General features: G+C 43.2%; 4 protein-coding genes and 2 long non-coding RNA genes across 11 annotated transcripts; 1 reads left to right on the top strand and 5 right to left on the bottom strand.

Annotated features, from left to right (window-relative positions):
* Positions 1-71389: 71389 nt before the first annotated feature.
* Positions 71390-73079, bottom strand: LOC128832168 (uncharacterized). Its single transcript, XR_008443923.1, has 2 exons — positions 72834-73079; positions 71390-72647 (listed from the first exon to the last, which is right to left on the bottom strand). It is a non-coding gene; the product is annotated as an uncharacterized LOC128832168 (long non-coding RNA).
* A 34403-nt stretch (positions 73080-107482) lies between these two features.
* Positions 107483-119254, bottom strand: LOC128832278 (uncharacterized). The gene is made up of 2 exons (XM_054019526.1): positions 119224-119254; positions 107483-108864 (listed from the first exon to the last, which is right to left on the bottom strand). The coding sequence occupies exon 2, from the start codon at positions 108514-108516 to the stop codon at positions 107710-107712; it is 807 nt and encodes a 268-aa protein (XP_053875501.1). The 5' UTR covers positions 108517-108864; positions 119224-119254; the 3' UTR covers positions 107483-107709.
* Positions 119255-120339: 1085 nt separating this feature from the next.
* On the bottom strand, positions 120340-122639 carry LOC128832005 (general transcription factor II-I repeat domain-containing protein 2A-like). Its single transcript, XM_054018998.1, has one exon. It carries the CDS (start codon positions 122409-122411, stop codon positions 120603-120605), a length of 1809 nt encoding a protein of 602 aa, XP_053874973.1. The 5' UTR covers positions 122412-122639; the 3' UTR covers positions 120340-120602.
* A 1253-nt stretch (positions 122640-123892) lies between these two features.
* AQP4 (aquaporin 4) lies at positions 123893-143831 on the bottom strand. The gene is made up of 5 exons (XM_054017235.1): positions 143719-143831; positions 132991-133405; positions 131982-132146; positions 130858-130938; positions 123893-128949 (listed from the first exon to the last, which is right to left on the bottom strand). The coding sequence occupies exons 1-5, from the start codon at positions 143748-143750 to the stop codon at positions 128674-128676; spliced, it is 969 nt and encodes a 322-aa protein (XP_053873210.1). The 5' UTR covers positions 143751-143831; the 3' UTR covers positions 123893-128673.
* LOC128831110 (uncharacterized) lies at positions 141706-162557 on the top strand. Its single transcript, XR_008443757.1, has 3 exons — positions 141706-143314; positions 144282-144482; positions 159538-162557. It is a non-coding gene; the product is annotated as an uncharacterized LOC128831110 (long non-coding RNA).
* A 10504-nt stretch (positions 162558-173061) lies between these two features.
* CHST9 (carbohydrate sulfotransferase 9) lies at positions 173062-436743 on the bottom strand. 6 transcript variants are annotated; one of them, XM_054017231.1, is made up of 6 exons: positions 293842-294020; positions 291018-291073; positions 290174-290343; positions 283398-283612; positions 194689-194726; positions 173062-174576 (listed from the first exon to the last, which is right to left on the bottom strand). In XM_054017231.1, exons 4-6 carry the CDS (start codon positions 283516-283518, stop codon positions 173485-173487), a joined length of 1251 nt encoding a protein of 416 aa, XP_053873206.1. In that variant the 5' UTR covers positions 283519-283612; positions 290174-290343; positions 291018-291073; positions 293842-294020; the 3' UTR covers positions 173062-173484. The 6 variants fall into 6 exon arrangements, with proteins under 6 accessions (XP_053873206.1, XP_053873207.1, XP_053873205.1 ...); XM_054017232.1 differs by lacking the exons at positions 290174-290343; positions 293842-294020 and adding an exon at positions 294131-294216; XM_054017230.1 differs by lacking the exon at positions 290174-290343.
* Positions 436744-576716: the final 139973 nt, after the last annotated feature.

The raw sequence follows: 576716 nt of genomic DNA, 5'->3' as shown, positions 1-576716 counted from the left end.
AAAAAAAATGAATAAATATTAATTGGGCCAGAGCCCATTGGTTAGGGAACCCACCTAAGAGGTGGGTAGTCCCTCTTCACATCCCTTCTCCTCAGGCAGAGATGGGACTTGCGCAGGGGGTCTCTCACATCCCAGATGAGCACCCTACCCTCTGAGCTTTAAAGTTTAAGAGAGGACGTCCTCCCCGCAGCTGCTTTATGTGAAACTATGCAGCTTGTGGGCACATCTACCAGATCAGGCACTGTTACCCACACAAAATTATCTGTTACCCACACTCTAGGGCACCCATCTTTACCCTTTCGTGGGCTCAAGGCGTAACCCTGTTAACTTAGGCACCCCCGCCCTTGCCAAGTTCCTAAGGCTCCGGGTATAAGGCACCCAACTTTATTCTAAATTTGTTGCCTGAACACTCTAGGACATCCCACTTCTACCTAATTCCTGGGGCTCAAGGTGTAACTTGGTTGATTTAGGCACCCCCACCCTTTCCCAGTCCTAGGGCTCTGGTGGAAAGGCACCTACCCGTACCCAGTTCCTAGGGCTCAGGGCGTAATCTTCTGTGGGTTTATGGGGTCCTTTACCAGTGAAGGAGCCTTACAAAGTAATATCCTTAACCTCTATTTATTAACAATCACCAAAACAAAATGCAAACGCTAAGCATACAATGCTCACCAGTCCCAGTAAGGCAGATGAACTTTTCTTGATGGCCAGTCAGGATCAGGTCATCTGGGGACTTCAGCTTCTGCATGGTGTGATTGGCAGGGTGTGAGGTCTAGCAGGTCTGATCTTGGGGCTGTCTCCTGGAGTTGGTTCCAAAGAACTTCCTTTTGGACCCCCATTTATACAGTGAGTCTTGCTTAGCTGAACCTTAACCAATTATTTTACTAAAATATTACTAAACAAATTTCTAATCAATCCTAACATATTGTAAAACAATTCTTTAACCAATCACACCCCACCACCATAGTTGATTTACACCTAGCAAAATTAGTTATGCAACAGACAGAAACAATTAAAGAACTGGACCGAGATCATACAGATAAACAATAGGGAAGTGGGGACAATAAAGACAAAACAATAAAGAAGTAGAGATTTCGCAATCACAACTGTTGATAAGTGATTTCTTGCCAGACAGAATGTTATCAAACAAAGTTTTCTTTAACCATTTTAAGATCTGTTTCTTTATCTGGTGATGGTGGCTACTATTAGGACAGGATCGCCTTCTTAACAGCCTGGTGTTACATTGTTTTAATGGAATTTAGGTGGAATTTAAGGATGTGACTTTTTGATTCTTGGCTCATGGCTGCGGCTCTCCTAATATGGCTGCAGAAAAAGGCCTCAGACCCTACAGCGCTACACATGACTTAGGTGAAAGAGCATCTATTTTACCCCGATTCATGGATTGCTAGCAGAGCGAGGTGCCTCCCTGCTGTCGGGACTTACATGCCTATCTTCGTGAGAGGGGCAGGGTGCATCATATACTCGTCTTGTCAGCATCTCCTTCTGGCTAGTTTAGGCAGCTCTCCACCTAGCATGCTGGTTTAGTGGATTGCATTCTAAGGCCTGGTCTACACTACAGGGTTAGGTCGAATTTAGCTGTGTTAGGTCGATTTAAAAATGAATGTGACCACACAACCAACCCCGTTCTGTCGACCTAAAGGGCTCTTAAAATCAACTTCTGTACTCCTCCCCGGTGAGGGGAGTAGCGCTAAAATTGACTTTACTGGGTTGAATTTGGGGTAGTGCGGACGCAAATCGATGGTATTGGCCTCCAGGAACTATCCCAGAGTGCTCCATTGTGACCGCTCTGGACAGCACTTTGAACTCCGATGCACTAGCCAGGTACACAGGAAAAGCCCCGGCAACTTTTGAATTTCATTTCCTGTTTGGTCAGCGTGGCGAACTCAGCAGCACTCAGCAGCACAGGTGACCATGCAGTCCCCCACAGAATAGTAAAGCGTAGAATGTTTCTACGCTCCCCCTATCATCCCCATCCCTGAAGTTATTGCAGATTAGAAGGTAAAAAAAACTGCACTTGCGATGACATGTTTTCTGAGCTCATGCAGTCCTCCCGCACTGATAGGGCACACTTAATGCATGGAGGCATTCAGTGGCAAAGGCCAGGAAAGAATTAAGTAAGCGCAAAGAGCGGAGGCAGGACGCGATGCTGAGGCTAATGGGGGAGCAAATGGACATGATGAAGTGTCTGTTGGGAGAGCAAACGGACACGATGAAGCATCTGTAGAAGCTGCAGGAAAGCCAACAAGAGCACCCCCCTCCCACTGCATCCACTGTATAACCGCCTCCCCTCCTCCCCATGTTCCATAGCCTCCTCACCCTGACGTCCAAGAACACGGTGGGGAGGAAGGGGAGAGAGGCTCCGGGCACCCAGCCACTCCACTCCAGAGGATGGCTCAAGCAACAGAAGGCTGTCATTCAAACAGTTTGATTTTTACTCTACAATGAGTAATGTGGCCTTGTCCTTCCCTCCTCCTCCACCCCACTCAGGCTACCTTATCTCATTTTTTTTTAAATTAATAAAGAAAGAATGCATGGTTTCAAAACAATATTTACTTTATTTCAAAGGGCTGAGGGTGGTTGGCTTACAGGGAATTAAAATCAACAAAGGGGGCAGGTTTGCATCAAGGAGAAACACACACAACTGTCACACCAAAGCCTGGCCAGTCATGAAATTGGTTTTCAAAGACTCTCTGATGTGCAGTGCGCCTTGCTGTGCTCTTCTAATCGCCCTGGTGTCTGGCTGTTCAAAATCGGATGCCAGACGATTTGCCTCACCCTTCCACCCCACCATAAACGTCTCCCCGTACTCTCATAAATATTATGGAGCACACAGCAAGCAGCAATAACAATGGGAATGTTGGTTGCGCTGAGGTCTGACCAACAGCACCAGTGAGCTTTTAAACACCCAAAGGCACATTCTACCACCATTCTGCACTTGCTCACCCTATAGTTGAACTGCTCCTTACTACTGTCCAGGCTTCATGAACGGATCCCCCGAGCTCGTTTCTGGAAAGCAGGAGAGCAGAGTTGCAGGGGAAGTGATGGAGCCATACACCATGCCCTGGAGGTTGCTAGGAGTTGGGCAGGGAAGACGTTCCCAGAACCCCTGGCCAACCTATATGTCCGCCAGCAGCACTCAGGAGGATCAGAACCGATCCCCCGAGCTCATCGCTGGGGAGCAGGACAGCAGAGTTGCAGCGGAAGCAGTGGATGACGACAGTTAGCAGTCCTACTGCACCGTCTGCTGCAAAGGCAAGGAGCTGCTGCTGTGTAGCAATGCCAGCTGCTTCAGGTGCTTCTGTGTCGAGTGCTTGGAGGTCCAGGTAGGGCAAGGTACCTTGGCCAAGGCAAAAGAGCAAGAGCCCTGGAGCTGTTACATGTGTCAACCACAGAAGTGCTATGGAGTGTTACAGTGCCGACTGGACTGGAATGTACAGCTGCAAAACTTCTTTACCAGCGACAAAGGACAGGAATATGATGCGCCTAAAATCTAAAAAGGCCCGCAGAGTCACTACCCTTGATAACAGAACGTGAATGATTGCACTGGCTACTTGGATCACAGCAGCCCCCACAGTAGACTTGCCCACAACAGCAGCGGTGACGGTGAGCTGAGTGGGCTCCATGCTTGCCGTGATATGGCATCTGCACGCAGGGCCGGCTCCAGGCACCAGCGAAGGAAGCAGGTGCTTGGGGCGGCCAATGGAAAGGGGTGGCACGTCCGGGTCTTCGGCGGCAATTCGGCAGCGGGTCCCTCAGTCCCTCTCAGAGCGAAGGACCCGCCGCCAAATTGCCACCAAAGAATTAAGCAGTGCGGCTGAGCTACTACCAGAGTGCCACCAATCAGGGCTTTATCTTTTTTTTTTTTTCCCCCCTGCTGCTTGGGGCGGCAAAAAAGCTGGAGCCGGCCCTGTCTGCACGGGTAACCCAGGAAAAAAGGCGTGAAACGATTGTCTGCTATTGCTTTCACGGAGGGAGGGGCAACTGACGACATGTACCCAAAACTACCCGCAACAATGTTTTTGCCCCATCAGGCATTGGGAGCTTAACCCAGAATTCCAATGGGCAGCGGAGACTGCAGGAACTGTGGGATAGCTACCCACTGTGCACTGCTCTATAAGTCGATGCTAGCCACGGTAGTGAGGATGCACTCCGACGACTTAATGCGCTTAGTGTGGACATACGCAATCGACCGTATAAAATCGATTTCTAAAAATCGACTTCTATAAAATCGACCTAATTTCGTAGTGTAGACATACCCTGAGATGCCTGACTCAGGCTTCATGGATCACAGGGCTACTCCTGTGATTTTCTAGGTGCTTAAAAGTCAAGCATCGCAATGCTCCACATCCCATTGCCTAAGTCCCATTGTGGAGCTGGGCCTATAAGCCTATTAGGGCCTGATCCTGTGAAATACTCAAAGGATTGGGCATTTAAGAATGGTCAGTCAATCAGATTAACGGCCAGATCCAAAGCACATTGAAATCAGTGCATGTATTATAGTGAATCTCATGCTTTAAGAACTGATCTTAGATTGTTCCAGTTTATCTGCTTGGCTGTTCTAATTAGAGGCTACATGGAGGCACAGAGGTGTGTGAGTGAGATATGTTTGGGGAGAGCAAACTAAAAGTCATTGTTAGTTTTTGATATTTCATATTAGTGCTTTCTAACAAACTACACAGTATCTGAAGATAGAACTATTTGCAGCACAATGTGCCTCATTTGCAGTTCATCTAGTTATAGAATACTCAGCTTTGCTTCTCTGTCCTATTGCCTGAACCAAAACTGTTCATGAGAATCCCTATAATACAATAGAGTACCTTCAGGGCACCATATAAATTTATGTAAGTGTATCTCTTTGTGCCTCCTTTGGGTGTCAGAACCTCTCGGCTTTGCTAACCATAAAAAGTACTCCCTTAGCACGCCTCTATACATACAGAGTATGACTACAGATTTATTTGTTTTTAAAAGAAAAAGAACCTACATAAAAAAAAGATTTAAAACCACCTGTTCTCCAAAATTTAGCACATCTGTATCATGAGTCATCAAAAATAAAATACATATTGAGACTATACGTATATTATAAAACTTTTCCAGCAAGCAATGAACATTGAAGGCTGGGATTTGAAGTATGAACCCCAGCCAAACGTCTTTTGATTCAATTGAGAAAACAGTAGAGTACAAAAGAGAATAGAGTAAGAAAGCTGTGGAATTTCAATCCAGATTTGGATTTAGAATGTTCCAAAATAGGGGTGGGAAGGGGCACAGAGCTCTGTGATTTTGGGGGGTGGGGGTGAAGTGGGAGGTCCTTCACCTGTTATAAAAATAGGGACAATTTGCAAAATTTGGATCTGGAGTTGGATTTTGAGTATCTGCAAAGTTCAGAGATGTTCAGCTTCAGGGTTCTAGTTTTACAAATAACTATAGTGTACTTTTATTGAGGGAAGACCCATGAGTTTTGGAATATCACATGTATAATTCCAGACTCAATTTTCCCAGCTAAGATTGATTTTTGTAGATAATGTGTATCTTTAAAGAGATCTTGTAAGGGATACCCATTGCACAGAACCATCTGCTGAAGGAGGAAAGGCTGTCTAATATTTACTATCCACAAGGCTGACTTTTGTACTGTAGTTATATTTGGACAAGGGAAACCTAGGAGGCTGTTAGCATTACCTTCTTCATTAAAGTTGAGTATGAGAACGGGAAAGCTATCACTAAGAACCTTTCTCCCTCTTTGAATGAAGAGGGATCCAGGGAACATGGTTATATCTTTCTGTATGGAAATGTCTGAAGAACTCCCTGTTTTAGCTGACTAAATTTCTATCCCGGACATCCTACAAAAAACAGACTTTGGGCTGGACTCTGGTCTCACAGCAGTTTGACCCCACAATAACTTCAATAGACTTATGCCAACATAACTAGGAGCAGAATGAGGCCATTCATGTTTATACAAAATGTTTAACCACAGTGGGCTGGATTCTGGGTGACACATGTAAAGCAAGCACTGCAGCTTCAGTTCTATGGGTAATTGTGTAATTGTGGCACCTTAGAGACAAACAAATTTATTTGGGCATAAGCTTTCGTGGGCTAGAGCCCACTGCATCAGCTTATGCCCAAATAAATTTGTTAGTCTCTAAGGTGCCACACAAGGACTCCTCATTGTTTTTGCTGATACAAACTGACACGGCTACCACTCTGAAATCTCTCATGCAATTAAGTATCAGGGGGTAGCCATGTTCGTCTGTATCCACAAAAACAACAAGGAGTCCGGTGGCACCTTAAAGACTAACAGGTTTATTTGGGCATAAGCTTTCGTGGGTAAAAAGCCCCCACTTCTTCAGATGCAATTGACACTCAGATACACCTTCCTAATGCTTCATGAGTTGGTTTTTACACCAGAAATGCACAAGTGCTGACAGATAATGGTAAGAAAGAGCCAAAGGTGTGGGCCTTACAGCCATGGCCCTTTTTTCACTTATTCACCCCCGTAGCAACAGCAGCAGCTCTCCAAAGGTATTTTAATCTGCTGCTCCTGTCATGACTGCTAGGGGAACATGAAGAGCATCACAAAGGTAAGAAGGATTTCATGGGCTCAATGTGAAAATAGTTGCTGTCATTTCCTAAGGCAAAGGTTGAATAAATTTGGAGATGAAAAAATGCCAATCTGGAAAGCTCTTCCTTCCATGCCCCAGGCACAGGCTGCACTGGTGCAATACTCCTATGTTAGCCTGCAAAGCGACCCTTCCCACTCCCGACAAGCACTGGCCCTACTCAGCTGCTTTGTTTTTTAATCTCTCCACTCTCCTGGGTGAACAAATCCTGAGTGACCTCTCCAAGCAAATGCGTGGGGTGTGGGTGATCATCCATAGAGGAAAAGACAGACAGATTGCCATTTCCACGCTCTGTATGCTAGCCATACAGTTGAATAAAAAAGGCAATACAGGAACAGCAGCATGAATGGGACATCTCACCAAGGGTCAGCAGCAAAAGAGCATTGTTTCATGCTTCTACTGAGTGTTGTCAGTAAACACCGGTTTTACACTTGTGATTACAGCAGACTTCTGGCTCCTCTGGTTTTCCAGCAGCCGCTTACACCACCTCTACTCAGATATCTACCTAGAGAACAAGAGCATTGTGAAATTCTGCTAGTGTTGTCCCCTTCTGGCTCAGCTACACCCATTCTTGGAGTTGACAGCACACAGCTCCTCTTCAGCCCACCTTCTGTGCTCCCGAGTCACCACCTTGGGACAGAGCCCTCACTCCCAGCCTACTTCCCTAGAATCCTTACAGGCTCCACTTCAGTTCAGAGCCTTCCCCAGGAGCCGAGCTTGCTCCCTGTGCTTCCTCAGAACACATCCCCTGCAGCACAGTTACTGCTCTCCTGCAGCTTTTTCCCTCAGGCAAGTTTCCACTGTGCCTTTTGTCTCTCCTCTGTTTTCAGATAGCTCCCACCTGCCCCTTCATGACTTGCTCAGGCTCTGCCCCTCCAGGCCTTTGAGTCACCTGATTGCCTTTCCTCTAGAGCTCAGGTGCTCTCTTTCAAGCCCAACTAGGAGTCAGCTGATGAGTCACAAGGGCATGGGCCTCTTCTCACTTAGAGGGCTAGTGCCACCCTGTGACAGGGAGGATCAGGTCAGCAGTCTTCCAAGCACTGTATACACATTAACCAATTGAGTCACAAAAACTCCTCTACACAGATGGGACACAGAGTCAGATAAATTACACAACTTGGCCAAAGACACAGGCTCTTTGTGGAACGAGTCTATAGACCAGAAAAAATAAAATTAAAACTCAAGAGTTCCTGGCTCCCAGGCCAATTTTTACAACATAAGATCATGCCTTTCTTTAATCATCTTTTGTTAGGGACCTCATCAAGAGCTTTAAAAAAAAATCCACAAAAGTTATCTTAACTAGGCTATACGCCTGGAGCTGACTTAACTTTGTGAAAAGCGCTTGTATATTTGCCAACTTTCAGTTAGAAACAACCTATGTTTCATACAGACTTTATATGATCACACAGGCGTGGAGCCACAAAAGTATCAACTCCTGTTTTTAGACACTACTGGATCCACAAACCCCCCTCTCAGCTGCTGCCAAACTCTGTGGATGTCTAAACTCACTCGACATCCAAGTTTTTGCAATAAAAGTTCCCGAGGCACCTATGTTTTTGCCTTTGCTGCCTCCTTGTAAGTTTGGGGATGCCTATCTCCTGCTTAAGCCCCAGAGCAATTCATGAATTGGGGGAAAATAGGCAGTTCTCGGCCTAACTTGCACATGGGGCCCTATCTGGTAGGCAAGATCAGAGGCTGCATAACTCCATGCAAAAAAGGGCAAGGGGAATGAGAAGAAGAGTTCCTTTAGTCCAGTGGTTTGGGCACCTACTTGCGATATGGGATACAAATCCACCCTCTGCCTACTCAGGAGAAGGGATTTAAACAGGAATCTGCCATGTTACAAGTGAGGGTCCAAACCACTGGCCTATAGAGTGAATCTCATTTTTTCTGGCCCAATTCATATTTTATTATTCAATTATTGAATTAAAGTGTAACAACTTCAATAAGAGAGACTTAGGGAGCCCCACAGGAGAATATTCCACAGATCAGTGGCTAGAGCATTCACCTAAAAGATGGGAGATCGCTGTTTAAATCCTTTTCCTCATCAGACAGAGAGGAAAACTTAAACTTGGTGTTTCCTGCATCCCAGGTGAATACCCTAACCACTGGCCTAAAGATTATAAGGGAGGGCCTTCTTCCTCCTCCCCTATTTTGTGTAGTGTTAGGTGGTTTCTGAGCACATCTATTAGCATGGATTGCTAGTAGAGATAGGCATCTTCCTGAAGCCCAGATTTAGGTGCCTAGCTCTGTGAGAAGGGCGGGGCTTATGACACATCCTTGTAGTTGGCATCCCCCATCAGTAGGCTTGGAAGGATTAGGTTTTTGTTGGTGAATGTCGATTTCACTGTACACACAAGATAAGGAAAAAATATTTCCATCGATATAATCGACATTTACAGAAAAGCAAAGTAAGAAAAATGCTTCTATTCTATTAGAGTTGGATTTAAGGAAATTTACTTTTCATATTTTGACGTGATGTTGGCAATTTGTGTTTTAAGGTTATAAATCTTTTAACATTTTGAATCTTAATGTCTGTCATTAAATAATTACTGTCTGACCTCCTCGATTATGTGCTATTATAATGTGTTACTTGCAGAATAGTGTGCAATCATGTAATTAAAGACTTCTGTTCTATTTTGTTTAGGTTCTTATACTATGCCCTGCATCATGGTATCTAAGCACCGTTGTATCTTAATGCAAAGGGGCAGAGTTAAGGTTATGCACGCAGCTTTAACTTTAGGCATTCCTGACTTTTAAGTGATTAAATGTGCAATTTGAATATTCTATTAATAGAGGATTTTTCCTATTGAATCGCCTAGGCTTTTTTAAAAGACGGAAATGGGGAAAAAAAGAAAACATTAAAAAACAGCACTTTCCAGGACTTCAAAGCTCTGTGGGTTACTAAAGAATTTCAATAAGATATGTAAATTCCATCATCTGGAACTACTATATATGGCTAGATACAATCAGTATGCCTTAGTACGTCTGCAAGAGAGAGCTCCTCTCCCACACACCATAGGAGCTCCACAGATGGCATTTGATGTATTAGCTGGATATCTTTTGACCAGGGTTTCAACTTTTTAAAGAATATTTCCTTAGCCCTGATTAACTTGCAGACTTTTTGCTTTTTATTTTTCATGCGTAAGTACACCAATCATCTGCTCCTCCGAGATGGTGCTCTGAAATAGCTGGAAGCCGATTCCACGGAATTTACGTTCTGTATTTAGCCCTTCAGACTGCTAATTCCCTCAGAGTTTTAAAGTTTGCACTTTAAAAGTTTTTCTTCATCTATTCGCATACCAAACCTACTTACACTGTGAGCATTCTTCCCCAGTGGAGCATCCGTACTCAACTTCTGTACTTAGGCACTGATTCAGTAAAGCACTTAAGCATACTCTTAAATCTCATTGTCTTCAATGGGATTTAAGCATGTGCCTTAATCCTGAAGACTAAATTCTGTGTATTATTATTACATCAGATTAAGTCAAGGGTCACCTCCTCTCCTCTAGGAGTTAAAACTTGCCAGTTGAAAAATGAGTCATTTATTGCATTATTATTATAACAAGTATTTTCTTGGGCACACTTTACATGGTATAAATTGAGACCAATTAACATTACTTAGGTATAACCAGCAAACACAGTCCATCCCCCCAGCAGCACAATGACTTAAAGGACAGAGATAGGGAAAAACCTAGCCTGTAGGCTAAATGCCAGGGATTCCAGAGCTCACAGCTAGTGGAAAGTCTGGACAAAGATGTATCGATTAACTGGTTCTCTAAACTATACCAGGACATATTAGCCAACAAGCTAAAATGGGGTAGCTAAAATCATGTTAGTAGTTGTTAGTATTGTCACATTAGATTTTGAAGATTCTATAGTTTCTTAACCTACTACCTGTCTTACTGTTATTTGATACTGGGGTTTGCAGTATACTCCTATACTTAGATCTGCAAATCTGGCACAGGGATTCCTAGGTAAATAAATTCCATCACCTTGGTCTTTTGATAGTTTCTGTGTTCTTAATGTTTGATTTAATTCCTCCATTTCTGTGACCTAACTAAAATGATGCCAAACCCATTGGTTTTGGTTTGCATAGCTTTGAGTTTGCTGAGCTGTGTTTTGAGGGAATCTAAAAACTCAGGTTAAACTGTGCAAACCCTTAACAAGTTTTGCTGAAATTGACACAACTTGCTGTGACACTCAAGCCCACAAATCAGTCATGGGCCTAGCCAGGCCTGCTACCCTCTTCCGACTTCATTGGGGTGGGAATTGCCAGCTGGCTCACAGATACTTCCTAATAATAATGATAATTCTTGGCACTTCTACTGGTGAGGCCTGAGATGGAGTACTGTGTCCAGCTCTGGGTGCTACGCTTTAGGAAAGATATGGCGAAATAGGAGAGAGCAGAGACGTGCTGGGGCTCAAGCAATTTTTTTACTATCATAACTGACATGGCAAGCCCAGAGGTGCCAGGATTATGAACTGACAAGCCTAGGGGTGCCACTGGGACTCAGCCCTGGCACAAATCGAGTCCTGGGAGAGAGTCCAGAGGAGAGCAATATAAATAACACAAAGTTTAAAAAAACCTGACCTAGGAGGAAAGGTTAAAAAAAATTAAGGCATGTTTAGACTTGAAAAAAGAAGACTGAGTGGAGGACCTGATAACAATCTTCAAATGTGTTAAGGGCTGTTATAAAAAGGATGGTGATCAGTTGTTCTCCATGTCCATTGAAGGTAGGACAAGAAGTAATGCACTTAATCTGCAGCTAGGGAGATTTAGGTTAGATATTAGAAAAATCTTTCTAACTATAAGGGCAGATAGGCTCTGGAATTGCCTTCTAAGGGAGGTTCTGGAATCTCCATCATTGAAAGTTTTTAGGAACATGTTAGACAAACTTGTCAGGGATGGTCTAGGTTTACTTTGTCTCGTCTCAGAACAGGAAGCTGGACTAGATGACCTCTTGTGGTCCCTCCCACCTCTACACTTCTATTAGTCCATGGCACCTTCTATCCAAAGAGCTCAAAATGCTCTGCCAGCATTGATGAATTAAGCATCACACTATCTCCGAGAGACAGATATTACCTGCTATTGGCATTATCCCTATTTTACAGGTGACATGAGTCAGAACTAACTAAAAGTTGAGTAAAGACATCAGGGGTAGCCCTAAGGATTTACCATGTGATATAAGAAAGGCAGTACACCTAGTTTATTTTTGATTACTTTATTCAACATCACTTGGTATCCTCTGCTATTCTCTACTTTGGGGTCTTAGGATCATGACAATTAAAACCAAATAAGGCCTGTTAGATAGTGAAGCGCATCCCCTCACAAGAGAGTCTGCAATGGGGATGGATCTGTTACTAAGCTGACATTGCACTTCGTTATGGATAGGTCTCGCTTGTGGAGTTAAAAATGCAGCATGTAGCTGCAGAAGTGTTACTTCTATCCCAGTTCCTTCAGTATTATGATTTCACCAACTGTGACATCTCCTAGGCGTAAAGGAAAGTTTGTGAAAGCATTGTGAGGACTCATGCAGCAAAAGGCTTAATAAGGTATCAAGGCAACAGCATTAGAAGCCTTGGGGTCAACTGTCCTTTCACTGATGCTTTACTTTCATGAGAGACTATAGATAGCTGTACACTGATGTTTTTGGCATCCTTTTCAATAAAAAGATGAAAGCAAAAGGCAGGTGCTTTGAAAATATTTCAAATGACTGATGCATGATTACTGTCGCTTTAAGGGCTTGATCCTCCAAAGTGCTAAATGCCCTCACCTCCCACTGATATCAGTGAGAATGAAAGACTCTCAACATCTCCAGTCAGCAGCTTGCAGGATCAAGCCAAAAATGAGAGACTCTTCCATATTGTGAGATGACATTCCAGTAGGCCAGATTTGATCATTCATCTATTTACCTTTCTGATTCCTTGCATTGTTTTCATTGCCCTTTTCCCTAGTGCTCACAGACACTTGTGTTTAAATAGGCACTCTCTCTCACCTAGCTTTGCCTTCTGCTTGACCATATGAAGTGACAATGCTCAGTTGTTTCCTTGGCTATATAGGTGTCACATGCACAGGGTTACAAAAGTCACTCTAGGATGGAGCAGAAGGAGAAGCTGGCCTGGGAGTGAAAATCTTGCAAGCCTGTTATCTGCAATAATAGCAAGGGAAATATCAAGGGTGCAAGCAACAGTTCTTGTATCAATTAGAGATTAGTCAGAATCAGAACCTCTGATCCTAACCCCTTCAATTTTTAGGAGGTGAGATGTTCATATTTGAACCCACAGATCTGAACCTTCTCTTCTGAGTTGGATGCAGAATCTCACAAGAAAAGCTAATGGTGGAAGATGTCATAAAATGGTGGAAACCACACAATATCTGTTGACTTTGCACAATTTTTGCCTTTTGGGGCCAAAATTTCATGAAGATTAGGCACCATCAAATCCAAAGTCCTGATTTGGCCTCAGACTGGAACCCCAGCCCTAGCCTTACTCTGAATAACACTCTCTCCATCCATCCCTAGCATTAATTTTTTAAGGTGGGCCATTTTAGCCCTCAGCTGGTGTAAATGAATCACACTGTTCTGAATTATGCCATGTGATGATCTGGCTCATTGTTGTTTGGCTCTCTTAGAAAGTTCCACTTGGACAGAATTCTTATTTTTTGAAAGAGGAAATAGAATGACTATGTCACAAATCGTTTACAATAGGTGTTTCAATTGTCCACATTGTGAGGAATGGCTGGAGAGTCTGTCAACTGGTTCCTTTGTATTTTAGTCCTCTCTCTTTCTCCCTAGCATGTTTAGCATTGCTGCTTAACGAAACAGAATAAAAATCGACTATAATCTTCCAGTGGAATCTACTGTACTGCTACTGTACAGCTTTATAATGGAATCTACAATATGATCATAATTCAGTCTTCTTGTGTCCTAAATTTTACGGCACAAAGATTGCTTGGAGGAATAACCCCTTTTGTTTGGCACATTGAAGCCCAGATTGCTATGACTGCAGCTCATGTTTTGTTCATGTATATACATATGTATATATTTTCACTCTCCGCTGTTTTCATTTCTCTTTGAGCAGTGAGGCTTGTGTGTTTGCTTGTTTTAAATTTCTGCAGCAAGGGACTGTAGGAGTCTCTTTTTCTGTTTGTTCCCCCAACTCTTCTTGCAGTTTAACAAGTCAAATACAAAACACGGGGGGAATAAACATCCACACGATGGTACTGTGCCTGATATCGCATCATTGATTGGATATACTGCATTGGAACATCACATAAAAGAGCCTGTAACCAAAAAAAAAAAAAAAAAAACCCAACCCTCAGTTGCCTGAAGCTTTGAGCTTTCAAATTAGGCTAAGAGGTTCCCTTGATAACCAGCAGTGTTGAAGCTTTCAGTATTATTTAGCTGCCCAGATATCAGTAACGCTTTTCACTTAGAAAGGCCTGGAGAGCTCTAACACCAATAAGGTAACCCACCTCAACACTTTATGATCAAACAGTATATCTAAAAATCTTCAGTTTACCAAACGTAAGTGGGAGCAAATGCTGCTCTCCATACCTCAACACTATCTCAGTCTGTGCAGCCTATTTTGCATCAAAAGATCCATTTGAAAGTAGAGATCCCTTAGAGCTAAATATTCTAAACTGACAGAAGAATTTCTAGTGGCACACCAGCCTTGAGCCATATTTTTATGAGGACATCACTTTCTATTTCTAAGCTTCAGCATGCACTCACGCTTTCTCATTGCTAGGAGCCATGCCACATCAAGTTGCCTCCTTCCCAGCTTTTATGTTTTTTTTTTTTAATGGCGTCCAGTTTTCTGCCTAAGTTATGGCTATCTTTTTGCTAAATCGCTAGACACCTAAGTAACCACAATGGAGGTGTCACAAGCAACAAACAACAACAACAAAAGGATTGTGGGACTCAGATTACCATTAAAATATAACTCAAGACAAATCTGATTACTTTTGGAAACAGAGATTTAGGAAATATTAAAAAATTAACAGACAATATATAGTTCTAAACTGTAGGCTATAAGGTAAAGGTAGTCAAGGCACAACTTTTTCTCCGCAGAATTTACAATTCATAGGCCTGATCCTGCAACACTCCCCTACTCGTATGAGTAATCTTTACTCGGTCTCTCTGACTTCAATGGGACTACAGGCATGAGCAAAGGTTTGCAGGATTGACCCTTACATTATAAACTCCTTGGGGCAGGGACCAGGACTCCTTGTGCATCGTGCGCACCACTGAGCACACTACCGGTGCTTACCTAAACAATAATTGTTTTGGTATATGGCTAGAATATGATATGCTGTACTGTCACATTCAACAGAATTCCTTGATTTCATTACAAGAGGAAATATTGCTTTTACAGTAATGAAGCTAGTTTTTCTAATGAAAAGGAACAAGGGTTTTAGCAGGTCCCAAGCATTGCAAGAGCGTTAAATTTCTCTAAACAAATGGCATACTAGTTTCAGTCCTAAAAATTCCAAATCCATCAAAGAAAGTAGGAATTTTTTAAGGTTAAAAGAAGAAAGATGTGCTGTTATAAATCAGCATCTTAAATGCCTTTATCTATACAGCCTGCAAGACATCTGCAGAACATTCAGCAATTAAATATGCCTCCAGCTGAACAATAATTTTACTGCTTGGTCTGCATATAAATGAGAGTGAGTTAAAGGTGGGTGTTCAAGCTAGTCTCGCTTGCTGTCAATATCCTGTGCCCGAAACTGCTCATAGAATCACCCTGAAGCCTGACAAGGCCACTTATAAGTTTTTTTTTTTTTTTTTTTTAACTTATAGCAGGGAGAAGTGCTAATTGTTCATCATCTTGGATAGCTAATCGCTATCGCTGAGGCTAAATACCCACATAGAGTCTGCTAAAGAGCTGTTGTTTGGGAGGACTGGATGGCTCACAGGACAGGAAATGGGCGAGGGTGCAGTCCACCTTCAGGTTCCTAGCTCAGATCATGCCAGGTCAATCTTCTTTTTTGCCACTTTCCTACTTTTATAGCCTTCTTCCAAAACTCATGATTGTAGACCTGGTTGTTGTGCAAATTAGTTTCTCTATAGTCCACTTATATCCGGTCCATGTACCGAGTCTTTGGCCTCCCCCTTAGCTGTCTTCCATTCATGATCATTGCAAGGGCTACCCTCCCAATATAACTCGTGGATCTCCACTAGACATGTCCATACCAACGTAGCCTAGCCTCCCTCAACTTGTCTTCAATTGGAGCAACCCGCATTAGGTCCCTGACAACCTCATTTCATTTCCTATCATGGAATGTCCAGCCCTTTGATCATCTCAACATCTTAGTGTAAAACAAGCAAGGTCAGCAAATTGGTGCCATCTGATGGCTGCACACATGATGGCTTTTATGAAATGAAATTGTGATTGCACTCCAGTTTTCAGTGTACTGATGTCCACCCAACTGACGGAACCCTGGTTGACAACTTCAGTAGAAAACCAAAGAACTATGTTTGCACCCCTAAATAAGCTCTTCAGATCAGGCATGGAGCACATTAGTGGGGGAAAAGATGCACTGCTTTGGCCCCTTCTATTTCATTTCTGAGGACAGAGGACCTTAGTCTCTAGCGGGCCAATGGAATGCTGGTTATAAATAATACTTTGAATTTCTAGGGTGCGTTCTGTGAGAGCATCCCAAAGCATTTTACAAACGTTAAATTATTTAATGAAGCCTTACCGCAGTCCTGAAGTGGATAAGTCTTTTTACCCCCATCTCACACATGGAGAAAACTGATGCACAAAGGACTTGCTTCTTGCACCTGAATACAGCATCTTCCACCTACACTAAAGTTACTTAAAATAAAAAGAACAAGTGTTTATCTTTGACTAAAGTTTACACTGTAGGGTCCTATCCTTCCACAGAGCAACAAAAGCCAAAATCTGCCCAGAACATGAGCACCATTGACCTCACTCCATACTTCCAGAGGAGCCCCTCCGTGTATCCTGTGCATAGAATGTAGTCCTTAATGTTAGAAGGCCAATTCTGCTTAGTGCTGAACACCCTTAACTTCTACTGAATTCAACACCATGCAGGATAGCTGGGTTCAGGAAAGTGTAGGTTTACAGCATGCTTCTAAAGAACCAGTAGGAGCCAAATTTTTTAGCCAATGCCACACAAGTCTATCTCACCCATGAAAGGACTATTTACCCTGAGACTGGAATCCAGTGTTAATGGCATGATTTTTTGTTGTTTTTTTAAGCACACATCTGTCTTCTTTCAGAAATGTTGTGACAACAAGCAACCTCCCTTTCACTCTCATTGTTGGTTTTTCTTTTGACTGTTTAGACAGAAGTTGTGAACCTAGCTCAGTGGGTAGGACACCAAACATATGAACATTCTCCTTCATTTGAAACTGGCTCTGTGTTAGATGCTAAGGGAAGAAGGGATTAGCAGTTGCCTTATAGAACCCAGCCTAGCAGACTTGCTTATTTTGTTAACCATGTAAACTTATGGGAAGAAGATACAGGATTAACTGGATGTGGTAAATACAGTAAGATAGGCACAGTGCTACCAAAGACAATCAGCTAGGGCTCATTTATAGAAGTGTTGTCATATTTAAAGGCTTTTCTGTTTTATAGTTTTTATGACAAGTCTGTAACTACTGTACTTTGGCACTGCTGAGTTTCCTTTTTATCTCTTGGACTATTCCAATAGCATGTAATATATGGAGGAGAGCAATAATTGCATAGTAAACTACACATAAAAAAGTCATATAATCAATTGCGCTGATGTCATAAAAGTCACAGTCCACTGATCTGATGTCAGAGTGATGGATTGTGATTTTTAATGCCAAATACATGTCATTCTTAATCTGAGTCTAGCAAGGGAGATGGGATGCGGGGAAAAGGAAGATGGTTATTTTATTTATTTATTTTACTGGAGAAAGGCTGATGATCACATTCTTATCAAGGTAATTGCTTTTAAAACACTTTAAAAAAATGCATTGGATAAGTTTACAACAAAAGTCCCAAACCGGCATATTGAAACAATACCCAAGAATGATTTTAACGGTGTAAATCTAGCTACTTCTGTATGCGTTTGTAAAACATTGGGCCAGATCCAGCAGCTATGCAAATTTACACCCACTGAGGATCTTGTCCAATGTTTCAATTAATAAGATAATTAAAGGCTCAATCATGGTTTTTGCCCCAGGGTAGGGGCAGCACACTGTTGTGCTGCCCAAGGAGCAGACTGGAAGGCAGATTGTCACTTTAATAGTCACAATCTGTCTCCTGGTTTCCACATGCTCTGTAAGGGAAATACCCAGCCTATTCCTGGTGAAGTATTCTTGCCCTTGTGTGAGCACACTGGGGAGAAGTGTGGGGGTCGGAGCAGAGCGAAGGTTCCCATCCATCTTTGTGGGGAAGAAGGGAAGGGACTTACCACCCCACAGAGGCTGGTCTCATCTCTGCACTGCTATGCACAATCTAGGTGGCTGGCAGCAGAGAGGAAGTTATGTCCTTTTACTCCCATGTGTGGTAGCATGAGCTGGGTTATAATCTGGCCCTCAACGCCAGGAATATTTATACAGTTGTTTGTGTTTGTCCACATTTGAATCCTGATCATACCACAGTGGGTTTGGATTTCTACAGGTCTCATAGCAGTAAAACTAGAATTGGCCAGGAACTATGATTCCTGTCCTGTGGGAAATTCTGAAATGAAAAAGCAAGAACAAACAAACAAACAAACAAACTTCAGAAACAGAACAAAAACTTTACATTTAGAAATTCCCCCAGAATAGGAATTCAGATATTTATTTCAGAAAAAGTCCCTTTCGACTTTGTGAAAACATTTCCAAGGCTCCCTGAGCTGCCTGTAGCCCCAGCAGCCCACCAGGCAGGGAGCCAGGTGGTCCTGTGGGCTCTGACTCCGAAGTAGTCCACTGGAACCGGGGAGCCTGGAAGCCTGGCTGCTGAGGAATGGGGGAGCTGTGAAGCAGGGAATGATTTTCTAATGGAAAAATCAACATTTCCTGTGAAATTTTCCTGCAGAAATTGGATTTTGTGGCAAATGAATTTTCCATTGGAAAATCCTTTCCCGTGGAGAATTCCTGATCAGCTCTAACGACAACAGAATTGGATGACTAACTTAAAAACAATGCAATTGCCGCTACGGAGTTTCTCTTGTAAGATAGTATCTTTACCTGGCAGTCCAGCTTGGTTTTGTTTTGTTGGCACTTGTGAGGCAACTGAGGCATTTGGCAGTGGGGTGGAGATGCAGCTCTTCTTTCAGTCCCACTTTTTGGCATGATCAGAGATTACTTTAAAAGTTTAACAGGGGGACTTGAACTTTTCATTTCCCATCCTTGCAGACAGCTGCCTTTCTGTATCATATACCTGCTGATAGTCAACAATGATGGACAAGTATGTTAGCTGGAGTTTCTGCCAAAACAATCAGCAGTGAAATAGTTAACAGTGTTGGCATTTGAAATGCCATTTTTAGGTTTCAGAGTGAACATGCAACTGGCATGAATGGGGAGAGTTCGCAGCTCCTAGAGCTCAGGTCTACAGAAGGGGTTAGGTCAACATAAGTTGCCAGAGGCGAAGCAGGTGCAGGGGCATGCTGGGTCACGTTCCCCTCCCCACACAGTTTTGCTGCTTGGCTTCTACTGAGCATGCTCACCGGGACTGAGCATGCTCAGTAACACTGCTGAAGCTGGCTGCTCTCACTCTGCTCCCCCACTATCGGCAGGCACGGGTTGTCTCTGTAAGCTGCCTTGTTTTGACCGAGCTGTGGAAGTGTCTTCATTTAAATTTGGCTCCTGCCATCGTAAATGCCGCTCTATGTCGATTTAGCAACACCACCTCCCCGAGTGGCATAGGGTTACGGTCGATGTAATTAGGTTGATGCAATGTCTTTGCTTACCTTGACTGATACTGGCTTTCAGGAGCCATCCCACCACAATACAATTGATACAAGAGCTCCTGGTGAGGATGTGCAGTGCCGACACGAGGAGCCCGGTGTGCACACACATACGTGATTTAATAACTATGTCGGCATACAGCCACCATAAGTTAGGTTGACATAATTTTGTAGTGTAGACATGGCCTCAGACTTTCAGCCTGTCTGTTTTGCAGACAGGACTACACTGGTTTATTTTTGGTTCGTGTTTGGAAGATTTTCTTTACAACCAAGAGGGGTACAAATATTAAGTTATTCTTCAGCAAGTACCACAGCCATAAAATCACTGACTACAGGGCGTTTTGAGTATGAAGGCTCCTACCACTACATCAGCAACTGTTTGTGAGAGTTTTGCACCTGGCCAGGCTTAAGTCTGGAAAAAAACAACTCGAGTCCCTCTTATTATTCACATTCTGGATAGTCCTGGCTGAGCTTAAAATATGATCCTTGTCACAGATAGAGATATTATCAGTTTTCTGCCAGTAGCCTCTCCCTGCCCCCACTCTCTAGCCTGAGTTTTGTTTTTGCTCCTCAGGCCAGAAAGGCTGCACATCATAATGATCATCCCTTTGGCTGAGGAAAACTAAACACAATGCCCTCCAGAGCGTATCAGGCCAGTTCTCAAGAGGGCCAGAGGGGTCACTGCAGAATAATACAAGGGCTGCTACTCCGCAAAAGGGATTGAGCACAACAATCCCTTTGCATTCCTAGCTCCTGCCAGCCTGGAAACAAAGGACTGAGTCTGAGACTCTAACGTGGATCCTCCAATTGGTAGCCCATCGTGCCCCCCCTTGGACAAAGGAAAACACTTTATTCACATCTGGTGATGTGAATCATTTGAGCTTTGAAACTGTGGCTTAGGTTGTCACCAGAAACCACTGATGGAATTACTGCCTTGTACTTCTCTGCAACCCATCCATTATTCAGTGTATTTTCTCCTCCTAGAAGGGGAAGTTGAAGGAGAAATCAAATCAAGGGATCCATTCCAGGTATTTGTACTAGTGCTTATTTTTCACCATCATTTTTTAATCTCAACAGTCCTTTCTTTCAGTGTTGAAAGCAGAGTAAGAGAACTCACATTTCATGCCCTCAGGCCTGAATAAAAGAATAAAAACAACACAACATTTGCATCTGTTTAACAGTCTCTGTTCTAAGAGTCCCCACACAGAAAAATTGGGGGAAAACAAAATCCCTATATCTCCAGGTTAAATGGAGCTGTTCAGAGATATTTGCAAAGAGCAAAATACAGGGGGGAAAATCATTGTCATAAATGACCTAGGAATTCACAGCCTTATGATTGGAAACACAAAGTCTAAAAAAGGTTGCTTCTCTGCCTATCCCTGATATCAATGAACATCAGCTAAAGGTGGCTGAAGAACCAATTTCATGCATCTACTGTAGAAGGAAATGAACTGAGCCAAGGGCAAAAATAAAATTATACAAATGTTATTATAGACTAGCCTGCTTCTGTCCTAGTTTAATTCAAATTTCAGTGCTGCAGGCTTTGCTGCGGGCAGTAGCCTTCCTGAATAAATCAACATTTGCTTACATCTAAATTATTAGAGAAACATGTGACTTTGTTTATTGTATAAATTATACGCAAGGTTAAAGCATTAACTGTTCAACTGGCTTTTATGCAGCCACACAATCAACCCCCTGCACCCAAAAGAAAAGAAAATCCAGCCAAATATTATTTTCATGGCAAGGCATATAGGAAAATATCTATAAACAGCACCTGGCTGCAGCATATTCAACAGGAGCACTGCTAAAGGGAGAATTCTAGGACCTTGTTCTCCAGTGCACTGTCCTTTGGAAAGTCATGACCCTTGTGCAAAGCACTGTCATTCTGACTTGGTAGCATTCCACACCTACTATGCATGGGTGTATAAATGACTGCACCAGGGACAAAACAGTGGGGCATGAGGCTTTTAGAGTTTACAGGAGAAGACACAAAATAAAACAGTCCTAACCACACTGTTTGAGTTAAGTTATGACAGGCTATCTTCATCAGCTAACAGGCCAATGTAACAAGACTAAGGTCCAATCCTATAGACACTTACTAGTGGGGATGGTGCTTACTACCAGCAGTAGCTCTCTTGTTCAGTGAGTCCAGTCTACTCATAGTAATAAGCTCTACAACTGGTAGTGGGTGCAAGACTGGGTCCCAAGAATATATCCAATAGTTGCCTGGGTAGTTTGTGCCCTAAACATTCATAGTAGATAGAGCTGAACCCCAGCTGTGATATTCACTATGAAATGGAGGTAACCCTCTCAACTCTTTGGTTGCATTTCCCAGCCCGTAAATCCAGAGTTAAAGAACAAGAGAGGCAACAGGGGAAGAATATATGTGGTACCTAGCCAGGACTCCATCCATCCCCAGTTCTGAAACAGCAGGTGAACTGTCCTCATCTTTGACATACCCATGGCTCCATGGCAACCATTGATATAGCCAGAGTCATTGTCCCAATCTCTTTAGTGGTCACTCTAAACCTTTTTGTGGTTCATTTTCTATGGCTTCATCCCTCCCTCCTTCCCAGTCTACATAGAGCACTTTGCTTCCTGCTAGAAAAACAGGCCTAGTGAAAAAATATCATTGAACTCTGCAGTAACCATCCAAAACACTGCGGTAATTTTATTGTAAATTGGGGGGTGGGGGATCATTGCTGCAAAATACTGTAGTACGCTGTTTTAAATAAGGAATGTAAGCAGCTCCCTTCCAAAAATCAGTGCCATCTCATAGACTACATCTTATAGGTACCATGCTTTTGGTTAGAAGTACATGCCACGTAGCAACTGACCAAATCATCACCACAAAGCTATCAGATGCCACTAGCTAATGGTCTAGGATACGGAATTTAAACGTATGTCTAAACTCCTGGGTTTCTACGTTGATGTGGATGTGTCTGCAGCCAGACTGTACTGAATATTTTATTTACATTGCATTTCCACTTATAAACTAATATATACGTTCAGTGCTGTTAAAGGGCCATTGAACAGAGATGTTGAATTTTATATTCAGTAACAGGATGTAATTTCTCTATCAATAACATTGTTGTTTGTTTTTCTCTGCTCTAGATTATTATGGAAATTTCACAGTTCCTTGGCTACAGTGAAGTCTAGTGAAATGAGCAGGCTACTTATGTGGGATATTTTTTTTTAAACGGCCTGATTCTTTTCTATTTATGTTAATGCTATTTCATGGTAATAGCCAACTATATTTTCTTTGATACTAGCAAAACCTGCCTGGCTTGAGTAAAGGGAACGTTTTTATAATGCTTTTGCAGGGAAGCTGCAACTTATTGAATATATCCCTGTGAAGAGCATACCCTCACTCCAATAGAGAGGAGACTAAGGAGCTCACTGGGCTCATTCAGCACTAACCGGGCATAACTTTCTCTTCCTGGAGGGTAAGAGCTTAAAAGAGGGAAAACTGCCACAGGCCAGGGTGGCAAACAGGAAGAAGACTGCTGTACCTCAGAGACTACTAACCACAGAGACAGATCAGTCAACAGGGAGACAGTTGTAGGCCTCACTGCCCCTGAAACTGCATGGACCAGCTGTAAAGCAGGGTGCCGTGAGAGGAGGGGTTGGAAGTAGACCCCAATTAAAGACACTAGACTAGCTGATAATTGAAGCCCCAAAGAGGTGACCCCAAAAGACTCTGTAAGAGACAGAGCATCATTGCCTTTTTTTATTCTTATCCTGATTCCCCTCTCTCAAGGGAGAGAGCGAGAAAAGGACCTTTCTTTTGTTTGTGTGTTTTATATGGAGAACTCCTTGTGTGCTACGAACTGGGAAAGGACATTATGGGACTGGGGCTCCCATGATTCCCCCCCAAGACAACATTTTTGGAGAAGACCCCGTTTCCACATGGAAGAGACTGCCCTTCAGTCCAAAACCTGAGAAAGCCTTTTGGATGCAAGTTAATTTTGCTAACTTCTTTGTTATTTCTATTCTTGGTAAATGATAACTTGCTGTGTAATTGAGCTGTGCTGCAAGGAGCTCTTCTAGGGGGCATTCAAGAAGCACATATTGTTTATAGAGCAACGTGTGATTACAAGGTCCTATTAACAAATAATGGGATTGGAATTTCTACTTCACATCCCTTTGAAAAATGTGTCAGACCCATTGACTATCGGAGATCTTCTTTCTTCTAGACTGGGCTCTGCTTTGTAATGACTGGTCTACATTTCCTTGCCAGTGTGCCAGAGTTCTCAGTGGCCACTGAGCAAGAGCACAATCTTAAATGAAATACTAAAAATGAATTCACCTCCAGCCTGAAATGGAAACTCAGATGAACTCCATCTCCATTGCCTGAAATATATTTCAAATCCATGAAAGGGAACTAGATGATTGAAAAGGCTCAATGCAGAAAATATAATTAATATTTAGGCATTCCTAACTACAGAGAGTAAGGCTATATTCGATAGTCATTCAGCTTCATGCCTGCCTTCTGATCATATAGCCCAGACAGGGAAAAAATAAAATCAAGGAAGCCTGCTTCAATTTCCCTGATTGGACATAACCGAGGGGAGTGGGAAGTTTATCCACACATACTCTGAGAAATGGGTTCCTGCTGTAGAATCACAGAATCATAGAATCATAAAAGATTAGGGCTGGAAGAGACCTCAGTAGGTCATATAGTCCAACCCCCTCCTCAAAGCAGGACCAACACCAACCAAATCATCCCAGCCAGGGCTTTGTCAAGCCGGGCCTTAAAAACCTCTAAGGAAGGAGATTCCACCACCTCCCTAGGTAACCCATTCCAGTGCTTCACCACCCTCCTAGTGAAAGGATTTTTCCTAATATCCAACCTAGACCTCCCCCAACTGAAACCATTGGTTCTTGTTCTGTCTTCTGCCACCATTGAGAACAGCCGAGCTCCATCCTCTTTGGAACCCCCCTTCAGGTAGTTGAAGGCTGCTATAAAATCCCCCCTTGCATAGGCACCAATTCCGTGGGTGCTCCGGAGCTGGAGCACCCACGGGGAAAAATTAGTGGGTGCTCTGCATCCACCGGCAGCCAAGCTCCCCCGCCTCACCTCACCTCCTCACCCCCCTGAGTCCCCACTCCTCCAACTATCTCCCAGTGCTTCATGCTTAGGACTTTCCAGGAGGGAGCGGGGAGGAGGGGGGCCGTGGCACGCTCAGAGGAGGAGGTGGGGGAGGGGCGGGGACTTTGGGGAAGGGGTGGAATGGGGGCGGGGCGAGGGCGATGCAGGAGCGGGGCCAGGGGCAGGGCTGGGGTCAAGCACCCACCGGGAACCGTGGAAGTCGGCGCCTATGCTCCCTTGGCCTCCTCTTCTGCAGACTAAATAAGCCCAGTTCCCTCAGCCTCTCCTCATAAATCATGTGTTCCAGCCCCCTAATCATTTTCGTTGCCCTCCGCTGGACTCTCTCTAATTTGTCCACATCCTTTCTGTAGTGAGGACCCAAAAACTGGATACAATACTCCAGGTGTGGCCTCACCGGTGCCAAATAGAGGGGAATAATCATTTCCGTCGATGTGCTGGCAATGCTTCTATTAATACAGCCCAATATGCCATTAGCCTTCTTGGCAACAAGGGCACATTGTTGACGCATATCCAGCTTCTCCTCCACTGTAATCCCCAGGTCCTTTTCTGCAGAACTGTCTCCAACCTGTAGCACTGCATGGGATTCTTCCATCCTAAGTGCAGGACTCTGCACTTGTCCTTGTTGAACCTCATAAGATTTCTTTTGGCCCAATCCTCCAATTTGTCTATGTCACTCTGGACTCTATCCCCACCCTCCAGTGTATCTACCTCTCCCCCCAGCTTAGTGTCAGCCACAAACTTGCTGCAATCCCTCCCATCATCCAGATCATTAATGAAGATGTTGAACAAAACCGGCCTCTGGGGCACTCCGCTTGATACTGGCTGCCAACTAGACATCGAGCCGTTGATCACTACCAGTTGAGCCCGACAGTCTAGCCAGCTTTCTATCCACCTTATAGTCCATTCATCCAATCCATACTTTTTTAACTTGCTGGCAAGAATACTGTGGAGGACCGTATCAAAAGCTTTGCTAAAGTCAAGATATAGCATGTCCGCTACTTTCCCCATATCCACAGAGCCAGTTATCTCATCAAAGAAGGCAATCAGGTGGGTCAGGCATGACTTACCCTGTTGAATCCATGTTGATTGTTCCTGATCACCTTTCTCTCCTCCAAGTGCTTCAAAATGGATTTCCTGAGGATCTGCTCCATGATTTTTCCAAGGACTAAGGTGAAACTGTAGATATGGATGGCAGGAGAATTCCATGGCAATTGTGTAAGAAATGGCCCATGCTGGACCAAATTAATCTCTGCTGTAATTCCACTGTATCAGTGGCATTACATCTGGGATAAATTTGGCCAGCCGATGTCTTTCTTTACCTGGAAAATTTTCCTCATCTGCCTGGCAAGACTAGCAATGGAGATCAGCTGGAAAGCCTGGCTTAACTGTAAGCAAAGACATTTTCTCTCTCCTGGCTGACCTCCTCCAGTAGATAGTTTTAAATAGCTTCCCCCCAGCTGACAAAGTAAAATATGGGCAAAGATCAAAGGCCTACTCCATCTATCCATGTAGTTATTTATAAGGTCACCCATAACTGTGTTGTCTGAGCACCTACATCTCCCCAACAAATAGGGACAAGTTCTCTAGTGGCAGGAGACTACGGTGTTACCTCACATGCCATCAAAATAGGGTTCCAATTTTTTTACTATTTGGAATTTTCCACCATTACTGTGGATCATTGTGGAGGTTAAAGGGAGGAAGAAGTTAGCTGAGCAAAAGGTTTTGACTGAATTTGCTTCAACTTTTGGCCTGCTCCTGTGCTCCAGCTTATGATCAAAGGCTGAAACACTTATTTTGGAATAAGGAAGTGGTTTGACCCAGTACTTAAGTCTTTAAGCACCAGGCTCATGCATAAGGGTCCTGAGAGTTGACAGAGACAAAACCACTATTTCAGGACCCAGATTAGACATGTTTTACATTTACCAAAAAATAATGCATGAAATGCAAAATTTTCACATAAAACACAGCATTTCATGGTTTGCCTTTTGCTTCCTTGTGATTTGTACAGGGCTTTAATTATCATGCATATGAAAACAATAACTCAGTGCCACCAGCATTAAGAAAACAACGCACAACATTGTACATTAAGTGAGTAGTTCACTAAACAACTTTCGCCAGACAGATTCTAGTGGCTATGGGCCCAGATTCTCAAAAGTACTTAGGTGCCTAACTCCCATTGAAATCAACAGGAGTTAGGAGCCTAAATATTTTTGTGGATCTGAGTCTAAGGTCTATATCTAGACAATTGGATATAGATCTAAATATTTTGCTCCCTGAAAAGGAGTATCAACCAGAGTGTGAGTCTGCTCACACTCTAGTTTGTACTACCCTGTTTTGCAGATTTTCAGCTCAACAAAATAATTCAGGCCAAATGCTGGCTGTGTATTTTGCTCCTGTTCAGGAGACAGCACTGGCAAATGCAGACAATACTATATCAGCAGTTCAACTTTCACCAAAGTCCACTGTCTTGCCAATGCAAGACACAACCACGCTGATAATACATCTTCCAAACCCAGCCTGCAACCTTTGGCTTGACTCCAAAGCAGCTGGCTCAACAAGCCTTGGATTTCTGCCCAAACTGCTCATATTCACCAGAGATGAGCTGTACCTGCCAGTAGTGTGTGTGTGTGTGTGTGTGGGGGGGGGGGGGGCGCGACAGAGTGAGGGCAGTGACTTCAGCAGATGTTACTGAGCGTGCTCAGTTCATAGGAGCATGCTCAGTAGAAGCCAAGCAGCAAATCGGGGGGGGAGGGAGGCGTGACCCCACATGCCTCACCCCACACATCACCTCTGATGTTCATCCTCCACTGTCTAATTCCAGTAATTTAAAGGTTTATGTTTTATAAACTCTGTGGATGACAAAAGCTATTGAAGAAATGCAGTGCCAACGTGTGCAATTTTATCGCAAATCTTGCAATATTTGGTGTTTTTCTTAAACCCTCAGCTCTTGGACTCAAGTGAATATGTGAGATTCTTGGCTTTCATGTTAAAAAAAAAAGTTTCTAGCTCTTATGGTTGCAGAAAAAAAGCTTGAAAATATAAACTATGTACCTTAAAGGCTCAGAAACCAGAAGGCAAATAAAAGTAATCCCTTAAAAAAAAAAATGAGTTTTAAGCCAATCTAATGATTTTGGGGGCCTGAATCATGACTTTTGAACACTTGGACTTGACAGTACCATAAATAACAATGTATAGATATCAACAACCATAGAGTATTCAGTGGTAGGCTTGAACCCAAAGCTCAGATCTTATCACCACCAAGCTCTAAGAAAGTTCAGTTGGGATTTGAATTTTGCAGCTGGTCGCTACTTCTAAAATGGGCTGACCCCCCAAAAATACACCCAAACCTGAATTTGGGGCATTTTGGCTCCTGAGCCGAGTTTTTAAGATTCTGGGTCCATCTCTAGTATTAATGTGAAACCAGGTAAAACTTGGCCGTTTCAGCTGAGTTTTGTTTTGATGTTTGGATTCATTTGAACCTGAAACTCCAAGTGAAACTGGAGAGGGATCCCTGTAAATCCTTATTGGCATTAAGGGTTTTAGTGCTTTTGCTTTGGTTTTAACCCTAAAATGCACTAAAGCCCTTTGTGCCAATAAGGATTTACAGGGATCCCCTAGGTCTGATGTCTTCATAATAGTGCACATGTGAGGTCTCTATCAACAGCCAGTAATGCACTTGTTGTCCTAATCATTGCGAGATGTATGTATAGATGATATTTAAGGAGTTATGTACCTATACTGAAAACTATGTTCTTATGAAATGGGAGTTCAGACAGATCATCATTAGGTGGCAAACGGGTTCTGTTCAGGCAGGGGGTAGTAGATGCTTAACTCTGGCTGTGTATTGTGTGGCTTACAATGTAAGTCTATTTGCATTACTGAGCCTGTTGCTAATGAAGAGATTGTGAATTCACATGAGATAAGATCTGAAAGAAAAAACAAGAACAAAAGGGGGGCAAGGAAGTGTCCTGTTTACCAGTAAAGACAATAGATTTTTGGGGTATTTTTTACTGGGCATACCGAGTGACACCTGAAAGGCTCCTTGAGGATACCAACTCTCAGCATGTGCTGTTTTATGAAAAGAGGGTCAGCACCAACCTGGCTGGAAAATTCTGCGTAGACTTTGGGTGAGATGAACTGCATTAAACAAGAAGGTATCTTGTTAATTAAGTCTAGGCCAGTGATATTCAGGAGCCAAATTAGCAATCGACATTACCCAAAAGAACCACAGTGGTGTGAATTCATTGTTTCATTTACTATATATTCATATTTAAACACTATGACAGGGTAAATATTTAGCTATATAAATATTTCCAGTCTCACAGCAAAATGACTGACCAAGTGTTAATATTTTATCAACTACAATTGTAGTGACAGAAATCAATGTTATTTAAGCCATGCTTATTCAGAATGATGTGTTATCCAAACTTCAAATGATGATCCTTACCTGTGCGGCTGTCAGCTAGATACAGAGCACTCCTTCTCTGAAACAAGCGCTGTGAAGTTGGGCTCTAGGCTGGAGACAGCAGTTCAAAGGCACTCTTGTGTGTGTTGTGGTTAACTGGTTAATAACATAGTAAACATCTGGATTTGTTAATAACTTAGATTGGTTAATAATGAAATCACACAGTGTTTTAATATCATGAGCTACGAAGAGCCGTAGGAGACACATTAATAGCCACTTGGGGCTCCTGGGCCTTGGTCTGAGTATCACTGGTCTAGGCTTTAAAAGGCACATTATGATTTTCTTTTACATGCAACCATTTGTTTCTAATACTTGGACTTGCTACTTCTCTAATCCCTATACTTTATTAGCCCCCTAACTCACACAATCCCGTTATGTAAACATTTACTTGTTTTCACTAATACCATCTCTAAGTGATGTGTGCTAAATGAAGTGGTGATCTGAAGGAAAACGGTAAGCTGGGATGCACTGCTTCTTTGGGAGCAGCTAATCTGTGAATTCTGTGAGTGTCCAGCGGACCAGAGGCCGGACACTCCAGAGAGGTCAGAGGGCTCGGAGGGGAGTGCTTGTGTTGTCTCGGCCTATTGGAGTTGGGGAGCGGAGCCCTGGCAGGCACAGACAAGGGTTCCTCACCCTAAGGGCAAGTGGTAGCGAGGTACCTGGGTACCCCTGTGACACCGAACTACTGACTGTTCGCTTAGTAAAAAACCTGACAGCTTCCTAAACGTTACTGCAACATAAAGCTTGCAATAGCTTATTGTTATCTGGTTATTTCATTGTAATTGCAAATGTAATTTAAAATATAGGTGAGACTAACACTTCTCTGCTTCCACTTACTTTCAAACGTCACCTGCAACTTGTTTTACGTGGTCAATAACAGAACCAAAAGCCACATACCTCTAACAAGACACCTAGGCCTAGCTCCTCAAAGATCTAGGAGCATTGATTTCAATGGGAGGTAGGCACCTACATATGTTTGAGGATTTGCAGAGATCATTTCTAAGGCCTGAGTGCTCATTTCTACTCAGGTTCTTGTACACAGCTCTGATGGCACGACAGGGACTTAAAGTGGAATTTATACCAGTATAACTGAAAAGCAGACCCAAGATCTCTTGAGGTGGGTAGTACAAGCTTACGTTGTGATCCCAGGCAAGTATTTTAAATCTCTCTGTGCCTCAATTCCCCATTTGTAAAAGAGGGTAATAATAATTTCTTATCTCACCAGGGTGTTGTGGGGCTAAATTCATTATCGGAGGTGCTCAGATACAAAAGTGATGAACACCTTAGAAAAGTCTGTACGTAAATATTCAAGTTAATTCTAGGTATGCCAACTTTTGCTTCTCCTAATTTATACAAACAGTCACTCATTTATTAGTAACATGGCAAAACTTATGTTTAAAAAACACACATTGCAAGAGAGGATAGAACCTCTGCTTGATAATCTTGTTGAAAACTCAATGAGGCTCAGAAAACAAGCTAAAAATAAAACTATTATCTGCTTGCAAGACCCCTGGCACTTTCAGGTAGATAATGTATTCTTCAATTTGTCTCCTGCAGTCTTGTGCAGTATTTCTGTGTGATAATACTAGAAAATGCCTTCCATCCTAGAGGCACATGCACTTCAGTGGTGAAGTTTTGATTTGGAATGGGCCCACAACCTAACTTCCCTTATTGTGCCCACAAGTTCGTAGGTCACTTACGTGTATACGTGGTGGCTGGCATTGAGGTATCCAGATCGTGCCCAGACACCAGGCAGTTAAACGTATGAATGGCATCAGTCTGTACCCAAACACAATTGCAGGTGTGAAATTGAAGCGGTCGTTAATGTGGCCACAATTTGCAGGTGCAGAAAGGGAGCTTGGATTTCAAAATCTAGCCCCTAACTCACACAATCAACTGGAGGGATCTCCTTACTTCTCAGTATAGATTGAATAGCAGAGTGCTGTACTGGAGGTCTCTTCTGTTGCACTGGGTGCACTAATTGCATTTCCTTGGGGACTTCCAACCAATTAATGATCAGGCCTGACTTTTCCTAGTTGTGAGATCTGATAGGACAATGTCTTAAAGGGATAGGATTGAAGGGAAAAATTATTGTTTGGGTTCCATAATGATCCACTCTTCATGTTTGACCTCCCTTTTCCCCTGAACTAAAACTATGCACATTTACAATTGAATTAACGTTGCTGTATTCTAGGTCCTTTTCACCACTATTGAAACTAGAGATGGGCCTGAATCAGAACTACAGAGGCAAAGAATCTTGAATTTAGGAACATCATCTACCTGATGCATTGGAAACACAGCTGGTAGATTAGGGAAAGTTTGAATCCAGATCCAGGTTCGAACCTCCAACCTCTGGACATAATCAATGCTGAAAAGTGCAAATCTGAACTTTGCTGTTGAGGCCCATCTCTAGCTGTAAGAACTGTGGGAGAGGGAAGATACTGTACCCTTTGGTGGCATGAGAAGGCCAAAAATTGGGGACTTGGCCTAACTTCCATTCTTGTGTCCTTCCACTGCTCTGTGAACTAACATAATAATAATAATTTTGGCCTTTATAACCTACAGTACCATGACTAATGCATGAATCCAGAGCTCCTGCTTCCCATGTCCCTACTCTAATCAGGGCATCATTCTGCCTTCTAACCTTCCCCAAAGGCTGCACGTTGGGATGCTACTGCTCCTGAGAGAGCAGGAAGGGGTTACGTGAGAGAGCCTTAAGGTGCTCCCACCCCACACGGGGTGTGAACGTGCTATATCTGGTAGCAGAACTGAATATTTTCAGAATCAAAGAACAACACAGAGCCTGCACTTTTGGCTGTCTGTAAAAGAAAGTGCTGGCCCCAAGCCCTGGCAGCTGGAATGCAGAAATGCAAACTGAAAGGAACAAAAGCTTGCCTCCTTTCTCTTCCCTTTATCTGTTTATTCAGTTAGTTAATCTGGTCTGTGGGCGGTGTCTATTCTGAGTCAACCCCAAGCTACTGTAACCTTTAATAAGACAGGAGCAATAGCTATGCACTATGGACGCTTATTACACAGCCAACACCAGACTACTAGTATGCTTTTTAAAAAGATGGATGCAGACTAACAATTTACAGGGTACACAAGGATATAGCTCAAATCACAACAGGGTTGACTCAGTCATCCATCCTTTCAGGGTAGATGCATTGAGTGACATGTAGTTTACTGTGTGTGGGTCGTGCAGATCAGACCTTAAAAAGAGAGGTCACGGCCCTTTTCCAGAAGTGCAGGGTTGCCTGAACATCTTAGGCTAACACTTCTTTTTCTTTTGCTGTTGTACAGTGTGCTGCCCTCCATGCCAAAGGTTACTACCAACTAGTGGTACAAAGAGTTTTGTTGGCATAAATATAGCTGTGAAAAAGAGAGTGCTTATTGTTTATTATGGCCATGATTCATACACAGCCAGGGCAGTGCTGATGAAGCAGTCACACTTGGGGTAGAGGTGTGTGTGTGTGCGTGTGTGTGTGGGGGTATTATTCAATAGGAAAATTATAACGCTATATCATAAGTCTTCAAAAACTCACCATCATTCAAAAGACTGCATCAAGTTATCAATTAACAGGAGGAACGTTATTGTGCAACAGTATTTAGGAATACAATAGGGATTCAGTCCAGGCCACCTTCACCTTCTGGCGTTTCTGCAATCAAAACAAAAAACAAACCAGGTTGCTAACTCTATTCTTTATAAGTATAAATATATGCTGGAATTTGGCTGAGGTAAGGTAAATGTCATCCAAATATTAACACTTTTTTTCTTTTCAGTTTGAGAAAAAAAAAAAGGCATGCAGAATTGCTTAGCCAACCAACTGGCTGCTGCTCAAAATTATAGGGACAGATATATAAAAGAGCTCAGCACCTCCCATTATTCTTAGTGTTCTCAATGGGAAGTGCTGGATGCTGAGTTCTGGCCACTTCATATAGATGCCTACGTTGGAATGGAGCTCTTTTGAAAATCTAGCCTATGGTGTCTTGCCTGCTAAGGATGTTCATTCAGAAGAAGTACAAATAGGGGCTTGCTCTCACTTTCCACAGAGCTCAAATTTCTTGTCTCCCACTTGTAACCTCACCTACATCTCTGCTTTAATTCCTTCCTGAACTCTTCCCAAGTTTAGCCTCCTTATTCCTTTCTCCTTTGTATACATTTCTAGTCCCAGTTTCTTCACCCTGTTTGGTCATCCCTTCCACTTGAAACTACCTTCTTTCCCTTGTGCATCAAAAAAAACCTCCTGCTCATCACTTAGGTCTCTACCTTAGAACATATTTCTCCCAGGAAGCCTGGCAGTGATGATCCCTCAGAGATATCTGCCTTGTTTCCAGCCTGGATCTCCCACCTGTGCATTTATTGTCTGTTTTTGATTTAGACTGCCAGGCCTTTGGGGCATGGCCTTAAAGGGACTATGCTCAGTAAGTAATTACAAACAGCAGGTCAGTTTTCATATTACTTTAGATTAGATCAAGAGGCCAGCACCTGGGGGCATAGTTCTGCTTGGTTTGCCTTTCCATTCTAGTTTTTCCACCAAACAAGATGGACATTTTATAAATGTGAACTTTGAATACAATGCTGAATAGGCATCTCCAGAAGCAGCAGTAGCACTTCCTGCCATTCACTGCTCGGTGTTGCCGTCACTAACCCAGTGTTACCAGTCTCCGTAACAGACACACACACACACTCATACACCCTGTGATTTGGAGGAGATTTACTTGCCTCCTCCACAAGAAGCTCCTCCTGATGGCTCAGAATTTCAGGCTGAGCTGTCACTGATGCTGCAGTACTTCTTTCTGCCACTAGATGCCACTGGTCACCTGAGCTCCTGAAGTGCAGGCGGCCACCATCAGAGGATGCTGTAGAGCTAGTGGGTTTCCCTGCTGCAGGGCTAGTAAGCAGCAGAGCTTGGGACAGCAGTTAGCCACTCATTCAATCGCCATAGAGTGCTACACTGGGGAGGAGCAAAGGTGCACAAGGGGGTGGGGCAGAAAGGAGGGACCATGTGCATCCTCCCTCCAGCTCAACTGCACCTTCCCTGGCCTCCACTGCTTCTGGGATCCTACATGGAGGCAGGAGAAGAGGCAGGGACAGTATAGGGGAAGGGACCGAGGACAGTATCCTGAACGGAGAAGCAGCAGACAGAAGGTCAAGGACAGTGTCTGGGGTGTTGAGTAGGGAGCTGCAGCCAGTCACTGGGGGGCAGGATGGAAAGAACTGCTGGGCACAGGAAGGTGCTGGGAATGCTCTTCCCAGCTGCCAAAAATAAAAGAGGAGCCAACCCTCCAATGCACATGCATGTTTTTGGTACAGATCTGGTTGAGTTTCCTGAACTGCTTGCACACAAAAAGGGCAATACCCATGAGAGCTCAACATCCAGAAAGCTGATCAAAAGGAAATGGGATTTTAAGAGATCTCAGGATTGGTAAGCCACGCTCATAATTTGTGGTCCATCTTCTGATAATTGTTTTTGAACTTGCAATGTTGGTAAGACTGTTAACCTTCTGTCCCTCTGGTAATATACATGAGGATATGTGACTCAGCTGCTGCCCAGCTTACCTCTTTTGCACCGGCTGACTGTATGGTGGCTTGCCCCCCATGCTGCCTGGCTGTCTGATTCATTGTTCTTTTTCTGCTGCTTAATTTAACAGTTCAGAATCTAGCTGTAAACATGTACTTTTGCACCCAATCAAATTTCCAATTTTTTATTGGGGAATGTTCACTCTCCAACCCTACCTCTTTTTTTTTTTTTTTTTATTAAAGATGCACCACATATCTGGGAGACTCAGCTTGTGTCAGTCATCAGAACAACAGCCTTTCATCTATGGCTAGCAGCGAAGAGATTGATGCAGCAGCCATATCTGACAGGAAGGGGAACAATCTACACCTCTGTAATATCTCAACTGGACTAGTATAACAGGTTCCGTGTGATTGCAACTTGCCCACCTTCTGGGATGAGCCGACAAGAGAGAATACCAGTTTTGCTCCACTCCTGGCATTGGCTGCATGTCGGCTCTTGGGAGAAATTGAGGATAGTGGTTACTATATATGAAGCCCTAAATTGTACTGTCTCCAGGGTACTTTAAGGCTGCATCACTATTTCTTAACTCCATTTCTCTGGAATGCAGGCAATCACTGCACCAAGGGCGAAGCTTGCGGAAGCTGGAAACCGCGCTCCTGGTAACAGCCCCAACCCTCTTCACTCCCTACAGAAGTATGCTTAAATATGAACATGGTTACAGTTAAGGAGAAGCTGCGAGACACTCCTTTTTGCTCAGGTTTTCCCATCAACTTCAACTGTGAAATTTTGGATTGCTAGCTGACGAGTCACATTACAAGCTGTGAGCAACGGTGGTGCATGATTTTCCCACCTTTGGAATTAAACTGCTTCTTTTTATGCCTGCTTGTCTTGTTCTGTGGCTGCGTGGATATACGTATAGGTACATGCATCTATATTTTGGCATGGGAAAGAGAGGCAGAGTTAAATAATATTGGTTTCAGGGGTAAAAGAAGAGCAGGCCCTGAATACACAAGAAAGGTCCTGAGGTTCTTTTACCTATGCAGATCTATGTGTTCTACCACATCTGTTGCAGCCTCATAATAAAGACAATGCTGCTAAACCTTCAAGTGTGTGCTGATTTCTCCTCAGTTCTGCTAGAAACGTTGGAAAGGATCCCACTTAGGAAAAACTGTAAACTTTCACTGCTTCACCGCTTTCCCAAAATGCTTTTTTGCTGCCAAAGTTTCAAGCACAAGATTCTTGTGCAAACAAGGTTTGCTTGAGTCTGTTCTGACTTTGGTGCTTTTGGTGCTTGCATTGCAGATGATCTTGAAGGTCAAATGAAGGTAGAGGAACTGCAAAACAGCATGATTCTGCACCCAACTGCAAACTATTTGGGAAGGAAATAGTTTCAAACTGACAGAGGGTGGCCTGATACCCTAAACTTCACAAGGACAAAAGCTTCTAATCATGTAAAGAGCTTGCATTGCTTATTGAGTAGAGGAAAAAAAAGAAATGAACCACCCTCCTGGGATGTGGTGTTCTATTAGCAGATATTACCATCCTTGTTTTTATCCACTCCTATGCCACAAACCATGAACCTGTGCTCTATGTCCTCAGGCACTCATTGGTTAATTTACTTGTGCAGCATAAAACAACAAAAAACAATACATTACACAACAGTACAACCAGAATAAAGAGCTGCACTATTTCTTGGTGGTTTTTTAAATTTTTATTTCTTCTTAGCCATGTATAACATGAAACAACAGGTGAAGTTCTGTCCAATACATTAATAAATCTTATGAGGAAAACTAAATTAATTAAAATAAATTAACAAGTACAATAAAATATTAATACCTCTGTGTCTCCACAGCTTATTTAAAATGAATCAATGCACAGTTAATGGGAAGCCGAGCTCCTGTTTCTTTATGAGGCGTATGTAACTATCATCCAATTCTCAAACTGTTAAATCTCTTTCACACTTTTTAGATGGAACTATATGTGTACTGGACTTCAGGCTTCTCAGCTTATTTCTGCTCAGATACTGTGGTGATGGGCACTCTAGAAATAAGGGAAAGATCTGCACTGTAACTAGAACCAGTTGGAAAATTGTAAGTATATTCTGGAAAAAAAAATCAGAAAAACAATTTTACTTTTTTTCCCTTGGACATTTTTCATTTTCAAAAGCTAATTTTTTTTTGGGGGGGGGGAAGGTTGGGGGGTTGGTTGGTAAAAAAATGGAACGCTTAAAGAAGTAATTTTTTACTTCAAAAGGTCTCTTTCATCAAAGAATTTTGACTAAAAATGTTAACCAACTCTAAATGCAACACTGTTTCATGCAGCTTTTGGTTAATAAGATGCAAAGAATTTAAACTGAGTTTAGACTCATAGAATATCAGGGTTGGAAGGGACCTCAGGAGGTCATCTAGTCCAACCCCCTGCTCAAAGCAGGACCAATCCCCAACTAAATCATCCCAGCCAGGGCTTTGTCAAGCCTGACCTTAAAAACCTCTAAGGAAGGAGATTCCACCACCTCCCTAGGTAACACATTCCAATGCTTCACCACCCTCCTAGTAAAATAGTGTTTCCTAATATCCAACCTAAACCTCCCCACTGCAACTTGAGACCATTATTCCTTGTTCTGCCATCTGGTACCACTGAGAACAGTTTAGATCCATCCTGTTTGGAACCCCCTTTCAGGTAGTTGAAAGCAGCTATCAAATCCCCCCTCATTCTTCTCTTCTGCAGACAAAATAATCCCAGTTCCCTCAGCCTCTCCTCATAAATCATGTGCTCCAGCCCCCTAATCATTTTTGTTGCCTTCTGCCGGACTCTTTCCAACTTTTCCACATCCTTCTTGTAGTGTGGGACCCAAAACTGGACACAGTACTCCAGATGAGGCCTCACCAATGCCGAATAGAGGGGAATGATCACATCCCTCGATCTGCTGGCAATGCTCCTACTTATACAGTCCAAAATGCCATTAGCCTTCTTGGCAACAAGGGCACACTGTTGGCTCATATCCAGCTTCTTGTCCATTGTAACCGCTAGGTCCTTTTCTGCAGAACTGCTGCCTAGCCACTCGGTCCCTAGTCTGTAGCAGTGCATGGGATTCTTCCGTCCTAAGTGCAGGACTCTGCACTTGTCCTTGTTGAACCTCATCAGATTTCTTTTGGCCCAATCCTCTAATTTGTCTAGGCCCCTCTGTATCGTATCCCTACCCTCCAGCATATATACCACTCCTCCCAGTTTACTGTCAGCTGCAAACTTGCTGAGGGTGCAATCCACGCCATCCTCCAGATCATTACCGAAGATATTGAACAAAACTGGCCCCAGTACCGACCCTTGGGATACTCCGCTTGATACCGGCTGCCAACTAGACATGGAGCCATTGATCACTACCCGTTGGGCCCGATGATCTAGCCAGCTTTCTCTCCACCTTATAGTCCATTCATCCAGCCCATACTTCTTTAACTTGCTGGCAAGAATACTGTGGGAGACCGTATCAAAAGCTTTGCTAAAGTCAAAGAATAACAAATCCACTGCTTTCCCCTCATCCACAGACCCAGTTATCTCCTCATAGAAGGCAATTAGGTTAGTCAGGCATGACTTGCCCTTGGTGAATCCATGCTGACTGTTCCTGATCACTTTCCTCTCCTCCAAGTGCTTCAGAATTGATTCCTTGAGGACCTGCTCCATGATTTTTCCAGGGACTGAGGTGAGGCTGACTGGCCTGTAGTTCCCTGGATCCTCCTCCTTCCCTTTTTTAAAGATGGGCACTACATTAGCCTTTTTCCAGTCATCCGGGACCTCCCCCAATCACCATGAGTTTTCAAAGATAATGGCCGGTGGCTCTGCAATCACATCAGCCAACTCCTTTAGCACCCTCAGATGCAGCGCATCCAGCCCCATGGACTTGTGCTCGTCCAGCTTTTCTAATTAGTCCTGAACCACTTCTTTCTTCACAGAGGGCTGGTCATCTCCTCCCCATACTGTGCTGCCGCCCAGTGCAGTAGTCTGGGAGCTGACCTTGTTCGTGAAGACAGAGGCAAAAAAAGAGCATTGAGTACATTAGCGTTTTCCACATCCTCTGTCACTAGGTTGCCTCCCTCATTCAGTAAGGGGCCCACACTTTCCTTGACCTTCTTGTTGCTAACATACCTGTAGAAACCCTTTTTGTTACTCTTAACATCCCTTGCTAGCTGCAACTCCATGTGTGATTTGGCCTTCCAGATTTTGCTCCTGCATGCCTGAGCAATATTTTTATACTGCTCCCTGGTCATTTGTCCAATCTTCCACTTCTTGTAAGCTTCTTTTTTGTGTTTAAGATCAGCAAGGATTTCACTGTTAAGCCAAGCTGGTCGCCTGCCATATTTACTATTCTTTCTACACAATGGGATGGTTTGTTCCTGCAGCCTCAATAAGGATTCTTTAAAATACAGCCCGCTCTCCTGGGCTTCTTTCCCCTTCATGTTATTCTCCCAGGGGATCATGCCCATCAGTTCCCTGAGGGAGTCAAAGTCTGCTTTTCTGAAGTCCAGGGTCCGTATTCTGCTGCTCTCCTTTCTTCCTTGTGTCAGGATCCTGAACTCGACCATCTCATGGTCACTGCCTCCCAGGTTCCCATCCACTTTTGCTTCCCCTACTAATTCTTCCCTGTTTGTGAGCAGCAGGTCAAGAAGAGCTCTGCCCCTAGTTGGTTTCTCCAGCACTTGCACCAGGAAATTGTCCCCTACACTTTCCAAAAACTTCCTGGATTGTCTGAGCACTGCTGTATTGCTCTGCCATCAGATATCGGGGTGAACAGGAGTGATTGCAAGGAGAGAAACTCAAGGCATATTTTGGACAGAGATAAAGTCAATCACTGTGTCAAGGCTCCTTCCCCACTCTGAACTTTAAGGTACAGATGTGGGGGCCTGCATGAAAACTTCTAAGCTTAACTATCAGCTTAGAACTGGTCCGCTGCCACCACTCCCAATGTGCTAATTCCCTTCCCTGGGTAGCCTTGAGAGACTCTTCACCAATTCCCTGGTGAATACAGATCCAAATCCCTTGGATCTTAAAACAAGGAGAAATTAACCACCCCCACTCCTCTCTCCACCAACTCCTGGTGGATCAAGATCCAATCCCCTTGGATCTAAAAACAAGGAAAAATCAATCAGGTTCTTAAAAAGAAGGCTTTTAATTAAAGAAAAAGGTAAAAATCATCTCTGTAAAATCAGGATGGAAAATAACTTTACAGGGTAATCAAACTTAAAGAGCCCAGAGGAATCCCCCTCTAGCCTTAGGTTCAAAGTTACAGCAAACAGAGGTAAACACCCTAGTAAAAGGTACATTTACAAGTTGAGAAAACAAAGATAAAACTAACACGCCTTGCCTGGCTGTACTTACAAGTTTGAAATATGAGAGACTTGTTCAGAAAGATTTGGAGAGCATGGATTGATGTCTAGTCCCTCTTAGTCCCAAGAGCAAACGCTCCCCAAAAACAAAGAGCACAAACAAAAGCCTTCCCCCCACCAAGATTTGAAAGTATCTTGTCCCCTTATTGGTCCTTTGGGTCAGGTGTCAGCCAGGTTACCTGAGCTTCTTAACCCTTTACAGGTAAAAGGATTTTGGAGTCTCTGGCCAGGAGGGATTTTATACTATTGTACACAGGAGAGCTGTTATCCTTCCCTTTATAGTTATGACACACTGCTAAACCTTTTCTTGAGATTTTAGAGTATGTACAGGGTCTCATTGTCCACTTGATCAGTCCAATTTTACATTGGTGGGTTTCCACTGGTTTCAGTGGAATTACCCTGGCATAAAACAAGATAAACAGTGAAGAATCAGGCCCTATAGTCTTTAAACAGCTTGAACTGAAGTAGGCATTGTGTCTTTTCTGTCATTTAGAATACTCCCACCTGTTCTGTTCTTATCTGGGTTTATAAAGCACTCAAGAAACTACTGAGCTTGAGAATTTCCCTGTTCAAAAGGGCACCAATTTCTCTGCTTGTGCTGGTGTTTTGTCTGAGTAAGAACTGCAAGACTTGGCTGTGAGTTGGCTCATGATACAAGTTTGAACTTTTAAGATATAAGTTGGTAAAAAGAAAAAAAAAACATCTTGGATTTTCTTCCCTGAAGAAAGTATTTTCTTTATGTTGAGATTGCTGAAGTATTGATACAGAAGGAGCATTCTGATAGTAGGTGGCAGCCTTCTCTTTTAATGTGAAAATTATTTAACACACATTGGGTGAGATCCTCGCCCCCATTCCAGGCCCTGTATGCCAGGTAAAAAAGGCTGGAGTGGCGTAACTGGGCTATAAAAATCATGGATCAGGGCAGAGGAGGATTCTCCCAGAGCAGGAACTAGTCTATAAGGCTGTTTATTGAGGACAATTTCACCAACTGTGGTGTAGGTTGGGGTGGGGAAGGATGGTAGGAGGAATATGTCAGGGGAGGAGACACTGGCCATCTCTAGATGGCTGCCATAACTTAGACAGGTCCCCAAGTCTCTCTAACTTATGCTGGGGGCCTCTCCAACCTCTGGAGTAGCCTATGACCAGGAGGGCACAAAGGTGGCTTAAAGCCACTGTGACAGAGTGCTGGGAATCAGCAACTGAACCAGCACTCTGGTCACTTTTTAACCAATTAGGGCCCTGGGGAGGGTCTAATGAAGGAGAGGTATTCCTGATTACCAGCTCAGATTGGGTTTGGGTAGCTAATTAGTCCATTAACAAAGAGACAGGATAAAAGATCACAGGAAGGAAGTGCACAGAGGGAGAAGTAGAAGAGAAGGGCAGGCTATTAGGGCCTGATAAAAGGGAGTTCTCTGGGAGGAGACATCTTTTCTCTCTCTGCCTCTGGAGAAGGGGTAGTAAAACAGGAGAACATTGTAAATACTGTGACTGCACTAGTATGTAGAAGGTGGTGGACTGAAACACCATAAATAAATTGCCCAGTAGTATCTCCAGAAGACAAGGTCCCCCAGTGGTCTGTGAAAAGCAAAGAGGATTGGAAGAGTGGGTTCCCTCTCATGGCTATCTTAGCCCCTTCCTCACCTGGCTGTGAGTTCTGTGCTGCCCCTCTTAGAAATGCAGCACAGAAGGGGCACTCTTCTGGGGACTTTAATGGGGCATTTTACTAGAACACTTTTTACTGAAGGGGCTGACAGACAGACAGCTCACGATAAGAAAGAAAATAAGAAGAGTTACCTACCTGTTCTGTAACGCTTGTTCTTCAAGATGTGGGTGCAGACATGTATTCCACTCAGGTGTGTTCACGCCAAATGCGCCAGCATGGGAGATTTTTCCTTAGCAGTACCCCACAGAGTGGTGCCTGTGTCCGATGCCTCCTTGTGGCCCCTCCCAAGGCTATGCAAGGGCAGTGCCTCCCCACCTCCCCTTAGTTCCTTCACACCAGAGAAGCTCGCTGAAGACTCTGATGGAGAGGGGATGGAAGGTGGGTTGCAGAATACACGTCTGCACCGTCATCTTGAAGAACAACGGTTACAAAACAAATAAGTACCCGTTTTTTCTTCCAATGGTTGCAGATGTGTATTCCACTCAGGTGACTCCCAAGCAGTGCAGTTCAAAGGTGCGAGCGGAGTCTGCTTGAACAACAATTGCAGAGGACCAAGTAGCAACCTTACAAGTGTCTAGTTTGGAAACATCCTGAGGAACATCAGTGACCTGGCTTGAGCCCTCAAATAAGCTGAGAGCATCTGTGGAGAAAGCAGACCAATACTGTCTCATTGTTTCCTTGTACTCCCGCCTGTATTCAAGCATCGTCTCTCGTCTTTTACTTAGACTGTAAACTCCTTGGGGCAGAGAGTTGTTCTGTGTTTGTACAGCATCTAGCACAATGGTGGCCTGGTCCATGACTAGGGCTCCTTGGTGCTACAGTAATACTACTACTATTAATAATATGACGTCTATTTTTGCCTGGTCATTTTTTTGGGTTTGTTCTATTGCCTGCCTCGAATGGTTTAATCTTGCACAAGGAGTGTGCATGTGTTGTGTGGAGCAGAGGCTATTCCTTTCACACTCCCATTGAAAATGTTATGGCAGAGAGACACAACCCTAAACCATACCAGCACTTGTAGATGCTTGAAAAACAAGCCATTTCTTTGACTTTTCTCTTCTAATCTAACCTCTCTATCTAGGAGTGTATATGATCCTTGGTACACTAGTATTTTACTTTCTTGCAAGTATTTCAAAATTATGGGACAAATCCTGGGGCCCACTTTGGTCACTGTAACACCAACAGAGCACAAAGTGACCTGAAATCTGCCTTAAAGGGACATTCTGGGATTCCTCCCTGCTAGAGAGATCCTGCACTGACGTAAAGATGAGAGAACTGGCTTTATGCCAGCCCCTCCAGCCCCACGCCCTGTAGAAGGTGCATTATGTCCATTTGAGGGCAGAGAGGAGCATTGCTGCGGCTGGAATTTCTGCAATTCCTGGCCAGTAAGGGCAGTTCTAGCTTGTGTAAATTAAAGCAGCCCAATGGTAGCTTTAACTTGTGCCAGCCCTGGATCAGGAGAGGCAGAAAGGTGGCATAGGGTTCACATTTCCCTCTCCTTTCTAGGTGTAAGTCTAAAGGTTTTCATGGATTATGGAAGATTTTGTTTAAGATAAAAGCTTGTGCTGCAAACGCTCAGCAGGCACCGTGCTTTTGAAAATAATGGCTCCATTCCAGGGTGGTTGATTGTTCCTATTTAAAAGGAATAATCCCGATTATTTTTAATCCAAAAGGGGGAAAAAAAGTATTTTCTTACTCAGTCATCTCTTCAAATGCATTTCATTGGGGGTTAAAACTGTATCTCTATTTCCTCCCCAGATGTCTTTATTAATAGCCTTCAAGTATTGGCATCCCTAGGCGATGTACAGATGCAGCTCTGGACATGCTAGGGGCTTCATGGCACTCAAGGAGATAAGACAGTTTAGTTTAACACAACAAGAATGATTCCAGCCTCAAGTCCCAATCAAAGAGATTTACAGCTGTTTTAAAAAGACAGTAATGTTGACTTGACTGGTGAAAGAATGCATGAAACTGCACTCAATAAAAGATTTGGTATTAACAAGTAAATAAAATTTTGGAAACACAATATATAGATAAACTGTTCTTTCTTTTTTTTTTTAATTAATGTAGTATCCCAATTCTAAGGCATTAAACGTTTGTGCTTTTCAGATTAATAGTCAGTTCCCCACAAGAAAGACATATCCTCTAGTTAAAACAATTAGCAAAACAGACAGTGAAAAAGATAATCTTTGTCACCATTTAGGCCCAATTGAATAGATTTTGGCCCTAATATTTGACAATGCACAAACCCTATTCTCTACTTTTCCTTACAGGGCTTCTTTTCTGTGCTGACTTTGTTGTCCTTTATTTATTTTAAGGCACAGCCTTGTAAGATCCTTCCTGCTCAGGACATTACTGAATCAGGCCCTACATAGGGCATTAAATAAATGCAGGAAGAGCTGTTCTGCTTTTAAAATGGATGAAAGGAAATTAAAAAGGCAATTCCACCCCTTGTAACTGGTGGATCTACATATATGCTACTGAAGCGATCATCTGCAATCTGCATCAAGTAATTACGGGTTGCCTCACCTGACTGAACTCCATGTGTTGACACAGACTGGTGGGAGGCACACCTTTCCTTATGTGCTGCTGGTGCTGCTGCCTAGGGAGAGCAGGGGGAGGGGGAACCGATCATGTTTATTCCTTCACTACGAGGCGCACAACCTGCTGAACAGACAGGTGCTGGCTGTGCTGATGTCCATGGGCAATGAAGCCTGGTGGTCCTAGTAGCTGACATCTATATCTCGAGCTATCTGGATTTTTAAACTGATACAACATGAAGAATGTCACTCTCTGTTACTGTATAGCTGTATCTGGTGGATATCCTTTAAGCACAATGCCTTGACCACGTCTGCCCTCCTTTCCTCAGCTGATGTATTGTGCCATTATGGGGAGGGTAGTGTTGTGAAATCTTTTGGTCCTTTTATTTAGCCTCTAATTCAAATGCTCCCAGTCATAGTTCTTATTAGAAACTTTCCCAAATACTAGAACTAGTCTAGCTGCTGTTCATACGCCAGCTTTAAAATGCTGCTAATGTTCTCCTCTTTCTTAGGGCCCAATCCTACCCCCATTATAAGCAATGGGTGGGTGTGTTTGCCATTCATTTTAGTGGAAACAGGACTAGAAATGTATTATTCTATAAAGGCTTTATCCTGTGATGGGCTGTGTGCTCAATTCCCACTGCAGTCAGCAGGAATGGAAGGTACTATGCAGCCCAAGGGATCAGACCCTACCTCTGTATTTCATTTTTGTTCCCTTCAAAATGCCTCTGAGCAGATACTAAAGGCATATCAGCAATCTGTTTGGTCCGAATTTTAAATGATGTATAAGCAAGGTGGTTTTTTTTTAAATCTAACACCAATAGAAATGTTCCTGCACTATTCTTCAAATTCCAGTGAAAAAAGGTGCCTTTACATCAATATACATCCTTCTGCAGTGTTTGAACCCCAAATATTGGAGCAGTAAGAACAAGACCATGACTATAAACAGAAGTGAAGCCAATCTGATTGATTTTCATTGCCCAAGCTCTATTGAGGAAGCAATTAAACTGACTATACACCAAAAGAGTTGTACAAAGCAAATTATCTTTTTCACATATGGTTATTTTAGGTAGCAACTGAAACAACATTAGGCAAAACATTTTCAATCTGGTGCAGGTATCAGAGTCCATTTCAGACAGACAACTCTTTCTATTTTGGGGTTTCCATCTGTCAAGTCAGTCATTACCACCTGAAGTCAACATTGGTATATGACAATGTCTTTGTGTGTGTACTGAGAGGTGTGACATTTCTAGGATAATCCCAGACTTTTATATTTCTGTCCACACAGAGACTGTTGAGTGTTAATTGGAAGTTAAAATCCTGAGGAAAAGCTGAATCAATTGCATGACAATTCATAAATGCTATTCCAGCTCGCAAACTGTTTTCTAACAATGTTGTCGTCAGTGCTCTAGAAACAGCCTGCAAAGTCCTGGCATAATTCTAAGTACACTGAGGTACCTTTAAGAAGTATGTGTCTATACCCAAAATGTGGATTCTGGTAATGTACAGGAATTCATAGACTAGTAAGTATCCTAATAATAGATAGAAATAGTAGGTAATCCAATATCTGTTAGGTTTAGAGAAACACTATCATGTTACTTAAAAAATAGAATTTAATTCTTTTTTAAACTTTGTTGTTTGCTAGATCCTTTTAGACACTTGGAGACATACAATATTGATAGAGAGAGGCATTCCCCCCCACCCCTTCATTAAATATTAATGTTTTCTCTCTCACTGAATTTCTTTTGGAAGTTAGTTACAGTGAAATTCACTCCAGTATGGAGAACCCATACATGGTCTTGTACACCATATAAACCCTGTGGTCAGGGCTTATGTGGTCCATAAGGTCTTGAGCTGCTTGTCTACACAGGGGCAAATTTCACCCTTAAAGAAACATGGCAGTGTTACATTACTTTCTTGCCTGTGAAGAATATGGCTAGACACACTAAGAACCAAAATTTTCAAAATTGGATGCCTAAAGTTAGGCACCTAGGCCCAGATCCTCAAAGGGCGTTAGGCACCACCTTTGAGAATCTGGCCCTGGTTTCATATTTAGGCAAATAAGTGGCAAATAAGTTCAGAGGAATTCAGTAGTTGTAACTCCTACTGGTTCCCCTGGGAGTTGCAGATGATCAGCATCTTTGAAACATCAGATTCATACTTAAATATGTTAGATGCCTCATTTTCAGTTCCCAAGTTTGAAAACATGGGTCTGATTGAGTATTGGCCTGCTAAACCCAGGGTTGTGAATTCAATCCTTGAGGGGGCCACTTAGTGATCTGGGGCAAAAAAATCAGTACTTGGTCCTGCTAGTGAAGGCAGGGGGCTGGACTCCATGACCTTTGGGGAGGGATAGCTCAGTGGTTTGAGCATTGGCCTGCTAACCCCAGGGTTGTGAGTTCAATCCTTAAAGGGGCCATTTAGGGATCTGTGGGAAAAATCCATCTTGGGATTGGTCCTGCTTTGAGCAGGGAGCTGGACTAAATGACCTTCTGAGGTATCTTCCAACCCTGATATTCTATGATGAGATTGTTTTGGCCTTTTTGATAAAACACCAACTCCCAATGATGCATAAGTGGGATCTCAATATGGAAAAACAACAAAAATGAACCCCCCTACATCAATTATGTTTAATAGCTGAGGGGGGAGGGGGAGTTGAGGAGAAAAGTAAAAAGATCAGCTATCCTTCAATAATGCTTTTAAATGAAAGTGCAGGTTTGGGATGACAAGGGAGACAAAGCCTGCAAGCGCCTTCTTATCCTATCCTGTCCAGCTGTCTCTTACCACTGCTGGCATGAAAGACATGGAGAAAGATGGGATGTTGTGAGGCAAAGAGGCAGCTGCAGGGGTGGGAGTTCAGTGGTAAGTAGGGCAGAAGGAAAGGCTGGGGTGTGGGAAAGCAGCAAGTTTTAATTGCACCTTGTAGAGAAATGCAACGGTGTTTTAGGCATTCTGGCCAATTTTAATATAAAACGAATGGCTACCTTGTGCTGCCCTTACTCATGCTGGGTAGTACCTTACTCCTCAAGGAGTCCCAGTGAAGTCAATGGAACTAATCCTGTACTAAGGCAGTATTCAGCGTAAGACATCAAAAGAATCTTGCTCTAAATTTGGGACTTATTTAATGTTCCCCATTTCAGGTGAGATTCAGATGCCCGCACTTCCACTGAGTAGTACCTTATTGTGGGAGAAGTGATTCCAATGGGACATCTTGAAGAGCACGGAATTACTCTTTCTGGGCTTGTCTCCAGTTACCGGTGGATTGATTTAGCGGGTCTAGTGAAGACCCGCTAAATCGACCGCCGATTGCTCTCCTGTCGACTCCGGTACTCCACCGGAACGAGAAGCATAAGGTAAGTTGACAGGAGAGTTTCTCCTGTCGACCCAGCGCAGCGTAGATGCCACAATAAGTCGACCTAAGGTACGCAACCCCCTAGTGTAGCATGGGCTGAATCTGGCAGTAGATTTTTATGACAGGAATGAGTCAAAAATGGCATTTTGGCCACAGACTGCAACTGAAAGGGCACCAGGACTCATGAGAAATTAGAGGAGGAAGGAGGACAAAATAATTCGGAAAACCTCAGAAAAAAAATGTAGAAAAACTAAATTAATGACAAACTCCAAACCCAAAAGAGAAAAAACATTTATAACCTTATCCCTACTACTACTTCTTATTTTTATACATACTATTCACAGTGGGAACTTATATTGTATAAATCATACAAAACCTGGGACTTAAAAAAAAAACATTTTGAAGTCTTTTTTAAGACATTTCAAAAGAAGCAGCCATACTTCGAGTGACTACAGGGTGTGGATTGGTATTACCAGGGCCAAAATACAACCCAGTGATGTTAGTGAGGAGTCTCCATTGACTTCAATAGGGCTATGAATTAGGCTCCTGGGCACTTCTTGGCTGGCTGAAGACACTCATCCCTTGGCCTCATATCCAACCGTATATTAATAAATAATAATATCTAGCTCTTATAGATAGTGCTTCACATCAGCAGATCTCAAAGTGCTTCACAAAGGAGGTTAGTATCATTATTCCCATTTTACAGATGCGGATACTGTGACAAGAAGATTAAATGACTTGCCCAATGTCATCCAGCAGGCCAATGGCCAAACCAGAAATAGAACCCAGGTCTCCGGAGTTCCCATCTAATGCTCTATCCAGTAATTCTCACTGCCATTCTGCCTCCCTGTAGTGGACTATTGCTATATTGGATGCTGTGTGTATCCAGGATCATTACTTTCAGCAAAATGCAGCTTCTGTGCTCAGGTAGACCTGTGCTGAGAACCCCATAAGAATGGCCATACTTGCTCAGACCAAAGGTCCATCAAGCCCAGTATACTGTCCTCTGACAGTGGCCAATGCCAGGTTCCCCAAAGGGAATGAACAGACAGGTTATCATTAAGTGATCCATGCCCTGTCACCCAATCCCAGCTTCTGGCAAACAGAGGTTAGGGACACCATTCCTGCCCATCCTGGCTAATAGCCATTGATGGACCTATCTTCCATGAATCGATCTAGCTCCCTTTTGAACCCCGTTATAGTATTGGCCTTCACAACATCCTCTGGCAAAAAGTTCCAGAGGTTGACAGTGTGTTGCATGAAAAATACTTCCTTGTGTTTGTTTTAAACCTGTTACCTATTAATTTCATTTGGTGTCCCCTTGTTCTTGTATTATGAGAAGAAGTAAATAACACTTCCTTATTTACTTTCTCTATACCACTCATGATTTTATAGACCTCTAGCATATCCCCCCTTAGTAGCCTCTTTTCCAAGCTGAAATGTCCCCGTCTTATTAATCTCTCCTCATACGGAAGCCGTTCTATACCCCTAATCATTTTTGTTGCCCTTTTCTGAACAAATGGTCCACACTGGTGGACCATTTGAAATCAATGGGGTTCCACACACATACAGAGCTCTTGGCAGAATTGGGCCTTATATATCAATATCTAGAATGTATTGGCAATATTTGCACTTCACTGTAGAGTTGCCACTTGTGTTAGACAGCTCTTAGCACCTGCAATGTCAAAAGAATACTGTTACTGACAGAAAATGTACGTTCTGCAGTGAAAGAGCTCAAGGGGTTCATACTGTATTTAAAAATAACTTTTTATTTTGGGCATTTAAAGATCAAACAAACCCATAGCTAAAGCATTCATTCCCAAAACAGTCAGAGCTGGTATGGTTTGTACAGTGACTGTAAATTATAAAGAGAAATATAATATGAGCTTAGCAAAGACAAAAATGTTTGGTGGATTGGCAAACATGTGTCTTCTCCCCCCACCCCCCAGCAGCAGTCAGAAACATGAAGCCAGAGTTGCAGACAAGTGTTCAGAATAAAAAAAAATTCTGGATTCCTCATATCACTAATCTTTTCCACATTAGTACATCCCTTAGCCGGTTGTACCAATTAGTCAAGGTGAGCGACTCAGATTTCTTCCACGGAGCTGCAATATAACATCTGGCATCTACTAACAAATAGAAAATTGGGTTTCTGACTTTTAGATGACATTTTTCCATGAATAGCAAACTCAATAACAAGACCTTGGGGTCCAATTGCAAATCCAAGCCTGCGATAGTCTCCCTTTTGTTAAATTGCATGTAATGTTTATGAACCGCTAGAGAGTGACAGTGCAAGAAGGTGAGGGCATTTATCCACACAGCAAGCACAGTATATGCAACTGCACAAGTTTGCTGTTGCTGGTTGGCCAATATGTGGCCTTTTCAGCAGCTGGAGGCCATCTCTAATGGTCAGTCTATCTCCATACTTGTTCAATTTCTTATTGTCAGCCTCACCAGAGCAATCAAGGTGTCTGTAATGGTGTTTTTGTGATGCAAACATCTGTCTGCTAAGAACTGGAATGAGGCCACCAGTTCAATTCACAACTGCAGATGAACCATCTTCAGGTGATAACAACATTCAGCCAAATTCCATTAGAATCAGTGAGCTAGAGAGGAAAGTTTTACCCTTGTTCATTTGCAAAACCCTTTGATTCCGCCAAACATGGATAAAGCAGCCAAGTGATACCACTTGAAACATCTTCCATCACCTGAATTATATACATATGCTCTTTTGGGAAATACCAGTCATAACAGTTTGCAGCTGTATTCCCTGATTTTAATGTAGCTTCAAGAGCTGGCAACTTGTCTCCAGATGTCCATCCCACTGTTTGGTACGGATTGATCTGTCTTACCACAGTTATATACACATCCATGTCTCAGGCCTTGGCTACACTCACCAGCTAGTTCGACGGCTGGAAATCGAAGTTCTGGGTTCGACTTATCGCGTCTAGTCTGGACGCGATAAGTCGAACCCGGAAGTGCTCGCCGTCGACTGCGGTACTCCAGCTCGGCGAGAGGAGTACCGCGGAGTCGACGGGGGAGCCTGCCTGCCGCGTGTGGACCAAGGTAAGTTCGAACTAAGGTACTTCGACTTCAGCTACGTTATTCACGTAGCTGAAGTTGCGTACCTTAGTTCAAATTGGGGGGGGTAGTGTAGACCAAGCCTCAGTCACCCTTCCTGCTATTAAAATGTTATACAAATTAGGAAGACACCCTTAGTATTTTGTGAGCTGTACTCACTACATATACTGCTCAGAAGTTTGTTATCCAGTTCTAAGATGTTAGATCAATCCAGAGGATGCCTGCATTGTATACACTGGAGCATTACCAACCAGGGTAATTGAAAATCAGATTTATGTTTTTCCATTCTTAATATGCATTTCCTAAACATTTGTGCTATCACGTATAACTCAGCTTCTTTCCATTCTTGGAACTTAATACATTTTTTTGCAGATGCGAAAAAACCCTTAATTTCTTCATCATATTCAATTTTGCATGATAGTGTAATTGAACAATCGCGTGTCTGCCGTACCACATTATGACCTGGTATTCTGTATATAAAAAAATTAGCAGAAAAAAGTCTGAGTGTGGCTTTACACATCATAAAGGAGCAGCGGAGAATAAAAACAATATTGTTGTTGGTTTGTCATTATTTATATGTATTACCATACCACCTAGAAGGCCTAGTCACGGAGCAGGATCTCATTGTGCCAGGCGCTGTAGAAACACTGAAGACAGTCCCTCATCTAAAGAGATTACAATCTAAGCAGTTTTGCTTCCCAGTTAACCTTAATCCATGTTTGAGCTTTTTACTAAGCAGGTAATCAGTGGCTGGAATTTTCTGCCTTTGCAGGTTCTGGTAGAAACTGCTTTACTGTGATTCAAGAAAACAATTGTTAGTTGCTTTGGAATTCAACTGTATTTTGGAGTAAAACTGAGATTAGAGACTGATGATCTTCCATGATGATTCTTGCTTATGTGGACAAGGTTAATTCTGATCATCAAATTTGTGGTCAGGAAGATATTACCCCAGGAACATTCAAATTTTTTTGCTTTCCTCTGGGGCATTAAGCAGGGAATCCTTATTAGGACCAGATAGGCCTATCTCAAAAGATCAGCTTCGTATGATTGCAGAGAAGAGGTATGGTGGTCCTCAGGCTTTCAGATAGTTTTCTTCTATGTTTCTCTGTAATACTCAAGATCAAACAATTGGGAAACTGGCCAAGAATAAAAAAACGGAACTCCTAATGACAGCAGTGAAAGGAACAAGAGATTAATGAAAAGGGCTTATGCCTTTACAGTTCCCTTTAATGAGGTACAATGTTGGGTAACTGGTGTCATGTGTCATGTCATAATGCATCATATTCATGTTGGGTTCTGTCATGTCACAGAGTATAACAGGAGATGACAGATACAATGAGACTGTCAGATGAGGAATTTTCTTTTTTACTTGTTATTTATAAGGTTTAAAATTTACTAAACATGTTTCAGAGCTGAACAAGAAGGGAAAAAGAGTCGCCACAAGACAAAGCAAGAGAGGGCAAAAGGCCAAATCCTGCAAGTCTTACTCAAATCTCAAGCAGGCTAAATTCCCATTGGCTGCATAAAAACATCAGGATTTAAGCCAATAACACCACTAGAGATGGGACCAAGCTGCAGAGTCTGGATTTTGATCCCACAGCATTTGGGGTTGTTTAGATCGTGTTTTGTTTCAGCCTATTTTAGAGACGGCCATAGGAATTTGGATTCCGATGTACATTTGGATTCCAAACTCCCTGAAAGTTCAAGTGTTTTGATTCAGGCCTATCTCTAATTAATGCATACAAAAAGCTAAATCCTCACCTTTGTCAGGCCAGAGCTTTGTGGAGCAGAGTGGTGGTGGAGTCCCAGGCCTGGGGCTGGCTGGGAGTTTTGAACCAGTGCACCTTAGATCAGCCGAGGAGTGCCCCACCCCCGTCACGTTGTTTGTCAAGGGCCCCAGGATACTCTGGAGGAATCCGCTGCTGCCCATTTAGGGCAACTTTAAGGTCCCTTTGCAGTGCTTCAGTGATGGACCAAGATCTGGACCAAGACTCCATTTCTTAGAACACACAGTCGCATAGAAATAGTCACAGCTTCAACAAGCCCAGCCAACACAAAGTGTTCAGCCTCAGCAAAGTCAGAAATACAGATCAGTGTTTGACACCCAGCAGCATTACTCATGCTTTAGCTGGGTTAAGGATCACATACTCAGATAGAAATATTCTCCCTTCAGAATGAGAAATCTCTGGTGCCTCTGTGGCAAAGCCCAAGCTAAATCTGGAATCCTGTATTTTCCATACTAGGAAAAAACCCAGCATTTTTCCCCTTCTTAGTCAAGCAGATAGCAGAATTCTATTGTTATTATAAACAGAAGAGAAGGTAGTGACTAAGGGCTTTGTCTACTTGGTGTGGCAAAGCGCATTAGAGGGGCGTGATTTATAGAGGACTCTAACATGTGCTCCAACTGCTCCCTGTAGACCCTGTTGGCAGGCTCTAAAAGGTACCAAGAGCACCAGCAGAGTCTACACAGGACAGTTAGAGTGCAACATGTTAGAGTGCTCTTCAGCTTATACCCCTCTAATGTGCTTTGCTGCGCCATGTAGACTAGCCCAAAGAGCTCGATAGTGACTTTAGGCACAGCCCTGAGCAGAGGGTGGCATGTCAGTTGCATCACCACATGAATAGCCTCAGCAAACAACCCGATTCACAATTCAGTGCCTACTACTCTGTCTTTGCTCACAGGTGTTCAGGGTGTATTTATTGCTAGTGTAGATATATGGAGGGTGACCTATACCAGGAGTAATTTGTTAGCTCCTACTCTTCTGAAAATTCTCTGTTACTTCCACAGAAGTTGTAAGAGTTAAGGGGATCCACTGCAGGCTTCAGCATACAGCACTTGCCTCCAAACTTAAGGTACCCCAACCATACCACCAGATTTTTAGACAGGAATGATGCATCATAGTGACAACGTACAATGAGGTAAACTACAGTACCAAGAATCATGTCAACCAAACAAAGCTTCTACTATTGAATCAGCTTTCACTGTTCCTTCTTTCTGGCCAGATGCAATCGGACCAACCAATTCAGAACAAAAGCCATTTACTTCTATGAGTAATCTAGTTCATATTCTCTCTCTCGCCCCCTCTCTCTTTCCTCAGACACAATATTGGTGCAAGGTTTTGTACACAGTCACATTAAAATTTTTGTTAATCATCTAATTTAAATGCATCAAAAACAATGAAATCCTGATCTATGTATTTATCTGTCCAGAGCTTACTCCTGGATTGTGCCTAGGGAGAACTATTCCATTTTCCTATATGCTTTAAAAAAGCCAGAGACAATATCTTTCACCTCATTGTTTATAACTGATGTGCACATTTAATCAAGCAACCTTTGGACCAGATCTTTGTCTGCGGTAAATCAGAATAGTTACAAAGGATTCAATGGGGCTATGGTGATTTATACCAAGGCATCCAGTCCTTTGTCCTGTTCCTCTAACACAAACATTAACATTATAAAATTTTGAAATACCTAAAGACATTAAAAAGAATTGCATTGTAACAATTAATCAGATGTGTTGGAATATGTTACAGGGGATCCCCCGGTATATGTCTCCCCCTTAGCCATCGTTTTGTGTATCCATTGCTTATCAATAGGGGAACGTATTCCAATTCACATCAGTCCCAATCCACATATTCCTCATTTGCAACTTACTTGCTTCACCTTTTGTGTCTTAGCAACCATTGGCAGTGCCACCCCTCCCCCCCAGCACCTCCCGTCTGCCAGCAGCCACATGGGTCGCCGATCAACTGCTTCCCTTCCCTCCCAGCACCTCCTGCATGCCACTGAACAGCTGGGATGGGGCATGCTCAGAGGAAGGGGCGGAACTGGGCGGGAAGAGGTGGGGAGGGCCATTATTTCTTATGGGGAAAAATTCCCCAGTATCGGTATCCATTGCCCTTTTCAAAAACGCAACCCCGATGTATACCGGGGACCCCCTGTACACATCTTGTTATAGCCAGGGTTGTTGCAGCCATGTTGGTCCCAGGATATTAGAGAGACAAGGTGGGTAAGGTAATATCTTTTATTGGGCCGTCTTCTGTTGGTAGAGAGACAAGCTATTGAGTTTACACAGAGCTCTTCTTCAGGTCTGGCTGAATACAGGATTATCAGACCTGACAGGCAATGCAATTGTGGTTTTGTTGAAAGAAGGTTTTACTATAGCATTGTGTATCTCCACATTAGTGAACACAATAGAATTCATTTTAATCATTCATATTTTCATAGCTTGTATTATGCCAGGTGCGAATCTGACCCTTGGTGGCAAATATTTTGTCTAGACAAAAAAAAAAAAAAAAAACCCCAACACACCTGATTTGACATTAGCACCAGGTTTTCCTCCTGGTACCTAGCAAAGGGCAATCAAAGCAGCTTTCCACTCCTCTGTTCATTTGCTGATGTTCATCCTAGAACTATACTGAAGCTGCCCCTTTCTTCACTTGTGTCATGTTTTGAGTAATACAGCCTATCAGCAAGTCCTCCTCCTCAGTTATTGGCAGCTCACTTTCCTGGAATATTGCTGTAATATATCTTCAGAGCAGAACTTCACTCTAAGGCTGTTTTAGTGTAATACACTCTTCCTGCTTTCTAAGATGTTATTATAAGAGGGAAAAAAGGAAAGGCATAGTATGACTGAAGCAAATTCTTCCCCAGAAATAACAGTTAAACTAAATTGGTTAGTATATTTATCATATGAAAATGATGTTGGCATCAGGAGAATACATCTTGACATTAAATATACATTCTCTCTCTCTCTACGATACTATAAAATCTTAAATGTCCACCTTTAAGAATGCAGTTTCGGTGTGGAGAAAGAGAAGTAGTACAGTAGCTATGTTGCAAAAATAAATCAAGCTTGTCTCCTCTGGAAAAACACACCACCAAAATGTACTAATACCACATGATCCTGCCAGGAGATTTCCCTCTTAAATAAACTCATATTGCAGAGTCTAGCAAGAAAGTCTCCCTCCTGTCTGGATAGGCTAACTGAGAGTCACAAGAATGATTTGAGCTGGTAGGAAAAGAGTGCTGTCATGTCATTATTATCTGCACAGAAGCAAACTTGCTGGAGAGTCCGTATTGCCCTAATACAACAGTGTGGTTTTGCCCAGGCTAAATCCTCTTAAGAAAATTTACAAAAATCTTTTTATAAGTTCCTCATGTGTTACGTTTTTCTTAAGACAATAGGTATTTCAGTTTGGATGACTTATTTTAGATTAAAGGAAACAACAAAAAACAAAAATAAAGTCTTCAAGACACAGAGCACAGTGTGTTGAGGGCAGGTCTTCTCTACCCACCGAATCGGCGGGTAGGGATCGATCTATCGGGGATCTAGATGTGGATAAATTGATCCCCGAAGGCGCTCCCCATTGACTCTGGAACTCCAGCTCGCAAGAGGTGGAAGTGGAGTCTACTGGGGAGCAGCAGTGTTCGCTGCCATCCTCACAGCAAAGTAAGTCAACCTAAGATATGCCGACTTCAGCTACGCTATTCACGTAGCTGAAGTCGGTGTATCTTAGGTCGACCCCCCCCAACCCCCAGTGTAGACCAGGGCTCAGTCTGGGTTTGTTTATGCAGCGAAGTTGCACCAGTTTATCATTCAGTCATTCAACTGATACAACTGTGTGTGTAGCCAGGCCGTTGTAAGAGCAGGCATCTTGAATTAGATCACAGGGCGTGCCCAGTTTACCTTTTAGGGTGCTTTACAGTACAAAGAAAACAGATGCACCTTTACACACCTACATACACCATACCATCTATAGAGAAATATAAGGGGGGGAAGGATAGCTCAGTGGTTTGTGCATTGACCTGCTAAACCAAGGGTTGTGAGTTCAATCCTCAAGGGGGCCACTTAGGGATCTGGGATAAAATCAGTACTTGGTCCTGCTAGTAAAGGCAGGGGACTTGACTTGACTTGACTTGATTTGATGACCTTTCAAGATCCCTTCCAGTTCTATGAGCTAGGTATATCTCCATATATTATTATATATAGCAGTACTGTAAAATGCAGCATGTGCTCACATTTTTGTTGAAGAAACAATAAAAACAAGAAATTAAGTTTGATTTTCTCTAACTATTTGGATATTTGGCAAGGAACTAGACACCACACTGTCCAAACTTCATAGCCCTTTTCATGAAATTTTTAACGTAAACTTCCCCCCGAATTCAAATATTTTAATGGAAATATAGGGGAGTTGTTAAGGTATGTCTAAACTGCAGAATTCTTTCAGCAGCGTGTCATGTACATAAATGCATAGCTCCCCTAGCATGGGTATAAATAGCAGTGGAGACAGTGAGGCCTGGCTCAAGCCGTAAAGACATGCCTGAAGGGTCTGGGTACATACCCAGAGTGCATACCCCACACATTCTCTACTGGCCCAAGCTGGGTAGCGGCCCGCTACCTCCACAGGAAAAGACTCCGGTAATGGGGAATGGCTGCAGAAGCTCTCTGCTGCTGGAGCCCTTCTCCTCCACAGGGAAAGGCTTGGGCAGAGGGGCAGCAGGGAAAGGCTGTCAACTCCCTGCATCTTCTCCGCTGACTGGAAAGACGCTGGCAGCAGGAAGCAGTGGGAAAAAGGCTCACTGGTTCCCCCTGTTCCCACCAGAGCTCTTCCTCCCCACAGTGAAAGGCTCTGGAAGTGGGGAACAGCTGAAGTCATGGCCCCTGCCTTCCCACCCCTGGCCAGAGCCTTTCAATGACACGTGTACTAACACACTGCAGTGGGGACCCAGTACACTAAAGGCCGCCAAAAGTGGTGGGTAGTGTAGACGTGGCCTTAGTAACCAAAAAATAGCTCCACATTCCCCATGAAGTCTAATCATGGTCCCAATTGACTTCATGGGAGTTTTGCCTGTGACTTCTATCAAACCATGATTAGGTTCTAAGTAAAGATGGTCTATCCTGGCATCTTAGAGTCTGGTGCTGCCGCCATTGAAGTCAGTATTAAAACAATCACTGACTCAGAGGTCCTGTCTAAGTGAGTAACCTTTCTGCTAAACAGGCTTTCTTAGCTTTATTTAGACTCCTTTATGCTCAGTCTGACTCCCGTAGAGCTTCTTAGACCCCTCCCCCCCAATATCTAAGGAAATTCACATTGGAGAAATTTGCACTTCAGGAAGATGGAAGGTGGGGCAGGAAGGCTAAGTTAAAGTAGCATGGGGGCTTCTGGAACATACACCTTCTTCCCATTCCTTGGTGTGTAAATTACATCAACTTACACTTAGGCCACGTCTATACATACAGTGCTGCACCTATACCGATACAGCTGCACCACTGTAGTGCATCTGGTGAAGATGCTCTATGCTGACAGGAGAGAGCCCTCACATCGACATTAAAAGAACACCTCCGTGAGCAGCAGAAGCTATGTTGGCAGGAGAAGTCCTCCCGCTGACATAGTGCTGTGCACACAAGCGCTTATGTCGGTGTAACTTATGGCACTCAGAGGGGTGGTTTATTCACACACCCCGAGCAACATAAGTTATGCCGACATAGGCTGTAGTGTAGACATAGTCTTAGACTTCGTTAGAGTGGGTGTAAATAGCTGTAATGGGGACTAAGTCAGTATAAGGGGATCTAAGTTACTCAGCATCTGCGAGGCTAATGGAGTCTAGTGAGCGTCTAAATTGACATAACACACTGGGGTGTCTGGAAGTACAAGTTACACCATCTGAGACTCTTTCTAAAGTTTCTTAAACTCACCTCTGAATTTGAGCTTCTCTGTGTAAGTCTGCTTCACATTTCAAAAGGTAGCAAGTTCAAATCCTGCTAGGATTATACTTTTACTTACATGCTTACTAACATTTCTCCGATCAAAGTAACTATATAGATTAATTATTTCCCTTTTTCTAAAGCAAAGTTTCAGATCCAAAATATTTCACATTAAAAACCCCTACAAAATTAAAAAAACCCAAACCCTTCATCCATGTAAAGATGTATAAAAATAGCTATGTTCAAATTTAAGAAGACACAATTTGGGATAACTTGTCCTTTCTTCTCAGGCACACAAACCCAAACACGGAGCTCTGACTTGAGAAGCACTGGTTGTATTTTGTTTAACTTGACCTTTTAAACTGCCAACTCTTTTTATAGCTAAAACATCTTTATATGGTTGAACTATTCTAACATGAAATATTTTGGATCAGGTCCTACACAGAAGGCTAGAGAAAGTAAACACCTAAAACATACTCCCATTTAAATGCAAGGAAATGCCCAATAATTATCTTAGAATGGGATGGTCTCCCCACTCGTTTCAATTAACTATAATTTCCCATATAACCTAGCAAGGAAATCTGTCTTCTAGATACAATGAAACTGCTTATTCCATCACACTAAACTTTCCCCCAGTTGCACTGGTACAGCAAAGAAACATCCTTTCCTCCCCATGGCATTATTTTCCATAGTTTTCTTCCCTCTGGGATCAGAGGGGTCAAAAGTGGCTGGAAATGTACCGAAAACTCTATTAGTTTATTTTTTTAAGGTGGAAAGCAGTCAGTTATGCCAGGAAATGAGCCCATTAGTGATTTTTCCCATATTCCTCTAGAGAGATATGCCTAAATTATATTATACATACCAATTGCTGAGTTTTCTTGTAAAAACGATACAAACTGTAGAGTATAAACAATATACTGAGTAACTAAAAATGTGCAGTGGTTATTTATTCAGGGGTCCTGATCCAGCACCCACTAAAAATCAATGGGAACCTCTCTGTTGACTTCAATGGACCATGGATCAGGTCTTTGACTAGGTCCTGACATTGGAGGGGAATAAAATATTAATCATTATTAGTAATAAAGAAATATTTGCCTTTGGGGGTCATATCCTGAACGCTTCGATCAAACTTCATAATCTCACTACCCACAAGCACCTGATCTTGGAAGGGGATTCACACTGAGTCCCTCTTTCTCTCTCTCTGCATAGGCACCTTCAAGGGCTACTGCTTCTTGAGAGAGACTGGTTGAGTTCAAATTTCCATCCGAGGAGGAAAGTAACTAGTTTTCTTGAGCTCCACAGCCACTTCTGGTCTACTGTAGAACTTCAGTCCTCTTGGTGCGTCTCTGGGCAGAAGTATCTAACTAGTTAGAGAGGTACTAATATGGCCATCATCAACACAGTATCCAAGCACCACAAATATTAATGCATTCATCCTCACAACCTCTCAGTGTTATCTTCATTTCATGGGAAGTGTTATCTTCATTTTAGACATGGGGAACTGAGGCACTTGTCCACAGGAAGTCTGTGGCTAAGATGGTAATTAAAACCAGGTTTCTTGAGCCAGCCCTGTCCACTAGACCATCCTTCATTATTTTAGCAAGCACTCCCTATGCCCCTTCAGATCTGGCCTCAACTTACTATTTTGTTCCATATAGCTTTCTAGTTTTGAAGTGTGTGGTTGATGAAATGGGTAAGATGTTTCTACAGGTTGTGTATTCGAGCCGTATTGCTATGTATAATACTTTTATTACCAGAGGCTGTGGAGTTACTAACCTACAAACATCTGCAATTATACTGCACTCCATTGGTGAAAACAATATGATCACACAGAAGAGAGGTCATGGGCCTAATTCTCCTCTGTCCTGCACCATGTGTAGTCAATTACACAAAGGCAAAGTGGCAGTAGAATGCTACCACTCTGATTTGGTTGCGTTTTACACCCACTTTGCACTGAAGTAAATGAGGTGATTGGCAATGGAGAATCAGACCCCCAGTATGTGAACCAACCACTACAGATTTCCTTTTCAGCAGCTATTCTTTTCATTAGTGGTTGTTGTTGGCAGCTGTAGTGGGGATTGTTGTTTGGTTTAGGTTAGTATTTTTAATTGGAAAACAAAATAGAGTTTGGTTAAGAATTTGTTTAGAACTAGGAATCAGAAAATAATCTATTTAAAATATATTCCAACTACTAAACAGCTGGAGAAATAAAAGCTGGCCTTGAGCCACAACCTATTCTTTTTAGTCACCCAAGTAGTGTCACTGACTGCACTGGAACTATTTGCATGACTGAGGATGTGTCTTAAATAATTTAAAGGAGGATGTGTCTTAAGCAATTTTCTAACATGTTTTACTAATGGATTTTTTTTTAAAGTGTGTGTGTTTTGTGAGTTGCAACTCTTGTTACAAACTGGCCACCCCGATGCAAGAATCTTCTTCTCTTCAGCCCCTTAGAATAGCCTTTGCTGTAGCTCTCTGCCTCACTGACTCTCCACTTCTTTTCACATCTCATCAGAAAATATATTTCTCTCTCTCTTTGCTGTTATTTAATGGTATAACTGTTGCATTTTGTTGTACGTTGCAAATCATATAGTATAAAGTCTTCTCTAAGTTACTGTCATCCTGAGGGATGTCTGTATTTTTCCATGAATAAATGTGAATATTTTTGTTCTTTTCATCTAAAAAGTCAGCATGGTCCAGTGGGTAAGATCTAGGAGAGGAAAGACATCTGAATTTCATCAGGAGTTCTGCCACTGACTCACTGAGACACCTTGGGCAAGTCAGTTAAACATTCTGAACCTCCATTTTCACCATGAGTAACATGGGGATAATAAAACTTATCCACCTTTATCAAGGGCTATAAGGTGTATAGATATAAAATGTTATATAAGAGCTTTCAAATTCCAACTCATTAATTTTTTTAAATAAAATCTGATTTCTGGAATAAGCAACTTGGTTTAGGATGGTTTTAAAAGTAAATTAAAAAAAAAAAAACTTTGGAGTATATCCTAAATCCATTGAAGTCAAGCAAAAGATTCCTATTGACTTCAGTGGGCTTTGAATCAGGCCCTCAGTGCTGACAACACTAGCCAGATCTATCTTTAGTCAGGTACGCCCTATGCAAACTTACCTCATGCACATAGTTTCAGCCACACCACCTCAGGACTGCTGATATTCTAATCTGTTGCCTTCCGCCTGCAAGTGACTCCATGAGAACAGACCCTTGCACCTGCACTGAGCCCCGCTGACTTCATGGATGGACGGATCCACTTATGAGCATCTCTCTGCAGCATTAGGGTGCTAGTTTTCTTCTGAGTCACAAGCTGAAGAAAAAGCAACTCTCACAAGAATCTGGGTGCTTACATAGTCTAACATGGTGAAATACTGTAATTAAATGCCTTTCCCCCCTTTTTAAACTAGCAGAATGCAGTCTGATCTCTAGCCTTCCTTATGCCTCTCTCTCTCTGGTAGTTCACCACTGTGGATGTTCCGCCAATGAGCGTAAGTATTTGTGTCCCTTTCCCTTGCTTTAAAAACTTGTTTGTGTTTTGTCCAGTTTGGCCAACGTACATTCTTGACGTCTGATTTGTGTCCATTTATTCTTTTACGTAGAGACTGTCCGGTTTGGCCAATGTACAGCCAAACCAGACAGTCTCTATGCAAGAGAATAAATGGACACAAATCAGACGTCAAGAATTATAACATTCAAAAACCAGTTGGAGAACACTTCAATCTCCCTGGTCACTCGATTACAGACCTAAAAGTCGCAATATTTACAACAAAAAAACTTCAAAAACAGACTCCAACGAGAGACTGCTAAATTGGAATTAATTTGGACGCCATTAAATTAGGCATGAATAAAGACTGGGAGTGGATGGGTCCTTACACGAAGTAAAACTATTTCCCCATGTTTATTTCCCCCCCACCCCTACAGTTCCTCACACCTTCTTGTCAACTGCTGGAAATGGGCCATTTTGATTACCACTACAAAAAGTTTTTTTCTCTCCTGCTGGTAATAGCTCACCTTAACTGATCACTCTGATTATAGTGTGTATGGTAACACCCATTGTTTCATGTCCTCTGTGTGTGTGTATCTATCTATCTATCTATCTTCCTACTGTATTTTCCACTGCATACATCCGATGAAGTGGGTTTTAGCCCACAAAAGCTTATGCTCAAATAAATTTGAACATCTTTAGTTATTTATCCAAAAGGCATATACTGAGATAGTAGCAAGGCATCACCCTCACAGGGATTGCTCCAGCTCAAATGTGCAAAATATATTCCCCCTGCCCAGAATTTCCCAAAGAACCATATGTAAATTACTTCCTGATGTTTAACACTCACAAAAAAGCACATTTTCTGTTCAATAAAAATAGGCGTTTAGTTAGTTTGAAGCAAAGGGATGTGTCAATAATCTGCCCACTGTCTGAAGAATGGAGAATATTAAAAATGTAGCTCATAGGAGGGTGTGAGTGTTTATGTGCATAGTTTAAAATTAGAAAACAACAGAGGAGACTGGTTATGGGATAAAGAGCTTTTCATGTTGGAAGCCACCAGCATTCAGAGAGACAACTGAGACCACCCTGACTACAAGTTACACAAAAGCATTTGTTTCTACTGTTACCTTGTCCTTCACCTCCATTCAGATGGGGCCTGGTCCAAAGGCCACTGAAGTCAGTGGAAAGACTGCCATTGACTTCAGTCAGTTTTGGATCAGGCTGCTGTTACGCATTGCCTAAATGCTTGATTGTAAGCACTCTGGGGGCAGAGACCATGTTTGTGTTATTTGTTTGCCCAATACGGCCATAATCCCTGATTGGGGTCCTTCGACACTTCCCCAATAAAATAATAACTTCTAGGACACTAGCCCAGGATATTTCCACTCCTAAAAGGTAGAATTCCAAGTCTTCCCTTTCCTATCCGGTCTCTCATCTGTAGCACACGCTCAATTATGTTTCTCCCTGTGTTGGGTTCTTCCTCCCAGGTCTCCCTGGCTATGTCTAATATGTCACAGGGGTGGCGCCCGTATAAGAGCTCGAAGAGGGAAAACCTGGTGGAAGCCTGAGGACCGTCCCTGATGGTGAACATGAGGTAAGGCAGTTGTGTGTCCCAGGCTTTCCCGTCCCAACTTACCACTTTCCTTAGCGTGGCCTTGAGGGTCCTGTTGAACCTTTCCACAAGACCATTGGTCTGCGGATGGTAGACAGAAGTCTTCAGGGCCTGTACATGGAGTAGAGTACATAGGTTCTCCATCAGTTTTGACATGACAGGGGTCCCTTGGTCGGTCAGTATTTCCTTCGGTAACCCTACATGGGCAAAGATCTCCACTAGCTCCTTGGCTATGAACGTGGAGGCCGTGTTCTGCAGGGGAACGGGTATCGGGTGGCATAGTCCAGGACAACAAGCACATGCTGGTGGCCTTGGGTCGTCTTCTCCACGGAACCCAGCAGGTCCATGGCTATCCGCTCAAACGGGATCTCTATGATTGGCAGAGGCACTAAAAGTACCCTCAAGTGGGAAGAGGGACTGTGTAGCTGACACTCAGGGCAGGAGGCACAATACTGCTGGACTTAGTGTATTCCTGGCCAGAAGAACCTTTGTAGGATTCATACCAGGGTCTTCTCTGCCCCTAGGTGCCCTCCAAAAAGGTGGCTGTGGGCGAGATGTAACACCACCCTCTGATTCTTTTGTGGCATCAGGAGCTGTTGTACCTCCTGTCCCTGCATCTCTATGACCTGGTACAAGAGATCCTTCTTGATCATGAAGTAGGGTCCTGGTCCCTGGGCCTTTCAGTCTATGGATACCCCATCTATTTCAGCCACCTCCTTCCTGGTGTTATCATATCTCAGGTCTTCCGCTTGGTCCCGCCTGAAATTCTCTCTCCTGGGACTAACTTGCCTGAGCTCTGGGAACCTGGCTCTGCCCCCTCTGCCGGTTCGGTGGCATCGTCCAAACCAACAGAGGGGGTTGGGTCCCTCTCCTGCTGGAGCGGCCTCCCTATCTGCTGCCCATGTCTGCATGCCTACGAGGGCGGCCCTCTGGCCCTGAGTCAGGATCTGGGTTCCCAAGGCCTTAGCTGCCTTTCTTTCCCGCTTGGTCTTCCTGACCCTCCCAGGAATGGGGAACAGATCTTGAGACATCTCATTCTGCTGTGGACAATTCATTAACTTTGGGATCCTTTTCTTCCTCCAAATCATCTGGTGGGAGCAAGCTTCCAAATCTGGGAAATCTTTCCCTAGGAGAACGAGGTCTGGGAGTTTAGGGACCACCCCCGCTGTTACCCCGGTAATGTTCCCCTGGATCTCAATCTTTACCGGGATGGTGGGGTAATAACTAACCGCCCCATGGATGAATGTTACCCCTGTACGTTTGGCCTGCATCAGCTGGCTGCATTTCACTAGCTTCCCCGAGATGAGGGTGTGACGGGTTGGATCACAGAAACCCCCTTGGGGCTGCTAACTGATGTGCCAAGACTACTTCTGGCCCTGCTTTCCTGCCCTGGCAGCTTAGGACTTCAGGGGCCTGCCTGGTTTGATCCAGACCCACTAGCCTGCTCCAAACCCAGACCGAGGGTCTGAACCACGTCCCCTAACAGCTGTAGGCTTAGCTGAGAGCAACCTACAGAAGTGTTCTGTCTTTAACGCTCAGATGTCCAATTCCCAATGGGGTCCAAACCCCAAATAAATCCATTTTACCCTGTATAAAGCTTACACAGGGTAAGCTCACAAATTGTTCGCCCTCTAGAACACAGAGAGAGATATGCACAGCTGTTACTCCCACCAATGCCATGAGGCGGTGTGCCTCAGTTTCCCCTTCTACACAGCAGCATGGGCCTGTTATGCGTTTGCTGCTGTGCCAAGCTTCCAGTCCCTTTACAGGTAAAGACTGAAAAGTAACATGCTCGTGGGGCTGTCTTGGCACCAACCCTAGCATGTACAACAGTTTCTTCCACCGATCAGGTATGTCCCACATCTTTAAAGCATTTACCACTAGTATTAACTCCTTTGATTTAACCCATAGATTAATTAGCAACAGACAAGATTCACTGTAAATTTACAGTGGACAGGCTTTGTTCACACGATTTAGCTTGTTTAGTGTCTGCTGCATTTTCCCATTTCTTTGTGCACCCTGGTAGGCCCTCTGATGCAGATTCTTCTGCCTCTTTGGGGAAGGCTTCTAATTCAGGCATGTGTTTGAGGCTTTAGCAAGGAAATGGTGTACTGCAACCATGCCTGCTCTCGGACCCTCCCTCTGGAATTTCTCTGGGCTGGACCCCACCCCCTGGTGAAGTTTCACCCATGCAGAGATTTTTTCCCTCCTGCCTTGAAGAGGCAGTTTTATCTCTTACAAGCGTAGCAGGAACATCTTTCAATGGAGTGCCTTGGATTGGTAAAACCCCTTTGGACACCCCATTTTCTGTTCCCAACAGGTCAGTCAGGAGGGTCCTCCCCTCCAGCTGATCTGACCCCCAGTTTTCCCTCAAAACCTGATCCACAGGAGAGGGGTCGGCATTTTAAATGCAGACTTTTCACCCTCCTCCTGGGAAAGATCCTCCCTACAAAAGGTGGGCGGACTCTCCGGTCCCCTGTCACCTTTCGTCTGGGTTTCCCTCTGGGGCAGACACTCCTGTGTCCCCCAAAAGGGAAGGTGACCCTGGTCCAGCTGTGGGCTCGCAGCTACCAGCTTTGACAGACACTTCACTGGCCAGCAAAATTCCCCCCTTTTCACTCTGGTTGGGCTTGCTTCCAGCTACAGTGTCCTTGGGGTCTGTTCCCACCGCAGCGGTCATAAGGACCCTAACTTCCACCTTTGGGACACACATCTCTGTGCACCTCAGAGCAGGCCCTGCCCCCTGCTGACCTGCAACTTCCTGGCAGCAGCAAGGGTGGCCCTCTTGCTACAAGGTGATAGATTCCCCTCCCCCGGGGAGATGATCATGGGACAGGAGCTGGCTTCATCCAGCCCCTCCCTCTGGGACTTGTCTTGAGCCCCAGAGCTACAGGAACTGGCTACAACCATCTCTGCCCCCAAAGCTGCATCCTTTACTGCTACAGAGGAATCTAAGAGACACTCTCCTATTCCCCCAGCAGTCCATGTGACTTCACCTCCCCCTAGGGTGACCAGATGTCCCGATTTTATAGGGACAGTCCCGATTTTTGGAGCTTTTTCCTACATAGGCACCTATTACCCCCCATCCTCTGTCCCGATTTTTCACACTTGCTGTCTGGTCACCCTACCCCTCCCCCCCCCAGGGCTTTTAGCACAAGATTCCTTCTCACTGTTAACCAACCCTGGGACAGATTCTGCCACATTAAAGAAATCATTCCCCAGTAGAAACGGTGCAAAATTGTGTGCCACTGTAACAACAGTCAGCTCAGCCTGCAAATGATTAGTTTGCATGTGTACTTGAGCTAAAGGTGCAAGGACTTTGTAACCTCCCACCAGTTCTAATTCTGCCATTTTACCTGGCAACAAATCCTTCTCCTGGATTAGGTCCCTCCTGACCACAGAAATTTCAGCCCCCCTATCGATTAGTCCAAGCAGCACTTTCCCATTCAATTTAACAGCATGCATATGCTCACTGCTTGGTTGTGTGGAAGCAAGCTTTACAAATCCTGTGTGGAAAGAGGCAGCAGCCGGGCTCTGAGAAGCAGCAGCTTCCTGTGTTACTTGCTGCTTCCACTCAGCAAGGGACACTTATTCTTCAGGTGCTCGGTGGACATACAGTGATAGCACCTCTTGGGCTCAGGGCTGGTTCCAGGCACCAGCTGAGCAAGCTGGTGCTTGGGGCGGCAGATCGTTGGAGGCGGCATTCTGCCCAATCCTAGGGCGGCACGGCTGCCTTTTTTTTGTTTTTTGTTTTTTTTGTTTGTTCTTGTTCCGCTCCGGCCGCCCTGTAGGGGGGGCGGTGGCGCGGAGAACCAGAGCGCCCTGCAGGGCAGTCCTCTTCCTTCCCTCCCCGCCGACCGGAGTGGAGCCCTCGCGGCAGGCGGTGGCGCAGCGGGAGGGGCCGCGTGGCAGCGCCCCTGCTGTAGCCCTGGCCGCCCCCCCTTCTCTCTCTCTCTCTCTCTCTCCCGTCCGCTCCCTCCCCCAGCCAGTCCCCCTGCACCCGCGCTCCGGCCGTGCTGCAGGTTTTTTTTTTTGCTTTGCCGTTCTGGCCGCCCCGTTTTTTTGCTTGGGGCAGCCAAAAAGCCAGAGCCGGCCCTGCTTGGGCTCCTCTGCCTGTACAGGAAATTTGGGACGAGTAACAGGGGAATGGGGAGGTGAACGCCCAGCCTCCTTTTCCCCAGGGGCAAAAACGTGGATTCTGCTTTCCCCCAATCCTGTACCCCTCTGCCAAAAGTTGGGGGAGGGTCCTTTAGCAGTGGGACTTCCCGGAACCCAACATGAGCACTCTCCTGTAGCCATCTGGCCTGACCTTGTCACAGTTGTTACTTTTTGTGCTACTATTTTATTTCTATGTAGGCTGTAGAACAAAATGGTGACTAAAAGGAAACTGATTATCTTATAGCATGCAAACATCTCTTGTTCCCAGTTAAGGATGGTCCTGGTGCTAGCCTGGGACTTTGGAGAACTGGTACTGACACAAATTTCCTCAATGAGCTTCAGCAAGTCATTTAGTTTCTCTGTGTCCCAGTCTGCCATCTAAATTAGGAACACCACTACCACTTCCCTACCTCAGAGGGGTTTTGTGAGGACACATGCATTAAAAGATTGTCAGGCACTGAGATACTATGGTAATGGGGGGCCACATAAGTACCTCAGAATAGCATTCAAACAAACCTTTAGAAGTTTCCTTTTGAGGCTGAAGTTTGAAGATTTTTCAGTCCAAACTGTGCCTTTTAAATAATGTTTTAAGTGGCTAGAAGAAGATGAGCCTTGTATGGCCATTTCATTCTAAGGGCTTGTCTACACTGTGGAGTAACCTGCACTAAGGGGAAAAAAGGTTGATTTCTAAAGCACACTAACATATTGCACATTAATTGGTCCTCTGAGACCCTGCTGGTGTGCACTAAAGCTTCCCTAAGGAGCTTTAATGTAGTGATGTTTCCAAGAGCTTTTCAAAATGCACTAAAGTGTTGTACATTAAACGGTCCATGTAGACTCTGCTGGTGTGCACTAAAGATTCCCTAGTGCCAGCAGGGCCTACATGGACCATTTAACGTGCTTTAGAAAGTGCATTCCCCCTAGTGCACATTGCCGCACAGTGTAGACAAGCCCTAAGCCTTGTTACAGCATCCCAACTATAGCAGTGTAAGTGCTTGATCCAATGTGCACTGAAGCTGATACCCATTAATTTCAGTTGGTTTTGGATTAGGCCCTAAAATAACAATAAACAAACTTCAATAAATGGTACTTGCAGCCCTGCTATTGCTACAGATGCGATGGATAAAGAAGCTGTTGGGTTCAAATGTTCCAGGGCAAATTGCAGAGGCTGTACCAACAGCTGAGAGCAGAGCCCCGAGTCCCCAATCTGATACTCAAAATTCTAATAGTTTATATTTGTTAATCCAGCCTCTACAACTCTTCTGCACTTAATGGAAGGAAAGTCCTCCGTAAAATCTTGCCTTGCATGCTCTAGCAATAACCTTGGTTTCCTCTTTATACTGCTACTAGCAAAATTTGCAAAGGCTATAGGCTATTCCCTGCACATGTAGTCAATTTCCTGTGACCAGTTCAAACTCCAACTTTCATGTGACCATGTCTAAGCTGCAGAATCTGTCTAAATTGGTCTAACCTTCCATGTACATCATTTCTAGTAGTTTCAAGCCACCCCATTTGGGGAAGTGCTTGAAAGAAGCTCCACTTTTTAGAAACTAGCAGACAGTATGGGTGGCCTGGAATCCTCAAAGCTGGGGGAGGGGGGGAGGAGGAGGAGGAGGAGGGAAAGAGAGAGAAAAAAAGAGCAGATCAACATCAGAGAAGCTGCACCACTGCTCATTAGGGAAAAGCCTGGAAATGCAGCCACCATTATGCTAGTGGCAATGTCTGCTTTAACATCTTAACTGAGGTAGTACAAAATTTAACTACCATTCACAAGGGAATCCCCCACTTTGTATTCATGACTCAGACTGTGCACAGGGAAAAACAGTGCATTTAAAAAAGAATACTAAATCTCTTTACACTGTTTCTGACACCGGATTTCTTTAATTAAATCACTAGTAGCTGAGGATGACCAGGGACTCAAAAAAGGTATTCAACTTTCTGCTGAGAGGTGCTGCAAAAACACTCCATTAAATGAGCTCTCTCTCCTCCTGCTGGTCAGAGCAGAGAACTGTTGTTTACCATTACAAAAAGAATCCCTTTCTTGCTTGCTTTTCTGTAATTTATAATATCCTGAACCACTTAGATTCAGTAGCTCAGAGTATTTTTGGCATGGTGAATATTTGGAACAAACAAAAAGGCAGGAGGCTTTCATGACCGGGAGAAAAGCACAAGCTAACCTGCTTTAAGAAAGCCGCTTTTAAAATGAACTCCCCTATCTTCTTGTGTCTGTATGTGGAACCCATCACAATAGTATCTGAGTGCCAGGTGATGAATACAATGTAAAATCCTTACAGTCTAAAACACATGTTTGTGTAAGTCAACAAAGCAATAGCTATACCTAATAGCTAAAATAGTAGCATTTCTCCAGATAGTTTATTTGGGGAAAAAAGTAGAGAAAACAAGCAAGCCAGCTGTTCGCATGGAAAAATGGCATCAGCTGTGCAAAGCCTTTAAACTGTAAAGATGTGTGGGGTTAATAGGGTAGGACTGGAAATGAGATGGCTAGAGAGGGATTTGCTGTTTGCAACAGCTCCCTGAAAAAGAATCTTCATTACAAAACTAACACTGCATTTCATCAGACTGTACACTGTTTGCCTGCTAAGAAAAGAACTTGCAAGACTATGTGTAACAGTGCCATCTGGTGACTTGCATCATAACAAGGGGATGTCCTCATAAGTTTAAAATATTTAGGGTCAAATTTTCTGTGAGCCTCTTACACTTGCAAATTTTGAAGATTTATTTAATCAGCTTTGCAAGTGCAAACCTCTATTTGCACAAACATAGGTAATTGTATGTGCAAATCAGCATGTGTGTGTAATTTATTCTTCAAAGGCAAATATCTAATTTGTATACACAACTGCCAGGTTTGCACACTGAATACGTTTTTTGGGTCCAAGGAAGGGGGAATGTTTTCTAATGTGGGTACAACAGATGCACTGAAGACAATGCAGATGCATGCAGTGCACTTGCAAAAAAGACTGTGGATAAACATGGTTGTGCAAGCACAACTAATACATGCACATTTTTGCAGTTGTTCCCATTTTACCTTCCTGGCTCATGATTTTGGAGAAATGTTACTTGCTTATTACAATCTGCAAGAAATTCCTGGTGGCTGGGATTTCAGGCTGAAATCCATTAGACATCACTTCAGCCTCTAGAGGCCACTGTTGGTAACCTGGGCTGACTATAGGCACTGGGTTGCAGTTCATGCTGGAGACAGCTGCAGCTCTTGATGCCTACCAGTTTAGTTGGCTTCCCTACTGCTTGTTTGCTGTGCAGAATAGGGGGTTAGCAATAGTACCGCCTACCCATCTTCCTTCAATGCCCATATGATGCTATGGTGGTGAGAAGCAAAGGTGAGCATGGGGGTAAGGAAGGAAGAAGGGACCATGTATCCAACCCTCTGCTGCTGCCCACACCTTCGTGCCCAAATTTACTCTTTCCCCCTCCTCCACTACTGGTGTCAAGATGGTGGAGTGGGAGAGGGAGTTGGGCAAGGGCAGCGTTCAGGAGAGGTTGCTGGGGCACAGCAAGAGGTGATGGGAAAGCAACCTTCTCATCAGTCATAAAGAAAAGGGAGGTGCAACCTGTATGCATATTTTTGTATGTTTCTGGTTGAATTTCCTGAAAAAGCTTACACACACACAAAAAGTTTTGACAGGGTCCAACTCATGATTTTGGAATACTGATAGAATATTCATGGTTTGGAATACTGATAGTCCAGTTCCAGCATGGTCAGCCTGCTATTCCACATCCAAATTCTCGGGAGTATCTCAAAGGTCACACTTTTTTTTATTGACATTAGGATCTTTAGCCCAGTCTTGTTTCAGCAACATGTAGGGTGGGAACGGGAAAAGTTTTGTACAGATGTTTGGAAGCAAACAGATGACATGAAAAATGGAAATATTAGAAATTAGATGTTTTGCTATGTGCTTAATTGCTCATGGCAAAAAAAAAAATCAAATCTATAGTGTGTGTAATCCCTGGATGTTGCTGTGTCTCTCTTCACAGAATAAAACTAGTCAAGGCATTAAGATTATCTGTGGGTACTGCTTCACAATTAACTAATGCCACCAGATAGTAATAATACCACACCTCAGAGCCCCTCAGTAGTGACTGAAGCAAAGCAAACTTGAGAAGTCATATTATGGTGGCTGCTGGTAATTTCAGGTTGCAGACAAATCTTTCTCTCTTCACTGCTTAGATGACATTTTACATAAGTACAGCAGCAAAGTCCCAGAGAGAAGACAATATTAAAGAATCACATAAAGAGTTGCTTTCTTCTAACACTGATCAAAGAACACTGTCAGAATAAGGAAAACAGCATTACCCCTAAAGCTACTGTTTCATTTTAGAGCTTCTGCCTAGACCTATACCCAGCCCTCTTCCTCTCTGGCTTCCTGCTCCAGTTTTCAGGAAACAGAAGTCATATATATCCCATGTGGAGTTCAGGTACCTAACCAAGTCCCATGTTTCTGTAACCCTGCTTTATACTTCAGTATTTGACTTATTTTTTTAGTCCAAAGGAAGGAGAGAGCGCTTTTAGTTTGAATACTTGGGGCTTATCTCCATTTACCGAGGGATTGATGTGCGGTGAGCAATCCACCAGGGGTCGATTTAGTGGGTCTTAAATCGACCGCCGCTCACTCTCCCGTCGACTCCGGTACTCCACTGGAATGAGAAGCATGAGGTAAGTTGACAGGAGAGATTCTGCTGTCGACCCAGCGTAGTGTAGACAACGCAAAAGGTCGATCTAAGGAACGTCGACTCCAGCTACGTTATTCACATAGCTGGAGTTGTGTAACTTCGGTCGATTGATCCCCGTAGTGTAGACCTTCCCCTTGGTTTCTCTGCAGACGTGCAGAGGGCAGGACAGTGGTCTAGAAACATCCAGAATTAGGGTGACTGTTAATATACAGTTTCAGAAAAGCCTACTAAAAATGTCTATGAAGGTTTCATTGTGAAGTCTTGCAGGCCCCATACATATTCACTGTTTGATATGAAGCCAGTTAGCAGTTGGGGGGTGAAAATCTGTATAAGAAACATCAGTAGATTTACTTCTTGAAAGTTTTTGTCAAAAAAAGTTATTCATAGTATTTCAAATACTATTTACAATATATTATACTATTTACAATGTTTTTTGTGTGCATTAAATGTTTACTAAGAAACAATATGGTACCTTCTGTCTGAAGTTCATTGAGAACTATGACTACCTACCTGCATACAATAGCCCCGAGGTTTAACTCTGTGTAATGCTTTCTGAGAAGTCCTGGAAAAAAAGACAGAACTCTGGAGTATGATTCAGCAGATTTAAGATGAGGTGGAGGTGCAGGAAGAAGGGGATTATAATAGAGTTATGCACCCTCCTACCCCAATTACATTTCCACCTTTTAACCCAGTGGCCCCAAACTGTGGTGCATGTCCCCCAGGAGGGTGAGGAGGAAGGGGTGATGCAGTGGGGCTCGTGCCAGCCCCCACGGATGGGTGGTAGGGAGGGAGCACCACCCAGCCCTTCTCCAGCCCCAGCTGCAGCTCCCCTCCAGCCCAGCTCCGCCCTCATTCATTCTCTGCCCCCAGGCCAGCTCTGCCCTGATTTCCTCTCCACCCCCAGGCCAGCTCTGCCTCTAGCCCCAGCTCCTCTGCTGAGCCAACTGTGCTGTAATGGAGGGGGCGGGGCAGACAGATTCCATTACTGGCAAGGTAAAGTTTGGGCACCACTGTTTTAACTACCATTCTAAATGCTTCATTAACTAAAGGTGAAAACAGTATACTTTCCTCCAAGATTTTACTTCCATTATAACCCCTCTCAGTCATCTGCTAAATTTATCTAAATATTGCCCCCCATATTAAATTATTTTGTGTGCGCACATCAACAGGAGATTATCCCACTTAAATGATCTTCTAATTCTATCTCAATATTATCTGGAAAGTGGCCGTGGACTAGGGTGACCAGATATCCTGATTTTATAGGGACAGTCTTGATTTTTGAGTCTCTTTTATATAGGCTCCTATTACCCCTCCCCCCCCCACTCCCTATCCCGATTTTTCACATTTGCTGTCTGGTCACCCTACCATGGACAGGCAAGAGCCCAACCAGAAAATGAAAGGCAATCACTTATTTAGATCCACCAGGGAGAAAAAGAGGCAAGAGATCTTGCATTTTGATTTAGCTAGTGGCCAGCCAGAACAGAATGGTTTGCATTACCCTAGATGCTGCAAGTATAAGAGAAGTAATAAGAAAGGATTTCACTGTTTGATAGCGAAGCATCATTTGATGGGGAGGGACAACCACAAAACCACTATAGGTTGATTCATAGAGTCTAAGACTGGAAGGGACCACTTTGATCATCTAGTCCAGGGGTGGGCAAACTTTTTGGCCCGAGGGCCACATCAGGGTTGTGAAACTGTATGGAGGGCCAGGTAGGGAAGGCTGTGCCTCCCCAAACAGCTTAACTCCTGCCCCCATCCGACCCCTCCCACTTCCTGCCTCAACTGCCCCCCTCAGAACTCCCAACCCATCCAACCGCCCCTGCTCCTTGTCCCCTGACCACCTCCTCCTGGGACCCCCGCTCCTAACTGCCCCCTGGGACTTACCCCCTATACAACCCCCCCCGTTCCCTGTCCCCTGACTGCCCCGACCCCTACCCCCATCCTCTGACAGGCCCCCTGGGACTCCCATGCCTATCCAACCCCCCTGATCCCCATCCCCGGACCACCACCCCCAGAACCTCTGCCCCATCCAACTGCCCCTTGCTCCCTGTCCCTTATCCAACCCCCTCTCCCCACTCACTTACCATGCAGCTCAGAGCAGCAGGAGCTCACAGCCGTGTCGCCTGGCCAGAGGTGGCCACGCTGCCCACTAGGAGCAGCAGGCCAGAGTGCTGGCGGCGTGGTGAGCTGAGGTTGTGGGGGAAGGAGGACAGCAGGGGAGGGGCCAGGGGCTAGCTTCCCCAGCAGGGAGCTCAAGGGCCGGGCAGGACGGTCCTGCAGGCTGGATGTGGCCCGCAGGCTATAGTTTGCCCACCTCTGATCTAGTCTGACCTCTTGAATACACAGGCCTTTGTGGTAGGGTGACCAGATGTCCTGATTTTATAGGGACAGTCCCAATTTTTGTTTTTTTTTTTCTTATATAGGCTCCTTTTGCCCCCCATCTCGTCCCGATTTTTCACACTTGCTGTCTACCACAACGTAGGGTGACCAATCTTCTCAGAGTTCCTTCCAGTACAAAGAAAAGAGAAGACTGAAATGAGAGCCCAACAAATGGTTGCACTGATAGTGTAGAGAGCAGGTGTTTGCTACTATAAGATGGGTGCATAACTGGTTGGAAAACTGTTCCCAGAGAGTAATCAGTGGTTCACAGTCAAGCTGGAAGGACATATCGAGTGGAGTCCCGCTGGGATCAGTTCTGGGTCCAGTTCTGTTCAATATCTTCATCAATGATTTAGATAATAGCATAGAGAGAACACTTAAAGTCTGCAAATAATACCAAGCTGGGAGAGGTTGCAAGCTCTTTGGACGATAGGATTAAAATTCAAAATGATCTGGACAAACTGAAGAAATGGTCTGAAGAAAATATGATGAAATTCAATAAGCACAAATGCAAAGTACTCCACCTAGGAAGGAACAATCAGTTGCACACATACAAAATGGGAAATGACTGCCTAGGAAGGAGTACTGCGGAAAGGGATCTGGGAGTCATTGTGGATCAGAAGCTAAATACGAGTCAGTCTAACACTGTTGTGTAAAAAAAAAAAAAGCAAACATAATTCTGGGATGTATTAGCAGGAGTATTGTTAGCAAGACACGAAAAGTAATTCTTCCTAATTCTGATTAGGCCTCAACTGGAGTATTATGTCCAGTTCTAGGTGCCACACTTCTGGAACACTGTAGACAAATTCGAGAAAGTCCAGAGAAAAGCAACAAAAATGATTAAAGGTCTAGAAAACATGACCTATGAGGGAAGATTGAAAAAAATTGGGTTTGTTTAGTCTGGAAAAGACAAGACTGAGAGGGGACATGATAACAGTTTTAAAGTACAAAAAAGATTGTTACAAGGAGGAGGGAGAAAAATTATTCTCCTTAACCTCTGAGGATAGGACAAGAAGCAATGGGCTTAAATTTCAGCAAGGGCGGTTTAGGTTGGACAGTAGGAAAAACTTCCTAACTGTCAGAGTGGTTATAAATTGCCTAGAGAGGTTGTGGAAATGCATCATTGGAGATTTTTAAGAGCAGCTTAGACAAACACCTGTCAGGGATGGTCTAGATAACACTTAGTTTGTCCATGAGTGCAGGGGACTGGACTAGATGACCTCTCAAGGTCCCTTCCAGTCCTATGATTCTAGGATTTACAGAACATTGGAATACCGTCTTGATTAGGTGACAGCATGGATGATAGCATCTTGGCTTAGGCAGATGGTGTGCTGTCTTCCTGGGTGAAAGCTGGAAGGGTTCACTTGGTGGGCTTTAAACCAACTAAATTATAGGATGGTGTGACACCTGGAGGACAGAAGCCAGCTCTTGCCAAGGCTGCAGACATTAGATAAGAACTGACAGACTCACAGCTTGAGACCAGACCAGTTCACTTTTGTGTTAGTGTTGCTCAAAATAGGTATTCATTTTATAAGAAAATATTTAGTGTTTAGACACTTTGTAAGTTGAATGCATTAATCGTATTCCATGCTATAAAGGAAATATGTAAGTTTTTCTTTATAACTTTGAAAATGTTTTCTCTAAACTTATGACCCCAGATCGGAAGCGTGCTTTCCCCTCCCCCATCTAGAACTACTGTCAAAAGCAGATGGGCCATCAAGGAACATCGTAACACAATGGATTGCACTGAATACAATGCCGAATTCCCCTCTATTCCGCATTGGTGAGGCCTCATCTGGAGTACTGTGTCCAGTTTTGGGCCTCACACTACAAGAAGGATGTGGAAAATTGGAAAGAGTCCAGCAGAGGGCAACAAAAATGATTAGGGGGCTGGAGCACATGACTTATGAGGAGTGGCTGAGGGAACTGGAATTGTTTAGTCTGCAGAAGAGAAGAATGAGGAGGGATTTGATAACTGCTTTCAACTATCTGAAAGGGGGTTCCAAAGAGGATGGATCTAGACTGTTCTCAGTGGTAGCAGATGACAGAACAAGGAGTAATGGTCTCAAGTTGCAGTGGGGGAGGTTTAGGTTGGATATTAGGAAAAACTTTTTCACTGGGAGGGTGGTGAAGCACTGGAATGGGTTACCTAGGGAGGTGGTAAAATCTCCTTCCTTAGAGGTTTGTCAAGGTCAGGCTTGACAAAGCCCAGGCTGGGATGATTTAGTTGGGGATTGGTCCTGCTTTGAGCAGCGAGTTGGACTAGATGACCTCCTGAGGTCCCTTCCAACCCTGATATTCTATGATTGATACTGACCCTATTGCACTTTGGAAATGCTATGTGCGAGGAAACTTGCCCTATGGACTTGGAGGCTTAATGAAGGAAATAAAACAAAGACAGATGGAAAAAATTTCCATCTCTTTGCAGTTTGAATGCTCACAGAACCAGAGCCACCAAACTGAAGCCAGAGATCACCAGGGGCTGGCTTCTGGGTCTGCCCTGAAAGACACTTTGAGTTTACAGATCACTACAACTCTGTCACTCTTGGGATTTAGACTGCAACTCATTTGTGCATATGTTTGCTTGCTTTAAGCTGAAACCAATTTTTATTTCTTTTTTTTCCCAGTTAATAAACCTTTAGCTATTTTATTACAGGATTGGCTACAGGTGTTGTCTTTGGTGTAACATCTAAGATACCAATTGATCTGGGGCAAGTGACTGGTCTCTTGGGACTGGGAGCAACCCGAATATTGTGTGATTTTTGGTGTAAGTGACCATTTATCACTAAGTCCAGTTTGTCTGGGTGTCAAGATAGACTGGAGATTCAAAGGGGACTATCAGTGACTCTGTGGTGAGACTGTTATAGTGATCCAGGAGTTCATGTTTGTTTCTGGCTTGGTGAGAACTAATTATAAAATATGCCACCAGGTTGGGGTGTCTGCCTTGTTTTTGACAGTCTGCCCGGAAGTAGGCACTCACGGTCGTCAGTCACTCCAGGATGCGTGACAGATGGCTGGGGAGGAAGAGATTTCAGTTAACTCAAAATCTGCATGTAAACCCAAATTCATTTAAAAAAATTAAAATAAAGATGTGCTGCCACAAAAGTGGAAAAAGATCATAAAAAGGAGTATTAAAGGAAAACACTAAAGTAATGTATAATATATTCTAGGTACTATATCTAATTATGAAGACTAATTCATGAGTGTTTTAATATCTTAAATATAAAGAAAATTAACAATGCAGATATCTTGACAGTTTGATGGTGCAAAAAAGAGACCAACAGCTTCATCTTTGAAAAGGTTTGGAAACTAGAAAGCTCTACTTTTAAAATTTCTTTAACTTACAATAATAATCACTAACTCTTACACATAATATATACATTTTTATATTATCAAGGGAGATGTCGTGCTAGGAGTCTACTACAGGCCACCTAACCAGGTGGAAGAGGTGGATGAGGCTTTTTTCAAGCAACTAACAAAATCATCCAAAGCCCAAGATTTGGTGGTGATGGGGGACTTCAACTATCCGGATATATGTTGGGAAAATAACACAGCGGGGCACAGACTATCCAACAAATTCTTGGACTGCATTGGAGACAACTTTTTATTTCAGAAGGTTGAAAAAGCTACTAGGGGGGAAGCTGTTCTAGACTTGATTTTAACAAATAGGGAGGAACTCGTTGAGAATGTGAAAGTAGAAGGCAGCCTGGGTGAAAGTGATCATGAAATCATAGAGTTTGCAATTCTAAGGAAGGGTAGAAGGGAGAACAGCAAAATAGAGACAATGGATTTCAGGAAGGCAGATTTTGGGAAGCTCAGAGAGCTGATAGGTAAGGTCCCATGGGAATCAAGACTGAGGGGAAAAACAACTGAGGAGAGTTGGCAGTTTTTCAAAGGGACACTATTAAGGGCCCAAAAGCAAGCTATTCCGCTGGTTAGGAAAGATAGAAAATGTGGCAAAAGACCACCTTGGCTTAACCACGAGATCTTGCACGATCTAAAAAATAAAAAGGAGTCATATAAAAAATGGAAACTAGGACAGATTACAAAGGATGAATATAGGCAAACAACACAGGAATGCAGGGGCAAGATTAGAAAGGCAAAGGCACAAAATGAGCTCAAACTAGCTACGGGAATAAAAGGAAACAAGAAGACTTTTTATCAATACATTAGAAGCAAGAGGAAGACCACAGACAGGGTAGGCCCACTGCTTAGTGAAGAGGGAGAAACAGTAACAGGAAACTTGGAAATGGCAGAGATGCTTAATGACTTCTTTGTTTCGGTCTTCACCGAGAAGTCTGAAGGAATGCCTAACATAGTGAATGCTAATGGGAAGGGGGTAGGTTTAGCGGATAAAATAAAAAAAGAACAAGTTAAAAATCACTTAGAAAAGTTAGATGCCTGCAAGTCACTCGGGCCTGATGAAATGCATCCTAGAATACTCAAGGAGCTAATAGAGGAGGTATCTGAGCCTCTAGCTATTATCTTTGGAAAGTCATGGGAGACGGGAGAGATTCCAGAAGACTGGAAAAGGGCAAATATAGTGCCCATCTATAAAAAGGGACATAAAAACAACCCAGGTAACTACAGACCAGTTAGTTTAACTTCTGTGCCAGGGAAGATAATGGAGCAAGTAATTAAGGAAATCATCTGCAAACACTTGGAAGGTGGTAAGGCGATAGGGAACAGCCAGCATGGATTTGTGAAGAACAAATCATGTCAAACCAATCTGATAGCTTTCTTTGATAGGATAACGAGCCTTGTGGATAAGGGTGAAGCGGTGGATGTGGTATACCTAGACTTTAGTAAGGCATTTGATACGGTCTCGCATGATATTCTTATCGATAAACTAGGCAAATACAAATTAGATGGGGCTACTATAAGGTGGGTGCATAACTGGCTGGAGAACCGTACTCAGAGAGTTGTTATTAATGGTTCCCAATCCTGCTGGAAAGGCGTAACGAGTGGGGTTCCGCAGGGGTCTGTTTTGGGACCGGCTCTGTTCAATATCTTCATCAACGACTTAGATATTGGCATAGAAAGTACGCTTATTAAGTTTGCGGATGATACCAAACTGGGAGGGATTGCAACTACTTTGGAGGACAGGGTCATAATTCAAAATGATCTGGACAAATTGGAGAAATGGTCTGAGGTAAACAGGATGAAGTTTAACAAAGACAAATGCAAAGTGCTCCACTTAGGAAGGAAAAATCAATTTCACACATACAGAATGGGAAAAGACTGTCTAGGAAGGAGTACGGCAGAAAGGGATCTAGGGGTTATAGTGGACCACAAGCTAAATATGAGTCAACAGTGTGATGCTGTTGCAAAAAAAGCAAACATGATTCTGGGATGCATTAACAGGTGTGTTGTGAGCAAGACACGAGAAGTCATTCTTCCGCTCTACTCTGCTCTGGTTAGGCCTCAGCTGGAGTATTGTGTCCAGTTCTGGGCGCCACATTTTAAAAAAGATGTGGAGAAATTGTAAAGGGTCCAAAGAAGAGCAACAAGAATGATTAAAGGTCTTGAGAACATGACCTATGAAGGAAGGCTGAAAGAACTGGGTTTGTTTAGTTTGGAAAAGAGAAGACTGAGAGGGGACATGATAGCAGTTTTCAGGTATCTAATAGGGTGTCATAAGGAGGAGGGAGAGAACTTGTTCACCTTAGCCTCTAAGGATAGAACCAGAAACAATGGGTTTAAACTGCAGCAAGGGAGGTCTAGGTTGGACATTAGGAAAAAGTTCCTAACTGTCAGGGTGGTTAAACACTGGAACAAATTGCCTAGGGAGGTTGTGGAATCTCCGTCTCTGGAGATATTTAAGAGTAGGTTAGATAAATGTCTATCAGGGATGGTCTAGACAGTATTTGGTCCTGCCATGCGGGCAGGGGACTGGACTCGATGACCTCTCGAGGTCCCTTCCAGTCCTATAATCTATGAATCTATGAATCTATTTGTCACAAGTGGTCCTAGGCTTGAAGTAGGAGCACAGGAGCACATAGGGAGGGTGGCATTAAGTGGTTACTTCACTCCTCTCTCGCTGTTCACAAGGTTCACCAATGTGCCCACCTCCTGCTCCCATACATGTGCAAGTCTCTATCCCTTGTTCTCACAGAGATTATGCAAAACACAGCAAGCTGCTATCATCACGGAAATAATGTTCCTCCTCAGCATCTAGCCTCGACATCAGGATCCTCCAACTACTTATGAGTCTTCCAAATGTGCATGCCATAATCCATTCTACAACTACTCAGGGTAGAACTGAGATGTTCCTTTTCCCTATCTCATCGGCCAGCAAAAGGCTCTGCAAGCCAGGGGCGGAGAGGATAAGCTGGATCTCCCAGAATGACTGGAGGAATGGCAATCCCATTAATCATCCATATAGACTATGAGTGACAAAGTTCTATTTGTCGCTCCATTAAGAAATTCAGAGCTTCTAAAGATCCTGGCATCATGGACCTTTCTGGATCACACCACAAATATTGATGAACCATCCATGATCAGCCAGGTCTTGCATCACCAGAGAGAAATACCCCTTTCTGTTGATGTACTCCAAGACCTGATGTTGGGGGCAAAGAATGGGCACAAGGGTCCAATCAATGACTTGTATACAATTAGGGGACAAACCATGCAAAGCCATTAAACCACCCACACATTGACTAGCCATATGCCTTGTGGAACAGTGCCTTCTTAATAAATAGCAGCCTTAATAGCAACCTCCATTACAACAGCCCTGATGGTTGATCCACCAACACCAATCTGGTTAGTAACTGACTGGTAGCAATCAGGGGTGTTGAGCTTCCAGAAAGGGATGGCCATGTCCTTTGCCGCACTCAGAGGAGTGTTCCTATAGCTGGTCCACCACTGTAGCTCTGGGGCGAGCACTCCACTGAGTTCCAGGAAAGTAGTTTTTGACATCCTGGAGCTGTACTGCCATTGCTGGTCATCTCAGGTCTGCAGCACTATCCTGTCCCAGTACTAGTTGGTAGAGCCCCCAAAGTGGTACTCCACCAAGTGAATCTGCTCCAGGAAAAGATGTAGAAGTGTCTGATGGTTTTTCAGCCTCCCTGTGTGCCCTCATCACCCTGATTCTAAAGGCACTACATTACTTTAGATAGTATACCAGCAGTCTGTTTAGAGTCATGACCTTGAGGAGTGCAGCAATCATCATTTCCTCCATGCTGGCTGAGAAAATGGTGTAGAATCACAGAAAGGAGGAGGAGGATGGAATGAAACAAGAAGCATCATGAGAATTATTCTGTTTGACCCCAAACCCCAGAATTCCATTGCCTTCTGGGTAGAAATCCCAGCATGTGGCATGTAAGAAAATTCCAGAATCATACATAGCAGTGGCTGAGCAATGCACCACGGATGTCTAACCACAATGCTGAGCATTCATTTCAAAACTGCTGTGTTGTGTCCCCAGAGATACACGGTAAAATTAGTTTGATCTTAGATTACTACTTAATGAAGATACACAAAACCCCCGCGGAGTTAAACTGTAGGCATGTGCTTATTGAGCCAACACACCTACACAGGGGTGGGGCATTTCTAAAATGACTTTGAAAATTCCTTTAAAATACTTGGTCAAAGTCAAAGGCAGTCCTTGATAAGTCAATGGAAGATGTACTCTTCTACACCATGTTTTAAAAGCTATAAATACAGAAATATTTCTCACTCCCCATAGCATCCAATATCAGTCCATACACCTCAATCACCCAATACCACCATAGACACTCCTGTGCCACTGCATCATCCCCATCACCCACTTTAATACTGTTCTTGGCTAAAATACCCATGTGTCAATGTCATCTCTCCTCTCAGCCCCATCTATTTCAGTTTTGCAGAAGGGTTTTTCACCTCCTCTGCAGTATGTGACTTTTTCAGTGGGTCCACGGGAAACCATCGCAAACACAGAGACTCACCCCTCTACTTCTCTTCCCTGTCTCTTGGTGCCCTCATCTGCCTGCTGTCTCTTCAGCTTTGCTTTCATCATTGTTTACCTATAGCAGCAGCAATCTCTAGAAAAGTACAGGGAAGAGATTGCAAGTCAGTGCATACTATAACAGGGCTGCAATTAACCCTTCTGTATAACTACTGCTAATTTGTGAGAAGGCATTCAGTGGCATTACATGGGCACTTAGAGCACATGCAGAGGTGCAGATATTTACTAAAGTTAATGCAAATATTTTATGTAGTCAGGCTAATTATGTAGTCAACAGATGTAAGAAACACCCTTTTCCTTCAACTGCAAAGGTATGAGGCTGTTTGACAGCATATTACCATTACACCAGTCGTCTCAAAGGAAATGGTCATATCAAGATGGCCATATAGCCAGATTTCAAGGTGGCCATATTTCCACCACATGTGTCTGACAAAGTGGGTATTCACCCACGAAAGCTTATGCTCCAATACGTCTGTTAGTCTATAAGGTGCCACAGGACTCTGTTGCTTTTTACAGATCCAGACTAACACAGCTCCCCCTCTGATACAAATAGCCAGAGTCCATCTGTGCTCATATCTTTTAAAGGAAGACAGGATGAACTAGTCAAGAATAAATATGAGAATCCCAACACTTGTCAAATCTTCAAATGATCCCCAAAGCTATAGGTGAATAGATCCCTCTCCCAAGAGCATGCAGATATGCTTTATCTGAGAGGGATTGTGGAAAAAGGCTTTTTGTGAGTCACATTTGTTTGACAAGGACACATCCAATATTCTAGGAACCTAGCTTCATAGAAATGGCAGGCTGGAAAGGACCTCAAGAAGTCATTAAGTCCAGCCCCCTGTGCTGAGGCAAGACCAAGTAAACCTAGACCATCCCTGACAGGTGTTTGTCAAGCCTGTTCTTTAAAACCTACTACGACAATCTCCCTTTGAAGCCTATTCCAATGCTTACTTATCCTTATATTAACTAGATATAAGGAAAAAACTATCTAACCTAATTCTCCCTTGCTGTAGATTAAACCCTTTATTGCTTGTTGTACCTTCAGTGGACATAGAGAACAATTGATCACCATCCTCTTTATAACAGCCCTTAACATATTTGAAGACTTATCTGGTCCCACCTCAGTCTTCTTTTCTCAAGACTAAACATGCCCCTTTTTAACCTTACCTCAGAGACCAGGTTTTCTAAACCTTTTATTATTTTTGTTATTCTTCTCTGGACTCCCTCCAATTTGTCCAAATTTTCTTAATGTGTGGCACCCAAAACTGGACACAGTACTCCAACTGAGGCCGCACCAGTGCTGAGCAGGAGTGGGACAATTACATTCTGTGTCTTACAAATGACACTCCTATATACACATCAGAATGATATTAGCCTTTTTCACAACTATATCACATTGTTGACTCATTCAATTTGTGATCCACTATAACCCCCAGATCCTCTTCAGCAGTACTACCATCTAGCCAGTTAGTCCCCATTTTGTATTTGGGCCTTTGATTTTTCCTTCCTAAGTGAAGTACTTTGCACTTATCTTTATTGAATTCTGACCAGTTCTCCAATTTGTCAAGGTCATTTTGAATTCTAATCCTGTCCTGCAACATGTATTCCACCTTCTAGGCATCTTTTCATTCTTAGGGGTTTAGATTAGCAGTTTATAAATTTATCATAGCAGAATCTATAGTTAAATTGTAGTTGTATTATATAAAGATATAGGGCGAAATCCTTGCCCATTGAAATCAGTAGTTCTGCCATTGATTTTAACTTGACCAAGATTTTACCCATAGTTTATTAAATACATTCAAACACTATTTTATAAGTCAGAGATAGTAGACATCTTTTATATGCTTTCATCCATTGTTCTACACTAAAGCCAGTTTATTCTGAATGCCTACAGATTTTAAAAATAAGAAATAATTTAATGTGCAAATTTTTAATTTAACACTTTTGCCATTGTGTTTAAACAAAGGACTTTTCAGTTTACAAATAAAATATTATATACACATGCACTTATGGACCAGCATCCAAGTCCAAATGAACACAGTTTTAGTACTGTAAGTAGGAAGCCCCTAAACACTAAATTGACAACAAATTCTGTCAGCTGGGAGACACAAAGAATCTTTTTTCATAATTTCACTGTCACCAACCATTCTCTTCAGTTCCTTCATCACACACTTTTCTACATAAGCCTTGAAGCAACAGTTAAACATGTAGCTTCAATTTGTAGAACAGTGGGTTCATATGCATGTACTAGCTCCTCGGAGAAACTTCTCAGAAACACTAGGGATGTTTGTTAAATGCACAAACCTATCTGGTCAGGATTCTCTGCAGAACTATACCCAAGTTGTTCTATATGGAGTGTTTTTCTACTGATATTAAGCCACCCAATTCATTCTGAAAATTAGTATTCTTTTACCAGTCATTCATATAGTTTCTATTGTAGGTTATGAAAGACCTCAGCTAAAAAACAACTGAAAAAAGTCTATGGAAGTTGCCTTAGGAACTCTGGGAGTGTGGAACATGTATAGCTAAATAGCTGGCAAAAAAGAACTGGAAGATAGACATTCATTCATCCTAATCACATGCCAGGCATTAACTCTTGGACATAGTAGGCATCAACTCTTTTAATCAAGATAATGTGAAGGACCCACTCATGTTCTGCTTCCACTAGAGGAGCAGATCCATGCTGGTTGATGTGTCCTGAGGAGCAGCGAGAGAGAATCTATGTATAGGAGTGCTGGGTCCAAGACATGCTTCCCCTGCTCCAAAACCTGATTGGACAGACAATATCCCTTCGCCAGATACAATAAGGAAGAACAGCTTCCTGGAACAGACTTAACATAAGGGCTATTTTCTTTACTCACCAGACAAGGTAATATCACTTTTACAATATAAAGACTGCAATTACTAAAGTAAATGAGGGAGAGCACTAGCATCAGACAGGATCAGATAAGTGACGGTACTTTCCAAAGCGCCACCCACCACCGAAACAGAACCTCCATACACACAAATATAGACACTTTCCCCCTTCCCAAATCTCCACACAATATGATGGAAGTTCTCACACATTGTAGATTGCATCAACTGGGTGTGGCAGATTCCTGACAACTGATGCAGATCCTCGACGTAGCCCCCTGCCTCCCAGTGATATGACACCCCCCACACTCCTCACAGACCCGCCTTACCAGCTGACAGTCTCTTTGCTGCTCCTCTCCTCCCATGAAGAGGGCAAATGTTTCAGCTGCTCTCCTATGGGAATAAAGCAGTATTACTAGCCTCAAAAGCTTTAAAAACAAACAAACAAACCAAAAATTATTAGGGGAGACCAAAATCATGATATTTTTAAAAAGCTTGATTTGAAGTATTTTTCTCCTCTGCCAATGCGTGTGAAAGAATTTCAGGTTGAAAAGTTGACCTTCAATGCACACAGAAATGTATGCCTCTCTCTGACAGCTCAGACGGAGACTCTCCTTGCTATCACCTCTAAGATAGAGGAAATTTCCCCTATTACTGCCTTACTCTCTCCCCTCCTAGTTTCCCACCTTCTCCCCCCTACACCAATATTCCCCTCTTGTACAAGGGCTATAAAATGGAGTTGGAAAATGAATACCTGGGAAACACAAAGCATTTTCTCTCCAGCTCAAGGTTTCCAATTATTTTTCAATAAAGATTTGTGAGATGCGCAGCTTTTCTAACATAAGAGTGTCTTTACAACATCAATCATCAGATCTATCTTAGCCGAGGGCAGCCTGACATCAAGCCCTTTGGAAATAATGGGAGAAGGTGGCCATTTTTACTAGGTAATTCTAAGCATAACATAACATCTATCAGCAGAACTTTCAGTCACATGACTACAGCCATTCCAGAAACAGCATGTGGAACAGAGTTTCCTTCAACCCTACTTCTCCCTTCATCTCCCGTCAGACACTAATTTGGAATGAGGGTAGGGCACACTTCCAAGAGCTTAGTCTTGAACAAGTGGGAAGACACACTGCACATAAATGTCCAGTGGAAGAGTCAAAAGTATCTATTAAAGGCTATAATGGTGGAAAAATTCCAGCGTTGGGAGAGTCAGCATGCAGAGGAAAAGTGATAAACCAAGAGAGTTTGTGGCGCTACACAGAGGCAAGCAACTGATCTTAGGCCTATTAATGTGTGAGCTGCTTCATGTCCTTAACAGGATGTATGACACAGGCAGAAAGACAACCTAGAATCAGATATGAAAGTGTTAATGTCATATGTAGATGTATTCACAGGAAACGGGTGCCTCCCAGTAACATGCAAGATACAGTTCAGCGACGATGCAGAACCAGTGACATATGCTACATAAAATGTTCCACAAGCCTTAAGACAGAGGCTAGAAGAGTACCTGCAAAATATGACATCAAACGCTATCATTTGGAGAATAGAACCGCCAACGGATTGGATTCACTCATTAGTAATTGTAGAGAAAAGAGGAGGGGGACTACAGCTGTGGATGAACCATAAATACTTCCACATACCCACGAGAAGTGAACTGTTGTCTGATATGGCAAGAACCAAATTCTTCAGCAAGTTAGATGCATTGGTGGATTTTGGTAGATCCTCTTGGACACAGAGCTCTGATATCTGCACTTTCAACTCACCATTTGGCAGATATTGATTCCCAATACTGCCTTTTGGAATACGAATGGCTTCAGAAATATTTCACTGTACAATAAGTCAGACGCCAGAGGGTCTGGCAGGCATGTAAGTGTAAATAAATAAATAAATTAATGGAGATATCCTATCTCCTAGAACTGGAAGGGACCTTGAGTCCAGCCCCCTGCCTTCACTAGCAGGACCAAGTACTGATTTTGCCCCAGATCCCTAAGTGGCCCCCTCAAGGATTGAACTCACAACCCTGGGTTTAGCAGGCCAATGCTCAAACCACTGAGCTATCCCTCCCTTCATTGATGACATGGCACTGCCATTGAACATCAACAACAACTGAGAAGAGCACTCCTGTCTCTAGTCAGGCTTTCAATGTCCCAGCCTTCTCTCAGCCTAAGAGTATGTCTATACTACCTGATGGATCGGCGCACAGCGATCGATCCAGCGGGGGTCGATTTATCGCATCTAGACTAGACGTGATAAATCGACTCCTGAACGTTCTCCTGTTGAGTCCTGTACTCCACGGCAGCGAGAGGCACAGGCAGAGTCGATGGGGAAGTGGCAGCAGTCGAGTCACCGCAGTGAAGACACTGCGGTGAGTAGGTCTAAGTACATCGACTTAAGCTACATTATTCACATAGCTGAAGTTGCGTAACTTGGATCGATTCCCCCACTAGTGTAGACCAGGCTTAGGAGATAAAGCTACCTTTCACCTGGGTCTCCTCGGCTTCTCCCCCAGAAGCCTGTTTAATCCTTCCTTTATGAAGGCCCAGACCCTTCCTTGATGGGTTTGATCACCAATTAGGCCTAGAACCCCTCCACATGCAGCCGAGTAGGATAATTGGCCTCTCAGACTACTTTTGTCACCTGTGTGGTGTTATATACCACATCACACACATTGAAAGACATCAAACTCTCCTCAGATGCCTTAGAAGGAGTGCTAGGAGAAGTAGGGTTACAGTATCATGGAACAGATCCATATGCCAAACCTAGTGTAGATACAAGATTTCATGACTTTCTCTGTGCTGTAGCTTCAAAGCAGAAGCTTATCACAAACCACTGATAGCGATACACAAAACAGGATTTGGAGGAGCTCCGCAAGGATACAGTGATCACTTTTGAAAATATAGAAATAGGTCATCACTATGGAGTTCCAATCCAAATGCCACTTAGTAATGACAGACACACTCAAGAGGTATGTCCCATCTGACAATACACAGACAGGAAAAAAGCAATAAATATACACGTGAATGTGATGGAAGTGTCAAATGCTGTACCCCCAGACATGTGGGATGAACTGGAGGCAGAAACAGCTCAAAATGAAATGCTATAAGCAGTGATACAAACAATAAGTAAAGGAGGAAAACCCCTTCCCCCACAATACTTCCCACCTGCATACTCCCACTATAAAAATGAGCTTTCAGCGATTTCAGGAGTGCTCTTAAAGGGAACACAGATTATAGTTCCCACAGTGATGAGAAGGTTCAAACTTGTGAATGAATCATAGGACTGAAAGGGTCCTCGAGAGTTCTAGTCCAGTCCCCTGCACTCATGGCAGGACTAAGTATTATCTAGACCAGGGGTCAGCAACCTTTCAGAAGTGGTGTGCTGAGTCTTTATTTATTCACTCTAATTTAAGGTTTCGTGTGCCAGTAATACATTTTAACGTTTTTAGAATGTCTCTTTCTATAAGTCTATAGACTATAATTAAACTATTGTATGTATGTAAAGTAAATAAGGGTTTTAAAATGTTTAAGAAGCTTAATTTAAAAATTAAATTAAAATGCAGCGCCCCCCGGACCAGTGGCCAGGCCCGGGCAGTGTGAATGCCACTGAAAATCAGCTCACGTGCCGCCTTCAGCACGCATACCATAGGTTGCCTACCCCTGATCTAGACCATCCCCAACAGGTGTTTGTCTAACCTGCTCTTAAAAATCTTCAACGACAGAGATTCCACAACCTTCCTGGGCAATTTATTTCAGTGCTTTACCACGCTGACAGTTAGGAAGTTTTTCCTAATGTCCAATCTAAACCACCCTTTCTGCAATTTAAGCCCTTTGTCCTATCCTCAAAGGTTAAGGAGAATAATTTCTCTCTCTCCTCCTTGTAATAACCTTTTATGTACTTGAAAACTGTGAAGGCCCATTGCAAATCAGACAATACTTAATTTACATGCAAACAGACAGACAAATACTTCTTCTGTGAAGGAAAACCTGCTTTTCATCTTTGCTGGTGACCAGTCACTAGACACAGACCTTAAGAACATAACTTTCAGTGTAAATCATAACTCCTTATACAACATCCATACATTTGTTTCACGATATTGATGATCAGTGTGACACAGGCTTTCATTAGAGATCTCACAGGACACTCTTGGTGAACTAGAATGTAAATACCAGATCCAGGGGGTCCCTGTAACCCTTATGCACCCCTGGGCCCTCTGCCAGTTGGGATCAGAAGGTTCCTGGGTCAGCGTCACCTCCTCATACTCAGTGATCAAAGGCAAAATAGTATGAAGGAACTGTAAGCATCTGCTGAAGATACTGGACAACTTGGCTGAGCCAAGTGAGTTGAGAGCAGGCATACAAGTTGAAAACAATACACAAACTGACCCTGTTATTGGTGAGGAGACTGAACAGTTTGCTACAGACAAGGATTTGACTAAAGGTTTTCCCATACAGCAGACTGGGAAGATGGCTGACATGCCCCAAGAGGCTGATTGAGACATGTTAGGATTGTGTTTATGCCAACTGACGAGTTATGTCCGTTATTGTACCCGTAGTAGTGTGATACTTAAACCACTGTTAAGTTAAACTAAGTCAGGAAATTTAAAAGAGGGATCTGAAAAAGGAAAGATGTGCTACAGATTAAGTCTTCCAGGAGCTGTAGAGATGCCACAGACTCTGGAAGCAGTCTGTGGTTTCTCAGGATACACTTCCCGCTGGGGGCAGAGACAAAGAAGGACAGAGTAGTTGCAGGCTGCAACTATCCTTGAGTAGTAGGAAATTCTGTTACATCATTCTGTACATAATTCCTGTTCATAATGAAGAGTTTATTCTGAAACAGGGCTGCTCATCAGTAAAATACTGCAGTTACTTCCCTCTAACACTGTCTAGGTGAGAGCCACAGGGGAAGGAAGAAAAGGACCAAAGAGGTTTTAAAGGAGCTGAATGTGCATTCCTCCAAGTCACACACCCAGGAGTCTGGTTTGTATTGAGGGAGCAGCTGAAGCTACAAGTCTCTAGTGTCCCACAAGAGCAGTGTTGCCGTAAGTACTGATACAAAGGACTCAAGTATAAGTGCCAAGTACTCCATTACAGAAGTACTTATACGTACAAGTATGCTGTGGAAATAGAACTTATGTATTCATATGTAAAAGTATGAAGAACAAGTGTAAGTACTTTCAGCTCCTGTATTCCCTGCAATGGTCTGGCAAGAAAAGGTCAACAAACACATAGTGGAAGAGTTTCCCCACTGCCAGTTGCAGTGACCAACCAGAAGGGAAGCAGGTGGGGCTGCCACCCTCCTTGGCAAGGCCAGTCTTAAAAAGCCCTGGCAGCCAGAACTCAAAGCCTGAAGCTCCCAAGATGGGATAGTGAGTTCTGGGGGCCCACCAGAATCCCGGACGGTTGGGAGGGATGTGATTGTTCTAAAACAAAACAAAACAAAAAACACACACCATTTTGAAAAAGTACTTGAAGCATAAGTAACTTTTAAAATCTGCACGTACCTTTAAAGTGTACTTAATACAAGTTCCAAGTACAGAATATTTAAAGAATTTACTTACAAGTATGTAGAGTACTTCAAATACTTAAATATGTAAGTACATGGGAACACTGTACAAGAGAAGTTAGAAAGATAGATGCCCCAGCTCCCACTCTTCCTCCTCCCCTTAGTGTTGCTAACTCTCAATTAATTGTGAATCACTTGATTTTGCTTTCTGCTGCAGGAGTTATCTTGTCCCTGAACTCTAACCTCCCTTTTACACAGTTTCCTGACCAGTCCCCTCTCTCCTGTTGACCTCAGCCCTGTCCCCTTCCATGCCCAGGTCCTCCCCAGATACCACCTTATCCCAATTCCATCCCATTCCTCCTTTCCAGCACCCTGAGTCCTCCTTTACACCCACAATCTGCTATGCTCCTGCTCCTCTACCACTAGATTAGTTGTCTGGGACTTCCTTATTATTTCCATTTTCTGATCCTTTGCCTGGACATTTTCACCCATTACTGAGGGCCTGACATTTCAAGGCCATCACTGCTCTAAGTTCTGGAGTGGACTTCTTCTGTGTGCCCTCTGGTTCTTTTTCCGTCTCCTGGTTATTCTAGTAATTCTACAGATCATTCTACGGAGGGCCCCTTGAACATGGATCGTACGTATAGTGGTCAAGGTCTGCTGCATATTTACTGCCTTGTACCACAATCTGTGACACTCACAGTTGCTGCACCTTTCTTGCCTTCAGCACATTCAGAATTGACATGTGTTGAAAATTCTTGTTATAGAAATGTTCATCTTCAAAATGTTGGAGTTTGAAAGACAGACAAAATAGCAGATACTATTAGAAACTAATAAACAGCCTTTCTGTGGACAAACTGGAATGCCTTCATTAATGCTTTTAATATGCATCACTTTGTGGAGGTTCTGGGAGAATGAAACTTCACAAGCAGAGTTCATTTTGTACATACTTCTTGTTGCTATGTCTTAATTAGCAGGCTCTGCATAAACCATTTATTAGTCTCTTCTGATCTCCTGGGAAAAAATCCTGAACCTATTGAAGTCAATGGGAATTTTGTCATTAACTTCAATGGAATCTCTATTTAACCTCTGGTTTCTGCTTTGCCTTTGGAGTAAGGCTATGAAATCCCAAACCATAAACTGGTTTGGAGATATCTTTTTCACATCTACAGCACAATGTAGATACTCCTTTCACCCTCTAGGGATGGGAGTGACCTGATCCTGAGTTACTTTCTGGCCAAAGAACTGTAATTGTATTGTGAATACAAGGAGAATAGAGATGTTCTATTTTTGATGGCCATTTTTAGGATAGAATAGATCTTACATAAAAGAATGATAATCTTAATTACAATAAAAATACTTTTATTTCCTAGGAGTCGAAGCATTTTATGAATTGTTTTTTTAGTAAGTATTTTTGATTCTTGAATCTTTCACAGTGCCAAAACTATTGATGTTAATTTGTTAATTAGTACACATTTGTTGATACTTATTTGAGGGATCTGATTTGTGAAGAATTGTTCTTTGTTTTAGATTAAGAAAAGGGCAGATGTTTTAAACTCTTTACTATTCAATCTCTCTCATTTGTTTCCAAGGGAGGGTCTGAAAAAAAAAAAATCAAAGCCTTAACAAAGAAGATGACAATAGTATAATGACAGGTTATCAGATAACGTGTTATGAATATTCTCAAATCCTTTCCCCCTCATGTTTGCTGCTGCTGTTTGTACTTTCTCGTAATCCAGACTGCTCAACTTTCTAATCATTATCTTGTAAAATGTGTACAGTTCCAAACATAATGTACAAGAGCAAATGTCATATTACTAAAGTTCTCTGATGAAGTTACAGGCCCATTTTGAATTATGTGACTGCTAATTAAGTCCAAATTCTGGATCATTTTCTTACATATGCATATGCAATCTATTCCTCACCTTAAATACTGTCCCCGACCTCCTCCTTCCCACTCCCCCCCCTTTTCTTTTTCATTACGATCTTGGGTTTGCCTTTTTATCTCTATAGTGGTCCCTTTGACATGAGTAACACTTGCCATCCATTCCTGGGTATTGTTTTGAGGCCACGTGGGAGACCACAAATTCCAAGATTTCTTATTGGTGTAGATTACAATGAGTTTTATGCTGAAATCCATAATGAATGCTTATAAAGATTCCTGTAATGATTTGGAATATAGCTCTTAGCTTCATGAGAAACTGCTAAACTATATCCAATTAACATTTCTTTTTCTTTTAATTTGGGTCTAGACACATAGGAAATTATTTAGATGGAACTGCATGTGACTTTTGTCTTTGTGACAGTTCTCAGGGTACCAAGAACTATGAGTCACCTTGTTATCCCTCTTGCCTCCAGCTTGAGGGAGACTTACTTGTGCTTAACTGGGTCTCTGCTTCCCAACACCACCAGCCAACTAGACGCTGAAGTGCTCTGGACTCTGCCAGACGTTACCTTGCCTTGCAGGTTAACAGTAGCTGCACTCCAGTCCCCAAGCCCCTTCAAAGCATTCTCCTGTAGTGTCCAGCTCCTTATCCATTGAACACTCTCACAAATACTAGGTCTGCTGTCCCCAAGGGTACATTGTACACACCAGTTTGTATGATTCAACTCAGGATCAGCACCTGGCTTAATACGACAACATTGAAATATGCGTATAGTGAAAACAACAATTATCAAAGATTCAAGAGACAGTGAGTAAGGATAATAGAAATATCAGGTTACATATAAAATAACATTATAACATGCTTTCTAAAGACTACATTTAACTTAACAAGCTAACTTCCCATCTAAAGAAGTTTATTTTATCCTTCAAAGTTCTCTGCAGCGTTTCATCCAAACTCCGTTGAGAACCCATTATCATGAATGTAACCGCGTGCAGCATGACAGGGTGTCTTCTTTGTTGCCCAGATATAGTCCAGCAAACCTTGGAAGCATATCTCAAGATAAGGTTCTCTTCCCCTCCCCCTGGGTTTCTATACTTGTTAGTTGTTGCATGCTCTTCCTTGTGGACTTTGCACCTCTCTGTTGATTTCATATGTGCAACCATTGTGTTAGTTTGCAATGCTTAATTTAAATGCTGACAGAGAAACAAGTGAATAAAATATCTTCTGTCTGACAGGATACCTGTTTCTCCACCTCTGCTGCACACATACCTACCTAACTCCTTACATAGTATCCGTACATACATTTCACAGCAAAATCGAAACCAGTGTGACCCTGACTTTTATTGAAGACCTCACAAGACATTCTTTGGTGAAACAGAATATACATAACAGAATCCCCTGCTCAGTTCGCACTAAGGGGTCCTTGGGTAACAGTCTTCTCCTAACAACTCTTGTACCTTTTGAATGTGTATTAATGTGTACTGCCAGAAATGGCACTGGTTCATGCCCTTTGATGGTGCATTACTTCTTATGAAAAGAACAAGTGTTGAGAATGACTACACCTGTAAATGACAAAATGAAAACCTATGTCCCTGCAGCAAAATTACTCTCCCTATTCTATTAATCATCAGGGGCCTATAGGTAGCATAAACAGATAATTTAAGGATTTTGATCAAGTTGGGTGGGGAGGGGTAAGAGAAAGCTCTTTAGCAGGGAACGTGTTGTGATTGAACTCATACCAAATTTCAGAGACTTGGGGAGGAAAGAAGCATCCCTTTCTTAAGAACAAAGGAATCCTTTTTGCTACATTGGGGGACAGCATCCATTAAGCAGATTTCTCACTCAGAGTGAATTCCATGTATTGTGTTACCCTAAAGTTCTAAGTCCTGACATAGAAAAGTCTTAAAAGTGTGCATCTGAAAGTACAGGGTAATATACCAACAAAACCACATATTTTAGCTCCATCAATTTAAAAATTAATTGCTCTGCTGTCCTACAAAATTACAAAGTATGCCCTGTAAAACTGCCATAAACTGGCCAAATTACTCATCAGAAATAGCAGTTGCTGCCAGCAAGGCCTTTTCCTCAAGGGTTAGAGTCAATGAGTGAAATCCTGGCCCCACTGAAGTCAACAGCAAGAAGAGCCGGATTTCATCCCAAGGCAATAAAATAAAATAATTTTAACAATCAGGGAGCACACACATGATTAATTTGCTTGGAATTATTAAGATCCCAAAGGAATTTTCTGAACAAGAAAAGGCCACTTGATGCAAGAGGTCTGACATTTAAGTTTCTCCTTTAAAAGCTAGCACTGCCATAATTTAAAAGAGGTATTAAACTGTTTGCATCTTCAAACTTCGGAATTCAGGGGTGAAAGCTGCATACCTCTGCAGAAGCCTGCCTGTAACTTTGTAAGCACACAACCAAACAAGAAGCTTTTTCCCTTCACAATTCTACAGCACTGGCACCTATAATGTCTCTGTTATTTCTGCAATTGTAGATAAAAGAATTGAAGAATTTCTTTGCATATTTGAGACACAAATCAACAGATTAGGAACAGATGAATGCAACATTCAGATAACATAAAAAAAGCAAGAACCAAAGAGGTGATTTTTGTTTGGTCCTGGATTTTTTTTGTGCTGGGGGATGGGCATCTTCTGGTCATTGTTGGCATATGAACTAAGCACAAAATACTGATTTTTCCCTTTTGTGGCTTTTGATTCTTTCCTTAATGGTGGACTCTAGAGCTGTTTGTAAGTTATTCTATATATTTTTTTTTAAAAATGGCCCAAATTTATAGATTTACACACAAAACTACATTTAGCACAGTTCAACATTTTCTTTAAATCCACACAGTTTTCAAAAGGTTATTAGTTCAAAATCACACACCACCTTTCTCAGAGATGGTGGTTTTCATATAAACACTAATAAGACCCAGTGTATTTTTAAAGGTCGTAATTCACATTGGAGAGAAGTGGTTAATAGAAACTGCTACAAAATACAAACCCAACAGTATCCATTTCACAGACTTGCCCAGGAAATACTGAATATACCTCACTTACATTGTCTTATATTTCAAATTATTCAAGAAACAACATTTGCTTATGTTAGGGAGTTTATCCTCTTGCCACTAGGCAATGAGGTCATTCAGAGAGGGCTACCACATCCAGGTATCTGATACACCATGCCCTCTTCTGGCCCTCCAAAGTACTTGCATGTGTCTAGGTGCTTCAACTAAGGTTCCCATTTTGGGGGCTTTGCTTACTTAAAAACAGCAAACAAACAGTTTACTTGGTCTTCCCAAGGTGCAAGGCATTCCTTTCCTGGTCAGTAGGGTATCCCAAATATATAGTCCTCTGAGCATAGTCCCACCATACTGAGGCTCTGTGGGCAGTCCTTCTCCCCTGGGCAAGGTTGTCTGCTTGTCATTTATGGAAGGCACAGCCACAGGCATATGGGAACCCTCCTCATCTCCATAAGTCTTTGTCCGCCTTCAGGCTGAGCCCTTTTGCAGACTGCTCACTAGTCTCCTACGTGGCTACTCTGGAGAGTTGTCTCCTCACAGTTCTCTTTTACTGTGTGAAATATACTCTTACAGGAATGGCTGATATTGAGGGGAATAGGTGCTAAGATCACAACTGCAGTTAGATGTCTGATGAATGCTTCTGGAGGAAGTGGCTGGTGGTTGGGGTTGCTGCTGGGGGCTGCCTATGGCCATTGTGGGTGTATGTTTTTCAGTGATGAGGTTCCAGCCATGCACCATTGGGAGCTGAGACATCAGAGGGACCCAGCTGGACAAACAGAATGTAGCTTTGGACAATCAGTGTCCCCAGCTAGACAAATGGTCTATGGCCAGCTGTCTTGAACAGGTTGATGGTAAAGAAGGTTTTACCTAATTGCAGCCACTGTTGCCCTAGCCGAATAAAAAATGAGGACTGTTCCTCTCAGTTAATATGGGTGTTAGGTTTCATAAATGCTGAATAGCCATTGCTCATACTTTACAGAAGGATAACACACATGGCCCTGATGTATTCCTTTGTGTCTTCTTAAATACATTACTGAATATAGCTGCAGGTACCTTTTAATCTGATAAGGGTTGCAACTTGTGAACCATTCAGATAAGAGAACTGAAAAGCCAAGCCAGATTCAGTATAATTTATCAGACTTTTTAAAAAAGTAATATTTTGGATGCATGTTTTGAAAAGAAATATTTAAATATGGGTTCTTTGCATTTTATATAAACCAATGGGGGAAAAAATGGACTATTTAGAGGGTAATTTTGCCTTTGATGCAGCACTAGCCAATCAGCTTTCTCTAGTTCTAAATGGCACAAGTGCAACAAAATCTGGGGATGGAACTCAAAGCTTGATAGAACAGTTTCAGAACATCTGCAAATGTCTGGCAATAACTAGGGTGACCAGATAGCAAGTGTGAAAAATTGGAACAGGAGGTGGGGGGTAATAGGAGCCTATATAGGAAAAAGCTCCAAGTATAGGGACTGTCCTTATAAAATCAGGACATCTGGTCATCCTAGCAATAACTAGGGTGACCAGATGTCCTGTTTTTAAAGGGACAGTCCCTTTTGGGGGACTTTTTCCTATATAGGCTCCTATTACCCCACACCTCCGTCCTGTTTTTTCACAGTTGCTATCTGGTCACCCTAGCAATAACTGACTGCTAAGGAAATTAGCTATATTAAAAGTAACATATACCCCTATTTGTTGCAGATTGCCAGTCATCTTCCTGTAGTTTCTTTGCAAAAGGAGCACATTATAATGGAGCTATATTGTCGGCACTGGCTCCACTTAGTTTCTAGATGAAGCTGAAGGTATAGTTTGGGAGACTGCTTTTCACCCTCTAGGTGATACCAGGCAATTGTAATTAGCAACTGTACTTGAGTTAATAGCTCAATAGAGCTGAACAAGGGAGAAGGGCATTTTACATGAGTGGTCATCAACTGGAGGTTTATGTCCACCCTTAAATCCAACAAATCCAGACTTCGTTGAAATCTGGGACACACCTCAAGGCACACCTCAACCTTGGTGGTTGTTTACGGCAGTGGGAATGCCCCGAACACTCCCTTTGGCTGCTCAAAAATGAGACCTACTAAGCATGCACACAAGCTATTAACAAAAGAAGAAGTGCTTTACTTATTAGTCAATCTTCACCGTGTCTGCAATACTAGAGCACTTTCCCTATTTATTTAATACAGGGACATCTAGCATAGGGAAAGCCAATAGCTCAAAGCAGACATATTAATCACACCCAAAGAAACCTCCTCTATATAAAACGCAAACATATGTGCATAAAACCTTAACTTACTCCATGAGTATTTCCCTAAAATCTCTAAAATATCTTATGCAGTTAATTAAATTCACCTGGACCAGGCTAATACAGTAGAACCTCAGAGTTATGAACTGACCATTCAACCACACACCTCATTTGGAACCAGAAATACACAATCAGGCAGCAGCAGTGACAAAAAAGAAAAAAAAAAAGTGCAAATGTAACGCCAACAGACCCCAGTCATCAGCAGGCAAGATCGAACCTGGGACCTCTGGAGCTAAATGCATGAGCCTCTACTGCATGAGCTAAAAGCTGTTGGTTAAGGCGGTAGAGCAGACTCATTAATCTCTCTCTAAGTGGTCTCAATGCCACTTGATGGGACAGAACACCACACCTTAGAGGTGTGTGGGTTACACAAATACAGTACTGTGTTAAACGTAAACCACTAAAGAAATAAAGGGAAAGTTTAAAAAAGATTTGACAAGGTGAGGAAACTGTTTCTGTGCTTGTTTCATTTAAATTAAGATGGTTAAAAGCAGCATTTTTCTTCTGCATAGTAAAGTTTCAAAGCTGTATTAAGTCTATGTTCAGTGGTAAACTTTTGAAAGAACAACCATAATATTTTGTTCAGCGTTATGAACATTTCAGAGTTACAAACAACCTCCATTCCCAAGGTGTTCGGAACTCTGAGGCTCTACTGTACTCTTGAAAGACTTTCTTCTACCATACTCATCAGCCTCAGTGCCCAGTAATGGCCTGCAACTCCAAGTCATGGTTTTCAACTTGTTGTCAGTCTCTCCTTGCACAGTAGTTCCCAAGAATCTCATGACGAAGCCAGACTTGGGGAACTGAGTCTCAGCCAAAATGAAACCCTTCCCTTCAGTACCTGCAGACATAGAACTGTGCAGGGGAGAGCCCCGGTTCCAGGGGCACCAAGGTCCATGCAGCCCAACCCTTGCCCTCAGCCATGCGAGCTTAGGGAAAGTAATCACTGCAGGGGTTTACCCAGAAACTCAGCCCTCAGCAGCAGAAACAGTCAGTCACAGAAGGACCTATGTACCCTGTGAGGTCATCAGTCCCCAGCAGCTTTTTTCCACTCTCTGGATGTTCCTTCCCCTCTGCTAAATGCCTATTCACTCCAACTCCCTCCTGCCATCTCCAACACAATCTTTTTACTTGGATCTCACTTTGCCTGCCCTCCATGCTACCCTCCTTCAGCCCTGTATTCTTTTCTCCTATTACTTTTTCTCCACTCACTGCAGTGTCCCTCTACTCCACTTTTGCTATGTGTTTAGCTAATCCCCTTTCAAACAACAAAAGTATAAAAAAGCAAAAACCACACAACTTGAAACAAATCAGCAAAAAACCCATGAAACTAACAAGATGTTTGCAACTCATCACATTTCTTGCCCTGCTTGCAAGTTTTATCCTTTCTTCCTCAACTGTTTCCCTGTCTTGGCTATCAGAATGTAAGGTCTTCAGGGCAGAAGTTGTTCCCTACTTTACTACACAGTGAGGTTCTATTCTCAGCTGGTGTCCTTAGATGCTACCATATTACAAAACATCATAAATAATAATAATACCCCATCAACATGGCATGCCAAGCTCATTCAGCTGGTTGTCTGAGATGTCTTCTCCCTTATTTCTGTCCCATTACTTGGATAGTTTGCTGTCATACTGTTTGGGACTGCTATAGGTATCACTTCAAGATAGAGTTCTGGAGGATGGATGACTCTGCTGGGATGTGATGGTCCTTTTAGCACAACTCTCTTGCTCAGCTACAATTTATTGCTCAACCCTGAGCAACCTGCTGTCTACTAAATACATGACACAAGTCACATCAGTTCCCAATTATTGGTCAGTACTTAGGGGAAATACTATTCCTATTGCCAGTCATATCACTCAGCCGTGCTAGGAACTCAAACAACTTTTCATGGTAGCTCATGAGGACTCCCTTTGTTGCATCTTTCTGCTTTGTAGCATTTTTCAGGGTGGAACTCATCTTTAATAAGGCAAGAGGTAAAAATCAAAGCATTGGTCAGTTTTAAGTTGAGCAAGGAGCTATTCTTTCCTAAGATTACATGGAGATCAACTTCTCTGGCTCTCCAGCCGATATCTTCAGTTGGAATTTTAAAAATATGATGTACAGAATGTGTGTACTTAAGACCTCATCCTTTATATATCAAAATCTGCATGTGTATTTCTAGAACATTGAGTAATGTAACATGGAACCCTTGTCTACCTGGGAGCAAAATTCCATTCCCCAAATAGCATCTAGACTGGCACTCACTTATGAGGCTGAAGATCCAGGGAAACTTTCTTATTCTATTGCTGTCAGCAACCATTTCATTTCCCTGTACATACAACCTCATTCCTTAAACAATCTGATTGCAAGCGAGCCACCATTTTCTGCCAGCTAGCAATGCAGTGTTACCAGTAATTGCAAAAGCCATTAATAAGAGAGGGGAAAAAAAGCAAAAACACAAAAGGGAATAAATACTGTACATATCCTGAAGGGTTTTCCCTCCCACACATGATTCACTGTTGTTCCTTGCCTCACTTGGGAAAATGTTGTCCTGCTGAAAATATACCTCAAAGGCAACTCTGCCTCAGAGACATCACATATGCATATTGATAACATACACTTTGTAGCGCCTAGAGATGTTTTTAACGAGGCATGCTGAAACGTACCAACAACTTTCTCTCTCTTCTCCTTCTGTGCGCCACAGATGATTTCTAAATATGTTTCCTGGTGGTCTTTTTCCCTTGTGAGAAAGAAAAAAGATGCCACAGACAATAATTCTGAATGGCAGGAGCTGAGAGGAATGACTTTCCATCCTCTCCATTCTGGCCAAGTCTGGGTGAAGATGTTCCCTTCAAACCTCCAAATCAGCTTGTCCAGTTTTCCTTACCGTTACTCCAGAACCATACACAGACTTTTCAGTCAAGTTATAAATAGATATCCAGAAGGAAAGACCTCCCCGCCCCGAAGGGTATGTATTTATTTTGTGATTGAAAACAAGGGATGGGAAGCTGGTTGCTAAACTGTAACATGTTTTTTGTTTTGGCAAGGGTGGGAGGAACATTTCAATTTTCTTGATGCTAGATTGCCACCTTACCTGCTGTGTGACCATTTTCCATTAACATGTCACTGAAAATCAATCAATATTTATATTAGGGTAGTACCCAAAGGTCCTAATCTGGCTCAGGGCCCCACCATGTTAGGTTTTGTACAAAAGCATAGGAAGATGTGGTGTCTGCTTGGAAGAACTTTTTGTTAGGAAGGTGAACCTGGTACATTCATCAGCACAGTATAGTAGACACCTTCTACTCAGATGTATTAATGGATGCTCGGTGGTAATCCAAGAGCACAGTTTACATTTTAGAATGGACAAAAGAGAAATGGCTTTCTGTGCAGGAGGACTGCACTTGACTGACATCCTCTTCTACATTCATTAAGAACCACCTAGTCACACTATAGATATATTGACATTCAAGATCTGTAATGCATCATTTTCAAGTGGCTAAAAACAAAGTCTCAGCTTGCTCCTTCTTCTAAGCTACTGAACAAATTGAGTTAAACTGCTTTGCAGTATTATAGTAACCACACTTGTGAAATGCTAGAACGGGGTAGGCAACCTATGGTACGCATGCCGAAGGTGGCACGCGAGCTGATTTTCAGTGGCACTCACACTGCCCGGGTCCTGGCCACTAGTTTGGGGGGCTCTGCATTTTAATTTAATTTTAAATGAAGCTTCTTAAATATTTTAAAAACCTTATTTACTTTACATACAACAATAGTTTAGTTATATATTATAGACTCATAGAAAGAGACTTCTAAAAATGTTAAAATGTATTACTGGCATGCGAAACCTTAAATCAGAGTGAATAAATGAAGACTCGGCACTTCTGAAAGGTTGCCGACCCCTGTGCTAGAATTAGATGCCCAACTGATGGGATTACAGAGAACACCAGAGAAGAAATTACACCATATATTGTAGTTTCTGGCAACCAGAAGTCTTTCTTAAATGGATACTTCCAAAACCTACCTAGGAAAATGTATCCAAACTTGTATGAAAGTTTCCTGCCTTTGAGTAATAAGACCCATTATAATAGGTGCTTCTGCCTGGGAACATAACCAGACTTGTCAGTCACTGGCAGCAAGAGAATGTACCACTCCCTCCAGCTGTGACAAATACCACAGCCTGGATAATTCTATCCTTTTTTCCTAAGTTAGTGATTTTGCTAACTATGCTTTGAAAAGGACAATAGTTTATCCTACTGCTGAGCAGATGAAATGAACCTGAATCTTTGGATGTCAATTACCATCTCTTTCTGACTCCAGATGATCCCAGGGTAGGCCAGATCTATGGACTTCATTACTCGAAGAAAGGAAATTTTCACATACGTTAACCTATTCTTCATCATGCTAATGTACACAGAGCCATTACAGCAGGCTTTTCACAGCACAGTGCCTGCAGGGTGGGAAGCAGGATCATATTTTAAACTATGGACATTGTAGCAAGGCAGTGGGATACCCCACAGCCCCACTGAAGGACGAGCCTCCCCTAGCACCAACGTGGGCGGAGCCAGTGGATCCTGCGCCTGCCCCCCAGAGGTCACGGCGCAGGACAGGAAGTAGAAAAGCCCAACTGCCGAGCTCACTTGAAAACCAGCCACCGGAGAAGTCAGATGCCTGTGGCCTAGCTCCGGGTTGGAAAACCCCGGCAGGCTGCGACCGACCCGAGGACTGGCCGGGCCAGCCAAGCCTACCCCTTGCCAGCTACCCGGAGGAGCAGCCAAGCCTACCCCATGCCAGCTACCCGGAGGAACTGATGGTGCTGGAGACCTCAGAGGACACCGCCCTAACCCAGGTACCTTACGAGGGGGAGTCCGGAAGTAGCCCGGGGGTAGCTGACCCTGGTCTTGCCGCAGCATTGCCAGAGCCAATGTCAGTGTGTTGTGGTCAGGATCCCCACTGTCACAGCAGCGAGTCTTCTGCCGCTGCTAGGGCCTTGGGCTGGGATGCAGTGGAGTGGGTGGGCCTGCATCCCCCCTGCCACCCCACTCACAGGTGGCAGTCTCCCCCTTGCACCAGACGCTCAGAACCCTGAGCTCCTGACTGTTTGTTTGCTGCCCCGCCCTGACCCAGGGCCTGGGCCCATAGCCAACTATTGCGAGGTGGTGGGATACCCCACAGCCCCGTGGAGGAACGAGCCCGTCTACAGACATCCAAAAATGAGGTAAATTATACACATTCCATCTTCCCCTTACTAGGGCACATAGAGAAGACTTCTGCCAAAAATGACATTGGATGAGAACTGGATGACCAATTTGTAGAATTTGGTGAACTGATGGGCAGGTGGCCACTTGACAGAGCTCATGACAGGAGAGATAGGACTTCTCTGCCAATTAAGTTGTCAGTGTTCCTAAGAATTAGACTGAGGCTTGATAGCAGGAAGGAAGATATTTCTTGAATTTTTGTGACCAAAAAAATGGAGTTTGCTTTGGGAATGAATGTTGCAAGTAGTGTTGTTGTAGCTGTGTTGATCCCAGGATATTAAAAAGACAAGGTGAGTAAGGCAATATCTTTTATTGAGCAGCAGAGGTCCTGTGGCACCTTTGAGACTAACAGAAGTATTGGGAGCATAAGCTTTCGTGGGTAAGAACCTCACTTCTTCACTTGCATCTGAAGAAGTGAGGTTCTTACCCACGAAAGCTTATGCTCCCAATACTTCTGTTAGTCTCAAAGGTGCCACAGGACCCTCTGTTGCTTTTTACAGATTCAGCTGTACACGGCTACCCCTCTGATACTATCTTTTATTGGACCATCTTCTGTTAGTGAGAGAGGCAAGCTTTTGAGATCTCACAGAGTTCTTCTCTGTCAGTTGTGAGGACTACCTAGGGGTGGAATCAGGACAAAGTTAAGGTTGGTTGGGTCACTTATCTGTGCATTTCTTATCTTAACATATTTTAAGTGTAACCTTAACTCTGAATTTCTGGGTTAATAATGCTTGGTTTGGGGATAATTACATCATCACTGCAATGATTTTTCCCTTAAGTTACTGAGACTTACCCTTACTGTAAACTCCATTTTAAATGTACCATTTTCCATGAGAATTTCCTTAAGATTTTAAAAATTAAAAACACGTAATTAAACATTAAACATTTTCTACACTAATGCTAAACAACAAATCCAAAAGGAATGCTTCGTGCAATATTTCTAATGATTTGAACATATGTAATATCAACTTTAAGTAATTTTTTAAATTTTAAACTTTAAGGCAGATTTACCAGTACTCTGAAGCAGGGCAAAGCAGCCAGAAAGAACAAGTCAGTTAACTTAGGTTTACTAGAGCCATGCAAAGCATCTGCAACATGCAAGGAAATCTGGCCCTTATTTTCCAGGTGACTTACTGATTTGCAGGGCGGTGTAAGTGAAACTAGTACTATGTAAAGTGGAGTTCAGGAAAAGCTCAGTCCATTGTCTCAGTGCGTTAAAGGCTCCCCATGCACTCCCGCCTCCCAGGAGTGCTGTCCCTGTTACGCACTAGAGCCAAGGCCTCTTGCTACACCCTTTGGCACTGGCATTGTCTATGTTGAATCCAATGCCCCTCATCCACCGCCCGAGGGGAGAAGGCAACTGAGCTCTGCAGTTAGGAGTCTGGCTGCTGGTGTGTGCTCTAGGGACTTAGGCATGATTTTCCATCTGATACGCTCCCCTTCCAGCACTGCGCCCCTCATGGAGATGGGGGAGGGGCAGCCACTCATCCCGGAAGCTTGCTCGCCTCAGTGAGTCGCTCTGTGAAGGGCTGGAGCAGGAGACACAGGCCTTTCCTTTTTACCTCTGGCAAAAAGGGAAGCCTTCAGGGGCCCCAGCTGCTGCTAAAAACTACTCAGAAGGGGAAGAGGCATTAAGGGGACAGTCTCTTGGAAAGAATCAGCCTGGTGATATGGCTGACAGTTAGACAGTCACTTTACTGAACTGGATTATTACTCAGAAGCTTGAAGCAAACGTTTGGAATTTAAAAACAAAACAAAACAAACAAACAAAAAAAACGACAACCTTTGCAATTGGAAGGTCTGGCTGAGCCCCAGGCTGCTGGGGAGGCAGATAAAACTGGAGGAGCCTTCAGGAGGGACCTCCAAGGCATGAGGCATTCCTCTGCTGCCAGTGTCTGACAGGCCCAGCTCTGCCCCCAAGATGCAAGCTGGGCTGGCTGAAGTACCCACTGTAACAGATCTGTGGACCTTAGCACGAAGAAGAAAAACAAACCAAACATTAATTTGGCTAATTAACTAAAGAGGTCACACAAATATGTTGCACTGTAATAGCAATCACTTCTGTTTAATGCTGGGTTAGCCGGTTGGCTTTATATTTACATTTGTTTGTTAAAGTTCTCTCACTCGTGTGATGTGCAGTTTATTTTCTTGACAACTTTTTGTTAGTTATCTTAGTACCTTGGGACAGGATGGACTTGTAGTTAAGGCAATGAATTGAGACTCAAAATGATCTAGAGCAGTGGTTCTCAAAGCCGGTCTGCCGCTTGGGCTTTCCCTGAACAGAAGCGGAGAAACCGGTTTCCCCAACAGCCAGGATATGTTTATCACTCTTGACCTGGAACCAGTAACCCCCGAACTCACCCAAGGCGTGCTCCCAGACTCTGAGGGCACACAGGGGACCTCTGGTGAGTGTACCTTTGTAAATATTACACATGATTTAAAAACAAGCATGTTTAATGATTAATTTGCCCTGGCAATCGCGGCCAGTACAGCTACTGGAAAAGTCTGTTAACGTGTATGGGGATGGAGCGGAAATCCTCCAGGGACATCTCCAGAAAGTTCTCCTTGATGAAATCCCAAAACCTTTCCAAAAGGTTTCTGGGGAGGGCTGCCTTATCCCGTCCGCCATGGTAGGACACTTTACCACGCCAGGCCAGTAGCACGTAGTCTGGAATCATTGCATAACAAAGCATGGCAGCGTATGGTCCCGGTGTTTGCTGGCATGCAGACAATATCCATTCCTTATCTCTCTTTGTTATCCTCAGGAGAGTGATATCATTTATGGTCACCTGATTGAAATGGGGTGATTTTATTAAGGGGACATTCAGAGGTGCCCGTTCCTGCTCAGCTGAACAGAAATGTTCTCCGCTGTTAGCCACGCGGTAGGGAGGAGGGGTGAAGTGATCATCCCAGAGAATTGGGTGTGTGCGCGGTTGGGTAGTTGGGTTTGTGCTGCACGTTAACCCGGAAACCGCAGCCCCTCCTTTTACATTGCAAACCTATTTTAAAATGGCCAACCCAATGGGTGCTTGGTATGGGAAATGAGTATGCTACTGTTTGAAACCATTCCCACATGTTAAGAAGGTTAAAAAAGCCAAAAGACTGTGGCTTACCATGGCTGCCTGCAAGCCGAAATCTGTTGCCTGGCACTGTGTGAGTGATCTCTCACATCAAACCGGCAGGCCCTCAATATAAGAGGAAAAATGCGACCTTTAATGAAAGCACATGTGCTGTGTAATGTGAACAGCAAAATTTAACGTGAAAGAGTGTACCCATTGTTCTCTAAAATGTGTCTTTTTAAACCACCTCTCCCTTCTCTTTCACCAGCTGCAAATGTTTCTCCTTCACAGAGGCTAGTGAAGATTAGAAGGAGAAAATGGCGGACTCGAGATGATACGTTCTCAGAGCTCCAGATGTCCTCCCACGCTGACAGAGTACAGCAGAATGCATGGAGGCAGTCAATGTCAGAGTGCAAAAAAGCACAATATGAACAAGAGGAGAGGTGGCGGGCTGAATTGCGGGCTGAAGAGAGCAAGTGGCGGGCTGAAGAGGATAGGTGGCGTCAGCTTGCTGACAAAAGGCAAGAGTCGATGCTCCAACTGCTGGAGCATCAAACTGATATGCTCCAGTGTATGACTGAGCTTCAGGAAAGGCATCAGGTGCAGAGACCGCCGCTACAGCCCCTGTGTAACCAACAGCCCTCCTCCCCAAGTTCCATAGCCTCCTCACCCAGACGCTGAAGAACGCGGTGGGGGGGCCTCCGCCCACCCAGTCACTCCACCCCAGATGATTGCCCTAGCATCAGAAGGCTGGCCTTCAATAAGTGTTAAAGTTTTAAACTGCAGTGTGTCCTTTTCCTTCCCTCCTCCCCCACCCCTCCCAGGCTACCTTGGCAGTTATCCCCCCTAGTTGTGTGATGAATTAATAAAGAATTCATGAATGTGAAGTAACAATGACTTTATTGCCTCTGCAAGCGGTGCTCGAAGGGGGGAGGGGAGGGTGGTTAGTTTACAGGGAAGTAGAGTGAACCAGGGGCGTGGGGGCGGAGGGTTCATCAAGGAGAAACAAACAGAAGTTTCACACCATAGCCTGGCCAGTCACAAAACTCGTTTTCAAAGCTTCTCTGATGCGCACCGTGCCCTGCTGTACTCTAACCGCCCTAGTGTCTGGCTGCAGGTAATCAGCGGCCAGGCGATTTGCCTCAACCTCCCACCCTGCCATAAATGTCTTCCCCTTACTCTCACAGATATTGTGGAGCACACAGCAAGCAGCAATAACAATTGGAATATTGGCTTCGCTGAGGTCTATCCGACTCAGTAAACTGCGCCAGCGCGCTTTTAAAACGTCCAAATGCACATTCCACCACCATTTGGCACTTGCTCAGCCTATAGTTGAACAGGTCCTGACTACTGTCCAGGCTGCCTGTGTACGGCTTCATGAGCCATGGCATTAAGGGGTAGGCTGGGTCCCCAAGGATCACGATAGGCATTTTAACATCCCCAACGGTTATTTTCTGGTCCAGGAAGAAAGTCCCTTCCTGCAGCTTTTGAAACAGACCAGAGTTCCTGAAGATGCGAGCATCATGTACCTTTCCCGGCCATCCCACGTTGATATTAGTGAAATGTCCCTTGTGATCCACCAGTGCTTGCAGCAGCATTGAAAAATACCCCTTGCGGTTTATGTACTCGGTGGCTTGGTGCTCTGGTGACAAGATAGGGATATGGGTTCCATCTATCGCCCCACCACAGTTTGGGAACCCCATTGCGGCAAAGCCATCCACTATGACCTGTACGTTTCCCAGAGTCACTAACTTTGATATCAGCAGGTCTTTGATTGCGTTGGCTACTTGGATCACAGCAGCCCCCACAGTAGATTTGACCACTCCAAATTGATTCCCGACTAACCGGTAGCTGTCTGGCGTTGCAAGCTTCCACAGGGTCATTGCCACTCGCTTCTCAACTGTGAGGGCTGCTCTCATCCTGGTATTCTGGTACTTCAGGGCAGGGGAAAGCAAAGCACAAAGTTCCATGGAAGTGCCCTTACGCATGCGAAAGTTTCGCAGCCACTGGGAATCGTCCCACACCTGCAACACGATGTGGTCCCACCAGTCTGTGCTTGTTTCCCGGGCCCAGAATCAGCATTCCACAGCATGAACCTGCCCCAGTAATGCCATGATTTGCACATTGCTGGGGCCTGTACTTTGTGAGACGTCTACGTCCATGTCAATTTCCTCATCACTCTCGTCGCCACACTGCAATTGCCTCCTCGCCTGGTTTTGCTTTGGCATGTTCTGGCTCTGCATATATTCCAGGATAATGCGCATGGTGTTCATAATGCTCATAATTGCCACGGTGATCTGAGCGGGCTCCATGATCCCAGTGCTATGGCATCTGGTCTGAAAAAAAGGCACAAAACTATTGTCTGATGGAGGGAGGGAGGGGCGAGTGACGACATGGCTTACAGGTACAGGGAATTAAAATCAAGAAAGGTGTCTGTGCATCAGGGAGAAACACAAACAACTGTCACACAGAATGGCCCCCCCAAAGATTGAACTCAAAACCCTGGGTTTAGCAGGCCATTGATTTCACGGAGGGAGGGGGAAGCAAATGAATACAGAACAAATCTGGTCCATTTATTTTTTACATCTTAAGCTGGCAGCAGACGGTGCAGCATGACTGATAGCCATCGGCATCTTCTGGGTGCTTCACAGAAGATGCTGTACTACGACTACTAGCCATCATCGTCAAGACAGTTCAATAGGACTGCCGGCAGGACTGAGTCTCCAGGAGACAAAACATGTCTGCCCAGGTGCCTCTGATCGAACTCACTGAGGAATACGACGATGATGGATACCAGTCGTAATACACCATCTACTGCCAAAAGGCAAGGAGCTGCTGCTGTGTAGCAATGCAGTACCATGTCTGCCGCCACCCAGATGACATATGGTGACGGTGAGCTGAGCTGAGCAGGCTCCATGCTTAGCATGGTATGTTGTCTGCACAGGTAACCCAGGTAAAAAGACGCGAATTGATTGTCTGCTGTTGCTCTGACGGAGGGGGAGGGGCCTGACGACATGTACCCAGAACCCCCCGCAACACTGTTTTTGCATCATTCAGGCATTGGGATCTCAACCCAGAATTCCAATGGGCCGCAGAGACTGCGGGAACTGTGGGATAGCTACCCACAGTGCAATGCTCCGGAAGTCGACGCTAGTCTCGGTACTGTGGACGCGGTCCGCCGACTTAATGCACTTAGAGCATTTTATGTGGGGACATACACAATCAACTGTATAAAACCTATTTCTATAAAACCAGCTTCTATAAATTCGACCTAATTTCGTAGTGTAGACATCCTTAGAGAGGGTTTTGGTGAAAGAAACATGAAGGTCTTGAAGCTAATGACCCATGTAAACAGCATTTAATATATTTAGCAAATGATGCTAACAGTGAGCAAAACCAAAAAGTTGAAAAGGGAGGAGGGGCAAATACATTCTTTGACCGGGAAGTTATTGAATATTTATAGTCAGAGTACAGATAGTTAAAGGGAGGAAAAAGGAGAAAAGTGATGTGGCAAATGTCCTGGCTCTGACACAAACATTGTTCACCGCATTACTCATGGTCACTACCATATTAGCCCAATCCTATTCCCTTTGAAGTAAACAGGAGAAGGATTAGACATTGTGAATGAAGAGCTGCATTCCACAAGCAGCAGGAACAACTAACCTATGGTACAGGAGAGGGCATGCTCAGCTGCCACATTTCAGGTCAGATTTCTTTACAGACCTCTTGACTCCTGGAGGCACCCCCCGTTCATCCCCAATGAGAGTGTACCACCACACTGTCCCCGACTATGGTCGCCACCTTAAAAGCATGATCTCTAGAGCTCGTTGAGCTATTTACAGTATATTAATCAGAGCTGGGGGGGTTTGTTTAATTTTTAACAGTATGACCTTTCGATACACAAATACAAGGCATAAGAGAAATAAACAAACAAGTTGAACTAAATGACGTAGCATGTGACCTTCGGTGTAAGCTTAGTGAGGGCCACAGTCTGATACCCTGACTCCCATTGAGACACCCCTTACTTGGATTCTGGGACAGCTTGTGGTGTAAAGTACTGCAATAAGGGTGGCAGAACTTGACTCAATTGTAATGTTGCCATTCTCTGTCTCAGGTCTTTTGATCCCTCCACTGCCAACCAAAATCAAGAAGTGCAAAGACAACTGAAGTCGTTTTAATTAATCTTATCAGAGATCTTTACAAATCTCACTAAAAGCCTACACTCAGTTAAAATTTGGTTCTTATTTTATCCAAACTAGTTTGCCTCTCTCTAGTGACGATAATCTGTCTTTACATTACTAACCAGAGGTACTGGAACGGAATGCTTTTTACATCATTGAAATGAAGGACAGATTTGACTTAGACTGGAAATCAAAGATCAAAGCCCTGCGCCATCGCTGATGCTGCCATATCAACAGAAAAAAATATTAGCCTGTTTTGTTTGCTTTTTCAGTCAGATGACACAGGTGAGCAGGCCCAGTGGAGTGAATTTTGAAGGCTGTGTGCCAGAGGTAAAGTATATACACAAATGAATTCCAGTAAGAAATACCAGGGTGTGTGCTTCTGGGCACCATTACCCTAGTATGACAGGTCATTCTGGCAACAATCTATACTTGGAGTATGCAGCATATACTATCAAGACAATCTTGCCATCATTTAGTAATAGGTTTTATTATAATAGCAACAGGTATAAAGGAGAGGAAGGGTATGTGAACTGCTGATCACTGCGTTGTCGTCTTAGCTATAGTTTATGACAAATAAAGTTCTTCACCTCTACAATTTCTGCCCCACTCTGGAACTGTAAATCTGGAGTACACAGAGGACATCAAATTTCCTGGGGGCAGGTAAAATGTCTGGCATAGTGGAATATTGGGGACAGATGTGTCCAATTTAATGACGGAGGATGTCCCATAGAGTGCAGAGTTGAAATATCCAGTGAGAGCAAAAATAATGTGTGTCGAGTCACATGTGAAAAACTGTTGTAAATGGGGAAATAAAGAAGAAAAAAAGTAAAAGGAAAGGAGAGGAAATGAGAGACAATAGGTGAAGAGGGCTTGTGGGGAGAAGTGTTATGGGAATGTGTGTAAGCTTGAAAGCTTGTCTTTTTCACCATCAGAAATTGGTCCAGTAAAAGATATTACCTCATCCACCTTGTCTCAGCTAAAACAAGTCATATGGGTGTCACTGGAAGGGTGTTTTCTATTGAAAGACTTATCTTTAAGTATACATAACAAGTCCCTAACTATAATATTTGACTGACTCCACTACTCTAAATACTGTACTGCTGCAAGAGAATATGGAAGGAATGTATTCTGTAAAGGATTCAGGACATAAAGCATTAAATCCAGGTACATGCAATTTACTTGATGCAGTTGTTAAAAGGTGATTTTTTTTTTCGAATAGATTATAGCTATAGAAATGGGGGAAGGGATAGCCCAGTGGTTTGAGCATTGGCCTGCTAAACTCACGGTTATGAGCTCAATCCTTAAGAGGGCCACTTAGGGATCTGGGGCAAAAAATCAGTACTTGGTCCTGCTAGTGAAGGCAGGCAGAGGGCTGGACTCAATGACTCTTCAGGGTCCCTTCCAGCTCTAGGAGATAAAAATAAATGGAGATATACCTATTTAGTTTTTATATATATATAAAAACCAAATAAGGTTGTTTAGGTGTGAGTGCCAGACAAGTCAGCAGTGTAGATCAAGTATGATAACATTTAGCCTATATTTTAAAATTTCTTCAACTCTTTCAGTGCATGTGACATGAGATTTATAGCCATGCCGCAGTTTCTTGGCACCTTAGAAAAGGAGTTGGATTCTCTGTCTTAGTATATCATATTAAAACAGAATTATTCTCTTTTCAAATCATTTTCAAAATAATGAAAGATAAAAAGCTTGCCTCATCACTGAATGAAGCTAAAGCTAAAAGAAACTGGTGTTACCATAAGGTGGCACAATGTGGCTGTCATTTAAAACAGAGCAGGCAAAGCTATCTCACCAATGACAAGTGCTGAGTTCCTCCTGTCTGAGATGGTACAATGTGCATGTAAAGAAGCAAGTGCAGAAAGCTCTGATGAAGCTTGACAAATGCTTGTTATTTTTACCTTATGATTGCACTGATTTTTTCCCCCCCTTCTGCTTCTTGGCCATCTCATTGCTTCTGCTTGTTTCTTCCCTCTCCCATCTCACCAGTTCAGACCTCTTTGGTTGCTACAAAGTGAAAGTTTCAAAGCTGGCAGCTCTGTTGAAGAAAAGTTAATATTTTTGCCTATAGTCTTAATGACTCAGGGATGTTGGGATTTCCTAGGTTTGATGTATTCTAGTCAGGAAGGATAGCAGGATATGACTGATAGTCTCTCACCAGCAGCAAGTAGGTGAGCCGAAAAACTACCTGGCATGCCCTTTGCTTTTAGAATTCTGTTGGCTAGGTCAGGATGCCAGAAAGGTTTATGACATGTTCAATGAAATGCAGCAGGCAACCCTAACCAGCACCTGGATCAATCAGGTGGGGGCAAGCCACAGTACTTAGCTAGCAAATTGTGCTCCTTGTGGGAATGGTGCATGAGCTGGCAGGATAGCTGGACCTCCCTAGCACCTAGAGCATTGATGTGGATTCCTGCCCTGATGCAGAACAGAGGCAGGACAAAGGAGGAGGTAATACTGGTCAGGATTAGGCTTGGTGCCTACTTATGTTTGTGGAGTTTCAAATTGCCCCCACCCCAGCATTTTAAAATTGTAATTTTCATAGTCAGCGAGATTCAAATTGGAAAAACAATTTGAAAAATACAGTTAATCAATTGGAAGGAAAGAACCTGCAAATGGTAATGTTAAAAGAGCGCTAGAGGGGACTTTAGGCAGCAAAGTGGATATGATAAGCTACTTATGAGTGGAAGGATAGGCCAATAGTTAGGACACTAGCTTAGAATTTAGGACACCTGGACTCAATTCCCTGCTCTGCCACAGACTTCCTCTGTGACTTTGGGCAAGTCCCTTAGCGTCTCTGTGCCTCAGGTCCTCATCTGGAAAAATGGAGAAAATAGCACTTCTCTACCGCACAAGGGTGCTGTGAGGATAAATACGTTAAAAAGATTGTGAAGCTCTTTGAGAGCTACTGAGGAAAAAGCATATTAACACCTCCTAGTCTGTCAATGGTGTGGAACTGCACAGGTAATAAATCAGAGCAGAACTTGGCCTGTTGAGTTTATAATGCAGCATGGCAGCAAGCAAAGGCAATTTTGAGTTTCATATTCAGAGGCATCCTAGAGCTGGGAGGTTTTAATCTTTCTCCCACATCAGTAATACTGCAATGAGTTCCAGGTGTCACACAACCACAAAGACATTGACAAATCCAGGGGAGTTCAGAGATGGGCAAGAAAAATGATCCGAGAGCTGGCAAGATTGATTTATAAAGAGAGTCCATGCATTAAGTACATGTAGTTTGTGTTACAGATTATCAAAGAAAGACATGGATGGTTGTTTCTTATCAGGCTCCAGCTTACTTAATAATTACAATACCAATAATAATAGCTAGCTCTTATATCGCACTTTTCATCATTAGAGCTCAAAGTGCTTTACAAAGGAGGCAATTATCATTGTTCCCACTTTACAGATGAGGAAACTGAGGCATGGGGCAGTAAAGTGACTTGCCCAAAGTCACCTAGCAGGTCAGTGGCACTGCTGGAAATAGAACCCAGGTCTCTGGAGTCCTAGTGCTGTATCCACTATACAACCTGGCTTAGTTTCAGCTGCCATTATACAGTATGGTATGCTGGCTCTTAATTGTTATCCCAGCTAGGGCAGAAGTGCTCTCCACAATAGAGTACATAAAGGGAAAATGTTTAAAACAAATCAGAAGTCCATGCATAAGCGCACACAATGTATTTGGACTTGCGTGCATATTTACCACAAGTGTTCATGCTGATCAGAAAAATGTGCCCACTGACAACTCTGTAGGTTCCTAAGAACCCATCTGAGTGCTCATGGTCCCAGTTTTCAAGAGCAAAGATGCTAAGTGCATGCACATTTCTGGAACCAGACACTCTGATCTCTAGATTTAAAAGTACATCCCAAAGGGCTTAGCTTCTTTACTATTAATTAGGACTCTTGTGCATTTCAGACTTGTAATTTTAATATATTTTTTCTGGACAGTACTGAATTTTCCTTCCAATAGAAAATTAAAACTCTGTTACAGTATATTGATACGAATGGCCATCATAAATCAGGTGACATTCTGCAGAGATGATAGTTCATTCCCCAAAGAGATTAAAACAAATAATATCTGCCCCTGAGACCATGAGCTCATCTTCAACTCAGACCTGCTAATTAACAGCACAAACACCTTCCCCACCAAGCTACACTTGCAACTGTATTTTGACAAAAGCTTTGTAGATGACATGGAAAACATTTTGATGGAACACTGAGTTTGGTGAACAAGCAACACAACAATATATAGCAACTCTAATACTGTTACTCCAGTTGTTTGGACTCTCAAAAGAGTCAACTTCGAGACCAGACAGGGTCTATGCAAGAAATCTGTAAAGAGAGTCTTTTGGTATCTATAGGTTTCTCCCAACTACTCTACCATACTTAACAGGGTGCAAAAATCTAGTATATGGCAACCTGGAAGGAAGTTTTGACCAATTGTAATTATGGTGAGGGCTCCTTCTCCGGTAGGTTTTACCAAACTCCCACCCCTTGCCGTGGGGTGAAGAACACTCCTACAGCCTTGGGGTGACAGCATTTTGCCCAGGAATCATTCAAATGCACATCTCTTTAGTCCAGCACCTTTATCACAGAAGCCCAGTGTCACTGAAAGGGAGAGTTAATGCAAACAAGACAGTATTGCTAGCACTTGTAATTTTAATCACCAGTCTCACAACAGAAGGTGTATTTCCCAAACCCCAGATACAGGGGTCACATACATACGTGATAATCCCACCTTTTATTTATTATTTAAAAATAAGTTTTCAGCCCTCATGATTGCAGAGGAAATTGTAAAACTATGACTTGACTGCACACAGGTTCAAAATCCAGAAGGTAAATAAAAAGAAGCCAACTTTTTTTTTTTTTTTTAAATCTCATGACCTTAAAGCCAATTGTATGATTTTTGGGGGAGCCTAACTCATTAGTTTTGAATAGCTGGGTCTGGCCTTACTGGTCTAATGGAGCCAATACTTCAAAGGTAACTCAAATGCTACCAGTAAGCACACAGTTCAAACTGCCCCTCCACAGTTGTTCCACACTCACCAGTCAGGTCACCTCTGTTCCTTTTGATGGTGACTGAATCTTGACTGTAATGCAAGCTCATAGTAGTAATGCATTCTAGCTTCTCCCTAGGCCTGCCTTCCAGCTCTGAGCTCACACTATGGGCCTGAAGCATGATAGACCCTCCACAGCAGCCCATGAAGTCATTTCTCCAGTGGCATCCCCACCCTTCATTGGACGAACTGGCAGCAAACAGTTGGGGTGGGATTTCCCGCCAGTTCTCTAACCAACAAGGGCTCTGGGTGGATGGAGAGGACCATCCCCTGAACAATTAGGGTAGCCCTTCCTGCTGCTGCTATGTGGAGTGGGGTTCCACAGTAATCACGATACCCTTGAATAAGGTTTTCAAGATGATTTTGCCTTCCAGATCGCTGGTGGGTTAGTTGGGGAAAAATACCTGCCTTAAAGGCTGTGGGGCCTGGCACATACGCTTCTGTTAGGCGCCCACCCTCACCATGTGTATCACCAATACTTGACACATTCTGAATAATTCTGGTTGTGTTGTTATAAAAATGGAGATTAACAATGTTCTCATTGTTATTTGCATTGTATTGGGGGGGGGGGGGAGGGTGTGACACTACCAGGGAAATTTAGGAGTAAAAGCAGTCCCTTTTTGGTTGATTTATTGTTGCTCTGAGCAAGAGTTATACCTAGGTTTTATTTCCATTCAAGGTCTGTTACTAACTTATTGGGACACATTGATAGATCACAACCTCCCTTGTACCTCATGTTTAGCCATCTGTAAAACAACATCGCACTTAGCTACTTCACAACAGAGCTGTGGGGTTCAGTGTTTTCAAGCTGCTTTCAGATTCTCTGATGAACAGTGTAGTATGTGTTAAGAGATAACGAGCAGAAAGACATCAGACTTCAAGTACTTAGCAGAGAGCAATCTTCTACCTAGAAGTCCCTACTTTATTAAGGTCCTTGTACAACTGGGGTGAGCAAACTTTGACCTGAGGGCCACATCTGGGTATGAAAATTGTATGGCGGGCCATGAATGCTCACAAAATTGGGGGTTGGGGTATGGGAGGGGGTGAGGGTTCCAGTTGGGGGTGCAGGCTCTGGGGTGGGGCCAGAAATTAGGCATTCAGGGTGTGGGAGGAGGCTCTGGGCTGGGGGTGCAGGTTCTGGGTAGGGCTGGGGATGAGGGATTGAGGGTGCAGGAGGTGCTCCAGTATGGGACCGAGGAATTTGGAGGGTGGGAGGGGGATCACGGCTGGGGTAGGGGGTCGGGGCATGGGAGGGGCAGTCTCTGGGTGGCGCTTACCTCAAGCAGCTCCCGGAAGCAGGGCATGTCCCCCTTCTGGCTCCTACATGGAGGCACGGCCAGGCAGCTCTGCGCACTGTCCTGTCTGCAGGCACAGCCCCTGCAGCTCCCATTGGCCTTGGTTCCCAGCCAATGGGAGCTGCAGAGGTAGTGCTTGGGGTGGGAGCAACATGTGGAGCCCCCTGGCTGCCCCTATGTGTAGGAGCCAGAGGGGGTACATGCCGCTGCTTCCAGGAGCCTTGCGGAGCTGCAGCACGCACAGAGCGGGGCAAACCCCTGACCCCGCTCCCTGGCTGGAGCGGGGAAAGCCCTGGACCTTGGTCCCCAGCAGGAGCTCGAGGGTCTGATTAAGATGTCTAAAGGGCTGGATGCAGCCCCCGGGCCGTAGTTTGCCCACCCCTACCGTACAACATGTTCTGGACCTTTCTGGGGTTTGGCAGATCAACAACTTTATGAATTCAACTCAACTACACAATCAATACTACATAAATACAAACCAATTATTATTAGTGCCCTAAGAATTCTGCTTTTCTATGGCTGAGAAATAGGTCATGGAATCCACCCCTTGCTACCAGATTGACTCCGGAATCTAGGCTTTCATTAAGCCCTCATGTGAAATTTACGTTTGGTTCACATTTTCCAGGTTAACAAATGCAGTGTTATTTTCATTCATCTGCAGACAGCCTGAAACAATAACTAAGGGTAGGTCTACACTTACCTTCGGGTCCGGCGGTAAGCAATCGATCCCGGAAGTGCTCGCCGTCGACGCCGGTACTCCAGCTCGGCGAGAGGAGTATGCGGCATTGACGGGGGAGCCTGCCTACTGTGTCTGGACCCTCGGTAAATTTGAACTAAGGTACTTCGAATTCAGCTACGTTATTAACGTAGCTGAATTTGCGTACCTTAGTTCGAAGTGTGGGGTTAGTGTGGACCAGGCCTCAGGGAGGTGTGAACTGATTTATTCTTCTCAATGGGTTGTAAACTCTGAAACCTAAAGACAGGAGTTTCCCAACGTTAGCTATTTATTTGATCATTTTAGAACAAACATCTAGAGATACAAAATGACTGTGATTATCTCAAATCTTACCCATGCTCTCTCAGATGTCAAAAGTCCCAACTATGCCCTCACCCCTGCTAAAACCTCCAGTTTGCCTCTACCTGACTCTGTCTATGATGCAGTTATGTGTTGGGGACAACATACACTAAATTGATTTTAGTACATAACAATGCAGGGCTTGTATTATTCTGCTTTCATGTTTGCTTTAAAAATGGAGGGGATTTTAATTTAAATTATGCTTCCACACAATTTCCAGTCTGCTACACCAAAGTCACAGAATCCCAGCACTTAAAGGCAGAATTTCAGTCCAGCTGGTAGCGAAGTTCATGGTGTCTTGATTATTAATATGGAAAATTATCAGCAAAATCAAAAACAAAGTTCAAAAGTTAAAAGTTTCTATCAGAAACTCAGGCATTTGCAACTTCATTGTTAAATGACAAGCTCTGCTCAAACCGCATAGAAAGAACTTCTCTCTGTGGAGGAAAGATGTAGAAATGGAGAACATATAGCAAAGGATGTAAACAGATACTGCAACATGAGGATATTAATCATTAAAAAAAAAAAAAAGTTCAAGCATCCTCAATCCATATTCCTGGGTGAATAAGGAGAGTAAGAGACATCACTGTGATAAACTGTAAACTAATTGTGCTGTTTAAGTCTCTAAAGCATTTCAGGATGCAGCATGTTGGAAAGATGGTATATAAAATAAAGTTGTGATGTACAGAAAGGAAAATAGATATGTAAGAGGGAAAAAAATCCTACATATACACAAAACCATGCTCCTCTGGCTGGAGAAAGAAAAAGATCATTTTGCTTTGGCCTTTTCTCCAGTACTCAGATAAAATGGCAATAGGTGTTATATTGAAAACCTTAGATGCTATAAATTTGTATCCACGGATAAAGGAAAGTGGTATTACATGAAGTTAGATGGAAGTTATTTACACTCAGTATAATTAATCTATGAAATTTTCAAGAATAGCTCTAGGATGGATCTGTCTGCCATCCAGGTCACGAGGGACTCTAACCTTCTATATTAAGATTGCCTATGTTTTATTTTCTAGGATTTTTCAAAGATAAAAGGTTGCAGGACACACAGCATTATACTCACATTTTACCCTCGAGGCTACAGCAGCTTCTGCATTGTACCCTAGCAATGTATGCCCTCCCCCCTGTAGACTTCAACTGCTCTGGACAGCTGTGAAAAGGGCGGGGGGGGGGGCACTACATTTGAAACATTTGTGTTTGATTGTGTGCAACCTACCCAGTGCAGCTGGTCTGAGTTAGCTCTGAGAGGATGCTGTGCAGCTGTTTCTCTGGAGCAACACCAGTGGGCAAACAACAGCACAGCCAAACATCTCTGTACATCTGCCTGGTCTTTGGAGTTCATTTTGTCCTTACTCTGTCATGTTTAATCATTACACGTTAGTCTTTATCTTACTATATATTCCTGGGTATATGCTCAGAAGGCACAGGGACAGCATACTGCTGTACTGGATTTCTCCTCAATTTTTCATTGTCAAATCAGAGCCCTGGAAGTTGCCACAGAAACACATTAGTCTTTTCAAAATGTATTATTGGACCTCTCGGCTATTGCTGATTCTATCCCCATTCTAAAAACACCAGGGCCAGATCTTCAGCTTGTTTAAATCAACGTAGATCCAGTGAAGTTGAAGAATTTGGCCCCTGATCATTGGCGAGCCCATTCAGTTAGAATTTATTTGCACAGAATAAATAACATGGCAGCATGTCAATCTAAAGAGATCCTTGTTAAGTAGCTGGGCTTACAGATACCATGGAGATGGGAGTGGTAATGAGAACCTGAATAGAATAGACTCATCATCAGAATTACAAAGGCTCAGGCGTTTGGGGGGGGGGAGGGGGGGCAGAAAGAAAGAAAAAAGAAACAAAAAAACAAATGAATGCTGAGTCAGCCTGACCCCACATTAACTAATGAGCTGCTGTTACAAAGCAAATAATCAATTGACACAACATAGCATACAGAATAGCTGGACTTAATCATGATGTAAAAGGGAACAGTCCTCGGTTGCCTAATATTGGGAGAGTAGTATTGTATCTTACGGTGCTAGCACCTCAAGTTCTAAAACACAGTAAACAACCACGTTGCCTTTAAATGGCTCAAGTGAAAAAAAATCTACATGACTCTTTAAAGCAGGGGTGTCAAACTCAATTGCACAGGGGGCCAAAACTCAAAACTCGCGGGCCGAACAGTATAACCATTTATTTAACAGACTAAATATTTATGTTTTTTAACCATTAATATGAACCAAAATACAGGATATCATTCCAAAATAAATACATTTCAACTTAAAATATTTTGCTCTTCATAAAAAAATATCCTGTCAATACAATACATTCAAAATCTGTACATGCTGGAATATTAAAAAATCTGAAAATATAAATAAAAAATTGAATTTAAAGCAAAAGTATAATCATAACAAATCATAACATTCCATTTTCTTGTCCTATTTAGTCAGAGCCTGATACTTGGAGTCTTTTCTTTGCAACAAGTTCGTTTATGTTTGGGGTTAGGTTCTGTGTTGTGAAGATTCTCAGGATCGATTGCAGGTGTTCATCAGTGAGGCGACTCCTGTGTGACGTTTTGTTAATTTTCATCACAGAGAACAGCTGCTCGCACAGATATGTGCTGCCAAACATGGACAGGATTCGAGCCGCATGTTGGCGGAGCTGCGGCATCACTTCAGGAATGAAACGAGTGAACTGTGCTGGCCCCGCAGTGTCGTACTTTGCCTTCAGTGTCCCGTTACATTGCAGTTCTATCAGCTCCATCTGCATTTCTACAGGTGCGGTTTCCACATCGACTGCAAATGGGTTGCGAAGCAGCTCGAAATTACTTTTCTGTGCCTCAAAGTCACTGAAGCGCCGTGCGAACTCAGTGCGCAGCGCGCTGAGTTTTTCAGCAAAGGTGGCATTTGGGAAAACTGTGGCACTTTCTTGGTTCCGTATTACTTGGCAACAGGGAAAGTGAGACAAGTTGCATTGGTGCATTTGTGTCTCCCATAAGCGCAGCTTCACTTGAAATGCCTTCACTGCATCATGCATATCGGTTATTATGTGCTCCCGTCCCTGGAGTTGAAGGTTTAAAGCGCTAAGATGCGACGTTATGTCAGCCAGGAACGCCAACTCACATTTCCACTTTTCATCCCGCAGAACTGTGCAGTCTTTCCCCTTACTGTCCATGAACTGGCAGATTTCCTCTCGCAGCTCAAAGTGTCTTTTGAGAACTTTTCCCCGACTTAGCCACCGGACCTCCGTATGATATGGCATGTCGCCAAACTCGCTATCTATTTCCCGCAGAAAAGACTGGAATTGGCGGTGATTTAAACCGTGGGCTCTGATAAAGTTGACGGTTTGTGTTACAGTGTTCATCACATGATCCATTTTTAGGACTTTAGCACTCAGCGATTCCTGGTGTATGATGCAGTGATACACTGTCAACTCACCGGCACAGTTCTCCTCCCGCATCTTTGAGCGCATCCTTCCCACCAGTCCATTTTTTTCACCACACATAGCAGGTGCGCCATCTGTTGTAAGTCCAACGAGTTTTTCCCACGGCAGTTTCATGTCGGTTACACTTTGAAATACATTTCCAAAGATGTCTTCTCCTTTCGTTGTCCCGTGCATCGATTTAATGTCCAGTATTTCCTCTGTTACACACAAATTGGAATCCACACCACGGATAAATATCGCCAGCTGTGCAGTGTCAGTCGTGTCAGTAGTTTCATCCACGGCAAGGGAGTATGCAACAAAATCTTTTGCTCTTTCAATCAACTGTGTTTTCAAATCAGTCGCCATCTCACAAACCCGATTAGCAACAGTGTTTCTGCTGAGGCTTACATTTGCAAATGCTCGCGTTTTATCTGGACAAAGGACGTCGCACACTTTCATCATACAATTCTTTACGAATTCCCCCTCGGTAAACGGCCGTCCTGATTTGGCGATCTCTTCGGCCACAATGAAACTTGCTTTCACAGCAGCTTCACTTTGTGATTTTGCTTTGGTGAAAAACGTCTGCTGGGATGTCAAATTCTTCTTCAACTCCTCTACCTTTTGTAGCTTCTGTCCTGCGCTCAGGTTTTTGAATTTGTTCTCATGTTTCGTCTCGTAGTGCCGTCTTAGGTTATACTCCTTCATTACAGCGATATTACTCCCGCAAAGGAGACACACTGGTTTACCTGCAATTTCAGTAAACATATACTCATTCTCCCACCGGCTTTGAAAGTCTCGGTTTTCAGAATCAATTTTTCTCTTGGCCATTGTTGGGGTCTAGCTTTGATTTGAGATTAGCGTTGTATACATCAACAGACCGCGAACTTGAACCGCGGCTTGCCGTTGGCGGCAATTGCACTGCATCATGGGATTTGTAGTGTGTGTTATTGGGGCGTCATATCACAGGGCCATTAAAAACAGATATATAAAACGATTTCGCGGGCCGGATATAATTGTATGGCGGGCCGGATGTGGCCCGCGGGCCTTGAGTTTGACACATGTGCTTTAAAGGCAATAATGGACTTCAGCAACACAGAGAGGAACATGTCAAGGTTCTAGCACCTTAAGATACTGTACTACTGTACCATTTCCTTTTATGATGGTGGAAGCATGGGAAAAATTAAGTCCTGCAGCTATGTCCAGTTTACAGTCACACACACAAGCCTTTTAAAAAAGATGAATTGCATATCTTTTTTGAGCATTCATAACCAAAAGAGAATTGGAGATGAAAAGTTTGACAGGCAGCTACCATATCTACTTACAGGATACAGGTTATGAACCATGTTTGCTATGAGTGGAATAGTGAGCCGCATAGAAGGTGCCTGTTTTTTTCTCTCATAAATGACAAGGTTAGAGATTAATAAGTAAAGATTTGTTGCTCCATTCAAGAGTATCTTGTGATTTTAAGTGAGGTTATTTTTACAGTCTTTGTACTTGTATCAGTTGTTTTTCTAATTGGTAAAGGACAAAAAAGAAAGAAAAAGCATTAATAACCAAGATAGTCCTATCAGACTGATAAAAGTTAAGAGGGGTTAAAATACATGAAACACTCTACAATCTACTCTTGATAAGAGTCCAAAAGAAAGTTTGATTATGAGGAAGTTGATTTGAGGAGTATTTTGATTTTGAGGAAATGAGGTAATTTTTATCAGTAGACTCCTTGTATTACCATTGATGAGGATACAGTTGCCGTTGATCTGACACACTTTCCACATTTGCTGGCCTTTCTGTTAGCTCCTCAGCAAGTTTACCAATCATCTTCCAAGGTCTTGAGTAAAATTCTCAAAAGTGCGCATGTGACTTATGAGCCAAATTCTCATTTTCTGACATGTCTTAGGCACTTAGTGCTCAGGGAAAGACAGACAATACGACTTAGGCACTTAAGAGCCTGCGTCACTTTTGACAAATAAAAATTTGAGAAATGTTACCCCTTGGCTCTACAAGAAAAGTGAAACTACTCTAACTCAATTTTAAATTGATTTACCTAAATGGGCGCAAACTCCTGATGTCGATGCACTTAAACCAGTTTAACCCCTTGCCTAAATTTGTTTAGCTTGTGTCAGTAAACCTGTGGAGTCTTTCCAGAAACACACCCATCTGTTCACTGATGGGAGACGCTCTCTCTCACACAGTCATTCGTTCTTTACAGCACAAATTTGTTCATTTGAAGGTCTCAGACACCCGCTGTTTGTTTGTATTACTATGTACTTTAGCTATAGTTTTAAAATATTTTCCAGTGACCAAATATATTTTTTTAAACAGACAATAGTTTATTTACAATAGCTCAACACTATGAGATACAGCAATGAAGGGAAATGCACCAGACAAGCACCTATTTATTTTATAGCATATATTTAAGTAGATTATTCCAAATGTTACATTTTGGAAGTTTAAAATACTACTACATTAGCTTTGATATTGTGGTGACTAATGTTTCAATAATACATAACTTTGTGGAAACATCCCTGTATTCAGTTTGTTTTACACAATTTATCCTGAATTACAGTAACTTGTACAATTATGACTTGGTTCATACAAGAGAATAATAAATACTTGAGTATATATTTTCATGCCTGTTTATTTAATGAGTCCTTGCACAACTCAGATGCACACGCCTTGATGGTGAGTTATATAAATTTGATAACTAGTTTGCATCTCTGATCTTAGAATAAAATATCCAGATTGTAATTTCTCTTATATAGTCAACATTGTCGAGTGTAGAATATCTGGCATACATTTTCATAAGCTGCAGACTAAACATTGCAAAGCACAAATGTTACATCTTTGTAACCAAACATTTAAAAGATGGAAATATGTAAGATTATTTTAAAGGATGTTTTTAACTAGCTGCTGTAGCAGAGTACTGATAACCAGAAACAAAATATATTGCAGCAAGTTTGTGTACTAACATATATACCAGATATACGCACAGCATGCGATACGAGACTTTTGGCCTACTCCTACTCCCATCGTAGTCAATGATACAGCTTCTAGTACTTCAATGGGGTAAGAATTACAATATATCAGATGCTTCAGGAATCACATTTTTTGCTGAGATCAGTAATCGTTTGGGTGATAGATTACTTATCTATTTATTTTTCTTATCAGTATTTGCAAACTGAAAGTATTTGCTTAAGTTCACCCCACCTTCAATGTTCATCTTTTTCTTTTGGTTTACAGTAGTTAAAAATAAATATTTTGAACACAGTAGCCATGATGTACATCTACTGTAAGAAACAATCCTATACTGACAGAGCGGATACAAGAAGTCTTCTCCATCTCTAGTTTCTGGGATTATGATGACGCACCTGGTGTATTTATTACAGTGACCGTCTGCCATCATAAACAAAATAAGTTTTAAGCTTTAAACCTCCCACATATCACTTAATAGGTCATTGGTTACATTACCAGCTGCAACAAACTAATAGCTGAAAAAATGTAGAGCATAAGTGACGATGAAAGAATACTAAAATACAAATAAATATGTTTTAAAAATTAAGGCAATCACACATACAAACAGTTAAAAAGATCATGTAAGTCTATATTGTTTAACACAAATATTGTATGTTAATGATACCACCATAAAACAATTTAGAAGCAACATAAAAATCAATACATCAGGCTAAATCAATTTCTTAGAGAGATCAAACTGTGGCTTGGATAAATGGTGATCTCTCCTTGTGGTGCTGAAGAACAGATGATAAATAGGAGTACGGCTGGAATTTATTTTAGGGTTGGGTCATAAAACCCAAATCCAATGAATCTACTTTCAAAATGAAACAGCATACCTGACGGCTCTCTTGACCTCTGATTTTGCAAAACAGATCATAGAATATCAGGGTTGGAAGGGACCTCAGGAGATCATCTAGTCCAGGGGTAGGCAACCTATGGCTCGCATGCCAAAGGTGGCATGCGAGCTGATTTTCAGTGGCACTCACACTGCCCAGGTCCTGGCCACCAGTCTGGGGGGGGGGCTCTGCATTTTAATTTAATTTTAAATGAAGCTTCTTAAACATTTAAAAAAACTTATTTACTTTACATACAACAATAGTTTAGTTATATATTATAGACTTATAGAAAGAGACCCTCTAAAAATGTTAAAATGTATTACTGGCACGCGAAACTTTCAATTAGAGTGAATAAATGAAGACTCGGCACACCACTTCTGAAAGGTTGCCGACCCCTGATCTAGTCCAACCCCCTGTTCAAAGTAGGACCAATCCCCAGACAGATTTTTGCCCCCAATCCCTAAATGGCCCCCTCAAGGATTGAACTCATAATCCTAGGTTTAGCAGACCAATGCTCAAACCACTGAGCTATCCCTAGTGAAGTGCATTGTGTGTCAGAGAACAGGAGAAAGCCCTAAGAATGTACTTAATGAAAACGTACTTAGGCCTTGATCCTGTTTCCATTGCAGTCAATGGCAAACTTGTTAATGATTCTAATTCATATGGAGTAGAGGCAGAGCCACTGTGTCTCACTTTCTGACTCTTCCTTCCTAAGTCTATAGAGAGCAGGTGGCAATATTCTATATCAGTTTGTCCTATTTGTTTTGGCTGCCTCCTTTTTTCCCTTCTTTGTTGAACATTCTGTATCTTATGGTTGCTTCTTTCCTTGTGTGAGGCGCTCTCCTGGGACTGACTCTGAGTGTTTGCCACGCTCCATTAATAAAGAGTGTTACAAGGGGAAAAAAAGTCTCTATATTGACTTGGCTGGTTTCATGCTCACCTCAGCCAAAGAATCTGGCTTTTGTCTAGAGTGCAAAAACCACAGCCTTGTGATGCTGAAGAACATCACAGAACGTGATGCTGTACAAACTTCACAAGTGATGAGTCACTATATACTGTGCTTCTTAAAATAGTGAAATGCAAGAAACAAAGTCTACCTAACAGTCCACGAATGTTGTACAACTTGTCCCTTTTAGTTAGCCTGTTGAAATCATGCATTTATTAAATGTTTAGCAAAATCTCTCTGATAAGCATATGTAGCGATCTTGCACTGTTCTCCGCACAGAGATGGATTTCATCCTTAGCACATAACAACATTCATCAATACAATTTGAAATTATCTTGCATGTTCTTATTTATGTTTGTATTCTTGAATTTTGATGCGTCACTTGTATCAGATATATACAATTCATGAAAAACATCCCCCTTTCCTACAGAGATAGAGGCTATCAAAGCGAGGAAGAGATCAGGAATATGAATATAACATGATAATGCCTGGACTACTGGTTGAAATAAGCTGGTGATATACCTGCCCTTATGCAATGATGCACAGATTTGAACTTAGCAGTGGTCTATTATCCCATTACTATATATACATACATACACCCCCTTACTCATTTTAATGAGTTACACACTTGCACATATTGTAAATCAAAGGACAGACAAGTCTATTACATACAATCCACTTTTTTTTTTACTGTAGTTAAATAATCATGAACGGATTTCAAGTTTTAGATACAACCTATACAACTAGGGTGACAGAAAATGGTGTTCCAACAAGCACTGTAATAGCATATTGCCAAAATCACAAAAAAAACCCCTAAAAAACAAACAAACAAACAAAAAAATCCAACGCAACTAGTTAGGAACAAAGCCATGAGCTAATTAAAAAGATTCTATAAAGGTTTTATGTTGGGTTAGCTACCTCTGTTGAAACACTTCTATAAAGGAAGGATTGGTCACTTAAGCACTTTTGCATGTAATATCATTGGGACATCCCTTTCCCTGTTTCTCTAAAAAGCATCACATGCTTGCATTTCTTACTGTCAAATTTAATTAACAGAGAAAACTTTGCCACAGAAATGACAGAATAAGATTATATGAACAGTGCCACAATCATTGATGCTGTTCAACTAACTAGAGACCAGTTTGCAAAAAAATGTCAAAACCAAAAGCAATCATATCAATATAACCTGTTATTACAAATATTTTCCAGTCAGTGCTTCAATATAGTTAAAAGTTTTTTAAAAATCCACCTTTATTTTGCTAATAAATAAAAATAAGATTGTCAGCAAAGTGGGTAAGTAATTTAAATGTTTAGTTATATAAATTAGCACAGTGATATTTGTTTGAATAAGTGCACTGAAAACAGACAACACCTTCCTTTCTTCTGATACCTGAACATTTATTTCCTTTTGCTTGAGTTACTGAGTAACATGTGGGCCTTCAGGTTCCCTGCATGACCTATAGTCAGCTAATACTAAATGGTCAATAGCTGAATCTCAAGACAATGTTTCACCAGATGGACAACTATGCTAACCTGCATACAATACATTCAAAGGTTTTACAGCATTATTGCAGTAGATTAGAGCCTTTGGCTTCAATATTTTTAGTTGTGGGGAACGGGAGGAAGGCAGTATTTTTTACACCAGAACATGGATATGTAATGGATGAAAATTGGTAGGATGACTGACAGGAACCAATTTTTGCCTGTGAAAATATAGTTTTTTCAGAGTTTGTAAAGAAAAAATGATAGGATATACAAGAACAAAAAATACTACCTTAAATTTGGATTAATCTGTTACATGCTGTACTTCGGCATTATTGTCACTGAACCTTGCAAAGAACACTTAATGGATAAGACATTCTAATCAGGATTGACAACAGCCAATTAAGTGTCAGAAGAATAATCTGATAAATACGTCTGCATGCTATAGGCATTTGCAGATAAGTCTTAACTGTCAATCTGAATGTTAAACATCTCTATTTCCATCTTGCTTTTGATGGCCTTATTAAAAAGGGAATGCTATCAGCTCTTTCAAATTGACTTTGGGAATGCTCTCTCCCAAAAAAGGACATTTCTGAATTTGGGAGAATCTGTGGGGACTCTTAAATATAGTAAATTTGTAATCAAACTGAGCAGGTGTATAGCTTGGTGAAGCAACTACATAGCTGCTGTCATCTCCATACATTTTCAGATATTGCAGGTGTCTGGTTTACAGTAGATCTGTCTCTTTAATGGGTGGAAGGATATCTGTGGACATTCTAGAAGGCCGTTCTCTGCTTTCAGTGCTCCTTGCTAGTCATACAGAAGATAGCACCTCATTGGTTGGATCACTCCCCTTCTTGTCTTCACTCTCAATGTCAATCACATGAACCGTGCCAGGCTTCAGGATCAAGTCGTCAGTCTCTATTTGACTCCTGCTATCATCCACCTCCACGTATTTCCCTTTAGACTGATGGGTAGCCTTCCCGAAGACATCTTTAAAATGTCGCTTGAACTCAGTATCTGGGCAATATACATACTCATAAAGGGCACCTGCAAGGACTGCTCCTATTATTGGTCCCACCCAATAGACCTACAAGAGAGGGAAGAAACCCCACAAGGGTACATGATGGAAAGGAAAATGTTTCAGAGAAAAGCAATTTAGTGAAGACTTTAAATGGATGACTGTTCACAAAAGCCCCTTGAGTAGAGAGCTTAACTGACCTCTCTTGCTCAGAAATGGACATGATCTGAGCAATGAGGCTGTGTCTGTCTAGGTACTCCTGTGGCCTCTAACGCCATAGTATCTGAACATTTCATAAACGCTGATGAATTTGTCCTCACAACACGCTTATGAGATGGGTAAGTGCTATCATCCCAGTTTTGTAGAAGGGAAATCTGAAGTACAGGGAGATTAACACCTCATTTTTTGGTGTATAAATGCAGAAAACAAATCAAAGTGCATAAACACATATTTCTACTTCTATTTTTAGGACCACATTTTCAAAAGAATCCAAACCTGGTCTCTGAAATTGCAGACAGCTCTGCATACCTGATTTCTGTTCATCCAGAAGAGGCAGTTAGACTTCTAATTATCCTATTTGCACACAAATCCATGGTGTGCCAATTTGCTTCAACATAATTCCCAATAGTCCTGCAATACTAGTTAGCCATGTACTGTTACAGGTCCCACCTGCCTTTGCTAAGGGCAGGTGACTGTCTCATATTTCAGGAGCAGAAGAGATCTTTCAAGCAGCTAGGACAGCAGTTCTGCTTCCCCTGGGCTGTTGCTACAATAAATACTATACACATATTTACAGCTTTGGTTATGTATTAGACGGCTTTAGATAATTAATTAATCTTGTGAATAATTACAGTTGTTTTAAAAGCTGAATAAACCATTTGGTGGTAAGAGTAAATCCACTTCTGTACGTTGACTAATGGAGGAAAAGTTACGCATGGTGTAAGCGTTTGCAAAATCAGAGCCTATGGGCCTGATCCTACTCCAGTTGAAGGCAATGAAAGTTTTGCTATGAACTGCCGGGGCAATAAGATGGGCCCATTGTTTCAAATTAGGAAATATAGATAAACACGAAAGTATGTGGCCTTCTTAAAAATAATATTGGAAGTGTCTCCAAAAATGCCTGTCATGGCTTTAATTTGAGGAAAGTAAGACATTACCCCTCTCGCCTATCACACGGGAATTTGTTTTTAACAATTATTTTATCCAGAATGCTTTAATAAACTATTGCATTGTCAGCACTGCAAAATCTATTAATCAAAAAAGCTTCCTACACATGTACTCTTAGTTGGGCTGATGCTTGCTCATCAAAGCAGGAAATATCTATGCTTTTAGCTACGTTCTTACTCTTACAAGGCCAGATACTGATCCCATTATCTCACATTGGTGAGAAGTTACTCATGTATGACCACTGATGCCAGATCAAAATGGAGAAGTTCTCATGTTGTATATCTGGCCCGCTTTTTTTAGAAGCATTTAGAAAATGTGAAGCCAGTGGATTACCTGAGTAACTACTCACCAGCTTGACTGAGAGGTTTGCAGTCAATCTCAAAGTATCTTTCTTTCCAATAACAACAATTCTTTTGATCACATTGCGTTTTTTGTTTTTAACATGTCCTGATTCTCTCTCCATGCTTGCAGCCTCCTCAAAAACCCAACCTCCATAGATTCATAGATTCATAGATTATAGGACTGGAAGGGACCTCGAGAGGTCATCGAGTCCAGTCCCCTGCCCGCATGGCAGGACCAAATACACAATAGGCAATTATAATTCATCCCACACAGGACAGAGTACAACTTTAAACTTGTACTTTAGGCAAAGAATAGATAAATATGGTAAAGTTTGTGGCAGGTCAGTGGCCATCTTTCTCAGTGATTATCTTTATGGAACATTATGAAGAATAAGAAGAGCAAATGAAGAAAAAAATATAATTTGGTAACTGGTCATTGCTATTGTAAATGAAGCATAAAAGCAGTTACCCAGTGGTTTTCCCATTTCCCCATGATAACAGCAGGTCCAAATGATCGAGCAGGATTCATACTGGCACCAGTGTAGTTGATCTACAGTAAAAATAAAATGTTAACTACTGCTATTATTAGAACATTATTATTAAACCATTTACTATCACCATTTGCTGTAATTCAGTACAGTAACTCCTCACTTAAAGTCGTCCCAGTTACCGTTGTTTCATTGTTACATTGCTGATCAATTAGGGAACATGCTCATTTAAAGTTGTGCAATGCTCCCTTCTAACGTCGTTTGGCAGCCGCCTGCTTTGTCTACTGCTTGCAGGAAGAGCAGCCCGTTGCAGCTAGCTGCTGGGGGCTTGGAACCAGGGTGGACCGGCAGCCCCCCATCAGCTCCCGCTCCCCTAAGTTCCCTGTGCAGCAGCTTCCCAGCAAGCTAGCAATTGCAGCTGTCCCTCCCCCCACTGCCATGTGCTGCACCTGCCCTCTGCCTTGGAGCTGCTCCCCGAGACTCCTGCTTGCTGTGCAGGGGAGAGGGAAGGAAGAAATATCCCACCCTCTGACTCCTCCACCTCAACCAAGCTTCACAATCATCATCACTGTGTACCAGTATTAAATTGTTTGTTTAAAACTTATACTGTGTGTGTGTGTATATATATAAAATATAGTCTTTTGCCTGGTGAAAATTTTTCCCCTGGAACCTAACCCCCTCATTTACATTAATTCTTATGGGGAAATTGGATTCGCTTAACATCGTTTCGCTTAAAGTTGCATTTTTCAGGAACATAACTACAACATTAAGTGAGGAGTTACTGTACTGTCACCCAAACCACTTTGAGCCATTTCTGATTTTGTATTTCCTGTCCACCTTTGTAGTATCAGACTATATTATCATTCTCCAGATGACCCTTCTAGTGACAGAATTTACAAAATTAACATCTACATAGACAGATAAAGGCCTGATCCAATGCCCTATCAATAGAAAGCCTCCCATTGACTTCAATGGGCTTTGCAATGGATCCCCAACAGGCTACTAAAGAATTACACCTCTAAAGGCTCCTGGAGCTCCCACCTAGTTCTGGAGTAGGGACAGTGGAAGAAGGGCTCTATTATTTAAACAGAAGTCATTAACTTACAGCAAATAAATGTCCAATTGCAACAGAAAATCCAATTGCTAAAGCCACTGAACCAGTGACATCGCTTCGTTTTGAATCACAGCTGGCAAAAATAGTAAAAACCAGCTGGAATGTAATTATCAACTCCACCAGGAGTCCATGGCCAGCGGAAAGATCTCCGTGTACCTGGAAAAAGAAACCACCACCGAAGATGAAGCAAAGGTGAGTTTGCAGTTCAAAAAGCTACTACAAATGTTAATTGTTTTGTGATTTAAAATGTTTAGTCATGCACAGTGATGAAATGGCACTGTACTTTGGAAAGGTATGGATTCATTTCCTATCCTTTTTTTTTTGACAGCCATGGAAAATTACTGATGGACTGACAAAGAAAGTTCTTACTGGATTTTAATGTAGAACTTCAAAGCTAGACTGCATTTATTACATATCGAATTTGCAAATGCTGCACTTAAACTTGCACAACTTTTTTTCTTGGGAGCACTGTAATTTACTATTCAATTATAAATTCATTAATTAGCCCCGACTTAATTAATTGAAATTTCAATTAAAAATTAAGCAGCGTGTGGCTCAAGTGCATTTTTAATAAGTCCTGCAACAGGGCTAACTGATGGCATTCCTTATTAGTTTAGAACAAAGTGGAAATCTAAGGCACAATCTATTTCAGAAGTGTGTCATTTTAAATTGATGTTTTTTCAATCACCATCATAATGGCATAGAATTAATTTCAGAATTCTTCTTGAAATTGTATTTCATGCATGTATATTTAAACTGTGAACGTGGATTAGCATTACCTGCTGTTACCAGATTTGGGGGAATTCTAGAAGAGAAATCTTCTGTAAAAGAATTGCTGTAAATATTGCTCAGCATAAACCCATCCTAATGAGAGATCTAAGTCACATATAGGAGTTGTAAATAAACCAGCAATGCACTTAAACCATCACTTCTACTTTCTGGGTTTAAATCTGACACTAAAAGGTTATTCTACTTTAAGAGTAGGAGCAAAAGTTGTTACCGTAGTAACTCCCAAGCCTCCCACCAAACTTGGGGGTGTGACAAGGTAGAGAATTCCTGCCCCCACTATGGCACCCAGGCATTGGGCAACAATATAGAAGACAGACTTGGCAAGGCTGATCTTCCTAGTGCAGACCATAGCAACAGTCACAGCAGGGTTAATATGGCCACCACTGATGTGTCCAAAGCACTGCACCATGGTTGCAATGCTCAGTCCAAAGCAGAGAGCGATAAGGACCATGTCTACAGGCAGAGGCTTTTCAGATCCACCCCAGTTGATTGTAGAGCCAAGGCTGAGGAGGACAAAAATTAGCATGGCCAAAAATTCTGCTGAAACAGCTTTCCAGAAAGGCTGAGTCCAGACGCCTTTAAATGCCACCATGATGGTCTCACACTTACACAGACGTCCACACTTACTGAAAAAGAAAACAAATCTGCATCAGAAGTCACCAAGTCAGCCTTAGATTTTGCTGTAGAGGATTATTATCTGGCTGACCTTCTGGGGATTGCAGCAACACTGGACACCCTATGGTGGGGCTAATAATAAAGATGTGCACTGCTAGAGAGACTAAAGAAACATCACTCATGCTCAGGAGGTTCTGTTCTTAGTATACTGCAGTCTAAAGGACACAGGGCAACTAGTCATTGTGTTTGCTAAGGAAAGTCTCTCTGAACAGATGGAGTTTCAGATAAAGAAACCTATAGTTTTTTAAAAATAAGTAGGTTTGTCTTCTAGTTGCACCAAAATCTGCATTGAACTTGCATACTGTAAAACCCCATTAACTTCAGTGGCCCCTTTGTCCCTTGTGTTTATTCTATGGATAGCTTCCCTTTCTATGCAAATTTGTACTTTTACAGCACATATACAATATTTCAATAAAAGGCCAAGAGCCCAATCAAAATCATAATTTCCCAAACTACAACACTGATGTTGCAGTTTTGGAAGTTGCCATAGAAGAGTTTATAAGGAAGCCTCTTTTTGAAATATTATTTTGTGTCAATAAGAAACAACATATTTATGCACAGAGGACACATTCTTCAGGATGGACATTGGGTAAAATTAATTCAGCCAGGAGAATACAAGAAATCCTAAATTCTGTCCCTGAATCAAACATTCAATTTCTTTTGGGCTATGTTTGTAGGATGAGGAGCAAATTGTAGTAATATTTATTGTATAAGTAATGTGGAGAACTGTGGGTGGGGGGAGAAAGTACCACATTGGTTTCAATTGTGCCCGAGCACCGATATTTACTAGGCTACACTGCCTTCATGATGAGTTACATTTTTGTTACGTGTCCAGAGACCTATGAAAGTGGGTTACTGAAGAAGAGTTATTTGTAGTATTAATAAATTGAAAATAAACCAAAAAGGGAGCATTTTATGAGTTTCCAAGGAATGCAAACAAGATTTTCTTTTTCTTTATTTAAACAAAGGAAAATAAAAATGTTGAACTGCTACAACTCAGAGCTGAATTTCAAGTGGAAGGATGGAGGAATTTAATAACTGGTTACCTAAGGTAATTTGAGCCATAGTACATACCTAACAACACTTACACTTGAAAGAATGCATTATGTATCTTCATAAGCACTAGAGGCACACATGACCATGAATTTCTCAGCAGTGCAGTTTTGATGCTCTCAAGGGAGGTGTGGCAGGGCCCACTCACTTCATGTGAGCACCCGTACTGGCTGAGTGTGTCTCTATACCTGCACTCCCTCTGCGTTGCTCTGCTTGTGGTGATTCCTGCTGGCAGTTAAACTTCTTAGGCAGATTTCAGTGACTCAGCCCTCAGTTATTGTGAAACAGCAAACAGTTCCCTTCTGGACACAAGTCCAACAGGGCCTATCAAGTACCTACAGTTAGTCTGTTCCTGCAGCCCTCCTTGGGCTCTGTCTTAAATTGTCCTTGCTCTGGTATGGAGCAGTGTCCCCAGGGCTTCCTCCTTGGAGACTGTTCACCTATTGTCCCAGCTGAATCACTCTGTACAGTTCAGTCCCCTTCCGGGTGGGTATGGCTGTGTTGTAACAGAAGTCCCACGAATGTGGCCCCTCTTTCTAGGTCTTCAGCCCCTTCCCTGGGCCAGTTTAATCTCCCCTTCTTCAGGGAATTGGTGTGTGTGTGTACACGTACCCAGCATGCCCACTACTCCAAGTCCCAACCCAGGGACCTTATAAGTAGCAGCCACCTGCTGCTTCCCTTTAACAATTTACTGCTGCATTTCCCTGGGACAATTACCTACTGAAGCAATGAAGATTAAGCAGATGAAGAGATGAAGCAAAACTGGAACCTTAAACCCCTTTAAAATGTTGGCTGCACAGATATGAACCAGCACCTATAGTTTTGGTTTCAGTCAGGGCCCGAACAAGAATGGGACAATTTTTTTCTTTTTTTGACCCAGATGAGATTGTTTTCACAAGATTTCAACCACAGTGTGAAGAATTTACTTCTTGAGCACCTCCTTGGGGCTGGATGCAGTACTGCAGTCCTTCTCTCAGGTGCTTCCTGCAGACTGACTTTGGTGGGTGTTCAGTGGCTTAGCCCTCTGTCCAAGTCACAAACTCTGAGTGAACCCTTCCCAGGGTATTAAAGAGTCCAATAAATAAACAATCTCTTGGCCCTCGCTAGGGTCTTCAGCAGTGGCTCTGCGTCCTTTAAGTTCAGCCACTTGTTCGGGCTCCCAAACAAACTCCGTCCCCTTCTTGGGGTTTATGCCATGTTACCTATGGGGGAACGCAGGCCTGCCTGCTACTCTGGGTTCCAACCCAGGTCAGGGACCCTACACACAGCAGCCACACACTGCTTGAGTCAATCAGTTGCTGATTCTTCCCACCAGGCCTTTTAACTTCATCCTTATCCCAGGGCTAAGGTTCTTAGGTACTATCTCTCTCCTCGAAAACCCAGCTCTGCAAAATACTGCCAGAAAACAATCTTTGGCTATCCCACAAGCTCCTGTGGCAGCACCCTTCTTTTCCCTTCTGCTCCCAGCCAGGAACTGAACAGCTAAGGCCCTTGCAGTTCCTTTTATCTGGGCCACCAGGGCCTGACTGGCTGCTGCAGATCCCTCTAGCCTTTGGAGGACCTGGTCCCTGTGGTTTCCAAAACAGCCGTTCTAAAGACTTCTCTTTAGGCAAGCTTGGAGGATCCATATTCGCTGCTGTTCTCCTCTCAGCTTGCTATTTCTTGGGTTGGGGTATAGTAGGACCGCGGGGCTCCCAGTCAGGGAGCTGCAAAGGCAGAATACACCTAGTCACACTAAGACTGTGGAAATCATGCAACAACATCTAATCTTGCAACATTTCTATCATTCAAAATGGCCAAATGTTCACAAAAACAGCTTATGAAATGGATACTGAATTTGAACCCTAAATGAGATTGTCACTTAAACCCACCCTCTACCACTATCCTAACTCTTAACACAGATCCAACCAAATACTACCTCCCTGCCAACAGTCTGGTGCATTGTGCATGGAGACAGGAACTCCTAGTCTTCACCTTGTATTTACTCTCGAGTCATTGTGCAATGTTGGCCAAGTCACAACCATTCTGTGTTTAATTTTCCTCCTCTGTAAAATTAGAATAAAAATACATTCCTGTCGGACAGAGGGCACTGTGGCCTGTCCTGTAAGCTGGTGGAATGTAAGGGGGCCTGAAGTGCCTCCTTATTCCCTTGCACCAGTGTGTTGTACTATTGCTTCCCAGCATGCAGGGGCAGCAGGTGCTTCATTTCCCCACCCCTGCACAAGTAGGCAGAAAGGGGCAAAGCATTGGCAAATGTACCTGTTGGCATAGCTACACTAGCACATCAGAGAGCATATGATGTGTCAGGTTTGCAGATGACACAAAAATTGGGGGCATGGTAAATAATGAAGAGGACAGGTCACTTAGTAAACTGGACTCAAGCAAACAGTATGCATTTTAATATGGCTAAGTGTAAATACATACATCTAGGAACAAAGATAGTAGGCCATACTTACAAGATAGGGGACTTTATCCTGGGAAGTAGTGACTCTGAAAAGGATTTGGTGGTCGTGGTGGATAATCAGATGAAGATGAGCTTCCAGTGTGATGCTATGGCCAAAAGGCCTAATGTAACCCTTGGACGCATAAACAAGCGAATCCTGAGTAGGAGTAGAGAGGTTATTTTACCTCTATATTTGGCACTGCAGCAGGAATACTGTGTCCACTTCTTACTCCTGGGGGAAATCTGTGCCACTACACCTGCGCAGAGTTCATGTCCCCCACAGATTTCTTTGCTTCCCCACAGAAAAATGACTTTCTGACAGGGAAGCAAAGGGAAGCCACAAGACTGGTCATGTGCCATTCCCCTGCAGCGCGGATGCGTTGTTTCAGGAGCCCAGAGCAGCCAGCGGAGTGGTAATCGTTGGGGGGGTGGGCTAGGAACATCCTGGCCAGTGGCTCCTATCCTGTGCCAGGTTCAGCTACTAGTCCTGGCTGGCTGGGGAGGATGGGACTTCCTCTTCCTCTGCAAGAAGCAACCAGGACTGGGTCAGACCCACTTCCAGAAACCTCCCCAGCTGCTGGAAGCTCTGCACTCTCCCCGCTACCCCGCTTCTTGCTCCCATCACTACTCAGCTGTGGGGGGCAGGGGTCACTGTACAGAGAGCTACTCCCCCATTTGCCCAACCCCCGTACATCCAGATCCACCTCATACCCAGATTGCCCTGCCAAGCTTCATGCCCTGCACCCAGAACCCCCCCACTGACTTCCTTGAACCCAAATCCACACCCCAACAAGCCTCACTCTCTGCATCCAGAGCCCCTTGCACCCAGACCCTCCCACCAAGCCCCACCTCCCTGCATCTGGACCCCACCCCTGCACCCAGACCAGTCCCTACACTTATTTATTGACAAATAAAATTTGCAGAATTTTAAAATATTGTGTGGAGAATGTTAATTTTTTGGCACAGAATTCCCTCAGGAGTAACTTCTGGTGTCCACAATTCAAGAAGGATGTTGATAAATTGGAGAGAGTTCAGAGACAAGCAATGAGGCTGAGGAAAGAACATGCCTTATAGTGACAGACTCAAAGAGTTTGATCTATCTAGCTTAACAACGAGAAGAGTTAGGGGTGACTTGATTACAGTCTATAAGTGTCTACATAGGGAACAAATATTTAATTAGGGGCTCTTCATTCTAGCAGACTAAGATATAACACTATCCAATGGCTGGAAATTGAAACTAGATGAATTAAGATTGGAAATAAGGAACACATTTTTAACTGTGAGAGTAATTAACCGGTGGAACAATTTACCAAGCATTGTGGTGGATTCTTCATCACTAACAATTTTAAAATCAAGATTAGATGTTTTGCTAAAAGTTCTGCTCTAAGAATTCTTTTTGGGAAGTTCTATGGCCTATGTTCTATCAGAAGTCAGAGTAGATAATCACACTGGTCCCTTCTGGCCTTGAAATCTATACATCTAGGACTCAACCTGATGCAGTTTACTCCCTGCCAGGGGCAGCGGAGAGACTGGAAGGGAGACTAATTTGGGGAGTCACAGGGCATGTCTGCACTACAAAATTAAGTCCACCTATGTTAGGTCAACTTACAGCCACCACAATAATTATTGTGGTTTTTGATGTCCATGCTGTTGATGGTGCTCGTGCTCACCTTGAGCGCTTCTTCCGAGCTAAGAGGGGCAGTATGGGGTGGGGTGGGGGGCTGAGAGCCCGGGCTGTCAGCTCCCTGCAGGGCTCTCCTTCCGGAGCCCAGCTGCTCCATGGGCTCCTGGCTCCCTGCTCTCTGCTGGGAGCCGAGCAGCAGCCCAGGCTCTGAGCATGGAGCTCCCCACATGGAGTGGGGAGCCCAGGTGGCAGCTGGGCTCCTAGTGATGAATGGGAAGCCAGGAGCCCAGGCTCCAGTGGTTAGCTCTGTGGGGAGTGGGTAGCTGAGAACCTGGGCGGTAGCCGGGCTTACAGCTGGAGCCTTCCACCTACCCCGGAGTGACAGCCCCAGCTGTGAGCCAGGCACAAGGTTCACAGGAGGGTACCTACCCGCCTTCCTTGTCAATTTCAGGGCTTGTCAGGAGCTGTGAAATTGACAAGAATGACAGCCAACAGCCGATGAAAGTAATGCAGTTTCTACACAGCGTAGACACTGTGTCACCTTAACTGCACAGACATAAGCCCTCTGCCTCTCGTGGAGGTGGAGTTATTATGTCGGTGTAGTAGGGCACTTACATCGGCTGGAGCAAGGCTGTAGTGTAGACACTGATATAATCAGATGTTGCCTTACCTTGACCTAATTCTGTAGTGTAGACCAAGCCACAGTCTCTCCTAGGCTGCTCCAGGGTCAGTGCAACAACAGGTTGCTCCTTTCAAAGGGCAGATTGTAAACTGGCAATCAGGATAAGAGTGTTTATGGATTTTTCAGTTAATGTTTATTTAAGGTCTTGAAAATGTAAAGAGCCAAGTAATTATATTAAGGTATCACACAAACGAATAGTCAGGCTCTGTTTATCAAGAGAAGGTGAATTTCCATCCTGTTAAGCTTCGTGGAAAAACACAGTAGCCCTGTATTGTTTCATCAATATTTTTACAAGTATTATCTTAAGTGTTTGCTTTGTTTATGGACATGTAACCCGCTAATGAGTGTGTTTCTGGTTCCCCTCTGAGCTGATCCACAGAGGATATGAGTTGTTACAACCCTTAGTTACAGAGCTGTAACTCTTTACTCATGCTGGAGCTGCTCATGCTTTTGCTCTGGAGGACCTGGGTGTATCAGCCAACATGACAGCCATCACACACATCTCTCCTTTAACATCCTATGGGCATGGATGTGCCAGTGTAGCTATGACACTGAAATGTGAACTGTGATTGCTAAGAAGATTGGCATTATGGCCTAGAGCAGGGGTAGGCAACCTATGGCATGCATGCCAAAGGTGGAACGCGAGCTGATTTTCAGTGGCACTCACACTGCCCAGGTCTTGGCCACCAGTCCGGGGGGCTCTGCATTTTAATTTAATTTTAAATGACGCTTCTTAAACACTTTAAAAACCTTATTTACTTTACATACAACAATAGTTTAGTTATATATCATAGACTTATAGAAAGAGACCTTCTAAAAACATTAAAATGTATTACTAGCATGCAAAACCTTAAATTAGAGTGAATAAATGAAGACTCGGCACATCACTTCTGAAAGGTTGCCAACCCCTGGCCTAGAGGGTAGTGCAGTGGACTGGGAGTCAAGAGACATCAATTCTTTTTCTCACTCTGCCACTGATCTTCTGTGTGACCATAGGCAAGTCATTTCACACTCTCATGCCTCAGTTTTCCCTCATGTCCTTTGCCTGCCTTGTCTATTTAGAGTGTTAGCTCTTTGGGGCATGGACTGTCTCTTACTATATACCTACCTAGTGAAATAGGGCCCCAACCTGAATTACGGTGTCTACGCATTACTATAAGCAATACTACTAATAAAGATTGCACTAAGAAAGTTCACTTAAATTTTAAAAATTCATCCTTTTCTAACTAAAATTATGTCAGTGATTAGAAGTGAGCAAAGCAAACAAAGCGAATGCAGGATTATTACAAACAACACTCCACGTGTCCCTTGTTTCAATGTTTTGTGAATCTCACAAATATTTTAACAGTCATCTCTATAGCAAGCTGAAGCACCCTAAGCCCTGCTGTGACACAGCTACCTGCAGCTCAAACAGACATTGGATGTCTAAGGAGAAGTTGGTCCAATAAAAGATATTACGTCACCCACATAGTCTTTCTAATATCCTGGGACTGATGGACGCATCTACAACTACCCTGCAAACAACTTGTGAGACAGTCAGCTGCTGTAGCAATGCAATTATGCAAGCGCATGCTGTCCTAGGCTTTTCTCACCAATTTTGTTTTGGTTTCTAAATGTAATTCAACCCAATTTTGCAAGAAACACGTGTATTGTAGTTCTTCGGGGGAAAATAACCCATAACTTATAAGCCAAACCAAACCTATGACTTGGTTGGATGGAAACATCCAGTGCAGTGCTTCTCAATCTTTTCTAGACAGTAAGTAGGGTTGCCAGGCAATTGGTTTTCGACCGGAATGCCTGGTCAAAAAGGACCTTGGTGGTTTCAGTCAGCACCACCGACCGGGCCGTTAAAAGTCTGGTCAGCGGCGCAGTGGGGCCCAGGGCTAGGACAGACTCCCTACCTACCCTGGCTCTGCACTGCTCCTGGAAGCAGCTGCCAGGTCCCTGTGGCCCCTAGGTGCTGAGGTGGTCAGGGAAGTGCCACATGTTACTCCCGCTCAAGTACCGGCTCCACAGCTCCCATTGGCCGGGAAGAGTGACCATTGGCTGGGGAGGTGTGTGTGCCTGCTGAGGAACTGCACCTATAGGCTGCAGGGACCTGGCAGCCGCTTCCTTGGAGCCGCAGTAAGTCGGGACCCCGCACCCTCTCCCACACCACACCCCCCTGCCCCAGCCTATAGCCTTCTCATGCACCCCAAACTCCTCATCCCAGCCCCACCCACAACCAGAGCCCTCACCCCCCCTGCACTCCAACTCCAATCCTTTGGCCCAGCCCGGAGTCCCCTCCTGCACCCTAAACCCCTCATCCCCGGCCCCACCCCCAGCCGGAGCCCTCATCTCCCCCACACCCCAACCCTCTGCCCCAGCCCAGAGCCCCCTGCTGTACCCCAAACCCCTCATCCCTGTCCCCACCCCAGAGCCTGCACCCCCAGCCCAGATCCCACACTCCCTCTTGCACCCCAACCCCCTGTCCCAGCCCAGTGTGAGTGAGTGAGGGTGGGGAAGAATGAGTGACTGAGAAAGGGGGATGGAGCAAATGGGAGCGGGGCCTCAGAGGAGGGGCGGGGCATGGGCAGGGCCTCAGAGAAGGCACAGGGCAGGGGCATTCCCTTTTGTGTGATTAGCAAGTTGGCAGCCCTAACAGTGACCCCATATTACAAGCGAAAGACAGTTTAAGAACATAAAGAAAAGGAGGGTGGTTGCCGCTCCCTGGCTTAAGAAGCCCTGGGACAGTGAATGAAACCCCCTCCTCTAGCCATTTTCTTTCTGGAGGAGAGGAAAAATGGATGAGTGCTGCCCTGGAGATGGGCCAGCAGGGGGTGGGCTATTTCCACCATAGTACTTGCAGCAATACAGTCCCCCAGCACCTGACTCAGGGTCCCCAGTGATAATTGTCCAGGTTAAGAGCGCAGACGCCTTATCTGGACACGCAGAAGAGAGTAATAATAAATACTGTAGTTCATGTGCAAAAGCTCCACGGTGTTTTCACATGTCACCTGTTAAACTAAATGCTGCGGAAAACGTGGATGATTAGAACTCTGCTCCTAAAACAACAGAAGGGCAATTTTAAAGCACATACCTCACTTTTGCTTAAAAATACTATATAACTCCCTTAGGGTTATTCAGAAGCCAAATCTGAAAGACAGCCACAAAAGGCAGTGACTCTCTGCAACAAGCCCTGTACCCTAAAATACCGACCGGCGTATTACGAGCTGCCTTTTAAAAGCACTTTACGTACGAAGGTATTTTTGGACCCTGTCCAAACGGGTGAAAGACAACGCATCGCCTCTGACCATGTAGTGACCACTCTGCAGCCCCGCGTGGTTTAATGTTTCATGTTCTGCACACGGACAAACCCCCCACCCCTCTGGCAGACAGTGACGGGCTAACCCAGTCACTAGGGCAGCTTCACCCACTGCAACCCAAAATTGTCTTGGCCAAGATCATGCAACAAACATCCCTCCCCGCCCCTGCCTTGCTCTGGAAACCAACCACCGGCTGCCCAGGGAGCGGAAAACAAAAAGCACCACGAGCGCAACTCACAAGCGAGCGGGACCGGGCCAGCGGGGATGGTCGGGGACGGTGTTAAAGGCGCCGCTCGTGTGTTGCTCTTCGGGGAGAGGGGAGGAGGTGGGGCTGCAGGGAGGGGTGGCTGCGAATGAAAGCAGGGAGCGGGGCAAGAGAACAAGAGCCGGGCTCCTGGGTGCAGGACCCTGGGGAGGGCAGACGAGGCGCTTCCACTTGCAGCGCCCCTACCCCCAGAGCCGCCGCTGCCTTAGCTTCACACTGGCAACAAGCGCGCCGAGAAATTTAACCCTCTCGGCGCTGCAGCCCCGGCCTGCGCTCCCCGCTCTGCCCCCTCTGCGCTCCGTGGGGGGCGGCCGATTGGCCTTTGGCTGCAACTCGCACCCGCAGGCTGGACGGGGCCCAGCCCGGCCCCAGCACAAAGCGGGGTTTGTTGCTCTGAACGGCTTATGCCGGCTCCTGCTAATTTCTTTCAAGTGGCGCTGGACAGCCAGCCCTTGCCGAGCCAAGTTGGAAAGCAGGGAAGCGCTTGGGTGAGTGCTCGCTTGGGTTTGGGGTCGGGCTGGGAGATGCTGAGTGCACTGGCTCGGGAGGAGATCTATATTTTCCCCACCTTTCCCCTCTTCAGACTTCCTTCGTTGCTCTAAAAGTGGCAGGAAAAATACAGTCAGAATACTCTCTAATAAATGGTTTCAGAGTAGCAGCCGTGCATCCGAAGAAGTGGGCTGTAGTCCATGAAAGCTTATGCTCTAATAAATTTGTTAGTCTCTAAGGTGCCACAAGTACTCCTGTTCTCTAATAAATACATCTAATTACAAAAGATCAGGAACAACCCCCCACCACCACCCATGTCTGCCCGGGCTACCTTTGCACTTGGACATCTCAAGTCCACCGAACAAACTCAGGCTTAGCTCCCTAGTAAGAGCAAGACACTTACCCCCAGCTTCTTGCTGCTGGTCTGTCACTCATTCCTTCCCTGGATGGTGTGCAGTGAAGACAGAGCTCTAAGAGCCAGGAGCATAGCCCTGAGTGCACTGGGAGTCAGATTACTGCTACTTGTCTGATTGGGTTTTTGGAGTGGAGGGGTGGAAAGATTTTGAACCATGTGGCAAGTTATATTTGAACTCTAAACAATTTCCCCTTACCTGATCATCCTTTTAGACACTGTTTAGAAACTGTCATAGTTATTAATGATGGAAACATTTATATCATGCATCTGGTTTGCTGCGTCTTATAAATGAGAGTAAGAAACAAACAGCAGCAGAAACTACACCTTCCATTGCAGCAGGGGCTTTTAAGTAATTGGAATGAAGAAAAAATTGGAAACAAAATTATGCATTTGTTAGGTGGTGACTGCTACTGTCAGAGTATAGGGCTTTAGTATCGTTTACTCCTATACAGTTGACGTCCAGTTCTTTGTGATTTGCAATCTAAACTTTATTCTGCTGCTGACTACCAGGCAATATTATTGTTATAAAATAACTCTTGGTACATTATCAGAACTAAAATTACTGCAAAACATGGACACCAGCAAACACCTCTTCAGGTTGCTGAGTTCACTGAAGTTTGGCCCATTGTGGGATCATAATGAAGATGAAAAAAAATGGTAAAACTGGTGAATTCAGACCACTGAGCTACTGAGAAATTCAAACTGTTCCCACCTTGCGAAAGAACCATTGGAAACTACAGCAAAGCCTTAAGGTAACACTAAGCACCAGGTCACTGTAGTGTTATTCTGCACAAGATTATTTTTGGAAGGGGATTAATGTGCGTGTCTGTATAAACTGAGACTTCAAAAAAAAAAAAAAAAAAAAAAAAACGGGGGGTGGGGAGGAGGAATGGATCAAAGCACCAAGAGAGTACTTTCTAGTGGCTTTTGGCCCTTGAGTGCATTATATATAGAATTTGCATGTTTATATTCTATAGGAGAGCTTTTAAATATGAAATTGTATGGTTTTAAAAGCATGTTAAAAATGACATGCACACAGGAAATATATGTATTTGTTATCAAAGCTATAATTAGCTTCAAGATTAATTATGTGATTGCCAGCATGTTCCAGGCTGATTATAGTGTTTTGGGAAGTCTTTCTGACTACTGGAGAAAAAAGCTACTGAGAGCTGAAGAGGCATTTGGAAAGGTACAGAAGCATGGATAGAGCCCTATCACCACCACTTTGGACCGCCTTATCTTTTGCTTGGAGATTTTGGGTCTGTAAAGGGATAGCACCCACCTCTCGCAAGCACCCCCTGATCGAGTGTGTGTGTGTGCCTGCAGGTTTTTTTTCTGCTTATGGTGCCCCTTATGATTGTCAGGTGAGTCTTCGGTGACTCAGCCCTCCGGCTGATTTGCATATTTTTTTTCTGCTCATGGTGCCCCTTGTGCTTGTCAGGTGAATGTGCGAATCAGCAGGAGGGCTGAGTCAATGAAGACTCACCTGACAAGCACAAGGGGCACCATGAGAAGAAAAAAAACTGCAGGCACAGAAAAATCCCTTCCAGGGTACACAATCCACAGAGTCCCCAATGTTCTGCAGCCCTCCCTGGGCACAGTCTTCTAAAACAGGCCCCACCGTGGTACCCTCGCTTGCTCCAGCTAGGTTGCAAGGTTCCTCCTACTCTGGAATTGAGCGGCACCCCAAGGGCTTCTTCCCTGGAGACTCCTTGCCTCTACTTGAGTCCTCAGTGACCCCAGCCTTCCTGCTGAGCCACCCCTCTTGGACTCAATTCGCTGACCGCAGCTCCTTGCTGAGTCAGTCCCAGTGCAGCGCCCTTCCCTGAAGTGCCACAGTTCTAATTTCCTTCCTTAAGGCATAGTCACTTCCTCCAGTGGCTGGTGTTGGGGAAATGGGACCCAGTCCCACCCACTGCTCCAGGTCCCAACCCAAGGACCCTTTAAGTATAACAGCTTTGTGCTGCATCTCTTTACTAACTGCTGCTCTACATTTCCCAGGGCCACTTCCCTTAGTTGAATCCCAGCAGCCAGCCAGAAGCTCCTTCCTCACTCCCCCTTAGTTGAGTCCCAGCAGCAAGCCAGGTGCTATTCTTGAGCTACCCCATTCTCTGCCAGTAACTGATCTGTCCAGCCCTTTTAGCCCCTGCAGCTAGCCAAGAGCACCTCTTACTACCCTGGTCCCTGCCAGCAAACTGAACTCATGTTGGCCCTGCAGCTCTTGTTATATGAACATGCTGGGCCCTGATTGGTTGTATCCCACGCTGCCTCTCTAGACCAGCTTGGAAGACCCTTTCCACTGCCCTTTTCTGGGGCAGGGTCAAGTCCATCCTGTCACAGGGTCCCTATTATGCTGCAGCATGTGTAGTTTTTTATACCAGTGCAAAGTGGGTGTAATTTAAAACACTACCAAATCAAACAGTACTTGTGTAAATGACTACGCATGGTGTACGGTAATAGAAGATCAGGCCCACATATTTAATATTAGTTAGAGATTGTAGTAAGCACAAGATGATAAAATGCTAGCATACTTGTGTTTTATCATGTGTGTGTACCTACCTACAGCTAAGTGGCCAAGGGTATCAAATCAGGAAGTGCAAGAGATGTTTGTGATCAGAAACCAAAGTAAAACAACTGATTTAGTGCTTGAATGTCTTGTTCTCAGGGTTTCATTTGATTATATCCAACATCAGTCAGCAAGCAACACAGTTGTAACTGCACAGTTCTGCTTTTATGCTCAGTCCATTGGGTAAGGGTTTTTCAGGTCATGCCATTCACAATCTGATAGTCAGTGATTCCAGAAACTTAACCTCCTCATAGCATCACATTAACACATAATCCAATTTTACATTCACCACAATATTTTTTTTTAAATATCGGAGCTGCAATTAGCTCCTGCATCTCCTCTTACATGAAGGGGATTGGGACGGGGTTCCTCCACACAGGGCTTTATCCATGTAGCCCTGGTCCTGTGTCCCCCCATCCTATCGACAAACCTCTCTCGGCACTAGCAGACAAGGGAGCCCCTCAGAAGTAGATCCTCTGCATGGACTTTCCTTCCCCATCTGTATAGTTCACCTGCACCAGTTCTGCTGTATTCAGTATCTTCTGCACCCGCTGAAGGGAAGCAGAGGGGGAGAGAGAGGAGGGGTAGAGAGTTTGTAGCACTACACTTCTACACAACTCTGTCGCTGCAATTCCTCCAACTTTTCTTTTTCCATTAACACACACAAGTAATTTTCTGGCTGCTTCAGTCCACCACATACAAATGGACACCTACATCACAAAACCCATTATCATGACTGACATCTGAGGAAAGGGATCGGGAGACCCTGTCGACCGGAAGGCATGGGATGCATTGTCCTAGGGATAGGGGTTCCATGACCACCACTCCCAAGAGGAGGGGAAGCGTGGTGGTGGTCAGGAACTCCCTCCTAAGGGGGACAGAGTCATCCATCTGCCCTCCAGCCAGGGAATCCCAAGAAGTGTGCTGCTTGTCTAGAACTGGAATTCAGGATGTTACTGAGAGTTTGCTGCGACTCATTAAGCCTCGGACCACTACCCCTTCCTACTTATCCATGTGGGAACCAGCGATTCTGCCAAGACTGATCTGGAGCGGATCACTGCAGACTATGTGGCTCTGGGAAGAAGGATAAAAGAGTTTGGGGTGCACAGGGCTGGCTTTAGGCCGATTCGCCCGATTCCCCGGAATTGGGCCCCGCGCCTTAGGCGCCTTTTTAATTTTTTTTTAAATTTAATTTTTTTTTTAATTTAAATCTTCGGCGGCCCCGCTCCCTTGGCCAGAGCACCGGCCGGAGCACGACAGCCCCGCAACCCATGGCCCCGCTCTCGCAGCTGGAGCTCTGGCCTGAGTATGGCAGCCCTGTGGCCCCGCGACCCCGGCTGGAGCACGGCTGCCCCACAGCCCCACAGCCCTGGCCGGAGCACGGCTGCCCCACGGCCCTGTGACCCCGGCTGGAGCGCTGCAAGTCCCGCGGCCCCGCTCTCCTGGCTGGAGCTCCGGCCAGAGCGTGGCAGCCCCATGGTCCCACAACCCCGGCCGGAGCACGGCTGCCTCACGGCCCTGGCTGGAGCGCGGCAAGCCCCGCGACTCCCCTCCCCCGGCCGGCAATCCGAAGTGTCACCGAAGACTGGGAGCACTGACCGGTGAGTACAAGCCCCAGGAATCGGGCCCCACACTTGCTAAAGCTGGCCCTGGGGGTGCAAGTGGTGTTCTCGTCCATCCTCTCTGTTGAAGGAAAAGGCCTATCTAGGGACTATCGAATCACAGAAGTAAATGTGTGGTTACGCAGGTGATGTCAGTGAGAGAGGCCTTTGGCTTCTTTGACAATGAGCTGATGTTCCAGGAAAGAGGATTACTGTGCTGGGAGGGGCTCCATCTATCAAATACTAGGAAGAGCATCTTTGGTCAATGTCTAGCTAACTTGATAAGAAGAGCTTATGAAGAAAATTATGATTTACTGAACTGGCATTACAGAGACTTGGTGGGACAACTCCCACTATTGGAGTACCAGCATTGAGGGGTCCTGCTTGTTCCAAAAGGATAGGTATGGGAAAAAAAGGAGAATGTATACACTTGCTCCGAGGTCCAACGGGAAGTGAGCTGACTTGTGGGTTGGACTAGATGAGATCCCTTCCAACCTTAATATTCTATGATGATTCTATGACTTTAAGCTCCCCAGATACCCTAGTTCTCACACAATTCTTTTAGAATTTATAATTTTTTACATATCACATCAAAAATGGAAGCTTGTTTTAATCACAACTTTCTCCACTTCTTGAGCACCTTACGGGGAGTAGCTAAGGAGTCACTGTTTTAAGTGCAATTTGGATACAATTTTTAAAAGCGTCTAAGTGATGTTGCCTAAGTCCCTTTTGAAAAAAGTAGTCCCATTGTAAGTCCCATTGACTTTCAATGAGACTCAGGCTCTTAAGTCCAAGGTTTTTTTGAAACTGAGATGTAGCCACTTCTGATTATCGATTGTTCTTTTAGAAACACAATTCCACTTGCAGAAACTTTGTGTCCTTTTAAAATCAGATTGAAGACCATGTTCCTTCATAAAAATAGTATCAACTGTTCTACCAATCTTAAGTACTTACATGGGTTTCATTACCAGAGTCTCTCAGCACCTCATGAACTGTCATGTATATAGCTGTATTTAGTTGTTGTTACATAAATATTAGAAAAATTCTCTATTAGTTTTCCCAGTTTGTTTAACTTTGAGTATACGATAGCACTTTGTTTGTTTAGAACAATCAGTTTCACTGTTTTGTTGATGGTCAGTTGTACTTCCAGTGTCATAGATTCGTAGAAACGTAGGGTTGGAAGGAACCTTGAGAAGTCATCAAATCCAGCCCACAGAGCTGAGGCAGGACCAAGTAAACCTAGACCATCCCTGACAGGTATTTGTCCAACCTGTTCTTATAAACCTCCAGTGATGGGGGTTCCATCACCTCCCTTGGAAACTTATTCCGGAGCTTAACTATCCTTAGTTAGAAAGTTTTTCCGGATATCTAACCTAAATCTCCCTTCCTGTAGATTAAGCCCATTACTTCTTGTCCTACCTTCAGTGGACACGGAGAACAATTAATCACTGTTCTCTCTATAACAGCCCTTAATATATTTGAAGAATGTTATCAGATCCCTCTGAGGCTTCTTTCTTCAAGGCTAAACATGCCCTGTTTGTTTTAACCATCCCTCACAGGTCAGAATTTCTAAACCTTTTATCATTTTTGTTGCTCTCCTCTGGACACTGTCCAATTTATTCACATCTTTCTTAAAGTGTGGTGCCCAAATCTGGACACAGTACTCCAGCTGATGCCTCACTAGTGCCAAGTATAGTGGGACAATCACCTGCATCTTACATATGACACTTCTGTTAATACATCCCAGAATGATATTAGCCTTTTTTGCAGTTGCATCACATTGTCGACTTATATTCAACTTGTGTTTCACCACAACTCCCAGATCCTTTTCAGCAGTACTACCAGGCTAGCACAAGTGTCAAGCACAGCAGTGCTCACGTGGTAGCCTGACACCCCCATATGCAGTGCTCTGGGTGAAGATCACCTAACCTCTCCACAAGGGTGTTTACCACTGATAGCAGCAGCAAAGCTGAAATGGAAACCAAAGCAGCAGGCATGTATGAGCAGAGCAAGAGGTAGGGGATGCTGGGGGAGAGGTCGTCCTGAGGCATATTTGGTGCTCATCTGTGGCACACCCAAAAGATGCTTCTAAATTTCAACCAGACAGGAGAAAACCTGTATTTTTTAAAAGGAATTAAATACATTCAGATCATACCATTTAAAAAGTGCTCTACCAGAATTTTTTAAAATTAGCAATTGTACAACACTCAAGTTGACAACATCCCAATATCAACTAACTCAATTAACAGTTAAAAATATCTATATCCAAATTAAGCTTGTCCTGCTTAACATATGTACAGTTTTGCTACAGTTGTTTATTATGGTAGAGACAGATGCATCTGATTACAAATGTCGATCAAGTAAAATGAAAGATCAACCCCCAAGGAAATGTCTTAAGATCGCAAATATGCTTAGACTTCAGCTTTGCCAACTAAAAAGATCTTAAAACCATTCTACCCTTCATGTAAATCTAATCTTTGCATATTTTTAAAGTTTAAATTACTGTAGTTAGACAAAAGTGTAATCTTTTCACATAGGTAGCTCAGTTTGTCATGCCTAGGTATCAGCCTGGTCCTGATTTGGCTGCAGGGATGTGCACTCCTGACATTTAGATCAAGAATTCCCTGGGAAATCAGTCAAGAGATTTTGACATTGCTGCTGGCCATCCTCCAGAGGGTTTAGTTTTACTCTCCTTCTCCATTTTCTGCGGACTCTGTACCTACAGTGGATGTACACAGAGTCCTGTGCTAGGTAAAGAGAAGTGAGAGAAAGGGACAAAATGACTGTTCATTACAGTGATTCATTCAAGATTTTGTTAGAGGCTTTACAAGAAATCAGTAATGTGGATGGATGACTGGCTAGCTTCTTTAGTCCTTATCCATTACCTATCTAATGTGACAGCTTGGAAACTGGTTGTTTTTCCAACTCAGTAAGAGCAAACCACAGTAGAAACAAACAAAATTGAAAACTTGGTAGGCTGGGAAACAGTTTGAGAGATGCGGGGTTTGGACTGCCATGTTCCTCTGTTAAACATTATTTGAAAAACAAAAGTACAAAATAAACACAATGTACGGTGTGCAGACATGGCTAGAAACTGCTGTGATTATGCGGCGGTAACTACTGCATCTTTGGGTATGATGAGAAACTCCACTGCACACCCAAAGCTGCTGCAGTTACTGCTGCAAAGTGGTGTGGGGGAGATGGGTCGGTGGGATTTTAGTGGTGTATCAGCCTTGTGATAGGAGTAAAAGTGAAATTCATTTATGCAATCACAAATTTTATCAGACATATGCAAATTAGTTTTCCACTTCATATACACCACCACCTTTTCCCATTCTGCAAGGTTCACCTACAGTTTCCTCAGTAAAAGTGTTGCACTTAATGTGCTCCATTTCTCTATGCGGATGGCTGCATTTGTTTGCAAAAAAGAGAGTATCAACCTGTGCAAAAATTCCTGATATTTTTTATGACACTTAGGAGCCAATTTTCAAAACAAGGATGCCTAAGGCTCATGTGTAAACAAGTACATACAATTATGAACTTAGATTTAAAGTGCAAATGTTCTAGTTGCATGCACAAAGCAGATGGTTGATCAAGCAAAAGGTGATTTAGCTCCTTCACTACCCATTTGTTCCTGCATTTGTTCAATTTTCACTGGTTCTTTCAGTAACTGGGTGAACAGTTGCTGACACATGATTTTCATAGTGTTTAAGGCCATAAGGAACCATTAGATCATCTAGTCTGAGCTCCTCTGTATCACAGGCCCATAAATTTCACCCAGTTACCCCGTATTGAGCCCAATAAATTGTTTTTAACTAAAGCATAATTGTGTTTGGCTAAAGAGCATGTTCCGTAAAAGCATCCAGTCTCCATTTGAAGACATCAAAAGATGAAGAATCCATCACTTCCCTTGGTAGATTGTTCCATTGGTTAATTACTTTCACTGTTAAAAATGTGTGCTTTATTTCTAATCTGAATTTGTCTGGCTTCAGCTTCCAATCATTGGTTCCTGTTATGCCTTTAACTTCTGGATTAAAGAGCTCCTCTAGTACCCAGTATTTTCTCCCCAGGAAGATATTTATCCATTGTAATCTAGTCAACTCTCAATCTTCTTTTTGATAAACTAAACAGAGTGAGCTCTCTAAGTTTCTCACTGTAAGGCATTTTCCCAGTTGTTTCAAATCAATCATTTTTGTGGCCCTTTTCTGCACCCACTCCAATTCTTCAATATCCCTTTTAAAATGCGGATGCCAGAACTGGACTCAGTATTCCACTATCAGTCTCACCTGTGCCATATGCAGAGGTAAAATCATCTCCCTACTCCTACTCACTACTCCCCTGATTATAAATCCAAGGGTCGCATTAGCCATTGTTACCCCAGCATCACGGTAGGAACTCATGTTCAGTTGCTTGTTCACTACGACCCCTAAATCCTTTTCAGAATCACTGCTTTTCAGGATACAGTCCTCCATTATGTAGTCATGGCCTGCGTGCTTTGTTCCTAAACCTATAACTTTGCATTTGGTTGTATTAAAACGTATTTTGATTGAACAGGCCAGTTTACCAAATGATCCATATCACTCTGTAGGACTGCCCTGGCTTCATTGTTTTTTACTACTCCACCAATCTTTAGAGCCCTGCAAACCTGCGGATGTCCGCAGATGATTTTTGTGGATTGCAGATCGGATACAGATACAAATTTTGTATCCGTGCAGGGCTCTACCAATCTTTGTGTCACCTGACATTTTTATCAGCAATGATTTTATGTTGACTTCAAGATATTAATGAAAATGTTGCCTAGCATCAGGCCTAGTACTGATTTCTGTGGAACCTCTCTAGAAACACCCTCATTCAATGTTGATTCCCCAATGACAATTACTTTTTGAGATCTGCCAGCCAGTTCTAAATCCATGTGCTCTATTGATATTGTATAGTGCTAATCAGAATGTCATACAGTGCTAAATCAAATGCATTCCAAAAGTCTCTTATTTCTATGCAGCGCCAGACTTGTAATCTCAACAAATGAAATCAGGTTTGTTTGATAGGCTCTATTTGTACCAAGATGAACATGAACCTTGGACTTCCCTTTCTGAAAACTGTCCCTTGCTCTATGCCCACAAGAATCAATTTCCACACAGTATTAGGAATATCTTCTTTTGAGCTGTCCGAATCCGTGTAGAAAATATGTCACAAATCTTACTTGGCACCCAGAATCTCCTGACTGTCAGCTCTATGTTGCAATCACAAAATAATCTTTTTTGATGAAATAAAATATAAAAAATCATCATAAAGATAAGTTTTACTTAGCTGCACTAAAAACTTACATCATGCAAAATTTATGCTGTCTATACTTGGAAAAGTCAGTTCTGCTTCAGATATTTTAGACTGTCCTGGTGGTTTATGAAATAGTAACTGTCCTCTTAATAATTGGGACTAATTATTTATTTTATATTTTCTCCCTTGATGCTAAGACCTTCTAAAAACTACACCCAATGCCTTTAAAGGTGGTATTGCTCATTTTTATAATAAGGTCCAGTTTCCACAGAACTAACTGAAAAGTAGAATCTGATGACGAATGTTTGTTTACAAGACTAGCTATTTTGCTGTACAAAGTTATAAAGAAAAACTGACTGCATGTTTTTCCTCAAATACTTTGGGGAACAATGTTTTCATTTCTGACAGTATTTAATTTTTCATCATGTGATCCTAATAGATTGTAGCATAGATGCTGCAGTTACATAAAGCTAGGGTATATTTAATAGATTTGATAGATTTTTAAGGTGAGAAGAGACCATTATGATCAGTCTTGTCTCCATCATAACACAGGGCATCGAATTTCATGCAGTGATTCCTGTCTCTAGCCCAACAATTTGTGGTTGAGAAGAGATACAGTGTGCATTTTATCAAGACATACAGTCTTGATTTAAAGACTCCAGCTGATGGAGAATTTGCCACAGCTGTTGATAAGCTGTTCCAAAGCTACACTGTTAAAAAGTTGAATCTTATTTCCTACTTGGCCATTGTTAATTCCAGCTACCAGCCACTGGATCTTGTTATGTCTTTGTCTGCTAGGTTTAAAGACCTCTCTCTTAGTCCATTACCTATGCATGTCCTGGAACTACCCATTGTTGGACAGTAGGGGAGAGAGGCAGTAGAGTGAGAAACCAGACATGTCAAGGATCGTATCATGTTTTATTCACTTCTCATAGGTTGGTTTGTTTTTGGTTTTGCTACTGACATTTTGCTAGGACACACTAGACCATGCAGGCTGTTGCTCTATAAAGCCGATTTAAATATTTTTGTAGTGAATGAACAGATACAAAATAATTAAAAAAAATTCTCTCCAAAATGCCTGAAGTTGACACTATTCTGGAGGTCTTTGGGAGTAATTTTTCATATACTTGTTTTCAAATTAGAGAAGTCGTGTTTAATGTGCCATAGACCAATTTTGAGGCAGTTTTCCATAGCATGTAGATTCAGAATCAGCAAGTTTCTCTTTCTCTTAACTCCCATTTTTGGATAGGTGTGTCCAGAGTCCTGTTCGAAGTGAGTTTCCTTGGTGAAGGCAGGTAGTGCCTTAGAGGTAAAAAAGGATTCAGATATTGCTAATCCTACCCTTACCTCCAGGCAGGGCCGGTGCTACCATTTAGGCCAACTAGGCGGTTGCCTAGGGCACCAAGATTTGGGGGCGCCAAAAAGTGGCTCCCCCATTTTTTTTTTTTAACAGCGACCGCTGTGCTGGGAGGGAGAGGGAGTCTCAGCCGCCGGCAGGCAGCCCAGGGGTTCCCCTGGGTCAGTGCGCTGCCGGCAGCCCAGGGAACCCCCTGGGTCAGAGCTGCCGCACGGATCCCCGGGCCGGGGTGCCTCAGGGTGGAGGGGGAGCTGCCGCGGGGGGGGGGGGAGGGAGGGGCGCCTCAGGGCTGCCGTGGGGGAGGGTGCCTCCGAGGGGAGGGGGGGAGCTGCCGCAGGGTTGGGGGGGGAGCGCAAGGTGGAAGTTTTGCCTAGGGCGCGAAACTTCCTTGCACCGGCCCTGCCTCCAGGCCATATTCTAGAAAAGCTTGATCCCTGAATAAATAGATCCACAGGGATGAAAATTTCCCAGGGATTTTTCCCTTGCACATGGATTTTCCACACTTTTGTAAAGTAAATGCCTGCTGTACCCAATGCCGTCCAGTTTAAACCATATGCCAGCTTACTCGACTGACAAAAACAAGTTTTTACTACTGTTAGTAATGCGAAGCCAGCACATTTATGGAAGAGTGAGCTACATTCTTTTCAGCTACACGCATCATCAACACGATTATCAGTGAGGCTCTGATTGTGGAATCTTTATTCCTGGAAGTGTAAGAAGAGGCAGAGAAATACACAGCCTGTTTTTCAGATCCAGGGGGAGTTTGCAGAGCTGGTAGTCAGCTCTTTTTGACTTGTAAAATGAACACAGTTGATGTGGACGGCATGGAGAGGGACTGAATATGCAACTGCACAATGTTATTTTTGCAGTCACTTTTCTGACTGTGACTGGGCTTTAATTGCGGTCCTGATAGTTCCGTCTCTTTGAAGAAAGGATTCTCTCTCTCGTAGAATGATTCTTCGGGAGTTTAGCAAATTTTGTACCTAGCCGTGGAGTCGGTCTCAAGCAGCCCATTAACTTCTTCAGACATTAATGATGAATCTCATCTTAGATTTATCTGGGATCTTAGAAGGTTTTAGGACAAAATAATGGTGAGGAAATAAACATATTAACACACAAGAATAAAACGATAAAATGAAAACCTCCTAATTCTTGATGACATGATTTGACAGCTTGGTTTCATTTGTAACAGGTAGACCAATAAGTAGGTGAGGCTCACAGAGCAAGCTGGGTCCAGCTGTGACACATAATTTGCTGAATTAGTGTGTCTAATTCTTGCCCCCCCCCACTCTCCTTCTGCACTCAGGCAGTGCAAAGGAAGCAGAGACTGGCCGCAGTTCCCTGCTGAGGATACCCACCCCGTGAAGCCCAAGAAGCTGACTCATCTGCTTTCCTCTCCCCACAATCTCTGGCACAAAGGGCATTTCAGGGGTGGGGGAGTCGCTGTACTGTGATGAGCTGTAGCTATTTTCAGCTGGTTGGTAATTCCTAGGGGACCATGGCCAATGGGTTCAGCCCCTAGGCTGTCTAATCTGCCTTGTGCCAGGGCAGGCAGAAAATCAGATAGCCATAACTGGCTCCCTGACAGCACCCTCTTGTACTGCACTCAGCAGATGCTGCGTTCACTGGAAAATCAGGCCCATTGGGAGGAGTCAGGGAATAAGCCGTGCTTAGTGAAATGAGTTATCTGGTAATCTCATGTAGCTCTGATTTGCCTATTATTCAAGTAAGTGTCAGTGTGGATCTCTTTATGTGCTCGTGCTCTATGGGAACATGAGACGGCACAGAGCACTTGTGTGGCCCTACTAGCCACTGCTAGTCAAATAACCTCCGGTCTCCTCTGAATGCTAACCTACACTGGGATCCCCACTGATTACACCATCTTGTAGAACCAGTGTTTACTGTAGGGTAACTGACTGTTCTTTTCTGGCACTGAACAGAGTCCTGTCCCCTTTACTTTACAGTGTGCATTTTCTGGGAGGGTTCACAGGGGAGAGATTATGGAAGTTTATGAGACCCAATTTGGGTGGAAAACAAATTAAATGTTATTCATCATTCAAGTGAGAAGGCTGCAAAAACAGGGGAAAAACAAACACTTGATTTTCAGGCAAGTGCAATTTGCTTGGAAAGTGAAGAATTTAAGCCACATACAGAAAGTGAAGGGAATCTAAGCCTTTGGGGACACCTCAGAGATTTCTTAGAATTACAAGAGTTATTGGAGACTTTTTATGCATTTCAATGGAAAGTGTCCTGTAGGCACTGGAATGTTCTGGTTAAAAGAACAGAGCCCTTTTCTACATTGCTTCCCTTGTATGTGAGTGATTTTGAAAGGCCTGGAGCATTTCAGAGGTTTGGGAACACAGACAATTGCAAGGGTCTGTGACAGGCTCCCCACCCCCCCATCCTATAATTGTCCAATCACTGTGGTTTTGCTCCTGAGCCAAAACAAGGGGTAAGGCATAATAATAATAGAAAGTCCAGAAACTGTAGATTTTACATGACAAATACCCTGCTTCTCTCATTCAGCAAGTGCACAGCTCTGCAACCAGAGAGAAAAATAGCAGTTTCTAGCCTAAAAAAAGCTGTCACTGGGACAGCTTGTTTTCCTTTGGCAGATTAGAATAAACTAGAGGAAAGCATCTATGCTCATAAAGAAGAGATGTCCTGAAAATGATAAAGAGAAGCCTGGGGGTGTCATGAAAGTTTCTCTCCCCCTTTTTTAATCAGCTTGTTAATAAAGGAAGTGGCTTAAGGCTTTAAGATAGCCTTAAACATTGCCTTGAAGAATGTTTCTACGCCCCGTCACAAAAGAACAAATGAGGGATAGTGATTGCATTTGTTTTTTTAAAAGAACTTTGCCAGCATTTTTAAAGCTGGATGCCTAAATTCAGGCTCCAAAATCCAGTAGAAGTGGGCTGATTTTCAAAGGCGCGGAGCACCAGGGTCAACGGGGGGGAGGGGGGAGGTTTGACAAATTACCAGGGCCTGGTGGTCCGGAAGGGGGCCCGGGGCCCGGCTTCTCCCCCATCTTTTTGGCCCTGTTTAGCCGGTCCACCTTTGCTGGGGGGCCCAAAAATTTTTTTTCACCAGAACCCAAAGCCGCTCTCGGCAACCCTGCTGAGCACTTCCTATTGATTTCAATGGCAGTCGCAGGGAATTTTCAGCAGCTGTGAAAACGAGCCATTTATTGTAGGTGCTGATTTAGGAGCCTAATCTTAGACACCAAATCTGGGCCTTATTCTCTATTAACTTTTTTAATGAAGAGAAGATGGGAAACAAAATGTGGGCCTTATCCTGCCTTCCTTTGCCCACCCAAAACTCCCATTAAGTCAGTGGAGTTTGTGTGTACAAAAGGATCTGTTCACATTATAGCAAATAGTCTGAAGACAGCAGCTGAGATTTGTGAGAGAGGTTTGCAATAGCAGTGGGTGGGAGAGGGGCTAATTTTGTCTAACAGATTTTATAAACATTGCTGTTTTGCCCTACCTTCCATACAAGGGAGCTTGTAAGAGTCATTACCCTCCCCAGCCCTGGGAGCTGAGAGTGCTTCCCAGAGCCAATCTTATGACATGTTGATGCGAGAGGCACCATTCCTTAGAATGTGTCATCTCCTCCAGCTGCAATTGAGCCTCTCTGCCTCTCACTACGGGCTATCTGCTGCCCTCTCTATCCTACCTCCCTCTTTTTAGTAGAATGGCAAAAGTCAATGGAAAAGGGGACAGTTTCATTTGTAGACATAAGATGACCAGAGTGACCAGGGCATTAGATATGACTGCACACTTCACACATCCTTAGTATTGGCCCCAACACTTCCCCTGTATCACCTCAACCTGGACAACCGAAAAAGAAGGCCACTAGTGATGCAAACTTGAAATTCCTGTACTACAACCCGGATTCATTTGGGATGACTGGACTAACTCACAGGTGGCTTCAAAACATGTGAGACTCATAAGAACAGAAGAACGGCCATACTGGGTCAGACCAAAGGTCCATCAAGCCCAGTATCCTGTCCTCTGACAGTAGCCAATGGCAGGTGCCCCAAAGGGAATGAACAGACAGGTTATCATCAAGTGATCCATCCCCTGACACCCAATCCCAGTTTCTGGCAAACAGAGGCTAGGGACACCATTCCTGCCCATCCTGGCTAATAACCATTGATGGACCTATCTTCCATGAATTTATCTAGCTCCCTTTTGAACCCTGTTATAGTATTGGTCTTCACAACATCCTCTGGCAAGGAGTAATACTTTCTTGTGTTTGTTTTAAACCTCTTAATTTCATTTGGTGTCCCCTTGTTCTTGTATTATGAGAAGGAGTAAATAACACTTCCTTATTTACTTTCTCTATACAACTCATGCTGATAAAACACACAATATATGTTACACACATACAACATGTATACACCACTCTCTCTTCATTATATCTAATTATTCTAATCTCTGTAAGTGCAAAGAGCATACAGATAGGCACCATTTTATTTTAACATGTATGTCTAAAATATATATAATAGAGATTTTCAAAGCCAACTACAGAATTTAGCCACAACACCCACTGAATGGATACATGTGGCTAAATCCCCAAGCCCATATCACAGATCTTAATCATATATATAAAATCTGTACACACAGAGAAACACATGAGAATGAGTGAATTGGCAAGAGAGGGGTGAGTTCAGTTGTATGAACCAGAAATTGGTTTTCTAAACGGGTTAGAATTTTGTTTTCCCTCGTAGTCTTAAAAAAAAATTGACAATGTGCGTATGTTTATTTTTATATAAAGAGAAATTGCTTCACAGGTTGAATGCTAATCTATCTGGATCCAATCTTTTGTAGCCAAGTAATTAGCTTGAGAAAAAGAACATATTTCTTGTGCTGATATTTTTAACAGTAATGTCTCAATGTGCTGCTATAGTCCATTTTAAAACAGTTTTCAAATGTCACCCGGTGACTGGTTTTATCATCTATGGCTAGAAATGGGACTGCCTAATGTATTTCTCTCATTTGCTGCAGCACCTTCTTCAAATGGACATCTGAAAGTTCTGCTCTGCAAGCCATTTTGGATAAGATTCTAAGATAGCAGGAAGCTGGATGGGGAAGAAGGAGAAATGTTAGCAGCAGAAGAATGCTGACAAGAAGGAACTACTTGGGAAATAAGATGCAAAATGGCCTTTCCAGAAGAGAGAGACTTGGAAAACTGGCTTTAATATTTTGTGAGCTCCCAAATGAATGTACTCTTATGAATTCCCTAAAGTCAGCTCACTTCCATTGCCCACTGGGTCAAGTCTTTCGGATGAACATGAATGAATACTAACAACACGTGCACCAAATTCATACCTTGATATGTCATTGGTGTCTTCAAAAGGCTTGTGAGTGTCACGAGGAACTTTAGAGGCATCCAGGAGATCCTCCTCCTGATTTATATATGCTGGTATGCATCTCTAAGATAATGCAACCCTAAGATAATCTTAAATGCTTTTGTCACACGTGCTCAGAACGCCAAGTCCAGTTCGTCAGGTTCATGTTATTTGGCTGCAGTTACAGTGGGTACATAGACATTGCAACTTTTTAAGAATAGTTCCCATTCACTCAGGGTAAGGACAGTCAGTCATTTGTGACTTGATAGCGGTGAGGACCAATTTGAATGGCAGGAATACCTGAGTTTTAAAAATATATATATATTGAGTCCGTCAGTGTGCTTGGCACTGTGAAAACGTGGAAGAACTCATGGTCCCGCTCTCTAGCAGCTTACAGTCGAAGGCCCCAGGGCTGCCCAGAACTCTATGTAAGTGGATCTCTACACCTGTACTGGAAACATTGCAGAATAGGCACCTTGCACCATATTTACATAGTTATTTAGGTGCTGAAAAATGCCAATAGGTGCCTTTTGGATTTTACAAAAGTATGTGAGTAGGTTATGTGCCTAAATATCTTTGAGGAGATGGGCCCTGTTCCTGTGCTCAATGGGCGTTAGGTGCCTACCCTCTTATGGGGCTTCTGTAAATCTCAGCCAGGCACTTTTGTGAATCCCACCTCCCTCTTTATGTGCCTACATACCTTTGTAAATCTGGGCCCTAGTTCTGACACACAGTTCTGTTCAGATACAAACTCTCTGGATGATGTTTCCAATGTGCAGCACAGCAGATCTTGGGGAGCGAGCAGTGCTGAAAGCAAGGCTTTGTGGAAGAAGCATGTGTTTGAGGAGGAAATTGAAAGACAAATTGGTATGGGAGACATTTGTAAATGTAAGGGACATGAGAAAGGAAGAAGATGAAAATGCAAAGATAAAAGGGAGTGATTGAGGGCTATTACAGAAGAAAAGTTATGGTAGCCGACGTGGGATTGTCTATTTATTTTTGAAATGTAGGTGACTATTTCCCCTCCTTCTAATCATTATTGTAATCTCTTTCTAAGAGTGAAAAGTACCCAGGATAATATTTCAATATGTTCTGCAGTTTTCCATTAGTTCCCTGTACCGGGATGGTCACCCGCTCCTGCCCTGAAAGGGCTTGAAGCCAGCCCTGGGAGAGGGCTGGGGCTGCGAGCTAAAGGCTTGCTGATTGGGGAAGCAGCCGCAGCTGGGCCATGCCCCAATCAGACTGCAGCTGGCCCTATAAAAGCCAGTGAAGCCAGGAGCTGAGAGGAGTCTTTCTCTGGCTGCTTGGGAGCAGAGCAAAGTACCTAGAGTGGAGCAGGGCTGGGGGAAAGGCTAGAGGAGCCGGGGGAGCTCCAGCCTGGAAAACCCCCAGGCTGCAGGCCTTTGATGAAAGGACAGGAAGGGTACTGGGGTTGCAGAGGTGCAGCCCAGGGTAAGCCAAGACAGTAGGTGCAAACCCCCCTTGCTGGTGATGAGTAGCACTTACACTGCAGTCTGCCCCAGGGAACGGGGGCTAGGTGATGACTGGCAGTGGCCATAGACTGAGATGAGGTGGGGATAGAGGGTAGGGGTTCTCTGGGGAGGGGAGACCTAGATCTGTGGGGGTACTGCCAGGCAGCAGCACCCTGGCCTGAAAAGGGCACCGGGGTCCAGGAGAGACTCGGGCCCAGTGGCAAGCGGGATACCGGCCTGCAGAGGGCGCTCTGGAGGCTGGAAACGCTAATTCCCAGGGTGAGTCGCTGCAGGGTGACATCTCCAATGAGTGTAGCTACATGGGTGGGCTTCAGTGCACTCAAAGCTTAGGTCTGTAGAACAGTACAGATGAGTATCATTTTATTTTGGAATATTATATTGAAATGAAATGAATTAGTCTAATGATCATAATAAAAATTAGGACAAGATTGTCTCTCCTATTCCAGCTGCTTTATGTTGGATTAAAGGGCTGGAACAGTGTAATGGGACCGTTCCTCCAGGTTAGACAACTTGGCTGTAGTTTTATGTCAGGTCAGTGCTTGGTGGAACCTTAATAATTCTCAGTGTTTTGACACAGAGCTGAAACAGCAGCTCTGATTCTTGAGACTGCCAACTGCACAAAATGGAACTGAAACAATTCAGTGAATTATTTGAACATAACTGAAAAGTCCTCAATTTTCTCTGACATCTTCAGAATAAGCTATGAAGCAAGGTTGCGTACCTGAGTACGAAAGCCCAATGAAATTCAAAGGCAATAACTAGAAGTCTGATGTACTCTTTTACATAATGCAAAATAAATCATGGAACTCACAGTTGTGGGAAATTGTGCCGGGCGGGGGACGGGGGACACAGTTAATTATTTAATGACCGTAGACAGATTAAAAAAGTTAAAGCTTTTTAAATCATTCACACAAATTGTCAACAGCACATGTCAAAATATACAAAGTAAATAGCCTTAAATCAACAAATGGTATCTGTTTTTACTTGTTATTCACTAGTTCATTTGTAACAAGCTGAATACGAAAGTCTACTCTAAATCACTGGATTTTTACTCTACTAAGTTTTCAAGAAGCATTTTTCTTACTTTGTCTATCTGTGTATTTAGATTGTTGTCAATGGAAATATTTGTTCATTAATTTGTGTGTACAGTGAAATCGATGTTTACTGACATTTACCAATAAAAATATAATCCTCCCAAACCTATATATAAGTGTTTCTCTCTCTCTCACATACATACACACACACACTCACACACACACACACACACACACACACACACACAAAGTTTCTTGGAGTTCTATTAAGATAATTTCCTCTCCAATTTTGTAAACGTGTAATTTTGTAATTTTCACTACATTTAAAATTAAATTGGTGATATCCAAGTTAAAAGCAGCCACCTCACACTAATACCGGTATATGGGGCCCAAATAGCTTCAGTAAGTTTGGTCTTGTGGGGAAGTTCTCCCAGTGAGTGCTTTGGTGTAATTATTTTATTTTAAATTGGCCTCTAGTTTTCATAGACATACAAACCAGTGTATTTTAATTTGATTTGAAGAATTAATTTTGATGCCTTAAAAAAAGGGAAGTATAGGAAATTTTTACTTTCCTCATTTTGCCTAGAATAAATAACTGTTAGCTGTTTGTTCCAGGAGGGAGGCAGTGCAGTCTAGTGATTAGAACAGAATAAACATTGGAACACGTAGGTTCCATTCCAGCACTTCTACTGACTCATTATAATGCTTTTGCCAAGCTATTCAACTTCTCTGTGCCTAAGTGGTGTGACACTTAACTGACTTATGTCTGAAAAACATTTTGAGATCCTCAGAACAAAGGTCGTACAACACTACTACGTATTATTACAGCAAAACCTGTATCAAGTGACCAAATATTAGTTACATAGCACAGTAAGCTTAAAAGGTCAAACAAAAATTGAACTGGAAGACATGTAGATACCTTAACGTAGCTCCCAGGACAGGCATTGCTTATTGCAGTTGATCCTTATAGTAGGCCTAAAGATACTATTGCCTACTATACTGCAATGTGCATTTTCGTACTTCAGCCAAAAACACATCGTATAATTTTGAGTACAACAAACATTGGTGGGTTTTTATATAGATTATATTGGATGACCTTCAATTTATGATTTCACTTACTGATCTTTCTAAACATCAGCTGATTTACAACCCAGACTCCCTGTGACCTTTTAAAATTTACTTTTAAAAATAGAGGTTATCTGCAAATTAGTCCTTTATCTATTGTAATCCCACAAGTCAAAAATCACAGTCCCAATTCAATTATACTAAACTCTTATGTTAATTTTAAATCATGTAACTTAATTCCTGGCAAAGCAGGATGGTGAGTTTCAAAATGTGGTTAATGAGGCAAAGTACAATCTAGAGTCTGTTACTGAGATCATCCTAATCCCTCAGGTTGCTGAAGAGGACCGGGGAGAGCCTTTTCCTTACAACAGTCAGGGTTAGATTTTCAAAAAAATGAATTTTAAGTGCAGTTAGGGGCTATGACATCTGACGTTGAGCACACACTGAAGTTAAATTACTTTCACAAATGCGATTGAATAACAGTGCAACTAAAACAAATATGGTTTTGTGCATACACACTTAGCTTGTACCCTCCCACCGCAAATCGTAGATGCAAAATGTATTAGACTTGCGAAATCCAGGGAGATGATGTGTGCCCATTAATCTGTGCTCTTTGTTCATTTTTGCTCTCATTAGCACAAGTTCAACACTTTTTAACACCACCTCTCCCCTCTTACCTGTTCTGTTCGTTCCCTCTGGGGCACCTGGCAGTGGCCACTGTCGAAAGACAAAATACTGGGCTAGATGGACCTTTGGTCTGACCCAGTAGGGGCATTCTTATGTTCTTATGTTCTCTTGATTCAAACAGTTTTTAACTAATAAGAATTAGTTGGTGAAATCTTATTTTTCATGATGTGAGACTATGCCGCTTTTCCAATAGAAATATAAATACCTATTTTCCAAAATCACTTTCAGGCCCCAATCCTGCACTACTGAGGACAATGGAAGTTTTATCATTCATTTAGTGGGAACAAGTTTAAGGTTTGGTTCTCATTCAGTGACTTTGTAGTTTATCATTCTATCTATTCCACTGAAATAATTATTTTCTACAAAACTCAAGCACATCCTTGGCCTGTATACCTTATTAGTGGAATCAAAACCCTTCTCTCTTTCATGCATGGTGGAAACATACAAAATCTTTGAGACTCAGTAGTACACAAAAACACTATGTTGTATGAGAGTTAAAATTGCAGTAGATACAGATACAGAAAACCACAAAAAGGCAAAAGAAAAGTTAAGGGTGTCAGAAGAATCAGTGTTGGGTCATCTATTATTTAAAATCTTTAACAATCTGGAAGAGGTCTAAACAGCACCTCAAAGGAATTCACAGATGATTTGAACTGGGAGTGAACACTCATCAGGACAGAGAAATAACAGAGTAGAACGCAGAGGTCTTGCCTTCCCTAGGGAAAGAGGTGCATTTGAGTTAACTAAAGAGGTAAAATCCTAGTGAAGCCTAGGCAGTTAATAGTTTTCACATGACTTAGCCAGTAGATCTGCATAGGGGCAATACTTGAAGATCAAAAGTTCCTTGTGAGCAATCTTCCACTCTTTTTTGAAGGCTGGTGTGCATACCCACTCATAGGAAACTAGCAAGCCGTGCCCCTTGGATAGAAGGGGGGTAAAGTGGTCTTGAACTGTAGCAGCCCTCTTTCAAATTAGGTGTCAGAGTAGGATATCAAGTTTAAGGAACAGTACTTGGTAAAAATATGCATTGAATTTCATGTTACTACTTTGCATAGCTGCATAATAGGAATATGTCAGACATGCTACAGGTGCAGCAGTGGCTCTGGTGGAACCGCAGTCTCTACAGGGTTACCTAAGATATGTCTTTTTATTCAATGTGACTGTCTCTGCTTGGAAATAGGTTCTCCCTGGTATCTTTCCCCATAGACTACGAATAGTCTGCTGGGTTTTTTAAAAGGGTTTGATTTTCTTCAGGTAAAAGCAGTGTCATTTTAACATCTAGAGTGTGCAGAGGTGTTTCCTGGCAGTGGAAGTGAGGGTGTAGAGAGAACTCCAGAAGAGAGATGTATTGGATAAGATGAAGTCTGACATCACGTTGGGCATAAAATTAGGGTGTGGCCTCAGAGTCACCTTGTCCCTATGAGCTATGGTATAGTGTGGTGTGGCCACGAGTGGGTGGAGTTCACTAGCCCTTCTTGTGGAATTGATGGCTATAAGGAAGGCTGCCTTTATAGGGCGATGCTCTAAAATACTTTCCTAAGAGGCTCAAAGAGAGAGCCTATGAGTTTGGTCAGTACGAGTTTAAATCCAAGGACAGAGGAGGCTCCTTTGTAGAAAGAATGGTTTTCAGAGACCTAAAAGCAGAGCATGTAGGCCCGTCTTTAATATGCCTCCGGTGGGCTGAAATGGCAGCTAAACACACCTTGAGGGAAGCTGAGGCTAGTCCTTGTGATTTCAGGTATAATAAGTAGGCCTGGATTGCAGGGACCCTGGCTTGAGATACGGTTAGGCTTTGTTTTTTTTTTTGTTTAAACTGGCCCACATGGAGAACCAACTTCATTTTTATTTGTAGCACTTGAGAGTGGAGCTTTTCCTAGACCGCAATGGGATGATCTGGATTCCCTGTGAGCAGAAACAGTCTGCAGTTACCAGAATATCCCCCACAGTGCTAGATGGAATGTCTCTGGATTAGAATGTAAACTCCCCCCTTGCTGTGTACACAGGAGGTTTAGAGAGAGAGGCAGAGGGTAGGTGGTTCTCCAGACAGGTGTAGGAAGATCTAGGTACCACATTGACTGTGTCTGTCTTGATTTTTCTTATGGGCCCTGGGGGTCAGGGCCTGGGAGGTGATGGTATCCTTCTGGGCCCATTCTTGACCCATGTCCAAGAAACATCTGAGTTGTCTTTCTTGGATCTCCTATAACAATGTTATTTCTTTCCCTAACCATTTTCTCATCACTTCATTTCTTATTTTCTAAAGTCTCCGAACTCTCAGTAGTCCCCCCCAGCTAGTTCATTTTCACAGTTAAAATCTTTTATTTGTTGGCTTTCATCAGACTTCAACATTCCGGCCCATATGGCAGTATCAGCACGATAACTGTTTCACACATACTGATTTGACTTTAGCCTTCCAGCTCTTACAGAGTTTTCTGAATGCAATAGTGGCTATTCTGATTCCTCTTTTTGTGTCATCTTCAATACTAGTCCTCCAAGGTGCACAATTTGTTGCACTTGTTCCAGTTCTTTGTCTCCAAGTTTGATCTTTACCTCTTTCTCTCATCTTCCAATTGCCAAGATTTTGTCTTATCTGTGCTGATCTTCAGTCCAAATTTTCTGCTTTCCCAATTTACCTTCTCATTTATTTTCTGTAAATCTTCCTTGGTCAACACTATGAGGTCAACACTATCTGTAAGTCTAAGTTCTGCAACATGATATCAAATGCCCGTTTAAAATCTATACAGTTGTTGTAAAACAGATTCAGTTGTGTTCTATGTACTTCTCCAATATCTGTCTTATCACAAATAGCTGATCTACTGTACTTTGTCTGAATCCAGCCTGTTCCTCTGCAAGTGCTGCTTCTATACTTCTTCATTCTCCTCTGCAATGTCTTGGTGAATGCTTTTCCTGGCATGCTCAATAAGAGGATTCCTCTTATCTTCTTTTTTATAGATTGGTACTATTATCACTTTCCCCCATTCGTTCAGCACTTGCTGCTGTTTGTAAAGCTGCACGGTTGTTGTCACTTCCTGGCACGTTTTTCTTTTTCAGACTTTCCATTGAGATCTTTACTACTTCTAAGAATTCCAGCATCTGCTCTCCCTTGTTTGTACAGGCCCGTTTCATTTACTGTGTTCTGCATGTTGTACAGCTCTTCAAAATACTCTTTCATCACTTCATTTCTTGTTTGTCCTCAATTATTTGCCCATGCTTGTATCTCACCACTGACATCTTCAACTCGTATGTCCCAGTCAGTTTTCTTATCATGCGATACAGCCCGTGCCATATTTGTCTTTGTGTATTCTTCTGCTTCATTACGTAGTTCACATAGCCAGTTGTTTCTGTCTCTCTGTATTTTCTCTTTCCAGTCAAACTGTTGAACTTAGCTCTTAGACTTATGTCTTCCTTTTTATTTCCTTCAGCTTCATGTGATTGTCACTCAATTGCAGCACTCCATCAGTATCCACTTTAGGTTCTTCATTTTGGCTTTGTAGCCCAGCCTCTCTCATAATCCCATTTTTTTACATTGTTCCATGTCTTTCAACATTCATTTCTTCTTTCACCAGAGATGTGATGTTTCTCTGCAAGGCTTCTTTGTATTCTTTCCGGATATCTGGCTCTTTCAATTTGTCCCTGTCATACATTTTATTTCTTGGCACATTTTCAATTGCTGGTAGCCAACTTCATAGATGTTAGCACTAATTGATGATCCAATTCAATATCGGCCACAAATGATCTGCACAACCACATTTGATTTCCATCTGCGATTCACAAATACAGAGTCTATCATTTTCTTCATTTGCCCATCAGGTGATATCCAAGCACACTTGCTCACAGCTTTCTTTGTTGAAGTAGTGTGTTCATTATCACCTGGTTGTTACTTAGGCAGAAATTTAGTAGCCTTTCTCCTCTTGCATTTTCTTCACCCAGTCTGAATCTGCCTATTGCTCCGGCACAGGAATTCCAGTCCTATCCTACTTTTGTATTAAAATCTCCCATCATCAATAACATGTCTTGTCTTGAAGCGTCTTGTATTGCTTTCTGTAGATTGCTATAAAATTCATCATTTTTTTCCTTGGGCACTACTGTTCAGTACATATATTTTTATACGATTCAGATTTGATTCTAAATCTCACCTTCAATATATGAGGAGACATTAGGTTAAATACCATTAAAACCTGGCTTGCCTTCAGCTTTAGCACTAATGCAACTCCATCCTGGTGTCCACCATCTTCTCTTCCCAGTATCGATATCCTGTGTTCATTGAGGTAGCATTCTTATTTGCCTTCCCATCTAATTTCACATAAACCGCTGGTTTCCCACAAATATCTTTTCAACTTGTATATCATTACCGTAAGTGCTCCTGCCTGGTATAATGTTCTTACATTCCATGTTCCGGTAAATGTCTTATCCTTTGGGTTCATCATACAATTCCCTGTTCTGCATATTGTTGTGTTTGTTCTGTTCACATACTTTTTTCTGCACCTTGGTTTCTGAGCAGTGAATGTGGCTTTTGTTTGTGTGGGAAATGACCAAGCATGTACCTTACACCAAAGAGTGCTATGTACTACAAGCCAATGTCTCAACGGTCTCATGGACTGACGAGTATAAGGAATGACATATGGAAGGATACCATCAGGCCCAAGAGTATTATGTGAAATTGAATGTCTGTTCTGGTTGCTCCCTGAGTGTAGTCAGAGTTTGTTGCATCCCGAGTTATGTCTCTTCTGTGAGAAAAGCCCTGGCTTGGGTCAAGTGGAGAAGTGTGCTGATAAAAGAGATCCTCTGTGTGATATGAAGAGGAGCTTTCACCCTATTAATTAGGAGATCCAGTGATTAGAAGAGACTGCACATGTATTGAATTGCCCATGTCAAGTTCTGAGGAGACTTGGCTATTAGCAGCCAGTCATCAAAGTACAGGTAAACAAAGACACCTGGGTGTCTGGGTGAGCAACTGCCACAGCAAGATACTTGGTGAATACCTGAGGCATGGTGGATGGATCTAAACTGCAGGACTTTGAAGTGATAGTGCTTTGACCCTACACAGAACCTGAGATATTTGGTGCAAATCTTTTGATCAGCACATGAAAACAGGTGTCCCTCAAGTTGAGATTTTCTAATAGAAAGTTTATGCCTCTTTCTGTCTAAGGGGGTGATTGAGAGGCTGCAGCTCCCTGGACTTCTCCTGTGCGGCAGATACCACTGGGAAATTGGCCAGTGGCTGCTGGAATAAAAACTGTTGGCCCTTGCTAAATATCCTGATCTTCTGGCTACAGGAGGGAATGAGACAGGTGAAAGCCAGGTGTTCTTGGCTGAATTATGACAGCCACTTCTAAGGGACAGAGCCAGCCTCTCTGTAGTTTGAATCTAGAAAATGTCAAAGTGGATTACTTATGTATGGCCATTCTCCCCAAGAGTTCCTCCGGCTGTCTATGCTCACCAGGCAGGGAGATGGATGATGTCCCTATTTGAACTTTGGATAGGAAGCATCTATATTCTCCCTCAACAATGACTCATATGGGTCCTCAGGAGGGTTACCCTGTGCAGAGAGAAATTCTCTCAGTCAGAGCAGCACTGGCTGAGATAGTAGCCCCCTGCCCAGGATTGGTGCGATCCTCATCTGGAGCCCTTAGTGGAAGTGGAAGTGAAGAGGTGATTCTGTGGTTTGATTGGTGAGGATGTTGGCACTGAAGCTGGTCTCCACACCAGCAATGGACCTGCCAGAGCACTGGACTATAGCCATCTGAGCCAGGTGAACCTGGAGCCTCATGTATCTCTTTCCTTTCTGGTCCAGGGATTAAAGGCACTGCAGACTGCATAATAGGTGATGATGTGCAGTCTGTGGCAATTCACCCAGGCACAATAGGCTCTGGATGTGGGCATCAGACGGTAGTATAATAGCAGAACAAGAGACGCACCTCTTGAAATGCTTAGGAGGCTTGGGATGTGGCATAGCCCTAATGAAGGAACTAGGAAGTTCCCAGGTTAAGGGACTGCTAGAAGCTGGGAGTGGACAACAGGGGTTGGATCACTTGAGAATTGGCCACTGTCAGAAGACAGGATACGGGACTAGATGGAGCATTGGTCTGACCCAGTATGGGTGGTCTTATGTTCTTATGAAAAAAGGGGGGAAATTTCAGGATTAGTTAAATACTTGCACTAAACTAAGGAAGTACAAAAGAGGGGCTGAGAAGGTTCTATTCACTAAAGACATGAGTAGGGTGAGTTCTGTTAGCTCTCTTTGGTAGCGGTCCGGGAACTGATGTAGTTGGGGGTACATTCCCTTATAGAGAGTAGTACACTGAGGTCATCCTCACAGGAGTGCACTTGTGTGCCCCCAATGGACACAATCTTTTGAGGCATTCTGCAGCCAGGGTGCCAAATCCTACAAGGAGGAATAGTCAGAGGCCCTTGAAGAAAGGCCAGCAATTACATCTGGGGGAAAAGAATTCAACAGACAATCCCTGATCCCTGAAACACTTAAGCACATACATGACTTTACTCACATGTACAGTTCCATCGGCTTACTGGATTCATAGTAGCAACCACCAAAAACATTGGGAGGAGGTGGGGGAAGAAGAGGAAAAAAAAAATCAGTGGAGTGATTTTTGCCCATAAGTTGGCTCCAAAGATGTACCAAGTACTCTCCTCCAAAAGACCTACCATGTCCTACATTTATACAATAAAGTATATGTCCGTATTGTGCATGCATCTAGGTGTGTGCACCCAATGCTGCCATGTTTCCCTGTGCACACATGCCTAGAATACTGTGTACCTCTGTGTCCTCCTAGAACTAAATGTTCCCTCTCCCCAGTGTCCTCACTCTACATTTTTCTCCCACTCTCTTCTCTCTCCCCCCAACCTTTGCATACAGTCTCCTCAATACAGGCTGCCTGTTCCCTTCCTAGCTGTATTTTCCTCCTCCTCACTGGGAGGAGAGCTGAAAGGTGTCCTCTTCCTCCTTCCATATGCTCCAGTCATGTGAGAAGTGGACTCTTCTTTCCCCTTACTACAAGTGCAGCTAGCAGGGGGGAAGGTAGGCTCTACCCTCTAATGGCTCCGTGTGGAACTTCTCTGCCTTCAGCTTTGAGTGGTGCTCTTACCTGTGCTCATCAGCTGTTCGACAGTTCTACTGGCGAGGGAACCGGCTGTGGGCAGCAGCACTTTTGGGGTTGGAACTGGCCTCCCCTCTCCTCTGCCACAGGCTGAAAGTTGAGAGTAGAAAAAGGCATTGAGGTCCCCCTATTCCTCAGAGTATGTATGTGGTGGGTGAATAGCTCGCCTACCTCCTCACCTCAGCGACTGCCTTTGGCAAGATCAGGGCCATACAGTCATTTGGCACAAGGAACCTGGGAAGCAGTAAATCTGATAGTGAAGAAGGGGGAGTCACTTACTTATGACAGTTTCCTGTAGAATGGTCTCCTCATTCTACAAGTCCTCATATTCTGAGACTGGAAGCAATTGTTCAAAACTAGAAAAAATGTAGGGTTTTCTTCCCCTTCTGGGACATTCTGAGCAGCTATTCCATAATGCTTCAGAAGAAACTGTCTGCATCAGGGATGATAGTGTCACAGTTTCAGAATAACTGCACCTTTAACCCCACCTCCGTGATCTGCTCAGATCCCAGGCCTTTACCTCTCTCTGGGCAGAGACCCATGTCCCACTCCCTTCTGACCTGAGGTTTTAGCCTGCAGTCCCCCTGGCACTTCACTGTGATTATCCCAAGCAAGTCTGACAAATGTCCAACCCCTGCTTTTTAGTTTCTCTCTCAGAACAATTAGAGTGTTTTTACCAATGACCACGTAGCACGTAGGTTTATTCACGGATAAAAATGAAAACACACAAAACAAAACCAGAATCTAAATGCTTTACCAGTAACTCCCCATCTGTCCTATGGAGACCCTGGCAGGTCCCAGTCTTTCCAACCCTTCAGCAGGGTTGGGTGCTCCCTTGAACAAAAGGCCATGTCCATTTACTGAATCAAAAAGGCAACCCCCGAGTCTGTTATACCTCCAAAAAGCTTTGTGTCTCAGCCTCCTAAAACCAGGTAAAACCAGTCATTTCCCCTTTCCCACAGGAAGCCCAAGCCTCAAAGGGCTGGGTAGCTCCATAACCAGCCTTGGGATTTTGCATTAACCATCCCCCCAGTGATTTTAGTTCCTCGTGGAGCTTGACAACTCTCCCCAACCAGCCAGCGTACAATCCCTGGCTCACAGAGATATAGATAATAGTTATAAAGTTAAATAGAATAGTCTCAAGATATACCTGGCTTCATTCTATCTCACAGACAGGGCATTCCACCCTCTTGCCCCCAGGTTCCACTCCTTTATAACCAGGATGATGGGATTTTGTACTCAAATTCCATAAATCTGCCTCAGCGATTACAGTGGCCATTTCCCTTCCTGTCACTTCAGAATGCTGCATCCTCCATCTTTCTGAGGTTTGCTGCTTGATGGCCCAAACTCAGCAAAGGAGAGAAAAGGTAACAGAACACAGAGCACTACCAATGGCATTCTGCTGGAAGTGTCTGTTGCAATAGAGCAATTCCTACTGAACTGTGATCATGGTTACCAATGGTCCTGAAATAATGGGTCCATACCTCACGTGCAACAGTTAGCAGGAGGCCTGGCTGGAGGATTTACCATTGTCTGTGGAGCTGGATAATAGCCATTGCACTGATGTTACCGCCACAGAAACCTCTGCAGATGTTCCACAGCCTCCACCCTATGATTCTGCCCAGACACTGAAGATGGCCACTAAGTTCAGGATTTGGCTCATAGTGTTCATCACATGATGGATTTCTATTTAAAAATTAAAATGCCAAAAGGGTGGGTAGGTGACAAATGGGTACATCATTGCAACTGATAACACTACATATGTCTTACAGAATTAGCCAATGATTTTTATTAATATGCCACAGACAGCAAAAAATATACATTCAAAACACTTGACACATTATTCCTATATAGACACACACACACACACAAATCCATGCTATTTTGAATGTTTTTCAACCATTACAAGAACATTCGCTGAGCTAATGAAACAGCTGGCTGGATTACTGCTTCCACAATATAATCCATACTCAAAAGCAGCTTTTTTCAGACCTTTTAGTGCAAATTAGATAGTTTATAGATCTCTTTTGTGCGTTGCTCCTATAATTTTGTGTCAATTGGTGTCACTTTCATTTATAAAATCTCAACTAAGTCAAGACAGTTACACTTAGCAGTTATATTTCTTCCACTCAGAGCTGTATGGTAATATTACAGTTGCTGGTTTGAGGCCAAAATCGTTAAATGTCTGATAGAATTTTAAAATCATTCAGAGCTATACAATTGGCATTGTATAATTAAACATTAAATAATCCAAGTAATAAAAATCATAGGTCAGCTGTCTCTCTGTATCTGACAGCTCCTTTAAGTACTGTCTCACTACTTCCATATTTGTTCTTTCATCGGAGGAATGTCTGTCTTTGAAATTAGGAAACTTCAGCTCTGCTGGAGCACCTATCAATTGCAAAAAGTAATTGGCATCTTCCTCTAGAGTTTCGAATTTTCCTATGAAATCATAGTTGATGAGGCAGGGATAGCAGAGTCTACTAATCTGCTCCCAGTGTATATCCATTCCTACTGGGCGCTGGGAATCTAACAAATACCGGACAAATTCTTTGAACTTCACGCCTGATCCGGTTTTCAGTGCCTCTTCATGTGCATTAAGTCTATATTTCTTAATAATTGCCTTTCCAAACACTGGGTGGTAGTAGCTGTTTGGATGTTCAAATTTATCCCTGAATGCAGACACCAATCTTTCCATGGGGTCACGTACAAATATGGTCTTGGTGTAGGTATTTAAACGTGTCTGTATCCCTTTTAAGTCATAACTGTCCAATTTCTTTAGATGCTTTCCGTAGTGCACGGCATCATGGCTAATACTGTATGTCGAAGAGGCAAGTCCATTGAGCACCATCAGAATCCTTTTCCAGTTGGAACAGCCTGCTTTAGGCACTTCACAGTATAAGATTTTGTGTCTATCCTCCACGTATATTCTGGATACCATACGCACTAGATGGGTTCTGAGCCGGTTCTCACTACTGTATTTTTTACAGAAGTCATAAAGAAAATATCTGCGTTTTTCTTGAGCGTCATCTATGTTTTTCCATCTGTCATCTTTGATTAAACTTTTATTTAAAGGGCGCATCACTGGTGATAAATTCACTTGTTGTTTTAGAAAGGCTTTAGTCATCTTCTGCTGTTCAGATAATCGGCTCACCAAGGAGCTGGCTATCTCACCAAGAGGACTGGCTTTCTCCTGTGAATGTCTGCCCATGATTACAGTTGTCTGTCGCTTGTTGAGGTTAGCAGCAGCACTCTGATTTTTTGGTGCTGTGGCAAGCTCCTCTGGGTGCGGGAGCTTGGAATCCTGTAAACATTAAAAGAATGAAAATTTAAGGCATATTTCACCATTCACTTAAAGCATTATTATTGTGGCAAAAGCGGTAGAGGTATGAAAAATACATTTTGTGCTAGCAGCTCTATTTGAGATGGGGAAGGAAACTCACAGAATAGGTTTACAGCCACTCTTAGATACATCTAATTTAATTATGAGTTGGGTTAACTGATGAGAGCAATATATGCTTTTAAACTGAACTTGTTAACACCAGATCCTCTTAACCACATGGGCTCCAGTAAGTCAATCGAAATGAGTATCTTTTTGAGATTCAGAACAGCTGTACATAGAGAGGTTGAGGCACCTGCCCAGCCCTGCTGGCTTTAACCATTAGGCCCCTTTCTGGTGTTAGCAATGTTGAGAGCCCTAGTGTAGACAAGCTTACAGTCACTGAAGCCACTTTAAACATTGGGTTTATTAGAGCTGCCCAGAGCAAGACTCGTCAGCACAGTGCTTAAAATGGTGTTAGCAGGTGGTGGGCTGACTACACAAGGGTACCTGAAGTTCCAAACACTGTTGGAATGGAACTCAGTGTAGCAGTGGTGACAAATGTTTAGAACATTTCCTAGCACAGACAGGATTTAAGTGTCTGTGAGCAGTGATTCAGTGAAAGCTTAGGCAGATACTCTGAAAGGATTAGTGCAGCGGTTTCCAAACATTATGCCTGAATTTTCAGCTTTATTGCTTCCCACAACCGCAGACAGCAGAAAGCGTGTCAATACAAAATGGCATCTTCCACACTGTGTGAATGGTGATACCACAGTGAATGGTGGTGAAACAATGGAATTTCTCAATAGAAGAGAACCACAACCATTGTGGAATATAGTGTTCTCTCAGAATACAGATAAAGTAAATGCTTTTGGTCACAGTGGAAAAGTCTGTAATTTAAAAGATACAGTTTTGTATTGGAAATAGGGAAACACACCTAGCATGAGGTGCAGGTAGATGAATCTATATAACTAGTATTAAAGTTATGCAGTGATGCTAAAATAACGGGATACTGTGGGGTTACAAAACCCTTAACCAACCTCTGGGAGAATTTTATTTGATAAAACACAGAAACAACATAAAAATATGGTGCTTTTGGTGAAAGGAGTGTCCTCACTAAGGCAGTGAGGGGACTAACATCTTGGGGGAGAGGGTATCTCCAATGGGGAACATGGTTATTGACGTTCTTGCTCATGCTTTTGCCTAAGATAGAGTCTGACTGACTAACAGTACCCGATGATTTCAGTATTTTTCAAAACTCAATAAAGAGAGAAATCAAGAGGTGTAATGGTATCTCTTGACTCCTCGTATTTGATCAGCAGCTGAGGGGCTAATGCTTTGGAAGAGGAACAAAGGAATTTGGATCATTTGGACTATATATACATATACAAAAATATGTTTGACAGCAAATTTGAATACCCTTAGATAAAGTATAAGAGTTTTAAGTAGTATGATGGAAAATCATATAGGGAAACTTTTTACAACTGGAGAACTGGCTTGTTTCCATCAAATCAAGAGAAAGGATAGACTTCCTGAGGTGACTATAACCTTGCTATGGACTCTTTTCAGTTCTGACTCAAGAAACTCAAGAAACAGTTCTGACTCCCCATTTGGGTCCCAGAACCAAGATCAAAGTTATTCTTGAGGACACTCAAAGGAGCTACAAGAAGAGGACAGGATTTCAACCTGGTTACCTCAGAAATTGAGAACACAAATGTAGGGACCAATGCTGAAGCGTTTGTGACAGGAGTGAATACTCCATTGGAGCAGGATGGGCTGAGCCATTCAGAGGAGCCTCAGGTAACACTTCACAAGAACAACTTACACGCAGCAGGAGTCACTTGAAAGTGGTCCCCTCTTAGTAAGCTGAGAAGAAGAAAAAGGCTCCAAACAGATATGGCGGTGAACAAAGACGTGGGGGAAAATGATGACATTGGAAGTTCCGAGAACAAGAAAAGTATTGTGTAAATATGTAAGCTTCTTTTTAATACTTTGTTAATTTGATTTTCTTTTCCTGTTGTGTTCCATAGTGGATTATATTGTAGAGGTCAATAAATACTACTGTAAGCATCACAAATAATGAGTGGTTGCAGTGTTTGTTGCTATAAACTCAGGGTAGTCAATAGGCAGACCATTGGCCAAATCTGGACTGCCAGATGCTTTTGAAAGGACCCCAAAATCTTTTTATTTATTTATTGTAATTATTGTCATTTCTTTTTTATTATTTTCTCTGGAGTCTGGACCTTGACTATACCTGGGCCAAGAAAATTGGATCTTGACAAAAAATAATTGACTCTCCCTGCTATAAACTAGACTTAAGAATGGGAATTGAGGGTGGGTGAGTTTTAAAGGCACAAATGGCAGTTAAGCATCTAATTCCCAAGAAACTCTCCCCTGGAACTCCCAGAAGAGATTAACAACCTCTGCATGTGTGATAAATGAAGGGGGGGATAGCTCCCTTTTATGAACACCCAGCCAGACACTAAGCTATAAAGTCCCTCTTGGTCGCTGTTCTCTGTTTGCTTTGCGTGTAAAGGGTTAACAAAGTCCCCCAGGTAAAAAAAAGGGGCACCTGACCAAAAGAGCCAATGGGAAGGCTAGAACTTTTTAAAATTGGGAAAGAAGCTTTTCCTTTGTGTCTGTGATTGTAATTGTTCTCCAGAGAATGGAGACACAGAGCAGCAATGCTGTAAGCAGCTTTAAGCCAGGTATGATCATAAGTCATCAGATCATATCTAAAACTACTTATCTGGAACTCCCAAATGTGTAAGTAGATTAGGAATGTTTAAAAAGACACAATGAGGGTTATTTCTGTTTATTTCTTATGACTAATGGACTCCTCTGTGCTAACCCCAGATGCTTTTGTTTGCTTGTAACCTTTAAGCTGAACCCCCAAGAAAGCTATTTTGGGTGCTTAATTTTTGGAATTGCTCTTTTAAAATCTAGCAAAAGCCTAAATTCCAGATGTATTTTTTTCCTTTTTGTTTTTAATAAAATTTACCTTTTTTAAGACCAGGATTGGATTTTTGGTGTCCTAAGAGGTTTGTGCATGTTGTTTATTAGCTGGTAGCAACAGCTAATTTCCTTTGTTTTCTTTCTCAGCTCTTCCCCAGGGGGTGGGGGTGAAAGGGCTTGAGGGTACCCCACAGGGAGGAATTCCCAAGTGTGCCTTCCTGGGTCCAAGGGTTTTTTTTGCATTTGGGTGGTGGCAGTGTTTACCAAGTCAAGGTCAGAGAAAAGCTGTAACCTTGGGAGTTTAATACAAGCCTGGAGTGGCCAGTATTAATTTTTAAAATTCTTGTGGGCCCCCACCTTCTGTACTCAAAGTGCCAGAGTGGGGATTCAGCCTTGACAGCATGTATACATAATTGAGTAATGAGCTGGGTTAATTGGTGAGAACAATAGATGCTTTTCAATTGGATGAACTGTGCTTAAGAGGGAAGTTACATCAAATGTTTTTTTTTAAAATTGCAAAATAGTAGTATACATGAAAGAGCTTCACGCCACATGTGCTCCTCTTACCCTCTTCTCCCCTACCCTGTCCCTCTCATCTCCCTTCCCTTTTCTTTTCATGTAGCTTATCCCCATCTAACTAAACCTATCTTTAAAAAAATTGTGAAACTAACATGAAATTTGCAGCCATTACACTGTTCACTGTACATATGTGTTATACTCCTTCATCCACAATGTGCCTGTCTTGTCTATTTCAATTGTAAGCTCTTTGGGGCAGGGACCATTCACTACTCTGTGTTTGTACAGCACCTAGCACAATAGGGTCCCCTGTTGGTTTGCCCTTAGGTACTACTGTAGTATACATGATTAATAATAATACGATAATATTACCCATGCAACACTGGCAAATCTAGCTATTGTGGCTCTCATGGGGCTGGGAGCATTGACTGAACAACAGTCCAGCCACATGCTCTTAAAGAACTTTTATGTTTTTGGGGCAGAGTTAGATCCATGTGAAATGGGATAGTGTTTGTGTGAGAAACCATTAGCTAGCTGGAGGTCAGAACACTGCCACTTTCTGGAGTTCTGGGAGCTGCAAGTTTTGCTACTGCTTTTTTTGTTTGATATTCATTTGTTTTCAATGCAACAACAGGAACTATGTACATATTCCAAATAAAAGTAGATTGGGAAAGAATAGTCTAAGTTTTGTCCACCCATTTCTCTGTCAGGAAGGAAATAATTCATTCCTGGAGTGAAAATCTTTCCTGGGCTCTTTGAAGCCAGGACATTATGATCAAATTTTTCAAAAGCAACCAGTGATTTTGAGTGCTTAAATTTTTGGGTGCCCAGACACTCGCCTCAAAAATGTGAGCACCCGCCACAGAAAATGCTGAGCGCCCACCCTCGGCAGATCATGCTCCGTCAGTGTGTCTTGAATTGGGCACCCAAAAAGTGAGCAACCTCAAATCACTGGCCACTGTTGACAATCCTGGCCATTATCTGCATTTGTAAAACACAAGCCTTTGGGTGCAATTATAGTTTTTTAAAACGTTACTTTAAAAACCTGCCAACAATAGTCAGCAAGCAGATAATCCCCAGATTAGTCACTAGTTACAACGTTTTCGGAAGCCCGGTATCTACCTAGAGACATGAGAGCTACTGCTTCACTGTTCCTGGATGGTCAAAAAAAAACGTGGACTCTAATAGAATGTGAAAAGAAATGAGTTCCAAAATCAGTGTGGAGAGCAGAGAGTCTCTTGTCGAGATGTTTTGACAACTTGTGCTACAGGTTGTGTGCAACTCATCTGACAATTACAATTAATTGAAGTGTTGCCTCCTAAGCCAGTAGCTGCGCAGTCTCTCTCATTACTCACGTGTGTTATTTGACGCATTTGAAAGGAAGTTGTGGAGTGGCCATGTGTCTGATTTCTGTGGTAATGCAGAACAGTAGATTTAACTAAACCTCGTTTCCCTTTCGCTAACCAGACAAAGAGAGAGAGAGATTTTAAAAATAGCTTAACTAAATACAAAGGGAAGGAATTTAACATGGTCACAGTAAGGTATTTGGCTACCTGCCATTCAGTGAATATGCTGAACAAAAGGAAATTTGGGGGTGGCTGGATTGGTGCATGTAGTTTTTCCTCATCTTTTTATTCTTTTAAATACCCCACTCCTCACTCATTGACAAAATGGTTTCTCCTTACTGTAGTAGCAATAAGCTGCAAAGACCCACATTCATGTACATGATGCTGTCCTTCCTCTCAGTGCCTTCACAAACCACTGGGTGGAAGAGATAGAAAGACTAATGCTAAGAATGGTTAAAATCCATCCAATTATGTGATGTGGTAGTTATAGAATACACTAGGAGGATCCCATCTCAACTGTTCTCAATTATAGCATCCTGCCATGCAAAAAATATAATGATGTCTTGGGAAGGGTGAAATTCCAGGGCCTGATTTTCAAAAATGTAATGATCTGTAACACAGGCACCATTGTGCCTCAAACATTTTAGTGCTGGATCTTGATCTATTAACAGGAATAGTAAAATTAAGAGCCCAACAGACAGAATGGATCTGAGTTTGGGAAAGATAGAGGGGGAAAGAAACTGTTGTGTAGTGTTCTTCTGCACTGCTAAATAACTACAATTCTGGGGTCAATAAAGTGGTTTTTTGGTTGTCAAAATCTAGCAACAGTATCATGTCATACACCAGGGGTAGGCAACCTTTCAGAAGTGGTGTGCCGAGTCTTCATTTATTTACTTTAATTTAAGGTTTCGTGTGCCGGTAATACATTTTAACGTTTTTTAGAAGGTCTCTCTCTATAAGTCTATATTATATAACTAAACTATTGCTGTATGTAAAGTAAACAAGATTTTCAAAATGTTTAAGAATCTTCATTTAAAATTAAATTAAAATGCTGATCTTACGCTGCCAGCCTGCTCAGCCCGCTTTCAGCCTGGGGTTCTGTTCACCTAGGCTGGCAGCGGGCTGAGCGGGGCCTGCGGCCAGGACGCCGGCTGGCAAGGGGCTGGCAGCCGAGACCCCAGACCTGGGGGGGGTGTTCAGGGGTCAGGGCAGAGGGCTGGGTGTGGGGGGGTTTCAGGGGTCAGGGCAGAGGGTTGGGGGTATGGGGGGGTACAGGGCAGAAGACTGGGTGTAGGAGGGGAGTTCAGAGGTCAGGGCAGAGGGCTGGGGTGCTCGGCTCGTGGGCGTGCTCCCAGCCCCCTGCCCTGAGCAGCTCATGGCAGGGGGCTGGAAGGGATATGCCCTGTTCCACCCCCTTCCCCAAGGCCCCATCCCTACCTCTTCTCTGCCTCCTCTATGGAGCAGCGAGCACGCTGCCACTCATCCCCCTCCCCCTCGCAAGGGCCATCAGCTGATCGGCGGCTGGGAGAGGGAGGGGGAGGAGGAGGGGCAGGAAAGCACCACGCTGGGGGAAGACGCGGGGGAAGGGGGGGAAGCTGGACTGCCGCAGGACTAAGCTTCTGCCTCCTGCCTCCGCAGGGGAGAGCGGTGGGTGGGGGTGGGGGGTTGGGGCTGAGGGCCAGGACCATGGCAGGCAGCAGCGTGCCAGTCAAAATCTGCTTGTGTGCCGTGTTTGGCATGCGTGCCATAGGTTGCTGACCCCTGTCATATACCATCACACTCTCCTCCTCAAATGTTCTTTCAACATCAGCTTGAGCTGACTGCATGAGTGACCTGGGAGTAAATTTTACTGTACGTCTGTGGTACCTGCATCTGCTTATCATAGGGTAGAGTTAGTCCATATCTCTGGCCAAGAGAATGGGACAATCTACTGGTGCTATATCTCTGAACTGCCAGTAAGTCTGTTCTGCAAGTACATAATCAGTTATTTTTGTGCATCCAACATTACATTGCACCACTTATGATCAGAGTTGGCTAGAAAACATCTCTCAAAATGAAACTGATAAAAATCAGAAAGTATCCAAAATTCGTTTGCATTTTCTGATCAGCTCTATTTCTAAGGAGGCTTGTGTTCACCAAGCTCAAGACTCCTGCAGAGTTGTACCAGGGACTTAGAAAAAAGAAATCAAGTTAAGTAATGCATATTCCTAGAAGTGTAGTTATTACAGAGAAAAAATCAGTGACACGATAGAAGTAGGAGCTACAGTATAATGTGAGGTTGGAAAACTAACAGATGGAGCTAATATATGCTTCCAATGGGGGGCAGAGAGGGGACTGGTTAGGTCACTGAGTTATTGCACACTCTTCTTTGCCTGGGTTCTAAACCTGATGTAGGTCACAGGTAAAAATTAGTTTGGTAGTTTTTTCCCAGTATTCATTGATTTAAATCATGAAATGACCACATAATTTGGCACAATTAGACGTCTCTCCTCAGAAAAGGCTCAGGATTGTGATAGCCGGGGTCAGAATTAAGACATTAGCAGCGGTATGTGGAGGGCTTGCATAGCACCTGCCTCCAACATATCAGACTGAAGCCACTGCTATTATAGACACGTAGAAATAAGTTCTATAAGCCTGCTAAGAGTAGTGGCTATTCACAGTCTTTTGGCACCAGGACAATATTTGCCAAGAATAACTGGCAATGGTCAGAGAACAATTATTACAACAGACCACCCAATAAATAAATATACACATTCCTCATATAGAAATTCTGCAGTCTAGCGTTAGTGAGCTTAAACAAATCCCTATTACAGCTCTTGAAAGAGGCTGACTAACCTACAAAGAGTTGGTCACAGATGTAAGGTAAAAGATTGCTACTCTTTGGTATCTTATTAACTTCACTTACTTGCAGTTTATTAAGGGTAAGTCTCTGACAATACTCACTTAAAAAAGCACAGGATGAAAACTACTGGCTTGTGCATTCTATATATAAATCAAAGGCTGCACTGACAGGAAGGGGAACTGGTGGTACTCTTCTCTCAAGGTTTCAGAGTAGCAGGTGTGTTAGTCTGTATCCGCAAAAAGAACAGGAGTACTTGTGGCACCTTAGAGACTAACAAATTTATTTGAGCATAAGCTTTCGTGGGCTACAAAAGCTTATGCTCAAACAAATTTGTTAGTCTCTAAGATGCCACAAGTACTCCTGTTCTTCTCTCAAGCTTCACCAAGCCCACCCATGTCCTGACACCTTCCCTAGCCATGTCCCTGGTCAGCCCTTCCCTTCTGTCCTCTTCTTATCCCCTCTGGTTATACCTCTCAGTCATTTGTTAGTGAGGCTCTCCTTCTGCCAGTCTTCCCTGGAATCCTAATTTTTCCAAAAACTCTGCTTACAAATTCAAAGGGGAATAGCCACCAATGTACCAAATTGTGTTTTAGAGAGGAAAATTTTTGTTTCACATTTCTGTGGACAGATGCCAAGTGGAAGGGACTTGAAATAGGATGCTGCGCCTTTCTTGTCTAGGTCACTTTTTCTAACCTGGCACAGGGATGCGTTGTGGAAATGCTCTTCCCATTCGATAGCTACCAGGGGTCTGTATAAAATGAGCTAGTGGTTTCAATCCAGAGGGAGGAAAGATGGTTTGTGGTTAAGACTGGTACTCAAGAGATCTGGGTTTAATTCCCACCTTTGCCGCAGCTATAAAATGGGATGATACCATCTACCTCACAGCAGTGTTGTATTCTTAGTACAGCACTCAGATGCTACAGTTGCAGTAAGGAGATAAGAATATAGGAACTGGGTGGCAATATCACAGAATCCTCCATTATAATATATATTAATTGGTATCTTTGTTGGCACTCCTCGGCAGAAGCACCAGCATCAATGAATCAACATGTGAAATCTCCTCTCTCATCTCTAGAGGTTGTCCTCTAGATCAGAGATGAGGCATCTAGTCTAAGTAAATTTGTTCTCTTGTTGCTTGGACTGTTCCTATTCTGTAAATGGAAGAGGGCTTAAAAGAATATTAAGTAATACCAAATTTCCGTTCAAAAAGATTTTTCAAAGATGTATTTGGGGCGTGGGTTGCAGACACCTTTGCACAGTTACAAGGGAAGGTAGTTTGAATTTTCTATAACTTTAGCACGGTAATTCAGATGCTGGAACCCCCGTTGGTATCTGTTTCAGGTTCCTGAGAAAAACCAAGCACAGCAGCCACAAAATGGGCATGGGGGTGAAGAGTAGCTAGTGTTTGATATATTTATTTAAAACACTGATAAGGTTTCCCGATACTTCCCATGATAAGATCCCGTTTGCAGTTGCTTATAACTTCACCAGACTAACCATTTGGGCTGATACTTTCCATGCTAGGTGTGTGCCTCCGGGTGAATGTTGAATAATTTCAACCAAAACTGTTCAGACGCTTCTGAGAACAAGGTTAAATACACTGTTTTGCCCAGGTTAAAAAATTCTAGCAATCTTGTGTTGGAAAAGCTCTAGCACCCCCATGCTTTGGAGCAGGGACTTGAAATTTGGCAAGGAGGTGCTCTTTGGGTCAAGGATGCACATTTTGCTATCCCTGTGAAAATCCACCCAAAATTGACCAAATTATAAGCCTCTGAAAAACTGCAGTTTGCATATGCTCAAAGGAAACTTGCTAGAGTTTAACAGCTAAATTCCACAAAGATTCCATCCACTATAGCATGCACCTGCCTGGGGCTGAGCAGGTGGTCACTAACTTTATTTTCATTTTCTTGATGCCCAACTTCAGACCCTGGGGTCTGATTTGCAGATCTGCTGGGCACTCACAGCTGTGATTGAAGTCAATGGGAGGTGCACTTTGAATGCATAAAATACTATATAATGAAAAGCACTCTGAAAACTTAGATCCCAGGCATCTCAAATTGGGCACCCAGAATTAGTGGATACTTTGGACTTCAATTACTCTGTACTTCAGTTCCCCATTTTACAGAGATGAAGATAAATTCATTTGTGAAGCACTCAGTTTCCATAGTGACAAGCACCATAAAAAAAAAAACACGAGGAAATTAATAACTCTGTCTTCAGAGCTGGGTTTGAACAGAGTGCAGTAAATAAGGTATGGGAGCACACCTTACACAATGAGTAGAAAACAAAATAATGAATAGCTCCTTATTAAATGAGCACCATCTGTTCTGTGCATTGAATGAGGTAGGGATACTATGGAAACAATAGTATGCGATCATGTAATTAAAGACTTTATCATAATGCATTTGCAAAAGCAAGCCAAATTAAGGTTGCTGGAGCAACCTTAATTCTGGCATTTCCTAAATCAGTGCTTGACTTTGCATCCTTAATTTCTTTTTAACATAGTTTTTGTGTGTGTAATATCATCATATTTGGCCTGCTAAACCCAAGGTTGTGAGTTCAATCCTTGAGGGGGCCATTTAGGGAACTGGGGTAAAAATCTGTCTGGGGATTGGACTAGATGACCTCCTGAGGTCCCTTCCAACCCTGATATTCTATAAAATCTATATATTGTCAAAATACAATGTAGCAAATACAATTCTGACTAACTCTGTTACAAGTGGTTCAGAACTATTTCTGTAACATTTGTATTACTCGGCCAGAATTTTCTGATATCAGGATGCTGCCAACTAATAGGAAGTGATATTTCTGACAAATGTCACAATTTTACAAAAAAACCCAGATATTTCAGTATCTGCAATATTCTGCCTTGTATTTCTCTATGCTCATTATCCGAAATACAGATACTGGCTCACATCAAACCTGATCCACTAATCCAATACAACCAGCAAGCTTTTGCATATGATCACTATATGTCAAATTACCATCGTGATTCTCACACCACCAGCATACATCACTATCCAATAAACCACATTTGAATAAGTGCAAAAAAGTCCCATCTGTTCTGTGTATGATTTTAGCTTGTTGCATTTTCATTTCAGACTCACTAGTAGGTCAATATATTTGACCAGCGTTGTTTATCAAACTTGCATTCTTATCTCTATACAAGGCTAAAATCCATAAGCAGAGGAAAGTAGCCTAAGCAACATCAAATGAAATTTTGACACCAGAGAAGAGGATGATTTGAGTTTCATTATGGAAAAGACTATAGAGATGACTCTAGTGCTCTAGGCAAGCAAAAATATTTGTATGTCTACAATGCAGTAGTTGGCATACAGCGCACACCCCTATTATATGTATATAAGGACCTTAGATCTTAGGAAAGCATACGTTTTTAGGCAATCTTGAGTCAGGAAGTTTAGTATGTTACACATTAATCTTTTATTTGAGCTAAACAGATGAGATTAATATGTAATCTCTCTTTTTTCTGCGTAGATAATTTTACTTGCCTTTGTGCTTTAAGCTACGGATGGCTCCCATTTGTTGATAAATGTATTTCTGGAAGTCATTTACTCTCAGGTACACTGTACTTAGGGTTAAGAAATAACCTTTACAATACTGGTCATATTAGGAAAAATAAAAACAAACAAACCCCAAAACAAAAATAAGTGTTGTCTCTTTGTCTTACATGTTCATAACTCAAAGCAGGCAGGTATTTTTTCATCCCATTTTACTTTAAAAGCAGCTAACTATTTTTCACAGATACACTTTAACCCATCTAGTATTTTAGAAAAACACTGGATAATAATTCAGTATATAACAACATTTCATAACGGTATCAATATCAATTAAATTTAAAAACAGAGCCTAATTTCTAAATATTAACATCTTAACAATACATCCAAACCCCAGATTTCGGCACTCAGACAGGCTCTTCTCTGTCTAAATTGACAATAAATGCACCTAAGTGATGTTCTGAATGTCCACGTGTAGGATTTGGATGTCCTATTAGGTCACCTGTGTTAAAAACTGGGACCATAATGTATAAAGTATGGTGAAACAGCCTAATTGTAGCCATGTGGGATTTGAATCAGGTCCTAAATCACCTTCATCAGTCTTTCTAAGAGCATATTTTAGGCTGTGAACATTAGGGCAACAAAAAAGCAAAAGTATATAAAATGGGGGGGAAGGGAGAAGCTCTTCTGAGAAGAGAGGCACATAATGTAATGCAACAGCTCTATGAACACAACAATATTTTCCACATTAGTTGAGGATGTGGTAAGTTCCACAGGGATCTTTTCCTGATAAACTGAGACCATTCCATTCTTATCTGCAGGTAAACACACTTATCTATCTGCAGAAACAAGACATTCTGTTCTTTTAGAAATAGCACTAAGAGGTTCAAATGAAGAATATTGATATAAATTCAGCAATGACAAATTCCACTCCCCCCCCCAATTGCTTTGAAAGAGAGTAAGTTATCAAGAGGTCTCAAAGCATATACATTTTCTGTCAATCACACTTTGTGTTTCAGTAAAGTTGGATGACTTTATCTTTATATAACAAAAAATGTAAAAAAAGAAAAATAAGATTGTATGGGAACCCAGGCTGGCAAGGAGCCCAAACACGTCTCTGGCTATATGCTGTCTTACACCGAGAAATTCATACTAACACTTAGTATTTACCCATACACAGTGCTACACATCTTTAACGTGCTGTACAAACATGAGCTAGAAAAATCACAACCCCTCTTTGAGGCAGAAATATTATTACCGGTAGATAGAATGGTGTTATGTTTAAGCCACAGGACTAGGCCACTTTCATTGCACAATGAAGAGAATACCATATCCACATTACACACAGGTTTCTTCAATGAAGGATTGTTCTAAACTCAGAATGGATAGGATAGTTATACAGCCAAGTCATATCACTTCATAGAATCATAGAATATCAGGGACCTCAGGAAATCATCTAGTCTAGGGGTCTCAAACACGTGGCCCATGGGCTGCATGTGGCCCGCAGGGCTATTTCCTGCAGATCGCCACCCCCCGACCTACCTCCAGGCCAGGGGTGGGCAAACTACACCAGCGGGATTGCCCCCCTCAAACCCCGTGCTACTCCCTGAAGCAGCTGGCATCACGTCCCTGCAGCCAGGGGAAGGGAGCAGAGGGCGCTGTGTGTTGCCCTGGTTTCCAGGCACCGCCCCCGCCCGCAGCTCCCATTGGCCAGGAACGGGGAACTGCGGCCAATGGGAGCTTTGGGGGAGGTACCTGGAGGAGCAGCAAGCAGCACGCGGAGCCCTGCATCCCCCTCCCCCAGGGGCCGCAGGGACATGGTTCCAACTGCTTGCCGGGCTGGGGCAGATAGCCTGCCCTGGCCCCAGTGTGCGCCGCTGCCACCCCAGAGCCGCTTACTAAAGCAGGCCAGAACCCGAAGCCCTCCTGTACCCCACCCCCCAACTCCCTGCCCTGAGCCCCCTGCCTGCACTCCCAACCCACTGCTGCACCCTACACTCCCTCCTGCACCCCAAACCCCAACTCCCTGTCCTGAGCCCCCTGCACCTCAACTTACTGCCCTGAGCCCCCGCCACACCCCTCCTGCCCCCTCTGGGGGCAAGGAGGGGGCAGAGTTGGGATGGGGACTTCGGGGAAGGGGTTGGAATGGGGGCAGGGCCTCATGGAAGGGTGGAGTGGGGGCAGGGCCGGGAGCAGCGAGGGGAAGGGGTGTCAGTGATGTGGCCCTCGGGCCAATGAACTAGTCCTCATGTAGCCCTCCTGATCATTTGAGTTTGAGACCCCTGATCTAGTCCAACCCCCTGTTCAAAGCAGGACAAATTCCCAGACAATTTATTATTAATTATTATTATTATTTTATTTTACCTCAGTTCCCTAAATGGCCCCCTCAAGGATTGAGCTCACAATCCTGGGTTTAGCAGGCCAATGTTCAAACCACTGAGCTATCCCTCCCCACAGCTTTGACCAATTTGGAAGAAAGAGTATGATACATGCAGGGGTATTAGAATTCCGTCAAAGGTTTGGTCTTTTTCCAGGGCAGAACTAGCCTACCTTACCAGGCACTGTGTACATTCAAGTGCAGTGGAGAAAATGGTGTACAGGGAAACAAAATAATGGTTAAGTTGATTTAGAGGACTAACAGTACTGGCTCTGATGTAGTGCTGAGTTCTGTCGCAGACATATCCTCAAGCCCCTACTTTCTGGGGAATTAAGTCAGTAGCAATGAATAATGTGGACTCAAAGTTGGGATGTCAACTACATAACTACAGGAATAATAGTGCAGTACCAAAACCACAATAGCTTCATTTCCATATGGGAGGACATGGATTTAGTTTTTTCTAAATGGGTTTCAAACAAAGAGAGAGAAAAAGAAAAAAACTGAGGAAGACCAGAGCAGTGAGTTTGGAGATGCAAGAAATCTGGATTAAACTGGAAAGAGTCAATCTCACAAAATATCATATGTAATGAACTTATAATAGTTCACAGAAAAACTTCCTATTTAGTCTAACTCTGCAAATACTCTGAGAGTAAAGGATGGGACATGCAGGACTAGATGCCCAAGGACTGATTTGAACACACATTTTAACAGGTAGGATGTAAAATATTTCTTATACAGGGTTATTATCACTGTTACTAAAAGTAGGTCTTAAGTGCGAGGAGTATTCTGTCTCTGTTGTAGGAGCAGCAGTGATCTGTATGCTCTGTATGACTATGCTACGTATAACCTGTATGCTCAAAAGGTCTGTTACACTAACCCCCCCACCCTTTTGTCTCCTCTCCCTCTTTGAATACCTGTGAAGTGGCTTTCCAGCTGAAGAGTTATAAAAATACCATGGTTACAGTGTCGCAACAAAGTCTGTGTTCAGTGTTCCATGTTCTGTGTCTGTCTCTGGTGGTTCTCCTGTGCTAGCATTGGGTCCAGAGAGAGAGGGGATACTACACTAGACAGGGTAAATGCCTTTTCCTCACTCTACTTTCCCCATCGCCAACCAAATTATCAATCACATTCACCTCTGTCCAAAAGACGTTGGTCCCCAATGCATCAGGTTTATTTTTTGTTAGGTTCTCTAATAATCATTTTGTTGTTGAGTTTTGTTATTAATACATTTGTATTGTTAGTTACATTTTCTTGTATTGTTAATTCCACTTTCCTCTATGTACCCTGGTTCTACTTCCCCAAGCCCTGAAGGGTAGCTCATGGGCCCCCATAAACTACAACTAAATGTTAGTTTAAGTATCAGCAATTTCACCAAGTTCTCTGTTACTATGTACCTTCCAAATCAGTTTAATCTTGCATAACAACTGTAGTACTCCTACAAATCTTATTTCTTGTGTGTACTTAAGGGTTAGGGTTGCCTTTTATTGTTTGATGGCTATTGCAGCATCAAACTTGGCCTCATTTTGTTTGTCGATGTACCCAATTATTGTAATGGTGATAGTTTTATTGTATTCCCAATGATTATGATTGTGATTGTTTGCATTTGTGTTTATGTTATATCTGGTGTTTAGTCAACTGTAATGGTTTTAGTTATATTCACCTGGTTATGATTGTTTGGTTTGCCTGCAACAGATCACCTGTGCCCTAGAACGACAACTACTGTAATGATCATAGATCAAGGGGTGGAGTATTGTAGGAGCAGCAGTGATCTGTATGCTCTGTATAACTTGTATGCTCAAAAGGTCTGTTACACTTTCCCCCCCTCTTTTGTCTCCTCTCCCTCGTTGAAGACCTGTGAAGTCTCCCTCTCCCTCCTGAAATGCTTGTGAGATGAATGGGCTGGTTGAACAGCTGGAAGATCAGAAGAGCTCCCAGGTAAACAAGGTGTCTGGGACTCTAATAAGGCAGCACTCACACACCCAATGCATGGACACTGGCCGAGGTGGAGTGTGACCAACCAGACACGGCCAAGTCATCTCTAGTCGCAGGCCATGAGGAGCAGGTCCTTAAAAGGGGAAGGGGCCATATGCTCAGGAGTGCACTCGGGAAGACTTACCTTCATCGCACTCTGAGACACTTACCTTGAAGGATCCTGACATCTCCAGTGCCGTGCCTGTCCTGGTAGCGTGAGTATGCGAGTGTAAGTGTGAGCCCCCTGTCCCCCTTCTTTTGAGCTTAGCTATCAATATAATAAATGTGCTGCTTTCTGCCAAACTCTGGTGGGTCACTAGTCCTCCCTAAGCTTACTAGTTGGGCCAATTTCGGGTAACAGTCTCCTTTCCTTTTCCACAGTGGTACTTAACACATATCTTGGCTTCTGGGGCTGTACACAGACACCAGGATATAAGTTAAGGTTGCTAAGGTAGTATAGAGTAGGGTACACAAAAGCAGAAAGCAAAATATTTATGGGTGACTTACTGCTGTGGAAGGATCTTGGAAGTGGTAATGCTAAAAAAACAAAACAAATATGGACAAAAAGAGATGGCTGAGAAAGGCAGCAGCTGGCTGAAGATCAAGTGGAACAAGAGTCAGTGAAGGTGGCAAACTGTAGACAAATATTTTGTCTGGAGGAGGATGCCGCCTTGATTTTACATTTATACATATTTCACCAAAATTTGCTTAAAAACTAGAGAGCGCTAATGACAATGTAGAAAATATAGAAATCCATGACTGGGGTTGATTGCAATGGATTTCTCAGGGTATAAGTGTGGTTAGTATTTGGACCTAGCTGTCGAAAATTCATCATTGTTCAGTCAGAATTTAACCAAGCAGGAGCTCACTGAAGGAGGAAGCAGCTTTGTAGCTTTTTGACCCTATCCCCCATTCTTGTCTGCTGTTCAATCATCCTGGCCTTGTTATGACCCCCCCATTTCACACACTTGTCCTTCCCGGATTCTAATTTAATTCCATCACACATTAACATTCCACAGAATCAGTTCTTCCTCACTAAAAGTTCTGGGCCAGATCCTCAGCCAGTTTAAATTACTATTGCTGCATTGACTTCAAGAGAACTGCACCAATTTACATCAGCTGAGGATTGGCCATGCATGTGAAATCTTTTACACTGTCCTGAAAACAAACAGAATCTTTCTGCAAGTGTCATGCCATCAGAATCCATTCCATTTTAACCTTTTTAAAATCAAAGTGACACTTCTTCGAATCAAACCACATTCATGCTGATAGTCTACATTTTTTCAAAGAGGTTTAAAAATAAGATTCTAAATTCAAAATGAATCTTCTCCAGTTTATTCTTGGAAATCTTCAAAGGGAATGAATATAGAACAGGACACCAGCAGTTCCATTAGTGGCGGAACTACCATTAAGTGGATACATACTTGGTTAAATAACCGCAAACAAAGATCAGAGGGGAGCCGTGTTAGTCTGAATCTGTAAAAAGCAACAAAGGGTCCTGTGGCACCTTTAAGACTAACAGAAGTATTGGGAGCATAAGCTTTCATGGGTAAGAACCTCACTTCTTCAGATGCAAGAGGTGAGGTTCTTACCCAGGAAAGCTTATGCTCCCAATACTTCTGTTAGTCTTAAAGGTGCCACAGGACCCTCTGTTGCTTTTCGCAAACAAAGAGTAACTATTAATGGAATGATGTCAGACTTGAAGGGAGTCTCAAGGGGGGTTCCACAGGGATCTGTTCTGGGTCCATTGTTATTTAACATCTTTATTAATGACCTGGATGTAGGAATAGAGAGCATATTGATCAAATGTCCAGATGACACACAGTTACTCCAAACACTTTGGAGAATAGAGCTAAAATTCAAAGGGATCTTGATAAATTGGATAACTGGTCTATAGACTACAAAATGAAATTAAACAAAGACAAATGTAAGGTGCTACATTTAGGGAAGAAAAACCAATTTCACACAGAATGGGGGTTAGCTGGCTTGGCAGCAGCACTGCTGAGAAGGATCTGGGACTTGTGTATCACAACCTCAACGTGAGTCAGCAATGCGATGCTGTTACAATAAATAAATAAATAAATAAATAAAGCAAATGCAATTTTGGGTTGCATTAACAGAGGCATAGCATGCAAGTCACAGGAGGTGATAGTACTGCTCTACTCAGCACTGGTTAGGCCTCAGCTGGAGTAGTGTCCAGTTTTAGTTACCAATGTATAGAAAGGATGTACAGAAACTGGAAAGGATCCAGTGGTGAGCAACAAAGATGATCAAGGGAATGGAACGCAAGCCATATGAGCAAAGGCTGAATGAACTAGGTGTGTTTAGTTTTACCCTGGCATGATGACTGGCTGCTACACACTCATTTGCTCCAACTGACTGTTGCAGTCAGGTTTTTACTGCCATATACTTACATCAAATGTGGCCACCACAGCTGCTGATCCATTTTCTATTCAGTAATATCCTCTTAATTGACCCCCATAAAAAGCTGAGTCGTACTTAGCACAATCCCTTTTAAAATTCATATCAGGGGTTATACTTGGTGACTGGGCATGGAGCGTAGGTAGAAGTGAGGTATCCATGCAAATAGATGGTTAGTTTTAGGACTGCAGCCAGAGTACACAGATTTAAAAAAATGTTATAAAGTAATCATTCAAAAGTGCAGTGATTATGCGTGTTATTCTGTGCTTTGATTGAATAATAGTATTCTGTTTATTAGCCATTACGTATATGTTAGACATAGTTTACACCACATTAATGTGTATTATGAACACATTACTAATGTGATATACATTTTATACATAAGTGTTGGCCAAGTTATGCTAACTGAATATATTATGCTCTTCCCACATTTTGCAAAGCTGAAGTCAGATTTGGCATTAGCTAATAGAGAACTTGTCAAAGGCAAGATATATTCGTTCTATGTCCTACTACAGGTTTAGAATGCAGTATCCAAAAGAGAGATAAGAAAAGTACGGAACAAAACAACAAGATAAGAAACTGTTATGAACTGGTGGGTTGGATTTTAGTGACATATTGACAGTTTTGTATCAGAGGGGTAGCCGTGTTAGTCTGAATCTGTAAAAAGCAACAGAGGGTCCTGTGGCACCTTTAAGACTAACAGAAGTATTGGTGCATAAGCTTTCGTGGGTGGCTTCTGTCTTGCGTCTGATGAAGTGGGCATTCACCCACGAAAGCTTATGCTCCAATACTTCTGTTAGTCTTAAAGGTGCCACAGGACCCTCTATTGAGAGTTTTGTAACTGTTTAAATGCATATTTTCAAAGCACACCTTCTGTGTAAAGTGAACATGTTATGGGATAAGAATTGCTTCCCAGAAGAAGGGTGGATATGTATATCTCCTTTTTGTACTATACTGTTTTTTCTTTAGACAATATTCAAACTCCCAAAAATATTTATGCACCAAAACAACTGATTTTTTTCTCATCTCAGGTCAACCAAAACATTTTATTTCAATAATATGAAAAACGCTGTTTTGATTTCAACCTTTTAAAACTAGTCTAATTGGCTTAAATTTAAAAAAAAAAAAAAAAGAGAGAGAATCAATTTGAACCAGAAAACAAAATTTTTCATTTAAAAAACGTGAAAACATTTTTTTTGATAATTTCAAAACTATTTTCTTGACATATTGGGGTGGTTGGGAGGGAGGGGGTCGTGAAATTCATCAAACCTAAACCTGTTTTGCGAACAGTTTCAGTTTAGATGAATCAGCTTTTTTTGGATGGAAAACGATTTGTTGAAAAATTCCAAACCAGCTCTAAACAAGTAACTACAGCTTTCCTGGCCTTTCATTGCCTGAAACAATTCCACTTCAGTATAATTTTCAAACATATGCAAGTTCCTACACTCTGAATTGATAGTAAATACCTTCATTTATGTATCCATTCCTTCTGACACAGAAATAGTAAATATAATATTAAAATGTTATCTTTGCAAACAGTATTTTTCCCTAATTGATGCCGTAATAAAAAGCAGAATCAAAAACTAGTTTACTTTATAGCTCAGCCATTGGACTCCGAGTATGACAATGTCAGAAGCAATGCCACGGTTTAGCAAAGCAGTAGTCAAAACTTGCAGTTGTAATTAAAAAAACAAACAAACCCAAAACTTCACATAGCTATGCACTGTTTACCATTTTCACGTGGTGCAGTAATACAACAGCATAAATGTTTCATACCAACTTTTAGAAAGTTGTGCTCTTAAATAGGCACAACTATCATTTATACAAAGGCAGCAGTTGGGCATTCTTAGACCTGGTCCTAGTAGACAAATTGCCGGCTGGCTTTGTCCATACCACCGAGCAAGATGACAAACTGGCACACATAATTGCTCAAAATACAGGCCATTGCCTCATACAGAAAGAAGTGTTTCAACACTAAACTCAAGTAAATAGGCAGATCCGTAGGACAGGATGGGGGGACCTCACACCATCTGCCTGTCTTATGCCTAACTTTAGCCTTTCCTATAAGTTTCTCACTTTCAAAGTTGCTAAAATTTTCCAAGAGTACATAAAAAATGTAGAGTAACAAAAAAGTGTGTAAAACTGGCAAAATACCTGATTAATTATCTGCTGTTGTAATTTTTCTCCAGACGCTGAAAGAAAAAAGAAATATAAATAATTAGCTGTAACATATTTTAGTGAATAAAATGATCTTGTATGCAACAACAAAAATGAGGCAGCCAAGGAAAACAGAACATACGGTATGATAACCAACAGTGTACACAGAGGCTAAAAAAAGGATCTTTGAAAAAGAAATCCAGCCGAAGTGATAACACTAATAGAATGTAACATTTAAACTAGAGATTGAGAGCACTAAGGGGGAATTTGATGGATAGCCAGCCAAAAATATCAAGACTAATAATATGAAATAAAGCATAAAGAGATCAGAATCATTAAACCACCAAGGCATAATGAGGCAAATAAGGAAAGGAGGAAATTGCAGACCAGCTAAGTAATTTATTTTAATTGATCTTCACCACACAGGAAGATGTGGAAAACACTTATCCTAAACTAACATTTGAAGTCAATGAAGGTGACTGGCTCTGTCAGTCACTCGGAGCATCAAGAAATTATTAAAAGGTGGTGATGAAACTATGGAATCTAGATTGCAGTAATGTACCAGGAACATAGTTATCAGAATTTGGTGGGAAGTAAAAATATTAGATAGCTAACCTCTTAATAATAATATTCAATTTAACCTTACAAGCATAAGAGGAATGGGATATGGCCACTTTTGCACCCATCTTTGTAAGAAAGTTCTACAGGCAATTAGAGTTGAGTAAACAATTGATTTTTCAGTTCAATGGCTAAACAAAATATGGGTTAGTTTAGAACCAAAATTGACTTTTTTGTTTTTTCTCGTCCAAATAAAAAACCCTGAAAAAATATCATTAGGGTTGAACAAAATCTTTTGAAACAACATTTCCTAAACAAAATATTGACTTGAAATGATATTTCAACATTTTTGAAATTTCTTTTCCTGACAAAACGGTTTGCCAAATTACACCCTGATTCACAAATGGTTTCAGTGCTCTGAAAAATACATTTTTAGTGAATTTATTATTTGCCGTTTTTTATTTATTTATTTTTGCCTAGCTCCCTGGCAATTATTATGTTGTAAGGGATGGTAGTTTATACCAGCACACTATGTCATACACAATCTCGCACCATCATGCCAACACAGTTGGGCCCATAATCTGCGACAGAAGGGCTAGCCACATAGGGAAATATCCATCCTTGTTCCTGCATTTTGGAGATAGAGTATTAAGTGCAGGATTCTTAGCCAGCTATTTCCTGTCTACCATGCTCCATGGTGTCCTCCTAGAACATATGCTCTTTTGGGATGTATGCTCTGAAATGATATTGAAGTCTGCTAAACTAGAACTTCCAAAGCTTGGTTCCAGTTCAGCAATCTCAGGTAAGCCTTGCTTGGAAGAGTATTTTTTCCCCCCTTAAAAATCTGGAAAGCCCCAGTTAAGTCAATGATATAGTCTCATCTTGGCAACCACATTGAATTTTGGTGATCTGATTTCAAAGGTAGATGTTTTATTGTAAAGGAAGACATCCATTGGGTGGGTAAATGGGAAAAGAAGGTGCTTCCATACAAGGAAAAAAGACAAATATTATTTCATTTGGAAAGGAGAAGGAAAGATGTAGTGAAGATGTCATAAAATGAATGGTATAGACAGAAAGTCAATCATGCGACCCTGTTAATTACATCAGACATTACAAAAACGGAGACATTTAAAATGAAGATGAATTTCAAATGGTTAAATAGCAAATATGCTTTACGAATCATCTTAATTAACCTGGGGGATTAATTGCTGCAGGATACTACGGCGAAAAGATCAGTAGTATTTAGATAGTTTAGCCACATACATGAATAAGACTGACATCTACAGTTACACTAGCTAAATTAACATTGATGTGTGTGTGTGTGTGTGTGAGTGAGAGAGAGAGAGAGATGGCAAAGTTACTCCCCAGCCACAAAGAAATTCCATCTCATAATAACTTGACACAAATTGGTTAGTTGAATTATGGTTTTATTTACTTATTTTGACCTTCCTCTGAACCTCCTCTATAGTATATTATTGGAGACAAGATACCAGTCTGGATAGATGTTCATAGAATCATAGAATTCATAGAAGGGACCTCAGGAGGTCATCTAGTCCAACCCCCTGCTCAAAGCAGGACCAATTCCCAGACAGATTTTTGCCCCAGATCCTTAAATGGCCCCCTTAAGGATTGAACTCACAACCCTGGGTTTAGCAGGCCAATGCTCAAACCACTGAGCTATCCCTCCCCCCTTTTCATGTTACTTTATTCCATTGTGGGAATTTGTGTGTGTAACTTTAGCGCCCTCGTGGCCAAGATAGAGTCCGCTCTGCAGGTAGCTTTGGCCAAGAGAAGGCGCGCGCAGGAATGCAGCAAGAAAAATTTCTTCCACCCCAGGGGCACCTGTTTCAAACCCCCCAGAATGAACACATACACCCACAGGAAAAGTACAATGGATATAAGAAAGGGAGATATTTATTTACAGAGGGATGAGAGGAGAAAAACAACAAGGGGAAATATAGAGGGAGCAGTAAAACAGGGTTGCATTTAAATCAAGGCCCCACAGGCCCAGTGGTAGCACAGTCTGGAAGGGCAGACACTGAGCAATGTGTCTGCACACAGAGTTCAGGAGTCCTGAGCAAAGTTCCAGTCTGGTGGTGAGTCTTGGGTGCTTCTGGTTGTCTTCGGTGCCAGTGAACGTTCCCCAAACAAACCCCTCCGGTGCCCTCTTCTGCTGCTCTCTGCAAAGCCACACAGAGCAACCACCTCCCCACTTAACTAGCTAGCAACCTCCCTCCTTGTTACAAGCCCCAGTACTCACAGCCCCATGCGGCTCTGGGCAGCTGTGATACTGGGTCCAGCTCTGGCCTGTCCTTCTCGGGCGATTCCTCCCTGGCACAGTGCTCCTCCTGGCTCCTGTCCTGGAGTGTTCCCGATCGGCCACCCAGGTTCTCTGCTGCTTCACTTTGCGAGGGCCTGTTTGCTGCCCCCTCTCTCTCCCTCGGAGTTCCAGAGCCACTCCCCGGAGTTTCCCTTCTTTTTTTTCACTCCCGCCCTCCCCCCTAGGAAAAAGATTTAGAGGGGCCATGCTCTCTAAACCACAAAGGGGTTACATGTGCTTCTATCAGAAATCACATATCTTTGTAGAATCAAACCTAGTCTCAACCTTCAGGTAAAAGAGACAGTAAATGTATCTTGCGAAGTGCTACCATACAGTAATAGTCAGAAGTGTGGCTAGATTAATTACACTCTCTCTGCGAGGAGGTACTCCACATCCTTTGTGGATGACCAAGAACTTCACATTCACCTACATCAAGCTCTACATATATCAGCCATGGTTTTCTAGATCAATAATGATGGGACTCCCTTTGCAGCTTGTCAGTATCAGTCTTTAATTGGCCTGGGGGATTGCTGTTGAGTGACATTAGGCACTCTCTCTTCCAGGAATACTTACATAAATAGTGTCCCTTTTCATAAGAATGTCTTTGTACTGACATACAGAGTGTACAAAATATAGATTTTTTAAAGACTGGGTAACAGTATTATGAATTTTTAAATGTAACACAAGATATTATTAATAAGAAAAATGATCTTCTCTATTGATCCTCATCCTAAGCAGAAAAACTGAAAATAAGATACTATTGTAGGCTGTACCATAGAATGAATCTTATGATAATTATTTCCTGCATGTTGGTGTAGTATTTTTGTTTGGTAGATGTAAATGGTACTTTTTAGCTCTGAAAGGAAAAAAGGAAACATCATTTAGGGGAGACTTACTAGGTTTATTGAGATAATCTTTGTGAGAAATGGAATTAAATCTTGGGGCTAATTTTTTTAAACCTAGTAAGGTTTTCGGTAATAGAGGATTAAGGAGTATGTGTTTTAACATTCCTTAACGATATGCAAGTTGCTAGAAAAGTACAAGGTTTGAAATCTCTGGTTGGATCAACACTATTTTGCTCTGAGGTTTGTGGACTTTGAATACTGATGCTTTCCTGTTTTCTAGTATATTTGTTTTTAGGCTATTTTGATTCACTTTAAAGGAATTTTAATAGCTTTCTGTTGACAGCATGGACAGCTGGTCTTGAGAATTAACAAAAATTCACTTGCTGACTGAGGAAGGAAGTGACATCAATGAGTTTCTAAAGTCAGCCCAGAGGGAAAAGTGAGTTTTGTACAAGTAACCTTTTCATTTCATTGTACTTACAGTAATGCTTCAAGATGCAAATTGCATTGTCAATCCAAACCTAGGGTATCTACCGCAAACAAGCCTAAAGATGAAGTGAAAGTTTGAAAATACATCTGTGACAATTTTATAGACACAGTTAAGGAAAATTAAAAGGAGAAACTGAGGTACCATCCTTAGTTCTTTCTTTAGTGGTTTAAACACAATGCTATCACTACAATGGCAGTCACTTAAGCATCCTTATGAACTACCAGCGTAGAGGACTGTCCACTTTGGGAGAAAAGGGGTCAAACTCAAGGTCACAAGCAAACTGAAAATTGCATTTTCTGTTTACTCACTTGTTGATATTTGACCTCATTAGAAAACTACCAAATAGATTTGGCATCAGCAGCAGTCTCAGAAGAGACCAAGGTTTGTATTAGCAGAGATGTTGTGAATTAGGATTGAAGCACATTGGCACAGCCATATCAAGCAGCTTGCAAAGTGCTTCCATGTATTATATTTGGATCAGATCAATGCTAACCTCCTTTCACGTTAACGAGCACTATAAAACAATAAGAACATTCTGACTTGGGGGGAAAAAAAGATTTCTAACTTTTTATGCTTACATCACTACTTTTATGACTGAATCCCAGTCCCAAACAGCACAATCGGAGTTCTCTTTATTGAGACAAGAATTTGGCCCTTGGTTTCCATGCTCCTAAAAGACATACACACGTCCATCCATCCCCGCTTAACCTCCCACACAGTGTAGTCTTTTTGGGGACACTAACGGTGAGAATCAATTTTTTAATTCTACCACCAGTTTGAAAATGCTGGTGTTTTGATGATATGTCATGGCAGCTGTTCTCATGGCTGACTTTGGTAACCATTTTGCCCAGCTCAGCAATTTAAAAGTGGAAGATATGAGACATGAATTTCAAACTCAAAGCACAGGAGGCAATGGCTGATCAAAATTTCCAGTATCCAACCTTTAATTCCAGTCCTGCAGCTAATTCAAGAATATGGGTAGAGTCAATTGCTTCTGTCTATAAGCCCCCCAACCTGAAGCAAATACTCACCAGCAACCACATACCACACAACAAAAACACTGACCCAGGAACCTATCCTTGCAATAAAGCCCGTTGCCAACTCTGTCCACATATCTATTCAGGGGACACCATCATAGGGCCTAATCACATCAGCCACACCATCAGAGGCTTGTTCACCTGCACATTTACCAATGTGATATATGCCATCAGATGCCAGCAATGCCCCTCTGCCATGTACATTGGCCAAACCAGACAGTCTCTATGCAAAAGAATAAATGGACAGAAATCAGACGTCAAAAATTATAACATTCAAAAACCAGCTGGAGAACACTTCAACCTCCCTGGTCACTTAATTACAGACCTAAAAGTCGCAATTCTCCAACAAAAAAACTTCCAAAACAGACTCCAACGAGAAACTGCAGAACTGGAATTAATTTGCAAATTGGACACCATTAAATTAAGCTTGAATAAAGACTGGGAGTGGATGGATCATTCCACAAAGTAAAAACTATTTCCCCAAGCTAATTTTCCCCCTACTGTTACTGACACCTTCTTGTCAACTGTTTGAAATGGGCCATTCTGATTATCACCACAAACGTTTTTTTTCTCCTGCTGATAATAGTCCACCTTAATTGATTAGTCTCGTTAGAGCTGGTATGGCAACGCCCATTTTTTCATGTTCTCTGTGTATATATATCTTCCTACTGTATTTTCCACTGCATGCGTCCGATGAAATGGGATTTAGCCCACGAAAGCTTATGCGCAAATAAATGTGTTAGTCTCTAAGGTGCCATAAGTACTCCTCGTTCTTTTTGCTGATACAGACTAACACGGCTGTTACTCTGAAACCATTTGAAATGGAAGGAGCTCAAAATGCTCTATCAAACTGTTAATGCGTGTCATCAGGACGCACATGGGTAGTTAGTCTGTGGCAGACTAGTGTGGGGTAGATTCTCACCCCATCTTGCCACAAACTAATTGTGTAGACAACCCCTAAACATCCTTAGTCTCACTGAATTGGAGAACTGTCCTTATATTCACTGGATTGACTGTTAAATCATTTTAAAGCCATTTTTCTTCTGCCACAAAAAAGGTAAGACAATATTTCTAGCTGTTTTAGAAGAATCTGTGACAAACGGCCTTCCTATATGAACCTCAGGTTACTTAACCTAAAATAACATGTAAGGAGCCCATGCTTTTTAGAGTTCTCAGTGTTTTCAGTCACGTTAGTGTTTCCAGGGTAGTTTATTTTTAAATAAAATAAAATTTGACATTTACTTGAATGAAGGCTATAACGACTAAAATGTATTACAATGTGACAGATATTGGATACAAGACCATGCAGTAGTTGTTGCTCTCATGATGTACTGTAACATTTGTTCTTCAAATATCTTTACATACGCAACCTATGCAGAGAACAGCACGTAAGTATTCACACTCCATCACCCCTCCTCCTCCACACAAAAGAAAGCGATATTTGTGGAGGTTTGCAGATTAATCTGGCATAATTCCTTTAGATTTTCAACTACTTCCGGAGCACATATGATTAAGATCACTGGTTACAAACGTTTCTGTAAGGAAATATTTCTTCTGGTGACGAGTACTCAAAACAGCTTGCTGCTGTTTCTTGTGTTCGAACAGCCAGGCACATTATGACTCCTGACAGCCTTTTCCCTCCCTTAGCATAGAGGAACAGTGACGTGTTTCATTTCAAAAAGCAAAAGACCACTACTTTATTTAATCAGGTGCTCCGCACCCCGCTAAATTTCTGATATGGTGTGCACCATCAATCTCTATGGAGAGATCCTCGCTGCAGCCACTGGTCCCGGAGCCTCACCCACTGAGTCTGTGCCATGCTCAGCCCCACCTTCCAGCCTGGCATGCCCAGGTGCAGTGCCACTGCCCATCCCTGAGAGGGGATATGGGCTGTTGGACAGGGGGACCCCATAATTCATGAGTCAGCCACCTGCTGTCCACCCCCTGCCAACACAGGTTTGACCCCACCAGGCCTCCATCATGATGAGAGAGCCATGGGCTAAACTTGAGGGAGTGACATTGTGACATAGTGTTCAGGGGTCGCAGCTCTGGGTTTGTCCCAACTATCCTTGTTTCATGAAAGGGGGTGGGAGGACCAAAAATAAGTGAGTGGTGTTGTGGCATGGTGCATGGGGGTTGCGGGTGCAAACCTGAGTAGCACTGTGACACCCCGCAACCTCGTGCACCAGATCACAATGCCACTCACTCAATTTGGGCCCCACCATCCCCGTCATGATGGGAGAGCAATGGGGCAAACCTCTATGAGCAGTGCAGCATGGCTCCTCCTCGCCGTTACCAATGGTACGCACTGTGTGTAACGTGTGTCTGGCTGCAGGTGCCACTGTGTTTAATTATAAGATCCCTTAAATACATACATCCGCCAACTTACATGGCACTGTTGACACCCTTTGTACAATGCTAGCAATAAATGATTTTTTAAAAATCAAGCCATCATCCTACACTTTAAGGGGAAAAAATACTTACAGATGGTGAGAAGGGTTTGGGAAGTGAACACTACATGTAATCCACTGAAGGTTTAGGCTGTGTCTAAACTAAGAGGAAAATAAGTTTTGGGGCCTAGCTACTTGAGAGACTGCCTTTCTCCTTGTGCTATATTGCCACAGCTGGGGTTGTCCAAGATGCTCCAGCTGGACCCCTTCAATTTAAAGGAGGAGGCAGGTATTAAAGCAGGGGTAGGCAACCTATGGTATGCGTGCTGAAGGCGGCACGTGAGCTGATTTTCAGTGGCACTCACACTGCCCAGGTCCTGGCCACTGGTCTGGGAGGCTCTACATTATAATTTAATTTTAAATGAAACTTCTTACACATTTTAGAAACCTTATTTACTTTACATACAACAATAGTTTAATTATATATTATAGACTTATAGAAAGAGAACTTCTAAAAACGTTAAAATGTATTACTGGCACACGAAACCTTAAATTAGAGTGAATAAATGAAGACTCGGCACACCACTTCTGAAAGGTTGCCGACCCCTGTATTAAAGTGTTCTCTGTGAGGGGACCTCAGCTCTGGAACAGGCTTCCCCCTGCTCTGAAATAGCCCAAGACTATTGATCTTCAGGGCACGCTGCAAGGCACATCTATGTACGTGGGCTGTTGGGGAGATGGGCTTTTGAAAAAAATCAGAGTTATGGTGAGGAGGAGACTTGGAGTTCTGCAATCAGTTTTTGTTTTTGAAATTCATGGTGGGGGCACCTAGAGCCTTGAACGTTCCCCTTTTTATTTATTGTATAGATCTAAATAAACACTTAAACTGGTTGTGGTCAACCCTATTTTTATGATTGACCTCCAAACCAGTCACAGCCACTTTTGGAAAGCAAAAGGTAACGAGAAGATCTGGTAAATGACAACAATGCCTGCATTCCCCCACAACATGGCCCCTTGGCCTTAAAGAGAATGTATGGAGGTCCATTTTCCAGATGGGCAACTAAGGAAGAGAATTTATTACTGAGGGTTCAATATATTGCTTTCTCTTGGGACCTTGCACAAAAAAAAAAAAAAAATCTAAAATATTCCGGGATAAAGCTGACTGCTCCCCTAAAAATTCTTCATATTGCTGTCTATGTATAAATATCTCTTATCGAGCCTCTTTCAGTTGCAATGACATTTTTCTCCTTTTTGTTACATCAGTTTTAAACAAATTGCTTATTTACAACATTGCCTTAAAAATGTCCTTTAACATATTTCTGAACCTCTGTCTAATTATGCAACTGAATATGATTGCTGGGGCCCACAATGCATTAATTACATCTTTACGATATTGCATAATCCTTCTCAGCTGTCACGAGGCCAACTCACAAGTTACCCTGGCAATGTTAAACATAAAAAGAACTCCAAGTTGATCTTGATTGAACCAAATGAAGGAAAGTTGGCCATCTCAAAGTGTTTGAATTCTCACAGCATTCCAAGGTCTGCCTGGCTAATTTTTGGTGATTATTTTTGATATGAAAACAGACCTTTAATTGTCAGTCTCTAATAAGGATGCAGAGCTGTTCCCTGCGAGGTTCAAAGGACCCTGGGAACCTAAACATGTACGAAAGCTCAAGTAGCCAAATGTCTTGCGCTGATCCATGTGCACATTTAGTTTTCATCTAATGAAGTAATTACTTAAAAATAAAAAAGAGCAAAATAAGTTGTTCTGGATTTCATAAAGATGCTCTAGCATTAATAGGATTTTTTTTAGGGCCTTGTTCATTAACTCTTTTGAGCATAAGAAGGGGAAAACTGAAGATTCCATTCTTAAAAAAAAAAAAGGAATCTGGATCTGGGCCAAATTCTGAATGGACTCATACTCTGTGCAATCCCATTAAAACCAAGGAAAATACACAGGATATAAGACAGTGCAGAATGTGGCCCTTTACCATGTCTGCAGCAGTATCAAATGTTTACAAGAGATGTATAATTTTCTATGAACAAGTATTTCTACTATTTCCATTTGTAGTATAGGATGTTCATTTTTTATTGGAAAGCTATATCTGTATTGCTTTGTTTCATCATCATAGTTCCTTTAATAACTACACTTTCAGACATCAGAATGCTACATGCAGCAGTTTTAACATCACTGCAGTATTAATGTAACATTTTCCAATAGAATTCTGTGTGCATTTTCCATGTTTAATACGTAGTAGGTTTGTATCCAACAGATCACAAGAGTAGTTTGCTTAATTCTATTTATGTCCAAATCACCATAGAACTGCTTTGAAATCTATGTTTGTTTTTTCTGGATACCCCATGACTTTTTCAGATTTCTCTGCACTTCAAAAGGTCTAACGGGGCAAGTCATGGTACTTTTCCTGGGTTCCTAGTAATCTGCAATTAAGTATGCAAGGATCGTGGCTTAACATATGGATGCATTTTCACAAACGTTTTCACAGTGTGGACCTCATCATAATGCAATGACTGCCTTACAGACATGAAACTTCACATTCAGACTAATGAGGGATACCTCTTCTCCCATTTGCGATTACATAACATCCATGTGGCAACTACAATTGATTACATGGAAATTACATATTCTGTAAAAATGTCCTCCCGACTATTCTCTGAGTTTAGTTTTAATATTGGTCTCTTCATCTCTAACTAAATAGATAAACTAAAGGTACAGTACTTACTTATCCCACACAGAAATAAATCCATGAACCTGCACAGTTATCTCATCAACGCATTGTGTTGCTACCTTAGGCCACTTAGGGTCCATCTATACAACCCATGGCAATGAGCCTCCTAGCCCAGGTTAACAGACTTGGGCTGGCGGGGCTTGGGCTAGCACTCTAAAAATAGTTGTGTGGACAGTGCTTTGAAGTTGCGGCTTAGGCTCTGAAATCCACCCCGCTTCCTAGGCCTCAGAGCCTGAGTTGCAATGTCTACCTAGCTATTTTTAGTGTGGTAGCATGAGCCCTGTGAGCCCAAGTCTGTTGACCTGGGCTGGGAGGCTGACTGCTGTGGGCTGTGTAGACTTGGCACCACACCCACCATTTCTGCTTTGGTTTTGATTCCTGCCCAACTTCTGCCCACGTTGAACACACATGGCTTCACCAGCCAAAGTGAAAGTTGCAGTTGCGATGACATTAGAAACACTGGGGGAGCTATATGCAGCCCATGGTCTGCAATTTGGCATCTTCTGGACTAGGTCAACCACTGTTCTTTTTCCTAGAAGTGTAAGAACTGAAATCCAGCTCTAAAACATGCCAACCCCAAATAATCTCCATTAGATTAGACCATTTCTAAGACAAAGAAACCTGTGATCACTGAGGCAAGGGGTGAACAAAGTGACTCACAGTTCTGGGCTCCCCAAGAAAGTGTCACAACATGGCACCATAAGTTGCAACTAAGGAAAGCCCAGGGAGGCTTCCCTTTGAGTCACCTAATAGAACAACTGGGGCGTACACACGAGCCCACAAGGGTTCTCTTGTTTGAATCTCTGAAGCAGAAGCATGTCTGATGTGCACACAGCAAGTCCAGCTACGGATGGGGGAATCCAGCTTCTTGGCAGCAATTACAAAGTATAGTCCCAAAGCAGAGTCTCCATGGGAAGCCTAGTCTACAGCTAATACACGTCAAAATAAAATGTGTTTAATTGCCAATGAAACAGGAGGCCAAAAATGAGCAACAGAGAGGAGGGCAAATGCTCTTTCAATTTACCATAACTACATAAGGGTTCTCTACTGACTTGATACTGATGCGTTCCTTTATTTGGGACCACCCTAACTCATGCTGGGTAGTACTTTAGCCACAAGCAGCCTGTGTGACTGAGGGACTCTTGGCACCAACTGACAGAGGACACAGGGGTGCCTAACGGTTACAGGGATTCCCTGGGTTTGATATCTACATACTACCTCACGAAAGGGTGTCATATAAGAGCTCTACTGAAAGCCTGTCTCATATGGTCGCCATAACCATTGCAAAATGTATGTACTGATAACATGTAAGGAGCTATATAGATATACTGAAACTTCTATTCTTAAAGTCTGTGAATTGTGGCTTGTCACCAGAAGGTGATCAACAAGTTCCTTTCCAACAGAAGATATTTATCTAGCTGTCTGGCTATATGGAAACTGAGTATTGTATAGTTCACAATGGATGCCCATTTACAGTCTGAGCCGGATGCTAATGAAGGGATTGTGAAATCTTCCAGAGAGGGAATTTAAAGGAAGATAAACCAGCAGGAGGGAGTCCTGTTTGCAAGTAAAGAGGATGGATTTTTGGACTTCAACTGTAAGAGACAAAAATGCTCTCTGGATCCTTCACCTAGGAAGCAAACTGACCATGTGTTTGCTTCATTTAAAAAAAAAGGATCACAGCCAAGTCTGGCTGAAACACGCTGGAAAAACTTTGAGGTGAGCTAAACTTTATTTGACATGGCTGTGCCTTATTAGGTAAAACTAGGCTCTAGACTGGTGTTATGATTTTGTTTTATATGTAACCATTTGTTTCCAATATTTCTACTTGCTATCACACGAACCTCTATTCTTTATTAAATACACTTCTTTTTGTTTTTACTATATATACAGATCTAAGCCATATGCATGCGCACGGGGTGTGCCAGGTATGCCCGTGCACATTCTAATGCAGGGCAGTCAGAGCTGTGGGGGGCGGGGCTGCGTGCTCCCTCGGGGCTGTGTGTATGGCTCCATGCTGAGCCAGACGCTGCTAGGAGCCTGAGAGGGGTTGGATAAGGGGGGGGGCAGTCGGGGGACAGGGAGCAGGGTGGGTTGGGCTGGGGGAGTGGGGTGCTCTCACCTCGGGGGCAGCTCCCCCTCCCCAGCATCGCTTTGTGCAGGGAGAGTCTTGGCAGAGGCAACACTGCCCGCTGCCTCCCTCCCAGCGCTGACCCGGTTCCCAGCCCATTGGCCAGGAACCCCAGCTAATGGGAGCTGTGGGGGGGCGGTGCTAGAGCTCCCTGACCGCGCCTCCCCAGCAGGGACGGGGAGGGATCTGCTCCAGCTCCTCTTGCTCAGCCTGCCACCTCCTGGGGCTGAGCCGCCTGGGACCAGTGCAGGGGCCGGCTCATTCTCAGCCAGCATGGGGGAGGGGAGGGCTCATGTGGGCCCCAGGCAAGGGAGTTATAAGGGGGGCAGGCTCCCCCCGACTCTGATTTCCCTCCCAACCCCAGCTGTGACACTGGCTCAGCCCAGGCAAGTCAAATAGCCCCCGCCCAGCAGGCCAGTGAGTGTGGCTGTGGGGCAGGCAGGTGGGGGTGCTGGGACTCTGGGGATGGTGCTGGGCAGTGGGGGTCTGTGTGGGGTATTCTTGGGCCCCAGGGGGAATGAAAACAGCCCAGGTCCCCCTCCTGCAGCGTTCTTTGCTTCTCTGCAGAAAGTGAAGGAGAAACAGGGGTGTGTGATTGGGAATGTTCACGGCACAGTTTAGGGGCATTACCCCCCAAATAGAGGTGAGGGGTGCGGGGGCCACATGGGATGCAAGGTCACGCCACTGCCCCCCCGCCCCCATTTCTGTGAACACAGAGTTGCTGCAGCCCCGCTGAAAAAAGAAGGTGCTGCTCAGCTTCCTGGACTTTGCAGCTGGACACCACCTTCTGTGTCCTAGGGCTGGTTGAGCTCCCTTCTGTGTGCTGGGAGCCATCCTTCATTTTGTACAACAGTGAGTTGTGGGGTGGGACAGGGCAGGGGAAAAGAGGCGGGGGGGAAAGAAGGGGGTGGGATGCGGAGGAGATGGAACGGTGGGGAAGGGGCATGGGATGGGGAAGAGGATAGGGGAAGCGGGGACAGGGGGAAAGAGGCAGTTTGGGAAGGAAGAGGGTGGGATGTGGAAGAGATGGAACGGTGGGGAAGGGGCATGGGATGGGGAAGAGAAGAGGATAGGGGAAGTGGGGGCCCAGCGTGCAGATCCCCTTGGGAGCAGCTGGGGCTCCCCTGTTAATCAGGCCCCTCAAACCCTCACTTTGACAAGCCCCACCTCCCCTGCATCCGTACCACCCTGATGAGCCCCCCCCAGACACCCTCCCCACTGAGCCCCAACCGCCTACACCCAGACCCCCACCCAAATGAACCCCACCTCCCCTGCACCCAGACCCCCTCCCTGCTGAGTTCCAACCACTTTCACTTGGTCCCCCCTGCAGACTCCCATTATCCCTGCACCTGGAATCTCCCTGTACATCCAGATCCCCCACTGAGCTGCCTGCACCCAGACTGCCCCACACAGAACCCTCTTACCCTCGCCCAGCCAATCACCGCCTCCCCAGCGCTACACATAACCTTTGTTGACTTACATCAGTCATAGAGCTCTTCCACCACTGCGCTCCAGCTTGGTTGGCGCTCTCTGTGCCCGCCCTGTAAGTGCCATCATGCCATTGGTCAAGGAGATGTCCAGGGGGTGGGATTTGGTGGGTACTCTGTTCTGAGCTGTGGCGTGGTATGGGGGCTGGGCCGGGCAGGTTGGATATGGGCCAGAGGGTCTCGGGGGCAGTCAGGGGATGGGGAGCGGTTGGATAGGCATGGGAGTCCTGGGGGTCTGTCTGGGGGCAGGGGTGTGGTTAAGGGTCGGGGCAGTCAGGGGACAGATAGGGGGTAAGGTCGTAGGAAGGCAGTTACAGTGGGGGGGGGTCTCAGGAGGAGGCAGTCAGGGGACAAGGAGCGGGGGGGGTGGGAGTTCTGAGGGGGGCAGTCGGGGGCGGGAAGTAGGAGGGAGTGGGTGGGGGCGGGGCTAGGGCAGGGCGGGGGCAGGGCTAGGGTGGGGCTCCCTGGGTGCACACCCTAATGAAATGTGTTGCGCACGCCTATGATCTAAGTGCTGTGTTTTTAGCGGAGCTGTGTTCCAAGATGTAAGTGGCAAGTGGAGGTGTCCTGTTCCTTTGGGAATGGAAGATCTGGGAATTGTGAGAGTGTTCAGTGGAACAGGGGCTGGGCACTCTAGGCTCAGAGCAGTCAGGGGTTGGAGTGTGCCTGTAGTTAATCGGTCTAGAGAAAGTGGGGCCTGCAGAGACATGGAAGACAGTGCTTGTGTTGCCAGAGGCTGGTGGAGTTAGGGCATTGACCCATAGCACACACACAAGGCTTGCTCGCACTAAGGGCAGGTGGTATTGAGGTGCCTCATAGCCCTAAGTACTCCCGAAACATCACACATTGAAATGAATGGGGCTACTCATGCAGTAAACATTACCCAGAGTGCATAAGGATGGAGGATTCTGGTCCTTAGATAGAGACTATTCACAGAGTAAGGTGCTACTTGATATAAGGAGTAAGAATGATAGCATCTGGCCCTTAATCCTTGAGCACAGGATGCAAAAAATAAGGAGAAGGTAGCAGGTTATAGTCCTTTGAAGTAGAATGTTAAAAACTTGTAAAGTAGGGAATTTTCTCTAACAGATCTAATTTGTAGTGAAAGGTGACTGGAGGAGGAAAAGCAGAACTAAACAAAGGCACAGTGTAATCTTTCCTAATGCAGGTTTTGAATTAAGATTGGTCAAATACAATATAAAAACCTAGAACAATCCGTTGCTGCAGGGAGTACAAATTTATCCACATTTTATAAAACTGGAGTATGACCTTTTGCTACCAAGACCGGTGCTTGTATTCAGCTGCAGTTATTGGTAGTCATTTGTAAAAGGTCATTCATGGACAAGAATATAATATGAGTTTGAAAAGTGCAGGGGATCTGGTTTCTGCTTTTTGCCTCATGTGAGTCTCAAGAACTTTGGGGGGAAGGGAGGAAATCATTATTATGACAATCAGCTTTGGTTCTGAAATTGATTTGAATAATACAGGAGCAGCATATCAATTACAATTTGATATTTTTCGGCATCCAACTGTTCATAGCATCTAAATAATACTAATATTTATCAGTAATATATACATGAGAGAGAGAGAGAGAGTGCATTTTCAGGTAAGAGGTTTCTTGTTTGCTTACTTTAGATTTAATCAATTTCCTTTCAATAAAATATTTTAAAACCCATCACCTCTTCCTCCTTTCCCTAGAATATTATTATTAGAGCTCAGTCTTTTCATAACTGTTACAAAAGTAGGAGTGTTAGGTTTAAAAAAGGTGTATTTATATTAAAATCAATATAAAAAGTACCCCCTCCTCTCTCAAACACCCATATCCCTTTTGATTTTGAAATCTTTTTGCATGCTGAGTGATAGTTTAAGGAGCATCTCCCCGGGCAGCTCCACAGGTCTCCCCATCCATCCAGGCCAGCATGGAGCCCAGCTGGGGAGCTGTGGGGAGCTGCAGTGGATCGTCCACATGCCTGCGGTGCAGGGTGGGGGAGGCAGAGGGCAGCCTCAGGCCATGTCCTCGCCTCCCAGACTCCCCACCTGGCTGAGGGCCCGTGGAAGGTCCGCAACTCTGAGCAGGCTACCCATGTGGCTCTCCCCGACTGGGCTCCGGTGGGGAGTGGGGAGCCTCAGCCCAGCCACAGGAAGTAGAGCCCTGCAAATCCGTGGATATCCAAAGACAATTTTTGCGGCTTGGATGCGGATACACCATTTTGTGTCCATGCTGGGCTCTATAGCCCTCAAGGGACTGTGGAGGGGGAAATACAGGTGCAGTTATCCTGAAACTGACAATTATGACGAGACTACTGTTAACTTTTGCTATTAGAACATATTGCTGAAAAATACAGAGTAATAAAGATATTTCAAATGAATATGTATTGTTTAAAATTTCATTTGCTAACTGTAATTCTCTCCTCCTTTATTCCAGGCTTTGCTACAGGTGAAACATCCTGGATCCTGACATTTCATGCTTTACAAATATTGTCACATATTTGATTTCTGCTTTGGCAAGGATCTTGTGTTTACTTTAAAAATCTCAATTGCATCTCACTTTTGAGTGCCATCATTCCTATGCCAACTCAGGTACTGGCGGTGCTCAGGACACAGTGGGAAACAGCAGGGGAGATGAAGCAAGTTCATCTAGAGAAATCATTTCAATACCGTACACATTTCATTGAAAACATGCTAAAAGTTTCCTTTTAATTAAACAGAGAGTGAAAACAACAGCAGTAAGAGTTGTGCAGACATTATAAGGTACCCCAATGGCAAAAAAGAAAATGATGCATTTTGTGCCAAATGACGACACTGAAAGATTATTTATAAATAGATGTTTCATGTGCACTTTTAATGTTGTAGAGTCAAATGGGCCTTTAAAACCACACCTGCAAATTCTGCATATGCAAACATTTCTACCCCCCAAACCTAATACTGCTTCTTGCAAAGCAATATATGCACACACACAAAACCCAGCACTTGGGCACAATTTGTATACATAAAACATGCAGGTGCAATTTAATAGACACCTACTAGAAAAATGTAGCCATACTGCATATCAACAACTATTTATGTATAAATGTTTAGAAAACAATTTTGTAATGTTTATACTCACCATCATGAGGCAGAAACCATGTCATGCACAAGAAGCAGATCTAGAATTTTGCAACTGAAGTCGCAGCCATTTTAACAAATAAAAGGATGATTTAAAAATGGAAATCTAGTTACTACTGGTTGCATGTTGAATATTTCTAGCAAGTAACATGCATGAGATAATGCATCCATGGAGGACAATTTAAATGCTTATTTCACAAGCATGAAAAGAGAATTCTGAAAAAGTCCTTAGGACCAAATGACTACGTTAAAATATTTGTATTATGACTAAAAAGAACATGATGCTTATTCTTCCCTGGTGAGCTATATTCTCTTCCATCACATTAAAAAATAATCATGGTGTGAATCAGCATGTGAATTACTGACCAAATTAGCTTCAGCAAGTACTAAGTGACATTCAGATTATATTGCCATTATGCCCATGTAAATTACTAATTTCTACTGAATTGAGCATTTGGGACTGGACATTCCTCTTTTCTCTTGACAGAACATAGCAGATATTGATTCTGATTATCAATAAAACTTGACACTGTCACACTTATTATTCTTCCTGGGCAAGAATTTAAGAATTTCTGCTGATAAAGAAAAATCATTTCCAGTTAACCTATTACTGCTGTTCATTTGTAATGGGATACAATTCTTAATCTACAAACCCAAGTAAAAGAGATGTGGAAAGAAACAACAAAGAAAGCTGAAAAGCTATCTGTTGATTAAAGAGTAATTTGGTCTAAAACTAAAGCCACACCTATTACTATTTACATTATTTAAATAAGAAACTAAGGGAAAAAAGATGACTTGACAAGACTGGACTTCGAAGAACAATACTTCTAGATCTTAGCCACCAGGAACATATTGGCCTATTGCTATTATTAGGAGCTGTCTCAATTTTGGATTGTTTAAATATAAAAGTAGGTTCCAGATACTGCAAACCTCGAAGAAACAAAACTTCAGAAAATACATTTTGCATGTTAATATTTATGGCTCCAAGCCAAGGGGAGTGGACAGCATTTTTCAAAAGGGCAGTGAATCAGATGTTTAACTATACGCTCCAAAACTGGAGAACTGCAATCAACCTAGAGTTTCAGATTTCATCTGTTGTTAACAAGTGTATCACTGAGGTGTTTGCTTTCCACAATAGCTTCTTCCCCTTTGGATTACAGATAACTAGCTCCCAAGACCACAGAGGAAAGACAAACATCTCTGTTAATCATGGCACAGAGCCATGGTTACATGAAACGTAAGGATAGTCACACTATGGCTAGAAAAATGGAACATAGATTTATGAGAGACAAGAGAAAGAAACACAGGGAATTTCAAGTGATGAAGAAATATTTCAAACTAGAATTTACAGTACATGACTTATCTTTTTTAAAGCAAAAGTGATTCCAATAATGACACATGGACTGAAATCACATCTCAACTGGTGGGGGAATCTAAGGGAACCTGGCTGTGAAAGGGGAGAACCCCAGCAGCAAGGGAGGGAGACACTCACTGAGAGACATTCCTCCCTTCCCTTGGAGTCTCTGGCACCCGTTGGCCAGCTGGGGGGTGTGGGTGGGGGAATGCTGATTGGCCAGCATTCCGCAGATCCCAGGGTTTAGCCTGGGGCAGGGGCCATGTGGAGCCTCTTTTGGCCCTGTTCCAGCAGCCCCACCCTCCCCTCCTGAACTTGGAATGGGAATCCTGCCTGACAGCTTATGCGGGTCTAGCCAATTGGCTGTTTGGAGGCCAGGAAAGAATGTTTTCTCCCATGGGCCAATTGGCAGAGGATTGGGGAGTTTTTGCCTTCCTTGCAGCACCTTCAAGCCACAGTAGGTTAAGTAGGAATGTGCTTGCTACCTAACTGAGGTACTTGGCTGAGTTAATTTGTTGCAACTTTGGGCCAATTTCCAGTGTGGATAAAATGCATGGTTCCCAGAGGTAAAAACCTGGGATGTTGATGATGGGTCTTCGGCCCATGGGATAGCGCAAGACCTCGTGGCCCTCGTAGACTGAGGTACCCACCCTTCTGCACCCTCTATCCTCTTTGTGGGGTGGCGATGGTGGTGGTAAGGGTCAGAGTGAGCTGAGTCCTGGGGGGTAGGCTAAAGAGAGCCTATCCCGAGTTATGGGTTATATGGAAGGAGCTATGTAACCCCCGCACTGGAACCAAATAACTACCTGGGATAGGAGAGTCTGGGTGGTGGGCAGGTAGCATTCCTCCCTTGTGTTTACATTTAATAAACATTGCAACGTGCTGCTTAAAATCCATCCACATGTCTGTCCTCATTTCACCACGCTGGCCTTATCAAAAACAATTGGTACATTTCTCTGTAATGACAGTGGGGATTTGCAGATCTCTGGGCAATTACCAGTGTATTATAACTTCCTGGTCTTTCAACATGGAAAGTATCTTTGGTTAAACCATTGCTTTGGACAGCATACAGTCCTACACACTTCTCCTCAGAGACGTTACCTGTTTGTTGTTCATATGTAACACATGCACTTCATGATCCCAAGATTTAATATCAGATAAATAAAATAAACTTATCTAGTGCTTACATTCTCTGAGTGTATTGTGATTCCATATCTTGTAACAGCAAGGGAAGCTAAAAAAGTTTAAACTATTGGAGAGTCTGTTCAGGACACCTTGATAACTGCATGCCCTTAATGTCTTAATGACACACTGAACTGCTGACCAAGCTAGAGAAAGGAGAGTGGTGGTGGTGTTTCTTATATGTTATTGTTCTGCACAGTGTGTGTGTGTGTGTGTGCGCACACACACAAATGGAGGGGCACATCAAAATTGCTTTAAAATAACTGTCACAATAACCCTGACTTTGGAGCTGGCCAGGAACTGACATGGGGACCCTTTATTTGCAACAGTAGCCTAGCTACTCTTAACCCCAAAGGGCCAGTAATCATGAATCTCTGTGACATAAAGGCACCAGGCCACAATCCTTTTCTCTCAGGATATCTAATTACCTGAGGTACTTATATAGCCCTCATCACCATAGTATCTGAGTGCTTCACACTCTTTCAGTGTAGTTATTCTCACAACACACCTGTGAGGTAGGGAAGTGCTATTATCCCCATTTTACAGATGAGGAACCGAGGCACAGAAACTAAGTGATTTGCCCAAGGTCACACAGGAAATCTATAATGGATCAGGGAATGGAATCCTGGTCTCCCATGTCCCAGACCCCCTGCCACAACCATAGACCATCCTTCTTCTCTGCCAAGGATTGGGAAAGAGGGGCAATGTAGGAGCCACTACAGCAGTTCTGTCACGGTGCCACCTGAGAGTGCCAGGATACATCCCACAGCCTCTAATATTGAACTTTTTTAAAAAGTAAATTAGGTAGGATTAGTTCATAGAAGCAGACATTCATTTAAAAAAAACTACCAACTATTATTATAGCAAACGCTGTGCTTTCATTACAGTACATTGGTAATTTAATATCATTGCATTTGATTTAATTATACTTTGTACATTAAAAAAACCCCTCTTTCTTTCTTCTAGTGAATCATTTTTATGGTAAATAAGACCACTGATTTTTAAGAATGGAAAAATTAGCCAGGCAAAACACAAATAAATATTTAACAGGCATACCCTTAGAGACACTGTCAGTTTTAAAATTTATACATGTGCACCTCTTATTTATCCTATTAGTAACACCTTAATAAATAATACTACAACCTATCTAGTATGTAGCATTTTGCAACTATAGATCTAAAAAGCACTTTACAATGGTATTATTAGCCACATTTTACAGATGAGGAAACAGAAGAAAAGCGACTTGCCTGAGGTCCGTCAGCAACTGGGCAGGCCAAGTCCAGAAAGGGACCCTGAATGCCAGCCTAGTACATTATCCACTGGACCACCATGCCTCACTGACATTTTTACATGCTAGTTTGTTTTCTCTGACAGGGCTGTTTAATTTTGTATTTCTTTCAGCCTTGAGAATAAAACAAGACTGATCAGGTTTTTTGTTTTGTTTTGTTTATGGCCAGTTTCTAGTCCATTTTATTTTCTTGTTTTCATAAGATAGCACTGTGTTATTCTGTTCTGGGTTGCAAATAATGCAGGGGAATGTTTGTTGTAAAGGTCCCTCCTACAAATATTCAAATATCTTGATGTTAAAAAAAACTATTTTTAAGCTAAATTTGACTGAACAAAGTCCCTTTTAAAAGCAACAGAAAGGAAATTAGTGTCGCATCTTGCCAGGTAGCATGATGGATTGCACTGTGGAGACACTTTACATATAGGGTTGCCAACTTTCTAATCCCACAAAACAGAACACCCCAGCCCCGCCCCTTCCCTGAGGCCCTGCTCACTACATTCCCCCTTCCTCAGTGGCTCAATCTCCCCCACCCTCACTTACTTTCACTGGGCTGGGGCAGAGGGTTAGGGTGTGGAAGGGGGTGAGGGCTCCAGCTGAGGGTGTGGGCTCTGGGGTGGGGCTGAGGGGTTCAGTGTGAGGAAAGGGCTGGGGGTTGAAGCAGGGGGATGGGGTGCAGGGGGGGGGTGAGGGCTCCATCTTGGGGTGCGGGGTCTGGGGTGGGGCCAGGGATGAGGGGTTTGGGGTGCAGGAGAGGGCTTCAGACTGGGCGGTGGGGCAGGGGGTTCAGGGTGTGGGAAGGGGCTTTGGATGCAGAGGGTTGAGGGCTCCATCTGGGGATGCAGGCTTTGGGATGGGGGATTAGGGGTTTGGAGTGCAGGAGGGGGCTCTGGGTTTGGAGGGGGCTCAGGGCTGGGACAGGGGGTTGGGGCAAGCTTACCTCCAGCAGCTCCCGATCAGCGGCGCAGCGGGGGGGCTAAGGCAGGCTCCCTGCCTGTCCTGGCACTACGGACGGCACTGCGCCCTGGAAGCACCCATCAGGTCTGGCTGCTAGGTGGAGGTGTGGCAGGCAGCGATGAGCGCACTGCTCTCACTCGCAGACACCACCTCCATAGCTCCCATTGGCTAAAGTTCCCAGCCAATGAGAGTGCGGAGCCGGTGCTCGGGGTGGAGGCAGTGTGCGGAGCCTTGTGGCTCCCTGCCTAGGAGCTGGACCTGATGGCCACTTCCGGGGTGCAGCGCGGTCCACGGTGCCGGGACAGGTAGGGACTAACCTGCCTGAGTTCTGCAACACCGCCAACCGGACTTTTAACAGCCCAGTCAGAAAACAGGACAGCTGGTCACCCTATTTAGACAGCAGATGGAGGGGAAAAAATGTCAGCATGTAGACCCTGATCCATATGAGCACCTGAGCCATGTGGGCAGACCTTCATGTCTGCATGGATCAGACTGCACCATTGTGGCCAAAGTCACTAAAAGACCTGTGGTGATTCTTCAGGGAAAACTCAGGAAATTGCAATATTCCTCATATATCATATCTTCATTTCCCCAGCTCCAACCCTTACATGTTATGCCTTCCTTCTAGTGGTCCCTCCACAAAAGGGGAGTGGATTGGCGGATTTTAAATGCCCACATTAAATATTTATCTACTTTTAACTCAGTTTTTTAAATCAACTAGACTTCAAGTTGATGGCCTCTCTTCAATGTGCAAACCAACAAATCAAACTAGTCAAAAGTAAAACAAGTCTACCATCAGGCTGAGGCCTTCTATTAGAAGTTTCAGTCAGAAGCTCAGCAGGGCCATTTGACAAATGGAGCGTAGTATAGAAATGTTAAACAGACACATAAATATAGAGATGCTAATGCATGCCACAATGATTAAAGTATTTGTAAACTAATACTTGTATTTTATATGCTTCAGCATTTAAATGCCCTGGCAATGCATAACTCCAGAATATCTTTTTTACTCTTCATGACTGGCAGTAGCAGATAGGAGAAGCACAGAAAAACCCATCAACAGAACTCTCAATTTACATTTTTTCATATTGTGGATAGTTGGCCAACAACAGGGCGGTATGGGCAGAAGTGGTCATTCGGCAAATTCCTTCCATGCCTGTAACTGCTGAGTAATAAGTACTTTTATATACACAAATACACCTTGTAAGTCATGCCAGTAACAGCCAAATATTCATTATAAAGACATCTTTTGCATCTAATCAGAGGTGCATTGTGGCAAGGTGGAGCTGTGGCAAAACAAACAACCTAAAAACAATGAGTCCAGATTATATTTAAATTTCATTAGGCCCTTAGCACACATGTAGCTCTACTCACATAAGTACTCACATTGACAACAGGATTACTTGCTTAAAAAACAAACACATACGAAAGTCTTTGCAGGATCAGAGCCTTAGTGGGGTATTTGTTTATGCACAGAGCAGTTTTTGCATGTAATTTTCTCAGGCTGCAATTTTAATGGAAGTATTTTTATAGTCCTAAATTGAGTTTTGTTTTTTAAAATCATGTAGGTTTTCCAGTGCCCATATCAGTGATATCTTTAGCCACACTCCATACTTCTTATCACCTGATAAACTCTCCATACACTAAATACAAGCACAGTACATGCTATTGAAATAATAAATTCCATTGCCATATTTGCAGCTTATATATGGATAAAAGGAAGTTCTTCACACAGCGCACAATCAACCTGTGGAATTCCTTGCCTGAGGAAGTTGTGAAGGCTAGGACTATAACAGGGTTTAAAAGAGAACTAGATAAATTCATGGAGGTTAAGTCCATTACTGGCTATTAGCCAGGCTGGGTAAGGAATGGTGTCCCTACCCTCTGTTTGTCAGAGGGTGGAGATGGATGGCAGGAGAGAGATCACTTGATCTTTAACTGTTAGGTTCACTCCCTCTGGAACACCTGACATTGGTCACTGTCGGTAGACAGGATACTGGGCTGGATGGACCTTTGGTCTGACCCACTATGGCCGTTCTTATCTATCTTGTGCTATGTAGATACAGTAGGAATACTGTAGGATACTCTGTCAAGCTCTCTTTCCATGAGAAAATGATTTACTATAGATCTGCGCTCTTGCTGTTCTCTTTTATATATAGGTGTGTTCCATATCTATATGCTCATATATTTGATCCTTCATAAAGATCAACATATTTATTTCAAAAAGTCATCTATTTTCAAAAAGAAAGGTTTTCAAGGAAACTAAAGCTGATTTTGCGTGGTTAAGTGCCCCCTAGTGACAATGTCCATCTCCAGATAACTTTCACAGTCATTTACAAGCCATATATATACTTCTCCCCATCTCCCATAAAAATAAGGTCATTACATTTACGTTAGTATATACAGATGTAATTTTGAGAAAAATACCTCTCTGTGAAATCAGTGCTAGCCTAATAAGAGCCTCATTTATTTGGAGCATAATTTTGCAAACTCTTCACTCAGTCTTTCCTCACATTGAGATCAATGGAAATACTTATATAAGGAATTTGCATGCTCAGGCCCTTGGTAAAATAAATTTAAGTATCCAACACAACAATTACATCTTTGCTTTCACTTATGCTTCTCATTGACTGACAGCTATAAAGAAAGTGTAAAGGAGAAATCACCATTCTACGCTAACACTGTAGCCCTTAGGACATTACTACAAAAAGCCTCACCTGCTAAAACAAAGATGTCTAATCTGTAGTATTTATAGGAAATATGTTAAAGGACATAACCACCTCTGTTCTCCTTGGGCTTATTTGTTCAGCCTTTACTGCAAAAGGATTAAAGGGGTAATATTCAGGGGCTGCTGGGGCTGCAAATGCAGCAGGTTTAAAAGATAACTTTCCCTCTTCTCCAGTTAATATAGTTGGAAACAATCTCAGAAGGGGTTACAGATGGGCTTGTTTTATACTGCTGCCCACTACAGGTGAGAGCAGAAGAGTAACTGATCAGTTTTATATATAATTATGATGTTGAGGAAAACTTCTTGTCCACTAAGACCCTCCCTCCATTTTTACCTAAATAGTCTATCAAGTTTGCGTGTGTGAATTTCAAAAGCGCTTGTCATAGGCTTAATTCTGCTCGTGTTGAAGAAAATGGAAATTTCGCTATAATTCAAGTGTTCTTCCATTATGCAGTCTAGAGAACACCACAAAATTAATTACAATTGAGCTTTCAAGATAATTCTGGGTCATCTTTAAAAAGGCCACTGTCAATTCCTTTAAATAAATAATGTTATTCTCCACTGTAATGCTTACTTGGAAGCTTGAGAATATGATTTCTTCTGTATAAATAGTGCCTTTCCCCCTTACTTGATAAATATCAATTTTATGTTCCTGCTTTTCTAACGAAGTAACAACTAAACTAAGTTTGTTTTGTTTGCTTCATTGTCTGCGCTACCATAATCAAAGGCGTCCGCAGAAATAGGCACAGCCCTCCTGAATGCTTGGTAGTTAAATCCAGCTGGAAGAGCTCATACATTGCTCTGGAATAGCACATTAAGTAATTAAAACAGCTCTGTAACAATGAATCACCCAGGATATGGAATCTAGAAGACAGTTCATACTGGATTAAAACAAATAAAACTGAATAAAATGTGTCCAAAGATGTAACTGTTTTCACATACACACACTGTATAAACACACACAGCTGTATGTTCAAACTCTCTAAGAATGCTTTGTCTCTTTAGACCAGGGGTGGGCAAACTACAGCCCATCAGGGCTTTGGATCCGGCCTGTGGGATTACCACCCCCGTGGCGCTGCGGGCCCCGTACCGCTCCCAGAAGCGGCCAGCACCACGGCCCTGCAGCCCCTGGGGGAGCAGGGGTGGGGACAGAGGGATCCACTTGCTGTCCTCGCCTGCAGGCACTGCCCCCCGCAGCTCCTATTGCCTGGGAATGGGGAACCTGTCTTAGCCCGCTGTGCACCGCTGCCACCCCGGAGCTGCTCCAGGTAAGCGGCGCCGGGCCAGAGCCTGCACCTCACACCCCTCCTGCACCCCACACCCCAACCCCCTTCCCTGAGCCCCCTGCCACACCCTGCACCCCTCCTGCACCCCAATCCCCTCCTGCACTCCGCACTCCTCCTGCACCCCAACCCCCTGCCCTGAGTCCCCTCCCGCACTCCGCACCCCCTGCCGAGCCCCCTCATATACCCCACACCCCTCCTGCCCTCAACCCTTTGTCCTGAGCCCCCTCCTGCACACTGCACCCCCTCTTGCACTCCCTCCCACACCCCAACCCCCTGCCCTAGCCCTACATTCATGGTCCTGCATGCAATTTCCCCACCGAGATGTGGCCCTCGGGCCAAAAAATTTGCCCACCCCTGCTTTAGACCAATAGAAATCATCACTACGTGCTCTGAACTCAAGTTTAGACTTTTAAGTTACTTTAAAATAAGGCAAAATCCTAGCATCAGTACAGCTCCATTCTCTGATTTTAAGACAGTACTTACATCACACTCTGTTGATGTTCAAAATTCAGCTAAGCTGACCAAGACAATTAGATTGTACATACAATAATACACTGAATAAATTGGCATTTAATACTTTCTAAATCATTACAGATTGATCCAGTGGTTTCTTAAGGCTAATAAATGTGGTCAAGAAGCATGCTACTTTAACTGTATTCCGGTGTGAAACCTATTCAATTCAGTGTTCATGGAAGTTTCATTGGCACATATTAAAATGAACTCAAGATTTTACAGAAACCATGTTCATAAAACAAAAAAAGCTAAGATGGTTAAAATTAATATATCATAAATAAAACATGCATTGCAGCATATATTCAATGACAGGTCTCAGAAACTCCGCTTCCGTGCAGTCATTCACAAAGCTGCAAGAACACATGTGATTCATTAACTCCACTGAAGTGTACTAGTTCTTCCTGGCATTATTCATAATTGAAACATTTCAATTTTAGTTAACAGAAGAGAGAAAACTAATTTAAAAGTAAAATAAGGAAATTAGTTCTGTGTTTCTGGATTACAATCCCACAGTGCCTTCAACTAGCCCTATTTAGCCTCAGGGGGTTTAATTAAAAAAAAATAGGCAATTTAGCCCACTTGAATAGAAAACCTTTTAAAGGCACAGACCTCTTCAATAGTTACTTCCATCACTGCATCATACGAACCTCAGAAAAGAAATGTAGCAACAATGTTTCAATTTAGTCATTTATATTCTGAATATTCAATTTGATAATTCAATTTTCTGTTTCCAGATGGTAGGTGTACTGAAATTGATGGTCTGACCTTTGAAGTTAATGGCCACCCTTCCCCCCCCCCCCCCAAATTCAACGGGCTTTGGATCAGGCCCTTATTCAGTGAAATACAGTGCAGAAGGCACAAATAATCAAGTTTTGTGCAGGGTATGATGGGGAGATTGGCAAATGATGGAATAGAGGTTGCAGTCTCTCCTATGCAGTGGTGCTGTCCCATCCATGCTAAATGATTTGGGGCCAATGCACATATCTCTGCAGCATATAGGGCATATGGAAGACTTTGTTACCTGCTCCAACCTCAAGCTCTCCACATAGCTCCAACTTTGCATAGGCCCTTACATGGTCTCAAGGACTTTGTGTGGGCCCTCTACAACAGGGTGAACTTCACCCTTAAGGAATTTGTACCTCCATTTCCCCATCTACAAAACTAGCCTAAGACATATCCACCTTTGTAAAGAGTTTTGTGATCTCATTAAAGATCTGTATAAGGACAAAATATTAATTTAAATCACACATTCTTCTATTGTTTCACAGGACAATCATAGGCAGACATGCCACATTCTGCTAATGTTGAGTCCCTTGAGGTCTCCTCAGAGGAAATCTATTCCACATTGATCATTGACCCCTGACTTGATCTTGGAGGGTCTATAGTTTTGGGTAAAATACAACCTATCTGCTAAGCATGCTTATAGAAATTATTGAAGTTGTAACAGCAAGCAGAAGAATCAAAATATACGTATTATAAACAGGCTTGGCTATACGTCTTAAGTATTAAGTGTTAAAGGTTTAGAGTGAGGTTTAGTAGAAGTTGGCTTCTGGCATAAGTTAGTATGAGTATTATGTGCTTGACCGAAGGTTATGAAATGATACGTGCTTGAGCTAAGGCTATACAATTTAGCAATATGAATCTTGTTACTGTTTGGCAATGCACGATAAACATGTAATCCACAAACAGATACGTGGTAGCATTTTAATAGAGCTAACGGCACTGATGTATCAAAAATATTGTGAAAGGGACAGATACAAATGGTTGGGTTAATTGTTGGAAATGTAATGACAATCAACCAAAATGCCATATATGGATAATTGGAATCCTAAAATTGCTCTACTGGAATACCAATTACGAGTAGGGGGTTGAGATGTGATCAGATATGGTCCCAGATGTATGTGGGTGGCCTGGAAAAAAGGGGTATAAAAGGGTTAACCCATCCCTAGCTGGAACATTGGGGTGATAAGAAGGTGGAACCCTGGACTAACCATTTTAGGATGCTCTCCTCTGACTTTGTTTCCATCTTTGTCTGCACTGGCTTCCATCAGGTTATGAGTATGGACAATGCAATGCTGGGAGCTAAGGGGTGTTTTACTATACTTATATGTTCCTGTACTTATCTTGCTTTCCTATAATTTTTGTACCTAAATACTACATAAAATCTTCATGTCCCTACATGTGTTTCACCAGTCTCATCATTAATAATATCTTACACAGCCTCAAAAGTAAAGAACCTGTTACCTGTCACTAATGTACTTTGCACCCTAAATTAGTCTCAGGCTACAACTTCATAACACCAAACACACAAGTTGACCATTATAATAGGTTGCAATTAGTGTATTGTTTAAACATAGCTGTGGATCATGTGTGTTATAGCCCTGATAAGTTTATTAGTCTTAGATCGGAAGAAAGATATATGTACCACAGCAAGTTCCTCAAAGGGTCCAAATTCAGTAAAATCTGATGTTGCTTCTATGTTGTTTTTCCTCTATCCCTTACTATTTTGGTGGCTTGCATAGCCAGGCACAGAGGCTGGAGGTGAAGTGAGTCAGAATAATGTAGTGCTTATGCTGCTTTAGTCAGAGGTAGCTAGTAAATAGAGTGACCAGACGTTCCGATAAAATTGGGACTGTCCCGATATCGAGCAGTTTGTCCTGCGTCCCGACTGAAGTATGGTTGGGATGTCATTTGTCCCGATATTTTGTTTCAGGCGCTTCCCTCCCACCCGCCCTTGTTGCTTAGGCTGCGGTGACCAGCAGGGGGAGTGCCTTTTCAATTGTTACACTCACCCGGCACGTCCGGGTCTTCGGCGGCGGGTCCCGCAGTCGCTGATGGTATTCAGCAGCATTTTGGCGGCGGGTACTTCCTTCTTTGGCGGCAAGGTTTATTATCCACTGCCGAAATGCTGCCGAAGACTGTCAGTGACTGAAGGACCCTCCGCCAAAGTGCCGCCGAAGACTTGGACGGGTGACTGTAACAACTGAAAAGGCGCTCCCCCTGTGGCAGTCCCAATATTTTGGAATTCTCATCTGGTCACTCTACTAGTAAAACAACACTGACAATTGTTGAAGTGGGTTTCAATTACTGATTTTTGAAAATGTAAATAAAAATATAAACACTCAAGAGTTTAATATAATTAATTCTCCACCAAATCTTGAACAAAAAAAAAGTTCTGTTTACCGCTATCCACATCCTAGAGGATGAGTCACAGCATAAAACAAAAATAGCGAAAATATAATCATGTCAATGTTTCAATAATTATTGTAATAAGAATCTGAAACTCTCCTGAAAGATCTGCATACAAGAGTGACAATACATTGTCTTGTTGCAGAAGAGGTGAGACACAAATAAACATTGAGCTACAGAAAAAAAACCTTTACTCTTATATTGGGTATATCAACAAACCAGCATTTTGATTCTTATCACAAGGTTGACTTTGTTTAGTTTCACATTTTCTAATTTTAAACAGTGATGATTCGTTGTCCTAGATTGGGAGGAAATTGTTAAAAAGTAGAAGATAAATGTCATTACTGCAACAGACCAGCAAGGGGAGTAGTTACACTTTGAGAAGTTTCTATCTTCAGCCAGCGTAAATTATACAGAAATGTAGAAACATATAAAAATATTGATGCTGGGTTGTGTACACAATAGAAAGAACAATTATTTTAATGTGAGGAATTAGAAATGTCGAGCCTTTAAAGATTACTTTGTTCCTGAATGAAAGGTGAAACAAACTCTCTCTCTCTCTCAGACCAGCTCATCAAATCATCCCACTAGAAACCCTATGGTACTAAGAAAATGAGATAAAAACCTTGGTCATTCTTTTCTATTTTTCCTTTAAACAGCAACAATCAAATCTCCACCAAAGGGAGGTAAACTCTGTAGTTTCCTAAGTAAATAAATATCTGGAACAGGTGCTGCCGATAAGCAGGCTGTGTGTGAAATTCATAAGCCTGTTTGAATACCGACAACTACTAAGGATAGCAGAGGGTATGACTTTTGAAAGCAGGGAATGGGATTTTGGCATTCAGATTTCCTGGTTAAAGGCAAATAAGTAGGCACTTTCTTAGAAGACGGTCCTTGACAATTACCAGCTAATAGTCTTTTCAGCAGCTTGGCCTCCTATAATACCATAGAACTTATTTTTTTTGGCATTAGTGGAGGAGGTGTGGCATGAGAGGGAGGCATGAAGTCTACCATTTTGTCAGCATCTGGCCTAACCCACAGCCACATATACAACACCGCTCTTGGGCAATGACACTTCCCAACCTCAACCCAACTATACCAGCATTAGGGACAGATGGGCCTCAGGTCGGAGCAGGGAAGTAGAAGAGATGCTCTCAAGAGAAGAAAAGCTTCAGGCTGTGGAGGTTCACTGAATGCATTGACTATAGCACTTAGTATTCACAAATTATATCCTTTAATATCACACAGCACTACAGCTTCTTTATAAAAAGCATAAGCCTTCCCCCAAGAAATGTTTCACTGCTATATTAACATTTTTACTTCAGTCTATGTATCTGGCTATCTACAAATTCATTAATATTCAGTGCAAGGATACCCTAGTGAGGAACCCTGTGTAATCATTTGTAATTGCTATTAGCGCTGGTCAAAACTTAGGATTTCCGGTTTGAGGGTGTAACATGCTGCTAGGGATACCCAGAGCTGTGAGCCACTGTGTTACCTCTCTGCCTCAGCAAAAGTGAACTTTGCTGGAGATTAGACTGTGTCTCTGCTCTCTGCCATACCAGTCATCTTCCTAACCAGCAAACTCTTCAATATTCTACCACTCTTAACCTTTGCTAGCAGGTAATGATCAGTGAACTCCAGTCCCTGAGCTCCTCTGAGATGTGTCTTGCAATGCACAACACTTATCACTGTACATTCACAAAAGATATTAAGTTTGCTGCTCCTTCAAAAAGTACATTACAGCTTATTAACTTAAGTGGGGTAAACCTTCCCTTCAAACACAGCACTGAGTTGGTTTATAGTAAAAATAAAAATATTAACAAAAGTATATAGGCTAAATGATATGGTTAAAATAAACAACAGCAAAAAAAAAAACCCACTTTCTAATGTCTAAGACCTAACTTAACAAACTACAGTCTTTGTTCAAGATAGCTTCCGCACTAATCTTCCTTGCCCAGCAATAGCTGGCTAACTCTTCGCCAGGATCCCTCCAGAGACCAAGGCGCTGATTTTCCTTGTCTCCTCCCGTGAAAGAGAACTTCAAGTCTTTCTGTGTGTCCTTATATCTCATTGTCTGTCTTGGTTTCCAAGGTCAAATTGATCCCCTGGGGTTCAGTTTCCTGTCTCCTCTAGGGGAAGAGGGGGTGACTCCATCTTGATTAAGGTGTCCCCTGCTCCCATGTTATGCTTCCTGCTGCCATTTTACCAAGCAAATGTTCTCTTTCTGCAACCTACAATACAAATTACTAGTATAGCCCCTGGAATTTGGCCACACCTGGTTTGAGGTGTTGGCCTCTTTCCTTTTTGAATTAAACTAAACTGAACGAAGGCCATTTTAATTCTGAATGAGAATGTCCACTCAGAGGCTTAATACAGTTTAACTAATCCACTTTAAATTCACACCTTTTGTTAATTCAGATTAATTTTGCTGTGTTCCCCTGTGTAGACAAACCCTATATTTATTTAATGAGATGTCACTGGGTGGGTTATCATCAGAAGGACTGAAACTTGGGACCTATAGATCTAAAATGATAAGCATCTACTGCCTGAGTTAAGCATCAGGTTTGCTAGCTCAGAGACAATAGGCTCAAACCTCCATGTGCTCCAGCCAAAGAACCACACTGTATAATCACAGGCTATATCTGAGTTTTTAAAGCTAAATACAAAAATGATGTAAATTCTCCTCCTGAGGAGCAGGAGCATTATCCCTGAAACCTGCACACTTGATGGGAGATTAGACACCTTCACATCAGGGAGCGCCAACAACTTTGTGCTAACATATACGCTAAGCCTGGCTCTAGCAGTTGGCTAATGGTAACATTTCTGCAGGTTTCTGGATGACTCGGATTGGCCAAGTAAAAAGATCATGGGTCCAAAGTGAAATCTGATCTTGACAACTGCTGAGCCAGGGAACTTGATTCTAGATGAGGGAAGAAGGGTCATGGAACACAATTAATTCCATTAGCACACACGTAGACCACTATTCTATGGGAATCAGAGAAGTAAAGAACAAAAATAACTTTTCCTTCCCACCAAAACAACCACCAAGACTTCACCCCCATTTTATTTCCTTCCTCTCCCCCATCCCAAACCAAGCTATACATCAACCAACCTAATCATTCTGCCTGCAAAAGAACCAACATAAAAAGATGGTGCTGGCACCATGTCCTAAAGAACACCAGACTCCTAAAACAAAATTTCAGACTCAAGAGCCCTCCACTGATACCAACATGCCTCAACCTGTCTATGCTTAAATATGGGTTATATTAGCCCGAAGAGCCTAACTGATCTTGTCTGCTATTATGAGTATTATTCTGGGGTTGATATTTGAAAGACCATCAGAAATTTAACTCAATAACAATAAACAAGAAATAAAATGTCTTTTCCAAATGAAAATACTCAAAAGGAATAAAAACTTTCTTCTAAGAGTCCATCTCATCACTAGCACAAATGCTCACGGGCTTTGCAGATAATGTAGGAAATGTAATATTACTATAACGCATGTAACATTTGACCTCATACACTTCATTCTAAGTGGATACTCTTATTAAAATGATCAAGATTCTATTAGTTTTCTTTTCAATGAAGCAGAGCGCATAAATTGCTTTAGTATAAAAGTAGCTTCCATAGAAGGGAGTCCGTGTTAAGTATTCTTTAATTTAGATTGTGATTGTGAAGTGGGAGGGTAGCTTTAAAGGTCCATTTTCAGACTTGCCTTTAAGTATCAACAAGACGGTAGCTGCTATTAAGAGTATTTGAACTCCTGAAATAGGTACCACTACTTGTAACATACACAGCTATTGTCATATTTTTTTTCAAAAGTCTACGGTTACTGCTTTAAGTCTCTCCTCTCACTCTCTGTAAATTTTACCAGCATGCACAATGAAAAAATAAAAAAATGTTTTCTGCTCCTCTCCCTACTTCCTCTCTCTATAACTATAACATTTAGGATACTCCATTGATTTTATTTACTCTGTCATGCCATAGGAAAGAAGATGATTTTCTCTGTAGCAGCGTGTGCAAGAAAGGTAGGATATTTACAGTACCTCTCTCTCATACACACACATACACCACACGGATTAAAAAAAAAAAATTAACGAATCACCCAAACCATGTTTCTCATGAAATTGGTTGAATTTTTGGGTTGCTGTGGTCTTCCCTTAGGGGCTTGAGAGAGAGAGACAGAGAGACAGGGGCTTATCCTGATAGGTCATTAGCCACTGCTGGCTTTTCCTACAGATAACAAATCTAGCACTCACATGCAGGTGTTTTCAGTTTGTGAGAAGCTATGAGATTTCAGCAAGGGAAGCTAATTGTCACACCCATCCTAGGCTTTCTATCCAATTTTAAGGAATGAAATCCCCATCAGGTCTCTTCCAGATCACTGAAGGAAGCATACTTGTCACTTTCCAAGAGTTCAGCCTGAGTACATCTTTTAGACTCATCTCTCTGATCATCTGTGAGGAGTCCTTAGCATCATCAAAAATTTCCATTGTCTCGGTGGTGCCCCCATTAAATGCTTCCTATACACCTATATGACTAAAGTGATTTTCTTGCATTCAATATGCACCTTTGCACCAATTTTCTAACATATACAAAACCATAATGAAAATCCAACATAAATCTCACCAAATACACCAACATTTCTTTTATCTCTAATCAGTGGAGTGTCCAAGACTTTGCTAGGAAAGATTACTACACCAGAAATCTTGAGTGAGCCTCCCCAAACTGTAACCTTTTTGCCAGGTATAGGTGGTAACAGAAATGGCCAGAGGTTCAATAAGCCCAGGGGACCCTTTCTAAATAAATAAAATATATGTTTCTGTCTGCCATCCAGAGCCATACTCCCACTTCCACTTCTCAGAAATTACAATTTAACCTCTCTAGTCACCTTTCCAGGTGGTTTCTCAGAATTCTCTGTAACATGAAACTACCAACACCCTTTAATTAGGAAAACACAAGCCGCATATACTTATAGAGAATAAAGTTAGCAAACCCCAAGTCCTTGCTACTGTCATCAGTCCAGTCCGACAGATTCTGGGATTTAGATGGGAAACCTAGGGCACAGAAGGACTGCAGACAAAAGTACTCTGGACAGAGCCCCTGGTCCCTCAGACAGTCCTCCAGCACTCCCAGAGTTTTAGGATTTGTACCCAGATTTCACTACCTTTAGCTCAGGGCGACCCAACTGTCACAGGCTATACCTCTCACAAGCTCTCTTCTCTTTCATAAATACAATTAAATGAATCATTTAATATAAGTTCAAAATACAGAACTGAAATTCAAACCACTACATACATATTGAACTCTGGGACGAATATGTAAATTAACCCACCCAGAGCTGGCTTTCCCTCTTTTACCCATAATGAGAAGTAAAGAATTCCATTTCTCCCAGCTTTCTAGCTCTGGGGTTTACATGTGCAGGTCTCATCTTCTCCCCTCCATTCTCATTCTGCTTTGAAATAGTAGAAACTTATTTCGGTCTCTAACTTGTTGAGCAGAAAGTCCAGGTCTCATAGCTATAATCTTCAATTTATTTAGAAGATGTGATGTTATCAGCAGTCTGCTTACCAGCCGGTTGTCTGTTTACATGTATTTCAACTATAGGGAATTTTGCAGTTACCACACAGGGCCTGGTTCCTATACAATCTATGAAAAAGCATCTTGTTTTGCTCAAATCTCTTTGTTCTATAATTACCTGGCCCAACTCATCTTAGAAAAGTCAATGGAAAGACCACCACTGAATGCAATAGAAACCGGATCACACCATTGGTGATCAGTTTGTACAATTTTAACACTACTAATGTAATATTCATTGTTACTGATGAGCTTATAAAACAGTGTAACATCGCCAATAATCTTTCAATATCTTTGATGGTTGCTCAAGCATCATGATGCTATGTGTCACTGTTGATCTATATAACATCACTACATTCTTTAACATTCTTAATCTTCCCATGCCTGCTTTACTTCTTGTTCCCATTATGTACCTTAGCATGAATTAGAGTAAGTCAATATGCCTAGTGGCTTCCTGATAAACAAATTCATAGTATAATTTTTAAACATTACAGTTGTGGTGAGGACCACTCACCAAGATCAGGAGTCTAGTGTGCTAGACTCTGGCCAAAACAGATACGACTGTCTTTGCCCCAAGGAGCTTACAGATTAAGTAGAAGGATCATTCTCCTATTGAGAATTCTGATTTCTCATTTAACAACTCCAAAATAAGAGGGATTGAGACATATTCTTTTAATTCACGCTTGAACTAAGATTCATTTGTTGCAAAATGTTTTCAAGAAAACAAAAATATTTTCTACTGGCAGATGCAGTGATATGGCAGACTAACTTCCAGTTGATCAGTCCAATTCTTGGCAATGGTCTCTTATTCAGAAGCCACTTCTATTTAGCTCAGTATTAAACAATCCATCTGTGTACTAATTTATTTGGAGAATATTCTCTATTTATACTTCTTCTCTTACATCTTTCTGAGAATCTGGAAGGCCAGAGTTCTTCTTCAGTTAACTGGGATAATAAATGACAAAGTATGGGATCAATCCTGTTAAGTGTTGAACACTCAATTTCAATATGAGTTGAGGGCTGACAGAATGTGCAGGATAGAACTCTCTGGGTTCTATTATACTTTCAGTTGCATCAGTGAAGATACAGTGAATTAAATACCAGTGAAAATTAAAGCAAAATTTTGGTCTGAAATTATTAGGACCGGCATTACATTATTCAAGGTACTGTGTGTTACTGAACAATTACTTTCGATGGTACCAACATAATTGCCAATAAATAAGTGATGTTTCACAAGTGAACTTGTAAAAATCTATGGTACTATCTAACATGCTGCAGAATACAAAATAGTTATCTTAATTGTTTGTTAAAATGTCAAACTAATTTAGAGGTTAGCCTCCCATAAACCATTACAAGGACTCAAATTTATTTGTGGTACATATTCTTTTGCTTTTATAACAGTATTTTCCTCCTCTTTCCAAAATACAAAAATCATTAAGCTATATTTTTGCATCAGTGTGCTCAATTTATATTCTGATTATTTTCAGCTTAGTGTTAACGAGTCCTTCAAGTTAACCTGTAGAAGACTTGACTGAAGACCGCTGCTTTGATTTTACTGTGCTAGGTAAGATTCACAAAGATTTGCAACATCAATGCAGTATTAATTACAAGGAGTGACAGAGGGAACTTAGCAAGTTACATAGCTTTTTCACATGGTCTATAAGGATTTGTTCTCTAGAATTCAAGTGTCTGGTGAATCACTTGCTGCAACTCTCTACTTGATTATCACTAGTATCATTGACCGTGGTATTCTAGCATTATTTTCCATTCCATGTCAAAGGGTGCTTCGTGACCCCTTTTGAAAAGGACATTTATTCTTGCCTGTTTTGGTGGTGTTGAGTGTGAAATCACGCTGTGGATATTCTGCTCTGATACTGTTAAAATCCTTAAGCAGCGGCACTTCAGTATTGATTATTCAGCATAAGGTTTTCCAGTCATTTTCCACATATGGCTGAACACCTTAGGAAACCTGTATAAAATACTAACCTTTTAGAGTGTAATTCCCCATCTGGGTCCATTGGATTTTTCCCCTTTCATGACACACTTGCTTGGAAGTGGACTTAGTGGCCATATTTCAGACTCTAGGGAAAGGAGTGAAGCCTGGTGGCCATGGAACAGCTCTGTAGAAACTAGAGAGGGGATTGACCTTGGGGTTAGATTAACACACAGTAAACATGGAGCCTGTCTCTACCACACCTGTGGTTGCATTCTGCTTCAGACAATATCATGATAAGGCCCTGTCAAAGATCTGGCTGGGCTTCCCCTGCTGGCAGCTCACCAGATTGCTGTGAAGGGAGCCAACCACTAGTTTCCCTTGATGTTTTAAACCCTTCAGAATCTGAACAGAGTCCAGTCACTGCCCTTGTCTTAGGATCCCTAGTCGCATTCTCAGGGCACAGCTCCTCTATCTAGGATCCCTTCCAGAGAGCTGGGACCACACACACAGCTGCCTAGTCCCTGGGCTCAAGTGCTGGCTCCATAGGATCCCCCATAGCTTAAAGACCCCCTCCTCCAGAATTTCACCCAAACGTGTAAGCCTTCTAGTTTCCCTCTTCAAAGGGCCATTTGGTAGGTGTCGCATACACACTTTGCACAGGACTCTAACACAGCATTGCTCTCAAGCATGAGAAACACACAGATGGTACAGATCATATAGATAACAACAAACCCGCTAAACACAATGCTACTCACTCTAGCTCACCCTTTCCTTGGGAGTCAGGGTCAGCCTTGGTGGTGGACCATCAGTGAGAGTGCCTTGAGTGTTAGCTTCTGGGTGTGCCACATCACTCAGATTTCTTAGGGGGTATTGGGGTGCAGGCCAAAAATATTTTCGCTCTGGGTGGCAATATACCTAGGGCTGGCCCTGTTTGGAGTCCTTGGGGGACCATGTGTGTTCAGGTGGGCAGGGTCATTCTCCTCTCCCCGTACCTTATCTGGCTCCGGTAGCAGAATCCATCATCTTGAGCTAGTGAAAAATGGCTGAAGGACCCGCAAGTAAAGCCACTCCTGTCATATGCAGCCTTCCAGTCTCCTCTGTCAGGTATAATTATGATTGGCAGGCCAAAAAAGAATTTGAAGAGCAACTAGCAAAAGACTCAAAAACTAACAACAAGAATTTTTTTTAAGCATATGAGAAGTAGGAAACCTGCCAAACAATTGGTGGGCCACTGGTGATTGAGGTGCTAAAAGAGTGCTCAAGGAAGACAAAGCTGTTGCGGAGAAGCTAAATGTATTCTTTGGATCAATCTTTGCTGCAGAGGCTGTGAGGGAGATTCCCACACCTGAGCCATTCTTTTTAGGTGACAAATCTGAGGAACTGCTCCCAGCCTGAGGTGTCAATAGAGGAGGTGTTAAAACAAATGGAAACATTTAACAGTAATAAGTCACCCAGGACCAGATGGTATTCACCCAAGAGTTCCTAAGGAACTCAAATGTGAAATTGCAGAAATACTGTATTATGTAACCTACTGCTTAAATCAGCCTCTGTACCAGATGACTGGAGGATGGCTAATGCAATGCCAATTTTTTAAAAAGGCTCCTGAGGCAATCCTGGCAATTATAGGCTGGCAAACCTAACTTCAGTAAAGAACAGAGTTATCAGACATACATGAACACAATCCACTGAGCCAACACAGCTTTTGTGAAGGGAAATCACGTCTCACCAATCTATTAAAATTCTTTGAGGGGGTCAATAAACATGTGGACAAGGGTGATCCAGTGGATATCGTGTTCTTGGATTTTCAGAAAGCCTTTGACAAGGTCCCTCACCAAAGGCTCTTAAGCAAAGTAAGAAGTCAAGGGATAAGAGGGAAGGTTCTTTCATGGATCAGTAACTGGTAAAAAGAGAGGAAACAAAGGTTAGGAATAAATGGTCAGGTTTCACAGTGGAGAGAGGTTAATAGCAGTGTCCCCTATGGTTCTGTACTGGGACCAGTGCTGTTCAACATACTCATAAATGATCTGGAAAAAGAGGTAAACCATGAGGTAGCAAAGTTTGCAGATGATACAAAATTACTCAAGATATTTAAGTCCAAAGCACACTGTGAAGAGTTACGTTACAAAGCGATCTCACAAAACTGCTACCCACTACAACCCTTATCTCTCTCTCAGAATTACTAATTTGTTTCTTCCTGTGTTCAGGTAAGTGTTTCTGGTTATTATTCACTAGATTTATTAGTTTGAATGTTTCCAAGATGAATCTTATTTTGTTGTTTTCTGCCATGTCTAATCTCATTAGTTGCCTTTGTATTATTTATCTATTAGTGCTTGCAATGGAAAAGGGAGTAAACTGTATAATCAGGAGCTGTATTAGTGAAGATGTTAAATAATAAAAATTGGGATTAACTTGAATGTCTACAGCACCCCTTGGTCCATTCCCCTCCCCCCCCCCCATACATCACTATTTATCACTGCTTTCTATTTACAGTCCTTCAACTAATCTAAAGTCCATATGTCCATGTTCCTATCCCAGCCAATCTGAATTAGTTTTTTAGGTAAGCTTTCATAAGACAGTATCACATGCTTTACTGAAATCCAAGCACATACTACAGCATATTCCTGTTTATCTGAAATCTATTATCTGAATCCCTTCCTTGTCCCCCAGCATGAGATACATGCCCTCTGCACATGTATTTCATACTGGGGGGAAAGGAAGTGGTTCGGATAATGCAGAGGTTCAGATAATACAGCAGACCCCCCCCAGACCAGGACTGCAAAAAGGAGGACAAGTCCCAAGCTCTGGGGGGAGGCCGCCGTGCTGCTGAATGACTCCTACAGCAGTGCAAGGAGCCCTCACCTGCAGATGCAAGGTGCAGGAAAGGCTGTGGTCTGGCAGGGCAGAGCAGAGGCTCCTGGCCAGAACTGTGAGGAGGATGAGCCATTGGCCAGGGAGCAGGCCACCCTGCTGCTGAATGGCTCCTGCCCTCTCCATTATTTGAACTCCCAATTATCCAAATAAAATCCATGTCCCCCATGCTATTCAGATAATTGGGAGCATACTGTATACCTACCGCTTTCCCTTCAACAGTTAATTTTGTATTCCTATCAGGAAAGAAAACAATCTGGATGGATTTATCCTTTATAAGACTGTACTGCTTATTGTTGCATTACTACAGCCGGGCAAAATAAGCATAACCTCCAATCCTCCCCCAAACAAACTTTGGCTGTTTTCACAGTGTGTAAAACTTCTGAAATTTGCTCTAGTTTCACTGAGCACTCACAGCTTCACTGAATTTGAGTGTGTGAGATAAGCTGAAAAGTCGCTTTCTCTCAATTTACCCTGATGGATATTGAAAAAGCTGCTGAAGTTAGAGTGATGCCCACACAAAATGAAATGATCTAATGGACTAAGCACTGGAATGGGATCCAGGAGATGCTGAGTTCTGTTCATCTCTGCCATTGACTCACCTTAAATGCAAAATAGTAAGCGCTTTATTACCGCAAGCTACTAAAGAGGGGTTGTAAAGTGCTATATAAAATTGATCTTGCAAGATGTGGCACACCCACCAAAGGACTTCAGTGCATATGAGAAGTCCCACTGAGGTCAACATGGGAACTCGTGCTGAAAGTTACCCATGCGCTTACATGCTCCGGTTCTTAGTACCTTGCAGGATCTAACGCATAGTGTACTTTTACAAATCCTATTTAGCAGATCAGTGTCAGCCCACATTTTACAGATGGAGAAAGTGAGAATAAAAGTGTAAGTATAGGTGAATGCCAATGCCCACAAGATACAATGGGGCTCTGTACAAAGTCAAGTGTAGGATCAGGGCCTATCTTTATAAGTTTCACCTTGTTTCCCTTATGTCTCATAGTTAGCATTAATACATTTTTAAAAATAAACTGTTCTTAGTTCCCTGCAAGCCTTTTCTTACTGTATTATTGTGCCTTTGTTTTTGCCATTTCATTTTTAGGCTGTTTCTATTTTCCTTTTTTTTTTTTTTTTTTTTTAAATGCCAGCTCTTTGTTATTCAGTGTGCATGCACATATACCTGTCTGCATGTGCAAATACAAGCACAACAGGTGTGAAAAACTCTCCTGAACTGAAGGCCAACAACACGTAAAACTTTACTAGAACAAAAGAGTTCACAAGCAGGGGTATTTGAGACTTTTTTTAAAATAGCCTTTCTGCTTTATCCAGAGAGCTAATATGTCTATATTTTCCACAATCAGATAATGTAGGTATAAAAATAGACCATTTCAAACACTGTGTCCCACAAGTCCTCCTGGACTTTCACTGAACTAGCTAAGGCTTATTGAGTGCAGTTTGAGTATGTGTTAAATTTTTTTTGGTGGATTTTTTTTTTCATATAAGCAATAAAGATAGATCAGCAGACTGGAAAAATGTTATTCCCCAAGAGTCTGGGACAATATGAATTCATGGCCAAGCAATGTGACACTGCTTCTCAGATAGCCGGGGGAAAACAAAGATTAAGATCAGAATGTTACAACTGAATACTTAAACAGATGTGCAAGGCAATCCAGTTCCAGATAAAAGCAGCATTATAGCTGAAGAGTGTTTCTGTTAAGAGCAGCAGTGGAAGGGTGATGTTGTCTTGTCCAGCTATGCCACTCAGATCAGGAGCTGGGTTGTCATAGCCAGGCAAAACTGATGGGAAGTGCTCAGGCTGGGATAGCATAAGTGTACACAGATGGGCAAAGAAAGAGAGAGGTTATTTTTGCACAGTTTCCCCCCTGAATATGAAAAATAGACATTTCTAAAATATTTATGAAACAAAAGGCAGATATAGAGGAAAATACACACGAGCAGAGGGGGAAAAAAAACTGAATTGCAGAAAACCAAGTTAAATGTTGAACAGACAGGGAGAATAGAATAGAACAAAAAGGCCAAACATATCAAGTTGAAGGGTAAAAAAAACGCAAACACTTGAAAGCAGAAGTATGAATGAAAATAACAAACAGCCTCAAAGCCATTTTAAGTTATATTTAAAAAGAACGTCAAGTGGGTCAACATATTTACCTATTTACTAGAGGACAAGATTCCAGAAGCCATCTGAAAGCAGAAACGATTCATTTGACTTGACAGTTTGCTTGTTTTTAAAGAAAAAAAGGAACTCGTATCTCTGGTCATTCCACAATAAGGAACAATGGTAACATTGTACATAGTAAGCATGTGTGAAAGAGAAAGCTGGGTGAGTCCATATGAACACCACTCTGTGTATGCAGAACAAGATTCTGCAAATGTAATATACTCACTAGTGCACCTGTGCCTGCCATAGACCTCCACAAGAACGAAAACATGAAGTCAAACTGCTCTTCAGTATGAGCTCAACACAGTGCTCTCAAACCGCTCCTGGAATCTTCTTCTGGAGAGTGTCCCACTGCCCCAGTCCTGCGCACCCCACCACAGCCCCAAAAAAATTTTTGGCCACACTGACCAGGGACAAATAATTTAGCAAAGGTTTTTCTCAGCTTATGCAGTAGCTCCTCATCAATACAGCAAAATGCTGTGATACTGAGGGTACTTACAGACGCAGTGATCAGATTCACAAAGCAAAACAGTGGGGCACAGGAGACCATTTTATTCAGCATCAGAAAAATGGGTGCAGGAGTTTTGCTAACTAAACAGGGAGACAGAAACAATGCTCACCCCTCCCTCTCCTCAGCCAAATCACTGCTTTCCTTCTGCCTCTCCAGCCGCTTTTCTCCTTTCAGGAAAAACAACTTTGGGACATGTTACAGTATAGGACAGAGTCAGGGGAAAAAACTGGTATCAAACTCCACAGTCCTTTACCTCTCTTCCTTGTCCCCCTACTCCCCGACCTAGGGTATGTGGATGCTCAGCACTTTCTGAAACACAAGCACCTTCAAGAAATCTCAAGTTAGGCACTTGAAAATTAGCTCCAAATCACAAATGACTTCTGAAAATTTAGGCCATGTACACTTCAATAAGCATATCCTGCATTACTCCTTCCTTAGTTATTAGTCAATGGAAACAGACTTCACTACATTGTAACTGATTTCATCTTATACTGTAGCATCCCCCCCCTATTTTGTATGGAAATATTTTCATATCTGTGTTTTGTCAGTATGAGGCAACATGTCAGTTTTTCCTGCATTAGCCATTTATTATTTCAGATTTGTTTTGCTTGCATAAACACACTGTATTTCAATACTGTGTTAAACAATAAAATCTTATGCATTTCTATAACAGCAGAGCACAGCTGTTTTGTTACCTGTACTCCATCTTAAAACTTGTCTGGTTGGAAAATAACATTTCAAAATAATTTCTGATCTTATTTTAACGGAGGGCCCTGCCAGAATCTCTCCTTTGTGGGTGAAAAATACGATTGGCCAGCACAACAAATGCTGCACTGAAACCATAATCGAAAAGGAAACTGGTTATAGGTTTTTGTCCTTTTTGTATTTTTAAACAGAATCCATTAATGCGGGTAGGAAAATGTGTCTGTCATGACAGAATTTGCTCTGAAGGTCTAACTTGTAGTAGATGGATAGCGTAGGTCACAGGCAGAGATTTGGAGAGACTTCATTGAAAATCAAGCCAGCTGAGTAATAAAGGTCTGATCCTGTTCCATTGAAGTTGATGGCAAAATTTCTGGTGATTTTAGTCAGAGCAGTATCAGGCCCCACGAGTGAAAAAATATATAATTTGTTTCCACCCCTAGGATTCATTTTAGCTAATCCTTTCTAGATAGGACTTATTAGAGGAATTCCTATGAAGCATTATGAGTTTTTAAAAAGGCAAAACAAACCCAATGGCTTTGTCACAGTATCGTCAATACTTCAACAGCCAATATTCTGGAGTGTATTTATTATACCGAATACCAGTCCCTGACATTATACTTTAATAATAGCCTACCACACATCCCTGGCTCTATGGATTCTAATCTCATATCTGAGAAGGTACAATTTGTTAACTTTATTTATTTTTTCTAATGTAGAAACTTCTGAAGGTTTAACTCTACAGGTACAGCAGCTGCAAGTCCCATACTGATGAACCAAAGGCTCCACTCCCCACGTTATGGCTCCAGCCAGTAAACCATTGATGGCTGAGGAATTGGATTTGCAAACACTGCTAGAAATGGATGAAAGTTCCTAAAAAGGACAATACTGGGGAAGGGAATGTCTGGTAGGGCTGAAATGGAGTCTCAGCCAGGGATCCACAAACTGATTACCAGAAGATGACCTGAACCAGAGCAGAGGAGGGAAAGTGAGGCACTCACTGTGGGGAGGGCCATAATGTGAGGGGCACGGCCAAACTGGGCAGACTCTGTGGGGGAGTCTCAGCTGGTAAAGGTTCTCAGGTTGAGGGAGCTGTCAGCTCTGACAGGTGTCAGACATGATAGCCTACCATGCTGGGAGAGAGCATTGGAGCTGAATAGATTTGGGGCAGCTCTAATAGGGAAATGAGCAGGACCGGCTCCCGGGTTTTTGCCGCCCCAAGCGGCGGGGGGGGGGGGGGGGGGGAAAGCCGCGATCGCACCGTTTTCTTCTTCGGTGGGAATTCAGCGGCAGGTGCTTCCCTCCGAGAGGGATCCGCCGCCGAATTGCTGCAGAACAGCCCAACATGCCGCCCCTTCCCCTTGGCTGCCCCAAGCACCTGCTTGCTGGGCTGGTACCTGGAACCAGCCCTGGAAATGAGGCAACAGTACCTCTCTCACCCAATAATGTCCAGCATGGCTGAGCCGACGCTCTTGTGCTACAATCAATGCAAAACAGTCAATTGTTGCACAAACAAGTTAACTCTCTCTAAAAGGAAGAGTTAACCAGTTGAGTTGGACCAATTTCCTAATTTAATATAGCAAATCCTATCCTTCTACTCCATTACAAAATTACAACATAAGACTATGTTATGATGCACAAACTGTAGCCCCACTAGGCAAAATAACGTTTTCTAATTACTATATGTTAGGAAACATTTCCCATCTCTTTTATTAGTAAAGTATAGAATTATGCTTGACAGAATAGTTTTGCATGTATAAAATAAAAAAAAGTGAGGAGGAGAATGATTGCTGGTCTGTAGTTTAGTGACTGAAAATGTAGCAGGCCGGTTACAATGTATGCTATCAACAGTTAACCTTGCAAAAGATTTTTCTCCACAGCTTCTGTGACTCAAAAGTAATAAATTGAAAATGTCACTTTGACATTGAACAGCAAATAAAAATAAACTATATGCAGGCCTGTAAAACTGTAAAAATTCCCTACTTGTTCCATGTAGAAGATAGTGCACTATCAGTATAATTAAACAATTCAGAAAAAAACTTCCTCAGGTTTTGAGCTATAGTCTTCAGTACAGACATAGTGTTTCTGCATCATAATAGCTTATTTCTGCTCCAAAGGGAGGAGGTTTATAAAGATTCAGGCTTTCTGTAAAAGCTGTTGGCAAAAAAGATGGCAGAATAAAGATGCTGGTATGTATAGTAAAACCCAAAGGATTGTATTGGGGATAACTAGAACCTGTATATCCTGCATGTGAGGAGCTATGCTGTCCCATATTTTTTAAACAAACACTAATTTGCCCAGTTATTATAGGGTGAGCAGGTAGCAACTTCTACATTTAGGTTGCGTAACAACTTCCATCATAAAAGATTCTTATACATTTTCTTTCTTTCTTTCTTTTTTTTTATAAAGACAGTCTAATACCTTGACTGTTTGAAGCAGACCTTTAATATTTGGCAGGGGAAAAAAGCCCTGAGGCCAGAGAAGAATCTTTCCTTTGTGCCATGAAATTCAGTTCAGGTTTTGCTGAGATCTAAACTGTTATAAAATATAATTTCCTGTCTCTTGTTTGGGTTGTGCAGGAAAATTCTGGCAAGTTGCCAGATTAATAAATTGAACACACATTCTAAGGCTGGATTTGTGCTGCCACCAAATTGGCAGCAGCAGCACATGCTGGGTTGGGAACAGCCAGAAGGTGCTGGAGCATTTGAGGGTGGCGGGGATTGAGCCAGGTTCAATTCCTGACAACTAGCCCTCTAAGGCCAGTGTCAAGCCCTTAGGCCCATTTCCCCTGCCCCTACTTGAGAACAGCCTGCTCCTACTGTCACCTGACAAAGTTCATTATGTGTCTCAAGTGACAGAAATCTGTACTGCATTGCTGAAGGTTCAGGGTTCAAGCCTGGAATACCACAGGGAGGTCGCTACAGTTACACATTACTGAATTTACATTTACCTTTCTTTTCCTAAAAACCCTAGAAACTATATACAAATGAACAAGGTAAATGACTGCATAGTCAAACTGTTGAAACTTAAGTAATGCCATATTTACAGTTGCCTATGCATCCTTACTTCAGTGAATATGCATTATTATAGTCTTCAGTTACATGATCACATGCTACTGTTCAGATGACCTGTGCCTCTTTCAATGTATAGGATAAGCACACAAGAGGGAACCTAAACTTTGGCATTTCCTAACTTTCAAATGCAAGACTATATAGAACAAGTCATGTTTCAATATAATGTTTTTTGTATACCATTAAATTTAGAGATGCACAAAAGCTTTTTATTTATTTTTAATAGCTGAATAACGCAGTTATTTAATACAGAATTGGTCAGTGACAAAAGAACTGCAATTCTGTATTTAAAAAAGTTTAATTATAAACTAAATACCATATCCTATGTTTGAGGTATTTTATTTTTAAGAAGCCCAATATTGAGTTAAAAGAGCTGTTTTAGACCAAAGACAACTGATATTGTCCTATGAAGACATGAAGTATCAAATTGTACTGCATTTCTTTTTAACTATGATAGTACAGTAATTATTGTTCATCATTTCAGCTTCTTCACAAGTTGAAAACGTGGATGGTAAATTAGTGATAATTAACAGTGGGAAACAAGGATATTTATATACCCGAGGGCTTGTCTACACATGAATGTTCATCTGGAATAAAATAGAGTTTGAATTTAAAACAGACTAAGTATTCCTGAGTAACTCCATGTGTGGACACTTATTCCAGAATAAGAGTGCCGCCTTCTGAATTAGGTCAATCCACTAAATTAAGTCAGAATAAGTGTCAGGAATCCCCAGCAGCTCTGTCGGCTCAGAATCCCAACAGCTTAATGAGCACAGCTGGGCCACATCAGCTAGATCATCTGATGGATTACCCCACCTGATTGGATGGAAAAGTCAGCAGACTGGCTTTTAAGACTAGCTGCAACAGTAGTTCAGTGTCTGGTCAAAGCATTCACCCATGGCTGTAATAGCTCATAGTCTGAACCCAGCCTTGCCCTTGCCCCTGCCCCATGTCACTCCAGGTAACCCGGTCCTGACCCTCAAATGTGTTTCCTGACTTTGGGTCTGGCATCTGGTTTCTGACTCAGGTTTTGACCCTTAGCTCTGATTCCTGCCTTAGGCTATGGAAGCTGACTCCTGCTCCAACCACTAGGCATGGCCACCCATGTCTTCGTCTCCTGCCAATAAGGTACTCTTGTTCTGGAATAAGGTGTCCACCAATGGAATTATTCAGGAATAGCTATTGCAGAATAACTCTTTGTATAGAAAGGCCCTCCTTACTTCATTTAATTGTTAATAGGTGGGGGAAGGGAACTTCTCTATGCATCCTGTTTTGCACTTGGAGAGATTTCTCTCAATAAATATATCCTTTATTTTCTTTCTTTTTATAGCTAAGATCACTACAAATTATCACATTACTTTCTCTCTCTGACTGCCCTACCAATCTCTCATCAACCAATTCTGAATTTGCTTTCACTTTCAGGCATTTATCTACAAATACTTATGTGAGAGGTATTATTAATCATATCCTGTTGCTAGGATACAAAGAATGTTCATTTAAACTTAATGTTCCTCTTTTTAACAAAGTGCCATGAGGAATGCAGAGATTTCACACAAAAACTACCTTGCATAACTAGATTTTAAATCAAGACAATCAGCTAGTAGAACAGGCATTACCAAGAAGAATTTTTTTTAAAGGTAAAAAACAAGTGAAATTTAGTCTTGAGCTTGCATAGCACAGCTTCATTTGGAAAGTGGATGTTTTTGGAAAACTGGTAGATATGCAATAGTGTATAAAACCAAAGATAAATGTACTGCCTTATAAATTCTGGGAACGAAGGCAGTGTAAGTGGAATGATGTCCTATTACAAAATAAGGCATACTATGAGCCTAATCCAATACCCGTTGACGTTAATGGGAAGACTACCAACACTTAAAAACAGAAACCCAGTAGATTCTAATTAGCATAGATATGTATAGGTTATACATACACTTGTATAAATTCACGAGGACTGCTGCCATTTCTCCCATTCATACCCACTCCCTGCATTTATTCCATTACATACCCAACTCATTGTCATTTCACATCCACTTTCATTCTACCCACACATGGTTCCCCAGAGAAAATAAATGAATGGGTAGGTATGGAAACTGCTATCACCCATTCTGATTCATTCTACATAAATATAGCCACTCATTTGGTATACATTCCGCTACTCCATCCTCACACCTTCCCTACAGGCCTTCTGCACATACACCTCAGAGGACCAGAACAGTTAGCAGTTGCCTCCACCAACTTAACCCCTACACATCATAAGGAGTGGGGCAGCACAAACATAGGATCTACCTTTTGGGGGGCACCTTCACTAGGAAAAAGGGTATGTATTTAGGTCATTAGCTAACCTGAGGTAAAATTCTTGTGAAGACAAGGCAGTTGATAGGTTTCACACAAGTTAGTAGGTCAAGATATATCCTAGGATCTCTCATGGTCTTTACCACAACCTGCTAAATCGTGTGAAAACTACACCCTGCCTTATCTTCACTAGGATTTTACCTCAGGTTAGCTAACTCTAGTCACCACCACCCCTTTTCTCCTTGTGAATAAAAGGGCTAAGAGGCAGAGCCTAGGAGAAGAGCAAGATTTCCCAGTATTCAGACGTTCCATTCCTGCATGTGGACACACCACACCACACCCCTGCCTCTGTGATCTTCTTCTTGTCTCCCCTGGCCAAGAAATCCGCAAATCTCCCTACGCAACTGGCATTTTCCCCATAGTGCTGTCCTTATGAGCCCCCTAAACAGACATTCTACTGCCCCCCCATCCCTCCTAGGATGAGTGCTGGTGCTTCCCCATGACTCCTGAGCTGCTGCCCATATCCCCCTGAACTACTGCTTCTTTGTGGTGCTGGAGCAATGTTTATAGCAGGGGTAGTGAAGGTGGAAACCATGCCTTTGGGCCGTTATCACTATTTCAAGCCAAGGGGTGTGGCAAAGACTCCAGCACCCGTAGTTCCAGCACCTATGCTGCTGCTGCTCCTACCCTATTCCCTCCCCATGTCCCTCTGAGGTGCTAATTTCCTCTCCATGATGTGCAGACTGACATGTTAAGTTCTGGTTCCAACCCTGCTGGCCCATAAGGGCGAAGTTGAACAAAGCCAGCAGGGTGGAATTCAGCACCACTTAGTCTGAGAAGTGGGCACTGCTGGGTTGGGGAGAAGCTGCAGCCCATTCCTGAAGATCCTGGCACTCCAAGGGACTGAATGGACAGCAGTCTCCTGAATACGTAGGAAGCATTTGGCCATCCCTTCAAGTCAGAAGGAGAGGAGACCACTGTACTTCCCCAGAAGAAGCCCATATTAAGCAGGAAGCTGGGTCCTGCAGTCCATACATGGGACATATGAGGCAAATGGCTGCCACCTTACACTCAGTGAGGGACAGCAGCACTTAGAGGGGGAAGCACACACCTCATGGAGTGGGGAGAACATGGGCCTAGTCCACACTCTCTGGGTGGAGGGTCTAGGGGCAGGAAGAGTAGCTGCTTCCCAGCTGACCAGAATCAAAGGCTGAGCACAGTTGATGCCCTCAGCCCTTTGTTTCTATAGCTGATAGATGGTGGGCGTGGTCAGGCTTCTGCCTGCTCCAGTAGCCAAAGGTTGGGTTGTCCCTGAGCCTGTGCAGTATCTCTGATTAGCTGCATTTCCCCAGGGAAATGGTGAAGAACAACTAATCACAGGAGAGTTCCCCAAAGATGGGTTGGTAAACCCATAGAGTTGACACATCTGCATAGATGTCAATGGATCTGGATCAGGACAAGCACACACACACATACACACACACACACAAAGGCACTGAGGCAGATGAAATGGGCAAAATCTACTGCATAAAATTCATTTCCTAGATGTTTAAATAATGTCTGTTTTTAGATATATTACTTTCCGTGTGTTCCCCCATAAAAGGGACAAAGGAGTTCAGGAGAGCTGACAGTTTCTGAACGACTATTTAAGTCACAACAGCAAACTATCCCAATGCAAAGGCAAGATAGAAAGACTAGTTAAGAGGCCAATGTGGCTGCATTAGGAGTTCTTTAAGGACTTGAAAATTAAAACAGGAATCCTACAACACGCGGAAGCATGGACAAATTGCTAAGGATGAGTACAAAAGAATAGCACAAGCATGTAGGACAAAAATAAGAAAGGATAAAGAACAAAATGAGTTACATCTAACAAGGGACATAAAAGGCAATACGAAGAGGTTCTATAAATACATTAGGAGCAAGAGAAAAAAATGAAAATGGAGGTCCACTACTTAACAGGGAAAGAGAGCTAAAAACAGACATCATCAAGAAGGCAGAGGTGCTCAATGCCAAATTTGCTTCAGTCTTCACTAAAAAAAAAAAATTCTCATCAGATAATTAGCACAGTTAATATTAACAACAAGGGGGAAGAACACAAGCCAGAATAACCACCTCCACTTGGACCCATAGGTTTGAGGCTACCTGCTTCATTAGGTCCTGATATGCCTTATGGTCATCTGGAGGTGGAGAGACTCCAGGTGCCACTGAGGCCTTATCCAGAGAGGATGAGGCTAGAACCTGCTGGGGAGCCTCAGTTGGTGCCTCAATGTCAGCAGCAGCCTGCAAGTCCTCCCCCTGGGGTTCGGTATCGTGTTTGGTATGTGGTACCGGGGGTGCTCTAGCCTCTGAGACAATCAAATAAGATAATCTCAAAAGGGGTCCCTTGAGGTGGTGGAAACCCCCACTGGTTCCCAAAAAGGCAACTGCATGGCGGATGGGGCCCATGGGTACTGTGGCCAGGCCCCCAGAGTTTCCAACGAGCTCAGTGCTGTGACAGAGTGGGAGTGGCCAGGGGAACAGTGCGGTTGACTGCTTCAGTGGTAGGAATACAATTCCCCCTCTGAGTCCGATGGGAGAGAAGAGATGCACTATGGACACAAGAACAGTGCCATGGCATTGGGTGCTGGAGAAGGTCGCCTAGGGGACTTGGAGGCTTTCAGCATGGGTTTCCCCTTGGACAGCTGACGCAGTGCCGGTCGAGGTGCTGGCACAGACTCCCTGCCAGTTGGGGGCACCAGGGGTGCCAACAGGGTCATAAGGTTCCTTGCAGCCGCAAAGGCGTTGGGAGTTGACGGGACCACAAATTGATGGGTACACTGGTCTTGAGTGGGCATCGTATGACGCTGTGAAGCTGGGGCTGTGGGCACCAGGCAATGCAGCGCTGGGGATGAAGAGCAGCCTGACATGGGTCTCACTCTGTTTGTCCCCTTTGTCCCTTGGCACCGGAGATCAGCTCTTCTCCTGGTACTTGCGGTGTTTCTTCTTAGGCACCAGCGAAGACGATCAGTGCTGAGGGACTCTCATTGATGGAGGAGTGCTCTGCGCCGAGATCGAGGTGCAGAGTCTAAGTGTGGCTCTGAGGTCAGTTTTAGGGCTGCCTCCCCGAGGAGGACCTTCAGACAAGCAGCACTGTCCTTCTGGATCTGGGGCTTGAATTCTTTACAAATTTGGCAGCGGTCTTTCCTATGAGCTTCCCCTAAGCACTTGAGGCAGCTCACTCAAAGGCATAGACTTGCTGCATGAAGCGCAAGGCCTAAATCCCGGTGACCGAGGCATCCCTCTGCACCAGGACGAAAGACAACTCCACTATCTAGCAGCAGGGGCATCCAAATTATCTAGAAAGAGGAGATTGGGATGCTTATCCTGTCCCATTAAGGGTCAGATTCTCAGACACAAGCAGATTGTGTATGGGATGCATGAGGTTTACCAAGATGGCAGCATTTTTATTTTGGACATTGGCTTCAATATCTTTATGAATAACAGGAAGATTTTGTGGAAGGGAATGGACGGGGTGCCTTGCACAACGGTGCTAAATAATCAAACTAGCCCTTGGCATTCCAGTGGTAAAGTTCCTACAGTGGCTGGAATGAGAGGCTGGCCCAATTTTATTCATCAGCTGGGCTTGGAGTGGAAAGTTAAAATGGACTCCAATAAGCTCTGAAGGAAAATGAAGGGGCCATAATACCGTGCATATGTATGGGATCCCTCCTCAGAGACCTGTGTTCCTTTAACAGAAGAAATTTGCAAGTTTTGGCAAGACTGCTTGGTTAAGGCAAGGAGGTACCAGGCATCTTCAAAGACAATATCAGGGATGGAGGTCTGCATAGACTTGGTGTATGGGGCCAAATCTTACTTTTGGTTTACAGTTGAATTTATATTTAAATAAAACGTGCAGCCAGGAGTCTTTAACTGTACACAGGTCTTGCAAACAAGAAAATAAACTACATATGTAGGTACTAGGGCTGTCAATTAATCGCAGTTAGCTCACACGCTTAGCTAAAAAAAATTAATCACGATTCATTGCAGTTTTAATCGCACTGTTAAAGACTAGAACACCAATTGAAATTCAGTAAATATTTTTGGATGTTTTTCTACATTTTCAAATATATTGATTTCAATTACAACACAGAATACAATGTGTACACGGCTCACTTTATATTAATATTTTTTATTACAAATATTTGCATTGCAAAAATGATAAACAAAAGAAACAGTATTTTTCAATTAAACCTCATACAAGTACTGTACTGCAATCTGTTTATCATGAAAGTGCAACTTACAAATGTAGATTTTTTTGTTACATAATTGCACTCAAAAACAAAACAATGCGAAACTTTAGAGCCTACAAGTCCACTCAGTCCTACTTCTCATTCAGCCAATCGCTCAGACAAACAAGTTTGTTTACATTTGCAGGAGATAATATTGCCCGTCTCTCATTTAAAATGTCACCAGAAAATGAGAACAGGAATTCGCATGGCACTTTTGTAACCGGCACTGTCATTTCTTTTGTTTTTTAGAGTGCAAATACACCTCTATCCTGATATAACGCGACCTGATATAACAAAAATTTGGATATAACACGGTAAAGCAGTGTTCTGGGGGGGCGGGGCTGCGCGCTCCGGTGGATCAAATCAAGTACGATATAATGCGGTTTCACCTATAACGTGATAAGATTTTTTTGGCTCCTGAGGACAGTGTTATATCGAGGCAGAGGTGTATTTGTAATAATAAATAAATATAAAGTGAGCACTTTACACTTTGTATTCTGTGTTGTAATTAAAATAAAAAATATTTAAATAAATGGTATTCTATTATTGTTTAATTGCACGATTAATTTTTTAATCACCTGACAGCCCTAGTAGGTACCATTAGTTAACATTTTTTTCCAAATCTAAAAATCAGACCTGCATATAAAGCCAGAATTTGGCAACCTGAATCATTAAATTTCATCAAATATTTATAGATTCACCCTTGCTGGTGCTACTAAAAATCTATGCCAAGCACTGTTTACAACTATCCACACCTAGCACTGATTTCTATGGTAAAATAAGAGTTCTATGATGCTACTCTATCAATGGAGATTCATCCTGGTGGAAATCTACTTGCAAGTAAACTGTACTGACACTACACTAACATTTTCGTGAAATCCATTCAGGGAAAAAATGTTCAGCTTCATTTAGAAGATTAAGCATTTCTTCTGAGACCAAAACACCTAGATCAAAAGTGACACTGCTTTAAGTTTACAAGGCTATGCTTTCTGGTTTGGTAGTTCTGCTTTAATAATGTTCCATAGCAAGTAAATCCATATTGTTGCCTGACTTATTTTTCTGCCCTATTTTAGGCTTATAGAAGAAAATTCTTTCCTCACACTGGATATGGTAAATGCATTCAGCTCCTAATCTGTGACGGTCAGTTTCAGTAGAGGGACAGTACCCAAAGTACCATTTTGACACTTTCTGCTTTTATTTATTTATTTAAGGGAGGGAGGGTGATTGGAGATGGTGGTAGTATTCTGGATCTACATTTAGCCTTGAAAGCTGATAACAGACAAGTGTTAATAGTTACAATTCTCAGAAAAAAAAATCTTATTTGGCTTGGTCAGTATTGCAGCCCACACCATGTGGAAAGATGCAAGTCTATAAAGTTGCTTCAGTCAAGAATTAGTATAAAGGTTTTCTTAAAACATGGGTGTCAGAGCCTGGGGTAAGAAAAGCAAGCAGTACCAGTCAAAGTAAGTTTTGTGATGAACATTCAGTTACTATAGCTTTGCTCAGGAGAACATAGCGCAGGAATTCAGTAATTGCTAAATCAAATCACTCTCAGTGATTCATCTACTCCAGTAAGCTAACTCCAACAGTGGCCGATACCTCATGTTTCCGATGAACATGCAAGAAACCCCTTAATGCACAGCTAAGTAATAACTTGCCCATAAGGGAAGCTTCTTCCTAGTTTCAGATACTTAAGTGATTGGCTTATGACCTGAAGTAGAAAGGCTTGCATTTCTCATATTTCTTACCCTGCCTAGTGTAACTGTAGGCATTTTCATTTATATAAATGCCTAAACCATTTTGAAAATCCTGGTAGGCTTTTGGTCTCAATGGTATACTGTGGCAGTGAGTTTCACAGATTCATTGCGTGTTGCAAAAGTATTTTATCAATTTTAAATGTGTTGTCTCTCCGTTTCACTGGATGTCTTTTGGTCTATGTATTATGAGAAAAGGGAAACACGCACTTGGATTATTTTCTCTATATCATTCCTTATTTTTACATACCTTTACACACATTAGTGCCCAAACTTTTCCTGTCGCATCCCCACTTACCAGTAATGGAATCTGTCTGCGTCCCCCCTCCATTACAGCACAGCCAAGGCTTCCTCAGCAGAGGAGCTTGGGCTGAAGGAGGGGCTGGGGGCAGAACTGAGGATGGGGGTGGAGAGGGAATGAAGGCAGAGCTGTGGCTGGGGTGGAGTGGAGCAGAGCTGTGGCTGGAGCTGCGGCTGGGGGGTGCTCCCTCCCTGCCCCCTAGGGGGGCTGGCCAGCCCTGCTGTGCACCCCCCGAATGTCCTCTGTGCCTTCTTAGGAGATGCGCCCCACAGTTTGGGGACCACTGCTTTACATTTTGCCCCCTTAATTATTTATCTCTTCTCTGAATCATCTTTTTTCCCCATGGAAATCTTTCCATATCTCTAGTTTTCACCACTCATCTCTAAACCCTTTCTGTGTTTGTGGTACTGGCATTCAGGGCGATGGAATATCATTACTTTATACAGTGGCATTTTAATAATTATTTTCTAATCTATTTATCCTAATATTCGTTATTTTGACTGCTACTGTGCCTTAAACACAATGTTTTCAATGAGTTGTCCATAGCTGTTTGGACTACAGCTACTATGTTGATGGGGAAGTTGGTAGGTGTATACCTAGATAGCCAGACTCAATGAAAACCTTTCCTGAGTTATTACCATTCATTGAGTGGCACTGTTGTTTGTGCTGTCACTTTTAGAGGCAACAATTATCTTTTACCCAATGCAGTAGTCCGCAATATAACCCTATTTTATTTTTAGGAGTTAGGAACTGTATCTATATAGATACACCTCTACCCTGTCCTCGGGAGCCAAAAAATCTTACTGCGTTATAGGTGAAACCGCATTATATCTAACTTGCTTTGATTCGCCACCCCCTACAGAGCGCTGCTTTACCGCGTTATATCTGAATTTGTGTTATATCGGGTCGTGTTATATCGGGGTAGAGGTGTACTACTACTACTACTATACAGTATGGTCCTCTCAACTTAAGGCTTGGCTACACTTGCAAGTTAGAGCACATTAAATCAGCCCTGGGCGTCCTAACTCCTGAGGTGTCCACACAGGCAAGGCACTTAGAGCACTTGGACTCCATGGCTGGAGTGCCCCTGGTAATCCACCTCCACGAGAAGCATAGAGCTTGCTGCGCCCTGGCTGAAATGCCTAGGTGTCAGTGTGGACGACGTGTTGCATTACTGTGCTGTGATTGGCCTCCGGAAACATCCCATAATCCCCTGAAGTCAAGTAGCCACTCTGGTCATTGTTTTGAACTTGGCTGCAGGCACACGGCTATCCCCTTTCAAAACTCCGTTTCTGACAGCCAGCATGCTTATCTGCTCCAGGACAAAGCAAACCATTACTGTGGAATGCTGCTGCTGCTATGTGTGCGTATTTGTGAGAGAGGGAGGTGGGGGGTGGGGGGTGGGGTTTCCCCTTGCCGCTGTCTGAACTTACAAGGCAGCATGCTGACACACTCTCTGCCCCCCAAAACACAGTCTCTCCCCCAACATACACACAACATACTCCCTGTCACACTCCATCCCTCTTCCCCATTTGAAAAGCACGCTGCAGCCACTTGCACACTGGGATAGCTACCACAGTGCACTGCTTTCTGTGGTGTTGCAAGATGGCAACTGACAGTGTGAACACACGGCAGCACTTTCCCTGCTACGGTCTCTGAGGGCTGGTTTAACTCTCAGCACTCTACATCTTGAAATGTAGCCATAGCCTTAGAAATTCTCTCTCTTTAGAATCTCTAAATCCTTTCAGGTTTAATACTATTTCTTCACCTCTACAACCTAGTCTCCCCTCACCGCAAATATTCCATTAATTTTTCAATAATACCTAGCATGTCAACTACCTTTAAGTGGCTGACACCCTGTTATATTCCTGAAATGTACCTCTGATCTCAATCCATCCCCTCTTACAGTTCAGATATAATTTCTGTCCTGCCCTTTCTACGGGATAGCCAGCTGCCTTTATATTACAGACCTCACCAACAGATGTCTTTATCTAGGGTTACCATATTTAACAAATTAAAAAAAGAGGACCCTCCACGGGGCCCTGGCCCCGCCCATTTCCCACCCCTGGCTCCGCCCCTTCCCCACCCCAACCCCGCCCTAACTCTGTCCCCTCCTCCCTCCCACTCCCAGCCATGCGAAAAGGGCTGCCTGAGTGCTACCGGCTTCACGGTTTGCCGGGCAGCCCCCAGACCCTGCGCCCCCGGCCGGCACTTCCCCAGCGCAGCTGGAGCCCGGGAGGGGAAGCGCCCATCCGGGGGCGTAGGGTCTGGAGGCTGCCCGGCAAACCGTGAAGCCGGTAGTGCTTGGGCTTCGGGCAGCCCCTATGCCTCCGGACCCTGCGCCCCCAGCCGGGCACTTCCCCTCCCAGGCTCCGGTGGCGCAGGGTCCAGAGGCATGGGGGCTGCCCAAAGCCCGTAGCGCTCGGCTCTTAAACAGAGCCGAAGAGTCAGGGGAGGAGCAGAGCCGCCGCGGGAGGGGAAGTGCCCAGCCGGCATTTTCCCGGACATGTTCGGCTTTTTGGCAATTCCCCCCGGCCGGGGGTTTGAGTGCCGAAAAGCTGGACATGTCCGGGAAAAACCGGACGTATGGTAACCCTACTTTATCTGACCAAAGTGCTCTTCAGTACCTGTTGGCTTTACACCACATTTGTAATTTAAACCAACCAAAGCAAAGTTAGTTCTGTGTGTCACCAGTATGGCTACACATTGGTTAAAGAAGAGTCCATCCTTGCTGTACAGGCGCTCCATCTATCCGAAAGTTCTCCTGTGCCCAATACATTTTAATCCATCTTCCTGACTCCGTCGTCTCAGCCACACACTTTCACCCTGAAGTCTCCCCATCTAGATGGCTCTGTGTATGCAACTGGAAACACCTGGAGTACAGAGTATTTCACTCTTATGGGAAAACAGTAATATAATTCAATAGGTTTTTTTTCCTTTAGGAGAGTGAACACCATAGCATTAAAGAGCAATAGCCTTCGTTTAGGCAGCTTGGTTTGTGTTCATTTGATTCAGCTAAGGGCTATCTAGATTGGAGACTCATTTGTTACTAACTTATAGAGACTGGTTAATAAGGACTATATTTAGGTGAGTAGTATTTTAATATTAAAAATACTATCAATGGATTACAGCATCTTCATAAACAATTAAAGCCAAGCTTGAATTTTAATACAAAACTACAAGATAAACTCTTGGTATTCCAAATGTAACAACTTTTAGTTTTCTGAGACAATAAAAAGAAAATAAGAACGTGAAGTTCCATGGATTCTATTTGCAAGATTTAAAAATATCCAACAAAGAAAATTTCCAGTGGTTGTCAGCAGAAATTACAAGTCATTCTTAAAGCACCTGTTAAGACTTAGGTATCTAGGTACTTGAAGGATAGGGTAAATGGATTTGTGATGAAATCATGATATAAAGGGCAAATGAATGCCCACGTAGAATTTTGTTTAGAAATCTGGCAATTTACCAGCCAAACATGTCACATGGAGCCTGCCCCTCAATGAGCAGACGTGCTCCCTCAAAATCCACAGAGGGACTTCTGTGGGTTTACTGCAAGGAAAAGAAAGGAGTATGTTGTGTAGCCCCATATCTCCTCCGTACTGAGCCACATCATCATCAGGCCCTCTCCACCAGTCTTGTGCTTTGCTGCATTCTACCTCACAGGAGCATTTAGCCCTCCATGATCAGTGTTCCACCAATTGACTTAACAAGAAAAAAAAAAGTACGGCCATGAAGGAACCTGGCAAACCTTTGCAACAAGATGTAGCTTAGCATTATGAATCTTTCCTTATATTCTTGTCTGGATGCTATCTGAACTCCATGGAAGCCCTCTGCACTTTTTCAGATATTTATAAAGCGCATATAGCATTGTAGGTAGGCCGTTTGCCTGGCTTTACGCCAAATAGTCCTCTTTTTCTGCAGTTTCATCTCTTGTCTGATAGTGAGACAAAATCAGACATGGTTTTGGCTGGTATCATGGACAGGGCACACTATTTTGAAGAGTGCGCCACTCCACCCTTGCCAGTATGATCTCACATGCACTGGGCTTGCAAGGTCATGCTGGTGCAGGGCAGGGCAGCATGCTCTTCAAAATGGCATCCATCCTGCAGCGTGACTTTGGTCATGGAGGTGGTGGTGTTGGGGGGAATGTATGTGCGGTATTGTCCAGCACTGTGGGGATGCATGATAGGTATACTATAGTGCAGTAGGGTATCCAATGTGTCTTTTCTCCTGCTTTCCAGATCAGGCAGTGGTCAAACAAGATATGAGTAGTCATTTAGGTCTACTTTCACATCTTCATGTGCAATAAATATAAGCCTGTAGCAGGGTTCCCCCCAGGTCCCCTTACTTTGATACTTTTGCCCCCACTCACGTCAGCATGGTCATTTACCTAATGGTACACTGCATTGTTGTTTAGATCCTTATGAAACAGAAATGATGACAAACTGCAACTGGTGATCTAGAATTCTAGTTCTACTGTGAGAAGACTGGATGTCAGATACACAACTGAATGTAGTAGTGGGTGTGGGGGTCAGCATAATGGATTTCTGTATTAAAGGATTATTGAATTTAAATACACTGTAGTCTCATCTCTTCTGGGGTGTGGGTGTGCATCTCTGATGCTACGACACCATGGCACAGAAAATGCATCCGGTTGAGTAGCAACTGCTGTGTCATGTGTGAACGTAATGAGAAAATCAAGTTACATCATTTTATTGTTCAGCTAAAGAAATATCTCAAACTCCTTTGGCCACAAGTGAGTTTGAAAGTCTTATTTGTTTTAGGCTCAACAGTGTAACATTGAAGTGAGTTGACACTAACTTAATTTCTGTAAAAAAACCGCAATTGACTGGCGTTTTGCAATTTAAGGGGCAGGAAAGTCAATTTATACTGACACTTCTATCGAGTAAAAGCTATATGAAGGTTACATAAACCTACCGTCTCCTCTACTACTTGTCGTTTTGTTCAAGTGCTTGTGTCACTTTCTGCTACTAAACTTTGAATCGTTTTTATGTATAATGTAATGTTTTTATGTAGCTTTAGAAATCCAGTTTTATATTCAGGGACCCAGTATTGTTTTAGGATGGTAGCAGTGAGATTAGCATGGGTTTTTTTAAATAAAACCCTATAAATTTAGAAATGGAATTTAGAGTGATTACCATGCTCTAGTTTATTGCAGTGCTCTGAAGAGAAGAATGAGGATTTATTACAAGAAATATGTTAGGTAGGTCAGCAGAAAACCGCTAGATTTTTTAAAATAGTTTTTATACCTGTTAGTTGTTGGACAATTACCAAATATAGTTACTGATACTGTAAGAAGTTTTTAGTCTGAGTAAATGTATTAAAAAAATATGTTTCTGCAGAAACTAGGTTAAAAAAGCAGACTTACTACTTGGACTCCTCACAAAACCAAATGGCTTAAAATTACCTGTCAGAAAGTTTTAAAATGTGTTGAGCTGCTCTAGTTATGGATTATTTAGATCTATGGACAGGGGCGGCTCCAGGCACCAGCACACCAAGCGTGTGCCTGGGGCGGCAAGCCGCGGAAGGCGGCCTGCCGGTCGTCATGAGGGCGGCAGTCAGGCTGCCTTCGGCAGCATGCCTGAGGGAGGTCTGCCAGTCCCGCGGTTTCGGCGGCAATTTGGCGGCAGGTACGCTGAAGGCGCGGGACCGGCGGACATCCCGCAGGCGTGCCGCCGAAAGCCGCCTGACTGCCGTGCTTGGGGTGGCAAAATACATAGAGCCACCCCTGTCTATGGATAAACACTCCCTTTCCCTTTCTTCCTTTTGCAAACAACTTAAACGGGAAAATGACCCTTAGGGTAGCTGACAGTCCTGCAACAAACAGCGATCTGTATTGTAAAGTCACGCTGGTTTTACTTGAAAGAACTGGATCCCCAAGAGGGTTTCATCTGCAGCCATGTTTAACCAAGTGCAGTCAAAAGCAGGTGTATTAGAACCTCTTTAATTCACACTTCATTCATCCATTCACACAGAATTTCATTCACGAAATTCTGAGGCTTCTTCATCTCTCAGTAAAAGTTTAATAGCAGAGTGATGTAGTGAGGTCTCAGAGGAATCAATTATTTTTGCAAGATATTACAGAATATTTGAAAGAATTCTATGAAGTACTATCATAACTAATTAAAGTACATTTGTCAAATAAATGAAGTGATGCATTATTATTTGCTTTCTCACTCACAAATTCATTTAATTCAGTTATTTGCAATGGATCTCTAATGTATTCGAGTGAATTTAGGAGGTTTTTGCATACAATAAACTGAATTTATGTCCCACTATGAGTAATAAATAGTTAAGAAGTTTCTTAATATTCCACCACTACCGAAAAAGTATCTACAGTTTAATTTCCTAGCTTCTATCTATGGGAATATAAATAAGAGACAGGAAAACAAAATGAAAACAGCCATGAAAGCTGACAGTTACTTCCACATACTTGGTCAAATTTACTGTTGTCTTTGTTAGCCTGTACTACCATTTACTTAATCCTAGAAGGCAATAAAAGAAAAATATCAATGCCTAAGTAACATGTACATAGTATCCCTTCATGCTTCCCCCCTCCCCACCCCCTAACCCCCACAAGATCAGATACCCTTGCCAATTGTTACACAAGCTACAGTATTTTGCTCATGTTCATGTTAAATAAATATGGGATTCTGCCCACCTTAATGAAAGTTTGTATAAAATGTGAGTCCTTATTTATTTTCTCCTCCTTGAATCCCAGCATTGGAAGAAGCATGTTTCTTAGCTTTGAACATAAACAATCATTCATCTCAACAAAAGCTAATGACTATTTCATTCAACACTTGTTACTGTCCTCATTAGCAGAGAAATGCTGATCTGCTTAAAGCAGTGGTTCTTAACCTGGGGGGCATGCACCCGTGGGGGGTGCAAGACATGCCAGATTTTTTTAGAAGGTAAATAATCAAAAACACAAATTAAGCACAAGCACGTCAGTACAACTACTTTGTTTCATCAAACCTATGTATTTATTAACATTATACATTTAACAATTACTGTAATATACAAACAAATATATCTCGGTTTAAGGGGTGCAAGAACATATTTTTGAGAACCAAAGGGGTGCAGGCTGCAGTAAAGGTTAAGAACCACTGGTTTAGAGGGAAGTGCTGCTCACCCTGACCCCAAGAACTCCAGCAGACCTGTGACCTCTCATGCCAGCAAGCTCTCACTTTTAGAAGTAATGGAACTTAAATCCCAGTGGAAGAATTCTTCCATCTACCTAGCTATCGCCTCTCAGGGAGGTGGATTAACTACAGTGATGGGAGACCCCTCTCATCACTGTCATGAGTGTCTATACTGAAGTGCTGCAGTGGCAAGCTGCACCACTATAGTGTTTTAAGTGTATAGATAACCAGAGTCTTTGGCACATATGTAGTTAGTGTGATGTAATCATCCGTAACCTATTATATTTAATACTTGGTAGAGAAATCCATGGAAGGTACTGATCACCAAGAAAAAAATCTCACTTTTAGAAGTGCATTTCTGTAGATCCAGAACACACACACATTATTTAACTATCGTTTTTACAAAACAAAGTTCCTGTCCCTCTAGTGAAAAACCACACACCCTCTAGTGAAAAACATTTTCACGGAATTAAAGGAGTAATATGAGGGGGAAATAAATAGACTGGAAGATCTGCCAGTGAAGGTTTTTTTTCTAGTTCATTTTCTAATGTTTTGTCAAATCTAGCTCTAAGCATTGGGGAATTCCAAAGCCTAATTTTTATCTCACTGCCAGATGTTTCTCCCGTGTTCAGTCTGGAAAGTTCTCTTTAACATTTTTAATTACACCACCTTAAATGTCTTTTCTCCATATCCTTGGCATTTCCATTAAAATATTTTTAGATAAAGGATCTGGGCACATCATAAACTAGTCAAACTAAGTATAATTAATAATTTTAATCTTTCCTTATTGGCCAAGCTCACCATATTATTTTTGTTGCTCTTTGATTTGCCTCCAATTTGTCAGTATCTTTCTGGCAATGTGTTTCCAGGGGAATTCAACACATTAATGTAGGTGTGATTAGTTCAGACAAATACAGAGAGGGACTCTTACCTCCCTTCTGAGAACATCGCTGTGAGATGATGCCTCTGTGGATGCACGGTTATTGGTGCTTTCCAGGTTCCTCCCTCCACTAAATACTTGGATTTCAGATGATTCTTCCTCCACCTACATTATTTCTTTTTCAGCAGAAGTTATTCCTCCTACTTTACCCCCCTCTATCAGTGGTGAGTTTTATTAAGATACTGTTTACTTTTTATGCCAGATTAAGAATGATGTTAAGGTGCACCAGAACTAACCCCAAGCCCTCAATAGACACCTCTAGCTTGATACATGGATGTTCATTATTCCTCAACACTTCAGTCATTTTTCACTCTTCATGATTGTATTCCTATACAATCACATTTCTAGTTCAGATTTCAGATGACAGTGTCAGATGTTTTACTAAATTGCAAGTGCATTATTTAATAGAAAAAAAACGATGACTGAAGAGAGCAATCTAATTTATCTGGCAAAAGGTTTTATTTTGTGTGTGTGCTAGAGATACTTATTGCAGGTCAAAGAAGAGAAAAAAAGAACAGGGGGGAAAAAAAGGGGGCATGGGAGAGAGGAAGGCAGACATTGACCAGTGAAGAAAGATTAAAAGGGCTAATGGCAAACTGTTGGTAGTGACACCAATTTTTTTGTTATGAAACTGTGTTTCAGTAAACCCCATTGAGTCCACTACATATGCCTTTTGCTGTCAACATTAGAACTTGGTTAAGTGCTCACACTTTCTATTGCTAATACTTTGATCGTTGCCCTTGGAGAAGAAAGTGCTGTGCTATCATTTCTAGAATTAAGTGCAGTCATTCCACTGATCCATAAAGTAATATCTAATTACAGGACAAAAGGGATAGTAAGTTTCACAAGCAGTTTCAAGTTTCCTCGTTTCTAATGGGAAGTGGAAATTGTAATTGAACCTCCTGCCCATCTAAACGTGAAAGACAGACCACAGCAAAAATTCAGTTCTACAATTTGACTGAAATGTTTTTTTCCCAAGGGGTAGGGCCCCATGGGATAGAGGGAAAAAATGGATAGTGCATAAGAAGATACAAAAAATAAATATCTCCCAAATGAATACTATTGTTTGAAATGCAGACTGGCATCCACTTTAAGCATGTATAGTCGCATTTAAAAAATATTAAATGTTCAAGTTCACTTGTAGCTTGAGAAAGTAGCCTATTCGTCTCTAGCCATTCATTAGGCAATCATCACAGAACTCAGTCTCTGCTTGGTTTAAATTGCCTCCCAACTGCCATCCAAAATGTGTTTTCCTTAGCAAACAATCATCCCAACTCCACTATATTTAAGTGAGCCTATGTAACTGGAGACATAAAATTGGCTAGCATGTACCTGCTAATCAGTCACACAATCTAGTAGCATGACTTGGGTTAATCAGTCTCAAGCATGACGTCAATGTTTTGTCATACTCCATGATCAATCATATCTTAAAAGATAAAAGTAACATACCTCAGCCATTTGAGATGAATTCTTGCAGGAAGGAAGTTCTGCTCATGGGCTAATGAAATCTTTTAACTATTCACTCTTTATCAGTAACTATTTTGGCCTACACAAGTAGTCAAGAATCTGCAGGCTCATTTTGAAAATGTAAGTGGGACAGTAAAACAGAGGAGATAGAGGGCAAAATGCTGAAATGATTTCCCCATCTGTAATGGGCCAAAACAACTGTAGATCACAATCATGACAATCAAGTCCATGTTATTCTTTGTGTCTATTAAATAGATAAATATTTTGTTCTGATTAGGTAACATTAAAAAAATAGGAGTAGTAACACTTTAGCAAGTCTTACTTTTCTCTTCCTTGGTACTTCAACGTCAAAATGTTTGACATCATCAGGAGTTCCAACTAAGGGGAAGAAATGGATTATTCCTCCCATACAAATACATTTCTTTTACATATGAAGCTTGTTAATTCTCAGTAATGACTGTGAATTAATGAACCTTTTGAGTTAGCAACTAAGTGAATAAAAAAGCAAGCCTAATACATCAAAGAGTAATTTCCTCATTTTGACAAATTTAATTTTAATAATTTACAATACTTTAATTTACTGCAATATGTTTTGTGAAAATAATGAAGTCCTAGCAACTGCCTTCAGTACAGTGCTGAGTTATTAAATGATCTCTCCTAATCTTTGACAAAGATTTTTGTGCAAATTAGTGAAGCATAAACAAAGATTTTATTGCACCAGTGTCAGTTTCCTGGGGGTCGGGGTCCAGAGCGAGGGTCAGAATCCAAGTCAGAGCCAAGGTCAATGTTGGGAGCAGAGAAAGCACAGTTGGTCATAGCAGCTCGCTGGGGATCCACGTTGTTGCTTAGACACTTCCTGGCATGGGTATGAACTTCTGTCGGATCAAGGGGCCACTCAGGAGCCTCTAAGGAGGCCACCAATTGGGTCTCTTGAATGGGAATTCCTGTAGTGTACTTCTGCTATGGTTTATGGGCAGCAGCTGGGTTACAGATGCCGTTGAGTGGCAGTGTGGAGGTGACAGTCTGGTGACTCTGCTGACCAGGTTTGAGTCCCACTGATCCCTACTTAACCTCCCCCTTCCAGGGACACCTTCCCCACGCCCAAGCACAGTGTTTGTCTATGTGGACTACATAGGAGGCTGCTGCGAGGTCAGGCACAAGGAGCTGGGAGGCCCATTCCCAGGATTGCTCCCCTCAGGGCTATAATCTTCCCAAATTGGTGCAGTACCAAACAGGAACCATGTTTGATTTTAGAATCCAAAAATCTCATGCACCTTATATTCATCACGACCCTGGACCTGTACTAGAGGGGGTGGAGACCGTTGTCAGCAATCAAAGGAGTTGTTGACATGTAGCTTCAGCAGCGATGCATGGAACACCAGGGATACCCTGAAGGATCTGGGCCGCTGGAGCCTGGGTTGATCACCTGGCTGATGGGGTACAGGCTGAGCTACTGGAAATCCAGTTTACAAGGATGGTCCACGTGGGAGGTATCATGCTGAGATCTAGACCTTTTTTGTCCAACTGCCAAAAAAATCAGGGCATTCTGGAGCTGGCAGTCAGTATATCGCTTGGAGTTATTCTTAGCATTTTCAAGATGTGTCTTAAGCTCCTCCTGGATGTTGTGGATCTGCTATACCCAGGCAGTGGCTGCCGTGGAGATGGCAGGTAGAGCCAGCTGAAGGTGGGAATGGAACATTCATGGAGAATGGACTCTGCCTGGTGTAGACACCGTTGGTGTTATAGTGGGCGAATACTGCCTGAGGTAGGAGAGACGACCAATCATTTGGGTGATTATTTGTAAAGAATCGTAGATAACTGTTCTAAAACCTGATTCATTCTCTCAAAGTGGTCATCAGTCTGTGGTTGGTAGGCAGAGGACGTGTAGGTGAGGACCTTGAGCAGCTACAAGGTTTTCTGCCAGAATGGTGACACAAAAGTTGCAGAGCTTGGTTGGATGTGTCCTATTTGGGAAGCCTATGGAGACGGACGATGTGCATCACCAGGAACTAATCCATCTCTTCCACAACAGGCAGGTGTGCAATGGAAGTGAAGTGGGCTGTTTTGGTTATTTCATCAACCATGGTGAGGATGACAGTGTTTCCATCACACAGGGAACCCTTTTATAAAGTCCAGGGTGGTGGCTGTTCAAAGTCTAGCCAGGGTCTCTAAGTACTGGAGTGACAAAGGGGGTCTTATTTGTGTCCTCTTGGCGCGAGTGCATACTTCACAATAATGTACGTATGAGTGCACCATTGCTAACATCCAGGACCACCAGAAGATGTGAGCAGCAGGCAAAGGGTCTTGAGGCTGCTAAAGAGGGCTGCTAGCAAGAAGCTGTGGCTGAGTCTCAGGACCTCCAGCTGGGGGCATCCCAGTGGGATGTACAAGCAACCCTTGAAATAGAGTAAGGCATCCCATATCTGATGTTCATTGGGAGGGGGCTTCCTCCTATCACTGAGCTGATCAAAGACACGAGGTCTTGAAAAACGGCAGCATCCAGGAAATTGCAGGAGTAGCTCTGTGCAAGAGAGGTCTTGGCTGGTGAGATGCTCCCCTTTTCAAGACAGGGCATCATTGGCCTGGTTTTGTACTCCAGGCTGGTAGGTGATGGTGAAGTTAAAATGAGTGAAGAACGGGGCCCAGGAGAGTGGTCTTTGGTTAAGCAGCTTAGCCTTGTGAAGGCATTTAGAATTTTCTGCTTTGTGTACACCTGTATTGGTAGTAGCACCACTCTTCAATGGCGGTCTTGATTGCTTGAAGTTCTTTATATACGATTTCATAATTCCATTCTGTCAGAGTAAGATTTTGTGAGCAGTAGGCACAAAGGAGAAGATGTTGTTGGGGACTGTATCTTTGGGATAGTATGGCCCTGAAGGCACGGTCGGGGGCATCACGAGGTCCAGTTCTCTGGTGAGATTCACAAACACTTGTGCTCAGTGTGGGAAGTTCCTCCTGAAAACAGTCAATCTGTAAGGCATTTATGGTGCCCTTTGAGACATGCTCAATGACCTACCACCTTCATGTTCCCATTGGACTGGCCTTCACCAGGACTAAGGGGTGGTCCATGCAAACTGTCAGGGCCCTGGGTTGGGGTCAAGCAGTTCGAGGCCAAGTTTCTGGCCCGAGGTCAGTACCAGAGGTCTGAACTTGTGTTGGGGTCCCAAGTCAAAATCCAAGTCAGAGCCAAGATTGATGCCAGGAGTTAGGGAGCAGAGAAGCACATTCTGTCATGGCAGCTTGCAAGGAATCCGTGTGGTTGCCTGAACACTTCCTGGTACACCCTGTGGGCTTCTATGGGGCCAATCGGGATCCTCCAAGGTGACTGCCAGTCAGTCTCTTAGCTGGGACTTCCTATAGCGTACATCCATTGGTTTGCAGGAAGCTGCCAGGTTACATCTGCTGCAGAAGTGGGGAGGTGTCCAATGCCGGGTGGCTCTGCTGAGCCAGGTTCCAGTCTCACCAATCCTCACAGCTAGTCTTAATCAAGTTTTGAGAGCTAAAGTCCCTCCTATAATGTGGGGACCGTTTGACAGTCTGGTACCCAGGTTCTTGTTACCTGGCCTGCCTCCAGCTTGAAGGAGAGTTGCTGGTCTTTAATTGTCAACTCTCTGACACTACCAGCCTGTAGGCCACCCAAACTCTCTCCTCTGGGTTATGCCAGTTCTTACTTTGTCTTGCAGGTTAATCATAAGTGTACCCTACTCCCCTGTGAAGCATTCTCCTATAATGTCCAGCCCCTTCTGCAATGCAGACTCACAGCAGTATAGGTCTGCTGTCCCCCATAGAACAGTGTACACACCAGCTGGCAAGATTCAATTCAGGATCAGTTTCTTGCTTGATACCACAGCACAGATATATTTATAGTGAAAAACAAGTTTATTATCAAAAGATTCAAGAGCTAGTGAGTAAGGGTAATGGAAACAAATTACATATAAAATAAAGCCGTAATTTCTAGAAATTAAATTTAACAGGCTCATCTTCTGTCTAACGAAGATTCTCACCCCAAATGCCCTTTGCCGTGTTTCAACCAAGGCTGGTTGTGATCTCTTTTCATGACTGTAATCGCACTAGCCGATTGCTTCCTAGATACAGTAACTCCTCGCTTAACGTTGTAGTTATGTTCCTGAAAAATGCAACTTTAAGCAAAACGATGTTAAGTGAATCCAATTTCCCCATAAAAATTAATGTAAATGGGGGAGGGGTGGAGTAGGTTCCAGGGAAATTTTTTTCAACCAGACAAAAAACTATATATTATATAGATATACACAGAGTATACGTTTTAAGGAAGGTGGAAGCGGGTGGGATATTTCCCAGGGAATGCCTTACTGCTAAATGATGAACTAGCACTCTGCTGAGCCTCAAGGGTTAACGCATTGTTGTTAATGTAGCCTCACACACAAGGCAGCACGAACACGAGGGAGGGGAGACAGCATAGCAGACAGACACACACACACTGTGTGAGAGAGAGAGAGAGAGAGAGAGAGAGAGAGATGCACACTGCCCCTTTAAGTAAGCTGACCCACTCTTAAGTGCATTGTCTTTTTAAGTGGATCAAGAAGTCGAGACAGAAGCTGCTGCCCCAAGCTTGTTCTGTCTCTCTCCGTCTCTATATAGAGAAGGGGTAAGTGTGGTGCAGGAGCAGGGGGGTGGGGTACACCCTGACATAACTCCCCCCCCTTCCCAGCAAGCAGGAGTCTCTGGGAGCAGCTCCAAGGCAGAGGGCAGGAGCAGTACATGACAGTGAGGGGAGGGACAGCTGAACTGCTGGCAATTGATAGCCTGCTGGGCGGCTACAGCACTGAGAACTTAGGGGAGCGGGGAGCTGACAGGGGGCTGCTGGTCCACCCTGGTTCCAAGCCCCCACCAGCTAGCTGCAACGGGCTGCTCTTCCTGCAAGTGGACGAAGCAGGTGGCTGCCAAACGACGTTAGAAGGGAGCATTTCACAACTTTAAACGAGCACGTTCCCTAATTGATCAGCAACATAACAACGAAACAATGTTAACCGGGTCAACTTTAAGTGAAGAGTTACTGTATAGGATAAAGGGGTGTCTACCTTGCCTTCTCCTTATATCCCCAAGAGTTCATTGTCTGTTCTCAGAGTCAGTATAACCCCCCCCCCCCGACTTATTCTCTGATGTGCTGCCTAGTGATTTCATATCCCCTTCCTGCCCCTGTTGACTCTGTATGTAAATAACTCTCCCCCATTGGATTAGTTTACAAGGTTAAATTTACATGGCCACAGCGACAGACAGAAACATTTTCTTACAGGAAACTGGTTTCTCCACCTCTCCCATGATATAGATGTTAGAACAGATTTTCGGTATACATACTGAATATCCATCCATACATTTTACAATGATATTAATCACCAGTGAGACTCTGGCTTTCATAAGACCTCACATGACTTTCTTTGGTGAACCAGAATGTACATACCAGAATCATAATAGCTTTGTAAGCCCCTTGCTGGTTGGCATTGAGGGGTTTGTGGATCAGAGACTATAAGAGCAAAGTTAGCAACAGAGTAGGAGGTGGAAGGCAAAGGAAAAAGGTAAGCCCCATAAGCTCTCTCGTGTAGCCATCCTGTAATGAAGGGTCTGTGGTTTCTCTTACTCAATGATGCGCTCAATAATGTATTACAAAGGGTAATACCCTGAACACCAGGTCACAAAGTTTGTGACTTTTCTCTCCCAACCTCCATCAATAACAGCTGTTTTGTATTGGATTGACTGTGCATGTTCTTTAAGAGTACCAATCTGAACTTGTGCCATTTCCACAAAAAACATTGATCCTCACATGGAGTTTGCATAGCATACATTTCATTTAATCTGCCAACCATAGTCACAAAGCCACTGAATGGCTGGTTTAATGAGAATGAGAACTAGGAGAAGTCTATCTCCTTATGCCTAGCAGTACTAGAGTATTCTATGCTGGGACTATCTGCTACTTCTGTCCTATCTCAGACCAAGAAAGTAAACACTTTATCAGAATTTAGGGTTTACCAGGTCAGATAAAATACAATGCTAATAAATTAGCACTGGCCATTCCAGGTCAAGAACAATGCCTTCTCATTTAAACCATACAACTTTCCCCTCCACTGCATTCTCCCAAAAGAGAATGGAGATTATCAAAACTTATATCCCCATTAAGGCATTATTTTTGTCCAAATTTGAGAATTTTTGGAAATAAGAGATTTGCAATAGCAAACAGGCTTGGCTCCCCTCAGCTCAGCTGATAGTGTCTGCCTGTTCCTTAAGAAATAAAAAAAAAAAACAGCTTATGTGGGGAAAGTTATTTTAGCATTTTTTCATCTAAAAATGCTTTCCTCATTTCACAATGCACCTACAAAATTCTACTTTTGAAGTGCCAGACCTGAATATTTTTTCACATTTAACACAAATAAGTGTTTCTAACTGGATTAGCTAAAACCAACACACCATGCTCTCCCTGGGGGATTAACATTAAAACAGCCCTTCAACTCTCTCCTCCTCCAATCAACTCATGTAAGGGGATTTGTGAACCCAAGGAACAATCCACGGCTTAAGAGGATCGCAGATCACATGGGAGTTATTTTTAAGTGGATGCTTGTAATAAGTTACTTGGGTTTCTTAACTTGGGAACAGGTTTCAGAGTGGTAGCCGTGTTAGTCTGTATCAGCAAAAAGAACGAGTACCTGTGGCACCTTAGAGGCGAACAAATTTGAGCATAAACTTTCGTGGGCTACCGATGAAGTGGGTTTTAGCCCACGAAAGCTTATGCTCAAATAAATTTGTTCGTCTCTAAGGTGCCACAAGGACTCCTCGTTCTTTTAACTTGGGCCTTGGCTCCAGCAGCTTCTGTTGCTGGGGTCATCACTCTCCATATGGAGATTTATCAGACCTGAGCAGGTCTGGGGCTGGTTTTGGTGTTTGCATACAGGGAAGTTCTCCACCTCTTCATGCCTATGTTTTGTGTGGGAGTTGTAGACCTCATCACAGCAGAACACAGGAGATGTAAAATGGTAGCTTGAAGCCAGTTTTGTCCTCTTTCCTCCTAAATTCTGCATAGTGCAGGAATGGAGCATGAGGAGGAAGAGAGATCCTGGGGTGAAGCTTATTCATTATGCAGCTAATACAACCTAAATTACATTATGTAACCACAGAGTTAGAGCTTTCATACACTGATACAGTGCTCAAGCAGCTCAAAGTGACATTCTCACCCTGCATATTCCATAATTTAAAATGTGTAGTCTATTTTAGTCATCTTAGAACAACTTTTCTATACTTTAGACAAGCACTGTGTGCACATGCACACACACTCACTCTACACTGCAATGTAAACCCAGAGTTAGTGGGATTTGAGTCAGTTGACCCATGCCAAGGAACCCTGGGCTTGAGCCTCTACACTGTATTTTAACCCTTGTGACAGACCCAGACCAGTGGGGTACAGGAGTCTGGTAGAGGGCAAATATACTGGTCACTGGATGAGTAGTTTTCGGTTCCCTGAGTGACCAGAGCAGGAGCTGCACTAGAGTAATCAGGAACCTGCTAGACCTAGTTAAGGCAGGCAGGCTAATTAGGACACCTGGAGCCAATTAAGAAGAAGCTGCTAGAATCAATTAAGGCAGGCTAATCAGGGCACCTGGGTTTTCAAAGGAGCTCACTTCAGTTTGTAGTGTGAGGAGCTGGGAGCAAGAGGAGTAAGGAGCTGAGAGTGAGAGGGTGTGCTGCTGGAGGACTGAGGAGCACAAGCGTTATCAGACACCAGGAGGAAGGTCCTGTGGTGAGAATAAGGAAAGTGTTTGGAGGAGGCCATGGAGAAGTAGCCCAGGGAGTTGTAGCTGTCATGCAGCTGTTATAGGAGGCACTATAGACAGCTGCATTCCATAGGGCCCTGGGCTGGAACCCGGAGTAGAGGGCAGGCCTGGGTTCCCCCCAAACCTCCCAATTGACCTGGACTGTGGGTTCTTCCAGAGGAGAAGGTCTCTGGGCTGTTCCCCAACCCACATGGTGAATCTCTGAGGCAAGAAAATCCGCCAACAAGCGCAGGACCCACCAAGATAGAGGAGGAACTTTGTCACACCTTATGTTAGGGCTCTTCTAACCCATGCTCTGGCCCCCACACTGCAGTGCGCTGACCCAAGTCAAAGTAACTATATCCCAGAATCCCTAGCACCTCCTTCCCCCAATATGGCCACTCCACCCCTAGAAGTATGGTAAAAACATTTTACTGCTCACCCTGCTCATTTCCAGGAAGCAGTTCACTTTGCAAAAGGCTTCATTGGCTCGCTTTCCATTGCAAACCCAGGAAGTTCTGTGATAGTGTGCTTGCAGATCAGTGATCTGAAGAGAATGGGTTATGGCTGACCTGAGTTGCTGCTGTTTGCAAAGAGGGGATAGCTTCAGTTTTCAATAGAGTGGATTGCAGATTGGTAGGATAGAGAGGGCTAAGGAAGTTGTCCCATTGAATTGTGGGATACTTCCAACTGACTCCCAGGACTCAAGTCAAACAGGGCTACATCTACATTGCAAACCAATAGGGCTCACACCCTGGATCCTGGCTTAACATGAACTCAGACTCTCTAGCCCTGCAAGGTCCTGGGACTCTGGGTACAAGCCTGGGGTTAGCACAATTGCAGTGTAGACGCAAGGGGGGGGGGCTAGGCTTGAGTCTGGTCTCAAGCATGGACTTGCATTGTAGTATAGATATACCATTAGGGGGTAAATGGTGCTATTATATGCTCTATTTGTAGTGAAATACTTCATGCAACCTCTCGAACTTTGAGGAAGGGAGGGGAGGCAAAAAAACCCCACTATAGGAGCCCATCTATATGACCAGAGAAGGGGGCAGGATGTAAAAAGCTAAGCTAAACTATCTGAGTAGAGCTATTCTGTCAATAAGTACATTAAAACTTTCTCTGTTTTGGGCTGAGTGTTTTGGTTGTATATGAATCAAATATATTTCCAAATCAGAGGCAAGGAAAAACCCAATCACAATGAAATGAAAGAGCAAAATAACAAGAACCAAGAAATGCATGTAATTGCAAAGTCAAGGAGGCAGTGACTGGTAAATATATCAAGGGTCAGTTAGATTTTTTTTAAATGGTAATATCCTAATTTTGCAGTCAGGTCAAGTCAAAGGACTATCTTTTAATCAAAAAATTCTAGAAAGAATCTTACGCTAACATTTGAGTTTAAACTACAACAAGAAGATGTGAAGGCAACAGCCAGAAGTAAGTTGTCTTTGCTTAGTAGACTTATTCTGCCCACATACACTGCAAAGGCTCAGAGGAAAATCTCTATTAGCCTTCGCGTATGCTGATAATTGGCATATTATTGTCTTTAATAGAGGGTGATCAAGTTCCTACTAGCCAGTTTAAGGATGACTTTGCCTACACAGCCAGCTTTTGCTAAGCTGTGCACTGTGAATTCCAGGCATGATCATGCAGATAGAAAGTTACATTGTCACCATGAACACAAAGATCTTGTCTACGCTGCAGAGTTTTGGTTGACAAAAGTGAGAGAGACTCAATCACTATGCTAAAAATCAGGATGTCATGTTCACACTCGCTCCCTGTGTTGGCAGAGCGTGTCCACAGTTGGAGCACTACCAATGGTGTGAGCAATGTACTGTCCAGCTGGACACCTTCTGCCACTAGGTGTTGTGGGAAGGCAGAGTGGATCAAGGCACATCTTGGGACTAGGCTCAATGTGTCATGATGCTTTGCTTTCTGCCCCAGCATTCCAGGGGCTTCCGGCTTTCTTTCATGGCATTTTTCAATGGCCCTTGTTTGCTGTGCACCCCGGTATCTTTGTGAGAAGAGATGGATCCCGCGCTGCTCTCCTATGCTCTGACAACTGTTATGAAGACATTGTGGATGACAGTGCAGTTAATCATGAAGTTCCTAACTTTAGATTGCTTTGGCAGTCACATTACAGCTTCAGAGGGTGGACCATCACTTTTAGGCTCAGGAAACAAGCACTGAATGGTGGGATCATGTGTCATGCAGGTGTGGGATGATGAGCAGTGGCTACAGAACTTTCAAATACGGAAAGCCACCTTCCTGGAACTGTGCAGAATGAGACCTGCCCTATTAGTAGATAAGTGTGTGGCAATAGCTATATGAAAGCTGGCGACTCCAGACTGCTACCAGTCAGTCACGAATCAATTTGAAGTTGGGAAGTCAATCATTGTGTTAATGCAAGTGTGCAGGGCAATTAATCGCATCCGGTTATGAAGGATCGTGACTCTGGGAAATGTGCGTGAAATAGTGGACAGCTTTGAAGAAATGGGTTTCCCTAACTGTGATGGGGTGATAGATCGCATACATAGACCACCTTGTGATGGAGGACATCAGTAAGAAGGGGATACTTCTCCATGATGTTGCAGGCACTTGTGGATCACCGTGGGCATTTCACTGACATCAACTTGGGGTGGTCCGGAAGGAGCATGATGCATGCATCTTCAGGAACACCACCCTCAGTTTTCAGAATGGAGAGAAGTAAATAGTAGTGTTCCCCAGGGGTCTGTACTGGGCCCAGTCCTATTCAACATATTCATAAATTATCTGGAAAAAGGGGTAAACGGTGAGGTGGCAAAATTTGCAGATGATACAAAACCACTCAAGATAGTTAAGTCCCAGGCAGACTGCGAAGAGCTACAGAAGGATCTCTTAAAACTGGGTGACTGGGCAACAAAATGGCAGATGAAATTCAGTGTTGATAAGTGCAAAATAATGCACATTGGAAAACATAATCCCATTGTGGATAGTTCCCTGAAAACATCCACTCAATGTGCAGCGGCGGTCAGCGAACAGAATGTTGGGAATCATTAAGAAAGGGAAAGATAATAAGGCAGAAAATATATTGCCTCTACGTAAATCCATGGTACACCCACGTCTTGACTTGCAGATGTGGTCGCCCCATCTCAGAAAAGTTATATGGGAATTGGAAAAGGTTCAGAAAAGGGCAACAAAAATTATTAGGGGTATGGAACGGCTTCTGTATGAGATGACTGGGACTTTTCAGCTTGGAAAAGAGACTACTAAGGGGGGATATGATAGAGGTCTATAAAATCATGACTGGTGTGGAGAAAGTAAATAAGGAAGTGTTATTTACTCCTTCTCATAACACAAGAACTAGGGGTCATAAAAAAAATTAATAGGCAGCAGGTTTAAAAACAAACAAAAGGAAGTATTTTTTCACACAACACACAGTCAACCTGTGGAGCTCTTTGCCAGAGGATGTTGTAAAGGCCAAGACGATAACAGCGTTCAAAAAAGAACTAGATAAATTCATGGAAGATAGGTCCATCAATGGCTATTAGCCAGGATGGGCAGGGATGGTGTCCCTGTTTGCCAGAAGCTGGGAATGAGCAACAGGGAATGGATCACTTGATGATTACCTGTTCTGTTGATTCCCTCTGGGGCACCTGGCACTGGCCACTGTCAGAAGACAGGACACTGGGCTAGACAGACCTTTGGTCTGACCCAGGATGGCCATTCTTATGCTACAAGCGGGGACTTTTTTCCCAGACCAGAAGATTACAGTGGGGGATGTTGAAATGCCCATAGTGATGCTGGGAGTCCTGGTGTATGTCTTACAGCCATAGCTTATGAAACTTTACACAGGAAAGCTGGACAGCAGTAAGGAGCGGTTCAACAACAGGCTGAGTAGGTGCCAGATGACCAGGGAATGTGCCTTTGGCAGATTAAGGGCATGCTAACGATGTCTTTGTGGCAGGTTAGACCTCAATGAGGATAATATTCCCATGTCATAGCCATATGTTGTACATTGCATAATCTTTGTGAAGCTAAGGGTGAAAGGTTTGCCAAGGGGTGGAATGTTGAGGCAGACCACTTGCCTGCTGATTTTGAGCAGCCAGATTCCAGGGCTATCAGAGGGGCCCAGCGGGGGCAATTAGAATCAGGGAGGCTTTGAGGCAACACTTTGAAAATGAGAACCAGTAATCTCTGTGATTGGTGCTACAATGTTACATTACATGCAGCTTTCCTAGGAAGCAATGACAACATTTGGGGCCTTACATTCCAGTAAGCAAATGATTACAGTGCCTGTGTATGTATTGGAAAGTTCCTGTTATCTCAATTTGTAGGAAACAAAGATGAGTTACTGTTCAAAAACTTTTCTTGTTTAATAAAAGCAACACCACACACACACACACACACACAGACGTGCTTGGTGGGAAAGGTGGTACCATGGAAGGGCAGACTTTCAGAGCTGCGTGTATGTCCAGCTATCATTTTGAAAGTTGTCCAAGAGGAAGGGGAAACTGAGAAGACCCGGAAAGGACGGTGCAAGCAGAGGTTTTTTTGAGGGGAGAGGGGCATGTAAAAGAGTTCTCAATGTGCTGCAGGGAGGGTGGGCATGCATCTACTCAGTCTGCAGCATTATTAAGGACTTCAGCATCTGTATTTGGTCCTCCATTACTTTAAAGCATCGGCTTAGTAGCATCCTTTACAGACTTCTGATTTTCTTTTCTGTCCTGCCTTTCCGCTTCCCTCCACTCTTTGCATTCCCCTTTCTCTGCATTGGAGAAATGCAGCACCTCCTGGAACATATCTTCTTTGCTCCGTTTTGGGCGCTTTCTTATCTGGCGGAGACGCTCGGCCAGTGTGTGGGGGGGTGTTCCTGAAGGCCACATTTTCCAAAGCACAAGGAACAATGCACAGAAACATGATTGTTAGTTCATGCATAACACTGAAACTTTTCAGCAAAATACATCTTTTGCAACATAAATCACTTTCTCACTGACCCTTGGCAGGCACACATCTTGGCGAACACCCAAAGCATGATGAGTGTTGGCTGGGGGTGGTGCTCTACATGGGGAAAAAGAGCACTCTGCAAGGGTTGTGGTGCAGCTGACTAGGGAAAAAATTCTCCTACGCTTTTCCACAGGTGGGGGTCATTGTAGCAGATCTCATTGCTGAGGGTAAGCAGGGAAGTGCGGGTACATCTATACACACTTATGGCTTCCACCCTGATCCCTATGTTGCTCGCCTGTGTGCTATTTTGGTCCCTGCACAAGTGATTGCCGAATGGTGTGGGAAAGTTTCCTACAATGGGGAAAGGAACAAAGCAGCTCTGCCAAGGAACCTTCAGCAGAGGATTGAAGAGTACCCTCCAGGAAACTTTCCTAGAGATCTCTCTGGAGGATTCCCCATGAGATTTCGGCATGCATCAACACCCTGTTCAGCAATAATGAGTAGCTGCATGGGCAAATGTCCGGCATACAGAAACAGCCAGCCGTGTACATTTCTATACCCTGAACCCACCTCCGCACTCAACAAACCACAGCCACTTACCAGGCATCTCCTTTCCTACTTCTTGCTTGCTGGAGAGCAACTGCTGAGACTGGCTAGACACCTCCGGAGTGGTGAACAGTTCCTGACTGCCTGCCCCACTGGGAGCTCCACATTGTCGTCTAACTCCACTTCTTCATCAATGACTTCGTCCTCTGGGTTAGGTTCTATTTCCACCAACTCCAGGCCTGCCGAAGCATCCACAGGGCTCTTGGCAGTGGAGGTGGGGTTGCCACTGAGGATAGAGTCCACCTCCTTATAGAACCGTCAAGGCTTAGCTGCAGCACTGGAGTGACTGTTTGCTTCCCTCGCCTTAAGGTACGCCTGCCTCAGTTTCTTTATCTTCACTCTGCACTGCAGCGTGTCCCGATCATAATCCTTTTCACACAAGCCTCGACAGATCTGGCCGTAGATATCAAAATTCCCACAGCTCACATACAGCTGGAACAGCACAGCCTCCTCTCCCCATATACTGATCAGATCCACCCACACCACAGTGGTCCAAGCGGGAGAGCATTTTCTGTTATAACACGCCAAGGTCACCTGGAAAGATGTGGTGCGACCTCTCCAGGCTGAGTCAAGAGGAATTGGAATTTCAAAAATTCCCAGGGCTTCTAAGGGGGAGGGAAGCATGATTGTTTACCTGGCTGCAGGGCAGTAGAGTTCAAATTGATGACTAGAGTGGTCAGATTGGGCATTATGGGACACTTCCTGGAGTCCAAGTAGAGTGATAAAATCAAGCGTAGTGTCTACACTAGGGTTACCATACGTCCGTTTTTTCCCAGACATGTCTGGCTTTTTGGTAATCAAACCCCCGTCCGAGGGGAATTGCCAAAAAGCCGAACACGTCCGGGAAAATACCGTCCGGGCACTTCCCCTCCCACGGCTGCTCTGCTCCTCCCCTGACTCTTCGGCTCTGTTTAAGAGCCGAGCTGCCCAAGCGCTACCGGCTTCGGGCAGCCCCCTTGCCTCCGGCTCCCAGCCACCGGCCAGGCACTTCCCCTCCCAGGCTCCAACTGCTCTGCTCCGGTGGCACAGGGTCCGGAGGCAAGGGGGCTGCCCGAAGCCGAAGCGCTACCGGCTTCAGGGTTTGCCGGGCAGCCTCCAGATCCTGCGCCCCCAGCTGGGCCCTTCCCCTCTGGGGCTCCAGCTGTGCTGGGGAAGCGCCGCGCAGGGTCTGGGGGCTGCCCGGCAAACCGTGAAGCCGGTAGCGCTTGGGCAGCCCTTTTTGCATGGCTGGGAGGGAGGAGGTGGGAGTTAGGGCGGGGAAGGGGCGGAGTTGGGGCGGGAAAGGGGCAGGACCAGGGCCCCGTGGAGTGTCTTTTTTTTTTTTTATTTTTTTTTAAATATGGTAACCCTAGTCTACACTGGCACTTTGTTGACAAAAATTGTGTGCAGAAAGCCTTATGTCCCTCATCGGGGTGGTTTTATTTTGTCGGCAAAACAAGGCATTTTTGCCAACAAAAGTCGCATTGCAGTGTGTACGCGTTCAGTTTTGTTGACAAAAACTGCCTTTTGTTGATAAAACGCTGTAGTGGAGACAAGGCCAAAAAGTCTTGCTATAAAATTTGTCACTCATGATGCAATACTTGCCAGAAGATACAGATGCGCATTGTGTAAGAGGACAATAATACTTATGGGTTTGGTCTCCAAGAGAAACCCTGCAGTAGGGAATTTTATTGGAAGGAGTGCTGTTACAAAACATTGCGAATACCTATGGGATACACATACAGGTAGAGATATTCCAAGCAGTGAGGGATTTAGCCACATTTTCTATTAATCATCACCTAAACCAAATGGTCAAATTCTGCTCTTCATTACATACAATCAATCCTATTTAGTTCCACGGCTGCACAGGTGCAACAGAATACAGTTTCTTCCACAGTGTACATATAGTCGTGTCTAAAATTCATTGTCCTACAGAAGACATAAAAATCACTACCCTAATTAAATGAATTGTGAAGATTTCTCACAAAGATTAAACATTTTTTTTTTGTATTAATTGATTTGACCACTAAACCAGACTTGACTGGCAGAAGTGTTCAAAGACTTAGAAGCCATAGTAATACATGGTACTAGTTTACTCCGTATTTTGGTTAAGAGTAGTAATATTCAGATCACAAATTCATCCAGGGTCAAAACTTGAAGGGGCAGAGAAGGAAAAAAAAATTACTTCCTGATGTGACATGTACTTTTCAGCTATGCTAGCCTCAAATTAAAATATAAAACCATGAATAGGTTGCATTGAATCCAATTAAGAGTTGTGGGATGTTTTCCAGAGAAACACAGTAAAAATTTAGAAAATAGTTTGTCCCCATGTGCTTAAGTACACCTCTACCTTGATATAACACTGTCCTCGGGAGCCAAAAAAAAAAAAAAAAAAAAAAATATCTTACTGCGTTATAGGTGAAACCACGTTATATCGAACTTGCTTTGATCCACTGCGGTGCGTAGCCCCGCCACCCCCATCCCCTCCCCGGAGCGCTGCTTTACCGTGTTATATCCGAATTCGTGTTATACCGGGTCGCGTTATATTGGGGTAGAGGTGTACTATAATAAAGACTACATGATTGCCTTTTCATCTTGCTTTTTCTTTTACATCATCTTCACTGTTTAAGTTTTTTTTTAACTAAAGGAAAAAAAAAATTTTTTTCCTTGAACACTTTGCAACCTGAGAGTGGGTCCTGAATAGTCCCAAGTAAATCATATGCTGTTTGTATAGTAATATTGATCTATTCTGGGTATATATGCCTCCCCCACCCACCCCCCATCATCATAGTATTTTTAAACACCAACAACCCAATGAAACATTATCATCCCTGGTGGCTTGCCTACTTTCACACAGGAAGCCTGAAACAGAGCTGTGAACTGAACGTGGGCCCCAAACCACTGGATCATTCTTCCTCCATTAATATACCAATATAATATGTAGCTCAATTCCTATGTACCCAAATGATCAAAAGTCAGACGATGGATTCTCCTCAATATTCCCCAAATGAAATGAAATGCCAGGTCTGCAGTAAGACTAATGTAATGTTATAAACTAGAGCTGCCTGGACTTTTTTTTTTTTTTGAAAATTGGAAAATACCAAATTTGACAATCTACATGTTCTGCTGGAATTGTCAGTTTCATTCAATTGTCCAATGGAAACCTGCCTGATTTCCTGAAAGCTCACCCACCACCCCGCCTGGCAGGCTGCCTTAGACTCAGAGCCAGGTGCCTGGAGCAGAGGCTCTCCAGGTTTCTATGTCCCCCCCCTTGCACAGGATTCTTGGCAGACCTAGGAACTTGGGCTCCAGCTGGGGCTTCCAGAGCCTCCACGCTCTGCAGTAGCCCACCTGGCAGGCGAGCGGTCAGGAAACAAGGCAGGTTTCCTTGCCAGTCTCATCAATCTCTAAGAAAAGCACTACCTGGAATCATACAGCTATTAAACTAAGAATTGTTATAAAAGTCAAACCTGGGCCGTTACGGGGCATTGATACTACACTGGCTGCCAATAACAAAGTTCACTTTTTGTTTCAGAATCATAAATAAGTTAATCAGTACACATTATATTGGCCTATTGTGCAATCAGCAGTGCAGTCAATTAATAGATATCCCCTTTCAGATCACCCACCAAAGGCTTCACACAAAAACATACAGCAAATTTGACTGCTTTGATTTCTAGATCCCATCCATTTTTTTTGCTTCAAGTGTATGAAAAACAGGAAAGTGATTTGAAGATGTCACACTGTTTCAATATATGCTCCAGATTCAACTCTGGCAAAGAGGTTACATTGAGGACAATGAAACTGGCAGACAATCATCCAGGGGGGAAAAAAGGAATGAAAAACAATTCAGTTAAATCCCGTCCCAATACTGCAGCAAAGCTGTAGGTGCCTGTTTCAAAAACATCTGTTCAGTTCAAATTGAACAAAAGAAATCATGTGCCTGATAATTCTACAGTGTATTTAAAGATTGATATCCCACCTCCTGTCACGTATTAGCTATTTTCCCCCCATTCAACTTCACAAGAACGGATAACTATCCAGAATAGTAAGAACTGAAGCTAGAATACAGGTGCTTAGGACCACCCACGTCCATAGATTTCACTTGCCATATTTACGCACATATTGGATAAATGGCATTGAGAAAGCCAGCAAGGCACTCAGATTACTTTGTTCTTGCTGTATAAGATAAGGAAATTAAAATCAATAATTTAGAACACAATCAACTCCACCACAATACGAGGAAAATAGCATAATAAGGTCTAAGAGGACTAAATATTTATAGAGATAATGCATGCCCAGTTATCGTACAGTTAAATATAGAGTTAGAAGAAAGGTTTCAGGATAGTGGTCAACCAATAGATGCCTGGAGTTCAGATGCAATTTCCCCCTCAAGGGACATGGTTGTTCTGTTCATTATGGGGATTTTTTACACTTTTTTCTGAAATATCTGGTCTTGGCTGCTGCTGCTGGAGATATACCTAATGAACGTAGAATACTGCTCTGATCCAGTATGGCATTTCATGTATTTTTACTCATAACACGGTTACAATGCAAAGTATCAAACTCTACCCTTGATACAGATATTTGCCAAATACAGGAGTAGAAAAGCACTGTACAATCTCCCTTCAGCAGACATACATTTGAGAGAGAAAAAGCCAACTCTGTTTTGATCTATAGAGTGAAATTCATCCACTTATATCCTGTTCTCTCTGGGAGATTTTCCAATAGCACTATAACTTCCCTCAAAATGGCATTTACTGATCCCTTTAAATCCGCTCTTTCTGCTTCAAGCCATTATTGGATCGATAAAAATTATGCACAGTGGGTATTTAGACAACAGGGATAAATACTGAATACTCCCAGAAGGGCAGCCTCAGGAGAAATGGGGCATTTCAACCAGTAACTGGAAAAGGGTTGACTAGACTGTAGTACTGTTTTGCTCCTGCTGAGTTTGTAAGATAGACAGACACAAAATGATCCCTATAAGCTACCCAAGACTCCTATTATAGAAGTATTTCAAGCTTACTAAAAAGAAGCTGGTTAAAATTATTCATTGCAAATGTCTGTTGATAAGTTGGCCCCTTTTTGCACACTGATCCCAGTTTCTACAAGTATATTAGGTAGTCACAGACTAGTTTATGTGGTCAAATTTCACACAAAGGCTTATTCGTGAATTGTTTGCTTTGGCAGTTCATGGTGTGTGACTGGTCATCTAAGTCACGTGATACTGCTTCTTTCTGTTCCCTGATTAGATTGACTTTTAATAAAAGCTTAACAAATGAGAAATACTAAATATGACATGTTAGGTATGTATCCCCCTGCTATTTGGAGGTTCCAGATAAGGACTGGAGAAACCTGCTCTTAAGGATCTGCCTATTAACCTGGCTGAAACATGAACAGTCTGTAGGAGCAAGGAGCCTGACTGACATGCCCCGGGTAGCCTGCATATGATTGAGACTACCCAGGAATGAGTGATGGGTAGAGCTAGGCAGAAAAAGCTGTTCTATTTTGCAGAGGAAATCAATATTTTGAAATCTGATTTTGTTCAGATTTTGAATGAGAAGCCAAAAATCTCAGAAGTCTCCATAAAAGGGAATCAAGCCCCAGGTCCTAGGCAGTCCATTTGGTGTGCTGCTGGGTGAGCGAGCTGACAGGAAACCAGATGCTCTTGTGATGGAACTCTGCCTTGGTTCAGGTGGAATTTTGTGGAAGTTGAACCATCTCAGTGAAACATTTTGATTTTGACTAATTGGCAAATTCTTATAAAAATGTTTTGGCAGAATTGTTTTGATCAGCTTTAGTGCTGAGCCCAAACAGAGAGGGAGTTGGCGAGAAGAAAGTTAACTGCTGCAGGAGGGGACACAGCTCCTCTGATGCTCTAGAAGGGAAGGAGAGAAGTGTATAGAGAACCCAGATTTATCCCAGGTGAGTTACAAAGTCACCAAGGAGGGAGGCATAAGTGGACTTTTCCATCCTCAGGAACTAGTGGTGCTCCAGGAGAGGGGATATGGCATAACTTTTGAGATGAATCATTCATTCTGAAGTCCAAGAAAATTCAGTATTCATGTGTGTTTTCATGACTACCAAGCACCCATCGGAATATTTGCCAAACAATATAACCCCATTAAAAAAAAAAAAACAATGAAACCAAGCTGCCAAACTTACAGCATCTATTTACAAAATTATTTTGTAGTCTTCAGCCAGCTGTACTTACTGACTAAGCCACATTAAGTCATGTCAGGAGCCAGACACCAACTAAGAGGAGAAATTTTGGAGTTAAGAATCCTAACTGTATGTTTTGGAATGCTGGTGTGCTGTGGTAACTTTGCAGGGCTGGTGTGCAAGAGTGTGATGCTCATACACCCTGGTGAACAGCTCTGGGCCCAGAAGGCCCTGCCTAGCCACAGTCACTTGTCTGCTCACATTGGAGGTGGGGCTCAAAAGGGAGCAGCTCAGCTCAGTCTGAGTGCAGAGTCCTGCACTACAAGCTCCTGAAGAGAAGCTGCTGGGACTCCATGTGGCAGAGACCAGGCCCCACTGCTGAGCCGCCATAAGCCCTTTACCCTACGGAGGCCAGGAACGAAGGACTGCCACTAATAGAGGCAGAGCATAGAGAACTCCAGAAGGAATCCAGAAACAGACCAGTGGCACTGACGGAGGAACAAAAGCCAAGGTAGGAAGTGGCCCAGGCATAAGGCCGTCTGTCTCTCAACCACATATCTGAGCTATTATTCACAGGGACTTTAAATTTAAACAACAATATAAAGGTACGGGACTCACCCCCTGCGGTGCCTCCTGCTGGTCATTGAGAATTAGCTCTCTTCCAGCCTGGGCACCCTCTGCAGGCCAGTCTCCCACTTGTAGCTAGCCCCGTGTCCCTTCCGGACCCTGGTGCCCCTTTACCCTGGGGCTGCCCCCTGGCAATACCCCCCACCAGTTTCTATGGGAAACCCCCCAACCCTCTAATCCACCTTGCCTCAGTCTGGGCTACTGCCAGTCATCACCAAGCCCCCGCTCCCTGGGGCAGACTGCAGTATAAAAGCCACTGATCACAGGCAAGGGGGTTTGGACCCACTACCTTCCTCTGCCTCCCAGTACCTCTATGGGCCTTAGATCAGGCCCTACAGCCTAGGGAGGTGCCAGCCTGGAGCTCCCCTGCTCCTCTGGCTCTCCCCAGCCCTGCTTCACTCTCAGTACCCTTTCTGCAGGCAGCCAGGCCCTGCTCTCTCCCAGCCTGGAGAGAGTCTCTTTTGGGCCTTTGATTCACAGCCTTTTTATGCAGGCCAGCTGTGGCCTGATTGGGGCGAGGCCCAGCTGTGGCCATTTCCCCAAGCAGCCCAGCTTAGCAGCTCTCAGTCACAACCTTCTCCCAGGACTGACTTTAACCCTTTTTCTGCGGGAGTGGGGGAGCTGCCCCACTACAAACATTAAGAAATAGCTGGTAGATAATGTTTTCACCCCTCAGCTTTCAATTCATGCCACAATACTTGATGTTTTCTCTGAAATACATCAGATGGCATGGAGAATGGGCCAAACCCAGCAATCCTTACTCAGGCAAAACTCACACTGACATCACATAAAAGGCCAGACTTCAAGGCTGTTGCATACGTGTTGGCTTCAATGGAAGTTCTGACCAGGTAAGGCCTGCAGCCATGCAGGGAACCCTTCAGGCACTGATGCCTCAAGTGCTGTGCTACCCCATACAGGTCTGATCCCCCACTCTCTGCTCAGTTCAGTCCAGCACACCAGGCAACAGTGCTCTAGTAAGCTAAAAAAAGTGTGGGGGGCATGCTTACCCTCACCCTCTGAGAGGCCTTCATCCTCTCTTACTGAAGACACTTAGTATGATGCACCTGCTCAGGCTTATCAGACTGTCCCTTCTGGCAAATCAGAGGAGGTGGCTCCTGAAAGAAGCTGGTAGCTCTGCTTCTGAGACCCCTTTAGCTGCTATTCTTCCCCTTTCCTTGCTATACACAAGCATGAACAGAGAGCAAGAGGATGATTCCAGGTGCACAGAGCAGTGGGAAAGAGGAGCAGAGTACATGTTAGAGTTGGAAGCGGAGATCACTGATTCAACAGATGGCTCAGGAAAGATTTGAAATCAGTGAGTCACTTTCAAAACTGGGTGTCCTTAGAGGTGTGAGTGACAGAGCAAGTGTGAAAAGCTAAATCAGAGTGGACACAGAGGTGCTTGGGAAAGACCAGGTCAAGAGGACACTCATAAGGCGACTGTGGGAGTCACAGCACTGTTGAAAAATCAAAGATGTGAGGGGCTGGTGAGTGAGTGAGATCAAGCCATAGAAGAATGTGGAGTTAGGTCCAGTGAGAGAATACATGAGCACTTGGAGGAAGAGGAGAGATAGCAAAGACTGTATTCTAACGAGGAAAGAAATGATAAGAGTGGAAGTAAATATCCAACCTGTAACCTAGTAGGGCACAGAGTGCTAATGAGCATGTCGTTTTTTTGCTTCCCTACAAAAATCCAGGTCTGGTTAGGAGGCATGTAACACCACAACTAGAAGAGCCTTTGAAGCCAGAGTAGAACATTTATATTAGCAAGAATGTGAAGTTTAGCAGATGCTCCAGCAATTTACCAGGCTTCAAGTAAGATATACTAAGAAATTGAAAGTTCAGTGTTGTAGGAGCAGAAAGTCTTCTAACAGGCCGGCTCTAAGTTTTTTGCCACCCCAAGCAAAAAAAATTTTTGCTGCCCCACACCCCAGCCCTGGGCTCCCCCCACCCCCCCTCTGCCGCCCAGGCCCTGGGCTCTCACCCCCACCAGTGCCCTCCCCCACCCACACCCCCTGCCGCCACAGCCCTGGGCTCTCCCCCTCACCCCACCCCACCCGCATCCCCTGCCACCCCAGCCCTGGGCTCCCTCCACCAGTGCTGACTCCGCCCGCTCCCCCCTCGCCTCCAGCCAGTCCGGCGCTGGCAGTGTCAGGGTAAGCAACAGAGCTCCTGGGCCGCACCTCACTACAGATTCCATCCATCCAGGGCTCCCGCTTCCAGGACTTGCCGGGACTCGGGAGTGTAGAGCGGGGGTGGGGGTGGGGGGGAGGGGGGGGCACTGAGGAGCCGGGGCAGGGCAGCCCCAGAGGGAGTGGAGCCCTGAGAGCGGGCCCCGCACGGCAGCGCCCCAGGCACCGGTCCCCTCTATGTCCCCACTGCTGCTTCTGGACGCCCTGCCGCAGCCCCTGGGAGGCTCGGGCCCTGGCTGCGGCACCTACAGGAAGCTCCGTGCGCCCCGCGGGGCGGCCCCCAGCCGGAGTGTCCGGCACTCGGAGCCCGCCCGTCCTAGCCACAAGGTGCGGGCGCTTCTCCCCGACACAAATCGCAGCGGCCCCAGGGCGCCCCCGCACACAACGCGCTGCTGCTGCCAGGGCCGGCTCTAGGCTTTTGCCGCCCCAAGAAAAAAAAAAAAAAAAAAAAAAAAAGATGGCCGGAATGCTGCCTCAAGCACGTGCTTGGTTTGCTGGTACCTAGAACCGGCCCTGTCTTCTAAACTCAAACCTAGCCAGTTTTCAGTCACATAGCCGCTGCATGCAGACATGCTACTTGTACATTTTGAGCAGGACACTACAAAGGCTAAAACCAGTTCTGCTTACAGCAAAAACATTTGTCCCTAAAGACTCTTAGAGTGACAGTTCAGAAGAGTGCAGAAAGCATGCTTTACGTTTTTTTAAACAAAAAAAATACAGCCATTTGCAGATTAAAAATCTCTAGCTGTCTTAGTAGTAGCACGCTGCTACTGATACGATTAAAGAAGCACACAAAAGATAGTTGTCAACTATGGACTCTCCAAAACTCCAAGCTAGTTCATTGCCAAAAAGCCACAGGTATACAGAGCATAAAGTAAAAAAAAAAAAAAAAAAAAAAAAATCCAGCTGAAGAGTAAATTCAACATCCATATTAGAGTAATCTCAAATTGCACTGTATGTTCACAAGTGTTTCAAATTATTTTACTTAGTAGCAACATTTAAGTGACCATATTTTTAGAAGAGAGACCATAACTGGGGACAATAAGCAACAGAGAGGTGCTGTAAAGGAGATACAGGTGTTTGGAATAAAAAGAGTTGCTTTTTAAATGGGGGGTGGGGGGGATGTCTCAGGGTTGAAGGGAGAGAAGGGAAGGGAGGACTTAAAGCCTTCTCTTCATGAGACATCATGTCACTCAGATGAAACTCAGAGAAAGCCAAAATCTGTTTTACGGAGATCCTGATGTGTTAGTACAACAGTGGCACTCCTGCCTGCATTTATGTTTCTTCACGCAGACCATTTAGGGCATATCCACACTTACCGGGATCGACACTGCAGCGATCAATGCACCAAGGGGCGATTTAGTGGGTCTAGTGAAGACCCGCTAAATCGACCGCAGATCACTCTCCTGTCGATTCCAGTATTCCGCCAGAACGAGAGGAATAAGGTAAGTCGATGGGAGAGTGTAGATACCGCAGAAAATTGACCTAAGCTACGTCGACTCCAGCTACATTATTCACGTAGCTGGAGTTGCGTAACTTAGGTCAATTTACCCCCGTAGGGTAGACAAGGCCTTAGGTAGCTGCTCGACAAACGCAAGTCATAGCATGGGGCAATTCCTTGATACATATGCTGATTGCTGCACTGTAGTATAGAGTGTTAGAGTCCCATTCCACTGCCCTCTCCCCATAAAAAACCCACACCACACCCTCTCAACAAATCATTCTTTTAGCTTAAAGCAGCAACTTAAAGCAATGGAGGCAATACAGTTAAGAAAACTATTTTACCTGTAGGATGTTCTTCAATCCAGGCCTGCAGGTACATGAAGAGGAGTAGACCTGCTACTCCAAACATCAATACAGTCACAAAGACTTGTCTCAGGTTCATGACACTGTCAGAGGGCTGCATTTCAGCTCCTTTCAGAAAGCTGCATGATTCACTTTTCAATAGGTTCTTAATTTAGCTGTATCTTCTTTAGCATCCTTTCCTTTGAGACAGCAACCTGGAATAAAAAAAGGACACAAGAACTAGCTGTATCTCTTAAGTGGCTTTTTTTCAGGAGAACCTGTATAAATACAAAGCATAATGATTACATAAGCTACTAAGCGAGGGGGACTTGAGTTTGTCCATAGCCCTAACAATTTTTCCATAATACTGACACTTCCCTAATGAATCTCAAAGAGAAATCATTTTTTTCTGGAGTGAAGGCAAAAATCCATTACATAAAGCCAGAGTATTCGTGCTCTGTGAATGTACAATATGGAGAGTCAAGGGAGGGACAGGAAATCAACCCCACAACCTGAAGCCAAGTCCAGAAGCTGACATACAGCTCCCCACAAGCTGTCATTTCATCCTATTAACTATAAAACTAAAGGACATAGTGCCTCCCTAGCAGTTGTGGAGAATGTTGCGTTACTAAATCCATGCAGTTGAGAATCTTGTGGCTCCTCTTCTTGCTCCAGTCCAGTCCTTTATAGACTACACAAGGCAAGTGTGAAGACCCTTTCCACAGCAAGTAAGGGACAGACAGTCACCTTTGCACAGCTGGTCAAATGTAGCCTTACCAGTAAGAACCTATATCAGATTACATAACCCAGCCTGAAGTGACAAGAACTAATAGAATTTTGAATCTGGCCACTTTGCAATCATTACTAATATACGGGGGAGGGAGAAGAGAAAGACTAAATGTCTGAGTCTTGCCACTGACTTCCCTAATAGCAGAATCAAGTCCAAAACTTGACTGAAAAATTCTTATTTCTTGCATGGCACAGAGCCACAGGAGAAGGAAATTGTTCGTTTAACAACCATCACCTGCCACTCAAAAGCTGATGTTAAGAGTTCAAAGTAAGGTACAAAAGGTTTTGTACAATATAAATGTAAAGCTTCTTAAAGTGAATTAGAATGTGCTGGATTTTGAAAGCAATGGAGTACAATGTAGAAGTAAATGTTAAATTAGATTGCAGAGCAAATAAAAATATTCTGAAATTCAGTACAATGAAGCCCTTGTAAATGAATATCTGATAAAAGACACTTTTAGCAGACTAAAGCAAAAATACAATGAAAACTTAAGCTTTCAGAGGACACGAGTAACCAACTAAGCACTGTTTTAAATGAGCGCTCGGTTAAAGGAATAAGTCTATTCCTAGTGTGTGCATGTTTGTGGAAACAAAAAAGTAGCAGGTATTTAACAAGTCATACTTGAATGACCAAAGCATTATATATGATTTCCAGAGAAATGCAGAGCTTCATGTGATTCACAAAAAGAAAGAGAAAATATGAACCTATTTCAATAACTCAGTGCTTTCATACATAAACTTTGATTTTACTGTGTAGGAAAACTTAATCTTTCACCCAAAACATTTTAGTATGGACATACCTATTGTTTATGGGAAACTCATGTTAAGTTCTAAATGTGTGTTAAGCAAAGTGATGTTCAGAAGTTGAACATACTATGTCAAGTATAATTTTTTCCTTTCAACTCTGTGCCATTAAAATTAGGGCTGTTGATTAATCGCAGTTAACTCACATGGTTAACTCAAAAATTAACTGCGATTAAAAAAATTAATCATGATTAACTTCACTGTTAAACAATAGAATGCCAATTGAAATTTATTAAATATTTTTTGATGTTTTTCTACATTTCTATTACAACACAGAATACGAAGTATACAGTGCTCACTTTATATTTTTTTATTACAAATATTTGCATGGTAAAAAAACAAAAGAAATCGTATAGTTCAATTCACTTAATACAAGTACTGTAGTGCAATCTCTTTAGAATGAAAGTTGAACTTACAAATGTAGGTTCTAAAGTTTTACATTCTTTTATTTTTGAATGCAGTTATTTTTTGTATATAACTCTACAAGTCAACTCAGTCCTACTTCAGCTAATTGCTCAGACAAACAAGTTTGGTTACAATTTGCAGAAGGTAATGCTGCCCATGTCTTGTTTACGTCACCTGAAAATGAGAACAGGCGTTCACATGGCACTGTTGTAGTAGGTGTCGCAAGATATTTACGTTCCAGAGGTGCTAAAGATTCATATGTCTCTTAATGCTTCAACCACCATTCCAGGATGCATGTGTCCATGCTGATGATGGGTTCTGCTTGATTACGATCCAAAGCAGAATGGACTGACGCATGTTCATTTTCATCATCTGAGTCATGCCACCAGCAGAAGGTTGATTTTCTTTTTTGGTGGTTCGGGTTCTGTAGTTTCTGCATCGGAGTGTTGCTCTTTTAAGACTTTTAAAAGCATTCTCCACACCTTTTCCCCCTCAGATTTTGGAAGGCATTTCAGATTCTTAAACCTTGGGTCAAGTGCTGTATCTATCCTTAGAAATCTCACATTGGTCCTTTTTTTTGTGTTTTGTCAAATCTGCTGTGAAAGTGTTCTTAAAACGAACATGTGCTGGGTCATCATCCAAGACTGCTATAACATGAAATATAGGGCAGAATGCAGGTAAAACAGAACAGGAGGCATACAATTCTCCCCCAAGGAGTTCAATCACAAATTTAATTAATGCATTATTTTTTTTTAACGCGCATCATCAGCATGGAAGCATGTCTTGTGGAATGGTGGCCGAAGCATGAAGGGGCATATGAATGTTTAGCATATCTGGCACGTAAATAGGCTACAAAAGTGCTGTGTGAATGCCTGTTCTCACTTTCAGGTGATGAGGTAAATAAGCAGGCAGCAGTATCTCCCGTAAATGTAAACAAATTTGTTTGTCTTAGCAATTGGCTGAACAAGACCGAGTAGACTTGTAGACTCTAAAGTTTTACATTGTTTTGTTTTTGAGTGCAGTTATGTAACAACAACAACAAAAATCTACATTTGTAAGTTACATTTTCACGATAAAGAGATTGCACTACAGTACTTGTATGAGGCGAATTGAAAAATAGGATTTCTTTTATCATTTTTACAGTGCAAATATTTGTAATCAAAAATAATATAAAGTGAGCACTGTATACTTTGTATTCTGTGTTGTAATAGAAGTCAATACATTTGAAAATGTAGAAAACATCCAAAAACATTTAAATAAATGGTTTTCTATTGAAAGTGTGATTAATAGTGCGATTAATAGCAATTTTTGTATCGCTTGACAGCCCTAATTAAAATACTTTGTAAAGTACACTGAAAAGTGCTTGCAAACCTGTTACTTTAAATTTAAGCTATATCTCAATGTCATATTTGCCATTTTATGCATTATACCTATGAAGAATGTAGACGCCTAGACACAAGTGTGACAGACACCATTTTGAACTTACGCTCTGGCTGATTTTTTTTGTATACGTCATGAAACAACTAGTTCAGACATGGAACACTGTAGGAAGGCAATTAAGTAGCTTTATTTCATAGTATTCCTTTCTGGTTAACTAACATGCAGAGCTGTCATCTCCTACTATGGAAGCTATTTCCACTTCTGGCTACCGAGAAGGTATAGTGTCTGGCTATGAGTGGTAGTAAGAAACTGGTGGAAGGAGAAACCACACTAAATATGCTGAATATAAAGGAGGGAGCATTGAACTGCTTAGAGAACGGTGCGGGAGGTCGGATCCAACTCCTCCATTCTTTTAACTAGGAGTCTCTTCTCATTCAACCCCTTTCCCCATAGTGCTCCCAATGCTCTCAAGCCTACCTATTGTTGTCACTCCCTGTACCTGAACTTCAGCACACTTGTTTTAGTGGCTATATTCATATCCATAGGATTAGCTGACAAAAAGATAGAAGCATGCCTGCTTCACAGAGTTGGGATCCCTTTCTGGTTAGAAGGAGAAAATTAATTCAGTCACCCACAGAAAGCTGCATTATTTACATAACATTGATATTTGTTTGGATAAGAACTCAGAACAAAACAAGTAACATTTTTTGATGCTCAGCAAGTCTGAATGCATAATGGTAAGAAATTTATTCTCTAGCAGTTACCAGACCGAGTTTTGTGGTAAAGTTACTGGGGATGCATAGCTGTGTGTGTCTTATTACAGTAAAGTCAAACAACCTGAATACATGCACTGAATGGGAATTTCTCTCACAACCAAACATGTGCAGTTTTCTTGCTTCTCTTTCTAGTCCTTTTTACTCTGATCATATGGGAGTGGCTGGAATCAAACTTTACTTGGGAATTAATGCAATATTTGGGGGTTACGAGAAACACTTTATTAGGCGCCTTAGGTGAAAGTGTGCCTCCAAATGGCTTATGCTGCCAGTACAACCCTTACAGTTCAATCATGTAGGAAGGTATCTAGTATTATTTCCGATGATGCCAGACTAAGGTAGTCCATTAATAAGAAAAGCAAACATCTTGCTAGGGGGACAATTTCTGCTTTGATGGTGTAAATTCCACATTGTTTTCTTTAGCGAAACCTCAGGATGCACTCCCATATATTTTTTTATTTGTGGAAGAAAGCTGGGGCAGGGGAGAGAAATTACACAAATTAGTATTAGTCACGGTATGTTAGGAATATACCCATTTTACAAGAACAGTATAAATTAAAGTCAGTACAATCATCTCCTTATTGAGAGCTCACTACATGTGTTGTTTTAAATTGTGTGTGTTCATGTTTAGGCCAAGTTTCACTTCAGACAGCACAGATCAGACTATTATGTGCACAGTGAACAGAGCCTTACAGCTACATTATACAATTTTAAAACTGCCTAGCTTGAATAATTAGTGCAATTTAGTTAACTCAATGATTTATAATCTATAGATGAAAAATCAGAGCGGTAGTTAAAATAAAATCTCTGCATCTACAAATCTACTGCAGAACATTTTAAGCAGCCACAACGACACTGTGACAGATTATCCCCTTTGGCATTAAAAACTGCAAGAGGGGGACAACTCTCCCCCCCCCCCCCCCCCAACAAAGAGGGACTCTCTGGAAGGATTACCTCAGAGATTAGCCCCCACTGCTTGCTGAGGGGATGGGAGGGTTGCTCCTCCCCCATGACAAAGCTTGCTCCTCTGATGTTAGAGTCATCTGTGTGGAGCCTGTGCCCCCACTAGCTGTAACTCCAGGTCACCCTCTATTCATAATTCCTTGACCGTGTGGCTCCAATGGAAATATACTATCAGGGACTCCCCCCTGACCTCAATTACTCCAGGCAATCTTGGGAGTGGAGGCTATGGGGTAATTTTAATGCAACTGAGAGACTTGTGCCCCTTTTCCCCCCCAAGCCAACTCCACTTTTCCTTCAGCCCAATCTGACTCTCCAAGCAAACCCTTGGATACATAGGTTTGGGGCTCTGCAAGATCCAAGAAAGGTGGAGGGGGAAATGGGTGAGATAGTGCCATGGGAGCCCCCAAACCCCACTTCTGCACAAAGGAGGGATGAGCCAAGTCTGGCTAACCATACTCAAGTCCTGCCAGGATGCTCCAGGATGCCATCCCAGCACCCTTTTGGGGACCCAGACTGGTATGTTATGACCCTTCCGGTATTTCCATACCAGCACTCCTCAACTGCAGCACTCACCCGGTAGTGGCAAACCCCTCCTGCACAGATCAACAGGGTCACAATCTGCCCCACTGACTTCAATAAAGGCAGTTATGGAGGAATTCCATAAGATACATAGCAAAAAGTTTAGACATTAGAGGCCTAGGAGACGTAACCACATGTTGCTCAGATCTATAAGCGAGACAGAAAGCTAGGAGAACAGAAGTGCACATATCAGTTTTCAGCACTGAACTTCAGGGGTAATCAGCAACAAGTTTTCAGTTACTGAGTTTGAAATGAGAGCTTAGAAATTTTATAGTGAGCCCATATTCATTAACTTTTAATATTTCAAGTTCTTTTAAGACCAAAAGTATTTAGTAACATTGTCATCTTTATCAAGAAACCTCCCACTCCATTAGCATACAGTCATTTTACTTTTCCTCCCTTCAGATTTTAGGTCTAATCCAGAGAAGTACATCCCATTGCAGGATAAGCACCACCTGGTAAAATACTCTGGGCACCAGGACCCACAGAAATGAGGGAAAGCAGCTCCTGACACAACTTCTAAATAATCCCACTTTATTCGGTCCTCACTCTTTCCCTTAAGCAACACTCTTGTCCTGGAACTACGTGGCACTTCCCAGTTCTGTCTGCACTAGAGATATTTGACACTCATATCACTTTTTTGATTCCTAGCATGCAAGTCCACATGAAAATCTGGTGGTAGCCAGAGCATAGAGCAGCTGAGTAACTCCTACTTTCAAACCTCCCTATAACTGCACCTCACAACCCCAAAAATCAAAATCAACACAGAAACAGAGTGAAAGAAACTTAAAATAGTAAACTACAGAAGTTTGGCAACACTGTCTTCCCTCCCCCGCCCCCTTTCTCCTTGGTATTCTCCTGAAAAACAGAAAAGGACGAAGATTAACCATTAGAGAGATGGACAGACACAGAGACAATCCACTCCCTGTGCATTTATTTTACTGGTCATTGCCACAGATATCCACCCACTACCTCAGTGGTTCCTCACAAGCTCCTAAAAACAGAAAACAGAACAGAGTCATTACTTGAAAGATACCTAGTAGAGCTATCACAACCCCTCATACCACAGATGAAGCCACTTACCTCTTCATAATCCCCCAGCACACACTCATTTTTTCCCTAGCCTTCCCCAAAGAACAGTGTCTCTCTTAGTGACTCCATTGTAGTGCTGTGGCATGCTGGGGAGAACTTTCTGGCCTCCATGGAGGGATGTCGTCCTGGACACTGGCCCAGCCTCTCTCCTTCTCTGTATCCTAGAAACAAGAAGTTAAAAAGCTGTTAATTCAGCAACAAGAACCAAGGAACTAAAGTTACTGAAGGAATTAAAAGTAGAAAAAGAAATCCAGCTCCTCACCTTTTCAACTATGAAAACTCAAAAGGTCATATGCCAGACCTCCAGGAACACAGGTAGGAGGAAGGTGCTGACACTCTACCATAGCAACTTAAAGTGGAAGGTTATAGCAATAACCCTTCATAAACACACGTGGTTCCTCATACTGGACAGAGCTATTCTTATCAGTCATTGGAACAAATTAAAATTGTGAACATATGCACTATTCACCATTGCTAATTTTCCTGCTCCCAGAACCTAGCTGAGCACTCTGGGATAGATGCAATAGCTCACAGACACTGCAAAGTTTGCAACAAGTGCTGCATGTGGACAGAGTGCACTGTGGGTAAGCAAAACAGGATACCGGATTTAAAAAAGGTTCCGGTTTAAGGATCCAAATTTTAAGGGGTTCATAGATCATCATCTAGTCAGGCCTCCTGTATAACAGTATTACATACATATGTATAAATTCATAAGTAATCTCCTGAATTAGTTACTGCTTCAAGTTCAGTAAGAGCACATCTTTCTAAAAGAACCAATCTTGATTTTAAAGTTTCCAGCGATGGAGAATCCACCGTGACACTTGGTGTTAATTACCTTCGTTGTTCAAAATTTGCACCTTTCAGCCATTGGACTTGTATCACCTACCGCTCCTGGAATATAAAAAAAGTGAGGAATTCTTTTACATATTGGATGATTTAGGCTTCTGTTTCTCACCTTTCATGCTCATACTCCTTTTTATGTTCTGTGGAGTCTCTTTAGCGCCAAGGTGTCGATTCAGTTGCAGGCATACGTTTCTCTTCAAGAGCCGGATTTAAAAAAAATTTTTTTTTGCACAACTGCCAATTAGAGGCATTGAACTAAAAGGCAGTAAAGCCGTCAAATAGTACAGGTACATGGCAGCCATTTTGATTGCATGGGAACCCAGTGGAGGCAGAAGTATGAGGGGGGTGGAGAAGAAAGCGGACATCAACACTTCTTCAAATTGCTAGACCAATTGTAACACAGCCATACCCGAATGTAACTGAAGGCATCATTTGGCTTTCAGAACCCTTATTACCAGCAATATTATATTGTGAGTAAGGAAGCCAACATAACTTTCATAGAGCTCAAGATGAAGAAAAAAAATCTTGAGTTGTAAAGTTCCACATTTGATGTGGACTTTGAAATAAAAATGGATCTTCAAATGACAATTCCAAGTCACTTGAAAGAGTAAAGCTAAAAAAAAACACAAGCAAAACCACACAAAACAAAACCCCTCCAATCCCCACAGCTTGAAAAACATTAAGGCTTCAAGAACACTCAGGAAATTCCAAATACAAACATTACCAGAGCAAGCTCAGCTCAGCCCAGTTGCACACATATTTAGCATTTTTCCTATTTCACTTCTCCTTATTACAGTGTAAACCTTAATACTGTTTTAGCAATTATGCCTTATTATTGCATTTTATACCATGCCATATATTGTATAGGATGAATGGTATACAGAAGGTAAACTATGTGCTCCTATTTACCCTATCTTTGGGATACGATTTTGCAGTCTCAGCGTATTATGGCACCTACCCCTTAAATGCTTCATATATAAGGAATTCACATTAATCAATCAGTAAACAAACAAAAATCATTTCAGGAGAGAAAATTATTTGTCTCATTTCATGAGATTTTTCTTCTTTTCTACAGGGACTATGTAAAGGAAGAGGGGGCAGTGATAAGCAAAGAAAGCAGTACTTTCTTCTTCAATCATGATTAGGGGAATTGGGTAGATGCTGTAAATAATCATCAAACAGCTTAATCTCTGCCTTGCAGATCTTACAGTTAAATTTATGGCAAGACACAAGGAAGTGTAATAAACAATAGGAGGGAACGTGGGAGGTAGAGCAGTAATAAAGACACATGCTTGCTTAAAATCACTTGAGGCTCCAATCCTGCAAGCACTTTTACAAATATTTAATTTTAGGCAATGGGATTAGCACGCATGAAGTCAAAAACATGTTTAAACATTTTCAGGATTGGAGTGTGTGTGTATATAACTAGATAAAAGATTTTGCTTTTTGTCTAATAATTTCTCTACATTCAAATAGGGGAACTTGTTTATTGACTGCAGTGAATCAAAGTGGTATTAGTATGCCAAGATGACTTGCTTTTTGCCCCAATCACTCACTCTGCTGCCCAAAAAACTGTCCAGGGAACACTACCTAATCTTTTATTTTTGAGCCCAGGTCCTGAATTCTAGGTTTCTGCTGTGCAACAATATTTGCCCCCCTCCCCCCCCAGTCAATCAGTAGAAAGGTAGGAGGTTTGTATCTTTCCACTCAGTTCACTTGTCACAGAATAAAGTAACATAGCTACAGAGTCTCTTTAACTTCTTGAAGACATAATTTGTCCATAACACATTGATGTCCCTAAAAAAACCCAAACAAGTCTTCCTTCTGCTCCCCCCAAAAACCCACTAAACCAATCCATCTCACTTTCCTTTATTATTCCCAGGAAGATTTTTTGAAGTGTTTTTCATTGCTGAGTTGCCACTTGAGTGCCACTAAAATACATAATAGAATTTAGTTACATTTAAAATGACAATGATATACATTATTTGCATACACTGAACAAAACTGTAAGGGAAACAGCAAAACTGAACTCAAACGTAGTCATGTGATCTATAATATTATACAACACCAGTTATGTGAAGATACTACTTAGCCATTCAAGGAACCAGAAGGTAAGTTTACATAAAGATTTGGATAAATTGTCTGGTTTCTGAGGTACTCTCTACATGTCTTTATTCACTGAGAAACCCACTAAATTATTATGGGGCTCATCCAAAAACCCACTGAAGTCTGTGGAAATTTTCCCCCTGATGACCTCAAATAAGCTTTGGATCAGGACCTAAAAGTTCAAGGGCAGCTAGTGAAAGCCATCACCACAAATAGATTGAAAATAAACGGATGTGAATGAACTAAATAACTTTTAAGACAAGATGGGGGGAAAAAAGTTAGTTTAAACCTCAACAACAAACCTTCATTCCAGCCTTGGAAAGGGACTGAAATTGCATTATAGGAGCACTGACATTTCACCCTTGAATCCTTTGGTACCCCAGGCAGAACCACCCAGGCTCTCGAGAGATCAATAGAGATTTTCTATGGGGGAGAGAGATCGGAACCGCGTCCGAGCTGTCCCAAAGTTCCCGGCAAACCCTGGCCCCATGCAGAGCTAGTGGCAGGCACACAGGCAGAAGGCAGAGACGGGGTAATTTCGCGGTGTGCAGAGCCCAGGTTTAGGGAGCCTGGTGGGGAAGAGTCGAGCGCATTTCATGGATAACTACACAGAGACAAAGTCACCTGAGCTGAGAACGTGTCTATCTCCCGCCCCGGACAAACGCAGCAAGCAGCCCCCATACCCACCTCCTACTGCAGAGGGCACTTACCGCAAGCCGAGCTGCGAGCTCCCCTGGTCATGGGATCTCCGCCGGCCGGAGCTCAGGTCCCAGCAGAAACTTCGCAGCCTCCCCTGCTCCCTCTATAGCTAGAGCTCCCAGGGCAGCGGAGGCTGGAGCCCCGCACGCCGAGTCAGCCCAGCCTCTGCCCCCGCAGAGCTGCTCGAGGAAGGCAGAACAATCACCCCCCTCGCCGGACTAAGGGACAGCCACGCCCAGCTGCAAGGGCTGCCCCGCGCCGCCGGCCCGCCTTCCCCAGCTCCACGTGCGGGGCACTCACCTCCTTCCTCACGGTCCTGCCAGAGCTTGCCTTCCAGTACTCACTTCTTCATTTACCTACTGTCCAAGCCCCCACTCCTGCAGGGGGCACGTCGTTAATTAACCCAGAGAGCGAGCTTATTAGGGCTTAGAAATCATTACACATTTCTTCACCCACGTGATCAACATCAACACACCAGGTAATTAACAGCGGAAGCCTCTGAGAAGTCGCCGTTGCTCTCCCCTAGTTTGGAACTAGCAGTTTCCCCTGTGTCTGTGTGGTCAGTCTCTCTTTCCTGTTCCCAGCACCACCACTACAAGGTCTGACTTGCAAACGCTGCAGTAGAAACGGTTTGCCCTTGGTTTGAGCCTGACGCTTTTTAAAACGGCATGGAGAGACAAGGTGGGTGAGGTTAGATCTGTTATTGGACCAACTTCTGGGGGGTGAGAGAGACAAGCTTTGGGAGCCATACAAAGCTCTTCTTCAGGTGTGGGAAAGAAACATCCAGCTTCACAGCTAACTCCAAGGTGGAACAGAATGTTTAGCTTAAGTAGTTAGCACATATAAGGGACCAGTCCTCCCAGTTTCTCTCACCAGTAGAAGTTGTTTCAATAAGAGATATTATCTAAACCACGTTTCTCTAGTCTTCTGTACAACTACACTGTATACAAAACTGGAGTGGAGATATTTGTATTGGTCTGAAGTTTAAAAATAAACCTTTCAGTATAAAATCTAAACTGAAGGCCAGTTTGACCTAACAGGGACCAGCCCAGGGTTACATTCCAACAAGCCAGTCCATACAGTCAGTCCTATAAAGCCCCATTCAACTCAATCAGTTTCCCTGCTAGCCAGAGCCCTCCCTTGGATACAGCGAATTGGGGCAACCGCTCCAGGTCCCATGCTTTGAGGGGCCCTGTGGGCCGGCATGGTCAGTCCTGGAAGTGACAGGTCAGTCCCAGAAGTGATGGATTCATCACTTCTGCCCTGGACCCCACACCCCCTGCACTGCATGAGAATCGGCTTGTAAAAAACCCACACCTAAGGTTGGTAAATGAGAACGATAAGGGTAGCAGGACAAGTTTGTTTGCAAAATCCATATAGTTCTTTATTTAAATGGCATCCCCACCAACATCCTACAGGTTTTGTTTGGACAAACCTAGGTTGACTCCCCAGCAATATCAAACCAGTGTGTATAAGTCCAGATAAAGGTTGTGGCACATACAGTAAGCTGCTAGGGCCGGTAATATGAGTAACACTGGTTAAAGATTGCAGCAGTGGGTAATAGAATTCAGTGCAAAAGACTTTAGGGATTATAATCCACAGTAAATACCTTAATTAACACCAATATAGCACTTTACATGTTCAAAATGCATTGCAAAGATTATCTAACATTCTCAAAATAGCCCTGAGATGCAGGCAAGTAGTAGTATCCCATTTGACAGACAAGGAAATTGAGGCAAAATGACAATTTTCTTAAGACCACATAGTGAACTATTGTTAGAGCCAGAATCAGCACTCAGTAGGTCCAAATTCCCAGACCTGTGCCCCAAACACTAGTCTTCACCTCCCTCCCCTTTAAGCATTTTACTGAAGTATAGGGCTTAAATTCTTAGAATATTTCCCAGAGCTCCCCACAGCCTCCTCCCCAACATACTGTAAGAACTTCAGGGGGGTTGAAAATATTTACTGCAACTCTACTCCAGATAGCTCCAGCTGAATTTAAAACGCTATACTACCTTGCTCCTAGAATTACTCCAGCATTTAATTTGCTAACTACTCACTGACACTCAGTCCCATCACTCACTTACAGGCATAACCCCTCCACAGAGTAACATAATGTATCCTTTCATTGTTTGCCCTGTTTAGCTACAGATGGTGTCCCAGGATCATTTTAACACCAATCTTGGAGTGAAACAACGGTTGAACATCACAAAGCAACTCAAGACAACCAAATGTAATTTTTTGCAATTGAAGTTTCCAGAGGGATTTAGCTAGGGGAACATGCTAACATTCTAAACGAGCATTCTAAAATAGAATTTAGCCAGGACTCCAGAGATAATACCAATTTAATATAAAAAGAATCATGGGACATTAAATGGCCACAGCATTTTTATGTTTTGTACACATATGTTCCTTAGGGATTTCCCATACAAGAACGAACATGCTGCTTCTGCTTAGCTTGTGTTGTGTGAGCAGACAATGGCAGAAGATGGTGGTATAACCTCTCAACTTCCAGTCCCCCTTTTATCTCATGGATTTCTTTAGTCTTAGTTCACAATGGAGGCTACTAGCTCACAGAAGACCTAGGCGGTTTCTTGACTCTGCCGCAATGAAGTCTCACCTGTTTCTTAAAGCCAACAATGGAATCAGCATTTTTTCTGGTGATTATAGAAAGTCTTCCATGCTGCCACACGTACTCCTTAAAGCCATTGTGACATTACCCAGAATATAATCTGGGCTGATGAACAGCTCAGTTCTCCAACCTGGATTGCCTTTTGCACTACTTTGCTGTGAGAGCTACCATTCACCGTCCACTCACACACAGCCTCCAGCATGTAAGTCACTCCCAGCTATACTGTATGTAACCCACAAGGAGATTACCAAGATTCCTGGGGCTCTGTCTGCTGACAGCTCAGGGGTGAGGCACACTATCCCTGGTAGGGAAGGGGAGCCAAGGCAAACTCAGAGTCTGGGATATCAGATGACGGCTCCTTCATAGGGCCGTGAGCACGGGCATGTATTTGGCGCGATTTACACCTGTCCCGGACACCTGCCCCTTCTGCGGCGTGAGGGAGACCCTGGCGCACGTTTACTTGGAGTGCACTAGGTTGCAGCCCCTATACCAGCTCCTCAGGAATATTCTGTTACGTTTCTGGCTGCACTTTTCTCCACGGTGGCGTCCACTGGCTCCCTTGACGCCTTTGAGGAGCAGTGGGCGCTGTCCGGGGTTCTCTGCTCAGTGTCCCCGTCAGGTTCCCTTCTGTTGACCCTGTGACCGCACTCCTATCCCTGTTATTTCATCAGTTGTCCCCCGAAATCAGTTGGTTTTCAGGTCCTGTAGATCCTCCTCTTAGGCTGCGGGTGGATCCTTTAGCAGTAGGTACGGTGCTTATTTAGGGTGAAATTCACTCCAGCCTGGAAGCTTGAACGCCAGTCCAGACAATCCATACCATTTACAGTTGTGCTGCATGAGGATAGACATGGGCAAGATAGCCATGCAGAGGGAGATCCAATTGCCAGCACACCACAGAGGGATATTCCATGCCAGCTCCAAATAATGCTGTCATCGAAAGGAGGATTGTGATGTATCTAAGATAGATGGATGAGTGTGGGGATCCTGGATTCAATGACCCATAGCTCATGTGTGGGGAGAACACAGATAAAGCAGCAACTTTTCCAAGCCATAAGCTTAACATAGCAACTGCTGATGGTCTGTGTTGTAGCACAATGATCTGTCTGATGATTGAAGTAGAATTCCTTCTGTCCAGTCAGTATGGAGTTCCCTATACAAAGTCTGATTACAGGTTTGTGTGGGAAGGGGAAAAATTTCAATCTCAGAATCCATTACTTTGTGTAAACATGTAAAGGCTGTAGCTCATAGTCATTACTATAATCTAAAAATGTTCTATTATCATGTCCTGTCCAAAAATAAGAAGTCAAAACAATTTAAAATAATGTAGAATTAAATTTCTTACCATCCTATTCCAAAATGCCTAACCCTGTGAAGCGCTGAGCTTCTCTGGAATGTTCTGAACATCCTTATCTTCCACTGCTTTCAACTGGAATTGCAGGTGCTGAGCACCTTACAGGTCCAGACCCTACATTTTTCCAAAATGACATATCATTATTAACAGTAACTCTGATGTATGTAAAATTGAAAATGGGGATTATTTCATCCCAATTTGCATTGTTAACATGATATACTGAAATATAATAATAATAATATATTTTGTCAATCAAAAACAAAAACAAACAAACAAACAAAAAAACAATAGGGAGTGAGATGCCCCTCCCAGGGAGTTCAGGAAAGGGGAGAAGCCATTTTGGAGTCAGTCTGGAGCCAGCCAGGGCAAGGGCAGGACTGGCTGTGTGGGGAGCTGGTGAGTCCCAGGCCTGCATGCAGGGTTCCCCCTGAGAACTGGCCTCTACAGACCTGAAAGCAAGATCCCTCAGCTGGGCTTTTCCTTCTCCACTGATAATTCCCAGTTTGTAGAGTTTTTCTGGGAAACTTCCCCAGCCAGGCTGGGTTCACCCTCCAGCTCCCTAGGTAAGACCAGTAACCACATGGTCAGCTCTGCTCTGCCTGCTAGTTCAGGGCTGCTGTCTGCTGTGTGTGTGTCTGGACGCTGGGATAGGAGACTAGAGTTTGGATCTTAGTATAGTTGTGTAACCTGCACCTTCAGCCCTGCACCCATTTGTGGTGAGGGGAAATCCTGGGACCGAAGCAGCCTGATTCCTGCTTGAAGAAGATCCCTGCCAGCAGAGATCAGCCCCTCTGCAGTGACTGAGGAGTCCAGAGTCATATCTGAACCTGAGGATAATTCATGGAGTTTGTGAGTGCACCATCTTTTAGTTAGTCAGTCAGGGAATTTGTTTTGGGGACCCCCTACTCCCTGAACTGTGTCCTCAATCCGGGAGTAAGGGTTTGGGGATTTTACAACCCGCTGCATATTAAACCTATTGAGGGATTTACCACCTTCTCCCACTTGTGAGTCCATTGGGCTATAACCCAGTCAGCCACACTGCTAAACCTCTGCAGAGAAGAATTTTGTGGTCATAGGTCAGGGGTTCTCAAACTGGAGGTGAGGACCCCTCAGGGGGTTGCGAGGTTATTACATGGGGGTTGCGAGCTGTCAGCCTCCACCCCAAACCCCGCTTTGCCTCCAGCATTTATAATGGTGTTAAATATATTAAGTGTTTTTAATGTATAAGGGGGGTTGCACTCAGAGGCTTGCTGTGTGAAAGGGGTCACCAGTACAAAAGTCTGAGAACCCCTGTCATAGGTCATCAAGGGCCCCAACGGGACACTAATCTTACATTCGCTACATCAAGTCACATAACTGGGGAAAGTCACAGGTATTAGCAGTGTGGGCACCGGTGACCTTAACAACAGTGTTTTACCCTGTTATAGTTGTCTCCTGTTTAATATAGTTATTGTGTTGAATATATTGCACGTGTTTGTTATTTCTTGGAAGTTTCCAATTATCTGGCAAATAAGTGGGGATTATCCTGTGATTAGAATTTTCCTCGCAAGCTGCCCTGGTGACCATGCCAGGAAGGAGCGAGGGGGATGGAGGCACCACCAAATAAACTCATAGGAAAAAATAAAGAAGATACACCCTGCTGAGTGGGTGGTGGGATCCAGAAGAACCCAGACCTGTCCATCAAAACCTGTAAGCAGATTGGCATTAAAGAAGGTAACCGGGTGGAGAGGGGACGCTACATGTATGTACAGCCAGCCACTCATGAATTACACTGCAGGGCAACACCAGTAAATTCCTAGTCCCAGACTTTCCCCCAGAAATGTTCGTCTTGTATTGCCCAGCCCTCTCCTGGACAACACAAGCTCATATAAAGTCCATTGTTTTATGAATAGAAAATGACATGCACAAATCCTGTTATCCCAAATGGAGTTTCCCAAACACTTCAGTCTAAACACACTGGTTTAGATAAATCAATAGAACAAGTTTATTAACTACAAATAGGTAGATTTTAAGTGATGATCCAGCAGATGTTGGCTGCGTATGTGTTCTCTCTGTGTGTTGTCACAACTCTGCGCAGATAGTTGGCACAGCAAACCTCGATCAAACTGCCCAATGAGACCACAAGACCTGTTTCAGAAGCAAAGGCACTCGGTCAGATTTATTGTCAACAAAGGATGGTCCTAATGCCCTGGCTCAATGGTTACAGATACACTAACACATATATACCCATTGCAATGGACTCAGCTCAGTGAATGGTGGGACTTTCCATTCCCCCTTGGCTGGCCAAAGAGACTCCCTCTGAGACTCCATTTTATACACCGATACAAACAAGTTATGTATTGCCCTTCTGACATAGTTAGTTATGCCCCTTGACATGGTTTGCTACCACCCATTACCTTGTACGTGTTGGTTCTATCAAAACATCTCTATCAAAACTGTCATCCTCTCACCACATGCTTCAGCGGTTTTACTGGCTGAATTCCTTTCAGTCAGGATTCCTCCTCCAGTCCAAAGCAGTTTCTTTTGTTCTTCAGGTGTTGTGGAGGCCATGGGTTGAGAGAAAGGGAGGAATCATTTGGGGCACCTCCTTTCTCCTTGTATAGTTCTTTCTCTTCGAGAATCATCTCCAGCTGAGGTTCAGGAGATGAAAAGTCTGTGTGTATGGGGGTTCCCCAGCTGTTTCTTTGTCAAGATGTAGATTTTCACCCACATCCTCTTTCCTGCCAAAGAATGACCACTTGATCCATTTGATTGTGTGGACAGCTGACTGAGACATTGGCTAGCCTTTTGTCTCTGAGGAACTGGTTTGTGGCTGCTCCCCCCAGATTTGGAACATGTCTAGTAATACCATACAGAGGAATCCTATAACCTTGCATGCAACATTGCCACACATTTCACCAGGATGATAATGATCAGCATATTATGAGTTTTCAGATGATACCTCACAATGCACACATTTTGTACAAAGTATCATAGTTCTGTAACGGGGGTGACTATAGGAGTACAGACTATCACAGGCATCACTATTGCCGTGGCTCAAATGTACATACACCAGTTGGGCAGTCGGTTTAACGTCAGCAGGACCCCACAATACATGTGCATGTAGGCTCCCTGCCACTTTTCTTGGGTTCAGAGCCTCTTCCTAATTAACTTGGCAGGCATCTGATGTTAGGGTAGCCATACTCCCTAGCAAAAACTACAGAGAAAATTTCAATTGGTTGCATTGTCCACTTACATTTTGGAACAAAACAATAAACATGTTGGGCTACAGGTTCCTGGGACAACACAGACTAATTGAAAGATTCTAATGGGGTTTACTCAAATGTCTTCTAGTAGTTATCAAAGATAACCCCTGAATGCAATAACTTTGATTTACCTGGAGAAGTATCTACTGATCTCAGACCCGTTCTACACCTAAAACTAAGGTTGACCTAGCTACATCACGCAGGGGTGTAAAAAAAGAGAGATGCAGTTAAGCAGACTTAAGTCCCGCTATAGACACCATAGGTTGAGAGAATTCTTCTATCAATCTAGCTATTGCCTCTTGAGGGGGTGGATTAACTACAGCTGTGGAAAACCCCCATCATTGTACCAAGTGTACATGTTACCACAGCACAGCTACAGCATCTGTAGTGTAGACAAGCCTTTAAAGGCCACAGTCCTCACCTGATTAAAGTTATATCTGTAAACTATGTCAGGCCCAGTGACTTTTCAAAGAAAAGGGAGGAGATTAATTGCCCCATAACGAAAAGGAACATTTTGTTTTGCAACTTTAGAAGTTTACTTAGCTTATACCACACTACCCCTACACGTTACAACACAGGGGCTATATTCCAGCTGTGGGCTGAAGAATCTTCCCCAGATTAGACACTGCATGTACATGGTCTCTGCCCTTCCTAATCCAGTCAGCACCCTTTTGAAGCCTGGCACATGGCAGAAGAGAAACAAATAGGAAAGGGTGGTTGCAGGCTGTCTGAGTCATCTGGAGTTGTGGGAGACAACTTTCATAACTCAAAATAAACTATTTTCTTGCCAGCATGGTGCAGTCTTCGAGATAGCATCTAAATCAGGGGTAGGCAACCTATGGCACGTGTGCCAAAGGCGGCACGCGAGCTGATTTTTCAGTGGCACTCACACTGCCTGGGTCCTGACCACCGGTCTGGGGGGCTCTGCATTTTAACTTAATTTTAAATGAAGCTTTTTAAACATTTTAAAAACCTTATTTACTTTATATATAACAATAGTTTAGTTATATCTTATAGAGACTTATAGAAAGAGACCTTCTAAAAATGTTAAAATGTATTACTGGCACGGGAAACCTTAAATTAGGGTGAATAAATGAAGACTCGGCACACCACTTCTGAAAGGTTGCCGACCCCTGATCTAAATCATTAAAAGAAAATATCACTTTCTGAAAGTAGTAGTGATCCAGTTGCTGGATAGCAATGCATAGAGCTAATGGTTTGCCATGGCAAACAATATGAAATCATGGTCTGGTCACAGAAGAAAGGCAAAAACCACAAATGCAGTGAAACCTGCCAAAATTACAGATCAAATTATTTAATATGAAAATAGCAATTGTTTTGCCATAAAAACCTGTTAAAACCTATTTAAAACTGCTGTTTAAGTAGACTGCCAGATCAGCCCCACAGCAGCAGAAGTGAGGAAGGTCGGGCTTCCTGCTAGTGCACAAAGAAAGCCATAGCTGCTGCTACTTAACTCTATCAGCTATGTAAGCTCTGGCTCACTCCCCTTCCTCCAAATCTCAGAAGTCACAGGATCTGAGACTTGCTGTAGCAAAGCACTAACTTTAATTGAGCCTGCCGGATAGCCCCGGTTTTAATTGAGACGTTTTCAGCAAAGCAGGTTCAGATATTCCCTAACACAACCATCTACATATATATAAAATCCCAAAGGTGTCACACATTTTTTAAAAACATTGAAATCTTTGACTCGAGTAGCAACCATGATTGGAAAATGTGTCTGTAGGGCCTGATCCTTCTACAGTGGAGTTTACTCCAGCAAATCATCAGGATAAGTCACATGGATGCAAGCTGAGTTTTACCCAATGTAGACGCTGCACTGGTGCACGTGCACCAGCATAGCTACATTAATAGTGTTGATTTCCCCCATCCAAGATAGACAAGCCCTGAGTGAGGAAACGTGAATCTGGTGGTGTACTCTGCTTCAAGACTCACACTGTAAATCAAAGTTTTATTTCTTTTTTAAAGATTCCTTGTGTTAGGTTTTCAGTTAGTCTAAGTAGAATATAAATCTATTTGTTTTCTTTTGTTGTTTGTTGGTGGTTAATAAGTGTGCACAAAAGGTAAGTCCCACAAGAATCCCCTTTTCAGAGATATTGCATAATAAAATAGACCAAGTGAAATACCTCTTCCTTTCTCAGTCAAAAGCCTAAAATTTGACTCTGTCAAGCAATGCTATAGCAGTAGAGACATCCAGCTCAATAGCACTTCAGCCTAAAAAATATTCACCCATTAATTCACATACTGAAGGGGCCATCAAAGCCTCTCAGCAAGAACTGCTGTTGTCTGCTCATTCAAAGATATCTATTCAGTCAAATGAGGTTTGCTCTTTTCAGTTGAGAAAGTTTCATATTTAAAATGCCTGAAAGCTTTCCGATCAAATAGTTGTGTGGATAGACTAATCTAATGGGCTCCACTTTCCTAAGGAGGCCTCAAATGCCTCCATCCCGGTCTCTGTTCTTTAGGTTGATATATCTACTGCCCTACAGTCCTAGAAGGCTCTTCTTCAGACGAGAAATGATAGCTACTGCCTGCCTTCTGCAACAGGGATGGAAACAGTCCCAGCAGGACTGTGGCTAGAGACCTAAATTATGCCCAGAATATGGTATTCTGAAGCAGGGAATGCCCCATTGTTTTAGTAGCGGGGAGGGAGTCCTCTCCAAAGGAAAGTCCAAGGGAGTCCTTGTGAAGACTGGGAGGTAGCAGCTTCACCAGGGCTCCTCTTTTCTCCTTAAAAGTGAGGTTTCAAGACCTCTACCTCAGCCCCCAAAAACTTTTAAGTTAGGAATTGGATTCCTTATCTAGGATAAGGAGGCTTTCTTTTGAAAGAAGGCTTGAGTCGACCAGAATCATCCTAAGGTCGCCAATACCCTTTGTCTTCATTTGCAAAACTAGGTAAAAGTTCAATTGAAAACCAGGGCTCCTTCATTTCCCCCAGGAAGCTCAAAATAAGGACTGATTTCCTAGTGCTTTTGAATTTCATTGTAAGACCTGGGCCCCACTAGAATTCTCTAGTCTGTGTTCTGGGAAAAGGAAATGTTTATCTTTGTTTTCCAAAAAATACCCTCCAAAATACGATAATTTTAGCTTCCTGTAATGTCCTTAGAAGGACTAGTGTGTAGTTTTAGTGCATATTGCAAAGAATCAGAGATAGTTCTTTTAGTGTTTCATCTACCAGTGCTGTTAGTGATCACACAGAGTTAAACACATGAACTTCTAAAATGTTTGGATTAAATACTGTAAAAAGCATTCTTGAAAACCTCAGCAGAAACATTCTTCATGCATGTCAAGTATCGGGGGTAGCCATGTTAGTCTGTATCTACAAAAACAACAAGGAGTCTGGTGGCACTTTAAAGACTAACAGATTTATTTGGGCATAAGCTTTTGAGGGTAAAAACCTCACTTCTTCAGATGCAACAACGTGCCACCAGATTCCTTGTTGTTCTTCATGCATGTCTTTTCATTTTGGTTGAAGGAACATTTTAACAGATCATCTCCACCATAGATGTGGACTCTGCATTTCTCAGCTACAACTGACTGCACTAATGCATTACGCAGATTAAAAAAAAGTTTTATCTTTTACACAATTACTAAAGGCAGAGAAGTAAAATCTGTATATGCCCTTTAGTCATTACATGTTCCCTGTATGTCCTCACCTTGCAGCACCTCCTTATCTCTGGTCACAACACTACACAAGGTCCTTTTCTCCCTTAGACCTACAGTGGCCTCTCAGACTGCCTCTTCTCTTGACTTGCCCTCTGGCTGTTACAAATCTAAACGTCTTCTGGGTAACACAAAGTCCAAACAAGTTTTCAACCTAGTGCCCTTCTGCCCCCTCAGGCTTCACTATAATTCCATTGTTGACTCTGGCCTTTCCCTGCAGAAGAATGACCTGTTCCTGTAGCAGTCTTCCTCCATTATTACCTCACTGTTAAACCCTATCCCAGTGCTTATCTCCACCAGAAAGACCTATGTCCTCTATAGTCTCTCCCCTATGGAGCTCCCCCCATCTTCTTATAAGACGACTAGGAGGCAGTTAGTTACTCACCCTCCCTCCCCATGTGTAGAGCATGACTACTTGGGATTCTTTCTCTTGCCTTACAGGTGATGGGGGTTAAGCCCCATCACAGCCAGACACACCAAATTCTCTCACTCCAGCAGCATTCTAGATAGTAAGTTAAGTTCTATGCTGATTCTATACCTGTTGACAAGGTGACTTTATAGATGGATGTGGGGGGGGGGGAACAATGTGATATGTGGAGCAGTGTGCCTATAAAGTAACTCTCAATCTGTTGAATGAAGACACTGCACCATTAAATATGTAATTCCCGCATTAGGATTCCACTGCCATCTGAAACGCTCTAAATACTGGGAATAAAAGCAGGGCAAAAATATGAAGGCATGACAGTCCAGCAGCTGCCCTGAAGTCACACATAAAATTCGAAATTCCTCTGAAGAAGACCAAATGCAATAAAAGATTATATTGTTTGGTTATCCAGACAGGATCATCTTACGTGGTGAATGTTTACATTGCTTACTAGAAATGATAACATTTTGAACCCATTCAAAGAACTTAGCTTCAAAAGGCTAATTCAAACCTATGATGTTTTTGGGCTTGCATACACTATGGGGCTGGTGGGGGGAAGAGTAGTACAGATAGGGTTGCCAAGCCTCCAGGAAATAAAGATTAAATTTTAATTAAAGGTTATGTCATGTGATGAAACCTCCAGGAATATGTCCAATATAGGCAACCGTAAGTAGAGAGGGAAATTCCAGTGCAAAAACAGAGACTAGGTAGAATGAAAAAATAGAGGAGCAGAGACAGGAAGAGAGAATAGCTAATGAAAATATAAATACAATGGGCCTGATTCTCAATTGCCTCGTCCTTTGTGTAGTCATTTCCATGTGGCAAAGTGGGTGGATAACTCTATCATTCTACATCCACTTCACACTGGGGTAAGTGACTGCACAAGGTGCAACCCAGTGAAGAATCGAAGTATGTGCACCTTATATAGGACATGTGTTTGTGCTAGCCTAAGTTTGGAAGGTTTTTTAATTTTGTTCTGAGGTTTTTTTACGCTGCCTATAATTCATAGTACAGGGTTCCTTTTCACTAGAAGTTGAACAGAAAATTTGAATCACCCTAGAGGGTGCAAAACCAATGGGGGAACTTTAACAACTGATTTCTGCCAACTTCCTAGACTCTCTCACAGCTGGATTTCAGACCAGGATATAGCACTGAGACAGCACCAATTGCTTTAGTGAATCACCTCCTTTTAGCTACGAACAGTAGACTAGATACATTAGCAAAATCATTAGATCTGTCAACAGGGTTTGACAGAGTTCAGAGGTGACATCTAATTGTTGATAGTAGGGGGACACAACTTCAAGGTTCAGCCGCCCCCGAACAACTTGAATTATGCCCCCCACCCCGGCAGCCCTTATCTTGGCCTTTTGGAAAGCAGCGGCCCCTCACTGCAGTGCCCAGTTGTTGCTCCTGCTTCGCCCTATAGTGTGCAGCTCACAGCTCACCTCGCCCAGCTTCCGAGGTCAGTTGACTGGCTCAGCTCTGCCAGCTTCTGTGCAGGGATTGGGCCTGGCAGCACTATGTGACCGAGCGGGGCTGACTCTGAGTCAACAGGAAACCTACGTGCAGGAGTGTGGCAGCCCTGCCCTGAGCCCCTGGAGGATGGGTCCTTTCCAGCCAGGGCTTCCAAGGTCCCCCCCACCTGGGGGCTCCTGCACATTAGCCACGCCGTGGCCCTGGTTAAATCCCTCCACCCCCCGGGTCTCTGTGCGAGACCCAAACAAACACTGGGGCAGGCAGCTAGCCACATGGGGAAGGCAGCTGGCCACATAAGCCAGCAGTGACCCCCTGGAAGGCCCAGCCCTGCAATCCTTGGGCAGGTGTGGAATTTGCCCCCCACATGGGGCCCGTTGGCCTGGCTGGAGGGTCGCTGTGGGTCAGTGCCAGCGTGAGCCAGGCCTGCAAAGGGGGAGGGCAAAGGGAGCGCAGCTCGCTATTGCTGATGTCTGTTTTGAAATATGGTGCACTCACATATTTTGAACCCACTCCCCACAAAAAAAATATATAAACCCTGGGAGAAATCTGGGGGAGGGCAGCATGTGACCCTGTGTGCCCCCATCCCCACCCTCACCTCTGTCAAAGTTGGCCATGATGTGTTTCTGATTTGCCTGAGATCTGACAGGATTGCACCCTATTGTCTCAGACAGACCTCAGAGTGTTGTGTGCAATTCCATATTGGCTCAGTCCTGTGCATGTCCTGATATATTCAAAATTCCTAGAAGAGATTGTGAGACAAAAGGCACTTAAGTGCCAGGAGTATGCATTGATACTGGACTCCATATCTCCTTTATAGCAAACACAGCCATCATTACTAGCTAGCTTTCCCAGTGCTACAACAAGATATTCTAAGCACTTGTTTATCTACACTTACCAGGGATCGACGCAGTGATCGATGTATCGGCAGTCGATTTAGCAGATCTAGTGAAGACCCGCTAAACCGACCGCAGATTGCTCTCCCTTCAACTCCTGTACTCCACCAGATTGAGAAGAGTAAGAGTCGTCGATGGGAGAGCGTCTCCCATCGACATCGCATAAGTAGATCTAAGCTACGTTGATTTGAGTTACGCTATTCACACAACTCAAATTGCGTAGCTTAGATCGAATTTCCGCTGAAGTGTAGACAAGGCCTAAGTCTGGGCAAGACGGAGGTGATGCTGGTGGCAAAGAGAAGATTTTGAAGAGCTGGCCCACTGATGGGGTAGTTCAGTCTTCAGCTCCATGTAGAGACAGTGCTGGCTGCCAGAAACGTTTTCTACCATTTTCAGCTCTGTCCCTTTCTGTCAAATGCAAACCTGGCTATGTATTTCCTGCAGCATCAACTGTTGGAGCATGATGTATCAGGAGCTGAAAGTGAATGCCATGAAGCAGCTCTAGTTGATATGTGCAGCAGCTTGCTTTCAGAGCAGCAAAGAGCGATTAAAGAAACATCACCCTCTGCTCTGATGCTGCAATGGTTCTCTGTCCATTAATGAATCCAACGTAAGGCCCCCGTCTTCAAAGGCCTCAGTGGCCTGGGGTCCAGCTATCTCAAACACCATCTCCCTTTCCGTGACCTACCACAACAGCTGCATTCATCAGAGGTGCTGGAACTGTCTGAGCCCCCTTGTATTGTAGGTTTTCTTGGCAGCAGACCCATGACTAATGAACTCCCCCTCTGCCAGACAGTATAATGATTCTGCATTGCTCTATCTTCAGAATAAAACACCTGACCCATAGCTTTCCTCCCCCAATAACTGTCCATAGAGAAAACATAACATTTACCACTCACACCCTCACAATGCTACACGAGGAAAGGGAGGAAAATGCAGTATGACCCCAGTTCATGAAAGCACTTAAGAATGTGCCTCACTCCATCCTTATCCAGGAAATCATGTGCTTAATACCCACATATTTAATACCCAAAAGGACTTATTTGTGCTTTCCTGAATTGAGACCTTCCAGACTGAGTGTTTTATTTAAGCATGTGTGCTCATTTTATTTGAATGTGTTTAATTTATTTTAGAGCTCATATATCACTGACTGTGATGGGCGCCTTAATACTATCCAGATAATAGGAAGGGGGGATGGTGGGGAGAAAGGTTCACCTACTCAAGCTAGTTTTGTAAACTTAAACTCAGTTTGGGAGTTTCACCAAACCTTGGACACAACAAGGCTTTACTGTCTCTGTTGCTTTGTAATAAGATAAATCCCTTATTTACAAAAGCAGTTAAGGAGTAAAGGAAAATGTTTTTACTTACTACTTTTGCTGGTTTTGTGAATACTAGTTGCTAAAAGCTAAAAGTTCAGCTAAACATTGGAAAACTTTACAATCATTGGCGCAAACACTGACACTTATTTCGAGATAAATTTGCATTTTTAACATAAATCTTATTCCTTGCAGTGGAATAAAAATGCACATCCTATAATGTAGCAATGACCATAGATTTGTAAGTTAAACATCACTGTTTGTTTTTATTTCTGATGGATGTGGGCCCAGGTTAACTATGAATGTCCTCAATAGAAGCTTTGGGCACTATAGACACCCCATTACTGGACACTTTCTACTGCAATTTTCTCAAATGTAGTCAAAATATAATGTTCAATTTTTTGTAGGCAAACACCTTTGCAGTTTTACAAATACATTTTGTGTTTTGTTTGTTTGTGGGTTTTTGTTTTTGTTTTGATTTCCAGGTCATCTGTAAAGAGTAGCACTGATGAAATCCTATTTAAACTTCAAACAGTGGATTAAAGTAACAGGATTTTTTTATTGAGTTCTCTTATTCTCTTTCACTGACATCAGATTTTGCATTATGTACATTCCTGACACCAGTTTCTTTTCATTTTCTGCTCATGTCAGTGCATTAAGACTGTGAAGCTTTATTTTCAATAAGCTCTTTTAGGCTTTGATGTGAAGAGATTCTCTAAATATTGTGTTTAAAAGCAAACAAACAGTTATGTACATTTTCAGGCTCCCCAGTTCATAAAATATCAAGTATGCCGCAAAATACACACATAAATCATTATTAGTGAGTGTCATTTGCAACCTGCTCTCAAACATCAATTCTTAGCTCTTTCACAGACTTTCTCTGTGATCTGAGCAAGTCACTTAGCCTCTTTATGCCTCAATTCCCCCTCGTGTAAAATGGGAATAGCACTTCTCTACTTCACAGGGGTGTTGTGAATTTAAATACGTTAAAAAATGTGAGGAACTCAAACAAAAGTGAGGGGTCCCCATAAAAGTACCAAAGATAGAAACCCTCTACACAGTACATAGAATCCAAATTCATCCCCTTCCTGGAATTTGATTTTAACACAGAACTTCATACTAACACAACATTAAGCTCAGCTCAGCTCAACCCATCTTCTCACCCTTGGCTGCTCCAGGGGTTTCCATGTCATAAATGTTCAGCCCATACCATAGGTCATCCTTCTCTAGACTACCATTTCCACTTTCCTTCTTTCCAGATGGGTAGCTAGCCACCTGTCTCAGTGAAACAGCAGAATCTATTTAGTATCCCCAAGCAACAGCAAAACCTGCTAACAAGATAGGGCATTTCAGGCAAACACTGCCAGCCTGTTACAACAACCAACAGCCAATTCAACTTGCAGGAAAAATGACGTTTACATTGTTTAGTACTATTCTTTTATTAAATGTACATAACTAAACAGTGTTTAGTAAACAGGAGTAATGTCGTTTGTCTTAAACAGATTTTTGGGGGGACACCAGCTTTCCTCAGTTCCTGGGAAGTTACTTTTCACCCTTTAAAACGGTACATATAGCACAGGCAGCTATTAATGCTTTGCATTTGTAAGTAATGTAGCCCTCTTGTGGCTGAGGTCATAGAAAAGGGATTACAGATCTACTACTAGCAGCGGACAAGGCTTCTTCAGCTGCCGCAGATGCTTCTGTTTAGGAGCTGATGGTGGATCACATTTTCAGTCCCAGTCCTGCAAAATGTATGTGAAATTTGCCTTATATAATAAATTATCTTGTATACAACACCTGCATTAATTACATCACATTCCCTGGTAATTGCCAGATCCCCGAGACAAAGGGTATTAGGATGACTTTGTAACATCAACAGAGATTTCAAAGCGATCAAAGAGGGCCAAATATATTCCAAGAGCTACTAATAATGGTGGGCTTCCACATTCCTGGATGTGATAGCTGACAGATTTCTTCACCAAATAATCACCAAACAAACAAAAGGTTGATGCCATTTTAGATTTAGCATTGTAAGTAGCAAGGACATCAGAATAACTGGTTAGAGAATAATCTTGGCTCAAGTGATCATGAGTTAATTCAGTTTAAACCAAATGGAAGGATAAACAAAACAAAACAAAAAATAGGTCCATAAGAGGGTCCTTGATTTCAAAAGGGCAAACTTGAAAAAAATCAAGGAAATTAGTTAGGGAAGTGGACTGGACTGAAGAATTTAAGGATTTAAATATAAGGGTGGCTTGAAATTACTTTAAGTCAAAGTTGCAAAAACTATCTGAAGCCTATATCCCAAGCAAGGGGAAAAAATTGTAGGGAAAGGTTGCAGACCAAACTGGATGAACAAGCATCTCAAACAGGAGAAAGCAGAAAGCCTACAAGGAATAGAGGATGGAATGGATCAACAAGGAAAGCTACTTCTTGGAGATCATAAAGTATAGGGGAAAAGTGAGAATTGCAAATAGTGAGAACTGCAAAAAGCCAAGCAGAGTTGGACATTGCAAATGGAATTAAAACAATAGTAAAATATTTTTAGCCATATAAATAAAAAGAAAAAAGGAAAGAAAAAGTGGGGCTGCTAAATACTAAGGATGGAGTGGGGATTAAAAATAATCTAGGTATGGCCTAATGCCTAAATGAATGCTTTGCCTCAGTTTTTAATAAGGGTAATGAGGAACTTGGGTCAGGGTGGCTAATGGGAATAAGGATATGGAAGTAGAAATGACCACATCTGAGGTGGAAGCTAAACTCAACCAACTCAATGGGACCAAACCAGGGGCCCCAGATAAAGGTACTGGCACATGAAATTGCAAGCCCAATAGCCAGGATTTTAATGAATCTGAAAACTCGGAGGGGGGATGTCATACCGTATGACTGGAGAACTTCAAATATAGTACCTATATTTAAGAAAGGGAAAAAAGTGATCTGGGAAACTACAAACCTGTTTGACCTCAGTTGTATGCAAGGTTTTAGAACAGGTCTTGAAAAAAGTGCCATAGAGGTAAATGGTAGTTGGGATAAAATACAACATGATTTTTACAAAAGAAAGAGATCAGGTTGGTCTCTGACAAACAAAATTCAGTAGATCTACCTGGATTTTAGATAAAGCATTTGAAACAGTTCCCTTTGGGAAAGTATTAGTTAAATTGGAGGAGATGGGGATTTATATGAGAATTGAAAGTGGATAAAGGAAAGACTAAAACAGGTCATGCTGAAGGGTGAACTGTCAGACTGGAGGAAGGTTACCAGTGGAGTTTCTCAAGGATCAGTCTTGGGACCAATTTTGTTTAACATTTTCATTAATGACCGTGGCACAAAAAGTGGGAGTGTGCTAATAAAGTGTGCAAATGACACAAAGTTGGGAGGTATTGCCAATATAGGGGACGCCGGAATATTCTACTACAAGATTTGTATAATCTTGAAAACTGGAGTAATAGCAATGGGATGAAATTTAATAGTGCAAAGTCATGCATTTAGGGACTATGTCATCAACTGAGGTGCAATCCAGACCACTGAATGTTTGTCACTTCTTACCTTGTAATCCTGAGTGCCTCACAATGCTTTCCTACTGTAGGTCTCTGCCTGGGACAGTCACAATTCAGCAACAAGCATGCAGGTCACACCTTAAGTGTCTGTGTACTATGTAGCCAGCCATGGTTCAGCAACCCTGACCCCACCGGCCTATCTACAGCCCTCCTCTGGCTTCCACCAGCCTGGGTTTCAACTGACAAGGTGACCCCAACACTCTCCCAGTCCCAAATTTCCCCAAAAGCATGTGCCCTGATGTGTCCAGCCCTCACCTGGACCACTCAGAGAAATAATATATTGTTGCTCCTTTAAAGAGACAAAAGTATATTACACCTTATTAACTTAACTGGCATAAATAAACACTTCCCTTCAAACACAGCACTGAGTTGGTTTATAGTAACAATTAAAAAATTAACAAAATATCCGTAGGATTAAGTGAGTTAAAATATAGAGGAATGAAGATATAAAGTGTTACAAGTAAAACAAAACAAAATATGCTTTTCAGTGGCTAAGACTAAATGTAATAAGCTACAGTCTTTGTTCAAAGTAGATTTCTTACCAATCTTTCTTCTTTCCAGCCAGGGTTGACTTTCTCATGTCATAACCTTCCACAGAAGGGCAAGGGGCTAATTTCCCATGTCTTCCTTGGTGAAAATTTTTTGCCTAAATAGGTCTCTCATCTTTAAGTGAACAAACTACGCAAACTGAAAAAACAGTGAAAATCACTTCTCTAGTACCGGTCAGCAGGAGTAATTTCAGGTGTTGCGTTTAACAATAGATAGATAAAACATTTGACAGAAGTGTGTTTAAGGTAACTGCCTAACTCTATGGTTGTTCCTGGATAACTTGAATAGTCTGCCTAATACAATATGAATCACCTGGTGTTGCAAGAGAGCTAGTATCTGATATTTTTCAGTGCTTGAAATGTGTTATTAATTGCTGATCGGACATTTAATGATTTTCATATCTTTAATTTCCGTTTATATAGATGTATCTTTCAGTACTTACTGATGTTCATTATTCAGAATTTAAATGGAAGGCACCTCAGTGCAGTAGATGTAATTTTTAGTTCTTTGTGTGAAAGCTTGTTATTAACAAACAAGTTACATTAAGTACTTTATAACGGATTTGTTCAAACACGTCCCTAATTCTTCGGCATGAGAGTTGGCAATTCTAGTGCAGAGAAAGTTAATACTGCCAAAAATGTGGCCTAACGTTTTCCAGGTTGACAATGCTGTGAGTCGCTAGCCCCTGGCCCCTCCCACACTGGCAGGCCAGACCCTTGGGTACTGCATAATGGGTCAGCCATGTAATTGCTGCAGAGGGGCTAGTGGCTGATATATTGTGCCATTGGATCAGACCATCTAGCTGTCTGTTCCTTGCTGCCAATTTTCAGTATGACTAGTTGCTCCTGTGCTCCTAACTGCTGTTTAATAGAGGGAAGCATAGGCCCTATGATTATTTGTAAATGTCTTTTTAGTCCCTAAATCAAACAGTGAATGAGCAGTTCCTCAGGCATACAAGAAGAAATAGCAGCTGGCCAGGCAGACATAACCCGCTGAATTTGAATTTAGCCATTCTTTCTAGAGAAGTGAACTAAACCTTTAGTCACACTGGCTTTCTCTTAGGTACCAAGTTCAATGCAATCATTTGGAAGGGAGAAGAAATATAATAGCAAGTATTGCAATTGTTTCCTGCATTTTAGCTCTACTTTTTGGTGTAATCATGCAGAACAGTCAAGAATTTCCCAAAATGCATTAGCAGAACCCTACTAGGTGATGGCAGGAGCTGCATAGAAGGGAAAAAACAGTTCATTTCAAACTGAGGGCCAGATTCTGCCCTTGATCACACCATCAGTGTAAATCGAGAGTAATTCCATTGAGGCTGATGGGGTAACTCTAGATATACACGGTTTGGGAGAGCAGACTCTGGCCCCAAGTTAAGAACCAGAATATTCTGAAGAGAAGTCTGACTCCGACACAAGGTTAAGGGACGCACAACACCGCAGGAGCCTGAGAAAGACAATTAGTGTGTGAACATGAAAACCTGAGCAGGGAATGAAGAAATTAATTATCAGACCAAAGGAAAAATCATAGAAGCATGTAGAAATTCAATTAAAAGCGAGAAATGCACTTAGAGTCCAGTAACCTTGCAGATGTAGTGAGTAATGGTGGCTGCTGTCACTTAAGGCAATTATTGGAAATCATATAAACCTTTCTTTCTAAAACCAAGCTACAGTTGTTTGTCTTAGGGGAAGCAGTCATAAACAGTAAAATGAAACATCTTAATTAATGCAGGAACATGCTCTAATGCAACATGAAGGAAGTAATTAGAGGAAATACTTTTATAAAAGTATATCTCGTCAGTCTTATACATAACAGTGATAAAACAAAAGTTTGGGGCAAATGTGGCTGTTTTATTGCAATTTGAACATGGAGTTTAATTTGATAAGAGGTACTTCAGTGAATGGAGCTGTAGAAAGCCACAACCAATTATAGTATATTACAGAATACTACATATATGGGATGCTCTTATTACCAAATTTGGCACTACTGAAATCAGTGTAAAAAACCTCGAGCTACTTCAGTGGGACCAGGATCTAGCCCATATGGTGAAATTCACAGAGAGAGGGGTAATGAGTGGCTATGCAGCAGACATGTGCCAGCTCCATATATGCTGGCACAGATGGCAACATTGGAGACAAGCCTGTAGCCAGCCCAGTGAAGGGACACAGGATCCACAAATACACTCTAATAAAACAGAAGGGCTATGTCTGGTATTGCAGCCTATAGGTTGGAGTAGTTGCCAAAGGGGACTATGCTGCAACCTTGCTGCCTGGTTTGGGAGATGGATTTTGCCTGATTAGCCAAGCCTTTGTTTCACCCACAGACCGTAGAAATAACAATGCATTATTTAGAATTCCGTGTTTTCTGAGATTGATGTACTGACCAGATCAGAGTGATAATAGGCTAAAACTGCACTTTCCTCTCTGTTTATCATTCCTACTTTTTTTCTTTTTTATAATCTTTATTTTCTTGACTTATAAAACTCTCCCTTACTCTCCACAGCTGAATTACAACAAAAATTAATGCCTAGCTAGGCAACTCCCCTAAAATTTGAAAGGTTGGCATTTGATGATGTGTGTAGAGTAGATTATGCAGTGCTTGATCATAAATTCTTTGTTCTTTTATTTAAAAAAAAGTCTTAAAGAAATGCAAAGGTTATGTAGAAATGTTATTACAGTATAAAGGACTGAACATATTCCCACTGGAATCAGTGAATAGATTGCCCTTGAGTACAGTGGGAGTTGTACACTTTGGGCTAGATTCACCAAGTAATTTATGCATGGTGGCGCTCAGTGTAACCCTTTCTAACTTTGGGGCACCTAGAAAAGCACCGAGAGTCACAAAGCTTGAGTTAGGTAGGCTCTCCACACAGAGTGGGGAGATACAGGGACCTAAGAATGCGGGATGCACAAAAGCCTGCACATTCGGAGGCTCCTGGCCTAAACTAGTCAATGAGAGGTGCCAAGCTGAAGGGGGTGTGCTAAGTCTCATCCATCTCTACCTAACTCAATCCTGGGCTGCAGGGAGGTGCCTGTCTCTGCTTGTGCTTCTCAGCTACAAACCGTCTCTTGGTGTTAGGCACTACATCGTGGTGGAGACTAGAGGAGCTTGGGTTGTTTAGTCTGACAAAGCGAAGGCTGAGGGGGGATATGATTGCTATCTTTAAATATATCAGAGGGATAAATACAAGGGAGGGAGAAGAATTATTCCAGCTTAGTACTAATGTGGACACGAGAACGAATGGATATAAATGGATATAAACTGGCCGTGGGGAAGTTCAGGCTTGAAATTAGACGAAGGTTTCTGACCGTCAGAGGGGTGAAATATTGGAACGGCCTTCCGAGGGAAACAGTGGGGGCGACGGACCTGTCTGGTTTTAAGATTAAGTTGGATAAGTTTATGGAGGGAATGGTTTAATGGTAAAACATAGTAGCCAAGGAAAACCAAGCAATGGTACGTAAATAGTATAATGGCTAACAGGGGTCAGGCTAGAGACTCTTGCCTACATGCTCGGGGTCTTACTGATCGCCATATTTGGGGTCGGGAAGGAATTTTCCTCCAGGGTAGATTGGCTGAGCCTCTGGAGGTTTTTCGCCTTCCTCCGCAGCATGGGGCAGGGATCACTAGCAGGAGGGTCTCTGCCGATTGAAGTCACTAAAACACAGGATTGGGGACTTCAACAGCAGAGTCCAGGGAAGGGGTAGGGATGGTTTTGTGGCCTGCAGCATGCAGGGGGTCAGACCAGATGATCATAATGGTTCCTTCTGACCTTAAAGTCTATGAGTCTATGAGTCTATCGTTGTCGCAAGAAGTCCAGGGGATGCGGGGAGGAGGTGCTTTGGTGGTCTCTTGCTGTCCCAATGATTGTTTCAGTGTTTATCCACAGTGCAATAGCTTCAACATTGGGTGTAAGAGAGAGAGAGATTAGAGCACTCACCTGGGAGGTGGGAGACCCAGGATCCTGTCACCCTGCACCAGTGAATTTTTAAAATTGGCTATTCACAGTGGAACAGCTTCAATGGGAGAGACTGAGGGAGTTTCATATTAGACTGTCCCACAGCGCAGTGGTTAGAGCATTCACTTGATAGTTGGGAGACCCCTGTTCAAATCCCTTCTTCCCCTCAGGTGGAGGGGGACACTTTAACCATAGGTCTCCCACATTCCAGGAAGTACCCTTCTGATGGGTTGGATCACAGAACCCCCCTGGGAGCTGCCACCCGATGTGCCAAGACTACTTCTGCCCCTGCTTTCCTGCCCCGTCAGCTTAGGACTTCAGTGCCCTGCCTGGTTTGAGCCAGACTCGCTAGCCTGCTGCAAACCCAGACCCAGGTCTGAATCACATCCCCTAACAGCTGTAGGCTTACCTGAAAGCAGCTTACAGAAGTGTTCTTGTCTTTAACACTCCGGTGCCCAACTCCCAGTGGGGTTTAAACCCAAATAAATCCATTTTACCCTGTATAAAGCTTATACAGGGTAAACTCATAAATTGTTCGCCTTCTATAACACTGATAGAGAGATATGCACAGCTGTTTGCCCCCCCCCAGGTATTAACACATACTCTGGGTTAATTAATAAGTAAAAAGTGATTTTATTAAATACAGAAAGTAGGATTTAAGTGGTTCCAAGTAGTAACAAACAGAACAAAGTAAGTCACCAAGCAAAATAAAATAAAACACGCAAATCTATGTCTAATCAAACTGAATACAGATAATCTCACCCTTAGAGATGCTTCAGTAAGATTTTTCCTCAGACTGGACACCTTCCAGGCCTGGGCACAATTCTTTCCCCTGGTACAGCTCTTGTTCCAGCTCAGGTGGTAGCTAGGGGATTCTTCATAATGGCTCTCCCTCTTTCCTGTTCCACCCACTTATATATCTTTTGCATAAGGTGGGAATCCTTTGTCCCACTGGGTTCCCATCCCTCCTCTCAATCGAAAAGCACCAGGTTAAAGATGGATTCCAGTTCATGTGACATGATCACATGTCATTGTAAGACCCCAAGCCTTCATTCCTCCCAGCCTGACTCACAAGAAGGCTTGCCTACAAATAGAGCCATCTACAGTCAATTGTCCTGGTTAATGGGAGCCATTAAGATTCCAAACCACCATTAATGGCCCACACTTTGCATAATTACAATAGGCCTTCAGAATTATATTTCATATTTCTAGTCTCAGATAAAAGAGTGATACATTTATACAAATAGGATGACCGCACTCAGTAGATGATAATGATACCTTAATTTGTAATGATACCTTACAAGAGACCTTTTGTATGAAGTATATTCCAGTTACATTATATTCACTCATTAGCATCTATTTATAAAATCATATAGAGTGCAACGTCTAACTACTGGGCTAAAGGTTATGAGAGTGGTCACCTTCCTCCCCCTGGCCATTTTGTGTAAACTCACCTGTAAGAGCCCAGTCCAATAGGGGATGTCTGACTACACTGCCTGGATTGCGTCCTGCAGATGAGTTAGGTGGAGGAACTCCTAACGTCTCCTGGTTTGTGCATTGCTCTGGGGCGTAAGCATCCAGACATCTGTTGGGGTCTGCAGAAACACAAGTGTCTCGGGAACTTACACTGCAAAATTTAGGTGCTAAATATGTGACATTATCTGATTAAAATATGACGATATAGATCATTGTTGCAACCACTGTTATATATTTGCAGCAAATCTTGTACAGAAGTTTGTCAAGTAGGTGTCTATGCAAAGTTATGATTTGCTGCTTATGATTATGCTATCTGTATGCATGTATCATTTTTGTATTTGAAGTTATAAATATTGTCTCTATACTTGGATTTCGAAATGTGTGTTCCTGGGGTACCGCCCACAAGGTAGCTAGCCAGCACATCTTGGAGGGACTATTCAAATTAAGTGGCTCAACAAGAAACACTTGATTGACAGTGGACCATGGGAGATGCCCACCTACACTGAGTGGACTGTCATGTAAAGGTGCTGCAAAGACTGAGCGAAACTGGGCATGAACATGTGACTTGCCCATGTGACTCCAAACACCATCTTGTTGCTGTAATTTTCCATAGAACAATGGGATGCCCTTCACATGGCAAAAGCTATAAAAGGCCTGGAAACCCCTCCATTTAGTCTTCAATCCTGCTTCTTACCTCTGGAGGAACTTTGCTACAAACTGAAGCTGTGAACAAAGGACTGAATGACCATCCAAGCTGTGGACGTATTTGAGACTTGACTTAAGACAGCAGTTTATTCCATCACGGCTACAAGCCTGAACCAAGAACTTTGCCATTACTGTATGTATTTGATTCCTTTAACCAATTTTAACTCTCACCTTTCTTTCTTTTTCTTTGAATAAACCTTTATATTTTAGATACTAAAGGATTGGCATCAGAGTGATTTTTGGGTAAGATCTAAGTTATATATTGACCTGGGTGTATGGCTGGTACTTTGGGATCAGAAGAACCTATTATTTGATGAGACTGGTTGTAAAGAACCACTCATCTCTGAATCCAGTGTTTTTGGTGGTGATATAAGAACTGGAATGCCTGAGGAAACTGCCTTTATGTTTTCCTGTTAGCCAGTGTGGTGAAACAGAAACTTAATTTTGTTGCTGGTTTGGTATATCCTATGGGGAATTAGCCACCAGTCTTGGGGTGTATCTGCCCTATTTCTCAGAGGTTTGTCCTGAATTTGGTATCCTCAGTTGTGACCCACTAAAGCACTGTCACAGTGGCGTAGTCGAGCAGGATAATGTGCATAGCTTATTGCCCTGAAACACTGGTGGTGATTTTGAGTGAGTTTTAAGTGTGGTGGCTAGAGAACAGACAAAGTGGTTACTGGTTTGTTATTTTCTGTTTGCTTATTTCAGGAAAGAGAAGTAGGGAAATGGGTGAAAGTGAAGTTATCAAAAAGTTGGAGCTGCACAGGTTGCAAGGGGAAGAAAATAAAAGGATGAATAAGAGACAGATGGAACTTAAACGGATGGAAACTGAAGCAGAGGCAGCCAGCCGGAAAGCTGACCACAAGAGGGCCATGGAAATCCAGAAGCAAGTCCTGGAATTGAAAGATAAAGAATATGGAGTATATGTCACACCTACCCCCAGAGATTACTGCCGGAGGATTGATCACCGACCAATGCGGAGGCTGTATGCCCCATGTCCTCTTTTCTAGACAGGGCATCAGCTACCATGTTTTCCTTCCCTTTAATGTGCACAATCTCCATGTTAAATTCCTGCAGGACCAGGCTCCAGTGTAGCAGTTTTGAGTTCGTGCCCTTGGTCCTGTTTAGCCATATTAAGGGCGAATGGTCTGTAAGAATCTTGAACCTCCTATTAAAGAGGTAAGGTCTCAGCTGTTTAACAGCCCACATTATGGCATAGCATTCCTTTTCTATGACAGAATAATTCTGCTCAGTAGGGGACAGCATTTTGCTTAGGAAGGCAACGGGGTGCTTCTTGCTGTCCTCCTCTGTTTGCATCAGTACAGCACCCAATCCAGTGTCAGATGCATCAGTGAACAATTCAAAAGTCATATCAAAGTCAGGGCAGCTGAGATGCCCTGAGGCAGCTGAGTGAGGGTTTTGTGAATCCCTGTGGAGCCTGATTCTGGCATTCAGGAGCCTAAAGTGCCAGTTAGAAACCTAAGTCCTTTTGTGAATCCAGCCCTTCACGCCATCCTTCATCCTAGGATATTCAACGTGCTTTACAAAAGGTGGGTAAGTACTTAAACGTGGTCTGCACATCCCCACTAATTCTGAATAGCTTTATAGCCACTTCTTCTTTCAACCAATTTTAAAATTTTCTGGAGCTCTATTGTAGACCAGGCTCCAGACACCCTGAAATGTTTATATTGAACTGGCACCAGGTCAATTTTCTTAAAGTTAAATCATCAGCATAAAAGTTCACATTACCTTGACTATCAGCACAGAGATGGATTGAATCCATCTGCCTGCATGAATGAAAATCTCTGTGTTTTCATTTTAAATTGATATTTTTTTCCTTGGAAACATTGAAGTCGGGTTGTTGTGTAACCAGGTACTTATCTAAAGAAAAAAGCCCTGATTAGAGCTATGGAGAGCCATATGTGCACTGAATAGAGAGCCACAGGTGGAGTATTAGTGAGATATATGTTAGTAAGTTTTAAAGAATATACTAGGGTTACCTTTTAATTTTAGATAATGCACCCATTACAATTATGATTTCCACCAAATCTATGTTGGTTTCTATCTTGGGATTCCAGCAACTTTCCTTGTTGAATGAATTCTAATTACTCACCCTGTAGTTATATTGACTTTAACATCCTTCTGGACAATTTTGTACCAAGTTTGCACCATAGTTTCAAATTACACTTAATGAATTCATCTTGACTATCAATATCAAAACTTCTAATCCACAATAACTCCAATAGAATGAAGAATTCCTTTTTCTTTAGGTTGCACAGATCAATTCCTGCCCTGAATTACAATTCCAACATCTCCATTGAGTTCTCCCAGGGTGGAAAGCCAGGCTTAGATTTGGATACATGCCACCTCTTAGGAGAAAATAACAGGCATATACAGCTGATTCAATTTGTTCAGGCCTTATGATGAATAGTCATCTTAAAATGAATGCACTGCACAGGCTCTTGAGTCATAAAAAGCTTTACAATTTTAAACATCTATTATTTTATTTTAGCATTTTTACAGTCGATCCCTTTCCATGCCATACACTGAATTCAACAGAATATTCCATAAGAAATGATTCATAATATAAGTCCAACAACTGTGCAGAAATAAAATGTACAGGAGTATATTTGTGCTAGCTACACTGTTCACAAGTACAAGTAAAGCATGCTGCGCATGGCTAATTGTTTCGGTGCGGTCTAAATACTTGGTATAAAAGGCTCAAAGCCATGGCCGGCGCTGCTCGATGTAATGGCTGTGTCACCTAGGAAGTACAACAAAGGCTTACAGTAAAGGGGTGTAAGCCATATACTTAAGCTTGGCAGGATTCAACTGAAATTATTAGTTGTCGGTAAATGTAGATTTCACCTGACACAGAAATTGACCAAAATATATATATATATATATCCATTGACAACAGTTGACACTGACAGCCTCCCCTGCACCTAACACCCAGAAGGATTCAGTGTCAGGCCCCACAGCCATGTAGGTAGCCTTCAGCAGCCCCGCTATCATGGCTCCGCTCACTCACCTATCAGCCAGGAGTGCAGAGGCCATCCCTGGGCAGGAGCCATTCAGCAGCAGAGTGGTCTCCCAAATGACCGGGGGCCAGTCCTCCTCCCCACAGCCCTGGCTGGGGGGGTTTCACCTCCATCAAGCAGGATTGCAGCCTCCCCTGAATCTTGCCTTTGCGTGTCTTGGGACCCTCAGCTGCACTAGGAGCCTCCTGCAGCCCTGCTGTCAGCACTGCCCTTCCTCCCTTATTTTCCCATAACTGTGAAAATTCAAAGAGAGAAAAATAGAAAAAAAATCTGAAAAATAAAAATCGATATTATCCAAAGTTACAAAAATATAATAATCAAATTCTGCCAAGGCTAAACATATTGTTGCCCTTTTTTGGCCTGAGCAGTTAGATTGTATTCAGTCCTTGCTGGGTTGTTCCCAAGTCAGATATTTCTTGGGTGCAATCTTGTGTATTTACAAGAATGTACACAAAGTCCTGTTTCCCTGAACACAGTAGAAACAAATAACACGAGGCAGTTTCCTTGTTCAGAAATCCAAGAAATCCAGAAATCCAAAGTCCAGAAATCCAACTGTCTTTCCAGCTAGTAACATACTCACTCAGTGCCACATTCATAAAAATCTATCACTTTCTCCCTCTCAGGCTTTGTCTACACTGGCAAGTGAACAACAAAGCTTTTGTCATTCAGAGGTGTTAAAAAACACCCTCCCCGAAAGACAAAAGTTTTGTCAAGGAAAAGCACCAGTGTGAACAGCACTTTGTCAGCAGGAGCCAACAAAGCACGCTCGTTAGGGGTGGACATTTTTTACTGGTGGGAGAGTGGCTACACTGTGCGCCTTTTAGCGGCACAGCTGTAGCGGAACAGCTGTATCACTAAAAGCTGAGTAGTGTAGACAAAGCCTCACAAATAGGCACACAGCACTGCAATCAATCAGTCCCCTAGTCCCTGCATTTTACAATCAGTCCAGGGAAATGCCTTAGCCCACCTGGCTAGATTCTGATTCAGCTTGCCATACAGCCATTTGTCTTGGATGGTGGCTCCCTATTGTTTCCAGCTATCACTACATAATCGGACATTTAATTGCTCCTTCCATTTAACCTGAAAGAAAGGTGCTTAGCACACCCATTGTCTTTAATGAGGTCTGTGAATGTCTATAGATCAAAAACCCTCTTGAGAGCTACCACTAACACCTTCAGCATAACAATATTTATCGAACACTTTTCATCCAGAGAGATTTCAAAGTATTTTACAAATAAAAGGCCAAATTCTACTTTCTGGCTTTGTCTATGCTTCACGCTCCCCACTCCCCTAAAATTAATGTTTAAAATCAAATTTACACAAGATAAGAGGGAAGGTACTGTACCTCTGGGGGCAGGCTTGAGTTATGAGGGATTACAAGTATCGGTTTACAAGGTTCACAGGATACATACATAGTACATAACCAGCATAGACCCAGATTGGGTTGCGGGAGTTTTTAAAACATCAGTGGATAAGTGGTTACTACTATTGGTGCAATTCCATTGGTGGTAACAATGGTGGAAATGCTAATGTAGTCAAGGCTCCAGTGTAGTATAGACCTGCCCTGTGCAGTATTAAGTTACCTAGTGGTCAAAAACCCAGTGGGTGCCTGATGCCCTGTCTACATTAAAGCTCTCCCTACTGTTACCACTAGTGGTGTGGTGATAATGGGGAGTGTTAAGTGAAAATAAATCCTCACCAGAAGTGCTGCCTAGTGTTCAGGCAAGGGCATGACAGATGGTTCTCCTTCTTGATGTCTCCCCTTTGCTCCAGAACTCTGTCCTGTGAGATCGGTCCCTTCTTTTGCTGCTCACCCTTCTGGCCAGGTCCCGCGCTCCAGTCCACCCCTTTCAGGGCATGTGTGTATGCATATGTGTGTACACACGCACACGCTGGAGAAGTCTTTTGGTACCTGCAAGGGCTTTCTCCTTAGCTTCAGGGTCTGAACCTTGTGTATTCAGGGGTTTCCCCAACTGGATACCTTGCTGAGGGGTAGACTTTTTTTGTTGTCCAACCTTTTGGTGTTGGTAGAGGAACCTGAGCCCACACTCTCCACTGGGCTCCAATCTAGGGCCCAATGGTGGGCAGTTAAGTTCTGCACCTTAGGGTTCTAAATAGTTACCTGTCTGGATCACTTCCTTCCTGAGCTCCCCTTTTCTCCAGCAGGGTAAATTTAAAGAACGGAATAGAAAATAAAGTTTCTGACCTTCCCACACAGTCACCAGTCTCTCCTTTGCAGGCTTGATTGGGTCAGTGTGGTCAGCGCTCAGGCAACAAGAGCTCCTGGCCTATTACTTCCCCAAAGAGTGGAGGTCTGTCCACTTCCACTGCTTACTCTTTTTGAGCAGCTCAGCTTCCCCTTTTAAGCTCTGCCTCCAGCTTGTGCAGGTGCAGCTGGGTGTGGCAGCCTGGGCCCAGAGCTTCTCCTTAACCCCTTCTTCTCCTCTGTGGCATTTGTACACCCCATCACTGGGCCTTTACATCAAAATGGAGTGAATAACCCACGGCAAATAATTTATTCAACACATTTCACCTCTTTGTCCATGGTATATTCTCAGTTTAATGTATTTGAAACCATTCACTGAAAATTGAAGCAAATAATTCTTGGTCTGTAGATAATAAGAAAACAGCTTGGTGTGAATATTCAAAATTTTTTCTGTTTTGATTAGGTTTGATTGGCTGTATTGGTACATATGGTACATTTCTGTTCTCCAAATGGGTGATTGTAGCTTTTAGAATTGGGTTTCCACTGTGTATACACATATTCATTTACAATGATACATTTCAGTTTGTACTCTTGCCAGTAAAGTTATTGCTAGAACACTAAGAGAAGTCAAAGCCAATTTTTTAAAAATCAAACAAACATTCATTCACCACATACAGCCATATCTGAGATGGAATACTGAAGCTTTGCTGTGGAAACAATATCTATTTTTAAAGGAGAGATGAGCAATAACTTCTCAAAATGAAGTTATATGGGAATTCTATACGAAATTTTTAGAAGGTATTTCCTAAGTTACAAAGCTTTCAGTGAAGACCAGCTTTCTCACAGGTTTTGGCAATCAGTCTATTGCTTGAGTCTGCATAGGTCTGTTCAAAACCCTGTAATAACTAATAGTGAATGGTGTAAAAATCTATTGTTTTTTTCCCTTTAATTTTTTTTAAAAATCCCTCTTTACACTTAAAGTTCAGTTACACTCCATTAGAAGGACAAACACCTCAAGTCTTTACTAGGATAACTTAAAAGTAAACATCCTACATAAATAGATTCATTTTTATCAGATGACGGATAAGAAACTCAAGTCAAAAAGTTTTTTCAGTTCTCATGAGGACTGAAAAAATACACTTTTACCTGGATATTTTTTCCTTGTAACCTTTTCAGCTAATAGTGAACAGATGACTATTGCAAACTTCACTTGCAGCAAATTCAAGACAAGATAATATCATCATCCATCTTCTTGATGAACCTCAACATTTTATCTGCAGACTGGAGCTGGGTGCAAAATTGAGCATGTCATGCATCTATGCAGCTCTCCATGAAGGAAGTGCAACTGAAGGTTACAAAACTTTTAAAGCCAACTTTTAAGCTACCATCTGGAGCGTATTTAATGATTGCCAAGCACATCTGCCACAATCAGACATGCTTAAAATTAAGACAAAACTGAGCCAGCATGACTTTTCATTTTAAGACAAGAACTTGATGCTACATGAACAACCAGGAGTCTCAGATTGAGAGGCTTTGCCTATAGTTGGCAGTAGTCCAAATCTAGCCAAGGGTGGTAAATCAGTGAAAGGCATTGCCAGGTAAGAACTATTTGATAGTCTTAGCCCAGCTCCTACTGAACAAAACATCCACATTACAAAAAATCCCACCCTCACAAATGACAGCACAATTGTCAGCCTCATTAGACAGGGCAAGGAAGATTTTAGGATTACAGTATATAATGGTTAATGTACTTCTGTAATATGTGGGAACACAAATAATTGCAATTCCTGAAAGCAGGAATAGATCATGTGTGATGAAAATGCATGTTACTAGATACACAACTCTTTCTTTTGCTAGGTCATGCATGCCTGCCCTGTCTGTACAAATGGTGGACATAATAAGACATAAAACTGTCTGTTAGATGATGGTTAAAATTTAATTAAACGGAGAAGTTTTACATGACTGCACGATTAACTTGATGATTACTGAATTAAACAAGAAGACAGATGCTTTCATGTTTGCTTACTCTATCCAATTTTCATATGTTGGTACAATGCCACGGTCAGTATTATTATGCTCCATGCAGGAAAAGAAAAACAATATATTAAAGGTTTTTTCATTAGTTAATTATGTTGCATAATACCCAATATTTACATTTGGAGAGAAGCAATAGATACCTTGTATGAAACTGTAAGTTATAGGATTTCTAGCTAATAGAACTTTCTTTTAATGACATGGCCAATATATTTTTGTGTCTGGAGGGCAAGTCTGACTTTGAAATATTTCTTTAATTCACTGCACAGGGCACAAAAGTGACCCAAATCCCCTAAGTTTTCCATGTTAGCTGTAGACCAGTCTATCTTCAAGGCCAAAAGGTAATGCCCAATAGACTGTGCACTGTGTCTTCTGCTTGAGGAGATTTTAAGGCACACTGAATTTCTTATCCTAAGGGATACTACGACTCTGTCCAGTTCAGAGCAAATGGAATTATATGGCCGTTGCCTTTGACCTCGTGTTCTGGAGAAGATTCCTGAAAATCATTACAAAGTGTTTTTTAGAAAATATTGCTTGCCAAACATGTCCACACTTGTAAGAATAGTGTATAAAGCTATTATCAAAATCAGTCTTTTAGCAGAATCTTCAGCTACTGATTAAAATGAAGAAAAACATGTTTGTGTCCAAAGCTCCCACCAAATGCTCATTTCTGCTATTTCAGAATTCAGAGATTCATATCTAAAACTTTACGGACAGCTCTTGAATGCGATCTCAATAGCACTTATCCTTCTATTTCTGTTTAGCAATTTTAGCCAACATTGGGATTTGTTACATTGAATGTGATTTGTACATTTTCTCTTGCTGTCTAGAAATTGCTCATTTTCAGCAGGATCTAAGCATTTGTATCTTTCGTTTACAAAGCTCTTCATCTTGAAAATCCCACTAACATCTTAAAGATTTTTAAGCAAACTGTGACCACACTATGTCTGTGAAAATATCTCCTTGACTGTTCCCTATCAACTGAGATGGACATATTCTTGTGTCATCAGTCTGTTGAATGCTTCAAAATTGCTCCATTTTTATTTGCTGCAGCAACACCTGTAGCTTTTTGAAAATTTTAAACAAGTATCTTGTCCCTTTAAGAATTCATTCAAAATAAGAAACTAACTGAAAAAGTACGGTAATAAGATGATTATACATGCAGAATACCAGTAAAGTAAAAGATTGGCCCAAACCTTAATTTTAGTAAAAGGAAACAAAATTTTGTCATTAAAGTAACACTAGGATTGTGAGATCAAGCATTTAAAATAGTTAGGAAGTTCCAAAAGTTAAAGTTACTCTAGTAATGTTAACTTGACTGTGTTGCACATCCTGTATATTTTTGGTATGCACTAATAAAAAAGAATAAATGTCTTCAGTTTTATATTTAACATTGGGGAATAGAGGCAGATTTGAGCAGAAACCTGTCAGTTGTAGTAGTACCCCTTTAAATAGTTTGTAAGCCATCTAATGGTCTTTTTTCTTCTATTGCAGAAGCCACCTGAACCCTAGCAGAGTAGCAGTGTATGTATGTAGCTAAACCTTGTATATTTGTGTACAGTTAGTAAATATGGTTATTTGAAACTTAACTCTGTCCATGTAGTTTCCTCATATTCTTAATGTTGTATGTAGAGCAAAGACACACCATCCGTACACTTGGTAACTAATTCTAGCTTTGTTGCAGATGCCGTCTTTGTGTTTGATGCAGATGAGGATGCCGTCTTTGTGTTTCAGTTTTTCAATCTGTAAATTGGAAATGATAATGCTCCGTATGCCTACTGTATCTGTGTCTCTGCCTTTTGTCCTTCACAGCAGTTGTGTGACTTAATCTCATCCTACCTCATTCAGGTAGCTGCTTTCAACTACCTGAAAGGGGGTTCCAAAGAGGAAGGCAACCTATGGCACGCGTGCCGAAGGTAGCACGCGAGCTGATTTTCAGTGGCACTCACACTGCCTGGGTCCTGGCCACGGTCCGGGGGGCTCTGCATTTTAATTTAATTTTAAATGAAGCTTCTTAAACATTTTAAAAACCTTATTTACTTTACATACAACAATAGTTTAGTTATATATTCTAGACTTATAGAAAGAGACCTTCTAAAAACATTAAAATGTATTACTGGCACACGAAACCTTAAATCAGAGTGAATAAATGAAGACTCGGCACACCACTTCTGAAAGGTGCTGACCCCTGGCCTAGACTTTTCTTAGTGGTGGCAGATGACAGAACAAGGAGTAATGGTCTCAAGTTGCAGTGAGGGAGATTTAGGTTAGATATTAGGAAAAACTTTTTCACTAGGAGGGTGGTGAAGCACTGGAATTGGTTACCTAGGCAGGGTGGTGGAATCTCCTTCCTTAGAGGTTTTTAAGGTTAGGCTTCACAAAGCCCTGGCTGGGATGATTTAGTTGGGAATTGGTCCTGCTTTGAGCAGGGAGTTGGACTAGATGACCTCCTGAGGCCCCTTCCAACCCTGATATTCTATGATTCTACCAACCAGCCACTACGTGCTTTTGAGCAGAGGTAGCCCATGACAAGAAAAAAAAAAAAAAGTAGGATGATTTGAATTCAAGCTACATCAAAGGGAACTTCAACCTTGGGGCAAACAAATATTTACTGAATTTGTTTATAAACAAAACTATTCTTTCACCAATCCTTTCCCATTTGCTTTTACTGAAGGTATTCATAATTTTGTAATAACAGCAGAGCCTCACTCTTTGCTTCTACCCATGCCCGCTCGGTTGCAATGGTAATGTCTGTGATGCCATAAATCCAGCAGTATGGGGTCTGTACAATTCATACATTCCACATGTTACTCATTTGATGCCATGCTTGCACCTTTCCCCTGACACCAGTCAGGCCGTCAACTCCACCTGACATGTCACTCACCAATAAGACTGCAGGGAGGCAGCAAAAATTTCCTTGCATTTCCTCCCCTGGGTGTTAGGAGCTGTTTAGGGACTGCTGAGAAACCAGCCAAGTCTGTCCCCTTTTCCTCACTCTCACTGCTCCAACTGCTGGCTTCCTAGCTCCAGCTGTGCTTTTATGTCCCACAAAGCAGGCTAGGCTGTGGGGAGGAATGACAGAGAATAAGAAGGAGGTCACCAGTCAAGGCTGCCTCACATTTGCCTACCAACCTCTTAGCTCTCATCAGTTCTAAATGTAGCATATTCTCATCTCCCGCCAGGAGGTGGCCATAAGGAAAATGACAGTGTGTGTTTGTGGGTGAGAGTGAAAGGGCTTGGTTGGATGAACAAGGAGGTTAGGTAGGAGGGTGGAAGAAAAGACCAAGAAGGGGAAATAATGGATATCAGGGGAAAGTATACGGAAGGGGGAAGATGAGGAGCAAGAACAGGAGAGAAATACAGGCAGAGAGAGAAAAAGCCAATAAATGGGGGAGGGACTAGGAAATGAGCAAGAGACACAGCAGTGGAGAAAGAGGAGATGGGAAGGAGAGAACGGAAGAGCGGGAAGATAACACTGAAAGTTATATCAGAAAAAGTTTGCTCATGTTGACAAAAAAAAGTAACTCCAGGAATTACATAGAATTCAGTAACTCTGCAAATAGAAGATGGGTCGTGACTGAAGGAGCAGGCCCCAGTTTATTTAAGTGTTTAAGTTTAACATGTTTGAAAATTATTATTAAGGCTAAGATTTTGTCCTGGGTATTTTTATTAAAAGTCATGGATGGGATGCAGGCAATAAACAATAAATCATGGATTTATTGAAGTCCAAGCCTTGGCATCCTGGGGCTGAAGCCTGAGACCCAGTGCCCCGGGGCTGAAGTTGCAGAGGTCACGTAAAATCACAGAATCCATGACCTCTGTGACCGACTCGTAGCCTTAATTATAATTGGTCTCCCCTGTAATGCCCTAAACCAAGTCTCCTTCACATGGATCTTTGAAAAGCACAAAAAGAATGAAAAATCCCAATTGGCAACTGCTAACAAAGAATACCTAATGTGTTCAGGTTACAGAGACCTTCAAAGCACGTTTGCAGAATTTGGCTTAGCACTCTCTGAGGAAAGATAACTCTGAGTCCAATCCCTGGTAGGATTTTCAGAGATAGATCTTAAGTGGAAACCCACATCCCCTGTACTAGCAGAGATAACGAACAGGGCAATGAATAGGAAAAGTGTGGTAATGTAACCCTGGTTAACTCACTACACCATTGTTATAATTTAAGAGTTTCTTTTTATTCTGCTTCCCTGCAGAGGATACCCCTTTTGATGTTGAATGCATGATGCCCATCTGTTATAATGATGCTACACTTGCTCAGTGGCTGCCTATTCATAGACTACATAGAAAAGGCCTGATCTTGCTGATCCATACTTGGGCAAAACTTCCAACTTCCAAAACTGTGGGTCTGAGCCCAATATTAACATGGGTGGGAAAACACACTACACAGCTGAATGAACACAATGGATTATTTTCTGCTATTGTGGTGCAATATAGTTGGGATGATGAAAAGAAATTCCTTCCGGGGAAAGTTTCAGTAGCATATGTTAAAACTAAGTAAAATGGGCAGCAAAGGTGCCCAGTATGAAGGTGCCTAATATCCAGAAAATGCTGAGCCTCAGCCTTTGAAAATTCAGATTCCTTTAAGGGGTCTTAAAATTGGGCACCCAAAATCGCTTTTGAACATTGAAGTCAGACAGTTAGAGTTTGCCGTTTTACTTCTTATAACAGACACAGAACAAGGGACATCAAGAAAAATAATAGTGGTTCAGTAAGCCTAAGCTGATGTGGTATTCATTTCTTTAGCATGCATTGACTTCCCTTTCAACTTCAGTTCTAGGATGCAGTGTTTCTGATGTAAGTAATATTTTATCCTAAAAGTGGGAGAACATCAAGTCTGGGTAGAACAGAGATAAACGTGAGACAAAAATGGGAGATATGCTTCATTATGAGGGGCTGTGGAAAAGTCTCAGGGGAGCACTTCTAATTGGGGAGACATTTCCGTTAGAGATAGCCTCTCTTCCTGTTATTTTTGTGAAAAAAAATCTAGGAGACTGCCAGTAAAACTGAGCCTTGCATTTCTGAAGTAAATTCAAATGACTCACTTTAAAGTGCTTTTCTAAGACAGACATAAATTTAACAAGTATAGTTTTGTGATAGTGCATTCCTGAACTAAATTTAATTTCATATTTCTTTAAATTGTACAACCACCTGGAAACAGTCATAACAACAGCAATAGCAAATCAATGTTTGTGAGGAAACTCAGTTAAGTATTAAGATCTAATAATATACTGCCTTGGCAGTAGCTGCAAAATTCTGTTTTCCTTTGCAAACAGAGTGTCACAAAATAACAGGTATCTATTATTATTATTCATTATATTAAATAAAAAGATATTGATTTCTACTAAAAAAGTTCCTAATATACACACACATTATTCTAAAGCTCAGATAAACTATATGCTTTGGTTTCTGGAAACACTTCAAGGAAAGTCTGAGGCTTGGTGTTTTTTGAAAAGAACATTTTGTTTGTTTCTAGAAACAGCCATGAATATAAAGGGCCGTGTCCTTACATAATGATTTATTCAGTCCTGCCTTTACCTGATATCTTGTTCAAGGAAGGACAACACACAGTATGGGACTCAAAAAATACACAACCAAAAATCTACCACCCTGCCCTGACATTTTGGTGAGAATAGATTTCAAATATGGAAAGAGGATGTGGTTCTTGCCCGTCGTGCTGTCATTTAGATATTGAAACTAGGTGTAAAATGCTACCCAATCAGAATGGAGGCAATTTACACCTATTTTTGCAGCAGTGCAGATGACTACACGAAGGACAAGAGGAAACGGTGAGTCGAGGCTCCAAGTGAGTCCCTTTTCATTGGACTATTTTTCATACTGACCTAAATTTTTGGTCAAAACTTGAATTAATCTTAGGCGTTTCTATTGCTGCTTATCACTGCCATATCCGAGAGCCCTGGAAAAGCAAACCTTTGCTGAGGTCTCTTTCCATTATTTTTTCATTTACCTGAAGCTCTGTGCTTCCCAGTTTCTGCTGGGGCTAGAAACAGAAATTTCAAAAATCTCATGAAACAGGATGCTGTTGCAGTATTTCCTTCCTCTCTGGAAGTAGGAAATATCAAATATTTGGGATGCTATTATCAAACACATCCAAATGTTCAGATGCTTTTTCAAACCAAGTCAACCCTCTGAACCTTTAAGAATAACCCAGACAGTATTTTGTCTATCTGCTTAGACCTTTATACCCATCACCATATCTAGCCACTTCTATGCATCAAAACCAGAGTGAGGATGTACTTCTATTGAAATGTTTTAGATACAGGAAATATCAAGTGTTCTGTTTATTTTGTTACTGTCATCTTTAACTCCACAGGAAATACTACAATATGGATTTAGGTGAGGCACAAATAGTTCTTAGGGGGCTTGTCCCTTTAATAAATAGAAAAACTTACACCGCCCACGCCTAAGAACTTGGCCATGGACCCTACTTTCCCATAATCCTTTTCAGTCATCTTTCATATAATAGTCCCTTTGCAATGGGAGAGAAGTTGAACTGGAGTTAAAAGTTGCTCACTGCGGACCAGGCAATGCCCTGCCTCCTGTTACAGTACCATACTAAGATGACATGAGTAGAAATGTGCACTGTATTTTTGGCTACCCTGGATATTATGAGGAGGACATGGTGCAACTCTGATACTAAGGGGGATGTTGATTTGCAATGGTCATGATGAATAGTTTTGAGAAAAATGTGTGAAAAAATATGCCACAATTAACGTTAAATAAAAGCCTGCTTGTGCCTAATACATTGAAGAATTTATCCATGAGAAAGTCATTATTAAATATAGTGGGCGCCTGTAATACTGCCAAGTTCAGAAAGAACGTATTTATGAGGGAATTACTGGAATTAGTCCCAGGGAAACTTCAATTTGCACACCCACCTTTTAAAATGCATGTGCTAAGTTTTTTGTTTACCAGTCATCTCTCTCTTTCAGTTCAGAACAAACTCTCCCTTGTTCCTCACCAAGCACCTACTTTGGGGCTTTCAACTTTAGCTTTCTTCCAAGCATGCAGTACTACAATACAGTTTTCACAGCACATCCTATTAAACTGATTGCTGCTGTCAATCTACAGGGCAAAATATATGGCCAGTAAGTGCTCATGTACCAGGTACTGTGATTCGTCTTTGAACACACTTTTGGAGGAGGAAGTTGCTGCAAGGGAGAAAAGATGATCTTGTGGTTAAGGCACTGAAATGAGATCCAGGAGATCTGAGGTCAGTTCCTGGCTCTGCTATCTTGAGCAAGTCACTTAGTCTGTGTATATCTCAGTTCCCCATCTGTAAAATAGGGACAAAACTCCCGGTGTCCCGCCTCTGGCACAGATATACCCTGGCGGATATATTGCCTCCATGTCCAATCATCTCAATATTACCCCGAAGGCAGGGGTCCTGTGTGGTCTCTTCCGATAACTAAGAACTAACTGATTGTTATGGTTATAGCATAATGTTTGTACAGGAAATAATTTGAGAGTTATATAGCATGTAGGATATTGGATTTCAGAACTGTTGAAGTGAAACTTGTCAGCTGCAGTGAGGTAGGTCTCAGGGCTAACTCAATCAGCATTGAGAACAATGGACATCCTTGGAGACAACCTACGTTTACTGTCTGGACTAGGTGGAGACTTGAACATTTACCAAGAGAACCAAACCAAGGAGAGATCTCTGAGGAGGAGGCCTCTGGGCTATGAGACAATAACCTGTAACTGTATGGGAACAACAACAACAAAAAGGTAGAAGGTTTTATCCATTACAGAAAAGAGACTCTGCCAGCGGGGGGTATCTTGTGAAGGTGGCTCCCAGCTTTCTGAACTGCACAAGCGCTGCGAGGACTGACCACTGGGTGAGAAATATCTTCTTAGACAGGAACCTCGCCTGTTAATAAATACAGGCTATAGACTGAGTTTTATGTTTTTCTTTTACCTGTAGCCTTATATTTACAAACCCTTGTACTTGCATTTATTTGAATCTGTATCTCAAGCGCTGTTAAATAAACTTCAGTTTGGTTTCACCATAGACACATCTAAATGCTGTGCGATAAGGAAAGAGTTGAACTGCATTTAAACCAGTGAACTAGGGTGCACTGCTTCCATGGAGGCAGCGGATTGGTGTTCATTGCAGGCGGCCACAAAATAAGGGACTCAAATGTAATAAAGTGGGTTGTGTAAATTGCTAGCCTGAAAATGGAGATTGCAAGGCCCTGGAGCCCATAGTAGAGTGCCAATGTTTCCAGCAGCCAGTTGGGGAGGGTTTCCCCTGGTGGGCACCTCCCCCATGCACCTAGCACTCAGCATTTCCCCCTCCACAGGAAGCATCACATGAGGCTGGAGGTCTTCCAGCTCTAAACGTGGAGAAGGGAAAGAGAGAGAGACACATTGAGATGGACCAGGTTCATTATAACCATCCCTTGGACCCAGCACATGGTGCTAGCAATTCATTCCCCTGTATTCAGATAACAGCTTTCACCAGCAACAAGCTAATATAATTAATAAGAACGGCTATACTGGGTCAGACCAATGGTCCATCTAGCACAGCATCCTGTCTTCTGACAGTGACCAATGCTAGGCGCCCCAGAGGGAATGAATGGTACAGGTAATCAAGTGATCCATCCCTGTCGCCCATTCCCAGCTTCTGGCAAACAGAGGCTAGGGACAATTCAAAGCACGGTTTTGCATCCCTGCCCATCCTGGCTAATAGACATTGATGAACTTATCCTCCATGAATTTATCTAGTTCTTTTTTGAACCCTGTTATAGTCTTGGCCTTCACTACATCTTCTGGCAAAGAGTTCAACAGGTTAACTGCGCATTGTGTGAAGAAATACTTCCTTTTTTTGTTTTAAACTTGCTGCCTAGTCATTTCATTCGGTGACCCCTAGTTCTTGTGTTATGAGGAGTAAATAACACTTCCTTATTCATTCATAATAGCATGGTCTCAGATGGCCCAACTCACTGAACAGTAAGGCTGATGAGATTTTACTCTTCAACAGCAATTGGGATGGGTTAAATTCCAATTTGTCAGAAGCAAGAGTTGGGTAGTTTTATTTCCTATCCCTCGTGCAATCTGTATTGTGAGAAAGAGGCAAAATGCTTCCAATGCAATAACTCATTGTATTGACCCATACTTCCCTGACCATTTCAACCATTTGGCCTTCTTTTTTTTAAATCTTAAAACCATTCCTATCCTTTTGCTGTAACTGCCTCAGTAAATTGAACTCTATTTCCTAATCTATTCCAAATATCATTTGATTAGCATCAGGCCTGGAATACATTTGCTCAAGGAAAATGACTATAGTCTTGAAGAGTAAAGGAATTTCAAAGCCCCCATGATCTTCAGCATATGCACTATTCCTGTTTAAGATTAACTAACATCAGTTTGCCCCAGTAGCCACCTAAATGAAAATAATCAAATAGCATTTGACTAACTTTATGAGATGAAAATGTTTTTGTGCGATTGTTTTATTCATTGTAAAGTCTCTGAGGCTCCCCAGCTTTATGGTCAATTGCAAAAGTGGCAGATAGTAAAACCTCAAAACTATGATCTATAGTACATACAGTTTGCTTTCTCACAGAATAACTGCTCTCATGACCATTTCCCACTATCCTTTGGAAGGAACAGAACGTTACACGCACAGAAGAATGTTAGTATGTTGAGCAGACTAGGTGCTGCAACCACTGATACAATAAAAATGAGCTATATGGGAACTTGGAGGGAAAAAATAAACAGGAGGCAAACATGATATAAATAAGTGAACAGAGCTTAGCTGGCCACTTGTAATTCCAACGTGAAATATGACCATCCTTTGCAAGAAGCCACTATTCTGCTCCCTCACAACAAATATTACAACACCAAAATGGAGACCTTTATGCTCACTTATTTTAATATTCAAATACAATGGAAAGAAACACACAGGGGATCATTTTAAAGAAATGGATAGATAGTTCTGCTTTTAAACACTGAGATCTGTTGACCAAGGAAAAGATATAGTCTCAGGGATTCACTAATCTAGTAAAAATGGATAATTATCAGCTGTAAATGCTTTTTGATTATAAGTGGAGGTGGTTGGAACATTTAGACAAAACTTTTTTAGTTGAAATATTCTGTTTTGTTGAAGCCAAATGTTTTACGGAGATGTCAATGTAGATAGTTGTGTCCAGTCCAGAGTGTGTTTTCTAGTCAATTCCAGAGAGAGAAAGAGAGAGAGAGAGAGACCCACCGAATGACCCAAATCAAAAACTCGATCATTTCAATTGCCAAAAGGACATTTTGACACAATTCCATTCACAGAAACATCAAAAAAGTTTGTTTTTTTACAATGTGGAATGAAAACAAATTTAGAAACCTTGAAAGTTGTGAAATGAAATTGTCATTCTCCAGCCAGCTCTAATTATAAGGAAAACCATCATAGCTGTTGTTCCCTCACTGAATCCCTGAAATTAATACAGAATGTCATACAGGCTGTGAGCGCTGCTTTGCTTCTGGGGTGGGAGGGAGGAAGGAATATTTTCCCAACGATTTTTAGTGACCCCTTGTGGCCAGCTAAAACGTTCAGTCTTCTTAGAAACGCTCTTGCTCTCCTATTAGGAGGGAAGGTCACCACTGACGAGAGCAGTGCTAAGAGTTACATTTGGGGGATACCAAGGAACCCATAGGAAAAATAAGTATATCATATGATAGAGTGTTTAGAAGGGGACAAACAACTATCTAGACATAGCAGTTAATCAATTATGGGAAAACAGTAGTCCTATTGGTATATGAGAAATAATGTTCCCTCCCACATAGATAATGAGGATATAATGCTATCAGGCATGTTATGGTGACATCCTAAACCATTGGATTGAAATTCAAGTAATTTATTCATGTCCTCAAAACCACAGGATGAAATTAGAGTTGTAATCTACATATATTTTAGGAGTACATTCACATTTTATATAGTTCTCGGTTAAAGAGAATCTACTGACCTAGTCTGCGCACTTGATTCATTCTTGTGGGTGGAAGGAGTTGTGATTGCACAGCCCATCCCCAAGCCAATTTATGAACTCCTGAAGAGGAAGATGATGTCGCATTACTCCCTACCCATATGGTGTACACTATTGGGGTTTGTGGCTAGGCAATCTACCTTTTAAGAAGAGTTAGATTACCAAAGGCCTACTTTGGCAAATGCATAGTCACATGAAGTACAACAAGCAGCTAAAAACAGAGGAGGGAAGCTAGTTCTGGAAATTGGGCTGACAGCCAGAGCAGGCTAGAACACCAGTTTGAAATAAGGGCTTTTATTACTTTGTTTTGGAAACTTTCACTGTTATTTGTGATGGTGGGAAGAGTAGGTGCATTTTCTGGTTCCTTTACCCATTGTAGTGGGTGGGATAGGGCTTCAACTGTTTTTTATAAGCTGACTCAGTCATTTCTGACATGGCTCCATAGGGATTGTCTGGTAAAGGTGATGCACTGAAGAGATACAGTTTGCCTTTTCTACAGCTGCATTCCTTTTACTCATAGGTCATTTGTTGCATTGGTGGCCTTGGCTACTAGCTGAATTTCACCCAAACACAACAAGATATTTGCAATACAGTGTTCTTGAATTTAAAAGTTATTTACAGTTTCGAGGGCACCTATCTAACAACAATCTTCAAAAAACCACTGGCTTGTAAGTTCCATCAAGGACCCAAAGGCATTTGAAAGAGGTTATCTGAAACACTGTTAAAAAGAAACTATAAACATCACTCAAAGATGATCGTTAATTTTATTATTTTGAGGAGCATGTCAGCGTGTTAGGCGATTTAGTTCAAGCTGTCAGACCAAGTGGAAATGATGAGAGTTGCATGAGAGACAGTCTAAGATATTACAACCTTCTCCTTATTTCACTCACATAAAAACCATCTGTAAGAAATCAGGGAAGCTTTAAAAAATAGGTCTCCAGAGCTCAGTGATTTTAAAGATCAGTTGACACTGACTTTCAAGAGCCAACATCTTGGTAAATGGCTCTTTTACTAAACAAATATTCATCCAACAGGGAACAAGGATGTCTGCTCCCACCACTTCTATTTGTCCTATCAATACAACCACTTGCAGAGGAAATTAGAGCTAATAAGAATATTACAGAACCCATAAAAACTGCAAGCCACAAAATTGCCTTTTTACACAGACGTACCTCTGCATCTTACACAAGCCATATGCTCAAAAACTGCATTTTATACTTTTAGCCATATATCACGCTACAAAATGGATATGTAAAAGATATACTCATGAGGCAAGAAACCACAGAGCAGCTCAAAACCTCATGTCAGATCTCTTCAATGTTTACAAAAATAAAGGGCTAGTTTCTCAGCTGGTGTACGTTACCATCTCATTGATGCCAATGGTGATTTATACGCGCTGTGGCTCTGGCCCAGAATATTTAGGCATGTATGTGGTTGCTTCAGCGGACTCTCTCTATGTTGCTATGATTCCTCCCCTCTTACAGAAACTGAAGGAGAAAGTTGGAACTCAGAATAAGCCTGATTTATGTTGACTAGGTTGACAATGTGCTATAAATACGAATGGGCTTCAGCATGTTTGTTTTTTTTACTTGTTTAATATGCTTCCTACAAAATTGCCTGTGATCTTTGAAAAGGTAGACAAAAAAATTGCGACAATATTTGTGTGTGTCTTAAAAAGCCTTTAGATCAAAAATAAAGTGTTGAGTTACCTTCAGAGCCGGAAGGCATTGGGCTTCCAAACCTGAAACATTATAACTGGGCAGCTAATTAATAATAATACCATCTATATCTCAGATGGTACTTTTCACGAGTAGATTCCCAAGTGATTTACGAAGGAGGTCAACATCATTATCTACATTTTAAAGATGGGGGAACTGAGGCAAAGAGAAGGGAAGTGACTTGCTCAAGGTCACACAGAAGGTTTGTGGCAGAGCTGGAAATACAACTGGGGTCCCCTGAGTGCCAGTCTATACTATAGCCACCAGGCCACACTGCAAGAGTGAAATCATCCTAGAATAAAGATTGACATTGGATCCAAATGGAGGAGGAGCTGACTCAGTCCACATCTCCCTGTACCTTCTAATGGTCAGAAAATAAGAAGCATATTCCGAAGAAGCATCATTTCCATTTAAAGTTTGATAAAATATATAACTGGGAATAAAACACATGGTAATTCAAGTTAAATCACTTGAGGTCTGATCCACTAGCCACTGGAGTCAATGGGAGTCCTCCATCTTTTGTTCCAGAAGACCTAAATGATTGGGAAAATAGCCTAGCTAAGAACTGAAAACTAAATAATAAAGTAGTTTATTTCAGAGAAGAGAATTTATACCACTCAGCAATGTCAGAAACAGAAGGGGTCTTTGTAATGTCCTTTTGTACCTATGTTGCCAGCCATGTAGTTTTGCAACAACAACAACATAAGTGACTGAAGACATAACTGATTTAGAGACAGTTCTATTCCAGAATTCTTAGCAGAAAAGAGTAACAGGTAGAAGTTTACATTTACAAAAGAAGTTTACAAAATAAATATTGAAGATAAATAGGAACAAACATTTCAACTGGGATTTTAAAAAGTACTAACATTGTGCTTTTGAAAATACCACCTTTGACTTCTAAGTGGAAGAGATAATGTACTCAAAAAGCAGTACTATTGTAGGCCAAAAGCATAATGGGGAGAAATTGTCTCGAGTAAATTGTACTCCATTTTGCTTATTTTGCTGAATTAGTAAGAAGAAATTGGTTTGGTTTTATTCTTTGCTTTACGTGTTAATGATTGTTTCTAGAAGGATAGAAGTGTTATGGCTGTAATTCTTGCTTCTGAAATTATTTACTGTTTTGTGTGTGAGTGAAGAATGTATAGCATGCTAACAGAGAAGAGACAGGAAGCGCCAGTACTGATGGGCCAGATGGTAGAGAGGGGACTGGAGAAGTCGAGAGGCACCAACCTTATTATCAGAATCACCTGGATGGCAGATTGAGGACCCTAAAGCAAAGGCATACACTCCAAGGGCAAGATAAAGAGTGGAGCCAGAGGGACAAGATAAGAAAGAGCTGTGGATACTCCCAGTAACAACCCAAAATAATACTGATTGGGAGCAACCTTGACTACCTCGTGATTAACAGCTCTGGTGTGACACAGAAAAGTCCATAGACTTGTATGGGAACATATTACTATAAAAGAAGGGTGTATTGCCATGGAACTTTGGGTTCGTTCTGCATCAACATCGGAGCTTCGGACACGTCCGACAGAGACCCAGACCCAGTTCCTCCCCTCCCTCGTTTGCAGTTTCAGCTGGCCACTGGAACTGACCAAGCGACACTAAGGTAACTATAAGATCCAGCTGCAGAACCTTTTGGGGTGTGTGTGAATGGAAGCATATGCTGAATTTAATGCTTAAATTGTACTCTCAATAAACACGGTGTATTGCCTTATTCCCTTGAAAAAGATTCGGTGTGCTTCTTGTAAGCATAACACTATTGCCTATAATTTGATGAAAATTCAGTATAAACCTTTACATAGATTCTGTTATATTTATTCCCAATTGTAGGCCTTGTGATTACTACCTCATAAGCACTGCTGGAAAAGGAGAAGGGAATTTAGGACAACAAATTGGATTCTGACCCAAAAGCGGAGATATGCTGGCAGAATTGTAACAGTTACCAAAATGGTATCAGAATGAAAATCAATGAGTTCTCCATGAAGGACATCAACATTGCAGATGCTAAAAGAGAGACACTTGACATATATTGTTTCTGGCAGGAAAATATATTAAAGTAAGAACATAGAATTAAGCATCTCCATCTTACATTAAGGACTTAAGAAAAACTTACGTGGTTCATAGGGCCTTGTGCATAAGGATGAATTTCATTCATAGGGAGCACTATATTGAACATGGTGGAGTGTTGGACTTAATTCAAAACTAAATGAAGAACTTTAAAGTGTGTAGTCTCTTCTCTTAAGTTATGCAACAGAATATCTTCATGGACTGTGAACTAGAAAAAGGAGTGGACAAATGGACAAATTAAACTGAAATTGGACTGACAAACTGTTGGTGCCTTTGTGACAGTGAGCAAAAGTGTAAAATTATTTTTCACAAAGACATTAATTTTTAAAAAATGACCATAACTAACTTGATATGAAGTTGTATCATTCAATATGTAAATTATTTTATGTTGTGTGGTACATATTTGATTTTTACAAAGATATGCTAAAAACCAACAACATACAATTCAAAGCCAGTGATAATTCTAATACTGTATATTAATGATATGTTTTAGTTATACTATAGTGATAGAATTTCAATAATATACTATATATTTTTAATTTAGTATTATAATAATGGTAACCATTTAGTCCCCGAGACTGCAATTGATAGCATGTGGGTGGATTTCTCTGCCTGCAGAGAGATCTATTGAAGTCAGTGAAAGCAGCAATCCACTTGAAGCACTATCAGTTGCAGGATTGTGGGTTTATATAGCACTTTCCATCTTATATGTGCTTTAGAAACAGTTAAACAAATATACTCCTGAAATTATAATGAACCTACAATATTGACCTATACATTATTATAAGTACATTTAAAATATTGCTCTATTGTCTAAAATGAAATCCATCAACTACTGTCCATTTTAACAGATTTTATACTTCCAATTAGGATGACCAGACAGCAAGTGTGAAAAATTGGGACAGGGGGTGAGGGGTAATAGGAGCCTATACAAGAAAAAGACCCTACAATCGCAGCATTTGGTCACCCTACTTCCAATAGAGCTTTAATACATTTTTGGGTGTTTTTGAGTAAAAGGACAATTGTCTTTTGAAAGTATTTTTTGAAATCTGAACAGATATAAGATCATGAAATACTGCAACTGACTGCAAACACAGCACAGATGTACACACTTTTCAGGAAATTCTAATATTGTATTTTTCAGTTTCTCAAAGAAAATACAATTGCCATATCATCAGTTTAGATGTAACTATATTACTGTAGTGCTTATAGCTCAGGAATGACTGAACAAATACACATGCATGCACAGAGGTATTTGCTTTCGGTGTCTGTGGCATCTAGTCCAAGCTGGGTGTGAAGGAAGGAAGCCCGTCTGAGCGGTGGGCTGAGTTACAGGAACAATACAATTGTTACAATTTAGAATGATAAGCCTATACCACGATGCCTACAAAATACCTGAGAACAGTTAGGCAGCTGGAGAGAGGCCGGGTTGGGGTTTGGGACTGCTGCTTATTAGACAAAACTCTCTCACCCTGTGTACCTGCTGTGTACTTGTACCTGTCTGTTGTCTTTTGTCTTACACTTAATTTGCAAACACTTTGGGACAGGAACCATCTTTTCATTATGTTTGTGTACAGCGCCTAGCATAATGGTGCACTGATTCTTGATTGGGGCCTCTAAGCGCTGCCAAAACATAAACAGTCAGGATACAAATATGTACGGTAGAAAGAGTTTACTGTGCGTTAGGCTGTATCAGAATTTTCATTATGTATTTTATTATATATTACATTTTTTCCTTGATAGCGATGTTTGTCCAATAATGATTTTAAGACAGAGGTTCTTGAACTGAGCACCTGTGATTGCCTAGCACCTACATGATGCTGCCTGCTCTTCCACCTTTCCAGCTATTAAATTGCATTATAAGACAGCCCAAAACAGCATTAAATATCTGCTTACTGTTACTTTTCCATGTTAGCAGTTATTGTAATTTTTATGGGGATATTTTTAAAATCGCAAGTGGGTGAGGTGGTCTGTCTGATGCTGAATGGGAGGAGAGGTGAGCATGAGACAAACTCTCTGATAAAATGTGGACTGTTCCGAAGAGGTTTGAGAATCATTCTGAGTGGTGACAGAGTTAATACTCGGTTGCTCAACTTTAGCATTCTATAAAAAAAAAACAAAAAAGTGTTTAATATTAGATGTTCACATAAACCAGGATAATTTACCAGTGAATACAGATTCACAAGTATATTTGCTTATAGTAAGAGGGAACTGCTCATGATGTGATGGTATAACCTAGTTTTAATAGCTAGACCAACCTGAGCGTGAACCTGAGCTCTAAGAAAGAAAACACTCTTCCTTTCCTTAGAGACAGCATCTCAGAGGACAGAGATACAACAACAGTAAGAGAATGAAAACATCATGGAAGTCTGTTTAGGGCTGATGATTACAAGCACAAAGAAATTTCTGCTGTCATATTTTCAGCTAGCACTCTTCACATGCTTGAACATGGTCCCTTCACTCAAGCTATACCTTCTAGGGCTAAATCCGGCTCACATTACCTGTTTAAGTCAATAGGATGATGAAAAAGGCTAGAAGGATTTGGCTTCAAATGGAATTATGCTAGGACATAGGGTGACCAGATACTAAGTGTGAAAAATTAGGATGGATGTGTGGGGTAATTGGCACCTATATAAGAAAAAGCCCCAAATATCGGGACTGTCCCTATAAAATTGGGACATCTGGTCACCCTACTAGGACAGCTCTGTTGCAAATCTTATAACGTGTGAGCTCAGTTTTCTCAAGCAACATTTTGGATTTGTCTGTCTATGCCCAGCCAACAGCTTGAGGGACAAACAGCTGAATTCAGAATCAATTGAAGCAGATTGTCCCTGACACCTCTGTCAGGACTAGTTTTTTCAACAGAAGGACATGACCACTGATCCCTTCCTCTTGAAGCTGCATAGGAAATCACTCAAAGTGGCTGTATTTGATGTCCCCAAATAAACAAACAAACCTAACTATATTCAAGGAACTCCAGAGTGAGTCCTGAGCAACCAGGGAGGTTTTAAGCACATAGCTGGTGTTGATGAAGGTATGTTCATGCCCAAATTTTCCATTTTCAGTTTTCCAAGACCCAAACAGAGAAAATGAAGCTTTAACATTGCACATCTGCCTGATGGCCTCTCATTCAGCTTTAAGATAAAATACAATTTTGGATTCATGCTATCCTCAAAGTGGAGAAGTTATTCTGTACTTTTCCCTCCCCAAATCTGCTCTGTCTGACTTCCAGCATAGAATGACTGTCAGATTCTTTCCACCTTTCACCTCAGACATGGCTGAATTCCCTTGGGGTGAAAAAGCAAAAAGTTTCGAGAGCACTTTGGAATCCTTTTTATGAAAGGCACAATATCCAGTGAAGCAATACACCTCAGAATTATTACGTTTATAATTATACTTATGCAGTGGTTCTCTGAGAAATTCTCTCATGACATTAGTATACACACATTAGCTGCACCTTACACAGACACAGAAGTAGTGCAACCAGTGTACTTCCACTGTGTGAGGTTGGGGGGGGGGGGGAGGGGAGCGGGGAAATCTACACACTGGATCTATGCAAATCTCCCCACTGTTAGCATGCAGGGCATGGGAGAAACTGACAAAATCTGTACCTGCATGGATTCCTTCCTGCCCCCAAACACAATCTATCTAAAAAAAGGTCCCATCTTAGGCTACACTAGGTATTAGAATTGAATAACTTCTGCAAAATGGCTCTTTCCCCCTCCCTCATGTGGGAAAGCTGCTGATCTTAGTCTTGTTTATTATTTTTGCTTCTATTTTAATATATGGTAAAAATGCCTACAGCTTGGGAAAGTCTTTTTTTATTTTTTGTAATACATAAATGCTGTGCGCTTGATTAGTGACTTCACTATCTCAAAGAGCCTTCAATCTAATCTGAATAACAAATAAAGGCAAAGTTCTGTTCCGCTGTTTATCAGGGAAGTGTTATGAGTGTTTGTGTTGTGTGGGTGTGTGTGAAGGAAAGTCTCGAGATATTTATATTGTTAGCCTTTGTCTAATCCCCCCAAAACATGACTAAGAAAATTTTTAAAAAGTAGGAAGATGAAGGTAAAGTCAGTTACAAAGCTGTATATTTGATAGAAAGCTACATGGGGGAGTAAAAATAAAATCATAAAATAACAGGAGACAAATGCAGAGGGAGTTAGGGAAAGATGAAAGAAAAGCGGAAAGTGAATACCAATAGTGGTCAGACACAGTAAAATCTAAGACCAGTAATGACAAGCAATAAAGACCCAGGATCAGAGGTGAATGATGAAAGCTGAGGAAATGAGGATGGCTAGTTTCTATCTGAATACTATTTTATTTAGGATGTTATTTTGCTTAAAGTCAGCGAATCTGTTTAAATAGAGCTGATCTCTACAGGAGGAGGAATTCAAGGCAAGGGAACCTGCAGTAAAATTTTCAAAAGCAAGTAAGTGACTTGGGCTTATCAACAGCAGCCACTGTAGCACTTCAGTGTAGACACTACCTATGTCCACGAGAGTGGTTCTCCCATTGGTATAGATAATCCACCTCCCAGAGAGGTGGTAGATAGGCTGATGGAAAAATTTAACCTAACTTTTTAGTGTAGACCAGGCCTTTGGCTCATTTTCAAAATTGACTTTAGTTGCTTAGGGCCAGATTTTTAAGATGTAGATGGTGACTAGTGGAATTTTCAAAAGTGCCTAGGCACTTAACTCCAGGTCCCTAGGGGTTTTTGAAAATCCACTTGGCATCTATCTGCATCTTTAGGCATCTAAACACCTTTAAAAATCTGGCCCTTAGAAGCATGTCGAGGGGTGACTCACTGCTGGTACACCCCATCATGGCTCTTCTCATCTAGCTTCTGCTCCCCCACTCCCCAGCAGTTACTCCAATCCTGCAGTGGTCCACCTCTTCTCGTGACTCAGCCCTCTGGCCAGGTCATTTATAGTCCCCTTCTCACCCTTCCAGGATAGCAGAGCCCAACAAATAAAAAGTCCAGTATCCTTACATCAGGTCCTTAGCCTCCTCTGGCATCAGGGCTTCCAAGACTCCTTATCTCTGTATATCAAGGGGGTTCATGTCACCCTTTCCAGTGCTCTCTCCTCTTTGTTCAAGCCCAGGAACCCTGGAATAAGCAGGCAAGGTCTGTCTATTCAGACCCATCCCCTCCGACCTCCCTGGGCTTCTTCCTACTTCAGCCTATACAAACTTACAGCACTTCTGCCCTCAAGTTCAAACTTCCTTTCCTCCTATGTGTCCCTTTTGCTCTGTTCCTCACCTGAACACCTCCCTGGAGCTGTCCTTTTGTCAGGGTTCACCAGCAGAGCTAGCTCCACCCAGTGGCTTCTATATCTCTCTCCTGGTCTCTTGCCACTATCCTCTACTCAGGAGAGGATCCCAGCATTTCCTCCCTTTATGGTAGCCCTCCAACTACCCAACTTCCTCTCTCCTCCTCTAGTTGGAACTCACCTTTAATTGGGCCTGGCTCACACCCCAGGAGCAAGCAGACATCCTAATTGAGCTCATCATCTCCACTTAACTCTTTCAGTGCCAGTGTAGGGTACACCTCTCCCCCCAATCACACAGCCTAAGCCCCACTGATTTCCAATAAAGGGTCTAACGTCCCCATTTGGAAGTGGCACTTACATTTTTTTTAACCTTTTGCTTTTTAACTGAGTTGGATCCACTCTTGTGGTATTTTTAGTGGTGCGATTAAGACAAGCCTACTGTGAAGAAAAAGCCAGTGATTTTATATCAAATAAAACAGCAGCAACATTCAGTACGAAGAGCTTTAAGCAGACATGCTGGTGACGATGTGTGCTTATGTAAAGGCTACTGCCTTGGTCAACACCAGATGCCCTTCAGGCCTGAAAGTGTGAGCAGCCATAGCTTGAACTAACAAGCCAGGCTCTCCAACCGAGAGCTGTAACAGACCAATATACTCTGTGGGTCAGACCCAGAGAGAGACATGTGGGAAACACTGACTAGTAGGTTACACTTACATAAGTTAACACTGAATGAACCCCATGAGGAACAAGAGCCAGAGCATGAAAGGCTGGCTGCTGGGTACATGGATATTGTGATCTTCTAGAGTGAAAACAACAGGTGGGAAAGAACATACTCATCCTTTGCAGACTGGCTTGAGAGGTTTCCAAGAGGTAGGATTGAAGATGAAGGGCCAGAGTCTCCTGTCAAGCATACCCCATACTAGCCAATGCTGGTTCTTCAGAGGGAATGAACAGAACAAGCAATCATCAAGTGATCCATCCTCTCTCGTCTTCTCCCAGCTTCTGGCAAACAGAGGCTAGGGACACTGGTTAATAGCCATTGTTGGACCTATTCTCCAGGAACTTATCTAGTTCTTTTTTCAACCCTGTTATAATTTTGGCCTTCACAACATTCTCTGACAAAGAGGTCCACGGGTTGACTGTGCATTGTGTGAAGAAATACTTCCTTTTGTTTTTTTTAAACCTGCTATCTATTAATTACATTGGGTGAGCCCTAGTTCTTGTGTTATGTAAAGGAATAAATAACATTTCCTTATTCACTTTCTCCCCAATATTCAAGATTTTATAGACCTCTATCATATTTCCCCTTAAGTTGTCTCTTTTCCAAGCTGAAAAGTTCTAGACTTTTTAATCTCTCCTCATATGGAAGCTCAGGGGAGAGGCGGAACGGGGTGGGGAAGAGGTGGGGCAAGGGCGGAGCGGGGGTGGGATAAAGCAGAGCAGGGGTGGGGCATTGGGGGAAGAGCTGGAGTGGGGGCGGAGCCTGGGGGAGCACCACTGGCAGATTAGAAACTCGCCACCTATGCCCCTAACCATTTTTGTTGCCCTTCTCTACACCTTTTCCAATTCCAATATGTCTTTTTTGAAATGGGGTGGCCAGGTGGACCTTGAAAACCCAGCCTTCCTAGCCAGGTGGGCTGCCCAGAAGCTGGGCAAGTGAGCTGGCAGTATGCCAGGCAGGTTTCAAAACTCTGCCAGAGTTCCATTGTAACTCTGGCAAAATAGGACAGTCTTCCTCAAAAGATTTCAAATTTGCCAAACTAGCAAATTCTGATAAAATGTTTTGTCAGAATTTTTCTAATCAGCCTATAGTGGGTCGGTCATCCCGCTCCGGGTCAGCAAGGGTTAAAAGCCAGCCTTTGGAGAGGGCTAGGGTGGGAATCCAATCAGAGAAGGCTGAGGGGCAGCCAATCAGGGCCAGGCTGGGCCCTATAAAAGGGCTGCAGGGCCAGCAGGCAAGGAGTCTCTCTCTAGCTGTGGAGGGAGAAGGACCTGGCTGTTTGGGAGCTCAGGGATTAGGAGTAGAGCAGTGCTGGGGAAAGGCAAGAGGAGCTGGAGAGCTCCAGCCTAGCAAATCCCCAGGCTACGAGCCTTGCTAAAGGCGAAAGCTGGTACAGGGGTTGCAGAGGTGCAGCCCGGGCTTAGGCAGACCCCCTTGCCAATGTTGAGTGGCCTTTACAGACTTCAACCTGCCTCAGTGAGCGGGGGCTAGATGATGACTGGCAGTAGCCACTGAGGCAAAGTGGGTGTAGAGGGTTGGGGGTTCCCCTGGGAGGGGTGACCCAGTGTATGGGGGTACTGCAGGGGGCAGAACCCGAGGGTAAGGGGCACTGGGGTTTGGGAGGGACACAGGGGCCCTGAGCCACTGGCCAGAAGGAGGCGCTCTGAGGCTGAAAAAGAGCTAATTCCAAGATGACCAGCATGAGGCACCGCAACAATGAGTCTTCGCTTTGCTACACAGCCCTATCAGATACATTTTCTATTGAAAAAACTCCATCTAGAGCATAACTGTGGCTATAACAGATCTTTTACTTTCAACTTAGCTACTCAGAACTCCCCAGAAATCAGCTTTCTGCTTTTGTAGCAGACGGTGTAATCACTATAATTCATATTCAGTCCTGGGGCAAATTTATCCTTGAGGTCGCTTCCATTCATTGCAGGGATGAGTTTGGTTCCTTTGTGTTTGCATTGCTTGCAAATTTGGGAATAGCCTCTCTCTCAGGTCCCTACAACAACCCCACAATTATCAAAATAATACGGGCTACTTGAAATGGATTTTAGCAGCTACAAGCATCACCTAGAAATATTGAAATAATTGGCATATGGTCACTACTAGCTGAACTCTTCCTTATTAGGACCCTTTCAGCAGGTCTGCTTTGGTCTCCTATTGAAATCTGGGTAGGTGGACTTCTAACATGGCTTAGAGTCTGGGGCCGACACAAACTGTTCCTGAAACACTGTGACAATTTTGAGATATGAATACTTCTGATTAGCCATTGTTCTGAAAGGGTTTCCCACCAGGAAGGAAAGGATTATCCAGACCCTGCTCTTTGAAGCAATGAGCTGGCAGTCTGGCACAAACAGTGGGTGGTCAGCAGTGGTGAAGGCTTTATCAATTTCTGCCAGTGAACTCCAGGCAGCAATTTTAAGGAGCTTGTTGGCAGATGGGGTTAAAAACATGAGGGTTCAACAATGAAAAAATTAACAGTTTGAAGAACAATGATTCTTTAAAGTTCTAATGATCTGTCTATCACAGCCCTATCTCTATGAAAGAAACCTCCATAAGCCAAAGCCATTCTAAAAGCAGTAACTAGAAAGTGTGTTCCCTTCAATTTAGAATCCTACAAGGGCACAGTGAGTGCCATGTTTCATCAGCCTAAATAATTAACTGCAGAAGGACATGTAATATTCATCGCTGAAAATCATTAAGCAAAATAGGCTGGAAAAAAAATCTTAAACATGAAGTGATATTAATCATTTAGCCACAGATTCAGTTCAGAGCTTCTCTTTTGTTTAATGTTTTTAAAAAACCTATTCACTGGCAGATGTTGCTCTACAAACCCACACAAGAAATTCCCACATGTGAGGCACCGAGCCCGAGGTTCCGCAGTATTAATTAACGTTATGAGGCGTTGTTAATGACAGTGGACAAAGTTAAAACCAGGAGCTCTTTGTGTTCCGTTAATTTGGGGATGAAAATGGGTCAAAAGAACAATGCCTTTCAAATAGCATTTGTCTTCTCAGATGCATTGTACACTCCCAGCTGTTCTTATTTGTGCAAAGGAAAAGACAAAAACAACCCTAGATTTTTCTACATCTCCAAACATGCACAATGGGAAACCCCCGCAGAGCTCAGGACTTCAAAAGCAAAATGGATTATTCCAAAACCCAGAAGCTTCATTAAGATTTCTGAACTGGAGGGGCTGAACTTAGCATGTGTAAAGTCTGAACTCAGCATGGCAAGCAGAGAATTTTAGAGTTATGCTGTCCATCTTTTTGATTAGGTGATTCCCGGGCAAACTCTACATGTCTGAATTGTTCAGCTCATGGCCCGAAGAACAATCATGTACAAATTGGCTGTGTCAGATCTCACTAAAGTTTCTTATTGTCCTCTGCCTCTGTGACATCTCTTCTTGTTCTTTTCTCTCTTTTTTTTTTTTGGCCTGGAAAACTAGAACGGGGTGAGCCCCAAACCAGAATCTTTGTTATGCGACTCCATATTTTTTGACAGGTGGGAAGATATTTTAGCACACATGAAATGCATTGTACTAGTCAGAAATATCTTGAATGGTTGGGGATGTAAATACTTCAATACCTGCTCCCTTAGTATTCTGTTTCATACCATCCAAAGGACGAATATTTAGAATTTGACCTTTAAGAAGCATTTTTTTTTAAATGCTAGTGGTCACATAGGACCAATGGAGTAAGTCCAGTAATTTGAGTCATCATGTTGTGGGTAATGTGCCATGTTCAGATCCAGTTCTGCAAAGCTTTACTGGTGCAAATAATCCTTACACACAGGAGCAGTCCGCTTGATGCCAATTGGATAGCTTGATGAAGAAGGCTTTGCAGATCTGCGCTCTCAGTTGCATCCCACTCATGAATGACTTGATGGAACAAGAAATTATACAATCATACTTTCAGAGAAGGTTCTTTGTGATTAGAGATATCTATTTCTGAACTGAATTTTTGGAAGATACTTTACAAATAAAGGGCCAGATTCTGGCCCTCACTAAAGCCCCTTTCTGCTGCTTCAGGGTCTAAAAGCTGCATTAAATGGGTAACTGGGAATTTCTCTAGCACAGACAAGGTGCAAAATGTTTTTTTTTTTTCTTCAGTGCACCATTTCATGGGACTCAAAGGGTAGGGCCCTGGTTTTTTTTTTGTTTTTTTTTGCAAATGCAAAATAATATTAAATAAAATAAAAAGCAACCTATATAATGAAAGACTTAGCTCTCAAGTGGCTCCTGCAGCAGCTCCTGTCCCAGGGGGCTGGGCCCGGCTTTCTGCTCCAGGTGTTGCACACTGTGTCTCAACATTGCTGAGGTTTGGTCCATCCGCCTCTCCATCATGACAGGGCCAACTTTGAGTGAGTGGGATCATGACCTGCACCCCTCTGTCATGATGGAATGCAGCCAGGACAAAGCTGAATGGCACTGCAACCCTGTATGCTAAGTCGCAATGCCTGGAGTGGGGAGCCGGGCCCAGGCCTGAAGGACTGAAATAGCTTCTGCAGAGTAAGTGTGGGGCGGCTTACTTCACAGACTACACCCCACATCCAAGGGCTCCCCCCTGGCACCAGGCCTACCATGACAAAATAAAAATTATAAAAAATAAAAAGAATTTCATGAGGGGGTCTGTAAAGGGGCCTGACTCTCCACTGACTTATACCTTGGCTCAGTCATTAACACCCACGAAAAACAGACGTAAAGTTTACCAAATCAGAATTCTCCATTCACTCATATTGAATGGTAGCATTCCACTTTGCACAGGTGGAAATGACTGCACGAGGATGAACCAGGGGAGAATGAGGGCCTTACAAATCATCCACTGTATTCCTATTTATTGCATGAGGAATGTAGCCATACAAAATGTCTACATAAGGTAATTCATATTACTTTTAGGAAGTTGGCTGGCATTCAGGAACAGGTAAGATATCCTGCACGTTGACTAGTTCCAACACTTTCTCAGGGTGCCCAAGACTGTGAATCACCATTTTACCCCCACTGCCTCAACAAGAGAGACTTGCTGGTGCTAAACTGGGTGTCACTCCCTGACACCCTGCTACAGTCTGTATCCCTATGTTCACCCCTTTTACAAGACTATGATAATTTTTGTACAAAGTATGCCTGATGAGGTATCCTATGAAAACTCAATTTGCTGATCATTGAAAAATATGTGTGGCAATATTGTATGTAAGGTTATAAAATTCTACTATATTACCTTACTGAGACATGCTCCAAGTTTAGAAAAGCAGCCACAAACCAGTCATTCAGAGATAAAAGGCAAACAGATGCCTGACGGACTGAGGGAATGAATAAATGAATTCAGCCAGTAAGACTGCTGAAGCATGTGGTGAGAGAAACTTTTGCTTTCAATTCACTTCGTTTGTTAAGTTAGGTATTAGTTGTGTTTACTTTATTTTCTTGTAACCAATTCTGACTTTTATGCCTGAATCCTTGTAATCACTTAAAATCTATCTTTCTGTAGTTAATAAACTTGTTTTATTGTTTTATCTAAACCACTGTGCTTGGATTGAAGTATTTGGTAAACTCTATTTTGAATAACAGGATTTGTGCATGTCATTTTCTATTAATAAAATGAAGCAGTTTATATGAGCTTGTGTTGTCCAGAGAGAGTTGGGCAGTACAAGATGTACATTTCTGGGGGAAAGTCTGGGACTATGAATTTTCTGGAGTTGCTCTGCAGTGTAATTCAAGAGTGGCTGGCCATAGCACTCAGACAGTATAGCTGGGAGTAACTTACATGCTGCAGGCTGTGTGAGAGCAGACTAGGGGTGGTTGCTCTGACCGTGAAGCAGTGTAAAAGGTTCCCAGGTTGGAGAATTGAGGGGCCACAGCTGTTCAACAGTCTAGATTGTACCCTGAGCAATGCAGTTATACCGATCTAACTCCTGGTGTAGACAGCACTCTGGTGACAGGAGGGCTTCTCATGTCTACATGGCTACCTCCTCTCGGGAAGGCTGGGTACCTACACTGACAAGAGAAGCTTTCCCATTAGCATAGGTAGTGTCATCACTAAGGGCTGCAGCTTTGGTGGTTTAAGGCCATGTCTACACTACTTCTTACGTCGGCAATACCTATGTTGTTCAGGGGTGTCAAAAAAACACCCCCTGAGTGACATGAGCTTTGCCAGCATAAGTGGCAGTGTGCACAGCACTATGCTGGTGGGAGAGCTTCTCTCACTGATATAGCTACCACCGCTTGTTGTGGGGGGTTTAATTATGTCAATGGGAGAGCTCTGCATTGGTACCGCTGTGCTTCTGTAAACTCTAGTGTTGACATAGCCTTAGTGCAGACAAGGCCTTAGAATCTAAACTCAACTTTATCAGGTTAAAATTCATGTCTAAAGCAGTTTCTCACCTAAAGCCTTCTTGCAGCATTTCCAGAACAGGTTTTCTCATTTTGTTGAATATAGTTGCCCAATTACTTCCTAAAGTGCATGATATAGTCCCTCTCCGCCACTTATCGTCCAAATAAACCTCTGAACTGCACCCCCAAACAAAGCTCTTCCCCTCCCTCCCCTGCTGTTCTGCTCTTCCTGTTAAATCTGCATTTAGCTCAGCCTGGTGACTGAGCCAATACTCAATTTATATTTCAACAGATAGATGGACAAATGCCTCTGGTCTGGCAGGAAACCAGTTTCTCACCTCTGCTGGGGAGCAAACTATAAGAACATATCTTCAGTATATAGACATAGCTATTTAAATAGCATCAGTACTTACATTTCACAATATTAATGACCAGCATGATCCAGGCTTTCATTTAAGATCTTGCATGACACTCTTTATGGATAGACACTATGAAAGCAATGTGTTACGTGTTGTGAGTTTGTCAGGCCTGTTAGGACTTGCTGACACAGAGTAACAAGCCCTTTGCCACTGGCACCAGAGGGCCTCTGGTTAACACTAGACAAAAAGGAATCATACACGGATGTTCAATACTACGTGCTGACATGAAGGGAATTACAAACAAATTTAAATGTTTTCTCTGTAACAGTTATTAAATCTTTTTCTTTAAAAAAATTACACAGTCGTCCTATGGAGAGGTACTCTGCCAAATTTGGAGACTAAATTTAAATTTTTTAAGTATAAAAAAGGAATTTTAGTTCTGCTTTTAATAAAAAAATGTTGTGGAGAATTTAATCAGAAAAAAGTGAATGATAACTGGAAATTTTTAAAGAACACTTTAATAGATGCCCCGAAAGCCACATTAATGGAAGAAGGCAGTATTGGTTAAAAAAATTACCTGTCTTAGAGGGCAAGTGAAGGCAACTATAAAAATAAAATAATTAATTTATAACAAATGGAAGAAAAGGGAAGTCAATTGTAATGAATATAAATCAAAAGTTAAGAACAGTAGAAAATTGATATAGGAAGCAAAAAGTCGCAAGGAGAAATCTGTGACCTGCAGAGTTAAGGACAATACATAGGCATTTAAATACATTAAGTACAAAAATAATCCTAACTGTGATGTTGGTCCATTACTAGATGGAAATGATAAGTTATCAATAATAATGCAGAAAAGGCAGACATGTTCAATAAATATTTCTGTTCTATATTTGGGAAAAAGCCAGATGATGACACACTTTCCATTTCAATAGTAACTCATGAGAATAGTAAACAGCATCTACTGAAATCAGACATTTTAGAATCTGCAGATGCAGATAATTGGCACCCAAGAGTTGTAAAAGTGCTTGCTGAGGAGCTCACTGGACCATTAATGTTGATTTCCAGTAAATCTTGGAATACTGTGGAAGTTCCAGAAGTTCTAATGGTGTCATGCAGGGATAGGTTCTTGGCCCTATATAATTTAATATTTTTATCAATGACCTGGACAAAACAAAATCATCACTGATAAAGTTTGCAGATGACGTAGAAGTAGGGAAGTGGTGAACAATGAAGACGACAGGGCACTGATACAGAGCAATCTGAATCGCTTGGTAAGCTGGGCACAAGCAAACAATATGCATTTTAATACAGCCTAGGAAAAAAGAATGTAGGCCATACTTACAAAATGAAGGACTCTCTATCCAGGGAAGCGTTGACTTTGCATGGATTTTGGGAGTCATGGTGGATAACAGCTCAACATGAGTTCCCAGTGTGTTGCTCCGGCCAAAAGAGTTAATGTTATCCTTGGATGCATAAATAGGGGAATCGTGAGTAGGAGTAGAGCGACTACGGTATTTTACTTCTGTATTTGCCACTGGTGTGAACACTGCTGGAAACCTACCGCCAGTTCTGGTGTCCACAATTCAAGCAGGAAGTTAACAGGAGAATGTTCAGAGAAAAGCTACAAGAATGATTAAAAGATTAGGAAACTAGCCTTAGATTGATAGATTCAAGGAGCTAGCAAAGATAAGGTCAGGGAATGACTTGATTCTGTAAGTACCTACATGGGGAACAAGTATTTGACAATGGATTCTTTAATCTAGCAGAGACAGGTATAACACAATCCAAGAGCTGGAAGTTGAAGCTAGACAAATTAAGATAGGAAATAATGTATACATTTTTAACAGTGAGGGTAATTAACCATTGGAACAATTTACCAAGGATCACAGTGGATTCTCAATTTTTAAATCAAAACTGGATGTGTTTTAAAAAACAGATATGCTCTGTGTTATACAAAATGTCAAACTAGATGATCACAATGGTCCCTTCTGGTCTTGAAATCTATGACCTATCTTCCATGAAACCATGCTGAATAGCATTAGTGATATTTTTAGCCTCTAATTCTTTGTTAATAGATTCCCAAATTAACAGTTCCATTTTTTTACATGGGATCAACTCAGTTCACAGTTTCCTAGGTCATCCCTTTTACCCTTTTAAAATATTGGCACTACATTGGCAGTTGTCCAATCCTCTGGAATTTCTGCAGTTTTCTGAGATTTATTTTAATCTCAGTTAGTTCCTTTAAGTCTCACTTGTCTAATCCACCTGTTGTACCTTGTCATAGCCTCAATTGTGAGGTCTCTGGGTAGACTGTGTCTGTACTGTGAGCAGCACAATGATCACTGACTGGTGTTTCTATGCGATACTGTAGTACAAATAATAAGGCAATTTGTGATCCCTGAGTGTGTTAAGTGTATACCAAGACAGTGGTCAACTGAAATACAACACAAGTTTTACAGTTAGAATATGATTTTTTTTAACATAATAAAACACACTATGTTGTGGTATAAAATGTAAATAAAAACATTTTTTCACAGTCTCTTTCTCTGGGGGGGAGGGGGAAGGAGGGGTGTTTTGCAGGAACAGCATGAACGGCCAGAAATGGATGCACCAAACCCAACTGTGCTGAAAACTAGAAACAAATCTTATAACAATCAGGGCTCTTTTCTACCAGGGAAAAATGATGACTTCATGTCTGAGCCATAGCACTTGTTAATACACTTAACTGCAACAATAGAATTATTAACAAATAAACAAACTTATTTGCATTCAGTGTCCATATTTCTAGTAGGAGAAATCCATACACTATGCCAAAGTAAGAATTTAAATGATTTTACATCAAATTATAAAATGCAATGAATTATTTATAATAAATTTATCTGCATTAGCACAGATGGTACACAACATTGGTGCTCTACACTGCCTTGCATAATGGAAATGCTTGATAAATGCCATGCATCTCTGTTACACAGTATCATCTTGTATGCCAGCACAGTGTGTCACTGAAGACGTTCCAGTGTCAGCACATAAAACTTATCAACTACATGCCAACTGCAGAAGAGAAATCTAGCCTGATTGAAAATAAAACAACAAATGTAATAAAAAAATACATTAACCCTCTTCTAAATACTATCTAGAAGTTGTTTAGTCTACTGAATGAAATAAAGTGGTGGTTCCCAGGACAGATTATCTCAAAGGGGAAAAAAATTACTGAAGGTTTTTATCCCCCCGCCCTTACTAAAGAAATAAAGAAGCCCAAACCCTCTAAGGGTGCCAAAGTATTTAATGCTCTAAATTTACAAAAGTTAATAGTAATTTTGGTTGTCTCCATTTTTGAACACTTATCAGGAAGCACCTTTTAAAGAGGCTAGATTTTCAGAAGTCAGGAGCAAATACCCTCTGAAATCTGCTCCCATATCTTGAAGTCTGATGAGTGGTAGTCTAGACAAGCCATGGTATTGGTACATGGAAGACAGTTGTGCCAGCCATGGAGACTTACTTGGCTATCAGTGTTACCAGCACTACCCAAAATTAGGTTGCAATTCATCTCAGTGCTAAGCACTAAGATTTCGGTAGATTTTAAAATGATATAGTTTGTGGATGGAATTGATCTAAACAAAGTCATGATTATTCTTATTCAATTACTTAATAAGAGCTGCCTTGGTTAATTTCATTTAAGGCAATAGAACAGGGGCCAAATCCTGATTCCACTGAAGTCTGGCAAAACTTTCACTGATTTCAAAAGGGTCAGGATTTGGACCTAAGAATGTATTTTTCTTCTATGCTAATTTAAGTAAGTGAAAATCTTCTAGGACAGCTAGAAAAAAATATCAAGCTTCCTTTGAATGGTATTTTTCTTAGTGGTTATTAAATCTTTGCTTCTGATTTCTTCCTGCATTTTAAGGCTGGACTAAAGTGTACCTTGGTTAAACACTATCAACTTTCACAGCAGAGGGATTACTTTGCATACTTCAGGTATCATCTGCCCTTCTACTTCTGGCAGATCATCTTACTGACAGTGACCTCCGATGGCTTTCAGTGAAGTGAGGTCTTTTCAAGCTTTTTCCACATAAAATTTTACAGTGAACTCAAAAGCAGAGAAATTAGATTCTAGCTTGACTTTCTGATTTTTAGAGATAATGGACGGAAAAGTCAGCTAATGGATCAGGAGAAGCTACTTCCACTTAAAAGTACTCTTGCTTGGTAGGGTCAGCTTGACATGAATAAATATAAGATTGCAGTTAAAGAGGCACTTTTATGTCATTTAAGACCAACACTTGATCTACTTTTAAAAGTGCTAAATGTCTGTTTTAGAAGGTAAGCTTTTCAGGGTATGGACCCTTTATCTTAGTATCATGTACAGCACTGAGCACATTATCGCCACCTGACAGATAAAGGCAGAGATAATCCCTTGCGAGGAACTCTCCCTGAAGTCGAATGATCTGTTATTAATAATTGTTTATTAATGCACCTACAATACATTTGCTTTGCTGTCATAGAAACAGCCAGTCAGCCAGACTATTAAACACAAATCAAAGATACACTATCAAGATTATAAAACACATTTTAAAAATATATTTCTTACCTTTGTCACTAAAAATGCCTCAATTTAAAAAAAAAAATAATACAATTTGTACTCAACTTTTAAGAAAAAGAATAGAGACAAGCTGCAACATAAATACACAAATAAAATATACAAAATCAGCTTCTTCATACAATCTACATAGGATAGGTGACATTTGACCTTTGGTTTTATACCCATATCTAGTAAAATATTTTACTATTCCTTGTTTTTATCATTTTTTCAGGCCTTCACAAGAGAGTCAGCCAAATGACCATTTATGGCCAAATCTAGACCTCTTTTTATATGGCAGTAAAGGAAACAATAGTCCCTTATTGCTGTACATAATGGCATTGTATTCTGCCAACTATTCATGAGAATGGTAATTCATGTGAGGAAAAAGGGGTTTCAAGCCCAAGTCTGCAGTCGGGAGGGGTGGAAATATTTGGCCTGAGTTCTCTGGTTCATCCACCCCAAGCAGCGCTATGGTCCATGTTGGCCCTCTTTTCCCTTCTCCTTGCCCTCACTGTGTGAAGCCACAAAGCAGAGCTTCTGTGTGGTTGGACAGAAAGAGATACCAAGGACTTTTGCTTTCTCTAGTTGGCTGTGTTACTATCCTTTATTAGTTCTTAAAAGTCAATGCAATTTTAAACCAGAAATAATAAAAAATGCTAGCTTTAGTGAGGAATGGAGGGAAGAGGGGTCTGTCCTGACTGTCCCCATGGCAGTCATGGAGAGGCATCTTCATGCCCAAGGGCTTACCCTCCCTTGGCTGCATGAATATCCAAGAAATAATGGGAATACCGGGAGGCCTAGGTGTTTCACAATAGCTTTTTGTTAGGGTTACCACCCATCCAGGTTTTTCCCAGACAGTCCTGTTTGTGACTTCTGTGTCCGGGTGCCATTTAGAGTTGCCAAGTGCCTGGTTGTTGACCAGAAAGTTCGGTCAAAAAGGGGACCTGCCAGTGTCTGGTCAGATGTTCTAACCCGATACCAAAAGTCTGGTTACCGTGGGGCTGGGGGAGGTGCTAGGTCATCAAGCTGCACCAGTTCCTGCAGGCAGGTTCCTTGTTAGGCTGCAGCAGCTCCTGTCCCAGCTCCAGAGCAGAGGGAGCCCAGTTTGGGGGGAGGGGGAGAGAGGTGGGGATGATCCAGGAGCAATGGGGAGGAGGGGTGAAGAGGAGTGAGTCACGGGGGGTGGGCCCTTGTGGGGAAGAGGCAGGGCAAGGGCCAGGCTTTGGGGGGGATGAGGTGGGGCATCGAGGGTCCAGTTACCAGCAATTAGAAAGGCAGCAACCCTACCTTTTGTATTATAAATATGAATCGCTTTTAAAATACTTTCCCCTGATAGTCTAGAAATACAGAACGATCCAAGTCTATGCACATATAACGGAAAACTGGCGCAGGTGTCACTGCTAGTTTAACAAAAAACTTTTGAGATTCATATCAGCCCTATGATTATCTAAGGAGATCTGAATGTTACAAATGTGACAAATTTCTGCAGATGTTCTAATGATCTGGTTAGGGATACCAACATTACAAGAAAGTCAGAGTAAAAGTAGTAGCCATATCTAATGAGTTCTGTAAAAGCACCTTGCAGATTTTTATGATTTTTTCCAACATCTGATGAACATCCACCTGTGGGAAATGGTCTGTTTTTGTGCAGTAGTGTTGGTCATTTAACAGCTTGGTAGATATCCATGGTATAGAAACCATGGATGTACAGAACCCAGGACTCTGAGGCCTGGGTGAATGCAAGACTGTTTACAGTAGAACCTCGGAGTTACAAACACCAGAGTTATGGACTGACCAGTCAACCAAATACCTCATTTGGAACCAGAAGTACACAGTCAGAAAGCAGCAGAGACATAAAAAGCAACAAATACAGTATAATACTGTGTAAATGTAAACTTAAAAAAAAAATAAAGGAAAAGTAGCATTTTTCTTCTGCATAGCAAAGTTTCAAAGCTGTATTAAGTCAACGTTCAGTTGCAAATTTTCGAAAGAACTATAATGTTTGTTCAGGGTTACAGACATTTCAGAGTTATGAACAACCTTCATCCCCGAGGTGTTCGTAACTCTGAAGTTCTATTGTATTTCCCATTTACAAAGACTCCTTACTATATGCCCCCAGTGGTGACCCTGAATAATGATTCTACACTTTCAGAACGAATCCCACAACATTATATCTATTTCCTAGCATAACAACAATGGGACAAATTACCCTGGTCTACATTTTTTGAGAAGTCGTCTGCTTCAGAGATAAAATGTGCTATTTATTATGTATTTTGATGTGCTGAATTCAAATATGACAATTAAAACAATTGATTGACTACTGTTTCTAAGATATTTAAGTTTTTACATTTTATGTCTATGTATATTGTGTAGATAGTAGAGTTTTAATCATAAATCGTAAACCTAGGTCTTTTCATGTGTTTATGGTTGCTTTACATGATAATATTTCACCTGTCCCGTTTATGTAACACTTTAAAAATCAGCAAAAGGGTTATATAAATAAAATTTATTATGAAACAAAAGGCAAAAAACTATTATGTACGTAGTTTAGTCCTATTCAGTGTCTACTCAGCGCTTCTTGGCTTGTCTCTTGTATTCATTAAATGGAGCATCTCGTCACTGTCCAGCAATAGTCTGCAAGCATTGATGGGCTCCATTTGCCCTGATAGCGTTTCTCCATTGTTGCAATGTCCTGGCGAAATCGCTCGCCGTGCTCGTCGCTCATTGCTCCGCAGTTCGGTGGAAAAAAATCTAGATGAGAGTGCAAAAAATGTATCTTTAGTGACATGTTGCAATCAAGGCTTTTGTATGCCTTGAGGAGGTTTTCCACCAACAACCTGTAGTTGTCTGCCTTGTTGTTTCCGAGAACATTTATTGCCACTAACTGGAAGGCTTTCCATGCCGTCTTTTCCTTGCCATACAGTGCATGGTCAAATGCATCATCTCGAAGAAGTTCATGAATCTGAGGACCAACAAAGACACCTTCCTTTATCTTAGCTTCACTTAACCTTGGAAATTTTCCACGGAGGTACTTGGAAGCAGCTTGTGTTTTGTCAATGACCTTGACAAAGTTCTTCATCAGACCCAGCTTGATGTGTAAGGGTGGTAACAAAATCTTCCTTGATTCAACAAGTGGTGGATGCTGAACACTTTTCCTCCCGGGCTGCAATGACTGTCGGAGTGGCCAATCTTTCTAGATGTAGTGGGAATCTCTTGCACGACTATCCCATTCGCAGAGAAAACAGCAGTACTTTGTGTATCCAGTCTGCAGACCAAGCAAGAGAGCAACAACCTTCAAATCGCCACAAAGCTGCCACTGATGTTGGTCATAGTTTATGCACCTCAAAAGTTGTTTCATGTTGTCATAGGTTTCCTTCATATGGACTGCATGACCAACTGGAATTGATGGCAAAACATTGCCATTGTGCAGTAAAACAGCTTTAAGACTCGTCTTCGATGAATCAATGAACAGTCTCCTCATCTGGATCGTGAACGATGTTGAGGGCTGCCATCACACCATCGATGTTGTTGCAGGCTACAAGATCACCTTCCATGAAGAAGAATGGGATAAGATCCTTTTGACGGTCACGGAACATGGAAACCCTAACATCACCTGCCAGGAGATTCCACTGCTGTAGTCTGGAGCCCAACAGCTCTGCCTTATTTTGGGTAGTTCCAAATCCCTGACAAGGTCATTCAGTTCACCTTGTGTTATGAGGTGTGGTTCAGAGGAGGAGGATGGGAGAAAATGTGGGTCCTGTGACATTGATGGTTCAGGACCAGAAGTTTCATCCTCTTCCTCATCTGACTCAAGTGAGAATGATTCTGGTGCATCAGGAACCGGCAGTCCTTCTCCGTTGGGTACTGGGCATATAGCTGATGGAATGTTTGCATAATGCACAGTCCACTTTTTCTTCTTTGGCCTGGTCCCCACTAACGCCCCACTTCGGACTAAGGTACGCAAATTCAGCTACGTTAATAACGTAGCTGAATTCGAAATACCTTAGTCCGAACTTACCGTGGGTCCAGATGCGGCAGGGAGGCTCCCCCGTCGATGCCGCATACTCCTCTCGCCGAGCTGGAGTACCGGCGTCGACGGCGAGCACTTCCAGGATCGATCCGGGATCGATTTATCGCGTCTAAACCAGACACGATAAATCGATCCCAGAACATCGATTGCCTGCCGCCGGACCCTCCGGTAAGTGTAGACGTATCCTTTGACACATCTTTCCCAACTGGAGGCACCATGCAGAAGTAACAATTGCTGGTATGATCTGTTGGCTCTCTCCAAATCATTGGCACTGCAAAAGGCATAGATTTCTTTTTCCTGTTCAACCATTGGCAAAGATTTGTTGCACAAATGTTGCAGCATATGTGTGGGGCCCACCTCTTGTCCTTATCTCCAATTTTGCAGCCAAAATAAAGGTGATAGGCTTTCTTAACCATAGTGGTTATACTACGCTTTTGTGATGCAAAAGTCACTTCACCACAAACATAGCAGAAGTTATCTGCACTGTTCACACAAGTACGAGGCATCTCTGCTCACTTTGGCTAAACAGAAATGTAAATGTGTCCCTTTGCAAAATCAGACACTGACAAATAAGAGAGCACGACACTGTATGATTTCTAGAGCTGATATAGGGCAATTTGTTCAGCAGAGTGATGTAAGCTTCGTTATGATTGCATCATCCATGACTTTTAGGAATAACATGATGCAATTCATATCATGTATGACGCAATACCAGCTTCAGATTGCATCATTCATTGTTTTGCCTAAAAAGCAAGTACTGTCCAAACCCAGTCATAGATTTATTCATAGATCCTGTCAAAGATGTATTTTAGTCATGTCTGGTTTAAATTGAGATCCCTTCCCTTTATATCTCACTTATCCTCCGCCATTCCCAAGTCAAGGGTCGTATATACTGACCCAATAGCATAACTAGAGCCAATCAACAATTTTAAGCGTCATTTTCGTTCTCAGTGACCCAGAATTAGTAAAGTTTGACTACATTTATTTCAGAAGCATTTTGGCTGTAGAGCAGTGTTATCCATTCTTGGGTGGAAAGAGGAGGGAAGGGAGTTTTTAGGAAAAATTCTCTACAAGGTAATCCTTTCTCCAAACAGTCCATTTGGAGGATATGGGGTATGTATGAGGGAAATGGGATTTGCTCCACATGGAAATAGCTGCCAGACTCACCCTTAAGCTTATTGGATCCTGCAGCCCCCAATGGGTCTCCCCACCCCACACTCTCCAGCAAACTCTCCATGCTACCTTGGATTCCCTGAAAGCTGCTACTCCCACAAACTTGTGTCTTAGGCTATATGAATATATATAATATTGTCTTAGGCTGTATGAATTGTCACCACTGTTCTGTCCCCTTTCATCATAGTCCACACCATCTCTGTCCCCTCAGAGCTCATTCTGAAACACAGAGAAGATGAAATCAGGCGGTGCCATGAAGGCAGCCAAGCCTCCCTTTCTAGAGAAGAAGGGTGAGGTATGCACCACCACCATGTATGGATCAGGGCAGGAGCCATGATCTGGAACTCTGTTACTGAGAAGTACACATGTTTATAAACCACAACTTCAGTTACTCAGTGGAATAAGTTCTTACTGCTTTACCTTCAAGGGCAGCTGACTACAATCCTTCTACAGTATTTCCCATTCCTGTCTCTTTGGTCTGTATAGAATCCACGATAGAAATAAATAATAAATTGCACTTAATACATATGACAACTCCCACCCGAGACTCTCAAAGTCTTTTATTCTCACATGTTTCTGTAAAGTGAATATTTTTAGCCTTATGCTAAAGATGGGAAAACAGAGACACTGGTGGTAAAAATATTTTTAAAAGTGTTTATGAGTACAGTTTGGTTTTGACTATGCTTGCAGCTAAAATATGTCCAGCACCAATTCAGCTGCACCCCCTGCTAACACCCATTTCAGCAACAGGTCATTTTTAGCATAGACCAGGCCTTATTTGGAAGTGGAATCTCCTTATGTGGAATCTCCATCTCTGGAGATATTTAAGAGTAGGTTAGATAAATGTCTATCAGGGATGGTCTAGACAGTATTTGGTCCTGCCATGCGGGCAGGGGACTGGACTCGATGACCTCTCGAGGTCCCTTCCAGTCCTAGAATCTATGAATCTATTTTCAGTGCCATTCACTTTTTACAGCTTCTACAGTGGGTTGTTCTTGCCTCAGTTCCTATAAGCATGCATCCCATGAGATGAATTTTTGGACTGCATGTTTTATACATACCATTCTCTAGTTTGAGGTTTGCTTGTCTTGCCTCGTCTTCAGCTGGTCTTAATTGGTGGTCATGCTGTTTCTTAGCAGCATTCTGTGCCAAAATGTCATCTATGTATAGCTGCATTTGCCAAAGAGTTCATTTTAACATGAGATTCCTCTCTGTTACAAAATGTTAAAAGGTAATGAAATTTTCCTCAATTCTTGGTAGGATCTCTCAGAACCTCCTTAATCATTTCCTGTGGTGTGTCCCATGTTCTTGTTTAAATGATCACCACTCTATGATCCTCACTTCATAATCTTTAAACGGATGCGTCACTATTTTACGAAACACTACAGGTGCTGAACTTATTCCAAAAAGTCATCTGAGAAATCTTTAGTGACTATATGGTATTTTCACAGCACCAAACAAGAGATTAGGTTTATCTAATTTAAGATACCAAAACCTGCAACTTGTCTCTGGTTTAAAAGTCCTGTGCATCTAAAAGCTTTGAAGTAATCTCTTCAAGTATAGCTGTATTCAAGTCTCCAGGATCTAAGCAAATTCTTCGACTTTCACCTGGATTCTCTATAATGAACCAGTCTGTGAGTTTGTCATTTTATTTATATAGTAACTTTCCCATATGACCAAGCTTCGTTGTTCCCTTTTCTCTCCTAAAAAGAAGAACAGGAGTACTTGTGGCACCTTAGAGACTAACAAATTTATTAGAGTATAAGCTTTCGTGGACTACAGCCCACTTCTTCGGATGCATTTCATGGGAAACCAATCCATTGTTTTATTAAACATGTATTTACATAATATGCTTAGAAAAAATTGTACTATTTCATTACAGACTTAATATTTTATATTATTTGTATTTTTGAGTTACTTGCAAAAATGTTTAGTTCTTCATTTGTTAACTAATTTAACTTTGCTGACATAGTATGAACCCATTCACCCTTTTACACTAGGTTATATATTTTAGCTCTCTTTATCATGAGAAGCTAAAATTATAAGAACTACTCAGCTGCCAGATAGCTTCGCTACTAGGAACACTAAATTCAGCAACCTATAGATTTGTTATTAGATGGTCTCAACTATCACGGGTATGATCTCTTCCTTTTCTTTGAATTTGTGAAGCATGTCAGTTGACATTATATTGGCTTGAGCTCCTCTGTACACTGAGAATTTTATTTGCTTGCTGTATAAGCTAAATTCTACTTACTTCAATGCTGCTTTCCAAAGCATTTCCCTCCTATTCTATAAGAAGTCAGGCTACATTGCTCCATCTCTTTACTACATTATTCACAATGGGGGGCACATTTTAAATAGAAATGTATACTACAGTAATAATCTACACAGCCATCCAGTCATTGCCCATAGCTCAAAGTACTACAAATTAAATTACGCTGCAAAATTCCACTGGGCAAGGAGAGCGAAGTGTACGCTAGATATAAAAGTAAGGAAAGTAGAAATAAAGTTGAAGATGGCAGGCCGTACTGTAGTCACCAGATTTTAAACAGAACTCCGCATGTTGTAATAATTTGTGATGTAACTGAATGGGTTAGATTAATTCTCACATGTTCATATCACTTCAAAAGTTGCTCTTCCTGAGAGACCAGTTTGATGTACTATGAGGCCAAATTCTGTCCCACTTACTTATGTTGACTAGTATCTTACTCTATTGTCCTTACTCAATAGCCTACAAATAGCATGTAAAAAACTCTGCATAATCTGTGTTCTTGTAATGACAGTGGTGAGTCAGCTGCTGTGTTCCATTAGAGGCTCTCATTTATTCTGTCACTTTGTCACAGAGGTGACAGACACGTTGAAGCAAAATACAGGTCCAATGTCATCACTGCCTCTTTTAGATTTCTGCAATTCGGTTCAAGGCTGTGAGGTGTCACTGGCCATAGTATCTGTGCTTCTTAATGTCAAAATGCATGTTTTCCTTTCTTCTGTTATGTTCCAGTAACCCTTCCCTGAGACCATATCTTAATGTCACATACACAATGGACATTTACTACCATTGGAACAAGAACTTTATTAACAGCATCTCCCATATCAATTATTAAAAGTATAGCTTAAATACAAAACCACATTTTTACTTGACTACATTTTCACATCCTTCATTTTGAACACCAGGTGTCACTAGTATACTCTCATCTCTCCCTACTGCGGTTATCTTTCCTATGCTAGTTCAGCCAGATTCTTAGGTTCATTATTTCAATCTTCTGATTAGAGGTTCAATACATTAAGCTATGCAAGGTGAGATATTGTAATACTTGCAAGAGAAGTATGTGGGATTTTTGGTATATGAGGGGAAGGAAAGCAGTTAAAAAAATATATATATTGATAATATATGTGCACATACACACAATTTTCTGAGTGGTAGCCGTGTTAGTCTGTATCAGCAAAAACAACAAGGAGTACTTGTGGCAGCTTAGAGAGTAATAAATTTATTTGGGCATAAGCTTTCGTGGGCTAAAACCCACTTCATCAGATGCATGGAGTGGAAAATACAGTAGGAAGATATATATAACAACAGTACATGTAACTCCCATCTTTTCATGTACTGTTATATATATCTTCCTACTCTATTTTCCACTCCATGCATCTGATGAAGTGGGTTTTAGCCCACGAAAGCTTATGCCCAAATAAATTTGTTACTCTCTAAGCTGCCACAAGTACTCGTTGTGTTTACACAATTTTCTGTGTTTGTTCACATTCTCATTGGTCCAAGTCAAATCGCATGATTGTAAAAGCAAATACCATTACCTGAAAAAAAAAAACTTTAAGTGTATATATTTTGGTAACTAGGTACAAAATGAGGCAAAAGACTAAGACACCCCCCCCACAACAGAGCTTTTTCAGGAAACAAACTTTCTGACCATGCAATGACCTGGGCATACACACCTACCAGGATTTTGGAGGGCACTTAAGGAGAATCTGTACTGTACAATGTATGAGACAAGAAAGAGTAATAAACAAAAGTGAAGTTTATGACATTGTAACTCTTCTGTACAGATTTATACAATATACTGTGGGTCATTATATAGGTTCAACTTTGGTATAGGCCTTTTTCCTTTTTACAGTGTGAGGTAGGTGTATGGTACCGTGCTAGGTAGTGACACATTCTGGCTGTGCAGAGCAAATTCAGCCAGAATGCCTTATGGAGCACAGGGTGAGCATGCTGGGTAGAAATCCTTACACATTTTTGAAAGAAATAGGATACACCCCACATCAAGTATGCAGTGGGTAGAGTGCAGAGTTCGGGTCATGCACCCAACCCAGCTGGCTGTGCTTCTGTGAAACTGCCCTGGGCATGCCACAACCTAGCTTCAAGAGAAGGCAGTCTGTTGAGTCTAGCACGTGTGTGGTTGTAGTGCCAGGAAGAAGCTCCCTTTTACCCTCTTTCCCCCTTTTTTTGCAGATGCATCCAGAAGTTTATTGCCTCACCCCTCTTGTCTCTCTAGTATCCTGGGATGAACATGGCCAAAACACCATTGCAAAGAAGAAATAGTGATCAGCTTCTATTTTACACACACCTATGTCTGTCGACTCACGTCCCACCCCAGCTACATTAGCTGGAAGAAGGAGAAGCTGAGTGTCTTCTCCATCCTCTTGTAAAACAGTGGGTGGCAGAGTCCAGGTGATTCTATATAACCTCAGCCATCAACTTGGGAAAAGAAGGAGAAGTAGCTACCACCTGATATTTTAAAAATGTACTATGTTTTAGTTTGTCAAAACTGCACCCATCACACTGCCTCCTGGAGCAAAAATATAAAACCACTATAAGCCAACCACATTCTATGAAATGGACAAACTGAAAATTGCAGTGCTACACACCTCTTGAAAGAAAGAACAGCCCACTAGGCTCCCCCACAGGCCAAAGCCCAAGTAACCACTATGCCTTAAAGTTCAACAAATCCTGGCTCCAATCCAGGAACTTCATAGGCATGGTCCCAGCCATCTGCCTGTGCTTAAGAAGTTGTAAGTTTGGGGTTCATGCTGTATCAGATCACCAGTGAAAGTCTAAAAACAGAGCTTAAGCTATCCTATTCCAGGCTGGCATGAAGGATGCCATCTAAAATAAAGCTATCCAAGTGGGATGTGCAATAAATCTTTAATGTATACATTGTTCACTCTTTCTTTATTCTTTCATTATGAATAAAGATGCAATGGAGACAACACAGTATTTTTACACAGAAATCAACCAAATGAAATGCATTTAAAATATATTAATGTATATGTTGTAAATTAATACTATATACATATAAGAACATAAGAATGGACATGCCCAATGATTCATCTAGTCCAGTATCCTGTCTTCTGACAGTGGCTGGTACCAGATGCTTCAGAGGGAATGAACAGAGCCGGTCATTAATGAGTGATCCATCCCCTGTCATCCAGCCCCAGCTTCTGGCAGTCAGAGGTTTAGGGACACCCAGAGCATGGTGTTGCACCCCTGATTGTCTTGCTAATAGCCATTGTTGGATCTATTCCTCATAAACTTATCTAATTCTTTTTTGAGCCCAGTTATACTTTTGGTCTTCACAATATCCTCTGGCAATGAGTTCCACAGGTTGACTGTGCATTGTGTGAAGAAGTACTTCCTTATGTTTGTTTTAAACCTGCTGCCTATTAATTTCATTGGGTGACCCTTGGCTCTTATGTTATGTGAAGGGGTAAATAACATTTCCCTGTTCACTTTCTTCACACCAATCATGATTTTATAGACCTCTATCATATTCCCCCTCATTTCTAAATTGAACAGTCCCTGTCTTTTTAATCTCTCATATGGAAGCTGTTCCATATCCCTAATCATTTTTGTTGCCTTTCTCTGTACTTTTTCCAATTCTAATGTATCTTTTTTGAGATAGGGCAAGCAGAACGACACACAGTATTCAAGGTGTGGACGTACTATGGATTTATATAGTGGCATTATTATATCTTCTGTCTTATTAGCTATCCTGTTCCTAATACTGCCTAACATCGTTAGCTTTTTTGACTGCCACTGCACATTGAGCAGATGTTTTCAATGAACTATCCATGATGATGCCAAGATCTCTATCTTGAGTGGTAACAGTTAATTTAGACCCCATCATTTTGTAGGTATAGCTGGGTTTATGTTTTCCAACATGCATTCATTTGCATTTATCAACATTGAATTTCATCTGCCATTTTGTTGCCCAGTCACCCAGTTTTGTGAGATATCTTTGTAATTCTTCACAGTATGCTTTAGACTTAGGGTATACTGGATAATTTTGTAACATCTGCAAACTTTGTCACCTCATTGTTTACCCCTTTTCCCCAACCATTGATGAATATGCTGAATAGTACTGGTCCCAGTACAGATCCTTGGGAGACACCATTGTTTACCTCTCTCAACTGTGAAAACTGATCATTTATTCCTACCCTCTGTTTCCTATCTTTTAACCAGTTACTGACCCATGAGAGGACCTTCCCTCTTGTCCCATGACTGCTTAGTTTGCTTAAAAGCCTTTGGTGAGGGACCTTGTCAAAGGATTTCTGAGAGTCCAAATACAATATATCCATTGCATAGAAATTGGTGAGGCATGATTTTCCTTTACAAAAGCCATGTTGACTCTTCCCCAACATATTGTGTTCATATATGTGTTTGATAATTCTGTTCTTTACTATAGTTCAACTAGTTTGCCTGGTAGTGAAGTTAGACTGACCAGCCTATAATTGCCAGGATCTCTGGAGCTTTTTAAAAAAATTGGCATTACTTTATCTATCCTCTAGTCATCTGGTATAGAGGCTGGTTTAAGTGATAGGTTACACAACACAGTTAGTAGTTCTGCAATTTCATATTTGAACTCCTTCAGAACTCTTGGGTGAATACCATCTGGTCCTGGTGACTTATTACTGTTTAATTCATCAGTCTGTTGCAAAACCACCCCCACTGACACTTCAATCTCCCTCACATTCTCTTAAGTGAAGATCGGTGCAAATAATTCATTTAGCTTCTCCGCATTGGCATGATCTTCTTTGAGTGCTCCTTTAACAGCTCCATCGTCCAATGGCCCCACAGATTGGCAAGTTTCCTGCTTCTGATATACTTAAAAACATTTTTGCTTTCAAATTCTTTTTTGGCTTGACTAATTATACTTTTGCACTTGTCTTGCCAGAGTTTATTTTCCTTTCTCTTTTCCTCAATAGAAATTTTAAAGGATGTCTTCTGGTCTCTAACTGCCTTTTTTACTCTACTGTTTAGCCATGATGGCATTTTTGGATCCTCTTACTTTTTTTTTATTTGGGATATACATTTAGTTTGAGCCTCTATTTTGGTGTTTTTTAAACGTTTCCATGCAGCTTACAGGCATTTTACTTTTGTGACTATTCCTTGTAATTTCTGTTTGACTAGCTTCCTCATTTTTATGTAGTTCCCCTTTCAGAAGATAACTACTACTGTGGTGGGTTTTTTTGGTATTTTTCCCCACAAAGATGTTAAATATACTTACATTGTGATCATTATTACCAGGTGGTTCAGCTATATTCACCTTTTGGACCAGATCCTGTGTGATACTTAGGACTAAATCAAGAATTGCCTCTCCTCTTGTGGGTTCCAGGACTAACTGCTCAAAGAAGTAATCATTAATGGTGTCTGGAAATTTTCTCTCTGCATCCCATCCTGAAGTGACATGTACCCAGTCAATATGGGGATAGTTGAAATCCCCCATTATTATTGAGTTTTCTATTTTTGTAGCCTCTCTAGTCTCTCTGAGCATTTCACAATCATGGTCACCACTCTGGTCAGGTGATCAGTAGTATATTCCTGCTGCTATAATCATATTATTCAAGCATGAAATTCTATCCATAGAAATTCTGTGGTAGAGTTTGATTGATTTAAGATTTTTACTATATTTGACTCTGTCAATCTTCATTATAATGTATTGCTTATAATAATTAAATATTGCAGTCAGTTGGTTTCTGAGTAAATTTATTTTGCCTTTTGTATGGAATGCTCATTTAATCCTTATCTTTTCCATGGAAGTAACCCAGCTTTCTAATCAAAGAGAATACTCTGCAGTTTCCAAATACTAACAGTTTCTTTTTCTCCCCTTTCCTAATTTAGTTATCCTCATTAATGACTCTCTCAGACTGTCATGTGCTGATACAGCTAACAAAGTAATACTTTGAAAATCTAATGGAACTTGTAAAGCAGATAAAGCTCATGTGTACATATTTCAGACTACTGTTTATTTACTAGTCTTGCAGAGCTTATCTGCTCCTCACGGCATTGTGCATTGTACATCCAGCAACACTGTTGTCCCTATCTCTTACATGAGAAAAAGATATTAGCCGAATTTAGTGAACAGAAAATTTTCATTCAATCCCCAATGGTGATGTTTCTAAGTGAGAATCTCTCTCTCCTCCCATTGACTTAAGTTTGTTCTAAAAACTTAGAAATGTTCAGTCATCATAGCAGCAGAATCAGTGGAAGGCTGTTACAGCCAAATATTTACTGTTCTCTCTATACAAGTACACTTCACAAGTCTCCATTAAAATACAGTTGCACTGATTCACCTACAACACATATTGATGAGTTGTCATTTGTTTAAGGAGAAGTTAAACAATGTAGCTGATAACTACAGTGGAGCACATAATTGGCTTCTACTAATAAATTATCTGATTAATTTCAGCATTACAGCTGAACTCATGGCTCCATTAAAATCAGAGTTTTGTCACAGAAGTCAGTGGGCCAGGATTTGACCCTATTTCTGCCTGTGAATTTCTCCACCTCAACATCATGACATTTTAAAGCAATTTGTTAATCAAAATTATTCACAAATTTCTTCAGGTGGAAGAGAGACGCCAACCCCCAACCTGTAATTTGTGCTATAACTAGCATATTTAAGAGAGATAGTGGAGATTTTGAATTGTATATTCAGTGGCAACAATCAGAGTTCACGCTGCACTGGTCAGTAACATAAGTCATCTAATCATACAATAGAAACAATAACACATGATTTATATAACAAAAACATAGCATTAATCTTGAAAATTACTTTTGAACATACCATTGTCCGTTTGGCCAAAGTGGTTAGCTAATACTGGAGCCTTGAAGAGTTGTTTCTGTTAGGAGAAATGGATGATAGGCGCCAGGTATTTTTTTTGATTGGATCCTGTTTAGTTACAAAAAATGGACACCAAGTCCTGTTTCCCCAAACACAGGAGAAACAGACACCATCGGTTTCCTTGCTTACAATGGCCAAGCCTGCCTTTTCAGTCAGTTGCATGCTAAAAGAGGTCTGTCTTTCTGCTCCGTCTCAGGACCACGGTCATGACTGCTTCTCTTGCAGTCTGTTTGCTTTCTTCTTCTAACACACACAGAGCTTACCAAACAATCCCCTAGCCCCTGCATTTGCAATCAGGAAACAATTTCAGCCCACAGAGTTTCGCTTCTAATCAGATCTTGCCATGCAACCAATTGCCTTGGGCAGTGGGTCTACTGGTAAACCTAAACTTGATAAGCAATACAAGGCCTTGCTAGGAAGAAAAATCTTTCTGGACTATCATCTTTTTGTTCTCACATTTCACTGAAGTAAGTTACCTGACTTCAGTTGGGAAAAGCTTCAAGGGCAACTCAGTATTTTTGAGCTATGAATTCCCAGCCACTTACTTTACTTATTGCTGCATCATCAGTCTGCATCAGGATGCAGTAAATACCTTTGCAGACGTCAGTAGCTTGAATTTAGCAAAGTTGTTATTTTCAGTGGTTAATAGCAATTGAACTTGTGCTTCAGAGGCTCGGCTTGATCCAGACTTTTTTATTTTAAACAAAAGGTAGATTCTCCATTCAGAGCCATGGAGAATGAACCACTGAAGTTGCTGGTGCTCCCTTACCATCTGTTCTGACCACCAGCTGGTTTCTGTCTGAACCTCATATTCTCTGAGTACTGTTCTGATCTCTCATTTTCCAAAGATCTTATTTCTGATCACCAGCTAATTTCCTCTACTTGATTTCTTTGTGACCTTCAATCCATCAATATCTCTGATTTTCCTGCTGGTCTGAGTTTCCCCCTTCCCTCACTGAGCAGACCTCCTCCAAATTATTTCATTATCTTCCCTTACAACTCCACTCTCTCCTCCACATAGCCCTCTCTCCCCTCAAGCCCACCCTCTTTTGCTCCCTTTTCCTATCTCTCTGGGTACGTCTGCACTACAATTAGCACCATGGCTGGCCTGTGCCAGCTGATTTGGGCTCACAGGACTTGGGATACGGGGCTGTTTAACTGCCGTATAGATGTTCCAGCTCTTGCTACAGCCCAAGCTCCAGGACCCTCCCACCTGTAGGTCCTAGAGCCCAGGCTCCAGCCCGGGCCCAGATGTCTACACTGCAATTAAAACAGCCCCTTAGCCTGAGCCAGCTGGTAGGGGCCAGCTGCAGGTTTTTAATTGCACTGTAGGCATACCCCATGTTTCACCTATCCCCATGTTTCTTTGGCAGCCCACTGCTTCCCCACATCTCAGAAAAGCCTTGGAGGAAAACAGAGAACTGCACAACTTCCCCCACTACAAATTCATCCTCTTCTCATACAACTCTGTCATATTCAATTAAATTAGCACTAGTACTTTCCCCCAATTCCTTCTACTTTAGGCATTTGTAATGTGCCCATCCCCACAGTACCATGGCATCCCAGAGTAGCTGGATACCTGTTACTGACCTCTACTATAACGATCCATAAACCATTTTACCTCCTTCCATCCTCTGCTCAGGTTCTTGTCAATTTCTTCAGAGAGAAAATTGATGCTACCCAGAGAGCATGTTTCTCTTTATTTTTTCACTGCCACCCCTCTGCCCACCTCCACATATGTTCTCCAGATGGGCTGGCTTCAGCCAGCCTCAGACACCTCTTATTATCCTTCTTTCACTAGCCAACTTGTCCACTTAGCCCTATTTTCTCCCAAGTCCTGACTTCTCTAGCTCCCTTTAACACTCCCTCACTTTCTTTTATTCCGTCTCAACCATTCTTGCTTACCTAGCAATTTTCTGACAGCATTCAAACATGCTTTTCGTTTTGTCCTAAAAATAAGTCTCTCTCTAAACTCTTTCTGGATCCTCTAATCTGCTTTAAGCCCACCTCACATGATCTAGCTGCTCTTCCTGAGATCTTCAAGGCTAACTCATACCCACCTCTCATTTTCAGTGCTCCAACTGCTCCCTCCTCCTCAGCATTCTCTCCTTGAACTTTCATCTCTCTGAGATCACCTGATTTATCTCCTGCATCTGGCTGCTCCTTTATGGTGAAATTCTGACCTCATTGAAGTCAACTAGAGTTTTGCCATTGACTTCAATAGAGTCTCCTCCTCTTTTCCTTCTGTGCTCTTATCAATAGATAGCTTCCTCTATTCACACCTCTTCAAATACCATCTCTACCCAGATAATTCACACCTCTCTCTCCACTTCCAACCTGCAGTATCTCCCTCTGTTTAGACTCATATCTTAAACTGTCTTGACGGCATCTGTTCCTGAATGTCCCAACTTCATCTCCAACTCAACATGACAAAAAATCAGATTAATTAATTTCCACTAACTCTTCATGTGATAGAGTACTTGGAGTCAGTGGCTGACCCAGCATTCTGCTCATGTAAGCATTAATTGGTTCCCCCAGAAAAGACCTGATGGAAGAGTGGAGTACTGAATTACCTAATCAGACTGAAGGGGGTGGGGTTGAAGAGCTAAGAAGCTAATTATCTCATTAGCTGAGAGGGTAGTTAAAAAGCACTGGAAGGAAGCTCTGAGGGAGAATGTCAGAAACTGTGATGGAAATAGTCAGACCTGGTGGTTGGAGCCAGAATCAGGCATCCAGGGCAGGACTGGAGCAAGACTGGGAGCAGGGCTGGAGCAGGCTAAGGCTTGGGAAGGAGAGAGTTCCAAGCCCTAGAGCAACATTGACTAGACTGAGCTGCTGTTCCACCTGTGGGGTTTATATATCTGGTCTGGGAGTCACATGACCAGTTCCTGGCTTGTGGATTGGCTGGAGCCTAGCACAGGAGTGACTCATCACCTTACAGAGAGGTTAGCAGAGTCCAGAGGAGGTAAAATCTCAGGATGGTGAGCCCTCTCTCCTTCTCCCTGGAGAAAGGGCTGAGGAATAGGAAAAACTGTAGAGAGAGTTACTGCACAGGATTGTGATGGTGGTTTGATGGAGGTAATACAAATAAAACTCTCAGAGGTGCTAATAAACAGGAAGCATTCAAGGGTGTGTGTGTGGGATCTCAGGACAGGAAAGGAGCTTGCCTGGCTGTTACACTTTCTTTTTCATCCCAAATCAGGCACTCCACAGCCCTGCCCATCACAGAAGCTCAGGAAGTAGTTGTTACTTTTTACTCCTTTCCCTCCCCAACAAAATCCTGTCTGTTCTTCCTCTACATCTGCAAAATCCATCCCCTTAGCCAAACCTTTTAGTTATCTCACTCTACATCAACCTCCTTCACGCCTTGCTGCAGTTTATTCTAAACAGCATCACGGAAGTCTTCTCTCTGTCACTCATCTTTCTGAGAACCTGCCTTACCTTCCAGATCAAACTCAAACACCTTGTGCTCACCTGCAAGGCACTTTCTTGCCTGCTTCTATTGAGTTCTCTGGACTCATACTTCTTCCACCCCCATCTAGTGCCTATGCCTTTCCCAAGAGACCAGCTAAAGTGTCCATTTCCCCTCTACAGTCTACTCTACTCCTCAGGGCCTTCCCTATAAGTCCTCACTATAAGGCTCTCATTTCTGTTAGAGCCCAGGACACAGACAATATCCCCACACAGCAAGTTCAGCTGCTGCTTCTGGTTATTGTAGGCAACAGAGATTCCTCCACTGCAGCACCAGGCACTCAAGGTCCCTGGATTTTTCTGTGAATCAGGCTTTTCTGGTGTTCTGCTTTGCACCAAAATCAATTGGGTTGTGCTCACTGACACCTAGAAAATTCCCTGACATTTTTGAGTTGATTGGGTACAATGTTCCCAATTTACATGATATACAGACAAACCGAGAAATACCATTGAGAAGCGCTTTAAATCTCACTTTGCTTGGCCCATACTAGTAACGAGAACAACTCGGCATTGGGCAGGTTGGAAAGCACTCAGTAGATATTTTTGTTATAGTCTTCTCTCACCTTCCATGGGGTTTACTTGTGTTCATATGATTAAAAATAAATGTGAGTGATTAATTCAATACATTGTTTGGTACAAACAGAATTTCAGGGGTTCTAAAATAGAAATGCAAATAATTTTAATTACAAACTATTATTAAAATAAGAGACCACGAATGAGTTTGTTTTCAACCCAGCTATGAAAATCCATTTAAAAACTAAATATAAAGCATATAACAGTAAATTCCCTTTTGAGACAAAAATTAAATATAACTAGTCTTCTACAGAATCCATGAGGGCTGAAAGGATGAAATTAACCATTAAGAGTGAATTCTTCACACAGTGTTGAGCTTCCCATTCCCTGAATGACAGCCACTCCGAATACGAGAGCCAGAAATAATAAAAGGTTCTTTGCCGCATTAACTTCCTGATAACCAGCCATGCACCTGCAACACAAAGATGTTTGCCCTCCAAAATAGATTTGGGAGTAGAATTTTAATGTAGTCCTTGCATGTATATAGCCCCTTTCATTTGGAGGCTCCCAAAGGTACAGTAAATGTTGTACACACAGTAAGCAGGAAACTCTTCACCGATTAAATTCAGCCCTCTTTAGGATGGAGTGTGGTAGATGTTGGACAGCACACACCCTACACAACAGTTTAGGCCGGGATCTGAAGAATCATCATTGTATTCTCAAACTACAGGGCGAATATTGATAAAGAGCAGCTTGTTTCCCCAAATGGAATTTGGGACCCTTACATATCTGTTAAGCATTTAGGAACTGTACTTTATTGTTTAAAGGAAGTGGGACAACTGAAATAGTCTATTGCTAGGAATAACAGGTTAGTGGTAAAATCGAGAGGTTACATGAAAGCTACCCCTCCCCGCCCACATTCTAGTTTTTTTTGGCTAAATTTAAAAAAAAGCAAGCATGCAGGGACCCCACCCTCAGTACGTTCACTCGCATGATGTCTTACCCAGATTTGAAATTTCAGCCCTATACCATACGTCATTCAAAATGCAGTACTTTAAAAAATGTGCTAATACCTTCAAAAGTTCATAAGCTTGGTTCAGTGGTGCCTGTTATCCCTCCCCCACACCATCACCTTTATCTCTAGTTTTCATGAGCTCTAAAATTGAATGATTGTTTGCATCATTTTGGCAGAAACAATTTTACATCCTGTAATTCAACCAAAAATCTATAAATATGAAATTGTATCCAGAGATTAAACCAACACTTGGTAGTGCACCAAGTTGGCACTTGGCCTCATTGCTTTTTCCTAGTATGCAAGCTTTTATTTGAAAAATGTTCCTAGCTCTTATGAATGTGAAAAGACAAAACAAAAACACCCCAAAATTACCACTGTGAACCACGGGCATGCTCTTTTGCCAAGATTACAGACAATTTACCACATTTCCTATAGAAGGTATGGACTGCGCCATATATCTCAGGGGGGTATTAATTCTGGGGCCCAATGGTGGAGACAATGTAAATTTCCACTATGTTAACTATTTCACTGTTTGCTTTAGCAGAAGCATCTAGCTACTCTGGGATTGTGGATGGAATTCAGGTAGAATACCAATACTTCTCCCCCCCACCCAATCTGACTCTGCAAATGAGACCACAACTACAATTTCTGATTAGTTTGAGGTTGACTGGACAGACTGGCTACCTAGTCAGTTTGAATCATCTGTGCAGGTTACTACTTTATTCCAGTTGATTGTTAACAAATCATTATCACCTAAAATGATTGGAATGAGATTCCGGATTCTTTATATATTAAGTGGACTGAGAAAAAGCAAAACAAAGCTCCCATCATTATTACTGCTACCAGAAATATTAGAAAGAACCCATATAGGGCCAGATCCTCAGCTGTTGTGAACGGGTATAGTTCCATTGATTTAAGTGGAGCCAGTTTACACCAGTTGGGGATTTAGCCCTTAATGTTGCGCACAATTACTTGCAGATAAATAAGCATCATTCTGACCACCTAATCGGTGCAAGCTCTGTTCCTTTAAATCCTTCTTTCTTAATCTTTGCATCATGAGCAGAGGATTTGTTGTTTTGTTTGAAATCCACAGTATTCTCCTGCTGCTCTTTCTTTTAAAGGGTGACTGTAGGCTGTGAGTCAGCCCTCACCTACACTTTCTGCTGGTACAGCTCTCCACAGAGACAAATCCTGGAGTGATTAATGTGGTGTTGCAGTCCACGGAGCATCCAATTCCTCCAGACACTGACGTGACTGCAGCAGTAATGGGATCTGATGGGTAACTTGCCTGACTTGAAAAGCAGCATTACCCACGCTGATTGTTTTTATTGGGTCATTATTACTTTTTAATTTGGATCCAATAAAGAACTTGCCTATGTTCAGGAAAGACACTATTAATTGTTAATGCTCCCCACAATACATTGTGTGCTTCTTTCCACAAACGGAAAAAAGTGCCTTCACTCTGATTGCCAGCTACAGATTTATTGGGGTATGGATTACACATATTAAACACAGTCATCAGGCCACAAAGGTTCCATCACAATCTGCCTACAAGCTAACATCATTAAGAGGCAGACTTCATATATCTTCATGACTGATATGTTGATCTTTCCCACTCCATTGACTAATGAATTGACACACGCAGTGTTTTTCAACACTGGTGTGCACACGTCTGATTTACAGCAAAGCACTAAACACTCAGATGCTGATGAATTCCAAATTGCATTGGCACCTGGCTGACCATAATGTTTCCCTAGGAAGAATGCTGTTATTACATTACACACTCATAAGTAATAAATATTGTGGGTTAAATTGTGCCTGCAGTTTCACCCATACAATACCAGTGAAGGGACTGTAGCTCTCTGAGCCAGACCCTCTGCTGATGCAAATCAGCATACAATCAATCCCTCTATCAGGTGGCATTTTGTGGACAACATTCTCTTCCAGATGGGGGTCGTTTCACAGCCCTGTTTCTCACACAAATCATACTGTATTTGGGTGACAAGAAGTCCTGATTTTATAGGGACAGTCCTGATATTCAGGGCTCTGTCTTATACAGGTGCCTATTACCCCCAACCCCCTGTCCCAATTTTTCACACTTGCTATAATCACCTTATCTTGTAGACTAGAGGACACAAAGATAACAGCATGAAGTATTCCCTTCCCTAAGGAGTTGAGAGTGGCGCCTTGGTAACACTCTCACCTGTAATGGAAAGATCAGAATCAGGAGTCAAACTCAGATGCTCTTTAGCCATGTAAAGACTATAGGACTTGGCCATTAGGCTGGCTTACAATGCATGTTTTATATCGTTAGTACACTAATAATACTTTCGGCCCAATAGCAAATTCCATCTGAGGATCTTGGAGCACTTTACATACATTGTAAGGCTAAATTCATCAAAGACCCGGTGAGGCAGTAACATAGACTCATCCCTGTTTTATAGATAGGGAAACTGGGCCACAGAGACGTTAAAGCCAACTGGGTGCTGAAAATTATGACATTCATATTACAAATATTTATTTTCTTTATAAATGTTCATGCTTTACAATTCAGTGTCTATTTGGCTGTGTAGCCCTAAATTGGCAGTGAGAGGACTAAGGTCCCTCCTCTTACTCCCATGAGCAGCTGTGTTCAGATTGAGGGAACAGCTCTGGTGAGGACACTCGCTGGACACTGTCTGCTGTGAGCAAGTGGGTGGGAAGGGGACATGCAGGAATGGGGGAGTGGGAGGAGCCCTAGCTTGGCCTTATTTGACAGAGTGGCTGGCTAGACACAAAGAAGGGAATGAGCTACTCTGTGAAAAGGGGTGAAGTAAATAACTCCTTTGTCAGACTATGATGGGAGGAATTGTGACTGAGTCAGACTTCATTTTCTGGTCTGCTCCTGGGATGGGGCAGTTATGAATAAAAATTGTGTCCTGTGCATTTACAAGGTGATTAGATTTCTTTTAAGGAATATGTTTCACAGTATGTGTGCCCCTACTAATAATGCATAAGGGTACATATTCCTCAAACCATTATATCTAAACAGATGCTCCACTGGGGTATTATTGGGAAAAGAGGAGGAATGGTTATTGTGGCTGGTGAGATATTTCAACATTAAGGAAAGCCCTATTAAAAAAAAAAACTTCATTTTTTCCCCCTGAAGGCTGATTCACAACTTCATTTAAAAAACCACAGGAGGGTTAAGTGGAAATTCTGTTTATTTTCAGTTTTCTTTTAATTCAATGTTTCCCACTTATAACAGGTATATAGCTAATAAATATTTTGAAAGGCCTTTTGTTTTTTTCTAAAAATCTTTATAAAATACATACTATTTTGTAAGTGTTTGTAGATGCCAAAAATAGAGGCTGGAGAATGAGGAGAATAAAAAAGGACTATCACGCAAAAGAGGTAGTTACACTGACTGCAATCAAAATTAGGTCATTTTTCAAAACTGTTAGGTGTCAATGTAAACTGCCACTGGGCATCTTTAATTTATGTGACTGCTACTTACACAGCAGATAAGGCATTTTGATAGCATCCTTAATAGCAGCACAGGGGTAATATGTTTCACAGGGGTGAAACTGTCCTAAGCAATACTATATCTGAAATATATATGGAACAGGAAAGCTTTTCCTTTTAATAACCGGCATACATATTGTCTCCCACTTTTGTAGAGCATGTTTATTATGCTGAATCAAAGGAGGCAAATAAAGAGAAATGTTATTTGAAACATTTCAGCAAATTAAAAACTAAATTCCTAACTCTCCATGATCACATCCCCTCAAGCCAAATTTTGTTCATACGAATGTGTGTGGGAAATGGATTTTAAGCTCACAGCCAGAATTTGGGATGTTCATTAAATTTCAGCTGGAAATGGAAGTAGTGTAATAGTCATCTTGGAATGTTATTATGTTGTTTGGGAGTGAAAGGTAGGCACTGGTGCAGAAAAAGAATGTATGGAAAGATGCAGGGTACATTGGAAAAGAAATAGGGGCGCAGAAAGAGAATCCACTCATTACCTAAATGAACCCACTTCAAAGAGGTTGCAGGGAACAGGCACTCTGCAAACTCTATGAAAGGCAGGTGAACCAAGGTCCCCAAAAGCCCCATTCCAAGGTGGGCACTTCAACTCCATAGGCTCTTCCCCTGCAGACTCAAAGGGATAAACTGAATCAAAGGCGAGAGAGACTCCTAATCCTCATCAGCACCTGGCCCAGCATCCACCTTAGAAGGAGCAGCAGGAGGGACACCAGCTGGTAGTGCACCACCTGAAGGATGCTGTAGCTGTGGAGTTGAACCAGGTAGTCTCCCTTTCTTGAAGATCTCCAGGCTTGCTCTTCTGCCCCTAGTCTGGCTGGAGAGAAGGAGAAGTGAGCCCTGGACCAAACAAAATCTGACAGGATCCTATGTCTACACTGCAGCTCAGAGTGAGCCTCCCAGTCCAGATCCAAGCTTTGTTTATTAAAATCTTTTGCAGGCCACCTTCAAAATATCCTAAAAATCTTTTATTTCTGATGGTTCCTCCTAACCTCAAAAATGATTAACCTGCTCTTCTTCACACATCCCAGTGACTTCTCCACACTCTTCCTCTCTTTATTGTAATTACACTCATCCAGGCAGGGAGCAGAAACAATGCCATGTGAATAAGGTGACCAATTAGATAGAAATAATAACAAATAGCAAAAGCTTGTGGTAAATGCCATCTTTGAGCAGCATTCTGTTAGCTGGTTGAATTATTTTGCATAGACAAATTTATAAAAATCAGTCTGTAGGGCAAAATTAACTGAATAAACTGTTTGCTATGAACGGTTCACCGGAGCACTATGAAAATCCTAATCTCCCTTTATGTTTGAATTTTCCCAACATGCTTTATTCAAAGGCCAAGCAAAGTAAAGTAAGTCAGGAGTACATTTCTCTTTAAAGCTGTACGACTCTCTTTTGAAGCTCCAGCACCCCCATTATTATTGTAACTTTTTGATTCTCTGTGATTTTGCATCTTTCCTGTGATTAAGCCCAAGTCAGAGTGGGCAAGGAGGGCAAACATCTGCAGAAAACTGGGCAAGTTTGATCTGAGATGACAAAATTAATATTAGGAATAATCGCCCAGCCTTCTCCAGTTGTTTGATTTAATCTAAAGAAAGCACACTATGCAGTTAGTAAACATCATACCCTCCTAATTATATTAAATTACCTTTCAGGAGCAGCTCTGTCCTGTTGTCAAAGGCCAGGAACTTGCTTTTAACGATGAATGGGAACCTCAGTGAGACATTCTGTATCATTATTTAGCTCAGCAAATGTAGCCCAAATCAGTTGCGTAGGTGTAATTAGATGCTGAAAAATAATTACTTTGGCCTTACCATTAGCAGTTTCTTGCTTGTATCCCCTTGTGATCGATGAACAAATTACTTTATTATGAAATCATTAGAATTTAATTTGTCTCTATATACTATGGACATCAATATTCATTTCTCCTAATAGAAGTGCACATTCTTATTATAAATTCATATTAATGCACTTCCAGTTATCAATTTGGAATTGCTATCAGCCTTAACTAAAACAGACCATTTTTACAAACCAATCCTTACAAAAAAGGAATTTATTCTTATGCATCAGCTATCAGCACAAAGCCAAAGGAACAAGACCTTTATTGTTAAGCTACACATAGGGATATTCTTTGCACTCCTGTAGCCCAATATACTGAGACAGAAATATTGTCAGCCAGGTTGAGGCTAGGCCTCTGTCTGCTAATCCAGTAGTCAGATTTGCAAACTGCACCCTCAAAATGAAGAGCAGGTTTATGAAAATTTACCCCACTGTCATTGGGTGCATATTCCTCCCCACAGATTTACTCTGAGTGCCATGAAAATGGTTTCTCTCAATGGCTCTGGTTATGTACATCACTGTCCAGTTAAATCAAACAGCTACTGATTTATTGACCATTAGGTGCTTTTTAGGTGGCATTTACAAGGGAGATGTGGGGGGAAAGGTGATCAGTCAGAAACCAAGTCATGTCCTTGTGACAATTCTCAAGGTGACTCTCAGTCTTGCATACCCTGTTAACTGCTGTCTCCAGCATGAGGGAGTCTTGCTTGTGCTTAGCTGGGTGTCAGCTTCCTAACTCTACCAGCCTTCTAGCCACTCAAGTTCTCTCCTCTGGGCTACGCCAGCCCTCACTTTGCCTTGCAGATTAACAATAGGTGCACCCCAGTCCCTTAGTCCATTTGTAGTGTCCTCCTGTGTTATCCAGCCACTGACACTAGCTACTCACAAAAGTACCCCCAAAAGATCAGCATACACATCAACTTGTAAGATTCAGCTCTGGACCATCACTTTCCTAAACATCACAGCACTTAGATATATTTATCGTGAAAACAAGAATGAGTTTATAATCAAAGGTTCAAATCTCAAGAGATAGTGAGTAAGGACACTGGAAACAAAAGGTTATATTTAAAAACAAAATCATAAGATGCATTCTAAAGGCTAAACGTAACTAACAGGTTAACCACCTGTCTAAAGAAATTTCTCACCCCAATGTCTTTTGCAGTTTTTCAACCAAGATTGGCTGAGATCCTGATTTCATGACTGTAAACGCTTTGCCCATTTATTTCCTAGGTGCAGGATGTGGGATGTCTTCTTTCTCACTTACATATACCCACAAAGCTCACTATCTGATCTCAGAAACAGGATAACCATCTGTGGCTTGATTTTCCTGTGGGTGGCTTCTCTGTTGATCTCACATCTTTCATTAACATCTGACTTCATATGTAAACAGGCATCCACTGTGTTAGGCTATAGTGCTTAATTTACTTCCCAACAGACAGCTCTAAATTTTTGGACTATTAACATACAAAAAACATCGTAGTTAGTCTAGAATAAAGAAGAGACAAAACTTGATGCTAGGGGATATCAAACAGAGCATGAGGTGCCAACTGGCTTAAAGAAAGGGAAGCTGATTGACTGTGCAGAAACTGAGTTGTCTATTCGGTGTCATGGAGCTATCAGGGTGAAGACCAATCCCCACAGGGCCTTTGGGGGATTAAGGGAACAGAGCACACTCCTTCCAACCCCTTCCTGGTAAAGATTTATCCTTCTTATATGAGACAGCTGCCCTATGCAGAAGACTCTTGCATCCATCAGCATGTGCACCCATCAGTATATTGGATGTGAAGCACGGCGTGACACCCATACGATTGTACAACATGAGTCATGGCACTGAATTGAAAGCAATGACATGCAATACAACCTGCAAAGCCCCTGCATGTAGATTGTCTATGGCACTGAAGTTGTTAAAGGAGTGAGTAGTCAATAAGCAACTCAGACAGATTTCTTAACAAAAAGGAACAAAGCTCTAAAGTCATCAATATAAATAGTGTAAATCAACCGAATAGGCAGCTGAAAAATGACAGCATTATGAGAGTTAAGATGAGGAGATAAAGTATAGGTGGATTTTTATCTTCTGGGTTTATAAGGCTATGTTTGATGGACCATAAGTTCTCGCCTGAGACTTAATGGACTAAATTCAACCCTTGTGTAACTCTGTCAAATTTGATTGACTTATGTCAGGATGATTTGAGACCCAAAGAGTTATGTACATTGTGGTAGTAGTTGGAAGTTCTCCACTTTTAAGAGGGGCCATGCCTTAGCTATATATTAAAATTCCAGTGCCAGAAAGCATATATTCAAAATGGCAGAAAGCAGCAGAAAGGATGTAGTATAGAAACAAGTGGTGAATAGTCATTCTCTTTTGTCTGCCAGCATAATTTCAAATAAAGGGCCTGATCCTTTTGCCCTTGCAATCTCCAGTACCTGGTTACCACAACTCATTGTAGTTACCAGCTTTATTACATCCAGACTCCTAAATGATCTCAGACAGCATCCTGGCCTCACCTTTTGGGAATGCACTCCATTCTGCTCTAAGTCAGATACCCTTTAACTCTGTTCTGTCTCTCCTCAGATAACACAAGTTTGTGTTTTCTTCAGATGACTTCTGTGCTTTGGGTTTATTCTGCTGGAGTGACAACAGCACCTTGTGGGATAGGACATTTTGGTCAATGTCCATGATCAAGAACCCAAACTGAGCTAAGGTTCAGACCTTCTTTCAAACTCACCTAAGAGACTGGCTACCTTCAAACTTAGCTCTCTTCTGGATAGCTCACAGCAAGAATCCCAACAGTCCACAACTACAATTTATCTTAAAGAAAATAGTTTATTCAACCTAGCAACTAGAGAATCATTGAAAATAAAAAGAGAATGCAAAGCTTCATGCTGCAGTTATGACAGACCTTCTTGATTACGCAGAAATGGGTGTTGGCAGTTATCAGTGAATGTTAGGATAAAATGATCACATATCCTGAGTTTAGTCTTCAATTTAACCTGACTTTTTTCCTTCCCTCTTCCTTTTATAAAAATACCTGTAAACCTGGTGTTGGGATGAGGCGAGATACTCTGATACCCAAGATGCTTGAAAGGACTAAGCCAGGGAGTTTCCATGCTCCTTGGAGTCCTGGGACCCCTCCTCTAATTACTGCATGTGTGACCATAAATGACAAGACCAGGAAGATATCAATAAATCAGCTCACACAAAGCAGCTACAAAACAAACTTTGTTTCCTTTTGAAAATAACCTAGTTTAGAATTTCAAGAGATACCCAATTAGGTTCTATGTAAAAATGGCATGTCCCAGATGTGCACATTGTCAGAAGGTAAAATTTTCAAAAGCACTTTGATTTAAAAGCCCAAGTTCCTAAGTGCCTAACTCACTTAAAAGCTTTAAATTGTTTTACTCAGAATCTAAAGAGGATAAAATAGGTCATGTTCTATGTCCAGAACTCCATATGAACTTTATGAAGCCTTTATGAAAACACCACCCTAAAATTCTGGTATCTGTCTAGACAGGTGGGCCTTGCATACAGTGTTCATTGTAGGAACATCTTGCCTCTGTGTCCTATAGCAAGGGATTTGACGTTCATTTTCAGATCCTAAGAAATCTTGTACCATTATAGAATTAAAAATTAAAAAAAGAATGGTTTTTTTTGGTCGTCTTACTATATAAACGTAATAAACTAAACTGGGGCTACTAAAATGATTTTTTAGTTAACTGAAATGATCATTGAAAAAACAAAACAAAATAAAACTCACCCAGGAGCTCTCTAAATTGACACCATTAACTTGTCTTTGTGGCGGACTATGAAGTTTTATGATGTGCACTATTAAATGGAAAAATGTGGTTAGAGGGTAATAAACGCCAAAGGAATCAGCAACAGTGCTAATGGACCGATAGTACCAATGCAGAAAGTCACATTACTTTTACCCTCACATGGATAAATATCTAACACCATTTTTGGGATGGGGTGGAGTAGGGTGGGGTGCAGGGAACTGAAAGGAGAAGGAAGAGGTGGGGAAGAGAGGACAGCTATTTTGATGTGCAAAATGCACTCTCCCCCCCCTCTCCAAATTGTAATGTTATACACAGTACACGGAGGTGGAGGAACCAGTCTGAAAAAAAATGAAAGCCACGAACATTTGCTTAGACTGAACCCTAACACAACCTTTAGAGGTTCAAGAAAGGTATTCATTGCTTTGTATATGCATCCATTTCTAGGTTCCAGCCTAGGCCAGACAGTAGCAATATCAAAATACTGTGAGAAAGGCTCCTCTTGTGCAATATCTTGACTGACCAGGTGCAAAAAATAATGGAAGTCTAAAGAGGGAAGGATGTTGCCATGAGAGTTCCAGACCAGTTATGCAGACCAAAGATAGTCCATGCCATTGCTTCAGGGTAACTGTCCCTGTATTCCACCTCTCCCTCAAGGGCACTCATTTAAGGTTTCCAGCTCCCAGCCATTACCTCATTTGGGTGGAGACCCATGCCTCTCTTCCCCTCCTGTCTGGGGGTTGTTGAGGCTGCACAGCTCCCTGCCTTATACTGTGATATCCCCAGCAAGCCAGACTGCCTCAAGGCTAGCGCCTGCAGGTTGCTTTCTCTCCGAAAGCTACAAAGAGCGTACTGTCAGCAGTTCCAAGTTACAAGCTTTTTCTAAGCAAGCATATTTATGCTTCAGACAAAAGCATTAAGGAAAACATAATAAAAAACCCACCACCAAGAACCTATGCCTGTACTTAAAAGCTACCAGAGGTCACCTCTCAGTCTTATGGGGACATACTAGGGCAAAGTCTTCCCAACACTTCTGCAAGAGCTGCCCCCCCTCCGCCCCCTTTGGACGGAAGAGGTCCAGAGTCAATTTCAGCCCAGCCTTTTATATCAAAAGACCCTTCTCTTTGTCTGTTGGTCTCTGGAAAGCCCAGTTTGAACCGGTATATGCAAGCTTTCTCATGGGATGGTACCTCCCTGGAGGTTTTTAGAACATGAGTGATTCACCTTTATCACCTCCCATTGTTTTTGTGGTAACCTATACCTCCAAAATTGCTACAATCCCTGGCCCACAGTGATATGGCATGAGATTGCAATATCTGTCACAGGTTGGATAAGCACAAAATGTTTAGTTCCTAGCTCAGCAAGGAATTGAAGCATGTATCTTACTTTAAGCACTGGAATAGTCCCATGGAAGTCAATAAGATTACACACATGCTTGAAATCACACAGGTTTGATTTGACTTGCTAAATCAGAGACTTCATGCTTATAAGAACTGGATGTCCAAGCCTTTTGATGGTTCACCAACTACTAGTTATAGGCTAACCATCCAGGTAGGCATTTTGATTATCACACAAGGAGAATCCCAGATTCTTGCATAATAGAATTTACCTACAGAATCAAACATTGTAGAGCAGTGTCCCTGTGTTTCCTTTCACCCTTAGACCTCAGCTTCCGAACTACCAGCCTGTAATTAATAAACATAAACATAACCAATTACTGCCACTACACTCTACTGACTATAAACAACCATCAACGGAGGTTGACTTGAACTGGAGGGGATTACATGCAGAACTGCGTGGAGGATGGAAGTGTTGTATTGCAAAGGATTTTGTTTTTGAAGTTTGTCTTTGTTCTGAATTGGAATGTAGATGGGAAATTGTGACATTTTCCAGGAAGGAAAATTCCAAAACATTTTTCTTTTGTGTCACTTGAAATGTTTAATTTTGACTTTAAAAATGAAAACAAAAAGTCAATTCAAAATGAAAAATCAAAATGTGCTATTCAGGCAGCATCAAAACAGAATGTTTTGACATTCTCATATTTTTTCCTTTCCCCCCCAAAACAGAATTCCAATTAAATCAACCCAATTTCATAAAATTATACAATGATAGAAATGTAGGGCTTGAAGGGACCTTGAGAGGTCATCAAGTCCAGCCCCCTGAACGGAGGCAGAACCAAGTAAACATAGACCATCCCTGACAGGTACTTGTCCAGCCTGTTCTTAAAAATTTCTAATAATGGGGATTTCAAAACCTCCCTTGGACGCCTATTCCAGAATTTAACTACCCTTATAGTTAGAAAGCTTTTCCTAATACCTAATCTAAATCTCCCTTGTTGCAGATTAAGCCCTTCTTGTCCTACCTTCAATGACCATGGAGAAGAATTGATAACTTTCCTCTTTATAAACAGCCCTTAACATATTTGAAGACTCTTATCAGGTCCCCCCTTAGTCTTCACTTGGTTTGGCAATATTTTGATAATTCCATAAAGTGATGGCATTAAGTATGCCCAGGTTAGAGTGTGATCATGGAAAAGAGTTTGGTTAATCTTAAAAAAATCAGTATAATTCAACATTTATCAGGCTGGCTCTAGAATTCTTTAGAGTGGGATAAACACTGGAAAAAAATAATCTGTGAGTATCCATCCACACTTTTTAACAAATTGCTGTGTTCACAACTCTTTTCTGTTTTTTGAAATCTGATGAATTTCACCAAGATTTTGTCTTGAAGAAAAACAGAAAGAAGTTTCAACAATGCCAGAACATCACATTTTGACATTTCTAGAATGAAACATTTCAATTTTTCATTTTGAAAAAACATTTTGCTTCAAAATTATTTTGATTTTCTATTAGTATACACTATAATAATTGAAAAGAAAAAAAGTTTAAAATTGAATTGTAACTTTAGATTTTGTTGAAACAAAATGTTGGAATCACCCAAAACAAAGATTTTTTTCTTCAGAATTTTCCTTTGCAGAGAAGTTAGAAATTTTTGGATTTCCCTCCAACTCAAAGGGAAGCCCAATTTCAAAATCTCAAAATCCTTTGCCAATCAGAACTTCTCTCTACTGTACAGCTCCAATATATATAAGCTCAAAGATTAATACGTACACTAGTCTTCCCAGTGAATCCTCTATTTCATTTTTCAGATTGCAAGTATTTCCAGGAGGGATTTCTTTTATTTTGTCTTGTGTGGTGCTGAGCATGTTGTAAGCGCTACAAATATTAAACATCAACTTTGTTGGGTTCTTGTTAAAAAATAAGGACACTCCCTTCTGACATGACTGGAGACATTTTTGAAGGGGTTGCGTGACTCTGGAAGGTGGAAAAAAAACATTACTTGGTGACTGTCTTAAAAAAACCCCAAATTGTCACTGTGTGTGTGTTGAAATATCCTATACGAACCTAAGTACTGGGGAGGGATGGTAGGTCCATTATTATTGAGGACTGGGGTCCTATCAGTAAGGGAGACTTTGTATTTATCTCTAAAATCCTTTGAGGAATCTATCCCCCCTATCCCCCTTATGCTCCAATACATCTGTATCGGCGGGTAGTAATCGATTTATCCGGGATCGATATATCGTGTCTCGTTAAGACGCGATATATCGATCCCCAAACACGCTCACCATCGACTCCGGAACTCCACCAGAGCGAGTGGCAGTAGTGCAGTCGACGGGGGAGCCACGGCCATTGATCCTGTGCCGCGTGGACCCCAGGTAATTCGATCTAAGATACTTCAACTTCAGCTACGCTATTCGTAGTTGACCCTAAGCCCTTAGGCTACATCTTCACTATGGGGGGGGGGTCGATTTAAGATACGCAAATTCAGCTACGCGAATAGCGTAGCTGAATTCGATGTATCGCAGCCGACTTACCCCGCTGTAGGGACGGCGGCAAAATCGACCTCTGCAGCTTCCTGTCGACGGCGCTTACTCCCACCTCTGCTGGTGGAGTAAGAGCGTCGATTCGGGGATCGATTGTCGCGTCCCGTCAGGGGTCGATTTCCCGAGAGGTCGATTTCTACCCGCCGATTCAGGCGGATAGTGTAGACCCAGCCTAAGTCTTAAAGGTGCCATAGGACTCCCTGTTGCTTTTTACAGATCCAGACTAACACGGCTACCCCTTTGATACTATCCCCCTAGTGCAGTTCCAGTTCTATGTATCATTCCTATGAGTAGGATTGCCATGTATGACATTGCACTGGGTAGAGACTGCTCCCACCACTGGAAGGACACAGTTTTCATGTTACTTCAGACATTATACAGCTGCTTCTGAGAGATACACCTCAGAATAGGGTGCAGCTCTGCTACTGCATAATTCTATTGAGTATTTGTGGGCAGCAGGCACAGAGGCTGTATATAGAGACTGTAGTCAGCACAATCTCTGAATTATTATTCTGCCTGCTTCATTTAGTAAGATCATACCTTGGTGACTAAACTCATTATTATACAATAAAAGCAAAATAGCTTATGTTGTGTCAAAGTACTGAGCATTGCTCAGAATACAAAAAGAAAGTTGGTTTTGCAACACTAACCAGGACAACTGATGAGCTGCTGTTCCGCAACATTTGCAATTTGCAGAACTAGGAGCTGGCATTATTCCACGTAATGATCATTTGCTATACAGTATATATGGGGAGGGGAAAGGAAGAGAAGAGAAGAACTGTGGAAGCAATAGCTATTTACTTTTCTCCATGGGCATTGTAAAAGGAGAAAATAAATAAGATGAATTATCAATGGCACTTATCATTTATGCTTCTGTGAAATGGCATGGGTAATAACCACAGTGTTCTTCTCAGTTAATATTGTCTATAAAGATGGGTGGGTCAGATATGATGCATCTGTGCTTTGAACTATCCTCTAATAAGTCAAAACACTATGCCTGCTTTTATGGGAGACATTGAAATATTTCCTCTGGACATGCCCACTCTATTTTTGATACATTGTGCCGTTACTTGAAGCATTAGTTAGTGCCATGGAAAACATAACAAGAGGAATGTAACACTACATGAAGCTCCTTTTCTCACCTGTTACCACCCCATGAAAGATTAGGAGAGTGTTTTCTGAGACACACACTAACAGCTGAGATGGCAGAGATGTAATCTGACATAAAGCAATTGGACAGAAGCAGGGCTTTTCTTGTGCTGTGCTGTGAGATGTCAAACTCCCATTGTATAACTCAGCCGTAAACATTTGCTCTAGGCTCAAACTTGGCACACAGCGTTACATCTAGGGAACAATCTTCATTTAAGCAAATTAAAAAATATCAGTTTGCTCATTTGAAAATTTATGAGAGCCAACATTCCCCTCCCTTGCACAGGACTCAATAGGGATTTGATTTATCAAAATGAATTTGGCAAATGATTAGTCCATAACAAGGAGTAATTGCCTCTGGAATTCTTTTTGGGGAGGAGAAGGAAGTACAGCAGCTGCCATTTTAACTTTGAGAAATAACTAACGTGCATGCAGAGATTATCTGCTCTCATAAGGATTCCTCGTCTGAATTTCCAGTGTCCATAAATGCATGCAGTGGCTCTAAGCATGGATTTGCATGGTAGACAGGAGTTTCCCTTGTGAAGAGAGGGTCTCCTAAGACGACAAATAAGGTTTTCTTTTATCACAGTTTTGAAGATACGTATTTTATATTTGCATTAGTAAGCAATGCAATCTGCTTTAGCTGGCATTTTTGTCTAAGTTCTAGAAGAAGGATTAACAAAAAGAGGCGTTCCTCCCCTGTTGATAATTGATAAGTTGCATAGGAAAGGAGTTTCTCCTATAAAGTGTCCCCTCTGCTTCAGGGAAAGTTCCTGTAAAAGATGCTAATTGCAGGTCATGGCGATGGGGGTGGAGTGACGTTTGAACTTTTTCTGATGGACAGTACCCTCAATTAGTGCCACTAATTAGCACCATAGCTAACTACAATCATATTGCTGGAGAACATGCACAAGTAATTAGCAGTTCTGATTCGCTATGAACCAGTTAGCGCTGGTTAGAAAATGGAGTTTCCCTCCCACAAAACATTTTGATTATTTGGAAAGACTTTTCATCCTGACATGGGACAAAAGTAAAAAATGTTGGAGGGAAGAAAGATTTTGTTTTCGGAGAATCAAAACAGATTTTTTTGGTTTGCTCATAGGTGTCTGACTCCCCAGTGAGTTGTCTCCCAGGACTATCCAACTCCACAAGCAGCCAGCTCCCTGGGGAGCTGGACAACCCAGGCTGTCCTCTGGACACAATAGCACCCTTGCCTGCACCATACCTTGTAAGTGAAGAGATTCAGCTTCCAGGGAGATATCTGTCAAGTTAGGAAGGGAACATACCATAAGGCCTGGTCTACACTACGGGTTTAGGTCGACTTTAGCAGCGTTAAATCGAATTAAGCTTGGACACGTCCACACGACGAAGCCCTTTCTTTCGACTTAAAGGGTCCTTTAAACTGGTTTCTTTACACCACCTCCGACGAGGGGATTAGCGATAAAACCGGCCTTTGCGGGTCGGAATTGGGGTAGTGTGGACGGAATTTGACGTTATTGGCCTCCGGGAGCTATCCCACAGTGCTTCATTGTGACCGCTCTGGACAGCACTCTCAACTCAGATGCACTGACCAGGTAGACAGGAAAAGACCCGCGAAGGTTTGAATTTCATTTCCTGTTTGCTCAGCGTGGAGAGCACAGGTGACCACGCCGAGCTCATCAGCACAGGTAACCGTGATGGAGTCCCAGGATCGCAAAAGTGCTCCAGCATGGACCGAACGGGAGGTATGGGATCTGCTCGCCATATGGATAGATGAAGCAGTGATAGCTGAACTCCGTAGCAGTAAAAGAAATGGAAAAGTATTAGAAAAGATCTCCAAGGCCATGAAGGACCGAGGCCATAACAGGGACACACAGCAGTGCCGCGTGAAAATTAAGGAGCTACGGCAAGCTTACCACAAAGCCAGAGAAGCAAAAGGAAGGTCCGGGGCAGAGCCGCAAACTTGCCGCTACTACGCGGAGCTGCATGCGATCCTAGGGGGTGCAGCCACCACTACCCCAACCGTGTGCTATGACTCTCTCCCTGGAGAAACACACAGGGAAGACGGTTCGGGGAATGAGGAAGATGAGGATGGAGGTACTGTAGGTAGCTCACAGCAGCAAGGAAGCGGTTTCCCCAACAGCCAGGATATGTTTGTGACCCTGGACCTGGAACCAGTAACCCCCGAACTCACCCAAGACCCTCAGGGCACACAGGAGACCTCTAGTGAGTGTACCTTTGTAAATATTTGTAAACATTACACATGGTTTAAAAGCAAGCGTGTTTAATGATTAATTTGCCCTGGCAATCGCGGCCAGTACATCTACTGGAAAAGTCTGTTAACGTGTATGGGGATGGAGCGGAAATCCTCCAGGGGCATCTCCAGAAAGCTCTCCTTTATGTACTCCCAAAGCGTTTGCAAAAGGTTTCTGGGGAGGGCTGCCTTATCCCGTCCGCCATGGTAGGACACTTTACCACGCCAGGCCAGTAGCACGTAGTCTGGAATCATTGCATAACAAAGCATGGCAGCGTATGGTCCCGGTGTTTGCTGGCATGCAGACAATATCCATTCCTTATCTCTCTTTGTTATCCTCAGGAGAGTGATATCATTCACGGTCACCTGGTTGAAATGGGGTGATTTTATTAAGGGGACATTGAGAGGCGCCCGTTCCTGCTCTTCTGAACAGAAATGTTCCCCGCTGTTAACCACGCGGTGGAGGAGAGGGGTGAAGTGATCATCCCAGAGAATCGTGTGTGTGTGTGTGGGGGGGGTGGTTTACTTGTTTGTGCCGCATGTTAACCGGGAAACCGCAGCCCCTGGTTTTACATTGAAAACCCATTTTAAATGGACAACCCAATTCATCCTTGATATGGGAAATGCGCTGCTGCTTGCAACCTTTCCCGCATGTTAAGAAGGTTAAAAAAGCCAAAACACTGTGGCCTACCATGGCTGCCTGCAAGCCGAAATATGCGACCTTGTAATGAAAGAGTGTACCCATTGTTCTCTAAAATGTGTCTTTTTTAACCACCTCTCCCTTCTCCTCCACCAGCTGCAAATGTTTCTCCTTCGCAGAGGCTAGTGAACATTAGAAAGAGAAAACGTAGGACGAGGGACGATATGTTCACGGAGCTGCAGATGTCCTCCCACGCTGATAGAGCACAGCAGAATGCGTGGAGGCAGTCAATGTCGGACATGAGAAAAGCACAATATGAACGAGAGGAGAGGTGGCGGGCTGAATGGCGGGATGAAAAGAGCAAGTGGCGGGCTGAAGACAATAGGTGGCGTCAGCTTGCAGACAGACGGCAAGAGGCAATGCTCCGTCTGCTGGAGCATCAAACTGATATGCTCGAGTGTATGGTTGAGCTGCAGGAAAGGCAGCAGGAGAAGAGACCGCCGCTACAGCCCCTGTGTAACCAACAGCCCTCCTCCCCAAGTTCCATAGCCTCCTCACCCAGACGCCCAAGAACACGGTGGGGGGGCCTCCGGCCACCCAGTCACTCCACCCCAGATGATCGCCCAAGCATCAGAAGGCTGGCCTTCAATAAGACTTAAAGTTTTAAAATGCAGTGTGTCCTTTTCCATCCCTCCTCCCCCACCCATCCCAGGCTACCTTGGCAATTATCCCCCTACTTCTGTGAGGAACTAATAAAGAATGCATGAACGTGAAAAAACAATGACTTTATTGCCTCTGCAAGCGGTGCTCGAATTGGGGAGGGGAGGGTGGGGTGGGGTGGTTGGTTTACAGGGAAGTAGAGTGAACCGGGTCGGGGGGGGGGGTTTGGAGGGTTCATCAAGGAGAAACAAACAGAAGTTTCACACAGTAGCCTGGCCAGTCACAAAACTCGTTTTCAAAGCTTCTCTGATGCGCACCGCGCCCTGCTGTGCTCCTCTAACCGCCCTGGTGTCTGGCTGCACGTAATCAGCAGCCAGGCGAGTTGCCTCAACCTCCCACCCCACCATAAAGGTCTCCCCCTTACTTTCACAGATATTGTGGAGCGCACAGCAAGCAGCAATAACAATGGGGATATTCTTTTCGCTGAGGTCTGAGCGAGTCAGTAAGCTGCGCCAGCGCGCTTTTAAACGTCCAAATGCACATTCCACCACCATTCGGCACTTGCTCAGCCTGTAGTTGAACAGGTCCTGACTCCTGTCCAGGCTGCCTGTGTATGGCTTCATGAGCCATGGCATTAAGGGGTAGGCTGGGTCCCCAAGGATCACGATAGGCATTTCAACATCCCCAACGGTCACTTTCTGGTCCGGGAAGAAAGTGCCTTCCTCCAGCTTTCGAAACAGAGCAGAGTTCCTGAAGACGCGAGCATCATGTACCTTTCCCGGCCATCCCACGTTGATGTTGGTGAAACGTCCCTTGTGATCCACCAGGGCTTGCAGCAGCATTGAAAAGTACCCCTTGCGGTTTACGTAGTCGGTGGCTTGGTGCTCCGGTGACAAGATAGGGATATGGGTTCCGTCTATGGCCCCACCACAGTTTGGGAATCCCATTTCAGCAAAACCATCCACTATTGACTGCACGTTGCCCAGAGTCACTACCCTTGATATCACCAGGTCTTTCATTGCCCTGGCAAATTGGATCACAGCAGCCCCCACCGTAGATTTGCCCACTCCAAATTGATTCCCGACTGACCGGTAGCTGTCTGGCATTGCAAGCTTCCACAGGGCTATCGCCACTCGCTTCTCAACTGTGAGGGCTGCTTTCATCTTGGTATCCTGGCGTTTCAGGGCAGGGGAAAGCAAGTCACAAAGTTCCATGAAAGTGCCCTTACGCATGCGAAAGTTTCGCAGCCACTGGGAATCGTCCCATACCTGCAGCACGATGCGATCCCACCAGTCTGTGCTTGTTTCCCGGGCCCAGAATCAGCGTTCCACGGCATCAACCTGCCCCAGTGACACCATGATTTCCACATTGCTGGGGCCTGTGCCTTGTGACAGGTCTATGTCCATGTCAATTTCCTCATCACTCTCGTCGCCGTGCTGCAATTGCCTCCTCGGCTGGTCCGGGTTTCGCCTTGGCATGTCCTGGCTCTGCATATACTCCAGGACAATGCGCGTGGTGTTCATAGTGCTCATAATTGCCGCGGTGATCTGAGCGGGCTCCATGATCCCAGTGCTAGCTATGGCGTCTGGTCAGAAAAAAGGCGCGAAACTAGTATCTGATGGACCAGGAGAAGGAGGGAGGGCTGAGTGACGACATGGCGTACAGGTACAGGAACAGGGAATTAAAATCAAGAAAGGTGGCTGTGCATCAGGGAGAAACACAAACAACTGTCACACAGAATGGTCCCCCCAAAGATTAAACTGAAAACCCTGGGCTTAGCAGGCCGTTGATTTCACGGAGGAAGGGGAAGCAAATGAATACAGAACAAATCTATTTTTTACATCTTAAGCTGGCAGCCGACGGTGCAGCATGAGTGATAGCCTCTCCAGTATGATGATGACGGATACCAGTCATAATATACCATCGTCTGCCAAAAGGCAAGGGGCTGCTGCTGTGTAGCAATGCAGCCCCACGTCCGCCAGCCCCACGTCCGCCAGCACCCAGCATTGCCCTCGGCCTCTTCTGGGTGCTTAGCAGACAATACTGGGCAATTGGCAGAAAATAGTATATTACGATTGGTAGCCATCATCATCGAAACAGTAGCATGTCTGCCCAGGTGGCCATGATTGACAGCCACTCCAGTACGACGATGATGGGTACCAATCATAATATACCATCGCCTACCAAAGGGCAAGGGGCTGGTGCAATGCAGCCCTACGGCTGCCAGCCCCACGGCTATCACTCATGCTACACCGTCTACCGCCAAAAGGCAGTTAGCAGCTGCTGCTGTGTAGCAATGCAGTCCCACGTCTGCCGGCACCCAGAGGACATATGGTGACGGTGAGCTCAGCTGAGCTGAGCGGGCTCCATGCTTGCCGTGGTATGTTGTCTGCACAGGTAACCCAGGTAAAAAGGCGCGAATCTATTGTCTGCCGTTGCTGTGACGAGGGGGGAGGGGCCTGACGACATGTACCCAGAACTGCCCGCGACACTGTTTTGCATCATCCGGGCATTGGGATCTCAACCCAGAATTCAAAGAAAAGGCGCGAAAGTAGTATCTGACGGACTAGGGGAAGGAGGGAGGGCGGGCCCAGTGACGACATGGCATACAGGTACAGGGAATTAAAATCAAGAACGGTGGCTGTGCATCAGGGAGAAACACAAACAACTGTCACACAGAATGGTCCCCCCAAAGATTAAACTGAAAACCCTGGGTTTAGCAGGCCATTGATTTGACGGAGGGAGGGGGAAGCAAATGAATACAGAGCAAATCTATTTTTTACATCTTAAGACGACGGTGCAGCGTGACTGATAGCCCTCGGCATCTTTCTGGGTGCTTGGCAGCAAGTACTGGGCACTTGGCAGTTAGTGTATGACGATGGTCTTCAGGCCTATTGCACGATCGGGTGCTCGGGGAAGACTCTGCTAATGTGCGATGACCCAACTTGTAATAGGACGGTTAACAGTCGTAATACACCATCTACTGCCAAAAGGCAAGCCCCACGGCTGCCAGCACCCAGATCGCCGATGAAGGCTACCAGTCTACTGCACCGTCTACCGCCAAAAGGCAGTTAGCAGCTGCTGCTGTGTAGCAATGCAGTCCCACGTCTGCCAGCACCCAGAGGACATATGGTGACGGTGAGCTCAGCTGAGCTGAGCGGGCTCCGTGCTTGCCGTGGTATGTTGTCTGCACAGGTAACCCAGGTAAAAAGGCGCGAATCTATTGTCTGCCGTTGCTGTGACGGGGGGGGAGGGGCCTGACGACATGTACCCAGAACCGCCCGCGACACTGTTTTGCATCATCCGGGCATTGGGATCTCAACCCAGAATTCCAAGGGGCGGCGGAGACTGCGGGAACTGTGGGATAGCTGTGGGATAGCTACCCATAGTCGACGCTAGCCTCGTACTGTGGACGCGGTCCGCCGACTAGAGCACCTAGAGCATTTTATGTGTGGACACACACAATCGGCTGTATACAACCGATTTCAATAAAACCGGCTTCTATAAATTCGAACTAATTTCGTAGTGTAGACATACCCTAAGAAAGCTGCTTCTCTCTAACTCCATCCCCTACATACCTTGTGCTGACCAACAGAGTTTTAAATGCATGGAATGGGGTGGAGGCAGGAGGGGCTCTGAACCACCCCCCCCCGCTTCCATGCCATTCCTACTCTCTTCCCCCTCTCTGTCTTTGTACTTAATGGGGAATGGAGCACTGGGGCCTGCATTGCTCATGAATGCCACCAACACAACTGTGTTAAATAAACCAAAAATTACTGTGAAGCCTGAAAATGTCAATACAAACGATGGACAGACAACTTGAGTGATGTTTCTCTGTTCGTTAAACTCTTTGAATTTTTGCTGATCATAATCAGTTTCATAGTGTGACTGGAACTGAAAGGGATTATTCCTTTTGCACTGGAATTTAAGGAGAGCATGTTTGTTCAGAGGAGAGAGGAGACCAGATTAGAACATGCTACTGGAGCATAATAAATTCACAGTAATTGCAAACTAGTGTTCCGTAATTCTTCAGACACCATTTCTAATATTCTCATCTTCTCATAGTTAGCTCATTTATGCTTTTGTCCTTATTGAATTAACCGTTGTCTTTTCTTTCATACGGTCTCCTGAGGGAAGCCCCTTTTAAATCTTTTCAGTTTAATTCCATTAATTGGCATATTGTGTGGTCTTATGTTTCCCCTCCTGTGTCCTGAACTTAGATTCCCCTCAGTTCTTAAACTCCTCGGCTATGTTTTTGCAGCTTTGACTGACAACTTGCTTGATCTGCAGACAAAGCATGTGCTTTCTTATCTTTCACTTCCAGGCTAATGTTTAACAACCTATTCACAGTTTATCACCCTATTTGTTAAGCCTGGGCTCAGAAGTTCTCTCAGTTCTGAAGCAATCATAAAAATCAGTAATAATCAATTCATTTATTCTAGGCTACATTAAAATATTACTAAGTACAATAATTAAAAAATAAATAATGTAAGAAATCTGATGCCTTTACTGATTTATTAATAGTCCTTGCTTTTGACCTTCAATAGGAGTCTGTTTTTGGTCCTCTTTCAAGTCAGAAAATGAAGCCTTAGCAACAAATACATGCAGCCTTTTCATTGCAGAAGAAAAGTGAGAATGAAAGTTTTCAGTTCAGCATCATAACTTTCCCAGGTACATTAACAAATGAAAATGAGTGCAGGAAGTATGCACATGAAAAAAACGCAATTTAGTTAAAACATTATTTCAGTAATACGAAAAATGGGTTGAAAAAACACATAGCTAGCAGTATTCCTAGTCTGTATTTATTTTTTATAGTCATAATAAACTGAATTCATGACACACTGAAAACACCGTTATTGCTTTATTTTACAAGGCACAAGTAGCCATGTAATAACTTTGCAGTAACACTGCAGCTGTATTGTCTATGAGCCCTATGCAGCGAAAGACAGAAGGGAGAAAATGAAAGAAAAATGGGATGGGAAGGCATCAAAATCAATGGAAAGGTGGAACCAAACCAATGTGCTTCCCTTTCCTTTCTACCACCCTAAGGCCCAGAATCTCCTTCATGCCAACACCACACAGTAGGGTTCAGTGGGACTTTAAGGGATGATTTTTGAGGGTGTGAGGAGTTGGGTTCAGACATGCTGTCCTCAAAACCTGTGGAGATCCAGGTAGATAATCCAGGTAGAAAAATTAATACTGCTTCCAGCATACTTCAATGAGATACGAGGACTTCAGATAAATTGGGACAAGTCTCAAGTGATGGATATTTCTCATAAACCGAATCCATCTCATCATCTTCCTTTCATTCATGTAAAGAGAGAACCTACTTAGGCATCAGGCATGCTCTGATTTATCAAAAACAGTATCTGAAAACATAGATGTCACACTCAGAGAAGTTTCAGAGTAGCAGCCGTGTTAGTCTGTATCCGCAAAAAGAACAGGAATACTTGTGGCACCTTAGAGACTAACAAAGTGACAAAAGCCATGGAGAAATGTGTTCACTGCCAATATCTTTATTGGGAAAAGCAGAAGCTATTAAAAGTTAATGTAGGACCATGATTAATGTATTTATTTAGCTTAATTCTACTTACATTTCCTGCTTCAACTTTCACAGGAATAAATAGAGTTATGCAACATTTCTTATGGAGTATGAAGACATCACAGACCCACAAAATACGTAGGAAATCATGACCAAATGGGAGGTGGGATTACTGGATTTGTATTTATATCACCTGGCTTTTCTATTCAGATTTTTAATAAGATGGTTCTGTCCCACCAACTCTTCCCAATCCTCACTGTGTTTTGAAATTGAAAAAAATTGTGTCTCTCCCTCTGCACTTCCATTTTTAAAACAGTTGCCTGCACCTTTAAGGAAAAACAATATTTACCTCCTCTTGGAGTGTTCTTCAGAAAATCATGCCCATTGCCACTTCTAATCTCATCAACTCTCTTTCCACGCCAATCTGGAACAATCCCCAATTTAAATTTGCTGGTAGCTCTAAGATCAAATCTGCCTGGCTAACCAAGGGCATATTAATCATAAAAGATATTATTGAACAGACAACTTTAACCTCCTGTTCATATCTTTGTGATAAATATCAGCTACCAATAAAGCACGGTCCTTTCTACAATAAGCATTGACTCAAAATTATAAAGGAGCTGCAGAATTGTTGGCAGGCCACAAATAACACTCCACTTGAAGTGTACCTTAAAAAGTATGTTAGCCAAAAACATTTTATGGGTAACACATACAAATAGCTGAATTCCTTCATTTATCCTACTGGCTATGCCATAAAAGAAAAATGGAGAAGGAGCTAAGCACCTCCATTTCTTCTGACACCTGTCAGATAGCATCTGGCACAATATATGCAGAACATCCAGTTTTCTGTTTCTGCATTTCTTTCAGAGCAAAATTCTAAATAGAGATTGCATAAAGTTGGGCACACCCCATGTGATGGAGTAGGGAGTATTAACCTGGTAATGGTGCATGGGAGTATTACTAGTTTACTGTCTGCATTGATACTAGATGGTGGTGGGATATAAGGGTGTGACTTCACTTGAGGGATGATACTTGAACATGTAACCCTGAGCCCCAGAGGGGGTTGGGGCCAGGTGACACCTTCTGCCCAGGAAACTGGACAAAAGGCTGGAGGAGGAGCCGGCGTATGTGGCTGGGCGAGACTGTGGGAGAGGGTTTCAGTTTGGAGCTGGCTGGGGAAATGGAGGGAGGCCCAGAACTGGGGTCTGGGCTCCCTACCCCCCCAAGATGGACCTGACTGAGGGATCCTGTTTTCTGCACCTACAAACTCTGTTTTGGACTATGTTCCTGTCGTCTAATAAACCTTGTGTTTTACTGGCTGCCTGAGAGTCACAGTGAATCGCAGCAAGTGAGGGGTATGGGGCCCTGACTCCCCCACACTCCGTGACACCCCACACAGTAAATGTTGGAGGTGATGTGACAGCTCCAATGCAAACCTGTCTCAGATAGTCTTTGAATGTCAAAGTATATCCACATTTTGGAAGAAAATGTATGGTGTTCTAAAGTGACTGGGGTAGGGGTTTCCCTGGCATCAAGCCTCTGTTTTGAGCAGTCCAGAAGATCTACCATGTTTGAGTAATGCCAGGAAAAGGATAGCTTCAGCACTTATAGTGCCCTAAAGAGTCATTTTCCATCCACATTCTTTGATTGGATAACACCACCCTCATGGAAAAAACAGCATTAATCTATAGGAGTACAAGACCCCACTATGAAGACACTTGGTTTTCATGAGAACATTACAAACTGACTCCAGGTAGATTGGGCTTCGGAAGCTATTTTGTGGGGGGGGAGGGAGGATGGCTAGGGAATTATTTAGCTATGAATATTTCATATTGTGTGTTATTAAATGCATACTCCTGCTCTGCTTTTGTCATAGTCAAATATGTCTGTGTGCATGTTAAAACTTCTTAAAAAGAAAATGAAAATAAATAAAAAATAATAATTATAAAAAAGATCTGGGAAGGAAGAGAAATTGGCTAGGACCTTCCTGAGCTGGAGAGCCACTTCCAGGAGGCTATCAGGGTTGAGTTGTTGGACTCTGTTAGGGTAGAAGAGTCATGGGACTGGACCCTCAGGTGGATGGCCTAGAGTGTGTGACTCTGGAACAAGAGCAGAAAGAAACTAGGAACCAAGTACTGGTGGACTCATTGGTGGTGACCTGGAAGTATGTCCCTGGAGAGGGGAATGGATAATCACTGCATCTTGAAATGTTTTACAGGGGGAATTGAGAGAAGAGTTTTATCATGAGGGTTTGGCAGATTCGTGTACATATACAGTAATAAATTTATACCTAGATGCAGGACTCCGTTTCAGACAATCAAAGAAACTGTGCTCTTTTTATGGGTCGTCCCAAGGGAAATTGAGGCAGGTGCATTAGTCTACTGTGGCCTGACAATGGAGGGTGCTACATGCAGGGCTGCCCTGTGACATAGTCCTAAATGGGGAAGGCAATCAATTGGCAGAAAAAGGAGGAGGAACATGAATCCAGTGGCTTCTCCTAGCACTATTTCAGGAGAAAAGAGCAATTTTTATTTTTAAGCGACCCCGTCTTTACGTGGGATGTATCAAGTCAGCAGTGTGATGTGCTGGACAGAGGGATCAGTTGGGTGAGGCAGCCGAGGCTGGATGAAAGCTTCTAAATTCCAATTTGTTGTGGGGCATTACATCACCTCTTAGATGGAACCATCACTGAATGATGTACCCCTTGGGAAGGGATGCAAAGAACTTACAGTGGATGGTTCCCCTCCCGTTGAAGTTGCACATTTGTGTCTTAATAGATGTGTGCTGTACTTCAGGTTTTAGTTCATCCCTAAGCCCCTACCTTTTGAGATACCCATCTATGATTGTGTAGGTTTCAAATACAATATGGTGTCAACTTCTCTAAGGTTCTTTCTCAAACTGTTTACGTTTGAGACATATATTAAGTAATGTGACAATATGTGCTCTTTCCTTCTAAATATTACATTGATTTTAGGGTCTTTAGAAGTTAGGTTTACTGTTAGCTTTACTGTATCTATTTCTTTTGCCTGCTTTCAAATTCACTTTCTGTGTTTTCTGTCAAGATTTGCAGATATAATATTGCTAAGGGTATCACTCAGTTTGTATCTGCTTTATCACCACTGACTCTCAGGTAACCACTTCAAATTAGCGAAGGATGGTAACCAAACACACATTAGGATTCCAGAGGATGGAATTTCAGTGCCATGAAAATGACACAGTTTGCTTGAAATCAGATCCAAGCATAACACAACTTCACATATCACTGCCAAATATAATTTTCCTTATTCAAAGTCTGTGAAAGTGGGTGCTTCCAACACAGAGAGCCTTTCAAGGCCACGAATTCTCACATGATCATGCCCTCTGTGCAGTTTATATGCTCCTGGTGTTGTGTTGGAAGACTGTCTTTATGTTCTGCAGCTTCCTTATATTGTCAACAGAACTACAATTCAGATGATTCAGTAAGGGACAGGAAATTGAGAACTATTATAAACTGGTGCCATCAACCCAATATAACTGGCAGATTTCAATGTATGAAAAATATAGTACTGATTAGTGTAGACAGCACCTCCATCAATACGTGGTGCTGTATCTCAGTGCTAAGTTATTTTGGTTTGATGTCATGTTGTTGTATCTGATCAGGGGATTTTGAAGAGAGTTTTAAACCTGCCTGTGTGTGCTGGTAGTATTCCAATAAATGATTTGATTTCTATAAGCGAGTATTACAGTATTCAGACGACCCAGGAGTTTGTGCCTATCTTTGCAATCAGAGACAAACTACGGGCTTGTCCACACATCGTTTTTGTATTACTTTAACTATATTGGTTTAGAAACCAATGATATTTATAGTCGTAAGTTGTATCAATATATCATCTTTGTACAGTGTAACTGTACTCCTATTAGGGGTTGCACAGATTTAATTAGTTCAGTGAAAAAAATCACATCCTTAACTGAAATAATTAAATTGGCACAAGAACCATGTATAAATCAGGCCTAAAATAGTTGCCACACAGAGAATAAGCAACAAAAGCAGTTTGGTGCCTGAAATAAGGACACCCTTACTTAAAGTAAAGATCCCCTTTCCCCTAACTGATTAGAGGCTAGGCCAGTTAGAGACACAAGCCATCCAATCTCGTGGAGGTAGTTAAATGGTTTGTGGACAGACAGTTTTCTGATTTTCGTATGGATTTTCAATCACAATACACAAACCACAGTGGTAGAATAAAGCAAGAATTAACACATCATCAAATTTAGACATCATATTGCGGTCTGGTCTAGACACAGCACTTGTAACAGTATAAATTAATTATTTTTGTTAGAGATGTGATTTTTACAAAATAGTTACACAGATACAGCTCCTAGTGTTGATTTAGCTATGCCAGTATAAAAGTGCCTTATACCAGTATCGCTTATTCCCATTCTCATTAGAGAATAAACTACACTGGTATAAGCACTTTTATAAACAGTATAGCTGCAACCACATACGGTGTGGGTGGGTGAGAGGTTGTATTGCTTTAACTATCCCAGTACAGTTAAAACAATACAAACTTTGTATGTAGACAAGGCCTCAGAAAAAAAATTCTGCATTTGTGGCTCCACCACCTGAAAATTCGTAAAACGGTTTGGAACTAGATTTTTGTTCAGTCCAGCTACCTGTTTATGCACTCCCATAGCTGGATGCACCAACATTTTTTGTACCTTTGTTCATTATTTTTATTGCCAAACTTCCTCTTTTCAAGTACTACGGAGACTGAGTCTAAACCAATACTATTCATTCTACTAGCTAAATGTACATCAACATTTCCATCAATCTAGATGATTGGAAAATGGGGGGGGGGGAGAATCAAATATTTTCACAAAACTTTATTCCCCTTTTCCCATCAATTTAAAACAAAATTCTGCTAACATTTCAAAATTTGACAGTATTTGACCACTAAGTATAACCCCATATTTGACAAGCGCTTGAAACCCAGTCAGTACATTTTCTTCTGGACATGAATTTACTTTTTAAACCCGAGTTCTGCAATTAATTCCATTCAGGTTGGCCAGGCCTAAGATTTCAGACCCTGAACAAATTCTTCATGAAAAATGAAAACCACTTCAAATTTAGAGGGGTAAAAAAAATATTTCAAATTCTTTTTCAAAAAGACTTAAAATCCAAAAATGGAGGACCACGATATTTTGCAACTCTTGTTCACATTGGACAATAGTAATTAAGATTATATTTTTTGGGTACAAATAACCAACTGACTATTTGGTTTCAAAAAATAAATTATTAAATTTACAATCTGTCTCTTTTTCAGCAAAAATTTCATATGGCGTTGTTTTAGCCTGAACACATGAAATGGCTGCAATAGGACCACAATAAAAGCTGCAGTCTGTCTTATCAGTGAGCCATGAATTTAAAAGTCTAAATAGACCAATTCATGATCAACTGTAATTGCTTATAAAGATGTAGCATTATGATCTCGTGTCAAGAAGCAGCTAATTAGTTAGTGCCCAAGAAGGGTACTCCTGACATTAATGTAAATTAATGACATTAAGACTAATGTAAACAGTCCTAAATAAGAATTACATAACAAGATATGTTTCAGAATAGCAGGTGTGTTAGTCTGTATCCACAAAAAGAACAGGAGTACTTGTGGCACCTTAGAGACTAACAAATTTATTAGAGCATAAGCTTTCGTGGGCTACAGCCCATTTCTTCGGATGCATATAGAATGGAACATATATTGAGGAGATATATATACACACATACAGAGAGCATGAACAGGTGGGAGTTGTCTTACCAACTCTGAGAGGCCAATTAAGTAAGTGAAAAAAAACTTTTGAAGTGATAATCAAGATAGCCCAGTACAGACAGGTTGATAAGAAGTGTGAGAATACTTACAAGGGGAGATAGATTCAATGTTTGTAATGGCTCTGCCATTCCCAGTCCTTATTCAGTCCTAAGTTGATTGTATCTAGTTTGCATATCAATTCCAGCTCAGCAGTCTCTTGTTGGAGTCTGTTTTTGAAGTTTTTCTGTTGTAAAATAGCCACCCGCAGGTCTGTCATTGAATGACCAGACCGGTTAAAGTGTTCTCCCACTGGTTTTTGAGTATTATGATTCCTGATGTCAGATTTGTGTCCATTAAAACAGACTCTTCTGCTGTGCTAAGAGTATAGCTGGAAAAATTAACAATATTGTTGGGTGGGTTAAGGGAACTACTGTTGTGGCTCCATGTGGCATGTAGCCCCTACTCTACTTGTGCTACATTGATGACATCTTCATCATCTGGACCCATGGAAAAGAAACCCTTGAGGAATTCCACCATGATTTCAATAATTTCCATCCCACCATCAACCTCAGCCTAGATCAATCCACACAAGCGGTCCATTTCCTGGACACTACTGTGCTAATAAGCGATGGTCATATAAATACCACCCTATACCGAAAACCTACTGACCGCTACACTTACCTACATGCCTCCAACTTCCATCCAGGACACACCACACAATCCATTGTCTGCAGCCAATCTCTAAGATATAACCGCATTTGCTCCAATCCCTCAGACAGAGACAAGCACCTACAAGATCTCTATCAAGCATTCTTAAAACTACAATACCCACCTGCTGAAGTGAAAAAACAGATTGACAGAGCCAGACGAGTACCCAGAAGTCACCTCCTACAAGACAGGCCCAACAAAGAAAATAACAGAACACCACTAGCTGTCACCTTCAGCCCCCAACTAAAACCTCTCCAGCGCATCATCAAAGATTTACAACCTATCCTGAAAGATGATCCCTCACTCTCACAGATCTTGGGAGACAGACCTGTCCTCACTTACAGACAACCCCCCAACCTAAAGCAAATACTCACCAGCAACCACACATCACTGAACAAAAACACTGACCCAGGAACCTATCCTTGTAACAAAGCATGATGCCAACTCTGTCCACATATCTATTCAAGTGACATCATCATAGGATCTAATCACATCAGCCATACCATCAGGGGCTCATTCACCTGCACATCTATCAATGTGATATATGCCATCATGTGCCAGCAATGCCCCTCTGCCATGTACATTGGCCAAACTGGACAGTCTCTACGCAAAGGAATTAATGGACACAAATCTGACATCAGGAATCATAATACTCAAAAACCAGTGGGAGAACACTTTAACCTGTCTGATCATTCAATGACAGACCTGCGGGTGGCTATCTTACAACAGAAAAACTTCAAAAACAGACTCCAATGAGAGACTACTGAGCTGGAATTGATATGCAAACTAGATACAATCAATTTAGGATTGAATAAGGACTGGGAATGGCTGAGCCATTACAAACATTGATTCTATCTCCCCTTGTAAGTATTCTCACACTTCTTATCAAACTGTCTGTACTGGGCTATCTTGATTATCACTTCAAAAGTTTTTTTTCACTTACTTAATTGGCCTCTCAGAGTTGGTAAGACAATTCCCACCTGTTCATGCTCTCTGTATGTGTGTATATATATCTCCTCAATATATGTTCCATTCTATGCATCCGAAGAAGTGGGCTGTAGCCCACGAAAGCTTATGCTCTAATAAATTTGTTAGTCTCTAAGGTGCCACAATAACAAGATATATTATTCCTGTGACTTAACTAGTCAATCTACATTTTTAAGAGATGCTGACATATATTTATCTTATAGACCACAAAGCCTTTCGAGTAAAGTAATTCTCCCTTTTAAAATGCCAGATGCTAAGATTCAGGGTTGAAGTGGGTCCTTCTTAAAAATGTTGCATTTTTGCTGCCAGATTTTGTTCTTATTGTAGGAGAATTAAAAATGTCTTAAGCCTTATGAAGGGTCTTAAAGCAAAACACTAAAACCCAGAATATACCAAGGATTTTGGAGGACTCTGGATGATGAAGTGATAATTACATGACACCTTGGGTATGTCTACACAAACCTGCAGAATCCAGTGTCCTAGCCTGGGTTGATGGACTCGGGCTCATGTAGGCATTGCGGCTCAGGTTGGAGCTTGAGCCCTGAAGCTTAGAGAGTGGGGTGGCCTTGAGAGCCCAAGCTCCAGTCCAAGATGCAAACCACTGTCAATACAGCTATTTGTAGCACAGTCACGCAAGCTCAAGTATGTCGACATAGACTGGGAGGGTCAATTACACAGGCTGCGCAAACATACCCATTAGAGGCAACTTGTCTTGTCCTATGCAATTTAGACTAGCATATTAATACACCAGATTAAACAAAGAAAATAATTCCTGGCTCATTTGTTAAATCCATTTTGAAAGATTAACTAGTAGACAGGTTTACATAAACAAAATGCTCTAGATAAGATGGCCCAGAAACACTGCATGAGTAGAAAATCCACCAGGAGACAGGGAGCAGCGTTGAAGCCATCTACAACCCTGCTCCATTGGAGACACCACAACCACCCAACACTGCCTCAAAAGCAGTTAGGAACAACCTAGGAGAGACATATCCAGGCCAACCAGGAGATTCGGCACTTCTCCAAGGCAACCTGTACTGGCAGAGGTCCTATGGAGCACCAACCAGAATTTAAAACTGCTCTCCTCTGGCACACTCCCTGGGGAATGGCAAGCAGTAGTTTCACAGCCTGCCCCACCCCAGGGTGAATCCCTGTTATGGACAATAGCTTCAGATTTTATCCCCTTTGCATATATGGGGGTAGATGTGGCCTCCCTACAAATCACACTCCCAGTTATTGCTAATATTGAAGTTCTCTGTTACCTGTAAAGTATTTCAGTCCTGCTGTATTATGATAAGAGTCTAAAAGCCATGGCTTTCACAGCCCAAACTGGCAGAGAACAGGAAAACTATGGCTACAATATTAGCTGTTAAGTAGCCCTCCCATGATAACAGTAGCATTAGTAATGCTTGGGAAGTTGAAAATTAAGGGATTGATGCTATCAGGTGATGAGCACCTCCAGCAAGGCGTTTAGTGTCCACTGACTTCAGGGAGAGTTAAGGGCACTTTGCAGGCGGTACTGAGCATATTGCAGGAACAGGTCCTAAACTTTCCAATGTGTTTACAATCTAAATAGACAGTGGTGGGTGAAAGGAAGTGCACATAAAAGTGACCCAAGTAGCCTTATCCGAGAATCTAGGGGAGATTTATTCATATTCCAAACCCTTTCCATTATTTAGCATAATGGACATTTTCTGCACCAGACTCATCCAGGGTCAGAATGTTCTGAAACAAGACTGAGATTTGGTGGCAGAGCTGAGACAGCTTGCATACCATGTGCCTGCACGTTACCCTCATTTATCTAGTTGTTCTAATCCTCACCTTAAAGATAATCAAATTAACCTTGGTTTTTAAAAAATGGTAATATCTGGGAGCACCAATACTTCTGCAATTGTTTTGGGTAAGTATGTTATTGTTCTTAAGTAAATGATTTTATAGTTCTGCTCTTAGCAAGCAACTTCAAGTCATGCTATACATAGAACCCTAGAAATATTTTCTTGGCTAACTGAACCATTTTGAACCACATAAATTATCATTACACAATAAATATTTATGGAGAGAGAGAGCTCGTAGAAGCAATAATGAATTAACCTCCAGTTCTCTGAGAAATACCGCGGTAAGTGTGTATCCCAAGAAGACATAGTTATTTTTCTCAGTAAATAGAAGCCTTGCACTCAGATGGGGGCGAAAAAAATTAAATAACCATCACTTGCAATTCAGAGGGAATTGATTTACAGTTTTAAAAGCATTTTGCAAATGCAGATGTTTGCAATAATATTTGAATCAATTCTTTCAAATGTCTGTGCAAGCAAAATAAAGCTCTGTCAATTGAATCACCAAACCACTTTTCGTATTAATCAATAGGAACTTGATATATTCCATTGATGTAGAAAATTAGAGCCTTTGCATGTTTCCCAGATTTTGAATTTCATTTTGGATGCTTGGTCATGAATTATAACCGCTACCTTCCTGGCTCCAGCTATTTCAGTTGAAATCCATTATTCCTAGTAGAATTATGAGCCTTGTTAGTGAAATGCCAGCTATTTCCTTTCCAGCATCTGCACTGCAGTTGTTCTATTATTAACAACAAGCCCATTAAAAAAATGAAAAATTCAGATTTGTGTCTTTGGGGTGTGGGGTTGCTGAAGCTTCAGAAGAAACAAATAAGCTCGCTGTGCTGCTTCCAGTTGACACAGCTGTCATGTAAGCATTTGCTGCTGCACAGCTTTGGGATTCTAGGCTACAAGGCCTTGTAGCCATATGTAAACAATACAGCATTGATGACAGGTTTACAACACTGGAGACAACATGTGCAGCTGTTAGCCACTGGTTTCTGTAGCATGAGACAAATGTTTTTACTGCAGAATTGCAGATGCTTGGCACTGGGTCTTTGAAGCAGCACAAAGAGGAGCAGCAATAGTAGTTGATGGCAACTTTACCTATTCAGATATCACTGTGTTATATCCCAGCCAGGCCACACTCAAGTAGGAAACCGACACTTTGCTCATTGCTATCTGTCCTCCCCCATATAACATTTCAGAAAAGGAAGCATTCCTTCACCTGCTGGGGCAGAGAATGCCTATGCATTACTGAATTAATCCCTCCTGCAAGACATCATTCAGAGGTTCCCTGCGATGAGGAAGACAAATTGCACACTGGACCAGGATATGGTGTGTTCTAAAAACTAGGGCTAAAGCAGGCCTCATCTCAACACCTGTCAGTAATACCAACCTGGAGGAATGGCTCTAAAGTTGGAGGGAGTAAAAACGGAAGAAACGGGCTTGAGATCTTCTCTACCTTACAAAGAAATTTGGGTCTCAGATGGAGAAAACCTACCAGTTGGCTGACTAGCCCTGAAAAAGGAACCCCAGGAACAGCTAAGCCTGGGTAGAAGGCTTGGACTGGATTTTATGTTGTCTTATTGTTGAAGTCAAACCCTAGGTAGGAAATGATTTCTGACCCTAAACTGAGCATCAGGACTGCATGTTAGAGCTGATGGGGAAGTCACCTACCTGTAGCTAAGCTCATCTAATTTAGCTAAAGAAATATAATACATCTTCCTTCTATGATGAACATCAACAAGTTCCAGAAACACTAACAACTTTATCGGAGTCATTAAGTCCTTGATACTCCCATCTAATAATATGCAAATAATAGCAAACCAGATATAAGGCCAGAGTATTTTGGAGCTTCTTGTCATGTACCAGGAGAGCAACAACGCAGGGATACAGATATAGCTGTTAGTTCAAAAGCCATTATATTATTCAGGGGTGATCTCATGATGGATGCAAGTCTTCACTTCCCCACAAACAAATAAATAAATCTAGGGATGTCATTATATGTGGCTAGCTACAAAAATTTGGGGAAACACTAGAAAACTGATCAAAAGAGACCTGTAAATTGACTGCAGAATCAACCGTTTGTGAAAACGAAGCATCTCCCTTTCTAAAATGACACTCTGTTATCTTTCATTTATTATTTTCTTAAGACTTTTTTTGTACAAACAACATGTACCTAGGAATGCAAGAGGCTCTGCATTATGTTCTGGATTTTTGATTTCAAGAAAACTGAGGAAATTTTTTTCTCAAAATCCCAAACACAAGCAGTTTTGTTTATCGTGAATGTTTTGAGTTTCACAGGATGTTTTCCCTTTAATTAAAAAGATTAAGTTTTCCAAGGGAAATTTAATTTATTTTCAAAATATGTTTTTCTAAGATGAACGGACGTTTATGCAACACACACAAAAAAATACTTGAAAGTAATTTTATCCTCCTTCTAGAACTATCTTATAAAGGGGAATAAATCTCACCAGGCGGGTTCAATGTCAGGAGAAAAAATATTCACCATGAATGATTAATATAATCAAAATACTTACATTGGTTTAGTAGGAATAACATCCTAAAATGAATTATCTTGATTTGATAGGAAAGGATCTGTAATTGTGCTGTATTTTATATTTAGCTGCATGTCCAGATGACTGGGTAATGCATTTGAGAGGTTCATTCCATCATATTCCTTTTGGAAGAGTAGTTATTTACTCTGTTTTGAGGCCCTCATCATGTAAGCTTAATTTCTGAAGGTGTTCTTATGCTTGTCAATATTGGTATTTCTCAGTAAGTGCTGGAAATAATTACTGTGTTTATGACACATCCTGCTTATAATATGCCTTTTTTTAACAGGGTCACAGAATATTTAACCACCAGAATTGCATAGTCTCTCCACTAAATATGGACACAGCTGGAAATGGAATTTCAATTTCAAGTTACAACTCTGATATATGGTACATACAGAGTTCTGTGAAATTCTTCCAACCAACCTTGAACCCATGGCAACTTAGCATTGGTCTGAAGTTTATTGTAATCATAAACCTGTGGTAGTAAGGTCTGCAAACCTAAGTGGCCGGTTCTGTGTGTCATTGGTACAGCTTCCAAATCTCCAACACATAAAAATCCTGTCTCTTTTGTTTGGCCTATTTCTTGGTCTCTCTGTGTGCTACGCTGTACGGCCCTGATCTTAGTGGTGATAAGCTCCTGCAGTTCCAACTGAAATCTTACATTATTTAGGCCCGTAGAATGCTCCCAAGGCAGCAGTTAAAGTAGACTGAAGGAGGACCTCTCACTGCACCAACTGAGCACAAAGGGAACTTAGAGGGAGGCACTGCTTACCCAAACCAGGGAGAGGAGGGAGCGTGTCCCTCTGTTTTTAGCCAATGAGGGGAAGTTACACTCCCCATCTCCCCTTTATTTTAAACCCCTGCTCCAGAAGCATCCAGGAAGACGTTGAAGGATGTCACCTACCACTGTCATTTGGAAAGGAGGTATACACTTCCCAAGCATTGGCCCTGGTCTCCCTCACTGTGAAGAAGGCAGCGGGACCATGGTTTTGCCCATCCACATCCCACTTGGAATGTCTACTTTCAGTGGCAGTACGATGCCTCTCCAGGATTCTGGCTGCCCCCTGCACATCTATGGCCAGGGGCTGAAATAAGGAGAGAGTGCTCCTTCTTCCCACCCTGGAGTCCTCACTAAAGGATGGCCAAAATCTGACTCATTCACTTTTCCCTATTATTACTATTACAACCTGTGTAATATTTAAGTATCTAGCTCTTAATAAGAAAACTATATCAAATAAAGAGGATTGCTTTGAAAATACAATACGCTCATGCAGCTGCTTGATGTTCCAAAGCTGAAATAGCAATCAGCACTTTTTTGAAATCCACATTTATAAACATGTTTTTTTTTAAAGTCCCAAAAGACAGTGGCAGCTCACAGCTTCAGCTGAGGGAGTCCTATATCCTTGACCAGATCAGTAGGTGAGAGCTGATGCCACTGGATAACAGATCTTTAATCAGCAAAATTCTAACAAGCAGACTACAAACAACTACATTGTTACAGCTTCGCACATAGAGTGTCTTCCATCTAAGGACCTCAAATTTTTTCAAACATAGGACAGCCTCACAACAGCCCTGCAAAATAGGTAAGAATCGTGAACTCTATTTACACATAAGGTTCAATGGCTTGCTCAGGGTCACTCAGGAGCCTTGTGGCAGCATAAGGAATAAAGTCCTGGGCTGACCGACTCTCAGCACATCACTTGACCTCTCCAAACCAGTCTGCAAAGTCAGTGCCTTTCCTACTTCAAATCTCTCTCCAAACTTCTACCATGATGCCTGCAGGAAACTAAGAACTGATAATTCTAGTTGGAGGGTTAGTGGCTATCGCTGCCATTCATTTACTTTCAAATATAAATGTAATGGATTTGGAATCATCAATTTGTGCAACTAGGACCTCCACTCACTTCAACAGGTTTAGGATCAGACCTATAATTAGCATGTATAAGTGTAGGAACATATTGCTGTTCTCAACCCTTTCCTTCCATCCTTCTTACTGTTCGTTTTAAAACTAATTTGATGAGTTTTATCTTAAATTAGGTCCTGCCCCTCCTCACAGGCAGGCACTCACCATCACATGGTGGCCTATTGAAGTCAACAAAAGTACAGAGTCCACCTGTGCAGAGCAGCTTGCAAGACTGTGGTCTCTTTGGGGCAGGGACCTTGTCAGTACTTGGGTATTATATATAAGGAGATATACCTATCTCATAGAACTGGAAGGGATCTTGAGAGGTCATTGAGTCCAGTCCCCCGCCTTCACTAGCAGGACCAAGTACTGACAGGTTTTTTTGTTTATTTGTTTGTTTTGCCCCAAATCCCTAACACAAATGCAGTACTAATAAAATCAAACAATGGGAATGACAGTCCAGTGATCAACCATGAATTGCAAGAAGATAGGAGACAGTGGTTCAGGTCTAGAGAGCAGCCAGAGAATACCAAATAGCAATGTCATAGCTGAAGCAGACTTGATGGCTGAGGAGGAAATAGGAGAACAGGTTCAGGTGACAATCTACACACAAGCCTTCTTGTAGAGGTCAAAGTTATTCTGTGGCTTCACATTCTAGCTGCACATTTGACATTAGAACTGACCAAAGTGGGTCTAAGGCAAGGGATTCAGATAAAAAAAGAGCACTTCAGAGCCCAAGAGAAGTTTTAGCAACTATCATAATGGAGCAGCACAGTTATCCTCAAACACAGGATGCTGGAACCAGAAGGGCATGAGGGGGTTAGAACCCCTGCAATAGAAATATTGTGGGAGGCAGATCTATGTTTGACCCCATCATATCTCAGAGGTGAGACTGGGACTCAGCTATGTTCCACCCATGTGCAGGGGAGGGGGTGCAGAGATGAGAGCAGGATCCGTAGCAGAGGCTGGAGAGGTCACCATGGTGCATGAGATCAGGCCAGCTGCAGGGGAAGAGGTAGGTCTCCTCAGACCAGCTCAGACCTGTCGTCCAGTCACTGTGTGTCCTGGCAGAGACACTTGGCCCAGACATTCCTCTGTATGAAACTGAGTGTTCGGTATTTTCAACAAGGGACAAACCTTCTGAGTTCTCTGCACTATGGGGTGGAGGCACCAGCCACCCTTAGAAGTGAACCCATAACCCTGAAGAGAAAAGGCTGCACTCCCACCCAAGGCCTCGTGTTACACTTAATGTGGTTCACCTTTACACAAACAAATAGTAGAAACTACCAGGGTAGTTGTGAGGGGTGGAGGCTGGTGCAACTCACTGGGTGCACAAGCCTGGGGCCAGTATTGGGTTCCTCCCCTTGTGCTCCTGCTGCTGCTGCCACCTCCCAGCTAATCATTCCTGGCTGTGATCCAGTCAGAGGAGCAATGAGTGGGGAAGCAAAGAAGGTGCCTGAGTGCTGGCTCAGTAGGCCCTCCTCTCAGTGGCCCCATATACCTTAAAAGTACAACTCCAGGCAAATCCCAATTGCCTTCCTTATGCCTCAGCTGAATGCATAAGAACCCAGCTGAGATGTGAGCAGGTATGACAGGGTGGTGAAATATGATACTTGACAGGCCTGTGAAGGTGTATGTTTTCCATTCACAAAGAACAATACATATACTTGTAGTCTACTCTACAGGATTTTCATGTTAGAAAAAGGAAATCAACATCAAATATAAAAGCTCCATGAAACAGAAAGCAAAATGTGCCTCTCGCTCTCTATGAGCCTTCTCAGAGCCCCACCCCCTAGCAGAGAAGCAGGCACACTTCTTCTATTTGAAATATACATGCACAGAAGACAATCACAGCTATATAGTACACCGCAAAGAACATCCTGTAGGACTTCAGCAAACATTCAAGAGAATATGAGAGACTCCTGAACTTTGAATAACTGACCTAGTAGAATTATCTATCTTGAATGTAGAATGAGTAAAGATAGCTTAATGGCTGATATCTAGCTCAAATAAAAATACTTGAAATTCCCACTCCATAATGAAAAGCAACTCTACAAAGACTGTTGGGAATGATCAACTGGTTGGCAAAATTAATTACAAATCCATCTACAGTCAACAAGTCCTTGATGTCATTTTCCAGCAATTCCTTTGTTTGGCACCGCGAAAGTTTTAATCAGAAATCTGTGCAGTTAAAACCATGGATTCTGCAAACATAACTAGATGCTTTTCCCATAAATGAGTCAGTGCATTCCCTATACAGAATAGTCCCCAAGAAGCACTTGCATCAATGAACATTACACTGTGGGTCAGAGCTATTTTAACTCTCACCTTCTTCCAGCATGGCCAAGCACATGGAAGTCTAACTCACACCACCTTACAAAACCTCTCTGAATATGATCTATAACCTCTCTCTGGCATATAAACTCTGTATTCATATAGGGAAATGTAAACAGGTATCAGGCTTAATCATATATGATCACAGTCACATTTCCCTTCCTAAATCTAAACGCTCTGCTGAAGAACAGGCTTTGCAGGACCTTTCAGAAGGCACAATACAGAATGGAGCCCAGCGAGAATATATTAAAATCCAAAAAGTGTGTGTTCCTCATGTAACAAAATCAAAGATATGCCTGTTACACAGAGCAGAACAAATGGGCCCAGTATATCCAAGGTATTGCCACTATGCTTGTGAGCCAGAAAGCACCTTGAACAGAGAGAGGAAACATGTCAAAATGAACTAAGGCTAGAAAGTCCAGCAGTATTACTACAGCTCTAGTAGTCTGCCTGCTTTCCTCAAGGAACTTTGATATATGAAGCTTATTGTTAAACAGCTCAGGTAGGCAGCCTGTCACCATGGTCTGATTTGCAATTTACACCTTTGAAAAAGCAATATTCTTTTATATTTTTTATTTTTTATTTTTTTTTGTTCCTTTTAATCGACCTTTCTCATTCCAGTTCCTGGCTGTCACTTTGCTGACAGAATTTAAATTTTGGTTCAGAAGTGTTAAAAGTAACCTGGGCTCATAATGAATCTCAACAGAAAATCCCTACATTATATCAAACAATTTTACATAGATTTGTTCTCAAATTAGAAGTGGGCAGGGTGACTAAACTATCCAGGGGGGACTGGGAATGACTTCTGAATACTGACAAGTCCAACTGTAGACAATCAGGGTTCTGCTGACAGCGGGCTTGAACCTTGGACCTTCTGCATTAAAAGCATAAGTATCTGCTGGGAGAGCTGAAAGACTTACTCTTCTTGTGTGGAGCTATAGCAGACTCAAACTTCTGTATATCAGGCTCTAGAATGGATCATGCAATGCCTTGAGCTGTGGGTTTTATAGTTACCCTTTATTTACTTATAGTAAAATCAGTTATTACAAATCATCTTTCTTAATTTGGAAAAAATGCTGCTTCAATTATTATGTCAATGAAACACCCATGTCATGTTACAGTGTTCAGGTTTGGCATAAGGATACAGGAAATAGATTGTTCCCGTTGATGAGGTGGCAGAGTACGCTAGCCCTTTTCTAAAGTAATTCTAAAGAGTCATCCATTTTAAAACCAGAAGGGATCGTTGCATTCATCTACTTTGACCTCCTGTACAGTGAAGGACATAGAATTTCTCTCAGCAGTTCCTGCAAAAAAAAAAAAAAAAAAAAAAACCAAACAATATCTTGTGGTTGATTTTAGAAAGATCTCGAATTGTAGTTTATAAAGACTTTGTGTGATGGAGAATCCACCACATACAAGTAAAAGTGAATCTGGTGCTTACAGCCTAGATTCAGTTTGGGCACATCACAAAACTACTAAAGTCTAACAAACATAACTGCTGGCTAGCCTTTACCCACAGAGATACATAGTACTGGAATACTGAGATCAGGATTAAGATGCATTTGTAGAGCTGTGTGTGCATGCTAAAATGAACTAATAATGATGTAAGGGAAGCCCTTAGAAAATTCTACCACTTTCATGAGTATTAGGCCTGGTCTACACTAGGCGTTTATGTCGAAGTTAGCGCCGTTACATCGAATTAACCCTGCACCCGTCCACACCGCGAAGGTATTTAGTTCGACATAGAGGTCTCTTTAATTCGACTTCTGTACTCCTCCCCGACGAGGGGAGTAGCGCTAAATTCGACATGGCCATGTCGAATTAGGCTAGGTGTGGATGGAAATCGACGCTAATAGCTCCGGGAGCTATCCCACAGTGCACCACTCTGTTGACGCTCTGGACAGCAGTACGAGCTCGGATGCTCTGAACTGCCACACAGGAAAAGCCCCGGGAAAATTTGAATTTGAATTCCTTTTCCTGTCTGGCCAGTTTGAATCTCATTTCCTGTCTGGACATCGTGGCGAGCTCAGCAGCACTGGCAACGATGCAGAGCTCTCCAGCAGTGATGGCCGTGCAATCTCAGAATAGAAAGAGGGCCCCAGCATGGACTGATCGGGAAGTCTTGGATCTCATCGCTGTGTGGGGCGATGAGTCCGTGCTTTCCGAGCTGCGATCCAAAAGACGGAATGCAAAGATCTACGAGAAGATCTCTAAAGACATGGCAGAGAGAGGATACAGCCGGGATGTAACGCAGTGCCGCGTGAAAATCAAGGAGCTGAGACAAGGCTACCAGAAGACCAAAGAGGCAAACGGACGCTCCGGATCCCATCCCCAGACATCCCGTTTCTACGAGGCACTGCATTCCATCCTCGGTGCGGCCGCCACCACTACCCCACCAGTGACCGTGGACTCTGAGGATGGGATAGTGTCCACGGCTGGATCCTCGGACATGTTAGCGGACGGGGAAGATGAGGAAGGAGATTAGGAGGACGAGGCAGTCGACAGCGCTCACAACGCTGATTTCCCCGACAGCCAGGATCTCTTCATCACCCTTACAGAGATCCCCTACCAACCCTCCCCAGCCGTTACCCCGGACACAGAATCTGGGGAAGGATCAGCCAGTAAGTGTTGTAAAAATCTAAACATTTATTTGTAACAGAACAGGAATATTAACAATTTAAAAAATGGGTTTCTCATGATTAGTTTGATTAGCTTAACGGTTCAGTCATGGGCAGTGCAACTATTGAAAAAAAATCTAGCAATGTCCGGTTTTGCATGATTGTCCTGCCCAAGCCGCTCTACTGGTTAGTCACTGCTACAGCAGCTACAGTAAAATGCGGTCTATATGTCCGGGGATGGAGCAGAAATCCTCCTGTGACATCTCGAGGAAGCTCTCCTGGAGGTAATTGGAAATCCGCTGCATTAGGTTCTTGGGGAGAGCGGCCTTATTGGGTCCTCCGTAGTAGGACACGTTGCCACGCCACGAGACAAGCAAGTACTCTGGAATCATTGCTCTGCACAGCATGGCGGCATACGGCCCTGGTCTTTGCAGGCTTTCCCGGAGCATTCGCTCTTTCTCGCTGTCAGAGATCCTCATGAGGGTGATGTCGCTCATGATGACCTGCTTTGAATGAGGTAGGGGAATGTTAGTGTTGGGACTGCTTTGCCGTTCCTTTACAGAACTGTAACCGCTGGTTTGCAGCCACGCGGTGGAGGCGGGAGAGGGGCAGCCGAAAGGGATCGTTCCCGGGGACAGCCGCGAGGGTGTGGGACAGGAGCAGACTTCCTGCTTGCCGAATTGCTGGCAGCAGGGACCGACATTGATTTCAATGTGAAATGAGGCCATTGCTAATATTAAAGTTTTAAGCTGCCACAAGTCTACGGCTTACCATGTCTGCCTGCAACAGAAATTCCGTTCTCCTGAGAGGCTTCTCAAATGTGCTGTAGAAGACCCCAGGCACTGAATGCGAAGGCCGAGAATTCGACCTTGTGCTGAGTGCGCATGTGATAGGTGCTGTGCATGGTCTTGTTCACAGAGAAAGACTATGTTCTTTGTTCACAACTACATTTATCTTTCTGAGGAATTCACTCCCTTTTTCCCATTCCCACAGCCCCATCTGTGACTGTCTCACAACCTAGCCTGTCATCACACTCCCAGAGGCTAGCGCGGATTAGGCATAAGAAGAAGAGGACACGGGAGGACATGTTCTCGGAGCTTATAGCCTGCTCCAGAGCCCAGGCAGCACAGCAGACCCAGTGGCGGGAGAACTTGACCCGAATGCACCAAGCCAACATGGATCGGGAGGAGAGGTGGCGTCAGGAAGACCAGCAGGCGACTCAAACCCTGCTTGGACTAATGAGGGAGCAAACGGACACGCTCCGGCGCCTTGTGGATGTTCTGCAGGAACGGAGGCAGGAGGACAGAGCCCCGCTGCAGTCCATCTCTAACCGCCCTCCCCCGCCACCAAGTCCCATACTCCCCTCACCCAAAGTGCACAGAAGGAGAGGCGGCAGAGTCCCTGCTAACTCTCACTCCACCCCTGCAGAGAGCTCGAGCAGCAGAAGGCTCTCATTCCCCAAAATTTGACAAGTTCTTTCCTTCCCGCCTGACACAAGCCCCCGTCCAAGTTTCACTTTCCCAGTTCCATGTTTGGTTGATAATAAAAAATACGTTTCTGTTAACTACTGTTTCCATCATGTTCTTTTGGAGGAGGGGGGGATAGGGGGTTGGTAATTCGACAGGACAGTCACCTTTGGCAGGGTATATAGTCGGGGGCAGGCACAGCAGCAGGGCACATACATAGTGCAGTGATGCAGTGACTAGTTACCCTGGTTAGTCTGGGAGGTTGTTTTCATGTTATGTGGTGGGGGGTGGGTTGCTCTGTGACTTTGTGGCAGGGGAGGGCAGTTACAGATCTTAAGCGGCGGTCCTTAGGCAGGATCACAGAGCCACACAGCAGGGGATCTGTAACCGTCCTCCCCCTGCCACAAAGTCACATAGACCCCCCCATACACACAGTCCCTATCAGGAGGGGTGACAGGCTCCGTTGAAACAACCATCCCACTGCAGCGGAGCCTGTCAATCCTTGAGTTTAGAAGCTGCATTCGCGCCACTACAGTACACCCGCTCCGCACCACAGTCTGCGTCCCAGTTTTAAAAAATTCCCGCGAATACAGTATTAAAGAAAACGGTGTGCTTTAACAAAGTAGAACTATTTTTATTTTGAAACGTGTGTTGGAAGTGGGGTGAAGGGGGTATGTAACTGGATAGGATAGTCAACATTAACTGGGTAAAGAAACAGGGGCAGGTTTAGCTTCTCAATACACAAACTTTAAAGTCACAGGTTACCCTGCTCACTCAGGAACTTTGCTTTCAAAGCCTTCCGGATGCACAGCGCTTCCCGCTGGTCTCTTCTAATCGCCCGGCTGTCTGGCTGTGAGTACTCAGCAGCCAGGCTATTTTCCTCAACCTCCCACCCCGCCATAAAGGTCTCCCCCTTGCTCTCACAGAGATTGTGGAGCACACAGCAAGCTGCAATAACAATGGGGATATTGGTTTCGCTGAGATCACAGCGAGTCAGTAAGCTTCTCCATCTCCCCTTGAGACGTCCAAAAGCACACTCCATCACCATTCTGCACTTGCTCAGCCGGTAGTTGAAGAGTTCTTTTTCAGTGTCCAGGGCGCCAGTATAGGGCTTCATGAGCCAGGGCATTAGCGGGTAGGCTGGGTCCCCGAGGATGACTATAGGCATCTCCACATCCCCAAGAGTTATTTTGTGGTCCGGGAAGTAAATACCTTGCTGCAGCCGTCTAAACAGACCAGAGTTCCTGAAAACACGAGCGTCATGAACCTTGCCCGGCCATCCCACGTAGATGTTGGTAAAACGTCCCCTGTGGTCCACCAGTGCTTGCAGCACCATGGAAAAGTAGCCCTTTCTGTTAATGTACTGGCTGGCCTGGTGTTCCGGTGCCAGGATAGGGATGTGAGTTCCATCTATGGCCCCACCGCAGTTTGGGAATCCCATCGCTGCAAAGCCATCTATGATCGCCTCCACGTTTCCCAGGGTCACTACCTTTGGCAGCAGTACATCAACGATTGCCTTGGCTACTTGCATCACAACAACCCCCACGGTAGATTTGCCCACCCCAAACTGGTTCGCGACTGACCGGTAGCTGTCTGGCGTTGCAAGCTTCCACAGGGCTATGGCCACTCGCTTCTGGACAGTCAGGGCTGCTCGCATCCGGGTGTCATTGCGCTTCAGGGCAGGGGACAGCAACTCACAAAGTTCCAGGAAAGTTCCCTTCCGCATGCGAAAGTTTCGCAGCCACTGGGATTCATCCCAGACCTGCAGCACTATGCGGTCCCACCACTCAGTGCTTGTTTCCCGTGCCCAGAATCTCCTTTCCACGGCATCAACATGACCCATTGCCACCGTGATGTTCTCAGCGCTGGGTCCCCTGCTTTCTGAGAGGTCTGTGCTACTCTCAGACTTCAGGACATCACCGCGTTGACGTAGCCTCCTCGCCTGACTTTTCTGCATCTGCCTCAGGGAAAGGTGTATGATAAGTTGCGAGGCGTTGAGAGCGGCCACAACTGCAGTGATGGTTGCAGCAGGCTCCATGCTCGCAGTGCTGTGGCGTCCGCGCTGTCACTGACTAGAAAAGTGCGCGAACTGATTTCCCGCCGGCGCTTTCAGGGAGGGAGGGCGGGAGTGATGGACGGATGACGACAGTTACCCAAAAGCACCCTGGACACATTTTTTTTTACCCAGAAGGCATTTGCGGCTCCACCCAGAATTCCAATGGGCAGCGGGGACTCCGGGAACTGTGGGATAGCTGACCACAGTGCACCACTTCCAATGTCGACGCTTTCCCCGTTAGTGTGGACTCACAAAGTCGAATTACTGTCCTTAGTGTGGACACACACGTTCGACTTTGCAATATCGATTCCAAAAATTTGATTTAAGTAAAATCGAACTACTCTCGTAGTGTAGACAAGGCCTTAGATTCAGAAGCAAACAACAAATGTTTAAACTACGAGGGGTATCATTTCTAGTTTGGGGAATGTGTATTGGTAGTGCCACTCTAGGCCCATTACTAGGGCCCCAGCTCATGGAGTCATATGATTACACATCAGAATCTAAGTTTCCATTAAAAAGGTCTTTAGCCACTAGGGGTGAAAAGAAAAGCTCAGAAATATGACCCAGATGTAACTGGTGCAGTGACATCTACCTGAGACTGCAGAGGGCCCAAAACAATAGTTGAGAGGTGTGAACAGCTCCATATGTACAACAGTGGAGAACCCAGCCAACATCACCCCAGCAGAGAACTGTGTGTGGCAGGAGAAAAAGAGTGCATCAGTCCTGAACCACCCACCCAAGCAGACATATCCAGATCATGGATGGTAAGCACTACAGTCTCTCCATATCTGCTACCTCTGTCTCGTGGGGGTGGGGAAGAGAAATAGGGAACACCTGCTGCTACTTCTAGGGAGAAAGGGCCTGTGACCCAAGCATGCGTTAATGCCAACTGGCCAAATATATTAAGTGTTGTGATATTAAGCAAAGTACTGATCCTGAATCATACAAGCTGGTTTGTACACTGTTCCTGGTATTTCTGTGAGAGGATAAGGGGCTGGACACTATAGGGGAACATTTCAAAGGGACTCAGGGACTGGGTGCACCTATTATTAACCTGCAAGGCAAAGTAAGGGCTAGCTTTGCCCAGAGGGGAGTGTTTGAGTGGCTAACAGGCTGGTGGTGTTAGGGAGTTGAGACACAGCCAAGCACAAGCAAGACTCCCTCACATGGGAGGCAGGGGGGACAGGGTGAGGAAGAAGACTGTGCTGGTTAAAAATCCAGCATGGTTTAGAGAAGAAGTGAATGTAGCTGTGAAAAATAAAAACAAAAAATAAAAAAAATGTACAAGTGGAAGAAAGGAAGTTGATAGTAGTGAATATAAATCAGAAGTTAGGAATTGTAGAAAATTGATAAGGGAAGCTAAGGGACACAAGGCGAAATCTATGGCTAGCGGAGTTGAGGATAATAAGAAGGAGGTTTTAAAAATGTATTAGGAACAAACAGAATCCTGACAATGGTACTGGTCCATGATGAGGTGGAAATGGTAGATCAATAATAATGCAGAAAAGGCAGAAGTGTTCAATTAATTTTTCTGTTCTCTATGGGGAAAAAAAAACAGATGATGCAGTCTTATCCTATGGTGATAATACTCTTTCAATTCCATTAGTTTCTCTGGAGGATGTTTGATAGAAGCTATTTAGAAATTTTTTAAAAAACCAGGGCCAGATAACTTGCATCCAAGAGTTTTAAAAGAGCTGGCTGAACCACTAATGTTAATGTTCAATAAAAAGGGTAAGTGGGGTGACCCAAGTAATTATAGATCTGCTAGCGTGACATTATCTTGCCAATGGGAGTTGATACAGGACTCAACTAATAATGAACTAAAGGAGGTTAATGTAATTAATGCAAATCAACATGGGTTTATGGAAAATAGATCATGTCAATAACTTGATTTTTTAAATGATATTACAAGTTTGGTTGATAAAGATAATAGTGTTAATGGAAAATACTTGGACTTCTGTAAGGCATTTGATTTGGTATCACACAATATTTTGATAAAAAAACTAGAATGATATAAAATAAACACGAAGTGGGTGAGGTAATATCTTTTATTGGACCAAATTCTGTTGGTCAGAGAGACAAGCTTTCAAGTTTACACAGAGCTCTCCTTCAGTGCTGTGTAAGCTCAAAAGTTTGTCTCTTTCATCAACAGAATTTGATCCAATAAAAAAATTTTACCTCACTACCTTGTCTCTCTAATATCTTGGGACCGATATGGCTACAGCAACACTACATACATAAAATTAACATGGCACACATTAAACGGATAAAAAAACCATGGAGTGGGTCTGCTTCCAGTAGGGTTCTGCAGGGGACAGTTCTAGGTGCTAGGCTACTTAACATTTTATCAATAACCTGGAAGAAAACATAAAATCATCACTGATAAAGTTTGCAAATGACACAAACGTTGTGGACTGGTAAAAACTGAAGAGGATGGTCACTGATTCAGAGCAATCTAGACTGCTTGGTAAATTGGAAGCAAGCAAACTATGCATTTTAATACAGCTAAAAGTAAATGTATGCATCTGGGAACAAAGACTGTAGGCCATACTGACATGATGGGGGACTCTATCATGTGAAGCAGTAACTCAAAAAAGATTTTGGGATCATGTTGGATAATCAGCTGAACAAGAGCTCCCTGTGATGTTATTGCCAAAAAAGCTAATGCAGACCTGGGATGGATAAACAGGGGTTATATTGCCTCTGTATTTGGCACTGGTGCACAGGCCGGTGACAGCAATTCCAGGCCCCAAGGCTGGAGCCAGGCCCCACATGGCTGCTATCCCAGCGTGGCATTGCCACCTGGGTGTGGAGCTGGACCATGTGCGGCAGCTGGTGCACACATGCACAAGCCGCGGATATGGTCTGCCTGACATTTGGATGGTGCTGCACCCGCGCTGGCTGGTACCCAGCGAGCTGCTGCCAGCTGCGCGGATGGGCCCGCTTTTCTGGCATGGCCAGGGTTTCCACGTGCCCGCCCAGCTGCCTTCGCCGCCGCCATTACCACCCCACGTGCGCCTAGGAGCCCTGTGGCCTGCCCAGGTGATTTAAAAGGGCCCGGGGCTCGGCACCGTGGCTGCAGCCAGGTGCCCTTGGGCCCTTTTAAATCGCCCAGGCCCCTGGGCAATTGCCCACTTTGCCCCCCTCGGTCGGCGGGCCTGCTGGTGCAACTGCTGCTGGAATACTGAGTCCATTTCTGGTGCCCACAGTTCTGGTGATAAATTGGAGAGAGTTCAGAGAAGAGTCACAAGAATGATTAAAGGATTAGATAACATGCCTTATAATGATAAGCTAAATAGACTAAGCTCATTGAGTCTAACAAAGGGAAGGTTAAAGGGAGACTTGATTACAGTCTTTAAGTACCTATATGGGGAATAAATATTTAATAATGGTCTTTTCACTGTAGCAGAGAAACGTATAATACAAACCAATGGCTGGAAGGCTAGACAAATTCAGACTGGAAATAAGGCACAATTTTGCAAAGGTGAGAGTAATTAACCATTGGAACAGTTTACAAAGGTCACGGTGGATTCTCCATCACTGACAATTTTTAAATCAAAATTGGCTGTTTTTCTAATATATCTGCTTAGGAATTGTTTTGAGGAAGTTCTATGGCCTGTGCTATACAGGAGATCAGACTAGGTGATCACAATGTTCCCTTCTGGCCATACAATCTGTGACTCTAATCTGATAAATAGTCTACACTGCAGAGGGAAGTTGATTACATTCTAAGAAACCCTTCCTACTATACAGTCATAAAAATATACTTCCTGAATCATGAGAGAAGACTGTGCCATGTGTATTTTGTTGTATAATTGCCACTCTACCAGAGTGAAAGTAAGCCGTATGCCCCGGTTTGCCATACCGGGGCGGCCCGGCTTCCCCAGGTGGCAATTAAAGGGCCTGGGGCTCCCAGTAGCAGCTTTAAATTGCTGCCAGAGCCCCACTGCTGAACCCTGGGGTAGCGGCAGCGGGGCTCCGGGGTTTATTTAAAGGGCCGGGGCTCCCACTGCCTCTACTGCCCTGGGCCCTTTAAATAGTTGCTGGAGCCCCGCCGCCGCTACCCAGGGCTCCGGGGCTATTTAAAGGGCCGTGGCGGTAGAATCAGGGGAGTCCTGGGCCCTTTAAATAGCCCCCAGAGCCCTGGGGTAGCAGTGGCAGCCGGGGCTCCGGCTGCCGCTGCTACCTGGCGGGGGAGGGGAGGGCACTTAGGGGTACAAGGCGGGCCTGAGCTGGCTCTCACCCCCCATCCCTGCCCCTTCCGCCCAAGGCCCCGCCCCTTCCTGGGGCCAGAGCCGGCCCGAACCCAGCCCCATACTGGTAAGTCCCTATTTCTACTTTCACCCCTGCACTCTACCCCCATCCCATCATTAGCATTGTAGGAATTTTTCAAATAAATGTTTGGTTTATAAATCTTACATCTGGAATAAATTGGTTGTGAGTCTGTTGAACTCGTGCAGAGGCAGGCAGCTTACTTTACAGGTTTTGCATTACATAGCTCAGAAGGGTATTTTGGGCATTGGAAGCTACCTGGCGGTATTTCAGTGCCTCATGACACAAAAGATCTTTGATCTGTGTTCTATCAATTGCAGAGGAGGTGTCAATTTTTAAAAGAATGTTGCCTAAGTTGAACCTGTAAAATTTGAGATCTGTGCACCCAGGGCCGGCTCCAGGCACCAGCTTCTCAAGCAGGAGCTTGGGGTGGCTGCTCCGAAGAGGGGCGGCAGGTCCAGGTATTCAGCAGCAACTCAGCAGACGGTCCCTCACTCCGCCTGGGAGTGAAGGACCTCCCGCTGAATTGCCGCCGCAGGTCGCGATCGCTGCTTTTTTTTTGTTTGTTTGTTTTGTTTTGGCTGCTTGGGGCGGCCAAAACCCTGGAGCCGGCCCTGTGTGCGCCTGGTGTGCAAAAAACACACCTTTCTGTGTTTCAAGTGGTATCTAAATGAGAAAAATGGGTAATTGGACATACAAGCAGACTATTAACAGAATGTTTGTAGTTACCTATTTTGTATGCACTGTACTGAATGTAGCTAGGCAAAAGCGGGAAATAGAAGCTAGAAGACAAATAGGCATATGTGGATTATTCGGTATAGTATAGTATAGGTAAGCTCCCACCTCTAGGATTTGGTCCTTCAATTCAAACTGCAACGGCGCATGCTTTTAGCTGTGGAGGTGCTTGGTTCAATACCAACCAACATGGCAGCTGTCACACAATCACATGCCTCAATAAGTAATAAGTAACCTCTCTCCTTCCTCAACCCATCTGCCTTCTGCCAACTGTCACTTTCACTTACACTACCACATCTAACGTCTAGACTATAAACTGTTTGGGGCAGACTTCTCGTCACTCTATGCAGGGCCTAGCACACTTCTGGGTGCTGATGAACCATCACCACAGGGCTTTTAGAAATCACCTTCCTCTACTTGTGGGTATAGGGAAAAGTGAGGAAACAAACAAACCTTTTGTTAGGAATGAGAAGGTGCAATTTCAATTTGAATTTATCCCCTACCTTCCACTTTTCTCCCTCAGAAGCAGCTGGTATTGGGCACGGTCAGAGACAGAGTCCTGGACTAGATGGACCTTGGGTCTGATCCAGTATGGATATTCCTAAATGTAGGGTTGTATACAAAACAAAAGACCATCTATGTTATTTTAGGGGGCATTTCAATCAGGATAGCAAGGATTCCAGTGACAAAAGTTTAAAATAGAAACAGTGGTTTCAGGCCAATGCATCCTTTATTTTAACTTAAGGTCCCTCTGCAACATAAACCCACACACATCCTGCCAGCCACAGATCCAGCCCTCACTCCCCATCCACTATCCTGTCCAATTCTGATGGCAGCAGGCTGTGGTAAATATCTAATTCCTTGACTGTTCTCCCCAGTTCCTGCTTGGAAAAGTGTGCTTTGGTTCCCTCTCCTAGCTTCCTGTTCCATGCATGTGTTTGGGAGAGAAGGGGGGGTGGGGGTTGTCAATAAAGGCTATAGAGGGTAAGATAGGTTGCTACCAGTGCCTGGGAAAGTTTGCAGGGTTGGCTGGAGCGAAGGAGTAACATGCACAGAGCTGGAGGACCCAGTGAGAGAGGTGGAGGGCACTGTGTGTGTTATGTTGCACAGAGCTCTACAAACCTGGTCCCAACTACAGGACTTGGTCCCTCTGCTCAAGCTGTAGCAGCTCATGCTTTTTACTTTGCTAAGAGGCCATTTACAAAGTAAAAGCATAATTAAATGAACATAGCATTTATGGTAAATGTTAACATGTCTACTTAATTTTTTTAATTCTGCAATCATAAAAATGCATCCATCATTAGTGGTATTGTGCATTTTGAACTTACATCCCTTTTGTTTTAACAGGGTACATGATCTCTTGATACCATAAATACAAAGAAAATATAGTTGTTTCACCTGCTAGAATCTTTTACCCTCCTTCTTTCCAATGCAACAACAACAACAACAAAATCTCTGTCCACACAGGCAGCCCTTTATTACTTTAAGGAAATTACTTGTATGAAGTGCAACTCTTCACAGTTGTGACATATGTGCTTTTTTCTTGGCCAGCATAATCTGTCATGTGAATGTCATGTCTACTATAAAAGCAGCAAAGAGTCCTGTGGCATCTTATAGACTAACAGACATATTGGAGCATGAGCTTTCGTGGGTGAATACCCACTTCGTCGGATACAGTCATGCATCCGACAAAGTGGGTATTCACCCACGAAAGCTCATGCTTCAATACATCTGTTAATCTATAAGGTGCCACAGGACTCTTTGCTGCTTTTACAGATCCAGACTAACACGGCTACTCCTTTGATACATGTCTACTATAGTAGGCCAAGGCAACCAGAAGTTAACAGTGGCAGGAGACCTTGTAGAGATGGAGAAGATACCTCATGTTATCACTGAACATTTCTTTATATATGTATTACTAGACCACTGGGAGGCCTCATGTGACATTTTAAAATATATTTTATATTATATTTTAGTCATGTTTTACATTTTGTTATACCCAGCTCATATTTCCACTGTTTCCAATTGCTATTAATACAGAGCCAAATCCTGAAATCCATATGCAGACAAAAAACTCCTGCTGAAGTCAATGGGAGCTTTGCTCAGATTGGGACTGTAGTCAGGATGATGATTGATGTGGGTGCGAACACAGCTACACAGATCTGCTGACTTAGTGTGCAAAAGCAGTTTGAGACAGGTCCAGGTGGCAAAGACCAACATGAGCATACAAAGATCTGTGCATTTATCATATGAGACTTACAAGCCTACCACTTGAACCAATAGAATTAGTAACATCCTAAGTTATTTGGCCTATACAGCAGCCAGCGAGATTACCATTCATGGACTTTGAAATGAAGAACACTTTACCCTGTTTATGCTTCATGCATGATTAAGTGCCAAGAAAGCAAGCCGTATCGGTGTGACAATCTGTCAAAAAGAGGAACCCTTGCACACTGATAAAGATAACTTGCGAACACTGCTTCAGAGTTGAGCCGCTTGTACTGTTCATATAGCATTAATCACACAAAACTATGTTAAAAGAACATTAAGGTTGCAAATTCAGCACTCAAAAATTAGGAAATGCCGGAATTAAGGTTGCCTATGCAACCTTAATTCGTCCCCCTTGTGTGTATGCATTAATGATCCAGTCTTTAATTACATGATCACATACTATTTTTCCACAGGATCTCTTCCTCATTCAGTGCACAGGCTGGATGATGCTCACTAAATGAGCAACTACTCAATATTTTGTTTTCTTCTCATCAGTCAATGTGTGGCCCCATGACTTACTTACTGCACACTTTTCAAACCTTGTTCTGAAGAAAGAATTATTTATTTGCTCCTGAGCTTTTCTATGGCACTCGTTACTATGGTACCCAAGTGCTTTACTAACAATAATTAATTTATTTTCACAAAACCTCTGAGGTATTACTATGCCCATTCTACAAATGGAGGAACTGAGTTTAAAAGCATCCATTAATTTTGGGTACCCGGTCTGAGATGCCATGGGCTTGATTTTTCAGAATATTTATTAGCATTACATAGTATTTTGTATGCCCATTGGCTTCAGTTGCAGCCGTGAATGCTCAGCCCTGGGGTCTTAAATTGGGCACCCAAAAATAGAAAATACAATTAGTGACCATCAGTGAACAGCTGGTTTCAGTGCCTTGCCAAGAATATCTGCTATATGAGGAGTCCACCCTTGCTCTTACTGAAATCCTCTGCCTCATTCACTACACACCTTATGGTTAGAACACTAACCTTAGACATGTGAGACCCACATTCATATCCCTCCTCTGGAATGAGCCTGAAATGGACTACACACCTTCCAACTTCTGAAACATCCTACAGAATTTAGGCTGGTTCTTATTTTACGCAAACCACTTCATCCATCCCTAATAAATCCCCATCTCGATATCAGCACAGTTCTGTACTCTATTTAGAAATATTTTCAGTGGCCAAACTAATCAATATCCATCGGTGAAGCAACATTTGCATATCTGAAGTAGCTAGGAATGTACTGAGCAAGCCAGGCAAAAGTAAGCATGTGAGGGCAAAATTAAATTAGGACTGTGAAAATGTAAGCCTCTTCTGGCTATAGGCTAGAAACCATTGCAGCACATTTTTATGTTCAAGATTTCTTTTAAGACCATCTTGTGGGGAATCCTGTCTTGTAAAAGGTCTGAATTAATCCAAAGTTTTCTAATTGCCAACATCATGGCTGCTCTAACATATCCACTCATTTCTTAACTGAGTAGCTGTGAAGTTATGGGGCAGACAGAAAAGAAAGAAACCCAATACACTCGATATTCTGACTACCAATGGCGGAGGATGAAAAGGTATTCCACACTTTACTAGCAGCATGCTAAAATAATTGAATTCTAGTGGCAAGTAGCAAATAAGCAAATTATGAAATTAAAATAGATTATCAAGGGCTCTGCTATTACAGATTGCCATATCGCCAAAGCTTTATAAAGAGAAATATTATCAGTTTCAATGCATTTGAAATATTTGTTAGAAATGATTGTGCCCATAATTTTGTTTTAAGGCCCAATTTTGCCATCAGAATACAAGGTGTAGCTCAGCATACTCAAATAATCTTTCCCACAAAAAATTAACATGCACTTAAATGCTACCACTGAGAGACAGTAATAAAACAAGACCTGCAATTGAACATATTGTGGGACAAATATAACATGGAAATAGATCTGGTTGGAAAAACTCCAACAAAACAATTTTGTCAGAATGTACTGATTTGGCAAGAGTGGCAACATTTCATGAAGACTGATTCTGACAAAGTTCCTCCATTGCTTGCCTGCACAGCTCCTCAACAACCCGCTAAGTGCCCTGCCTGGGGCTGGGAACTCAGGCAGATTCTGCAGCTCCAGGACAGCCTCCCTTCCATCCTTTGTGGCGCTAATTAGTCCATTTGGTAGGCTGCTGAAGAGCCAAGGCTCCATTGCCTTTCAAGGAGAATTTCAAAAATTTTGGTTTTCATTCCAAAACTGAACAAAACTGAATTTTGAAAAATTGAAATCCTCAGGTCAGGTCTACACTACAGAGTTAGGTCAATGTAAGGCAGCTTACGTCAAACTAATATGTCAGTGTACATACTACAGCCTTGCTGCCGCCGATGGAAGTGCCCTACTACATTGACAGAATAACTCCACCTCCACAAGAGGTGTAGGGCTTATGTCAGTGTAGTTAAGGCATACAGACACTGTTACTTACATTGACAAGAGTGACAGCCAACAGCCAATTTCATGGCCCACGGCTAGGGCTCGCCGCTCCCTGCTGGGCTGCTGCCCGGGCTCTGAGTCCCCCCACACTGCTCCTCTCAAGTCAGTGGAAGTGCTCCTGGTATGGATGCGCACCACCGACAAAAAGAGGGCAGTGTGGACATGAACTACTATAGTAATTATTGAGGGGGCTGTAAATTTTAGGTTTGTCGTGTAGACGTGGCCTCAGTGAAATGGAATTACCATTCCTCTACACCAGTGCTCTCCAAACTTTTTTGATCGCGCACCCCATCAGTAAAAAATGTTTGAGCACACACCCCTTGCTCCCGGCCGAACTGCTGAGGGAGGGGGAAAAAAAAAAGCGGCGCTGCTCCGGCGGCACTCTTCCTGCCACGCACACCGAAGGATCCTGCTGCGCACCCCCTGGAGTGCGTGCACCCCACTTTGGAGACCACTGCTCTACACAGGTCTATGTGGGAAGCTGAAAAAATGAATGTTACCTAAAAGACAACCATTATTATATATACATATTCCCAGACACAAGCTGTATTAAACGGAGCTAAGGTTGAGATTATAAGCAGTAATTTAGGGTAAAATACAGTAGATTCAAATTTAAGTTAAACTTAGCAGAAGTCTCAGCACTTTAAATGCAGAAATGCACATTTAGAGCACCCAACTACCTCATATGAAAGCTCTATAGGTTTCCACCTGGGGGCATGAAAGTGAGGGGTGTAATCTCTCCAACATTGCCTTCTCAAGACCCCATTTAATCTCCTTTCTTTCACAGGTGAACATTGTAGTGAATGAGGCTGTGTGAGAGAATGGCAGACTTGGAAGGAATTTGCAGTGGCCAGCTGGAGACCTCCGAGGAGTGTTATTCAGCTAGAGTAGAAAGGCTCTGGGGGGAGGAGTGGGGGGAAGAGAGAGGATCTGGGAGCTAGTACAGAGAATTGCATTGACCTACAGCAATTAAAGAAATTTGTGGGTTCTGGTGATGAATCCCCCAAGCAGGGCCGGTGCAACCAAAAGGCAGCCTAGGGCACCAAGTGGTTGGGAGCGCCAAAAAGCGGTGCCCCAAACACTTTTTTTAAATAGCGGAGCACAAGGCTGCCGCTGCTCCCCGCCTCCCGGCTCCAGAGGGGCTGCCGCGGTGCGGCCAGTCCTTCCCTCCGGGGGAACAGCGGGCGGCCGAGGGGGGAAGGGGAGGGTCTAGCGCTAGCAGCTGTGCCGTCTTCCGTGCGCTGCGGGCCGAGCTGGGCTCCCCGCCGCTCCCGGGACTCTCGGTGTCAGCAGCAGCAGGCTCGGGTGTGGGGGGGCTGGCTGCCTGTGCCGCCGCTGAGAGCCCCCGGGGGCGGCGGAGAGCCCAGCTCGGCCCGCGGCGCGGGAAAGAAGGCGCAGCTGCGCTCTGCTCTTCGGGCGGAGAAGTTGGGTGTCTACTCCGCCTGCAAGGTACCTAGCCGGGCCGCAGGAAGCCACACAGGCCGGCGGAGCACCGGGGGTGGCAGGTCCAGTCCCTGGCCTGGGGAATGGTGTATGTGGGAGCAACCCGGGCACCCCTCCCCCAGCCAGTGCCACCCCCTCCAACACCCAACGACCAGCTACCTTCTCCCCTGTGCACCCCCCGCCCCAACAACCCACCTTGTCCTGCCACTTTTGCCTCTGGGCAACCTCCACTCAGCAACGCCCCACCCCCCGCAGCCAGCCACGGTCACCTTCACCCCGCATCAACCTCGGGACACCCCCCCACCTGCCATCTCCCTTCTGCCCACTTCTCCCTTGTCCAAACTCCTCTGTGCCACCTTCACCCCCCTGCAACAACCCTGGGCACAGACATCCACCCACCTGCCAGCCCCTTGCAACAACCCCCTCCTGCCCACTTCTCCCTTGTACAAACCCCTCCCTGCCACCTTCACCCCCTGCAATGAGCCCCTTTTGCCTCTGTGCAATCTCTTCCCTGCCACTACACCCCCGCCCCCTCTACCTCTTGGCCACCTCTACCCCCTGCAACAATCCCATGCACCCCCTCTCTGCCACCTTCACCCCCTAGAAGAGCCCCCATATGACCCCCCTCTTTGCAGCCTCCCCCTCCCCCCCCCCATGCTCCCTGCACTTTGTGAACATCTGGGCCCCTGGGGGGAACTTGGCCGTAGGAAGGTGGGGGCTGGACATCAGAGGGGGGCGCAAGGTGGAAGTTTTGCCTAGGGCGCAAAATATCCTTGCACCGGCCCTGTCCCCAAGTATCAGGACACAAACCTGATGCCGAGAGATGTAAGAATTCCATGAGGGGACACTAGCACAGTTTCTAGAGAGCCTAGTTATAGATGTTTAGGTAGAAATTCAGAAACATTATTCTTTCAAATCAGTCTATGCTCCTGCCTCACTTATTACTGCAAATTCTGGTTTTGGTACATGATGTTTCTTCCAAGAAGCAGGCTGATTAGAAAGGTAACAGCATCTGTTGATATAGATATCAGAATACATCAGCAATAATAAAAAGAGAAAATCCATGTTTTGGGTAGGATTTTCAAAAGCATACAGCATTAGCCCAACTCCACTCCCATGAAGTCAATGGGAGTTTTATCATTGGCTTCAGCAGGAACAGAGTTAGGGTGGGTTTTTCAGAAGTGTTCCACACTGGCCTACGAATTTCATATTATTAGGCCCCGATCCTGCTGTCAGTAGAGCTCTCAGGGGATGCAGAATTTCATACATGCAAAGTAACTTTGAGAATGGGGGCCTCTGAATAAAAAAAATCAGATGTAACTAATATTGTCACACACGAGAGGCTTTTGAAAACCTGACTAACACTGTTGGTACTCTCGAGTGCATGTCTCTTTTTAAGCTCATTCTCATCTCTTGAATACTTGTATGGCCTCAACATCACCACTGCCTCACAATGTTTAGTACTTATTCCTTGTGAGGTAGGGTAGTACTATCATCATTTTACAGATGGGAAACTGAGGCACAGAAAAGCTAGTGACTTGCACAAGTCACACAGGAAGTCTGGGACAGAGCAGGGATTTCACAGGTATCCCAAGCCCTAGCCTATTGACCTAAGGAATGGACAATCCTTTCAATTCCATCTTGCTTTGCTCTAACCTTTTTCCACTGATATACAGTAAAATTGGAAAATATGAAATATTCATCTGTGCTGACTGGGGAAACTCCAGGACATAATGCAGTGGGGAAAATTATTGCTAATAAGTGCATTGTGCCACTGCAGATTTACCTTTTGTAAAAAAAAATAAATACACACCCTGTCACAACCCTTCCTAGCTCATCCTAAGAAATTTAAAAAGGCTGACTATATTTTGCCTTTGCATGAGGTGGGAAGAAATGAGAATAGGAATATAAAAAGCCATCTTCAAATTTGAATCATTTACCCAAATCTCAAAGAGAAGAAAAACTTGTTTCTATACTGACTGCTGGCTACTTAAAAAGAAAATTCACCTAAAAACCTCCCCCAACACTGCTGTGACTGGGAGTGTAGAGTAAATACAGCAACTATTGCATTCTGTTGGAGTCATTGCAAGGTCACCTTTCACACAGAAAACTTAAAACCTTTTACTCACCCTGATGAATTCACAGAGATATATGGAAGAGTTCAGGGTCCACTGGAGTTTTCAGAATAAGAAGGGGGGAGAGAAGATTCTCCTGCTTTGAAAATGGCAGGTGGAGTTTGAGAAATGAAGAATACTGAAGGGTTCCAAAAGGAGGCCAAGTTTGTCTTCATTTTCCTCTCTTTCTGGCTCTGGAAGTGGCCTGTGACTTTGTCTGTGGGTGTGTGAAGTCGTCTTTGCTCCCTCACTTACTGAGCATAAAGGAGCAGCCTGATTTTATTCTCTGGCAGACATACCGAAATGCTGACAAGCACAGTGTATTATTCACTTACACTGTCTATATATCATTGCCCTACTCTGTTATCAAAGAAAATTATTGTGACTGGGGGAAAGGTGAAAAATAGTACAGAACAGAATTATAGGCCTCTATACACAATATTTTATTTTCAAATTTACAAGCAGCAAAACATTGAGACAAAGAAGGCTCAGCTCCTGTAAGTCACTGTAGAACCATAGGAAGCATTTTTGGCTCTCTCCTGTAAGTACAGTTGTGCTCTTCATGTTTCCCTCCAGAATCCTTAACCTTGTGTCAGAAGCTTCAATACATAAATATAAATGTCATTCTAAAGCTACTATACTGCCAGAGTCAGGGAGGACTGTAATTAGTTTAAAGCTGAACACTTCACACTTTTATAACATCTTGCATCCAAAGATCTCAAAGCAGATTAAAAATGTTAATTATTTAAACACTACAATATGTCTTTGAAGTACATGTTAGAGGGAAACACAAACAGACAGTTAAGTGACTTTCCCAAGTTTGCATGGCAAGTCAGTGGCACAGCCACCAATATAACCTTGGCATCCTGATGCCCAGGTCCCCTGCACTAGCCACAACCCCTCCCCAACCTTAAATCACTCTCTGCATAAAACATTTCTGTCAACTCTTAATTATTAAGTGCAGGGGGTTAAGATATGCAGATGGTTACTGCATGAGGCCTTTCAGCTAAATTCTAAGAAGAAGAAAAACATGGTCTTGTGTGTAACCATCTTTGGGTTCATTCAATAACAAGCTAGTGAATGAGAAAGGAATAAAACGTTAATTAAAACAAACTGGAGAGCATCTCTGGTGAACTGCTGCACACAGCCATGCGGTGTTCCCAACCTCCCCCTCCAAGGCACATCTCCAGATTCCCCCACACAACATGGTCCCTTATGAAGGAGCATCTCCAAATCACAGTCTTTCATAAACATATCTCTACATTGTGGTTAATCAATTGAACTGGGCCCCTGAAGATATGGGTTCAGTCCTCAGCTCAATCACAAATTTCCTGTGTGTTCTTGGGCAAGTCACTTAAGCTCCCTGTGACTCAGTTTACTGTCTGGATAAGGAGGTTAATAAAAGTTCCTTAACTCACAGGGATGTTGCAAGAATCAGGACTCAGATTTTTACTGTTCACATGTTGGCTTGGAAGGATTAAATTTATCAGCAAATGTCAGTAAATGTTCATTTCAGCACACACACACGCGTGTACGTGAAGAGATATTTCCGTCAATAATAAAAGAAATGTACAGATAGGCCAAGTAAGAAAAATGCTTCTTAAGGACTTAGTTTGATTTAAAGATATTTACTTTGTATATTTTGACAGTTTATGTTTTAATGGTTATAAAGTTTTAACCATTTGAATCTCAACATCTAGTCATTAAATAGTTATTGTCTGAACCCTTCCCCCATAACTGTGCAAAATGGATCATTTTAGTTGATAAAAATAAAAAGGTGCTTAAAAATAAAACTGATATCGTCCATGAAAATTATTTTAAAAACACACCCTGAATTCTGCCAACACTACTTACAGGGTTCTATGATACTGCAAGGATGAAGTATAACCAAGGGCTTGTCTTCACTACCGTGCTACGTTGGCCACTGCATTGATGCAGCGGTGCCGAGGTAGTGCGTCTGGTGAAATTGCACTATGTTGACAGGTGACTGCTCTCCCGTCGATGTAATTACTTCACCTCAATGAGAGGCGGAAGCTATGTCGGTGGGAGAATGTCTCCCACCAACATAGTGCGGTGTAGACACCGCTTTAAGTCAATGTAACTTACATCATTCAGGGGAGTGATTTTGTCATCTCCCTGAACAACATAAGTTACATCAACTTACGCGGTAGTGTAGACAAGCCCTTAGACAGAAATATCTGGGGAGGGAGCCTGGTACCCAAACAATATGTGGAGATCATGCATCTTTTTCAGCAAATCAGTAAAGTTACTTACTTAATGAAAAAGGGGGCGGGAGCTTGCTGAGACTGGCAAATAAATCTATGGTTTTCTGGACTCCAGGTAGCCTCACAGTCAGGTTCATGTTGTGAACTATTGGCTCTGTTTGGTGCTGATGACTCCGAGCATCACAGTGGCATTGCTTTAAGCATCAGCTTTGAAGGGTCTCCTAGAAAAGTGATCTCCCTGATAGTCCAAGAGCTTCAGCAAGTTGAGTACTGAAAACAGTTCAGCCCCAGCAGCTGATACAACAATTGTAATTCTGACTTGAGTCATTTATGTTGATAACAATGTCTGGGTTCGTTTCTCAGAAGCCCCCTTTTCTGCTTTATATTTTTTCTATAAAAAGAATTATCCTCTTCACATATAAACCATCTGCAAAATAAATATTTCTTTAGGGAATCTCTGTGATTTTACTATGTCATTTAACCTAAAATTTACATTACATTTTTGAAAGAAACATACACACACGTACAGTTATTCAGTGTCACTTCATATTTCAGCATCCCCAATGGTACAGCATGTTCCATTTCTACACTGTTCCACTACAGAGTTAACCTGTGTTTGCAAAATAAATATTTGCCATATGTGCCACATTAATCACAACTCTGCTGCTAGAAAATTTATAAAATCAAAAACCTTGTCCTAGGGTTTGCAGCTTTTCCCAATGAAATCAAGGTTAAGATTAGAGCAAGGTTAGACCCAAATCTTCCTGCCCCCTCTCCCTGCCTAACAGGGCCAGCTCCAGGCACCAGCTTGTCAAGAAGGTGCTTGGGGCGGCCGCTCCGGAGAGGGGCGGCATGTCCAGGTATTCGGCAGCAATTCGGAGGACGGTCCCTCACTCAGCCTCGGAGCGAAGGACCTCCCGCCGAATTGCTGCCACAGATCGCGATAGCGGCTTTTTTTTTTTTTGGCTGCTTGGGGCGGCCAAAACCCTGGAGCTGGCCCTGCTGCCTAAGAAACCAGGCCAGGTGCAGAAGATTTTCATGGGTACTGGTGGGGAGCAATGCTCTTTGTAAGGCTTCTGAGTGGCAGCCTTAAGAGTGTAGTATCCCCTGAAGCTGCTATTCTCCCATTGTCTGGCAAGGCAGTGCCTCAAAGATCTTTTGTGCTGCTGGATCCACCAGTCTACTCCCACTTTCCCTTAGCCTCTCTCTGTCCTGATATCAAAATGCTGCTGTTCAGGGTTCACAGAGGAAGCCTGTACAGAGCAGATTCTACTGCACGCCAGGTGTGCAGACGTTCTGCACATGTTCTGTTCTCTTTTCAACCAGTGGAACTGCACCAGTTCTATTGGTTCGGCAGCCTTCCAAAGCCTCAGAGGAGACCACAGTAGTTTGCTCAGAATGCAAACACACACTGCGTGGGCCTTAAGTCTTAATTTATGAGGCTTTGCCAGTATAAAAGCTTCAACAAAGTAATCTCAGCACAGATTTTTCTTCTTGGACCCAGGAAGAGTGAGCAGAGTGCTGCTGCTGAGTAGACATGTCTGTTCTTCTGTGAAAGATTGTTGAATGGAGGAGGGGGAAGCCATGATTGCATGAAAATCTCATTATAGTAATTGCGGCTGCAGAATCAGGGAATTCATGGGGCCCTGGCTAGAATATTCAGCTCAGAACATTTCTGAAAAGAAAAAAATATAGAGGTCTTACCGAGAAAGAGAACTACTTTTTCTTTCCTTTTCTTTACCTTCCTACTAAGCTGATGAAAGAGATAGTAAAACCTTCCAGCCAATAATTTTCTATGCCCCCCCTTCACAAAATCCTTTAAAAATTCATTAACTGGGGTAAATTTAAGGAAGTAGGCCCAGAAGGTAAATTAACCATAGAGGACCAGTGAGAGTACTAAGTGGTGGGGATGGTGAAAGGAGAGATCAAGAGATTTTTTTTCTTTTTAAAATAAGCCCCTGCTTATTCCCAACCCACCCTCTGAATCTCTCTCTCCTCCAACATACACACCTTTCACATCACTCTCTCCCCTTCTTCCTCCCAGCGTTCTCTCACTCTGTCTGTCACACGCAGACCACTCTGTTTCCCTCCCCTACACACAGATAGCCCCCAAACACGATTCAGTCATACAGCTACCAGCACCACCATCATAAAGCTCTTTACTTCCCCTTAGGCCCTGGTAAGTGAGACTGCCATAAACATACAGTTAAGGGTTTATTCCTCTTTTACCTGTAAAGGATTAACAAGCTCACATAACCTAGCTGACACCTGACCAGAAGGACCAATGAGGGGACAAGATACTTTAAAATCTGGAAGGGGGGAAAAAAACACACACAGCACTTTTGTCTGTGCTGTGTGTGCTTTTGCCGGAAACAGAGAAAGAAGGAACCATCCAACTCCTATAGGGTAGTGAGTATTTAGAGAAGGAATGTGTTAGATTACTTTTATTTTCTTGTTTGTGGGTTCTTTTGCAAATAAGAGGGAAGATAAATGTGGGTTCTTTGTGTAACTTTAAAGTTTTGCCCACAGGGAAACCCTCTGTGTTTTAAATTGATTGTCTGTGAGACTATCTTTCATCCTTATCTTACAGAGGTACTCCTTTCACCTTTTTTCTTTAATTAAAATTCTTCTTTTAAGAACCTGATTGATTTTTCATTGTTTTAAGATCCAAGGGTTTTGGATCTGTGTTTACCAGGACTAACTGGTGAGGGGGATTCTCAAGCCTACCAGGAAAAGGAGTGTAGGGGTTTGGGGGAGGAATCATTCTCAAGTCTGCCCAGGGAAGGGGGTTAGGGACTTAGGAGATATTTGGGGAAAGGCAGAGTTCCAAGTGGCTCTCCCTAAATATTTGGTTAATACTTGGTGGTGGCAGCATACTGTTAACCTAAGCTGGTAAAAATAAGCTTAGGGGGTGTTTCATGCAGGTCCCCACATCTGTACCCTAAAGTTCAGAGTGGGGAGGGAACCTTGACAGAGACAGTGGGGTAAAAAATCACCCAGATCTAGTAGGACTTCTGGGTGACTTTTCAGCTCCACCCTCCCAGGCCTGATGCAGAGGGACTTCAAAAGACTCTTCATCAGCTCCCGAGTCTGTAAGGGTAGGGCCCAGGAGACTCTGCCTTCTTATGGCCTTAGCAGGGTCTGGAGAGTCATCACCCCAACCTTGTATGGGGGCATGGTGGGTGGTCTTCACCTTCCTTTCTGGGCCTCATTGAAGGTCAAAACAAGCCAGTAAGGTGGAAAGAGGAGCTATGGAGTTAGCTGGGAGGGGCTTTTTCTTTATATCAATGGCTGTGGGGTTGGAGCAGTCAGAAAATGGCAACCTGTTAGACCAGTTCTTTGTTACTAATAAGAGACACCCCCACCCCCCTGCAGTGTGTGCTGGAGTGGGGAGGGAATGGTATTTCTTCCTCCTCTGCCTTATCTTGGAGTAGCTACCAGCAATGGCAAAACATATTTGCTCACTTTACAAAGAAGTGTAATCAGAGCCAACAGAAAGCCATGCCCAGGGGATTGGCCTGCCTTCATCTCCCTAATAGGGCAAACCAAAATGCTGGATGCAGGAACCCCTGAACTTTGAGAAAAGTCAAATGTGAACTTTATGCGTCAGGCCTGTCTCTTAACTTAATATGGCTTTTGGAAACCAGCCAGGGTTAGTTCATGAGGGGAAATCACAGACTAGCCCTGAAATTCAGTTTGCAGGGGCTGGTCAGGCACAAATATCCTGAAATTCCAAGAGGGATCCCAACACCCCCACATACATACACGCCCAACCTACCACTTTAGTAACTAGAACTCTTCTTTTCTCTCCCCCCATCCCTTACCTTTAATGTTGAAAATGAAGCCTGATGGCCTTCTCTCCCTCCCACTGTCTCAGAGGACAAATTCCACAGTGAAGGGTCCCGTAGGAAAAGCTAGATAAGTGAACTTCTGGGTATGCACTCCTCTTATCAGGCTCTTTGGAGAGGTGCCTTGTATAAGCTGCTGCCTGCCATGAAACCTGAAACATTGGAGGGTATCAGGTTGTCTCCTACCACCACCACCACACTGCAAGATCAGGGAAACAGGCTTGTTCTCAGTGACAGCTGTCAGCACTATTGAGCTATAGGACACAGCTGGCACATAATCCTTTGGGAATAGTGAAGGTGTTGCTGTTGTCCTGGAACTGTAGCCTTTTGCAACAGTGAGTCTGGACCCAAACTACTGAGACATGGAAGGTTAAATCCTATTTACCTTTAACACAAATGTTTTTGGCCCGAGGGTCTCAGAGCCCCAACCAGAGGCCAGATTTAAAGTGACAGGTGATAACTTGTGATATATGTTTTTAAAAATTAAAAAAGGCAGTTGTATATTTTATCAATGGCTTAGTATGGGGATGAATAATTTCTAAAAGGATAAGTAATACTGTTACACTAATATTGTTAGATCCAGTGAATTTCTCCAGTGACATGCACAAGCAATTGGGTTAAGGGCAACAGCCTCAGCTCAGAATTTCCTGTTGGGTCTATTCGTTCACTTCATTTGTACTTAACAGGTTCTTCCCTGTCTGCTTCTGTTTGATTTTCAAGTTTTCTCCTCTAGCTTTTAGCATAACCCTCCCCCACATAAGTGACCTTTTCAATAATGAAGGTGCTATCAGTTCACTTGAGCTTTTATTTAACCCCGCCTTCAAAGTAATGGGCAGAGGATCAAAACTGTGAGAAAGAAGAACAGCAAATGCTAACTTTACTTTGTTTTTCTTACAGGCTTTGTTTAAGGAGAATGAAGAGGTGTGCTTTGTTATTGGTTCAACGCTCAGGAATTCTCAGTGTCACCATTCATCTTTTTCTGATTTTGATCATTTAAACAATCTTTTCATTTCCCCCCTCTTTGCTATTAAATTAAATATATGGAGATATCCCTCTCTCATAGAACTGGAAGGGACCCTGAAATTATCTTATATCTTATCTTAAATTATATTATCTGACATGCAATAGTCTTGAGTTACAGAAAGCTTTCCACTGCCTGTAAATATGTAGCTGATGCCTGTTTAAATGGCAGTTTCACAACCTTTGGTGGTATGCTGTATAATCCAAAAGACAATTGCCAGACCAGAAAGCTCAAGACAGTGTCTGCTCCTGCTATTTAGCTTCTCAATTTTAAATAGCAATAAAGCTTGAGAAAGTTTCTGAGAGAAGTACAATATCAAATTAAATACACTCTATTTACTCAAGAGAGCACACAATTGGTTAGATACCAGAGTGATAGTCAGACATAGGTATTTCAACCCATCTCAAGTTGGTCAGATAAGGTGAGAGAGTTGGGAAGTATGACACCTTTGTTCACGTTAGCCAAAAGTGTTTTTTTTTTTTAAATAGAATCAAAGTTAAGTTCTTAAATAAGTCGCCAAATTTTCAGAAGTGCTGAGCACACAAAAGCTCCCATTGACTTTAATGGGAAATGTCTGATATTCCGTATTTTTTTAAATCCTTAGCTCTTATCGCTAAAGATTACATATAGCAGTTGGCATTCTCTGGCCCATTTGTATTTGCATAGTTTAGACGCAACAAAACCTGCATCTTGGCAGGAGGTTAGACTAGATGACCCTTGTGGTCCCTTCTAACCCTACAGTTCCATGATTTGACCTGCAAAAATGAACAATTCAGAAAATCTGTCCCTCTACCTTTTTGCTACAATAAAATGTTAAATATACCGAAACAGCAGCATGATTCACACATCCAGATACCTGATACACACATCCAGATCCACAACAGACTGAAGTAGAACGCACTACTGTAAAATATAGTGTGTGGGGAGGGGTGTTGGGGTGTGTGTGCATATATGCACACACACTCAAATCAGGAAGAGGAGAGGATTTACAGATTATTTATCAAATTACTATACCTCTGATATTTCCCCAGGTTCATAGCAGTAATCAAAACAGTTTTACCCAGACCACAAACTCTCAAGGGGGAAAAAAAGTATAGGTATCAACCATCTCCGTGTTTGGGTACTCATCAGTAATGGGGCTCTTTCAAGAAACTTTGGGTGACATCCTGCCCCCAAAGAAATCAATGGCAAAACTCCCATTGATGTCTAGGGGGCAGAACTTCACCTTCAGCTATTTAGTATTTGATAAATAGTCTCAACATTTGCCCTGCTTTTCTTTTATAGCAGTTATACTACAACCAGTGGGTTCCCTCCACCCCCAAGCAGGAACCCAGCTTCGATTGTACTGTTTTGACCATATGGATATATGCGTTACTTCCAGTAATCCTGATATACTGGTATCCAACACCTCATCTTTAAAAAAACCCACAAAACCTTAAAATGTTTGTTGTCCTTACAACTTTACACATACACACACACAATCATAAAAACAGAAGAATGAGGCCTCTACGAAGCTAGAGCAGGAATTTCATCGTAATTCCGTTCCATTCCTACAGCCCAATTATAAGATTCACAGTGTTCTGCATTTTGTTTCAATAATCTGCATTATAAACCCCCCAAACTGTAGTCTCTACTATATCTGTTTGTTTACTGGGAAAACACCCATTGTGTTGGTTCATCTGCAGATTTTGTTAAGTGGTCTGATAAATTGCTGTATCAGTTTTTGCCACTCTCTGGGATTACTTTGATCCAATCCTTATTGCTATAGTAATAATACCTTGCTCTTGTATAGTACTTTTCATTAACAGAGATCAGTATCAATAGCCCCATTTTACAGATATGACTACTGAGATACAAGGAGGTCAAGTGACTTGCCAAAACTTAGTGACAAGTAGCAGAGCCAAGAATAAAACCCAGGTGTCCTGCATGCCAGGCCAGTGCTCTTTCCACTAGGATACACTGCCTCCCATAGAAATTCTGGATTACACAATAATTCAAAACATCAGCATGAGTGAGCAATAGTTATTTGATTATTTTAACAAATAATGCCCTAATAGGTCTGCGTATATTAGCATGATGAAAGGAGGAAGAAATTGACAATATACTTAATTTAACAGGACATGTATATACCTGACATTATGACATACTCCTGAAATTCAGAAACAGGAAATATCAATCATTTAACCTACACAGTTAAAGAAAGAACAGCAAGAGACTTGGTTTTTAATGACATTTTCCACATATCTTTTTTTAATTTATCCAGAAAGAGGATACCGAGGAAAACACAGGGTACATCGTGCAGGTCCCAGTAGGATTTTTTTGGGTGAACTGACTGGCAGTTCTTCAGGGCATTGAGATGTAATGTGAGAAAAGTCATTGCATTATATAGAAATGCTAGAAAAATAGTAGAACAGCAGCAGCAGACAAGGTCATGCCATTCTGTCCTATCTTGTAACTCTACTGTGGTGCAGGAGACTACCCTACAAATAAGATGTGGCATCTCAGGAAAACTGTCCTGTAGAGCATGCTCCCTGATGTGGCTAAAAACAAAAAAGCCCCCGTTGCTATATGTATTCTTCCTGAATGGTGGAACTTTGATTCAAATGGTGATAAGAGATGCAACAGATTAGCCAAGCACCTGTTTCTAGATGCCTATCCTGTTTTCCTGAGGCCAAAAGAGGCTCAGAAGACAGTTCTAGCTACCAGAAGACAAAGAAGAAAGTGATTATTTTTGAGAGAGATATTCACCTGGTGCCATACATAAAACTAGAACATTAAGACCAGTGACAAGAAAATAAAAGTCAATTCATTATGGGCCAGATCCACCCAAACTGGTGCAAGAAAATCTAATTTGCATCATCCTGCACTAGCTAATCCTTTTGAACCACGTGTGCGGTAATTCTACCTACGCTGCCTCAGGGTTTTCAGCAGAATAGGTCAGCTTTTTTTCCACCAAAGTTAAGTGTAGGCAGGGCGGTGAGCCCCGGCGGGGCTCCGCTCTCCCCGGGGGCCAGAGGCTGCGCTGGGGGGAGGGTGGAGACAGGGCCGGCTCTGGCTTTTTTGCTGCCCCAGGCAAAAAAGCCTCCGGCCGCCCCCGCCCCCCCCCCCCCCCCCAGCGCGGTAGGGGAGGGCGGCTGGAGCACCGGGGGGAGGGCGGCGAGCCCGCTGCGGCTCTGCTGTCCCCGGCGGCCAGAGGCTGCGCGGGGGGGAGGGCGGAGAGCCCGGCCGGGGCTCCGCTCTCCCCGGCGGCCAGAGGCAGCGCTGGAGGAGGGCGGCGAGCCCGGTCGCAGCCCCGCTCTCGGGCCGGAGCGCCGCGCTGCCCCCCTCCAGGTGCTGCCCCAAGCACCAGCTTGGTGGGCTGGTGCCTGGAGCCGGCCCTGAGTGTAGGGACTAATCCTGCATTCCTTGCATGCCCAGAATGCCTCTGATCTCTACTAAAACCAATGGCAATTCTGGCTGCATAAGCAAGGTGGGATCACACCTAATCATGTGCTTTCCTGAACAAAGAGGAATTCACTGAAATCAGTTACATTTTAGTGGGTTTTGGAATGTATACATCATTGCTTCTGAATTTGGCCCAGTAGCTAAGTTTAAAAACACATTGGATAAAAGTGCTAGTGTCAGAAGGGAGTCCACTCCCTAACAGTAAGTAGCAGGACAATTGGCTAGGCATATTAGGAGGAGTTTATCTGAACTCTCAGATATCACCTATTGGCCACTGCTGGAGAGAGGATATTGGACAACACAAAACACTGGTCTGGTTCAGTGTGGCAAATCCTATAATTCCTAACAGAAGTTTAACTTGACTATTTTTTTAGCCACGGGATTTAATTAGCCACACAAACTTAGTTACTATGGTCTCAAAATTTGGATGGATTTTCATATAATTGAAATTAAATGGAAGAGACCATTTAGGAATAGGATGGCTTGCCTATCCTTAGGTCCTGCCAATACCATATTGTTTTGAATGGGATGTTATTAAGCCCTGGAACCAATCAGGCTGAGTCACTAGAGTGCAAGCTTTCACCCCTTCCATCTAAAATATTATTCCACTGTTTAATTGATCTCACTGTTTGGGAATCTTTTTGATACCCAGCCTCAGATTTCCTTTGTTCTATTTCATTCCTTTCTTCCTAATTATGTGAAGTGGCTTGATATGTTTCATCTCCCATCTTAGTTCTTGTGCCCTTCAAATACTCTAAACTGATTGGAAGCCATATTTAAACAGTTGTTCAAAAGAAATATTCTTGACTTTATAGTGGTGTGCAAACCTCAAGTCCAGATAATCTCTACATTTTAGAGATTTATTTTGTCTCTCCATCCCACTTTTCCACATTCTGTTCTCATTAATTCAGACCATCTTCCTTTAATTATCCCAACTTTCCTTGGTCCTAAATTCATCTGATCAGAACCCCAGGTTTGCTCATTTTCCTTTCTACAAATACCAACCTTTCTGATTGTTCCTCCAACCCTTAACCAAGTGGCTCCCATCCCCTATTTTTTCATAGATTCATAGATTCTAGGACTGGAAGGGACCTCGAGAGGTCATCGAGTCCAGTCCCCTGCCCGCATGGCAGGACCAAATACTGCCTAGACCATCCCTAATAGACATTTATCTAACCTACTCTTAAATATCTCCAGAGACGGAGATTCCACAACCTCCCTAGGCAATTTGTTCCAGTGTTTAACCACCCTGACAGTTAGGAACTTTTTCCTAATGTCCAATCTAGACCTCCCTTGCTGCAGTTTAAACCCATTGTTTCTGGTTCTATCCTTAGAGGCTAAGGTGAACAAGTTCTCTCCCTCCTCCTTATGACACCCTTTTATATACCTGAAAACTGCTATCATGTCCCCTCTCAGTCTTCTCTTTTCCAAACTAAACAAACCCAATTCTTTCAGCCTTCCTTCATAGGTCATGTTCTCAAGACCTTTAATCATTCTTGTTGCTCTTCTTTGGACCCTTTCCAGTTTCTCCACATCTTTTTTAAAATGCGGCGCCCAGAACTGGACACAATACTCCAGCTGAGGCCTAACCAGAGCAGAGTAGAGCGGAAGAATGACTTCTCGTGTCTTGCTCACAACACACCTGTTAATGCATCCCAGAATCATGTTTGCTTTTTTTGCAACAGCATCACACTGTTGACTCATATTTAGCTTGTGGTCCACTATAACCCCTAGATCCCTTTCTGCCGTACTCCTTCCTAGACAGTCTTTTCCCATTCTGTATGTGTGAAATTGATTTTTCCTTCCTAAGTGGAGCACTTTGCATTTGTCTTTGTTAAACTTCATCCTGTTTAACTCAGACCATTTCTCCAATTTGTCCAGATCATTTTGAATTATGACCCTGTCCTCCAAAGTAGATTCTTCTCCAGAAGACTGGAAAAGGGCAAATATAGTGCCCATCTATAAAAAGGGAAATAAAAACAACCCAGGTAACTACAGACCAGTTAGTTTAACTTCTGTGCCAGGGAAGATAATGGAGCAAGTAATTAAGGAAATCGTCTGCCAACACTTGGAAGGTGGTAAGGTGATAGGGAATAGCCAGCATGGATTTGTGAAGAACAAATCATGTCAAACCAATCTGATAGCTTTCTTTGATAGGATAACGAGCCTTGTGGATAAGGGTGAAGCGGTGGATGTGGTATACCTAGACTTTAGTAAGGCATTTGATACGGTCTCGCATGATATTCTTATCGATAAACTAGGCAAATACAAATTAGATGGGGCTACTATAAGGTGGGTGCATAACTGGCTGGATAATCGTACTCAGAGAGTTGTTATTAATGGTTCCCAATCCTGCTGGAAAGGCGTAACGAGTGGGGTACCGCAGGGGTCTGTTTTGGGACCGGCTCTGTTCAATATCTTCATCAACGACTTAGATATTGGCATAGAAAGTACGCTTATTAAGTTTGCGGATGATACCAAACTGGGAGGGATTGCAACTACTTTGGAGGACAGGGTCATTGCAATCCCTCCCAGTTTGGTATCATCCGCAAACTTAATAAGCGTACTTTCTATCTAGGGTATCTCTTGTTAATCACCATAATGAGGATGTTTTTGAGTCCCACCCACTTTAATTTAGCTGGTATTCTGCCAGATCTATGATGGGGCCCAGGTCTCAAGAAATCTGGTAGTTTTGCCAAGTATCTCATTCCTTGGGTCTGAGATACTCGTAATTCACTGCATGCCTCTGAGCCTGGGAAAAGCCCAGAGTGCAGAAGATATGAAGACAGCAGCAAACAATGCAGATAGCTGGACAGGATGAGTTCCCTGCATTGAATTTGAGATGTCAAAGAAAAGGGATCGCTGTTAGGTGTAGAGTGTGTATTGGGTAGTGGACAGGTGACTTATCCAAGCTTTTCAAATGTTTGGATCTGGTTGGTGTTATAGCTGAGTGTCACTTTGTCATTTAAAAAAAATCTCTTGTAAATGTGTTCTGTATTGTCAGTTGGTTAAAGTGGTTAGTATTAAAATTAAGACATGCATATATGTATTATAAAACAGAGTAGAAGATTTATACCTGTCATTTAAATTACACAGATCAACAGCAAAGATCTAATTCATATTGTAGACTAAGAGCTCCTAAGGTCTTCTAAAAATTAAAGTCAGTCTTGAACCACACACACACTTAAGCATTAGAAACCAATTTTTTTAAAGGGTTTGAACTAAAGGCCAAACCAGTGGGCTTTGGGATTAATCATTTAAATGAACACAACTGTTAAAAAAGTGATCAAACTATTTTCCCCACAAAACTGTTTAAAATAAAAAACTTGCTCATGGGCTGAAATCTTATCCAATAAGGCAAATTTTAAACCCAAAGTGAAGTTTTGCATGTGAGATAGAAACTCTGATATTCTGAGGTTTAACACACATGCTGACAGGCCTCATGACGTCGAGAAGAGCAGTGATGCAATATGTTCTCTGGGTGCCATCATATGATGTCAGTTAGAGAAGCAAAGCTTCCAGAGACTGACTAGTTCTTTTTAAAAAATGTATGTTTGTTTTCTTCTGAAAGGGAGGCAATTTGTGCTGGTTATGTTGTCAGTTGACAACGGGTTGTGAGAATGTGCAATCAAGCTTCTAAGCAGTGTTTTCTTTTGTTTTCTATTCTTGGTTGGATGCCCCTTTTAACCTTATCAAAGCAGTTAAATTTCTTCAACCTATCAAGCTGAGCCATGTCAGCATCTTAAGACAGCCGTTGCCGACATGGCTGAGCAGAGCTGAATTGATCTTACAACCCCCAGGACATTCTGCACAGCACGAATGCTCGACACTACCACCACATGCTTGATTTAAAGTTCAGACCTTTCTAGCTCATTGTTGACGAGACAAAATGTCCTGTGCCACTAACATTATTTGAAAATCTTTGTTGCCATAATTGTTATTACAGTAACTTCAGATATTGGGGGGAGGGGAGCAGAAGGGAAAGGGGGAGACAGATGCCTTGTTACATTCTGCTGATTAAATCAAAACCTGCCTAGCTGACAAGGCAACAATTATACAATGGTTATATTAGTCACAGGAGCACTACAGACTTTGGTTCACAAGTCTATTAATGTATCAACTTGGTCTCCATTTGTACACGTGCAGCTTGGCGTGTGCTGTCTTCCACACACACAAGTTACAGTTTATGCATACAAGTGACTCAATTTATGTATGCATAACCCATGGTTAACCCTTCTGCCAGGTGGAGTCGGCAGCAACAAGGGCTGGATTCAATATCTAGGAGTTTCTTTTTAACAATACAAAATAGAACCACCTTAAGCCCGCAACCAGCAATCTGGGAAAATTAAGCACCAACCCTAGGCTCCTCTGAGAGGCAATACTTCCCCTATCTCAAGCACTAAGTCTGTGTATAGCAAAGAAAACTTATTAAAAGAGAAAAGGAACCCAGCATTAATTTTGGGAAACACCATAATCATGATTTGAAAGCACAGAGCCATGAAAAAACACCCACCCAGAGTACACTAGGCAGCGTCCTTTGCCTCAACTTCTCATTGAGTGAGAAAGTTTGACAAACAAGTGTTCCTTTAACACACCACTGCCTTCTCCCTCCACTGTACTCCTCTCACAGTTGCTACCTTGGTCAGTGAAGCCCCAGAGTTCCGAGGTGCATTCACTTGAGTTCACCTCCCACCCGGGAGGAGGGGGAAAATATCAAGCAACACCTCACCTGTTGCAGCTGCCGCTGCAAACACATTTGCCACTATTCACTCTACTGCTGCCATCAGCGTCCCACTGTGGCCGCTCCTGGCTACTGTCCTGCTGCCACCACTGTTCCTCCGTTGCAACATCACATTCTGAGGTCCTACCACTTAACCCAACTCTCAGTGATTTCAGTGGGTAACCTCGCTACTTGTGCAGGCTCTTTCACTGCCACATTGTCCCATCCCATATCTAAGGCTCAACACCCAGTTATCAATTAGTTCAGCTCTTGTGATCACTGAACAAAACCAGGACTCTCAGTTGAGCCTAATCAGCTTCATTTTTAAACAGTGCAGAATCAACTGGTGTCTAAGACTCCTTAGGCAGACCTTCTCCTTCATACTCTACAGCAGGGGTCGGCAACGTTTGGCACGCGGCTTGCCAGGGCAAGCACCCTGGCAGGCCGGGCCAGTTTATTTACCTGCTGATGCGGCAGGTTCGGCCGATCGCAGCCCCCACTGGCTGCGGTTTGCTTCCCAGGCCAATGGGGGCGGTGGGAAGCCGCGGCCAGCACATTCCTTGCCCGCACTGCTTCTCGCTGCTCCCATTGGCCCGGGACGGCGAACCACGGCGAGTGGGGGGCTGCGATCGGCCGAACCTGCTGCGTCAGCAGGTAAATAAACTGGCCCGGCCCGCCAGGGTGCTTACCCTGGCAAGCCGCGTGCCAAACGTTGCCGACCTCTGCTCTACAGCTTAAAAGTTAGAATACCTTGGAACTGGACAAAGTTTTCAGAGGCCTTCTCTTTTGTGCTCACTCAAAATTTGCATTCATTCCTCCTTTTGTCCACATTAGGTTAGAACTATTTACAGAGTGGCCACTTGAATATAACATATGATTATTGGTGAATTAATTGGAATGCAGTTACCTGACAGGCAAATCTGAATATTCAAATATAACTTTTGCACCAGGAAACAAGTACATGTACAGACAATCAAGGCCTTTGAATGCAGTAAGGTTTTCTTTTTTTGCATCTCAAAGTTAAGGGTCAGACCTTCATCATACAAGCACTGTGCACCTGGAGCGGGACTTGTTTCCAGTGTATAAGTATCTTCTCAGGGAGAAAATTCTGGGTACTAAAGGGATTTTCAATCTATTAGAGAAAAGCATAACAAGAACCAATGTCTGGTTGCTGAAGCTGAAGCCAGACACATTCAAATAGGAAATAAGGCACAATTTTTTAACAGTGAGGACAATTTACCATTGGAACAGACTACTGGGGAAGTGGTGAATTCTCTGTCTCTTGATGTCTTCAAATGAGGACAGGATGCCTTTCTGGAAGATATGCTTTAGCCAAACACATTATGTTTTTAGTCAAACACATACTGGGTTAACAGGATAAAATGTAGCAGAGGATAGACTAGAGCTAATGGTCCCTTCTGGCCTTAAGCTTTACAAATCTATGAACCTGAGGAAGAGGGGATAGGAAAGGCAGCTTTACATTGCCCAGTCCATGGGACTGCTCCCAGTTCCATTTAGAGCAGCCTCACTGTACAATCTCAGGGCTGCTCCAAGAGTACGTCTATACTTACTTCCGGGTCCGGCGGTAAGCAATTGATCTTCTGGGATTGATTTATTGAGTCTTGTCTAGAAGCGATAAATCGATCCCAGATCGATCCCGGAAGTGCTCACCATCGACACCGGTACTCCCGCTGCGTGAGAGGAGTACGCGGAGTCGACGGAGGAGCCTGCCTGCCGCGTCTGGACCCGCGGTAAGTTCGAACTAAGGTACTTCGACTTCAGCTACGTTATTTACGTAGCTGAAGTTGCGTATCTTAGTTCGAAGTGGGGGGTTAGTGTGGACCCAGGCACAAGTTGCACCACTTCTGGGGCTGTAAACTGTGTGAGTAATGGAGCACAGCATGCTTCAGACATGTCCCCAATATACCATCTCACCCACTGCCCGGGGGAAGAGGAGCACATGTGGAGAAAGAGATGGTCATGAGATTCTGCCGTGCCAGAGAAATCCCTTGTTGCCTACTTAGGGTGATTTTAAGTCAGCTTTGCATCACTATAGTAATGCAAAGGGGACTTAGTGGGGTTGAAAATCTGGTCCTAGGTCTATAAAATCCTGTGGTTACTACTTATAACAAGTGTTTCTCACTCACAAAATGTCTATTTACTCTATTTCAAAAGGAACAATCCAGAATCCTTGTCCATCAGTAGATATTTGTATGAATTGCCCACACAGTTATTAAATCACAAGGGAAGAAGGTACTCAGAGCCTGGACTGGGTTTAGTGCTAGTGGACTCAAAGGAGATAGCCAATTCGGAAAAGAATCTGAATACCCCATGACCCATAGCAAACAGAAAGTAAAATCCTACAGGGCCAGTAGCCAGCTTTGAAATGAGTAGGTAGTGAAGAAAACTCCTGTCTTCTATACAATATGGAAAAATAATTATTTACAGATCAAGAATTAAAATGGGTTTTGGGTTTGCTTCTCAAGTGATGATGCTGTTGCCATGGTGAGGGGTACTGTATAACCTAGATGAGTAGAAGTGAAAGAACAACTGTATGAGATAATTATTACACTGTCCTGATTTTATTTTCCAGAAAGTAGGCACATGATTTTGAATTATTCATTCATCTATCAAATCATAACTCATTGAAGCAACTCATTGATTCTGGAACTTGATTTCTGAAGCGTTCTGGACCTCACCTATTTTAGGTAAGAGGAGGATTTTGATTTAAATTGGTTTTCTTGCTCAAATTTGTGTTTAATGATTTATACATTTCCAGGCTGCAGTTTATTCAGACCCCAAATCACGTTTTAAATATTTTAGGGAACATTCAAAAAGACATTTGAGTAGAATTCTATTAGCTTGTGCAGATGCAATTGGTTGGAAAGTAATTTTATTTATATCCACACCGTGATGCATAGATTCTTGCATAATCACAGTCATTTTATTGGAAAGTTTTTTATTAAATAAAAAGGACACTGAAATGCTAAGATTACATGTTGTCCCTCTTTAATTAGTCAATCAGAGTAAGAAGCCAATCAAAAGGAATGATGGTTTGTAAAATACTTTTATCTCTGTGTGCAAAGATAATGATTTCCTCAGTAGCTGCTTGTTGAGGAGCTCAGATTAGAGGCAACAACATTAAAGTCACTAGCCCTCCTTTGTTTGCTGAACCCAATGCTGAGCAATAAAATAACCCACAACCTAAAACCGTTGCCAATATGCTCTGTGCCAAACTTTTCCCTAATGATGCAGAAGTGAATCAAAACCACTAGAAAGTACACACATAAACCAAGCAAGCAACAGGGGTCATAAAATAAAGATTTGTTCATCTGTGATTGCAGAAACAAAGTTTTTGTACATGCATCTGTCAGGAAAGAGTGCCATTCCTTATGGAAGGCAAATGGAAGGGAGGTAAGATGGATGTCAGTATAATACTTTTTGCCTTTTTAAAATCCAGAGGGCCCTCCTGCACCCTGGAGGATCATCACATATAGTGACAGAGATTCTAGAGCCAATAGAACTTGGGGAAGCAGCAGTACTGGTGGATGTTCCACCATCCATAGCCTTTTCACAGTATGGATGGGTCTACATGGATCGGAGGGTGGGGGGTGTCCTCCAAGGCAGAAAGAGATGAAGCAGGAGTCAGGACTACTACACTAAATATGCTCCCTTGTCACTCTGATCCTTCTAAGCAGAAGTCTGCCTCAGACTGAACATTCCTCCTGGTAGCATTACTTGGAGCATGGGGGCAGGATGCAGGTACATGGCAAAGTCACTGACTCGGAAGGTGCATGGAAAGCAGGTTCTTGGTCCTACCAACCAGGAGATCCTCTAGAAGGTATTTGCTGCCTGTACAGGTGCACTCTAGATGAACTTCTCCATTACCTAGGCAACTGGTTGGGCATGGCAGAAAGATGTCACAATTGTTCATCTTTTTACACTCAGGCTAGTGGCTTGAACTTATAAAAATAGTATATTTCCAAAGATTCATTTTTACTCATAGAAAGCCTACAGAATTCTAACCTGGTCTGGGCTTTTACAAACCAATCAAACCCAACACTTCAGTGATTGTCTAATTGACAGGATGAACAGACAGGTCAGTCTTGCCTGAGACACCTGGACACCTTTGTAATGCACCACTCCGAAAAATTATAAGGATTGATTCATGACAGGCTATGAATTTTGTTTTATCTGTATAATGCTTTCAAACTTCTTTATGCTGTTCAATATACAACTCATTAATAATAGGGTTATGTATATAGAACAGTTTAAAAAAAAGTGTGTTATGCCACTCTCTTTGAAGGGGTTAACTGGTCATGGGGCATTTTAGATATCTTATAGGTTTTTACTGTTTTCCTAGTGGATGCGTTTTGAAAGTTTTATTATATATTTTTTAGTTTGCTGCTATGGGTGAAGAGATCAAAGGAGGACACTGTATAGTAGCCCCTGTGTCCTGAAGTGAAATTATGATTCAGTTATTAGCTCTGCTACTCAGTAGCATACATGAACTAATGCAGCATCTATCCACTTTGCCTTATCTATTGTGACAAGCCTCCAGGGGGCTGATCCATGTGAAATTCATTTCACATCTCATTCATTGAGTGCCTGGGATTTGAAAATACCTTTCTGCTCTTCTAGGTTTCAATAAGCCAGCCTGCACAGGCTCATTGCCTTCAAAAAGAAAGTAAACTTCTGCAGAGAGGGTTCTTCACATTTTGTCAGATACCACAGGAGATATAGTCAGCATCATTTCAGGAGATATGCATGTGCTTATTCAGGACAAGGCTGATTTAGATGATGATCAGAGGTTCCAGAGCAACAGAATTATTTATTTTACACTAGATACCATGTATCTCATCACATAAAAAGAATATACACAGACATCTGTAGGCCTGGAACATAGATGAAGAGTCCCACCTTGCAGCCTCCCATTCACTATGAAACTACCATGCCACCATTAGAGTGCTTGTCCATGTGATGTTAGCATACCTTAACTTACTTCAGTGAGCGTTCTGCTTGAGAAAGGACTGTACGATCAGGCCCAGCATTTGTTCTAGACAGTATTTCTCATATTTGGCGAACATCCAAGCACACTGTGGAGTAATGAGGGGTGGTTCAGTATCTCTGGAACAGCCATTGTGGACCAAATTATGCCCTTTTGGTTGTCTATGCAAACCCACTAAAGTCAATGAGTAAAACCATAACAAGATTTAGCTCTAGGTTTTTAGGGATAGGTCAAATGGAGACTTAGACAAGGATCTATTTCCTATGAGGAAAGTTAGGCATGTGGATAAGTCTTTTCAGGTTCAAGGCCATTACCAGGGGAATATTGCTAGGACTGCATATTTTGCATAACAGAATAAAAAGGTAAACACATTCATAATTGCAAACCAATGATAGAGCTTCACAAACAATGGCAGTGGTCAGAAGACAAGAATGAAGATTTAGGACTTGATCTCAACAGAGCACCATACAACCACATGGGAAAAGACCTTAAGTTGCATAAATATCAGTGCTAAGCCCATTGCAGGATCAGGGTTGAGATATTATTGTTTTTTATTTGTTTTTTTTTAAAGAGTCTAATAGAGTGCTCTAGGCACACAGTAGGATTCCAATAATACCCACAGCTAGCCCCAGAAAAGTAAATGAAAACAGTTTGATGCTACATTTCCTTTGATAGCCTTGAATCAGAGCACATGGATGTGGAATAGAGGAAGGGGGAGATTGAATGGCCCCAAGTGGGTACTGTTAGCAACATCTGGGATGAGCAACAGGATATCCACCCAGCGAAAATATATTCTAGTATGTCGTTGATATATGGGTTATTTGGAAACATAACACATTGGTTCTTCCAAGTCAACTACATACATTAACAATGATACCAATATAAATGCTACTATGACTATCCCTGTTCTTCAACTTCCATTTCTACACTGTCTTTGGCCCTTTGTGTCTTCCCTGCTTCCTTTACAATAACAGTCCTACACTTCCAATATAGATATTTGGAGAGACTTTTCAGTTACATACAATGCATTTAAAAATATGATGATGCCGTATGATACTAAGAGGTAAAACAGTAACAGTGATGTACTTTTCTGAATGAGGATTTTTTTTTATTGCTGGTTTAAATAATGATTCAGTGTGCAAGTTAATCCTAAGGATGTGTCACCTTTAGAGCTGGCTGGATACCAGAATTTCTGTTCTATGTGAAATACTGACATTCTGAAAAAAATAAAATGATGAAATTTCAGAGTTCCCTGCAAAATGAAATGTTCCAATGGTCCCCAATTTTGATTAAAACATTAAATATATAATATATAAAGTGTTTTAATAAAATGAAATTAATCAAAGGACACTAATGAAACATTGACTTTTTCCCATTGAAAAACTGTTAAAACTGACATGTTCCTGGGAACTGTTTTGATTTTCACAAACCTGCTTTTTCAAGAAACGACAGTTCTAAAATGTTTTGACCTGCTCTAGTCACTACATTTATAGTTATTTACCCTTTAGTAAATAAGGGACCATTAATATTTGGGTTTTACCTGTCTATGCTCAAATTGGTGACCTTTCTATGTATCACCTACAATGGGCAGAGTTAGCAAACATTCAGATGAATAGTTACCTTGTTTTACCTTATGCTTCTTCAATTTTGCTATCAAAATTTGCTGGCAGAAAACTTTACTTCTGGTATTCAATCCCTCCAACAGCTCATGAATTACCAAATACATGAGACTGGTGGATTAAAACCCCAAGTAATAAAACCCTGGGACTCTCTTTCATACAATAGTTTCCCAACAAGTACCATTTCTTGCTTGAAACTGCCTTGGGTTTCCTCAGTTCCTATAATAATTCTGTGCACTGCCTCTCCCTGCCTGATTCTCTAGTATTGGTTTTCAGTCTTCAGACGGTCTAGAAAATGACTATTTATTAGAACCTTTGTGTCTTCAATTATGAACTCTACCCTGCAGTGATTTTGTTTAACATTTTCTCTGTTGTAAACCAACCTACAGTAAATCATAATATAGAGTAATTTTTCTGTGTTTCTGAGCTATGAATTAAACCATTAGCCTCCCTTTTAAAAAAAAAGTTCTCTCCCACTGCAGCCACATTTCTCTTGACAAAAATGGTACTGAAGTATCATGAAAATTTTTTAGATATACACACACACCCTAGAACAGAAAACTTAAAACAAGTTAAAATTGCTATGTGACAACAATGGCTTTCCCCGTCACATTATTTGCAAAACCCAAGCATTTAAAAGCAAGGGAATGAATAGTTAAGGAGATAATAAATTGTACAATGCCCACATAAAACACACACAATTCTTATGAAATATTTAGAAATGCATATTTCTTCACAAAACAGCAATCAGAACTTTAACTGTGAGAAGGTTTTAATGTATATTTATCAACTTGTTTTCAGAAGTTAAAGATTTTCCTAGAAGTGGCATTGTTAAGTGGGAAAGATCAGTTGTTAGATTTTTCAACTGACAATATAATTTTTTAGTAAAGTGCTTAGACTAATGTTTGAATGTCGTTTAATAGGAATGTATATAGTATCAGCTTATGGTAAAGGCACGTATAGCTGTAGATTTGCTTTTGACAGCGATAAACAGCAATGTGCATCTGTTGTCGATTTATATTTTGAGATTACAGATGAAAGGATAGTATTTATTTTTGTTCCCAATTAAAGTGATATCCACTGCAGTACACTGTTTATGTGGGCAGCATAAGATTTACAGTATCCTCCGCTATTTGGTGCTGTGCTTTTGGGTCCTTGGCTTTCGTCAGGGATGTGATGTATCTATCAATCATTGACAATTATCCATCTTAATTATAGAAACTTTTATTTTTAGGGTTTTCCAGCTTTCTTTCCTAAAAAAAACAACCTCTTTTGAGGAGGAAATGAAAACATGCTAAAATATTTAAATAAATGAAATTCCCAGGTCACAAGATAATTAAAATTAAAAGTAAACGGCACTTGTCAAGCTAAAAGTGGCTTTGGTGAAGCCCTGCTAGAAAAAAAACAAACCCCTTGTTCTCCAGCAAGCTAATTTAGCCATGAGTATATGTGCAGCACATCCTCACTTCACTCTGAATGCTGGTAGAATGCCAAAACCAGGATAGCTACCAGGATATCTAAGTATCACATCCAAGATTTGGACTTCGGCTCCACAGCCAGTGTCTAATCAACTTAACTACAGTACCTCCTCTTTGCCAGTTCCTTCAGAGTTTGCTCATATGGCTTGCATTCTATTCTTTTGATCATCTTTGTCACTCACCTCTAGTTCCTTTCCAGTTCCTCTACATCCTTTCTATACATGGGTAACCAAAATTGGACACAGTATTCCATCTGAGGCCTAACCAATGCCGAGTACTATCACCTCCCATGACTTGCATGCTGTGCCTCTGTTAATGCAACCCAAAATTGCATTTGCTGTTTTTGCAACAGCATCGTATTGCTGACGCATGTTGAGGTTGTGATCCACTACAACTCCTAGATCCTTCTCAGCAGTGCTGCTGCCAAACCAGTTTTCCCCCATTCTGTGTTTGTGTATTTGGTTTTTCTTCCCTAAGTGTAGCACCTTACATTTGTCTTTGTTGGATTTCATTTTGTTTTCTATAGCCTAGTTCTCCAATTTGTCAAGATTCCTTTGAATTTTAGCTCTATCCTTAGCTCCAAAGTGATTGCAGTACCCTCAGCTTTATGTCATGTGCAAATTTGATCAGTATGCTCTCTATTCCTACATCCAGGTCATTAATAAAGATGTTAAATAACACTGGACCCAGAACAGATCCCAGTGGACCCCCACTTCAGACCTTCTTTCAATCTGTCATCATTCCATTAATAGTTATTCTTCGTTTGAGGCTGTTTAACCAATTATGTATCCACTTAATTGTAGTTCTACCAAACCCGCATTTCTCCAGCTTACTTATGAGAATGTCATGTGGTTCTGTGTCAAAAGCCTTATTAAAGTCTAGGTGTATTATGTCCACCGCATTCCCCCTATCCACAAAACCAGTTTCATTGTCAAAGAAGGAAATCAAGCTGGTTTGGTATGACTTATTCTTAGTAAATCTATGCTGGCTGCTAGTGATCACCCCTTCATTCTCCAGGTATGCAACAAATTGAATGTTTTATACATTGCTCTAGTAGCTTCCTAGGTATCAAGGTCAGGCTGACTGGTCTATAGTTCCCTAGCTCCTCCTTTTTCCTCTTTTTAAAGATGGGCATTACATTAGTCCTTCTCCAGTCTTCCAGGACCTCTCCTAATATCCATGAGTTTGTAAATTTTATTACCAGTGGCTCTGAGATTTCTTTATCTAATTCCTTCAGCACCCTAGGGTGAATAGCATCAGGCCTTGCTGACTTGAATTCATTCAGATTAGTCAGAAGATCACTGATGTGTTCTTTACTTATTCTGATCTGCATCCCTTCCCTTTTATTGTCTATTATAATTTGCTATTTGTCTGGTCAGGCTATATTTTGTGTGAAGACTGAAGCAAAGTAGACACTGAGCAGCTCTGCCTTCCTATATTCTGTTACCAGCTCACCTTCTCCATTGAGCAGTGGACCCATGCCATTCCTGATCTTTCTTTTTTGTCTGACATATTTGTAGAACCCCTTCTGGTCGTCTAACATTTCTTACCAGCTTGTAATTCACTCTTTGCCTTGGCATTCCTGATTTTGTCCCTACATGCTCACATATTCCAAGGTATACTTCCTTAGTGACATGTCCCTCCTTCCATTTCCTGTATGTATCCCTCATCACTGAAGCTCTCTGTGCCTTAGTCATGGCATCTGAAAAGCATGGATTTGCCCTTATTCAGTGTACTGTCGCTCTCAAAGCACCTTTGTAATAATTGGGCCTACAAATTTACCCTGATTATGATTCAACTGTAAAAAGTGAGTGTAAAAAACTGACCACCATTCCCTTTGTGGGTCCTTAAAGAAAGAGACAAAAAACCTGGTTATTGGAATGTGCTTCACCATAATTGCTGCTACCCTCATCATCTCCTGAGACACTGGACCTTTGTCAACCAAATACTGAAAGATGTCCTGACCAGACTGGGCCAGAGAGAGGAACCCATCTGACATTGCCTCCTCTACTGGCTCCAGCTGAATCCCAACCACCACTAGGATGAAAAAGGATTGAACTGTACAACAAATTTGTAGATCAAATTGCAAAGGATGAATTAGGAATAAAATTAGAAAGTCCAAAGCACAAAACGAGATTGAACTAGCTAAAGACATAAAAGGTAACAAGAAAACATTCTACAAATACTTTAGAAGCAAGAGGAAGACAAAGAATAGTGTAGGCCCATTACTCAGTTCGCAGGGTGTGAGTGTGGGACAATAACAGAAAATGTGGAAATGGCAGAAGTGCTAAATGACTTTGTTTCAGTTTTCACCAAAAAGGTTAGTAGTGATTGGATGTCTAACATAGTGAATGCCAGTGAAAATGAGATAGGATCAGAGGCTAAAATAGGGAAACAACAAGTTAAAAATGACGTAGATAAGTTAGATGTCTTCAAGTCCCCGGGGCCTGACGAAATACATCCCAGAAAACTCAAGGGACTGACTGAGGAGATATGAGCCATTAGCCATTATCTTTGAAAAGTCATGGAAGATGGGAGAGATTCCATAGGACTGGAAAAGGGCAAATATAGTGCCCATCTATAAAAAGGTAAATAAGGACAACCTGGGGAATTGCAGACCAGTCAGCTTAACTTCAGTAGCTGGAAAGATACTGGAGCAAATAATCATGCAATCGATTTGCAAACACCTAGAAGATAATGAGGTGATAAGCAACAGGCAGCATGGATTTGTCAAGAACAAATCATGTCAAACCAACATAATAGCTTTCTTTTACAGGGTAACAAGCCTTGTGGATGGGGGCGGGGAGAACCAGTAGATATAGTATATCTTGACTTTAGTAAGGCTTTTGATACTGTCTCACATGACTTCATAAACAAACTAGGGAAATACGACCTAGATGGAGCTACTATAAGGTGGGTACATAACTGGTTGGAAAACCATTCCCAGAGAGTAGTTATCAGTGGTTCACAGTCAAGCTGGAAGGGCATATTCAATGAGGTCCCACAAGGATCAGTTCTGGGTCCAGTTCTTCATCAGTGATATAGATAATAGCATAGAGAATACACTTAAAAAGTCTGAGGATGATACCAAGCTGGGAGGGGTTGTAAATACTTTGGAGGATAGGACTAAAATTCTAAATGATCAGGATGAACTGGAGAAATGGTCTGAAGTAAATAGAACGAAACATGAAATTCAATAAGGACAAATGCAAAGTACTCCACTTAGGAAGGAACAAGCAGTTGCATACATATAAAATGGGAAATAACTGCCTGGGAAGGAGCACTGCAGAAAGTGCACAGAATCTGGGGGTCATAGTGGATCACAAGCTAAACATAAGTCAACAGTGTAACACGGTTGCAAAAAAATCCAAACATCATTCTGGAATGTACTGTATTAGCAGGCGTATCGTAAGCAAGACATAAGAAGTAATACCTCCTCTCTACTCTGTGCTGATTAGGTCTCAACTGGATGCCACATTTCAGGAAAGATGTGGACAAATTGGAGACAGTCCAGAGAAGAGCAACAAAAATGGTTAAAGGTCTAGAAAACATAACCTATGACTGAAGATTGAAAAAAATTGGGTTTGTTTAGGATTCCCAACTTTCTAATTCCAGAAAACTGAACACCTTTGCCCTATTCACTGCCCCACCCCTTCCTCAATGTCCTGACCCCCGCTCACTCCATCTCCCTCCCTTCATTGCTTGCTCTCCCCCCCGCTTTCTTACGTGCTCATTTTCACTGCAAGGCCCAAACAGGCATATTTATTGTTTTGACAGATGTATTATGCTAAGTTTAGGTTTTATTTGTTACAGGATGCTAGAGCTGGCAGCAAAATAGTCAAAAAGGGTAATTTTTAAAAAAATGAAATTTCGCAGTGATTCTTTCCCTCCCCTCTTCCCATTTTTCATAAACAGCTCCATGTCTTTTGTTCACTAAAGTTATTGTAATTTTGTGTCTGGAATTAGGAGCACACATTATCACAGCTGCAATGGGTCCATTAAAGTCCCACTCCTGATGCCCAAATACAAATCCACAGAGCACAACCACATATCCAGATATCTATATAAATAAATCTGTAGAAACTGACACCCACACCTACATGCAGATGTATTCACGTGTATACATCTAGCATGCACTAACACATATACTTCTAGACCCCGACTAAGATCAGGGATCCAGGTTGGTGATGGAGGTGTTGGGGGGTTGGGACGGGGAGGGATGCAGTGACAGGGATGGGTGTGTAGCCCCATTCCCAGCACTTGGAGATGGAGATACACATACCTCGAACTCCTGGGTGCAGGCGATGGGGTGACAGACTGTGGTTCACCGCCGGGCATGCGCCGCAGTGCGAGCCCAGCCACATGAGGAGCGCGAGGAGAAGAGGGCTGGGAAGCAGCGGGAGAGGCGCTCACCACGCGACCCCTCAGCAGCCACCTGCTGAGTGCTTGTGCTAGTGCCTCCCCTGCCCTGACCCAGCCAATGGGAGCTGCGCCTACAGGCCGGGGGTGGGGCAGCATGCAGACCCCCCTCCTAAGGCTAGGAGCCGGACATGCCATCTGTTTCCTGATTTGGGAGCTGCGCAGTGCAGCAGCTAGCAGGGAGCCTGCCAGCCCTGCTGCGTGGCGTAGCTGTGCTGCCAACCGGACAGTCAACAGCCTGGTCAGCAGTGCTGACCGGAGTCACCAGGATTCCTTCTTGACCAGGTGTTCCGGTCAAAAAACAGACACCTAGTCACCCTAGGTTTTTTGGTTTGGAGAAGAGAAGACTGAGAGGAGACATGATAAGAGTTTTCAAGTACATAAAAGGTTGTTACAAGGAGGAGGAAGAAAAATTGTTCTCCTTAATCTCTGAGGATAGGACAAGAAGCAATGGGCTTAAACTGCAGCAAGGACGGTTTAGGCTGGACATTAGGAAAAATTTCCTGTCAGGATAGTTAAGCATTGGAATAAATTGCCTAGGGAGGTTATGGAATCTCCATCAGTGGAGATTTTTTAAGAGCAGGTTAGACAAAAACCTGTCAGGGATGATTTAGTCCTGCCATGAGTGCAGGGGACTGGACTATATGACCTCTTGAGGTTCCTTCCAGTCCTATGATTCTATGTACTGAGAAGCAATACCAACAACCACCTTAGTTCACTGTAAAATACCACGCAAGAGTACAGAATTGATTATTAAAGCTATGACATTGGCTTCTTAGGGGTAATGCCATAAATGGTCACTGGGTTTACATTCCTAGGTCACTACTAAAAGTAGCCATCTTTGTACTATACCAGCCCATATGTTAAAGAAACTTTATTTATTGTAGTTTATTTCGACCAGCACAGCTGAACCTTACAGTCCTTTCCTTACTGTGGTAGGACACCATTCTCAGCATGAGTTTTGTGCAATGACCCAATTCCTGCATGAAGGATTGAAAGCAGATATATATGTCTGAGATCTTGTTTACCAGCAGGAAGAAATGGAGTGATCAGGATTATTTCAGTGTTTTAACATACGCTGTTATTCCCAAACAAAAGAAAAGAAGAAAGAAAAGAAAAGGCCTACTGTAATCTGAAGCAGAAGCCATGTTATGTTCTTTATGAAATCAAAGATACAGACAAGGATGTATTCATTCCTAGCTTCATAATACATGTGGGGATCACTTTACATAAAAGACACCGATGCTATCTAATATTTTTGCGTAACAGCATACTTTCTTGTTCACCACTGATTTTTTCCCCTTTGCTGTTGGGATTCCTCAAGGATCTATACTAGGGACTCTTGACCTGACTTCTGGGTCACTTGCATTGACATGAACTGGACCTGTGGGGACTCATCAAAACAGAAAAAAAAAAATCAAGCCACTGTCCTTTTTATTCTCTGCTTCTTCTTCTTTTGGAGATTTCAATATATCCAGCCAGCATAGTGTGGCTCAGGAAACAAATAGCTAAGTCTACAAATTAGTTGTTGCAATTAAATTGCTTGTAATTGCCTAGTGTTGTGATATTTATACATACAGAAATTATTAGATGTATGAGATAAAAGCCTTTAGACAAAAGAGCACTTAACTTTCAAATGCATATATACATTTTCCATATCAACTAGGCTGAGAGCATATTAAGAGCTACATTTAGACCCAAAACAAAAGATATAAAAAGGTAAATTTGCATGTGCACCCATGAAACCATAAAACTCCTCAGACTGTGAGCTCCCCAGAGCCAAGATCTTCCTGTCTGTGTGAGTGAAGAATCTAGAACTTATAAGCACTCCTCTAAATAATTTGATTTTCTTCATGTTTCTGTACGAAATTTTCTAGGTTTTACTTTTAAAAGAAAAGAAGATTTAAGAAATTTCAGGAGATTTCTCTCTGCACTCAGACACTTTACAAGCAGCACAGGGAATCAGAAATTCACATTATTCAATATCTGTCAAGGCCTGTATAGTCTTTCTCGAAGGCCTCTGGGATTCCGTGCACTTCCTGGAGTCTGCAGGGAAACCTAAAGACTCTCTTTGGTCTATTGGAGCTATAGCACAAGCTCTATAAGATCAGCAGAGGCTCTATGCATGGTCTTTAAATGGCTCAACAGTTTGTTGAGTCTGTTCATGCTTGTTCTTCACATTTTCTAAAAGCTCTTTTTTGAGGCCCTTAGGGGCTACATTCTTCTTCAGGCCTACAGGCATGTCTGAAAATGTGAACCATTTCATTCATGTGGAGCAGCTCTCCCAGATATTCTATGGTGTCCGGAAGATTCTCAAAGTTTATTAGGGTACACATCACACACCTGGATTTTCGAAGGTGCTGAATGGTTTGACTTCAATGGCAGTTGGTGGTTGCAGGGCACCTCAAACACAAGCCAACACATTCTAGTTCTATAGGCAATTCCCAATTACATAACACCACCCCAAAGCCAACAAGGTTGTGCAACATATTAGTGACATCTTTATGTTCAGAATGCAGGTTATGTTGGTTGGGAAAGGAAGATCTTTGTACAACTCCTCATATCCATATTCTCTGTGAAGAATATCCGTACTCCAGTTGTCAAAATAGTTTGCAACTTTGGAATCCTCTTTAGCTTCTTGTTATATCTTGTACTCCAGCAGCTAAGGATGAGAATACACTCTTTCATCAATGCCTGGCCAGAAGGCTCCATCTTCTCTTACCAGGTTCTGATCTGGTAACAGTCATCCAAGCATCATGATATCTAAGCTTGATTATTGCTGTTCACTATACCCAAGAATGCAGCTACTGACCTCAGGTCTAAAAGAAGCAGCCGGATTAGCAGCACAAGCCACCAACCCTGTGGGATCTGTACTCTGTGTTGGTTTGGATCCCAATTCTCAAAGCCTTCCATGGGACCCGCCCAGATTATGTAATCAGCCATTTCTTAATTGCCTATGGCAGCTACATTTCACTGAAGCAATGAAACTACTAATCAGAAAGGTGAGGTTCATGAAGGCCAAGGACAGAGCTTTCCCAGTGAGAATAGTGGCCTGTGAGAATAGATCTCACTCTTGGATTGCCTTCAGAACAGAATGAAAGACTCACTCACTTGATTTGCGGTATTATATAATTGCTGTGGGAAAAGCTATGTGGAAAGAGGAAGAGAATCTTAAAATATGTTAGATACTTTGAACACACACACTTCTAAGGTGCACAAGAACCTTATAATGATGATGAGATCATCTAGAGACTCAAACCCATTAAAGGTAGAAGTGGCAACGGTGAATGCTAGCATCAACATCTCTGAAGATTACAGAAAAGGGCAGTCAGAAGACAGTTTGAATAATTGTACAGGATCAGTGGACAGATTATTTGATAGAAGGAAAAGGTGTAAGTAAGATAGCAATCTCTATATCACATGTTGCCATTGGGGAAGACTTGCCACTGATGTGATCCCTCATGGCTGGGCACAGCAATGCAGCTCTTCCTGTCTAGTACCCCCCGCTGACAGTTGCTCTGGCCATGTAGTGGTCCTCTTCTTCTCATGTCTCAGTCCTTGGCCAGGTCATTTATAGTCTCCTCTTCCAGAGTAATGGAAAGTCCAACCAACAAAAGTCTAACAAATAATTCCAAGACCTCATGTCAAGACCTTCAGGCCCTGGCGCTGGGCCCAGTGGACTTAAATCCTCTCTCCAGGCTCTGAGTTGTCCATATCCCCGCTATGTCAGGAGGCTTCCCAGTGGCTGGTAGGCAAACCCAGACCCTGCCTCTACAATGGGTTCCAGTCCAGAGACCCTAGGACAATCAGCCAAAATCTGCTGTGTCACAAACTTTGTTGCTTCCTTCCTGGATTTCTTCCTACCATTAGTCTTTCCTGATGCTTTCTCCAGCCCCTTCCTGGGCTCATTGTAATGAACACCACCATCCCTGGCTTCCCCTCAGAGGTTTAGTTTCTGTCCTTGTATGAGGGTCAGACTCAGGAAATTATGACAATCCTGTGTCTTCCAGGAATCTCCCCTTTCTAGTGCCAAGAGAATGACTGTAGAGTTCTTCCCTCTCTCCCTGCAACCCCTCAAACTCCAGTCCAAACACACTTTGGCTTTACCATCACTGCCTCTTGGAGCTTCACTGCTCTGGCTTCCTCCTAGCTCAGGACAATCCACCTCTGACCCCAGGTTTCATTGCCCTCCCAGGCTTCCTTTGCAGCTTACTCTGGTTCAGGCTTCCCTCAGCCATTAGCCCAGAAGAGGAAACTCTGAGCTACCACTCAGCTGGGTCTCCTTCCTTGCCTACCCTCTCACTGCCTTGTGCTCCTTCCTTTATGAAGACCCAACTTTTCCCAACTGTGTTTGATCATCAATTATGCCTAATCCACCCAGGTGCCACCCAGTGGCCTCACTGGACTCAAGGTCCTATTGCTCTGTCCTAGAAGGGGGAAGGCACCAGCAGGTGAAAATGATTTGAGGGAAAGGATGCTATTGGGTCCACTATACAGCTGTGCAATAGTTTCCTTCTAACCCTGACACTTTGGCCAGAGTCACCAATTTTTGATATTCAGTTAATTTAGACTGTGCTTTGGGTTAATATTGGCTAATTTATGTTTTATGGGTTTAACTCAGGAAAAATTAGGAGCTTTCAGCAGAGTTTCACACTGAGTTTTGGGGCATTTTGAACCAGAAACTCAAAGCCAAAAGGCATGAGTGTGCAAAGTCACTCAAACTTAAATGAGATATTTGCACAAACAGAAACTACTGAGTTTCACACCACCCAAGGTGCTGATTTTTAGACCCCTCAAAATATTAAATCTTTGCCAGAAACACTGATGGACCCTTAACACTTTGCCAGAATTGTTAGAGTTGTAGTCTGTATTTTATATAATATAGTCCACACACACGATACACAGAGAATGAAAGAGAAGAGCAGAAACTGTTTGGGACACTACTTTCAACACATTCTCCCAGACTGTTTTAACTTATTCCAAAATCCTTCAGATTCCATGCAATAGCAGTAATATTTGCATAATCATTGGCTAGGTGGCCTATACTGCAGGTTATTTCTGGCTTCTACTGGGTCCATATTTTTATTGCTGAGAAAATGTGCTTCAACCTACTTCAGAAACATCTAAGCCCATAGCAGAGCTATTTGCAGAGGCAGACAGTGGGACCAAATTATACCAGTGAAAAAGAAATATGGAGGCATTGTTCACCTTTCTTCTACCACCTTGACTTGTTCTTGATAACAGAAACATTGTGCAGAAAATCAGTGTCAATTTCAGGTAACCTGTCATGGCTAGAAAATCATTTGCATCACCTGAATCAGAATCTGTGTATTACATGCTTGAGCAATTTCTGGAACAACTGAAACCTATGCATGATTCACAAAACAAGCATACGAATCAGCAAGAGGTCGATGTTTTGACGCACAATCTTTGCCACTCTTTGGAAATGCTCAGCAAACCAGGGAGAACGATAAAATCCTTAAAATTGAGCATTGCAGTATACAGTGCCATTTTTAATCTGCTAATAATCTTGCATTATTTTTGAGATCTCCCCTGATTTACAGCATGGCAGAGGTTGCTAAACATGGGGAGCACATGGAAAATTCTGTTTCCAAGCTGGGAGATGTGGTCACACAGTGAAGGACTTGTGAATGTCTCAGATACATTCACTGATAGACTTGCTATGCAAACTTGCCAGCCACAATCACTTACAGGAGACTATGCCTGTTGGACTATCAGTTTCTTAAGCAAGTTATTAATAAAAAAAACCAACCACGCACCTTTGGGTTAGTAGTGGCTTTGCTAGAAATGTGAAATATTTGATAGTGGAAAATATATGTTTGCAGTGTTACTTAGTTCATGCTTCTAGAGACAATGGAAACCACAGGAAGCAGGCAGAGATCACTAAAACTCCTTTGCACATAGATTAACTAGTAATTCACTTATTCATACATTTGGGAATATAGCTTCTCATATTAGCTTCAATGGCTTTCCTTCAGCTATAATGTGGTTTATGCTACTGCTCTTGTGTTTTAATAAAAACCATGAGATTAGAAATCCTCGCCTGTGATTGCTGTCCCAGAGCTGAAATGCAAGATGTGAGAAAATAGAGCATGTACAATACCCGGAAACCAACGTGAATGCAGTTTTAAAAAATTAAGAGATTGGATGTAATGTGACATGGCTTCTCATGGGATATACTAATCCCACTCAGAAGAATTAGCCTACTCAACTCAATTGCCCCTTTGGGACTTGCAAATAATGCGAGTAATGCACATTTAGGTGATAAATTTTGCATGCGATCAGAAGCAGTGTCATTTATTCTGTGTGGTGTCTCAGCATAAATTCTAATTATTAAGGAAATTCTAGTCAGATTATTACAGTATTATACTGTTGGAATGGTAATAATATGGTAGGCAGCATCAGCACATTGGGGCAGGGACTATCTTTTTGTTTTACGTTTGTACAGCACCAAGCACGATGGGTCACAGTCTATGACTGGGGCTTCTACGTGCTATGGTAATACAAATAATAAATACCATCTAGCAGTTATTGCAAGCCCCTGGACACCAGGAAACATGGGATCTAACCACTGCGATATGGGACATTCTAATGCCATGCTCCCTCAATCTCTCCTGTTGAAGCTGTTCCACTGTGGATTAAATAATGAAGGAGTGATTGGAGCTGGGCGGTCAGGAAGGGGACAGGACTTGGGGTTTCCAGATTGGCCTAGACTGGGCATGAGCAGTCACACCACAAAACCATACCTGTATTACTAGGTCGTCGCTGGTGCTGAACTCAGCAGTGTTTTTAGTGCTGCAGTAAGCTGAGCTGCTCTAGGATTCTTTCCCAGGGAACTATGGGAGAACTCGTCTGCCCTGGGTACCTGTGGGGAATGGTGGAAAGGCACTGAAGGCCTATCTGCACTCAAGTGGTTTAGCCTTCATCCTCATTGCAAAGAGGGTGGATTAAAAACCTAAATGCAAGCTTCACCTAGGCTTTTTACCTGTCTCCCAAATCGGGCCAGCTAGCCCAGGTTGAAAGTGTTATGTTCATAACATAAAACACAGATAAATCAGATTAAAAAAACACATTAAATACTCTTGCTGGAAGGTTGCCACATAACACTACTTTATTTCTGAAAATTCAGAACGATAACACACAGTAACCAAAAACATCAACAAAGCAGGCTGCTCCCTCAGGCATAGAGACAACTTACTCCCCCTTGTGCTAGGCCGGTTATTTCCAGACTGCCTGCTGCTAGATTGCACACTTCACCGCAGAGCCCCTTAGCCTGAAAGCAGGACGGGGGAAAAACAGCCCTGGGCATTTAAATGATAACTTACCATTTTAATACAGTTTTCAATACACCTCAGAAAGCCCCACTAAACTCAGGTCAACTATTTGTGTGTGTGTGGATGTGAGGGGGGTTAAGAGCAACTGCAGTGAAGACGTAGCCTCACTTGCTGCCACCACCTGCAGCTGCCACTGCTGGTCCCTGGCCCTGATCCAGCAGGGGGAGCGAGGAGAAGCCAGCAGCTGGCTGTTTGCTCAGCAGGAGCCTGAGAAGTGTCTAGTGGCTAAAATTTGTAACAGCAAGCAAAGGCCTGAGGTGAACAAGCCAAAGTCGTCATCTCTACAGCTGTGTCATTAAACAGTTCCACTAATGCTTGGGATATAGAGAGTCCCATCCTCTGTGCTTTCTGACTGCGGCCATACAGCTTACGATTCAGATGCTTGACCAATGGCTAGGATTTAAAACATACGTTCCATGGCAAGATACTCTCAGAAATCTATGGGAGAGTGGTCCTCCCTGCTTTTCCCAAACTGGTGCTATCCTTTGATTTCTGCATCAGGAAGGTGATTGCAGCTGGGAATCTCAGTACCAGGTCTCAGCACCAGGCAAGGAATATTTCTTGTGTTATGACATCAGTCCTCAGTCCCAATACACACCCCTTATTCCCCACTTGCACCTCAATCCACTGCAGATATAACTACTCCTGAAGGAAAAAAGGCAGTCCATCAGATTTCCTCTTGAAAGAGTTCAACTGCCAAGTGACCAACCACGTCCAGCACAAGTGGGTCCTGGAAAGAAAGAAAAACCACTTGCAGGTAGCTTCACTGTTCTTAAGGTGGGTCAGCTGCACACTTTGGGTTTGCATTACACGTAGGGTGACCATATTTCCCTTAACTGAAAACAGGACACTTGGGGCAGCCCAAGGCATCAGGAGTTGCCACTCCCCGCCCAGAACATTCCTCCGCACCCCCAATTGAGCCAAGTAGCAAAGATGGGGAGGAAGGAAGAGGAATGGGCATTGTATGGGATCTGGGCAGCAACGCAGAGTGGGAGTGTGCAAGTGTATGTAAGTACTTTTTGGCTCAGAGCCAGGAGGCGAAGCTATTGGACTCTAATCCAGCTAGCAGTGCAATGCCTTTTGGGGGCTGGGGTAGCAGAGGGGCAGGAAAGAGGCTCTGGGTAGTGGGAGGGATCAAGGAGACTCCAGATAGAAGCCCTGGGAAGGTTGGGGGAAGCCAAGATGTGGCAGAAGCAGGTGACTGGAGACAGAGTGGGGTGGGAAAGAGACCAGTTGGGGCAATGGAGGGGCTGGAGAGGGCTCCGGGAATTGGCCCCGAAGAATGGTGGGGTGGGGAGGACATGAGGCCAGGGTAGGTGCTCCAGGGACAGCTCGAGGGCAGGGGGCACAAGGCCTGGGTGGGGACTTGGAAGGTTGGGGCATGCCGTGTTCTGTGTCCTGGCACAAGCAGATGTGGTGGAACCTAGTTGGGCATTTATCAGCTGGGTTGCTTGGTAGGGCCTGGGGCCCACAAGTTGCTGCTCCATGGCCCAGCAGGCCTTGCCATCTCCATGGAAACCAGACACTACACAAAGCAGAGCCCAAAGAAGATTCTGAATTAGGACTCCAACAGTGCTGATCTCTGATTGGGCCCCAAAGTGAGCCTGTGACACCCCATCATTCTCTGATTGGAGGGGCAGGGCATAGTAGAGACATATTAGCCAGGCTCCCGCAGGGCTCCGAGCACAGCACCTGCGCAGCCTCTCAGTAGGGCACAGGCTTTGGGCTGCCCGTGGTGGGGGATGTAGAAACATCCCCCCTGAATGTTGCCACTCGGCCCCTGAACATTCCTCCGTGCCCCACAGTTTGTAAACTGGGCATTTGTCCCATTTGCTCTTGTCAATTGATGATCAGTTGGCAAGAGCAAATGAGACAGATGCCCCGTTGTGCCAGAAAAAGTCAGGACATCCCAGAGAGCTTAAAAAAGGGACTTTCCCAGCCAAAACAGGATGTATGGTCACCCTAATTACACTACACAATGTGATTGTAAAGGTTTTTAGTCTGAAAAACCTGTCACAAATGTGTCTGTCATGTTAGCAGCAGAGTCACAGATCAAGCTAAACATAAAGTATGCCCCAAGGATGAAATCCTGGCTATTCTCCTCCATCTGCCAAGCACTGGCTATGATCCCTAACAATCAGCAGCTTATAAATATGTAATTCATCCTTCCCTGTACTACACTTCAGCAAGTCAGGTACTGTAACACTCGGTACAGCTCTTAAAACGTTAGGTCAGCATACAGGCTGGAATCCAGCACTGTAAGACATGAACTGATGACAGATCAAAGACATTTGGATTTGAAATAAGCCAAGAATCAAAGAATCAAAACAAAAATCAATGTATATGTCTTCATAACTTCTGCCAATGAAGCATCGCTAGAGCCTCACTGCTTGGCTGGAAACCCATTGCTGCCACCCAGTGGTGAAGTACCAGCACTTGCCACCTTGCTGCTCCTCTGTGGCCCGTATTGTGAACAGACAAAATAGATTATTCAGGCAACACAGGAAGTTTTAAAAGATGAGCTTTTGGGGATGATAGAAAAATTAGGTGGAGGCAATGTATCTAGATACTACTTTTAAACTGGATAAGTATTAGGTGGTTTTAACAATTAGGTGTCTCTTTTTGGCATTTCAGCTGTAAATAACACACCTAACACCTTCATCAGGAATTACGGTGACCAGATGTCCCGATTTTATAGGGACAGTCTTGATATTTGGGGCTTTGTCTTATATAGGTGCCTATTACCCCTCACCCCCATCCTGATTTTTCACACTTGCTGTCTGGTCACCCTATCAGGAATGTTTTTTGCACCCACAGATGAGGCATCTGACGTCTGGATGAATGCTTCTTCCTGCTTAAATGTAAGCATTCCAAGGCACAATAGCTTTAAGAAATATCGTGTATGGATGAAGAAGGGTAAATGGAATGCCTTCTGCAGTATTCTGTAATACATTCAAAGTACTCATCGTTTATTTACTTTTCTTTAGGATGCTGCTGTTGCCAGCTTACCTACGCACTAACACAATCGGTTGTTTAAAAAATCCTTACATTTCATAGGAAAGTGGAAGGAAATACTATATCTATTTATAGGGATGTTGGGCAAATAAAAAAATACTCTAATGGTAAAAGAGACCACCACATTTTATTGACAACATCTCTTAATTTGTCATCTTCGGAAACTTTTTTATTTTTGAATACTATCAATATGCTACAGGTCCTATTTTCAAGTATGTCCTGATCACTCTCACACACACACACACACACACACACACACACACACATACACACACACACACACACTACCAGTGGTTTTCAAACTTTTTTTTTCTGGGGACCCAGTTGAAGAAAATTGTTGATGCCAGCGACCCAGCAGAGCTGGAGATGAGGGGTTTGGGGTGTGGGAGGGGCTCAGGGCTGGGACAGGGGATTGGGGCACGGGGTTGGGGTGTGGGCTTACCTCTGGCAGCTCCCTGTCAGTGGCGCAGCTGGGGTGCAGAGGCAGGCTTCCCGCCTGTCCTGACACCGCTGATCGCACTGTGCCCCGGAAGCTGCCAGCAGCAGGTCTGGCTCCTAGGCAGAGGCACGCAAGTGGCTCTGCATGGCTCTTGCCCGCAGGCACCACCACCCCAGTTCCCATTGGCTGGGAGCCAGCCAATGGGAGTACGGAGTCAGTTCTCGGGGTGCTGGCAGCGTGCTGAGCCCCATGGCCCCCCTGCCTAGAAGCCAGACCCGCTGCTGGCCGCTTCCAGGGCACAGCGTGGTGTTGGAAGAGGTAGGCACTAACCTACCTTAGTTGGGCAGCACCGCCAACGGGATTTTTAGCGGTGCTGACCAGAGCCACTAGTGTCCCTGGGTGCTGAGCAAGGCGACCCAGTGCCTTACATTCCAAAAATAGTGCCCATCTATAAAAAGGGAAATAAGGAAAACCCCGGAAATTACAGACCAGCCAGCTTAACTTCTGTACCTGGAAAGATAATAGAGCAAATAATTAAGAAATCAATTTGCAAACACCTAGAAGATAATGAGTTGATAAGTAACAGTCAGCATGGATTTGTGAAGAACAAATCATGTCAAACCAACCTGATAGCTTTCTTTTACAGGGTAACAAGCCTTGTGGATGGGGGGAAGCGGTAGATGTGATATATCCTGACTTTAGTAAGCTTTTGATACTGTCTCGCATGACCTTCTCATGAACAAACTAGAGAAATACAACCTAGATGGAACTACTATAAGGTTGGAAAATCATTCCCAGAGAGTAGTTATCAGTGGTTCACAGTCATCCTGGAAAGGCATAATGAGTGGGGTCCCTCAGGGATTGGTTCTGGGTCTGATTCTGTTCAATATCTTCATCAATGATTTAGATAATAGCATAGAGAGTACACTTATAAAGTTTGCGGATGATACCAAGCTGGGAGGGGTTGCAAGTGCTTTGGAGGATAGGATTAAATTTCAAAATGATCTGGACAAACTGGAGAAATGGTCTGAAATAAATTGGATGAAATTCAATAAGGACAAATGCAAAGTACTCCACAGAGGAAGGAACAATCAGTTGCCCACATACAAAATGGGAAATGACTGCCTAGGAAGGAGTACTGCAGAAAGGAATCTGGGGATAATAGTGGATCACAAGCTAAATATCAACCAACAGTGTAACGCTGTTAAAAAAAAGCAAACATAATTCTGGGATGTATTAGCAGGCGTATTGTAAGCAAGACACGAGAAGTAATTCTTCCTCTCTACTCTGTGCTGATTAGGCCTCAACTGGAGTATTGTGTCCAGTTCTGGGCACCACGTTTCAGGAAAGATGTGGACAAATTGGAGAAAGTCCAGAGAAGAGCAACAAAAATGATTAATAAAGGTCTAGAAAACATGATCTATGAGGGAACTTTGAAAAAATTGGGTTTGTTTAGTCTGGAGAAGAGAAGACAGAGGGGACATGATAACAGTTTTCAAGTACATAAAAGATTGTTATAAGGAGGAGGGAGAAAAATTGTTCTTCTTAACCTCTGAGGATAGGACAAGAAGCAATGGGCTTAAATTGCAGCAAGGGAGGTTTAGGTTGGACATTAGGAAAAACTTCCTAACTGTCAGGGTGGTAAAGCACTAGAATAAATTGCCTAGGGAGGTTGTGGAATCTCCATCATTGGGGATTTTTAAGAGCAGGTTGGACAAACCCCTTTCAGGGATGGTATAGATAATACTTAGTCCTGCCTTGAGTGCAGGGGACTGGACTAGATGACCTCTCGAGGTTCCTTCCAGTTCTATGGTTCTATGCCATGACCCAGTAATGGGTCACGACCTGAACTTTGAAAAACATGTCACTATATAGCGTTTATACAAACAGTGTTCACCATTATAAGTCAGTATTTCCCCTCCACCTACAGCACAGTGGTATCTAAGGCACTTGGATACCATGGTGGGGGGTGTGATAAAAGAACCATGATAGAACAAAAAGAAAACCACAGTGGTTATTTCTCTACACTTACAACAGGAAGAAACTGCAGTATGTTAGAACCACTGGTTGGAAAGTATAGGCAAATGTATAATTTTTCAAAAACAATACCACATGTAAAATTGAATCTCTGTGAAAACTGAGCCTATGGTTTCATTTCATGCAGTTTCTTTAATGACATTGCTTTATTAAGCAAAATAGATAAGTTGTGTGTCAGCTCAGGGAAGGACCTGCAGGCCAAGGAGTAGATTCTCTCTGAAAGGCACATGTTCACTGTGATTTTCTAGGTGATTAGTAGTGTTCAGACACCGAAATTACATTTCACTCCAAATTGACCATTTTATCCAAGATCATTAAAGCTTACATCCGCTGACTGACCATGCAGCTTCTGAATGTCAGCTTTTCAGCTAGAAGGTTTCTCAAGACAATTCACAGCACAATGTAACTTTAAAATGTTTTCCTGTTGGAAATACATCATGGCTAAGAAACTGCTGCCTATCGGAACACCCTCATTATGATCAATTTTTACAGCAAAGTATTTTTCAGTGCCACAGATTGTTTTGAACATTACTTTCTTCGTGCTGTTGAGCAGGAATGTAGGAGAGGAACAAGGGGAAGGATAGGTACATAATTACATTGGAGATATATAAAGGGGGTGATGATTTACTTATATAGTGGCTAGATGGTTTGTTTGCAGTCATGCCCGTAGTAAGGGATTGTACATTGCTGTGCTATGCCTGGGGCAACCCTGGAGGAAGATTAGGATTTACGGCAGGGGTGGGCAAACTTTTTTGGCCCGAGGGCCACGCTGGGGTTTCAAAACTGTATGGAGGGCCGGGTAGGGAAGGCTGTGCCTACCCAAACAGCCTGGCACCCACCCCCTATCTGCCCCCTCCCACTTCCTGCCCCCTGACTGCCCCCCTCAGAATCCCCAACCCATCCAACCCCCTGCTCCTTGTCCCCTGACTGCTCCTCCCGGGACCCCCCGCCCCTAACCACCCCCGGGACCCCACCCCCTATCCAACCTTCCCTGCTCCCAGTCCCCTGGCTGCTCTGACCCCTATCCACACCCCCATCCCCTGACAGGCCCCCTGGGACTCCCATGCTTATCCAGCCCCTCTCCCGTCCCCTGATCACCCCCAGAACCTCCGCCCCATCCAACCACCCCCTGCTCCCTGTCCCCTGACTTCCCCCCGGGACCCCCCACCCCTTACCCAATTCCCCGGCCGCCTTACCATGCCGCTCGGAGCAGCATGTCTGGCAGCCATGTTGCCCGGCCAGAGCCAGACACTGCCGCGCTGCTCCGCAGGAACATGCAACCCCAGTGCCCAGAGCACTGCCCGCCTGGCGGCGTGGCTGTGGGGGAGGGGCAAGAGGCTAGCCTCCCCATCCGGAGCTCAAGGGCCAGGCAGGACGGTCCCATGGGCCGGATGTGGCCCGCGGGCCGTAGTTTGCCCACCTCTGATTTACAGTCCCTGTGTTACTCTAGGGAAGGCATAAGCTTCGATGAGCCTGTACCTGTTACAGTGTATGCTCCAATGTGCTGGCATAGCTAGGCCACGAGGCACATTGGGGGAGGTGGAGTTACAGGCTTTCTGCACCCTTTCACTCACTTGTGCAAGTGTTTGTGTGCAGCACCTAGTAGCTGTGCCCCAGACTCCTTGATGCCAACTGGCAGAGGGCACAAGGGAGCATAAGGGTTACAGGGATCCCTGGGGTCTGGTATCCACAGATTAGTACACCAAAGAATGTCAGGTTAGGTCTCTATGAAAGTCTGTCTCACACTGGTCTTCATAATCACTGCAAAATGTACATATGGATAATATGTAAGGAGTTCTGTATCTATGCTGAAAATTTTGCTCTTAAGGCCTGAGCGTTGGGGTAGTTGCCAGCAGTTTATAAACAAGTTTCTTTCAGGCAGAAGATGTTTATCTAACCAGTCTGTCTATGTGTAGATTAAGTATTGTATGGTTCACAGTCTGAGCAAAGTGCTAATCAAGTGATTGCAAAGTCTCCAGGGGAGATCTGAGACAGGAAAACACAAGCAGCGGTGGTTATCCTTTTTGCAAGTGCAGACGATGGATTTTTTTGGCTTGTAACTGTACGGACAGAGACAAACTGTGCATCCTTCCACTGAGGAGGCAAGAGAACAGCATGACTGGTCTCATGAATGGAAGATTACAGCCAAGCCTGGCTGTGATACGCTAGAAGGATTTTGGGTGAACGTTTGCTCTGTATGACATGACAAAGTCTTGGTAGTTAAGTTTAGGCTCCAGTATGCATGTTACTGTTTTATTTTGTGTGTCACCCCTTATTTCCAATGTTTCTGCTTGTTATCTTTCAAATCTCTGTTCTGTTAAATATACTTAGATTTGTTTGTAGATATCGCAAGTGTAAGTGCTGTATGTTAAGTGGAGCTATGTTCTACGGTGTAACTGATCATCTGTGATACTTCAAAAATGAGATTTTCCTACTAGAGCAGGGATCGGCTTTGGCACACGGCCCATCCAGGAAATCCGCTGGCAGGCCAGGACAGTTTGTTTACCTGCCGTGTCCGCAGGTTCGGCTGATCGCAGCTCCCACTGTCCGCAGTTCGCCATTCCAGGCCAATGGGGGCTGTGTGAAGCAGCGGCCAGCACATCCCTCGGCCCACGCTGCTTCCTGCAGCCCCCATTGGCCTGGAACGGCGAACCGCGGCCAGTGGGAGCTGCGATCGGCCGAACCTGCAGACGCGGCAGGTAAACAAACTGTCCCGGCCTGCCAGCGGATTTCCTTGACGGGCCACGTGCCAAAGGTTGCCGATCCCTGTACTAGAGTGAAGTCTGCTGGAAAAAGCACAGCCTACCCATTGCTATTGTGGTTTGCATTGATGTGTGGATTTCAAATCAAGAGCTTTAGCCAGCCAGCCCCACACAGCTCATGAACTTTACGGCTATTTGCCTTGTAGGCTTGCTCCTCCAAAATGAGCAGTCTGAATGCACCAATTAAGCTTGCCGTGAAAAGCAAGCCTCGGATAAAGGAGTTAACAGGAGCACTACCAATCAAATACTGCTAAAGTGAAATGTGATTCAGGGTGAGAGAGAGAGAAAGAGACTATGTGCCGGTGTGTACCTGTACAGATGTAACTGAGTGGGTGGGTCGCAAGTCTGAAGCCAGGCTGGCATGTTAAGAACCGTAATGAGGGAAGAAAGCACTTTGAAATGTTTTTAAGAAAAACAAAATCTAAGAACCTCAGAGGAAAAGAGGAGACTGGATCAATGATCTTCTGCTCTTTCACGCTGATTGTCTTAATAATGGTTAGCCTTTATGTCAGACTTTTATCCATCAATCTCAAAACACTTTACAAAAGGAAAGTAAGTATCACTACCCCCTTTTACAGACCGGGCAACTGATGCACAGGGAGGAGAAATTGACCTGCCCGAGGTCATACAGGCTACAGTTGGTCGACATTTGAATTTTAAAATGCAGACATTTTGAAAATTTGGGTGGTGTGGAGATGGAGAAATCAGGAATTTTCTCTCCCCTCTCTCCTCCCACCCAGCTCTATAAGTGACAGAGCAAGGAACAGCCCCAAATCTCCTGACTCCAGTCCAGTGCCCTACCCCTTGAACCACACTGCCCTGCTGAGTGTTTACTGGTACCATATGATCTTTCCCTCTTTAAAAAAAAAAAAAAAAAGTAAAATTGTTACTCCATGCAGATTTAGAATAATCAAGAGCAGAAAAGAAACAGCTTATTCAAGTACCAGTTATCTAACTGTGAAGTTATGACTGATTTTTTACTGTAATAAAGATATAACAAATTAATTAATGATGGAGCAAATAAAGTGTTAACAGAGTTTGAGCACAAGCAGTAACATTCTTTTAAATATCCATTAACTATTGCTTCGTTGATAATAAATTACAATGGGGCGTGTAAAATCCACCTGAATGCCAAATGAACTTCTTATGAGAGGTGCTAAAGCAAGAAATGCAAGATGAATTCATAATGATGAGACACAAATGCCTAACCATAAAATAATGATTCAGGAAACCAAGTGAAACTGGTTTTTACTACGTTTTCTTCATCGTCTATCTAAAGACTCATCTCAAAAACTGTGTAGGATAGAAATTAATGTATTGGGTAAAGCAGATAAAAATCAGAGTGGCCACACCTCTGTATCCTATTTGGGTCGAGGCCACTGTAGAGAGGAGTTTATAGATCCTCCAAAATACAAGGGATAAACTTTATCAACATTAATGGGAGTCACAGTTGAGGGAAAAGGATGCCTTTGGTTGGAACAGATGAATTAACTTCTCTCCAAATTTATCTTAGAGAGGAAATAACAAGCATGAATGGAACCTGCTATGACTGGCCTCTGAAGACTTAGCAGCCAGACCCATAAGATTTTCTTATCTGACACATTGATGGAATGCTGTGCAAACACAGACATATTAATGTAACATTTTCAGTTTACCAGTAGAGGCCGCCACACACTTCATAAAATTATCACATGTATATGACCAATTAGTGTATTAATTTAAAGGGAAGAGTCAGGTGGGGACCAGAAACTGGATCCTCATCTGTCCCACGTTGTTGCTCTGTCACTTTAGCAAAAAATAAAGTGCTTTGGTAGCTTTGTTTTCTTTTGTGTGTTTTACTTGCTTTTTTCTAGTCTCTCCTCCAACTAAGGGGATATATTAGTTCGAGTTTACCTTCAAACTCATACAAACAATAAGACACGTTGACAATCTGGAGGGCAAGTATAATTTTCGCCTCACTTTTTTTTTACAGTTTGAGTCACCGGATATTTTCTGCAGCCTTCCTCACCTAACAAAAGACACTGAGGTTATGGTATGGGTTGATAGGCCTTGGCTCAATGGCAGTGTAATGCATGTGCTTTCTTCTTCTTCTCTCTTCAGGCATCCCAATGGAAGAGAATCAAATTCTGCCCTCACAAATGACAGCAGAATATGACCCAATGTATTTGTTATGGTTAACATTAGAAAAAAATGACACTTCTCAGGTGTGTTTGAGTTCTTACAGATCTCATGTACTGTAGTGTAACTTGACATTCATGTAAAGCAGTTTTCCAGTCTTACATCTGGGTTTGCAATCATTTTCATGCCTTCATAGTCATAAGGCTACTGCTGGGGTGTTTGGTGAACGTGTCCAGCCTGTATTTCTGTTTTAGGGGTATCTTTGCAGACATCCAGGAACAGCCACCTGTTCCAGCACCTAAAGTTTTCAGTGCTAACTGCATTCAATGAATGTAGAAGTTTTAAAAGCGACAAAATAGCAATTTCAGGACGAGTTGACTCACGTTAAGCTCATTCCTCAATTTTGGAGGCTGTGAAGTCTATAGGCCAAACTGAACTTGTGCAGTTAGTTAACAGATACAGCCAAAAAGAAGGGATTCCTTCTTTTTTCTCTTGCAATCCCGCATCACTAGGCCATTATCTAAAGCCTGCCTACATGCCAGCACACTGGCATAGTTGAGATTTCTTGCTGATGAATATAGTTCGGCTAACATACTCAGCTGTCCGTGTTCAAATAATTACATAACAATGCAGATGTGCCCCAAAGTCAAATACAGAGGGAGACAGGGCCCGTTATTCATTAAATCCTTCTGGCAGAACGCCAATGGCATTGTGAGACTCTCTGTAGTGTATTAAACGCTCTTTCAGGAGTTAGGTGTAAGTATCCTGTTATTTGAAATATACAGTATGACAGCATGCAAGTATTATTATACAGAACAACGAATATCAGGGATATTGAAATAGCTAGGCAGGAAGTTGAGAACTGAAGGGGAAAGGGTTAACAATGAGTGATAAAGACGGTTGAATTTTCATTAATGCTGCTTCTGTGTGCAATTATTCTGAAGCTCAAACTAAAACCATTTTATACTGTGTATCCCTATAGTGAAAGAGGGATAATACAGCAGGTATTAGAATACTGAGGCACTGCACAAATCAAAGTCTATGTTCTGTTTTCTTTAGACAAAGAGCAACTATAAGGGGGGGAAAAAAATCACAAAATGCATGCAAAATTCCATGAAGAAAAAAAGTTGATTTTAACAGTTGCCTACTCTATGCGCCATGGTCTACGTTTTAAACCACTTTGGTTCTGCTACCTTTGTTAGGTTGAGCTCCTTGCGTCTATCAATATAGGGCATGTTTTCTAATCCTTTAATCATTCTCATGGATCTTCTCTGAACTCTCTCCAATTTATCAACATGCTTCTTGAATTGTGGACACCAGAACTGGACACAGTATTCCAGCAGGACTTGTGCAAGAGCCAAATACAGAGGTGAAATAACCTCTCTACTCCTTGTGATTCCCCTATTTATGCATCCCAGGATCACAATAACTCTTCTAGCCACATCATCACACTGGGAGCTCATGTTCAGCTGACTATCCATCCTCCCTCTTCCCCCCCCCCCCGCACCCGCCCACACACAATTTTTCAGAGTCACTACTTCACAGCATATAGTCCCTCATTCTATCTGTATGTCCTACGTTCTTTGTTCCCAGGTGTATACATTTAGCCATATTACGACACATATTGTTTGCTTATGCCCAGTTCACCAAGCGATCTAGATCATTCTGAATCAGTGACCTGATTCTTCATTATTTACTTTTCCCCCAATTTGTGTGTCATCTGGAAACTTTATCAACAATTATTTTAGGTTTTCTTCCCTGTCATTGATAAAAATGTTAAATGGCATAGGGTCAAGAACTGACCTCTGTGGACTCTACTGGAAACAGACCTGCTAGGTGAGGATTCTCTGTTTACATTTTGAGACCCATCAGTTAGCTAGTTTTTAATCCATTTAATGTGTGTCATGTTAATTTTCTATCATTCTAATTTTTAATCAAAATATTGTGCGGTACCAAGTCAAACGCTTTACATAAGTCCAAGTATATTATATCAACACTATTACTTTTATCAACCAGACTTGTGATCTTATAAAAAAAAGAAAGTTAATTTTACAGGATCTACTTTCCATAAATCTATGTTTATTTGCATTAGTTGCATTACCTTCCTTTAGTTTTTATTAATTGAGTCCCATATCAGCCACTCCATTATCTTGCCTGGGATCAATGTCAGGCTGACAGGCCTGTAATAACCCAGTCATCCTCTTTACCCTTTTTAAAATTGGGACATTAGCTTTCCTCCAGTCTTCTGGAATTTCTCCAGTGCTCCAAGACTTCTTAAAAAAAATCAACATTAATCATCCAACAAGCTCTTTAGCCAGCTCTTTTAAAACTCTTAGATGCAGGTTATCTGTACCTGCTGACTTTAAAATGTCTAACATCAGTAGTTTCTGCTTAAGATCCTCCAAAGATAGTAGTGGAATGAAAAGAGTGTTGTCAACATATGATAAGAACAGAAATATTTATTGACCACTTCTGCCTTTTCTGCATTATTATTGATAATCCTACCATTTCCATCTAGCAATGGACCAATACCATTCTTATTGTTTCTAATATATTTTAAAAACTCCTTATTTTCCTTATCTCTTCTGGCTATAGATTTCTCCTTGTACCCCTTGACTTCCCTTATCAATTTTCCACAATACCGAACTTCTGAGTTATATTACTAACAAATTCCCCTTTTTTCCCATTGGTTGTACATTATTTTTGATTATTTTTTTTACAGCTGTCTTCACTTCCCCTCTAAAGCAGATTGGTTTTTTAACCAGGACAGTCTTCTTTCTCAGTTGTGGGACTGTGGCTTTTGGGGCACCTATTAAGGTGTAAATGATAATTGGGGAATCATTTAAGAACATTTTTTTGCTTAAATTCTTCTTCCCAACTGATTCGGCTTTCCCGACTGAATTATTTTCAGCTTTGTGAAATAAGGCCTATTGAAGCACCAAGTCTATATATTAATGGTCGAGACTTTATTCTTTGAGGTTATCTAGATCCAATGACTACAAGCTCCTTCTTATTGAGCGAGCTCTTATGTACCACTGCAATGGCCCAGGTCTGCATCTCTATGCCCAAGAGAACCATTCTGTAATGGTCTTTTCCCCACCCCCATAGCTGAGGTGCAGTTTGGGGTAGTTTGAGAGAGAAGGTGTTGGGTGTGAATGGGAATTGAACCAAATCAATCAATGGCACTGTCGCTCTTTACAGAGCATGGTATATGCGCTGATGAATTATTTGGTGCCTGCTAAGTCCAATGCATGAGTGACAGTCCCATCCACAGGTAGGACACATCCAGGCACTAGCAAGGCTCTGAATCTGACCAGCAGATTCTTTCCTTCTCTGATGTCGGTCATTGCAAAGCTTGATCCAGTCTGCCTCGCAACGCCTTGCTCCATCTACAAGCTGACTCCACCAACCAGAGCGGCATTCTGCACTCCTTTCCTGATCATCCACAGAGATTCCAAAGGATAGTAAGTCATCTTTGCAAGCATCCCGAAATCTGCCCAGTGGTCTATCTCGCTTTCTAGATGCTTCGTGAGCATCAGAGTACAGCACACTCTAGGATCCTGTAATCTGGCATTCGCTTGACATGTCCAAGCCACCTGAGTCTTTTCTTACTAATCAACATTCCCATAAATGACATACCAGCACAATTTAACACTTCCACATTTGTCATCCTGTCTTGCATCTTATTCAAAGAATTTTATGCAAGCATTTGATATGAAAGTTGGCTAGCCTTTTAATACATTTGGCATAAATCATCCATTTTTCTGAGCCAAAAAACAAACCAAACAAACCAAATCAAATCTTCTTCTGATGGGTGGTACTGTCTGTAGCTAGTAGAACTGGTCAGAATATGAGTGTCCCCCTCCAAAGAAAGGTTGACTTTTCAGTGAAAATCAAAACCTGAAAACTTTTGGCCTAAAACTTTCAGCTGAAAACCAAAAAAATTGATTCAGAAGTGATGTGGCAGTGCCTGAGGGGAGTTGTGAGTATTTTGCCTCATGCCCCTACTCTTCTCTATGTGTTGGGGTCCCTGGCTGGATTACATCTACTGTGGTGCTCCATGTTTTGCCCTCTTCACTGACTTGGACCCGGTTCCTTTCATCCAGATTCCAATTTCTGCTCTGGACAAGAAAGGGGAGGCTGTTATTGGCATATTGATGACAATATCTGGGAAGTCACATGACCTTCCAAAACATTCTTACATAGATGCGATGAAATCTTAGAATATTTCCTGAATAAGAGTGGGGAGAAAAGGTAGTTGCCCATTATAAGCCCCAGACCTGAGAAGAATGAAAGAAGACTTCAAAGCAAAAATCCATGCTCTTAAAGTCTCACAGGCAAGTCAACCATGTCAAAGGCCACTAAAAAGGTAAAGCAATATTAACATGGATGTCTCATATCTCTTCATAGCCACAAGTAGGACATTTGTCAGTGATACCAGGGCAGTTTCTGTACCTTAACCAGTCTGAAGCTTCATTGGAGAGGATATAAGATGGTGGCTGAGGTCAGATGCTGTGATAGTCATCTTGCTACCATCTGCTATGTGATTTTGTCAAATAAGACCATGTGGGAGCTGGAAAAAACATTGCTATCAAATTCTTAATCACAAACTGGGGCCATTAGTAAAAATGTGAGGCAGACCCATCAGAAGGAGTGAAGGGTTTTGCAGAATCCTGTATAATCAGCAAAATTCTAGCTGCTGTTTTGGATCCACTTCTCCAAGCTGTGAAAACATCAAAAGCAGGAAATGTAATAAGACAGCCACAAGTGAAGTGCCAGTGAGGCTAGATCTTGTGGGAGTTGTAGATCTATAATTTTTCTAAGTGACGGTGAGGTAACCCTGGGGCTTTATAAATCTGCAAGAGAAAACATTCCCCAAACACGAAGTTACTGTACATATATTTGTCAGCATTTCTGATAAGTTCAGTCCCTAGGTTGAAGCGAAACTGCAAAGTTTAAGCTATGCCCACATCTCAGTATAACAGTCTCCATTTATTACAACCCCCCAGTGAATCGGGTCTGTATGCATATGAGTTTTGATCTAAATCCAAAGTATATACATTTTACTAGAGGCTTTGTAGATTTGACTCTTAAAAAGTAATGGTTCCACATAAGACAATCATCTTCAACTTTTGTGCTTAGAAAAGCCCTAAAACCAAGCTAGCTTTAATGTTTTTCCAAGGTTTATTAACCTTGCTTGCTTAACAGCTGCTCTCCTTTCATTAGAAGTCTGAAAAGAAGCCATAACGGCCAGTATTTGGGGAATAAGCATCCTACACACTTCAGAACAATCTCTCTCAGTGAAGGATGATTGGCAAATGTCAGCAGTGTGAGGACATTTACATCTCACCGATGATGAATGCTGCAGATGTACAGTAAATAGGGCTACTGTGAAATGTAATGGCTGCTTTTAGATGCCTCAGTTCTTATTAGAAAAGGTCACCCATCGTCCTAGCTCACATGATTAATGTGAGCTCTGGTATCGTTATGGGATATATCTGCAAGTAGGATATTTCAGACTATACCAAGGTTTAATACTCAACGTGAATTTAGATTTGTTGTTGAATTACAAGCATTTTTCCAACAGGCTTGTGTAAGCTGTCCTGCTGTGCGGAGGCTTAAGTCTCAGGGCCTAAAGAACACTTGTAGCCCACTTTAGTATAATTTGCCCCAGCAGGCTTGCTGAAATTTATGCTTGCAACACCGTTTTAAATAAAGAAATTGCTAAATCCACGCAGCACTTCTTTATAAGCACTCTGTGAATTTAAAACAGGATTTATTATGTTCCAACGTCTGGGCAGCTTAAAGCCATCCATGTAAATTGGGGGCACTAACATGTCCTCATTTCCCACTCTCTTTGTCAGAAAAAAGAAAGTTGAAAGACACAGCTCCCTGCATGTGGCTCTCTTTCCTGGGATATCACAAACAATATGGGATAGATGCTTCTATAAAAGGAAAATATGGTGGGGCACTCACTGCAGTGTGGGGCCTAAGGAGAGCTGCCCCACTACCCCTGCAGCCAAAGGAGGGGAGTTAAAGGGAGGAGACCAAGTCTAGTTCAGTACTGAGCAGGAGGGAGAGCAAAGCTCTGTTATCTCTTTGATGAGGGAAAGCTGGTTCCAGCCAACAGCCTGAGGCAGCTTGCTACCTGGATAACCCATTTGATGGATGGGATGACTAGGCCGAGGGAGACTGACAAAAAAGGACTTGCTGCTTGGAGACAAGCCCAGAGCCAAAGGACAGGGTCCCACCAAAGAATCCAAGGACAATCCTGGTTTTGAAGTTGATGGTTTTCATTTTTTGTTTTGGACTCTAATGCCCCAGAAGGGGTGGCATTCACACATGCCATAGCCTGAGGGCTAAGGCACTACCGCATTGGTTCTGTGCAGGGTGACAACCAACTGTCAGGGACTTGCAGTGGAGTGAGTTGTGCCCTGATGGGCCTCAAGGGGGCACTACCTAGACAACCCAGTTACAGGAAAAGAGACCACTGCATTTGGACTAGGTTTCTGACAGATAGGCATAAACTAGTGGGCAGGGTCATGTTTATTTTGGGAACTCCAGCAACCTCTTATTCAATCACACGGTATGGCATAGTGCATTTTGTGATGCTCCATCGATGTTAAATACAGCTCTGCCAGAATCTCAGTCTCCTTTACTCAAAAATTCCATAGTGGACAGCCACATGCACGTTCATCAAAATACAAGTCTTAGGTTCAGTTACAGCCAAAACCATTCTAGAGGACCCTCAATTTAATTGAACTGCAGAACATACCTTGTTAAGTTCCCCCAAACTATTTAGACACCTCTTAAATTTTCAATTTTTTAACACTCTGAGCAAGATAGATCCTGCCTTGTTCTACCCCAGTCTTTTTATTAGCTTATCTCCCTTCAAAGTCTTTAACAGGGAAAGACAGCCTACAATAAGAAGTCTAAGCAACAGATGTAAATATGTAAAGCAGATGTTATGCTGCATTTGCAAGAGGCATGCACCAATAATATATCTACATCTCTAAAACAAATCAACCAGCATCGTTCCTCTCACCCCCACTACCACCTGTGAGTAACTCTCTCAAGCGCCCAAGGTATTAAATGGAGTATGTAACTTTACAAGGCTTCTAAAAGACTGGAATTGTTCAGGCTATTATGAAATAAAGTGGGGGAAAAGATCAGACTAAGAAGTTTGGTCACCTTAGTGTTTGAGTGTAGTTTAATGAATCATAAGCTAAAGGCCTCAAACTTGACTTTGCTTCTGAATATTGAGCGCCTAGAACTCCAAGTGGCTGGAGGAGTGGCTCCCATTTATTGGGATACCTGTCCATACACACAACGCAGCACAAGCATTATACAAAAGACAAATGCCTCTCTGCAAGGGAAAGGTTTTACCCAATATTCTGCAAAGTATGAAAAATGTAACTGCCATTAGTAGAAGATTAGGTGCAATATGGATAGCATTTATTTACCACAATTTAAAAGATACCAAGAAGTTGTCAGAATCAAATCAATTCTCAGTTAAGTAAGGTGTATTAATAATTCCCAGTTGATGAAACTAATATGGATTTTATTTTAAACTGAGGGAGAATGAAATTATTTATCATCATTATCATCTCTATGGAGTTATTAGATGAATTACTGATTATAGTTACAGGAAAAGTGAACAGACTTCAGATGTTTAGGCAATTGTCAAAATGAAAAAGTATGAACAGAATTGAATGCAGAATTAAGAAAAAATGGGTTGCGTAAGTTAACAGAAAAGGAGAGTTCCTTGCCTGCTCAGAACATGATTTAAGATCATTCTTGGGTACTATGAAAAATGAGCTAGGAGAAACAATCTCAAATCTGTACCCTGCAGTATTCAGTAGCAAATAATACACACCCAAAACAACAGTAAGGAAGTTATAGAAAGGATTACCACTTTCTTTCAAGTGACTGCTGGGGCAGTCTACAAAAGCTTTTATTTTTACTGCCTGCTCTACTTGGCTTCTGTACAAAGCCAAGTGTGTACAAGACAGTGTGGTGTGTACAAGGCAGTGCAGTATAGCAGGGCTTAAGGCCTCAGACGAAATTTGGGCCCCATTATTCTAGGTACTATATAAACACATAGTAAATCCTGGCCCTAAAGGCCTGCAATCTAAACAGACAAGATAGGCAAAGGATGAGAGGGGAAACTGGTATCTGTGTGTGGTTGCATATGCCTTACAAAGCTCATCACTTGTTTTGTTGTAATATTGCAATGATTTGATGTGTTGATTTGCATACATCAGTGGGCACACAATCAACAGACCCTCAGTTGGTTAAGTCAGGGTAGTTCCACTGACATCAATGGAGCTATGCCAGATTACACCAGTGGAGGATCTGACTTTAGGTTTTTGAGTATCATTTTCCTTTTTATATAAAAGGAATTCAAGTACCAGAGATAATTTCCCTGTGAATGTCTCCTTTGTGTCAAATGTCCCTCAAAACCAAACAGCCTGTATGTTATTGGTTGTTATGATTTTTCTTTGCGAGGCATCTTTCCAGTAATTTCACTTCCCAAATATGCTTAATTGTGAATGATGAACATTCTTTTAGTGGTGCAAGCAATGCAACATGCTAGCTTGTGCAAGATGATAATGGTAAATGAAATCATTGTTTTTAGTCAGTCACAATTTGACAGTGCAATTATATGTGCTTGTCATAGGTTGTCAAATTCATAATGTCCTGTTGTAGACACGGCTTTTGATCCTTGTAGATGCTTAAAGAGAGTCCAATATTGACATTTTCTCTGGAACATTTTCATGGGGTTTGAGAGAACAACGTACAAATTGCTGCTAGAAAGGTTATATATGTATTGATTTAATATTTAGAGATAACTACAGAATCCTGTAGTCCTTGATTGCTAAAAGCTTCTTTAAAAGCTGTTGTTCTCATGTAGCTGGGAGCCCTTTGTGAATCAAAATGCCTTTCCATTCATTTCTGATTTTAGTCTAATAGAACATTTGCTTGTTAAGAACCCCATGCTCAGTTTTATTCTGGAAAAAATTAAGCTGGTTGTAGATTAGCTAGTGCTAGAGTTTCTCTTTTGGTTATTGTCTATTGTCTGCCCTTAGAAGATGAATTAGTACAATATTCTACAGTATCTAAAATCCTTTAACAACACTATGGTAAGCAACCATTTTGCAGACCATTGTCTTGGGATTTTCAAAGCTGACTAGAGAATTCAGACACCTTAATTTCACAATCTCAGTGTTACTGTCTATAGTGCAGTTGTTCCCAAACTGGGGTTCACGAAATGTTACAGGAGGTTCTCGGAAAAAAATTCCCTAATGGCAGACAGAGCTGTCCTTAGGGACCCCAGACAGCATGGGACCAGCAGCCTCCGGAGCCCCTGGACTTCCAAGAGCTAAGCAGATCAAAGCAAACATATCTATCACACTGAGGAGATTTAAACTTCAAGACTCCTTATAAGAAATGGAAAGGGAGATGGATATTTTTTGCTGTTTTTAAAATTAAATAGGCAGCTAATCTTGTTTTTAAAATTATTATGAAGAACAAGTTTAAGCTTTGTTGTAACGTGCGTTGTTTGCCTGGACTACTCAAGACCTGAATGCTTGTATAGGAAGAACTCGTTGAGTTGGCTTCTTAAATACCTTCATGCTGTTTCATATCTGATACTCCTTGATGAAACATAGCAGCCTTGTCTTATAACAGGCTTATTCAAAGTGATAAGCTATGAAAGTGAGATCTTGGAAGAATGTTGCCCTTTTCATAATGTAATAAAAATACTGTAATGATAAATAGTGATTTATAATAAATAGTGTGTAATAAGCATGTCATAAAAACAAATTTTATATTTCCAAGATCACTGCTGTTATAATTTATACTCAGGTAAAGGAGAAAATCCCTGGAAATATTCATTTTTAAGAGGGGGTTCGCGAGACTTGACATTTTAGTGAAAGGGGTTTACAGGTTGTTAAAGTTTGGGAACCACTGCTATAGTGTAAAAGGATGTGCTATGAAGTGGGGTAACCTTTAAATCTCAACTACACCAATATTATCAGAATGAGATAATAGATATCTTTCTGTTGCAAGAAAATCAGTCAGTCAAAAAATTTTAGGAGAAATGAGCATTGGATTATCCAAAACAGCAACTTACTTGTCAGCCATTTCAATGAACTGATGATGACTAAGGAACTACACTCAGTAGTGAGTAGTTTAACCTGGATGATTTCATTACAGTATTCTGAACCAGAAATGCATGATGAATTTACTGCAAGCATTAAATCTCCAGGTGTAGGAGGAGTAAATCTCCTAAACTTCTTGTTGGACCTGATCACTGCTCTTGAAGAGATCACACTTAGAGGAGATCCTCTATAAAGAAGGGGGCTTAGTTCCTCTGAGGCATTTCCCCCCCAAGCTCCAGATCTGAAGAGGGTGCTCTGCAGGTCTGAGGGTGGTAGGAGGGAAAAAAGCAGAGAATGAACTAATCAGGGAAGGGAAAGAGTGAGTGAGTGAGTGGGTAGGTGGCCAGGGGATACGGCCAGGGCATACATCCAAGTGGACATATGGGGGGAGGAATAGCTCAGTGGTTTGAGCATTGGCCTGCTAAACCCCAGGTTGTGAGTTCAATCATTTAGGGATCTGGGGCAAAAATCTGTCTGGGGATTGGTCCTGCTTTGAGCAGGGGGTTGGACTAGATGATCTCCTGAGGTCCCTTCCAACCTTGATATTCTATGATGTGCACGTTTTTCATCCTCTGGGCCTGCAGAGCATACTCAGAAAAGCTAATACAGCCTGGGGCTGTATTATCATTTCCATGTAGGCCTCACTCCACAACTCCTCATACTATATTATCTTTTTCTATATAAATGCCACAGAAATGGGGATCCACAATAAGCATCTTTCCAGCCCTGGTTCTTGCCCACCGACTCCTCCCACAGCCCACACCCAGTCTCCACCTCTTTCCCACACCTAGATACCAGACTAGCACAGCACCATCCACAAAGTCCAGAAGTCAAATGGACAGATTTTACAAGGGGCATGAAGGGACTCTGCATCTGGAGAGAGCTCTTTTCATGCATGTATCTTGACAGGAAAATCCAGGCCAGCTAATGTACCTTAGTCCCTTCACTTATATGCCTTTTTAAAGGTTTCCCTACCTGCCCAGCGGCCATACTTTTTGTGGATGTTTTTTCATAACTTGAATTAACACATTTTGTCCAATGTGAATTATTGGTCAACAACTCACAGCATGTCTTATTAAAAATCCAGCTTAATTACTTTCTCCTTACACCTCCACAGAACATTACAAATGCTTGGTTCATTTGGACAGTATTATTAAATAATTACATTTATTTAAGACTATTGTTAAAGCTGGCACATATGCTAATCAAAACTAATTGGTCCTTTTTAGTAGGCTTACAAAAACCACATTTCAGTCTGTCCGGCTATTCATCTAAATCCATTTTATCAGTGTGGAATTTGAGAGCACTGTGGAGTTTATCAGAAATTTCTAAGTGCCATTTCCCCTTCTTTTCTTATTGCTCAGATTGCCGTTTTTATTGTATCCAACCTATCTCACCTGATTTCCCACCAGGATTCAGGATTGATAATCGTATAAAGGAAATAATAAAAATAATTAACAATCCATTGATGTCTGCCAATTCTGAAAGGTCGTTTTCCTGGGGCTTTCAAATGTTCCATAATCACTTGCCATTACTGACTGCTCTTGCCAAGCCTGCATGTTACCATAAGCCTACCACAGGCTGTACAAATACATTCCAGGGTTCCAATTGTGCATTGGTACAGCCCATCACGGCGGATCTTCTGCTCAATTTACAATGTCCCCAGATGTTCCTTAGGATTCAGTGTTCACCGTGCTGCCCTTCACATCCCTGTAATCACTTACACAGAGTAAGAAACTCATTTTTTGCCTTCTGTTACACTTACACATATATCACTGCTTTGTTAGCAGAACTCAGACGAATTGCAGGATTTTTGTTCTATTGTTTCACCGAGGTCACGTCTTAATGAGTTTAGAAAATGAATGACTAGAGTGTGAATTATTTAAATTCAGAAGAGTCTGGGTTATTCAGAGCCTTTTGCCTTTAGAAAGTTAATGGCCTCTTTTGCTTCAAGAAACAACAATGGAAGTGGACTAGATGCACAAAGACAGCTTTGTCATTTATAGTCTGCTCAGTGTTCAGTACTGAACCACTCCTGTGTGTGGTTCAGTGTCTTCAGGATAAGGAAGGCAGGTTTCATTCTTTCTATCCTCCTCATACATCACAACTGCTGCTGACATTTCTGAAACCTCCATCTATTAGTATCAATGGCAACCATTGCTCTTTGAGTCAGATGGGCCCCATTCTGGATTAATAGTGACACTTCCATGTTTGGGATCCACTCAGTGAGTGCTATGACCAACTTTGAGGTTTGCCCGGAAAGCATCATTAAAGTAACTGAAGCGCGATCTTTGAAAAACAAGCATACGCAATCTGATCCAGTTTCTCAATATATGACTGAACCTTGAATCTAGATAGACCTTTCGTACGTTGCCATAAAGCTGTAATTTTCCAGGAGTAATCTTATGGAAAAAGTCGGTATTTTAATAAAAAAATGGAGCTGAGATGAAGTACATCTCTGCCTTTCCCTCCCTGCTCAATTCTGTGTACATTTTCCAGCATCGTATAGCCAAAGTAGGAGAGAATAGACAGAACCACCCCTGTTGCAAGACAGTTTACATTGGTTCGTTTCAAATGACTTCAGATTCAGAAGTTGTTTTATTGTTCAAATGGCTAACAAAACTAGTCAAGAGTTAGGTCACATCCAGGAAGAGGGGGACATTCTATGTCACAGGTTTTTACAGGGAGATCAAGAGGTGACTGGTGGCCCTTAATGTATGTGATGCTTATGCTCAGACCTAAAGAAAAAATGAACATTTTATTCATAGTGGAGGAAGAAATTATCCCATCGATGGTCCCATATTGCCATTTCAGCTGGTAGACTCCCTAGGAAGAAATTGTAGTGCATTTATGAAAACGTCGACTAGATGGAGGATTTAAAAAAAGATCATACAAATGAATTAAAATCACAGTGCAACAAAGCTCTTCTGCCTGTCAAATTCTGGCAGGCAAAAATTGCAAAACTGGCTACCATGGGAAACAATTACAAATGGCTCAACAATGCTTTTTGCTATAAATGTTCTATTTCTCACTAGCAATTGGGCTACTGTTTGCTATTATTAGAACACTAGCAGCACATTTTCTGAGAGCTGCATTTGGACAAAAAAACGATGGAGTATAAACAGGATTCAAAGTAGGAAGGAAAAAATGCGTATGGGTGAGGAAGTTCTTGTGTAGTGTTGTGGTCAGAGCTGGTGAGTGGAGCCCAGGGGAGCACAGGGATGTGGTAAAGTGGGCAACCATATGAAAGATCAAGTGCCATCACAACTTCCTGTTAAGGAAGCATTCCTTCCTTCTGTGTTATTCTTTTTTATTGCGTTCTAATCTAGATTATTACCTCTAAACCTTACACTTCATTCTTTCAACGTACAAATCATTTTTCTTGAACAAGCGAAGGCAAAGACCTTTACTAAATTCAGGGCAAGTGTTGGCACTCAGCACCTATTGGAAGAAAGTATCACAACTCACTCTCTTACAGCTTGTGCTTCCTTTGAGCACAGGCAGAGGAGAACAACAGCTAGAGCTGCATGAAATTTGGAGATTAAACTTTGCATGGGCTGATGCAAAAAGCTTTTAGTTCATTTATGAGCACATGGCTCCACAATCCCCAAGTTTCACTTTCGGATTTGAGATTTAAATGAACCCAAAAACTCAAGGCAAGACTGAGGAGTTTTTCTTGGTTTCATGTCAAATCCATGCAAAACCACTGGTTGCATATACTCTCAATTCAATGTCGAAGGGTGTCGGAGGTTGGCCCAATTTTTAGTTAATAACCACCCTTCCACTCAGCGCCTCTCCTCCCTCCCCCATGCTCTCTCCACCCCAAAAGGATTTGATTGATAGATATAAAAACACATCCAGTAGCATTTCTGAAGTAGGTGCGTGGGTAATACAGCCATGCTTGTCACATATGGCGAGAGAGAGAGGATGTTGGCTCCAACAGTAGAATCAACAATGGCTGGTTACAGGAATGCTGCTAAAGCAAAAAATAGACCTACCTTTGTTGTGGTTTGTCTACTGTAGTTTGGTAGCTACTGAAATGTACAAAAATCCTGCATATATTTTAAATATCCTGCCAGCTCACACAAAGGGGAGTATGGCACAGTATAAGTGAAGTGGTAGAGCTTGATACCTTGTGTTTGACTGTATGGCACCCTGTATGATGGTGAAGTACCATAGGTTTACAGTTACTGGTGCTACCAAGTACCAAGTAGCTAGGATTTTTGCTGTAGTCTGATGCTCTTTAGGAAGTATAGATTATTTTTCCAAATATGTGATCTGTAGGGTTGCTTCTTAAATACACATTCATCTCGGGTAACATGTGGGTATGGTATTTTTAGCCTGTCCTGACTTTGACTGGAATTTGACACCCTAATCACAAGCCAGCAGGCCTTTAAAGGCATCCTAAAATACCTTTGGATTAGACACAATTTAAGCATTTTGTGACATTGCCTCATAAAGCAATGGCATTGCACCATGATACAATGCAAAAACATCAAGACATTGCAACCCAAAGTTTTACCATCCAGAATAAAGATGTCATTAAATATCAGCCTATGCAATAAGAGCCAAGTTCAGTTGCTTTACATTGGATTTACTCTCCTCCCTAGTTTTTTTTTTTTTTTTTTTTTTTTAATTAAAGCTCTTTTATCCCTCTTGCCGGTCATTCCGTTAAACTTGTTCCAGTTGTTTAATTGTGCTTGGACTGATATATGATGTGGCAAATTATTATCCTGTTATCCATCACTTATTTGTGTTTAATATCTGTTCATTTGATGGGAAGCCTTCCTTCTTTGCTTTGATTCTCATGCCCTCTGTGTAGCATGCCAGCATCACATATCATTTACTGATGTGTTTTGCAAGATAAGAGCGACGCAACAGAGATGCCAAAGAGAGTGGTTCAGTTTTGAAGGGAAAATTAATCATTTTTTTAGGTGAGGAAGAGAACAACCAAGCAAGAGTTGGATCAGATCAACACAGGAATCAGATAGTGTGTGCTGGGAAGTGTGTGAGAGAGTGTATGTGTGTGGGGTGGGGAAAGCAGAAAAACGATAGAATAATTGCAGCCAACAAATGGTTTTTCATTTTATTGCTACTGATCCACTGGTTTTTCATTTTATAATATTGAGATGAGAGATTGCTGGTGGGATTAATAAATATGAGGAAAGCAGAAGTGTAACACTCACATGCATCACCTAATAGTGCTGAAAATACTCTCAAATTAGCACTGGTTTTGTCACTGCCCAGCAGTGGAATTTCATTAGTTCATAACAAAATTTTAAGGCTTGGCATACTTTGTCAATTTACAGTGTTTTGCTTCCTTTGAGGAAGGCAAGGAGGTGTTTTATAAAGATCAGATCATGGGTCTATTATGGAGAATATAACTGTATTTCAGTTGGCTACAGGACTACATCCAAAGGCTATTGAAGTCAATGGCAGTCTCTCTGTTGACTTCAAAGGGCTTTGGATTTAACCCTTACAATGTTTCCCAGGACATGCAAATGATCCCAGCTTGAGAGTAATGGCTCCTATTCTTGCCCAGCCAATTGGTCCGGATAGAGAAATTTCAATAATGTAGGTAAGAAGGGGAAGCCTGCATATGCTAGGCTGAAATCTTAACAAATGCCCCTGAGCATGCAGAGATATTCTTTCAAGTGAAACTAACTCTTATTTTAATTCCCACAGCCATGCAAATACACTAATCCTCCAGGAGGTCTATGTTCGTTATTTATTATTTGTGTTACTGTAGCACCTAAAAGTCCCAGTCGTGCACTAGGTCTCCACTGTGCAAGGTGCTGTACAAACAGAACAAAAAGACAGCCTCTCCTCCAAAGCACTTACAATCGAAGTGTAAGACAAGAGATAGATGAATACAGACTGACCTACCAGGAGAACACAAGGAAATAACAATCCAATAATGGTCAGCATAAGTTGTCCCAGTACACCAGAAGCCCAATCCTTGTCAAGTTTCCACCTGCAACTGTTTTTGCAATGTCTGTGCTATACTAAAAAGTGTGGTTGGAATATTTTTATAACTGATTATTAGGGCCGTACCATATTCACAGTCCACTTTGGTCAATTTCATGGTCATAGGATTTTAAAAATTGTAAATTTCATGAATGCTTTCAGCTATTTAAATCTGAAATTTCATGGCTGTGTAATTGTAGGGATTCTGACCCAAAAAGGAGTTGTGTGGGATAGGGGGTCACAAGGTTATTGTGGGGGGGGAGGTTGCCGTACTGCCACTCTTACTTCTTCACTGCTGCTGGTGGTGGCGCTGCCTTTAGAGCTGGGCATCTGGCCAATAGCCACCGCTCTCCAGCCACCCAGCTCTGAAGGCAGCACAAAAGAAAGGGTGGCAATACCGCAACTCCACTAAAATAACCCTGCAATCCCCCAGCAACTCCCTTTTGGGTCAGGACCCCCAATTTGAGAAACTCTGATCTCCCCTGTAACATCTGTATAGTATAGGATAAAAGCACACAAAAGACCAGATTTTTCACAGCCGTGAATTTGGTAGGGCCCTACAGATTATACTTTTCATTCTCAATAACCAGAAAGAGTTGACGGGATTTTACTCAAAGTTATAACCCCAAAAAAACTTACCACCTTTCAGCAAAGCCAAGAATGGAAAATTACAATTGAAATTTTAGAAAGTTTTGAATGTAAAGAAAGGGAAGGATAATGGTTTTGCTATAAGGCACAAGATACCAGAGTACAACAATTGGGACTGCTAGAGAAAACCTACATCTTCGAGTGGCATACTAGCCATAATACCTCCTCTTTGCATTAACTTTAGGAGAAATAATATAAAAGACCTTATAGTTCATTTCCTTTAGAAGGACCCCAAAACATTTATGGATCATATAGGAGTCACTTGCAGCACTCAAATACAGCCATGGAATGTAGCAGCTGTTTTACAAGAATACAAACATTACACAACAGTTTGCATGCCAAGTCTTAATCAAAACTGTTAAGGTATAAACCCATTAGAGCTAGTGGTTACTGCTTGAGAGAATGTTTCATTAGTGCAGTACGGAACTATAAATAGCAATGGTACAACAGGGGCTATGCTTGTTAATTTGGCAAGTGCAACCTGGCTTGAGCCTTGAGGGGACCACTTACCCTATAGACTACAACGACAGTGGCTCCAGAGACTCCAGACACCATTTCCCAGCATGCTTAGAATCTGGGATGGAGATTAATAGGCAAGAAACATCTGTAAAAGCTAATACGGAGGCTTTTGATGGGTGATGTATACAGTTTGCTGGCCCAATTGAGGAGCCAGGATGGCTCAGTTCCTTTAGTGGGAGGGAACCGCCTGACCCAGGGACAAAGGGACTATTAGGTTTAGTTTCACTTCTGAAGCTTTTGAGTTTGGATCTGAGAGCGAAGCAGAACAAGTAAGGCTTGTCAAGACCTCAACAGGACTCCATACTCCAGACAGCCAGGAAAGGACCCCACTAAGTGGTGAAAACAGTATAAGAGGGCCCCTTTTGTTTTCTTTAATCCACCCAATCTTTTCAGCATTACTACACCCGTCTCTGGATTCATCCTAAGCATTCCATCTGCCTGGGAAGGTGGAGAGTTGTTGTCGTGTTAAATGTTTTAGTATCTATTAATCTTAATCCTTTCCATCACTACAGCCTGTGTTTCCTGTCCCCAGTAAAGTCCCATTTTGTTAGACTGTGACATTTCATTTGTTGGGGTTTGTATTATTGTATTTTGTTGGTGGTGAGCTGGGTTACAATCCTTGTTAAGAATTGTAGTATCAATTATTTCCCCAAGGAACAGCTGCCCTTGTGACTTAGGTACAGTGAGGAGATACCTTGGGTGGAGGCACCAGGCATTGCAACAAAGAACCCAGAACGGACCCCAACCCATGCGAGGAAGGAGGAGAGACTCCTCCAATTAGAAAGCCTCAGGGAGGAGGCTGGAGCTGTGCTTTGGGGGAGCAGCTACACAAGTAACAGTTACCACTGGATTAAGGAGATTTGACTGATTAACGGATCATTTAAAATTCCAACCACTTTTTTAAAATAAGATTTCTGGAGAGTGAAACTTGGGTGAAGTGCACAGATTTCGTGAACTCCTTTGTTAAAGTCTCCATTGTGGCTACAGTCACTGTTTTACAAAACTGTGGCTTTAAAGTGCTGGATCCCAGCCTTCCGTTGCTCTCTCTCCTTAGGATGGATTGGCAGTGGATCTTGCATCTTTCCCAGCATCATGATTCATCTCTCTTACACAGGGCCGCCCAGAGGGGGGGGCAAGTGGGGCAATTTGCCCCAGGCCCCGGGCCCCGCAAGGGCCCCCACAAGAGTTTTTTGGGGCCCCTGAAGCAGGGTCCTTCACTTGCTCCGGGGCCCCCGGAAAACTCTCGTGGAAACCGGGCCCCCAGAGCTTCTTCCACTCCGGGTCTTCGGCGGCAGTTCGGCGGCGGGGGGTCCCTCCGCTCCAGGACGTGCCGCCGAAGTGCCCTGAAGACTCGCGGCGGGGGGTCCTTCCGCCCTGGGACCCGCTCCCGAAGTGCCAGGTCTTCGGCAGCGGGGGCCCCCTGCCACCGAAGACCCCAGGCCCCCTGAATCCTCTGGGCGGCCCTGCTCTTACACAAACATACCCCTTCCAGTTGTCTTCATGCCCTAGTCACAGATGCCATTAGTTTCCTTTTCTTCATACCCTCTTCCCCCACTGCCCAACCTGTCCTTTTCTGGATGTGACATTTAATTTATGTAGTTCAGATCTGCAAGTGCCTGCATACACTTCTGTGTACCACTGACCTGCATGCCTGCAAACTGCAATTGTTACACTAATAAAATAATATCACCAGGATCTTATAAGAAGGATGAGGCAAAATGCCAGGTTTATTGTAAATACAGAGAAAGAGCGAGAAATCAGGATATGCAATTCAATATTATTTCACTACCATTCCTTATTCATTCACACACTCATTCATACGAGTTCTGCAGGGTTGTTATAGTTACCAGCCTAGAGGTTGCTTGTGGCAGAGCACTGGCCAGGTAGCCTGCACACGAGGGGGGAGCCAAGTCCTTGTCGGATGCGCATCCGATGCTCCTGGAGGGTGGTTGCAGAACCAGACTCAAAGTCCCTGAGTTTTTGGTTCTGTTCTTATAGGATTTTGTGCTTATACAAGTCTATGGGAATTGCTTCATCATGCTGATGTTTGTTTGAAGTGATTATCAATCAGCAGGTGGCACATCTCTGATGGCTGAGTGTTATCTTGTTCTTCGGAGTCTTCAGCCCTCAGCCCTCCATCGGTGGGGAGGGGGGGCACTTGGGTGGATTCCGGCTTGCACTGCGAGGTCATCAGGTTATCTCCATGCTATACATTCTAACTCTTAGGCTGGCACCTTTGATTTGCTAATTATTTATTTGCATCACACACATTCATTCACATTCATCCTTTATCTTTAAGTCACATCTTACACTTTTGTTTTACTACCTCCTCTTCCTTGACATCCTTATTTTACAATTCTATTTTCCAGATGTGACAGACTTTCATCAGTCTATTTAACTTTTTTAATACAATAGCAGAAAACAAGCAGGATAATAAATGAAGGGGGTAAGGATTTCTGCAAGACCAATTTCAGAGCACAGTTGTTTTTACAACAACTCTTACCTCTTCGAACAGACTCTTTGTCTGTGGATGTGTAACTTTTCACATAGAGATACAGGGAGGATAGTTTTAATTAGCTTGTCCTTGGTGCTCGAGCTTCTATATTCCTTTCTGTTGGCTTGCTTTGGTTTGGTGCCTATAAGGGGATATATCTATACCTATGAAATTACAAAACTATATATCAATATCTCAACACAATAAGTGTGCATGATCCTCTCAGTTCATACTCAGCTAGGTGTGCACACACAAAATAAGCAGGGGTACACATCTGCACTGGAGTTTGCACGCCCATAAGCTCAGGGGTTCAGAAGAAAGCATATACTGACCTGACCCTATAGGACTGTCAAACTGAACAACTCTCAATGTTGTGGCACGGTCTGTAAATATCATGCCTTGTTTGGTTGGGCTTGAATTTCTTTTTGAATTGTTTTCCAAGACCTCATTTTCAAAGGACAGTTTGGGTAAGATGAATCATATTAGTAATATTTGACCCATGATGAACTGAGATCAGATGATCAGGTAAATAATAATTTATATCTTAGAAAGAGTTAAGCTGCTTGCTGAATTAGTACAAGTGAATCCAAAGCTAGAACACAAATAGGAGTAAACAAAGAAACCTGTTTTTAAAATAGGCTTTGCAGTGAACCTGAGGCCTAGTAATAGTTAGCATAAGAGCACATTAGGCCTAATATAAATTAACATAAGTAACCAACCTTGGGTTAGCAGATTTAGCAATTTATATCTTTTAATAGACTGTAAAGGCTTTATTTAGCCATACTTCCTTGTCCACATTATATAGAGAACCATCTATTTGCGCAAATGCTCACAACAGTAGTCAGAACCCCAAAGATAGATAGCAGGAATGGCAAATATGGATAAGAGACCAAGACTTAATCAAATATGGTCTTGGAAATAGGTGGTTATAAGGAATACATGCATGAAAGGGAATAAAATCTGACCCTCAGTAGGACCTTGGGATGTTAGGATGCTTATCTTACTTTAAGAGGAACCCACTGCCCTGTAGCTTCGTGAGTACATGATGAGGATTCTGCTGTTATTATCTTGTTTTTCTAGTTCTATGATTTTTGCATATATTGCTTGTTGTATTAATAAAACAAAGTCTCTATGTACATCTCACCAATTATCTTCTTCACAGTTAATCTCTACTGCACCAAAGAATGAACCTGTTATTAGTGACAAGTGCATTTTGCACCCCAAATTAATCAGAAGGCTTCAGTATTCATGATATATGAAACTACAGTACTCTGTAACATTGCTAAGAACACCAGTTGAAACTCAATGTAATAACACTGGACTACCATTTTGCCATTGCAAATTATTCTGGGTATAAACTATGAAGAAACTACTTCTATAACTACAGCAACCTATACACTGCAGATTCAAATTCTTTTCTCAAGCTTGGAGAGGGCTTGCAGACGTCAGTCTCATTCACGCATTAACCGTTGGTCTTGCTCATGTTGTCACCTTCATGCTTACTGAGTTTATATTGCTTTGGCTGGGTACAACAGAGAGATTGCTGCTGTTATCGCTAAGCACCGCGGTCTGGCTGCACTGGTATTTGTTGACTTTAGTGCCTGAATTCACTGACTTGGCTTTGCACCCAACACTACTCAAATAACTTGTCTTTATGTAATACATATGTGTAATACTTCTCTTTGTATTTTTCCATTTGCAGCCAAGTCCCAGTGATATTTAAACTATAACCATATGTCAGAACATTGATGTGCAGTCAAGACATTTATCCGCATAATTTTGTTTCATTTTCATTCAGGCTTATGACTGTGAGTAAAATGATGAATCTATCAGTATTTACCTTCCAATTAAAAGATAACCTCTTAGAATTGTACTTTAGATAAGAAAGCCCCTGTAGTAAATATACTGCCTTTGGCAATGAAGTTTAATAAGCTTAATATGATTGCTCAGTATCATTAGGGATTACCTAGAATACTGCCACATTTCCAGATATGGAAACATTTGTCTCTTAATTGACTATTTAACACTATAATTATGTATTAAGGATATTTACTTCAGCCTGGAATTAAGGTAAGTAAATACTACTTCCCGCACCTACCCACCCACCCCCTCAATAGCGTTACAGAATGGCATGCTGTTTCATTAGCTAACCACAGACAGCTGATTGCAGCCATATAGCTTGCCTGCTGGCTGGGAATGTTACAACATTATGCATGTGATAAGTGTCAAAGAGATGGGGGATTGCGACTTGGGAACCATCAAATCACTGTAGACTCCAAATCTCTTTACTTTGCCTATGAAACTGAGCCTTGTCTTGAGCATGACAGTACCTGTTTAGGATTACCTACTGTGTTTAAACATATCTTATTTTTCCTTTTAATCTTAGACAGAATGCTGCACAAATTTAATCTTCTAAGTGTGTCACTTTTTTTCCAGGCATGCTGAGTGCCTGCCTGACTACAGACACATGCCTCAGGAATGCGAAATTCAACAAACTGTTCCTCAGAGAGGCTTTTTGTTCATAATGACCTTCTTAGAAAGACCATTGTGGAATTAGGAATTGGTTTGGGGAAAATAATTGGACAGCTTTCTTCATTTTCCATGCAGAAGAGATTTCCCTTGTCTGCTTTCACGGGGCTCAAACATGCAATCCTTACTAAAGCAAAACTCAGCTTGAAGTGAGAAGAACTGCTGCCTGTATAGGCATCAAGAAAGACTAGATCCAAAACCAGTAATAGTTCTAGAAAATTCTAGGTTTCAGAGTGGTAGCCGTGTTAGTCTCTATCGGCAAAAACAATGAGGAGACCTTGTCGCACCTTAGAGACTAACAAATTTATTTGGGCATAAGCTTTCATGGGCTAGAACCCACTTCATCAGATGCATGGAGTGGAAAATACAGTAGCAGGTATAAATACACAGAACATGAAAAGATAGGAGTTGCCTTACCCAGTGGGAGGTCAGTCTAACGAGACAATTCAATTAACAGTAGGATACCAAGGGAGGAAAAAAAATCACTTTTGTAGTGGTAATGAGTGAATCTAGAAAATTCTAGATTAGTACAGCTCCCTGCCTTGGGGCATTTTCTGAGCTAATTTATTTATACTGGTGCAAGTAGGGTGACCAGACAGCAAGTGTGAAAAATCGGGACAGGGCTGGGGGGTAATAGGAACCTATATAAGACAAAGCCCCAAATATCGGGACTGTCCCTATAAAAATCGGGACATCTTGTCACCCTAGGTGCAAGCCAGGAGTAACTACACTGAGTTAAACTGTTATAAAGCCCATGAGAGATAGGAAGCTGGTACCAAAAGTTTATAAGTGATGTGCTTGATAGGGAAAGTTGTTCTGAATGCCGATTCCATCAGTCCCGTGGAACCAACAGTATGCGTGAGGGGTGCTTTGCTACAGTCCAGTGGATGGCTTACACACAGCTGTATCTAAGCGGTATCTTTCAACTAAATTCTTTAGGGGGAGAGCAGGATAGTCAGGAGAGCTGAGCTATGGCTAAGGACCATCTTCATATTTCAGTGATTTCAATCCTCTCCATTGGATGAGAGTTAACACACAACAGCAAAACCAGTTGAGATTGAAGATGCCATTCAGCAAAGGTAGGATGCCCAGGGGAAGGAACTTAAATAAAAAAAATAAAAGTTAAGAAATTCTTGTTTGAGATTTAAAATTTGATCCAGCTTCTTCCAGCCATGCCACAGGATAGGGTAGCCCACAAAGGACATTTAAGTGTTAGTCACAGTAAGAAAAGATGTCAGGACTACGCATGCATGAACTGATTTGGATACCATGAAAGTTTATAGGGGGTGAAGAGCAAAGAGCTTTATTTGAAGTCTATTCCTTAAAAGAAATAGATCTGCTGTAGATCTAAGTACATATTTATAAGAAATAGTTTTTGAATTCAGCTTCTTTTTCTGCTCACTGAATATCTGCCATTAGCCCAGTGTCCTTCAGTGTATTCATTGTCAAATTTATTTGACAGTCTTTTTGAATTTTTACTTTGGATTGATCACAAATCAGTTCAAGCTGTGTTGCTTAGCTGAGATTGGTCACACTAGAAACAATGCCACTGGACTGTTATTCAACCATTTGCTTGTGTATGAAAATTTAAAATTTGGTTTCTGAGAATGCTTGCAAATGAGATGCTGAAATTCATTTTCTATACACATTTGTTCTAGTAAATCCCTGTCATTTGAATGTTCGCCAAAAGTGAAAACAAAAGGGGGCAAATATTGATATTAACAGCTCTAATCAACAGCGAGAGAAGCCGCATAAGCTCATCCAGTCACATAAGCTGCAAATATGCTATGCTAGAAGCCATACCACCTCAGGCCGTCATGGTCTCACAAGCTAAAATAAGTCAGGCTTGGTAAGTACTTGTATGGGAAACATTTAGTGTATGTCTACACTTGGAGCTGGGTGGGAGGGTGTGACTCCCAGCTCACACCGACATACTCATGCTTTTTCTCATCGAGCTTGTATGCTAAAGACAGTAGTGTAGCTGGGTTAGCACAAGCAGTGGTATAGACAGCCATGTTGAGTACAAACCCACCTGAACCCTATGGGTACATACGTGGCACAGCTAGCCTGTGCCACTACTCTATTTTTGGCACACAAGTACCATAAGAGCTAGCACAAGTATGCCTTAGCTCCAAGTGTAGACATAACCAGAGTGAAATCCTGGTGTCAAAAAGTGGAGAAACTGGCAATACATCAGGCAGCTTTATCTCCCTGAGACCATTCTGAGCCAGTATTCCTGCATGACAGGCCAAGCACTCAGGTGCTGTGTTTTACAAAAGATACAAAACCAAGGTTCTGACTGTGGGCCAATAAACATCTCAGGGTGGTTGTTTTTGATGTGGTGTTTTTTTGTTTGTTTTTTGTTTATTTGTCTTTTAAACAAATAAGCAATGTTAATATCCTGGCCAGATTTTAAACTTAATTACTTTCTATCCATCTAACTGTCCCCTGAAATTTTAATTGTGTCCAATATTGTTCAATTCCTGTTCTAAACTGTTGTGTAGTGCTGCTATTATGTAGTTACAATGTTCCAACCCAAAGCTGGGGAGGGTGGGGGAGTGGAAGTTCATTTCAATGACAAAAAAAGTTATTCTCTGTAGAGTATCTAGTTTGAGAAGTACTTTGGCATCCTTCAGGATGCCAGGCACCATGTAAAGTCAAGATATTTACCTAACTTTCTAATGGGTTGTTTGTTATGTATGAAAAAGTATTCTGCTTGTTTCAGAGTAGCAGCCGTGTTAGTCTGTATCCGCAAAAAGAAGAACAGGAGTACTTGTGGCACCTTAGAGACTAATAAATTTGTTAGTCTTTAAGGTGCCACAAGTACTCCTGTTCTTCTATTCTGCTTGTGCCATTCACATATGAATTGGTTTCACTTGAGCAATAGGATGTCTCCCCCGATAGGAGATGCTAATATAATTTTTAAATCAGACAGATATTGCTTTCAGTCTCAGAATTTTCTTTGCGCTAGATAACATGTAAATACATCAACTCCAAGATTCTGCAAGTTTCCCATTCATCCAAAGAAGAAGAGAACAGTATAGGTATCCACCAGCAGGAAAGTCTTCACCACGGTGCCAATACACAACCATTTTCTCATTAAAATGCTGAACGTGGTTGAGCTTCAATTAATAGCTGAATCATTTTCAGATGCAAATCCTCATGCATAAAACACGCACTGTTAATATAATGTGTAATTTGATAATCTAGCTCGCTCTCAGTACAAGAAATTAATCAATGGAAAACAATCAGCTCTAAAGTCTATGTTGTTGACTAAATACATACATGATGCAACTGATATAAGTGTGTAACAAGAAATTTCCATACTTTAATGGCAAGTAATGCTACAAATTATCCTAATGGTTTATGAACTTTCTATATTAATAATTGGTATACAATGGCAATATTATGATCATGCAGAGGCAGATTTTCTAGTCTATTCATGACAAAGAACAGATTATTAATACCTAGCACTTTGTTTCTGTATATTTTACATTAGCTATAGAAACACAAATAAGTTTCACCTGCTTAAACGAGGAGTCCTCGTGGCACCTTAAATTTATTTGGGAATAAGCTTAAATTTGTTAGTCTCTAAGGTGCCACAAGGACTCCTCGTTGTTTTTGCTGATACAGACCAACACGGCTACCACTCTGAAACCTTTCACCTGCTTGTGAAGTCTTAACCTAAGGCTTTGTCTAACCTAGAAAGTTGTACTGCTTTATCTACACAGGACAGGTGGTACAATCCTCCCCTCCCCATAGTGTGGAGGAAATTATATGGAGTATAAAAGATGCTTTATATCAGTTTAGCTAGTCCACAACAGAAAGGGTAATAATCATACCAGTATTAAGTCACCTTTAGCTTTATACAAAAACTGAGTCCACACTAGGGCTGCTACATTGGTAATTTAAAACAAACAAACAAACAAACAAACAACTCCCCCCAAACAACATAGTATAACTTTTAAGCATAGACTAAGCCTGGATTACAAATTAATACTGGCATTGTTATTGTCCTTCCTGTACAGGAATAAGCTATAAAGCACCTTATAGACTTACATAATTACATCCATACTGCAGGCAATGGGGTGGTATAGTTAAAGCAGTACAATTTTCTGGTTAGACAGGGCATTGAAGTGCAGATTGTTTTAGGAAGCTGAGTGTTTCGAATTATTCTGCAGTCTACCAGTGCTTTATAGTCAGTTGGAAAGTGGGAAGGTTAAAGTGGTTAAAAAAAAAAGTCTCTGCAAAATGTTCATACAACTTTGATAATTCTTGCAAAGTTCGTTGTTTTTTTAAAAATTAACTACATCAGTTAATTTACATGTTGTAGTGTGAAAAAAAAAAAAAGTTGAGCTTCAGAATCCCCTCTTCTAGGCAGATTCCCTGAGAGCAGGTTTGATCAGCCACAGGGCTGGAGAGAGGACCAAAAGAATATCACAATCCCTTTTGGCTACTTGCTTCCAGGATTCCATCTCTCACTGCATCCAAAACTAGGGAGCTAACAGATGTGATGGTCTGTTCTGAAAAAAATCACTGTTAGATGCTGACAAATACACATAGACTTCGTTTCTCAAAGACCGATTCAAAGTTACACAAAGGCATAAAACTAAAAGTTAGGTTCTACATCTTATAGGGCCTGCTTCTCGTTTATGGTCAGGCCCCTTACACGCCATTCTGGCAGTGCAAAGGAGCCTTGAAATTGATGTAACTATGCCAACTTTAAAGACCTTTTATTCTGCCTGAGTGACATAAAGCAACCAGTGTAAGTGAGAATCAGATTCATCATGTTTATCATACAGAGATATCCAGAGGTTACTAACAACTTAAGCAAGTAGCAGATAAAGCAATACAATAGACGATCGCCTTCCCTCTGCAGGCTTCTTTCTTTCCACCCATTCTAGAGCTCTCTTCCCTCTGATTTTTTGGTCTCAACTCCTTGGAAGACAGTGTAACAGGATAGTACAGAGAGATCATAAATGTAGCTTTTCTTAAAGAGACAAACACTTGGACTCAGCACATGTGCGCCTTCAGAAAAGAAAGCTCCAGTGACCTGAGTGAATCAGGTTATCTTGATTTCACTGGTGTTGTAGCTGTATTGGTACCAGGATATTAGAGAGCTCAGATGTGTGAGATAATATCTTTTATTGGACCAGCTTCTGTTGGTGAAAGACAAGCTTTTGAGCTACAGAAGTTCATCAGATCTGCCTGAAGATCTCTGTGTATCTTGAAAGCTCGTCTTTGATCAACAGAAGTTGGTCCAGTAAAAAATATTATCTCATCCACCTTTTCTATCTTGATTAGAGAGACTTCCCCTGCTACTTCCACTGACCCACAGATCTGTAAAACTGCTACCAAAGGATGCAACGTCTCCAGAATGGCCAGTACAGTTTAACAGAAGACTGTGGTTTGGCTAGAAGAGGACTACAAACTAAAAAAAAAGTGGTAACTGCATTGAAAAGCTTGTCAAAGTAAATATCACAACACTGTTTCCTTCTTTGAACCTAGAAACGCCACTTCAGAAACAAAAAAAAGTTATTATATCTGAGTAATGTAATGATATGAAAGAGCTCACCAGTCTCTGTAAAACAAGTACCAGAGGTTAAGGTCACCATGCCCTTGTTGAGCTACAGACCATGAACTATAACCTCCCAGTGTTCCATTTGCAGCATTCATGTATAGGAGGCAATACAGATACTGTAAAACTCACTCTCACATTCACTACTAAAGTTAACGATGGTTGACTTTATGGCTAAGAGTAAAACTTTGGGCCTACCAGAAGTCCTAGGATGATTAACAAAAACAAACAAACCATGTAATATGCATAGATTCAGTTACATTCTTGGAAGGTCAGATCAGAATAGTCTAATGGATGTGCTGCTTCTATTGTTTTCTGCATGAATATAAACTTGTTCCCAGGGTCATGATGGAATATTGAAAACTGTCCTCTAGAGTTATTTAAAACATGCATTCTGTTTTGTTTGGGTGCATATTTGTAGTCTATAGTCTTAGTTGACTATAAAAGAGCATCTGATCATCAGACAGCCTAATGACATGACAAATCCATCTCGGATTGTTCCCATCCTAGCTTTAATTCAGGTTAGTTGGAGCCACGTTGGAGTTCAGTACCTGGTGCTGCCATTTGATGTTAAGGATAAACAAATGTAGGCATTGATGGAATGCCTCCAGGGTCTCAATGCAACATTGATACATATTCTATCACTGTATAATAAATAGGAGGAAACAGAGTGGTAAACCTGGATCTGAGGTTTATTCTAGGTAAACCTTTGAGTCCTTGCAGACAGAAAGAGGTTAGCCTCATGAATGCATTGGAGATTGACTGACACAATGGGGGTGGGAGGGGCTGCTACCTACCTAGCACAAACAAACCCTGCCACTACAAAAAAACAACAACAACCCTAACCTGTCAAAGCACTATACAGAGAAGAGGAGAAATATTCAGGCAGTGCCAGTCCAGCTGCCACCAGGCACTCCGTGATGTTTGTGGAGACTGACACTGTGAAATGCTCCTGAGAATTCCTCCCTTGGCAGTGTGGGAGAGTTTTTACATTTACCCAAAAACCACTTACTGAGCTATTTGCACTCACTGCCACAAGAATTTCCAACAGGAGAGGGGACAGCTGAGAGTTTTGGCATGAAAACATTACTTGGGGCTCAGTGTACTAAGAAATACAGGATATTTGAGCTTTCCGGCATATTTCAGCCATGATTCTAACAAACTACCAAGTTTAAAAAGCAAAGTGAAAACACACAGAGAGGCATGGTAACAGGAACCAAAGGAGGAATTTTGATGAGAACAGAGAGGCCTGTATATGCAAGGTGAAAATATGTCCTCTTTGTTCACTGCAACAAGAACAATTCCGTAGTCATGCCTCAAGGCACCTTAAGTTCCCACATCACTATCAAAATGGCAAAACATGAGGAAACATGCCTTAGTTTTCCTTTTCCTACTGTTCTTTGCAGGGATGGTCACCTAGGAGCTGAAGAAAAGTGAAGCACCTAAGCATGTGCTTACTTTAAGGACATGAATAACTCCATTGACATTGCACTGAGGTACAACTGCATCTGCTCCAACCCCTCAGACAGAGACCAACACCTACAAGATCTTCACCAAGCATTCTCAAAACTACGATATCCACACAAGGAAATAGAGAAACAAATCAACAGAGCCAGACGTGTACCCAGAAACCTCCTGCTACAAGACAGGCCCAAAAAAGAAACCAACAGAACTCCACTGGCCATCACCTACAGTCCTCAGCTTAAACCTCTCCAATGCATCATCAGTGATCTACAACCCATCCTGGACAATGATCACTCACTTTCACAGACCTTGGGAGGCAGGCCAGTCCTCGCCCACAGACATCCCACCAACCTTAAGCATATTCTCACCAGCAACCACGCATCGCACCATAACAACTCTAACTCAGGAACCAACCCATGCAACAAACCTCGATGCCAACTCTGCCCACATATCTACACCAGCAACACCATCACAGGACCTAACCAGATCAGCTACAACATCACCGGCTCATTCACCTGCACGTCCACCAATGTTATAATGCCATCATGTGCTAGCAATGCCCCTTTGCTATATACATTGGCCGAACTGGACAATCACTATGCAAGAGGATAAATGGACACAAGTCAGATATCAGGAATGGCAATATACAAAAACCTGTAGGAGAACACTTCAGCCTCCCTGGCCACACAATAGCAGATGTAAAGGTAGCCATCTTACAGCAAAAAAACTTCAGGACCAGACTCCAAAGAGAAACTGCTGAACTCTAGTTCATTTGCAAATTTGACACCATCAGATCAGGATTAAACAAAGACTGTGAATGGCTATCCAACTACAGAAGCAGTTTCTCCTCCCTTGGTGTTCACACCTCAACTGCTAGCAGAGCACCTCACCCTCCCTGATTGAACTAACCTCGTTATCTCCATACTGATTTATACCTGCCTCTGGAAATTCCCATTACTTGCATCTGAAGAAGTGAGGTTCTTACCCACGAAAGCTTATGCTCCCTATACTTCTGTTAGTCTTAAAGGTGCCACAGGACCCTCTGTTGCTTTTTACAGATTCAGACTAACACGGCTACCCCTCTGATACTTGACTCCATTGACATTGACAGGACCAAGGCTTTGAATTCACTGGGGGGAAAAAAGTGCATTTTTTACACTGAGATAGATGTCAGTGTAAAATCCTGGTGGAGACAAGTCACAGGTGTTGATTACAGCCATATAGTTAATCGAGGTAAACCCCTGATGGGAGGTATAGGATTGATCCTGATTAGCTATATTGCAGTAAGGACTCCTTGCACCTTGTCTCTCCACTAGGATTTTACATCAAGACAACTATCAAGAGCGCTATCTTTACAGCAAGACACCGTTTTTGCAGTGAAGACATAGCCTAACTCCAAGTCTTAACATTAAAACCCAGGTTTAAATGCTTTGGTGGGTTGGGGCCCTTCTCCATTTTGATTTGAAAGTACAGAGCTTGATTCTTCCCCTTTTGAAGTTAATGCAAAACTCCATTAAAGTCATTGAGGTGCAGGATCAGTCTTAATATGAATCATCATTTTCCCCACAAAAACATTTGTTCTGTGAGATAAGATGAGGAGAAAGAAAAAATGCAAATAATTTTGTCTCAGGAAAAAGATCCTGTGAAAACAGTAGACAGCGAATATTTTGTAGACCAATTCTTGAATTAAGACTCTTCCTTTAGCTAAGACAATGACTCGTAACCCTTCCCCCTCATTTGCATTTTCTGCCATTAAAATGATTCACATGATAATCCTTATTACATGCTTTCCTGTCAATAATCCAGTTAACCCTCTCCTCTGCCTGTCAGGAAAAATATTTGGTTTGTAAAAAACACATATTTCAGGTGTCTAGTGAATAATTCAGTGGTACCTGTAAATTACTCACCAGCCTGAGTGTTTAATCCTCACATGTAATTACTTTATTTCTTCACTATTATCTGAACACACAGGTAGGAAAGTCATGGCTATTCTGAAGGTGTGCAATTCACATACATACCAGATACTTTGTTCAGATCTGACAGGGTTGAAGGATTTAAGTGCTGTGCTAATGGAATTAAGTACATTAATCCTACCATTGTCCATGGGAGTTGTGTCTCAGTTCCTATTTACAGTGTGGAAAATGTCCACTAATCTGACTATCACTGAGAGGGGCAATTTGCAAATTTGAACCACTCAACATAAAGTATGTTAGGACTTTTCAGATCCTTTTAGACAGCTTGTCTCACTCTGACCCTCACCCAATATTTGAAGTATGTTAAATTATTTGTGCTCATCATCATTCACAATCCATCACTCCCAATCACTCCTTTCATCTCTAAAGCAGGAGCAGGAGGAGGAGGAGAAAAGCCTCACTCACACACACTAAGGTACTTGATGCTAAGGCTTTTTAAAGAGGAGTCTCACCTGGATGTTTTACTTGTATCCTTTTCATTTGATGTTATTAACGGCCTCTAGAGATACTGCTGTTTCATTCTTCTGTGCTAGTTTTAGCAAGGGTGGTGACATACCATCTCGAATGTCTAGAGGCTTGTTAGCAAAGACCCTGTCACTGCAAGGGATCAAAGTGTTTTTGTGCTGAGTCCTTAGGGCAATGATCCTGGCTGTACAGCTGGACTCAGATGCAAGCGCCACATGGTCTAGCATGACAAGCGGCTGGATTCTCAAACCAACAGGCAGAGAGTTGTTTTCTCCGATGAATGGCATTTCCCAAAACAGAAGGGAGAAATTGGCACTCTTTCCACTGTCAGAGAATCTCGTTCAACTTATTTCAGTAACCTCTAAACTCCAAACAGGGTGAAACTTCGCTGAAATAAAAACATGGCTCTTTTCGTTATGCAAACTAAAAGTAACGACTCAAGTAGACTCACCCCGGCAGTTAGAAGCAATCCAGTAGGGATATAGAATTCTGACTCCACTATTGTTCAATATACAATCTATTAGGGGGATGGGGAAGGGAGACCTACTGAGAAAACTTTTAAAATAATTCTGCGAATAACTGTCATATCCAACCTGAAAATATTCAACTGCTTCATTCTAACTTTGGTATGAAATGCTCTATCAAGAGGGAGGCTGAAGGAAGATCAGTGTATGAACAAGCTGGCAATACATCAGGAATCAAGTAATTGAATGGTTGACTGCAGAGCCCAATATTTGGCTCGACATGCTCCTGACAATCCAGGAAATAGCAGTCCCTGTTTCTTGACAAAGCAGATATTGGTCAAACCTTCTGGCAAAATACACGGTACCGTGGGCATCTTTAGTAAACATTCTTTCTTCTATTAGCTAGACAAAGAAAAATGTTGGCCAGACAAAAAGTATTTTCCACCCCTCTTTTATTAGTCAGTGGCTTGCAGCAGTGAAAGACCATCAGGGAAAATGTATGCAGATTATGGCTTCATGTCTGAATGATTCTGTTGAAGTTTTGCTTTCTAGCAGGTGTTTTGACACACTGTTAGAGTGAGTCCTTCTCTTTGGAGACACAGCTACTGAGTGCCAACAAATGAGGCGGCTTTTTGAAAAGTAAAATATTCCCCTAGGGAATAAGCAAAGGGTTGGTAGCCAGCAGCTCATTTGTTCTTTAGCCTGGTTCAGCTGTTGAAGCACTGTGCCATTGAACAAGTCACTTCACCTTCTGTCTTACTTTTCCCAACTATAAAATGGGAATGACTTGCCCACCAAGTTCATTGGGGCCTGGGGGAGATTAGTTGGTTCATGCATGTACTGGGCTTTGAACATACAGAAATGCTAAGTACTATGGTTATTACTAATTCATGTTTGCATAAGGATTTCAGGATTTAGCTCTATATTTGTTGTTATGTGGGACAGTTTATTACATCCCCACATTTCACCCCTACTTGCTAAACCAGCCTACATTTTATTTACTGAACCAGATTCTGCAGGATGTCAACCCTCCCAACTGAAACAGTACTGCCAAGCAAATGCCAAATGGCAAATACCTCAGCCCTTTCAGCGACATAATGAAGCCTATGCAGGCACCAAATAAGTTCAGATACAAGGGCCAGGAAGAAGCTCATTCACCTCAAAAAAAATCAAAATAATGAGGTATAGCAGGTCAAATACCAGGAACATAGGCCTTGCATTAGGTCACAAGTCCATCTAGCTATGCATTCGGTCACTGACACTGGCCAACACAGAATTCTTTAGAGGATGGTGTAAAGACACCATTTTACAAAAAAATAAAATCATGAAGGTCCATACGCAGACAAATCTCCGGTGTCTTCAATAGGAGTGTCCAGAGTTAAAATGGAGGAAGGACCACAGGATTTGGCCTAGTCTGAAAATGGTGCACTGATTATCTTCAGAATTTATATTGCTGATAAAGACAAACAAGAAGCATACCTAAACTTTTCTGCACAACAACTAAGGCCTTTTATTAAGTAATAAAACCTTTAGAACTATATTTATATATGAGAATAGCATATTTTCTATAAATCCTCTCCCCCACCCAGATTTCTAAAAATCATTTTCTCAGATTGAATGCTGCATGCGGAATTCCAAATGTAAAATGTAACCTCAATGTAATCTGTCAGCCTGGTTATAGCATTTTGTATGCTGCAAGAGTAGCTGAGCTGAACTTAAGGAGGCAAAAATCAATTCATAAACAACTTTAAATTTGATAACTGTCCACATGTTCACCGCTCGGGTGAAGATAATTGTAGCTGCATGCTTTTCTGAGATCCATGGTCAGGATGAAAATAGGGATCATTCAATAACTCATCTTTCAGCAGTAGCTGTAAATGTACTGGCTGATCTATAAAGACGGCTTGGATTATTTTTTGTATTGGTGCTATATCACTCCCTCTGCCCATTCTTCATTTCCTCCTTTTTGGTACATTCCCAGTCTCCCCCTGGAATTAGTTTAAATTTGCACAGTCCCTGTAGTACACATGTGCTGTACATTTATACCTCAGCTCGTTATCACCACATGTGAAAGGCTAGAACGTGTTATCAGCATGATCATATACATGCAACAAACACTGGGTACATCGCTATTGCAAATGAATGCTTTTGAAAGATGAGAAAGCTCTGGGATATTTTTCATCCTAAATCAATGGAATCAATAGCGGTTTCTAGGCCTGTCTCGGGGCTGTGCAGTTGTGTAGACATGGCATGTAATCAGGGACAGGGCATAGCTATACTTCAAGGCAAACACTGAGGCATTCAAAATGCTCCCTGGAGCTTGCAGAGGCTGGATATGCTCCTACTTACACCCTGGGGGGGGGGGAGGCAGCTTAGTCTCCCCACCCCATTTGAAGCACGGTGCCTCCAAGAGAGAAGACAGGGTGCAATCTGAAGAGGGCAGAATCTGGCTCTTAGAGTAGAGAGATGAGGATCTATCACTTCCCCAATAATCCCACAAATAGCAATAGTTATTACATGAGCATACCGAGGGAAAAGAGCCCACACACACGTGCAGAAGCCAGGAAAAGTTAAATGCGTCTTTATTTGAGCTATAGCCTTTTCTGTTCAAATTGCCTTATCCCCCACCTTCCCAGCAGTTCTCCTTAGTTCTGTGCACCTGCCTCCCGATTAACATAAGGCACATATCTGTGGTGGCTTTAGTGAAGCCTACTGCACCCTGGTCATTCACCCTACACATTACAGTATCCTGTCTGTCTCCTTGTTCTGTCTTTCCCATTTCAGAGACCTTTCACAGACCTCCGCTAACAGAGGAAAGGGGGGACTCGGGCTATGTGTACACTAGAGAGCTTACAGCAGCCCAGTTGCACCAATGCAGCTGCGCTGCTGTAAACTTTTTAGTGTTACCACTCTAAAACTATGTCTACACTATGAAATTAGGTCGAATTAATAGAAGCCGGTTTTATAGAAATCGGTTGTATACAGCCGATTGTGTGTGTCCCCACATAAAATGCTCTAAGTGCTCTAGTCGGCGGACCGTGTCCACAGTACCGAGGCTAGCGTCGACTTCCGGAGCATTGCACTATGGGTAGCTATCCCACAGTTCCTGCAGTCTCCGCCGCCCATTGGAATTCTGGGTTGAGATCCCAATGCCCGAATGATGCAAAACAGTGTCGCGGGAGGTTCTGGGTACATGTCGTCAGGCCCCTCCCCCTCCGTCAGAGCAACGGCAGACAACAGATTCGCGCCTTTTTACCTGGGTTACCTGTGCAGACAACATACCACGGCAAGCATGGAGCCCGCTCAGCTCACTGTCACCATATGTCCTCTGGGTGCCGGCAGACCTGGGACTGCATTGCTACACAGCAGCAGCAGCTAACTGCCTTTTGGCGGTAGATGGTGCAGCATGACTGGTAGCCTTCGTCGGTGATCTGGGTGCTGGCAGCTGTGGGGCTGGCAGCCGTAGGGCTGCATTGCACCAGCCCCTTGCCTTTTGCCTTTTGGCAGTAGATGGTGTATTACGACTGGTAACCGTCCTATTACAAGTTGGATCATCGCACATTAGCAGAGTCTTCCCTGAGCAGCAGATCGTGCAATAGGCCTGAAGGCCATCGTCATCATACAGGAAAAATATGGCTATCAGTCTTAGTACACTAACTGCCAAGCGCCCAGTATTTGCTGCCAAGCACCCAGAAGATGCCGAGGGCTATCAGTCATGCTGCACTGTCGTCTTAAGATGTAAAAAATAGATTTGTTCTGTATTCATTTGCTTCCCCCTCCCTCCGTCAAATCAACGGCCTGCTAAACCCAGGGTTTTCAGTTTAATCTTTGGGGGGACCATTCTGTGTGACAGTTGTTTGTGTTTCTCCCTGATGCACAGCCACCTTTCTTGATTTTAATTCCCTGTACCTGTACACCATGTCGTCACTCGGCCCGCCCTCCCTCCTTCCCCTGGTCCGTCAGATACTAGTTTCGCGCCTTTTTTCAGACCAGGCGCCATAGCTAGCACTGGGATCATGGAGCCCGCTGAGATCACCGCGGCAATTATGAGCACTATGAACACCACGCGCATTGTCCTGGAGTATATGCAGAGCCAGGACATGCCAAAGCGAAACTCGGACCAGCCGAGGAGGCGATTGCAGCGTGGCGAAGAGAGTGATGAGGAAATTGACATGGACATAGACCTCTCATAAGGCACAGGCCCCAGCAATCTGGAAATCATGGTGTTACTGGGGCAGGTTCATGCCATGAAACGCCGATTCTGGGCATGGGAAACAAGCACAGACTGGTGGGACCGCATCGTGCTGCAGGTGTGGGACGATTCCCAGTGGCTGCGAAACTTTCACATGCGTAAGGGCACTTTCATGGAACTTTGTGACTTGCTTTCCCCTGCCCTGAAGCGCCAGAATACCAGGATGAGAGCAGCCCTCACAGTTGAGAAGCGAGTGGCGATAGCCCTGTGGAAGCTTGCAACGCCAGACAGCTACCGGTCAGTCGGGAATCAATTTGGAGTGGGCAAATCTACTGTGGGGGCTGCTGTGATCCAAGTTGCCAGGGCAATGAAAGACCTGGTGATATCAAGGGTAGTGACTCTGGGCAACGTGCAGGCAATAGTGGATGGTTTTGCTGAAATGGGATTCCCAAACTGTGGCGGGGCCATAGACGGAACCCATATCCCTATCTTGGCACCGGAGCACCAAGCCACCGACTACATAAACCGCAAGGGGTACTTTTCAATGCTGCTGCAAGCCCTGGTGGATCACAAGGGACGTTTCACCAACATCAACGTGGGATGGACAGGAAAGGTACATGATGCTCGTGTCTTCAGGCACTCTGGTCTGTTTCGAAAGCTGCAGGAAGGGACTTTCTTCCCGGACCAGAAAGTAACCGTTGGGGATGTTGAAATGCCTATCGTGATCCTTGGGGACCCAGCCTACCACTTAATGCCATAGCTCATGAAGCCATACACATGCAGCCTGGACAGGAGTCAGGACCTGTTCAACTATAGGCTGAGCAAGTGACGAATGGTGGTGGAATGTGCATTTGGACGTTTAAAAGCGCGCTGGCGCAGCTAACTGACTCGCTCAGACCCCAGCGAAAAGAATATTCCCATTGTTATTGCTGCTTGCTGTGCGCTCCACAATATCTGTGAGAGTAAGGGGGAGACATTTATTGCGGGGTGGGAGGTTGAGGCAACTCGCCTGGCCACTGATTATGCGCAGCCAGACACCAGGGCGGTTAGAGGAGCACAGCAGGGCGCGGTGCTCATGAGAGAAGCTTTGAAAACGAGTTTTGTGACTGGCCAGGCTACGGTGTGAAACTTCTGTTTGTTTCTCCTTGATGAACCCTCCGCCCCCCCACACCCGGTTCACTCTACTTCCCTGTAAACCAACCACCCCCCCTCCCCTCCCCTCCCCACTTCGAGCACCGCTTGCAGAGGCAATAAAGTCATTGTTATTTCACATTCATGCATTCTTTATGAATTCCTCACACAAGTAGGGGGATAATTGCCAAGGTAGCCTGGGATGGGTGGGGGAGGAGGGATGGAAAAGGGCACACTGCATTTTAAAATTTTAACTCTTATTGAAGGCCAGCCTTCTGATGCTTGGGCAATCATCTGGGGTGGAGTGACTGGGTGGCCGGAGGCCCCCCACCGTGTTCTTGGGCATCTGGGTGAGGAGGCTATGGAACTTGGGGAGGAGGGCTGTTGGTTACACAGGGGCTGTAGCAGCGGTCTCTGCTCCTGCTGCCTTTCCTGCAGCTCAACCATACGCCGGAGCATATCAGTTTGATGCTCCAGCAGACGGAGCATTGACTCTTGCCTTCTGTCAGCAAGCTGACGCCACCTATCATCTTCAGCCCGCCACTTGCTCTTTCCATCCCGCGATTCAGCCCGCCACCTCTCCTCTCGTTCATATTGTGCTTTTCTCATGTCTGACATTGACTGCCTCCACGCATTCTGCTGTGCTCTATCAGCGTGGGAGAACATCTTGAGCTCCGTGAACATATCGTCCCGCGTCCTCCGTTTTCTCTTTCTAATGTTCACTAGCCTCTGTGAAGGAGAAACATTTGCAGCTGGTGGAGGAGAAGGGAGAGGTGGTTAAAAAAGACACATTTTAGAAAACAATGGGTACACTCTTTCGTTACAAGGTCGCATTTTTCCTCTTATAGTGAGGGCCTGCCGGTTTGGTATGAGAGATCACTCACGCAGTGCCAGGCAACAGATTTCGGCTTGCAGGCAGCCATGGTAACATGTGGGAATGGTTTCAAACAGCAGCGCCCTCATTTCCCATGTCAAGGATGAATTGGGTTGGCCATTTAAAATGGGTTTTCAATGTAAAAGGAGGGGCTGCGGTTTCCGGGTTAACATGCAGCACAAACCCAACTAAACCACCCCCACACACACACACCCAATTCTCTGGGATGATCACTTCACCCCTACCCCCACCACGTGGCTAACAGTGGGGAACATTTCTGTTCAGAAGAGCAGGAACGGGCACCTCTCAATGTCCCCTTAATAAAATCACCCCATTTCAACCAGGTGACCGTGAATGATATCACTCTCCTGAGGATAACAAAGAGAGATAAGGAATGGATGTTGTTTGCATGCCAGCAAACACCGGGTCCATACGCTGCCATGCTTTGTTATGCAATGATTCCAGACTACGTGCTACTGGCCTGGTGTGGTAAAGTGTCCTACCATGGCGGACGGGATAAGGCAGCCCTCCCCAGAAACCTTTTGCAAAGGCTTTGGGAGTACATCAAGGAGAGCTTTCTGGAGATGTCCCTGGAGGATTTCCGCTCCATCCCCATACACGTTAACAGACTTTTCCAGTAGCTGTACTGGCCGCGATTGCCAGGGCAAATTAATCATTAAACACGCTTGCTTTTAAACCATATGTAATATTTACAAAGGTACACTCACCAGAGGTCCCCTGTGTGCCCTCAGGGTCTTGGGTGAGTTCGGGGGTTACTGGTTCCAGGTCCAGGGTGACAAACATATCCTGGCTGTTGGGGAAACCGGTTTCTCCACTTCCTTGCTGCTGTGAGCTACCTACATTACCTCCATCCTCATCTTCCTCATTCCCCGAACCCTGTTCCCTGTGTGTTTCTCCATTGACAGAGTCATAGCACACGGTTGGGGTAGTGGTGGCTGCACCACCTAGAATGGCATGCAGCTCCGCGTAGAAGCGGCAAGTTTGCGGCTCTGCCCCGGACCTTCCATTTGCTTCTCTGGCTTTGTGGTAGGCTTGCCGTAGCTCCTTAATTTTCACGCGGCACTGATGTGTGTCCCTGTTATGGCCTGTGTCCTTCATGGCCTTGGAGACCTTTTCTAATACTTTGCCATTTCTTTTACTGCTACGGAGTTCAGCTAGCACTGATTCATCTCCCCATATGGCGAGCAGATCCCATACCTCCCGTTTGGTCCATCCTGGAGCTCTTTTGTGATCCTGGGACTCCATCACAGTTACCTGTGCTGATGAGCTCTGCGTGGTTACCTGTGCTCTCCACACTGGGCAAACAGGAAATGAAATTCAAACGTTCGCGGGTCTTTTCCTGTCTACCTGGTCAGTGCATCTGAGTTGAGAGTGCTCTCCAGAGCGGTCACAATGAAGCACTGTGGGATAGCTCCCGGAGTCCAATAACGTCGAATTCCGTCCACACTACCCCAATTCCGACCCACAAAGGCCGATTTTATCGCTAATCCCCTCTTCGAAGGTGGTGTAAAGAAACCGGTTTAAAGGGCCCTTTAAGTTGAAAGAAAGGGCTTCGTCGTGTGAACGTGTCCAGGGTTAATTCGATTTAACGCTGCTAAAGTCGACCTAAACTCGTAATGTAGACCAGGCCTAGGACAACGCGGGAGAGCTCTCCCATCAACTTAATTCATCCACCCCCAATGAGTGGCTGCAGCTATGTCAGCAGGAGAAGCTCTTCCACGGACATAGCACTGTCCACATCAGTGCTTAGGTCAGTATAATTTATGTCGCTCGGGGGAGTGGCTGATTCACACCCCTGAGCTGTGACATAAGTTATATCAACTTGAGCTGTAGTGAAGCCATAGCCTGAGGAATTGTATGTTTCATTCCAGGTTGTGGAGAGGAGTGTGCTCTAATGGCACAGTTGCTTCTGCCTGTTCGCCCCAAACTTGACCCCTTCTGACACTTTCCCTCCAACACCACTTCCTCATCCCTGTCCCAATCTCCACCCCTCATATTTCTCATTCCAGCTCCAGTCTCCTTGCCCAACCAATCCCAGTTCCCGCTCCTGGCTCCTCATGTGGTCTATCTCTCTTCCTCAACCCCAGTCTCCAGTTGTCCCTTCTCATTCCCATTTGTGCCCTCCCCAGATTTCTTAACCAATTTCAGTCTCCCCCCACAGGCTCCTTGTCTCGGTCCTCCCCTGCATCCCAGCTCCTTGTCAGTGCTGAGCCCCTTTACCCTTTCCCTGACAGATTCCCAGTCCCCTTGTCCAGCCAGTCCCAGTCTCCTCCCTCCTTGTAGCTCTTTGTCTTCCCCTGCCAGCCAACTCAATCCTAATCCCTCCTGTATTGCCCACAACAGCTTTCCAGCCTAGTCTCTTTGCCCAACACTCCCAGTCTCTCTTTGCCCCCCCCCCCCACCTCCAGTCTCACCAGACTCTTTGTCCCAATCTATTTCTTTCCCTCCCCTCCCAGTCCAGCCTGTGTCTCCTCTGCAATCCATTCAGGCAGTTTCCTCCTCCACACTACCTGGGTGCCAGTTAGAGCATGGAGATTTGTCACTGAGAGCACAGGAGAGACAGGATCTTTTTCCCCGCTCCCCGAGCAGCAATAACGGAAAATCTGGCTTCCCTCCTGTAGCCCTGGGCTGGAGCATGCTCAGTCACAGAGGATGATGCATGCACCATTCTATCACACATCAGATCAGTGAAGGGATGGCAGAGGAGCAGTCTGGTCAGCACTGGGAGCTGTGAGAGGCTTGAGCATGCTCAAAGAGAACAGACTCTTTGTAGATTTTAGCTGGTGATCTCTACTGTACACATAGAAACTGTTATAGAAGCACCAGTGATCTGTATGCTCTGTATAACCTGTATGTTCAAAAAGTCTGTTACACTTTCCCCCCCATTTTTGTCTCCTCTCCCTCTCTGAATACCTGTGAAGTGGCTTTCCCCCTCCCTCTCCCTCCTGAAATGCTTGTGAGATGAATGGGCTGGTTGAACAGCTGGAAGATCAGAAGAGCTTTTAGGTAGACAAGGTGTCTGGGACTCTAATTAGGCAGCACTCACACACCCAATGCATGGACACTGGCCGAATTGGAGTGTGACCAACCAGACACGGCCAAGTCATCTCTAGTCGCAGGCCATGAGGAGCAGGTCCTTAAAAGGGGAAGGGGCCATGTGCTCAGGAGTGCACTCACAAGACTGTACCTCCCGTAAAGGCCCTTCACCCGGATCGCCTGGCCAGTGGTTCACCGCATTGCATTCCATTGTGCCTCGGGAAAACTTACTTTCATCGCATCATCCATCGCTGTGCTGTGGGACACTTACCTTGAAGGATCCTGACATATCTAGTGCTGTGCCGGTCCTGGGAGCGTGTCCCCCTCCCCATCCTTCTTTTGAGATTAGATATCAGTATAATTAACATGCTGCTTTCTGCCAAACTCTGGTGGGTCATTAGTGCTCCCTAAGCTTACTCCCTTAGCTGGCCCAATTTCGGGTAACAGAAACTATGATTTTTCAAAGGCTTATAGACTTGGCAAATTTGGGCACATTTTCATAGGAACAGCAATAGGCACATTCCTGATGTAAAGGCCACCAATCATGCCAAATTCCAAGTCCATGCTCCAAAGCCGGTGAAGGAGAGGTGGGCACTAGAGCTTTCTGAATAAAAGATTGAAAAGAAAAAATAATATATTCTTGCCCCTTTTGACCCAAGTGGCTAGTCCAAGTTTGGGGTACTGTTGATGTTCCAGCTGGGAGTAGAAATTGGTGACAGGTATTTTTTTGATTCAGTTTTGTTTATTTAGAAAGAATGTACAAAGTTCTGTGTCTTTGAAAACAGAAGAAATCAAACATTAGGAAACAGCTTCGTTTGCTCACAGCATCAAGAGCACGCTTTTCAGCCTTGCTCAGGCTTCTTCCAGGGTCAGGCTGAGGGCATTCAGCATTCAACTTTTTGCTCACTCCCTCTGTTTCTTGTCTGTTCTTTGTTTTACGTTCTGCCTTCCCATACACACCCAAGCATACAAACACCCCTTACCAAACCAATACCCAGCAAAAGGCTCCTGGGTGGGTTCACATAATCCTTTTCTCTTAAGTGTGTGTGGGGTGGGGAGTTCACACCTATTAATCTCAATCCCATAGCAAGGTTTCATCCAGCTCATGACAGAATTTTTCCTGAGCTTCATACTCAAACAGCTGAACTGTTTTGACCGAAGCTTTCCAAAAGTGTCAGCGTGAGGCAGACACCTGTCATGAAAAATTTTTCAGTCCAAGTTGTTAAAGTTTTGCAAAGTTATAAGCAACTGCAAATAGGATCTTAAAATATGATGTGCCAGCCACGCTTAACAGGTGAAGCTACCAGTTCTACCTAGAATCAAGCTACAGATCTACATTCTAAATAAAGAGCTTTCCTCCTCCCATAATAAATATTACAGGAATCCCTCATCTTCCTCCATATTGGGTATTACACATCTCTGCTCTTGGAAAAAGAAAAAAAAAATACCTTGTCCGTGATGGTGGCTGATGTGAGTCTCTGTAGCACGCAAAGACCCAGCCATTGGAAACATTAGTATTAGTTATATCCTCAGCCTAGGTGGTTGCCCATATAGCTATTCCTAACAACAAGCATTCCTCTCCACATCCACAGTGCACAGAAAGGATCCAGCAATGGGAACTGGGGGGGGCGGGGAATGATATAAAGCAGGGGTAGGCAACCTATGGCATGTGTGCCGAAGGCGGCACGTAAGCGGATTTTCAGTGGCACTCACACTGCCTGGGTCTTGGCCACAGGTCTGGGGGGGCGCTGCATTTTAATTTAATTTTAAATGAAGCTTCATAAACATTTTAAAAACCTTATTTACTTTACATACGACAATAGTTTAGTTATATATTATAGACTTATAGAAAGAGACCTTCTAAAATCATTAAAATGTATTACTGGCACACGAAACCTTAAATCAGAGTGAATAAATGAAGACTCAGCACACCACTTCTGAAAGGTTGCTGACCCCTGCTATAAAGAAGCTGGATGCAGTGAGAGGAATCAGATCTCCACCCAATGCCCCAAGCTCCACCAGCAGCTAGCACAGCAGATGGCTGTGGTTCCATTACACTGGGTGGCTGCAGTGCTGGACAGGCATACTTTGCCATTTCACCAAATGAGCAGCTGCCTCTTTCCTCTGATCTACACCTTGCACGTGTCATGATGCCTTGGCTTCCTGGAAGCAGGTGCTGGGTGGTTGCCCTCTAGCAGTGTGGGGAACATGGATGTAGGCAGCGGTGTAATGGTAAAAAAAAGTGGGTAAACTAACCTTCATATTCCCCAAATGAGAAGCAGGTAAACTCCTTTGGCCAATATTTACCCTCAACTACACCACTGGATGTAGGTCAGCAGGCTGGCTGCAGCTTAACACAACCAGGGTTGAATTCTCATTCCCAGACACTGATGGAACAGAAGCCCCTAAACTGCCATACATGCAGCGGCTAAGAAAAACTCCAGATCTGAATAGCTCTACAGCGCAGTTAACATTTTTTTGCATAATGCAATCTCCTAGTCTCTTAAGAGGAGGAACCATGATTAATTCCCTCCAATGTAATTACCATTATTCTAGCATAGATGTGGGCAGAACTTCACACAGAATGGTGAGTGTGGCTGCAGCAGTGGTGCAGAGAGACAGATTGGCATTACCCTACTTCGTTGTATGATGTCCCTGTAAATGCGACTGAAAACTGCATGAAGCTCATATCTAATTTACTGCCTTCTATCACCTCTCAATTTCCTTCATCATTGTTACTTTCCAGGATTCTCCCTCCAATCAAATATACACAGTATATATTATTTTTCCCCCAAGTTGTACTCCCCTGCATTTTTCCAAACTGCTTCTCATTTTATTTCTTGTCCATATCTCTAACCTCTCTCGTTTCCTTTCTTATTTCCCATCAATTGATTTTGCATCCTCTCGCTCCTTAAGACAACCTGTGTAGGCGATGGGCCCAGTTGTGCCACACTCGATCAAATTCTGTGCACCTTGTGAGTAATCCAATTTATTTTAATGGGACTATTCAAAAAGCAAGAGTGCCAGAATTAGGCAGTGAGTTAATTAGGCAAAAAGGTTATTCCTAGTGTTAATAAAAGGTGCTAAATGAAACTGGGCCTAACACAATCAAAAATCTTCTCTCAGCCCAATCTATTTCTTGGAGTATTTCATCTACATGGCACTGCTATTTCCAAACTGTTTTGAATGATTTTTTCAAAGTATGATTTCATAGGACTGTATGTGTTCTACTAAAGCTCTTTAAGATCTATTGATAAAAAGCACTACAGTATATAAGAGGTGGGTATTATTACTACTACACCTACTGCATTTCTTTCAACCATTGATTCTGTTGTTCACTTCCTTGGGATGGGTAAAATTGGTCAGACATGATTTGTTCTGTATACGCCATGCTGCAAGATGTTTGCTGTTTTGTCATTTCCTAGGTGCATACAGAATTTCTCTACAAATATTGGTTCTATTATTTTACTAAAATTTGGAGTTAGATTTGCCAGGAGTAATTAAGAACAATATTTTATGTAACATAGTGTGCATCAAAATATTTTATAAACTTCAGCATAACTTCATCCACAATTAAAATGTATGTCTTATGTTCCTAAAAGCTCATGCCTCCTCCCTCTCCCAATGTATTATGGGAGTGTATCAGGGCTTGGGTGGCCAGGCAGCCTAGTGGTTAGATCACCTCTCTCAGCCCCCCTGCTCACTGGGTAGCCTCAGCCTTTAAGGCTGAGTTGGGGGGGTGGCAAGAGAGTCTTAAGTCCTCCCTCTCCACCAAGTCCCAGTCCAGGGCCCTGTGTATGTGAACCCCTGAACAACTGAGGTTGGGGTCCCTCTTGTCAGGGAGTCAGAATCCACTGCCCTGGGCTATTTTCTACCAATCTGTTCAGTCTGGGGTATGGCCCCTCTAGTACCATCTACCGGGCGGCTTGCTTCCCTCTTTAGTCCAGACAGCACCTTGCTGGGATCCCAGGTCCTTCGGGCAGGGCAGCTGCAAATTGGCAAGGACAAGCCCCACAATGCCTCTGGAGTTCACTCAGTCAGTTACCTCATGTGCTGGGGGTTACTCCACACAGCCTCCCTTGGCTGGGAAACCAGTGTCTACTTCCAGGTAGCCAGGGCGGCTCCAGGCACCAGCGCACCAATCTGGGGGACCAGCGGACCTCCCGCAGGCATGCCGTCGAATCTGCATGACCAGCAGACTTCCTGCCAAAAGCCGCCTGACTGTCGTGCTTGGGTCGGCAAAATACATAAAGCCGCCCCTGCAGGTGGCTGCCCTGGCTGGCAAGCCAGCACTCCATCCCTTCAGGCACAGAGACAGCTAGCTCTTGCCTCTTCACCAGTCAGCCCTGAACTGAACCAGGCTCTCTTCTTTTATCCCCCCCTTCAGGCTTGGCATTGGCTACAGGTATAGTGGGGTGGAGCTAGCTGGGTCCAAAGACTCTCTTTAACCCCTGCTGTGCTGGCTGGCGGTTTCTCTGCTTCATCACAGGGAGGTTCTTTTGGTCTCCTTCCTCTGAAGCATCAGAGATGGCTGGAGATGGGACATTGGGCAGGGTAGGTCAGAGCTCTGAGGTGGCACTGAGCATGCTCTCTCTCTCAGGTGCTTGGGTGGCTGGTTCTTGCTCACATGCTCAGGATGGAAAGGAATTTTTCCCCATTCAGATTGGGAGAGACCTTGTGGGTGCAGGTCATTTGTCCGGATTATCTGGGGATCTCTCATGTAATCATTTCTCTGCCATTGTGAGGGCCTCAGGCACTGGTGCACCTCAGGTAAGCAAACCATCCCGGCCCACCGGCAGATTTCCTAGGGTTACCATATTTTGAGCCTCCAAAAGGAGGACACTCCACGGAGCCCCGGTCCCGCCCTCAGCCCCGCCCACGCCCCAACTCCGCCCCTTCCCCAAAGTCCCCGCCCCAACTCCGCCCCCTCCCCTGCTTCCCACGAACATTTGATTCGTGGGAAGCCTGAAGCAGGTAAGGGGGGGTGTGGGGGGAGGAGGCACAGCCCAGGCTGGCCCCCCCGGCGTTTCCAGCCTGGGTCGGCTCGGGCCCTGGGGTGCCGGCCCCTGGCCGAGCACCCCCGGCCCGCCCAGCATTGCCGGCCCCCGGACCCCCGGCCAAGCACCCCCTGGCCCCGCCGGCCCCCGGCCGAACACCCCTGGCCCGCTCAGCACCCCCCGGCCCAGCCCCCCGGCCGAGCACCCTCCGGCCCGCTCAGCACCCCCCAGCCCCGCCGGCCTGCTCAGCACCCCCCGTCCCATCCCCCGGACACATGTCAAAGGTTGCCGATCCCTGGCCTAGTCAGTACTTGTCTGGGAGATCTGAAGGGAAACTTAGCATGTTGCAGAAGGAAGAGTGATTTTAGTAAGAGCCAAGAAGATCACATTCAGATATTGTATGGCTGCAGGCTGGTCAAGGTCTTTACCTTTATACTTCATTTATTTTTTCCCAGTCTTCTGCTATGTGCCTAATTCACTATAACTTCACTACATCACTGGCACTTATTTTGGAAAATTTGTAAGCTAAATTAAGACTAAGATTCAAATCACGTAGACCTGCAAATATATGTACATGTAGTTTCTCCAAATTATTGCATTCATTTCTGTTTATCAAACATACTTATTGGCAAAGTCATTATTTACCAATGGTCCATGCCACCTTTCGTTATTTTTATTAATAGCAATTAAATATAGCTATTTAGTAACTCTGCTATTTTTGAACCATTTTGCCAGTTCTTTGATTCATGTGCCTAATTTATAATATTTATTTTCTCCATCTGATAGAGCTGTAAATGCATTCTTCTCTTTAATCCCTTTGGGCAGTAATAATTTATTCTGGTTTTTAGCTGCCCTCATCTTTTTCATGCAAGCATTAACCAGGTTTGCATGCGCTACTTACTTTAGTTTCCTAGGCCCTTCCTAATTTCCAGCACAGGCTCTTGATTATTTTTTTACCCTCACAGAGGGTTTAAAAAAAAAAAATCACAAAGCAGTGCTTCATAAATCCTCTTTGGGTCACTTTCGGTCCCTTGCATTTTTCTTTCTCCATGTAATTGTCTTCATTTGAGCTCTTATTGCTGTGTATTTATAATCCAGCCTTCTTCTACATTTCTGGATGATAATCAGGGCCATATATTCTTTGAGACTCCTTCTGTCTACAGAGGTGGTCAGGGAATTTATCTTTGTTAGCTGAAATGTGCCACTTCCACATAAGCCTATTTGTTTCTTCTCTCTCCCTTGCCTCATTCAGGGAGACTGCAGGGCCTTCTTCCTGCATCCAGAAATTTTCAAGAGGATAATGGAGAAGCAATGGAGGAGCCCCTCTTCCACTTCCAGAGGACATTGATGGGATTCTGTGGGGATTTTCCCTCCACCAGAAGGCAGCAATGAACTCCTTGAATTCCTCTCAAGTTCCATGTGCTCTGGGACCCTTTAGTGATGAAATAAGTATCAGCTATCCTCTCCTTAATTGAGCATTGTGAACTAAGATAGTTCATGGTCACTATAACCAGGCTTCTCTCTCGTATCTTCACTCTCAATCAAAAACAACGAGGAGTCCTTGTGGCACCTTAGAGACTAACAAATTTATTTGGGCATAAGCCTTCATGGGCTATTTCCTCCCCAGTGGTGAGAGAAAGATTCAAGATGCGTTCTCTTCTTTCCGGACTAATAAATCATGCTTTGCTCAGATTAGGAATCCCTTTGACAATTAATCATTGTTTAGCTGTGTTGCCCAACACATGTCAGAGTAGTTGGTTTCAAATTCCTTGATATATTCGATTCAGGAAATCCTTTTTTCTCGGATTCTCTCCTACAAGCCTGTGGTTCTCCAACAGATGCCCACTATGGTTTCACCTTTGTTTTTCATTGCTTGTATGCTAAGCTAAAGCATTTCACCATTTTTCAAGATCGAGTTGTGTTTCTCTTGTTTTGTAAATACTTTTGACACTCCACCACTTCTTCCCTCTTTTGCGTAGACTGTACCTATCAGTATCATCCTTCCAGCTCTGAGAATCATTCTTCCATGCGTCAGTGCTGCTCACCAGGTGATACTCTCTATCATTTAGTATTACTTCCTAGCTCCTTTTGCTAATTTCCCCTTACTTCTTGCAGTTGTGTATAGAAACTCTCCTTTCATTATATTCACCATTGTTTGATAAATCATTTCTCTTTTCTTTATTCAAATTGAAAATCCATACCAGATTGTTGGAGTTAATTAACCCTCCCTACCTAGTTCACAGCATGTATAAAAAGCTTTGTCAGTTGTGAACACATAACTTGTCAAGCCTCCCAGCAGAAGCGGGAGTTCCTTAGACAAAGGAATTTTCTCCCCCTCCCTTACCTCCTTTTTTTTTTTTTTGTTTCCACATAGGCCAACCAGCTTCCGCTCTCTCCCCAGCTGCTCCCAAGCCAGCTGCATGCTTTTCCTGGCAGGACTACAAAGTGGAGCTTTCTATATGTTTCATTCTTCCTTAGAGCCAGCAGCTGTATGTTCAGCACAGCACAGTTGGGACAACTGGGCTCTGCTCCTTTCCCCTGTGCGGTGAGTTCATTCTGCTTGGAGGCAAAGTGAAATGACTACCTAGCAAGTCTCATTTTGAAGTCCCACTGGGCATAGAAGGCTAGGGAATGGAGGATGGAAGGAGACCACACACAATGGACAGTGCTGTGGGTGAGACTAGAAATAATTCCCATGCTTGAGAGATTCTGGACAGGGGCAGCCCCTTGGCTCCAATTTTTTCTGGCAGTGTCAGAGTGCTTTACCAGCCTGCTTCTCTCATCAGCACTCCTCATAGTGTCTGAAATATAAGCAGAGCAGGGATCCAAACACAGATCACAGTGTGTGTTAAACAGAACACGCAACCTCTCCTCTGCTCAGCTCTCCACTCAGAGAAGGTGCATCAGGCAGAGCAGGGAGCACTGTTGATTATAATGATTAGAGAACACTGGCCTTGATGACAAGGAAGGGAAGAGAGGGGGAGGTCTGGATGAAGACAGCAAAGCAACAAATAAAAAGAGAAACAAAAAATTCTCACAGTCCTTTCCAAATCTCTCTCCAGCCAGTATCTGAAACCTGACAGTTCTGCAAAATTGGTGCACTCTCCTTCCCTGCTTTAAAGTAGTAACCTAGTCTACATCTGAGTCTGAAATCCAAACAATCATCTCTCATCACAGGGAACAGTGCGTGTTACCCCTTCCATCTTCTCCTTTCCTCATTCGCACGTGGCATAAGCAAGATCACAATGAAAGTCACCAGCATTCACACTCTCCTCAGCTCTCTGCCTAGGTCTCTTTTGTCAGACTCTACTGAATCAAGTACTAAACATAGGATGACATTTAATTTGCAGTACAGATTGTATATCATTCCAGAACAGTAATGTACATAGGACATTCTAATATGTGCTATATAACTGTTTGGTAGTGCTGTATTTAGGAAACACTGTAAACTGCTATCCAGCCAATTTCAGATAATAAATTAAAAGCCGTTTCAGTTTTTACATCTGCTCCCACATCTCCCAGCCAATTTACCATCTCATTTTTCTTTAAATATTTCTCTTCTCCTCTGCCTTATTGTGTGAACAGAGAAATGAACAGAGAAAACGGAACAACAAACTGTATAGGGGGAAAACAGAGAAAGTGACTCTGCGCTAGAGCTTGTTGAAAAGGGCACCTTTTCACAAATTATACAATTTTCCCACCATTTTTCAATCAGGTTTATTATACACAGAGTGCGGCCAAGTGTCTAAAATCACCATGTAAACGTCCGGTGCGGGGGTCGGGCCCTCTCAGGGGCCGTCGGGGGCCAGGCCGCCTCACTACACGGCCTGGATCGGTCTCAGGGTTCCGCCCCTCTGGCAGGGACTAGGCCAAAGGTACACGGCCTCTGCAATGAGCTCCTGCTCTCCGTCAGGGTCCGGCAGTAACTCAGGCCCGGGCTCCGGTCCTCACTGCCGGAGCTGGGGATTACAAAGTCAGGCAAGCCCCCGCGCTAGCTCAGGGCGGGGCAATAAACAATAGTTCGGGCGCTCAGCTCCGTGGATCCGGAGCTGAGCCCTGACAAACTCAGGACGTCCCAGGCCCTTATTCAGGGGAGGGCAACCCCCAATAGTCCAGGGCGCTCAGAACCTTCCTTCAGGCTGAGCAGTAAAGTCAGGAGTTCAGGCCCGGCCCTCAATCAGGGCGGGGCAGCACACAATAGTCCAGGGGGCTCAGAACCTTCCTTCAGGCTGAGCAGTAAAGTCAGGGGTTCAGGCCCGGCCCTCAATCAGGGCGGGGCAACAAACAATAGTCCAGGGGGCTCAGGACCTTCCTTCAGGCTGAGCAGTAAAGTCAGGGGTTCAGGCCCGGCCCTCAATCAGGGCGGGGCAGCACACAATAGTCCAGGGGCTCAGGACCTTCCTTCAGGCTGAGCCCAGGCAGGGTTAGTAGCCCCAGGCCCTCAGTCAGGGCGGGGCAACAAACAATAGTTCAGGGGCTCAGGACCTTCCTTCAGGCTGAGCCCAGACAAAGTTAGTAGGCCCAGGCCCTCAGTCAGGGCGGGGCAACAAACAATAGTTCAGGGGTTCGGGTTCAGGTCTGGGTATCAGGAGCTGAGCACGGACAAACTCGGGACGCCCCAGACCCTCAGTCAGGGTGGGGCAACAAGCACTCGTTCAGGGCAGCAAGCAATAGCTCAGTGGCGGTGCCAGAGCGCTGGCTGGAGGGGGAGACTGCCACCCGTTAAGTGGGGTGGCAGGGGGGACACAGGCCCACCCACTCCACTGTGTCCCAGCCCGGGGCCCTAAGAGCGGCAGTCAGTCTGCCGCTGTGTTGGTGGGGTCCTGACCGCAACACACCAACATGGGTTCGCTCTCTGTTGTAGCTAGACTGGGGTCAGCTACCCCCGGGCTGATTTCCATTTCCTCCTCCATTTGTACCTGCTCCCCGCTGGGCTCGGCAACGGGGTCCCACACCATGGGTTCCTCACTTCGCAGAGGGTCGTCCGGGTCGGGTTGCTCCTCCGGTCTCCGGTCAGGGGGGCGCTCGGGCCCCTCCTCGGGGTACCGTGCTCGGGGCAAGGGTGGCCAGTCTACCTCGGGGTACCTTGCTTGGGGAAGGCTTGGCCAATCCGCGTCGGGGTACCTGGCTCTGGGGAGGTCCGGTCGGTCGGTGTCCGGGTATCTGGCTCTGGGGCAGCTCGGTCCGTCCGTGTCCGGGTACCTGGCTCTGGGAAGCCTTGGTCTCGCCGGAGCTCGCACCGGCACGTCTGGCCTCTCCGGCTGCTGAGCTCTAACTGAGGGCTGGGGCCTGGCTCTTATACTTCCTGTCCCGCCCCTTGACTTCCGGGGGGCGGGAACAGGTGGCGGTGGCTCCGCCCACTTGGGTGCCAATTCAGGCTCCTCTCCCTCAGGGGCCGTCGGGAGCCGGCTGGAGTTTTCTGTGCTCCCTTCTCCCTCCGTCCTCCCTGGCCCCTTTCTGCTGCTGCTGTTGCTGCTTTTGCTGCCGCTGCTGCTGCTGCGTGCGTGAGTGAGGAGTGCGGAGGGGGGGGCCTTGCCGGCCTGCCCCCCCCCTCGCCCTCGCCTCCGGAGGGAGAAGCATCGGCCCCCCAACGCCAACACCGATACCATCTGGGGGCCCACCCGCCTGCTTGCTTGCCTGCCTGGCCGGTTGCCCGGCCGGCTGACTGCCGCTCGCTGCTGCTGCTGTTCCTGTGTGGGAGCCGCTGCCTCCGTCGCGGAGTGCGAAGAGACTGCGTCCCTGGTTCGGGAGATTGTGGAGGGGGTTGTTTGAGGACTGTGTTTTGAGTGACTTTGCCATCTTTGCTCCTGGGGTGGTGGTGCCCCCAGTCGCGTTAGGAGTGTGGACGGTACTGAGCCTCTCGTTTGTAATTCCTCGGACTGGAAGCCGTCGCTTGCCAGGAAGCTCCGAGGTCGACTTGGGATCCTGCTGTCCCGTCCCCCGTAGCGGACTGTTGAAGGGGGTGCGGGGGGGGTGCGGTGCCCCCCCCTTCGTTCATCTACTCCCCCTCTACCACCACCCCCACCGCCGACAGCTGCCGACAACCCCTCCACCGCCCCGCGTGCCACCTGGACCTGCTTTTCGCCCCTCGGCAGGGCTGTTTGCTCCCCCCGCCATTTCCATCGTCCGGGACTGTTTACTTGCAGCAGTGAACGGCGGAGCCTGCGCTTCGCGAACGCTGTGGGTGCACCTTTTCCTTCGCCCTGGACTTCTCCTGCCCCCCAACTACGTTTCGCTGGTGGGGTCCCCTCCCTGTAGCCCCCTTTGTATTAGTTGGCCCTACCCTACCCCCCTCCTTTTGAGCCCCTTCGGTTTATTTTGTTTGGTGCCCATTCCCCCCCCCCTCGGTTCCTAGCCTGCTGGCTGTGTTCCCGGCCCTGTCCTTGGGCTGCGGCTGGCTGGAGTTTTTCCTCCTACCCCTCCTTGTCCTTGGGCTGCAGCTGGCTGGACATTCCATTCTGTTTCCGAGCCGCTGCTCCGGTGCACCCCCCCCCTTCGCCCCCCCGCGCGCGCTTGTGCCCCCGTTTTGTTGCCCCCTCCCCTTTTGCACTGTTCACCCCCCCCCCCTTTTGTGTTGTCTTTTGCCTAGAGGGGAGGAGCGGCTGCAGGTTGTGATGGCGGGGGACTCTGCCCCTGCCCCTGCCCCTGCCCCGTCGTCCCCGCCCGCCCCAGTGGCCGGCCCCTCGGCTGGCCCTGTCCCGGATACCGCCGCTGCCACGGCTGCCCCCTCCACCGGCAGGAAGGGCCAAGGGAGGAAGAAGGGCAAGGGCCCCGCCCGTGGAGCCAGACCTCCTGCGGGCAGGGCTACGGTCCCCGCTGCGGCCCCGACACCGGCCGCGGCCCCTCCCTCTCCTGCTGTCCCTTCCACCAGCTCTGGTGGCGCTCCACCTCCGGCCCCCAGAGCATACGCCCAGGTGGCCGCCACCTCTTTGCGTGCCGCCCCGTCGTCCGCCCCGACCGCCGCCTTTGGGCCTGTCCCTGGTGACCACGGCCCCTTCCCCTCGCTGACTAGGAGGCATGGCGTCCGTTGCCATTTGGTGCCTGCCTCGCCCCACATTGAGACCTATGTGCGGGCGTTGGCGAGGGTGGTGGGGCCTACGGCCATCGTGGCGGCCTCCAAGATGTACGGGAAGGCCGTGTTCTTCCTGGCGTCGGTGGCCGCTGCGCAGGAGGCGGTGGAGCGAGGCCTGGCGGTGGGAGGCGTGTTTGTGCCCTTGGAACCCCTGGAGGACCTGGGCGTACGGGTGCTCTTGACCTCCGTCCCGCCCTACCTCCCCAACGCCGCCCTGTTGCCGGCCCTCTCCACCCTGGGGAAGCCCATTTCCATTCTGAGCTCTCTCTCATTGGGCTGTAAGGACCCTGCCCTCCGGCACATCCTGTCTTTCCGCCGGCAGGTCCAGCTTCAGCTGCCACCGGCGGCGGGTGCCGGAGTGGCGCTCGAGGGGTCCTTCCTGGTGCCCTACCGGGGGGTCCATTATCGGGTCCACTATTCGACGGGGGAGGCCCGGTGCTTCCTCTGCCGGGCGCCGGGACATGTCCGGAGGGACTGTCCCCTGGCCCGGCCTGGAGGGGCGTCCGAGACCCCCGGGGCCCGGGAGGGTGCCGGCCCTGTCATCGCCGGCAACCCTGGCGGTTCGGACACTGCTGCTGCCGCCGCCCCTCCTCCTTCTGCCGCGGTTCCCACTCTGGCCGCGGAGACGGCCGGGCGGGCGGGCCTTGCCGTCGCCGACCCTGGATCGGCGGGGCATGTGGAGGAGAGGGCGGGGCGGCTTCCGCCGGCCGCGGGGAAGGGCCCGCCCCAGGGGGAGGTTTCCCTCGCCCCTGCTGTCCCTCCGACCCTGCCGCCCCGAGCCCCGGAGCCATCGCCCTTGCCCTCTGGCCCTGCCCCTGCTGACCGGCCCTCCACCTCCTCTTCCACCTCGGGGGGCTGGGTGACCGTCCGGGGGAAGCGCGGTGCCCGCAGGTCGCGGGCTCTCTCCCTCCCCTCTGATGAGGAGGGAGAGCAGGCCCCCCGAAAGATGCCGCGGGGGGCCGACGTTGTTAGTTCTGTTTCCGTGCCCCCGGACGGTGCCCAGCAGGAGGTGCCGGCCATGGAGACCGTGGATGCCGTGGCAGTGGCTGGGGAAACTTCTGTCCCCTTTGTTGAGCCCACACCTGAGGAGGCTTCCGTAGCGGTTCTCCCGGCCCTTGCTCCGTCCGTGCCCCCCGCCGCCGCCGCCGATGCCGGGGCGGCCTTTGTCTCCGTGACTGGCGGGGAGGTCGCCGGGGCCGAGGGGACCGCTTTCGCCTCCATTTTCGATGAGATCGAGGCCCTGGGTCTGACCCCGGTTACCCAAGGGGAGGACGACCCTCTGCCAGCGGGCCCCGATCCGGGTGCTGGCTTAGTCCCGCCCCCTTCTCCTGCTCCCGGTTCCTCGCCCCACTCTGCCGCTCCCGACTTAGTCCTGGGAGAACCCTTAGCCCTACCCGCCAGCCCGGCCGCGACTACCATCTCGTGCACGGCCGCCGAGCCCCTCGGGGCGACGGCCGTTGCTGAGCGGCCGGTTCCTATCCCCGATCCTGCCCCTTCCATCGTTCCTGCCCCTGAGGCTTCCCCTGCCCCTGCTGCCTCCGTCCCCTCGGATGCTGACCTTGGCCGAGGGGAGCCGCAGTCTAGCGGCTTGGCAGCGGGAGATGGGGAGCCCGTTCCCGTTCCCGTCCCTGATCCTGTCCCCTCTCCTGCCCAAGTCCCTGTTCCCATCTCGAGCCCCGCCCCTACTCCCGCCCTTGCCCCAGATCCTGTCCCCGAGGTGTCTCCTTTTGCCACCTCTGGTGTTACTGCCGCCCCCGGGGTTGTCGCATCTCCGTTGCCTGCAGACAACCCTCAGGGGGCGGTTTTCGTGTCTCCCCTTCCTGCCACTGTTGGGGCTGCGTTGTTCCCTCAGCCGCTCTCTCCTTTGCCGGGGATGGGGACGGGCTGCCCAGCGCAGCAGCGCCGGAGCTCGGCCCCTTGTTTGTCCGTCACCGTGGGCCGCGAGGACCCTTCAGGGGCCCCGCCGGAGGATGGCGGCGGCTTGGCCGCTGCCTCCCCCTCCGCGCTGCGGGATGAGCTGCGCCTCTTTCTATCGGATTCCCGCGGTTCCCAGGGTAAGGTGCAGCTCGCCCTTCAGCGCTGGGGGGACTTCCATCTCGTCCTCCGGGCCGTGAAGGCGCTTTTGGGGGAGGGGCGGGGGTCCGGTCGGCGGGACATCGCGGCCTATCGGCGGGCCCGCAGATTCCGCGACTCCCTTTTGACCTTCGGAGTCGAAACCGGGATCTTGCGGGGCCCGCTGGGGGCCGATGATCCCTCCGCCCGTGAGGATCTGCCCCAGCCCTCCGTATGACAGCTACCACCTTTGCGTCGTTGAACGCCCGGGGCTGTAGGGTGGGTTTCCGCAGGAGCCAGGTGCTCTCCTTCCTTCGGGAGGGGGGGTACTCTGTGATTTTCCTGCAGGAGACCCACACGGCTCCGGCCGTCGAGGCTAGCTGGCGGCTGGAGTGGGGAGACGGGGTTTATTTTAGCCACCTCAGCGCCCATTCAGCTGGAGTGGCCACCCTGTTCTCCCCGGGGCTGCGGCCTGAGGTGCTGGGGGTCGCCGAGGTCGTGCCAGGCCGCCTGCTGCACGTCCGGGCCCGTGTGGAGGGGCTGGTTCTGAACTTGGTCAACGTCTATGCCCCGACCACGGGCTCGGAACGCGTGCCTTTCTATCAGCGGGCGGCGGCCTTCCTCGGCACTCTGGATTCTCGCGAGTGCCTGGTCCTGGGCGGGGACTTTAACACCACCCTCGAGGACCGGGACCGCTCCGGGCCTGAGTCTTCCCAGGCAGCCGCGGGCGTCCTCAGGGAGATCGTAGACCATCACTCCCTGGTGGACGTCTGGCGCGACCACCACCCGGACGACGACACCACCTTCACCTATGTCCGGGTGGAGGACGACCGGTCGCGCCACTCCCGGTTGGACCGCATTTATCTGTCCCGTTTTCATCTGGCGCGGGCCCATGCCTCCAGCGTCCGGCCGGCCCCGTTCTCAGATCACCACCTGGTGACCGTGACGGCCTCTCTCAGTTCCGAGCGGCCGGGGCCGGCCTATTGGCATTTTAATAATAGTTTGCTGGAGGACGTGGGCTTCGTGGCATCCTTCCGGGAGTTCTGGCTGGCCTGGCGGGGGCAGCGACGCGCCTTTCCCTCGGCGCGGCGGTGGTGGGATGTGGGGAAGGTCCGCGCGCGGCTCTTCTGCCGGAACTACACCCGGGGCGCCAGTCGGCGGCGGGATGCGTTGTTAGGGCAGTTGGAGCGGGAGGTTTTGGAGCTGGAGAGGCGTCTGGCCTCCGGCCCCGAGGATCCACCCCTCCGCGCGGCGTACCGGGAGAAGCGGGAGGAGCTCCGGGCCCTGGAAGACCACCGGGCCCGGGGCGCGTTTGTTCGATCCCGCATCCGTCTCCTTCGGGAGATGGATCGCGGCTCCCGCTTCTTCTACGCTCTGGAGAAACGGAGGGGGGCCAAACAGCATGTCACCTGCCTCCTGGCGGAGGACGGCGCCCCCCTCACGGATCCGGAGGAGATGCGTGGCAGGGCCAGGGCCTTCTACGCCGCTCTTTTCTCCCCAGATCCGACCGACGCCGAGGCCTGCAGGGTGCTCTGGACCGAGCTCCCGACGGTCAGCGCGGGCGGCCGAGACCGGCTGGAGCTGCCTCTTTCTCTGGCTGAGTTCTCGGCGGCCCTCCGGCTCATGCCCACTAACAAATCTCCAGGCATGGACGGGCTGACCGTGGAGTTTTACCGCGTGTTCTGGGACGTCCTCGGCCCAGACCTCATCACCGTCTGGGCCGAGTCCTTGCAGAGCGGGGTCCTCCCTCTCTCGTGCAGGCGAGCAGTGCTCGCCCTGTTGCCGAAGAAGGGGGACCTCCGCGATTTACGAAACTGGCGTCCCATCTCGCTCCTCAGCACGGACTATAAGGTCGTAGCGAAGGCCATCTCGCTGCGGCTGGGGTCCGTGCTGGCGGACGTGGTCCACCCCGACCAGACCTGCGCCGTCCCGGGCCGGAGCATCTTTAACAACCTGTACTTGGTCCGGGACCTATTAGAGCTGGGACGTAGGGATGGTCTGTCGTTCGCCCTCCTGTCTCTGGACCAGGAGAAGGCGTTCGACAGGATGGACCACGGGTACCTCCTGGGCACTCTGCGGGCATTCGGCTTCGGGCCCCAGTTTGTGGGCTTTCTCCAGGTGCTGTACGCTGAGGCGGAGTGTTTGGTCAGGCTCAACTGGACCCTGACCGAGCCGGTCAGCTTTGGGCGGGGAGTACAGCAGGGGTGCCCCCTCTCGGGCCAGCTGTACGCTCTGGCGATCGAGCCCTTCCTCTGCCTCCTCCGCCGGAGGTTAGCAGGGTTGGTGCTCCGGGAGCCGGAGCTGCGGCTGGTCCTGTCGGCGTACGCCGACGACGTGCTCCTCGTGGTCCAGGACCCTGAGGATCTGGTGCGGGTGGAGGCCTGCCAGGCCGTTTATTCGACCGCCTCCTCCGCCCGGGTCAACTGGGCCAAGAGCTCTGGCCTGGTGGTCGGGGACGGTTGGCAGGCGGGCTCCCTCCCACCCGCGCTTCAAGCCATTCGGTGGAGCGCGGGCCCGCTGCTCTATCTGGGCGTTTATCTTTCCGCCACTCATCCCTCTCCGCCGGAGAACTGGCTAGATTTGGAGGCCAGGGTGCGTGAGCGGTTGCGGAGATGGACGGGACTGCTCCGGTGTCTCTCCCTGCGGGGGAGGGCGCTGGTGCTGAACCAGCTTGTCCTGTCCATGCTCTGGCACCGGCTCAACACCCTGAGCCCGACCCCGGGACTCCTGGCCAGGCTCCAGAGGATAGCCCTGGAGTTCTTCTGGCCTGGACTGCACTGGGTCTCTGCGGGGGTTCTGAGTCTTCCCCTGGAGGAGGGGGGACAGGGCCTGGTCTGCCTTCGTAGCAAGGTCCATGTCTTCCGCCTCCAGGCCCTGCAGAGGCTCCTTTATGGTGAAGGTAGTCTGGCATGGAGCACGTTAGCGCACGCCTTCCTCCGCCGCCTCCGAGGGCTCCGATACGACCGGCAGCTCCTTTTTCTTCATCCGAGAGGTCTTCCGCGAGACCTCTCGGAGCTGCCGGTCTTCTACCAGGACCTTCTCCGGACCTGGAAGCTTTTCTCGGCGACCAGGTCCATTGTGGCCACCGAGGGCGCGGATCTCCTCGCGGAGCCCCTGCTGCACAATCCCGATCTTCGTGTGCAGGTGGCGGAGTCGCCCTCGGTGCGCCGGAGGTTGGTCCTGGCGGAAACCACCAGGGTCGGAGACCTCCTGGACTACACCAGAGGGGACTGGGTGGATCCCCGCGCGCTTGGTCGGCGCATGGGGCTCTCCACCCTCGCGACCCCTCTGCGTGTACTCCAGGAGGTGGGCGCTGCATTGTCACCTCCTGCTCTCAGCTTCCTGTGGCGGGCCCTGCGGGAGGGTGTTTCCCGCCCACCCCTCACCCCGGGCCCTCCGGACCTTTTTCTCGGGCCCCTGTTCCATGAGCCCCCCCGGCTCTCCCGCTCCCATAACCCGAGCCGGCTGCGCGCTTTGCAGCCGGTCCAGTTTCGAACCGCGCCTAGGGACTATCTGTACGCGCTCGTGCTTCACACGTTGCATCACCTCACCCTCGTGTCCCGCCCCGACACCAAGTGGAGGGACTATCTGTTACCTGTGGAGGGTGAGGAGCCCCGGTGGGCCAGCCTTTATTCCACCTTAGTTCCAAGGCCCGCCGGGGACATTGGTTGGCGGCTCCTTCATGGGACCGTGAGCACGGGCGTGTACTTGGCGCGGTTCACCCCTATTCCTGAGGCCTGCCCATTTTGTGGCATTAGGGAGACCCTGGCGCACGCTTACCTTGAGTGCGCCAGGCTGCAGCCCCTTTTCCGGCTTCTCCAGAACCTCTTGTTGAGGTTCTGGCTACACTTTTCCCCGCACTTGTTTATTTATGCACACCCTGTCCGTGGCCCCACTAAGTCGCGAGACCTCCTCGTCAACCTCTTCCTGGCCCTGGCCAAACTTACCATCTATAATACCAGGGAGAAGATGTTGGACGAGGGGGTGCTTTGCGACTGTGGGGCCTACTTTCACACCTCTTTGGTTTCACGTCTCCGTGCGGAGTTTCACTGGGCAGCGTCCGCTGGCTCCCTTGCCACCTTCGAGGAGCAGTGGGCGCTGTCCGGGGTTCTCTGCTCGGTGTCCCCATCTGGTTCCCTGATTTTGAACCTTTGACCGTCACCTCGCTCCCTGTTTTTTTATTGGTTGTCCCACGTAATCATTTGGTACTGGGTTCAGTGGTCCCTCCCGCTAGGCTGGGGGAGGGGCTTTTAGTAGTGGGCAGCTAAGCCCGCCCACTTCCCGGTTTGCCAATACGGCCTCACTACACACCAGAAAAAAAAAAGAGGAAAGTTATTTTCTCTTATCTCTATCAGAGTAGCTTAGGTATTACTTCAACAATAAGAGGGAAAACATTTTTAGAGCAAAGTGATATTTAAGTTGCATTGTCTCTTTAAATGCAAAGTACAATCTTGGTTTTGGGCACTAATCCCGCAAAGGTATTGTGCCATCAGATCCCATAGCCCACATGTGACCCCATTGAACTCCATGGGGCTTCTCACAGGTAAAGGAGTCCACTCACACAGAACTTCTTCCAGGGGTGGGGCCTAGGTTTGGAAATATAAACAGATTTGAACATACATAACAACAGCATCTAACCAAATGCTGCCAGATTTCTTGCATACATTTGGTTTATTTAACAGGGATGATCATGTGTGCATTTTAGAGAATTTAAAAGTTACATTAAAGAGATAATAAAGTAAAGTAAACACGAGAGTAGAATCATCAGTAGGAAGCATCTGTATAAGAAGACATAAGACAAAGGAATCCCTTGCCTTCAATGTCAGCAGGGATTAGTGTTTGAATCCACATATCCCATTAGAATATTTTAGTCTTCAGAAGACAACCAAATAAATTTGATTTGGGACTGATATTTTAGTTTAAATTTGCTATAACTTCATTTGCAAACAGGATATATTTTATCATAGGGCCTGTATCTCTACTGCCTTTCCGTCTTGTGCAGTTGTTCACAGCTGTCTCAAGTTTTTTTTGATTAGGGTTACCATATTTTGTGCCTCCAAATGGAGGACACTCCACGGCCCCGGCCCCGCCCCCAGCCCCGCCCACGCCCCAACTCCGCCCCCTCTCCAAAGTCTCCGCCCCTCCCCTGCTTCCCGCGAACATTTAATTCGCGGGAAGCCTGAAGCAGGTAAGGGGGAGTGTGGGGGAAGGAGGCGCGGCCCAGGCTGGCCCCCCGGCGGCTCCAGCCTGGGTCGGCTCAGGTCCTGGGGTGCCGGCCCCGGCCGACCACCCCCGGCCCGCCCAGCCCAGCACTGCCGGCCCCCGGCGGCCCGGCGCACCCCCCGGCTCCTGGCCCAGCAGACCCCCCGGCTCCCGGCCCCGCGGGCCCAGACCGGCTCCCGGCCCCGCACCGGCCCCGCGGACCCCCCGGGTCCCGCGGACCCCGCGGCCCAGCGGACCTCCCGGCCCAGCGGACCCCCCCCGGCTCCCGGCCCAGTGGACCCCGTGGCCCAGCGGACCCCCCGGCTCCCGGCCCCGCAGCCCAGCGGACCCCCCGGCTCCCGGCCCCGCGGACCCCGCGGCCCAGCGGACCTCCCGGCCCCGCGGGCCCGGCCCGGCCCAGCGGACCCCCCTGGCTCCCGGCCCCGCGACCCCGGCCCGGCCCCGCACCGGCCCCGGCCAAAGAGGCCCCGGCCGAGCCCTCCTGATTTTCCCGGACATGCCCGGCTTTTGGGGATTTCCCCCCGGATGGGGATTTGAGCCCCCAAAAGCCGGACATGTCCGGGAAAATCCGGACGTATGGTAACCCTATTTTTGATGGAACATTGGGTTTGCAATTAACTGATTTTTTTTTCATGGAAAGTGTCTGATTTCCTTAAGACTTTGCCTTTTTTTCTTTTTCTTAGAAAACCAATATTACTGAAAATCTTTTGGATGAAAACCTGAGTTTTTTGTTTTCCAGCTGAAACCAAAATGAGTTTTATTGTTGTTGTTGTTTTTTCCTGACAAAAACTCAAACATTTTCCATAGGGAAAAAACCTGCATTGCCCAAACAACTCTACTGCTAAGAATGGTAACATTTTACACCCACTTTGCAAACTTCTACACAAAGTCCAAGGCACTGGAAGTAAGGCCCAGGGCCTTCTCTGCACTAGACTTTTTCAGCCCCACAATCCTCAATGGTTGTGGCAGGCTTCTTTTGTACACTCGTTATAGCTTCTTGTTTGCAGCTTTATAAACATTACAAAAAATACTTCAAGGCAAAAATCATAACAACGGGCTGGGACTGCGGCAACCTTTTAAAACGTGTTGTTTAATTGAAAAGCTGTGAAGCAAAAGCAAGCAGCTTGTTGTTAAATTCATCTGCATGAAACATTTATAATGAAAAGCTCTACCCTGTCTATAGCAGGGACTTTATCCTATGTAGGAAAATTAAAATTAAAAAAAAAAAAAGAAAGAAAGAAACCCCAGGCCATTTGCCTGCAAAAGCCAGAATCCTGTAAATGTAGCTTAAGAAAAACAATGTTAACAAATGCAATATCACTGTTATCCCAGGCAGTACACTCCCACATAACTGAATTACTGTAAGGAGTGGGGGAAGGGATGCCCTATGAGATGTAATGAATCACCCTGCATTCTGCCATAAGCAGAAATGTAAATAAAAATCAAAGAGACCTTTGTACCGCTGACAGTATGGCATGCCAGGTCACATGGCCTGATATTTTAAGAGGATTAGAGCTAAATCCCTGCAAACTTTGAAATGGCCCAACCAAGCTTGTGAGCTTTTCAGTTTAAATGGATGCACAGCATGACTTCTATGATCATTTGGAATTTGGAAGGTATAGTGGGGCAAACTCTGAAGCAATGCAAAACACTGTAGTCATTGGTTTTATGTTAATTTGGAGCAACACGGAGGTGATAACTGGGTTAGATGAGACAAGAACCACTAAAATCACATCTACATAAAAGATCACAAGATAAGAGTTAGATGGGGAGGAAATGTTGTACACTATTTATGGTACCAGGAGCACCATCTCTCTACTTTCATTTTTGTGTTAAAGGAATTAAAAGAACCCAAACCCAACTGGATCATCATAAACTACTTAAATAGCCCATCTGTCACTCCAAGAAGTGCCAAACAGGACTTCCAGATGAATGTTACATAAAAGAAGGCTTTTTGGATCACCTGGGAAAGCCTTTTACCAACAAGTCTCAGATGTGAGAACATGCAGGATGCACACAGACTAAATCCATCCACCAGACAGGGAATGTTAGTATTTGTCCAGTAAAACATAGCCACCAGCTGGCAGACAATTGCCACCATGTGAACAAGTGGCAATCCCAATAGCTTGACATAAGACTATAACATAATGCATTCAAGCTATCATTAAAGGCACAGTGAACAAAAATCTCTCTGCTCCGAGTGCAAGATGTACAAATTCCCATGGTTGTGTTTATGAACATCTGAAAAGGTTCTATTAAATATTACCAAAGCAGCTAGGAAAATAGGTGTTACATAATACATATGAACTGCTTTTGAAGCTCAGATTCGAGCCTTAAGGTATTCATAGAACCATAGAGTTAGAAGGGACCGCAAGGGTCATCTAGTCTCATCCCCTGCCAAGATGCAGGGTTTGTTGGGTCTGAACCATGCAAGACAGAGGGCGATCCAGCCTCTTTTTAAGTGACATTAACATGAATATCCCAGAGGTGCATCTCCAGAGCAAGCTGAGCTCAGGGCATCAGCACCATTACCAGCTGGGAGCTGAGCAGCTGTTCTGTCAGAAAGTTTGTAAAGAATCAATAAAACAGGTCAGTGTTGGAGCAGAACCCTTCTGGATTTCAAGAGGATTCTTATTTTCGACCAAACAAGAGCAATTTAAATCATTTATGTAAAAGAACAGCAGAAGGAGGACAGTGGATTGATACTTGATAGTTCTGCATGTTTAGTCAGAAATTCAGGCCAATCCTTGATACTTCCCTTTTGTCTTTTACCACAGCCAATGGTGTTTTGTAACAGCTCTGTCATGTCCACTTTCTACCAGCCTGCGTTTAACTCCTGCTAAATGAATTCACAAAGAAACCAAGAGGTAGTTTGACAAAAGAGAAAAATCAGCTGCAGAAGCAATGAATTTTTTAGTGGAAAGAGTATCGAGTTATTAACAGACCAAGATTCCTGGTCTGAAGAAGACATAATACAGTATGTATTGGCTACAATACTTGAACTAACTGTTAATTTAAAAAAAAATGTTGCCACAAGTGTATTTTACTTGATATTATTCAATGCCAAACATCTTTCCATGTGCTTCATCTGCAAAAGGAGGGAAAACAGGCAGTTGAGATAAACGGGCAATTACGGTTGGTAGCCAGTTGCAGTTCATTGGACCAAACTCTCACCTTTATTTCCCCAAGCAGTCAAAATAAGACCAAAAAAAGGGGGGGGGGGCGAGCTTTTCCTAAAAGATCCACTCAAAATAAAGAGCGGTCTGTTCAACCTAAATAAATATCACGTATGCAAAGGCACAGTGCACTAAGCAGAGTGCCACTGCCCGGTTTTGAGCATCTACTTGAAACCCTTAATTGGTACATTTCACTGTTAATTTCATATTCCCTACCTTTTTCCTGCTTTGCAGGTATCTTTATAAAGCAACCTGTAAATCACTGAACCCACACTTAGGCCTTTATCCAGGGGTTATGATTAGATTTGTCAGTATTCCCAGTTACTCAGAGTGAGAAAACCGGGAAGCAAGTTATCCCTTTGCATGCTGGCTTTGCTATAAACTCCTGTACCTGGTCACAGTGATTTATGGTTCTTCCCTAGGATATTGCCTTTCTTCATTCTCTGTAACAGACTGTGAACTCTCACTGGGAATTGTATTTATGTTAACTGCTCAACTTCTCCCTCTTCCCCTCCAAATGTATCATTGTCTGAAGACAATGGTTTACTTCTCTGCCATCGTTGGGCGGGATGCAAATTTACTCTCTGGACCAAACTGTTGAGTCCAAGTTTCTATCTAGTATGTTGATAATGTGCCAAAGTAAAAGTACATAGTAGATTTGGAGGTCTCGGTGTCTAAACTCACATAAGTGCTCGGAGAGTTTTTTCTGTCTTATGAAGCTACCACTATCCTTTTGAAGTATCTTTTGTGCATAAATTGAGGTGCAGCATTTCAAGATCAATCCTTCCCCAACAACCATTCGTATAAGAGTACCAAAAAGCAGTGCATTTTGTAAATGATCTCCAAGCCACTATTTCCTCTATACCTTGTGTGTGTCTGTCAACCTACACCCTGGACACTGCTAGTTTTCCACGGCTCGATTTATCTTATAGCCTACTTGTGGTCACTTAGAATAATACTCCTATAGCTTTGGAACTGTTACTGACACAAAGTTCCCTGATGGACAGTTTTCTTTTATGTGCTAGGCCAGAGGCACATAGATTTTGCCCAAAGGAAAAGAAAGCCACACTGGGAGTCCCAGATCTATGTCTGTTTTTTATAAGAAGGGAGCAGATTGCAAGAGGGCTCATCATTACAACACAGATGTGGCCTGTGGAGATTTCAGCCTGGTTCTCCACTGCTTTGGATGACAGGAAGTCAATTATACCTATGCGACATGAATGCAAATTGGATCCAAACCACTACTGAATCAGAATTCACCACTCACACCAATGGCAAAACTACAACGAAAGTAGAGAAACTGGCCCTTCGGCTCAACATAGGTTGAAGCCCACTTACATCAAGAAGGAACATCAGCAGTGGGGACTGTAGTCTCAGTAGACTGCAATTCCGTATTGATAACGAGGGCTGATGTGGTCTCTTCCATTTTTATGCAATATAGATGTGACTCTGGGGTCCAGCCTAGTTTTTTAAATGGCAGATACTCAGCACTTTAACTTGAAAAATCCAGAAGAGGCCTGATTTTCAGATTTCAGAGTAGGACTCCTCATTGTTTTTGCTGATTTTCAGAGTTACCCCAAAAATAAGACCACTCCAAATCACTAGTCACTTTTGAAAATTGATGTCTTAGTGCTTAAAATCTACATATTTCAGTGTAAGACAAGAGAATAAAATAGCATGTGAACCAAAGTAATATATTTGCAATACCGACAAGCCAAAGCGCCCCATATTAAAACCACATTATAGTATGCCTGCTGCCCTTGCTGTCCCGCATTCACAAGCACTTGGAGCACTAATCAAGTGCTAGCCTCTCCTGGGTACTTAGGTAGCATCTTTACATGGCAGAAGAGTGTTTACTCATTTAAATTTGCATGACATCAACATAAGCCCACCTAACAAAATGCAGCAGAAAGAGAAGGCAAATTAGCTTCTCTGGGGTTAGAAGTGCATTATGGGTAGCAATTAGGACATACCTGCACTAATCATGAGCCAACTGGGCAGGCTCTCAAATTAATGAGTCTGTGTGTAAAATGAAGACAGTAATACTTCCTAGGAATCGACCCCTTTGGCTGCAGTGGAGGACGAGCAGCTTAAGTTCTCAAGGCAACAGAGTCAGCTTTCTGTGCTCTAATTTAGGGATTGAATGGATTGTCAAGATCTGTATTATGCTACTGGAGAAGTACACGATGCCTTGTACCCTGCTAATCCTCTCTCCGACACACACACCCCCACCCACTCTACCCCACATAGTTCTGGAAGTTCTGCCAGGTTAGATTTTCTTTACTCAAAGGGATGCAAACAGAGGGAGAAAAATAGAAATCTGAGACATGTGTAGCAAAAAAAAAACAATTAACAGGGCTCTGTGTCATCAGGTTGCCTGCATTAGGCTATTTCTGGCCAGTGTCCAGTTGGGTAGGTAAGAGCCTCCCAGGAAAGGAGCTGAGTTATCTGGCACTTTAGAAACCGGAAAGCTCTATAAACCAGCATTTCAGGAGGGAGTGCAAGGCGTGGGCTCTGGGAGGGAGTTTGGGTGTGGGAGGAGGCTCGGGTCAGGGGGTTGGGGCACTGGAGGGGTTTTGGGGTGCTGGATCCAGGTGGTGCTCACTTCGGGTGGCTCCCTGCAAGTGGCAACATATCTGGAGAGGTGCAGCCAGCAGCTCTGCACACTGCCTCCACCCACAGGCACCACCCCTGCACCTCCCATTGGCTGCGGTCCCCAGCCAATGGGAGCTGTGGAGCCATCCCTTAGGGTTGGGGCAGCGCACAGAACCCCCATGGCCATTTCTCCACCTAGAAGCATTAGCCTCGGCCAATGGGAACTGCGGGTGCGGTGCCTGCAGTCGGAGGCAGCACACAGAGCCACCTGGCCACACCTCTTTGGACATGTTGCCGCTTGTGGGGAGCCACCCAAGGTGAGCGCCACCTGGATCTGGTACCCCAAAACCCCTCCCATGCCCCACCACTCTGCTCTGAGCCCCTTCCTGCACCCAAACTCCCTCCCAGAGCCTGCGCCCCACAGCTCCTCCCAGCCCTGAGCCCCCTGCTGCACCCAAACTCCCTCCCTCTTAGATAACCAGAATTTTTGACTTACTGCCACCCTCCATTCCCCCAATATGCCAGATAACAAAGCTTTTACTTTATATAGATTTCATGGTGGAGACCAGCATTTCTCAAATTGTGGGTTATTTTAGTGGGGTTGCAGTATTGCCACCCTTACTTCTTTGCTGCCTTCAGAGCTGGGCAGCCGGAGAGCAGCAGTGATTGACTCAGTGCCCAGCTCTGGACACAGCACCCCACCAGCCCAGAAGTAAGGGTGGCAATACTATACCAGACCATCCTTACATGTGTGCTGCTGCTGGCAAGCTCTGAAGGCAAGCGCCACCATCAGCAGCAGCAGCTCAGAAGTAAGGGTAGCAATGCTGCCACACCCCCTACAATAACCTTGCAGCCCCCCCAACCCCCCTCCTTTTTGGGTCAGGACCCCTACAATTACAACACCATTAAATTTTAGATTTAAATAGTTGAAATCATTAAATTTACAATTTTTAAAATCCAATTTCACAGTCATAGACCAAAATGGACCATGAATTTGGTAGGGCCCTACCTATTAGCCCCCACTCCAAAATTTTAGGATCTTTCCCATCAGTAATTTCTTCCCCCCTTCTTTTCCCTTTGGGGTCATCTCTCCCTCGCCAATATTCTCACTTCTTCCTCCTCTTCTGTCTCTCCCCTTCTTTCCCCACCCTCACTCATTTATTTACTACTTCTTTCCTTCTTTATCCTCTTGCTCTCTCATCTGACTTTCCCTTTCTCACTACTTGACTTCATCCACCAGTCTCACCCTCTACTCATACCTCTTTTGCACCTACCTCCATATTGCATAAAGATGCCCTGCCGCTCCTACTGTTCACAGATTCCATACATGCATACCTCAACACCACCCATTCCTCAGAAGGACAGGGAGCATATTTTTCAGGAATATTTGTAGCAAAATGTATCTTCATGTTTGCTTACCAAGTCATGTTGCCTCCATCCTTATAGTTAAGAGGAGAGAGTTTTTGCATAAAGGAGGCTTTCCCCTCTCCAGTAGCCATGTTCTGTGCTGCACACATACCCTTGGAACATAGAGTTTATCACAGGCTCAGGGAGAATCATTTGTGGGAGTTCCTTGATAGCACACTGGACATTTATCCCAAGATACAGACTCTAGTTCCACCTCTAGAAGTAGCATAACGATCTGAACAAAGGCCTGCTCATTCCAGTCAAGAAAGGGTGGGACTTCAAACCAGCTACAACCAATAAGATGCTGAAAGTGTAATATTAATTGCTTGTATTGTTGTTATGGTGCAGTAGCAGATAAGCCAGTGCGCTGACCACCAACATCAAGTAGCATACTTATTTTTATCACCCATGTACTATGATGAAGAAGATTAAAACAACCCCCTCCCCTGACATCCCAACATAAGCATATCTAAACTATACCTACAATAAAAACCTACTATAAACTACAGCATTTCCTCAAATCTGGGGGGAGGGGATAGGTGGAGCGGGGCTAAAATTTGGATTTTTATTTAAACCTAGAACCCAATCTTGCAAGATGCTCTATGCAGGCAGACCCCACAGAAGTCACCAGGGGTTTCCCTACACAGTACTGGGGCCTAGAGAGAATCCCATTGAGCCATGTACCCCTTAACCCTCATGCAGCCCTTCCTCCAACCTACCTGGTATTGTTTCTTCTTGCAGGTATGACTGGCAACCTATGGCATTTCTGGTGAAAGAACTGTTCTTCCCTCTAGTATCTTTAGGGATTCACCAGAAAAGGCCACAAAATCACTCTACTAGTCTCATGGTTATTTCTGAATTCCTGCTCAGAGAAATACCCTAAAATACACACCAAACAACCCTAAGAGAAAAGAAGTCAAAATGGCTTCTACTAATGCTTCTGACCTTATGGGTTAGGTTCAGCAAATCAGGGAATCAAAATCAATACAATGGGGCTTTTTTGACCAATTAACCAATGATCCCAGTTCAAAATTTGATTCAGAGGTGGGGAGGGGAGGAATTGTCTCACAACATGTTTGCAGTCATCCTGAGAGAAAACATTTTATTTTGTAGTAACATTACTTCTGTGTATGAGGTTTTTGCAGACAGGAACTTTTCAATTAAACACATTGTCATTAGGGATATTTGACCCAGCTCCATTATTAACACATATTAACCTCAGTCATTCATGTCCATCAATTATCAAAGACCGTCTGTACCCTTTGCAAGGGAGCTAGTGTTATAGTACAGATACTATATTATTAGTGTTATAGTACAGATAGTATAGTATAGATACAGACTAACACGGCTTCTACTCTGAAAAGTGTTATAGTAGGTCTCCAGTGCCCACTCCTCCTCCATATCCAATCACAATGTATTTGTTAGGAGGAAGGAATAGGCTTGCTTGACATTCCAGTCCCCTGACCCCTGTAAAGAAGAAGAGATTTGCCTGTCTTTCCCCTTGTAGTAGGTGGGGAAGGGGTCTATCTGAGAGATATTCAAACGTCTCTCTTTGTTCCCACACCTGCCTACTCAGCTCCTTGTGGCTGGCTAGGAGGAGATGGGCAGCTGATTCTTGAGCTTCCAGAGGCAGCAACAGGGTTTGTATCATTATAACATGAACAGTGTTGATTTTCAAAATACTATAAAATGTTTCAAGCTGTGCTAAATAGCAGTTGCCCTTAGTGACTTTTTTAAACTATTACAAAAATATAAAAATAAAATAACGTAGTAGACTATTTCAGCTGTCATATATGTCATGTACTGCTGCTACAGCTACTGACATGGCATGAAATAATGTGAAAATAATAAAAATATAAAAATTTTAAAAAACAAAATACAATTGGAAATTAATAATTGTATTTCAAAACAAAATTTTCCTGAAATGAAATTTTTCAAAATGAAAAAACTTTGTTTTGGGAAAATTTGCTTCTGTGGCAAATTTCATCAAAATCAATACAATTTTACCCAAAAAATCCGTTCAATTAAAATGGCATTTTCTGATCGAAAACTGAGGGAAAAATTTTCCAACCAGCTCTACTCAGGTCATCATGGGGGAAACAATTTGCTTTCTGTGCTCAGGTACCACAGTGATGGGCTCCTTACATAAGATCAGACTGAAGTATATGTGTGTCCCCTCCCCCTTCAAGTCCCTTCCCCTCCTGGCAGTCAAATGGGAACAAAGTGAGGAGAAGGAGCAACTATACATGAATGGGATGGATCAGCAAGAGGGAGAGGAAAATGTCTGCCGGTCAGAAAGTTTTCTCCTCCAGGATTAGCTTGTGAGGTGAATGAATTAAAACAAGTTTTACAAAGAGGAGACAACCTATTCTGGTTTACACCTGCCACTGTAACAAGTGGGGGTAGTGTGCTCCCTTCTCAACAGCCTTCCCCAGTTCTATCAAGTAGCTGCTGTACATCCTGTATACACCACTTCTGGTCTCTGTAAATGAGCCCTTTAACCCTGTGTGAGGTCTATGCAGGGGGCTAGCCCCTCTTTTCCACAAAACAAGTAGGGCTTTGGATCTTGTCACTAGAATGAAAAAAAGGGGAGGCTTGAGATTGGAAGCCCAGAAAGCTACAGGGGTTGGAGAGAAATATCATCTAAGACATGGCTAGGGCATATTGTGTTTTTGACAAAGGCTGAAAAAGGGTGTTAAGGACAATCACCACTCTCATTCCCGCTTTTGGCTCCAGCTGTTGCTTTCTCTTTCTCTCTTTCTGATATTTCTTTTGCCCAAGTTTTTCCCCGTCTTTCTTGGGATATTAATAGGCTGTGGCCTGCACACTGGTCCCTCATTGTACTTCACTGGCATTTATGTTTGCCCTTCAGTGAACTTGTACTTGCTACCGCCCTACAGTAAAGAGAGAGAACTTCCTGGACAAACCCCTCTGCATTTGTTAATTCTGATAGTGTTAGGGTGACCAGACAGCAAGTGTGAAAAATCAGGACAGGGGGTGGGGGATAATAGGAGCCTATATAAGAAAAAGACCCAAAAATCGGGACTGTCTCTATAAAATCGGGACATCTGGTCACCCTAGATAGTGTTTGTGAACCATTTGTGCCTCTATGCAAGGAGCTGAATGAATATGGAAAATTCAGTCATACAGGGCCTGGCCTTCCTTCCCCACCCCCCTCCTCTCCCATACTCCTTATTGACTTTTGATAAAAGGGGCAATATTGAGTTTGAGTCTCTCTGTCCTCAGATTCCAGCTAACTGTAGTGGGGTTAAAACAAAGAAGAAAGGAGTGAAACACTAAAGGCAAAGTAAGGGACATGAGCGTGGTTCAAGATGGACAAAGAGAGAAAGGTTTTTATGCTGTACCTCCTAGGAGAAGACCTACCTCAGGCGGGAGACAAAGGTAGCTTTAAGACAACCTTTCAGCCCCCAACATAAATTAGGACAGCCTTGTGGACTACTCTAACGTATGGCAGCCTTACCCAGGCTGCCTAAGGTCTGCCCCACAGCCTAGTATTCCCACATTGTGCTATGGGCTGCCCCTCCTGCCCACATGTTGACCAAAGACTGAAGAAAAGTGGACAAAGCTCCTGTAGTAGGGGACTTTGCAGCTGGCTTCTTGTGGTTCTTTAATGGCTTTTTCGTACAGGAACTAATGCGGGAGAAGAATTCCCTTTGAACCATCTTCTTCTCCAATGACACAATCCTTCCATTGACTTCAGTGAGAGGCTGAGAGCGCTCAGTTCCTCACAGGAAGCACTCAGTATCCGACATAAGTAGGCCCAGAGTCATTAGTTCCAATCTAGACCAGATTAGTATTGAATGAAAGCCATTTCCATCAGATTGCTGATTGGGGACAACTGTGTAAAAGTTAGTGCTCTCTGACTAGCCCTTAATGGATGGGTGTCCCCATTTGTCAAAACCCCATCAGCGGTACTGTCAGCAATCTCAGTAGGGAGCCATGGAGCTGGTAAAAGGACATATATATGTATTTCTAGGAGTGGTTTCTCAAGGTCAATACATATTAGCAGAGCTGTGTGGGGAAGCTTGCACTGCAGCTGTCTGGGTTGTCTGCCTGAAGAGAGCAATTCAGTCTCCATGCTTGTTATGCTAGCATTATTTCATGACCATAAAATGTACTTAAGAAATGGCATTCCTCTTGCCTCCCTTCATTTCTTTGCTGTCTATAAATGACATGAACAATGCGAGTTAGGGGCCACACTTGTTAAAAACCAAAACCAAAACACAGGTTAAGGGAGATTGGAAATGTGCAAGGGGGTTTCTTCTTTAGACAAACACAGAAATGTATATCGGTTATTTAATTTGTTAGGCCATAGGCCTATTTGTTTGTCATTCTGTATTCTGAGCTTGCTGAAATTCAGTTTTTCTCTTTAAAAATAATATTTAAAAAATACTGAATGTGCAGTTAAAGAAATCTGCGGCAAAGTCAGATCTGTCTCTCTCCCTACATACTTATATAGCATTCATCACTATAATGTCTGATTTCAATGGGACTGCACAAATATGCACCAATTCTGTAAACACATATGCACACACTTTACACACGTGAATAGTCCCACTGAAGCCAACAGAATTACTCACGTGTAAGTCTTGGCAGGATAGAAGCCTACAGAAGGCCAGAACTTGATGCTTTGTTTCCACAGAGCATGGTGCCTAGAGCAGTACATTTACCCAATCAAGCAATACAATCTATACAGAATACTATGTGTACATAAAATCACTGTGGTTATCGTCACTTAGCCCTGCATGCACACTACTACATTAAAATCTTCTGAAAAGGAAAGTTTGTTCTGAGGACGTTCACGTTTCAGGGAAGGGTACTGATTAAGATAGGCAGAAAGACATATCATGCCAAGTTTTATTTGTATATGCTTTCTGTTCTTCACTGTTTTGTCAAGCACCCTGCAGCATAGTTCAGTGATAGCTGGTAGTATTTGAAAGAGTGGGTAAAGGATGTCAAACTGAGTACACAAGAATGAAGGCATTGGCCTCAACTACAGGATACTCTAGTTGATTTAAAAGATAATTCAATGATACAAGCCTTCAATCAGCTGCTCTGCTGAGAAGATACTTTTCCTCCCCTCCTCCTTTACGTGTTCTGAATGTGTGGTGGGGGCCCCAGGCATCTGTTCACAGACTTTTTCCTTTCCTGCTGTGGAGAGAGAACATCTCATCTGCCTGAATCATGGAGGTAGGACACCGGGCCACGCTAATTAGCTGTGAAAGAATTTTCTTGCTCTCCTTTATTCTTGGCATGCCCTTTTTTCTTCTCCTGCTTCTTAAATCTCTCCCAGCTATGCTGCCTCAGGACAGTTGAAGCCTGCATGGCAAGGTGCAGGATGTTCAGGATTTGCCTCTGCTCAGTGCTGATTCTCTGTGGGTTTGCTGCTTTGCTGCTGGGAGCGTGGGCTCTGTGCTAGGCAGAGATGGAAGCTGTGTCTGCTCTGAGATCAAGATGATCACCTCCTCATTAGCCCAGTTTCCGGTCCATTGGCCTTTGGAACAACAGTCTTGAGGTCACTCTCAGAGCAGGCTCCAGCAGGGCTCTTTGCTACACCCACTCAGAAGCCGGGGTTGTTTCATCCTGGATGAGTCTTGGCTCATAATTGGCTCTAAGCAATTCATGATTTTTGTGATATTTTCATGTATACTGTATATACTGTACATATTTATCTTGCCACATGTAAAGTGACTTAATCACAAAAGGATAAATAAATCCTTCCGATCCTGAGGGATAAAAATATGGTCTCCTCAAAATCAATCTTCATTGGCCTGTAGGGTAATTATGGATTATTTACTGAGATCCTGTCTCCCACTCAGAGGGCAGAAATTTCTGTGCTGCCTGGCGCTGGTAAATTCAATAACATGCAAGGTGCTTTATCATTATTACAAGTCATTAGTTCTTTCCCTGTTTAAACTTGCCCTTTCCACAACACACATTTTTTATGCGGGCGTCGGGATAGCACTATACACTCTCATCACAACTGTATTTGTAAATTAAGCATCGTACCCAATCAATACTACACAAAACCAAACAAAACTCTAAACTAAAGGCACAAGGTAAGCCAAATAAAGGCAGCCAAAAAGGACAAAGGACTCAGCTTATGTAGCCAGGAAGGTCAGGAATTTTTATAAGCAGTTGTAATGTTCTCTCTCCTATTCCTATTTTGCTGACAGTATCCCATCTTTTGTCCCCCCTTGCCTCTAAGATCAGTCATTCTGAATGGGGAATATGTGAGGATCTTTGATATCTGACATGACAGCTGGACCCCTGGAAAGTGAGAGTGCATCTCAAAATCCTTTTACTTACAGGTGGGAAAGTGTTACTGTGCTGCCCTCTTATGGCCATAACCTCACATTCATTCAAGGACATAGAGGTTTAATAAATTAAGCACCATTTTCAGTCTGCACCAGTCACAATAAATAGGCTTTACACTAAAATCCAATGTCTCCCTTCCCCTTCCTTTGCAAGGACACTCGGTACTGTACCGCGAAAGCATGAATTACTGAATGCTTTGGATCTGCTATCCAATTTTGGAATATTTCGTTTAAAGCTGAGAGTGAATTATGCCCCGTTACTGCACTGACAGACCCCAGGCTGATACTGTCAGTGACTTGTAAAATAAAGCAACTCAGCCCTAATTGGATAAAAAAATGTAACTTTTACTGAAGAAAGCTATGATACATGTTAGTCTCCTGTCCCTATACATTTTAGCAAGTACAAGTCTGATACTCCCTGTTCTATTATAGTTTGCAGAGCCATTACATGGAATCACTTAAGCTTTTTCAGTAGCTGCCCTGTGCTGGGTTTCTTATTGTTGTTCATCTACACTGTCAAAAAGTTAAAGCCAGCATCCTAATCCCAGCATGGCTGTTTGAGCTCTGTGCTTTCATACATCCAGCTTTGTGCTTTAATAGACACCACAAGAGCCCCTACAAAAGGTGAAGGGAAGGAGGAGGCTGCATTCCATGGCCTAGTTGTTGTTCTGCCCACTCCCAGTTCCAGAGCTTGACCTTGAAGTTTGACAGCTAAAGCAGCAGCAACATAATGGCAACCAGAGCGGGGAGGGAAGACACGCCTGCACAGCCCAGTGCGGGCCAGGATCTATGCTAGCTTGTCAAGCCACATAAATATTAAAACATAGTTAAGCTGACATATTGCCCCATCTGTAGTGCATCTCTAACACAGCTAGCTGCTCTTTGATGTCTCTGACCTCCCTGTATTGATAATTGGAAGTTTGTGTCTGGAATTACTACCCTGTTTGTGAAAGATCTCATCCTGTAGGAAATAACCAGACCAGGGAATCCCAGTATGACACTGAATGAAGGGGTCAGGGATGCTGCTGCCTTCCTTCTTTGTCTGCCTCAGTTGTATTATAGCACTCCCGCGATGCCCCCAGATCATTACTGTCCTAGGTTCTCACATGGGGCCTCACTTTCCCCAGCAGAGATAATTTCTAAAGCACTTTGAGATCTACAGATGAAAAGTGCTATGTAAGAACTAGGTGTTATACAAACACCGAGAGCAGTGGTTCTCCACCAGGGATCCTCTGGGGTGGTGGCGAGAAGGTTTCAGGGGGGCTGCCAAAATCAACCAGAGAGCAGTGCCGGCATTAGACTTGCTGGAGCCCAGGGCAGAAAGCCAAAGCCTGAGCCCCACTGCCTGGAGCTGAAAATCGAAGCCCGAACAGCTTAGCTTTACAGAGTTTACAGTGGTGTGGGGTCCTGGGCAATTCCTCTGCTTGCTACCTCCTAACACCAGGGATCTGCAACCTTTGGCATGCAGCCCGCCAGGGTAAGCTCCCTGGCGGTCCGGGCCAGTTTGTTTACCTGCCACGTCCACGGGTTCAGCCGATCGCAGCTCCCACTGGCCGTGGTTCACCGCTCCAGGCCAATGGGGGCTATGGGAAGCGGTGTGGGTCGAGGGATGTGCTGGTCGCCACTTCCCACAGCCCCATTGGCCTGGAGCGGTGAACCACGGCCAGTGGGAGCTGTGATCGGCCAAACCTGCGGACCCGGCAGGTAAACCAACTGGCGTGCCAAAGGTTGCCAATCCCTGTCCTAACACTGTCCCTGGCTTTTAATCTACTGGATATGCAGAAAAACAGTTGTGACCCAGGTAGGCCATGGAATTTTTATAGCATGTTGGGGCGGGTAGGTGCTCAGAAAGAAAAAAGGTTGAGAACCCGTGACCTAGAATACATCTATGCGGCAATCCGGAGGTGTTATTGCAGCACATGTAGACATACCCAAGCTACCTCAGGCATGTCTACACGAGCGGCAATCATACCTCCTGATTGCAATATAGACATACCCTTAGTAAGACATTGACCGGCAGGGCCAGGACTTGCGATCTAATAATTACTAATTCCTTCTAGTAAAGAGGATGCTGGGGCATATCTACTTTTCAGATGCTTCGACAGATGGATCCAACTCATTGAACAATTCTTTATCCATGGCAGGAGCCAAACGGGAACAACAAGAGAACTTCAGTGCAATGGAATGGTCCAGAGCTCAGAAGGGCAATAGATTAAGCAAGTCTCAGTGCATACCGCACAAACATGTATATAGAACTAACAGCTGTGCCTCCTTCAGGAGGCATGGGCATTGGGCTGGGGTGCAGGAGGGAGAAATAGTTAAGAGGTAGAATTAATCTGTATGTACAATGTAAACATTTTTAATCATTTGTTTGATTTTGGATTTGGAGGTAGACTGCAGCAATATTACAAATATGGTTATGCACAGAGAAAGTCATTCAAGAAAAATATCAGACTAAGCAAATGATGTACACGTCATGAAGGAGATAGATATGGTCTGAATCTCATTCACACTAATACCCCTTTACACTGCTGTAATGATGTAAAAGAGCATTGGTGTAAATGCAGATTAGGCTCACAGAATCCCCACGAGGGCCGGTTCTAGGCACCAGCAAAACAAGCTGGTGCTTGGGGCGGCACATTTTTAGGGGTGGCACATTTTTAGGGGCGGCATGGCCGGCGCCAGAATGCCGCCCCTAAAAATGTGGCCCGGCTGCCCTAGCTCATCTCCGCTGCTGCCGCTTGCAGCTGATTCGCGCGCCGCTGCTCGCCCTCCCTCCCAGGCTCTCAAACCTGGGAGGGAGGGGGAGATCCCGAGCAGCCGCGGCCCATGAAACAGCTGATTCGCACGCTGCTGCTCCCCCTCCCTCCCAGGTTTGAGAGCCTGGAAGGGAGGGGGAGACTCCGAGTGGCCGCGGCGCGCACGCCGCTTCTCCCCCTCCCTCCTAGGCTTGAGAGCCTTGGGGGAGGAGGCAGGACTGGGGATTTGGGTAACGGGCGGAGTTGAGGCGGGGCTGGGGGTGGGGTAAGAAAAAAACGGGGGGGGGGCGGCCAAAATTGTTTTTGCTTAGGGCGGCAAAAATCCTAGAGCCGGCCCTGATCCCCACACACATAACTTTCACACATTCAGCTAAAATAACATCACATACTGTACTCATATTCTTACCGGTGAAAAGTCACTGATAAGATCCGAAGCTGCCAAATGCAGATTTGAGCAAGCCACCAGATTTCCAGACGTTGCAAGCTACTTGTTCTTAGCTCCCTCAGCCATCAGATTATATTAATTCTAAAAGGAACCTGGATGCCAGATTTATTGGTAAACAAATCTGGAAGTAAAAAATAAAATCCTAAAACACAGATGCTGATGAAATTGTTTAGAAAGAGGCCTGTTTAGTATTAGAAAGCAGGCAAACCAACAAGGTATTTACATGAATAGAAAGGGAAAAAATTCTCTCTCCAATCTTGGTATGTATTTTAGCACTGGTCAGCTTCTTCACCTTCTTTAGTGTTTCTCTTTTTGAAATGTATTTTCTCCAGGATATCTTAGTTCACAGAGACTTTTTTATTTCTTGGATCTGTGTTATGTTGGTTTTAAAACAACAAATGATATTGCTGAACTGAGCAAGAGAATTAGGAGACATGTCTGAGATCACACAATAGGTTAGTGGGTAATCCTACTTTGAACCAACGGGTTTCTAATTACTAGACTTTTGCTGCTACCATCTGTGCTGTCTCCTGTGGCTTTGGCCTGAATATCAGCTGAAAATTGCTGTAAAGATTGCATGGGTGAAAATATGATCAAGAGGAAAAGATGAGTTATCAACTATCACTAACGAGTCAAAGCTTGTGACTTCTAAAAATGTATGAACTGGACTATATCCTAATGTATTTGACATTCACAAAAGGATTAGTGGTAGCCGTGTTAGTCTGTATCAGCAAAAAAAAAATGAGGCGTCCTTGTGGCACCTTAGAGACTAACAAATTTATTTGGGCATAAGCTTTCGTGGTCTAGAACCCACTTCGTCAGATGTATGAAGTAAAAAATACGGGAGCAGGTATAAATATATGAAAGGATGGGGGTTGCTTTACCAAGTGTTAGGTCAGTCTAATGAGATAAATCAATTAAAAGCAGGATACCAAGGGAGGAAAAATAACTTTTGAAGTGGTAAGAGAGTGCCCATTACAGACAGTTGACAAGAAGGTGTGAGTAACAGTAGGGAGAAATTAGTATTGGGGAAATTAAGTTTAGGTTTTGTAATGACCCAACCACTTCCAGTCTTTATCCAGGCCTAATCTGATGGTATCCAGTTTGCAAATTAATTCCAGTTCTGCAGCTCCACATTGGAGTCTGTTTTTGAAGTTTTTTTGTTGAAGAATTGACACTTTGAGGTCTGTTATTGAGTGACCAGATTGAAGTGTTCTCCTACTGGTTTTTGATTCCTGATGTCAGGTTTGTGTCCATTTATTCTTTTGCGTAGAGACTGTCCGGTTTCGCCAATGTATATGGCAGAGGGGCATTGCTGGCACATGATGGCATATATCACATTGGTAGATGTGCAGGTGAACAAGCCCCTGATGGTGTGGCTGATGTGGTTAGGTCCTATGATGGTGTTCCTTGAATAGATATGTGGACAGAGTTGGCACCGGGGTTTGTAGCAGGGTTTGGTTCCTGGGTTGGTGTTTTTGTTGAGTGGTGTGTAGTTGCTGGTGAGTATTTGCTTCAGGTTGGGGGGCTGTCTGTAAGTGAGGACTGACCTGTCTCCCAAGGTCTGTGAGAGTGAGGGATCATCCTTCAGGATAGGTTGTAGATCCTTGATGATGTGCTGAAGAGGTTTTGGTTGGGGGCTGTAGGTGACGGCTAGCGGCGTTCTGTTACTTTATTTGTTGGGCCTGTCTTGTAATAGGTGACTTCTTGGTACCTTTCTGGCTCTGTCAATCTGTTTCTTCACTTCACCAGGTGGGTATTGCAGTTTTAAAAATGCTTGCTAGAGATTCTGTAGGTGTTTGTCTCTGTCTGAGGGATTGGAGCAAATGTGGTTGTATCTTAGAGCTTGGCTGTAGACAACGGATCGTGTGATGTGGTCTGGATGAAAGCTGGAGGCATGTAGGTTAGTATAGCGGTCAATACGTGAAAGCTTATGCCCAAATAAATTTGTTAGTCTCTAAGGTGCCACAAGGACTCTGTTTTTTTTTACAAAAGGATTAATCAACTCTCAGAAATGGCTGCTATTGGTAATAGTATCTTACCCTCAGATCTCTGAGCACCTAATGACAGCCATGCCTTTGATATTATGGTCTTTTCTTGTGTTTCACTGGTGGAATGTGTTGTCACTTAAAATCCTGGTGGGAGTATGGTGTGGGTGGAATTCTGGAATAGGCCGCATTTTCACTTGAGGCCTTTCAATCAAATTCACTTTAATTTACCTCTTAATAAAAAAAGCAGTTGTTATTTTTTTACATTTGCCTCGACACTCTTGCTAACCGCTACTTCACACACAACAGGTATTTTCTGCAGTTGATTAAATTAGTCATAAGCATTTGTTGGCTCTCTCACTAACAAATGTGACTGTGCAGTGTGCAGGAATGAGGCAATTGCCATTCAGAGTCACGCTTTCAGGAGGTTTCATTAGCACTGTAGACGCATCTAATAAAGCTACTAAAATGATAGAGAAATACATAATTTCTTTAGTCCACATACCTGCTTTCAGCTTGTGCTCCTGTAGTGCCCTGAAGTTCTGAACAGTTGTGGCGAATTTTAGGCCCAGATCCTCCAAGGGTATTTAGGGTCCTATCCTCCATTGATTTCAGTGGAAGTTAGGAGCCTAGATACCTATGGGGCTCTGACTCTTACTGTTAATGGTTTAGCTGAGACATTTCTAGGTCTCTGCATGTCCCTACATCCCAAAGAAAATCACGGGAATACTTAAACTGGTGCTTATTGCCGCATGCCAGTTCTATCACATCTAAAGGAAGGATGATTTAGACAAGCTGGTATGCATTGTGTCTCTTGTGTCTGACATGAGGGAGAAGAGTATTATATCTGGACAGGTAGCTGTTTATTATGGAGCTGTCAGTATTCGACTGTTGTCATGTCTATCACTGGAATTTGCTCACCATATCAAAAGTGAGTTGCAAAATTAGAAGAGAAGAGGAAAAGAGGTTTGACAGCAGTGAATACACCTGTGTTCCCTAAATACTCCTGTATACCCTAACTGGAGCTCCTGCCCCAGTGACCTTGCAATATGGCATCCAAACACCTTGGCATGGAATCAGAATACTGCCCTATTCACACACTAACCAATTCCATGCCACATGAACCTCTGCACCCACCTGCTATTTGAAATGGACTTTGGACACAAGAGAGACGGGGACTGTCCAGCAGTTGGTTACAGATGATTCTCTGCCTGGCCCCAGCGCTCTGTATAGCCTCAGAGCTATTTTGCACCAGCTGTACATGGCTGACCATACATGACCTGACAGCTGGAGTACAGAACAGTTACTCCCCTTTCCTGACTCTGAAACACTCCCACCACTGGAGGTTGTAAGGAGGGAACCATGAGAGCTAGTTCCACCAGCTCTGTGCCTGCTGAAGATTCCCCTGCTCTGGAGAATCCCAGACAGGACATTTAAGGGAAGCACCCTCTCTCTTTGAGACACTTGAATGGTACGAGGAGTTGAGAGGGGCTGAGAATCTGGTCCAAAATCTCTATGTAGCATGGCCCCATGACATCTTTGGAACATCCCTACATTCATCAAACAGGGGCTATAGCTGTGGTCATCAGAACCAGTCATGACATTCAAAAGTATTCTGTGGTCTGAGGAATGGGAGATAAAATAGCTCTAGAATATAATATAGGACCAGATCATCTCCGCACCCCCCCATCTTCATGGGCGAAGGGGATGAAAGCCAGAAGACTGCGGGAGTGCTGCCTCTACAGCTTTGTTTCCCCTGCCACTAGAAAAGCCCCTCCATGGAGCGAAATGGTGATCTGGATCTGTTATGTGAACGGCTAGCCAGGACCAAAGATAGGAGATAGCTGGATGGACAAGCTTTAGTCCCATCCACTAAGCCAGTGTTTCCCAAACTTGGGACGCCTCTTGTTCAGGGAAAGCCCCTGGCGGGCCGAGCTGGTTTGTTTACCTGCCGCGTCCGCAGGTTCGGCCGATCGGGACTCCCACTGGCCATGGTTCGCTGCCCCAGGCCAATGGGAGCTGCTGGAATTGGCGGCTCCTGTTGGCCTGGAGGGGCAAACCACGGCCAGTGGGAGCCGCGATCAGCCGAACCTGCGGACGCGGCAGGTACACAAACCAGCCCAGCCCGCCAGGGGCTTTCCCTACACAAGCGGTGTCCCAAGTTTGGGAAACACTGCACTAAGCTATTCCCCTTCCACCTCATTCCCATTGCAACGTGCCCTGAAGGTCCACAAATGAGATTTCATTGACTAAGCTAGACTGTGAGCCACAAGGTCCTCCAATGAAAGTGTCCAAGCACCACCGCTGATCACTAGTGCCATGGCCCAGAGGGGGTGTCTAAAGTAGGTAGGACCCAAAGCATTTAAGGTAAAAAAACCCAAGCACATTAAGCATCATCTAGAAGCTAATATAGATAACTGAGCACAAGTGTAGTGTGAAATAGTACTTCATAAGTGGGCAGTCCTGCTTTGCACTAGCTGATATTTCAATGTGGTCTTCAGGTATAGCCTCATGTGCAGCTGTGAAATTGAAATAATCATAATCATTTTACTTGCTAGGCTGTATTTCCATACCATACTTCCTTCTCTATATTTTAAAATGCTAGCCATTCAGAATAACTTCAAACCTCATCAGTACTCACTAGAGGGTTGGGGTTTAGAACCTCAGTCAATTAAGTCTGTGTAGATGAGTAATAAAAAGTTTAAAACATAGCTTCCAATCCGGAAAAGGTTCTGCAGCTTTGACTATTCAGAAGCAATTATCGTTTAGTTGCGAAAAGACATTTTCAGACCTCTAATTGCTCCAAATGCACAAAAGAGTCATTCCATTTTAACCTCTCTCTGACATCAGGAACAAATGTTGTAATTGAAATGTGTCATCACTGATCTCAATTCAAAGCCATTAGAAGAGTTGTTCTTTTCCCATCTTGCTATTGCTCTTCCTAATCACAGCACTGTCCACAGACATGGAGCCAGAATTGCTGCAGGGGGACTGGACCCTGGGTCTCCCACATGCCAGGTGAGTGCGCTTATTACTGGGCTAAAAGTTATAAGATGGGTGTCACGGGTGTCAATTATTGGGAGTGGACTACATCCACCCTGATTGAATTGGCCCTGTCAACACTGATTCTCCACTTGTGAGGCAATTCCCTTCTCTTCATGTGTCAGTATAATAATGCCTGCATCTGTAATTTTCACTCCATGCATCTGAAGAAGTGGTTTTTTTACCCACAAAAGCTTATGCCCAAATAAATCTGTTAGTCTTAAAGGTGCCACCGGACTCCTTGTTGTTTTTACGGTTCTCCAAGTTTCGGTGCTCTCAAACAGCCCTAGAAGGAACCTGCTGTGGCGTGTTAACCCTCCTTAGGGTCTCACTGACTGGGGTAAGCCCCTTGGCTTCTCTGCCTCCTGGGACTGAACTTTGGAGCCCTCAGTGCCCCTGGTTCACACTGTGAGCCCCCCTCAGTGAGTCCACCCGAACTGGACACCTGGGGGAGACTTACATGCCCAAAGGGAGCAGTGGACCTCTGACTCAATCTGGAGTGACTCTCAGCCAGCATTGTAAAACAGAAGGATTTATGAGCTGTCTGGAACACAGTGTAGAAAGACCTTTGGTCAGGATAAAAAATGGAAAAGTTAGAGCAAACTCTATTTGGGTGAACCCTGAGCTCAGAGCTTCCAACAGCTCACACTGTACCATCCCCTTGGCCCCTCTCAGTCTTTGTTCTTCTTCCCGGGTGACCAGAGTCACCTGGTCATTCCCCTTAGCTCTTTGTTTTCCCGCTGGCCAAAACTTTTTGGCTTCCTGGAGAGGGTGGGCCCCAGAGGCATCGGTTGCTGGGTTACAGAATGTCTGGGCCATGGTCTGGGCCCAAGCAGCTAGGCGACAATCACACCTGGATTGTTACAAAGAATAAACCACCTTGTTCTCACCACCTAGTTAAACATGCAGCACATAGGGGAAACTGAAAATATTATGAGAAAATCCCTCTTTGTCACAATGGGCACCTTCTTCTTGATTTGTAATGGGGCTTAATCTGGTAGGTGAGGCACCAACATGCATGCCCAGAGGCAGAAACAAGTGCCTAGGGAATATTTACTTTGAACAACTTCAACACCAAGTGAATTTAAGTGCATACAGGGTTCAGCGGGAGTTTGGGGAATTTTGGCACCTAAATCTTGGTTTAAGCACTTAAGTAGCTTTGTGGATTCCATGCAATATGCTGCATGATACCCCTTATCCTGTTCAGACTATACAATCACACATACAGCACTGAAGTAGTGGACAACTACATAACACAGTGGTATTGAAAGGCAAGTAGGTTTTCACCTGCTTTTCATCAACCATGCATTTTAGGTTTATTTCACATCAGTTTACATGATTCCTGATTCCATTTCTAAGCAGGAAGATTAAGTGGTGTTTAAATACTTGGGCCAAACTGTGTCTCAGATTGTATCACGCCATGCTGGAATGGCACAAGGGTAACGGAGATCTGACTCAGCCTCCCTCTCCCTGACTCCCCAAGATTTTAACTGAGGAGCTAAAGAAGCTGTAGTAAAGCACTGTAATAAGAAACATAACATTAAAATCTAGGTTTTGCTGTACATGTAAATGAAAAACATTAAAGGTAGGGGACGTTTTTAAGTACAGGACTAGATGCTGATATTTCTGCATGGAGTATGGTAGTTATTGGCAACTGATAATATGTGCTCTGTGGTGATACTATAATTAATATTCTCTCAACGTTTCTGTTTCATACCCAGTCATAAAACCTTGCTCTGAACTGTAACTTGGCATCCAGATCTCAGCCCAGCAATCATCTTTTTGTTTTGTTTTCAATTTCAAAAAGTCCATTCAGCCATTTTATAGCAGGGAAAAAATAAAATCTGAGTTAGAATTTTCCAGACCCTTAGTTTCACTCTCATACAACTCAGCTGAACCGAACGTTAGCACTCACAAATGTGACAGATTGATAGCATTCACTTGGCATTAGGTGGCGTAGATCACAACACCCAGATGACAGGCACTGAGCGAGTTTCCCTATCCTAGCACTGCCAAAGCAGCTGCCTCATGACCTGCAGCTCTCCTGCCTTTCCATTTTGATCCTTTCCTGAAGAGAAACTCCCTGCCAAAGTATGTGGCAGTTTTGTTACCTACAGCTGTCCTCCAGGGATTAAACTGAAGCCAACAAATTTATATCCATTTGTGACATGAATTGAACCATGGTGTCCAGAGGTGAAAAACCAGTACACCTCTACGCCCTCATCCTGCAAACTAATCCACCAGTGTAGCTCTTATATCTGTGCCAGTAGAAGTCAGTTTGGCTTATCATGGGTGCAGGGGACCCATGTGGGCCTAGAAGTGATAAGCAGACTCTGTCCCTAAACCTCTGCGCAAACCCTTCAGGTTTTCTGTTTTAAAACCCAGGTTTTGAGGCATTTGCTCCAACCATATGACCTATATTTAATCACTTCTGCTATTTTGCAAAAGTAAAATTAGAAATGACTAATATGCTGAACTTTCAAATTTGCCCAATGTGTATGCACAGTAGGTTTCTTCCATGAAGCTTAATAGGAATTTTTTATAGTATAGTCACATGTCGTAATTACATGTTCTTATCTAATTTAATTTATACTAAATAGATAATGCAACCTATTTTCAATAATTACTTGCCCTAATAATCAGTTGAAAATTATTAAAAAAACATGATTAAGAAAATTCACAAAGCACTAATTATATGAAGAGTCTATAAAGATAGACACAAAGGTCCGTTCTGGATGAGTGAACATTAGGGTGAGATTTTCCAAGAGCACTCAGTGTTGGCTTAACTCTGCTCCCCGAACTGGAACCCCCGTCTTAAAGATCCACTGCACTTCTCACATGTCAGAAGAGTTTGGAGCAAAATGTTGCTTCCAGACACACTCCTGCAGCACACTACACAATAGTTATCTCCACAACTGTGCTGTTCATCCAAGTGGTGGCTTCATTTCAGTGGCACTGAACAGATCTGGATCTTGTGTATGCCAGGCACTAGAATAAATGGCAATGATTCTTATCAGCTGTGGTAGAATAATCATTATCATTACATTTCCAAAATTAGGTTCCACATTAATGTTTTCCAGTGGTGTCCTTAATATTAAATCATAGAGGCTTAATCGGCAACTATAATTTTTCTTGCTTCCGTGGGCTTCTTTTATAGCCTTAATGTTTTTTTAATAGATGATGTTTGGGTATGTGAAACTGTGAGCATGTATTGTAAACCTTCTAAAAAAAACGCATTCCGATTGGCAATGGGAAAAGATCATTAAGTCCCAATGAATGCTTGGGTTTTTCGATCAGAAGCCGTTTCTGCATTCAGATACTGTGCTGCTTACCAAGCCTGCTAAACCAAAGCCATATTTTTTATTTTTAGATTGCCTGGCTTCTGTGCTAACACTTTTCCCTGCACCATAGAACTAATTACCATCCTATGCACCATTGTGCACACCTTCCATTTAAATCAAAGGTTGTGTTTATTCAGCAATTCTTTCTAAATGAGCATGATGCTAAGAGATTCATGCCCTCTGCCTAATTGTATCCCACGGAAACCTTCAGTTTACCTACCTCCATATTTTAAAGAGTTAATTTCCATTTTGACGGTGCCTTATTAATAGGTTACTGGCAGCTTACAAACACTCCACGGCTTTTAAGAACACGTTTTGAGAAAATGCTTAATTATGCAGTGTTATAGACTGTGATGCTCTCCTTTTTCATGGTTTTCAAAATGCTTGCTTGCTGCCATGTAGCTTCAACAGTTTGGTGAACACAGGAACATTTTCTCCCTTTTTTTAAGAGCCTTTGATTTGTTTTTTAGGTCATATTGCAAGGTGCAACTATGCCACTCACACAGTTGTGCTGCCCTGTTGCTCTGAAGCGGCATGATTATTCAATAATGTGCTGAATGCTCAACACTTGTTTTTTAAAGTTAGTTTAGTATTCATGCAAAGTGCCAGATTATCATTGCCAGACACTAATAGATTTTAAGGCCAGAAGGAACCACTATGTCCATCTACTTTGACCCCATGTGTAATACAGGCCATAGAACTTCACCCAGTAATTCCTTCAGTGGAGAGAATTATTCTTCCCTATTACATAAGGACAGAGAAGTAACAAGCAACTGTCTTCCATGCCATCCTACTAATGTATCTTAAGGCTCTTTTAAAGAGACAACATCTAGGTAGCTACCTTATGGAAGCAGTCCATGAAATCAATGTTGATCACGCCAAGTGAATACTGTAAGAAGAGTCTGAGAATAGCTATTTGGATTTTTAATGAATTTAGTTAGGACCACTTTTCTGTTATCTTTCTGTGAATATTGTAGTGAATGACTTGATTGGGAATGTATGCATTGCACAAGTCCAGCAGAAGAATCACAGGAGAGGACTTTTGATTTGATTTCATAATTGCAAAAATTCACAGTGGAAACCTCATTATAATCAGTACGACTCACCTAGACATCATGGAACATACATATCCAAGCACAACAGGACATATTTCAAACACTTACAGTGTTGACCAGTAAGTATCTGCTGAAATTGTTCTGCAATAAAGTTTGAATATCATATAAGTTCAACTACATTGTGGTGTGTTCACAGACAGTTCAGAAACAGAAAAAGATGCAACAATCGTAGCCAAAAAGATACAAATATCTTAACAACAAGCTGGCCTATGCAGCCATTCAGGGCAGCAAGGGGGAAAAAGATAACCTCTTACTCCCTTTGTGGGTTATCTGCATCATAGGACCCAGAGTAGCTGCCCAGAGACCTGTCCCATGCAGGTGGGCAGGGGATCAGCAGGCAGGGTTGGGGAGTTTCTAGAGCCCTGGCTCTTTCCCTCTCCTCCAAACATGTCAGCAAGCACAACTGAGCTATCATGAGAAGAAACTTTCAAAGCTGGGCTAGGAAATGGCTGGCACAGCTTGTTTACGCCTTGTTTCATGGGGGAAATGAGGAAACTCAGCTACAGTTCAGTACCTGCTCTGCTCCTGGGATAGGACAACTACATGCTGCCCCTTACTTAAAGCAGATTGCAAAGTCTAGTCTAGTCTAGCCCAGAGTAAGTAATTCAATACAAATTGTTCACCCAGCTCCATAACGGAAAGGTACCAGTTATTTCCCATTGTCACTTCTCTATAAAGATTTTGCCTACTGATTTGTAATTATACTTTGCCTTTCTGTAGTGACTTCCACCCCTGATTTTCAGAGTGGTCTAAAAATTTAGCTTCACAACAGAAGTGTGAGGCAGGCAAAATCTCATTTTACAGGTGGGAAAACAGAGGCACATAGATGTTCAGTGACTTGCCCAGTGACACACAGGAAATCAACGGCATGAGAGTGTGTCTACTACTTCCTTAATATGAACAAAGAAGATGGGCAAGACGAGGGCTAGAAAGGTTCAAGGCAGAAGGTCTACAGTGCAGCAATTCCCCCTCGCCCTCTGACCCCTAACCCCATTGAGAGACTTGCATCTGAAGAAGTGAGGTTCTGACCCACGAAAGCTTATGCTCCCAGTACTTCTGTTAGTCTCAAAGGTGCCACAGGACCCTCTGTTGCTTTTCCCATTGAGAGAAACGCTTTAGGGATAACTTTTTTTAGCACTAGAATAAAGTTCCTTTTTGAATAATAGAAGAAAGCAACTTTTTTCTGTAATTCTTAGCTATTGTCACAGGAGAGTGACAGAGCAGATTATACAACCTAATGCTGCTCACCCCCAGTTTTGTGAGTTAACAACAAAATGATCCTTCCTCTCCCCACAGCTGACAGATGGTGATAACTTCTGGCCACAACTGACCAGGGTGGATTTGAATCAATGAACTATGGGGGAAAGCTCTATAGTATATCCTATTACTAAACCCTCTGAATCATCCATTCCTCCCTAGGCTCAACTTTTTGAATATTTTCTTCATGACTGCACATCAGCTTAATTCCCCACAAAAGCTTCTTTTAGTATAAGAGCATAGTGAAAAATGACCAAGCTCAAACCATCTTGGATAACCAACATAATGAGCCTGTGCTGCAATGTTTCACAAGTCCATCATTTTAATAATGAGTAACAGCATAGTCTAAAGAGGGGAGATCAACTTGAAACCAAGTCAGAAAACAAAAGGCTAATAATCAGAGGAACTTTGAATGCGCATAGTCCATATGAATGCGAGATGATTTTGGAAAGAGAACAGAATAGAAAAACCAAACAACAGAAATGGCTATAAATAACAAGAGCTGAATCTCATGGCATACTCAGTTACTAAAAGCACCATTGCTAGGAATGGCAAGTAGCCAACAACACTGGTTGTGATCAGATTGAGTAAGCTAATAAATCCAAACCTGGACCATGTTAATATTTTAATAATAGGATGAAGCAGCAGAATTCATATCCAGATCTCAAACCCTTCAGAAGTATGGGATGCTTAGGTCCCGGTTTCGGTATGGTGCCTTGGGGACAATGCCATGAAAGACGTGTGGGATCTCTGCTGAGCATTTCCTGGTTCAAACACAGAGTGAGGTTTGTATAAGGCAAACCAAAGTTCACATTAACATGAACCAGCTTCCAATTGGATAGATGATTTGACTGTTTGCTTGAAGAACTTACTACTGGTTGTAGAGATTTTGAGATAGACTTAGCATCTTACAATGGGCCCTGGACTGGAATCCAGGAGAGAGGGTGGGCCAGGTTCCCCTACCAACTCCTAGGGGGGTGCCAAAGACGGAATTTGACCCCTGATAATGGGAGGTGTCTAGGAGAAAGAAAGCCTTGAGGACAGATGAGTCAAATGGCAATATTAGAGACTGGAATAGTTAACTGTACTTTTCAACATAAAACTTCCTAACTTTAGAACAAAAGACAGTTGAAGATCCAGCAGACTTTTTATTTATTTATTTGGGTCTCTTTGTTATGGGTTGTCAAATGACAACTCAAAATCCCACCTGTGGCCAGCAGTCAGCAGGATACAGCACCTGATGTCTCTTAAGGTTTTTGCTTGGGCTCCTTTGATAAGAAGAATGCACTGCATTCAACACACTTTATCTGGTGCAGTGGGAAGAGTCTGCCGGCTACTGTCTTCACAAAGAAAGAGAATCTCTAGTTACTATTTCTCTGTTTCTTTTTTTCATCTCTTTTTCTTTCTTTATTCCTATCTCAAGGGCTTCTTTCACTTGGTCTTCCTGACACTTGCACTTTCACCTCTTAGTTCCTCTCTCCTCGATTGTTCATCTCTTTAAGCAAAACATATAGTCTAGGTGGCACAAGAGCTCATTTTTGGAACTTTAGTGAAAGCCTTTTTTCCCTCCCAGGACTTGCCCCATCTCCCAGTCTGAGGTTTTTCTGCACAGCCCTGGTCTGTTTTTTTTTCTTTCACCTCATTGAAGGCTTAGCTCTTCAAAGTAGATTTTCCACTCAGGCCCTGCAGCAAGAAAGAAGCAGCATGGTGCTATAGCTTTATTTTATTTATCTCTTACAGCTGTAATAGAGAATGTCCCTTTACTATTGCAGCAGACTTGTTGTCTACACTTCAGACCAAACTAGTAAGTCACAAAAAATAACGGCATTAAACACATCAAATATCTTTGTATGGCATTTATGCCATCCTCTGTTTTTTCTCCTTTTGTGTGAACCTGTTTATTCTCTGTCACTGTTCCCTCAGTGTTTTACAATGAAAGGCATACAGATATTATAAGTTCTTTTCAGCTGGAGCACCCCTAACTGCAAGTTGTCTCATACAGGAAATTCTGTAGTATTTGCAGTATCTTAAAAATATAGGATTCTCAGATGGGGAAAATTGAGATAGCTCTATTGATTTTAATGAAGCTAGGCAGCTTTACAGGTGTTGAAGATCTGCCTGAACAGCTTGGTCAATGGACAGGTGAAAAACATCACAACTGCCCTCTCTTCCCCACAACTGGGTAGGCTAGCACTGATGATAGTAATGGTCCCTTCCCATGTGCTTCTTAACTCCCTGCAGCCAAATAGCTGCCTATGTGCTCTGTGTAGCCCACTGGTCAGTGCATGTTATGCATTCCCCTCTGTGTGTGATCCACAGAGCATATGATGTGTTGCAGTCCCCAGCTATGCATGTGTAAGCAGGGTCTGAATGAATGCTCCCCTGACAGCAAGCTGGGAAGGGGAGAGACTTCATGAACACACCTACTCTGCTTAGATATCCACCAGATAGAGCGGAGTTGCTCAAAGTGATCAACTTCGTCCGGTGTTGGGTTACAAATCACCTTACTACTGAATGCAGGGGTAGGGAAATGCTGTTATCAATGTTGTTGTCTTTATTGTATGAATAAAGGACCTGTCCCATATGAGGGGGTCAGCCTCAGCTGAAAGGATCTCGTTAAGTCAGGAACTGGAATGCCAGACCCCTGTATAAATAAGAAGGATAGAGACAGATGTCCCAGCCAGGAGGTGTGCATCCTCCCTAAGGGTCCCCAGTCTGGTTTAACCTGTTCCTCCCCCATTGTTCAATAATAGAGCTAAATAAGCTTCATTAGGAGCCTCTTGTTATGTTAAGTACTCAATGAGAGCTGAAATCACTTGGGGTGGGGCAGTATTTCTGCCCAGCCTGCTGAGAGCTTAAAAAATTACTAAGAGATTGACCTACAGAGGTCACAGCAGAGAGGCAGGTGGCAGCAGGAGGTGACTGATAGGCGGCTGGCAAAAGTGGCGAGCAGTCGGCTGGCAGGAGGCAGCGAGCAGTTGGCTGGAGGCAGGCAGCAAGGAACAGCAGCTGGCAGGGTGGCCAGTCAAAACAAGTGCTCAGATGGTGGAGCAAGCCAGGTGCGTAATACCTGCCTAGGAAGATATTGAGGTTTGGTCTACACTACAGACTTATGTCGGTATAACAAAGTCGCTCGGGGGGGGTGACAAATCCACACCCCGAGTGATGTCGTTATACCGACCTAGCCCCCTGTGTAGCCAGCGCTATGTTGACAGGAGAGCTTCTCCCACCTCTCGGGGAGGTAGATTAACTGCGCCGATGGGAGAGCTCTCTCCCGTTGGCATAGAGCATCTTCATTAAAGCGCTACAGCAGCGTAGCTGCACCGATGCAGCATTTTAAGTGTAGAGTAGAGATACTGCTTGTGAAACTGAGGAGGGAGGAAGAGGAGGACTGCCCTCCACCTTTTGTAGCTATTCACACCCAGGCAAAGTGAGTGTAAATCAGAATGGTAGCATTTTATACTCACCCTGCATTGCGTAAATGCCCTGGGAGCTGAATGAAAGGCTGTCATTCAATTCACAGTGAGAAGTGCCAAATGTCTTAATTTTACAGAACGCAGAGTATTACCCAAAGGGAAAAACACACACACACCATGCTACCCTTCACACAAACCTAAAGGAAACTGAACAAGCAGTTACAATTACAGGACCACAGAAGGCTCTGACCCATCATCACATGAAAACCTTTCACATCTTTAATAACTTATGAGTAAGGATCTCGTCAATCGATAGGCATGACTTCTTCTGTACGGTCTCTTCGCAAAAGAATAGATGGACACAAATCTGACATCAAGAATCATAACATTCAAAAACCAGTAGGAGAACACTTTAACCTGTCTGGTCACTCAGTAACAGACCTGAGGGTGGCAATTTTGCAACAGAAAAGCTTCAAAAACAGACTCCAGCGAGAAACTGCTGAACTTCAATTGATATGCAAACTAGATACAATCAACTTAGGCTTGAATAGAAACTGGGAATGGCTGAGCCATTACAAACATTGAATCTATCTCCCCATGTAAGTATTCTCACAGTTCTTATCAAACTGTCTGTACTGGGCTATCTTGATTACCACTTCAAAAGTTTTTTTTCTCTTACTTAATTGGCCTCTCAGAGTTGGTAAGACAACTCCCACCTTTTCATGCTCTCTGTATGTGTATATATATCTCCTCAATATATGTTCCATTCTATGCATCCGAAGAAATGGGCTGTAGCCCATGAACGCTTATGCTCAAATAAATTTGTTAGTCTCTAAGAACAGGAGTACTTGTGGCACCTTTCTTCTGTACAAGTTTGCCCAGAGCACTTCTTTCCTCCTTGGTGAACTGTGACAGCAGTAAAAAGTACATTGTGTATAAACTACTGCATGGAGGAAATTCCATCACATCTTTGGCATCATGACCTGACATGTTTGGGAACAAGAAAAAACGGTTATTAATATTGTAACATCTTACTCCCAAATCTTCTTTGATGCTCATTACTTCCATCTTAAACACCAAATTTCAGCCACAATTTAAAGAGAGTGCAGAAAATTCCCAGGCTTTAGGATTTTACCATTACTATTTAGAAATAAGAAACAGTGTAACAGCTCTCCTACAGCAAAATGTAATGGAAGGACAGAAAGAGGGAGATTGAAATGTTATACCTCAGGTATCTGAGCAACCTTTGGTACTCTCCCTCAGTAATCAGAACCAGCAATCTGACCTGAAAAAATGACTGACTGAAGTTGCGACAAGATTTCTCTTCTGTATTCAAACCAGTGTTATACCATGTATTAGTAAATCCCCACAAAATACATGAAACAGAGCAGAGACAGAAGGTAAAGGGGAAAAAAGAGGAAATTGTGCTCAATTCTTAATTGTGCGCTTGACTTTTCCTTTCGGTTTCTTATCAATCTGATTTTGGCAGTGATGATCCTGTTAGTCTCAAAGTGCTCTGCACTTTGCAGCAAGAGATGCATTTTGGGTCATGGTAGCATAAAGGTAATAGTTGTACTGTTGTTTGGGTTTTTTTAGACTGTGAGAGAGGATAAGGCCCCAAAGTATTCTAACAGCCTACTCAACTGGTTACTATTATTACTGTTATTATTAAGAATTTTCTTAATCTTGCTAGTCAAGGATTTTTTCTGGCCTGCACAGAAAGGCTAAAATACATGGAGCAATTGCTACTATGTAGTTAATGTACCTGTATTACCTTTGAAACAAAAGGGGTGATAGCAAGTAATTCATGCATAAGGGTGAAGTCCTGGCCTCACTGAATGGAAAACTTCCCCTGACTTCATCTCAAGTTTCCAGTTATATAAATCAGAGTTAATTACAGGTATCAAAAATGAGAATTGTACTGTAACTGTGTGATTAGTATACTTGTGTTATGAGGTGTGTCCATTTCAAATGCTGTGGTTGTTGTTACAGGAAGTCATTATTAATGGAGTTTAAACTTGATATGCAAAGCATGGCATATATAAGGGCTATGTTGAGCTCCTGTATCCTCCGAAACTTTACTGCATGCACAACTGAGAGGGAAAGGCAGGTGGTGGTGAAGAACCACCGGGATTTAGCATAGGCAGCAAGGTCCCTTTTACGGTAGGGGCCAGTCCTGTGCCCACTGAAATCAATGTGAACTTTGCCATTGTCTTCAAAGAATGCTAAATCATGGCACTTAATGAGGAGATGGGGATTGTTACTTTTAGGCAGGGGAGGAGAAGAGGTTTTCCTGCAGGGAGGGGATTCCACCCAGTTCCTTCCTTCTCCCTTTGTCTGAACTGATTCCACAGTCAGGAACTTCATATCTAGCCTCCCACCCTGAGGAGTATAGTGAAAGGTCTGTCTACCTCGGCAGGTGAAGCAACTTCTGGGGAAGACATCTGAGGTAAGGAGAGTTGTCTCATTATAATCTCATCCAGCCCTGGCTCAAAGGGAATCTGATTTATGGCCCAACTTGAAGCCCAGCTGCAAAATACAAACAATTACAATAGATTTTATACACCATCATTCCTACAGAACATCAGAGAACACTGCCCAGCAGGTTACAATCTATGCTCACAAACACAAATGAACTTGGTTACTATGGGCCAGGCAGAAAACACCTGAATCTATGGTAGGGCAGGAGTGAAAGCTGGGAAAAACAGCCAAGTTTCAGAGACCTCAACTCTGATAAGGGAAATGGAGAATGATCAAGGGGCAAGAGTTAATTATTCTATTAGAAAGGGAAGCACAGGCCAGGGAGAACAGATGTCTCTTGAGATGGGATATTGAAAGAGCCAATTAGTGACAGAAAGGTTGCTCCAGATGGTGGAAGGAACACGGAAGAAGGATCTACCACCCACTGTTGAGAGA

This window comes from Malaclemys terrapin, chromosome 2 (assembly GCF_027887155.1).
Source record: "Malaclemys terrapin pileata isolate rMalTer1 chromosome 2, rMalTer1.hap1, whole genome shotgun sequence".
NCBI lineage: Eukaryota > Metazoa > Chordata > Testudines > Emydidae > Malaclemys > Malaclemys terrapin.
Note: the sequence above shows the minus strand (reverse complement) of the source record. Positions and strands in the feature narration are given on the sequence as shown.

What these genes read in the sequence shown, in the direction of transcription:
- LOC128832278 (XM_054019526.1), bottom strand. Translation starts at nt 108,516, where the DNA reads ATGCGTAAGGGCACTTCCATGGAACTTTGTGCTTTGCTTTCCCCTGCC.
- LOC128832005 (XM_054018998.1), bottom strand. Translation starts at nt 122,411, where the DNA reads ATGGCCAAGAGAAAAATTGATTCTGAAAACCGAGACTTTCAAAGCCGG.
- AQP4 (XM_054017235.1), bottom strand. Translation starts at nt 143,750, where the DNA reads ATGAGTGACAGACCAGCAGCAAGAAGCTGGGG. An exon ending in CAATTGGACATTTATTTGCT is followed by an intron (nt 130,939 to 131,981) that starts GTAAGTTAATGA and finishes TTTTTACTGTAG; the next exon opens with ATCAACTACACTGGTGCCAG. An exon ending in GGAAATGGGAAAACCACTGG is followed by an intron (nt 128,950 to 130,857) that starts GTAACTGCTTTT and finishes CCTCTCTTGTAG; the next exon opens with GTCTATTGGGTGGGACCAAT.
- CHST9 (XM_054017233.1), bottom strand. Translation starts at nt 283,518, where the DNA reads ATGCAGCCCTCTGACAGTGTCATGAACCTGAGACAAGTCTTTGTGACT. An exon ending in GATTGAAGAACATCCTACAG is followed by an intron (nt 194,727 to 283,397) that starts GTAAAATAGTTT and finishes TTTTTCTTTCAG; the next exon opens with CGTCTGGAGAAAAATTACAA. An exon ending in AACAGCAGATAATTAATCAG is followed by an intron (nt 174,577 to 194,688) that starts GTATTTTGCCAG and finishes TAATGTTTACAG; the next exon opens with GATTCCAAGCTCCCGCACCC.